Source organism: Anolis sagrei, chromosome 3 (genome assembly GCF_037176765.1).
Source record: "Anolis sagrei isolate rAnoSag1 chromosome 3, rAnoSag1.mat, whole genome shotgun sequence".
NCBI lineage: Eukaryota > Metazoa > Chordata > Lepidosauria > Squamata > Dactyloidae > Anolis > Anolis sagrei.
The window spans coordinates 252,899,055-253,466,002 of NC_090023.1; the positions used below are offsets into that span (position 1 = coordinate 252,899,055).

The 566,948-nt window shown below is 40.5% G+C and overlaps 4 protein-coding genes across 5 annotated transcripts; 1 reads left to right on the forward strand and 3 right to left on the reverse strand.

The window, feature by feature from the left end:
* The first annotated feature begins 64,840 nt into the window (after positions 1-64,840).
* FNDC3B (fibronectin type III domain containing 3B) lies at positions 64,841-397,524 on the forward strand. 2 transcript variants are annotated; one of them, XM_067466047.1, is made up of 27 exons: positions 64,841-65,163; positions 67,352-67,418; positions 137,741-137,879; positions 161,434-161,509; positions 245,997-246,073; positions 254,637-254,880; positions 261,130-261,432; positions 305,246-305,304; positions 318,743-318,900; positions 320,100-320,159; positions 327,025-327,163; positions 328,369-328,422; positions 330,947-331,071; positions 332,068-332,242; positions 336,166-336,252; positions 338,430-338,568; positions 340,570-340,641; positions 342,468-342,586; positions 345,305-345,410; positions 346,322-346,497; positions 347,135-347,248; positions 348,477-348,626; positions 350,903-351,183; positions 359,715-359,927; positions 377,441-377,607; positions 377,818-377,945; positions 390,485-397,524. In XM_067466047.1, the coding sequence occupies exons 3-27, from the start codon at positions 137,769-137,771 to the stop codon at positions 390,794-390,796; spliced, it is 3,645 nt and encodes a 1,214-aa protein (XP_067322148.1). In that variant the 5' UTR covers positions 64,841-65,163; positions 67,352-67,418; positions 137,741-137,768; the 3' UTR covers positions 390,797-397,524. The 2 variants fall into 2 exon arrangements, with proteins under 2 accessions (XP_067322148.1, XP_060623504.2); XM_060767521.2 differs by lacking the exon at positions 67,352-67,418.
* A 4,154-nt stretch (positions 397,525-401,678) lies between these two features.
* On the reverse strand, positions 401,679-417,493 carry GHSR (growth hormone secretagogue receptor). The gene is made up of 2 exons (XM_060767520.2): positions 416,731-417,493; positions 401,679-402,497 (listed from the first exon to the last, which is right to left on the reverse strand). The coding sequence occupies exons 1-2, from the start codon at positions 417,491-417,493 to the stop codon at positions 402,190-402,192; spliced, it is 1,071 nt and encodes a 356-aa protein (XP_060623503.1). The 3' UTR covers positions 401,679-402,189.
* Positions 417,494-442,190: 24,697 nt separating this feature from the next.
* On the reverse strand, positions 442,191-464,857 carry TNFSF10 (TNF superfamily member 10). The gene is made up of 5 exons (XM_060767519.2): positions 464,568-464,857; positions 450,776-450,916; positions 448,385-448,442; positions 447,368-447,484; positions 442,191-446,771 (listed from the first exon to the last, which is right to left on the reverse strand). The coding sequence occupies exons 1-5, from the start codon at positions 464,697-464,699 to the stop codon at positions 446,314-446,316; spliced, it is 906 nt and encodes a 301-aa protein (XP_060623502.2). The 5' UTR covers positions 464,700-464,857; the 3' UTR covers positions 442,191-446,313.
* Positions 464,858-525,493: 60,636 nt separating this feature from the next.
* NCEH1 (neutral cholesterol ester hydrolase 1) lies at positions 525,494-556,231 on the reverse strand. The gene is made up of 5 exons (XM_060767518.2): positions 555,839-556,231; positions 537,664-537,892; positions 532,788-532,857; positions 527,353-527,524; positions 525,494-526,362 (listed from the first exon to the last, which is right to left on the reverse strand). Exons 1-5 carry the CDS (start codon positions 555,974-555,976, stop codon positions 525,745-525,747), a joined length of 1,227 nt encoding a protein of 408 aa, XP_060623501.2. The 5' UTR covers positions 555,977-556,231; the 3' UTR covers positions 525,494-525,744.
* Between the last annotated feature and the right edge of the window lie 10,717 nt (positions 556,232-566,948).

Here is a 566,948-nt window from a genome sequence, read left to right on the forward strand (position 1 = left end):
GGAGGCAGTCATGCAGAGTCTATGCACATTTGCTCTATGTCCATGCAATATTTATACAGTCTTGCCTTCTAGGGATGATTGCCCTTTCCATACTTTGGCTTTAATGGCTCAAGAGACGTTGTATACAAATGGAAAGAAATCACTATGGAGACTCCTCCATTAATCATTTTGTAGATGAGTAAATCCTCCTTACTGAGTGGAAGGGTGCCATACGTTTTCTTTTCTCACCTCCCACCCCAAACAGCACGACACCACGGACAATGCCCAGCAACACATGTTGGGTGTGTGGGAGAGAATCTGAGCCGATAAAGGGCTTCCATGTCTTATGACCCCATGGATGGGTGGATGGCAGTCCTGTTTCTTGTTAGCTGCTGCGCTGATAACTGCGCAGGGAAGCAAAGGATGTATTGTAAACAGAATAGTGTCGTCCATAGCAACAGGGCCCTTCAACTTTTCACTCCTCAAAACAAGGGTAATTAGTCTTTCCTGCTTTGTTTAGGTTTTTTTTTTTGTATTTTTCTTTCATTTTCAGACCAGCAAATGTAGTACTCCTCCCCCCTCGGCCGCCTCTCGCTTAGCTGGACATGTCCCAGCAGTTAAGATCCAGCTGAGCTCAGATGGCTTGAGAGCATCTTGTCATTAAAACACCAGGAAATGCTCCAGGAGTACTACACATGCTTCTTTCAAGTACTTGGGAACGTTTCATCTTTACTGCTCTTTATAGTTGTTTGAAAAATAAATTCCCATAAATGCTTCAAAGGCATCCGTGACAGCTTTTGACGGTCAACATTTTAGGTGTGTCGGATTCTTACGAGGTGGCCACCTGGCCTGTTTGAAATCACCCCTGCCAATGATTTATTTGAATAGTGAAATCTATTTATTTCAGCCTTTTTGTATGAGTCGCACACTCCAAGGTATTCAATGGGAAGTTGTATAATTATACTATGGAATGCTAGAGCTGTATTTTGGTGAGGCAGCAGAAGACTAAAGGCCTTATAAAACTGAAACTCCCATGATTCGATAGCATTGAACTAAGGCAGTCAAAATGATGTCAACCAACTTCAATTTTAAAGTATAGGGGCAACACTTGGACTTCAGGGGACCATAGTTCAAATCCTCATTCAGAGGAGAAAATTGCAAACCTGCACTGAACAAATATTTGGTGGAAGGAAAACTCTGTCACAAGCTCCTTGTTTAAATAATTTCAAATGTGTACATTTAAAAAAAATTAAATATGTTTAGAAATAGCCTTGTAAGTTTTGGTAACAAGATCCTAAATGGCAAACTGCCAGTTTGCAATCCAAGTTATAATCAAATAAATCAGAAGTATAAACCAGGAAGTTTAGTCATTTGACATTTAGCTTCAGTACCGTTTGCATTTGTGATGGGCCAGAGACACGTGCAATAGATAGGGTCCCCAAGCATCAGAGTAGGGAAATTTTATGCAGACCTGGAGATGTAAAAGTCCTATTTGGGCTGCTATTGCTATGTAGTTATTTCCGATCATCCTGGACAGAGTTCAAGGCAAAGCTACAGAGATTTATTATAATTTGGCCAAATAGGATGCAAATATAAGCAAAGTGCTTCAAAAGGTACAAGCATGAATTCACAGAAAAATACACATCTTATACAGTTCTGACAGCTATTCAAACTTCTTGCTCCCTCTCCTGCTTGGCTGGAAAGACAGGCAACCTATCATCCACATCAGGATTGTCCAGGGGTTCCCATGATGTCACAGCCTGCAGGAGGAGATTCCTATGGCTGGAAGAAAGACTACTGATGGTTGGAGAGTTTAAAGAGCCAATCCATTGCAGGGACACCCCTTTGGAGAGTGCAATCCAGGAGAAAATGGTGACATGGAAATGCGGGTGAGTCCCTGATTAACCCAAGCATCCAGTTTCATGTAAAACAAAGGGTGCAGGACCCAAAATTCAAAGGTGATGATTCCAGACAATCAAGGGCTTTATTGTCTGTATAGAGAGTTCATATTTGCCGAGCCCCCTCTTTCATGGGGGTTGCAGACTCTCAGCCTCAGATTGAATGGACAAACATCCTGAGCTCATCCTGGTGACAAATAGTATTATCTATCTCCACACACGCACACAGATTTTGATATATATCTGTCTTGGGAAATAGCTAGAGGGACCCTGGCCATGATCTCCTTTCCCAAGGGATTAGGCAAGCTGAGGGCACGGAAAGGCTTTCCAGATACATTTTGATACATTCAACACAGTTTATACATTTTATACTTTTAAGAATTGACATAGTACATAAAAGATGCAAGTGACACAAAATGACCAAGTTCATGCATTTTATTAAAGAGTTAGATTTGATAGAGTTTTTAGTTTACAGTTGTTCCTAGGTCCATTCCAGAGCCTTCAGTGGTTTTGACACTTTGCAACTTTGAGGCTGCAGAAAATGTTTTAAAATAAAGGGGGAAAATCATATAATTTGGTTGAAGGTTTTTCCTTGTCTTTATTATTTTGGGGAGGTGGTGCCATTGCTCGATAACATGAAGATAGGCTGAATTTGCACCATGAAAGCACATGGCAAGAACAATGTTTGGCCAGAATTCTATATGGTTTTATGTATGTGCATTCACTGTAGTTTCAGTGCTAAGCAGTGAATCCCGGCCTGAATCTATTCCCATAATCCCTACTTACTGTGAAACCATCACTGTGGGTAATGGAGATCTGTTCCCCTGTCAACTGAGAAACATCTGGCTGTCATTTCCACCCCATGAGTGATCTCTAGTGCAACAGGTATCAGAAATTCCCCCTTGCAGCTGAGATCACTCACACAAGCTTTGATATCTTAATTCATCTGCTTCCAAAACAGCTGTCAATTGTAGCATATACTGCTCTGCAAATGAGGACTGGAGGTTCTTTCACAGTTCCTATATAGCTTTTAAAGTAGGGACCATATAGATCAAAGGTCTTCAAACTTTTTAAACAGAGGGCCAGGTCACAGTCCCTCAAATTGTTGGAGGGCCAGATTATATTTTGAAAAAAAAAGAACCATGAATGAATTCCTATGCACATTGCACATATCTTATTTGTAGTGCAAAAAGCACTTAAAAACAATACAGTAATTAAAATGAAGAACAATTTTAACAAATATAAACTTATTGGTATTTCAATGGGAAGTATGGGCCTGCTTTTGGCTGATGAGATAGGATTTTTGTTGTTGTTGTCGTATGCTTTCAAGTCATTTCAGACTTAGGTTGGCCCTGAGTGAGGGCCGGATAAATGACCTTGGAGGGCTGTATCCGGCACCTGGGCCTTAGTTTGGGGACCCCTGATATAGATAATGTGAATATATAACATGATAATCATTAACTGAGTAATTCTAGGTTGCACATTCATGACTGCCTTAGAGGATTCTGACATTTATTTCTATTATCTGTCTTTAATGCTTCTAACAAGTGATAGAATTCTAGCTTTGTCTTTTTAGAATGGTTTGTTGATTTTAACGATTTCCTTGCAAATTGCTCTGAGAGCTCTTCTGGGAAGATTTAGACTAATTTGAGAAATAAGCAAACAAACTTCAGGCCCTGTAATCAGCAGAGGATGTGAGGTTTCTGAAATGTCTGGGCCAAGTATAATGTATTATAATGTATAAACATACAAAATATTATACACAGACATAGTCAGAGACACACTATCTTGCAACATAGGAGAAATCACCACTGAAATCCAGGTTCTACTTGAAAGCAGTGGTGTGACTCCTCCCCGCCCCTCCAAACTTTTAATAACATACATAATACTATGCATAAACACAGTATTTTCAGTGTTCTCAAAGGATAATTTTCTGATTATTTTTCAATCAGTGCAATGTCCTTTGGATCCCATGAAACCCACTAGGTGACTCTGGGCAAGTCACACTCTTTTGGCCTCAAAGGAAGACAATGGCAAATCTCCTGCCAAGAAAAAACCCTGTTGTGGGTTTTTCTTAGGATCACAACAATTCCATCAGCAGCAGCTGATTACAGTAATCCCTGTTTGAAGAATAAATATTTCAATTAAATTATATGCCATTTTTTTCCTGGATAGGGTGTTAGGTTTTAAACCACACAATACAATTTTGAAAACAATTTAAATCATTTCATTAAATAGTATGAACAGTGTGAATCGACTATAAGCCGACCCAAATAAAAGCCGAGGCACCCAATTTTACTACCAAAAAAACCCCCCCAAAAAAAACAAAACTGGGAAAATGTATTGACTCAAGTATAAACTGAGGGTGGGAAATGCAGCAGCTACTGGTAAATTTCAAAATAAAAATGTTGTTCATTCGTTCAGTCGTCTCCGACTCTTCGTGATCTCATGGACCATCCCACGCCAGAGCTCCCTGTCGGCCATCACCACCACCAGCTCCTTCAAGGTCAGTCCAGTCACTTCAAGGATGCCATCCATCCATCTTGCCCTTGGTCGGCCCCTCTTCCTTTTGCCTTCCACTTTCCCCAGCATAATTGTCTTCTCTAGGCTTTGCTGTCTCCTCATGATGTGGCCAAAGTACTGCATCCAATTTGCCCTGGCTCATAGATCTTGCATTCCAGGTTCCTACGGTGTGTTGATCTTTAGAGCATCGGATTCGTCGTTCGCCTCCAGTACCGTCAGCCGCTAGCCTTCCTTTCGGCTTTGAGCTAGCTGCGTCATCACATCTGGGGCTAGTTGAACTTATCCTCTGCTCCTCCCCAGTAGCATTTTGGCCATCTTCCGACCTGGGAGTCCCATCTTCCAATGGCATACCGACATATCTCTGGTTGTACTGGTCCATTTAGTTTTCTTGGCAAGGATACTGGAGTGGTTTGCCATTGCCTTCCCCAGGGATCACGCTTGGTCTGACCTCTCTGCCACAACCGTCCCATCTTGGGTGTCCCTTCATGGTTTCGCTCATGACATCATTGAGGTGCTCAAGCTCCAGTGCCCCGACAAGGCGGTGATCCTTTGCTGGAGAAAATAAAAATAGATACCAATAAAATTACATTGATTGAGGCATCAGTAGGTTAAATGTTTTTGAATATTTACATAAAACTGTAATGTAAGATTTCCCAAAATTTTAATTGTTATTTTATTGTTTTATCCCACTCCCACCCTCCCCTCCTTGCACATGCAATTTATACAGCAAACTACAGAAGTTACATTTGAAATACCAATCTCAGTCATAATTTTTCCATTCCACATCTTTGCACATTCTCCAAATAATTCCTATCTGGTTCCCACATCCTCTTAGAGCCCGTCCAAACAGGACCTTCATTGCGGTATCTACCGCAATAAAGGAGGCGCGGTCTAGACAACATTCTGGATAATCCCGAATTAATTCACTACAAACCAGGAAAACCCTGGCTTGTAGTGAATTTATTAGATAGTGGGTTTATTCCATGTCTTCTAGGAAGGCGTGTGATAAAGCCACTATTTCCGGTTCTGGACTGCAGAATACTGCAGTCCAGACAGTATTCCCACAGTTTACTGGGCTAAATAAGCTCATTAAACGATTGGAATACCCATCCCCCTCCCCCAAGCCCCCAGACCTCTTAGAAAAGTAATAAAAACTTACCTGGCCTCCATTACAAGCCTCATCTGGCTCTCCTGGCACATAGAAATAACACACCAGAAGAGCAAGGGAGGGAGAGAAGGAAGGAAAATTACTCCTCCCCACTCTCCTGGTGCATCATTTTTATGCACCAGGAGAGCCAGACGAGGCTTTTAATGGAGGCTGGGTAAGTTTTTATTGCTTTTCTAAGGGGTCTGAGAGCTTGGGGTGAGAGGGATGGGGTCTCCAGCCATTCTCTCAGGCTAGTCCAGAGAGAACGTCTGGACACCCACCCCAGAAAGCACACAGGGGGCCCTATACCCCAAAGTGGGTGTGGATGGGCCCCCAGGAAAATCCACGTTTTTTAAATGCAGATTCTCTTTGGAATCAAGGCCTGTCTGGATCCGGCCTTAATTATTGTAAGGTTTAAACTGTAATTTAAGATAAGACTGTCCAACTCTGATTAAACCATTATTCTAACCTTCTTCAATGTAAATATTCTCACATATCCTTCTAATAATAATAAAATGAAATAATAAAGGTAATAAAATAATAATAATAATAGAGTAAAATAACAGAAATGTAATAATATCAATAATAAAATAATAAATGTAGTAGTAATAATAAAGAGATTAAATAATAAATGCAAATATAACAACAATAATAAAGTAAAATAATAAATGTAATACAAACAATAATAGAGAAAAATAATTAATGTAATAATAACAATAATAAATAGAGAAAAATAATAAATGTAATGATAATAATAAATAGAGTAAAATTATAAATGTAATAAAAATAATACTAATAACAGGGTAAAATAATAAATAACCTTGACTCAAGGGCACTTTTTCAGTCTAAAAGGGGCTGAAAAACTTGGCTTATGCTCGAGTATATACAGTATTTTAAAAGCATATGAAAGTGAAACTAATTCCTATTCTGGGCAGCCATTCTCAGACTGACAGTAACCTTTTGAAATGAAACAGGAAGGAATTGTTCATTTAGGCCTTGGGCAAACAATAAGCGATAAGGAAAAAGAGCACTCAGTGGTGTTTGTTTTCTTATTGCTTATGTAAATGGTCAGAGTTATTTCTCTCCATCCATCATTGGAAATCATTATGATGCTTTTCCTGGAAGTAATTACTACTCACTGGTCTGGATTCTAACAATTGTCTCAGAATCCCTTTTGACTAGAGCTATACCAACCAATGTTATTTTGTTACTTGATGTGCTTTGTGTTCCTATATCTTTGATCATATTAGTTATTGGAGCCCCCGGTGGTGCAACGGGTTAAACCTTTGTGCCAGCTGAACTGCTGCCTGAAAGGTCAGCAGTTCAAATTCAAGGAGTGGGTGAGCTCCTATCTGTCAGCTCCAGCTTCCCATGTGGGTACATGAGAGAAGCCTCCCACAGAATGGTAAATCATCTGGGTGTCCCTTGGGCAACGTCCTTGCAGATGGCCAGTTCTCTCACACCAGAAGCGACTTACAGTTTCTCAAGTCGCTCCTGGCATGGAAAAAAATTGGTTGAATGAGATTTTATTATGGAAACACTGTCACAAATACATAGCTGAAAAAGGTGTTTGCTCAACAAAATCCCTTTATTTGAAAAGTATTGTTTACACACAGCTTTCTCCTCTGATCCATAGAGTTACCAAGATGAACCCATCACTGGGGTTTTCGTAGAAACATTTGTTCAAAGGGGGTGAATCTTTGCCTTCCTCTGAGGCTAAGAGAACTTGCCTATGACAACCCATTGGGTCTCCAGAGCTGAGCAGTGACTCAAACTCTGGCCTTCCAGTGAAAACTTAGGCACATGTTGCCAAACAACATCAGAATGTGGTCAAGCTAACAAAAGTGATTAATGAAGAAGTACAGAAAGCTTGGATTTGCTGCAGAAGATTGCTTTTACCTGAGCTAACTGGAACCGGCAAAATTGTGCGCCTCCAGTTTGTGGCGCAGATAGTCAGCTGCATTAAAATCACTGCTAGACTGAGAGGTCATGAGTTCAAAGCCAGCCAGGGTCGGAGTGAGCCTCTGGCCATTTGTCTAGCTTGCTGTCAACCTTTGCAGCCCGAACAACAGTTGCATCTCTCTAGTAGGAAATTTAGGTACCGCTTATTCAGGGAGCCTAATTTAACTAATTTATGATGCCATAAAAAAAACTATCCAGCAGTGTGCAAAGAATGAGGAAGTTCTCTATCAGTGTCACAAATGGATGGTGAAGCCACAGCTCCCTCTGTGGCCAGAATTCAAAAAGCATACCCTCATGAAGCTGGAAAGTTAAATAGCCTCTGTATCTTTGTCTATATATGTTGTGTGTCTATTGCATTGAATGTTTGCCATGTATGTGTGCATTGTGATCCACCCTGAGTCCCCTGCGGGGTGGAAAGGGTAGAATAGAAATACTGTAAATAAATAAATATATAAATAAATAATTTTCTAGCCTTAACTTTTCCAGTCTTAACTACTTTTGTGCTTTGAACTCAGCTGGCAAAAATTGAAGTAAGCTGAAATCAATGGGAGAAAAAAAAGAGGGTAAAGGAAAAATTTACTTTTTTTAAAAAAAAAACTAAGATGATTAATCGGAATGATTCCTGTCAAATATTGGAATTTGTGTTAGCTTGAGACTTTACTAACAGTTATAGACAAACAAATTCACTTCAAAGATGCTTTCAATATTTTTGTTAACTGAGTATCTCTATAGGTTTTGGAGGTAAGAATTATGCCAACATGGAACCAATACATTGGAAATGATGCATTGTTTCTTTGTTTCTTTCTCTTTGAGTTTTCTGCAGATCAATGTTTGTTTGTAAAAAGATTTCAAAACCCCCACTCTTGAATGATTGAGATTCTTTTTCATTCTGTTTTATTGATTGTGTGAATTGATGACTGGGGAAAATAAAGAAATTCCATTTGAGTATCATTAAAAGCAGATAATGGAATCATCTATTTTTGTTGTTTACTGCCATCAAGTCGACTTTGAGTAATGGTGATCTTATGAATGAGAGATCTCCAAATCCCCTTGTTATCAACAGACCTACTCGGATCTTACAAACTCAGAGCTGTGGCTTCCTTGATTGAGACCCCTTCCACATTGTCCTTATATCCCAGGATCTGATCTCAGATCTGTTTATCCCAGGTTATCTGTCAGTGGGGGCTCATATAAGGTAAAGGTAAAGGTTTCCTTTGACATTAAGTCTAGTTGTGTCAGACTCTGGGGGGTGGTGCTCATCTCCATTTCTAAGCTGAGGAATCGATATTGTCCATCGATGCCTCCAAGATCACATGGCCAGCATGGCTGCATGGAGTGCCATTACTTTCCCACCGGAGTGGTATCTATTGATCTACTCGCATTTGCATGTTTTCAAACTGCTAAGTTGGCAGCAGCTGGGGCTGACAACAGGACCTCACCCATGGATTTGAATGGCCGACTTTCTGATCAGCAAGTTCTGCAGCTTAGTTGTTTAATCTGCTGTGCCACCACGGCCACTGGGAATTCATGTAATCCAGATAATCTGGGATGAGATCCTGGGCTATAGTGCAGCGTGGAAGGGGCCTGAGTCTATCTGATCTTCCTCCTCTCCTAGTGACTTTTATCTTGCCAAGCATCATTATCTTTTTTATTGAGTCACATTTTCCCATTATAAGTCCGAAGTATAAGTCTCAGCATAATCATCTTGGCTTCAAGGGAGAATTCAGACTTGGTTTGTTCTAGGATCCATTCATAGATCTTTTTGGCAGTATGAGATATCTTCCCCAGTACCATATTTCAAGTGAATCGATTCTCTTCCTGTCATTTTTTTTCCATTGTCCAGTTTTCACATTCATTCCTAAAAATTAGAAATATGAAGTTATGAATAAGCCTGCTCTTAGTATTCAATGATATATCTTTACACTTGAGGATTGTGTCTAGTTTCTTCATAGATGCCCTTTCAAGTCCCAGACTTCTGATCTCGACTGGAGTTTCCATTTTGATTACAGACTAATCATTATTTTTTGTGTGATTAGAGTTTAACTGCAGCTGTGCTTTGCACTTTCTTCTTTGATTTACATCAGTAATCATTCCATGTCTTTGCTACTCTCTGCAATCTGTATGGTGTCTTACGCATATCTTAAATTATTGGTGTTATTTTGTTCAATTTTGATGCCTTCTTCTGTATACTCAGCTTTATGTATGATAAATTCAGCCTAAAAGTAAACAGATACTTCCATAATCTCCTTACAATTGGAAATTATTCTGTTTCTCCATATTTTATGAGCATATGAACCATCTCATTAAGACTGGTGAGGCTTGGTTTTGGATATTTTTTGTTGTATTTCATAAATGTATACATGATTCTTAGAGGAGAGTATGCATATGAATGAAAATACCTTCAACCTTATTTTTAAAACCTACAGACTACTACTACTACTACTAGTAGTAGTAGTAATAATAATAATAATAATAATACTCTTCTGGGACTTCCAAATTCAGACAGACAGAGTTCTGGAGCACAATACTCCTGACCTCACAATTGTGTTAAAAAACAAATTATGGATCGTCAATGTCGCAATCCCAGGTGACAGCAGGATTGCAGAGAAACAACAGGAAAAGCTGATACGATATGAGGATTTAAAGATACACATTTAAAAAAAGTCTGAAATTTTATAACAATAAAATAAATACCATATCTGTGATCATAGAATGGAAAGCTGTGATCTCCATGTTTGCCCTCTATAGGTGCCTTTTTAAAAATATGGGAGTTCAAGGTTTCTTCTCTCCCATCTGATAAAGTCTTAAAATTCTTACATCAGAATTGGACTGACAATGCTTCAATCAGAGAACCTGTTCAAAGGGAGAAATCTCATGTGGTGACTATTGCAAAGAAGGGTCACTTGTCTGTTCTATGTAACATGCATAATGCTTCCATGAAATTATTTGCATATGGATTTGTGATGTGTATGTATAGTTTATCATTGCATTCTCCAATGATGCAATTAAAATGGTCACTGCCACAGAAGAAAACAGCACAGAATGAACTTGTTAAGACCACATTGAGAGCATGAGTAGTTCTGGTTTCCCACTGACTGCTTGCACAGACTTGATCATATTCACATTAAAAAGAATAATAATTAAAGAAAGCCATTTTGTAAAAGAATCTTTCCATCACTCCCATGGCCTTTTATTAGGTTTTACTCCTAATTACTTGAAATAATGAGATTTCTCCTAGGAAGAACAGGAGAGAATAGGATGGCTCCAATTAAATGATAAAGAATAAGGGCACAATAACAAAGGAGGTTGTTTTAGAAGTGTCCTACTTGCAAACCTTCTGAGAATCCAAAAAAGTGTCAAATTTGTTCTGCCAAATACAACTGAGTTGCTGCTGCTGCTGCGGAAGAGTTCCCAAGTATCTTCATAAGTGAGGTGGTAGACTAAAAATAATTTTTATTCAACCAGCATGTACCACGAAGTCACAAGGTCATAGCCTCTGGGGAAGAAGCCGTGGATGTGGAAGGCATATCAAAGAATGGAGTATAACTGTGATCAAAGCCAGAGTTGGAAGTTCCAATTGTCTGGAAGCTGGAGAAGCTTGTTTTGACGACTACTTCTCAATGCTATGGATGTACTTTTCAAGGAGTACCATTGTAGACTCCAAACTATTGATACCTTGACTCCTGAAAATTGCCCATCCCTGTCTTACAGTCATGGTTCTGAAGTACAATGTATGCCATCACACTATATGTAAACTAGAGACTTATCAATAAGGCTCCAATGACCTCATCACACACAGTCTTCCCTCTATTCCTCTGCACTACTAAAACATGTTGCAAGGCCTCTTCCAGTGGTTGTCAATGGAACTCCATTGCGGCAGCACAGAGAAATGGAGGGAAAATTACATTTTCAGGGGTCAGGTACTATCTGATTCTCAATAAGAGAAGCCTGATAAAAGCAGAGAAAGGCAGAGAAAAGATGTGGCATGGCTGCCATCCCCGAAGACAGAAAGGAATTGGACCTGGATGGCAGGGAACTAAAGAATATGGTTCCCTTTGCTTTTCCCCACTTTCACTGCTTTCATGTGATGAGGTCTCTAGTTGTTAACTCCCAGTTTTCTTGACAGAGCCTTTGTCTTCTCACAACATCTCAAACACAATATTTTTAATAGGAGAACCTCACTGACTGGTGAGCTATGTATGCATAAATTTGTGAATCATACGTTGGTATATGTATGTGTTTGTGTGCATGCCTTCAAATCACTTGTTTACTTATAGCAAACTCCTTGACGTTCATATGGTTTCTTAGGCAAGGAATACTCAGAGGTGGTTCTGCCAATTCCTCCCTCTGATATATACTCTGGCATTCATGCATATATGTATATTGTGTAACACACATGCATTTGTGAATCTTCCCAGAACTACTTGTGTGAAGATATAATTGACTGCAGCTGCTAACACTATACTAAATCTAATAAATTCATACTTTCTTGTTATCCTGTACTATCATGCCTTGTGCATTATAAAAAGTAGTAATATCTTACAAAAAAATAGTAAGGATATAACTTTTTGCTTATTTCATTTTTTTACATGGAAAAATGCATAATTTCAAAAGTTTACCCTTTTTCTCCATGATGGATTTTTTTTAAAAAAATGCACATTTATCAAAAAGACCAACAATAAAATCTCTCTATTTCTCTGAATATATAATGTTTCCTAGAATTTATACAGAATTGTTCTTAATTATGCTATTCCCTCCTCCCACCTATCCCACTGCAGTGACTTTCCATCCTTTGAGTTGAAGACAATCACATACAATTATGTCATTCCTTGCTAGTGAAATATTTTTTGCTGGGAAGGAAGATTGGGGGCGGAAATCTGTTTTCTGTCTACTGAACACATTTGTGACTATGTTTCTGCATTTTTCAGTTATTTTTTGTATTTCAGATTTTTTTTTTACATAAAAGTTTCTGTGCAAAATCAGTGGCTTTATGCTATTTGCTTTTCAAAGTCTGAATTTTGTGAATAAAACAGTATTTTGCACAAATGATTTTTTTCACAAAAAGCCTAGAATGCACCTGCACAAAATACTCGAAACCCACCAACTGAAACCAAATGCCCACATTATTTTCTCAGTTTTTATGTATTGAGACAACTTTAAAAATTAAGACAGATTAAAAATCAAGAGTGTTATTTATTTATTTTATTTATTTGTGGTATTTGTATATCGCCTTGCTCAACCCTGAAGGGGACTCAGGGCAGTTTACAATGTTGGCAATAAGTCAATGCCATCAATAAAATATAGTATAAAACATAAAAATTAACCTTTCCCTGATAAAACATTAAACATTATTAAACACATCACATAAAATAACATCACATATCATGCAAAGACATAGCCGTTGTCTGTAAACAGTCCTGGGTCATTGCACTTTCATTTCACGTTTTTTACATCTCTAGCCAGTGGTGCTCCTTCAAAAAGATTGCTATAATTTTATTTTTTTGAACTTGATTCCTTTCTTTTCTCTTCTCACTCCATGCAACACTTAGGATGACGTAATTTAATTAGGGAAGAGGAAAGAAAGGGAAAGGAGAAAACGTATAGATTTCTCTAGGACAGGGGGCTGGGACACATTATCTCCCAGTAAGTTCTAATTTTGACCTTTATAATCTTCTCTTTTTCTCAATCTGAAACTCCAAACATTGATAAGTGGTTGGGGTGGGGAATACAGAACTAACTTGGTTAAATATGCACCAATCAGTTTTATAAATGTACAACAAAATTAAGTGGAGTGCTGCTTGGGATATTTTAAAGAAGTGGGCCCAAGAAGAAGTGCAAGTAAAAGGCATCTCTTTCTCCAATCTTAGAAGCAAATCTCAGTGAATGGGATTCATTACCTGATAAATGCACTGCCCAAATGACTTTAGAAAGGCTGGGACAAATAAAGAAGATAAGTCATTTGGGTGATACATTTATCAGATAATAAGTTCCATTCAATGAGATTTGCTTCTAAGATATATATGAAATATTCTAATTCTGCTTGTGTTTGATGCCTGAAAGTGCAAGTTGGCAGTTTGGGAATATTGTTGGATTCTACAGTGACCAGGAGTGCATTTGCACAGCTAAAGCATGTGTGCTTACTGTTTCTAGTGACGTAAGGTCTGGCCTTGGTTAAATCCTGATTGGATTGCTTTGATGTGTTCTATGTGGGGCTGTCTTTGAAAGATGCTCATTTGTCACAAAGAACCACAGCCAGATTCTTAAGTGAGGCTGGCTACAACTCCCTTATTGCAATAGCTCCATTGGATGCTAGTTCATTTCCAGGCAGAACTCAAACTGCTGGTTTTGACCCATAAAATAAGACTCAGGTCCAGGTTTTTTGAAATACCATATTTCCCTTTATGAGCCCATTGGAATTCTAAAACAATCTGGAGAGGCCCTTTTATCTGTTTTACCACCTTCTCAATCCTGCTTGGTGGGAAAAAAGAAGCAGGCCTTCTCGGAGACTGCTTCAAAACTTTGGAATTCCCTTCCTAAGGAGGCCAAGAAAACATCATCCTTACTCTCTTTCTGATAGCAAGTCAAAACATTTTATGCCATCAAGCTTTTAAAAACTGACCGGGTATTTTTAGTCATTTTCTGCATGTGATAATTAAATATTAAAAATAAAAACTGTGGACGGCAAATAATACATTCAAAGGGTGAGAAAAATTATCAAAAGCTATAAACACCTGGGCCATACCTGTCATAAGATATACTGCTGGCATCATAAACTGGATGCAGGCAGAAATGGACAATTTGGACAGAAAGACAAGAAAACTCATGACCATTCATAATTCACTACATCCTAGCAGTGAGGTTGACCGGCTCTATCTGTCTAGAACGTTTGGTGACAGAGGACTCTTACAAGTAAAACAAGCAGCTGAAGAAGAAAAACACACCCTGGCAGAATATGTAAAGGCAAGCCAAGAACCTGCTTTGATTGAAGTCAATAATTGGAAACTTCTCAAAGCACACCAGACAAAGAACCAGTACAAGAAAATTGCACTATAAAACAGAGCTGACAGCTGGTACAACAAAGCATTGCATGGGCAGTTCCTTGACAAAATTGAAGGAAAAATTGACAGGGAGAAGAGCTGGTTATGGCTTATGAATGGAACACTGAAGAAGGAGACAGAAGGCCTGATTCTTGCAGCCCAGGAGCAAGCCATCAGAACAAATGCAATTAAGGCCAGGATCGAAAAATCAGCGGATGACCCAAAATGCAGACTGTGCAAGGAAGCTGATGAAACCATGGATCATATCCTCAGCTGTTGCAAGAAAATCACACAGATGGACTTCAAACAAAGACACAACTCTGTGGCCCTGATGATTCACTGGAACTTATGTCACAAGTACCACCTGCCAGCAGTAAAGAATTGGTGGGATCATAAACCTGCAAAGGTCATGGAAAATGAACATGCAAAAATACTGTGGGACTTTTGAATCCATAATTTTGCAACACCATACACCAGACATCACGATTGTGGAAAAGAAAAAAGTCTGGATTATTGATGTCGCCATAACAGGTGACAGCTGCATTGAGGAAAAACAACAGGAAAAACTCAGCCGCTATCAAGATCTCAAAATTGAACTGCAAAGGCTCTGGCATAAACCAGTCCAGGTGGTCCCAGTGGTCATCGGTGCACTGGGTGCTATGCCAAAAGATCTCAGCTGGCATTTGGAAACCATAAATATCGACAAAATCACAATCTGTCAACTGCAAAAGGCCACCTTACTTGGATCTACACGCATCATTTTAAATATATCGCACAGTCTTAGACACTTGGGAAGTGTTCGACTTGTAATTTTTTTGATCCAAAATCCAGCATATAGAGCTTGTTTGCTGGGACACGCTGTGCTTTTGTGTCAGAATAATAATAATAATAATAATAATAATAATAATAATAATAATAATAATAATATCCTTCTTTTGTAACTTGGGCCAAAACATTTTCCTAATTCAGTTCAATGTGACAAATAGCAAGTGAGAGGAGGACATAACAACTGGGACATTTTGAAGGCAGCTGATGAAGTGGAATGACAGAGGACTGGAAGAGGGAATTGTGGTTCTTAATTTGGACTGTCCCTTTCCAGTCGTACAATGTGCAAGAGTCTGTAGTTAGTGGCAGAGTTTCCTGGTTTCATTGAAGATTTAGACATCAGCTAGTGGAGAGATAAATCTCTGCCTTAAACTTTGGAAAGTCAGTCAGATGAGATGGCACTGAACTAGAGCAATAAATATATTTTCTCATATGAATGCTTTGTCTGCAATTTGTTGGGTCCTGTCCAACATCATGTGTTAAACAATGGCTTGAATCTTATTCATAGTTCCAGACAAACTGATTCAACTGTTGAAAAGTGAGTCAGCACATATGTAAATCTCCAATGATTCAATGGATCTACTATAGCTGGGAGCACCAATGGGATTCAGAGTAGTGTTTGTACAACCTTTGAGTAGGGGCACAATCTATTCTTAAGACATGTCATTTGCAGAAGGAATATAGCATAACAGAAGCCTAGTCAGCATAGTCCTCCCTCCAAAACTGTTCTTATCTATAATCAAATTTAATCCTTAAGAATAGATAAGTCTCAACAATCCCTTTTACAACAAGGCACATGAACCACTGCCATGCTGTGGTTTATGTGAACTCTTCAATCTGTAGGGGATTACTTCCCACAATAATGACAGGGCTGATGTGCCTGTGCTATCTGGCCAGGGTTGGGAGAAGTTTATGATTAGAGGTTGCACGACAAGATAAACAATGGTGTGCGGCATTTGATCGCTTTCAAACTTGCCACTTTTGCAAAGGGGATGAGCTTCATTGTCTGGAGGATCAAGCACCAGGGGACAGAGGATTTAGCTGCTAAAGTAAAGGATTTGCTGTGAAATCATAAATGGGGAGGAGAGACACAGCAGAAGTCTTAAATGTTACTTCTGGTATATAGCACTGAAGCTTTATTTTAACATCTGTATACATTTCCATCATCATCTATAATATAAATCTGTAAGGGGCGTCGTACGGAGCCGTATAACTCCACAACCCCCCAACGAAACTGAACCAGAATTGCCATGCCCCTAGGACAACCCACTCGGTACAAACTAATGTACTCCAAATTAAAAAAAAAACACCACAACAATGACAAAAACACCGCTAAACAACTGAACATGCGCACTGGCGCAAACTCCCCGGCACGCGCGCACGCACGGCCCCTCACCCCCCCCCCCCCGCGTGGCACACACAAAGGGGTGGGGTGAAGGGAGGGGGCGTGTCTAACTGGAGAGGGAGGGAGGAGGGAAGGAGTGAGTCACGGAGGAAAGGGGTGGGGCGAAGGGAGGAGGCGTGTCTTCAAATTCGCCCCCTCCCTTCTCCCCACCCCTTTCCTCCGTGACTCACTCCTTCCCTCCTCCCTCCCTCTCCAGTTAGACACGCCCCCTCCCTTCACCCCACCCCTTTGTGTGTGCCACGCGGGGGGGGGTGAGGGGCGGCGCGGCACACACACACGTGCGCGGTGCAAACTCCCCGCCACGCGCGCACGCGCCGCCCCTCACCCCCCCCCCCCGCGTGGCACACACAAAGGGGTGGGGTGAAGGGAGGGGGCGTGTCTAACTGGAGAGGGAGGGAGGAGGGAAGGAGTGAGTCACGGAGGAAAGGGGTGGGGCGAAGGGAGGAGGCGTGTCTTCAAATTCGCCCCCTCCCTTCTCCCCACCCCTTCCCTCCCTGAGTCACTCCTTCCCTCCTCCCCCCCCTCCGGAAAGACACGCCCCCTCCCTTCGCCCCACCCCTTCCCTCCCTGATTGACTCCTGGAAGGAAAGGGGTGGGGCGAAGGGAGGGGTCGTGTCTTTCCGGAGGGTTGGGAGGAGGGAAGGAGTGACTCAGGGAGGGAAGGGGTGGGGAGAAGGGAGGGGGCGTGTCTTCAAATTCGCCCCCTCCCTTCTCCCCACCCCTTCCCTCCCTGAGTCACTCCTTCCCTCCTCCAACCCCCTCCGGAAAGACACGCCCCCTACCTTCTCCCCACCCCTTCCCTCCTTGAGTCACTCCTTCCTTCCTCCCATCCCCTCCGGAAAGACACGCCCCCTCTCTTCGCCCCACCCCTTTCCTTCCAGGAGTCAATCAGGAAGAGAAGAGGTGGGGCGAAGGGAGGGGGCGTGTCTTTCCGGAGGGGGGGGAGGAGGGAAGGAGTGACTCAGGGAGGGAAGGGGTGGGGAGAAGGGAGGGGGCGACTTGGAAGACAACAATGATGGATCCGGACCAAACCATTCAATATGCCCTAATATCCACACAGATGGAGTTTGAGGGAAATAGACCTTGACATTTGGGAGTTGTAGTCACTGGGATTCAGAGTTTACCAAGACTCAAAGAGCATCCTGAACCCCACCAACGACAGAATTGGGGCAAACATGCCACACTGAACCCCCATGACCAACAGAAGATACTCAAGTTTACACACAAGCATAAAGAAGGGGGAGGACGGAGGGATGCCAGAGAGAGAGAGAGGGGGAGAGAGAGAGAGAGAGAGAAAGAGGGGAAAGGAAGGAGTGTGAGAGAGAGAAAGAGGGAAAGAGGGCGAGTGAAGGAAGGAAGAGAGGCCAGGCACAGACTTCAAAACTCTTACTAAAAGCCACAGCAACGCGTGGCAGGGCACAGCTAGTACTGTATATATCTTCATCAGATGACATTCAGCCAGATACAAATATCATGTATCTTGCTAGGTAGACTTGTAACATCATCCCTTTCCCTCACTCTTCTAAAAACATTACCTATTTAGCAAGATTTATTAGTGCTTTCTGGTTTCTTACATCATTTTGCTTAAGCTCTTTATATTTCTGCCTGCCTGGATTGCATTGCATTGCATTACAGCCACTCATGGCATCCATATAATCACACACAAATTGCAAGTGCCCAAACATGGCTGTAAGAAAAAAGTTATTCTTTGTGATGATGTCAACCGTTCACTTGAAGACATCCATATTCCATTATATTTGGTTTTCAGTTATCGTTAAGATTGCAGTTTGATCCCAAGAGGTCAAAATAGGGCTTAGCTTCTAAGAACAGATGGAATCTAGTGCCTTTAGGGTGACAGCCATCATTGCCACCATTATCACTGCCATAATAGTGATCTTGATATTTGACAAACTGTGGAGCCTATATTTGTGCAGGAAAAGATGTAGTGATAATGGTTTTCCAAAAGATATCTGTGTTATTGGAAGAACAATTATGTTAAGAGAATGGGAAGCAATATGGAGTAAAAGGCTAAAATATACAAATGCATCAGACTTACAGGAGAACTGGCTAAAAATGATGCATAGGTGGTATATGACACCACAAAAATTGGGAAGAATGTATAAACAAATGAACAACAGTTGCTGGAAATATAAAGTGCATGAGGGATCCTTTTATCATATGTGGTGGTCATGTGATAAGGCAAAGAAATACTGGAAAATGATACACTTAGAATGTAAAAAAATCTTAAAATTAGAGATCCCACTAAAGCCAGAGATATATCTCTTGGGAATGTGGGATGTAGATATCTTTAAAGACCAAAATAAGGGAAAACTTTTTACCTTCCTTTCTACAGCCGCAAGAATGGTGTATGCCAAAGTATGGAAACAGGAGGAAATACCTAACAAAGGAGACTGGATCGGGAAAATAATAGACATTAAAAATATGGATGAGCTTACATACTGGTTAAGGCAACATAATGGACGAGCTGTAAAACCAACAGATTGGACGGCATTACAGGAATATATAGAGAGTAAAGAATGGCTAAGTTGAACGAAATAAGAGAGATAGACAGAATATAATATATACTTTCTCTCCAAATAATTAAGGGAAGATACGACATGGAAATGAAAAAGGAGAGAAAGAAAGCAAAATTGGACAAAGGGTAAAGTAAGAAGAATGGAGGTCACAGTGTAGGGTGTTGTTTGCGGTGATGTGTTTTTGTGTGTGTGTGTGTGTGTATTGTTTTGTTGTAAATGTCCATTATTGGTTATTATTGTTTACTTATGTCTTCATGTTGTTTTTATTCATAATGTGTGTTGAAAATCAATAAATATTATTCCAAAAAAAAAAAAAGATGTCTGTGTTATTTGTCCACCATTCAGGGTTGGTTGAGAGCCCAGACTGACTGAGCAATGACTTCAAATTGCCAGTGACCTTGGTAGTGACCTGAATCACTGAAATGACCTCAGTTAAATACATACCGGGATAATAACATTCTGTTGATTGATGACAGAACAGAACCCATGAGGGCAGTCTTCATAGCCAAAGTATCCAAATACTCCAAATGAGTGTTGAAACTGCAGATCTGAGTCTAGCATCTGTACAAATGGTCCTTCCACCATTCAAAAAACACTTTGTTCACCATTGTTATTTGGCAAAAGGAACTTTTTTCTTGTTGGGTGGCACTAGTATGAAAGAGTTATTAATACAAGAGGGGGTTATACGTGGCAACCTATGGGGCAGATGGCAATATTGTCGAATGCCTGCAAGGTACTCTCTTATGCTCCATGGCCCACTTTATAAATAAATAATACACAAACACAATTACAAAAAAATTAAATGATTTGTAGATTTATAAAAAAAAAACATAAAAACCCTTCCTCAACATTGTTGTTGTTGTTGTTGTTGTTGTTGTTGTGTGCCTTCAAACCATTTCTCACTTGTGCTGAGCCTAAGGTGAAATGCTCACTGAGAGTACATGCCTTTTCTTCCTCTGTGAGAGTGTAGCTTGCCCAAGGTCACCCAGTGGGCTTCCATGGCTGAGCAGCTATGCAGAGCCTGGTTTCCAGTATGGTAATCCACTACTCCACCAACAATACAGCACATGTATACTAAATCTAGCACATATAGAGTGTCCTAAAGTTTCATCCACCCTCTGAAGCACCAGTGGAAAATACACATATAGAAATGTTGCTTCTTATCTGTTGATACAGGGATTCTCAAACTTTTGCACCTGCAGAGCCCTTTTTGAAGCAAAGGTTTATCTTGGAGCACCAAGAAATGTTTATATAGTGCAGTGGTTCTCAATCTGGGGTCCCCAGATGTTTTTGGCCTTCAACTCCCAGAAATCCTAACAACTGGTAAACTGGCTGGGATTTCTGGGAGTTGTAGGCCAAAAACATCTGGGGACCCAAGGTTGAGAACCACTGATAGTGCATTATATATTATATTATATTCTATAATGTATATATACTAGGCATGGGCAAAATCTTTGACCAACATAAATTTAACAGTATTTCAGTGGAAGACCCCTGGGGCCATCCAGTCCAACCTCCTTCTGCCATGCAGGAAATGTACAATCAAAGCACTCCCAACACAGCTTTTGTAGTAGTAGTAGTAGTAGTAGTAGTAATAATAATAATAATAATAATAATAATAATAGCAGAAACCCTGGGGCCATTCAGGAAAAGCACTATCAAAGCACCTCCTGAGAGATCGGAGGAAAATAGATGCTCTCTGTGGTACAAAGGAAGTGTGTATGTGTGTGTGTGTGTGTGGGGGGGGGGGATGACTTCCTGGGTCATTTTGCACCAAGGAGAAGCCTTTTTTAGACAACAGAAAGTCCATGTTTCAAAAAGGACCCATACACCCATTTTTGACCAGGAAGGCATAAAATGTGGTTAAATGTCCCTCACTATTTTAAGAAAAAAATGCAACCTTTTTTGACAAGGGGCACAAAATGGCCCTGGGACCAACATGTGGCCCTGCTTCTAGCAAAGTTTCATGACTTCTTTCCATCTTTTTCTTAAAACCAAATTAGTTAAGAATTGGCTCAGGACTTCCCCATCTATTAGGGCAAACTAACAACTTATAGGAGTTAATTCTGTGTGGAATCTACAAGCTCAGTTAGCCTGGGGGAGACTAAATGCCTCATTGAGTTGCAAGCAGGTTGATACAGCTCGATTTGTAGGATAAAGTCAGATGCAGAATTGAGTTTCTGTCCACCATTGCTCACACTAATCATGAACAGTACAAGTTGAAGTCTGTAGCTGAAGCATTACAAATAATTACTTCTCCTTATGACACCTGCTATCAAGAGTCACCATGCCATGAGGCAATTTATCTAATGCTTTTTTTCACTGAAAATCAAAATGTGAGCTACTGCAGCAGAACAAATAATAAACTTCAAACTAAAGGAGGCTGCAACAGTATTAAGACCTAGGAAATGAAAAATAATGCACTACTTCATACTCATTGAGAAGTAAAGGTGTGGTTCTATGTTCCTTTGGGGCTCTTCCAGACAGGTTCTGTGCACTTCATCACACTAGAGGATGAATCCACTTTAAATTCGGTTTCTGCCTTCTGCAGAATTCTGGTGTTTGTAGTTTAGTGAGGCTGTGATCCCAGATTTTCTGTGATCTGATCCCAGGTTTTCTGTTTATCCCAGATTATCTGGCAGTGCAGACTCATATAATCCAGTTTGATGCAGAAAACCTGGGATCAGATCCTGGGATATAGGGCCTGCCTGGAAGGACCCTTGAATTACCCATGTGTGTATCTGCGTGTGATGGTGGGGTGGCTTCAGGTTTAAACAGAGCTTGGAAACTACCATTTTGGACAAAACTCCCAGAATTCCACTGCCAACATCTTTAGAAGCCATGCTGGCTTGAGGATTCAGGGAGTTGTGGTATTATAAAAACCCTTTTCCAACATCTAGTTAATTGTGCTACAAGAAGGACTATAGACTGTGGTTGTCTTGAAGTGGACCTGCACTGACACAACACATTTCATCTTCCATCTTTTAATTTAAACCATAGGCTGTACAAAGTCCATTAAGTGGTCCTAAGATTGGATGGCCAAGGACCAAAGTTAATCAAATCCTTTATTCTGTCAATGATGTGCTTCCAACCTCAAAATATCCCTGGGTTCGAAGACAATGGCAAATTATAGTCCCTTGGTTCAGCGAAAAAAAACATGAAATCCCATCTGATCTTGGACATTAAGCAGAGCCAGTGCTGGAAATAATTTGGATGGAAGACTGCCAATGATGACCAGGTGCTGTAGGCTACATTTCAGAGGAAGGGACTTGCAAAATCAACTCTGAGTATACTTTGCCTAAGAAAACCCTATGGAATTCATGGGTTTAGAGACAACTTCGAGGCACATTCACACTAGGAAAATGTTAGGTTTCAGGGCCTCTCTCAATTGGTGATCCAGAAATTGTAAATCACTGCAACACATCTCCTCCCAAAAGAAAACAAAAATGAAAAACCCAATCTCTTAATGCAGCAGCATTTTACATTCAGGTAACCATTGTCTATATAGTATTAGCTGTTTCTGGCTCAGTTCACGTCTTGCTTTGGCACTGAAGACTTCTGAAACAATAGTACCATGTATACTCATGTATAAATCACCCCAAATTATAGCTTTTTATACAGGGTGAGGCAGCATAACTTCCTTTTTTAAAATACATGCCATTCAGTCAGTTGAAGACGTAGCAGAGTGCTAGTGGTCTTGTTCGAGAGGCGGGAGTATAAAGTTTTGTTCTGACATAGTTTTGTCGCCATCATGCATTGGAACAGTGAGGAGCGTGCTTTTGCCATTGAGGCCTACTTTTCGAGCGGATTTGGAGTAGCCGGACCGCTCTCCAGATTTGGCCTCTTGTGATTTTTTTCTATGGGTATTTTTGAAATCCCGTGTTTATGTGAATGGTCCAAGGACCCTACAAGATTTGAAGACCAACATCCAGGAAGAAATTGCAAACATAACGACTGCTATGCTGGCAAGAGTCATGACAAACACCAGAAATCGGTTTACTCAGTGTATGGAGAATGGAGAATGGGGGACGTCACCTACCTAATTTGATCTTCAAAACTACGTAAAATAAAACTTTAGGTATGCGCCTACATTATAAAAAAATTCCGATTCATACAATGGGTTTTATTAAGTTTTGAAAAAAGGAAGTTATGCTGCCTTACCCTAACCCATGGCTAAGTCAAGGATGATTCCTCAGAGAGGGAAAGCCCCAATGCCACCTCAGGGGGGCATTCACTACCATCATTCCCCCATCTAAGCATTCAAAAAGGCCAGAAGTGCTGCCATTGCAGAGAAAGTTGAGGACTAAGCTCTAATCTTTCACCACTCCACTTGGAAAGGGAAAGTTTCCTTTTTTGGTAAGAGTGAAGGTACCCTGTGGATGAATCAACCCAGAGGATTTTTTAAAATAAAAGCTATCCCAGTGGGTGGACTTTATTCCCAAAATAGGTCCACCATGTCAAACAATTCCCTTAATGTTGGACTAAACCCACAATGGAATCACCTTACTATTGATATGATGACCACCAGTGGGTCCTGGCTATGTGGAGGTACCTTGAACTACAACTAAGGCAAAGGACAATGAGGGACACATAAGGCAATTCCATATACATAAAGGAATGAGATTTTCAGTTGAATCTTACTTCAATATTGGCTGCCTCTGCTTCAGTTTATGAGCAGTCTGTGAGGAGCAGGAATTGCAGGAATTCAGTTTGTAACACTGAAAGCAAGATGAATACAAAAGAGGAAAGTGGGAGGAAAAAGAAACTGGGGCCCTTTAAAAGCAGCTGAAAAGTGAGATGATAACTGTATCTGCCAGTTTGGAACAGTAGGGAGATATGAATTTCTTGCTTCCCAAAAATCGTTTATACAACCAGCTGCCTCACTTTGCCTGCTGCTGGAGCTGATTTTGCCCACTGAGGCTTGTTTTTGAAGGATTTTTGTTCTAATATAGCTTATCTCCTCACAATGTGAGCTTCAAAACATGTGGGAGGACTTATTATATAGCCAGCTTGAGTCCTATCGTCCAGGAACATCCTGATCTCTTCCTATTATCCTGTTTTCTTTAGTTAAAGTGCAGGAGGGCATGATGGAACAGACTTTTTAAAAGGGTTTCATATATATATATTAAAAAGACATTTCCCTCTGCAAAAAAGCAGTTGTGTATTATTTGTTCTTCATTTGCTTTTTCAAGCCTTTTCATTAAAAAAATGAAGAAAGGGGTGAAGTTCTGAGATGCGTCACATGTCCTTGAATGCAGCAATTTGCTTAATCTTACTTGAACCTTTCTTTTCCTGTTTGCTGTTTCGTTTTTCAAACTCTGCCAGTAACTATCAAGGCAGTACTGTGCATCCATTATCTTGTATGGCAGATCTTTGAAATGTATGTGTTGGCTCTCTATGATGTGTGCATGCCATTAAATATGTGCACAGCCAAAAACTTCTCACACACAAAGCGCCTTTTCCTTAGAAGTCAAAGTGCTAATGCTTTCAGTGCAAAATGCTTGCCCTGATTATTATTTTTTCGAGTCTCAAAGGTAAAAGGCAAAGAAAATTCAATTAATCCAATGAGGCAAATGTTCTCTCTAAAAATATTTGCTGACTCTATTCAAGGGCTCTTTTGCATGCGTCTCTTTAATCCTGAATTAAGTCAAGTTAAACCTCATCCAGTTGATATTTATTTGAGTGCAGACTAGAATCTCAGTATGAAATATTCTCTAAATATGCAATCAAAAAGAAACATATTCCAGTTTTTCAGCAGGAAATATTCCAGAAATAATTAGCTGCAGGGGGCAGAGGGAGAAGAAAAGGGGAAAGGTCAATAAAAAGTCCTGTTTTTATGCCAGCTCCTTTTTTCTCATTATAAACTCAATGAAAACTGTAGTCATTTTTTTTAAAGTACTGAACACTTCATTTATGAACCTTTGTCTCTTTGTTCGATAAGGAAAAGTCCAGAGAACCTTTACTAATGATTTCCTCAATGTTAAGGCTCTCCTTGAAACAAGTTACCATGAGTCTAAAGAACAAATTGTCTAATCTGCGAGTCAATTTTCTTATAATAAAGAATTACAACTGTGTTAATTACTGGAGAAGTCGGATCTGACCACTATTATATGTGCCTTGGTTCCATCCCAGTTGAACTACCGTAATGTGCTACCGTGGGACTGCCTTTGAAAAGTGCTCAGAAACTTCAGTTGTTCCAAGGAAGACTAACAGACTACTTACTGGGTTGGGCTACAGGGAGTATACAACTCCACTGATGCAAGAACACCACTGGCTGCCAACATGCTTCTGTGCACAATTCAAAGTGCTGTTTTTGATCTACAGAGCCCCATATTGTACCAGTTCAGGTTAACTGAGGAACTGTATCTCTTTCAATGAACCTGGCAGACATATACAATCAACTGGGGAGGGCCTTCTGTCAGTCCCATCACCTGCACAAGTGCATTTGGTGGGAACACAGGAGAGGGCCTTTTTGGTGGTTATTCCCAGACTGTGGAACTCTCTCCCAGGAGAAAGCAGGATGGCCCACCCTGTTAGCCCTCCTTCCACAAGCAGGTCAAGAACTTGGCACTAGTCCAGGTTAACTGAAGGACTGCATATCTTTCAATGAACCTGGCAGACATACATGATCAACTGGGGAGGGCTTTCTCTCAGTCCCACCACCTGCACAAACACGTTTGGTGGGAACACAGGAGAGGGCCTTTTTGATGGTTATTCCCAGACTGTGGAACTCCCTCCCAAGAGAGACCAGGATGGCCCATCCCTGTTAGCCTTCCTTCCACAAGCAGCTCAAGACCTACAAATTCCTAGAGAAGTATTCTTTCTAGAAATCTCCAGGTCCTCTAGTGTTACTCTATGGTAACTTGGATGGCTGAAAAAATTCATATCTGAATTATTCCTCAAGGTAAAAAAGCAAAATACAAGATTTCATATCTGGCAGAAAGAAAAGTTCAAATCTAGCTTTCTTCAAGATGAGCTGGTTTTCTATAAGCAATGATTTTTATTTTCAATTTAAAGGAATGCTAAAACATGTAATTGCTCCTTGAATATTGTGATGCTGCTCCACCCAGCAAAACCTGCAACACATAATTCTTCTGATTATGTAGCTCCTATATACAACAAGAGGGACTATGATTCCAATTTTGGTTTGGGCTTGCTCTTTGGTGACACTCCTCAAGTTTAAAGAAAGGCCAATGTAACATGTTACACAGCAGTATATTTTAGATTTCCAGCCCGAAAGCAATCCAAAAAAATATGGATGCCAAATGCCAAAATGCAAACTATCCCAGGGCCAAAATGTCTGGAAACTTAATGGTCAATCCTACGGTTCCTCATGAGGTAAAGGAACTTTATTTGGCCTCAATTAAATAAAGTGTCTAACTTGCCAACTACAATCCAAACATCATTTTTTAAAAATCACACAGACCTGTCTAGTCTGCTTTCAAATTGCCACAAGACAAGTCTGAGGATAAAGCTTTATAATAGTCTGTGAGCAGAAATTCAAATACCCCTTTATTTGGTGTAGGACATTCTCCTTTTGGAAGCGTATATTGTCAGCATTCCTATATACTGTTTTTCTCAGCACTCTTTTTATCCTGAATTTAGCAACCCTAAATATAACTTGAAAGCATTCCTGAAAAATTATAGGCCAAGAACAGTTGACAGACAGAGAACTGATAGGAAAACTTGCCAACATTACTTATGCTGAAGACTCAAACAACACATGGCATGCAAACTCATGTAGGGTTCGCTGAAGAGCGTGTTTTAGGAAAGGATAAGTTGTAGCCAGTGGGGTCAGTTCAGATCAGAAGTCGAAATAGAATCTTAAACCTTTTCTTTTCCAGTTTTATATGCATTCTTTATCCTTTTGTTTTCATCAGAGGGAATTAATTTTCCTTCCCCCTTTTAGTCTGTTACTTTTTTTTGTGTCAGGAGTGACTTGCGAAACTGCAAGTTGCTTCTGTTGTGAGAGAATTGGCAGTTTGCAAGGACGTTGCCCAGGGAATACCCAGATGTTTGATGTTTTATCATCCTTACGGGAGGTTTCTCTCATGTCCCTGCATGGGGAGCTGGAGCTTACAGAGGGAGCTCAACCCACTCTCCCCTTTTGGTCAGCAGTCCTGCAGTACAAGGGTTTAACCCATTGCACCACTGGGGGTTCCAGTCTATTATTGAACTAAGTGTATTAACCAACTTACCAAGACAAGGATGCCACTGAGATGCAGGCAAAACGTCAGGAGAGAATGCTTCTAGAACATCCCCATTCAGCCCGAAAAACCTACAACAATCCACTGAGAACTGTTTTGTAATTGGCAACTTTTGAAAAACTAATCATAATGGCATAATTATTACTATGGACTTTATCACACTAGCCTGTTGTCTTGTGGCAATCATGCTGTTTAAGCAAATGGAAACATATTGTTATTGGAATGATCACTTTTAACCTCGCTGCAATTGTATCAGGCTTCAATGGAAGAAATCATGGTAGGACAATAATGCGATCAGTTTCATTGATGGGTTTCTCATATCAGTAAAAAGAGATGATCAGCCCACAATTCAAGCACAATACAGCTATGTTTCAGACATAATATTGCACAATATTCTTCAACTATAAGCACTATTATCATTCTGTAATTGTACTTCTTCAACTTTGTGTGACAAAGATCTATGTTATCTATCTATCTATCTATCTATCTATCTATCTATCTATCTATTTCATACATTTGTATCCCGTCCTTCTCACTCGGGGCAGTCTCATAATCAGCAATCATTAGATGCCTAAACAAAACAATTATAACAACAATTTACATTTAAAGCAATTGTTAAAATATCACATATAAAAACATCGAATTAAAATTACACAAATTCTAATCATAATCCAGGTCAGTCCATTTTCAGTCCAATAAATAATTCTAATTGTTAATGCTGCATCTGCTGCTGGAATGCTTGGTCTCACAACCATGTTTTAAGTTTTTTCCTTAAAGGATATTAGGAAGGGTGTTCCACAGCCAGGGGCCACCACTGAAAAGGCCCTGTCTCTCATCCTCTATGGCTGTTTCTGAACCTGAGATTGATTGATTGATTGATTATATTTCTGTCCCACCTTTCTCAAACCCAAAGGTGACTCAAGGTGGCTACAACCAGGCAGTCCATTTGATGCCTTAACAATATATACTTAACCCCCATTTAAAACAGAATTTAAAAGTACATACAATGAGACCTTTTAAAAACATATAAAACCAGTATATAAAACTAATACCTTCACTGTTAGCCTTGTTGTCCAAAATCATTGTCTATTGGACCTCACTGTTTACAATGTCTACCATATATATGTATATGTAAGTTACTTCATGTATATGATGAAGCAGGCTGTGGTCCACAAAAATATTTATTTATTTATTTACATTTATTTACAGTTCTTATATTCCGCCCTTCTCACCCCGCAGGGGACTCAGGGCGGATTACAGTCAGCACATATATGGCAAACATTCAATGCCAGTTTTGACAAACAACGTTTAACACACAAATACACCAAGGCTATTTAACTTTTTTCTGGCCGCCAGGGGAACTGCTGCTTTTCATCGTCCATCAGCGACACCGATGAAGTTCTTCCGCATTCCACATTCCCCGGAGTCTTTTTTCTTTAAGTTAAAATTAGCCTCCCACACAAGGTGGTGCCTTATTTTCCTACTTGACAGATGCAACTGTCTTTCGGGTTGCAAAGGTCGACAACGGGCTACACAATGGCTGGACACCCACTCCAGCCCGGGCTGGCTTCGAACTCATGACCTTTTGGTCAGAGTGATCTTAATGCAGCTGACACTCAGCCAGCTGCACCACAATCCCGGTGCAGAATATACGCTGTAATACCTGTTTTAAAAGTGTCACAAGAATCTTCTATATTGTAATGTATGTATCTGATAAACTAATCCAATTCTCTTCTGTTCTGAGTGGATTCTCAACCCTGAAAGAAAATAAATCCCTGACCAGGAGGCAGTACAAATCTGACATACTTGAAGGTTTGTGAAAGAGGGATGGACATTTCATAAACTGTTATATAAATCTCTTTGTCCACTTAGATCTTCTTAGCAAAACATAAAAGGAGAACACTATTAAGTAACAGCACACATAAAGCTATTATTAAAGCATGGGATAAATACAAGTTGCAACTTGCTTGAGCTGCATCATATTTTTTTATTTTGTAATCCTTTCCTTGTGATTTAGACAACGTAGTTCTAATTTTAGACTCTGGATTAACAATCAGAGATAAATCTTTGGGTGTTTAGTAGAACCATAAAATAATGATGTATTGATAATTTTAAATGCAAAAGGATAAATAATTCTCTTCTTTTAGTAGTATATATAACCAAGGTGCCACAATAAAGTAGACATATCTTTGATACAGTAGCCTCTCTTTTGATTCCAGGACCTCTTATGGCAGTGGTTCTCAACCTGGGGTCCCCGGATGTTTTGGCCTTCAACTCCCAGAAATCCTAACAGCTGGTAAACTGGCTGGGATTTCTGGGAGTTGTAGGCCAAAAACATCTGGGGACCCCAGGTTGAGAACCACTGTCTTATGGATATCTGTGGATGCTCAAGTCCCATTATTTACAATGGTGTAGTAAAATTGTTTCCTTTAATGGTGTCTCAAAATCAAGGTTTGCTTTTTGGATTTTGGGGGTGTGGTTGTGGGGAAGGATGTCTTCAAGCCATTGATAACTGAACCTGTGGATACAAAATCCATGAATATGGATGGTCAACTTTACTGTGATGTTAACCAATAAGGATCTTATTGGAATGCCATTAAAAATCCCAGAAATCCCAGCCAGCTTGCCAGTTGCTAGGCATTTGAGAAACTCTACCTTGTAGAGTTGCTGTAAGCTCTAAGTTAGAAGCAAAATAATAATAATTAAAAAACAGAACAAGATATTGCAAGGAATGAAGACTGCAGCTCATAAACATGAATGTGGGGTAAATAGTGCTGTGGGGGGGGGGCGTGTTTGAGGGGGAGGGAGTTACCATTTAATCCAGCACTTTCCCACCAAATGTGAGTCTCTATTTAAACCTCCATTACCCAATTGTGAAGATGCCTATAACTTTCATTTTTACCACAGAAAGTAAGGGCTTTCCCTTGCCTGCACCTTCTGATACCAAGGTAAGGGCTCAAACGGCTCTGACCACCAACACTACCCTTCTTCATTCACTGCTAGAAATATGTAAATAAAATAAAATACTTTATGCACAAAAGTTGAATATAACAGATTAATTATTCAATGAACTTAAAACATATCTCACACATTTTCTCACACTGCCTAATGTGGACCCTAAAAAACTACTTATTAATTCCTAAACCAGGCAGACTGACTCTTTTAACCCTAATTCTCTCTTCACTTAGTCTTCCATGCTCTATATTAACGACAGCCACTCCCCTTATTCAAATCCACACAGACATCCCACAAACTATTACTTACTCTCTACATCAGGGGTCCTCACAGTCCCTCAAACTGTTGGAGGGTCGGATTATAATTTGAAAAAAACAAACAAACCATGAATGAATTCCTATGCACACTGCACATATCTTATTTGTAGCGCAAAAAAAAACACCACTTAAAAACAATACAATAATTAAAATGAAGAACAATTTTAACAAATATAAACGTATTAGTATTTCAATGGGAAGTGTGGGTCTGCTTTTGGCTGATGAGATAAGATCGTTGTTGTTGTTGTTGTATGCTTTCAAGTTGGTTCAGACTTAGGTTGAACCTGAGCAAGAACCGGGTAAATGACCTTGGAGGGCTATATCCGGCCCCTGGGCCTTAGTTTGAACACCCTGGCTCTACATTCTAGTCTCTCACCCTCTCTTGAGAGCTCCTTACTTCATTACCTCTAGTACACAATGCATATGTAACCCAATTCTAATGAATTAAACAACATTTTACACCAAAAGACCATGACATCACAGTATCAACAGCTGAAAAATTACTGGAAATAATTCCATTTTCTTTTTTTTCTTTTTTTAGAGAAGATCTTATCCAGAGGGGATTTTTTTCTCTCACTAGACCAAAAGCAGAGTGATGGCATATTTAGCATTCTTGTGAGCTTCCTGTGGATGGTGCTTGAGGATTTGTTAAAGCATAAGTGATAATAAGTAATGTTATGATGACTTTAGCATGATGTTTTTCCTTTTCTGAACCACTCACCATACTGACTGAAAGATTTGCAGAATGGTAATGTAAAAGAAGCACTTTTGAAATTTCTGTTCCTCTTTAGGAATCTGGGTAGCCAATTGGGTGTGAATTGGGGGCTTCACAAACTGAGATGAGGGAATGCCTCTGTTATGGAAGTCTAATACCCATTGTATAGGAGTAGGAAACCCAACAATGCTATAATGTGGGTGCATCTAGGGGTCAAGGGCTAAACTATTTGGTAATCCCAACTAGAGTGAACCCATGAACCAATAGTTAAAGGCTACATCAATACTTTTGAGTTTCCTTTAGACCTACATTGAGTCTCCTTTAGGAAAGGAAAGAGGGATATAAATAAATACAAGAATATTGATTTGGTAGATCCAATTTCTACTTTCATTTCATTTATTCAGCGGGTCTACTTTCATTGCTGTCACACTTTTGATCAGCAAGCATAACTGAAACATCAACATCTTTACCAAATGTGTATAATGTATTGTCAAAGGCTTTCATGGCTGGAATCACTGGGTTGTTGTAGGTTTTTTCGGGCTATATGACCATGTTCTAGAGGCATTCTCTCCTGACGTTTCGCCTGCATCTATGGCAAGCATCCTCAGAGGTAGTGAGGGTGTGTATACTTTTCTTTTTGGACCAACCAACCTCTTACGTTGTCAATTCCCACAATTTGAAGCATATACTGAGAAAAACACAACTTTATATAAAGCAGTACATCATTCATGTGACGTACACGTGTGAGAAAAATATCACAAGACTACAAATTCCATAATTTACAAAGATATGATTGAATGGAAACATATGTATATGGCAACAATCAGGGAGTTGATTGAATACAAAGAATGAAAGTGAACCATTCATGTTTATTTCTGCAGCTGGGAAAGCTAAAAGTGTATCTGTTATATTTAAACAAGGAATTTTAATTATTCTAACTAATTTCCACAAAATATCCCAAAATATTGTGTGGGGGTCAGAAAAGATATATGTTGTATACAATCCCAGGTTGTTATCTCTGCCCTGAGATTGCTGAAAAATAATTATTGATCAGTTTCAGTTCCTATTAGAGAAGTCTTTCCCATCCATCCCCCTCTGGATATTTTTATGTTTGACCTTCAGTATGTTGACTGGGGGAGTGAAAGCTCTTTTAGAAAAATGAATGGGTCTAGGAAATAAATTGAAGTCCACCTTCCTCTGTAAAACCTTGAAATCCAGCAAGAGGGGTGGCAAAAACATAACTTTCCTATCTTTTTAACATCTAGTAACTGGAAGCAAGTCAGCAAGTGCAGACACTGCCTATCTGTAGTACATCAGGTATCTAGAATATTAACAAGCAGCATGGCCTACAGCAAGTAAAGATCATAACACATCTTGTTCCTTAGTTCTGCATGTTGTTTGTTTCCCCTCTTTTCAATTATTTTTGTTAAGATCCTGAAACCATGACCTGTGTTCCTCAGAGACAAGAAAAAGGGGGTCTCTAGTTAAGCTTTGTTCTCTAGGCAACTCACTAGAACAGTAGATAAACAAACAAACAAATGTAGCCAGAGTAGAAATGATTTAAAGAACAAGATTTGTCACTCATGGACGAATGGGCATCAACCAAGAAGCTGATGTCCTTCAAAGTTAGCTTTCTTCTGTTTTGACTACAGATTCACAAAACACATATTTGAAAATGTCACAAACAGTATTCTTTAAAAACTAAACTTCTCTGGAGGTTTCTGCAGATGTTTTGGCTGAGTAGAACAGTCCATTCTTAACTTTCATACAGGTCCAGCTTGGGTAAGAATCTAAATAATGAAGGTGTAATTGATCCAACAAGGTCAGTGCCATATTTATATAGCTGATGATTTTATTGTTTTTTCCAATGAGGTGTCAAAACTGGTGATGGAAAAAACCCAAAGCCATGTTTTTCTTTTTAAAAAGATATTTTTAAGCATCTCCAATTGCTCCTTTTACATCATACCCAGTGACTCACATCCCAAGGTAATATCTGGCTGGTTAATTCAGTACTACACTTAAGCTTGCCCTTCTAGAAGGGATATTGGTGCTTAGTCATCCCTTGTTGCTCAAGACTGAAATGCTCTTTGTCCTTGGAACAGTTAAATGGCAAGTGGAACATTAAATGATATAAGCTTCTAGTCCATGACCCTTCTGATGCATGTCCTCAACAATGAACACTTGAGCAATTTATAGCCTCAATTACAGAATTAGCATTTACATGAGAATCCCTAGACTGTACATAAATTAGCATTTACATGAGAATCTGTAGACTGTATATATGACGTTCATAGTTAAATATTCATTTCAGCTTTTTTTGACTTGAGAACCAAAGTTAAGAGGGACGTGAACAGTGGTAGACAATCTGACATAGGCTGAGAAGGCTGAGAGGGGATATGATAGCCATGTATAAATATGTGAGAGGAAGCCACAGGGAGGAGGGAGCAAGCTGGTTTTCTGCTTCCCCGGAGACTAGGACGCGGAACAATGGCTTCAAACTACAAGAGAGGAGATTCCATCTGAACATGAGGAAGAACTTCCTGACTGTGAGAGCTATTCAGCAGTGGAACTCTCTGCCCCGGAGTGTGGTGGAGGCTCCTTCTTTGGAAGCTTTTAAACAGAGGCTGGATGGCCATTTGTCAGGGGTGATTTGAATGCAATATTCCTGCTTCTTGGCAGGGGGTTGGACTGGATGGCCCATGAGGTCTCTTCCAACTCTTTGATTCTATGATTCTATATGGCAGTGAGAGGGAGATGTAGGATATGCTTTCCCCTGAAAAAAAGGCCCAGCAGAACACAGTCGCTTTGAACACAGACTCAGGACCTGAACACCTTTGATTAAAGTTCATGCAATGCCCTAAGGGCCCTTCCACACAGCCATATAACCCAGAATATCAAGGCATATAACCCACAATATCTGCTTTGAACTGGGTTGTCTGAGTCCATACTGCCATATATTTCAGTTCAAAGCAGATAATGTGGGATTTTATTCAGCTGTGTGGAAAGGGCCTTAGAATGTGTCAAACCCAAAATCAATCAATAGCAGATAAATTCCACAAGCTGGACAGATCTTACAGTTGAACGAGTCCACCCATGAAGAAAGTAATGAAACCAAACCTGTCTGATGAAGTCCAAAGAAATCACACTAATTAAAAAAATTAATTTCCCTTGTATAGATAGTACATATATAATAATGGATCACTGCAGTTACATTAACAAGATGTTACCATATCTTCAGCAACCTCAAGATTATGCTAAGCCAGTGTTTCTTAACCTGGGCATCAGGACCCATTTGGGGGGGGGGGGGGGGGCATCGCAAGGGGCTGTCAGAGCGAGCACCAAAGACCATCAGAAAACACAGTATTTTCTGTTGGTCATGGGGGTTCTATGTGGGAAGTTACAAAGCCCTAAACGGTTCCGGCCCAAAATACCTTTCTGACCGCATCTTGGCCTACGAGCCCACGAGGACCTTGAGATCGTCTGGGGAGGCCCTTCTCTCGATCCCGCCTGCATCACAGGCACGGCTGGCGGGGACGAGGGAGAGGGCCTTCTCGGTGGTGGCCCCCCGGCTGTGGAACACTCTCCCGGCACACATCAGACAGGCGCCCTCCCTCATGTCCTTTCGAAAAAGCCTTAAGACCTGGCTGTTCGAGAGGGCATTTAATTAAGTGCTAAGCAACAACATTACGGTAATGAGAACTGGAATGGTATAAGGAAGATGAGACTGGCTATGATTCTACTAAGAGACGAAGCGGATTTTTATGTAGTTTGTATTTGTCGTATAGTTATATGTTGTTGATACTGGCCTTTGTAACTGTCTTTTTATGTGTACTGTACACCGCCATGAGTCGCCCGTAAGGGCTGAGAATGGCGGTTAATAAGTGCATCAAATAAATAAATAATAAATAAATAAATAAGTTTGGCCCAATTCTATCATTGGTGGGGTTCAGAATGCTCTTTGATTGTAGGTGAACAATAAATCCCAGCAACTACAACTCCAAAATATCAAGGTCTATTTTTATGTATTGTCGAAGGCTTTCATGGCTGGAATCACTGGGTTGTTGTAGGTTTTTTCAGGCTGTATGGCCATGTTCTAGAGGCATTCTCTCCTGATGTTTCGCCTGCATCTATGGCAAGCAACCTCAGAGGTAGTGAGGTGGTCTATTTTCCCCAAACTCCACCAGTGTTCACATTTGGGCATATTTAGTATTCATGCCCAGTTTGGTCCACATCAATCATATTTTGAGTCCATAGTGCTCTCTAGATGTAGGTGAACTGCAACTCCAAAACTCAAGGTCAATGCCCACCAAACCCTTCCAGTATTTTTTGTTGGTCATGAGAGTTCTGTCTGCCAAGTTTGATTCGTTGATGTTCAGAATGCTCTTTGATGGTAGGTGAACTATAAATCCCAGCAACTACAGTTCCCAAATGACAAAATCAACCCCCCCCCCCAACCTCACCAGTATTCAAATTTGGCCGTATCGGGTATTTGTCCCAAATTTGGTCCAGTGAACGAAAATACATCCTTCATATCAGATATTTGCATGACTATTCATAACAGTAGCTTCAATTACAGTTATGAAATAGCAACGAAAATAATTTTATGATTGGAGGTCACCACAACATGAGGAACTGTATTAAGGGGTTGCAGCATTAGGAAGATTGAGAAACACTGCACTAAGCAGTGGAACAGAACTTAAGTATTGATCTAGATGACTTTAAATGATATCAAAGTTCTCAGAATACTGACACCATAATCAAAAAGACGCTCACAATTCTTTCTTCAACAACTCTGTCATGTTGTGTGCTACAGTAACATCTGGCAGAAAATCATTAACTTGGATGAACCCTGTAATAATTGAGAACAGGCCTGTGATTACCATTTAGTCCTTCTCTGACCATTTCTGGGGCAGTTTTCTCCCTGCAGCTGTTCTTATTCCTTGGGCTCTATGGGGCCAGCTATAAATGAAACACAAATAGAACCATTTTAACAGTTTGCTAATTTAAAACACAGACCAAAAGTACAACATACATTCTATTGAATCCTACACATATACAAAAAATTCCATGCACTCCACAAACCTCCACTGCAGAACTTTCTTGGAAAAAAAGCTTACTATTCAGGAATTATTGCAGGGAACCTGCAAGCCTTTAATACGAAATAGATACAAATACAGTATTACTATTAGGAATTTACCCTTCTATTATATTACCTAATTTAATGGGAGAATGAGCTAATGCTTAATACAGAATGGGGGACAATGCCTGGCTCGAGAGCAGTACATGTGAAAAAGATCTTGGAGTCCTCGTGGGGGTATTGGGGTAACGATACAAAAGGTTTGCTAGGGTAGACCCTCTTTCGCTCAGACTCAGCCCCCCCCCCCCCACCGAATCAAACTCAACCCCCCCCCCCCCCCCGGCATCAAAGTCCTGGCTACGGGCCTGCAAAAAAAGCCAATAGGATTTTGGCCTGCATCAATAGGAGCATAGTGTCTAGATCTAGGGAAGTAATGCTACCCCTCTATTCCACTTTGGAATATTGTGTCCAATTCTGGGCACCACAATTGAAGAGAGATATTGACAGTCTGGAATGTGTCCAGAGGAGGGCGACTAAAATGATCAAGGGTCTGGAGAACAAGCCCTATGAAGAGCAGCTTAAAGAGCTGGACATGTTTAGCCTGAAGAAGAGAAGGCAGAGAGGAGATATGATAGCCATGTATAAATATGTGTGAGGAAGTCACAGGGAGGGGAGGAGGGAGCTTGTTTTCTGCTTCCCTGGAGACTAGGACACGGAACAATAGCTTCAAACTACAAGAAAGGAGATTCCATCTGAACATTAGGAAGATCTTCCTGACTGTGAGAGCTGTTCAGCAGTGAAACTGTCTGCTCCGGAGTGTGGTGGAGGCTCCTTCTTTGGAAGCTTTTAAACAGAGGCTGGATGGCCATCCGTCAGGGGTGCTTTGAATGCAATATTCCTGCTTCTAGGCAGGGAGTTGGACTGGATGGCCCATGAGGTCTCTTCCAACTCTATGATTCTATGACTATCCCTAGCAAGCATAGCTCAGCTCTGCTATCCTCCTTCTTTCCTTCAATCTCTCCCTCTCTTTCTATGACCCAACAAGCACATGTCCTTCTTTAGAATTTCCATACCCATTGGCCCAAATGAATCATTCCAAAGGAGGATACTGAGCAGCAATGGAAATAAGCTGAGGACAGAGGGAGAAAGTTGAAGAAGAGAGGAAAAACTGGGAGAGTGGAGAAGGTGGGATGGCAAAGGATTGGGACAGTTGGAGGGTATGCATTGGCATCCAGAGAAGTTATGACAAGGTCATCAATGTAAGGTGACAATCTCTCTCTTACCCCCATCCTCAAATACTCAAAACCAGCATATATTTTGTGGTGATGTTCTATAAACTCTATTCTCCAGATTCATTGATTCTGTTATAGGATATCCAGTCAATTATTTTGGTATGTAAAGGGGGAGCCAAGTATGGTTAGGAGTAGGTGGAAGTTTTCCCTTTATTCAGCTCCTGTCAAAGCAGAACAGTTGGAGAGTATGAAATACCTACATGCAGGTATGTTTTTTCCACATTCTTAATAATGACAACAGTATGAGCTATACTATCACCAGCAGACACATCACAGGGAATAAATAAGTGATTTGTAAATGAACTGGAAACTTTCACAGTGGAAAATTTCTCCCTGCTGGTACAATCCTTTCTACTTCATCCAAATGCTCTACAGCCAACAGATCTTAAGATTATGCTTATTCTCTTGCAAACCAATCTCTGCCAGAAAAATTGAAATAATTTTTAGTGAGACCAGAGGAAGGAAGTCTGTGGATATTTTTTATACACCTAAAGAGGAAATAAAAAATGCCTCATTGCCTTTTATGCCAATAGGGTCCAAAGATGCCAACAAACCCCAAAGGTTGAGAAATGCTCAGAAGGCTGTATTTTTATCACTTACCTAACTATGAAGGGAGCCCCCGGTGGTGCAGTGGGTTAAAGCACTGAGCTGCTGAGCTTGTTGATCGAAAGGTTGCAGGTTTGATTCCGGGGAGCGGTGTGAGCTTCCGCTGTCAGCCCAAGCTTCTGCCAACCTAGCAGTTCGAAAACATGCAAATGTGAGTAGATCAATAGGTACCGTTCCGCCGGGAAGGTAATCGCGCTCCATGCAGTCATGCCGGCCACATGACCTTGGAGGTGTCTACGGACAATGCTGGCTCTTCGGCTTAGAAATGGAGATGAGCACCACACCCCAGAGTCAGACATGACTGGACTTAATGTCAGGGGACAACCTTTACTTAACTATGAAAGATGGGCTTGTACTGATTTAGTTGATTGAACACATTGGTCATTGATGCATACAATGAATGAAGAGATTAAAGCATTAAAATATCATAAATGAAAAACAGTTTAATACAGTAGCTGACAAAACACAGTCCAAAAGTGAGACACAATAGATGCTAAGAACTCAAGCACCAGAGTCATTCTAAAACAAAACAATATTCAGCATGCATCCAAATGGTAAAAGACATTAATCATCAAAGGGATGAATTTGCATTGTCATGACACTACCACTACAAAGACCCTGCCATGAATATCTATGTTTTGGAGGATGAGTAGATTCAAAGTTCTCCCAACTTGTATAACTACCTTACTCTTCTGTGACTGATCTTTTCCTTTTGGAGCAGCTCACTAATTTGGGCTAAATATTAGGTTTGTTCATTTTTATCTACAAATATAATAATCGGGAGCAGAATTTATGTATACAGTATGATGCCAGTATTTGTGTGGGATACTTTCCGACATCTCTGTAGATACCTGAAACCGTGGATAATAGTGAACCTTCTATTTCGTAATATATGGATCACAAAACTACCATAGAATCATACTTTGGGACTCAGAGAAGCCCACAAATATTTCTTAGGAAGGAGGGGCTTTTTGGAGAATGGGGAAAACAATGAATATCGAATCAATTGATAAGGGGGGGACATACTGCACACGTAATGAATGGAAGAACTGAGGACGGGAATAGTGCATTTTCACATGGAATCCACTGCTTCTAGTAACAATACCCTGTTGTTCCAGAGTATAACCGATCCTGGGATGGACCAAATGGTCTGTTAGGCTTCATTTAGAGCCTGTCCAGTGTTAGCCAGGCTATAAGCACAATTTGAGAGTCAAAATTTTGAAGGAGGTGGGGGTCTTGTCAGGACTGGGTTCCAAATCATGTCTAGACAGGTAGCAATTGTGATCATGTCCAGGTGTCTGCCAGCTTTCATGTTTTTAAAGTACATTGACCATTTTTCCTCTTTGCTCAAAGCACGATCCTTGCTGTAAACAAGCCTCATTTAATAACCCCCTGGGGGTGCTGGGGAAAAACCACAGCACAGGTGGATACTTCCAAAATCTCATGAATTTAGGGTGAGGGGAGAGGAAGGAAGACAGCTGCTTCTTTAAACGTCCCAATTGTTAAGGGAAAAACTATGCAAGGGGGAGACAAACATTGAGCAAAGCCACTTTTGTGCATCCTTTGTAGCAGAGAGCCTTTGTGTAGTGCTAGAAATACTTGGCAGGGGAACAGCCCAAGGGTATAAAGCGTTGCTCAACTACTGGATTGTTTGAAAGACCCTGATGGGGACTGAGTGAAGCTTCCAGATCCAGTCAACTAAAGCTGTTGCTTCAACAAATGTTTGTGGCTAATGTTCGCAAGAGCCAAGATAATACTTTCTCTGGAGCGATTAATTTCCCCTTTCCTTGATTTTTTGGAGGATTATCAGAATTAAATCACACAGCTAAGGGAGACATTGCAAAAGGTTGAGTATGAGAAGGGTTTGCTGTTCCTGCTTTAAGTTTCCTGTAAGTACACAGGCTTCAGCCAATTCTGGCAGTGAGTTGACATAACTTGCATTTTTCTTTCATTGGACTTAGCTATATATATGTGATGCAGCTGACATTCAAAAGGGCTGCATGATATTAAGTGAATGAAAAGTTTACTCTGCACATTGGGTTGTAGGTTTTTTTTAGTAGTCCTTTTGCTTGGTTATAATTTTTACAATCTATCCTTCGCTCTTCTCGAGTGATCCAAGAAGACTAACAGGGTCAAATTAAATGATAATCAAAATCAGTACAAAATTAATGGGGAAAACACCTAAACCTAACAGACATTATTATTGTTGTGTACCTTCAAGTCGTTTTCCACTTCTGATTACTCTGGGGTGAGCCTATCATGGTGTTTCTTGGTAAAAAAATTGTTCAAAGAGGAGTTTTCCTTTGCCTTCTTAAAGCCAAGGGAGTGGAATTGGAATTCTTACCCTGGTCCTCAGGGCCATAGGTGCAGGGCTTAGCACAGCGGGTTAAACTGCTACACTGCAGAAAATCTTACCACTTGAAAGGTTGGCAGTTCATGCCTGGGTCGGGGTGAGTGCCCACTGTCAGCCCTAGCTCCTTGCCCATGTAGCTGATTGAAAACAGAAATGTGTGTAGATAAATAGGTACAGCTTTAGGTGGGGAGGCAATAAAAGGCGCCCATAAGGACATGCCGGTGATTTGATCAGGAGGACATCTAAGAACAACAAAGCTCCTCGAAATGGAAGTTGGAGCAAGAGCCCCCCACCGACCCCCACCCCATGGTCAGAATCAAGCACAGTCTAGAGATGTATACATGTTTATGTATTGTCTGTCCTTGTTAATTGTATAATGGCATTGAATGTTTGCCATAAATGTGTTCTGTAATGCACCCTGAGTACCCTTGGGGAGAATATAAATAAAATATATTATTATTATAGTCCAACACTCAAACAACTACAACACATTGGCTCTCATGAAAGCACTCAAACAGCAACCACTAGAAAATTGAGAAGATTAGAGAAAAAAATATTATTTATTTGTTTGTTTATTTATGGTATTTGTATATCGCCTTTCTCAGTCCAGAGGCCACTCAAGGCAGTTTACAGACAGCAACAATTCAATGCCCCAGCATACATAAAATACAGTTTAAAACATTTAGCATATAATATAAAAACCATATAAAAACAATTAAAACATAAATAATCAGCATCTCCTTACTAAACCCGACTATCCAGTCACACCGGCAAGTAGTTTCGTAGTTCTATATCTACCTGTTTGTGAAAGCTTGCTCGAAGAGTCATGTTTTGACTTTTTTAAAAAATGTCAGGAGGGAGGGGGGCAATCTAATATCCCTAGGAAGGGAGTTCCACAGCCGTGGGGCCACCGCTGAGAAAGCCCTGTCTCTGGCCCCCGCCAGATGCACCTGTAAAGCAAGTGGGACCAAAAGCAGGGCCTCTCCAGATGATCTTAGAGTTCTAGATGGTTCATAAGGAAAGATATGTTCAGACAGGTACACTTGGCCAGAACTGTTTAACCAGCATTAAATCTAGAAATGTATTAGAGTTTATTGATAGCCCACCCTTCTTCCAAGAAAGAGACTCAAAGTGGCAAAGACTCTCCTAAAGTAGATGTGATGTGCCATAAGGCCTGAAGGTCATCTGCAGAGGTAGCTCTACTTTTTGATGGACTGATGTGTCTGCCTTGGTTGGCAGATGCTGAGCTGCAGGAAGTAACAGCAAGATGTTGGAGGACAATGAATATTTGTAACACCCAGCTATCTAACTGGTACCTCCTAAGTTATTCTATTATCTTTACCTATGGTAGAATAGTTTGTCCCAAGTTTAGTCTGGAGAAAAGAATATTATGGAAGAGTTATATTTGGAGAATAGTCAAGTAGGAGCAACCTTTTATTCAGTTGCTCTAAAACTACTTAAGCCGCTTGAAAATAACTCCCCCCAAAAGCTATTTTTTGCAGCCTTGTACAATCCCAAATTCTCTGGACTGTCCTTTATTTGTTTTCCTTGCCCCTCAAAAGGTGACTCAATGCTCCTAGAATCCTATAGGAACAGCAAAGCATCTTTTAAATGGGTTACAGAGCCTCTCTCCCCCATTTAACATGATAAAAACATAGATTTTCAAAACTGGACTTCCCAGATATTTCTGGTTTGGGGTTTTATTTAGGGGTTTTCTTTAACATTTTTGGCATTCCATTTGGTCACAAATGGTCCATGAGGAGAAAATCCCACCCCAACCCATATCCAATGTCCCAGAAAGTTTAAAATAACAAGATAAATTATTTTTACCTAAACATTAGAACTTCTGAATGATACAGAATACTTCAGAAGATGATGGGCTCAAAACTTTTCTAAGTTCATTTTAGCATTTTTTCGGGCACTTCTTTAAAAAAAAAACATAGGAGTTGCAGTCCAGCCAAATACATTTTTATGCAAGTAAAAAAGAATTCCCAACTCTGTTTTTAACCAATTCCTCTTACTTATCAGTGACCCTTATTGACCACATCTTTCTGTGTCCTTCCTTCCTTCCTTCCTTCCTTCCTTCCTTCCTTCCTTCCTTCCTTCCTTCCTTTCTTTCTTTCTTTCTTATCCCTTCTTTATCCCTCAAACAATCATCACTGTGCTATTAATAATTACCCAAATATTTTAAGCACTGGGAAATGCAGCTATAGCTGCTAGACAAACATAGTAATACAAACCAAGAGGGCAATCTTCTATTTCCATGTCTGTTCAGAAGTGAGACTTGTTGAGATAAATGTTATTTACAACATCAAAATACAGTTATAGTTTTAAGATCTTGAAGGGGAAGGGCCAATGAGAAGAAAATTGGAAAGTTGGAGTGGGGGGTGGACACCACAGATCAGCAAATGTGATATTGAACCCCCTTTCCTTATATTTAGTGGACAAGGCTAATTTCCACAATTAAGATAAACAGCATTTCAGTGTATATTTCTGTGCTGCAATGTTTATGCTTAGGACCGAAGGTGGAAAATGAATCTTAATTCAAGAATTGCTCAATATTAAAGAGTCTAAAATGGAAGGAAATGCATGTTTTTTCCCATCAGAATCTAGATTGAGCACAGATGTTTTACAACAAGGGCAAAGTTTCACTGAGAACACTACAAACTAGGAAATATTCTTATGATGTGATATACACTGTTCTGATAATCCTAGTTTATTAACTGAAGCAGCCCTATTAATTGCTCATCTGCAACCACTGGAGCATTTTACAGCTTCTTCCCATTATGTTTGTCACTTGGGGATTGTTTGAACATGGCTATAACATGTGTTCTTAGAATTGTCCCCATGTGAATTCACTCCCCATCAATACTGTCCTCTCCACACACACCCAGCTTGATGGGGACTAATGTGGATTTAGGCAGATCAGCAACAAAAATGCATGTTTGTATTTACGTTTGAATCATCATTTTACATTAGAAACTTTTTTAAAATTCCGAGAAATCATGGCAGTGGTTAATGACAATAAAATCACCTGTAACCAGTAAGGCTATACTTGTATCATAACACATTTGCATTTCAAAATCAACTATGAGTGAAAACCTTGTTGTCTATCTGTCCATCCACACTCTACATTCATAGCTCTACATTCCATTTTTCATGGCCATAGCAACATCTCATGGGATCTTAGGACGGGCAGTTTAGGGAGATTCCTGTCAGAGACTCCTGGTGAAGTCACTTGCTCAGAATGAGGTGTCCAACTTTGAGATCAATGATGAGGGGAACTGGAAAGGTTGGATCCAGTTCAAAGGTTGGATCCAATTCAAAGGTTGGATACACAGCAGCAGCTGTGGATCCAAGTAGGAAGGAAGGCAATGGCAAATCACTTTGGAGGAGAAAGAGAAAAAAGCAATTCCAATTCAAAATTGGGTTGTAGACAGCAATACAGTTTTTGTGCACTGTATTACAGATAGGTGTGGTGATAACGGAACATTTGGGACATTTTAGGGGTTGATTAATCTGAATTGCAGTGACTCTTAATGAGACATGCCGCATTATCATGGGGTGTCTGCGCCCTACACCACTGGAGAAATTACTGTCTAGTCAGTATCACACCACCTGACATCTGCCAGGAAGTAGCAGCCAATAGTGAAAGGACCAAGGCAGTGACATCTCCAGCCCATCCCTTGTTTGGGTATCAGCCAGCACGTCAACAACTTAAATCAAGAAATAGTTTTCTAAGATCTACAGAGACTCTCACTGGAACACCTCAGCAAGCGAGAGTCCAAAAGTGGTAGGCTCAAACCCAGAACCTCAATCAATGGCTGATACCAAATGAGAGACTCCCCCCTGGGAACACAGAAAACTGGGCAACTTGGAAGGTGCTGAACAGACTGCGCTCTGGCATCACGAGATGCAGAGCCAATCTTAAGAGATGGGGCTACAAAGTGGAATCCACAACATGCAAGTGTGGAGAAGAGCAAACCACTGACCACCTGCTGCAATGCAACCTAAACCCTGCTACATGCGCAATGGAGGACCTTCTTGCGGCAACACCAGAGGCACTCCAAGTGGCCAGCTACTGGTCAAAGGACATTTAATCAACTGCCAAGCTTGCAAATTCTGTGTTTTGTCTGTCTGTTTGTTTGTTTGTTTTTTGTTAAAAATGTAATAGAAATGTCTGGTTGCTGATGACACGATAAATAAATATCTGAATTGCAGCTAAATTGTTTTAATGATGTTGTAGACACGTCCAGTGTTTCTTCTTCATTTCTCAAGCTCCACAAAACTTGAGAATTTTCACTCTTAACTCCCACCTAGAGAATGCAAACAAGTAATTCAGGGCCAGGGCCAGATAGCTGACAACTCTTATCAATCCAACCCTGGATAGATACAACTATTCAGTCCTTGATTTGGATTGTCAATGACAACTGCTGTTGGGGATAACATTTCTGTAGAGTTCTCAACCACTCTCAACTTCAGTGATAAGAATAATGGATGTTTAGGTTGATATCAATGTCTATATTACAACTATGTATGCTACAACACAAAATGGGTCTCTCAGCAGGCCCGTAGCCAGGATTTCGATTCCGGGGGGGGGGGGGGGGGCTGAGTCAGAGTGAAAGAGGGTCTACCCTAGCAAAAATTTTGCATTGTTACCCCAATACCCCCATGCATATGGGATATATTGAGTAGGGTGATCAGATCATGATATGAATAAACAGAACAGTTTAAATAATGCACCAGTAAGGCCTTTTTGTGAACCACCATGAGAATTTGGGGGGGGGGGGTGAAGCCCCCCAAGCCCCCCCCCCCCCCCCCCCGGCTACATGCCTGTCTCTCAGCTTTCCTCCTGGCAGAGCAGTTGTGCATTTGATAATTGTACAAGAAGCAGACAGCCAGCATCTTGCTTCTAGACTTTTAAAATATATTACCTGGTGATTTCTCACTCCCCCCACACCTTTTAAAGGCCATCATGTTAAAAATAAGAATCTTACACAATGAGAAAGGACAAAGGGGTATGGTAAAAAATAAGGATATTAAAATAGGTAGTGCTGCAGGGGGTTATGAAATGACCAAATTATTTTAGAACTAGTTTTTACAATTAGCCATTCTTGTTTAGATGTCAGTCCCTTCCCTCTTGTTCGCATTTCTAATGTTATGGAAAATGACAAATGGAGAAAGTTGTGGCATGCCAGAGGGGAAACACAGGGGATATAAACCCTTAATTATGAATTTCCTGAATGTACAATATAACCAGGAGCAACTGGCTAAGGTAAGTATTATAGTTTTCATCGCCAGCTGTTCATGAAAACAATGCTGAAAATTATTACTGAGTTGTAGCTAGCACACTCCTGGAAATTTTATATTTAACAAATCATGTTATATTCTGCATAGAATTTTTTTTCCCAATGAGAGTTTGCTTGACAGAAGCACTAAGTTTTACATCTAAAGGTGCAGCACTGAAGGAGTTGGTTTACATGTAATCAGAAAATAATTGAAATAAATATGTGGCATACGCAAGAACTTGTGGTTTTAAGACAGCTGTGCTAGTGAATATTTCCTCTGTTACACTATTACTTAGTAGATGCAGCAAGATGTACGCCTGCGAGATAGAAGCTAGACTCATTTCCATGTCCCAGCTTTGAAAGCTTTAGTCATCATGGCAAATTTGGACCCCACTGTAAGTTATTAATTGCCATGAGTGTGTGCTCAGTTTAGTCAGGCCTACTGTTTGCCCACTTTCACTACTGCTTGAATAGGCTGAAAATGGATTCAACTAAGCAAACTGACCACTTATATCAGCTTAAATGCAAAGGCTGATGACCATAACCACACTTTTAAAAACTGTGTTAAATTTATCAATCATAGTGTACAAACTTCTATTCTGAAAGTTATGACTTTATCTTTGAAACAACTTGAATATACAACATTAAACAAATTCTTAAAATGCAGTAGAATCAAGTTGCAATAGAACATCCTGTGGCTCCTCCATGATGACATGATGGCAATAGTCTTGGCTAGCAATGGCTTCCAAAGTGGCCCATTGAAGGTGGAATCAGGTATCAAGCAGGAATGTGTTATCATCCCAACCTTATTTTCCATCTTCATAGTTATGATTCTGCACCTTGTTGATGGGAAGCTTTCTACTGGTGTGGAAACCATCTTTCAGACAGACAGCAAACTGGGTGGCTGTGAGTCTTCCGGGCTGTATGGCATGTTCCATATTCTAGGAAAATAATCAATAAACCTGTTTATTGATTATTGTCCTATACATACTGTGGTATTTGTGGGTATAGATTACTTTGATGTATAAGCAGGAACCCATTTTCTTTACATTTATTTCTCTTTAGAGCAGCCCATAGTATCTGCAGATCTTTTCTCCAGCACCACCTTTCAAATGCATTGATTTTCTTCCTATCTGCTTTCTCCACTGTCCAGCTTTCACGATAATACATAGAAATGGGAAACACTATGGCATGGACAGTCCTAACTTTAACATTTTGATAATATATCTTTGTTCTTCTTGATCTTGTCTAGTTTCTTCTTAGCTGCTCTTCCAAGTCCTAGTCGTTTTCTGATTTATTGACTGCAGTCATAATTAAATCAAGGTATGGAAAAACTTCAACTGTTTCAACTAATATCTTTTCAGATCATTATAAGGCAAGCTTTCAAATTCATCAGGATTCATCCACAGGCTTATATGATACAACATTTAGAGGACTGGGGAAGGAGTAGTTATATTTAAATAATGACAGTAGCAACTGATTCCTTTGAGGGATCTTAGAAATTAAATCATTACATATAAAAAGTATCATTTTAACTCTGTTAAACAAGAGGGTTGGACTCTCTTCAGGCACATACAATCTTCTAAAGCAGTGTTCCTGAACCTTCGTAATACCGCAACCTCTTAATGCAGTTCCTTATGTTGTGGTGACCCCCAATCATAAACTTATTTTCGTTGCTACTTCATAATTGTAATTTTTCTGCTGTTATGAATTGTAATGTAAATATCTGATAAGTAGGATGCATTTTCATTCACTGGACCAAATTTGGCACAAATACCTGATACTGGCGGGGTGGTTGGGGGTATTGATTTTGTCATTTGGGAGTTGTAAGTTGCTGGAATTTATAGTTAACCTAAAATCAAAGAGCATTCTGAACTCCATCAATAATGGAACAGAACCAAACTTGGCAGACAGAACTCCCATAACCAACAGAAAATACTGGAAGGGTTTGGTGGGCATTGACCTTGAGTTTTGGAGTTGTAGTTCACCTACATCCAGAGAGCACTGTGGACTCAAACAGTGCTAGATTTGGACCAAATTTGGCACAAATACTCAATATGCCCAAATTGAACTCTGGTGGACTTTGGGGGAAAATAGACCTTGACATTTGGGAGCTATGGTTGCTGGGCTTTATAGTTCACCTACAATCAAAGAGCATTCTGAACTCCACCAATGGAATTCAGCCAGACTTTCCACACAGAACCCCCATGCCTTGAAAGGCACGAGGCTTTCAGGCTCACATGCTCTCCTTCGCCTACACATGCGCACCACGCTGCCACGCATTGAGCATGCCTGCTCTCCCCTCCCCATTTGGAGTCACAGAAACAGTCCACCCTTTGGTTGAGGATTTGGTGGGAGGATTTGCCTTCCGTTTCCAAAAAAAGAGAGAGGGACAGACAGAGCGATCTTCAGTCTTCTCTGCCAAAGTGTTCCTAAGACCATCAGAAATATGTTTTCTGATGGTCTTTGGTGACCCCTCTGACCCCCTCACCACTCCCCAGGGGTCCTGACCGCCAAGTTGAGAAACACAGTTCCTAAGCATGGTGTAGCAGAAGAGCAGAAGAAGAAGAAAAGTGAAAGCAAATGTGGAATCAGCTCTTTTTTTAGTAGCTTTTATGAAGAATATAGAAACATAGGTGACTCCAGTTCAAGTTTTGTGCTGTATTTGAAATGTGACCTACTTGAACTTCTTGCTGTCTTGGAAGTTATTTACTGACTGTCTAAGCAGAGGGATCTTTTTTTTACTATTAAGACTGCATACAGAGCCTAGCACGGTTTGTTTTTCTCTCTTGCTCTATCTGCCTGTTGCTATGCAAAACTGACAAGTAACTGCAATATGCTGCCAGTTTCAAAATAAATGAAAAAAAACTTGTATAGTAATGACAAAAATAAAGGCACTTTTATCTGAGGCCTTATTTCACTGGACAGTAAGTGCTGCTGAGGTAAACGTTGCATTTTCCCATCCAGTGAGTCTTTCATTTTCCATCCTAGGCACAAGGCTGATTCATGCACTTGTTTCCATATCCTACCTCTGCAAGGCTTAGTCACCATGACAATTTTGGATCCCACTGCAAGGCATTCGTCATTAGGAGTCTGTGGCCCCCATCTCGTCATGTTTATCTTTCACTTGTCTTCACCACTGTGGGGATGCAGTGAAAATGGATTTGAAAAAGGAATTAAAACTCTTCTAGGATTATTATAATAAAATCATTTCCTAAGAAGCAAATGTTGCAATATTTAATTATTCTTATTCACTAGGAAGCATATTTAGAAATGGGGCATTAAGAATATTTAATGTATGAAATATTTTCCCGATGGAACAATTGGGCATAAAGAGGATGTCTATGTGTATGTGCGTGTGGGTGCATATGCATGTTTAACATCCATCTGCTAAATGATAAAGCTTTTTTAAAAATACTTAATCCATACATCATACATTTATATCAAATATTGGCAAAAACAAAAGCTGGCATGTTCCATCCATGCTCAGCTTCATTCTAAGAGTGTTTTAATGTTTGTAAATTATTTTGAACTTGAAAAGGGAATCTAGTGCTTTAATGGCTGTGTGAAATCAACAGGTGTTGCTTCTTAGCTGGTTGCATGATAAGCAACGCCTGATGAAACTCCAGCTTCAATGTACAGGAGCCTTCTTCAGTTTTCAGTTTGGCAGCCTTGCTGAGAACTTGATTTTCATGCAATTGTGTTTAAAAGTGTGCTTTAATGTTACATACTGCTTCTAATAGTATTTTGTTTTAATAGCATATTTATTATGAGCCAGCTTGGATCCTGAACCAGAAGAAAGGTAATCTGTGCATTAATTAAATAAGTAAAGCTCAAGCTTTTTCTTGGATAAAAACCTGGGTCCCATCTACACTAAGGTCAGATTAGAGCTGGATCACCTCCAGGTTAGCCAAACACCACATGGCACTCTTCCAGGGTAACATGTTATCCAAAGTCTGAGGGAAGTTTTCCCCTTAACTTAGGATCTTTCAGAACAGTTGGGTTGGTTGCAAAATGACCCAGTCGCAATTGTCACAATTGTCCCCACTTCCATCCCATGTTTCCCATGCTTGGGTGGCCCTGGGACATAGAATGTCTGTCCCCTCCTGCCTCCACTCTCCATGTCATGATGGTCTCTGACCATGACATAGGTCTTACCTATCCACGATCACATGCCATGACCAGTGAGATGCACTCCCTCAGCATCTTGTTGGCCCATCTGATTCATGGCATGCAACAACGGACACGTAGGACTTGGCTGACAACCACAATGACACAAAGGATGGGAGGACAGTTAGTATGGTGCTGCTGAGTGGTGGGGACTCCTTCATGTGTCCACATGGCTGGAAGAATATCTGGCCAATACCTGAGATGAATCACACTAAATCACCCCCAATTTCAGCACACAATATTATCCACAGGTTATGGGTCAGTATAGATCTGCCCCTGAATTTCCTTTGCTTTGGTGTATACATACTCAGGAACTTTAAGACAATGAGTAGATTTGTGAATGGTAGCAAGACTATATTTTCAAAAAAGGAGTCTGCCCATTGCTTCTTTGGCACCATCTACACTGCCATATAAGACAGTTTATATGATAAGTATAAACTCATATAATGACATTTAACTTGTACACCGCCGTGAGTCACCCCAGGGCTGAGAACGGCGGTCAACAAATGCAGCAAATAAATAAAATAAATAAATAAATAACTGCATTGAATCGCATGGCATGCCTCTACATAGACCATACAAAGCAGTTTCAAACTGTATTATATGACAGTGTAAATGAGACTTTTGTTCCAGAATATATTTCTATGACATCATATCTGCATTCTAGTTATTTATTAATCCTATTCAGTCGTTTGCTTCATCATATATATGTGTGCCTTTAGGTCACCCACTGACTTATAGCAATCCCATTAATTTTATGGAGTTTTCTTATGTAACATATACTCAAAGGTAATTTGCCTTTGTACCATTGCCTTTGTTTTAAAAATTGCCTAATACACTTGGTATTTAATGGTGCTCTCCTATCCAAGTATTAATGAGGCCTGACTCTTCTTAACTTCTAAAATCAGACAGGTTCTGGAGCCATTTCAGTATTTAGACTTCTTAAGACAGATAACTAAAACTAAGCTTCACAATATAAGGTCCCAGAGTAGTTCAAAATAAATTAAAATATATTGGACATGAAGATCAGAAGACGATACTATTACTATTTTTGACTTTTAATAGTTACAAAGCTCCCATAAATGGGAACCCAGCTTTTATCAGCATTTGTATTTATGGTACCAAAGTTTGGTAACAGTGTTTTGTTTAATGTTGTTACCAGATCTCTTCAGAACTTCACATTCAACATGAAAACAAAAATATCTAACTTCCTTTTAGGAGCCTTTGAAACATAGCAGTATGTGTGTTTACTTGCCAACCCTATTCTCAATTTGAGTCCTACATCTATTGAGTATGTCCATTATATTCATCTTCCAACATGAGATTGAATTTAACTACTGAGCTTATTGTCCCTATATCTGGTCTAATTTTGAGAGTTTTCTGCCTTTATTTTTCCATCTTTCACTCCCCCCACCCATATCTTGGCTCAGTATTTCCAAAACTCTAGTCTTAGATTTTTTTGGATTCATCTCTCAGAATTCCTGATCACTGACCAAAGTAGCTGGGGTTTCTGAGAGTTGATGTCTAAAACACTAGGAGGACAAATGTTTTAGGATCACTGATCTAGCTCCATGAACAACTTTGGAAAATCCAATATCTTAAAATATTCTTGTTGGCTTCTCATTGGTTCTAAGAAAGGCATTGCATCACGAGGTATTTTCTTTTGCTTATAGGACCTCTCTGCTGGGGGAAGGGATTTCTAAAACAATAGCTAATTTTTTTAGATCACACCTTGGATCTCCAGCCTGGCTACTCAGGAAGGAAAAGAGATAAGGGTGTTCCTATATTTGATGGCTCTTTTGCACCACTATAGCTTAGCAACGGGAGGGACAGCCACTTCAAGTTTGGCACACTTCCCCTTAAGGGTTTCCCACTGGCCAGCCCATTGAGATATCACTTGGATTTGAAAGGCAACATAAAACAGAGAGGAAGTCATTTCCCAGTTTCCAATAGATATTTCCTTTGTGACAGCGAGACTCCTAAATGAACCAGTGAGTCACAAAGGCTCCACAATTGCCCTTTCATGCACCCATTTTATCCCTCTGCTGTCATAGTTAAAAGAAAACAGAATTAAAAATAGGATAGAGCCTGGAAAATTGCTTTTCCAAACTATTATTTCCAATTAATAGATCCTGGTAGTAGCATTCAAACCATTAACTTTTCAGTGCACTGCAGTAGGATTCATCACATGCCACTGCTTGGTTGTTGTTGTTTCTGATGTATGGAGATCCTAAGGCAAGGCTATCATGCCATTTTTCTGGGGCAGAGGGTTATGTGATTTGCCCCAGATCACCTAGTGCAGTGGTTCTCAACCTTCCTAATGCTGTGACTCCTTAATACAGTTCCTGATGCTGTTACAGTTCCTGATGCAACAAAAAAAATATTTTTGTTGCTACTTCATAACTGTATTTTTGCTATTGTTATGAATTGTAATGTAAATATCTGATATGAAGGATGTGTTTTCATTCACTGGACCAAATTTGGCGCAAATACTCGATATGCCCAAAATTGAATACTGGTGGGGTTGGGGGGGGGGGGACTGATTTTGTTATTTGGGAGTTGTAGTTGCTTGGATTTATAGTTCACCTATCATCAAAGAGCATTCTGAACTCCACCAATGATGGAATTGAACCAAACTTGGCACATGGAGCTCCCATGATCAACAGCAAATACTTTAAGGGTTTGGTAGGCAGTGACCTTGAGTTTTGGAGTTGTAGTTCACTCACATTCAGACTGCACTGTGGACTCCAACAATGATGGATCTGGACCAAACTTCAATTTGCCTAAATGTAAACACTGGTGGAGTTTGGGGAAAATATACATTGACATTTGGTAGTATAGTTGCTGGGATTTATGGTTCACATACAATCAAAGAGCATTCTGGAGCCCATGAATGATAGAATTGGGCCAGACTTCCTACACAGAACCCCTATGGCCAAGAGAAAATACTGTGTTTTCTGATTGACTTTTATGACCCTTCTGACACCCTCTCGCAACCCCCTCAGGGGTCCTGACCTCCAGGTTGAGAAATGTTGACCTAGTGAATTTTCATAGCTGAGTAGGAAATTTAATTACCTAACTATAGCTGACAAATGTGGATGGAAGGGAGAAGAATCCCCACCCAGGAAAACCTGGAAATTGGCTGAGTTTACATCTCTTCTGCTTCTGGGGATCCTGTGCATTATTATTTTTTACACATTCCCCTTTTTCAGAGCTAAAAGTGGCTTTACTGGCACTGCTCTCTCTCTCTGCCCCCTCCCTCTCTCTGTGCATTTCAGCCCTTGTTGCTCATAGAGAGTTTTACGATCTGAAAGTTGGTCAAGAAAGTGGTGTAGCATCATAGTTTCAACATTGGACTAGGTCTCTGTAGAACAGGGTTTGAATCAGTCATGTAAACCCACTGGGTGACCTTGGGTTAGTTATATATTCTTATGCCCAGAAAACCCAACAATAGGTTCACTTTCTTTTTGCCATGATTCCAAAATGACTTGAAAGTGTACAACAAGAAGTGTGTAAGGGTGCATCTACACTGTAGAATCAATGTAGTTTGATACCATTTTCACTGCCATAGCTCATATCAGAAAGCCTACAATTTTCTTATAAGAAAATTGAAAAATGTTTTGTACCTGGATACTAGCATACTGTAGAAACAATGCAATTTGATGCCACTTTCACTGTCATTGTTCAGTGGTATGGAATCATGGGATCTGTAGTTTGGTGAGGCACCATTCTTCGACAAAAGAAGGCCAAGACCTTATAAAACTACTACCTCCAGGATCCCATAGTTTTGACCTAAGGAATCCAAGTGGTGTCAAACTGCATTAATGCAGCTTTAGTTGAACTCAGAAAACCAAACTTGCTTCAGCCTTCTCCATTCCTAAATGATGTAAGTGGAGCAAATCTGCAAATTATTTATGTTCTTATTTTGCTTTTCCCAGCCAAAAGGGAGATGTTGCTCAGGTTATGGTGACCTCGGCCTTAGAGTACACGAGTCCCAGCTTTCTGTTTTGCTTCCGGGATTTCAGAAAGATTTTCAAGCTTAACTATGGGAGGTAGTAATTTTTAATGATATATAATCACACAGATAGAAAACACTAACACTTATAACACAAACTAAAATGATGAAAACTACTACCCCCTCCCCAAATGAGGAGACTCAGACTTGGAGTATGCTGAATTTTGTGTCATATGAGAAATTCTGGTTGTGTAATCAACCACAAACATGTGGATAACACATTGCCTATGTGCTGCTCACATTTCTTCTCTTGGTACTAAATACGTTTTTTTAAATAAAGCTCTATATAGCTCAGATTCCGGTTATTTGAAATGCTATGTTCTCCCAAAAAAGCTTACCTATGTTTTGAAATTTTTGGGGAGATCCTTCTCTCTTTTTCACTCCATTTGCAGGTATATCTGGGGGAGCATGGGAGAGTGCTTTTTTGGTGACTGCTCCAAAGCTCTAGAATTCCCTTTCTGGAGAAGTTAGAATGGTAGATTTGTTGTTGAGAAATGGTAGATTTGTTGTTGAGAAATTATAATGCGACATTATGAATTATGAGACATGGCTCCATGGGGATACACAGCACACCCACTTTTCCTTTTCCATTTTGCCTGGTAATAACCTCTCATGAATTTCCTTGAAATGTTGTCTCACCACACCTTGAACTTCAAAGAAGGATTTCCCAAATTACATTTCCTCCTCTATGTCCCAAACCAGAACCATCTTTGTGACACCCATTGAGATGACCATCACCTTAAAGCACTCGTTTATCTGGATTAACCCCATTGTTTCTACTGGAGCTATAATATTACGCCCATTATCAATTGCCCCAGCACATTCCTTTCCAATCATGGCACTCTCATGGGCAGATGGATAAACTGACATACTCTTCAGAATAATCCAATGAGTTTATTAAATTTCCTGCCACAACAAAGACCAACCAGTGATGATGTCAGATGGAGTCCAGGACCAATTAGGGAATGGATCCTAGCTGGGGACTTTCTGAGTTAATCAAGAGTGGAACTGTATTGTTGAATAGCTGTCAAAATGTACTAAATATGCTATGTGGTCACAATTGCAGTATGTTAGTTCTTTTAAGTGCTGTCTCCTCTCTGGCCATTGGAAATAGAGCATCTGATTTTGCCTTCAACCCATCTGTGTCTCATTTGATCCTCTGGAAGCCAGGCATTTTGGGCCCAGAACCCACGATTTAGTGGAACTAAACTCACATAACCGATTGAGTGTTCAAAGGAAAGGGTTAGAATAACTTTTTGGATTTTCCTATCGGCAATGCAATTCTAGGCTCCATTAATAGAACAACGTGTCTAGATCTAGAGTACTTATAGTTCTTCTCTATTCTGTTTGGCCAGACCTTACTTGGAAAGCTATGTCCAATTGTGGTCATCACAATTCAAGAAGGATATTGACAGAATGGAACCTTTCCTGAGAAGGGCGACCAAAATGCAAAAGATGTTGAAATCATGCTTTGTGAGGAAGCTCCGTTTAGCCTGGACAAGAGAAGGTTGAGAGGGGACATGACAACCAGGTTTAAATATTTGAAAAAATGTCACATTAAAGAGAGAGCAGGCTTGTTTTCCCCTGCTCCAGAGACTTGGACCTGGAACAATGGATTCAAACATCAGGAAAAGAGATTCCACCTAGACATTAGGACGAATTTCCTGACAATAAGAGTTGGAAATGCTGCCTCGAAGTGTGGTGGAGTATCCTCCTTTGGAGATTTTTTTAAAAAGAGGCTTTATGGGAGTGCTTTAATTGTGTATTTCTGCATGGCAGGGCATTGCACTAGATGGCCTTGTAATCTCTTCCAGCTCTGCTTCTACATTATGACCTCTGCATCCACAGAGATACATTTCTAAACTTTCTGTGGATATGCAAAGCCATTGATACTAGCGAAGCCTATTGAACTGAAGGACATCTAACCCAAAAATACCATAGAGCAGGTCTGCAGAATGTGTGGCCATCCAGGTGTTTTGGACTTCAGAATCTTAGAATTCCTGGCGCTTGAACAAGCTGGTTAGAATTTTTGGGAATTGGAGGCCCAAACATCTGGAGGGCCACAGGTTGTGTGGGCTTGTCATGGAGTTATGGTAGATATCTCGATAATGCCCAGAGAGGATATATTTTGGCAGATGTAAATAAATGAAACTGCGGATACTATGCCTGCAGATATGGGAGTTGTACTGCAATAAAAATAGATACTTTAATGATTCAACTCATTATTCTTCCCTTACAAAGAAAATATATATATACTAGGTTTTCACTTGCACAGCTCTCTTCACCCAAAGATCAAATATCCCCAGACTCATAGGCTTTGGTATCTTCAGGGGGAGATAAAATATTCCCAGATTCAAAGGTCCTGGCATTTTCATTCTCAATTCTCCCTCCCTTAAATTTATTTGAGCAATGATTGATCCTCCACCTTGTGCAACTGTGGAGCAGAACAAACAATTCTGCACTTGTATGCTTGCCCACTATGTCCTGCCTCATGCACAGAGGAGGAACTGTTTAAAGCTACAGACAATGCAGTTGCTGCGGCCCATTTTTGGTCTAAAACTATTTAGCTGCTTGTGATTCCTTTATTTTATCAGTTTTAAACTTATTTTATGCAATGTTTTGACACAAAATAAATAAAAAACCTGACACACCAGTTTCTTGATGGGTAGCCATGCCTGTAGCAGTAATTGTCTCAATCTTTTGAATCAGCATCTTTGTCTAGCTCCGAGAGGCTAGGTCCTTTTGTTTTGTCTTGCTGTAATATAGAGTTCATTGTTGGAGTAGAAGCTTGGTCTTGGATCAGGATGTGACACAGTGGGGAGGCTGTGGCAAAGTCTGTGGTTCCTCGCAGATAGGGAATTGCCCATTCTGTTGGGTGATCCAAAATGTCCAGAGACCCTATCATTCCAGATGGCCTGGCTTTCAGCCCTCCGAGGTCCGGTCTGATAAGAGCCATTTACTTATTGTCCATGCAAATGGACTTGGTGAAATCCTTTGTTAAGGAATTATTGGCTCAGGAAGTTTGGAAACTCCAAGAGCCATGAGCTGATGGCTTTTATGAAACAGGCTGCTTTCCTTCATATTTTTCATATAGGTATTAATACATATAGAGAATAAGGAATGAGGCAGGGGAGCATACACAGAGTTCATAGGAAAAGGGGGAATTATGCAGGGTCTAAGGGGAAGTCCTGTCAGCTTCCCAAAGTCCATAAAAGTTCATAAAGTTTGGCAAGACCTTATAAAAGTTCATATAAAGTTCACAAAAGTTCATGGAAAGTCCATAAGAGTTCATGGGGGTGTATAGAAGGCCCTAGGAGCACTGAGTAGCCGAAGTCCATTAATAAAACGGGAGTTTCATTCATAAAAAAAGGAATCTAATTAATAAATAACAGCCAAATTGGTCAGATGCTAGTTTGGGTTACAGGGGCGTTGCAATGTGGGGCCATGGAAGAAGCCTTAGGTTCCCACATGGGGGAGAGATAACGGATTATGGGATTATTCCAGCCTGGTGTCCCTGGCAAAACTATGAATTTCCTGATTTTGAGCTATCTTTTACAGAGTCCTGGGGGAGGTTATCCACAGTCACATCTGATAACACCATTAAGTTGAAGATCACTCTGCCAAATCAGGACAGTTGGAGGATAAAAATCAAGACTCAACGTTATTTTTGAGGAAAGCTTTTATTTAACAGATTTTAATAGATTAGGATTTTTTTTAATTGCAAAAGCTTATTAGATATAAAGCATCTGAAACATACGAAGAATAACTTTAGAAACACACATAGTCGCCCAATACATACTTACACCAACAGCAGTTGGTGAATTGGAAGGTAGTGAATGAGGAACCAATTTTGGTCTGAAATCAGTACTCTAGTCTTCAAAAGTGTTTTTGAAAAATACTTTGTGTGTGTATGTGGCTTGAAGTTGCCTGTTGACTTATGGTGGTCTCATGTATTACATAAGGGTTGCTTAGGAAAGGAATATGCAGAGGTAGTTTCACCAGTTCCTTCCATTCCTATTAAAGAAGAATGCAGACCATACAGAGCATGACTAGGTTTACAAATCCAGAAATCTTTCACGAGGAGTGCATGTCTCCTGGAAGTTAGGTTTTGAGACTGCACCAAGAAAGCCTATGTGTGCCAGAAACAAGGCAGTATTTTCTAAAAGTAAACTTTGCCAATCCTTTTAAACTCCTTCCCTTTCTCAGTCTCACTGAGCACCACAATATTCCCCCTGTTCCCTGTTTACTCAGATGTTGCAGTGGAGAAAGGAACAGTATTGCAAACTAAGAGAATAATCAGAGTTTTACATGTCTGCTCCATAAATCAGCTGTACATCCGACATGCAGATATTTGGTTGGCCCTCAATACCCACAGATTCTGCATCCAAACTTGAAGATATCTTTCCTTGCCCCTGCAAAAAAATTCAAAAAGACGAACCTTGATTTTGCCAATGTCTATAAGGGACACCATTTTATTATACTATTGTATATAATGGAGCTTGAGCAATCATAGATTTTGGTATCTTGGAACTAAAGAATGGGGAGGTATGTTATTGTTTTAATCACTACCCAAGATGCAGTGAAGAAATTGGTTGATTTTAAAAATAATAATTTTATTAAAGTTTATTATATACATTATTTAGTTAAAAAGAGAGAAAGGGGGTATAATGGGGAAGGAGGGATTGTATGGGAAAGGATGGACAGGATAGGGATAAAGGGGATAGTGATAAGTGAAGATAGGCAAAAAAAAAGAGGTAGGAAAGAAGGAAAGACAGAAAGACAGAAAGACAGAAAGACAGAAAGAAAGAAAGAAAGAAAGAAAGAAAGAAAGAGAAAGGGAGGGGAGTTTTGTCCTTCCCATCTTCATCGCAGTTTTATTTTTAATCTTAATTTCCTTTCTTTCAATATGTATGCTTCTCCAATTCACTCTTCTTCTTTGTGAAGCAAAATTTTCTTTACGTCAATGGATTTGGCTATATTTGTAATATTCTATTCTTCTGAATCATATAGTCCTGAAAGCAGTGGTTCTTAACCTGGGCCACGGACCACCAGTGGGCCACGAGGATGAAAATCTGGTCCGCAATCCTCCTTCCTCTTTATTTATTTATTTTATTATAGTTATTTTATTTCCACTTCTTTCACACCTCCTGCCACTCCTTCTGTCACTTGACTATGGCATATGTTCTGTATCAGAAACTAGAGTTGATGTGATCTATCCAATGCAGTTTTCTGAATTGGCACCCCAAACCAAATCTAAAGTAGACCAAAAACTGATTCATAATCCATAATGGTCCCTGGCCAAAGTGGCCTATGGTTAAGTGGTCCCTGGTCAAAAAGACATTTGGAACCACTGCCTTAAAGGGTTGCCAGTCCATTATTTTCTTAAGTCTTCCTTGTATTTTGTAAGTAATTGGGTCAATTTGTCTATGCTCATGATTTCCATTATTTTGACTCACCATTATTTGTGGTAGGAGTTTCTTTTAGTCTCCAACTTCTTGCATATACTATTCTGGCAGCAGTTACTGGCTCCTAGAGGAGCTCCCAGTGGTGCAGTAGGTTAAACCCTTGTGCTGGCAGGACAGAAGACCAACAGGTCAGAGGTTCGCATCCGGGGAGAGTGTGGATGAGCTCCCTCTGTCAGCTCCAGCTCCCCATGCGGGAACACGACAGAAGCCTTCCACAAGGATAGTAAAGCAGTAAAGCATCAAAACATTTGGGTGTCCCCTGGGCAATGTCCTTGCAGATGGCCAATTCCTTGCAGATGGCCAATTCTCTCACACCAGAAGTTTCTCAAGTTGCTCCTGACATGAAAAAAAAGGAGTTACTAGGTAAATGAAAAGTATGTCATTGTTCGTATCTATTCTCATGTCTGTAATTCCCAATAAAAATATTCTGGTTTTAATTGTATTTTAATGTTGAGTCTTTTCTGTGACACTTCTTGAATTTCTTTCCAGTATTTTTTTGCTTTAGTGCATGTCCACCACATGTGGTAAAATCTGCCCTCTTGAGTTTCACATTTCCAGCATTTATTTTGCATGTTTTTATAATACTTTCCTATTTTTTGTAGAGTTATATACCATTGGTACATCATTTTGTAGCAATTTTCCTTCAAATCATATGCGTATGTTGTTGTTTTTCAATTTGTGATTCCATATGTACTCCCATTCTTCCATCTTTATTGGTCAGCCTATATTGGCTGCTCATTTGATCATACATTCTTTTACTTGTTCATTGGGTTGATATTTTTCTTCTGTATTAGTTATTTATACTGCACTTTTTTTCCACATTTGAGATTTGTGGATACTTACAAAAATTAAAACAGCTACTATTAAATGAGGGCACGAAGAGTCAGAGACAACTGAACGAATGAACAACAACAACCATTAAATGTTCACATTACTAAAAGCACACAAACCTTACAATATAATAAAACTATCAATAGCATTCAAACCATTTCAAAACACACAATTAAAACAGACCCCAGTACTGTAGAATGGAGGGTGGAAGGTTGTATGCTTATTAGTTGTATCTCTCTTTTTTGTTTTCCTTCTTTCAGGTCTGATACATTTCTACAGAGAAGAAAAGCCCACTGAGCTCTATAAAGCACTGATTATTTTTTTTTGTAGAATCAGATAATTATGGTTGGAAGAGATCATAAGGGCCATCCGCCTCCAGCACAAGGTAAAGATGTGCCAACCCAAAATGAGATCTTATGCAGGTGTCATTCAAATAAGTGTGTAAATGGGACTTAGTCTGAAATGCATTCAAAGGGTTCCAACCATATTAGTTTTGGGGTATTTTCAAGTTGTTTGACTTTATGGCAAAACTAAGGTGAACTTCGCCACATCATGACAAGACTTGAAAGCTTAGAGAAGACAATGATGCTGGGGAAAATAGAAGGGAAAAGGAAGAGGGGCCGACCGAGGGCAAGATGGATGGATGGTGTCCTTGAAGTGACTGGTTTGACTCTGAAGGAGCTGGGGGTGGCAACAGCCAACAAGGAGTTCTGGCGTGGGCTGGTCCCTGAAGTCACGAAGAGTTGGAAGCGACTGAACAAATAAACAACAACAAAGGTGAACTTCTCACATGGCTAAATGGGGATTCAAGCCCTGGCCTCCACAGTCATAGCCCAATGCTGAAACCACTTGACCATGCTGCTAACCTTGGTATCTGCTCACTCAACACCCATTAGTGTTCAGATGTTGCTGAACTGTACTTCCTAGCATGCTGACTATAACTTCTGGGACTCAAAATCCAACATTTGGAGGGCTTCCCCAGAATAGGATACAGGCAGGCAACCTGTGGTTCTCTGGATGTTGTTTCATTGCAATTCCTACTAGCTCTAGCCAGCATATGCAGTGATGAGGGACCATGGAATGTCTGGAAGGCCACACATTGCAAGGAAAAGTATCTTTGCAATTCTACATTGTAGAATTAATGCAGTTTGACGCACTTTAACTGCAGTGGCTATGAAAACTGAGATTTGTAGTTTGGTGAGGCGCCAGTGGAAAAGGCTAAAGACCTGGCCAAACTACAACTCCTAGGATTCCATAGCATTGAGTCAGAGAAATTAAAGTGGTGCCAAACTGCACTAATTCTCTAATGGAGATGCACCCTGGTACTGAAGTCCAGCAACATCTGGAGAGACTCCTGGGAGTAGATGACAGGGAGGCAACTGATGACTCTCCAGTCCTTGTCCCTTTGCAGCACCAGCAGCTTTAGTGCATATGTGCAGCATTGGGGGACGATGGGGACTGCTGTCCAGTGGCTTATGCAGGGCCAGACATTGCAAGGCGGGAAGGCATCCTCACTAGAGCAGGACAGGCCTTTAGGGCATGTCTATACGGTACAATTAAAGTTTGACACCACTTTAACCACAATGTCTCAAGGCTACAGGATCCTGGGAGTAGTTGTTTTACAAGAGTGCCAAAGAGTGCTGTTGCCTCGCTGAACCATGGATCCCAGGATTCCCTAGCCTTGAACCATGGCAGCTGAAGTAATTCTACTGTGTGGATGCATCACTGGCTTGGCCTCCGTGCCGTTGGACAGGTGTGGGTGTGTTTATATCTATTGTCGAAGGCTTTTATGGTAAAAATCACTGGGCTGTTGTAGGTCTTTCGGGCTATATGGCCATGTTCTAGAAGCATTCTCTCCCGACTTTTCACCTACATTTTGGCAGGCATCCTCTGTGATTGTGAAGTCTGTTGCATAACTATGAAAATGGGGTTTATATATCTGTGGAATGTCCAGCGTGGGAGACAGAACTATTGTATGTTGGAGCTAGGCGTGAATGTTTCAGTTGGCCACCTTGATCAGCATTTGATGGCCTGTGATTAGTTGGCCCTGATTGTTTCTTGTCTGGAATTCACTTGGTTTTGAGTGTTTTTCTTTATTTATGTTATGATTTTAGAGTTTTTTAAAATACTGGTAGTGAGATTTTCTTCATTTCCATGGTTTCTTCCTTTCTGTTGAAATTGTCCACATGCTTGTGGATTTCAGTAGCTTCTCTGTGTAGTCTGACATAATAGTTGTTAGAGTGGTCCATCATTTCTGTGTTCTCAAATAATATGCTGTGCCCAGGTTGGTTCATCAGGTACTCTGCTGGTTGAAGTAGTCTACAGTGCCTTTCATGTTCCTTGATTCCTGTTTGGGCAATGCTGCATTTGGTGGTCCCTATGTAGACTTGTCCCTGGATATTCCACAGATATAGGTAAAGGTTTTCTCCAGCGACCTTTTAGTCAACAAGTTCAACAGCTCAGTGCTTTAACCCACTGTGTCACCAGGAGCTCCACAGATAAAGATAAAGGTTTTCCCCTGACATTACGTCTAGTCATATCTAATTCTGGGGTGTGGTGCTCGTCTCCATTTCTTAGCCAAAGAGCTGGCGTTGCCCATAGACACCTCCAAGGTCATGTGGCTTGCATGGCTGCATGGAACACCATGATATATAGATATATAAACCCCATTTTCCTAGTTTTCCAACAGACCTCACAACCTCTGAGGAAGCCTGCCATAGATGGAGGTGAAACGTCAGGAGAGAATGCCTCTAGAACATGGCCAGGTGATAGTATGATAGCTGGGTCCGGAAGCTCTGAGCTTTATGGAGATGCCACAAAGGCGGCTGTGAATAAGGGAAGAGAGGGGGCGGAGTGAGAGCGAAGGTAGGATAGAAAGGAGGGGATGCTTAGGGTAAGGGTTAGGACAAGGTTTAGGGATTGGTTTAGGGTAAAGGTTAGGGGCTACGGTTAGGATACGGTTTAGGGTTAGGGTAAGGTTTAGGGCTAGAGTTAGCATAAGGATTAGGGGAAGGATTAGGGTTAGGGTAAGGTTTAGGATTAGCATAAGGATTAGGGTAAGGGGTTACGGTTAGGGTAAGGTTTAGGATTAGGGTAAGATTTAGGGTTAGGGTAAGGGGTTACGGTTGGGGTAAGGTTTAGGATTAGCCAGGCCCCGTAGCCAGGATTTCGATTCGGGGGGGGGGGGGGCTGAGTTTGATTCGGGGGGGGGGGCTGAGTCTGAGTGAAAGAGGGTCTAGCCTAGCAAACCTTTTGTATCGTTACCCCAATACCCCCATGCATATGGGGTATATTGAGCATGGTGATCAGATCATGATATGAATAAACATAACAGTTTAAATAATGCACCAGTAAGGCCTTTTCGCGGACCACCATGAGAATTTGGAGGGGGGGCACTGAAGCCCCTCAACCCCCCCCCCCCCCCAGCTACATGCCTGGGGTTAGGGTAAGGTTTAGGGTTAGCGTTAGCATAAGGGTTAGGGTAAGGTTTAGGGTTTGGGTTGGGGTAAGGTTTAGGGTTGGGGTAAGGTTTAGGGTTTGGGTTAGCGTAAGGGTTAGGTTTAGGGTTTGGGTTAGGTTTAGGGTTTGGGTTAGGTTTAGGGTTAGGTAAACGTTAGGGGTTACGGTTAGGGTACGGTTAGGGCTGGGGTTAGGGTTAGCGTAAGGGTTAGGTTTAGGGTTTGGGTTAGCTTAAGGGTTAGGGTAAGGTTTAGGGTTTGGGTTAGGGTAAGGGTTTGGGTTGGGGTTAGCGTAAGGGTTAGGTTTAGGGTTTGGGTTAGTTTAAGGGTTAGGGTAAGGTTTAGGGTTTGGGTTAGGGTAAGGGTTTGGGTTGGGTTGGGGTTAGCGTAAGGGTTAGATTTAGGGTTTGGGCTTTAGGGGAAGGTTTAGGGTTTGGGTTAGGGTAAGGCTTAGGGTAAAGCTTAGACTTACAGTACGGTTCAGGGTAAGGGTTCGGGTTTCACCATTAAAGAACTCTTACATTCCTTCTATATTATCTGTCTCCGGTCTGGCTTACATTAGCTAAGTCTCTCCTGCGCAAACTGCGTAAGGCTCGGAGTTTCCGGACCCAGCTATCATACCATGGCCATATAGCCCGAAAAAACCTACACCAACCGGGTGCGTTTCTAGTTTGCTAAGCGCCGGGCCCTCCCCCTTTCCCTTCTTCTCTTCCTGGGCTGGCTTTGCTGCGCCTGCACCCCCTCCCCTCCCTCCCTTCCCTTCCCCTTTCTGATTTTCCACTCCTCCTCCTCCTCCTCCTTTTTTTCCCACAGTAGCCTCTACTCCAGACTGTATGGTATGTGGGCTGGTCCCAGATCCCCATGTGGTCCGACATCACTGACATGGCGGAATCCCCCTCCGACGCCGCCTGAGAGTTAGTTCTCCCGGCTCGGTCCTCGCCCGCTGGAGCCAGGCGGAGGTGGTGGTGGAGCAGGAGCAAGAGCAGGGCGGCCTCAGACTCAGCCTCAGCCTCCCTCCCAAGGAACACCACCCCTCTTCTCTCTCTCGCTCGCTCTCTTGTCTCTGGACTTCGGGTGCTGCTCCCCCTTTTCCAGCACAAGGTAAGCCCTGCCGCCTCTTCCTCCTCCTCCTCCTCCGCCTCGGTTTATTCTCTTTCCCTCCCAGGCGACGAGGCGTAGCATCCAACATGCCACGGATCCCTCCCCACGAGAAAACGCAGCGAGCTTTTCCAGGAACTTGTGGGGTTTCCCTAAGAGCTGGAGTCTGCCTGCTGCCTGCCTCGGCGTTTTCCTTCCCTGCCTCTGCTTTTTTCTGCCTTCCCAATCCGGATTCCTTTTGTTTCAGAGTGGAAACTCCAAGGGGGAACCGGAGTCTGGGGTGGGGAGAAGCCAGAAACCGGGTGCACTCTTCCTCTTGGCCTTTTTGGGGGGCGTGAGAGGCCAAACGGGGCGTGGGAGTTGCGGAGAGGGGAGGGGAAGGGAGCCTCCGAGATGGGACCCCAAAAGTTTGGGGTAGGGAGGGCGTTTGCCTCTCTCTGCACCTCCTCCCTTTCGGAGAGTGTTGCATTTCCTAACTGACCCCCTCCCTGGGGGCAGAGCACCCCCACATTGTGTTCATTGACTGGTCAGAAAGAGAGATTCCGAATGGGAATCGAGGCGACTCCAAATGGGGTTCAAGCCGATTCCAAATAGTATCCCTTCTGGCTGCAGTTTTTTTCAATCTGGGGAGGGGGATTCAGGCGGGTGGGGGGGGGATCTTTGAGGGGGAGATGTGAAGTAGACTTTGGAAAACCGACCAGTTCGGAACTGGGTCCGGTTTCCCTTGCTCTGGGAAAAGGGAAGGCGCCAGGCGGGCTTTGGGGCCAAGGAAAGCCGCTGGGAAAAGGCGGCGGGGCTGCCTCCGGTTTCTTTATTCGGGGGAGGGGGGTTGCTACAGGAGAGAAGGATGCCGTGCCGGTCTCAACCCCCAGGGAAGGAAAGCCAGCCGGAATGCAGAAGTCTTTGGATATTCTGACTTCTCGCCCCCCCCCCCTCCCTGTGCAGAATGGGTGGAGAGAGTGGAGGCACCAGCAGAACCTCACAATCCAGGCAGGCTCCTCGGGGCTGTCTGGTTTCAACCCCCCCCCCTCCCCCGCACACTTAGCTTGACACGTTTCTTTTTGGGGTGGGATCCAGGCTCTCCAGACCCGGGTTTGGCAGCCAGCGTCAAGGCGAAGGTGTGCGTTACAGTTAACCCGTCACTTCATCACACTAGAGTAAAAATCCACTTCAAATCCGGTTTCTGCCTCCTGCAGAATTCTGGGGTTTGTAGTTTAGCGAGGATGTTAAAGGCACCTCCCTAAACTACAAACCCCACAATTCTGCAGAAGGCAGAAACAGGATTTTAAGTGGATTTTTTCTCTCTAGTGTGATGAGGCCACTGGTTTCCCAATCGATTATCTGAGTGCTAAACCCAATGCTTGGTGAACCTGAACCGGAATCCCCGAGAAGCACACCTCGAAGGCTTTCATGGCCAGAATTAACTTAATTGCTGTGAGTTTTCTGGACTGTGTGGCCATGTTCGAGAAGCATTCTCTCCTGACCTTTTGCCTGCATCTATGGCAGGCATCCTCAGAGGTTGTGGAGACTGTTGGAAACAAGAAAATGGGGTTCATATATCTGTAGAATAATGTCCAGGGTGGGTGAAAGAACTCTTGTCTGTTTGAGGCAGGTGTGAATGTTATAATTGGCCACCTTGATTAGCACTGAATAGCCTTTCAGCTTCAAGGTCTGGCTGCATCCTCCCTGGGGGAATCCTTTGTTGGGAGGTGTTAACTGGCCCTAGAATCATAGAATCATAGCATTGGAAGACACCTCAAGGGCCATCCAGTCCAACCCCCTGCCAAGAAGCAGGAAAATTGCATCCAAAGCACCCCTGACAGATGGTCCTGATTGAGTCATGTCTGGAATTCTTCTGTTTTCTGAGTGTTCTTTATTTACTGTCCTGATTTTAGTGGTTTTTTAAAATACTGTCAGTAAGCAGCCCGACCTTGAAGCTGCAAGGCCATTAAGTGCTAATCAAGGGGGCCAATTGCAACATTCACACTTGCCTCAAGCAGGCAAGAGTTCTTTCTCCCACCCTGGATATTCCACAGATATATAAATCCCACTTGCCTAGTTTCCAACAGACCTCACAACCTCTGAGGATGCCTCTCATAGATGCAGGTGAAACGTCAGGAAATAATGCTTCTGGAGCATGGCCGTACAGCCCAGAAAACTCACAGCAACCCACCTTCACTTTGATTCCCAGGGAGAACTGTGCCAAGCCAAAAGGATTGCAAGGCAGTGATGATGAGAATGATGTCTTGGATGCAAAGGTACCGCTGTCAAACTTATGCAAGACCTTATGCTGGGGCCAGGATAGGAGCTGTTATGTATTATTTTCCAGCTAGAGTCTATATTTGAAGGGAGAGGGCTGTTTCCCCCTCAAAGAACTCCACTGCAGGCCAAAAGCAGAGTCCTGAGGGGCAGAGAAGGGGGGGAAAGCCCACCCCTCCCCATAGTCTATATGGGTGCAAGGCAAAGAGTGCCAACCAAGCCCAGGCTGGCTTTTCTGCCCCACAGCACGTAGTGTCTCGCCCTTTTCTGGCCAGGAAGGATGCCTGTCTGCCTGCCCTTCAAGGGAAGGCAAACCAGCCAGCGACTTCTCTCTCCCTCTCTTTCTCCCACCTCCCCTCAGTCTCCCCAGTCTCTGGATTTCCTTTGCCAAAGGCTCTCCTCCGCCCTCCTTCCCACCAATAGAAGGGAATCGGACCAGGAAATGGAATGCTGTTTGGTTTCCTTCTCAACCATTTCTCCACAGCTTGGCCTTTTCTTTCTCCCTTCTCCTGAAAGTATTTTATTTTTTTCAGAGGGGAAGATTCCAATGATTTGAGTCTCCTGTAATTCCACTCAGAGAGATTTCTTTTTTTCCTCTTTCAGATTAAGGTCAGGTTTTTTCTCTCTTTGAAGGCAGAATGTGCCTGTCCTTCCCTTCCTTCTTTTTCATCTCTTTCCTCTTCGGTGAAGTTATCTGCTGGCACTGATGGAGTGGAGATTGTCTCTGTTTGGAGGGAGGCAGGCGTGGGCTGCTGCTGAGTAAGATGGGAATATTGGAGTGTGTTAAGAATGTGCTTCTCCAAACCACACAGGGTAGAGGAGGATCTGTTGAAATCTTGAGGAATTGCTGGAGTTTTGAGCAAATTAATCATGCTGCCAAATATGGAACCTGCTTTATATTGAGGGAGAAGCTAGCCCACTGTTGCTTTCTCTGCCTGAAAGCGTCTTTCTAGAATTGCAGGAGGAAGATGTTGGGAGCTAACATTTCTCTAGAGTGGGCCCTTCGTGTCCACTGAGATTTGGTTCCAGGACTCCTTATTTATTTATTTATTTATTTATCAATAACAGAAGAAACCAAGGGTACAGTTGTGATGTATTTTAAAAATACAAACAAAGTTTTAAAACTTGGCATTATATTAAATATGTGCTATGCTAATAGTATAATATAATATATTGTATATAATATTTATAATATTATAATGTAATGCAATATAATAATATAATTATATATTTATATTACATGTAATATTGCTAATAATATTACAATATAATGGTATGGTACAATACAGTAATATTTAATACTGATATTGTGCTATGCTAATAACATAATATATTGTGTGTGTGTGTGTGTATATATATCGTAAGCCGCTCTGAGTCCCCTTCGGGGTGAGGAGGGTGGCATATAAATGTCGTAAGTAAGTAAGTAAGTAAGTAAGTAAGTAAATAAATGTCCTTTGACCAGTAGCTGGCCACTTGGAGTGCCACTTGTGTCGCTATAAGGAGGCCCTCCATTGTGCATGTGACAGGGCTCAGATTGCATTATAATAGATGGTCTGTGGTTTGCTCTTCTCCACACTCGCATGTCATGGACTCCACTTTGTGGCCCCATTTATTAAGGTTGGCTCTGCATCTTCCAAGTAGTCCAGTCTCTCATTTGGTATCAGCCATGGGTTGAGGTTCCGGGTTTTAGCCTGCCACTTTTGGACTCTTACTTGCTGAGGTGTTCATGTAAGTAACTCTGTAGATCTTAGAAAGCTATTTCTTGATTTAAGGTGTTGGCGTGCTGGTTGATATCCAAACAGAGGATGGGTCAGAGATGTCACTGCCTTGGTCCTTTCATTATTGGCTGCTACTTCCTGGCAGATGTCAGGTGCAATACCGGTGAATCAGTATAATTTCTCCAATGATGTAGGGCATAGACATCCTGTGATAATGTGGCACATCCACTATTTTAGCATGGTGAGATGTGTTCCACACTGGGCATGTGTACTCAGCAGCAGAGTAGCAAAGCACAAGGGCAGATGTCTTCACTGTATCTGGTTGTGATTCCCAGGTTATGCCAATCAGCTTTCATATGATATTGTTTCTAGGACTCCTTGAGGATACAAAAATCCGTGGATGCCCAAATCCCATTATATGCAATAGAGTATGGTATCCTTTAGGAGCCCCCGGTGGCGTCTCCATGTAGTCATGACGGCCACATGATTTTGGAGGTGTCTACGGACAACGCTGGCTCTTCGGCTTAGAAATGGAGATGAGCACCACACCCCAGAGTCAGACATGACTGGACTTAATGTCAGGGGACTACCTTTACCTTTTTATGGTATCCTTTATATAAAACTGCAAAACCAATGTTTCCTTTTTGAGGGATTTTGGAACATTTTCAAGCCATGGATGGTGAAATCCATGCAGAATCCATGAATACAGAAGGCAAATATTATATTGAATGCATATTCCACCACTGCCACATGCACAGTGGAGGACCTCTTTGCAGCAACACCAGAAGCGCTCCAAGTGGCCAGATATTGGTCAAAGGGCATTTAATCAACTACCAAACTTGCAAATTTTGTGTTTTGTCTGTTTGTTTGTTTTGTTCTGTTAAAAATGTAATACAATTGACTGGTTGCCCTTACACGACAAATAAATAAATTGCACCACTGAGCCTCCATTTAGGACCTCCATATAGAAGAGTTTGCAATTCTTGTTTAATATAGAAAGCCACCAGGAAAAATCATTCAGAGTCAATGGGACACTGATGATGTCCATCTCTTTCCCCATCCCACTCATTGGATAAAGTTGAGGTTCATTCTAGACAGAGCCATTGTTTGGAATCTGCTAGATAGGGGCCAGTGAAATGAAACTGAATCCCAATAACAGGGGTTTTGTGTATAGTTGGTTTGTTTTTTAGAGATATGAAGTTCATGCCATTCTGGGTGATATTGTACACACTCATCCCAAAGGTCTGCTTTCTTGGGGTTCTCTTAAATCCAGGTTTGAACCTGGAGGCCCAGGTAACCTCTGTGGTAAGAAGTGCCTTTCATTACACTAGGTTGCTATGTCAGTTGTCACCTTCCTGAAACAGAGATTCCATGGGAACAATGATCCATTCTCTGATGATATTCAGGACTATCTGCTTTAATGCACTGGATGTGGGAAAGCCTTTGAAAACAATTGATACTTTGATTCATAGTAGTGGTTAAGGGGGTACTTGAAGGATATGACTTTATGAGTTCCATACAATTGCTGAGGATACATATCTTTACACAACTAACGACCAAGACCCTGGAAGAAATGTCTTGTTTGCAAGAAAAGAATAATCATAAAAGAATAATAGAACCATAGAGTTGGAAGAGACCTTGTGGGCCATCCAGTCCAACCCCCTGCCAAGAAGCAGGAAAGTCACATTCAAAGCACACCCAACACGGCCATCCAGCCTCTATATGCCTCCAAAGAAGGAGCCTCCACCACATTCTGGGGCAGAGATTTCCACTGTTGAACAGCTCTCACAGTCAGGAAGTTCTTCCTAATGTTCAGGTGGACTCTCCTTTCCTGTAGTTTGAAGCCATTGTTCCATGTTCTAGTCTCCAGGACAGCAAATACAAGCCTGCTCCCTCCTCCCTATGATTTCCCCTTACATATTTATACATTGCCCTCATCATGTCTCCTCTCAGCCTTCTCTTCTGAAGGCTAAACATGTCTAGCTCTTTAAGCTGCTCCTCATAGAGCTTGTTTTCCAGATCCTAGATCATTTTAGTTGCCCTTCTCTCAACACATTCCAGCTTGTCAACATCTCCCTTAAACTGCAGTGCCCAGAACTGGACACAATATACCAATTTGGTCTGACCAAGGCAGAATAGAGGGGTAGCATGATTTCCCTGGATCTAGACACTAGACTACTCTTGGTGCAGGCCAAAATCCCATTGGCTTTTTAAACTGCCGCATGACATTGTTGGCTCATGTTTAATTTGTTGTCCATGGGAACTCCAAGATCTTTTTCACACATACTGCTATTGAGCCAGGAATCTCCACCTGCCCAATGAAGTGCTTTTGGGATGCTTTCTGATACACTTGTCCAGGAACTGAGGTCTTCTGAAGTCTTTGTCTTCCACTTGTGACAGCAACACACTTAGGAGGACCATGGAAAACCATTGTCTGGAATGCCTCTTGAAGGCTAATACCCTTCATTCTATTTCCAGGCTAAAATTTAGCTTTCTAATTAAAGTCTTTGGGGCCTCATTTTCCTCCCAAATGTACATGGCAATGGTTTAAAACTTTTAAGGCCATTTAACTTACTTTAACTTGTTAACCTGTTAAATATGTTTTTAGTTGGTTTACATTGTTTTTGTGGTTTTCTGTTTTATAATCTATTCTGTAAGCTCTTCTGATGAGAAGTATTGGCAGCCTTGTTAATAATAATGATAAAACCATACTCATTAATTGAAGCTGTATGTTTCATCATATTTCTTCCATCTGCTTAGCCATAATTTCCAGTAGAAGTAGTAATTCACCTTCTTGCTAATAGGATTCTGCCATTATGTTCCTACTGGAACACCAGTGATCGTTTTTTTTTACTGCTTTTTTGTCAGGTGTTGTTCTTTATTGTTAAGTTCCAAACTGCATTGGAAGATGCACTTGTGTACCCATCCTTGTTAGTACCAGAGAGACCCAGTTATGCTTGGGATTGAGTTCAAATCCTACTTTATCCATGGGCTTGCTTGAATAGCTTAGAATAAGTCAGTTGCTTATCTCTTTCCCTCAAATTTCCTATTTTCATAATAGGAAAACTAGCAATATGGTTGAATTAAAAGTGGTAGGAACTAGAAGAACTGGAAAACCATGTTTAATGTTGCTTGGACAAAAATAGAAGAAAAGATCTGGGAAGTTTTTCCTCACTTGACACTAATGTACTAAAACTCCTTAGTATTTCTTTTCTTTTTTGGATTGTAGCTCCTATGATCCTCTTGGCTGGCTAGGATGGATAGTGTTGTAGGTAGAAAACATCTGGAGAGCTTCAGGTACACCTCTACACTTAAGATGCTGGATTCGTGAAGATTGTTTTTTGAGATACGTTTTTTCTCACTGGCCTTTACCTTGGTTGCATCACATATGGTAGCAGTGGTCTCCATGATTCATTTCCGCTCCTCTTGTAGAATTCAGCAAAGAGGAAGAAGGAAAGAGTCCCTCTCTTGTAGAAACCTGCCATGTAAGGGAACAGGATGCTAGTCTGATCTCTCACCCAAATGGCTGCTTCTCTAATAACATCACCCTACTTTTCTGCTTAAAAATGAGTTCGGTGAGACTGAACACTCAGGTGAAGCATATAGAAGGTTGTAACTCAAGAGTAGGATTTGTGTGGGTGTGGAAAATTGAATGAAAGTCTAAGAAAAGCTAGGCCTTCATTAATTATTAGCAGTGAGGTGAATGTTGTTTGGAATTTAAAAGTGAATTCTGTAATAATGTATTGTCAAAGGTTTTCATGGCCAGAATCACTCGGTTGTTGTAGGTTTTTTTGGGCTGTATGGCCACGTTCTAGAAGCATTCTCTCCTGGCGTTTCACCTGTATATATGGCATGCATCCTCAGAGGTTGTGAGGACCTCACAACCTCTGAAGATGCCTGCCATAGATGCAGGTGAAACATCAGGAGAGAATGCTTCTAGAACATGGTCATACAGGCCAAAAAACCTAAAGCAACCCAATTCTGTAACAACTTGCATGTTAGGCAGCAGCAAGATGACAATAAAAAAAGAGGTGGCACTTTGTGGGAGATTGACAGGAGATGTGTTGATGAAGGCCTCTTGGTTATATCATTTTCCCTTCATATGTGTGGTGTTGGATGTCTCTGTGCGTAGTCATACTATGCTATTAAAATGGTGTCAAATTGCATTCATTCTACAGTGTTGAAGGACCCTCTCCTAATATACATGTACAAGTCATTTTTCAATTTTGTCATAAGGGAATTGTAGGCAATTGTGGTCCTCTTAATGTGTTTTGCAGTTCCCATCAGTCCTAGTTAGCTTAGGCAATCATGAGGAATTATGGATTCTGCAGTCCAAGAGCATCTGGAAACCCACCTTCACCATAAAGCCATACCACTCCTCCATGTGTTTTATTCCCATCTCTTGTGAAATGTCAAATGTACTGAGAGATGTGTTGAGGAAAAAAGTCCAGCCATCTCTTCTCAGAATGGTCTCTTCCACAATGCAAGCAGACAAAAAGGATTAAGGAAAGAAGCTGGTTCCTGTTGTTGTTTTGTGCCTTCAGGCTGACTCTAACTCATAGTGATCTTATTTTAGGGGTATGGGTGTATACATGCATGTGTGTGCATGTTTGTGTTGCAGGAAATAGTAAGTCACATTTGAACTGAGTCACATGGGATGGTTTTGCATATGCTGACTGAAGCAAAAAATCCTTGTTGGCAATAAATGCTGAAACAGTAACCATCTGAAGACAGTTGCTATGACAGGGTTGCAATCAGTCAAAGTTGACTTGATGGCAATTAACAAGAATAGTTGGGGATCTGTTTCATGTCTTATTAGAAACTCACCACTCAAAGCAATTTCAAAGAGATTGAGAGACATTTTTCCTATATCTTTCTACCTTGCTTCGCAGCCTGTTCAGGCCCTCACAGAGGTTTACAGTCATATGGAAAGCCACATGGCAAAAGAACTGCCATGTGCAATGCATTCTATAAAATCATCTGATCCTATCTTGGTTTGTGTATTGGCTTGTGGAAGCCTTGCTCTGTTTGGTACCCTTCTAGATGCTTTAGACCTTGGCTCTTCCTATTATCTTTCAACATTGGCCACCTTAGCTGGGATGAAAGGGTGACGGGATGAATCAGACTCTCAGGAATCCTGAATTAGAATGGGGAACCATTTATTTCTGTTTCTAAGAAGTCAGGAATTTATGACTACTGAATGCCCCGAAGGCACCAGTTCTCATCTGATCTTGGAAGTGCAGCAGAATCTTGGTTAGTACTGGGATAGGATACCACCACACAGTAGAGCTTAATGGTTGACCCCACCACATTAAAAACTAAGCCCTTCCCTTTGTGTTCTAAGGAGACATTCAGGCTGGAAAATTTTCTATTTTTCCCCCCCATCTTAGATTTTTCTGTAGTAAATGTATTGTTATCTCTATGTATCCCTAATTGTCTGGACTGTTGTAGTGCAATCAATCTTTTAGTGGAATTGAATGTTGAAGTAGTTGTAGTGGAGCAGATTTTTCTCAACTTGAAATGGAGCTGATAAGTAGTGTAGAGAGTGATTAAGTGAAGCTGAAGTACTACAGCTATAGTACAGCAAAAGAAAGTCAAACTGTTGATATAAGATAAATCAGACTCATTTCTCTTTAGATATGTATGTTGAAAATGGCATTCTTTTGTGTGAAATGCCTGGGAAGTAAACTCTGTTTTGTTTACAAAATTGCAAATATTCCAGTAAAATAAATTCCACATAAAATTTTGAGTTTGTTTCAACAGAACATTTAAACCAAATGTGCTAAACCAGATAACCCTACTTAATGCACTGGAAAATCTTTTGGGTGGTTTTTTTTTGTGTGTGGAAAGTTTCCCAGTTTTACTTTTTCCAAAAACCCCACGTCATTGGTTCTAACTACATCAGTATGAATGGATTGGGAAAATGCTTATTCTCCACGTTGCTCATGAGGATGTTTAGTAAGAGGAATTGGATTACTAATTTATTCATTAATTGATAATTAAAACAGAAAAGACTTATGGGACCTTTGAGGACTAAAATTTCTGTGGCATTGCGTTGTGATTGTGAAGAAGTTTATTCAAGCTGAAGAATGTGCCTTTGCAAAAAAAAAACAGCTTTTGAACAATCTTTGATTACTGTTCTGTTTAAAGAAGCAGCTTTCAGTAATTATTGTCAAACAACATACTTTAAAGTGTGTGGGTAAAATCTTAGACATTGGTGGAAGATGTTATTTTTGTTTTCTAGATAGTGTTGGTCCTCTGCATTTGTGGATTTTCCTTTTACAGGTTTGATTATTTGTGAATTTGATTAATATGGTCTTTCTAGGTTCTCAAGTGCAACTTCATCAACTTCTGCTGTAAATTGACCAGAGTGTTGCTGCAGGACCTAGAAATTCTCAGAGAGAAAATTAGCATTCTATAGATGGTTTTCCCATTTTGGCAGCATCCTGCGCCCCTAAACCCAACAAATGGGGGGATGACTGTAGCCAAGTGGTGGAGCACACACTTCACATTCAGCTTTTGGGTTCAATTGCTAGTATCTCCAGGTGAGGCTGGACTACTGAATGCTGACAATCACTGTAGATAATAGCAGCCTAGATGGATCAGGGACCTAACTTGGTGTATGACAGCTTCCTGTGTTTGAAGAAGCAGAAAGCAAACCCACACATTTATGCAGATAATATGTTGAAGAAACTGTTTTGTCTTTGTGCAGAATTCTGGCTTAATCGCTCTCATACATGCAGTCTTATCTATTAACCTTGTAAGCTTATAGCCAAAGAAGGGAGGAGAGGAAAGAGAGGCAAACAGCTTTTGGCAATATTTGTAGGGTCATTTTGCACTGTGATGCCTTTCCTTGGTCATGACACCATCTTCAAGAGATGTTCCATCAAAAAACTAGCCTCCCAGACATTTCAAAAATGCATGGTTCAGCCATAATTCTCCAGCATGAAGTGTTTACATCACAGACCTATTCTGGCAAAAAGGCACTAATGGTGATCCAGAAGCACTAAGCATAATTGGCCGAATGACTGGTGCGGCTGGATAGCCTACACGTCTAACATAGCTCATGTCTGGTCTCTCATGGAAATTGGATCACTTGCCTTTTTTAAAATGGGTGAGCTCATCCAGTGATTTGAGGTCATTGCTGGGATAGTGATGAGACATTTCTGTATAAAGTTTTCCAAGCTCATACCTGAAATACTTACTGGCTACAAATGACGGTGCCATTTATTGAAGACTTGTAAATGATAAACCTTAGTAAACTTTGGCCTCATTTTTAGTATAAAGTTAAGCAGTCCCAGTTCTTCAACAATAAGATTTTTAATTTGGACTAATTCTTTATGCATCACAACCAACACATTGAACTGAGCTCAGAAACAGACTGGTACTTGGTGGAACTGTTGTAAGAAGGGAGTTGTATGCTGTGGGGCTAGTTATGAGGAGCACACAACTCTTTTATTCGACTACAATTCCAGTGGCTATTGGGCTGTTCTTGGACACAATTCAAAGTGCTGACTATAATTGATTAAGTTCTTCATAATTTGCATTGAGGATATATGAAGAACTATATTTTCCTGTTCAGGCTTTGAAGTCTTTGGGAGAAGACCTTCTCTTAGTCTCAGCTCTCTTGTGGGTATTATTGGTTTGGAGTGTGAGCAAAAATGCCAAATCACATATATTTGTCCATAAAATACATTAACAACATTTTATATAAAAGACAGGCAAACACATCCACTTAAGTAAGCAAACAGGTAACACACACACAAATATTCTCCCCACCAATCAAAATACAAAATGTTTGTACACAAGCCCATGGGCTCTGTAGGCAAAAAGCCACATTTCCTTCCTATCACTACCCAGAAATTACATTTTTTTCTATTTTTCCATGTAGTTGTATCTGTTTAGTATTGAGCACTTTTGAAAATGGAAATCTCCATAACCTTTTTGGAGATTTTATGATCTTGGAAAGGCATAACCTTGTTAGAAGTCATAACCCATAACCTTTTGAAAAATATTGCCATAACCTCTTGGTAAACCATGACCTGTCATGACCAGTTAGAGTCATAACCTTTTGGGAAAATGGCATTCATGCAAGGCAATTGGGTTTCTCAACTGTTATACCTAGATATCTCTTTGTTCTGCTAGGAACAAAGATATGCCAATGCACAAAAACACACACACACACATATAGTATAATTTCAGGAGTGTTATTTTTGTTGCTGTTTATTTGGTCAGTCATTTTCAACTCTTTGTGATTTCATGGACCAGCCCACACTAAAGCTACCTGTCCGCCGTTGCCACCCCCAGCTCCTTCAAGGTCAAGCCAGTCACTTCAAGGATACCATCCATCCATCTTGCCCTTGGTCGGCCCCTCTTCCTTTTTTCTTCCTTTTTTCTTCCATTTTCTCCAGCATTGTTATCTTCTCCAAGCTTTCCTGTCTTCTCATTATGTGACCAAAGTACTTCATCTTTTTAGTTGCCCCAAAACATCTACTCTCCCTTAAAACATCTTGGTTTAAATCATGCTCTTGAGAGTCAAAATTAGCAGACTTCTTTAAGATAACGCAGTTGGTTTACTCTCAAACTTAATATATTCAGCATACAGGTACTTTGCATATCAATCCAATTAGGGTTTGAAGTAGTTTCTCTGTGCAAGTAACACAGAATATCCTTGTTATAATCAACAATCCAAAATCCAAAGCATTTCTCTGTTCTGAGAGCCATAATTATAGAATCTCTGTCTGGTCTGAAAATCCAACAGATCCTCTAAGCATACTGTTCCTACTGAAGTCTAAAACATACTGTTTCCAAAATGGAGTCTGAGTACTAAACAATCCCAGTTGTGATCACATGGTCTGTAGCCTCTCTCACAACAAAGAGTTATGGTAAAAATGCATACCAATGCACACATATACAATACAGTAAGCAATCCGAATTATATACATAACAAATAACTAGTGGAGGCTTGAAAAAGGTTGCTGTTTCCAACAAGCACTGATCTACAATTACTCTATATTTTTATTTTTCCAGAATACCTTTGTGGAATTCCAGAGTAGTGGTTGGATGAACCATTGTTGGAAATAAATTGGAATCGGGTACAGGATGGCTTAAATCCTCATTCATATATCTATCTATTTATTTATGATTTATTATCTACCTTTATCGCATGACAAGGTAGTTTCCAACATATTCTTTTTTTAAAAAAGAGCTGCCAATAAACATACTTGGCAACCTCCCTATGTGCTTTCCTTGCCTAAAAAACCCTGTGAAATCTATGGGGTCCCCATAGGTCAACAGATGAAGGCACCCATTTCAATGTCAAGAGGTAACTAATTACATTACTCATTACTTTTGTTATTTTAAAAGCCCATATTATCCTGTCAAAATATTTCTAAACTGCTTTTAAAAAGCAATGTTCAGAAATAACTGGAAAACATTACTCATTACATGGATACAGTGTAATTCCATCACACTTTGTTACTTCTGAAATGTGATTTTTGTTGTGCCCTTGTTATTGGGATGGGAAGTAACTTTTTACATTGTATTATGAACTTGTTTCACTTCTTATAGCATCACTTCCAAATTCAGTATATCATCAACCCGCTGTGCTTCTCTGCTGGATGCTTCAGAAAGAGGTTTGCCTCCCCTGTATACCCTGCTGACAAACACAAAAGACTGGCATTAAAAGGGACACTTTGCTTTATTCCTTCTCTGCCAGTTAATTGGGGAAGAAGAGCTCTCTTTTCCAAGAGTAAAGTAGTAGAAGAAAGACTGGGCTACTTCTCCTGCCATTCTGTTCCTACCTGGGAAAGAATAATTTCATGCTGTCATTCTTTGCCTTCAAGTCATTTCCAACTTATGGCAACCTTAAGTTCGGCCTGTTATGGGTTTTTCTGGAGCTGAGAGTTTGTGACTTGCCCAAAGTAATCCTATGATAGGTTTCCTTAAGTGGGGAGTTAAACCTTGGTCCCCAAGAATCATAGCTGAACACTCAAACCACTACACCATGCTGGTTATCTTTATACTTGCATGCATTTCATAACCAGAGAATAGTTAGTATGGTTCACTAACTAACCCTATATTTATTCATAAAGAGAGTTGGTGAAAGTTTTTTTTAACTTTTGACTCCTAATAATCATGCTGGTTAGTAAATTCTGGGAAAGAGAAGACCTAAAAAGAATTTTTCAAGCAGTTCCCTCTTGAAATAAGTTCATGGTAACAGTTTTCAGGGGTTGCAACCTGTCACCATGATCTTAAATTAATACTGTAATTCTACCTGTTGATTTCAGTGCAGTTTTATTCTGTGTGCCTGTGTTTGGGATTGCAGTCTGCATGGTAATACTATTTGAAATGAGTTGTTTGTGTCAAGAAGCAAATCTACAGAAGCTCTTGGCACTGGAATCTTCATTAAGCACAAGTCTCATTAAAATCTGGTTAAAAGCCTACACGTATAATGAAGTGAATGAGTTGTTTAATTGCGCTGATTACATGATTAATACTTTTCCATATGAGTGCATACCTTTCCATATTGTCAGCTCATAATTGTACAAAATGATCATTATGTAATGCTTGTTTTTCTGATTTGTGCCAAAATAATTTTGAATGAAAGAGTCTGAACTAGCTGTAGCTCTGTATTTGAATAGCAGAGCCTTTGGAAGCAGCCACATTAGTGTGGTTTCTCAGTCTGGGGGTTGGGACTCCTGCGGGGGGTGTGTGTGTGTGAAGGGGGTTTCAGAGGGGTAGCCAAAGACCATCAGAAAACACATATTTCTGATGGTCTTAGGAACCCTTTTGGCAGAGAAGACTGAAGATCTCTCCCCCTGTCCTTCTCTTCCTATTTGGTGTCTGTGAACTACAATGCCCAGAATTCAAAAACAGCCCCCCTCAACCCCATGTGCTATCTGAGTTTAGCACAACTACAACTACAAAACTCAAGGTCAATGCCCACCAAACCCAGTATTTTCTGTTGGCCAAGGGAGTTCTGTGTGCCAAGTTTGGTCCAGATCCATCAGTGTTTGAGTCCACATGCTCTCTAGATGTAGGTGAACTACAACTCCAAAACTCAAAGTCACTGCCCATCAAACCCTTCTAGTATTTTCTGTTGGTCATGGGTGTCTTGTGTGCCAAGTTTGGTTCAATTCCATTGTTGATGGAGTTCAGAATGCTCTTTGATTTTAGGTGAACTATAAATTCCAGCAAATACAACTCCCAAATGACAAAATCAATTCCCCTCCCCCCAACCCCACCAGTATTCAATTTTCGGCACATCGGGTATTTGTGCCAAATTTGGTCCAGTGAATGAAAATACATTCTGCATATCAGATATTTACATTACGATTCATAACAGTAGTAAAATGACAGTTATGAAGTAGCAACTAAAATAATTTTATGGCTGGGGGTCACCACAACATGAAGAACTGTATTAAGGGGTTGTGGCATTACGAAGGTTGAGTAACACTGGCATAGATGCACCCTTATTGGTACATGTAAAACTGGAATTCTAAAAATACATTCTAAATTCAAAAAAATCTGGAAATCTTACCCTGGATTCCATGCTGGGATGGGTGATCTATATAGTTGTTTTTAATTTGTATTTTAGCTGTGGAGGACTAACTAGCAAACAGATGAAAAACCATTGTATCTTGCATTTTCCCCTTTAAAGGATAGATGAAGTCTGTGAGCACAACAGGACACCTCCACCTCAGTGCGTTGTTAACAAATATCTTGGAGAGAGTTGGGCTTGTTTTTCCTGGATTTCTCATGCTTGTACCCAGGTAGACCTATATAGAATCCTTTCTAGCAGATGTCTCATGTATCAAAAGCTCACTTGTTTATGGCTCAGATTTAGTGTCACGGTGTGATCTGCCCCTAGAGACCAAAGGTATGTGGGAAGAGGGAAGTTTTTGAAACTACAAAGGGGAAATAGGAGCCGATAGACATACAACGATTACAGGCCATCTACAGGCAGGAATGTTTGTCTATTTGAAAACAGATAAAAGTCTTTCAACATTCTTTCTCTCTTTCTTTCTTCCCTCTCTTCTCCCACATGTGGGGGTTAACTTTTTTTTCATGCTGCCTGCTTGCAAGAGAGTTTTCAAAATAATACATTCTTCAGCAGGCTGGGGCACCAATTATTCTTCAGGGGACCAGACAGCCAGGCAGAAAAAGATGGTTTAAATAAATGCATTTGTTCTTGAATTCAAAATATCCCCTAGGAAGGAACTTTTAAGTTGTAGCTGAAAGCAACTTTACATGGGAGTAACTGCTAGCATTGAGACTCAGTCCAGTAATGGACATTGTCTTCTGGGAATTTTGGTGACCCCAGTCCTATTGAAATAAATGAGATCTGCCCAAGAACAGATGGATGCTCTTTCAAGCAATTTGCATTCATTTTATGAGGCTTGAAGCTGAAGATTTTACTAGTGCATTGTCTAATTTGTACAGACATACTGAATTAAGCTTAGCTTTCCAAATCTTCTTACGCTGTAATAGACAGAAGTGTGAAACATTGGAAGTTGTCTAGAGAGGTTGTACTTGGTCTTACCTTGATCTACAGCAATGCTTCCCAAACGGTAACTTCTGAAAAATGTTGGAGTTCCTGGTTGGCACTTCAGTGGAAATGTGTGTGAAATTGCTCATGGTGGGCACTGAGTTCTGCATTTTAAAAAGTCTTCCAGATTTCACTGACTTTGGGATGTAAGTGAATTTCTCCTGACATTTTTGACTGAGTATGGAAATAGGATATGAATGTATCATTTGTATCATTGGAGCCCCCAGTGGCGCAGTGGGTTAAACCCCTGTGCCGGCAGGACTGATGACCGACAGGCCGCACGTTCGAATCCAGGGAGAGGCGGATGAGCTCCCTCTATCAGCTCCAGCTCCTCATGCGGGGACATGAGAGAAGCCTCCCACAAGGATGATAAAAACATCAAAACATCTGGGCGTCCCCTGGGCAATGTCCTTGCAGATGGCCAATTCTCTCACACCAGTAGCGACTTGCAGTTTCTCATGTCGCTCCTGACATGACCAAAGAAAAATTGTATCATTTATGCTTTTTCAGTATAGAGTTACCAGAGCCCCCAGTGGCATTGAGCTGCTGAACTTGCTGACCAAAATGTCAGTGGTTCGAATCCGGGAAGCAGCATGAGCTCCCACTGTTAGCCCCAGTTTCTGCCAACCTAGCAGTTTGAAAACATGCAAATGTAGGTAGATCAATAGGCACTGCTCTGGCAGGAAGGTAACAATGCTCCATGCAGTCATAATGGCCACATAACCTTGGAGGCATCTACGGACAATGCCAGCTCTTCGACTCAGAAATGGAGATGAGCACCAACCCCCAAAGTCGGACACAACTAGACTTGAAGTCCAGGGGAAACCTTAACTTTAACCTTTAGTATAGAGTTGCAGAGAAAGGTACAAATGTTTATGCTTCAAGGCTTCTACCCCCTTTTTTTGGCAGACTGGGCACAGATTTGTGGCTATTCCCAACTTCCTAGGAATTACTGTTAGACATGAATGACTGTTTTATGGTGTTACAGGAGTCAGAAAACCCTGTTTGTGCTTTATCAGTGAGCATTTTAATGAGAGACTGCAAGTGACATGTAAATGCATATTACTAATTATTAGGTTTTGAAAACTGAAAGTACTTTACCATCCTTTATTGTCATTGTGCTAAATATTTCAGTGAAGTAGATAATTGTTCACCTCTATTTCCTGGCTGTAAAATCTAGGACACATGGCCTGTGAAGGCCACATAATTGCGGGGTTCTGGAGTCCCATCTACACTCCTATATAATGCAGTTTCTGTCATGGATCAGTATTTGGTGTGTTGCTCTTAACCAAGGTTGAGGAACAAAAACATCTGTGGCCCTGAGTGGGAAGGAGCCTGATGACATGAACTGTCTGAAACTGGGATATAGAGCAATTGGTGTTTGGGGAGAAGGAGGAGGAGGACTGAATGACCAACTGCTTCTTTTCTTTCATCCAAAGGATTTATGTGCAGTGGTATGTTCTGCTGTGCTTCAGTGTTTGTTTGAAAGCTGGACATAGGAACTTTCAGGAGCGGAGGGGTTGGGGTTTGGGGGATTGAAACTGAGGCCTTGCCTGCATTCTCTTCATGTGGAACTTTGCTGTATGGTAGTAAACTAGCATTAAAAAAAATCCCAGATTTCCCTTTGAGTGAATTTAGCTGCTACCAAAGTTCTGCAATCACCACAGTTTTGGTAATGCAATTTAACTCGTTTGAACTGCATTATATGAGTCTTCACTGTCAGGTAATTCAGTTCAGTATAGTTAAACTGCATGATGAAACTTAATTATATGGTAGTATAGATGGAGCCTCAGATGTGATGTCAAGCTTTGGATGGTTGTGTCATCCCTGCATGTGTGCAGGGACTATCTCTTTCCTTTTGTTTCATAAAAGTGGGAGATGGAAGAAGAAACCCATGGAATAATTTTGATTGTCCATGCAGTTTATTAGCCCATAGTTCAGCAGCCAAAAGGTAACAAAAACTAGGATACTTAACCAATTCTGAGTTGTGGTCAGATAGTTGTGTGTGTATGTGCCTTCAACCCACCTGCAGATTTATAATTTCAAGGGAGGTCTCTAGGTGAGGTATACCCAGAGATGGTTTCCTTGTAGCCTACAGTTCTGGCATTCACTAGCCATATGCTAGGACAATCTTATATCCAGTAAGTATCTCCATAACGGATCTCTTCCTTGAACTCCATTTTCATAAGTGCATCAGTTGAGGATGTATCTTGGTAAATTACTGGTATGTTTTCATGTTTAGACCAGGGAATCCTTGCACTGTGGTCTGCATTTTTATAACAACAGGTCTAGTGTATTTTGCCTACGCTACAATCTACAGGTTGTTTATAAGGGATCTTTGAATGAAGCATTTAGATTTGTAGTTAGCTGATTAGAGCGCTGGGTAATCTATTCATTATTGTTGAGTCATGCCAGTTGCTGCTGCCCTCTTTAACTTATCATACTTGGGAGAGTGTGGTTGGGATAAGAGTGTGTTGCTCTAACAAAAGGTGAGAAATTTGTTCCTATGCTAAGTAGGGAACAATGATGGTATGGTTGTCATCAGCCACTTTCCACTGAATCATCTGTACAGTTCAGGAGAGGAGTGTGTGAACTGGGTAGTGACCCATTGGCAAGTGATTGAGGAAACTTGCCTTTTCCAAGGAAGCTCTTGCAAGTGATTTTGTAGTTCTGGAAGGTGTTCTCTTGGGGAAGAGATCTCACAGCAAACACATGCTAAATAGAACATGTTTGTTTTTCAGATGTTCACTTGTTTTCCTAGTGAATTTCTATTGTCTGCATTGAAACTAGCAGCAAATTGCATACTGCTTTGCTCCCATTGCATTCAGTGTGGATGACTCTTAAGGAAAACACGCCTAAATGTAAAGTATTTAGTTGAGTTGAGGGTGTGCTTGTTGTGTGCCTTCAAGTTGTTTCTGATGTTTGGTTACCCCAATATGGGGTTTATGGGGCTGAAGATTTGTGACTTATTCAGTGGGTTTCCATAGCTTGAGCAGGGCACTGAATCATGGTCTTTACCATCATAATCCAACATATGAACCATGCATCACAGTAATTCCCTCCTTAAGTTTCTGTGTGTGGGCGGCCACTGTCTGCAACAGAAAGACTGCTGCAATTGAATTAAGCCTCCTGTACAATTTACAGCTTTGATTTTCCAAATTTTGTGGGATCCTATATAAGCCCAGCAGTCTTCCAGGGTAGACATTTAGCCTGCAGGTCATGGAGATCTGTGAAGCTGAGCTTTGATAAAGATGAATGCATCCCTATTCATTGGGGGTGTTTAAAGGACTGTAGAGGGCTACAATTTCTATGTATGGCTGTGAAAGCTGGACAGTGCAGAAAGATTACAGGAAGAAAATCAACACATTTAAATGTGGTGTGAGAACTTACAAAATCAGGACAGTGGCTTCCTTGATTGAATTTATCCCATTGTAAAATAGCCCTTCTCTTTTCTTTTGCCTTCCACGTTGCCAAACATCATTGCCTTTTTCAGTCGATCACATCATCGTGTCACATGGCCAAAGCACAACAGCTTCCCTTTGGTCATCCTGGCTTCTTGAGCAAGTGCTTTGTTTGCATACAAGGACATTGGTCATTTTAGCAATCCATGGTATCTGTAGAACTTTGATTTGAGCTGGGCAATAATGACTAGGACTCTTGGAGCTCTCATTCATAGGGCTATCATAAGTCAAAACTATTTAATAGCAAGTAACAACAATAGGGTGACTGTAAAATAGCTTGAATCTAGTTTTTGACCTTTGGGGATATAATAAATTAATAAAATAATTCTGATAGAACAAAACTGGAGGAAAAATGCCAAACTTATGTGGAGTTCTCTTTTCTCTACCCTGTAAAGGTAAAATACTACCATACAAAAGAAACCAAGTTCTCTCTTGGTTGTCTGCTCATAATAGGTGAAATGCTGAATTACCAGACACTTGAATGACAAGGATAGTGATTCCTAGAACAAATCTTGAGTCTGTAGTGTTTAGTCAGCTTGTGACCCATTTTGGGAGAACAGCAGGATATAAATAAAATAAGTAACTTAAAAAGCTACAGTGTGTGTATAGGATTTGCATTAATTTGAAACTGGGCTTCATTTATATCTTCCTAGACTAAATCAATGTAGCTTCCCAACACATCTTAAAAAGGTGTTTGTCCAACCAAATGCTTCACCCACGGAAGACAATACATATAGGTTTGATGTTGAGAGAAAGGAAGAATATAAAATAAAATCTAGGTTGATAACATAAACTCATAGAGTTGGAAAAGATCACAAGGGCCATCCAGTCCAACCCCCTGCCATGAGGGAAAGACACAATCAAAGCACCCCCCAACAGATAGCCACCCAGCCTCTGTTTTAAAGTCTCCAAAGAAGGAGCCTCTACCCCACTCTGAGTTCTGCTGTTGAACATGAAGCCTGTCTGCTTTGTCTGTCCTAAGTTCACATTTTCAGTTTTTCTCCTGGGAGGGAAAAAAACCAAAGCATCATTTCACAATAGAAATACAAAATATAAAAGCATGAGACATGCTTTTATATGGGGCACACAAGGTTGTCACTTTGATTACTAGAAGCAAAAGAGAATAGACTTCAAAAGTTCATAAGAAACAACTGGAGCATTGCAATGTTTGAACAGTTCCTTCTAGGGCTAAGTTTTATTCACTGTGAAAGAAGTCTGTTCATTGGGACTGAAAAACTATATTATATTCTTGCTTTAACTGTGAATCTTGAAATATCCAAAAACATATCCAGAACTATGTGGACAATTTCAACAGAAAGGAGGAAACCTTGATAATGAACAAAAACTGGCCACTAGTATTAAAAAAAAAAACCCAGAATCAAGACAATAAATAATGAACACTACTTAGAAACAGGAGAACTCCAGACAATAAGCACCCAAGGGCCAGTTAACACCATCCAAACAGAGTATGCCTCTAGGCAACAAAGGCCAGGTTACCTCTATGCAGATATCCTCACTGATGGACTACCTAAATGGCTACCTACATGCTAATTCATGCTTGCTAAGTGCAACATTCACACTTGCTTTAAACAGACAAGGGTTCTTTCTCCCACCCTGGACATTCCACACGTATATGCACACTTGCCTCACTTCCAACAGAACCTCTCAAGATGCCAGCCACAAATGCAGGTGAAACGTTAGGAGATAATGCTGCTGGAAAATGGCCATACAGCCCAAAAAAACTCAGAGCAATCCAGTGATTCCAGCCATGAAAGCCTTTGACAGTAAAGTACCCAAAAAGCTGTTAGGTATTTTCGTGTAATACGTTTTGGGAATTGCCTGCAAAAGTTTATGTCATGATAAATCTGGCAACGTTTACGATGGCACAAGATTGATTTCCCTTTTGTTTTTAGCTGTAATAGAATAATGAGCCTGGAAGGTGTAATATACCGTGTGCACTGGATTCAGCTTGTTCCCCAGACTTGCTTCTCCTGAGGTGTAGAGACAAAATGATAAGAGAAGAGCCTGTTATCTTTGTATTTTAGGCTGAGCCTTGATGGACTGCAAACACCACATGACTCTCCTTGACTGAGCAACTTGCGATGTGATAATCTTGTGTTAAGTTTCTTTACAATGCACCAAACACTACAAAGTAGATTAAATATTTATAGCCACAGGTTAGATTCCTGAAGAGACAAATTGCTGTAGGGAATGGCAGACATTTGAATGTAGTATATGTGTGTGTGAAACAGAGAGAAACCCCCAGAGGCTGTCATTATCAATATAAGAACAGTATGTTGAATGTGTGCCTCTGTCTTTTGGAGGGCATGTAATGGTGTCATGAAATCTGCTCCCTGAGGCAGGTCTGAATAATAGAGATAGTCTCCTGTTTTAGGTGTTACTAAAGCCAATAGGCACTCCATGCAGTCATGCTGACCACATGACCTTGGAGGTGTCTACGGACAATGCCGCCTCTTCGGCTTAGAAATGGAGATGAGCACCACACCCCAGAGTTGGACATGACTGGACTTAATGTCAGGGGAAAACCTTTACCTTTACCTAAAGCCATTAGAGCAGTGGTCCTCAACTTTCCTAATACCGTGACCCTTTAATACAGTTCCTCATGTTGTTGTGACCCCCAAACATAAAATTATTTTCATTGCTACTTTCATAACTGTCATTTTACTACTGTTTTGAATCATAATGTAAATATCTGATATGCAGGATGTATTTTCATTCACTGGATCAAATTTGGCACAAATAGCCGATACGCTCAAATTTGAATACTGGTGGGGTTTGCGGGGGGAATTGATTTTCTCATTTGGGAGTTGTAGTTGCTGGGATGTATAGTTAAAACTACAATCAAAGGGCATTCTGAACTCCACCAACTATAGAATTGAACCAAACTTGGCACACAGAACTCCCATGACCAACAGAAAATACTGGAAGGGTTTGCTGGGCATTGACCTTGAGTTTTGGAGTTGAAGCTCACCTTCATCCTGAGATCACTTGTGTTTTAAAACAATGATGGATCTGGACCAAACGTAGCTCAATATACCCAAATGTGAACACTGGTGGAGTTTGGGGAAAATAGATCTTGACATTTGGGAGTTGTAGTTGCTGGGAGTTATAGTTCACCTACAATCAAAGAGCATCCTGAACCCCAGCAATGATAGAATTGAACCAAACTTCCCACACAGAACCCCCATGACCAACAGTTGGTGGTCTTTGGTAACCACTTTGACATCCCCTCATGACCCACCTCCAGCGGTCCCAACCCCCAGGTTGAGAAACACTGCAATAGAGTTACACTGGGGTAGTCAACATCAGCAAGTTTAGGGGGCTAGTTTGCTGGCCTGGGACTCCCAAATTAAAAAAAAAAAGGAATGGCAAACTGAATAGCAAAATTACAAGTGGACTGAATGTTTGAATTTTTACTCTTAGAGTGCAACAACACTGTAGAATTAATGAAGTTTGATACCACTAACTGTCCTAACTCAATGCTGCCAAATCATGGAATTGTAATTTTATAAGATCCTTTGCCTTTTCTTCCATAAAGTATTGGTCCATCACCAAACTACAATTCCCAGGATTTTATAGCATTGAGAAAAGGCAATTAAAGAGGTGTTATATTGTATTATTTCTGCTTCGAAGCTTCCATGACCAGAAGTTAAATCTTCTTCCTATTTAAGCAGGAAAATGAGTTTTTGGTAGGATGTCAGGAAGTACGAAGATGGGGTGTTACGGATTAAACTTTGCCCATCCCTTGAGTTACAGAAATTGCAGGGGAGATAACATTTTGGTGTTTTCGATTTTCGAAGCTTCTGCTCACTGAAGCGTGGAGTCCACTCGACTGCTTTCCTGTCCACCCACACATTCTTGTCACTGATTTCAGCCAGCATCTTGTGCAAGCAGTAGTTTCTGTAGAACTGTTTACCAGTCCACTCACCCTCCTTTTCCACCCACTTGCTGAAATCTGCACAATGCTAAAAGTCAGGGACATTTGGAAAATAAGTGTATGAAAATCCTGACTCGTGATGCTTTTACTGGTGAGCATTGAGGCTGTATGTCCATATTTTTGAATAAGAAGAGGAGAGAGGCAGCATACAGGGAAAGCTTAAAACAACAGGAAGAAGACTCAAAATGCTGCTCAGAAATTTTGTTGACAATGCAACATATCCATCAAAGTACATTGGCAGCACTGAGGGATGCACTAAACCTCTTGCAAATTGAGTGAAACCTGCTTAATTGGGGTTTTTCATCTCCTATTCATTTTCTCCTTGGAAAATGTCTTCCAAGAGTCAGGGGACGTATTGGGAGTATAGCATAATGGGGGAAGATGGGATCTTGTATTCCTTTCCCGGTGCTTTTTAGAAGGCTTCAGTGTGGGACTGAAGATTGGAAAAATATTTTAATGTTTTTTCCAAGGTCTGGAGTTTTGGTATGCAGCTTTTTGGCTTGACATTTCTAAACTTCTATGGATTACATTTAATGAATGCAAATGCATAAAATATGGTTAGAGCTGAGGAGACATTATAATGCGATCCTATGAAGCCTATGGGGAATCTCTGTGTTGCGTAGCCCTGCTGTGGGAAATTGGTTTATGGTGCAAATATCAACAGATGTTCCTTCAGTGCCTTGGGCTGTTCTGTGTTTATAGGAATTATATTAGATGTCTATAGAGCAGTGGTGTGCAGCCCTTATTGCATTAGGATGTAAAATCATTTTTACAGATAAGGGACTCACGGTCAATTCAGTTTTTGCAAGAATTCAATAGTTTCTGCTTTTCTTGGTTTTTTTTTTCCAGAAGGTATAGAGACTCAATCTCCACACTCCCCAGCATGGTGTACATGGGAACATGTGCAGAGAAATGTGCTGACATTGTCATTTCTCTTTTTAAAAGTACAATCAGTCCTTCCAATTGGCAGGTTTGACTTTTGTAGATTTGATTATTCACAGATCTCATTTCATTTAAATGTTCTGTCTAGAAATCTCTAAGGTTCCTCCTATACTGCAAAATAATCCAGATTATCAAACCAGATAATCTATATTATCTGCTTTGAACTGGATTATATAACTCTACACTGCCAGATAACCCAGTTCAAAGCAGATAATCTGGATTTGATATTGCAGTGTAGAAGGGGCCAAAGTCAGGCTTGTCCAACTTGCTGCCCATGGGCCGCATTCAACCCAGGATGGCTTTGAATGTAACACAACACAAAATTGTAAAGTTACTTAACACATTATGAGATTGTTTTGTGATTTCTTTTGTAACACGATTGTGCACTTCTCAAGCATGCACTTTGTAGACAACAATGCAAAGGCATGAAATACTGTAAGCAGAGTGTGTTTGTTGTTTATTCGTTCATTTGCTTTCAACTCTTTGTGACCTCATTCATGGACCAGCCCACAACAGAGCTCCCTGTTGGCTGTCGCCACCCCCAGCTCCTTCAAGGTCAAGCCAGTCACTTCAAGGATCCCATCCATCCATCTTGCTCTTGGTCTGCCCCTCTTCCTTTTTCCTTCCATTTTCCCCAGCATCATTATCTTCTCCAGACCTTCCTTTCATTTTATTATGTGGCCAAAGTACTTCATCTTTGCTTCTAATATCCTTCCCTCCAGTGAGCAGTCAGGCATCATTTCCTGGAGTATGGACTGGTTTGATCTTGTTACGGTCCAAGGCACTCTCAGAATTTTCTTCCAACACCACAGTTCAAAAGTGTCTCTCTTCCTTCACATAGTCTTCCTTATGGCCCAGCTCTCACATCCATAGGTTACTATGGGGAATAACATTGCTTTAACTATGCAGAGAACAGGATACAAATGCTCTAAATAAATAAATAAATAAATGTCTCTACTCTTCACTAGTTTATCGAGATTGGTCATTGCTCTCCTTCCTAGAAGTAAATGTCTTCTGATTTCCTGGCTGCAGTCTGTATATGAAGTAATCTTTGTGCCTAAAAATACAAAGTCTTTCACTGCCTCCATGCTTTCCCTCTATTTCTCAGTTATCAATCAGTCTGGTTGTCATAACCTTGTTTTTTTTTTTAAATGTTTAACCGCAACCCAGCTTTTGCACTTTCTTCTTTCACCTTGGTTAGAAGGCTCTTCGGCTCCTCCTTGCTTTCAGCCATCAAAGTGGTATCATCTGCATATCTAAGGCTGTTAATGTTTCTTCCAGCAATTTTAACTCCAGCCTTGGATTTGTCAAGCCCCGCACATTGCATGATGTGTTCTGCATACAAGTTGAATAGGTAGGGTGAGAGTATACTGCCCTACCATATTCATTTCCCAATCTTGAACCAGTCTGTTGTTTCGTAGTCTGTTCTTACTGTCATTAAGTCCACAGACATGGGACTATTATGTATAATACCCATCATAAGGAAGAAAAAAAATGTTAACATTGACTAATAAAATGAAGCACAAGACAACTATTGCAATTTTGCATAAAATGAACTGTGAAAAAGAATTAAAGTGTGTATTCTGTACCATCACCATGCATCATATACTGTCCTCATGCATGGCTTCAGTTTAACATCAGTTCTTCTTCCAGTGTGGTTTAGGGAAGCACACCCCACTCTAGGTCTTCCAGTGAGACTCTGTAGTCAACCACCAGTGGATGTTCATGACAGAGTTGTGCTGGAGAACTTAAATATTTCAAGACAGGTGTTCTCTCAGGTAAAAAAAAACTTAGTGTTTTTCCACTTTCATGGAAGTCCTGTGCACCTAAACCCGGTAAATGTGGAAGGATGATTGTATAACTTTGGGTTGTTGTAGGTTTTTTCGGGCTATATGGCCATGGTCTAGAGGCATTCTCTCCTGATGTTTCGCCTGCATCTATGGCAAGCATCCTCAGAGGTAGTGACCTCACTACCTCTGAGGATGCTTGCCATAGATGCAGGCGAAACGTCAGGAGAGAATGTCTCTAGACCATGGCCATATAGCCCAAAAAAACCTACAACAACCTAGTGATTCTGGCCATGAAAGCCTTCGGCAATACATTGTATAACTTACTTTTTTAAAATTCAGATGCTCAAAATCTGAATCTGTCCAGTAGGATTTTGAAGACAGTGTTCTTAACAGAGAAAAACATCATATGTTTAATTCAACTCTGGGGGAGGAACATTTTTTTCAATTATTAACTGGGCTCTGTGTGATCTTAATTTTACAGATGGAACATGCAATGTACTGATTTCTTCTGGATAATCATTTATCTTTAAAGCGGCCCACCAGATGCTCTAAGAAATGTTTTTGATGTTTGCCATAAAAGTGTAGAAATTCTAAATTTATACAACTTTCTGTTTGACAGAAATTTAAAGCCTTTTCATTGTTGCTAGTTTGATCAACAAGGAATGGCAGAAAAAGACTGTTCTTGATAAACTGCACGTTAGCGCCTCATAAACAGGGCAAATTGGCAAGCAGTGAGATAAATATTTAATACACCCACCCCATAAATATAAAACCACAGATTAAATAGGATCATCTAAAGGTGGCTCAGCATGGCAGAAGGCATATGCTGAAACTAAAATAGTTAGCAGTTTCCAAATGGTAAACTTTGGAGTCATATTAAAATGACTGGCTAACAGTGGCCATTGGAACATTGCTTTCTTCCAAATGACTACTTGAATATACCAAACTAATATGGATTGTTGATTATATGGGGTTTTAAGGAACTGTGTCTAAATGACCAAAATCATGCCCTTTTAAATAGACATTACTACGAATTCTGTACCTGTTCCTACAAGCTTCAAAAGTACAGGTGGGTCTGAATTGATGTCTGAGTTACATTCCTGGAATTGCAATGTAAATTGAGACTGATGTAAATGTGGAGAGTCATAGGGAATCATTGGAGGCCAGGGAAATGCATTTCAATGGAGCTGAAGTAGCCACAAAATTAGGGATTTTACTCAATTCACCAACAAACTTTAAAGCGTAAAATATCAGAGTGTGCTTTTTTCAGGTGGAGGTATCTTTCCCCTCTAGACCAGGGCTTCTTTAACTTTTACATCTGTGACACCTTTTGGTCCAAGAAATGTTTATGTGATCCCCAGATATATTAATATATAAAACAGGTATAAAAATAAACATTTACTGTTAAATTGGCATGTGTAAGTCTTTCTAAATAGGCTGATTTTCCTTTTTACAAAGTGCAACTGAAACATCTTCAGAGGCCACTGTAAACACTGCACAACAGATTTGTTTAAACAGCCACAAGGTGATGTTCAAAAAACTGTTGATAAATTGTTGGGACCTGAACATTGGCTGCTTTCTGCAGAATTCTGGGACTTGTAGTTTAGGGGAGTGTTCAGCCAGAGAGCTCCTGGGTCTTGTTAAACTACAAACCCAAGAATTCTGCAGGAGGCAGCCACACAATTTCAGATGGAATACATACTCTTTGCCTTTAGTATGGTAATTGAATAAAGACAGGATTCTTGCAATGCTCTCAACATAGGCTTTCTATCAAAGAGTTCTTGGAAGTTGAAGCAACAAAGAAGGACATTAGTCCAAGAACATTCTAGGAACCATGTTAAATTTACCTTCAGTTGTCTGAGTTGGTTGCTAGTTGCTTCTGGGTGCAATGTATATTGTTGGCTTGCTTTTTAAACCCTAACTAGTTTGGGTCTAGTGCGCTTTCTCCCTCCTAATTTGTCATCTTCTTTAGACTCAAAGAGGCCTTCCTCTGTCAAGCACCTAGAATAAGGCAGGCTGATGACAAGAAATGAGGTCTTCTCAAGCGACTGTACAACAGTGAGATGTCTTTCCCTGTGAAGTAGTGATAGATCCTTCTCTAATAAATTCTGGATAGAATCATAGAGTTAGAAGAGACCTCTTGGGCCATCCAGTCAATCCCCTGCCAGGAAAATTGCATTCAAAGCACTCCTGGCAGATGGCCATCCAGCCTCTGTTCAAAAGCCTCCAAAGGAGCCTCCACCACAGTCCAGGGCAAGGAATTCCATTGCTGAACAGCTCTCACAATTAGGAAGTTCTTACTAATGTTCAGGTGGAATCCCCTTTCCTGTCGTTTGAAGCCATTGCTGGGCATCCTAGTCTCCAGGGCAGCAGAAAACAAGCTTGCTCCCTCCTCCCTATGACTTCCCCTCACATCTTGACCTCATCATGTATCCTCTTAGCCTTCTCTTCTGCAGGCTAAACATGCCTAGCTCTTTAAGCCACTTCTCATAGGGCTTGTTCTCCAGACCCTTGAATAAGACATTTAAAACCCCTGTTGACTTGTGGTGATTCCATGAATTTCCTGGGGCTTTCTTAGATAAGGAATATTCAGATTGTAGCCCTGGAATAATATAAATTAGATGGAGTATAATGCTGGACTTCATGTTGATTTATAGCTGCTCTAGCACTAATAATTTTAAATGGCTTATTTTTATCTTTTTATGCTGAGTCAGACAGTTGATTTATTCATATTATAATGCTAAAATACATAATTTGGTTTGAATATCTTCTCTATGCTTAATTAAGCTTGAGGACATTGTTGGTGACTCAAGCAATACTGATTCATTGTGGTGAAAGAGATGGCTTGTGATCTTCCTTATAAAGCAGTGCATTTTTCTGGAAATAAAATGGGGACAAGGGGAGAATGAGCAACTAAACCTGGTTTCCTAATGTTGTTTGTATTGCACTTCAAAGCACATGGCCTTCTGACAGCCAAGTTAGTTTCTTCTCCTTCTCCTCCCTCCCCGCAATGATCTCGGCAAGATCATCGAGGTCTGCTAAATTGCTTGGCGCAGCAGACAGGAAATGGATCTGTTTGTGTAAGTTATGCAACCTGTTGAAAAAAAGAGAGCAACGTGGGTGATTGAACCAAAGGGGATGTCTCTGATAGTTTAAACAGCAGTTATGTGGTCCGGAATAATAACCTCAAGAGGTGTGAATGAGAAAGAAGTTGCTCACTGGAGCAATTTTAACCTAACTTCTTTTAGTTGGGGATATGTTTGTGTGTGGAGGTTGTTTAAATACTCTGTATTGATTTCTTCTTTATTTGAAACTGAAAACCTGGCTTTTCCACAGAGCTAATTAAGAGTCTCCTTCAGGTGTTGGGATGCCAGCTCATCTGAAAACTATCCAGGTTTGCTTGTGCTTGTTCTATAGAGATCAGATGGTGCATAGAAAGGTGTTCATAATGTCTACCAATGGAAACTTAGATGTTATTTAAGTAGGAGCTAGTAAAAACATTGAGTAACAGATGTAGACAGAGGGAAACATTTGTTTGTGAATGTACCAGATTGGAATGGCCTGCCTTTTTCACAAATTCAAGATTTTAAAGATAACTAAAATGCACATTTGAATTAATTAATTGATCCTGAGAACATTGTCTTTCCTCCAACCAAATGCTGATCCATTGTGATGGCAGATAGCTCAGATGTTTGTTTTCTGGAAATGAAGCCTTGAAGGTGAGGGGAATGAAGTCATAAACCTGATTTCCTATTTTTGTTTATAAGGCATTTCAAAGAGTTCGGGCTTCAGCCAACCACACTTAGTTTCTTATCCCTGTTTTTATTGGCCCTACTTCCAAAATGGTTTGAACAAGATATTAGTCTCTCCTTTCTGGTGGGGTGGGTGGGTTAGTTTCTCAGGCTGAGAATTTAAGCAAGCCTCAGTCTTAACAATTTTAAAAGAAATCCTCCATAGAAGAATTAGCATAATAAAAATGAACTTAAGTGTCCAACTGAAAATACATGTTGTCGTACCCTTCCAAAAGCAGCGAGAATGGGAACTGATCACAACAATCTCAAATGAGAATGCTTCCAAGATAAAAATTGAAAGTGCACAGTATACAGCATGAACTTCTTATCTGAGGGACAAGTATCTGCAGTTTCACTCATCCATGTATAAATATATAAGTTTCTCTCTAGGCATTTTCTAGGTCCCACAGTGTGATTCCATGGTATGCATCTGCCAGAAGTCTTTCATTTCAATAGTTTGCTATTATTTATAGGTTTGCATTTCTACATGAAGTCTAGGAGTTCATTCCCAGCAGATATGGGGAACATACTGTATGTTAAGAACACATATATTTTCCCCAATAATTCAAAATTTTGGTATTCAGTTGATCATAACTGCATGCAATGACTGCACGCCTGCAAAATATGGACACTCTACAGACGTCACACTCAACTCCTGGAATGATTCCATCAGCTTTGCCTCTGAAAAATCCTGCAAATCTCTTGGGAAGGCAGGCTGACAAATATCAGTGTGCTGGAAGAAGCAAAGACCACCACCACTGAAGCGATGGCCCTATGCCATCAACTCCACTGGACTGGCCACGTTGTCCTAATGCCTGATCACAGTCTTCCAAAGCAGTTTCTATACTCCCAACTTAAGAATGGAAAACAGAATGTTGGTGGACAGGAAAAAAGATTTAAAGATGGGCTTAAAGCTAACCTTAAAAGCATAGGTCAAGCATAGGGCTCTACAGTCACCTACATATCCACCACCAGGACACTACACTTAGAAAGCCATCATACTCAGGCAATGAGGGATTTCCTAAGTAAGTAAGCAAGCAATGGTAAGCATTGGAAGCTAACTCATTAGGTAAGTCAGAATCTCAAATTACAATTTATGTTTTATCATTCTGGCTTATTTGAGATTAGCAAACACAAGGTTTGAATGATAGAGACAAATTTAAAATGTTTTTTTCAGTCTTGTCCAAGGGCGAGGAAACGATGGCCCTAGATTGTCAGACTTGGGTACACTTATCCACACCGTGCATATCAAATGCTTGGAGGTGTTGTGGTTTGTAGTCCACCAAAATCTAGAGGGCCATAGAGGTTCCACAGTGCTAGTTTCATCTCATCTGATAATGGAAAGATCCATGCAGCACATAAAAAAATTATTTCATAGGCACACAACCTGCCAACTGGGTGCTCCAGATTCTCTGGAAGCCAGGACACAGAATAGAAAACCATGTTTTTACAGAATTCTGGCAAATTCTTGCATGGGAATGAAGCCCGTGGTGTTAGAGGAAGCAGGCTTTTCGGCTCCCCATTCCTCCAAAGCCTTGTTAAGTGGTGCCCCATTTTAATTAGCCAGAAGCCCTGTGAAGTCACACATCAGTAGGCTTGTGCTTTATAATGTTCCCAGCTTGCCACAAATGGGGCCTCTTGAAGTTCAACCCTTGATAAAAGTTCCTGTTCAACGGTTTAATTTTCTCCAGCTTGTGGGCTGTTGCACAATTTTTCTGACCCTGGCCAAGTCTATTGTTTATACAGTGCCTATCTGAGCTGGCTGTTCTGTCCTTTCATCCATCCGTCCTTCCTTCCTTAAGCTTATTTGTGAGCCTCTGTTTTCTAAGCATGTGATTTTAAGGAAAAAGGTCATTAACCTTGAGAGAGCAGGGTAAAGGAGGTTAACACTTCTGATCCCTTCTTTCAACTTTTTTTTTATAAATTGGGAAGAGAAAATGGTTATTATGACAGAGACATGACTGAGAGTGAAACTGGAGACTCTTTGCAGGGGATGAGAAAAGTTTTTATGCTCCTCAACAGGGCAGTTTAAGGGGATTTGACTAGAAATAGTTGAGCTGTTTTTCTTTTAAGCTGGGATACTTTTAATGTGGAATTAGCATATAATACAATTGCTCTTAGTATCGGCAAGGACAAAAATGTTATATGCTGAATTGCTTGCTGCCAACAACTAAAGCTTTCCCTTGCACTGTGGATTCAACTGCCTATTCAACTTGTATGCAGTACATATAATGCAATGTGCGAGGCTTGATGAATCCAAGGCTGGAGTTAAAATATCTGGAAGAAATATTAACAACCTTAGATATGCAGATGATACCACTTTGATGGCTGAATGTGAGGAGGAGCTGAGGAGCCTTCTAACCAAGGTCAAAGAAGAAAGTGCAAAAGCTGGGCTATTTATTTATTTGGGGCTTTTATATCCCATCCTATCTCAACCTCCGAAGAGGGACTCAGGATGGCTAACAAATTGGCACCCCGTGGCGCCACATCAGTTGCAGTTAAATATAAAAAACAAGATTATGGCAACCTGACTGATTGATAACTGGCAAATAGAGGGAGAAAATGTGGAGGCTGTGACAGACTTTGTATTTTTAGGTGCAAAGATCACTCACTACAAATCCAGACTACAGCCAGGAAATCACTGATTGGTTTGTGAAACCATATCCTTTGCTTTATTTTTAACCTTTTCCACCTTTTTGCAAGTTAGACACCAACCGCAAAAGTCTTCAGTTCATGGAATACCTTTCAGAAAGAAGGCCATTGAGCATCAAGACATAAAGAAAGCAGGCTTTAAAGAGATTTTGTGTGCTCATAGAGTACCTGAAGTTTGGCAACATGGTAATAAGAGCAACAGATAACATGACTGGTAGAATTGACTACTTTGGGGACCATGAAGAGTGTGTTGAGCAACTTCAAAAATTGGTACTCACTAGGAATTGATTTATGGAAAACTAACCAGTTCAATTAAAAAGGTAATACCAATACCTTCTTCCAGAAGTGTATGCCAATTAAAGTATAACAAAGAAAAGAAAAAAGCAAGCTTAATTGCAATTTCTTTGATCATTTTCTCTGTTTTTTCTTGAGCATGCCTAGTTGTGAGCTGGCATTATGGCAAATGAAAGATTTGTCATTTTCTTGGAAAAGAGACTATGATGATCTGACCTGATGAAATCCAGGGAATTGGAAAAGAAATTTGTACCACAGGAACGGTGTACAAATTCAGGCTGGATGGTGGATCTTCCCCCACTCTACCCCTTGGTTTTTCCCCCTGCTTCTTGCCTCTAAGACTGGATATATACACTGCCCTATATCCCAGGATCTGATCTCATTATCTGCTTATTTATTTACTACATTTATATCCTGACCTTCTCACCCTAAAGGGGGCTCAGAATGGTCTTACAAATAGGCAGCAATTTGATGCCATAAACATACATACAATGAAAGAAACATACACATTACAACCAAAAATGGAAATCATGTCAACATTAAAACCAATTATTAAAACTATACAGTCCAAAATCATAATCCAAGATCATTCAATTCATTATTTTACTATTCACTTACTGCACTGAAATTTATTGTCCAAAAGTTTGGTCCCATAACATTGTTCTTACTTGCTTCCTGAAGGTCAGGAGGGAGAGAGCTGATATAATTTCACTGGGGAGGAAGTTCCATGGGTTAAGTGCAACCACAGAGAAGGTCAGTCTCTCATCTCCATCAACCCCACCTGTGCAGGAGGTGGGACAGAGAGCAGGGCCTCCCCAGAAGATCTTAACATCTGAGGTGGATCATAGAAGGAGATACATTTGGACAGTTAAACTGGGCTGGAATCCAGATTATCTGGCAGTGTAGACTCATATAATCCAGTTCAAAACAGATAATCTGGGATCAGTTCCTGAGATATAGGGCAGTGCAGAAGGGGCCTTAGACTACTTTGTAAAATACTTTTCCTAGTTTTTTTGACTTAAGGTTCAAGAGAATATCTCTGTATGAACAAAGAATTTTGGGATCTCAACAAGATCTTTTCTTTTGATGAATCAATACTTCTGTATAGAATCATAGGTTGAGTTCAGATAACAACTTGTGATGCTAGCCTTGTGTGTGAGAGGTAAGTTGGCTGTTGATCTTTAATATTATAATAGGCAGTAGGCGGTAGAAATATACCTTGCTCCTACAACAACAATGGACATTTTTTCAGAAGTGTGCTATCAGTCAAGTCCAAAATACTTTTGCTTTTATTAGGCACTGTCTGGAGCCCATGACCCCTGCTTTAGGAATAGCTTCTTTCCTATTGAGCTAGATGTGAAAGGGGTAGGCTGGAGTTTCATTCTAACCCTCCTGCCTTTCCTACTGATGAATCATTTCCATGCTTGGAATAGAATATCTACTGAGATATGTGTGTAGAGCAATGTGGGCAGAGACGTCAACTGGTCTGGGAATATCAAAATTAATAGGACACACACTGGCTATAAGGCAGTTCATTCACAGCTGGTTTTAGAAGGTGGCTTCTAGGCAGTTTCTCTGAAAGAAACTGTTTGGTTAGAGTTTTGGAGAGAATTTATTCATACCATAGCAGGATTCCACAACTGGGTTATTGCTTCAAACGCATTCACCACACATCCTCCTTAATTTTACTAACAAGTGCATTTTCTGACGCTCTTTCTCTTGTGCTGAGACAACTACCCCACTGTTTTTCTTTGAATGGAGTTAGTGAGGTGCGAAAGGAATGGGTCACATGAAAAAGCTAGTGGCGCTGCAGGGTGTGTATGTATGGATGTGTACTACAGAAATTGCCCGGCTGTCTATCCGTAAGTCATAAAAAGGGGAACTGTTCTGTTAAAGCACTTCATTCATCTCTGAAAACTGTATTTCATACCTTTTCTGGTTTATTCTGCTTGATTTAAAAATAACCAACTTGATGTATTTTCAAGCTCGTTTCCTTTCTTTCTTTTTTGGAATGCAACATGACCTTTCTATTCTGAACCTGTTCTCATTTCTTGTGAATATCAGTAGAGCTATGCAATGCGAACAAGTCAAATTTTTATTGACCCCTTGCAGAGCATCTGGTAAATAGTGGGAAAGATCTCAGCACCCCACAATGCCAAAGGGCCAGAAGAGGAAGAAGAGTAAGAGCAGAATGTATCACATGGAAAGTTCCTCCAGTTCAGTCTTGGCAACAGGGATTACATACATTCTTCTTGAAAATCCACAAAGCAAGGAAGGAAGGCATTATTTTTCTGTATTGTCGAAGACTTTCATGGCTGGAATCATTGGGTTGTTGTAGGTTTTTTCGGGCTATATGGCCATGTTCTAGAGGCATTCTGTCCTGAAGTTTTGCCTGCATCTATGGCAAGCATCCTCAGAGGTAGTGAGGATGCTTGCCATAGATGCAGGCGAAATGTCAGGAGAGAATGCCTCTAGAACATGGCCATATAGCCCGAAAAAACCTACAACAACCCATTCTTTTTCTTCTTCAATTTCTTCACCTGACTCAGGGTGGCTTACTAAAATGCACAAAAATTATAAAACATATGGAATCTTATTCTGAAAATATCCTTCAAAACAAAGCCATTGAAAAAGTTAACATCAGAGTATTATTAAGAGCTATTTTTGTCATTTCCCCAAAACATGGTGGAATCATGGAAGGATGACATGAAAAGATTCATCTCAGCTTCTCTAGGGGAGTTCCAAAGCATGGAAGTAGTCATAGAGAAGATCTTTTTTGTATGCCTGAGAAAGTCCTGGGAGTAAGATAAAGGCCTCCCTTGAAAACCTCAGATTTGGCAGACTCATATCTATGGGTAATACAGTGTTTGCTGTGAAATTAATTCGTTAATTGTTACTATCTTGCTAATGATATGCTACTTTCAAATTTTAAAATTATCTCCCTTACCCAGAGCAACATATTAAAGAATGGATAAACAGCAATAATTACCCAAATTGTTAATGCTCCTAACATTAAAACAATTAAAATAATTTCTTAAGTTCTCCAAAATTGTAACAAATTATAGGCAGTGGAATGCTTTTAAAATAATGAATTCCATACTGTGGTTTTGGTCTGACTCAAATATTGGTGTTTGACAGTGGAATGCGCTGCCTCTGAGTATTATGAATGATATCTCATTGGAAGTCTTTGAACAATGGTTGGATGGCCATATTTGGTAGCATTTCACTTGTGTGTCCCTGCAGGAGGAGTTAAAATGTGGCCCTTGGCGTTCTGTCCTATTCTGTTACCCTAGGAGAGTGGTGCCAAATTTGTGATACTCTAGGCAGAGGCGGCCCTAGGTAATTTTCAACGGTAAGCAAACAGTATCTTGGAGCCCCTCCCCCCCAACCAATCATTGATATATATTTTCTGTTCATCATGGGAGTTCTGTGTGCCATATTTGGTTCAATTCCATCATTGGTGGAGTTCAGAATGCTCTTTGATTTTAGGTGAACTATACATCCCAGTAACTACAGCTCGAATATATCAAGGTCTATTTTCCCCCAAGAGCACCGCAAGAGTACCCCTGGGCAAAATCAACTATACTGTAAATGCTTACTTTGCGTAATGGGTTGAGCCGTCCCTGACTCTAGGTGTTTTGGACTTCAGCTCTCAGAATCTCTGGTGATTGGACAAGCTAGCTAGGACTTCTGGGATTTGGAGGCTCAAATATCTGGAGGGTCACAAGCATGACACCCCTGCCCTAGAATCACAGAGTTGGGCCATCCAGTCCCTTCAATGTTCAGTATATCTTATGTTGCTCATTTGAGCCCAAATTTTAATATCATGGGCAAAAAAAATTGTTTTCTCTCCTACTTCTTTAGCATGCCTTACATCTCCCTTCATGTTATTTGTTAATAATTTGTTTATTTTTCTACTCTGGCTTTTCTTCAGATTGTATAAATCTTTCGCCTTTTTTATATCCCAATGCAGTTTTCTTGAGAACCCCAATAGTTGTTTTTCTCACTGTGTTTGATTCCTTCCATCTGCTTACTATTTGTTAACCAGTTATTACTCTATAAAAAAGAACTGTTTTCTTAGTAGTCATGTGATATGTTTACTCAAGAACCTTTGATGTGAGACTTTGATAGAGGCTTTCTGGAGGTTCACATTTGTAAGACCTAACAGGTCACCCTGTCTACATGCTTGTTGACACTCTCCAAAATTACGAGAAGGATTCCAGTTTACATAAACTGTGTTGATCATTTATTTGCAAGGTGTGTACTGTGCATTCAGAATTAGGCCTCTCTTACAGTTGCCTATATTTAATTTTTAAACATTGGTACATGTTAACCCTTATTTGATTAATCTGCATATTGTTGATTAAGAATTCCAATATTTAATGATTCTGCTATTTTGGCCTTCATGAGATGCTGCCTGGAATTTGGTCAATGGGATCAAAAAATGCTTTAAGAAATATTTTTGATGTTTGTCATGAAAATGAAGAAATTTTACCTTCGTATAACTTCCTCTTTGACAAAAAGAAAATGTCTTTACATTGTTGCTATTTTGGTCAACAAATCAACAAAGAACATAAGAAAAACATGTTCCTGATAAACTGCCACAACTGTCCCCATTGCTGTCCTGCATTTCTTGGGCCCAGGCAGCCTGGGGATCGAGAGATTTCTAGAGAGAACACATCAATCCAATGTGTGAATAATTAAATTTGTAGAAATTATTCCCTCAAATGATGACGACTGTACCATATTGTCAGTGCAGTTAAGTAGGATCCAGAGCCTGTCTCCTAGAAAAGAGGTTTTGTTTTCAAGAAAAGTCTGTTTTGCAAATCATTTAAATTATATCTGAAAAATGCAGTGTTGGAAATCTTCCTTTTGCTAAATATGTGATGATATTAATGGTGTTAATTACCAAGAAAGGGTGACTCATTAGGAATCTGGAACTTCCCAACAGTCAGAGAGTTACTCAGCATAATAAATTAAGATGAGAAAGATTATCGGTGGTGGTGACGGAGGAAGACAATTATGCCTCCATGGAAGTTCAGTAGATCACAGAATTGCTGAAGCATCTGCTGCTGTTTTTACAGAGTTGAAATAACTTGGCTTTCTGGTAAGGATGTGCCTGTGGGATTCCTTTACACAATGCAAGCATATTTTACAGAAATTGAAAAAGCTGGTATTAATGGAGAATTATATTATGAAACAGATTCTTAGTTAACACTGACCTTTCAGGGGGCAGGTGAAAAAAACTTGAAGCTTGGCACTGCTGCTCCAAAAATGTGACTCAAGTTCTGTTAGTGGTTACTGTGTCCATATGAATAAGGGAAGAGTTGCCATAAGACAGAAGGTCTGTTTTTAATACAATGTCTTGGAATCACTTTCATAAACTGGCAAAATTTTGCATTTGACTCAGATCAAAGTTTCAGTGATGAATTAATTTATCCTTTTCTGGAGTTTTTAAAGCAGAGGTTGGGTGGCCATCTGTTAGGAGTGTTTTGATTGTGTGTTCCTACATAGCAAGGGGTTGGACTGGATGGCCTTGTGGTCTCTTCCAACAAGTTAGAACTTGAACTTTAGCTAGTCTCAGAAACGTGGAGGCCCATTTTAGTTCACTGAATGCAAAGATCTCTGTGAGGGCTTAAAGGTTTGAGCAGTTCTGTATATTTTGCTACTGCTGGTTAGGACAAGTGGAGTTCTTCAAATGAAGTATGACTTTAGACATACATGCATTCATATACCAAATAAAAACAAAACACTAAATATTATATTGCACAAAAAATATTGGTTGGCTGAACAAATACTAGGCTGTGCAAATTAATTGCTAAATGTTGCACAAGGGCAGGGTTATACTTTGGAGCCCCTGGTGGCACAGTGGGTTAAACTGCTAAGCTGCTGAACTTGCTAACCGAAAGGTCGCAGGTTTGAATTCAAGGAGTGGCGTGAGCTCCAGCTGTTAGCCCCAACTTCTCCCAACCTAGCAGTTCAAAAACATGCACATGTGAGTAGATCAATAGGTACCACTCCGACGGGAAGGTAATGGTGCTCCATACAGTCATGCCAGCCACATGACCTTGGAGGTGTCTATGGACAATGCCGGCTCTTTGGCTTAGAAATGGGGATGAGCACCAGCCCCCAGAGTTGGGTACAACAAGACTTAATGTCAGGAGAAAACATTTATCTTTACCTATACTTTGTGCATCTACCTTATAATCTTTATTATAGTATCCCTTGGGAACAAAATGGAGAGTGACAACTTTCTTCTTACCATCAAATCATGGGAATGTCTGGATCCCCTCCTCTCTCTTTTCATTTAGGAACAGACACCCCATAGTCTTCTCCTGTCTTCACACAATTCCTCTCCTCCTCCTTTTATCTCTCAAGACTGCACACCACAGGAAGGATTTTACAGCCAGAAGAGATAACCAGAACATTTATAATATTTATAGCTGCCTAAATGGTTTTTAAAACCCCACCATTGCTAAATGTAACTTGTTCCATAACTGTATCTGGAAGAACACCTTAGGGCTGAATGTGAGGACAGAGTTAGTGATGACTTCTTCATCCTCAGCCCCATATCATGGAGGCGGAATGGAAGTCCTACCTGCATTCAAGTAGAATGACTAGAATGGTCCATGGCATTGGGAAATCTAAGTCAATATAGGTCTTTGGTGATGGAGAGCCATCTGCCTTTATTCACATGAAGGTAAATAGAATATTCAGACCTGGATATTATCTGGGTGGGAGATGCCCAATTTATACCAGGTGCTGAAGGCTTTATTTCAGAGGAAGGCACTGGCAAAACGACCTCTGTGTATTCTTTGCCTAGGACAATCCATTAAAATTCATGGGGTCAGCATAAGTGGATAGGTGACCTGAAAACGCATGAACACACATGCTGGCGAATTCATCATCTTGAATTCTGTAGGACTGCAGTCCAGATTCATCATGCATGGCTCCCTTCCAGTCCCTGCTTTCAGCCCTCAGGCATTTTTCTGAATTCCTGAAGAAGGCTGGTGTGTGTGTGTGTGTGTTTTTGTAATGAATGTAACATAGCAATTCAAGGCATGGCTGTTGAGAGATAAATCCTGTTGAATTCTGCACCCCAGATTAATCATCTTTCTAATAAAGAATAATTTGTTAATTAGTGATGGAACTGTTGCACCATGTATTTTCTGATCATCCTATGTCTTCCCTTAGCTGACAACGGTCATCGTTTGCATACCAACACATAATTCCTCCCAGATCAGTTTCAAATATATAAATGTTTCCAGATGACCTTTTTTTTTAAAAAAGAAAGGAGTTCTTATTAACTAAAAAACGTATGTCAAAATGTTAATTTAGCATGAGGTTATGCAATTATTCCACTATCTTCTCATAAAGAATGATACTTTGTTACATGGAAATCTCTATGAAAGGCCAAAACCCATATTATTTTAAGTGATTGTGTTGAACTAATTGGCTGAACAGTGAGCTGTTGTCTTTAATTCCAGCTGGTTTTTCTGATGCTATGCTGTCACTAGCTCTTATCTATGGGTGGTGATCTCCACATTTTCTCTTGGGCATGCATGAATTAAGGCAACAACACAATAGAATAAAATGAAACTCACAGATCTGCAGAACACTGGAGTTATTTACAGAAGTTGAAAAGTACAAGACTTTTAAAAATCTTTCTTCAGATTTAGTTACTTCTATACCTAGGAATAGGTATAATAATAGGCTTCCTTTGATAGCAAGCCAAACCACGCATAGCTTGGCATGAACAAATATGGTATTTATTTATTTTTGTTTGTTTATTAAGCATCTCACCTTTTGTGCAGGATCCAACGCAATACACAAACTTTTTAAAAACTGGGTAGAAAAGTTTTGAATAAAAGTTTAAAAACCAATTAAATGACTGTTTGGTTAAAAAGGCACAATACTAAAATCATGCAATACAATGGGTCCTTGGTATCTACTGATGTTTGATCCCAGGACCCTATTTGGACACCAAAATCCATGGATGCTCATCCCATTATATGCAGTGACATAGTAAAATGGTAATCCTTATTTAAAATGGCAAAATCAAGATTGCTTGAAGTTTAAAAATGTATTTTCAAACCATCACTGTGGCTGCAGGACCTATGGCTATAGGGGTCTAACTCTACTTGTGAAGAAAGGGTTGAGGGAGCAGGAGAAGGTTTAACTATGGAATATCTGGGATACTTGCCAACTAGTAGCATCTGAGGCTGGATCTATAGTGCCAAATAATGTAGTCTGAACTGCATTATGTGATCAGTGTAGACTCATATAATGCAAATTGCATTATATGGATCTGTTGTTGTTGTTGTTCATTCGTTCAGTCGTCTCTGACTCTTCGTGACCTCATGGACCAGCCCACGCCAGAGCTCCCTGTCGGCCGTCACCACCCCCAGCTCCTTCAAGGTCAGTCCAGTCACTTCAAGGATGCCATCCATCCATCTTGCCCTTGGTCGGCCCCTCTTCCTTTTGCCTTCCACTTTCCCCAGCATAATTGTCTTCTCTAGGCTTTGCTGTCTCCTCATGATATGGCCAAAGTACTTCAACTTTGTCTCTAGTATCCTTCCCTCCAATGAGCAGTCGGGCTTTATTTCCTGGAGGATGGACTGGTTGGATCTTCTCGCAGTCCAAGGCACTCTCAGAACTTTCCTCCAACACCACAGCTCAAAAGCATTGATCTTCCTTCGCTCAGCCTTCGCTAAGGTCCAGCTCTCACATCCGTAGGTTACTACAGGGAATACCATGGCTTTGACTATGCGGATCTTTGTTGCCAGTCTGATGTCTCTACTCTTTACTATTTTATCGAGACTGGACATTGCTCTCCTCCCAAGAAGTAAGCATCTTCTGATTTCCTGGCCACAGTCTGCATCTGCAGTAATCTTTGTGCCTAGAAATACAAAGTCTGTCACGGCCTCCACATTTTCTCCCTCTATTTTCCAGTTGTCAATCATTCTTGTTGCCATAATCTTGGTTTTTTTATATGGATCTACACTGACCATATAATGCAGTGTATATGGATCTACACTGACCATATAATGCAGCTCAAAGTGTATTACTTGGCAGTGCAGATCCAGCCTCCATTTAGAAATAACATGGTTGGTTCATGTCTTCCAGGGGGTACTGGGCTGCATTTCCGACCTGCTCTAGCTAGTATAATCTGACCTCTCCATTTGGTAGGATTAGGGGCATATAATTTCTGTGAAACTGAAAGACTGCAAATAAAGAAATTGCTGGTTGCTGTGAGTTTGCTGTTGATTTTAACCCAATGGAACACCTCTCTGGGAATTTCTAGGTCTTCCAGCATGACTATTGTGGTGTCATAGAATCATAGAATCAAAGAGTTGGAAGAGACCTCATGGGCCATCCAGTCCAACCCCCTGCCAAGAAGCAGGAATATTGCATTCAAATCACCCCTGACAGATGGCCATCCAGCCTCTGCTTAAAAGCTTCCAAAGAAGGAGCCTCCACCACACTCCGGGGCAGAGAGTTCCACTGCTGAACGGCTCTCACAGTCAGGAAGTTCTTCCTAATGTTCAGATGGAATCTCCTCTCTTGGAAGAGTGTCCCTTGGAAGATGACCATAGTATTGCATTGGAGATCCTAGAGAGCAAGTTGACTGTAGAGTCATTCTAGAGGATCTAAAGATTTCTAGACAGAACATTTTAAATCAAAGCCAAGAATGATCACATTTGCACAAGTCAAACCCTCAAATGAAGAGGGACAAATGTGCTGGGGTGAGAAATGCTCTCGTAGTATATTAATATCTGGAAAACTGGTCCCTACCAAAGCAGACCATTATTCATTCTACCTTGGTATTGTTTGTAGTGACCAGTATTAGCTTTGCAGGGTTTCAGAAGTCTTTCCCAAGATGCCAGAGATTGGACAGGCCTGGGATGGACCACAATTCAGCAGTGGATTACTTGGATTTGCCTAGAGATTGAATCCTGACACCTCCATTCCAAAGAATTTAGATAGTAAGTTATAAACAACTACTCTTTCGAAAGAACATCAGAATTGTTACAAACTTTATGTAAATAGTGCTGGGCTGGATGATCAAAATTCAGTGTGATCTGGAGCTTGGGAAGCTTACCATTTTGGACCATAACTCCCAGAACTCCCCGGGCATCACAAACAGTGAATGCTTTATGCAAAATTTTGGAAGTAATGCTGCAGAAAAGTAACTTTGCCAACAGCTAGTGTGACCGGCAATGTGGCAACTTTTTCTCCTCATTTGTTGGACTACTTTCCCCCAAAACGTTTTCCTTTTCCCCACTCTCTGTGTGTCTGTTTTTGAGAAATAAATGTAAGGTGGCAGAAGAAGGAAACTATTTTATAACAACCAGGCACACAAAACTTGGCAGATGCCTACATCTATTCAGGCTAAAGTCACATTAAACTTTTCTTGGGGTTATTTTTTGTGGTGGGACCAACTGAATAGCAAAAACAATTGCTCTGCAGATGTGTGCCTTGCACACCCTCTCTGTATGTGTATAGGAGTGTGGGTGGTTGGAAATTACTTAATGTAATAGAAAGCTGAGTCACCCACAGTTTCTTTATTCTTCTTGATCAAACCCTCCCCCCCCCCAAATACAAAGAGGAACACAGATCTTGCCCCTCTCCCTGCCATGAGCCACATAGTGACAAATGAGCTTTGTGACCTTGTCACTTCTACTTGTGTTCAGCAACAAAACAACTTCCTGACTCCAAAATCATTCTAAGTCTGGAACAGCCTCCACACTGTTTCCTGTGCACACATGGGTTGAATGTTTTTGGAGTTACAACAGTGGAAGGGAACGGGGAGGGAGGGGGGGTGTCTTGGCATTCAAATTAGCTATTGTGAGCATTTTCAGCCCAATTTATACCACAGGGGTAGTTCTCATGAAGGGCCAGGGATGGCCCAGTGGGTCAAAAACACTTGGGTGTGCAAGGCAGAGCAACAAATGGTGCTGCCTGTCTCTGCCTATTTGATCTCCCTACCCAAAGTGCACTCTAACTAACTAAGGGTGCATCTACACTGCAGAAATAGTGAAATTTGATCCCACATCAAGTGTCATGGGTCAATGTTATGGAATCTTCAGGTTTGTAGTTTTACCAAGTATTTAGCCTCTTGTGCCCAGGCGTGCTGGAGGCTCACCAAACTACAGCTCCCAAGATACATAGCATTCAGTGCACATCAAAACATGTGTAATATGTGTTTAAATTATAAGTGGCAGATGACCACTCCAAGGTTAAACCCTTGTGCCAGCAAGACTGAAGACCCGACAAGTCGGAGGTTCAAATCCGGGGAGAGCATGGATGAGCTCCCACTGTCAGCTGCAGCTCTCCATGCGGGGAAATGAGAGATGCCTCCCACAAGGATGGTAAAACATCAAAACAGCCAGGCATCCTTGCAGACAGCCAATTCTCTCACACCAGAAGTGACTTGCAGTGTTTCAAGTTGCTCCTGACATGAAAAAAAAAACCGTTCTAAGAAATATAAGGGAGACAAAGTTCTACTGATGAAATCCAGACTTTTTGTCAGTTGCTGAGGCTTTGGATTGTCAAAAGATAATACCACCTGAAGTATAAGCTGCTGGTCTGTCATTGCACAGCTCAACTGGGATTCCCCTTCTTGTCATGTTAAGGGTCTTCTTAGCAAGAGCTATTGTTTCCATAGTAAACCTGATTCTTTAAAGTTTATGCATGGGATTGTTACTTTGAAGGCCTGTTAGCAATGCTTGTGAATGTCCCCGAGTGCCTTAAGTGAGAATCTATTGTTTTATGAAGTAATAGCTCAACTGCCAAAAAAATGTAATCCTGGATACTGCTGACACAGGCACTTTCCAATTTTGTGTGTGTGTGTGTGAGTGTGTGGGGAGGGGTTGTGTGTGTTTGTCTGGAGCAACTTGAGAAACTGCAAGTTGCTTCTGGCGTGAGAGAATTGGCCGTCTGCAAGGACGTTGCCCAGGGGACACCCAGATGTGTTACCATTCTGTGGGAGGCTTCTCTCATGTCCCTGGATGAGGAGCTGACAGATGGGAGCTCACCCTGCTCCCTGGATTTAAACTGCTGACCTTTCAGTCAGCAGTCCTACCTGCACAAGAATTTAACCCATTGCGCCACCAGGGTTTTTGTGGTAAATAGCTTTTGTTCCATTTTAACTCTTTTTAAATGTTCAGACCTTTTATACCTTGTAGGTTGCCACAGTATGTGCTTACCTTGTGCAAATCCTGTGTCTCAGAACAATTTATGTATATAATAAAAGTGAAAATGTGTATGTTTGTATTTTTCAAGATGACTTCCCATATCTACAGAGCCCTGTGACTCTTCCAATAATGGATCTGGGCTGAACTTGGCACACAGACGCCCCATGACCAACTTTAACTACTGGTGGGGTTTGGGGACAATGGTAGAGGACTATGTTATATTTTACCCATTTGGAAATAGCACTGTGAACCCCACCAACAATGGATCTGGATTGAACTTGCCACACATAATCAACATGACCATTACAAAACAGTGGTGGAGCCTGGGGGGCTTGGCCCAGCATGATGTGAGTTATGTTTGTGTTTTCCCACATTCTTATGCATTTTCTAGTATGTCCATTCATAAAATCCAAAACCAGACATTGACTATTTCTAATATAATATCTAATCCAGGCATTGCCAGGTACCTAAGCTAGTGCCAAATAAAGCAGAACATTGGTCAGACCTGAGGTTGAAGTGACTTCTGAAGTGCTTTTCCAGGTGTTCTTGTGGTTTATTCTTGGTGTGTTTGTGTAGGTTTGTTCAAGTTTCCAAAAGCTAGTTGGAATAAAACATATTTGATTGTTGACATGAGAATGGCAAGGAGAGGCCATCATGGTCCCCCCAAGAAAGGCCTTCCAGAGGCAGCTGCCGTGAAGACTCTGTATCTTACCTTGGTTGTGACCGAAATATTGAAAGAACTGTTTCTCTTAAGGATCTCAAGGCCTGGACAGACTCACGTGAGGAGATATATCTGTCAAATCGCCTGGATATATACTGTCTTGGGCTTGGCAACTCAGACCCAGTAACTGGAATTGTGCCTAGAAACAGACCAGCAGCCAGTGTAGCAAAGAAGTTGTATGCACCCAGTTCTTTGAAGGAATGTCATATTTTACTGTGTTTATCTTCCCTTAAGTGTTTTACATTAAGAATGCTGACTTAAGATACAAAGGCGCAATACCAAGTTTCTGTTTTTATCAATTTCAGATTAGCTTTTAACATATTGTTTCTGAAAGGATAGAAAATTGATTCAAAATGTTGTTTGCCCCAACTAGATCCTGCCTCTAGTCTTAGTCCCAGATGAGTTTTCACTGTTCTGAAAATTGATACTAATAGAAAGACAGCATATATTTTGTGTTTTTGAAAATATAAAGATAATGGGAAAAAATGTCTACCTGAACCTAGAGCAGCGTTTCTCAACCTGGGGCTCGGGACCCCCGGGCAGGGTTGCAAGGGGGTATCAGAGGGGTTGCCAAAGACCATCAGAAAATACAGTATTTTCTGCTGGTCATAGGGATTGTGTGTGTGAAGTTTGGCCTAATTCTGTCATTGGTGTGGTTCATAATGCTCTTTGATTGTAGGTGAACTATAAATCCCAGCAACTATAACTCCCAAATGTCAAGGTCATGGGAGTTCTGTGTGCCAAGTTTGGTTCAATTCCATCATTGGTGGCATTCAGAGTGCTCTTTGATTGTAGGTGAACTATAAATCTCAGCAACTACCATTCCTAAATGACTCACACCTCACAAGTACTCAAATTGGGACACTTTGGGTATTTGTGCCAAATTTGGTCCAGTGAATGAAAATACATCTTGCCTATCAGATACTTACATTACGATTCATAACAGTAACAAAATTACAAGTTATGAAGTAGCAACGAAAATAATTTTATGGTTGGGGGTCACCACAAGAAGAGGAACTGTATTAAGCATTTGCAGCATTAGGAAGGTTAAAATGTGCCAAACTTCCCACTTAGTACCCCCATAACCAAGAGATGTGATTTCTGATGGTCTTTGGCGACCCCTCTGACATCCCCTCACAACACCCCAGGGATCTCAACCCCAAGGTTGAGAAACACTGTGTTACATCTACATGAAGAAATGGGGAGAAATAAGATTTAGTATCATTTACACCATAGGTAGGAAAACTGGAAGCTATGTTTTAATTCCCTTGGTCCTTTTTTCTATGATCTATCTTCATTTTTTGACTATTTTTATTTTATTTACTATATATTTTCTTTGTATGTGGTTTTACTAGGCTGTAGCTATAAATAGATAGTAGTGTGATATAATCTTGTTATATGTATTAATCATTATTTACTCTTACTATGCTCCTCTATAGACTACCATACTGCTTTGAAATCGGGTCCACCATTTTGAAATACCCATATTTTAGCTAAGAGAGAACTTCTTGGTTAATTTTTAGGATTTTTTAGTCTCCAAGGACCTGAGATGAATCTTCTCAAGGCACATTGTGCTATAGTATCTCCTGCAAGGGATTACTGCATGAGAAACAGTAGTTTGATTAGTAACTACTAGCTGTTGTACAAATGCCTTGAAACCCAGTGGGTGGTTTATTGATATTTCTCACAGGGACAAAGTGAAGCATGACTGCTTTCGAATGGTTGGCATTTGAGTAATCTGATTATGAACCGCTGTCTTGGTATTACTGATGCTGCAGCAACACAGAAATGTTAGCAGTGGGGTTGTTTCATGAATGAATGAGAACACATGTCTTGAAAAAGCAGGTGATTGGGTTGATGTGTAATGCTATTTAACCTGTAAATGAACAACTTCACAAATGAACCTATGTACTGAAGCTGTGCCTCTCAGACACACCTGGTTAGAAATGCCGAACTAAGATCCAGTGTTGCTTTTCTTTTCTTTTTTCAAAGCCATCACCACCTGCAACTCTGCTTCCTCATTCAAATATTCCTAGGCTCAGTGTTCCATGACTGTGATCTTTACAAATGTCAATGCATCAACAGCCTTCTAGATCAGTGTTTCTCAACCTTCCTAATGCCATGACCCCTTGATACTGTTCCTCATGTTGTGGTGACGCCAACCATAAAACTATTTTCGTTGCTACTTCATAACAGTAATTTTGCTACTGTTATGAAGCGTAATGTAAATATCTGATATGCAGAATGTATTTTCATTCGTTGGAACAAATTTGGCACAAATACCCGATGCACCCAAAATTGAATACTGGTGGGGGGTGGGTTGGGTTGATTTGTTATTTGGGAGTTGTAGTTGATGGGATTTAATCTACAATCAAAGAACATTCTGAACTCCGCCAATATTTATTTGTCGTGTCAGGGCAACCAGTCAATTGTATTACAATTCTAACTCCACCAATGATGAAACTGAACCAAACTTGCCACACAGAACTCTTACGACCAACAGAAAATACTCGAAGGGTTTGGTGGACCTTGACCTTGAGTTTTGGAGTTGTAGTTCACCTACATCCAGAGAGCACTGTGGACTGAAACAGTGATGGTTCTGGACCAAACTTGACACGAATACTCAATATGCCCAAGTGTGAACACTGGTGGAGTTTGTGGAAAATGACATTTGGGAGTTGTAGTTGCTGGGATTTATAGTTCACCTAAAATCAAAGAGCATTCTGAACTCCACCAATGATAGAATTGGGCCAAACGTCCCACATAGAACCCCAATGACCAACAGAAAATACTGTGGCACCCCTTTGACACTCCCCTACAAACCCCCAGGATGAGGAAGACTGTTCTAGATGGAAGGCTTGTTAAACCTACCCAGGCATACACCATTTTGTTATGCTATGATTTTCAGAGGAGGTTCAGGTGAGAGCTGGAAGAAAGGCTGCCACAAAAATCTGGTGAAGAGATTCATATTACCTTTGCATAGAAACTCAAAACTATTTTGTCTTTTATCTGGTAAATCCTATTTTCTAAGTTAGGTTTTATCCTCTTTCCTTGATTTTTAAGCTGCTTTGAGCCTCGGTTTTAGGGGAAAGTTGTGGAACGGTTCATGCTAGTGCCTGAACACTCCAGCAAAGTGTTGGGAGACTTTTGAAAGCCATTATCTAGGATTTTTTTTTTACTTCAGCTTCCAGACGCCCAAGCTACTTAACAAATAGCCATGAATTCTGGGAGGTGTAGTCCAAAAGGGCTGGAGGGCCACCATTTGAGAACCACTGCCCTGTAGAATCCATTCCTTAGATGTGGATTTTTTTGCCACATTTTGGGTCCTCTGGATCAATTTGGTCAGAGGAAAGATCTTTTTTTTAAAAAGTGACCTCAGGAATGAAAAACATAGACTTAAAGGAGGTGTGGCATTTTAGCAATTTGTCCATCTACAATACTGTTGTCTGGCTTGAGTAGCAATATCTAAGATTTCCTCCCATTTTCTGCTCCTTTATGCTTTGAATTTTTTTTAGTTTCAAATGTACATACTACAGTACATTTACTACTCTTATCTATGGATATGATATCCATTCTAGCATTGAAGGTAAAGGTAAAGGTTTTCCCTTACATTAAATCCAGTTGTGTCTGATTCTGGGTGTTGGTGCTCATCTTCATTTCTAAGCCGAAGAGCCAGCGTTGTCTGTAGACACCTCCAAGGTCATGTGGCTGGCATGACTGCATGGAGTGCCGTTACCTTCCTGCCAGAGAAGTACCTATCTATCTACTCACATTTGCATGTTTTCAAGAGGCTAGGTTGGCAGAAGCTGGGGTTAACAGCAGGAGCACACTCTGCTCCCCGGATTCAAACCACAGACCTTTCAGTCAGCAAGTTCAGCAGCTCAGTGATTTAACCTGCTGCACCACTGGGGGCATTTACCCATTCACCCATAATATAACCACCTCAGAGAGGCATAGCATCTCATTTGTTTTTGGTGTGTGTTGCTTGCATTAAATGAAAGAGCCTACCTGCCCAGGTAAAGGAAAACCTGCACATCCAAAAGATATCCTTATGTGTATTCAGAGTATGAATATCAGCAAAGTGGTGGCCTGCTATAAAACAGTCTACTACTTTTAAATATCTCTGGATGTTTTAATATAGTGCACAGAGTAATTATATAGCTTGTATAAGCAACCAAATCCCACCTTTGTGTGTCTGAACAGTTCAAACTGGCCACATTCCTTTGAAGACATTTGTTTCCTCAACATGGAGCCCCCCCCCCCCTTTTGATTGGGCATATTTCCAAATTGGCCCTTATTTTTGGCATAACCTCAATTGCTTTGTCTGCCCCGTGCTTTCTCTTTGCAATAAAGGACAGGAAGCTGCTTCAGGGGTAAGGATGTCTTAATAAAGGGCTTTAATCCCCTTGAACGCAGATGGACCTTGTTAAGGTTACTTTGTTGCTCATTAAGAAACTTGAGCTGGTAACTGTTTTGGGGGGTGAGGGAGAGCATTGGAGCTGTGAAGTCATCAGTTGGAGATAGCAAACAAAAGAGCTTGGATGTTTCCATTGATGGTGGGGCTAATGAGTTCGTAAGATCACCTGATGAATCATGCACACCATGAAGGCATGACGCCAATGCTGTAGCAGCTGAATTAGTCTCCAGCAGTTTCCTGAGCATCAGACGCAGATTTCACTGAGGAAGAGGACTCCTTGATTTTCAGCAGGCACTGAGAGTAGGAGGAAGAATTCAGTGTGATAACCAACCAACGGAAAGACTAGACCAGACACCAAAATATGGACAACTCTATTCATTGTCATCTATTTTAAAAGGTATTCAGAAGCCAATGTGGGGAGTAATCTGGTGCAGGAGCAGCTGGAGCAACTGGTCTTCTAGACCTTCTCCCCAGTTTCTCATGGGCAAGAGCACCATAGTTCCTTAGAGAAACCCTACTTAAAATCTGGGTTGCTCCCAGGCTAGCTATCCAAATGGAAAACTGACCAGACTCTGGGGAAGGCAAGGTCAGTAAATTTTCCTACCCTTTGATTGCATGATAAATAGTAGCAGCAGCAGTAGTAGCAATAATAATAATAATAATAATAATAATAATAATAATCTATTTATATTGTGCCCTATTTCCCCAAGGGGACTAACATACAACGGCAAACCTGCAATGTTGTTGTTTATTTGTTCAGTCACTTCCAACTCTTTGTGACCTCATGGACCAGCCCATACCAGAGATCCCTGTCGGTCATTACCACCCCCCAGCTCCTTCAGAGTCAAGCCAGTCACTTCAAGGATCCCATCCATCCATCTTGCCCTGGGTCGGCCCCTCTTCTTTTTTCCATCCATTTTCCCAAGCATCACTGTCTTTTCTAAACTTTCCTGTCTTCTCATGGATGTGGCCAAAGTATTTCATCTTTGCCTCGAATATCCTTCCCTCCAGTGAGCAGTCGGGCTTTATTTCCTGAAGTATGGACTGGTTGGATCTTCTCGCGGTCCAAGGCACTCTCAGAATTTTCCTCCAACACCACAGTTCAAAAGCATCCATCTTCCTTCGCTCAGCCTTCCTTATGGTCCAACACTCACATTCATATGCTCCTACATGAAACAAACAAACACTGACATAAAATCCCAGAAAAATCCCACATATGAAAATAACATTAAAACCTAACATCAAATTAAAGCCTAGCATCAGTCAATTAAACCTAACATCAATACATTAAACCACATGTAGTCAAGACAAAATTCTATAACAACATAAACTCTCAGAGGCAGGTCCAGGTTTCCATCCATCACCAAAGGGTGGTCACCCAAACCTTCCTTTCTCCCCCAGTACTACCAAAGCTCAGGGACAAGCATCTGCTTAGATCTAGGCTGGATCTAAGCTGCCATATAATGCAGTTTCAGAATGCAGATTAGCTGCATTTAACTGGATTATATGGCAGTGTATAGCTAGCTCTATTTTCATGAGATGGTTCAGCTCTGCCCCTTACTCCCGGGTCCCAGTGTCTTCATGTGAGATGTTAGAGGAGAACTTAATATTGTCAGAATTTCCACCATTTTTCTTTAAACCACCATTTCTGCCAAGTGAAGGTTGAAAGTGCATGGAAGGAATAACAGCAGCCAGAGAGATTGCTGACTGTCTTTGATTTTCCAAGTTGACAGCATTTGAGCAAGCCGAGGCATGGCACCTAGTCCTCTGGAAAATGTATGCTATGTAATGGCTTTGTTTTAATGTTTTCAGAGCCAAAGGGAACATTATAACCGCATGGGTACACATTCCTATGGTGTTGCAGGGGTTTCACAGGTGGTGAGACTAGAGCTTGGAAAACTTTTCTCACATTCCTGCTGGTCATACAAGCTGGGAAATTCTGGGAGCTGTAGCCCAAAAAGTAGCTCAGGATAAGCACTGGTTAAATATAGAATTTCCATATTTGCAAGTTTTTTTTTTTTTAAAAAAATCTAAATGTTATTAAAAAGAAATATAAGGAAACTCTCTGCACCCAGTGGTACAGAATTCACTGTTGCCAGTTTCATAAGCAAATCAACATTGATCGGTTGTTAAATAAGTTAGTGTTGAAAAAATTTGGAAAGGCTTGAACTGATAACATGTTGGAAATGCTTAAGCAAAAAATGCACAGTGCTGACTTTGCACTTTGAGATTGGCATATATTGTTAACATGTTCAAACAAAACTATGGCTTGGAATCTTTGGCATGTGCCAGGAACTACTGTACCCAAAAAGACAAGGCAAGGCATTTGTTTCAGTGGAAACTGAAGGCTGTTTGGTAGTATTTTTGGTAGGAAGGAAGCTGTTCATTGATATGCATGGGTAATGATTCAATTTACAGATTTTTAAAAATTGCATATATGAGTTGGAAAGCCATGGAGAGTATTTATTTATTTATTTATAATTATTTATTTTAATATGTCAAACCCAAAGCTCATCGGATTATTGAGGTATATTGGAGGACCTAGAAAATGCCTAGAGATTTTCTTTGATAGGGATAAATGAAATTGTGGCTACCAATCCCAGAGGTGGCCCTAGGTAATTTTCAACGGTAAGCAAACAGTATTTTGGTGCCCCCCCCCCCCCAACCAATCACTGATATATATTTTCTGTTCATTGTGGGAGTTCTGTGTGCCATATTTGGTTCAATTCCATCGTTGGTGGAGTTCAGAATGCTTTTTGATTTTAGGTGAACTATACATCTTAGTAACTACAACTCGCATATGTCAAGGTCTATTTTCCCGCAAGAGCGCCTCAAGAGCGCCCCTGGGCAAAATCAACTATACTGCAAATGCTTACTTTGTGTAATGGGTTGAGCCGTCCCGGACCAATCCCATGGATATGGGAGTCATATTGTATGTGGAAATTCTTCTCATCCCTGGAGAGAGAGAGAAATAACCAACAGACTGCAGAGAGTGATCTCATATTGTATTCCAAACAATAAGCTGGGGAGTAAATAGACATTTTGGCATTCTTTTCAGCTGAGGTAGACAAAAGGGGTACTTGTTAAGAAAATTTTTTTAATACCTGGACTATTTTTTGTTTTACTTTGTTTGTTCAAGGCTAGAGGTTTGTTTAATTCACATTATTTCCATGCTGTAAGTGACTCTTTTCGTTCCCTCAGTCGCCTTCTTTTTTTTTTTAACAGAAAGTAAGCTAAACCTATATGCCAGTGAAGTATTTAAAGATGCAGAACACAAGAAGGTGAAGTTTTGGCTGCGTGATCTGTTTTGTTTTGTGTGTTGTCTTCAGGGCAATGGAAAATATTGTTCAGAATTCATTCAGAATGAGGGCATTTCCTTAGCAGAATGCGAGGAGGATGTGCACAGCTGTCTGCAGAGGGTTGGAGGGTTTCCCTGGAACATGATGTAGTGCTTGCATTTCCATCAACACACTTAAAAGGAGGGGGTAGAGACTCGGAGAGCTGCTGGAAAGATTTTGCTAGCTTCCCCCTCCCCCTCCCATCTGCTTGAGAAACAAATGGATATTGAGGCTTTTGAGAATAGCAGCCTTTCATTTAATTTGATTGCTACTTCATTTTTGAGCTGTCTGCACAGTGAGGTCATCACTGATTTTTTGGGACTAGATCCAGGCAGTCAAGGCTCAGCCAATGGCATCCTTCTCCTAGAAACATCTACCAGTTCTGGCTGGTTTCAGAAGCTACATATGGAATGGAGGTATCTCTTACGAGGAACATAGCTGGGATACTTAATGTCATGGGAAGAATCACAGAATCATAGAATCACAGAGTTGGAAGAGACCTCATGGGCCATCCAGTCCAACCCCCTTCCAAGAAGCAGGAATATTGCATTCCAATCACCCCTGACAGATGGCCATCCAGCCTCTGTTTAAAAGCTTCCCAAGAAGGAGCCTCCACCACACTCCGGGGCAGAGAGTTCCACTGCTGAACGGCTCTCACAGTCAGGAAGTTCTTCCTCATGTTCAGATGGAATCTCCTTTCTTGTAGTTTGAAGCCATTGTTCCGCATCCTAGTCTCCAGGGAAACAGAAAACAAGCTTGCTCCCTCCTCCCTGTGGCTTCCTCTCACATATTTATACATGGCTATCATATCTCCTCTCAGCCTTCTCTTCTTCAGGCTAAACATGCCCAGCTCCTTAAGCACACCTAGTGACTTAGGCTTTCCTGGAAATATCTAAATTAATCATTTTCTACCAAAAGTCATTGAATGCCTTCCCTGGTGCAGTAGCGACATACACATTTATTTATTTATTTTGGGCATTTCTATCCTATCCTTCTCACCTCCAAAGAGGGCCTCAGGATGGGTTACAGCAGGCAGTCATTAGATGCCAAAAATTAAAAAAACCATTGAAATGCACAGTTATAAATAACACATTTAAAACAATAATAAGCATTCAATTAAAAACAGTTTGCCAGTTCAAAACATAATCCATTGCGGTTCACGAAAACATTATTTTCCCAGTTGATCCATTTATTGCACAAATGCTTGATCCCAAATACAGGATTTGAGTTTTTTCTAAAAGGTCAGGTGGGAGGGAGTGGATCTAATATCATTGGAGAGAGAGTTGTACAGCTGAGGGGCCGCCACAGAGAATGCCCTGTCTCTCATCCCCACCAGTTGCAACTGCAAAGGAGGTGGGACCGAGAACAGGGCCTCCTCGGATGATCTTAACATTCTTGGTGGTGCGTAGAGGGAGTTACGTTATGAAAGGTAAACTGGGCTGGAACCGTTATAGGCTAAAGCCAGCACTTTGAATTGTGCTCAGAAGCTAATAGGCAGCCAGTGGAGCTGGCGTAACAGGGGAGTTGTGCGCTCCCAGTACCCCGCCCCAGTGAGCAGCCTGGTTGCCGAATGTTGAACTAGCTGGAGCGTCTGAGCAGTCTTCAGTTGCAACCCCATGTAGAATGCATTGCAGTAATCTATTTGGGATGTAAGTAGAGCGTGGACCACCGTGAACCAAGTCACGTTAAGCTATAAGATGTGGAGGACTGGCATTTTCCTCCCCACATATGCCATGGTCTGGTACCATATTTGTGCCCATTGGTGACATTGCATCTTTCTTTCCTGGAATCCCTGCAGGAACCTTTAAGTAATGACTCATGGACTGGCATCATGTGAGGACTTTCTACTTTGAGTAGCATTACTATTCAATTGGTACCAGTTCATGAACCATCTGTTGAAAACTCCTCACGCATTTTCAGGAAAGGAAGACTCAAGAGTTTCCAGAACAAAACTGTGGTAGAGCAATGTTTGTCATGCTGTTTCCCAGGAGTTCTCCCAACTAGAACAATAAACACCAGGCACTTTGAGGGTTGTAGTTCGGTGACATCTGATGCTGAAATGAAATGTAATTCTAAACTGTGATTTTTAGTTTTGTGTTTGAACCTTGACCATATGCAGTTTCCTCCTCATAAAGTGGATTTGTTTTATGTTGGGGTAGACAATGTGTGTCACTGGAGTCTCTTGTGGTTCCTAAGGTTGTTTTTGGACCCCTTTATTCTCTAAACTTCTTTTTCTGGTCAAGAAAAAGGACAAAGCTTCATGGCTGAAATCCTAGCTGAAAAAGAAGAAGCAGCAGCAGCAATAAATCCTTGATTAATACATTTCCATTCTCCCTGCACTTTTCAACGTTGAGAAATACTCTGGAAAGTCCCTATGGAAGAAAATTGACCTTTGACACATTGCTATTATAATCCCTGGAAGTGTTGTTAGTCTTAAGTATGATTCAAGGGAGCATGGCGGACTCCTAAGCCACAGCTTTGGTGGCTCACAGGTGGGCTAGAGAGCCCTCAAATCAAACATTGATTGTACCTCTCACCTGCAAGTGTTTTTTTTTTTTTGAAGGAGTTTTCATTAGGGCTTTTTTGATGTTGGGGTTTGGGTGAATATTTTACTGATCTCTGGAGGCAGCTGAATTACAGTTGAACTTTTGGGGATAATTTTTTTCACCAGGAAAAATATTTGTGTGTGTGTGGCCATGAAAGAGGCATTGCAAAGGGTCATTCTTAGCACTCAGTTTGGGTTTTGAGATTGACATAGTCCTCACCTAGTGATCCTATATCAAGCCCCTGACATTTTGTTAATGTGTAACACATTTTTCAATTTCTTTTTCTCTCCATATAACATATGGTTTTAGAAGTGTTTGCCTATTGGGTACTAGAGGAACAAAGGCCTGGTTAATGAGATATACTAAATCCTGACCTAGTGTATCACTTTGTCATGGATGGGTCTAAAGCTGTGGTTCTTAACTTGTGGGCCACGAGGAAAAAATCTGATCCGCGCATCTCCTTCCTCTTTTTATTTTATTTTATTTCCACTCCTGCCACTCCTTCCCAGTTGCTGACCATGGTATATGTTCTGTATCAGAAACTAGAGCTGATGTAGTCTATCCAATGCAATTTTCTGAATTATCACTCCAAACTGAATCTAAAGTTGAACAAAAACTGATTTGTAACCCTTTTGGCACTAATGTTGGGAGACTGGTCCCAGGTCAAGTGGTTCCTGGTCAGAGTGGTCCCTGATCAAAAAAAGGTTGTGAACCACTGGTCTAAACAAAGTATCAGGCTTGTTCTTGCCTCTTCTCCTTTCATCTAATATTGACACAATTTAGTTTCTCTTTCCACACAAATTGTTCCATATTTACATAGGAATGTGACATCATGGTTCAGAGGTGGGGAAACTCTGGCCCTGCAGGTGTTATGTCCTGCATCTTCCATCAGACCCTTCCAAGATGATGGCTGCTAACAGATGTGGATGTTATTGCAGCCCAGAACATCTTGAAGGCCAAAGGTTCCCCATCCCTGGTTAATAATAAACTTTGGCCAATTTCTAAATGAGGTTGCTTCACAAACTTGATTCATTCATTAGCATTATGTTCTCATAGACCATGCAATGCTAATGGTCAGTTAAAATGGGTTATCTTGGCCTCTCGGAGTTTTGTGATTCACCTGCCCACTTTTTGCTTGGTGCCTTTTCCATGTGCAACTCTGCAATTTTGTTTTAAGGGGTCTTTAGGGTAAGATTAAGAAAGAGGTTTTTTGGTTTATGTAAAATGAGAGATTATTGTGAAATGGTGTAGATTCTCCTTTTTAAACTTGTTAAGGGTACATTGCTAGTGTGCTTTCCTTAAATAAGAGGGAATGTCTCCTCTTCTCAGGTCGGAGGAAATGTAATAAATGTGGTGTGCCTTCCAATTTCATTAGCAGCATAGAGGCCCTTCGAATGCTGGGCTGCAGCCAGCTGCATTCTTGCCACGCTGCTTGACCTGGGGCAACATGATTCTAAATTTAACATTTTATTAAATGGATGTGAAGGCCTGCTAATATAGCTCATCTTGCATAACACAATTAGAAGAGAACTCTAATTTGAGTGCTAGATTGCATTTGACAACTACAATTTAGACCAACAGACTTGTTTTATGCATGGTTTATGACATGTGCACTTGCCAAATGAAGTTATGGGGTGCTGCTGACATAATTCATACATTTATGTATTGTAGGAGGTGCAAGCTTGAAAAGGAAGCTGATTTCTCTAATGCGCACAGGATTTTAATGTTCTACAATTGTGGAAGTGGGAAGGATCTGGACAACGGTCTCTAGTTTAAAGTTGTGGTGTTATTTTTTCCAACCTCAGTGGTGGTCTTTCATGTTCCTGACATTCTTTACATTGCTGTTTCACAGAGTACATACCTGTATATCTTCTTTTGACAAAAGATAGCAAGCTTTAATTTTCCAAACTATATTTACATTGACGGCTCAGCTGTGTTGTTGTTGTTGTTGTTGTTGTTGTTTTTGTTGTTGTTGTTACAACATCCTGACATGAAAAGGGCCTTTCATCTGCTTCTGGGCCTATGCATGATGGAACTATGCCAGTTTCTACAGTTTTGGTTCAGCCCTGGAGGGTGAGGAGTGACATCACTGGAATACACATTATGCTGTGGCGATACCCTGTTGTAGCATGCATTCCAGTGACTTCATTTCAACCTCCAGAGCTTAACCGTCTGTTCTATGTATCGTATGTGTTTTTTGTGTATGCCAGAGATGTTTCCTGAATCCATTGGCATGTTTGATTTTGTGCCAAGAAAAACCAGTTTGACGTCAGCATTCAGGAAATCACCAAAGGCACATATTTCTCTTTCCTTCCATCGTTTATTATGGGGGGCAGGGGTGGGGGTGGGGTTCAGGATGTTTCAGTAGCTTCAGTTCATTGCATGGAGTTCACAGCTCCATACTGATGAGACTCGGAGTGCATCTACGCTATAGCGACAGTTTGACACCATTTTAACTGCCATGGTTCCACACTGAAGAATCCCAGAAGTTGTGTTTTACACATTCTTTAGCCTTCACTGCCAAAGAGTGATAGTGCCTGGGAAATTACACATCCCAGGATTTCATAGCATTGAGCCATGATAGTTAAAGTGGTTCAAACTACAATAAGTATGCAGTGTAACTCAGTGTAAAAAGCCACACTCAGGGTGAGGGCTGGTCTTCAGGCTCAATATTCATGCAGGAAGGGCTGGTACTCCAGCACCAGGTTGTTTCCCCAAAGTCCTTCTATGCTGGTCCTGCACAACCTGTGACTCTCCAGGTGTTTGGGCCTGCAACTCCCCATGGTTCTCAACTTGTGGGTCCCCAAATGTTTTGGCTTTCAGCTCCCAGAAATCCTATCAGTTGGTAAGCTGGGTGGGATTTCTGGGAGTTGTAGGCCAAAACACCTGGGGACCACAGGTTGAGAACCACTGCTCTAACCAGTTGTTGCAATGGCCAGGAATTCTGGAAGCTGAAGTCCACAACACCTGGAGGGTCACAGCTTGTGCAGGCCTGTTCCATCTGTTTTATGCCTAATAAAATCATTATCATAGTGTAATTATAGACAAGTTTACAAGAGTGTCTCATCCATGGAATTGTCTCCCTGAATGTTTGCAGAGTGCACCTTTCTTCATAGTTTCTAAATTGCAATCAAAAGCTTCTTTGCTTTCCAAACCTTTTCATATTTTAGTTTCATTAACTTGCTCGAATGAATTTCTCAGCTTGTCTTGTCTTGTATCCCACTGGTTTGTGTATTTATACATGGATACTTTATCGTACTTTTATATTGTATTGGTTTTATATTTACATGATTCCTTCTTTCCAGTGTCTGTGTTTATGATATACCTTTGGCAGGACTGCCTGTTTTTTCTATTGTCTTTTCCTGTGGCATTACATGTGCATTTATGGTACCAAATAAATCAATAATTTAATTACAACAATAACAGTACCTGAAGCTATTTCAGATGTTTGATATAATTTACAGTCCTTACAAAAATCACTTACAGCAAGGATGGGACAAATGTAGCATGTGGCTCTAGGCTCCATTTTTAAAATCTTATGCCTTTGCAATAGCTGTAGAGCTATGGGACCAATTTCACGTATCTTAGGCCCTTGGAGGAATATCTTGCTCCATCAGAAAGTGACCTGGAACGCACCATAGGTCTAAACGGAGTGCAACACGATTTATCCAATTACTTTTTAAAAGCTTGGAATCTGGTACTGTTGGAAACACCGACCTGCCAAATAAGACAGGCAAAACCCCAGAAAGATAATAATATCTCTGAGGAAACATGGTTTCTATTTATTTCTTATGTAAATCAAACTAATAAGGGAAAAGGAAATATCCCACTGACCCATGGATCCATTTGGAAAGAACAAATAATTACAAAGGGATTTATTTAGCATTTCAAAATGGTTAAAGATTGTGGTCTATGTAAACTATTGTTAATGTCTCTATTTTGTTGCCTCATGTTAAAAAATGCTTTTGTTAAGTTCCAGGTCACTTTTTTTTTAAAATAATTAACTTTTAGAAGTTAATTCCAAGTCACTTCATGAAAGAAAAATATGATGAAATTGCTTCCCTTACTCTTTACAGTGGGGTATTGAGGAGGGATTTTTTTTGGCAGGGGATGTGGCCTTCTAAGGTCCACTCATCCATTAGTATTGACCATTAGTAAGGGTAAAGGTTTTCCCGTGACATTAAGTGTAGTCATGTCCAACCTGGGGGTGGGGTGTGTGTGCTCATCTCCATTTCTAACTGAAGAGTGGGATTTGTCTATAGACACCTCCAAGGTCATGTGACTAGCATGAATGCATGGAGTACCATTACCTTCCCACCGAAGCGGTACCTATTGATCTACTCACATTGTCATGTTTTTGAAATGCTAGGTTGGCAGAAGCTCCCCGGATTCGAACCGCTAACCTTTCGGTCAGCAAGTTCAGCAGCTCAGTGGTTTAACCCACTGCACCACCATGGGTTGGTCATTAGCCCCCAACAAGTAGGAGTACCCCACTCTTACTTTAAGATACGCTAATATTATTAACTATAACAAAAATGAAACCGGCAGCATGATTTAAGTTTGTAGTTTTAGCAATTTCTCTTTTCTGCCCCTAAAATCACATCTGTAATTATTGCTTGAGTCACCAGGTTTGTGACCTGTGTCACTTTTCCAAAAACTGGTGACTTGTAGATGTGTGAACTGTTGGCCATGCTGGGAAAGGTGGGGTTTGTGGGACATCAGGCTTTTATCCAAGCTTAAGATGATCTAGTGACCACCCAAACTGTAACCTCCCCCCCCCCCCCCTTCAAGGTATGCAACCCTTGAGAAACCCTGGGGGCTACAAAAACTCCTTGGGGGATATGCAGCCCACATACCACATTGTCGTCACCATGGCTGAAAGACGTAAAATAGTTTAAATTTCTTGAAAATCAGAATTGGAGCTGACAAAGTAACTATTTGATTTTCTTGTGGATCAGTACATTTTGATTTGTTTATCTTCTGAGGTGTTTTGTCCAACCTGGGTTTTTGCTGTTAGTTTAATCCTATAAAAGATGACTATACACACTAACATCCTCTCACAATGAATTATCATTCACTGTCCCACCTTTTGACTGAAAAGTAGTGCTCTTTGGGTCTGGAGCAATAACTTTACTGTATAAGTGAATGTACTAACATGGCTCCCTTGGCATAAAAGATATTCAGGACATTTCACCCCAAACTCCAAACACTGAACCTTTTGTGTTCGTCAACCAAAAAAAAATTTTTTTGGAAGGTGATAAACAGATTCCCCCTTAAAATTACTGATCTTTCTCTTTCTCCAGTTGTTGAAATGCTCTTGGCCGTCTCTTCATTAGAGAACACGGATTCCTCTTTGCGTTTCTGTTCACCTTGAAAGTTCCCAACTCAAAAGTTAGTTGGGGAGGGTGGGTGAGGGAGATTTTATGTACAAAGAGACTATTCATGACTTGGTAACCTGTAACTACGGGGGAATACAGCCCCGAGAAATGCAGAGTGGGTATACTGATGGGTGAGCATCTGTTTTTCCTGGCTGGTTGCCACTCTGTAGCTTTTCAGCTAACTAACAGTGCTCAGTTGTAAGTGTGATCCTTTCCCTTAAAACTCCTGCCGAGTTCGTTTTCCAGTTAAACGTCACAAAATCACCCTTTAAATAGGTGTACTTGTTCATTACTGCAGGTGGGGATACACACACAGTTCTCTAAAATTCATTGCAGTCATGGTCAGCACCTTCAAAGCAGATGAGCAAAAGGGCTTTCCCAGTGAATGCCTTGTTTCTAGCTTCATAAGGGCAAACATGGGGATATTTTGCTTTATTTCTGCAATGCATTTCAGACGTGGATTTTAAGACGAGTTAGTAATTTGCCCAAATTGGTGGATGTTTTGAGTACCTGGGCAAATATCTCATCGGACAAAACTATTTCTTCAGTCCACAATGCTCTTTGAATTGTATTTATTGGTGGCGCTTGTATGCTGCTCATATGCCACCTGATATAATAAAACCTCCAAGCGGTTTATCTACTCTCCTGCTGGGTTAGGATAAATGGGTTGGGCCATATAATTGTCTCATGCTGGGATCTAAAGCAGGTTACACAACCACCACTGCGATTATGTTCTTTCTTTCCTCTTTAAGATTTAGCATTTTATTTAAAGGCACAATAAATATAGGAGGAGGAAAAAATGATGTGTCCAATAAAACTAAGAAGCCAAATACAACCAAGGTTCTCTGATTTTATTTATTTATTTATTATGGGCATTTCTCTCCCATCCTTTTTGCCTCCAAAGAGGGACTCAGGATGGCTACCAACAGGCACCATTTGGTGCCAAACAATAAAACAAGCAAAATATATAATTAACCTACATTAAAAACAATTTTAGATACATTAAAACAGTTCGCTGTTTGATGTCGTCTTCTTTAGAGGTATATTCCATTTTACTACATTAATTTGTACATTTTTTTTATTATTTAGTTTTTCGTCCCATAAATAATTCCTAATGTACAGTGCCCCAGAAATAGAGATGAGAAAACTACATTGCTTTTTTAAAAAAAGAAGGCCTTTGATTGCTCTGAACTAAAGCAAGACAAGGGCTTGTTTTCATCCTTTCCCCCATGGCTGAAAAGAACTCGCTTCTGCTTTATCCTGAAATCCAGGCAATCAAGGCCTGTGAACGTGGCATTTACAGTGGTTTAACATTCCCACTGTGTTAGAAATTCCTCCAGCTAATAGCCAGAGGTGCTCTATTCTGGGGCTGCTCTCAAATCGCTGTGAATGGCTATTGTGGAATGCCTGTTTTGAATGAGAGGCTTGTGTGAAGTGGTTTCCCACAATAATACAATGTGGCACTCACTGTCAATATGACTTCAGCAATAGGTCAGTTTAATAGCAGCTAAAATAAAAGAATCCTGCTCCAAGGGGAGAATAATCTTTTTGTAAAAAAAATAAAATAAAGGTGCTGTTGGTTTTAATACACTTTTTTGTTGGGCATGTTTGTGCGCACACACATCATGCCACCTTGTTCAGCTACACTTGTGCACAACATTAAAGGGTAAACATGTAGACTTTTTGGGATGTGATATGAATCAGCTTGAACTGGAATTTTGTTTTTCCTGTACATAAGGTATTTCTGAATTGTGTGTGTGTGCAGTGGAGGGAGAGTATAATAGGATAGGACTGTTATATCTCAACTGGCATTCATGTAGTTCATTGAGGTAAGCTGAAATAATAGCTGTAGATCAGTAAATGGGCCATCAGACTCTGACTCAAGTTGGAAATAGGGACACAGACACCTATCACACTCAGACCTTATGGTACTCTGGTATGTGCACACACACAGACAGACTTCAAAAATCATGCCTCGCATTTTTGCAGTGCTGTGGCCTGTGTAAGTTATGTAAATGGGCAACAAATATGAACAGAATTTTATGTCAGGTCCAACTTTACATGGTCACTTCTTATGTCTTTCCTGGCTTATTTTTGTTTTAGAAAATGTTGCTGCTGTGATTTCAGTTTGAAAAGAGATACTGGTACATGAAGGAAACATAGGAAGACATCTTAACCTTCCCTCTGTTTTTCCCTCACTAAAAAACTGCCTCCTGGAAGTAGTTCTATTTTCTTTTTACCTCTTTTGCAAACCCAAGGCTTGGAAGTAAGGTGTTATAATGAGTTACTTTGAAAGCAAGTTGACTTTTGCCGTGTTACTCTGGCATTACTATTTTTCCTGTAATGCACAGGGGCATAACTCCCTCCCTCCCCATATAATGTTATTGGGTTTCTGCCTGTTACTTGTTATACCAGGGAATGTTTTGATTCAGGCTGCATAATTAGAGGGGGAGAAGGACGGGCCGTATGGTTTCAGTAAGGTTACAATAAGGCTGTCTTTTCAGCCTTCTTCCATTCTGCCAGGATGAAAGAATCTGCTTCCTCTGCCAAATGGAAAAAAAGAGTCGATGTAAGTGCATGGGATGTGGGGAGGGGGTGCTTTGCCATACTGGAACTCTAAACAGTAGAAGGGAAATGCATTTGTGCAAACTGGGCTTGTGTAAGGCAGTGGGAGAGGGTTCGAGATAAGGAATGGGCATTATTCTGTATGGTGGAGGCATGGGATATAGAACAATTGATGTTTGGGGTGGTGGAGGAGAACTGAATGAACAACTGCTTCTTTGCTTTCATCCAAAAGATCTATGTGCAGTGGTATGTTCTGCTGTGCTTCAGTGTTTGTTTAGAGGCAGGTAAGCAGGAAAGTTTAGTGCAGTGGTTCCCAAACTCTGGTCTTCAAGAGTTTTGGATTTAATCTCCCAGAATCTCTTATCATTGGCCGAAGCAGCTGAGGCTTCTGTAATTGAAGTCTAAAAGGACTAGAGTTTGGGAATTATGGATCTAAAGCAGGCCTGCATAACCTTGGTCCTCCAGGTGTTTTGGACTTCAGTTTCCAAAATTTGTGGCCATTGGAAAAACTGGCCAGAACTTCTGGGATTTGGAGGTCCAAACATCTGGAGGGCTGCAGGTTGCGCAGGCCTGGTTTAGAGTGAATAAGGGTACAAGTAGGCCCATGTATTACACCAGGGATCCATTCTAAAAGGTTTTGTGTAATACAATTTTAGCTTAACCTGGAACCCATATTTTCTTATATGAAATGAGTTTGCCTGAAAATTAATTGGCAGTTGGTGGAGTGATTTTCATATTGGTAGAATAGAATCACTCCTAAGATATGCCAGCATCCAATCTGGCTGCCATGTTTTAAATTCATTGAACTTTCTGAACTTGATACAAAGGTGAAAAAAATCACACCCTCAGGTTATTTATTATGGCTTCAGCATGCCTGGACTTAAGAGTTCTCTCCATCAAATACATAATTTCCTTAACAGTTGTTTCCTTAATTTTATTTTTTACATGACATTTCTAAACACCTTTGTTTTACTTTGTTTGGGTGTGTGTGTGTGTGTGTGTGTACAAATATCGGATACTAAAACATGGAAGTAATTTTATATTTGAGAATAAGACAAATAAATAAATGTGATTAAAAATACATTTATGTTTCCATTTGAATTCATGTTTTTTATCTCCAGCTCCATTTGATTTTAAGTTGAATAAGATCCACAGGAAAGTTTGACAAGGGGATTCTTCTGTATAGAATCCTCACTATGTTTTTAATGCCTTCCCTAAAATGTTATTTCAATGTGAAATTGCTGAATATCTTTATTTCATTTTAAAGTCTCATTTGGAAACAGTAGCTTTTCAGCTAGACATTCTTTATGCTAATTGGCGCAATTTACAGAAGATAAACCCCTTTTGTAGGGTTGTTACAAATAAGGCTGTCTTGTTTGGATGCTTTTGGATTAATCTGCCGTGCTTGCAATTAGGTATACAAAGCATTCTTTTGGGGGCTAAGGAGGCTTTGAAGCAGATGTGATGTAACTATGCTAATGAATACACAGCAGACAAGAAGACAAATTCCAGGCTCTTTGTGCCTTGACCATCCAGCTGTGTGCATACCTCAAGTCACTGTTGCTATCTCAAGAGCTTTCTTCTGCATGAACAGTTACTGCCACCTTCCCAACATTCAGGCGTCAAGCTGTGGCATGAATCTATCTCATACGCAGATGTGCTTATTTTTACATCCTTAGCTTTCCTTGGTAATGTAAATCATTTCCATATCTGTATTCCCAGGGACACTAATTGCCTGCTTTTGTTTCTTCCAAACCCATCATATTGAGCATTCCATCCAAAACCAGTCTCAGGGTTTCCGAGATCTGTAGCTTTTTTTTTTTTCATTGATTTCAAATATTTTATAATTGATTGCATCCCATGTCTCATTGTGAAGCTCCTTCTATGGAATTAGTACATTTCGACACTGCTTTAACTGCGCAGCTCAGTGCTATGGATCAAAGGGAGTTGCCGTTTTGCAAAGTTTTAACCTTCTCTGCCAAAGAGTAATGGAGCCTCACCAAACTACAGCTCCCAGGATTTCACAGAATTGAGCCGTAGCAGTTAAAGTGGTGTCGAATTACAAGGGTTGAATGAAAAGTAATGCCTCCAACTTCGTTACTTGGGTTTGGATGGGAATATTTTAATAAATCAGACGCAGAAATAATCCTTAGAATGAGCTCTTTAACTACCACTATTCACTTTTCCACATAATCACCAGACAATTCTGCCAATGATGAACAAGTTTTCTGAAGCCGGCACAGAATAAGTCAACACTGTTTCTGCAACCCATGATGCACACATCTTCAAATAGCCAAGCAAAGCAATAATGTGACCCACACATTCTTGTAAAGTGCCGATTATGCTTGAAATTTCTCTCTGAGTGATACGACGATTGTCCTGAATCAATGTCAACCTTTTGCTTATGAAACTCGGTGGTTGCTGTCACCAGACATCCAACTCTTTGTTTCTCATGCAAGTCAGATGTTCGCACCTCAACATCTTTAACTTACTCGCCCAACGATGCACAGTACTCACATCAACACAATCACCATAAACAGCTTGCATTATCTGATGAATCTCCTTTGGGGTGACACTTTCTGCTGTCAAGAATTCAATGACTGCACGTTGCTTAAGTCACATTGACCAACCCTCTGCACAGGGTTCCATACTTCGCACTTTATTTATTATTTATTTATTTAACACTTTAACAACACAACCATTTAATCTAAGGTTTCCCGCCAAAATGGAACCATAGAGGAGAGTCTACTGTACCTGCCACATACCAGTACTGCCATCTGTTGAGTTATGAAGGTGGAGGCATTACTTTGTATTCAACCCTTGTACATTAACTCTGCAGTCTAGATGTACCCTTAGTTCAACCAGTGAGAAAAGGTTCAGAAGTTACAACAAGCAGCAGGAGTATCTATACAAGCCATATATCATCTTTATTTTTACATGTTGCTTATCATAATGCCTCAATGTGGGATGATCTGTCACTTTGGTTGTCTTGCCACCAAAATTGTTATAGGCCAAAGGGTTTTGCTTCTAACAATTTCTGGTTATCTTCTCTGAATTGATGGTGAAGAGACAAGCCAAAACACCAGCTTTTACTGGATTTGGACACTGCACAAACTAGCCACATGGATGAAGGCTAGTTCTCCCACTCCTGCAGTAACCATATTTCACATCTCTGATAAGCAAGTGTTGCCATGAATGGGAGAATGCAACTAGTGAATTGTGGTCTGTAATTGTTATTTGTGAGCCTGGTCAGTGATTCGCCCTGGAATATGTTCCCGCCATTACCATAGGAGCAAAAATAATCTGTCTAGCTCTGTGGTTTACCAGCTGCTAGGATTTCTGGGAGTTGGAGACCAAAATATCTGGGGACCTACAAGTTGAGAATCACTGGTGTAGCTAATGATCATTTGTTCCTGCTGTTAATTGCCATCAAGTCAACTTAAACTTCTGGTGACACTATGAATAAGATACGGTCCTCATCACCCCATATCATCAACATCCCTAATCTTGTCTTGCAGATTCAGAGTTATGTTTTTTTTTTAATTGAATCAGTCGGTCTGGAATCTGGTCTTCCTCTTTTCCTAATGCTTTTTGTTTCCCATTCCTTTTGTGGTCCTCCCTCCAAGCTGTGTCCCATGTCCTATCTATGATGTTATATACAGGCAGTCTGGAAGCTATGAACAAGGTTATGTAGGTTTGTTCTTAAGCTGAATTTGTTTGTAAGTCAGAACATTTTAAAGTGCAACACCAGCCATATATATATATATATATATGGCTGCCCTGTGGCATTTCTTTTGCTGTCTGTGCCCCTGTTCAAAAGATTACACCTCACATTCTGTCCCTGAGATAATTTGATTTTGGAAAAAAAATGGCTTGTTATGGAAACAAGGATTGATGATAAAGCTTCAATTGAGACTCCTTTTCCCCATCACAACCCTTCCAGGAGTGAATTTCCCTTCCTAGTAGTAGATTTCCCTCACTTCCTGTTGTCTCACCCCTGTTCTTTACTATGAGTCGTTTGTAAGTTGGAGGTTTGTAGGACAGATGGAAGCCACAGCCTAACAATCCATGTAGATCTACACACACACACTGTTCCTTATTTATTTAGGGATGCATTTATGAAGTGAATGGGTTATATTATTTATATAAAGAAATGCTTTTATTTTGCCACGTTGCCTTGTGATTCGGTCTTAATCCTTGTCCCTTTCCGTCCTTATCAGGATCTATTCCTAGCATCTCTGGGTGTGACAGGAAATCTAAGTGTGTTTGAAGTGTGCTTAGTTACTGAAACATTAAGCAAGAGGTTTGCTCTTTAAATAGTTGTCCTGACAATAGCAGTTGTGAGACAGAAAACTGAACTGTTTATTTATAGTCAGTGATACTGACCATGTTTGGGAGGGCAAAGGGAAATGAATCTGTAAAGAGAGCGTTAATTGGCGGTGGTGGGACAACAGGGAAGTAGGGAGCAAATTACTTAACCCAAAACCCCACCATATATTCTATTTGAGTTGATATTGTATACAGCTTTAGTCCTCTTTATAATTTCTGAATAATTAGGTAGTGTTAAATAGCTGTGTGTTTTTGTGCTTGCAGGGCTGCTACCCATAGAATTTACATTCAAACAACCTACATGCATAGGGATGTGGGCTGATGTTCTTGTTCAGACAATTGAATTGGTTTCCCAGCTTGAATGACACCTGGCAATTCTACAGAAAAGTACCAGTTGGCCATTTCTATTTACCAGTTGGCCATTTCTATTTCTCAGTATGCCTGCGATTGTAACGCAGTAGCCGGGGTGGGCAAAATATGGACTTTCGGTTCCATGAGGCTTTTGGGAAAACCCCAGAAGCTCTCCAAAGTACCCAAGTCCTCCAAATATTTTTTTAAAATATTTTTTATAATATTTATTTTTAGGCAAATTTTGCCTAAAATTGCTCCAGATCTCTTCATTCATTTCACTAACATCCTGCCCCCCCCCCTCAAACCTTCTAAAACAGAGGGGGGGGGAGCAGTCAAAGTATTGGCTGGAAGTGGCATGATAACACTCTGGGTACACTAACGCTCATTGCTGCAGACCACATGGTGGGTACAGAAGGAAAAAGAGCTTTGGTAGGTGAAATTGTGAGTGCCAAAGGGAGTTGTGTTGCTGAGCACTGTAGTTGAAACTCTAACTGCTTTCATTCATTGATTCAGATTAACTGGCCATAAATGAGCATTTCTTGGGGAAAATGCTGCTTTTGGTCTTATCTATCAGATGATAGCCATACGAGGCAAATCTGTGTATTACTTGTTGACATCTTGGCTTAATTTAAGTTGTTGGCTTTTTTAAAAAAAGCAGATCATTTAATTACAGAACTGCTGGGTATTGCATTATCAATTTGGCACACCAGTTGATTGCAACGAGGGTCAAATGACAAAATAATTACCTTATGGTGGTTATAACGGTTTGAAGCATAGCCTCACTTCCTGGATCTACAGATTGAGCTGGCAATATTGTGAAATTTCCCTTATTTCCTGGATTTAAGTGTGCCTAAAACAAATAGGCAGTGCTAGCAGAAAACTGGTATATCTGTGTATGGGAAAGCCCAGGCAGTGCATTTCAGTGCAATTCTAGGTAAGCTCAAAGGATGCATGCAAAGTTTAAAGAGATAACAAAGCTTTATCTGTATTGATTTGGAATGATTATTTTGCCATCCATGCTCTTTGTGACTGAAGTAGCTTAGTCTATACTTGGTTCCTTTTGTTTTGCAGCAGCTCAGTGATGCCATGGAAAATGTCGTCTGTTGCTAAAAATTCATCTGGCTTCCTGCATTCTTAATTTTCTTGTTTACAAACTTGCGCACAAAGTGACAATTCTGTGAGTTGAGTGCTTGGTTTTGCTCAAAAAACTGTGTACCTGTTCCACACTAATTCTGCCTTAGCCACTTCTGTTTCCTTACTGTTATAAAGTGTAATGACTGTATTGGAACATCCCTATTTGCTTTGGAACAGTGACCTTCCTGATTAAGGTTGACTGGTTTGTGTCCCATTCTTAATACCTTTACATTGTCTCGTGTCAGTCTTGCAATCTCCAAGGATCTTCTCAATAGACCTTTTATAAGCATGCCAGCAAGTGAGTTGGGTATATTGGTAGTTTTAACTATCAATATAAGGAAAAAGAGAGAGAGAACTTTTTAAAATATGTCATTTTGGGCATACAATTAAATTAGAAGATTGGGAAAGAATTTGGAATCATAACTTAAAGCATACATGTGCTTATGATTTGAAAGAGAACGGGTACAAAAATTGTATATAACTCCCCAAAAGTTGGCAAAGTGTTAGAAAAGCATACAGGACAAATATTGGAAATGTGAAGCCCATGTAGGTACTTTCTACCATATATGGTGGATCTGCAAGGTAGCAAGAAATTACTGGAAGGAATTTTAAGACTAAAATACAAATGAAACCAGAATACTTCTTACTGGGCATAACAGATATGGATTTAGGTAAAAAGTTATTTAGTGATGGCTGCTAGAATAACATATGCATGAACTTGGAGAATGAAAGAAGTACCATCAATAGATCAATGGCTCCTGAAAATAGCAGAAATAATGAACATGGATAAACAAACTCAGTTACTTGCAAACCATCAAGGCAATGTCAAAACAACAACCAACAACAACAGACTGGACATTATGTAAAGAGTATTTGAAACAAGAGGAAATGAAAATGATAATATAGTTTAAGCAAAGATATAAACAAAAACTGTTTCCACATTGGAGAAGGGTGAATGAGGGGAAGCAAAATTGATCAAGAATTAAAATAAAATGAATACTTTTCTTTTTTAACCATGATGAAGAAGATTGGAGGTCAAACCAAAAAAAAACCCTTCCTTTTAAAATTATTCCCTTTCTCCTTTTAACCTATATCCCTAGATAGGTTTTTTTTTTTAAAAAAAAAACCAACTTTTTTTTACTCAAATCTTTTTCCTGCCCTTCTTTCCCCATTTTATGATATTGTATTAAAATTGCTATTAATAAAATTATTTAAAATACATACTTATGATATGATTTTTGGACTATTTATTATTTACCTCTGAGGATGCTTGCCATAGATGCAGGCGAAACGTCAGGAGAAATGCCTGTAGAACATGGCCCTATAGCCCGAAAAAACCCACAAGAACCTAGTCCTTCAAACTGTTGAAGGGCCGGATTCTAATTTGGAAAAAAATATGAATGAATTCCTATGGACACTGCACCTATCTTATTTGTAGTTTAAAAACCCCCACTTAAATACAATAATTAAAATGAAGAACAATTTTAACAAATATAAAGCATTAAAATCACATAATCCAAAAACCGTGATCCGATGTCATTCCAAATGTGAATTCCCTAAAAGAACCAGAAATTATTTCCTTCTCAGCCCTTCTAACCATTTTGCTAGATGACTTCAGTGTTAATATCATTTCAGAAATCTTCAGCATACTTTTCAGTGGTGTTTTTCAAATACAGCTGGAAAAGTTTGGGAAAGCGATTCAAACCATAGATTAAAACCAGGTGATAAATAGGGTGCTACTACAAAACGTACAGTAGATATGTGTCTGTGAATTCTACATGTATGAAAGTGATGTTGCTTAGATAACAGAAGGAATTATAGTGAAATAGACACTGGAATGGGAAGAATGCAGTGAGCTGTAAAAAGGGGGGTGGCAGAGATGAATACCTTCTAATAGTATGAGAAAACGATTGCCATTCAACTTGCAGCTTGCAGCAAAAGAACAATGATTTCTTAAGAAGTGTTAAGAAGTCTAGAAGCACAACAGGTTCTACTGGTGACCTGAGCATGAAAAACTTTGTTTTTTGAATTACAATCCCTAATTCCCAATAATCATAACCAGCCACGTTGTGTTATAAGACAAAACAGCAACTTTTCCCATCTCTACTAGCATCGACTCTTGAATGAATTTGCCAAATGTTATCATTATTCTTTTTTTCAAAGACTTTATCCATGTTTATTTCTTCTAGGAGGCCCGCCCAGGAAAATTCTCCATGAATGTACGTCACAATGATGATGACCGACCAAATCCCACTGGAGTTGCCATCATTGCTGAACGGGGAGGTAGCCATGATGCCTCACTTAGTCAATGGAGATGGGACGCAGCAGGTCAGTAAATGTGGGAAGCTGAGCTCTCTTTTGGTTTTCTTCAATGAGCCTTTAATACATAAAGTATTTCTTAGCAGTGTGACTTAACAGTCCATTTTTTGTGTGTCTGCTTCAGAGCCTGAGACATTTCTTTCTTGGACTCAGACTCCCAGGGTTAGGGTTGCGTGGAAAGCTACTTTCAAAAATTAATAGGTTCTGTTACCTATTATGGATTTTACAGTATACCCTATTGACTTCCCTATTCACAATGGTGAAAGCAAGTTACTTGTTACATTACTTGGATATTTCTCATTATTGTCCCATTATTTGTGGTAAAGTTGCAAAATTGAAAAATCACTCTAGAATGTTTTATAAAATACCCCTAACATGGTAACTTTAAAAGTAGCTAGAAACCATTACTCATTACAGCAATAAAGCAGCTTGGTTCTTACTTCTTTAGTTATGTTTGAAGTGTGGTTTTGTTATACTATCATTACTCACAAAATAACTTGTTCCGTGTAATGCGATTAATTGTAACTTCTTACTTCCATATTGTGGCCCTGGTGCTATATCCTGTAATAGGCTTGGTTGATCAAAAAAAATGGCTCAAAACTCGTTTCAGATGTAGGGGGCACTGGTGGTTCAATTCTAAAGTTATTTCTGAGTTGTTTTTAAAAAAATTCAAAACTTCTGAATCACTTCGTTGATGCGGACACACATGCGCAGTAGGAAAAAAACAGCACTGGCACTGGGGAAACTGCAAGGAGTTCTCCCTCCCTCATTTTCAGACCAATCCTTATGAAACTTGCTACAGTGTTAGAACACACGGACCGTTGTTAGCTCGCCTTTGACTTATCCATGGGTTTTTGGCAAATTTTCAAAGTTTTTATAAAAAAAATTAATAATAAAGAAAATTTGTTCCTGGTTTGAAAGTAGTTGTTATACTACAAACACTTTGCTTGTGTGGCACAAACTGTGTTAAATTGGTGGAGAACAGAAATCATAGTACAGACGCCATCAAGGGTCATCTAGACTGACCCCCTTCTTATGGGCAGGAAGGCACCATCTAAACTCTCCTGACATCCATTTGCTTCCTCCACTGAGTTGGAGAGGACCCTCAAGACACATCCATCCGATTATTTCTATAGACGCTCAAAACACATCCATTCCTATAAACAGCTATTTTGGGTCCTTCAGCCATTTTGGCTAATGAGTAGCAAGGCAATGTGGGAACTGTACTTTGACAGCAGGGCCTTTTGCAGTCTCTACCATTAGAGGCCTGGCCTTCACAAACTACTACAGTTAAAGATGGCTGTGATTAGCCACACCCACTGCTTCCCTCCTTGCATCGGCCGCAGCATGGAAGGCATGAGATTTTTAAAATTCCCTTGCCTTTACCAAAGTTGCTTAATGGTTGTGAAAATTAAAATAACCTTGGGAGACATCCAAACATTATATAATATTTCTGAAAAGTAAAAGGTAAGTGGTTCAAATTCGCCTCCTCCCCCCCCCCCCCCCCCACCACCACCACCTTTCCTGCATGGTTCAAAACTGCTTCAGAAGTCAAAATTTGGAAGTTTTTTCTGACTTTCAGGCTCTTCCAAACGAACCTATCCAACCCTATCCTGTAATGTGAACATGTTGGCTGGAAGATTTTTAGGCTTAAACTTTTAAAAAAGTTACTTTCCTATGGTTTACTTAAAAGTAAGTCTCTCTAGATAAAAGCAAACTAATTTTCACGTGGCAAATGAAGACTTCAGTCTTAATGTGCATCTATTTCAATTATTTTCTCCTTCTTTGTGGACCGATTTCAAGATAATATACATTAGGCTCCCAGCAATAAGTTTGCTAGATAGACTATGACCAAACTCTGATCTCTTTTGCTTTTGCCCAATTAGCTCATAAGAGTGCTTGATTTTCATTTTCCTTCCTTGGAAGTTTTATATGGCTTCTTTGTAAAGGGAGACATGGACACAGTGGGGCAGACATAATCAAAAAGCAAAATGAACTGGGTTACATCGGTGGGAGTAGAGAGATGAGGAGGGTCCTAATTTTGGAACATCCGCATTGCACGTTTCTCTTTATATATGCTCGGGTGATGACAGATGGTCATTCCAAATTAAAGAGAGATCAAAAGACCTTATTCAGTCTGATGCCAAGCCTTAGTTATGGTTCTGACCAGCATATTACCTATATTGCATAATCATAAATTGAGAGAGTGAACAAGTACAAATGAAATTGATTTTACATGAGTAAGGCATACTTCTGCTCTCTGAAGTTGATGCCTATGGAAAAAGCGCTTTTCAGGATGCATGTTTTGTAGGTCTACTTCAGTTAGAGTCAGTTGCTGATGATGATGGTGTGCGACAAAATAGCCAATAATGCTGGCCTTCTAGAAAATTTAACAGATCCTAAGTGGCTTTCCAACTGTTACATAAAGAAGGATGTGGAGGGAATCAGAATAAGCCCTGGCACCTGATGACTGTCTTCGTTTTAATCCACTTGCTATCCAAGGAGCTGGGCTCTGTTCTCCAAATCATTTCAAACCTTGGATAGCCCCTTTAAAAATCAGACTAAAATTCAGAGCCAGTTTCCTGCCCTACTAACTTAGAAACTCGGGATATGTATATGTGTCATTGGATATAATGGGATTTGAGCATTTATGGATTTTGGTATCCACAGAAGTGAAAGGCTTGAACCAAACCACATATGTTTTGATTTAACTGAGTTGACTTATCACTGATTTAATGGATCTGTTGAGGCCAACAATTGGATTTAGGTCATAATTATCCGTGACACATTTGGAGCTGGGGCAGCTAGGGTACAAAAGTAAGATTATGATTGAGAATAAAGTGACTTTATTGGTATAAGAAACAATGCTTATTTCCAAAAGGCATTTCAGGGGCATTTTAACAGAAGTTGAAGGAATTACCCTCTAACATTTTTTAAAAATACACTCTTTACTTTCCAAGATATATTTTCTGTCTGCAAAGCATGTGCTGTAGCACTGATTCATGGCTTGTTGTTCTGGTCTCGTTCATCTCCTGACCTTTTGCAGCTGCTTATATCAAATGTTGTCCAAGAACCCTTTTTCCTTCTCCACCTACCACCAGCTGGTTTTTTTTTAAAAAAAGTCAAGCAACTTCCTTCTGCCTACTGAGCTGGATGTTGTTCAAAACATTGGCCAATGAAAACAACAAGGATGTGCCCAGTGAGTTGACACTTGAGTAAGAGAAGAAACATTTATGATAGTAATAGATAAATATTTAAGCTTGACCTATTCCTACTAAACTATCTTTGATATGTTTTAGTAGAACATGTTTAATCTTTCTTGTGGGAAAAAAACAATGCAGAGAGAAAATTCTAACCTCAACTGCTGTGCTTTAGAATCACAGAACTCAATCAATCCAGGCATGCTGCTGCTAATCTGTGCTGCTGCTAATCTGTGATGTGTATGTTCAATACGACCGCCCCCCCCCCCCCAACCAAAACAAAAACAAAAACGACAGTACAATAGGCCCTCTATTTTCATGAAGTTAGAGCTGGAGAACCTGCATGAAGATATAAGAACCACATTTCTTGTGAACCCGAAATAACACCTCTTGAGATCCTCTAGTGTGGTGGTTTTTAACATGTGGGTCCTCAGGTGTTTTGGCCTACAACTCCCAGAAATCACAGCCAGTTTACCAGCTGTTAGGAATTCTGGGAGTTGAAGGCCAAAACATCTGGGGACCCACAGGGTGAAAACCACTGCTCTAGTGTAACTGCTATCAACGATTATCAACTTCCAACAGAAGTTGACCATTGGAAGACCTATAGATTCCTGTGGAGGTTTTCTCTCTAGAAGTCTTTAGGTCTGCTGGGAATTATACTAGATGATCTAGATTCGTAATTTCTGGAAGATGTTGACCATAAAGTTGCCCCAGAAGACCTATAGAAATCAAATCCACACATAATTAAATCTTCAAAAGTTAAACTGGAAAATGAGGAGAAAACTGACTGGATTTGAGAAAGACTTTGTGGGAGAGACAGAAATAGCTAGAGGAAGTTTTTCATGAACGTATCTGAAAAACTTTACTCTCTTTTTCTGCATGTGTGGGCATGTGTATGAGAGAAAGAACTCGAGCAAAGTCTGTTTCACAACCCAGCATTTTTTCACATTATTAGAAGAAACCATACATGCAAGATATTTTTATCAGCCCTTCAAATGAACCTGTATGCATTGTTTGGCTGGGTAGATAGAAATTCTAGCACTGCTGCTTCCCAATATACATCCATTGTATCCACACTAACAATCTGAAGAGGTCTCTTGGAATATTTTGGAAAGCGGATAAGCATGAGATCACAATAGCCTGTGATGACTTTTGTTTTATGCCTCAGCTTTCTTCTCTGAATTTTCAAGTGAATGCTCCATCATTGGAACTTATTATAGCTCTTAGGAACAATGAACTTTCTTTAGGGAGGGGAAGGAGAGAAAGTGAGAAGTGAGGGCAGGCAAAAAACTCTCCCTTTAAATAACTATCAGGAAAAGTTAGCATGAAGTCACAACAATGGTTTTGGAAGACTTAAGAAATAAATCTTTGGATTGAGTTTGCTTACCACCAAGACGTTCTCCATCATTGTGTATAAACAAAAGAGAGCACAATGCGCCCCAACATTATTTGTCCCAGATGGAGTTCTGAACTTGGCTCCGTCTCTGATGCTGATGTCATGGTGCACCAACAAACTCTGAAAGGGAGGCTTACATTGCATCCATTTTATTTCTAAGTGATTGGTGTGGGAGGAGAAAGCTGAGGGGGTGTTGTCTGGAAAACGTGCTTCATGCTCCCCCCCCCCTCCTAATTTCCATTTGCTGTTCTTGTGGAGAAGGAGTTGATACAGAATGTGGGGCTGTAGACAGCGAAGAAACAACCCTGAATAGTGGGGATGTTTTTGTCTCCATTCCCCACTTCTGAGTACCTTCGAAGTGTAGCAAGAGTTGGCAAAGCCTTTTTGCATCAATAGCTAAAGAGGAATGGGTTGTCAGTTCCATCTTACAGAAGTTCCTTTAAGCAAGACACAAATATTCCTGGGTTGTCAGAGTCTCTAATTCAGCGAGTGCCTTTGTGAAAAGCTTCTGCTATTCAAGGAAGTGAACAAGCAAACCTTCAAAGAAAATCCTTCCCAAAGTAGATGACATGTTGTGTGTGAAAAGTCTTGTATTAGGCCCAGACATGTGGGTGGAAAAGGAGATATCAGTCCAGAAACCCAGTAAGGAGAAGAAGCATCTGGATTCACAAAAATGTTCTTTTCCTCTGATATAACTATGTTTCTGTTCGAGACTTCTTCAGAGGTTACTGCTGAAAAACTGCAGTCTCAAACAGTTGGAAGTCCTGAGATTTATTTTTATTTATCGTATCATAAGCGAACAAGGGTACAGTTGTAATGTATAAAAAAGCACAAAGTTTTAAAACTTGGCATTATATTAAATGTCTTTGACTAGTAACTGGCCACTTGGAGTGCCTCTGGTGTTTCTATAAGGAGGTCCTCCATTGTGCATGTGGCAGGGCTCGGACTGCATTGTAATAGGTGGTCTGTGGTTTGCTCTTCTCCACATTCGCATGTTGTGGACTCCACTTTGCCCCCATTTCTTAACCCAAGAGGAGTCTCTCATTTGGTATCAGCCATGGCTTGAGATTCCAAGTTTTAGCTTGCCACTTTTGGACTCTTGCTTGCTGAGGTGTCCCTGCAACTATCTCTGTAGATCTTAGAAAACTATTCTTGACTTAAGACGTTAGCATGCTGGTTGATATTTGAACAGGGGTGGGCTGGAGATGTCACTACCTTGGTCCTTTCATTATTTGCTGCTACTTCCCAGTGGTTCCCAACTTGTGGGTCCCCAAATGTTTTGGCCTTCAACTTCCAGAAATCCTAACAGCTGGTTAACTTGCTAGAATTTCTGTGAATTGTAGGCCAAAACATCTGGGGACCCTCAGGCTGAGAACCTCTGTTCTAATACAAACATAGATGGACCAGAGGAAAAATACATTTCTGTTGTCTATTTTCACTCATATAACCCAGAAGCCCCTAAATGGTGCAGTGGGTTAAACCCTTGTGTCAGCAGAACTGCTGATCAAAGGCTGGCAGTTTGAATTTGGGGAGCTGGGTGAGCTCCTATCTGTCGGCTCCAGCTTCCTATGTGGGGACATTAGAGAAACCTCCCATAGGATAGTAAAACATCTGGGCATTCCCTGGGCAACATCCTTGCAGGTGCCCAGTTCTCTCACACCAGAAGTGATTTGCTGTTTTTCAAGATTATCCTGACATGAGAAAAAAACCCTTCATATAACCTGCTTAAAATGAACCTATGCCAATAAATGGGCTTAGGTTTCTTAATTATTGAGACACAGGGTGCATCTTCACCGTAGAAGTAATACAGTTTAACTGCCATGGCTCAATGATATGGAATCCTGGGATTTGTAGTTTAGTGGGGCAACAGCCCTATTTGCAGGGAAGGCTAAAGGCTTTGACAAACTCCAACCACCATGATTCCATAGCATTGAGCCATTGCGGTTAAAGTGATGATCCAGCTCCATTAATTCTACAAAGTAGATGCACCCTCAGTAAATGGGACTAATTAAATGGACTCTAGATTTTTGGTGCAGGGGAGAAACTCTCACCCTGTACCCTGAGGGATACATTTAGAATGGTGCCTAAATTGAAATACCCTGATGTTGTTAATGATCTCTTGTCTGAGAAGCCAACGTTAGAAAAATAATTAAGCAAAACCTGTAAACACATGCAGTGTTTGTTTTTCTTTCTGCCCAGGAATTGGCAGTCTGACACTCCCATAGAGTCAGGAAGGGCCAGTAGCCCAGATGGCATTGCTCCATGTAAGCCTGAGTCCCCTGCGGGTCTCTTTCCGAAAATTAAACATTGCCCCTTCTCACCTGGCAAGCCCAGAAAAGTGCAGCCAGTGTTTGGTGTCAGAACCAGGCTTAGGGAACAGTCTTTCCTATTCTATTGCATAAATTCACTCCAGTATTTTCCTATTTTCTTGCAGCAGCTTCCTTCTGTCTTGTTTGTTCTCTCTTTAAAAAAAAACCCTACTTGTAGTTGTAATGAACTCCTACAGGAACTTCTTGACCACACTGTACAATTAATGCAATTTAACACCACTTTAACTTCTGTGTTTCAGTGCTATGGATTTCTATGGATAGTTTGATGAGGCACCGAAACCCTTTGACAGAGAAGGCAAAACGACCTTGCAAAATTACAGTTCCCAAGATTGTGTAGTATTAAGTCATGGCTTTCAAAGTGGTGTCAAATTGCGTTCATTCTATAGTGTACGAGGGTTGAATGAAAAGTAATGCCTCTACCTTTGTTACTTGGGTTTAGATGGAAATATTTTAATAAATTAAACGCAGAAATCATCCTTAGAATGTTCTCTTTAACTACCACTATTCACTTTTCCACATAATCACCAGACAATTGGATACATTTTTGCCAATGATTAACAAGTTTTCTGAAGCTGTCACGGAAGAAGTCAACACTCTGTTTCCGTAACCCATCATGCACAGATCTTCTGATAGCCAAGCAAAGCAATAATGTGACCCACACGTTCTTGTGAAATGCCGATTGTGCTTGAAATTTCTCTCTGAGTGATACGACAATAATCCTGAATCAATCTGTCAACCTTTTGCTTGTGAAACTCGATGGTTGCTGTCACAGGACATCCAACTCTTTGTTTTTCATGCAAGTCAGATGTTCCCACCTCAACATCTTTAAACTTACTCACCCAGTGATGCACAGTACTCACATCATAAACCACTTGCATTATCTGATGAATCTCCTTGGGGTGACACCTTCTGCCTTCAAGAATTCAAAGAATTAAGTTGCATTGACCAACAGTCTGTGCAGGGTTCCATATTTTGCACTTTAACAACACAGCTGTTCAATGCTAAGGCTTCCTGCCAAATGGAACTGTAGATGAGAGTCTACTGAACAAGCCGGTACCTGCCGCATACCGGTACTGCAATCTGTTGAGTTGCAAAGGTGGAGGCATTACTTTTAATTCAACCCTTGCAGATGCACCCTGAGAGACACTGGGAATCAATATGTTTTCAGGGCAAAGGGTAGAGGATAAAGTTAGCTGCTCCAGCATTCCTGGACAAGGTTAGTGTAAGTGGGGAAAGTAACTTTGCACATAGAGGAGAGAGGAAGTAATGCAGACAAGGAGACTGAAAATAGTACAACCATCCTCCCATTCCAGTACATCATTTAGATTTCTGCACTTGTTGGAAGATGAAGAAAGGGGAGAAAAGCCTTTGCTGGGGCTGTCCAAAACAAAAGAACAGGCAGTGCTTGCCAACTGGACTCCTCTAAGGCCAGAAATTGAAAACCTTCTTTCCTCCTTGTTGGATTTTCTGTGATAAGACAAAAAAAAGGGCAGACAAAGCAGTAGGAGACCATGAGAATATTACATATGGAAGATGATGGCTTTGGGACCTCTGTAAATGTCTGTGATTGAGATAGGATGGTTTCAGGATGAAAACATCCTCTGGAAGCACAAAGCCTCCTCACAAAAAGTTCTTCTCTGGGTTTTTGGCAGCCAGATTTAGTTGTGCCTTCTTTCAACATTCTTGTTAGTCAAGATCAAAGTCTTTCTTGATTCCAGCCTGTTGGTTTCTCAAAGGCTGGTGTATCCAGGTACATTGTCTTCTTGATGTGTCATCTTCTCCCCATTTAAACACAGTTACGGCAGAGCAGAGGTCTCTCCTATCCACACTGCAGAATTATAGCAATTTGACACCACTTTAACTGATCTGGCTTCATTCTGTAGGATCCTGGGGTTTGTGGTTTGTTTTTGGCTTCAGAACTATTTAATGGCAGATATTTCTCAAAATTACAAATCCTCTTACAGTGGGCTATGCAATGTGGAAACAGCCTCCAGTGACAGCCCCTGTGTATGTATTATACGTTATTCTTATTGGTAAGGAATCAAAAGCTTAGTATGCAGTACTAAATTTAAGGTAAAGGTAAAGGTTTCCCCTTGACATTAAGTCTAGTCATGTCCAACTCTGGGGGTTGATGTTCATCTCCAAGCCGAAGAGCCAGCATTGTCTGTAGACACCTCCAAGGTCATGTAGCCAGCATGGAGCACTGTTACCTTCCCACTGGAGCGGTACCTATTGATCTACTAACATTTGCATGTTTTCAAACTGTTAGGTTGGCGGAAGCTGGGGCTAACAGCAGAAGTTCACCCCACTCTCTGGATTCGAACAACTGACTTTTCAGTCAGCAAGTTCAGCAGCTCAGTGGTTTAAGCCGCTGCACCACGAGGGGCTCCCTAATGTTCTGAATTTAGGACATTGAAATCTAGAGCCTTATGGTATGATTTTCCTATCATCCCAGTCATGAGGACATTTTGATAACTTGACATTTTCCTAGTTGACATTGGTAGTGATTTGGCAGTGATGCAATTCTATGGTACCAAAATCTGTGGGCACATATAACTACTCCGGGGTTCTGGATTTAACCAATGCTTGGGATTTTTCTCTGCATGAAGATTGACAGGTCAGAGGTTCAAATCTGGGGAGAGCATGGATGAGCTCCCTATGTCAGCTCCAGCTCCCCTTGCAGAGACATGAGAGAAGTCTCCCACAGGGACGGTAAAACATCTAAACATCCGGGTGTCCCCTGGCAATGTCCTTGCAGGCGGCCTTTTCTCTCACACCAGAAGAGACTTGCAGTTTCTCAAGTTGCTCCTGACACACACAAAAAATCTCTGCATGATGTAACCCCATGCCATCCCAAATTCTTTTATAAAACAGCATGTTTGAAGCTATTAACACTTTTCTTTCTCAGTCTAGCAGATATACCCAGAATTGCAATAAAGAAATGACATTTTTCCTGCAGTTTTTCTCACTTTCTCACCTGTTTTTCTCACTTCCTTACTGCCTATGGAAACCTCTTTTGCCTGCCTAGTGCTTTTAGGTTTGCTTGCCTAAATAACAGATTGCACTGACCTCTTTTCAACTGTGTTGTAGCTTCCAGTTAATACCACAAATCTTAGCTGTGTTAAGTGGTAGAGGAAGGAAGCTGCTGGAGAGGATTAGTTGAACAGGCAGAACTATATATTCCCCAATAGTTAGTTTCATAAAGAATGGCAATTTTAAGCCAGGGTAAATAGATTGAAGCTCAGACAGAGTCTTATAAACTGAATCCAGAGCCTTGGGCAGTCAGTACTGAATTGCCGTAACTCCAAACTTAGCTTTGGATGGACTGCACCCAACAGAACAATCTGGCTGAGCCATAGCCATCAGTCCATAACAGAAGAGCTAATGAAGAGTCTTCATTGTTGGATCTGTGCTTTGGAGGAAGCAGCAAGAAAATTCCAGAGTTGGGACTGTGGTTGTCTGATTATAGCGCCGGAGCAAAAAGTATGTTGTTACTAGCTCTTTACAGCAATCTCTCTCTCTCTCTCACTCACTCTCTTTCTCTCTCTCTCTCAGCTCAGAAATTATTGTCTTAGCTTCTGGGAATACTGTACTACAGTTTCATGGCAGACAAGCAGCATTTGCAAGCAATTTTCAAAGAAAGAGTCTGCAAAATAAATCTAAAGGCATAAAATATGTTTGCTTTTAAATTCCTCTACATGTTTAGTCAGTGTTGCCATTCTAGAGCAGTGTTTCTCAACCTGGGGGTCAGGACCCCTAGGGGGGTCATGAAGGGGTGTCAGAATGGTCGCCAAAGACCACCAGAAAACTCAGTATTTTCTGTTGGTCATGGAGGTTCCGTGTGGGAAATTTGGCCCAATTCTATCGGCAGGGTTCAGAATGCTCTTTGATTGTAGGTGAACTATAAATCCCAGCAACTACAACTCCCAAATGTCAAGGTCTATTTTCCCCAAACTCCACCAGTGTTCACTTTGGGTGTATTGAGTATTTGTGTCAAGTTTGGTCCAGAGCCATCATTGTTTGAGCCCACAGTGCTCTCTGGGTGTAGGTGAAGTACAACTCACAAACTCAAGTCCGATGCCCACCAGACCATCCAGTTGATTCTGTCTGCCAAGTTTGGTTCAATTCCATTGTTTATGGAGTTCAAATGGTCTTTGATTATAGGGGAACTATAAATCCCAGGAACTACAAGTCCCAAATGACAAAATTGACCCCCCCCCCAAAACCCCATCAGTATTCGGATTTGAGTGTATCGGGTATTCGTGCCAAATTTGGTCTAGTGAATGAAAATAAATTCTGCATATTGGATATTTACATTACAATTCATAACAGTAGCAAAATTACAGTTATGAAGCAGCAACAAAAATAATGTTGTGGTTGGGGGTCACCACAACATGAGGAACTGTATTAAGGGGTCACAGCATTAGGAAGATTGAGAAACACAATTCTACATGTTTAGTCAGTATTGCCATAATAATAATAATAATAAATAACTTTATTTGTACCCCGCTATGATCTCCTCAAGGGATTCGGTGTGGTTTACATGAGGCCGAGCCCACAATACAACAATAAACAATAACAGCAATAATACAAAACAATAAATAACTCATAAGCAAGAATAAGCAATAAACTAGAGTGAGAGATATTAGAAGAATTTGCTTACAGGAAGCAATACAAAAATGTAATTGGAGAAAGGGGATTGTCACCCAAGCCTCTTTTTCTTGTAGGACCATTAGACATGTGTTGCTTTTTTGAAATGTTGAAACCAGGTATATGGCATCTTTTTCAATTACTTGGATGATGGGATAGAAGTCATGATTGTCAAATTTGTGTATGACATCAACCAGGAGAGATAACTAATATACCAGAAGACAGGATCAGAATCCAGAATGATCTTAAGAAATTAGAGAGCTGGGACCAAACTAACAAAATAAATTTCAACAGAGAAAAATCTACAGTACTACACTTACAAATTCATTGTTCAATCTTATTTTAATAAGACACAGCTGTTCCACCCCCCACCCCCCAAATCAGACCCATTTGTATCCCAGCACTTTGCACCCAGCAGTGCTTGTAAAATATAGAAGAAATAATTTGCGTTGTCATTTGGTGAAAGTAATTCCATTTGTAAATAGGTCAGGAGAATGCTTCTGGGGAACAATGCATGCTGCTTCAGTGTCCCTTCCTTGGCCATTTTGCAATACCAGGCAGCGAGGAGTTCTACAAATTATAAATATAGATTTATAGAGTTCTGTGCAAACAAGGAACGTGGCAATGGATGTGCTCTCAGCTTCCTGGAAAGCTGCTGTATCTGAAAAAAATACAGAGGCAGTTAATCCTATATCAGATAGGAACAAGAATAACGCAGATCTTGTTTTATATTGCTTCAGTGCCATTTATAGACCGGTAATATCATCCTGTACAACAAATAAGAAAGAACGTAGACCTTAATAGTTGAAACAGATGTTGAGAAACATATTGTAAGGTAGTTTGCTTTTTCTCTTTTTCTCTCTCTGTCACTGAATCTCTCCCTCTCTTTTTAAACAAGTGCAGTCAGCCCTCCACATTATCTGGGACTAGGTCTGCAGGACCTCTGCAAAAGTGTAAAAAACACAAATAAAAATACACACTTTTTTGAATCACGGAGAATACTTCTCTAGGAAATCCCAGGTCCTCTGATGCAACTCTGTGGTTCGCTTCCCACAGAAGTTGTTCAGAAGTGTTGCACTGGAGAACCCAGAGATCAATCGAATCTGAAAATAATAAAATCCATAGAAGTCAAATCCACAAATGAGAAGGGTCAGTTGTACTTCCTCTCTTGGCATATTAAGATTTAAGTGGCACAACCCTAAGGAAACAAAAAAAGGAGTGACCAGATATGTTTTGTGTATTTTACAGAAATGTTTTGATCTATATCTTTTATGAATTTTAATGTGTTTGTAGAATTTTTATATAGTATTTGTGTGTTTTAACTGTGCTGTGACCCACTTCAATCCATGGGAGGGGGGAGAGGCAGGTGAGAAATAATAATAATAATAATAATAATAATAATAATAATAATAATTTGAAACACAAGATTAGTTCACAGCAAACAAGATCACTCTCCTGGCTGTTGTATTGGATCACACGCTGGGCACTTCCCAAGTGTCTAGGACTGTGTGATGTATCATCAAATAATGTGTGCAGATCCTAGTAGGGTGGCCTTGTGCAGCTGACAGATGGTAATTTTGTCAGTGCTGATTGTGTTTAAGTGCAGGCCAAGGTCTTTAGGTACTGCACCCAGTGTGCTGATCACCACTGGGACCACCTTTACTGACTTGTGCCAGAGTATTTGCAGTTCAATCTTTAAATCTGTGTATCATGTCAGCTTTTCCAGTTATTTCTCTTCAATCCTGCTGTCATCTGGGATTGCAACATCAACAATTCATACTTTGTTTTTTAACATGATTGTGAGGTAGGAGTATTGTGCTTCAAAACTCTGTCAGTATGAATTCGGAAGTCCCAGAGTAGTTTGATGTGTTCATTTTCTGTAATCTTTTCAGGCTTGTGATCCTACCCGTTGTTGTTGTTGTTGTTGTTGTTGTTGTTGTTGTTGTTATACTTTACAAACCACAGATAAGGAAATTAACATCTCAGGTGTGGGCTACACATTGCATCAGACTTCTTGTGGTTCCTGAGACTTGTGAAAGAGGCTGAGAGTAGGGGGATGGGGAGGTAGAATTTGAGGCCCTGCCCAGTGGCAATGAACTATGTTTGGTGAGGCTGGACAGTAGGGAGTTCCTGCCACTGCCATGATGCTCAGGGAATCCTTTTTGGGCCTCCAAGAGGGCTTGAGTTGGCATCTGGGACACTGGTTCGAGCCCCTCTTTAGGATCAGTGAAGAACCGCCCTGAGCAGGAAGAAAGAATAACAATAACATCTCATGGTCTGCAAGAGTAAATTATGAGGGACTGCAGCGTGATGTAAGATTATAGAGTTCTTATAGCATTGAGCCATGTGTTACTGGCAGTGGTAAATCTGATCTTTGTAAATAATTATCCAAGGTGCTGAGTTTATTCTGGGAGTAGGGTTTAACAACATGGATACCTCCTTTAGATTGCATGCTAAAATGTGGTGTGAGTTCACTGTCCTACTGAGTGCATCTACATGGTAGAATTAATGCAGTCTGAAATTACTTTACTTCTCAGTTTTATTACAAAAAATCATTTTTTTTTGCACTGGGTAAAATATCCTGAAACAACTTTTAAGTGCTATGGCTCAATGTTATATTACCACATTGATTAAATAAATTATTTATTTATTTATTTATTTCATCTACTTATACCCCGCCCTTCTCACCCCGGGGGGACTCAGGGCGGCTTACAGGGAAGGCATAATTAGATGCCCAAATCACACAACAAACAATACAAAATATAACAATTCAACAATTAAAATAAAACATCAATACCTAATAAAATCATAAAAACTATCTCATGTCAGAGTCCATATATCAGAGTCCATATATCCATTCCATTCCATTGTCCTTGTCTATCGACAGGTCCTTTAGTTAGTTGTCAGCATGGCCAAAAGCTTGGTCCCACATCCAGGTCTTTAGTTTTTTCCTAAACGCTAGAAGGGAAGTCGTCGATCTGATCTCCCCGGGGAGTGAGTTCCACAGGTGGGGGGGCACCACTGAGAAGGCCCTGCTCCTCGTCCCCGCCAGCCTCACTTGTGCCACTGGCGGGGTCGAGAGCAGGGCCTCCCCAGAAGATCTTAAACTTCGAGGTGGGATGTAGAGGGAGATCCGTTCGGACAAATACACTGGGCCGGAACCGTATGACTTGGAAATATATGAATGAATGACTTGGAAATATATGAATGAAAATATAGATTGACCCAAAGTTACCCCATGAACTCCATGTCACATGAGATGTATGGGTTGAAAGTGTATGCATGTGCTTTCAAGTCACCAATTGATTTATGGTGACACTTTGGACTTGAAGCATGCAATGGCTTCAAACTACAAGAGAGGAGATTCCACCTGAACATGAGGAAGAACTTCCTGACTGTGAGAGCCGTTCAGCAGTGGAACTCTCTGCCCCGGAGTGTGGTGGAGGCTCCTTTTTTGGAAGCTTTTAAACAGAGGCTGGATGGCCATCTGTCAGGGGTGATTTGAATGCAATATTCCTGCTTCTTGGCAGGGGGTTGGACTGGATGGCCCAGGAGGCCTCTTCCAACTCTTTGATTCTATGATTCTATGAATATTCAGATGTGGTGTTGCCAGTTTCTTTCTGTGAAATATAGTCTATAGCATCAGGCATTTATTCGTGGTTTGCTATCCAAGTACGAACCAGGGTTGACCCTGCTTAGCTTCAAAGATCAGGTGTGTTCTGATGCTCTTAGGAAGCTATTCCAGTCCTAGGGTTGTAAAGTTAGTTCTTGGGCCACAGAGATTCCCTTAAATTCCTCTAAACTCTCTGGGCTAATGCATTTCAAATGAAAAATGTTGGGTGGTTTCTTATCCCAGGTCCTTTTCATACTACGCCACCCTAGCTCTAAAAATATCTCTATTATTATGTTTTGTGTAAACATGCTCAATGTGTCCCTGTGTCTTGAATTCATAACTGTTAAAAATGAGTTGTGAACTCTAAGCATAGGCAGGTCTTCCCCATGATGAGGTCTCTATTATACCTCAGTAAAGAGGACACATTTCTGTTTTATGTATGCCGGTGTGGGTATTATGTTAAGAAGAGAGGTTTGAAGTGTCACAATACCTGCCAGTATCTCAGACTCTTACTTCAATGATGCTTGAAGCAAAAATATAGAACTGTCACACTGATGCTGGTTGTCAGGGAAGCGTCAAGAGATTCCCTCCTTCTGCCTTGTTAGATTGCAGGGGAGGAATGGAATCAACATGCCTCCCTGCTTTTTGAAAAACAAACAAACTACCTTTTCTTGGTAGAACCTGGTTGCTATTGCAATTTAAGGCAGATTGGAGAAATGCTGAGGATGAGAATGACAGCATTTTGTTTTATTTTCATGTATCTGATCTGTGAATAAATTAATATTAAGATGCTAAAGCTGCTTCAATATCTTGGGGTGACTCTCTGGTTTGCAGTGTAGTTGCAGTGCTGAGCCATGCCAGAAATAAATATTGGAAGATGTAGAAGGGACTTCTCTGTCCTGATATATAACAAAACTGACCTGGCTTGAATGCTAGTATTTTGTATACCATAGTAGTCAAGAGGTACCTTGTGCATGTGCAGAGAGTATTTCCCTCCTGGCTGAATCCTTAGTGAAACATGTAGAGGTCATGCAACCAAGGCAAATTTGAGCATTGATTCAATTTATTTTGGGGAAATAATTTTTCTTTAGGATTGAATATGCATTTGTGTGCCAAAGTGTATGTGGGCTATGGAGTTGTAAACGATGATGATGATGATGATGATGATAATGGTTATGGCTCACTAACAGAACAATATAGAAGGAGACAGAAGGCCCGATTCTTGCAGCCCAGAAGCAAGCAATCAGAACAAATGCCATTAAGGCCAGGATCAAAAAATCAATTGATGACCCAAAATTGCAGACTGTGCAAGGAAGCTGATGAAACCATGGATCATATCCTCAGCTGCTGCAAGAAAATTGCACAGACGGACTACAAACAGAGGCACAACTCTGTGTCATTGGAACTTACATCACAAATACCACCTGCAAGTAGTAAAGAACTGGTGGGATCATAAACCTGCAAAGGTAGTGGGAAATGAACATGCAAAAATACTGTGGGACTTTTGAATCCAGACTGACAAAGTTTTGGAACACAATACACCAGACATCACAATTGTGGGAAAAAAAATGGATTATTGATGTCGCCATACCAGGTGACAGTCAAATTGACGAAAACAACAGGAAAAACTCAGCCAATTTCAGGACCTCAAAATTGAACTGCAAAGATTCTGGCATAAACCAGTACAGGTGGTCCCAGTGGTCATCGGCACACTGGGTGCCATGCCAAAAGATCTCAGCAGGCATTTGGAAACAATGAGCATTGACAAAATCATGATCTGTCAACTGCAAAAGGCCACCTTAATTGGATCTGTACACAATCACACATCATTTAAAAATACATCACAGAGTCCTAAATGCTTGGGATGTGATTTTGTGATATGAAATCCACCATATATATCTCATTTGCTCTGTCATACTATGTTTTTGTGTCAGAATAATAATAATAATAATAATAATAATAATAATAGATCTCAACGGAGACATGTAATTTCTGGAGAGCAGAGCCTTAAAAGTGTAGCATCTTTATTGTTACTGCTATGACATTCATTTAAATAAAAAGCATCTCTTTAAAGAAGGACACACACGTTTCCATCTCCGAGCTTTATCACTTTGTTCTGAGTGTTGTGTTTTATTTGAAGGGAAGCGATGATCCATGTGAATAATTCATAACAGTTTGCAGGCTGGAGGGCAGATGTCTCTTAACTGCTGATTGAGCCGAGGTCGTGGATGGGCTGGCTTTTGTTAGTTTATTTTTATCTCCTCTGAGACTCTGATTGTGGTGTCGTTGTTCCGTCTCTCCTAATCAGCGTCTTGTGCAAATCTTGCTGCAAACCTAACAGAATGGTCTATCGTAGCATTTTCCATTTCTAGAACTTATAATTTAGTCACGACTATGCGCTCTTGCAGAATTACTGTTATTTCAAAGCTATGTTCTCTATGCAGTAATTTTTTTATCTGTGTCCTGGAAAAGAAAGGCTCTCTGATATTTTGATAGTTCTATGATGAGGTCTATCTATAGAAAGGTCATAACCCTATCACAAATTTCTATTATTGCTGTAGCCGCAGAAGGATTTCAGTAATTTTGAATAGGGCAGCAATGTTGCCTTATTCCTGCACACTTAAGTTTTCAAACAATGTGGTGAAGGGGAGGCTACATGTTGAACTCATACACTGAGGTTGCATAAATCCCCATGTGCAACTATGGACAACCAAATGCACACTGAAAACAATGATACTACAAATTTCAGAACACAGATAAACCAGCTAGGAATGTGTGTTGACACATTGATGACACTGCTATGCACCGCAACTTCAGTTGACCTTGAGTTGAATACAGATATTGCCCATGAGGTGAAAACGTCTGATGCAACTATAAGACACTAACTGTAAAGAATAAACAAACATAACTGGAAACATCCAAGTACTTGGAGCTAGAGAGCATACTTGGATTTAAGAGCACAGGGGCACCTTTCACTATTTGTATTGTAGACCATATTTTCTGCTTGTCTCTTGTGAGATAAATAACTGGAGCATTTCACTTTAACTTCTTGCTCCTGTTTTACAGAGTTAATAATTGCATGTTTTTCATTTTGTTTGTTTGTTTACCTAAGGTTTGCCTACTCTAATCATCTGCAGCTGAAGGAAAACACAGGGGTGGGCATGCATCCTCTCTTTAAGAAAGGAGAGACCATCACTTTAAAAAAAGAATTTCCTAAAATGTCAAACAATTCTCACTGTTATGAAATTCTTCCTAATCAAAATTTCCTTTCTTATATTACGAATATATTGGATTAGCAGCCTAGGGCACAACTCACTCCATGTTTACATTAAGATCAAATATAATGATACTATTAATATGACTGTTATTATTAGTCTTAATGTGTACCCAACTTTTTCTTCCAAAATGAAATTCAATGTAGATTGTAAACTAAAACAAATATAACATAAGATTTTGGCCATATTAAGCACCTTGGATTGGGACCAGAAATAGACTGGTAGCCAATGGAGCTGTTGAAGCATCGGTGTTGTGTGGTCCCTTTAACTGCCCCAATTCACATGCCCAGCTCCATTCCTCGTAGGACTTTGAAGTCTTGGGTCCAAGGAGTTTTGCAGCTTAGAAGCTTTCCGAGTTCCCTCTTTCTCAATGGCTGTGAATGCCTGAGCATTCACAACCCTAGCCCAATGACCTATGTTGAAGGCCAAAATCTTCCTCTTGATCCCAGAGGGCTGGTTTGAAGGCGCTTAAGATTCCGCAGTGTCATCCAAGTGAGCTGGATATGAATGAATCTTAAGAGTACAATTTAAGAATACATCTCAAATAATATGCTGTGTCCAGGAGAACACAGAAATGCTGGACCACTCTCAAAACCACCATGTCAAATCCACAAGCATGTGGACAATTTCAACAGAAAGGAAGAAACCATGAAAATGAACAAACTCTGGCTACCAGTATTAAAAAGCTCAAAAATTACAACAGCAAAACAACAGAGAGTAAACAATCAGGCACATCAAATCACTCTCAACAAAAGATTCCCCCCAGGCACTTCCAAGCAATTAAATGCTAATCAAGGTGGTCAGTTGAAACATTCACACCTAGCTGCAGCAGACAAAAGTCTTTTGTCCCACCCTGGTCATTCCACAGATATATAAACCCATTTTCCTACTTCCAACAGACCTCACTACCTCTGAGGATGCTTGCCATGCAGGTGAAACGTCAGGAGAAAATGCCTCTAGAACATGGCCATATAGCCTGGAAAAACCTACAACAACCCAGTGATTCCGGCCATGAAAGCCTTCGACAATACATTGAGCATCTGGAAGACTACATTGTTTCTTTTTTTTTTTTTTTTTAAAAAGGAAGGTGCCAGGAATTAAACCTAGGGCAACTGGACGCTGTTACTTCTCCATAAGTTTCCCTTTCCCCACAAAAATAAATAGCAAACATTGCATTTGCGAAATAGAAAACAATTGCCTCCTGCAGGCCACTGGAATGGTCCTGCTTGATGGAAATCACATATATTTCTGTCCGTACATCCTCATCCATTACTCTGTTTCTTAGTGATATGACACTAAGAATAACTTTGTACCCAATTTTGCTATTTATTTGTCCATGTCTCTGTGTTTGACTGCCTGTGAGTATATAGTAAAAATTATAAAAGTAAATCCCAGCACATTTTTGTCAGAAATACCTCCAAGTACAGTACAGTATTTATATTATTTTTTAAAGATTTGCCTGTGCTATGCAACATGCAGTTCTGCAGGGTCCTCTGTGCCAAACTGAGGAAACTTTCTGCCATTCGGAAATGCCCCTTTTGAACACTGCCTAAAATAAATGTAGACAGCCTCTCGCTGTGATCAGAATAAGGCTGCTTGTTAAATTGTATAATGTAAACAGCTACTATAAATAGCTTTCTCCATTGGTATTTGGAAGTTCATGCTTGAGAAAGATGCCATGCCTTTTGAAACCGCTTTTTGAGGAAAGGGAAAATAAAAAAAAAAAAGGGGGGGGGGGGAGAGGTGGAATGGGACACGGTTGTTTATATAGGTTTCTAGCATTGCTATATCAAAATGTGTGTGTGGAATGAATTTATTTTGCCATCATGAGCACATCATGAGCTTTTTTGTTTAGCATGCAGCTGCCTTCCACATTCCATTTTCTAGTGATAACATCTTGAAGTAAAACCATAAACCAAAGGATGTTTCGAGCATCATGAAATGGATTCATGCATGTTAAGAGTTTCTGTAGATGTTGCTTCAGTATACTAACTTTCACCAATAATTGCTCATATATGAACAATATGACTTCATTGTTTATATATGAGCTATCCGGTGGTATAGCTCAATTTGCCTTATAATGTGCTAAAACATTTGGTGCAATTTTTTAGACATCTGCACACCATCCACTGGCAAGTTTCCCCCATGTTCACTGAGTTACTTGAGTACTGATGGGGATTTTCAGAGGAGTAATTTTGCATGAGATCCCCCCTTCCCATCCAGGCACAGAACGTTATGTGCTGGAATTTGTGAGGAGACAAACCACAGTCTCTTCCAATACAGGTAGTCTACTGAAGTGGCATAGATGGCTAGTGAACTGCTGCATATATCCTTTATTAGACAAAATGTTTGAGTTGACCTGTTTCATTACCCTAATGCCCGAGTATGTTTGAGTTGACCTGTTTCATGCCCTAATGCCCGAGTAAAGAAACAGGTCTTAACTTGGCGCCAAGCATGTAGCTGGGGGGGGGGGGCTTTGGGGGCTTCAGCCTCCCCCTCCCCCGAAATTCTCATGGTGGTCTGCGAAAAGGCCTTACTGGTACATTATTTAGACTGTTATGTTTATTCATATCATGATCTGATCACCATGCTCAATATATCTCATATGCATGGGGGTATTAGGGTAACGATACAAAAGGTTTGCTAGGGTAGACCCTCTTTCATGGGCCTGCTTGACGCCAAAATGAGCTGAGCTTCTATGCCTGGGGCATTGTTGTGATCAAACTGCTGATTTACCATTTGTGGCACCAGGATACCTATTGAATCCACTTCCTCCCAGTTTATGTAAAAACACTGTTCTTTCTGGCTCTGATACTGAGTACTCAGTACTGAGTAGAATAGGATGGTAAGAGGAGGGCCCTCCATATTTGCAAGTTGAACTACTCACGAGTTTGATTAGAATCAAGGAATCATAGAGTTGGAAGAGACCTCGGCGGCCATCCAGTCCAACCTCCTGCCAAGAAACAGGAAAATCACATTCAAAGCACCTCCAACAGATGGCCATCCAGCCTCTGTTTAAAAGCCTCCAAAGGAGGAGCTTGGAACTCTCTGCTCCAGAGTGTGGTAGAGGCTCCATGAGATATTAATGTGGTCCCTTTAGGAATCTCCAAATGCTCCACTGCACCTCTATAGCCAACTTCCATGATATTCTCTCAGATTAAAAATAGGTTTTTATTTGAGATTTTCTGACTTTCATAGGTATCCTGTGCCCTTAACTCCCAAGGGCTGACTATATAGAGCAGGCATGGGCAAACTTTCTAACTTGGGGGCTTCATGTTAGCACTCCCTGCTAAGAGGACTAGCTGCCGGGTGATGGGAGAAAGGAAGGTAAGGAAAGAGAGAAGGAAGAAAGGAAGAATGAAAGGGAGGAAGGGAAGGATTGAAGGAGAAAGAGAGAATGAGAGTGAGTTAAGGAGGAAGGAAAGAGAGAAGAAAGGAAAGACAAAAGGGAAGGAAGGACGAAAGGGTGGAAGGGAAGGAGGAAGGAAAAAAGAGGAGGGAAGAAAGATTGGCTGAGATGGATGGATGGATGGACAGAAGGAAGGATGGAAGCGTGGGAGGGAATAGAGGAAAGGAAGCGAGGAAAGAAGGAAGGAAAGACAAAAGGGAAGGAAGGCAGGAAGAGAAAGGGGGAGAGGGAAGGAGAGAGAAAAGAGGGAAGGAAGGACAAGAAGGTGGAAGGGATGGGAGGGTGGGAGAAAGAGGGAGGTAAGGAAGGGAGGGAGGTAAGGAAGGGAGGGAGGGGAGGTAAGGAAGGGAAGAAAGAGAGAAGATAGGAAAGACAAAAGAGAAGGAAGGACAAAAGGGTGGAAGGGAAGGATGAAAGGAAGGTAAGAAGGAAGGAAAAAGAGAAGGAGGGAAGAAAGGGAGAGGGAGAAGGATGGAAGGAAGGAAGAAAATGTGGAAGGGAATGGAGGGAAGGAAGGGAGAAAGAAGGAAGGAAAGACACAAGGGGAGGAAGGCAGGAGAGGGAAGGAGAGAAAAAAGAGGGAAGAACAAAAGCGCGGAAGGGATGGAAGGATAGGATAGAATAGAATAGGATGGTAAGAGTTTGCCCATACCTGATAGAGAAAGTTATGAGCATGGTTACAATGATCGTTTGATTAAATAGCCCCCAAGGTATTGTAGGGATCTGATTATACTCCTTACTCTCCAGAAAATAAACAATTGTAGCTGCAGTGTCCTTTATATTAATGAGCTTCTAACAAACCAAATGCATCCCTGCCAAGCACAATTTTCCTTCACCTGCACTCTCCTTCCTTCCACACAGGGTTTGGCTCCTCACTGGCTCTCTTTTAGCATTGCTAAATGACAAACTGGAGAGGACTCCTGTTCGTGTTGTGCAGAAGAGGGAATTCAGCAGGTGCTGCTTGTTACCTGGCTGCAAGATAAGCAACACCTGCTGAAATTCCCTCTTCTACACAACCATTAAAAGAGCCTGCTCCAGTTTGTAGCCTGGCAGCTGTGCTATCTTAATACTCATTACACTCAGGTATAAAGGGAGTAGCAGTTAAGGTATAAATAGGAAAAGAAATACAGAACAAGTTGAAAGCCCACACATTACAAAAGTAGCATTAGACAATCAGCAGGATTAAAATTGTATACAAAATTGTATTTCGTTGGCACTGAGGACATTATAAAATAACCACAATGCTAACATCCCAGGGTAGAAAAAATCACAATTCAGTTCACTACTAATAAGCCCTCTCTCTTGGAGACTCGTTGATGCAGTTATATATGGTCATGCTGGCATCTCTCTGTTTCTAAACTCTGATAAAAACATGCTTTTTAATAGCTGTCTTTGAAGAGGCTTAAGTGTGATTTTCAAATTTCTTGTAATCAAAATCCTGGTGTTTGAAATGCCTTTTCCAAATCCTTTTTTTTCTAAAAAAAATCAGTTTATATAATTATTTTCCAGATTTAAACAAACCTAAAATGTACCTTAGTGTCAATATTATAGCTGGCATTTTCCTGGTTATTGCAGGTCAATACGTTTATTCTTTTTCAATAATACCATATGTCAAGTCTGTATTTTAGAGATTGACCCACAAGCACATCTTTTGATGAACAAGTTTTTCCTTTCCTTTTTGTTTTGGCAGGTCATTTTTGTTCAAGTCAATCCAGGTGAAACTTTTACAATAAGGGCTGAAGATGGAACTCTTCAGTGCATTCAAGGTAAGGAAGACTTAAAAGGGTATATATGTGTGTGTGTGTGTGTGTGTGTTGGAAACTGCCCTGATTCCCCTTGGGGAGATAGGGTGGTATACAAATAAATATTATTGTTATTATTATTGGTACATTTTTTGTTTAATATGGAGATTATCTTTTCCCTGTGTCATGTTTCTGGTCATGTAACAAAACTACACTATGTAACAAAATTTGAAAATATTTCTGTTCCTGGTTTGAAAGTGCTATTTCCTGTTTAACTGTGGGGTTCTTACTTTGAAAGTAGTTGCTATACTCCAGAAACTTTGTTTTGGGGGCTGCCACAAACTATATTGAATTGATTGAGATTCTGTGAAAAACTATCGCAAAATGTGCAGAAAGATGCCCCATATAAACAATATTTTTTTTGCAGTTTAATAAGTATTATCCATGTTCTTAATGATGAAAGCAATGAGGAAATGATATTTATAACCCAGAAAAAAAACTGTGTTACGTAGTGTTATCTGTGGATTTGTTGTTTTTACATTGTACTTTCTCAAATTAAAAATAAACCAGTGTTTGGAAGGCTGTAGCAACCATCTTAAACGTTTTTCATTTTGTAAACGTTTAGAGCAAGCATGAGCAATTTGGGGCTCAATTTTTTAAATCTCCAAAGGAAGGAATATATTTGGAAGCTTGGATACAAAAAAAGGGAGTTGACTCTAATGGTTCACCATTCCTTCATGTGTCATTGGTGTAATAAATTATTTCTTCTGTGTCATCCAGAAATAAAAGTAAGGTATTGGCTGTCATAGTGTATTTTGGTCAAATTTTGGTCAAGACAATCATGGCAAGCTCACTCTAATATCGACGAGGAGTTTTGAACACTCTCCCGCTTACGTTTTTGTGATGTTGCCAATCTGATCACTCAGTTGCTGTTGTCATTGGAGCCAACTTTATTTTCCCATATATACTATATTTTTACTTGCCTGCTCCGATATCTTGATCTTTCTGCTGCATATGCAATGGAACTTGCTCCATTTCCGGACACAATATATTATGTGCTGATTGGTATGGGGATTACAGATGGTTGGACAGTTTCTGATGGAACTTTATTCATCATGATGCCTGGCACTCATTCCATGTTGGTATAGTTTCCCATGAAAGATATCACTCCAGCAGGATGACCTTTCATCATTGAGAAATGCATATTTAACCTAAACACCCAATTCTGCCCTGGGATAGTACTCACAACTCCCATGTTTTCTGTGATTGGGGTGTAGTAGAATTGACCATTATAGAGACAAGTCTGTAAGGTCAGTAAGAAGGATGTTTTAAGTGCCACCTTGTTGATTAAGTAGTTGGATTATTATGACATTGTCAGGGTGGATTATTTTCTTTCTGGATATGTCTCTCTGGACCAAGCTGGGTTCTTTTGGCTGCATCTTTTGAGACCTTTCTCCTGTGAGTCTATAGCTAAGTAAGCTTTGTATGGTAGTGAGTGATAGTGTTCATCCTGGGAAACCAGGGTCAAATTCTCATTCAGCCATTAATCCTATGTAGGTGGCCCAGATTGGTTGCTTTCGTTCAGGATTGTTGAAAGACCAAAAGTGGTGGTGGTGAAGAGAGCACATATGCCAATCCTGGGCTTCTTGGATGAACACAAATGAAATACCCATTTTGCAGGTGACCACTGAATTGGAAAGATTACTGTCTTGCCTAAGACCACCTAGTGAGATTGTGGTTGAATCAGGATTTGAAGTACCAAGTTTGCACATTCACTCAGCTTCAGTAGTATGGGATTCCAACTAACTCAGTACCGGTAATGTTTCTTTAGTTTGCCCCTACAGACCAACATGAAAAACCAGAAAGGAAATGCTAGGTGGGATTTTCCTTACACAGCCCACATGAAAGATGTTTGATCAATATGTAATTCATGTTTAACACTGAAGAAAAGCGCATTTGTGCTGCTTACTATAAAGAAGAAGCTCTTCAAGTAAAGCTCACACCTTGGAGGGAAATTGCTCCCAGTAACTTTGCCAGTATCTGGGAGACGTGGTGGTAGTAGGAGTCATATGGATGGTGTGTGAGTCATTCATGGTAAATAAGTCTACCCAGGGGCTATGTTTTTTTAAAAAGCTTCTCACTTGAAACCAGTCATCCTGAAAGCTGAAAAACTAGTCAGTTGAGCTGAGTATTAAGAATGGAGCAATTCAGTCGTGACCTGCTGTAGAATAGTCTCATCAAACGAATCCATTTGTGTATTTAGATTTTCCTTTTTTCATTTAAAGCAGAGATGGAAAAATAACTAATAAAGATGGCTTGTGTTTATGACTAACTTATTGATGTGACATAGCAGAAGCAAGAATCTAAAAAGAGAAGTGAAATCCTCATCCTTCCTCACCTATAGCTTGCTTTCTGTCACAATTTGATAGAATAATACAGTTAAAACATACAAAAGGTAAATATTAGACTTAAACAATTAACAATGTTAAAAGCATTCACACCTGAATAAAAGAATAAAAAGCAATTTAAACATATAAAAGAATAAAAGCATGTCTCCATGTAAAGGTTTTAGACTGCCAATGAAAGGCCAGCAAGGGAAGTATCACAGTGTAGGGGGCACCACTGAGAAGGCCCCTTTTTGCATACCCATCATCTGTGCTTACTGTTTACTAGAGTTGTGCACAGAATTGGTTCCTAATGTTTTTTTCTTGTCTTCCATTGTGCTCAACACAAAAATCTGCTTGACATGAAAGCCTGCTTTCCGAACTTGCCTCCTTGCCTTGGCAGGAGAGTGTGTTTGTGGTAGGGCATGCAGGCACACCCGGAGTTTGGCTGCAGGCACACTCCGGGCCTGCATACATGCCCCACCACACAAACATTCTCATAGAGTGTGGCGGAGTGTATGTGCCGAGGTATGTAGGCAGGCCCGGAGCACACCTAGAGTAAGAGGCGTTCAATTGCTGGCACTGGGAGGCACGCATGCTTTCTGGGCCTTTGTGCATGCCCTGCCACACACAAACACTCTTTCCAAGGAGTGGAAGGATAGTAGAGTAAAAATAGCAGGTGTCAAGAAAGGAGAACACACACCGGGAAGGGGAGCCAGTGGGTGGGAACCCCCCCCCCCAATAATGGTTTATTTGGGGGGGGGGGTGAACCAAAAGAACCAAAAACAACCCTCCCAATTTTGGGAGACTCCCAAAAATGGATTGGGGGCCCCCAACAGAAGCGAAGCACAATCCTGTTATATAATATAATGATTATTCCAAAAAAAGTCTAGTAATAAAATAGTGAAGGTGGAGCAAAGTAGGCATGGGATATGTTCAGAACCCAGATGGATTTCTACCCACAAACATATTGATTTCCCTTCCTAAGTCATCTGCAACCTTTTCTGTAACCTTCCATTAATAAAAATAAAAAATGTGTGCCTAAGTTATGTTTATCACATGTGTTTAATATTACAACATATATAGAGTGTTTTATTGAGTCTTTCTCTGTGCTTTTTTAGTTCTCAGAGTTGAAAGTGGTGACACTCTCTGATCAGCCAGATCTTAGTCCCAGTTGGTAGCCTGGCTGTGGTGTTGATTGAGTTTTAATGAAAAACATTTGTGCTAATGTTCTGAATATTTCTGCTCTCCTCTGTTTTGACACTCATTTTCTTTATGAAGAAAGGAGACTATGTGTTGAAATGGGGATGCAATGGGTTATATCCTGGTTAGATATAGACTTACCCACTGGCTGATTTACAACATGCTGCGCCTTCGAAACCTACAGCTAGAACCATTCACATACCAAATATAAATAGATGCAGATCAAAATATTATATTTTTTTCCATTGACCTCATTGAAGTGTTTATCATATCCTCAGTCAATCTCTTATTGAAAAAACCCCAAAATGAATTCTCCTTTCTAGTGGTAGCATCCATACTGTTACAGTCTTAACCACTTGAATATTGTGATCCAAATAGTTAGAAATGGCAGTGACCTTCCTAGTGAGAAAATGAATGTAATTGTTTTGTTTATGGAGGCTGTGGGGGAAAAAAAGTTCTGTGTTCAGCATGATTTTAATGTTAGAAATCACAGTTTAGACCACATTTTTTTTAGAAGTTTGCCCTCTCTAGTTACACTTTTCAGACTTTAGGCAGTGGGCCAAGGATTTATGGGACCAAAACATTGATGAAATGTTGGGATGACATGGCTGTTCATAGACTAAACCAGGGGTCCTCAAACTAAGGCCGGGGCCCGGATATGGCCCTCCAAGGTTATTTATCCAGCCCTTGCTCAGGGTTAACCTAACTCTGAAACTACTTGAAAGCACACAACAACAACAACAACAACAACAACAACAATAACAACAATCCTATCTCATCAACCAAAAGCAGGCCGACACTTCCCATTGAAATTCTAATAAGTTTATATTTGTTAAAATTGTTCATCATTTTAATTATTGTATTGTTTTAAGTGTTTTTTGCACTACATACAAGATATGTGCAGTGTGCATAGGAATTCGTTCATGTTTTTTTTCCAAATTATAATCCAGCCCTCCAACAGTTTGAGGGACTGTGACCTGGCCTTCTGTTTAAAAGATTTGATGACCCCTGGCCTAAACAAACAATCCTGAGAGCAGATAATTTTAAAGGGTTAAGATCTTGTTGGTTCTGTTTCTTGTGCTCTTTCCTTTTCATAAGGACTAGTTTACTGTCTATATGTTCAGATGATCCAACAGCCTGCAGTATGAATCAAGAGACTCAAGTCTAAATAAACCATCCATATATTGTCACTTAAAGCAGAGTTCCTCAAACCATGCTCCTCCAGATGTTTTGGACTTCAGCTGCCACAATTCCTAACAGCTGGTAAACTGGCTGGGATTTCTGAGAGCTGAAGTCCAAAACACCTGGAGGAGCACAGCTTGAGAAACACTGACTTAAATAAACCCTCAGCTACAGGCCCAGGTCAGCAACTGCTATTTAGAGTATACTGGGTTAGATGGACAATGAACACTTTAAAAACACAAGGATCTGAATTATTCAAATAATTTGCCATAGTATCTATTTTTTTTTGCTTCGAGAGATTAGTTCTTTAAGATAGTGCTTTCTGATGCACTCAGAAGATAAAGGTTGGAAGACCTGCATCCATCTGGAGTCCTTCATACTCATGAGCTTCTAATCTAGATGCTGTCCAGCCAACTCTATTTCTACTCTGTTTATGCTTGGGTTTTATGCTTGAGGCTGTTCTCCTTATTATTCCACAAATATTTTTTATGGCTAATGTAAATATTATTACAAATTCATATTTGTTGCAGTGTATTGCAAAGAAATAAAGGAAGATGACACACTCCCAGAGAGAAATAAGTAGAGTACATGCCATAAAATATGATTAACTCGAAATACACTGAACAAGTTTGAACATGATGCATCACCATTCTACAACACATGGGAAATAATGTAGCAATGTTGTTGTTGTTGATGATGATGATTGTCTTTGAGAATCTCAAATTGGAATTGAGTTTGGCACAGAAAGGTTCTCTGGGACCATTTTTTATTAGTGTGCAGCAGTCACAATGCATACAACTGAATCCTGCCTTTCTGCCTTTAAGAGTAACTTGTTTGTAAGACTGTAACAGCTCATAAAATGTTTGAGTTACCATATTCATTCCTAGATGGCTTGGAACCAGGTTGTCTACTTGCCTCACTGAAATTGTGAAGTTAATCTGCTGCTGAACTCACCCAGTGTATATTTACTGTGCTGATGAAGCTTTGAGTTGAAAGGTGGGATATAAAGGTTTTTCAATATATGGGTGGACAGGTTTAGTGAGACGTTACTCCTAAGGACAAAAATTGCAATACAGGTAGTATGTTTTATTGATTAGCCCATTTTGATTTGACAAACTTACTTAACACATACACATACAGCATACAAACCACAGTACAACATAAGTTAAAATAAACAATCTGTTTACAAGGTACCGATCCAGATCAAATATCTGCATCATCTCTATAGTTTACTCCAATTGACTCTAAATATGCAGTTGGAGCCTCTGGTGATGCAGTGGGTTAAAGCATTGAGCTGCTAAACTTGTTGACCGAAAGGTTGCAGGTTTGAATCCGGGGAGCAGCATGCAAATGTGAGTAGGTCAGTAGGTACCACTCCAGTGGGAAGGTAATGGTGCTCCATGCAGTCATGCTGGCCACATAACCTTGGAGGTGTCTACGGACAATGTCAGCTCTTGGCTTAGAAATGGAGATGAGCACGAACCCTCAGAGTTGGACACGACTGGGCTTAATGTCAAGGGAAAACCTTATGCAGTTTTCAGCTGTGTTACTTTAAATAGCAGCCACTGAGTTACAAGCATCTCGCTTACAACTGACTCATAGTTAAGAACAGGGTGAGACAGCAAGAAGTGAAAAAATCTACCTTCCTGGAAAGGAAATTCACTCCTGAAAGAATTATCATGGGGGAAAAGGTACCTCCATTGAAGCTTTTTCACCAATCTTTGTTTCCACAACAAGCTGAATTTTCCAAAATCCAATTATCACAAGAACAAAAAAATTAGATGATATATTCTGAACAGGGGCAGAGGTAGCAAAATAAACACCACAGGTGTGTTAGCTAAATAATTTTTTTTGTCTGGAGTTACACTTAAAAATGTACCTGTTTTAATTTACAAACAAATTCAACTTCGGAACAAACCTAAAATTCCTGTAAGTTTGTAACTAGGGGACTGTCTGTACTGGTATTGTAAGCCAACTTGATGTCTATTTGGAACAGTAGCAGCAAACTCCTTTTTCCTTTCCTTTTCTTTGGTTCTAACTAAAATAACATGAAAGTTGCTGCTGGAACTCAGTGGGTCTGCGAGGCATTCCAGGTAGATGATCAGATACCAATGGCATGCTGTTTCCCTGGATGTTTTTCTGATAATTGTAATGGCCACCTGGACTTGGAGCAATGTTAACAGACCTTCAACAAAGCAGCAGGTGCAGCAAAAGGCTTCTGGTGATTAATACATTCATGGATTTGATGGACAGTGTTTTGATGAAAATGACATTCTTGGCCTTTTCAAAACCTTTGCCAAACTCCCTAAGAACTAATATTTCATTCTTGGCGCACAGCAGGTCCTATAGATGTAGCAGTAATTAACTATGTACTACCACAGTCAGGAAAACAGTTTCAGCGTATAACTATCCTTCACAAAAATAATTGGTTATGCTTTTAAGTACAAAGAAGTTAAGATTTACTTCAGGGTCTTTTTTGTGTTTTTTTCCAGAATTAAACAATTACCTAAATCTTATTTTATCATATACAGTAACTCCTCTATGTTCACTGGTGTTAGGGGCACAGGCCCCAGTGAAAGTGAAAAACTGCACAGAGTAGCGGAGGACACTCTTTGTTGCTCCAATGGCTATTTTTAAAATAGTCCACAAAATTTTGTATTTCATATAGTGCAGAGAGCAGCATTTCTCAACCTAGGGGTCGGGACCCCTGGAAGGGTCACAAAGGGGTGTCAGAGGGGTTGCCAAAGACTATCAGAAAACTGCAACTCCCAAATGCCAAGGTCTATTTTCCCCAAACTCCACCAGTGTTCACATTTGAGCATATTGAGTATTTGTGCCAAATTTGGTCTAGATCCATCATTGTTTGAGTCCACAGTACTCACTGGATGTAGGTGAACTACAACTCCAAAACTCATGGTCAATGCCCACCAAACCCTTCCAGTATTTTCTGTTGGTCGTGGGAGTTCTGTGTGCCAAGTTTGGATCAATTCCATCATTGGTGGAGTTCAGAATGCTCTTTGATTGTAGGTGAACTATAAATCCCAGCAACTACAACTCCCAAATGACAAAATCAAACCCACCCACTCCACCAGTATGCACATTTGGGCATATCAGATATTTGTGCCACATTTGGTCCAGTGAATGAAAATGCATCCTGCATTTCAGATATTTACATTATGATTCATAATAGTAGCAAAATTACAGTTATGAAGTAGCAACAAAAATAATTTTATGGTTGGGGATCACCACAACATGAGGAAATGTATTAAAGGGTCACAGTATTAGGAAGGTTGAGAAACACTGGCATAGAGCATCCCAGTGCTCTGTTAATGGGCTACTGTAGGCATTACAAACAGTGGAAACTGCTGTCTCCTACACTTCTTGGTCTGTTGAAAAGAAAGTTGTCTTAGGAGCCACAGAAAGGACCTTGGTTTCCAGGTAAAGCTACAACAACTCCCTTTAGCCATCCTACATAATTATGACAAGTGACAGTTAAGGTGAACTTAAACTGGGGCAAAGTGCCATTGATAAAAACTAGTGCTATTGGCAGGATAGAAATATTGTAAATAAATAAATAAATGACATCAATGCCTTTGTCTCTTGGAAATTTCAGGGAAAGGGTTGTATTAATAAAAACAGATTTATAACAATTATCCTGCCACACTCCCAAAACATAGTAATCCAAGACAAGGCATTAAAGCAACCAATCGGAGTTCCAAGAGATGGGGCATCATAGCTGAAATGCCTCTCCTTTCCCTATCTTTCTGCAAGATGTACCGTGGCTTCCAACAGAGACACACAGAGCAATGTTCTCTTGATAGATTTCAATTCTCTGGCAAGTATGAACAGGCAGATAGATTGTTTTCTCTCTCCTTCATGTATAATTTGCCTTCTGATGGGGTTGACTTTGTTTGTAAAGTGGGGTGCAGCAAGTCTGTGCTTTTCAGAGATAGATAGAAGAGATTATTCTGGCCAATTCATCTGGCATGATGTGGATGACCAACTACATTGGGCAAGTTTTCACTGTGTGAGTGGGGACAATAAAGTTATGGTTGTGGGTTGAAATTATACAGACAGTTCTTTTTCGTCGTCCTCCTCCTCTTTTTCCTCCTCCTCCACCTTTTCCTCCTCCTGCACCTTTTCCTCCTGTTCCTCCTCATTCTAATATTAACATCCTGTTTTCCTCATGAAATTGGGACTCAATGCAGTTCAATATTCAAAAGAACAATATAATTAAAATTATGCCAAAAGTGAAATGGAATTTAACCATTTGCAGTATTAAAACAACTCACACTTTAGTTAAAAGAATAAAATATAATTTTGAAATATTTTTGAAAACCTATTAAAAACAGTTCAGTTAAAACAAAACAGCACATCATAGTCTGTTCTTTTTTTAAAAAAACATTGATTTAAAAGCTTGTTCCCATAGAAAAGTGGAAGGCCAGCAAAGAGTCCTGGGGCAACCACTGAAAAGGCTCTCTCTCACATCTCCAGCAACTGTGCCTTGATGGTGTTGGGACTGAGAAAAGGGCTCCTTTGAAGCACCTTAGAAGTGACTCATGCGGGGAGATACCGTCTGCCAAATATTCCAAACCTGAGCCATATGGGCTTTATAGGTCATAACCCACACTTTGAGTAAATCAACCATAAGTTTGTGGAAGTAATTCCTACTGGTGAAGGGCACAGCGTAGATATTAAAATTGTAAGAGAGGAGGAAGGATTTTTTAAACATAAATTTCGCTAAGTAACAGTGGTGTGATACCCTATGGATCCTGTGGGAGAAAATTTCAGATGGTGAAACTGAAGGGGAACATGAAGGAAAAGTGACAAAGTAATTGGAGCAGAGTTTGGAAAAGTTTCTTCTTGGAGTGAGAAGCTGAGAACCTCTAATCTTGGTCCCCTTGGGGAGATAGGGCGGGTATAAATAAAGTATTATTATGTTATAATTTTGCATGGTCTTTGAGAGCTAAATGGTGCACGCTGGATGGCAACAGAACTGAAACATTTTGTAGAGATTTAAAGGGGACTGGCTCATGATTTGGACACTGCAAAAAGAGTATGGTTTCAGCAGGGATGGATAGAACAGTAGTGGGAAGATTGAAAAACCAGGGAAAGTTCAGAAGGAATAATTTCCAAGAGTCAAGGAAAGAGAAGAACATAAACCAGAGAATTAGGGGAGGGCAGGGTAGAAAGGCAGCATAAGGAAAGAGAGGAAGTGACAGGCTCTTGCAAATGGGTTATTTCAGGTTAACTAGGTGCACACCCTATATCTTGGCCTTTATCCCTATACATGTTTACATTCAGTATTCACTATGTCAGCTTTCATGTAATTTCAAGTCTTTGCTTCACCCTGTCATTCTGATTTTGGTGTTTGTTCAGGCTGAAAAAGGCAGGCCTAATAGTTGCTAACAACTACCTCTTGCTGCTCCCTGACACATAATAACCTGACTGAGAAACCATTCTTGACCTTTTACTCTGCTCGCCACTTATGTTAAAGTGAAAATAAACTTTGTAGTGATTTTTTTCAATAGAATTTATTTTATTATTATTTCCTACCTGAAAAGAGAAGTAGAGGGAGAGGGATAGTAGGCCAAATAAAGCGACTTTCATTTAACTAAACAGCTTTAAGAATATATCAAAGACTTGAATCAGTCACATGTTGGGAGCTGTTCCTTAAGCTTAGCCATGGATTGCATTGTCATCTAATCAGAGCTTGGAAATTTATTTTATTATTATTTCCTACCTGAAAAGAGAAGTAGAGGGAGAGGGATAGTAGGCCAAATAAAGCGACTTTCATTTAACTAAACAGCTTTAAGAATATATCAAAGACTTGAATCAGTCACATGTTGGGAGCTGTTCCTTAAGCTTAGCCATGGATTGCATTGTCATCTAATCAGAGCTTGGAAATTTTCCTTTCTTGGAATACAATTTCTAGATGTTGTTATTCCCCCATTAATAAGAGACTGCAATCAGCTATCAATATGAAAACCAATACAGTGTAAAATTTAAAACCTATAAATACTAAATACTCCAGGAGCTTGCTTTTGTTCAAAGCAAGAATCTGCCTTCCCTCTCCTTTCCTTCTTGCTGAATTAATTTATTTGTAGCAATGGAAAGTTTAAGACAAAGGAAAAGCATAGGAGAAAATTGGGGCATTTTCAAAACAGCTGAAAAAGTGGAACACAGAAGTTTAATTACGAACTTCCCTGCCCAATCCGAATAGTTGGAGGGAATGGTAGTAGGGTCCTTGGAGTTAAAGCCTAAAGTAACTTTTTTAGGCTGTGTTTCTATCTGCTTAGTTCATTTTTTTTAGTGATTGCTTAATTTACTAGTACAGTTAAACTCCTTATGTGGAGCAGACATTGCAGAATATTTGAAGCTTTGCCTCCAAGGCAACCTTGGAGGTCTGCAGCCACATCCAAACAGCATATGATTGTGTTTGTCCTCTATTCTTATCCAAATGGCCCTAGCTGTGTTAGCCCAAATATTTATGTCTGTTTTCCCTGCAGACTCCATATGATTCTTTGTGGATTTCTTAAAAAACAAAACAAAACAGCCGTTGTAGTTTTTCTTTCTTTTTTGTGAGCTTTGTTTACTGGCATTTTAAAATTCCCAGTTTTTCTTCAGCTGGCTCTACCTCATTAAAATAATAAAATTAGGACACTATATTGTTTCTAAACAAATGTAGCATTTACAGTTCTTAATTACAGTTACAGTATTTGTTTCATAGTAAAGTATACAACTAAAGATCAATTTGTCTTGTCATCAGGTTAGAACACAGCTAAGGGTGGCCAACCAGTGCATCAACAACAAGGTTTTTGTAATGTAATGTTATGCAGATATTACATTACAGGATTTTTCATTAGTCTTATTAGGATTTTTTCTAGAATTCGCTGCCTCTTGTGTTGTTGTCACTGCCGAAATTCATTCCATCTCTTTATTCCCTTCCATCAATTAATTCTAGTATTACAGAACTCATGCACCCCCGGTATATATTAAGTACCTGCTGGTCATACCTGGAGGAATCAGCTTCTTTATGCCTAGGCAGCTGTGTTAATGATTAAACATGGTGATCTGATGTGTACCTGTTTTGCTGGAGGCAAATGTGAGAAATTTATATGTTCTATTACTTGTTAGTTGAATACTTTTTTTTCCTTGAAGGAGAACATGGATTTTCAAAATGTGTCTGGAAACTGGACAACCTGTTTATTAGCACTGGCCTCCCTTGACAAATTAGAAAGCCAGAGCATTGTCAAAAAGTGGAAATGGTTGAAAGGTGAACCCACTTTTTTCTTTGATGTGCATGTACACAAACAAAATTTTGGCTCCTTGGTAGCCCTTCTCACCTTGACAGTTTTTAAAAATGCATGTGACTAAATGAAGGGGAGACTTGGGAGCTCATCACATGGGATGAAAGCCCCATCTTAGGATGCTACCGAGATGCTGTCAAGATGGAGCCCATCACATGATTCAGGGCTTTTTTTGGTGGGGCTCCATCCTGGCTCCATGCAGCATGTGAAGCGGCATCCTTGAGAACATGGATGACAGCCCTTGTTCTCCTAGAGCAGTGGTTCTCAACCTGTGGGTCCCCAGATGTTTTGGCCTTCAACTCCTAGAAATTCTAACAGCTGGTAAACTGGCTGGGGTTTCTGAGAGTTGTAGGTCAAACCACTGTTGTAAAGTAAACTGGGGACAGCACAAGATCAAGTGGGGACAGATGAGTTTCCACATGTGACGTTAAGGTGCCAATGTGGAGTGCCCAGCAGTTTATTTCGCTGCCCCAAGGATGCCCCTGCTTTCCCCCGCCTTAAAGACCCCTATGTGATGAGTTCCTTGGAAACATTCCCTCTTCCTCCAATTTATCTCCACTCCTCAATAATCTCCACTGAAAGGAACATTAAGCAACGTGTGAAAGAGAGAGACAGAAGACAGAGAGTGGAAGGAAGGAAACCAGCCAGCCAGCCAAAGAGGATGTACCAACAAGAGGATATTCAGCCTTCATCTCCTCTTTTATTTTGGGCATTGTTTTTGCTTGAGAGCTCCAACAAGCCAAGCAAGTACTGCTCCAGGTGCCCAAATATGACAACAGGGTGTCCAGATATCCTTCCGCCTCTTACCTTGTTAATGTGGTTACTTGCTTCCATTGCTGAGCCATGTGTGCCACTGTCACCAGAGCACGGAACCGGGTGGGAATGAGAAAAAAGGAGAATGTGGTTGAAAATCCATCATGAAAAAGAGCAGATCATACATTGCTAAAAAAGGTAAAGGTTATCCCCTGACATTAAGTCCAGTCATGTCTGACTCCGGGATGTGGTTCTCATCTCCATTTCTAAGCCGAAGAGCCAGCATTGTCCATAGACACCTCCAAGGTCATGTGGCTGACATGACTGCATGGAGTGCCGTTACCTTCCAGCCAGAGTGGTACCTATTGATCTATTCACATTTGCATGTTTTTGAATGGCTAGGTTGGCAGAAGCTAGGGCTGACAGTGGAAGCTCATGCCGCTCCCTGGAATCGAACCTGCGACCTTTCGGTCAACATACATACATACAACAATAACATACATTGGTACTGGATAGTAATTTAGAACAGCTGAAAGAGTGGGGCATCAAAGAGTGAATCATTGAAAAGTAGGGAATTTCTGTATATGTTTTTGCACTGTGTTGGTTTTGTCTTGTATTTCCTTCTCTTCCAAAAGTGGTGTAGCCTGTTCTTTCTTCTGGAATCAGTAGTGCTGTTTTTTGACCTTCCAAACATTGTATGGCAAGAGCAAACTGCCCAAAATGCTGAAGAAGACAATGCTTAAGTCTTTCTCCCTTTTGCTATCAGACATGTGACAAGTCAGCATGGGGAGCATGGTTTACTCTTTGGTGTCTCAAGATTCAAAAGGCCACCTTCTAAGAAAAATGGCCCATCTGCATCTTTGCCTTCCTTCTCACAGAGAATGCAATCTCTTTGATTAAGCCATGGTATTTCAGGAAAGGCCTTTTAAGAATCGAAAACTGCTGCTGTTACTGTTGTTTTAAAACTATTAAAATTGATGACTTATGTTTTGTGGTTGAACAAATGGAAGTGGTGTACTAGTGATGGTAAATTCAATTTTCTTATTTCTGATGAGATTTGAGGAGAATAATTTTATTTTTCAAGGTAAAGAAAAATTTGCCAGAGGAACAAACCAAATTAATGGGCGTCTTATATGTGCATTTGTGCTGTGGAGTTTGATGAGGGTCCCCTGAATGAAAATGTGTGGAGAAAACATTGTGGGGAAAACAGTTACTATTATGAATATTTTTGTCCTTCCTTTCCCCCAAAATTAGGACTCTTTGTGACTTACATTTATAAAAGATACAGCCCAAAATATACAATGACTGAACTTGCAAATGGAATTAAACTATTCACAATATTAAATGAATTAAACATATACTTTAAAAGATAACATTTAATGAAAAAGATACAAAAGCAATTTAAAATAGTTTGCAGCAGCTGCAGTCTGCTTTTAAAAAACCTTTCTGTTACAAAAGACAGAATTTTTAAAAAGCCAAGAGAAGCCATTTTGGCCAACTTGAGAAGGTGGTTTCAGAGTCCAGGAGCAGAGAAGGCCATCTGTCCCTACAAATCATGCCATGTTGGGGACTAGGCTGTTCACACAGGGTGATAGAACCAGCAAGATAACCTACATGTGAGCCATATCAACAGTGCAGAGTGAATACAACTCATAGGCATTCACTCCAACCCTATGCAAGCTTCTTGGACTTAGAAACATGTGGATGTCATACTGCATGTATTGAGGGACACCAGGCTTGTGGAGGAGGTGATGGTGGTTTGGTGGGTAGTGATGTTGGGATTAGGCAATAGACCAAATAGTGTAGATTTTGCATGTCTAGCAGGAAATACTTTTCTTCATCAGCAGTGCTCTTCCCCCTTAATCTTTGCATTCCTCTCCAAGACAAATACAGCTGAGGGATCATATATTAGCATAACTTCAATGCTCCCAGATAGATAGCTAAACTGGTGTATAGAGAATAATAGATTTTCTATATCTTCTTAGCATTTCATCCATTCACTTCTCTTTGTCTATGAGTTGTTTTTAACCTCTTCTCCCTCGCCTAGTCCACATTCACAGCACAGCATGCACACTTCATTGCTAATTAAAAATATTTGTAAAACTTAAATCACATTCTTATCTTCCCACCTCAAGTGGCAGGTAAGTTAGGAAGTAATTTGTCTGGACACACAGTTCTTTCCTTTCTGTTATAATCTGTGTTCTCTATTTAGAGGAGTTTAGAAGCTTGAGCACAAAAGGTCTCTTGTAATAGATAGTCAGAGGCCAAGAAGGCATAAATCAAAGCAAAGTCTAAGTAGAGAAATCAGTGAGCAGTCCAAGGGTGCTAAATCCAAGACGTACAGCAGCAAGGTCCAATCAGATGTGGAGTGAAGTTGCTTTCAGTAGCCAACCAGGAAGACACTGGCCTTCTTTTAACAAGGCTTATCTCATTCTCAAATGCCTGATGGTATTGAGACAGCATGTACAGCTGTGGGCAGTGTAGTCTCTTGGTGCATCTAAGGATCTGTATGTCCGTAATTCATCTCTGATAATAGCTTGAACATCCTATTTCTGTTCTTGCTGAACTGCAGGAGAATGTGGCTGTTCATCAGGCTGAAGTGTTGAAGGAGGACTTGATTGTGATATGTCTTCTTCATCTTTTGAAGAAGATGAACTCTGCATTGGGTTATGACAATCTTCTCCTTCCCTCACATAGTGTCCCCCTCCCCCGACATGTTGAAATACATATTTACTGGACATAAGTTCTAATATTGTGTACAATTGACCACATATGTCCAGGTATGTGGACATATATGGTCAGTTGAGGATACTGAGATTTATATCCTCTCCCTCTTTGGCAACATTGGGATTGAAGGTGACTTACTAAGATTGCAAAAGATGCAAATAAAAGTTCACATCAAAAAAAATATTCAAAATGTTGAATATTTATAGGATATTATTTTGGTTTGAAAATACAATTCCTACCTCATGGACATCAGTTAAATTATCTCCCCTGCCCATTCTCTGTTTCCAAGATTTAGGTTTAAGACTGGCAAACTAATCACACACTTTACCTGATGCAATTGTTCAGAGTCAATCAGTTTAAAAAAAATCAAGAAGTAAGTTTGATTTGGCTTCTATTATTATTTTCCAAATATCTCGAGTTTGGCTTCTGTACAGTACATATTCAAAGTCAGGGAGAGATTCTCTGTGAATGGAAATATGCTTGGAACCCTGGAATATGGAAACTTCAAGCATAAAGTCAACATTAAGCCATTAATTTTTTCCTATATGTACATAGCAGCAACCAGCACATTCATAGCATTAGGGGGTTTTTTTCCAGGAAGTTTGCAGCATTTTTCGTTTGTGGAAAGAGCAGCAACAGAAGAGAAGAAAAAGGAGAGAAAGAAGGTGGGGAATGAAAAGACGGGGCTCTGTACTGCATGTGCTGTGTGCTGCCTGCTCCAGACAGTCATGTATGTGACCTGGCAAACAGCATGATTTCCTGCTGACGTGGCCTCCCACAACTGGAGCAGAACAGAGCAGCTACAGTGTGCTACAGAGCAGCGGGGCAGAAGGATGAATCACCCACAGGATGAGAATTATATTAAGACTGTAAACCTTCAGATTCTCTAGGTTTAGCTGGCTGGTAAAAATAAACACATCTTCCATTGTCCTTGGAGAATTTTGGTACCGAGTGGAAAGACACTCTATCAAGCATTAAAAAACAAGGAACTTTCTTATTAAATATAATGGCCCATGCACAGTGTCTTTTTTTAATGGGATGATGGTTTGTCATTAGAAGAAAACTTGGAAATGGAATTAACTTGATTTAAATTGAGACATTAAGGCATAGCACCATACAGTTGTCCATCCACATTTGCGGTTTTGACTTTTGTAGATCTGACTATAAACAGTAATGGTAGGAATCTCTAGGTCCTCCAGTGTCACTCTGTGGTCACCTTTCCCCAGTCAATAAAAAAAACTTTTTTATAACTTGCCCTATCTTCCTGAGGGGACTCAGGTGGTTTCCAATAAAGGATGGCAAACATTCAGTGCCATAAAACAATATAAAATGAACAACTAGCCCCATGAATAAAACATCTATAACAAATTATAACAACTATTCACAAAGTTTAAATAATTAAATAAAACATATAAATATATTAAACCTACAAAGTAACAAAACTAATCAGTTTAAGAACAATTAAAAACAGTTAAAATGACCGTTGTTATATAATTCAGCTGCTCCCAACAAGCAAGAGTAAGGTGCCATGTTCTAATCAAGGTGGTAAAACATAATATTCCAATCCTCCTCCTCTCCATAAGCTAAAGAAAAAAATGTATTGTTGAAGGCTTTCATGGTGGGAATCACTAGGTTCTTGTGGGTTTTTTCGGGCTATAGGGCCATGTTCTAGAGGCATTTCTATCTGAAGTTTGGAACCAACGTCAGGAGAAATGCCTCTAGAACATGGCCCTATAGCCCAAAAAAACCCACAAGAACCTAAAGAAAAAAATGTTTTAAACAAGTTTTTTTTGAAGGAGAGAAGGAAAGGGGACCATTTTACTTCATTAGGAAGGGAATTCCAGAGGAGGGGGCAATCATGGAGCAGACCCCTCTCTCATTCCCACCAACCATGCTTGAGATGGACGTGGGACCCAGAGCAGGGCCTCCTCCACAGACTGCAGTTCCCGGGCCGGTTTATATATGATGTGGTTAGTCAAATAATCTGGGCCTGAACCATTTAGGACTTTATAGGTAATAACCAGCACTTTGTATTTAGCTCAGAAGCAGACCGGCAGCCATTGGAGCTGCTGCAATGTCATCATCATCTTTCATCATCATCTTTAATTACTTATTAATCGCCCTCCACCCGAGATGCTCCAGGTGATTTACATTGCAGAAATTATACAGGAAAAAAAAACATACAAACAAAAATTAAAATTAACATGGGACAAATGCTCTAGTAAAAAGCCAGGTCTTAAGTGCTAGGATAAAATGCCCTAAGTCACGCATGGCTCTCAAATAGGGAGGCAAGGAATTCCATAAGTCAGGGGCAGAAATAGAGAAGGCCCTGCGTCTGGCGCTTTCCAAGTGCACTTCCCTAGGACCCGGTATGTAGAGCAAATCGCGTTGGGATGGTATTGGCGACCTCCGATGGTGGTAGAAGGAGAGACGGTCTCTAAGATACAATGCTGGAATGTGTCCAGAGGAGAGCGACTAAAATGATAAAAGGTCTGGAGAACAAGCCCTATGAGGAGCGGCTTAAGGAGCTGGGCATGTTTAGCCTGAAGAAGAGAAGGCTGAGAGGGGATATGATAGCCATGTATAAATATGTGAGAGGAAGCCACAGGGAGGAGGGAGCAAGCTTGTTTTCTGCTTCCCTGGAGACTAGGACGCGGAACAATGGCTTCAAACTACAAGAGAGGAGATTCCATCTGAACATTAGGAAGAACTTCCTGACTGTGAGAGCCGTTCAGCAGTGGAACTCTCTGCCCCGGAGTGTGGTGGAGGCCCCTTCTTTGGAAGCTTTTAAGCAGAGGCTGGATGGCCATTTGTCAGGGGTGATTTGAATGCAATATTCCTGCTTCTTGGCAGGGGGTTGGACTGGATGGCCCATGAGGTCTCTTCCAACTCTTTGATTCTATGATTCTATGTGAGGGTGGTTCTCTCCATGTACAGCTCTCCAGTTAGTAATCTGGCTGCCGATCTTTGAATCAGTTGAAGCTTCCGAACTATCTTCAAAGGCAACCCCATATAGAGAGCGTTGCAATAGTTCAGATGAGATGTAACTAAGGCATGGACTACTGTGGCCAGATCACATACCATGGTCAAATTGGAGGATGTAGAGATTTATAGAAATAATACATCTCTAAGAACATCTAGATCCTCTAGTGCAACTCTGTGTTCAGCTTCCAGTGGAAAGTGATCATAGAGTCATGCTGGAAGACCTAAAAAATCCTAAAAATGATATCTCACAGATCTTTAAAAAATAGATTTTTTTATTTGCATCTACTTACTTGTGAGTGTAGAGGGCTGACTGCATAATTTATTTTAGAGAAAGAGTTTTAGGATGTTTCGAAATCAGAACTTGCTCATTGCAGTACTGTTGATCTTAATACCAAGAGCTCGGGCATCAAGACCCTAATATGTGAGGATGTGCCCCCCAGAGTTGCCTGCAAAGCAAGGGGATTATTATGCAGAAAGCATTAGCACACCCCATTTGGACCTACATGCCTACCAGCTCTGTCTTTGTCATGACTTGGTATAAGCAACAAATTGTTCCAGGTAGACTGAGGGGTTCCCACTCCTGCTTTGGAGTCTCAGTTCATGAACTACTGGTGTATTGCCCACATTTCCTCTAGCACACACACTTTAAAAATATTTTTGCTGAGATAAGATTATTATAAAGGTATACATTAATATTTTATGGAGTGTGGTCCTCCCTTTTATAAAAGGTCACAGTGATTCTGTAGGAGATTGTACAACAGGTAAGCCTCCGTTCATCTCAACTAAAAAGGTTACACAACACATCACTTTACAAATGAAATGGAAATGTCTTGGTTGCAATTTTATTGTACAATAAGGAGAAATCTTGTGATAAATACACCTTGAAATACCATGAATTTGGGACTGTAAAGGCCAGAAGATCTTAAGAATAATTATGCCATCCCATTCTGCTACTATCTGAGATAGGAGTCTGTTTTCACCATTCTGAATTATTTCTGATTTCATGATGCATTTATTGGAAAGATCTGTAAGGACTGGAAAGGGTTGGTACATTTACAGATTTCAGATAATGTTAAATTTCAGTTTGGTTTGTCTTGGTTCATTTTATCATCACTAATGATCCAAATATACATATTTATCAGGTATGCAGTCTGAGGCTTGAAAACAAAACCTCCTTTATATCTGAAGATTGGAACCAAGAGTTGCTTTGTACTTCCAATTTTGTTCGTTAAGCTTCCTTATTTGCACTTATTAGCTAGGTCTCCATGTGAACATATAGGTCAAATGATGGGAGATGGGAAAATGACAGAATTTTTACATGCATTTTTATTTTGGCAGTGGTAGTAGCTAGCATCCCAATGTAACTGTGGTCAAAATCCACTTGGATGACTCAGCTTGTGACTCTCCATTGCAGAGTGCTCGGTGTACTCATTTTACGACTACAGCAAGGCATTTTTGAGTTCATGCTCTCCTTGAAGCATATGCATCGTCCAAACGAAGTTGATCCGCAGGATTACAGCAAAGCCCTTGCTTAAGTGCTCTGCTGATTGAATGCCAACGGGGGCCCAGATTCTTACAGGATGGATCCTTTGGAGAAGCAGATGAAGATCAGTAGTCCTGCTGTGTGCTCTTGTCTTCTGTTCTTTAGATTAGGGTTGATCACAGCATGTATTCAAATACCAAATGTCCTGACATCAAATTTGCTCTCAAGAGTGTGTCCTTTCTCAGATTCCATCTTTGTAATGGTCTTCTCTGGAAGGCTGGAGCCATGTGGTGCTGGCTTAGTTGTAAAAGGGCCTGCTGTCCACTAGGATTTTGCTAAAACCATCAAATTATAGTAAGCAAAGACCTCAAGTGAAGGTGGAATAAATAGCTTGGGACAGTAGTCTATTTGTGTTTTAACTCAGTCTCTAGTTTAGACATTCCTTTGCAGAAAACCTTCTATCATGGTGAATCTTGGGCTGTGTCCTGGATCCTGCTGTCTTGGAGAAAAGGCTGTTTCTGGCAGAGATATTGTCTAGATATGTCTGTCTGTGAACAACCATTGCAGTTGCAGGGCATCATTATCCCATGGTATCGAGTTTAGGCCTTCTGTGTTAGTTATCAGAGGTTAAAGACAGCTGCCTTCTTGAAACAAACTCTCATATTTTCAGACTGTAACATCTGCCAGTTCCAAAACTTTATTAAGTTCATATGTCTTCCATTGTAATTCATGTCTGCTGTGAAACAATTAGGTTGACCTATTTTTGCTTTTACATAAAATGATCTAGGCAGCTGTTTCCTCCTAGTATGGCTGGATTTTAAGTCCAGTGAAGTCAAGACTTTTTAAATTTTACAATTATTTTAAAAATTAAATTATTTCCTGCCTTTCTGCCAAAAAGGCATCCAAAGTAAATTAATAAAAGTAAAATTCAAATAAAAACAAATACAATTAAAAGGGACCTTATGCTGAAGGGACCACAGCTTAATTCAATCCACGATGGCCATCAAGATCACCCCAAACACAAACTCTAAGGAAGAAAGGCAAGGCATAAAATGAACACCAAAGCCCTTCATGAATCCTCTAAATAGGCCCTTCTCTAAATAACACTCAAAGATCATCTAGCCATGGAACACCCTGAAAATGTCAAGGAACATTGGAATAAACTGAAGATCTCTATCATCACAGCCTGTGAAAAGAAACTCACCACTTTGCAGATGTCCATGATGCACAGGGATTCATTAAATCTCCAAAGATCAACTATGGCAAAACAAACCATGTCATACCCCTCCACATTCTCCCTTCTAACCTTTACTGGGAAAATATTCACAAGAATCCTTGCAAACCATCTTCTATCTATTTCAGAAAACATCCCCCAAGAATCCCAGAATGGCTTTTGCCCCTCCAGAGGAACAGTGAATGTTATCTTTACTGCACAACAAAATCAACCTTTGTACATGGCATTCACTGATCTTGCAACAACATTCAACAGTGAATTGCAGTGCTCTCTGGACCATCCTCCAATAAATCTGATACTCATGACAAATTTGTGAACATCCTGTGGCTCCTTCATGGTGACATGATGGCAACAGTCTTGGACAGCAGTGACCAGTTTAAGGTGGAATCAAGTGTCAAACAGGGATGTGTTATTGCCTCAACTTATTTTCCATCTTCATAGCTATGATTCTGCACCTTGTTGATAAGAAGCTTCTCACTAGCATGAAAATCATCTGTTGGAGAGATGGCAAACTACTTAGCCTCAGCAGACTGAGAGCCAAAATCAAGGTCACAACAATGTATGTTATAGAACTCCAATATGCTGATGATAATGTAGGTTCTTTCAGAAGAAGACATACAAGCCATTCTAAACATATTTGCAGAATCATATAAAAAGCTTGGTCTGTCACTGAACATCGAGAAAACCAAAGTGCTCTTTCAGCAAGCACCAGCCAATCCCTCTGCAATACCAGAAATATAGCTTAATGGTGCAACATTAGAAAGGCTACCTTCCTCTTGACACATTTTTCCCTTGGCAGCCACCTCTCTACAAAAGTTAACATCGACACCCTCATTGTCACTTTGTCACCCATGTCAGCTTTTGCTCAGAGACCTCAGTTGTCCCAACACTGATGTCTTTCCATCGCCAAATAAAAACACAGCACTTGATTAAAGCCATTGGAGTCTGATTAATTTCATTCACATCTGCATGCATACATGGGTCCAGTATGTCTTAAATGGTTAGAATGGGATAGAAATGTCTTTGGTTTAGCCTAACATGTTTAAAATGTGCTATTTTAACTGTTTGAATTTGTTAAATTGACTATATTATATGCCACTTTTGGATCCCTTGATATTGTCATTGCAAATCTTCATGCTAGTTCTGACTTATGGTAATCCTAAGGCGGCTCTGTCATGGGGGTTTCCAGGCAATATTTGTTCAGTTAGGGTTTGTTCATCTAAAACATGACTTCCCCAAGGTCATAAAATGGGTTCCATGGTTGAGCATGGATTCAAACACAAAGTCATAGTCCAATACCAAACCAGTATGCTACATGGGTTCAGTTTGTATAGGACAGGATATAAATATTGGGGTTAAATATATTGCAATCCCATATCTACAAGGGATACATTCCCCAATTTTGCAGAACTGCAGATAGCAGTATATCCTGTTGAAATGAAGAACTTCCAGACAAAAATATCATAGAGTTGCATTGGAGGACCTAAAAATTCTTAGAGAATACATATTTTGTGAGACTATTATACTTGCAGACCTTGGGGTCGTATACCATGTAATAAAGGGGAGCAATCCGAAGATTTCTGTTCCTGTTTACCTATAATACTAATGGTTTAGTCTGATATAAATAACTGTGTGTTCCTCCCTATAAACACCTATGATGAGACTTCAAGGATTTAATTGGAGAATTCTAAACTGAAACGAGTTCAAAGTTTGTGTTCCTGACTCTGACAAATTCTATCTATTTCTGGCTACAGCTAATGCATTCATTCCAGATGTGATTTATCGCTGAAGCTCATAAAAATGCAGGCGGAAAGCACTTTGGAAAAAAAAATATGGAAATGAATTCAATTGTAAAATGCACACATGCACACACATAGACAAGAGTTTTTAAAAACCACTTTCCCAGAGGGGATATTTCTTTCAAGATTATAAAGCCTCTGCTGCACATTTTTCATGAGGTATTTCTGTTCTAGATATTTCATAAGCACATATATACTTATGAAATATGCTGCGGGTCTGTCTAAAATTTCAGACTATGCTATGCTTCTTCTTCTTCTTTTTTTTTTACTGAAACTGCCACATGTGCTTACTAAACCTGGGCTTTTTAGCAACTGCCGAAATGTCAGTAAAAGTTGGTACAGAATATTGATTGAGAATAGTTATTTTAGAACTCTCGGACCTCAATAATTTCTTATCTGATTCTTGATCCTCAAGCAAATGATTCTTAGTTTTATAAAAGGAAAAAATATTGTGACTTACTGGAATAAAGGATAATGCTCAGAAAAATGCAAGCAAATAGGAAAAGAGGAAGGTTGCATTACAGGTAGATTGAATCAATTAATGAAGCAACTTCTTTGGGTTTGCAAGACCTCAATAAGGCAGTTGATAACTGAGATTCTTGACGTCAACTTGACTAACAACAAGAGGGAAGAACTAATAACTATTGCTGTTGTATCTACAACCAGGGAGGAAGTGCTTATGGGTTCTTTTGCTTTGAACAATATATCTTTACTATTATTATGTGATCTGCAAACATTCTGATTTTTTACAACTGTCTTACTTACCATAAAAAATGAATTCACTAAAACCCCAATGCAATATTTGATCCACTGTCAAATACACTGGCACTGCCTTTTATTTTTTGTATTCCAGACTTTTAATGCTTTTTTGCTAGCTAGTGAGTCTTCTGTGTTCCTGATCCTAATTGTTATAGTCATTTTACAGTCCAGGAGTGCAGATTGCAATGTGAGCAAATTCATCTGTAAGATAAAAGTAATGAAGAGTCTAGTGGTTCTGCAAAGACTATAATACATTTCTTATGGCATAAGCTTATGTGGTTGACAGCTCCCTAACTGTTGCCCTGAGTTACAAGAGCATAAATGATCTCATTGGTAAATGGAGGAATTGTAAATAGGGATTTCATAGGGAAATGACATACCGGTGGATGTTAAAATCAACCAGTCTGTCAAGAGTGGGGAATCTGTTACAGGCCAAAGACCAATGCTCTTTCAGAGATGTTTTCAGGTGCAGATTTCAGTGATAGTCAGGGGAAAAGATGAATGGATGGGTCAAAATTACTAACATATTCTACCTTAAAGCTTAAACTAAACTTTATGAGAGAAACTTCAAGCTTTTGGTTGGGAAAAAGTTTTCTGCAAAAGCTGCAAACCATCAAATGATGGTAGTATGGATTATGGGATGTGGTTCTTTGTGGATGCTGAGAAGACAATATAGCAGTAGTTCCAAACCTGTGGTCTATGGACCACTAGTGATCCATAAGAACTAAAATATGGTCCACGGCCTCACCGTTACTATATTGTTGCAACTAGAGTAACAGGTCTCGCAAAATCCTCATATAGTGCTGAGGCTTTTTAAATATGGTTTTCTGTGGGCAAGCAGGTGACAACTACTGGATGGCATATGTTCTGTATCAGAAATTAGAGCTGACAGGTCTATCCAATGCAATTTTCCAAATCAGCACTCCAAGTAACCAAATGGAATCTAAAATTGACCAAAAAAAGATTCATAACCCTTTTGGTACTAATGGAGTGGTTCCTGGTCAAAGTGGCCCCTGGTCAAAAAAAAGGTTGGGAACCACTGCAATATAGTCACCTCTCCACTTTCGCAGTTTTGACTTTTGAAGATTAGATTGAAAATGTTCTCTTTAGGAATATCTAGCATCCAGTGTGATGCTATACTCAACTTTCTCCAGTAATTTTAGAGAACATGGAGGTTTGTAAAGAGATCATGTCTCTAGGAATCTCTAGGTTCCCCAATGCAATTATTTGTTCAGTTTCCTGTGGAAGTTGACCAGAGTCAAGCTAGAAGACCTAGAAATTCCTAGAGATAAAAAAAAATTGAATTTTTCACTTTCACAGGGTCCTGTGCCCCTAACTACAAATGACTATGTTGCAACCATGGGAATCATAACAATTTATCCACAGAGAGACAAGACAAGGTTACTAGTAAACAATTGTTAGTATGACGATGGTTGGTTTAGTTGCTGCCTCTGGAAGATTCAAAGTAGGAGTGTTTGAGTAACTGACTTTGTACTATTTTTCAAATGAATCTTAATGTTTTTAACTTTTTCAGTTTTCATCATATTTATATTTGTATTGAAGTTTGTGTATGTGTACTAATGTGTACTAATTTGAAGTATGTTATTATGTGCCATGACTCCAATCATTGGGAGAGAGGTTGCATGTAAATGAATAGTAATAATGAATAATAACCCACTTATAAGCAAATCTTGCTAAGAAAACAACAATGGATACAAATGTTTCTGTTTATTTTAAATGCTCTGATAGCATGAGTGTTTCACAACATACTAGTGAGGCATAAATCTACATTTGACATAGCCTTTCTTGAATGATGATTCATGTGTCTTGGTTCTGCCAACTTAGTTTTTTTTTTTTTACTATATTAAGAATCTTTGAGTGTCAAAAAGCATTTTACTTCAGCCTAAGGGTAAAACATCATGCAAACTGAAGAGTTAAATCACTCAGCTATCAAGTGGAATGTGCTTAATTGGTGACTAATGAGTTGGAAGAACTCTAAAATGGAATTGCAAGAAAAGCACCAAAAGTAGAAAGCCATTGCTGGTCAAATGAAATCTTGCATTATGGTTAACATGGTTATCAAGTAATACAGGCTATGAAGAGAGTATTGTCTTCTCGTTTTCTTGGTTGCGTTTTACCTCCCCACTCCCTTTCTAAAAGAATTAGCACAGACTCTGCCAACATGTTAGGTGATGCCTTCTGCATTTAGGTCTACTGAAAATTATAAAATTACTGTGTTTACTTCTGGCGCCTATGTGTAGGAGGGCAAAAGGATGTTGACTCGTTAAAGGACTGGAATTCTCACTAAACCATCTTCTGAATTTAGGGTAAATGTCTGCATACTGTACGTTTGAGAGGCGTCATTGGTTTGCAGTAGGAAATGTCACCCTCTTGAGAATTTATGGTGTTGTCATTGTTTCCTCTTGCTCTTAGCTTACTCTTTCAGTTCTGGCATGACGAAGTCTGATGAGTAGGCTAAGGAAACTGCATTGAAGTTGTTCCTGCCCCTTACTCAGACCAGCTTTCAGTAGCATGTACCATGCTCCTTTCTAAATACATTGTTTCTGCCTTTGTGTTGCTTTGTAAATGCTTAAATTAAAATTTCAAGCTATTTCCTTGCAGCCACAGCTTTGTTTTATTTATGGAACTGGTGCATTTATTTTTCCATCTGCATTTACTTTGAGTTGCTACAGAAAGAGAAGGTTTAAACCTGGTTCAAATTTGCAAACTGGGAAAAGGGAGAGAAATCAGCCAGTGAGAAACTAACATCACTAGAATGCTGTTGAGTCTAAAGGTGTTAATACCAGTTGACTGAAGCCAGAGAAATATTAAGGCTTCTGTCTAAAGAGTAGTTGTTGAAAGATACATTTGCAAAGTTCCTTTGTGCACTAAACCTTCCCATGAAACATAGGTGTAAGATACAATTGCTAGCCTCCTCTCTCCCCCAACCTGGGGATATCCCTAAGGACCACTGATAAATGCATGCTCTTTTTATTGTATTTTATTTATTATTTTAATTTAGATGAGGATGAGGAACTTGTGATTTTCATATGCTGTTGAATTGTGTCTTATATTACTCCTTTATCACTGACTCTGGCAGCTGTGGAAATTTCAATGTAACTACATTTGGAGAACCATCCTTGAGAGATGGTTCTCCACCAAGATATTTAATAATTTTGTTACACCACAGACTGTTCAACTTGATCATATGTGGTTATGAAGAAACACAATTGGTTAAAAGGCAGCTCTTGGTGACTTTTTATTCCAATCATTGCTATGCTCTTTACATTTCATCTGTCGTGAAAACTTTATGAAGCTTGGATCACACTATTGTAGTTGGTATATATCACATATCTTTGTGGGCAATAGACAAAGCACTGAAGTTGTGCTCAAAAGAGACCAGAGAAGATCACCAGAAGACATTGTAATTGATAAAGAATAAGACAAGTGAAGAAGTAAACAGAACTGGTGTGTACTGTAATTTAGTATCAGCAGCTACATATAATCATGTGTAAATACTGTACATGGTTGTGTCTGGACTCTGCTTCCTGAAGGAGGAGTTCAATGCTACCTAGACATTTTGGATAATCAAACTCACACAATGGCATTCCTCTTGCTAACAGCAACCCTCACCAATGGAATGTGAAGTCAAAGCATTCTCAGCCCATCTTGCCTTTGCTCTGAGTGCCCTAGCATCCTTGGCAGACACAGGCAAGCTAGCAATTGCTCATGATAGAGTAGTCACTAATTCCCAGCTCATAATTTATTGCGGAGTTGTGTTGGATAACTCTGCCATGAAAATGCCTGCACAGCATGTTACTGCTTGAAGAAAGGCAGATTCTATGTTGGGCATGATTAGAATAAAAACAAAGTGGTTGATGTCATAGTGCCAGTATAGAAAATTTATATTTTGTAATTTGTACAGTTCTTCATTTGCATCTGGATAGGGAATTGGAAAAGGTTCAGAAAAGAGCAAACAAAATGATTGAGTGGTTTAAACAATGTAGGGAGTCAAGTTTGAAGGGGGACGGGGGAAGGCAAGTCAGGTGGGAATTAACAGAGGTTTATAAAATCATGCATGGGATAGAGAAAATTAACAGGGAGAACAATTTCTTACTCAATACTCAGTGATAATGCTGAAGATTAGTAAGGCCAAATGGTGAGGGATTCAGGGCAAATGAAATACTTGTTTTCTGCACAGCACTTTGTTAAATTCTAGGATTTGCTATTTTATTATATAGCAAAGACTACCAAATTGGAAGTCTTTCAATGAGAATTGAACAAATTCATAGAATATAAAGCTATCAGTGGCTTGTAGTCAAAATGTCCATGTAATATCTCAATAGGAAATATATTTCTGGCATCTGGTTAGTAGTGGAATACTACTATTAGTGAATTTCAACACTATAGATCTGTGGTTCTCAACCTTTGGAGCCCCAGATATTTTGGCCTTCAACTCCCAGAAATCCTAACAGCTGGCAAACTGGCTGGGATTTCTGGGAGTTGTAGGCCAAAACACTTGGGCACCACAGGTTGAGAATCACTGCTATAGATTCACTAGGCAATTTCAGTGCTGTGAACAACATATTGTTGATAAATCTTTGATCTAATCTAGCAGAGGTCTTGGCTTATTATGTCAGTAGTACATAAAAATTAACATTGTACTTCCGTGTTCTGTGAGCATTTCCCCATACATTCTGGAATTTGCATTTCCTAGTCACTCCTTGTTCTTAAAAGTGACTTTAATACATCAAAAGTATGTCAGCGATTAAACATTTTCAGTGTTTCTTTTCTTTTCTTTTTTACATTGGGTCCCTTTATCTGACTTAATGTAAACTTGAATCCTTTTACACTGGATTCCTTTATGAGAGCCAATGTCAATACTTGAAAACTTTTTTTTCTGAATTATCATTTCCATGGTTGCTTATCATGGTTGCTGACTATGTTGGCTGGTGATTTCGGAAGGTACAATCCTACAAAGTAACCTGTAAACTCTGCAACTTTCATTGAAGTATTGGAGTAATAGGCTTGTTCCAGGGTGGTTGTAATGGCACTCCATGCTGTCATGCCAGCCGCATGACCTTGGAGGTGTCTATGGACAACACCGGCTCTTTGCCTTAGAAATGGAGATGAGCACCAACCCCCAAAGTCAGACACAACTGGACTTGATGTCAAATGAATATTGGAGAAAGCCAGAGGAACTTCCCTGAGATTCTTGGAGGAAAAAAGGACACAAAATAGATGTGATAAATAAAATCTTGGCAATGAAGAGGAAAGATCATAAACATCTGAAGTTGGTGTGCTATCACTGATGGTTATATCAAATGCAGCTAAAATTATACAATATACAGTTAAAATGATTAGGCTTGATTTTTGATTATATAATCTCTCCCCCTCTCTTTCTTCGTAGCACAGTTCAGTCTCTCTTGCATTATTTTTTCTGAGAGGCAGAGTTTTGCAGAATCAGCCTCTTTTCAGTGTGGACTTGGCCTTCCTTAAGTATTTGGTCACTGGAGAAATTTCTCTGAACAAAACATGTGGTCACAGACATGTCATCAGAGGGAATGCTGTTCATATATGTGGTGACATGGATCACGTTACATTTTTCCATAGGATACTTACTTTAAAAATGTCAAGGCTGCAATGGCTCTTTTTATTCTGTTTCATTGACAAAATTTGCAGAACTCCAAACTCCAAGGATGATTTCAGAAGGAAAATAAGAAGTAGCCCTGGAGTGCTTTTCGGTGGGGTGAAAAATCACATTTTTCTTATTATTGGGTATCATAAAGGGCAACAGTAAAATTGAATAGAGGAAGATGCACTCCCACAAATTGGGATCCAGCATTTGTGCTCCGGTTAATATGAGAACTATTATGGTATAGTGATTTGAATGTTGGAGTACAGCTCTGGAGACAAGATTTCAAATCCCTGCTCAACCATAAGAACACTCTTGCATAATTAGAGGAAGGCAATGGCAACTCCCTTGAACAAATCTTGTCAAGAAAACTATCCTTGGTTTTCCTTAGACCAAGGGTGTCAAACTCATTTTCACAGAGGACAACATCAGCCTTATGGTTGCCTTCAAAGGGCCATTTGTAATTGTAAGATGATATAAATGTAACTACGTTGCCCTGGCTAAATTTTATAAAATGGAAAAAATTTGCTTTGGCATTGAAAGCGTAACAGATGGCACTATATAAATACATAAGTAGCAGTAATAGTAGGAGTAACAGAAAGATGAAACTATGTTGCTGTGGTATTGAAACCCTAAAATACTTCCCATAAGAAAGCCAAGGTCAGTTTAAACTTTATATATCCCATTATCCCCAGAACTTCTGCGAAGAAGAACAAAGTATGCACTGGGGGCGGGGGGGGGGGGGGGGGAGCTGCCTTTCTCCAAATTCCCCTTCCTAATTTATGCCATAAGGAGCCCCCTTGAAGTGGGTTAAAGTGCTGAGCTGCTGAACTTGGTGACCAAAAAGTCACAGGTTTGAATCCGTGGAGCGGCGTGAGCTCCCACTATTAGCTCCAGCTTCTGCCAACCTAGCAGTTCAAAAACATGCAAATGTGAGTAGATCAATAGGTACCGCTCCAACTGGAAAGTAACAGTACTCTATGAAGTCGTGCTGGCCACATGACCTAGGAGGTGCCTACGGACACCTTTGGCCTAGAAATTGAGATGAGCACCAACCCTCAGAGTTGGACACAACTGGACTTAATGTCAGGGGAAAATCTTTACCTAATTTATGCCATGGAATGAGGCCCACTTTATTCTGGCTCAGCTAGGAGGATAATAGACTACACAGGGCATACTTTTAGAAAGTATTCATCCTCAGCTGTAGCCCCTCATGGGAAAGACTGCCTGGGCTAATGGACAAGAAAGCTGTCATGCCTACCTGAACTTCACTCAGATATTTGAGCCTCAACTGCATCCTCTCAGTGCAGCCAAAGCTGCAGCACTGCTGTCTCCTCCTGTTCTCCTGTGGTCTCCAAGGCACCAAATGCTGCGAGGAGAGAAATGGTCTCCAGCCAGAAACATGCTCCCTCGCAACTAGAGTCCTGCTGTGCTTGAAATGCAGAGGATGCAGCCAGCTCTTGGCACAGGAAGCGTCTGGGCCTCACGGGCCACGTAAAATGACATGGTGGGCCAGATTCGCCCTACAGACTTTGAGTTTGACAAATGTGCTTTAGAGACACCATAAGTCAGAAACAAGTAGAAGGCACACAACAGTACAACAAATATGAGGATGGCAAGTCAATGTGGTGTGCTGATCCTTCTGAATAAATCTTTCAAGAATGCCCCATAACAGAGCTGCCTTACACTCACCAGAAATTGGAAATGACTTGAAGACACAAGGCAGCAACAACAGTAGGAGCCCCCGGTGGTGCAGTGGGTTAAACCCTTGGGCCAGCAGGACTGCTGACTGACAGGTCAGCGGTTTGAATCCCAAGAGAGTGGGTTGAGCTTCCTCTGTCAGCTGTAGCTCCCCATGTGGGGACATGAGAGAAGCCTCCCACACAGATGGTAACAACACCAACTATCTGGGCATCCCCTGGGCAACATCCTTGCAGATGGCCAATTCTCTCATGCCAGAAGTGACTTACAGTTTCTCAGGTCACTTCTGACATGAAAAAAGCAAGAACAGTAACACCAAGCACTACAACAAATATCTCATGCTCTGAATTGGCATTGTGACATGAATTGCCCTTACTATAAAAGGAGAGTGTCCGTTTCTGTAAAAGGAATGTGGAGATTTTTTAGAGTTCTCATAGTGGAGTTCAGACTTCCTGGATGCAAGAACCCACGTCTTGAATTCTTGCTGTTTTGCAAAGATTGGTAATGGACAAGAGGCTGCCCAGAAAAGAGCTTGTCTTGACTTGCCAATATTTTAGTTGGTAATTGCATAATTTCCATAGCATTCCTCTCAGAGCCCATTTCTTTCGTCTTCCTTGCTTTCTTTGTGGCTGTGATGATCAACCTCCCCCATGATTTTGTGAGTTTTCCTGGTGGGATGATATCATGGATCCCTACAATCAAAACCATATGGGTCACCACAACCAGTTGGATTAAACTCAAGTGTCCGCAGAAAATTCCTGAAGCCACTAGGATTCCAATACAGGCAGACCAACCAAAGAGCAGTGATGGCAGTAAAGCAACTTGGACATGGACGAGTTCTCATACGTATAGGGTGATGCAATTTGGTTGCATCAGAATTTGAGGCACCTATTGAAATGAAACAGGTTTTGATAATGGCAGAGATATGAATTGCTGGAGTTTATTTTTCCTTGTGGTATATTTTTTGTTGTGTATTTGGCTCTTTTAAGTTTCTCAGGGCAGAGCATCACCTTTTATCCTTATCCAGGATGCTGTCTGATCTTGGAAACCAAGCAGGGGAAGCCCTGGTCAGTGCTTGCATGGGAGACTGCCACTGAATATCAGGTGCTATAGACTATACTGTAGAGGAGAGAACTGGCAAAACCACCTATGAGTATTCCTTGCATAAGTAAACTCTATAAAATTCATGGAGTCACCATGAGGTGACTTGGACGCAAATACACAAACACATCTGTATATGTAATTTGAACTAGATCAGCAAACACATTTTCATTTATTCCTGCCTATGCCACAAACAGCCTTAGTATAAATAGTTAATTAAAGTATTTTTCACTCTGTCTGAAATCAAACCAAAAGGTAATTTGGTAGGTTCCCAGGAATAATGGTTGTAGAACGAGCCGTAACTAATGATGTTTGTTTCTGCATCATGTTGGTGAATGATCTGCTTTTCAGAAAATTAATTTCAGAGATGGTTCAGAGGGCTCAAATGTGTGTGTGTGTTGTTTATTTTGGAGGACACATAATGCCACTATTGAGCAATGCATTAGATATCAAGAGATAAGTCCAGTATTTTCAGTGGAAACATAAGGGTTGCTGATGTGCTATATGCGGATGCTCATAGTAGTTAGAATTGCACACAGCTTGTGGTTAATTCGCATAATGCTCTTCTTTGATCTCTTCATAACAGGTTCATTGTCTTTGGAGCTTAAATAAACCTTTTAGACTTGATCTGATATCCCCACTTTGGAACACACAGGAAGACTTATAGGTCAGGACACCAATTTGAATTAAGTTGTTTAGTTTTGATTTGAGATTATGTAAGTGTGTATGTAAGTATGCATGCACAAGACGAATGGTATTGGCATTAGTTTTTTCTTCTTCTCAGAACTGTATATCAAGAATAGCTAGTTAAATGTCAGCTCTTAAAGCAATATTGGCTTTGGAGATCATTCTACTTGACAGAATCTACTGGTTGCCAGTCCTGTCATTCAGATCTCAATGTGTGTGTTCAAAAATTCATGATGAGATTCAAAGGCCTGTCCTGGATAGGATTAATCCAAAATCAAAAGATAATTGCTATTTATTTTTTATATAAGTCTCCAAGGCCAAGGACCAAGTTTCTTCATTGGAACAGTCAAATATTATGATTTTGTTGTATCCATAGATTTATTTATTATTTATTTATTTGCTTCACTTTTATACCGCATATTTCAGCCCTTGACGGGCGACTCAATGCAGTTTACAGTGCAATTAAAAACACAGCAATACAACAACCGGGACGACAATGTCGCTCCACAACAATTAACATCAGACAGACAAATCAACAAACAACATATATAGCGCCTCCGTTAAAGTCAGATCCATTCTCATAGTCATTGTGCCGTTCCTATGTTCAGTTACCGTCTTCCTTAATTAGTTGCATTGCCTAGCCAAACGCTTGTTCGTAAAGCCAGGTCTTGACCATTCTCCGAAACGCCAGCAACGAAGGTGCCTGTCTGATGTCTGTTGGTAAGGCATTCCATAGCCGAGGGGCCACCACTGAGAAGGCCCTGTCTCTCGTCCCCGCCAAGCGCACCTGTGACGTAGGCGGGATCGAGAGCAGGGCCTCCCCAGACGATCTTAATGTTCTAGTCGGTTCGTAGGCGGAAATGCGTTCGGAGAGGTAAGCGGGGCCAGAACCGTTTAGGGCTTTATAGGCCAAGGCCAGCACCTTGAATTGAGCCCGGTAGCGGATTGGCAGCCAGTGGAGCTGGCTCAGCAGAGGAGTGGTGTGCTCCCTGAGTGCCGCTCCTGTTAGTAACCTGGCTGCCGAGCGCTGGACCATCTGAAGCTTCCGGGCCGTCTTCAAGGGCAACCCCACGTAGAGCGCGTTGCAGTAATCAATCCGGGATGTGACCAGAGCGTGGACCACCGTGGCCAAGTCCGACTTCCCAAGGTACGGGCGCAGCTGGCGCACAAGTTTGAGTTGTGCAAATGCTCCCCTGGACACCGCCGAGACCTGGGGTTCCAAGCTTAGCGAGGAGTCCAGGATCACACCCAAGCTGCGAACCTGCGTCTTCAGGGGGAGTGTAACCCCGTCCAACACAGGCTGTAACCCTATACCCTGTTCGGCCTTCCGACTGACCAGGAGTGCCTCTGTCTTATCTGGATTCAATTTCAATTTGTTCGCCCTCATCCAGTCCGATACAGCGGCCAAGCAACGGTTCAGGACCTGAACAGTGATGGTGCATCTGTGGATTCAACCACTTCAGGCTTGAAAATATTACCAAGCAAAGAATTCAGAAAACAAATATTGATTTTGCCATTTTATATAAAGAGCAGTGTTGCATGTAATGGGATTTTGATATCCTTGGGGAGTCCTGGAACCAAATCTCAGCTGAAATCAACAGCCCAATGTATAGTTTTACATACCTGGAAAGAGGAATGGGGATATTAATCGTGAATCCTCCTTAGATATCTTTCTACAAGCAAGTTTATGTTTTGGATTTCTACTTTTCCTTGTCCAAAATGCATCTAGATTTTGTTATATCTTGCACTTATTAGTGTATTGAAGGTCTAAGCCAGGGGTGTCAATGTTATTTTCACGATGAGCCACATCAGCTTTATGGTTGCCTTCAAAAGGATGGTTTCAATTGTAAGACTGTATAAATGTAACTATGTTTCCCTGACATTGACAGCTTCTCAGGTCACATAAAATGATGTGGAGGGCCAGATTTGGACCACAGACCTTGTGTTTGCCACTTTGTGGCCTAGACTATTTTTTTCTCTAAAAATAATAGTTTCCATTCTTTTTGCAAGTCACCCAATGACACATTGGTGCTAGAAGGGAAAATAGCAATGGTAGCTCTGACTTCGATAATTAAACTGAATGCATTCCATTTGCTGGAGCCATATTGGGAATAATGGGAACTGGGAAGTGGTCCTTGCTGAAGTACATTTCACGCATTTATCTCTTTTCCTCTGCTCCTTCTCCTGCTGCCCTCAGGCTACTTTCTCTTTAATGATAACTAAAATCCAGTGCCAGAAATTCTTACCTCACCCCAGTTAACCCTGTGTCAAGATGCTACTTGATGCTCTTTTGTCTGGAATGTTTATTTTGTCTCATCCTGAGGCCATTCAAAGAGAATCAAATGGGAGGTAAAATATTGACAACTTGATAGGCAGTTATATTTAGTGCATTTCTCTCTTTTAATTTGCTGCTTTTATGCATCACAAATGCATATATAGTGTTTAAAAGTCAAAATGCTCTATTTATAAAGATTCAGTGTTACTCCACTGAAATTGCAGTCTGGAATATTGTGCCTCACAGAGACATTTACTTAGGTCCAAAGGATTGTATGTTTCTTTTCATTGTGTACCCATTTCATCTTGGCAGAGCTATATTTCACTAGGGTAATATTTATAATGATGCTCATTCAATATGTGGAATTGATTCATGATTGCATCAACTGCTTTGTGTATGAGGAAGACCTAATTATGAAGTCAGCATTTTGCAAAAAAGGGGACTGCTGGAATATTTCACACAGGGTTGGTGGGTGGAGGATTGTGGGGGGGGGGGGGGGGGCAGGGGGAGATGAACAACCCAACAGCAACAGTAATAACATCCCCACCCTCTTGGAAAAAAATTCCTCTCTATGCCTTGCCAAAATTCTTTGGATGGGAAACTGCAAAGATTGCATTCCACCACAAACCTAAATAACCTCCCTATTTTACTGAGGGAGAACTCTCTCCTAGCAGAGGAATCCCTTGAAGTTAAGTTTGTTTATGAGGTTGGGTATTTCTTAAACCTTAACAGTGTTTTGGAATGTGCCGAAATATACAGAGCAGGAAGATTCTGTCTTTGGGTGTACAAGTAGCCGTTGATAAGGTTTCTTGTTATTGTACCAGTTAGCACTGTGTTTATTTAACTCAACTTTGCAATGGTCAAACATGACAGTGAAAATCTGTGATGGAAGATCTAATCCCAGGATTTGTAGTTTGGTGAGACACCAGTGTTCTTTGGCAGAGAAAGCGAAGACATTGTAAAACTACAAGTCACATGATTCCATAGCATTTGGCCATGGCAGTTAAAGTGCTGTCCAGTTGCATTGATTCTACCAAGTAGATTCACCCTAAGGTGATGATACTTTGGACTGAGCAGTCTTAATGTGAATGAAGGAAAATTGGTTACATCTTGCACCTTGTCATAGACTTACAGTGCTGTATAATCCAGAGGCAGAAGTGTTTGTTTCTGTATGCAAGAAGGAGCTAAGCAACATATTGGAAACCTAGAACCTCTAACTTGGAAAAAAGGGGTGAAAAGATGAATCACAATTTTCCTGGCTTCCTGACCAAAGCAAAAAAATGAAACATGAGGCTGTGGGTTAGGCAATTTAGAGAAGACATACTTTTCTAGGAAGATACTGCGGCTAGATTTTATTCAAATGTATGCACTAAAAAATTCAATGCAATCATAATAATAACTTACATAACAAAAACCAAAGCAACTTTCCTCTCCACCTTTGCAAAGAAAGTGTGGGTTTCTTAGGGATATTACATAATCATTTGTAGTCTGGTGTACGATTAATAGAGTGCAGATACTTTGACATTCCTGAGTTTTTCCATATTGGTTGGTCCATTTTTGGCAACGAAGGCTAGAATTGCATGCAAATTCATGCAAGGAGCCTCACTTGATCTAGTCTAGTATTCTTTTTTCTCATAACTGCCAATCTGATGGCTCTGAGATGCTCAAAGAAAGTTCATAGTACATTTTGTAATTTGTCACATTAAATGGAAGATGTTCCTAAAACACTTTGCCCCATGAGTGTTAATTTTATTTCATTTTTTAATCACCCAGTTTGTTGTGCTCTTTCATTACTTTTCCATGACTTCATTTCTTGAAGTGGGCAATGGGAAAGTAATAAGAGACGTCAATTCTTTAAGAAGTGTGACAGTAAATGACAATTTAAAAGATATACATACTTTAGCAGTATAAAAAGCATGAGATCGTTGATAAAAATGCAGTGAAATAACATTAAAGCAACTCTCACTCCCCAATCTACTTTTTAGACTAAAACATTGTATAAAAAGGGAGACCTTTAATGTCTTTCATGAAGGGCTTCAGCTCACAAAGCTGGAGATGGAGTACAATTCTTCAAGTGAGTCATCACCAAGAAAGCTCTTTACATCTGGAGTCAGGGGTCCATTCTACCTTTGCTGGTGGCATCTGGAAAAATGTCGGCTTGTGGACTAGAAATATAGATCTGTAGATTTCATTTTTTCCAGAAAAGAATGAATACCTATTTTCATCTTGCAGCAAAAAACAAACAAAAAAACAAACCCTGAAGACAATTCCATTTTTTGAGAATTATTCACAGATTGGGACTTCCTTGGTGCAGGAAAGAACCAGTGTTTTTCTTAATAGAGCAAGAATGTTCTTTTGTCTTCTGAAAATCCTGTGGGTTGTTGTTGTTGTCTTTCAGGAAAAGTGTTTCTCTTCTTTCTTTCCTTTCTTCTTTCTTTTTTTCCTTTGGAAAAAGTATGTCCCAATCTTTGATGATTTCCATACATTCAGTATTATAGAATCATAGAGTTGGAAGAGATCTCATGGGCCATCCAGTCCAGCCCCCTGCCAAGAAGCAGGAAAATTGCATTCAAAGCACCTCGGACAGCTGGCCATCCAGCCTCTGGTTAAAAGCCTCCAAAGAAGGAGCCTCCGCCACACCATGCTTCACAATGGTTTCCCAGCATTCAAAGAGATATTTTTTTAATGGAAATCTCCAAAATCTTTTGAATATTTTATGATTTTTGGAAAGGGATGACTTTGTTAGGAGTCACAACCTTTTGAAAAATGACCCCATAACCTCTTGGTAAAAGCATGACCTGTTAAGAGTCATAGCCTTTTGGGAAAATGGCATTCATGCAAGGCAACTAGGCTTCTCAACTGTTAAACATATGTACCTAGGCATGTCTTTGAACTGTCAGGGACAAAGATATGCCAATGCACGAAACACACACACACACATTCAGCACAGTTCAGAAGTGTTCCTTTTAGTTGCCCCAAAAACATCTATTTCCCCCTTTACATATATTTGTCTTTAAATCATGCTCTCAAGAAACAAAAAAGTAGACTTCTTTAAAAGTAACGTAGTTGGCTTACTCACAAACTTAATGTATTCTGCATACAGATACTTCACTTATCAATCCAGTTACAAGTAGATTTGAAGTAGTTTCTCTGTGTAGGTGACATAGGGCATCATTCTTAGAAAGTCTTCTAAGACAGTACAGCATACTGTTCCTACTGAAGTCTAAAGCACTGAAAGTCTAATGGAGTCTCTGTCTAGTCTGAAAGTACAATGAAGTCTCTAAGAATAATGTTTCCACTGAAGTCCAAAACAAACACCTATTCCAACAGTCTTCTAAAGGCATACTACATTCTAAAATGGAGTCTGAGCCCTGAAGAAGCCCAGAACTGATCATATGATCTGTAGCCCCTCCCACAACAAAGAGTTAAAGTAAAATTGCATAGCAATACATGCATAATCAATGCAGTAAGCAATATACATAACAAACAACTAGTGGAGGCTTGAAGAATGTTGCTATTTCCGACAATTTTTGACTCTTATTCAAACATATTCTAATATTTTCCCATAATTATTATTGAGGATGATACCAGGTGGCCCAGTTACCTTCAGGTAAGCCATGTGACAAATCTAAGCAATTGAATTCTTCCTTGTCAGTCTCAGAGAAATGGATGTAATATAGAAGTAATGGAGAGAGTTTTGCTCTCTTTAGCAAATAGGAACGACATTAATTATCTTCTGACCATTGAGCAGCTGGTGCAGTTTCAATGTTGAGAAACACATTCAAGATAAACACACACACCCTTTGTTTAAATGAAGAATATATTTTTGTGTGTTTTGTCCTTGGTCTCCCTTTAAATGCTTTTGTAACAGATGGACAGAAGCTACAACCTATATATGAAGTGGGTTGCTTCCTTGGCCATTCAGCTTCCCTTCTAGTAAAGACGGTTATTTGTTGTTTTCCTCTGCTTTGGTATTTCATAATAACAGATATATGTAAATGTCACCACTGCACTGAAATAGATAAAATTAAGGACATTTCATATTATCATTGACATTTGGGCTAACACATGCGAAGATAAGGCTCAAGGCCCTAATCTAACCTTCACTCATGATTTATGATTAATTGTGCAAATTACCTCTCCTTTAATGTATATTTTCAAATGAATATTGGAATAACTATTGTGTATGTGATTTTTTAAATTGCTTTGTTACTGTGATTGTTATTGCTTGTATTGATGTATTGTTGGGCTCGGCCTCATGTAAGCCACATTGAGTCCCTTGGGGAGATGGTAGTGGGGTATAAATAAAGCATTATTATTATTATTATTATTATTATTATTATTATTATTATAACTATGTCTTATAAGATGCTGTTCAGCAATGGAACTCTCTGCCCTGGAGTGTGGTGGAGGATCCTTCTTTGGAGGCTTTTAAACAGAGGCTGGATGGCCATCTGTCAGGGATGCTTTGAATGCGATTTTCCTGCTTCTTGGCATGGGGTTGGACTGGATGGCTCACAAGGTCTTTTCCAATTCTCAGATTCTATGAATCTATGCTTGTTGAGGTTTTAAGATCCTTTCTGTTTAGTCCCTAGATGTGTCTATTCATCAGAACTTTTCATAATGCCATCTTCATAACAAGGGAAAACCACAGGTGGTAGACCTTGTAGATATTCCTTCATAAGAGTTTTGCACTGAATTCTCTTTTGGGGGTTGCTTTTATTTAAGAATTAGTGCCTTTAATATCTGCAATGGAGTGAGAAAGGAAACTGAAATATTCTCCTACTGTGACTCTAATTCAGATTATGGAGCCATCATACCCTGTGTGTTAATTAACACCACAAAATCACAATGTTTATGTCAACATTACTGTGTGAGCAATGACTGAAATTGTATTACTTATAAATAGGTTTTACTCTTCTATGGTTATTTTACTTACACTCAACTTAAGCCCCATTAACACAGTTTGGGGGTGGGGAGAGGGTGGGTTTCATTTCATTCTTACCTGACTTCCACAAAGATACATGAACACAAATAGTTGTCTTCCTATACTTTTGGAGACTTAACTCAGAAAATGCTCTGCATTCTATATATTTGATGAACTGGGCACAGTGTGTTTTATCTTCCATGCCTCTGGATATTATTATTTTTTTCAGATAAATTGGCCTGGTTTCAATATTCCAGGGTCTTTTAATTAACTCTTTGCCATTCCTGAGTTTGTCTTAGCATTTCCTAGGTCTTCCAGTGCTATTGTATAGTATGCTTCTACTGGAACGTGACCACAGAGTTATGCTGAAGGATCAACAAATGCTAAAGAGATGTTGCTGAAGGCTTTCATGACCAGAATCACTGGGTTGCTGTGAATTTTCCAGGCTGTATGGCCATGTTCCAGAAGATGCAGATGAAACATCAGGAGAGAATGCTTCTGGAACATGGCCATACAGCCCAAAAAGCTCACAGAAACTCAGCTAGAGAGATGCTCTCTTTAGGCATTTTTTAAATCCTCCAGCATGATTCTGTGGTCTATCTCTGCAGGAAGTCATACATTTCAATAGGGTTTACTATTATTGATGGTTTTGTGTTTCCATGGTAAGTCCAGGAACTAATACCCTGTGGATATGGGGGGTCATACCATACCAACCTCTGCCGCTTCCCAAAATAGACAACAACAGCTTGTCATATGGTGGTTGCTACGAGCTTAATGTGAGGTCTGAGAGAGAACCAAGTGTTGAGATACATGTAAGAAAAGCAACGGATATTAAATGCATTAAATCAATAAAATATATTTCTGAAGAGCGTATGGTCTCTCAGAAAACAAGGATTTTAAAGACATTTCCTACAGTTTCTCACAGTGTTGATTGATGTGTGAATCCATTGAAGCAATAAAGAGTGTGTGTTCAATGTGCTGAGGTTGTGGGATGAACAAACACTACAGGTGAAGAAGCAACTGTGTTATATTCGCAAACTCACATCAAACAATAAAACCCATTTGCTTGAATGTGTCCATTACTGTTTTGCATTTTTTGTGTGAAAAAATGCCTTGCACAAATGCTGCATTGTTGCAGAAGAAGTGATCACATGACCATAATATTGTACCAAATCTGCTGTAAGATAATACTGCTTGTTGCATTTGGTCTCTAAAAGAAAGGGCTCTTCGCAGGCCTCTGCCAGCACAGAGACAACCATCTGGAACGGGAAGACAAAGGGCTTCTGTGCTTGGTTTTGTACACTTTTACAAAGGTTGTAAACTGAGCTTGTGAGCTGGGGGCAGGCCTCTGAATTTACTGCTGTCTTAAGTTGCAGTTCAGGTATGTCAGAGTTGGGAGTGAGAGGTGGATTCCCAAGCTAAGCAATTCAGTGTCAGAATATAATTGCATTTTTGGAGATGTTCCTAATGATAGCTTTAAAAGGAATTTGTGGATATAGAACCCAAGAACTTGAAGGGACTATACATACCACATAGTCCAATCTCTTCCAATGTAAGAATATGTGACTAAAGCAGTTCTGGAAGACGCCAATCCATATCATGAACAAGGAATTTAGTCCCACTAAAAGTTAGTACTAACCATTCTACTTCAGTATCACTCAATGTGTTAAATATTTGAGTCAAAAAGAATTCTTCCTCAGGATGCAAAGGGATATTAAGGTAGAATGGTCAACATCCTTGAAATGGCTTGCATGGAATGTGGAAGAGTGAAGCAACCTTTGATGTGCTGGGTTTTTGAAAGTGCCCTCCAAATGTGAGCTTTTGCTTTAATGGCTAGAATTTTTCTGAGATATATGATGTATCCACACCAGCACATGAGTTTGTTTCATGTCAAACTTCTGCATGACCTCAACAGATGAAAACTGGGACATGTATGGTTAAGCAATATGAGTGTGTGCTCAAGATAACAAAAGTTATCCATCAGTAAACACACCCAAGATAGGAGAAGCTGTAGCAGTTTGCTTTTGCTTGAGTTTAATGCAAAGTTCAAGGTTCTGGTCCTCCTTTCCCCTGCTGAATTACTGAAATGCAAACTACGATACTTTTGTTACAATGCTTTGTTGTAGTGTACCTGGCTGTTGGGGATGGAAATGTCATCCATTTGCACTGCGATCACTTTCGGAATGATCCCCTCCCCCTTTTTGCTGCATGGTTGATGCCTGGTAATGTCAGTTCAAAGGAGTTTTAGAACAGGTAGCTTTATAAATGAGTAGCGGAATTCCAGCTCTTGTTTTAAAGATTTTCATGATGCCCCCAAGTGCTTTTAAGCCTCTCTTCTTAAGGGCTGTTTCATTTAACACTGAAGCAGAGGTTTTCAGGATCATAATTCTCCATCTAGTATCAGTGTTTAAACTTGGGTGGATGGTTGCAAGATTTCTGAATACATACAGCCCCAGGGAAAGGCTGCAAATCAATCGCCCCATGGTCTTCCCAGCCAGCCAGCCATGAAGTCTGTAGAATCTGTCCCAGTCCATTGTCAGTCTGTTACCTACCAATATATGCCAAACCATTTCTCAAACCTGATCTTAGAATCAGGTTTGGAAACAGCACACCAAATCACTGAAACCGTGGAAGTAAGCTCGTGAACATGGCATTTATTTTACATATCACTATAGTGAAAAGAACTTGAAGGTACATTTAACATGAGTTGAGATAGACATTTTTCTGGCTAATGATGAACTTGAAGTCTCTATGGGTCAGCCTGAGGTGTTGTTTGTCTGTTGCACTACCTGTCTGTCAAATTGCATTACAGATTTTCAGTTTGATAAAGTGAAGCAGGCAAAGAAACATACAGTTAACCATTGTCCTGAAGGCTACTATGCATTTCTGCCTCTCCTTTCCATTCGGTAAATCACATTAAACCTGCATTGGCTGCTCATAGGTGTACGTGAAGGCAAGTACCTTCAGTTCATTGTGCATGCAACTTGCATTTCTTGCACTCTGACAGGCAATGCAAAAATTGTATTTACCTCTAGGCAAATAAAACTTTCTAAGTATCATCAGTCCTCCACATTCACTGAGGTTAAAGGAGCTGGACCCCTGTGAAAGTGCAAAAAATGAATGAAACAACACTATTTCTTTTTTCACCCAAAAGAACACCACTCTATGAATTTCTAGGTTCTCCAGGACATCTATATAGCCAGAAGTTGACCATACAGTTGTGCTGAAGGACCTAGAGATATCTAGAGAGAACATATTAATCAAATCCATGAATAATCAAATCTGCACAAGTTAAACTTGCAAATGTGGAGATCCAACTGTAATCTTAAAAACACACACAGAGAGAGCAGCTATTTTTGTCAAAAGTTTTATAGCGCAATAACAAATCTCTTTGTTACCTGATTTCCACTGCACTACTACTCTCTGGCCATTGGGAGTATGAGAAAGCAAACTGTAAAGGTAAAATAGGCCTAAATCTGTGTTAGGGTACCTGGCCTGCATTATTTTGCTTGTCAGCATTGCAAACTACATTGAAAACCTTTGCAGTGAAAACTGCAGTAAGTTGATAGATGCATGTATAATTTTACTAGAACAGTGACATACGTGGATGTAGAGAGCAAAATCTCCTGTTCAGAGAACTTACAGTATTATGCCAAAGAAAAGGAGAACCATTTTTTCCCAAGGGCACATATGTATAGTTGTAAACAGCTGTAGTGAAATGTTTCAAGCATTGTGGCATTTCCCTTGATAAAAATGTGTTGCAGCTGAAAAAAAAAAGAAGTAGCATGGCATAGCTTTGTCTGGAACTGGTTTAATTTTTGCAAAATGTCGCAACCCTGAACAAAACAGCTGTATTCATTACTAATAGAGGCGTTTTGTCAAAACACCAGCATGGATCTTTTTCCCACAAGGAACAGATGTGTATAGTACATTGCCATTTCTCCCTTCCTTTCCAATTCTCTCTCCCCCTTTTTTATTTTATTTACTGAATACAGCTGCAAGCTGTGTCATTCTCTTTAGAATACTGTAGGTGTGGTGTTTGCAGTATAGCTGTCAAGAAGGATGAATGTATTATAACGGAATGATAGAATAGTTATGTTGTGACTCAGTGTGATCTGTCAGTTGAAAAAGCCTTTTAAAACTGAGACAATGTTTCTACCTTGGCCTCCAGCTTTACACTGTATTCATACACTTAACATGCCACACCACAGTCAACATTTATGTAAATGCAAGCTCAGTGTCCTGTTGCTTTTGAACCAGATGTCAATGTTATCCACCGGCAAATAAAGGAAAGAAAGCTCTTACAATGTAGTCCACACATCCCAGTTTCCAGTGGACATTAGAGTATATATGGCAACATATCCATTTTGTAATTCATTATTAGATTATTGGGATTTGGACTGTTAATTGAGGAATGCAAAGAGACTGAAGGAGCAAGACTCAAGAAAGTGCTACAGATAATGAGAGACTGGGAATGGCTGTTGAAGGTGATATTCATGGGACATTTCTTTTCCCATGAATGACCGCATCTCTGCATACGAACCCACACGATCCCTTCGATCATCTGGAGAGGTCCTGCTCTCGATCCCACCAGCATCGCAGGCACGATTAGTGGGGACGAGAGAAAGGGCCTTTTCGGTGGTGGCCCCTTGACTCTGGAACTCACTCCCTAAAGACATCAGACAGGCCCCAACTTTGGCAGTCTTCAGGAGGAACTTGAAGACGTGGCTGTTCCAGTGTGCCTTCCCAGAATAATGATCCCATAGCACTTTGTCCTCCAAAGCACTTTACATTTCTTTAGGTCTGCTCATATGCCCTTCCACAAACACCGGTATCACCTTTCGTCCATGTTCCAGCATTATTTCCAATTTTAACTCTACATTTGGCCTTTTTAATTGTGTGTTGTCTTATTGATAATGTTATGTATTTTATTGTCTATGTTTTTTAATTGCTTGTATTGTTGTTGTTATTGCTTGTATTGTTGTGTTTGGGCTCGGCCTCATGTAAGCCGCACCGAGTCCCTTGGGGAGATGGTAGCAGGGTACAAATAAAGTATTGTTATTATTATTTTCCTCTTATGTGTAGTACAGAACAATCACTGTATCCATGGGAGATACATTCCAGAAAACCCTGTGGACACCTGAAACCATTGGTAATAGGGACTTCTACATTTTGAGTATACTTGAGACAGAAGTATATCATAGAAGTGCATTTCATAGAATCATAGAGTTGGAAGAGACATATTCTAAAGACAAACATAAAACCATAGAGTTGGAAGTGACCTTGTGGACCATCCAGCCCAACCACTGTCAAGAAGCAGGAAATTCGCATACAAAGCACCCCCCAACAGATGGCCATTCAGCCTGTGATTCAAAGCCTCCAAAGAAGGAGCCTCCATCACACTCCGGAGCAGAGAGTTCCACTGCTGAACAGCTCTTACAGTTAGGAAGTTCTTCCTCATGTCCAGGTGGAATCTTCTTTTCTGTAGTTTGAAGCCATTGTTCCACATTCTAGTCTCCAGGGCAGCAGAAAACAAGCTTGCTCCATCCTTTCTATGATTTTTGAGGGACTAAAGAGGCCCACAGATACTTCAAGTGGGGAATATTTTTGGAGCACATGAAAGGCACTGCAAACTACTCCAACCAGAGAAATCAGCCATAGCAGAGCACCTGATGAACCAACCTGGATACAGCATATTATTTGAGAACACAGAAGTGCTGCACCACTCTCACAACCACCATGTCAGACTACACAGAGAAGCCATTGAAATCAACAAGCATGTGGACAATTTCAACAGAAAGGAAGAAACCATGAAAATGAACAAAATCTGACTACCAGTATTAAAGGACTCAAAAATCACAACAGCAAAACAACAGAGGGGAAACAAACAGGCACATAAAATCACTCACAACAAGGGATTCCCCCCGGGCACTTCCAAGTCATTGAATGCTAATCAAGGTGATCAGCAGAAACATTCACATCTAGCCCCAGCAGACAAAAGTCCTTTGTCTCACCCTGGTCGGTCCACAGATATATAAATCCATTTTTCCTACTTCCAACAGACCTCACTACCTCTGAGGATGCTTGCCATAGATGCAGGCGAAACGTCAGGAGAAAAACTGCCTCCAGAACATGACCATATAGCCCGGAAAAACCTACAACAACGCAGTGATTCCGGCCATGAAACCCTTCGACAATACAAAGAGTAACATACCTGGTGTGTTTCCCTACCTCCACTGCTTACCACTTGCTGCTAGAATGGGAAAACCTATTGTAATCCATCCTCATACACAGATCAGCAATACCACTTATTATTGCATCGTGTGTTTTTAAAAGCAGCACCTTGAATCTTTCAAAATAGCTTGCTTTAAAGAAGATACATTGATTGATTATTTCAAAATTGGAAACTAATTCACTTTCATTTCCAGGTTCATCTGGGAAGGGGCGTTCATCTGCTTCCCAGCTGTAATGAGCAATGAACACTGTTTTCTACCATGAATGGCGGGATTGCAACTCATATCCCCTCCCATATTCACTTTTCTTTACATATGTTTATCCTTCAAACTCAAGATGGAAATGAAAGATGTTCACAAGTGCCAGTCTTACATCTTTCAACACACAACAGTGGATGTTCCTTATGAAGTCAAGCATTGGATATCCCTTCTGGAATCAAGGGAGAGAGGTATAGGCGATGAAATGCCTTGAAAGCAAACATGTAACTAATCCAAACACATCCAAAGAATTGAAAGAAAGAAATGTAGCATAAGAAGTTTTGTACAGTCAATTTTCTGTAACAGTTTCCATGTTATGGAATGTCTTAATTCTACACAACTTTCCAAAAGCTGCGGGATGTCATAATTCTTACGGCACAGCTTATTGGTATGCTATATGAGTAGTATTTTTAAGCACAGGGGTTTTTTTTATTTTTGATCATTCTTCAGCAGTGCTGAATTCTTTCTGGAAACATTGTGGTTGTGGGAAGATTTAGAATAAAGAAATGGCCATATAGTACTGTAGAATTGAGTGACCAAGTTCTAACAACTCTAGGTTGTTGGCTGTAAGACATTCATATTAAATGTGCCTATAAACAAAGTCATATAAATATGTTAAAGTAAAGTTTTTCCCCTGACATTAAGTCATGTCCAACTCTGGGGGTTGGTGCTCATCTGCATTTCTAAGTCAAAGAGCAGGCGTTGTCCGTAGACACCTCCAAGATCATGTGGCCGGCATGACTGCATGGAGTGACATTACCTTCCCACTGGTGTGGTACCTATTGATCTACTCACATTTCCATTTTTTCGAACTGCTAGGTTGGCATATAAATACTTTCCCTCAAATTATCAGAATGCTCAGAATTACCTGGCTATACTTTTGCACTAACAGGAGACGGGCCAACAAACTGACAAATTGATGTGTTTAAAGAGGAATGTTTTGTTTACCCTTTCAGTAACTATATGGCTCTGACCCAAATCCTCTGACTGCTTTCATGTGTACACAGGATTCAGTTCTTATTAGAGAATATAACTACTTTTGGGGCTTCTTGGGGGACAAACGTTCTGAACAAATATAATATATTCATTTCCATTTTGTAGATTATTATAGAGACTGACATCTCTTTTTATATAGACATCTGCATTTGTAAAATGATGGAGCTTCATTTGCATCTTGAGACAAATTGCCAAAAGATTCTTGAGACTCAAAAGACACCAGAGACCCCTCAAAACACTCTAAAATTGACCTTAGAGAGGTTGAGGTTTCAGCAAATAAACTGATTTTTGTTACAAAACAAATCATTTAACGAGTGGAGATAATGCCTCCAGGACTTGGAATAGTTTCCTAGCCCTGCTTTCTGTATGAATCAAGCTAATGAGATTGAACAATCATATGTGAGTGCCTTATGTGTAGGGAATGACCAGAGCTTGTGAATAAACTTCATAAATAAATTATGGGTTCCTGGAGCAAAGCTGAAGTATCCTTGAAAACTAGTGAGGAAAGCATATTATACAGTAAACAGGAACATCTACTAGAACAGCAAAGGTGAAGGAGCATATGTTAAAAGATAAGCAAAACAGAGACAGGAACAGGATTGAGGACAGGAAACCAAGGAAGAACAGTTTAAAAGACATGATACTTCGCAGTTAACTGAAATGTTCTCATTTTTTTAAAGAATTGTTTCACCCATATCCCATATCTTGGTAACTCCAGTCACTATAAGAGTTTCTCCTCTCCTCCCCACTCCACTATATTAAACTATCTTGCACGTTAGCCTTAGACATAGTGGGTAACACAAGTTTGTGCCATAATCTGGTCCTGCGACCACTAAGCAATTGGTTCTCATTATGAAGATTAAGGTGTAGCTCAAGTAATAGGTGTACTCAGCTTTGCATGTACTTAGCTTTCAGCAACGTTAGATGCAATTTGTTTATTTCTTCAAATACTTGAATCTATTTAAGTAACAACAATCCATTTTTAGAAGGTAGGGAATGTAGAAAGTCATTTGTGGTTCAGCTTGAGGAACTGGTGTTGGGTGTATGGCCAAAACAGAAGAAATTCATCTCTCCTCTCTTTAAAAGTGCAGCCAAATGTGCATATTTTAATTTATATGTACAGGTGCAAATGTACAGAGCATTTACCTAACATAAATACAAACACAGTCCATTTTGTTATAGCAGAGAATGTGATCAGGTGTGCTTTGTGGCTTCTCAATCAACCACCAAGACTTTTAGATAATTTCTTGCTGCTTTTGGTTTTTCACCTTTTTTTGGTTCTTCACCTTTTAATTAGATGTGGAGGGACCTATTCAAACAGAGGCACCTTTATATAGAGGAGTGGCCCCTACAGTGAAGGACACATGAACACCCAAATGGAGGGATTTCATAGATTAGGGAAACTTATCCTCCACTATTTCATTCTTGTAGAATTGAATTGATTGATTGAATAATTACAATTGTTTTCTTTCCATTCCATGATAAAATTAATTTTCCTCCACAATATTATCCCAGTGTTTGAATGTATTGCTCCTCAATTTACTCAGTGCAATTTAAAAAATCCTGTTATTAATCTGTAAAATATGCAACTAATATTCCTATACAGCCAGTTGGGGAAAAACCCATATTTGTACAGTATCATATATTCCTGGCATTACCTGAGTTTGCATTTTCTTTGTGACCCTTTTTCTTCCTCCACTATCCTTGTATACCTTGTCCCTCTCCCTTTTCTTCCATTAATTCATTTCTTTCCTTCTTCACTTGCTTTCACTCATACATCTTTCCCCTCTTTGTCTGTCTTCCTTTCCTTTTGCTTCCTTTTCTTTTTGCTCTCTTTTTGTCCCTTTCCTTTCCCTTCCCCCTTTTTTTCCTTTTTTCCTCCTTCCATCATACTCCCCCCCCCCTCTTTATCTTTTCTTCCTTCATCCAGCCTTGCCTTGGAAGCCACAGCTTCAGGGCAAATGCGGACACACACACGCTTTGTTGTTTATTTGGTCAGTCGATTCTGACTCTTCATGATCTCATGGACCAGCCCAAGCCAGAGCTCCCTGTCGGCTGTGGCAACCCCCAATTTCTTCAAAGTCAAGCCAGTCACTTCAAGGATACCGTCCATCCATCATGCCCTTGGTTGGCCCTCTACTTTTTTCCTTCCATTTTCCCCAGCATCATTATCTTCTCCAAGCTTTCCTGTCTTCTCATTATTTGGCCAAAGTACTTCATCTTTGCCTTGAATATCCTTCCCTCCTATGAGCAGTCGGGCTTTATTTCCTGGAGTGTAGACTGGTTTGATCTTCTTGTGATCCAAGGCATTCTCAGAATTTTCCTCCAACACCCAGTTCAAAAGCATCTATCTTCCTTCACTCAGCCTTCCTTATGGTCCAGCTCTCACATCCATAGGTTACTACGGGGAATACATATATATGTCTTCCAAAATATAAATCTTCATGAAATTGCTTACTTCCTTGTGGAATGGATGTCCCTACTGTGGCCTTCAGAGTTGTGTTGTAAGCCTCATGGTGTGGACACAATTTTGTTTACCAGTATCCAATCCTTTCTATCTATATACTGCTCTTTTGTGGTTGCATCTGAGAATTGCATACATACATACCTACAGGGCAGTAGCTAACCCCCTTTATCTATATACTTCCATTTTTTTTAACTTTTGTTAGGGCCCACACCCCACAATATGAAGGATTTTGTAGTTGAAACTCTGCAATGATTTGCAGTTGGGTAATGAAGGACATGTGTTATAGTTTGCTCCAGATGCATCAAGCCATGTAAGAACCTTTGTAGTAGAAACCCCAATCAACGTATATACTGTACTTTGTGCTCTCTCTCTCTCTCTCTCTCTCTATATATATATATATATATATACATACATATACATACACACACACACACACACAGAGAGAGAGAGATAATTGTGAAGGTGGTGCATTTTTCTTTGACAAGCAGCTGCTTTTGTTCTTTGTACTTTTGTTTCAAATTTTTCACTCATTATCCTAAGTGTAGCAGCTATTTCACAACAGCATTGTAAAACATCATCAATGTAGAAAAGTAATTCTGTGGCACTATATGAAAAATTGTAAAGTTGAAATTAAGCCTCCTGCATCCAATCCCACCACATACAAAAATTACAAAACCCAATTGTACGTATGTTACCTTACATACTCCAAGTGGTGACAGAAAAAGTGAAACCTCAAGGCTCATTACTGAAAGCTAGTTCCATAAATAAAGCAGAGAAGACTGCATTAGGTTGATTCTAAGGAAGGAAACATTTCTTGGAAACCACTCATTTTAAAATTGGAATTGGAGAAGAGGAGAATTTGGAGATGTGGCATGCCTTTCAGGCCGATGCACACTGCTGATTTTTTGAAAGAAAGGGAAAGGGGACATTTAATTTTGTTAAACAATTCACCTATAAAAACCACAAATATACCAGAGATCTAAAATATATCTACATCAGCTTCATTTCACTCTCGGATTTTCTGATAGAGAATTATAATACACTTCTATGAACTGTAGTTGTTAAATTAACAGTAATCGCTGGTTGCAATCCAGAATCCCTTTTTTTCAAGAGAGCTTGGAGACTTTCAAATATATCACCAAATTACAAATCAGAGCTTAAAGGCCAAGTAATTAAAGTAGTATGGAGCTGAATTTCATCCAAATTAATATTAAGTCTGGTTGCTTATTTGCAGTTTCAGTTGCAATTAACTTGAGTTGGATTTGGAGTTGCATTTTAGTTTGTCTTGTGGGATTCCCTGGGATGCTAGGACTTCTGGGAGAGCAGAGGATGGGCTACAGGTAGTGAACAATGTATGTCTGAGTTGAGAAATGGCAGTCACTAAAATAAAAACGCAGTTGTATTGGTACCTTCAGGTTAACCCTGACATATGGTGACCCTGCCATAGAGTTTTCTTCATGAGATTTATGCAGGGGTGGTTTGCCATTGCCTTCTTCTGAGGATGAGGAAGTGTGACTTGCTCGGGGCCATCCAGTGGGTTTCAGTTGCCAAGTGTGGGTTGAAATACTTGGCCTAGTCCAACACTGAAAATACTACACCATGCTGACCCTCCAAAAAGGTCTCATGTGCAATATTGAACCCAAGTTTGTCCACTGAATTTCTGTTGTGAAATTCTGTTCTGTTGCTGCAGTTCACTTCAGGATAGGACCACTTTACATCCCCACTTCCTTTTTTCTCTGAGATAGAAAGCAGAAACTTTGCAGGAGAGACCTGGAGAAAAGAGCTGTTCCTATTGTAGGGAACAGGAGCCACAGTGGTGCAATGGGTTAAACCCTTGTGCTGGCTGAACTGCTGACCTGGAAGTTGTAGGTTTTTCAGGCTATATGGCCATGTTCTAGAAGCATTCTCTCCAAACGTTTTGCCTGCATCTATGGCAGGCATCCTCAGAGGCTGTGACCTCACAGCCTCTGAGGATGTCTGCCATAGATGCAGGCGAAACATCAGGAGAGAATCCTTCTAGAACATGATCATATAGCCCGAAAAACCTACAACAACCCAGATTCCAGTCATGAAACCCTTCGAAAATACAATTTCTTTATTCACTTTTTTTTACTTTCATGGGGGTCCAGTGCCCCTAACCCCAGCAGATGTGAAGGGCTGACTGTATTATATGAGTGCTCTTCAAGACCTACCAAGGCTGTGATAGGTTCTGGAAAGTAGCACAATCTGAGAAGATAAATTGGGAACTATCATAGGTGCATATAGTTAACTTGTGGAATTTCTTGCAGCCTTATGTAATATCAGCATGAAGTTTCAGTGAAGTCATTTTTCTGGTTTTCTTCCGTCCTTTACCCACCCCTAGTATTTAGTATTTACCATAATTATTTGCCTGTTCTTTGCTGACTTCCTTACTTGGCTGGTTTCTTAGCCCAGAATTGGTTCACTTATGTCCAATGATGTAGAACCTTTAATTCATTTACTTGTATCCCAGTTTGTAATAATTCTTCTTGACTTCCCCATACAGGGAGCAACAGACCAATTTTCTTTCACATGAAGCAAATTTTAATATCAGTTTCTCTGTGAATTTCAGCTCAAAATAAAGTGGTAGCATAGAATCCTCTGTCAAAAGCATACAGAAGATGTATTGATTAGCAAAAATGTAAATGATTGCAGTGTGTGTCAGGGGAAAAACGTGTTCCAGCTAGACTGGCCTTGGAATACCAGACATTCAGTTAACGTTTGTGGTTTCTGAACTACCTTTGATTTTTGTTTCCATTGCAGGAAGCAAATTTAGTCCTTTTTAAAAAAGAGATCAGTTGCATGCCAATGAATGCTTTTTGGGTAGAGACAGAACCTATGCTACTGGAGCACTGGACTGGCAAATAAACTTCAGTTCATTGGCAGAAAGCCACCGTTTATCCCTTATTTGGTTGTCAGCAGTTAGGATTTTCATGAATTTTGTAGTGAAAGCCAAGAGGGGAGATATAGCCAAGTCCATTGGAATGTTACCAGAGTTCCCCATATTTTAGTAGCATCGGATAGTTCTCTAAGAAGACAGTCTCTTTCAACTCTGATGAGAAAGATAGGGGTTTTTTGGTTCTCCCATTTTAAATAAAAGCTCCATAGGAATGTGCTATAATTATGAATAAAAGTGCTTATTAATTTGCCTTCTGCTGGATTTGATATTTTTAAATAATCTATTTTTCCCATCCTATTTGTGGAGAAATTTGTTAGGTTTAAGAAGTTAAGCAAATCAAATTTCATCAGTCATTGATACTTGCGATACATTGCAGTTGCCACTGGCTTTAGCAAGACTGCTATTCTTCAGCCTTTTCCAGCCTCTTTGGAGGTTACATTGCTGAGATTATCGTGACTCTGAGCCTACTCCAAGCAAGGTTGAAGTGCTGATGCAAATTCAGAATAAATGCAAGTGAAAGCTCTAGGATGATTAGTGCAACCTCTTATACTAGAATAGTTAAACCACTGTAGTGCATCAACAGCATTTGAGCCCTTTTGTTCAAACAGTGGGATACTTATAACACAATGCCTTTTCAGGTGACATTGTAATAATGTCCTTTATTGATGCAGTATTACTCTGGTATCTTCAGGATTTGACAATTTCATTGATTTACATCTGTCAAAATGTGTCCTCTTTAGGCATTTTCGAGGTGTTCCAGCATGACTCTATGGCATTCTTGAGCTAGCAGTCCTTTATTTCAATAGTTCACATGGTCCATGGTTCTGTGTACCCACACGATGTCCATAGACATATCCCCGCAGATGAAGGGGCCATGCTGTAATTTAATATCAAACCAAAGCATTATATTTTGAAGTAAACAATAAGATTTCCTTGTTTCATTATAAGCATTGTTCTGGGGGGAATAATGTAAGGGTTGGATTTCTGAATTTTGGCCATTTAGATATTTCTAAACTATTCAAACTTTTTTTAAAAAAAATGTATTAGGCAAAAAGATAAAGTATAGATTCAGTGTGGTATAGTGATTTGAATCATTGCTTGTCCATGAAAATCCACTGAGAATCTTGGACAAGTCACATTCTCTCATCCCCAAAGGAATGCAATGGCAAACCTATGAAGAACCCTTGCCAAAAAAATGAAACAAAACAAAGCAAAGTGATAGGTTCACCTTAGGGTTGCTGTCAGTCACAAATTACTTGGAGACATATAATTCAGTGCTATGGAATCATGGGAAGTATAGTTTGGTGAGGCACCAATACTATTTTAGCACAGAAGGCTAAAGACTTCGCAAAACTGCAGCTCACATAATTCCATAGACTGAGTAATGACCATTAAAGAAGTGTCAATCTGCATTCATTCTAGAGTGTAGATTCATTCTGGGACTAAGATCAGTGGTGCTGACTTGGAAATAACTCAACTCCTCGCTCCAAAATAGATAATATGATTAGTTTTCCACTTCTGTCTGGGTTAGGGACACATGTCCCATATGAAAGTGAAAAAAATGTAATTAAAATGCTTTTTTTAACCTAAAGAGGACCCCTCTCTAGGAATCTCTAAATTCTCCATTGTGACTATGGTAAAAATCTACCTGATGTTGACCATAGAATTTCAGTGGCGGACCTACAGATGTATTATCCCCAGAAAACACTAGGTTTTCCGGCACTTAGAGTGAGCAGAGAGTCATACTGAATGACCTACAAATAACTAATGAGAACCTTTTAATCATAAGTCAAACCTGAAAATATGGAGGGATGACTGTAGTCACCGTTTTTGAAATTATGGCTAGAATATATTTCTTTTAGGTTTTTTTTTCTTAAAAGATTTCCATTCAAGCTTATATGCAAAGATTTCAAAGTAGGGCAAAATCAGTTTAAAAACCAACCTTGAAAAATATTTACATTAATTTTTAAACTGCTAAATACCATTCAACAGAAACAGCATTTTGTCTGATAGCAATATTGCTCAATATGCAAAACACCTGCTCTTGTTGGATAGTGCCTTGATATTTTTGTGGGAAAACAGGAGACATGCATGAAGAACAAATAAGTAAGTGAGTTCATTTTAATAGAATGTTATCTGGTTTGGAGGTCTTGTAGTCAAAGCTTATTTCCTGCTCTTTATTGTCAGCTGGACTGCAACACCATGCTTAAATCTGCAGTGGAGATTTGAGGTGTGTGGGTGTATTTAAACAGCTATAATTTGGAGATATTACTGTGTCCTTAATCATGCCTTAGAAGTCAAAACATAGCAAAAATTTTGTTTCTTGATATTAATTTTTTTATTAGGTGAAATCATGACATAATAATAAGATGTTTACCAAATGTTGATCTACTTGACATGACTGCAGTTGTTGATAAGTGCCTCTGTTGAGTTCATCCTGTCCCTTCCCAGCTCAATCTGATACAGCTTTAGGTAGAATATTAACCACAAATTAACAAAACAGAGCTGCCTGTTTTGCAAAATCAGTTTGATCTCTTTTGCTTCACATTATTAAACTATAATGCACACTATGGTATTTCCATGTGTGATTGTGAAAGCTGGGCAGAAAAGAAAGCTGGCAAGAAGATCATCACCTTATTTGAAACGTGTTCAAGAAGACATCTATAGACTTCACTGACTTCTAAAAAGACAGATAAATGGGTTTTAGAATAGATTGGGATTGAATTCTTGCTAGAAACCAAGTTGAGCATAATTGAGGATTAATTATAATGAAGAGTTCGAAAATGTAAGAAGTCAACTTTGCAATCTGCCTTGAGATCCTTGTAATCATACTTTAAAGCAGTGGCGTCCAACCTTTGTCCCTCCAGGTGTTTGGGACTCCAGCTCCCAGAAGCCCTGGCCAGTTTGTCCAATGATCAGGAAATCTGGGAGTGAAGCCCAAAACATCTGGAGGACCAAAGCTCGGACACCACTGCTTTAAAGCATTCAGAACTCAATTGGGAGTCCATCATCCTTGTAGAAGCCTAAACCAAACTTCAATACAAGCTTAGTATCTCTTATCCAAAATGCTTGGGATCAGAAGTGCTTTGTATTTTAGATTTCTCCCCAGATTTTGGAAAACATGAATATCCTGCAGATGGGACCCAAGTCTCAACATCAAAATTCATTCATGTTTCATATATATCTTATACACATAGCCTGACAGTAAATTAATACACAACATTGTTTATTTATTTATTTATTTATTTATTTATTAAACAGCATTTTTATCCCACCTTTCTCAGCCCAAAGGCAAATCAAGGCACCGTACAGATTGGCAATAATTTGATGCTACAACATACATACATACATACATACATAAAAAACATTTAATATAACATAATAAAAATTCACATAAAACTATAAACATCAATGTCTTCCAGATCAACTCCTTATCCACTTCCATCGTCTAAGCCGTTCCGTGTTCGTTATTTCATCGTACTGTGTTTATTTGTTATGCTGCATTTCCAAAAGCTTGTTTGAAGAGCCAAGTTTTTACTCTTTTCTGAAAGGTCAGGAGGGAGGGGACTGATCTAATATTCCCAGGAAAGGAGTTCCACAGCTGAGGGGCCACCACTGAGAAGTCCCTGTCTCTCGTCCCCACCAAACATGCCTGCGAGGAAGGCGGGATCGAGAGCAGGGCTTCCCCAGGGGATCTTAAGTTCCTAGATGGTTCATAAGTAGAGATAACTTCAGACAGGTAAGCTGTGCCAGAACAATTTAGGGCTTTATAGGCCAAAGTCAGCACTTTGAATTGTGCTCAGTAGCAAACTGGCAGCCAGTGGAGCTGGCGCAGCAAAGGAGTTGTATGCTCCCTAAGCACTGCTCCCATTAGCAACCTGGATGCCACCCACTGGACCATTTGAAGCTTCCAAACAGTCTTCAAAGGTAACCCCCTCGTAGAGCGGGATGTCTATATGGGATGTAACTGGAGCGTGGACTACCGTGGCCAAGTCAGACTTTCTAAAGTATGGGCGCAGCTGGCGCACAAGCTTTAACTGTGCAAATGCTCACCTGGTCACTGCCGAAACCTGGGGTTTCAGGCTCAGTGATTAGTCCAGGATCACATTCAAGCTGTGAACCTGTGTCTTCAGGTTGTTCATAACTTTGTGCATGAAACAAATTTTGTGTACATTGAACCATCAAAAGCAAAGGTGTCACTACATCAGCCAGCCATGCAGACAGTTTTGGAGTATTTCAGATTTTGAAATTCTGGAAAAACTATGATCAGCCTGTACAATATGAAGCAAAACTAGTTGACAGGTCAAGGATGTAAAAGTCCAAAATGGGAATTCCAGTTTGGAGAGCAATGGATTCAGTCTAGATCCAAGATAATGGAGGGGCACACAGTGGTAAATGGAGAAGGCCTCTCCACGCACTTCTACCTGACATCTCCAGACCTTTGGATTCCTTTCATACTTGGCTTGAGATTCACGGAGCAATTACTGCCAGGGAAAGTAATTATCAGAGAGCAAATTGCTTCAGAAAATTGTCTGTAAAAGCCACATGTAATATAAAGCTGTTTTTTGTAGATGGCTTAGTTTGATACTGCTGTAAATGTCAAATTACTTGGATTACTTTGCACATTTTTTCCTTTATGGAGCTTAAAAAAGATGAAATTATTGGAACCTGGTTTCTTTACAGTATCATTGAAGGAAATCTCTGATGTAGAGAGGGCTACGTTCTTCTCTTCCACATTTATCAGATTCTGGTGTTGTTTGTTACAAAAAGCCACTTGTCCATATGGGCCAATATATTGGCATAGTTAATTATGAATCCTTCCAGAGATGGGGAGATTTAGTGGTTTCAAAATAAGGATTAAAGGCTTGAGATTTCCCTAAAGCCGTTCAGATTGCTTTCTTGGTTTAAGTGTGGAATAGAAACTGATGTGCCCAAATGTTCTTTAAATTCAGCCTATCTTTTGGAAAAAACTCTTATTTTTCAGATGGCTGAAAATGATATTTGAACAATTACGCCAGTGGATAGTCTTCATATTTCCTACCTTTTTAGATGGCACAGTGAAAGACTTGTATTAAGAAAATAATTTTTCCAGTTTAAGTTCGGATTTGTAGGTTGGCCAGGAAATAAAATTGTGTCTTCCAACCTGCAAGCAAATTAATCCGGGAGCTTTAGCAAAAGAGTTCTGTTGTGTTGCTAAGCAACACTTTGCATTATGTTACCCGGTTGCCATGGCAAAAGAATGGCTGCTCTCCGTCCTTTGCAGATGACGGAGAACCTATTACTCATCTCCAGAGAGTGTTGTGAAGGCTTTTCACTTAGCGTCGAACTTTCCTGCAGAAAACGACGATGTGCTTCTCTTAATTCTCTTTCTAATAAAAAGGTTTCGATATCCCAACATACATAAATAAGTTTGGCTTTTCTACCAGACTTTGTGATGGGAGAGTTGTTAATATCTGGATTTTATTTGTTGTTTAAGAAGGGTTACTTCTGTCATCATCACAGAGAATTGTCAAGATGGAAGAGAGCACAAGGGCCATCCAGTCCAACCCACTGCCATGCAAGAACACATTATATTTGTATGCTGCTTTTCTCTCTGGATTGATTTCAAAAGTGACTCCTAACAGATGACCATCTACCTGTCACTCCTTTCCACCTGTCACCAAGGAGGCTGTCCAGACGTTGAACCGGTGTTTAGCTGCTGTATCGGACTGGATGAGAGCTAACAAATTGAAATTGAATCCAGACAAGACAGAGGTCCTACTGGTCAGTCGTAAGGCCGAACAGGGTATAGGGTTACAGCCTGTGTTAGACGGGGTTACACTCCCCCTGAAGACGCAGGTTCGCAGCTTGGGAGTGATCCTGGACTCATCGCTGAGCCTGGAACCCCAGGTCTCAGCAGTGGCCGGGAGAGCTTTCGCACAATTAAAACTTGTGCGCCAGCTGCGCCCGTACCTTGGGAAGTCAGATCTGGCCACGGTGGTCCACGCTCTTGTCACATCCCGGTTGGATTACTGCAACGCACTCTACGTGGGGTTGCCTTTGAAGACTGCTCGGAAACTACAATTAGTCCAGCGAGAAGCAGCCAGATTGCTCACCGGGGCGTCATACAGGGAGCATACCACCCCCCTGTTATGCCAGCTCCACTGGCTGCCGATCCAATTCCGAGCACAATTCAAAGTGCTGGTTTTAACCTACAAAACCCTATACAGTTCTGGCCCAGTGTATTTGTCTGAACGGATCTCCCTCTACGTCCCACCTCGGAGTTTAAGATCATCTGGGGAGGCCCTGCTCTCGACTCCGCCTCTATCTCAAGCGAGGCTGGCGGGGACGAGGAGCAGGGCCTTCTCGGTGGTGGCCCCTCACCTATGGAACTCACTCCCCGGGGAGATCAGATCAGCGACCTCCCTTCTGTCGTTCAGAAAAAAACTGAAGACCTGGATCTGGGACCAAGCTTTTGGACATTCTGGCAGCTAAAATAAGGACCCATTGATGAGCAGGAATTGTTGGAATGAATGGACATTTCGGAACTCTGAATTTCACTGTGCATGAAATTGTTTTTATTATATTATGTAGTGATATGTTTTAATGCTGCTAAATGTTTATACTGTTTTACATATACTGTTTTATATATGACAGGCATCGAATTTGTGCCTTTGTTTGTAAGCCGCCCTGAGTCCCCCCTCGGGGGTGAGAAGGGCGGGGTATAAGCAACTGCAATAAATAAATAAATAAATAAATAAATACCTCTGTTTACAAACCTCCAGAGAGGAGACAGTACCTCACCTCAAGGCAGCGTAGTTCACTGTCAAACACGTCTTACCATCAGGAAGTTCTTCCTAATGCTTAGGTAGAATCTCTTTTCCTCCTGTGGTTTGAATCCATTGCTCCCTACTCTAGTCTCTGGAGCAGTGGAAAACACACACGTTCCATGCTCAATATGACATCTTTTCAAATATCTAAACATGGCTATCACGTCATACCTTCATCTTCTCTAAATTAAGCATCCCCAGTTGCCTAATCCACTCCTCATAGGGTTTGGCTTCTAGACCTTAGACCATTTTGGTCATCTTTCTCTGAATATCTTCCAATGCATCAATCTTCTCTTTGAATTGTGGTGTCCAATATTACCTTCATTGAACTTACGTCCAGATTTTTCACTAATGTCATCTTGGACTCCACAGGCAGTAGACAGAGTGCATGGCTGGGTTGTTCTTGCACCTGTTGCTGCTACTGATAATTCTGAAAATATTATGTTCCTGAATGTTGTTCTTGTTACAGTAAGACATGATGATAATAAAATAAGATATGGGGGTGTTTGATATGTCTGTTGGTTGGAAACCAACTTTATTAAGTCTTCCTTCCTCTTGTGTTGGTGATAATTCCATTCAGCACTGCAAATTGATAGCAAATACAGAACCAAACAAAACAACTATATGAAGGAAGGAAGATTTGCGAATCTAAGAGAAAACAGATGTAAACATATGGGGTTGGCTGGTGTGCACAGTTGGAAATGACAATGTCCTGTTGCTCAAATAGGTAAAGACACTTAGTCTTAATTGCTACAAAAGATTCTGAAGCACAGATTCTATTAAAAGTAGGTATTTCTCATTCGTGTCATTTGTCCAATGTTCTACAGCCAGGGATAATGAGGATTTCTAGTCCTGGAAGTTATTCAGACTTTGCCTTCAAAACAGCTGGCATTTGGGCCCTGCCCCAAAATGTGGAGAAAATAGTTCTCAAACAGATTGGAACATGGAAAGCAGTGGTAGAGCCAAAATGTGATTTGTTCTAGATTTTACATCACACCAAAACTGTGAAATGTTGGGAAGAAGCCGAGAACATATGCATGTCATTGGTATGCATTTCTCTACAGTGTGCTGGCTGTAATCATGTGAATCTGGCCTGAATTCAAGGAAATCTGATGGGTGCCAACACAACCTGAACAGTCTTTTTTTTTTTTTACTGAACAGTTGCATTCCAGCATAGCTATTCTTATATCCTAAATCCTCCTTTCTATTGGTATTCATGGAATATAGTAACTGATTTTATATTTAATTAATATTGCATGGCATAGCTGTTTATGCAGTTGTATATGATGACATCTTACTTTCTTCTTGGGCTAATATTTACTTATTGATGAAGATAGTAAAAAAGGTAGGGAAAATGATGGGACTGTAAGTAGTGAACTGTTCCCCTTTGGTTTTTGCAGCCAAAGTGTTGATAACAGGAGGATTATCTCTTTGCATTCTGAAGTTTATATTCTTTACACAACAAAAAAATGTTTGCTTTTCTCTTAGTTTGAAGAGTCCAGGTGAATCTTGAGGCATGTTCATACAAAGTTCTGAAAAACCAAAAACTCCAGCCCCTTATGTAACCTAATAAAGCTTCAGCTTTAACTTGATTTAAAAAGGTCACATTGTAGAGCAAATGATGTCAGCATATAGTCTAGAGTTTGTTTAAACAGAGAGCTGAAGTCACTCGGAATAAAACTTGGCCAGTGTGAGCATCTTTCATTCACGTGCGTAATTTTAATAGGATTCCAAGGTTGCTTTGGAAATAATTTCCGTTGTGTTGTATGGACACATTTGACAGCATATTTATTCCACTTATAATGGTGTTATGATTCATGTTTCATGTTTATTATTATTAAGAAACTGATTGATGCCTTTAAGCCCAGTAATACCGGCTCAACTTATTGTGATTGTTAGCATATATAGGCTCGAGTCATTACAGAATATTCTCTATTTTAGATTTCCAGAGGTCACTTGTTCAGTTGAGTGGATTAGAATCTGCCCATAAATACTGTCCACCTTTTGCTTGCAGATGGATGTCTCTAATTGTCATTACTTCCCAAGATTGCTGTTTATCTTTCCAATGGTATGGTTGCTGATGACACGATAAATGAATATCTTTCCACAATTAGTCACTGGAATGACAATATCCAGTCAAAGATCATGAAATGAGGTTGGCAACACTGGTCTCACTGCATAAGACGATAAGTCAGGATTGTGTTGAGTTCAAACTTAACCATTTATGTACCATCAACCCTCCATGTTTGCCAGGTTTAGGGGCTTTTTTATTAACCTGAGAGAACAGGAATTTCTCTCTATGAATTCCTAGGTTTTCCAGCATGACTCTATGGTCACCTTCTGCTGGAAGCAGATCATAGAATTGCATTGGAGAACGTAGAGATTCCTAGAAAGATGTTCTCTAAGATAAAAAAATGAGCTTTCCTAAGGAAATTGACCATACAGTCAAATTTAAAGACTAGAGATTCCAAGAGCGAACATCCTTATCAAATCTGTGAATAATAACATTAGCAAAGGGGAAATCAGCAAATGTGGAAGGCCAATTATACAGTGGGCCATTCCATTGTTTTGCTTGGCTCCTGCCTTCAGCTGGAACAGTTGCAATAATCTTGAACCCTTTGGGAAAGCTTCATAATCTCTGAACTAAGACTCCAGTTCATTATGTCTGAAAATCTACTCAGAGCACAAGAACATAGTATTCAGAAGACAGTCCTCAAATTAAGAGCTATGCTTTCCTCACAAAGCATTCATTTCTTTTCTATGAGGTGCAGCCATCTTATTCTGGCAATCCAAATGCATCCTGTGGCTTACTCTAAAGTAAGCAGTATTTCACTTATAGCTAAAACTGATAGGAACTATTCAGATTTAATTTCTAGTGTTTCCTTGATGATATTAATTTAGTTGCACTGAAGCTTAATTCCAGAATATTTGAATCTCTTGTTGGGCTTTTGATTTTTTTTTAATTTGCTTGTCAGAAGGGAGCAGAAGTTGAGAACTGTACGTTTATGATTAAAGGCTTTTTTTGTTCTGCCACAAAGTCTGTCCTGATAGGTTCCTGGAGGCCCACACTGTCTGATTCTCCATGCTGTGGACTCACAGGAATCCTGGTGTTTACTGAGTGGATAGCTGCTCTTACTGTCCAAACAGATCTGTGTTTGCGAACTGTAAGCATATTGCTGTTTTCTGTGAGGTGCTCAGCTATGGCTTGAATAGTTCCTCTTGTTCTCAGGGTACGAAGCTGACATTTTTCAGACTTTACTAAGCAAGTCACACTTGTTGAAGATTTTAGCAACCAAATAATAAAGGAAAGGTCGATTCTTCTAAATATTCTTGATGTGACTTCCTAATACACAAAATTTGCTTCTTCTACCTCTGAGTTTATGATACCATTAAGTTGACCATAAAGGCTTGCCTTTTTCAAATTATGTTCCTTTCAAATCATTCTAAATCAGTGGTTCCCAGCCTTTTTTTTGATCAGGGTCCACTTTGACCAGGGGCCACGTTCCAACATAAGTACCAAAAGGGTTATGAATCAGTTTTTGTCCAACAAGATTTGGTTTTGTTATTTGGTGTGCTGATTCAGAAAATTGCATTGGATAGACTGCATCAGCTCTAGTTTCTGATACAGAGCATATGACATCCAATAGTTGCCATCTGCTCGCCCACAGAAAACCATATTTAATAAGCCTTGGCACTATAAGAAGGTTTTGCAAGACCAGTCACTCTCATTGCAAGGGTGTAGTAATGATGAGGCCACGGACGATATTTTAGTTCTTGTGGACCACTGGTGGTCCACAGACCACAGGTTGGGACCCACTGTTCTAAAGTTTAGAATCGCAACTAAGACAGGTTTACTGAGTGGACAGCTCCTGGATCTAAGGCTCCCAAATAAGAGATTGTCACGAGTAAGCCTTATATCTATGTTGTAAACCATCTGATTAAAATAACTTCAATGGTTTACTACGTAATTTCATCTACTTGCATGCTTTTTTGGTTTGCTTTTAAACCTATAATTTCAACCCAACTGGAAGAAATCTTACGGGAGCGCAATACAGCACAAGAGAGTACCTTTGAGCATTGGGGTCAAGTCATGAAAGGATGTTGAAATGTCAGGCAAGTAAAAGAAAAATCAGGACTGTTTGTTTTCACTGTGTGTTTTTAGTTATGTATTCACACACAGAGTGGCGGAAAAACTTCAGTTTGCGGCTTTGCCATTCCCATTGCTCACCTGCCTGCAGTCAGGAGTATATGTAGAATATGCCAAGAATATATACAAACAGTTTGATATGAGTATGTGTACTCCCACAGTGACCTGCTAAAAAGCCATCTTCAAGTGAAAACTTTGTATGGATTTGTTAAGAGAGGCATGTCTTATTGATTTAACCAGACCTCTTTGGAGGGGAAGACACTGGAAGTTGAAAAAGGGAAAGGGCATAATTTCATATTCTTAAAAGCTTCCGTAACTTCCACTTGGCAGAGCCAGGACACAGGGTTAGATTGATCCCCGATCATACCCAATGAAAGCTCTTTTATATTCTCCATGTTTCTCAAATCTCAGCAAAGTGATGTCTTAAATAGAAGCTTTTAAACATAACAGTTTGTTAGCTTTTTGAACTATTTTTAGATTATAGTGTCACTTGATCACTTTCAGAAATAGTGAATGTAATCCATCATAAATAGAACAACCTTTATCTTAAATATAGGTGTAAATAGAGGTGAATAACATAAACAGTATGCTTTTGTCTTGAGTGTTGATAGACTTTTTTCAAAGGTGTATTTCCTATGTCTTTAGTAGTAGTAGATTCTCATCAATGCACCACTGAGGTGGTTGTCCCTTTTCAGCTGATGGGAAAACAGAAGCACCAGGAAGATACGTGAAATCCTTCCAAAGCCATGGAGGAAATTGGTTTTAAAACTGGGATTAGCAGACACTTGAATTTCTGTCCTGGGCTTCCAAGAGCACAGCTCTTCCCATGATACAGAAAGGAAACAAGGAAGAACTTGTTGCAAAGTATTTGCTGGAAGAAGTCACTGTGCAAACAACTCTATTGTTTCTATAGTAACAGCTGATTGAGAAGGGATCATTGTTACACATGGTAGTTAGATTTTTAAAAGAAAGTCAGGGAGAGGGGGAGACCACTGATCCCCCCCTTGGCTGCATCAAAACTTGATTGTCCCATCTATACACACAATTTTATAGACATTTCACAGTGAATTATTGAATTGTAGAGGAAGTTAATTCATTTTCTAAGGTTCCCATAGCTGTAGTGGCCTTAAAAATAACTGTTGCATTAGTTTATGATAACCTAAAGCTTGAAATTAGGCAAAGTTTAGGGGCCATTGGATGGCACATGATGCCATAAAATCCACCAAAATTATTTGATTTCTCCCAGCTGCATTTCAATAAAAAAAATCTGGAGAAAATACTTGATTCCCCCCCCCCCCTCTTTTTTTGTAGAATGGCAGTGTTTTATATGTAGACACAATGTATACATTGCTGAGACACAGCTGGTTAGATGTACTGTTTTGGACTACATGGTCAGGAATCCTTCAGCTACTCTGAAATAGTAATTTTTCCCAATTTTTGCCATGACCGGAAACAGAACCCTAAAATGAAGAGTTGTAAGAAATTGTGGCCTTCTGTTATTGTTGACTGCCATGAATAGAAAATAAGAATTTTGGGAAATGATACATAACCTGCTATCATAATACATCATCCTGAAGAGTACCAGAGGAGTGAATTTGGTAGGAGCAGGGTTGACAAAAAAAGTGTGCCCCTCTTCTGTGCTATAAAATAGTATCCTTGGACTGGAGTGTTGTGTAGTTTCCTGGCTGTATGGCCATGTTCTAGTAACATTTTCTCCTGACTTTTCACCTGCATCTGAGACACATCTGGGACACATCTCACCACGCTAAAACAGTGGATGTGGCTCTTGATGAGACATGCCAGACTATCACAGGATGTCTATGCCCTACACCACTGGAGAAATTATATTGTTTGGCCGGTATTGTATCGCCTGACATCCTCCAGGAAGTGGCAGCCAATAATGAAAGGACCAAGGCAGTGACATCTCCGGCCCATCCCCTGTTCGGATATCAGCCAGCATGCCAATGTCTTAAATCAAGAAATAGGTTTCTAAGATCTACAGAGATACTCATAGGAACACCTCAGCAAGCGAGAGTACAAAAGTGGCAGACTAAAACCAGGATCCTCAATCCATGGCTGACACCAAATGAGGGACTCCCTCCTGGGCACACAGAAGACTGGCCAACTTGGAAGGCACTGAAGAGACTCTGGCATCATGAGATGCAGAGCCAACCTTAAGAAATGGAGCCACAACATGTGGAGGATGATCTACAACATGTGGAGGAGAGAAAACCACAGACCACCTATTACAGTGCAGTCTGAGCCCTGCCACATGCACAATGGAGGACCTTCTCACAGCAACACCAGAGGCACTCCCAAGTGGCCAGCTACTACTCAAAGGAAATTTAGTGTAATGCCAATTTTTTCAAACTTCATGTTTTTAAAATACATTACAACTGTACCTTCAGTTCGCTTCTGATACTATACATAAATCTTCACAGGTTATATGTCGGAAGTGCTTTGATCATACAGTATTTTTCTGCATGACAGGAGGTTGGACTAGAATTCTTCCAACTCTGTGATTCATCGCGTCTAGCCAGTCATTTGTATCACTGAATTTACTTGTGTCATAGAAGGATAAAAAGGTTAGGAAAGCAGAGACATACACATATACGTGATGTTTGTGCCAGGGATGTTATCTTGTGGATCATCCAGATATTGTTTGAGTGTAACTTCCCAAATCCCTTGTTTAGGGCTGAGTTGCAACCCATCAATATTTGGAAGGTCGCAAGATTTGCAAACCTGCAATAGGACATCACTCTTTTTCCTCAATAAGCAACCTGCTAGTGTTTCATCATGGCTATTGCTACAATAATGGTGAAGTAAGGGGAAGAGACTTGGGGGAATAATATATTTTAATAATCTTTGGTATGAAGAAATATTTCTGCATTATGCTGACATAATATGTCTAGAAGATTTGCCCTAATCACATCTTTATTGAAATAATGCAACCCAGGCTTTGTATTGAGAAGTAATATTTCTAAGGAGGGATCATAGCCGTTTCCCCCTCAAGTTCACAATCCTTGTGAAGCAAAATGAAAGTAAGAAAAAAAAAGATCTGGCGCTCCGAAGTTTTTTTAAAAAAGTGTAGCTTTTAATTTTTAACACATATTATTCATGATTTTATGTAAAAATATACTATGGTTCCCACTCACATATTGTGATGTTCTAGCACAGTGTTTCTCAACCTTACTGATGTCGGACCCCTTAATACAGTTCCTCATCTTGTGGTGACCCCCAATCATAAAATTATTTTCATTTCTACTTCATAACTGTAATTTTGCTACTGTTATGAATCATAATGTAAATATCTGATATGCAGAATGTATTTTCATTCACTGGACCAAATTTGGCACAAATATCCAATATGACCAAATTTGAATACTGGTGTGGTTGGAGGGGGGGTTGATTTTGTCATTTAGGAGTTGTAGTTGTTGAGATTATAGTTAACCTACAATCAAAGAGCATTCTGAACTCCACCAATGATAGAATTGGGCCAAAATTTCCACACAGAACACTCATGACCAACAGAAAACACTGGAGATATTTGGGAGGAATTGACTGTGATTGAGAGGAAAGCACACCTGCTCTCCCTTCTCTTCTTGGAGTCTCAGAAACAGCCCTTCCCTTGGCTGAGAGGCCAGCAGAGAGGCTGGTCAATCACAGCAGGAGGAGGGCTTTTGGTGGGAGGATTTACATCTGTTTCCAAAAAGGAAGAGAGGGATAGGTTGGGAGAGAAGGAAAGGGGGAGAGATCTTCAGCCTTCTCTGCCAAAGGGGTTCGTAAAACCGTCAGAAATATGTGTTTTCTGATGGTGACCCCTCTGAAACCCCCCTTGCAACCCCTAGGTTGAGAAACACTGTTCTAGCATTTTAACAAGAAGGAATGAGAAGATAAAAAGATAAAGCATTACTCATAAATTCCTCATAAATAAAAGCAGATCAAGGATCTAAGTGTAAGTCCATGTGTAAGTTGCATTGATAGAACTTTCATTCAAATGTTGCAAGTACTGTAAAATCTTCTTCCTATTGGGTCCACTTATCCATTCTTTCCATTGGGTCCACTTGTCAATTCTTTAGGTCCCCAAACTTGCCCTTGACTTATACATGAGGTCGACTTGTACATGAGTATATGTAGTAAATCTTGTCTTCCTATAAATTCTTCTCCAGTTATATTCTTGCATCCTGCTTAGCACATCAGGCTTCTTTCCTCTGGAGGACCAAGGTTGCTGTGATCTTTTGAATTGCTAGATGAAACGTGCTTCAGAATAACAAATTGTGCTTTTCCTCTTTGTTTTTACTGTGCATATTTAATTTCTTCAGCAGCCGCTGCGTTCCTGCAGGATGTTAGCAAAACATTTGGAAGCGGTCACTAGAGGACTTGGGGATCAAGGCTGATACACTCAGATAGCTAGTAATGAAGTGAGGAAGGAGGGGAGAGGAGCCAGAGGAGGAGAGGGATAAGAGAAGGAGCAGCAAGTTCTTCCTGTATTTCTGAGCAGAGACAATTGTGAAATTCATATGTAGCACAGCTGGAGGAATCTTAGAAGCCATAACATCTGTGGCTGCAGAACACTAAATTGTTTGTTGCAGTTTTGAAACTTGGCTTCATAGTTCTTCAGTGCCCTGACCCCACCCCAGGCCTTAAATAGACTTCCTGTGGCAATATACAAGATTCGTGGTGACATTTTAAAACTGCCCTGAGCTTTAAAAGAATGTGCATCAGCAAGTGCAAAATGTGTGCTTTCTACAAAAAGAAAATGGCAATGCCTCCCTCACCCCCCCCCCCCACACTATTTATTTTTCTGTATTTGATTACTGCATTTTCCACCTTTCTTTACAATATGCATGGAATATAATTTTTTTTATTTTCACAAGAGTCCTGAGGGGAGAACTTTCCCAGGGTTACCCAATGGATTTAATGAATCATTAGGGTTTGAATGTATGCATCTCTTGATCTGTGTCCAGTCATAAATGTAGTTCTATTTTCACTATTTATAGGGCATATTTCCCGCATTTCTTTCTTATCTAAGATAACTGGGCAGTTTAGGGGATGCTGGCAAACTATCTATAAGATGTATTGTCGAAGGCTTTCATGGCCGGAATCACTGGGTCGTTGTAGGTTTTTTGGGCTATATGGCCATGTTCTAGAGGCATTATCTCCTGATGTTTCACCTGCATCTATGGCAAACATCCTCAGAGGTAGTGAGGTCTGTTGGAACTAGGAAAATAGCCCAAAAAACCTACAACAATCCATCTATAAGATGTCTATATTTTTCATTTGCTGGTTGCAATGAAATGGTCAAACTCTACAAGTTCCTTTAAGAAGAAGAAATAGACATGGACATGGACTATCTTAAATACAGAATTAATCTCTTGGAAGATTTCTGTGTAGGCCAGTGTTGATGCCAACTGGCCCTTGAAGGGGAGGGAATCCTTTAATGGCAGAACATCTGCCAAGCAAACCATATTGCATATTTCTCCGCCTATTATTGCCACTGGTGAGTCACAAAGAGGACTTCTCCTGAAAAACCTCATCTATGAAGAGGCACTCCTTCAATTGTCAAGTTCCCAAGTTGTTCAGTTTTAAATGTTATCACCAGTACCTTGAATTCAAACCAAAAGTGAATTAGCAGCAAGTGCAGTCCCATTAAGATGTTGTCTTTGTGCTATGCCAAAAGCTGTAGCTTTTGAATCATCTTCAAGGGCAGACCCATATAGAGAGCGCATAGCAGCTGTCTAATTGAAAAGTTGACAGTTCATGGACAACAGTGGCTTAATTATCTGTGTCCAGAAAAGGCTGTAGCTGGTGCCCTGGTTGAAACTGGTAGCCATGTGCAAAAAACATAAACTGGGAAGTATTCATAGGCTTTAGGATGAGTGGAATCCACTCAGAGCAGATATCTTAGCCAGTTTCCAAACTCAAAAGCCATCAATTCACATCTTACCTGGATTCAGCTTTCAGTACCTCTTCCAGCCTATCTGTAACACCTAGGCATGGCTCTAGCACCTGCATAGTCCCAGTTAAATCCAAGGTCAGAAGGGGCTTGTGAGAACTTAGCATTAGATTTCCACAGCATAACAGTCAGATGTTCAAATATCCTAAATACAAGCATTACAGTACAGATCAAACATTCAAATACTATAACAAAGTGGAGAACAGATGTTCTTCAAGTTCCCATTCTTTTTACCCCACAACACCTTTTAAAGGATGTGGGGTACCAAATTTCTCCATCATTTTGTTGCCAAGTAATTTTAGGTTTTAGAAAAGAATCAACCCCCCCCACCCCCCCACCCCAACTTTCTGTTGCAAGGAAATGGCCCAGAGATGCCCCCAAACATAGAACTGTTTTTGACATCTCGAAAGACAAAATGACATTTTTCTCGAGTTGTATCTCTCCAAAGTGAGCCCCATAACCTCTGACAGTTGTATACTCTAGTATAAATAAATGTCTACCAGGAGTAGAAGAAAGTGACACCTGAAAAGCTCATCCTCAATCAATTTTCCTAATCACTTTCTAAAGGTTTTTGCTTAGAGCAGTGGTTCTCAACCTGTGGGTCCCCAGGTGTTTTGGCCTACAACTCACAGAAATCTCAGCCAGTTTATCAGCTGTTAGGATGTCTGGGAGTTGAGGGCCAAAACATCTGGGGACCCACAGGTTGAGAACCACTGGCTTAGAGGTTCACAGTGAGCATGACAAGTGAAAAAGAACTTCCAGAGTGCCCCTTTGGTATTTTGGGGTTTTTCTTCCCTAGGATCCATGGACCAATAGTTCCCAAAGCTACAAATCCCAGAATCCTTCAGCTTAATTAGTTCTGCTGGTAGTAGTTTAGACAAGCAGGTTTGTCGGTCATCCGCATCAATTACTTTTAAAGACCTTTGAGAGTAAAACCTGCTTTTCAAATTCTAGTAATCACAAAAGCAGAGAATGACGTCAATTCCCATAACCTCATCCTGTTTCATGGTGATACACTACAACATGAAGTAGAGGTTTGGTAAATATCCTCACCCATTAACAAGGCAGTAGCTTGGTTCTTTGCATCCCAAATACACCCTGTAACTTTTAAAGACCCAAGACATTTTCATTAGCTTTGGTTCCACCCCCCCACCCCCACCCCACCCCCCAGTAAGATGTTCTGCATATGCCACTGCAGATACAGTATTTCACAATACTTTTAAGCATTGAAAATAAAGCTTTGTCCCAAGGCAATTTACCAGCTGGGCTATGCTTTGTAAATCACATCTGTCTAGACTCCAAGACAAGAGACAAACATCTGTCTAAAATCAGCTAGCTCGGATAGCACATACTGCTAAAGAAATCAGGTCAGCTATTGAAGAAAGACTAAAAGGAAAATCCATGGAAATGTTTTTTTAAAAAAAAAAAATAAAAAAAATAAAAGATCAGATATATCCAATTAGTTCACTGTCACACACAGCCAAAACATTTCTCCATAAATGGAAACTAGCAAATTATTGATTGCAGATAAAGCTTAGGCTTATTAGGTGATATTGAGAGTTAATATTTCAGGGAGCAAAAGGAAGATTATTACTTGTAGCTCTCATGCGACCTTCCGCTATCACAATATCAGAGCACCTATCAAGTACGCTTGGATTACGTAATGTCTACATTTAATGTTTATATTTCCAACAGATATGCATGGAATGCACACTCATTTCTACCTACTGAGTGATGTAGTTTTGTGTCAAGAAAAGTCACAAGTATTTTTCACAGTTTGAAAATGTTTTTTATAATACAGTAAAAAGGAAACATTTCATGAACAAAAAGAAAAGAAAATAGAAAAAGGTGAAAGAAAGAAAGAACAGCAAGAAAGAAATTTGTATTTGGTGTCTGACTTTTCTAATGATGGTGTTGAGGTCTGGTTTGTGGAGGAGGGAGGGGGCCTTTGGTGGGGCCTTGTGCTCCTGAATTGGAGCCTGAATTGGAGCCTGCTACTTCTGTTGTGCTTTAGGAAGAAAGTAGTTCTCGGGATGATGGGAATTGCCTTACAAACAGATCTGCTCTTAGCAAGAATGTTTCACGTGAGACTCTGCCAGAGACTTTCCCTGACCCTGAGAGGAATGTGAAGGATGTGGAAGACACATGGTTGTTACCCGTAATTCAGTGTCTTCTATTACGACAAGATAGTGGCAAGCAGAGGCAATTATGGTTTTCTCAGCATTGGAAAAATTGACAGGGGGATTCCAGGAACTAGACAAATAGTGTCACCATGGGGGAAAAGCATAGGTTTCTTAAGCTATCATCTTTGGTTGCTCTGTGTGAGTGCAACGCTGTATTTTCAGGAGAAAGTCACCTTTTCCTTGAGTTTCATGGTAGGAGATTCTTGCCTTGGTTTCATGTCATCTTTCTGTTTGTGATTGGTAAATCTTGTTTGGATACAGTTCTTTTGGTGACTCTGGCTTTAATCTCAGCGCTGGACTTTGTTTATTGCTGCATCAAAGAATACTATGACTGTAGGATATATTTTGGAATGACTTTTTGAATCCTGTACTTTGGATGTACTTTTGTTTTGACCTATCACATATACCTTGGAATTATTTTTGTATCTTTTTCCTTGGAATGTATCTTTGAAATAGCTTTTTTCTATAGAACACTAATTTCTTCAATAAACTTTAAGTCAGTGGGTTGAATACCTGTTGGCTGAGCTATATTTGGGTTAATTAGCTCTTCATTTTGGGTGAAAAGGTGGTCATACAGGTGGCTGGGCTGCAACAGATGGTTATACCTTTTATTATGTAAAATAACTTCTCCAACAACAATTAGCATTTATATACTTCTGTAGCTGACAATATTGCCTACAATCAACTTGTAACTATTTTTTTCTGCAAAAAAGACCGTCAAAATTCCCCAGTCTTCTAAAAATGTTGCCACTGACTTTTCTCTAATAAGTGTTGATAATTTGTCAATTTCAGCTTGGTCAGTCAATTTCTTACCTGAATTGAGTTTCAATTTGCTCTCTTCCAATCCATCACTGACACCAAGTGTCAATAGGGACAGCCCCCTTGGATTGTCTGCAACTGCCATCAAGTCAAATTTGACTTATGGTGACCCTCTGAATGAGTGACCCCCAAGTCACTTATCAGCCCTGTTGAGGTCTTGCCAATTCAGAGTTGTTGCTTCCCTGAATGGAACCATCCATCTATAATGTAGTCTTCCTCTTTTTCAACTATCTTCTATTTTGCCAGGCATTATTGTCTTTGCTAGCGAGTCCTGTCTTTTCACATGTCCAAAGTATGACAGTCTCAGTTTAGTCATCTTGGCTTCTAGGGAGAATTCATATTTTATATTTCCTTAGATCATCCTGTATTTTATAGCATTGCTACATTAAATGCATACCCACTAGAGAATTTGCATGTGTTTTCATACAAACCTCACTTGATGTGTATTGTTATACTGTCAGAGGAAACAGTAGAGGAAACAACAACAATTAGCTTTAACAAAGGCAAATTAAATTATTGCTTTGCTTGAGCTCAGTGTTTGTAAGTTGACATGCTGAACTAATCCATAGATCCACTCTATTTTTTGAGTTTGTTGTCACTCAGGGTGCTGAACCGGCCGGTTTTAATCCAGTTCTGAAGGAATGACTGCATAGGTCTGAAACAAGGGGGTGGGATGAGAAAATGCTCCTCTAATTGGCAGCCTTGAAGCAATGCCACCGAGTTACATGTTCTTTGGGTTTTGACAATTTCTATAGGAAATGCCATAGGTTCACTTGCCTCCTGTGTTGAATGACTGATAAATTGTCTGAGTTTCATCTTCTAAACAGAAAGAGCATGTTTGACAAATGGGAAGCTGATAAACGACACAATAGTTGTCCATATAAACCAGACAGTTACATTTGTTTTCTTGATCCAAAGTCAAATGAATTAAAACAAGACTTTTTATAGTCTCCAGCTTGCTTAGGAGGTCAATTAGACCTTGGCTATAATCCAATGTTTTTCTCCCATTTTCACATGAAGGGGTGCCTGTTCCAGAATAGCTTTCTCCATGAAGCAAACTTAGTGTCTTCTGGTATCCTTGATTTCCGATTTCATCATTTTTGCCAAATGTTTTGGTGTACTGTTCAGAAAAAGGCAGACTGACTTGACCATGTCTTAAGGAAACGTCCTGCTGAGTCCAGTGAGGTGGAGGAAAGATCATCACAAGACATCAGTCTTTTGGATGTAAAACACCAAAGACAATTTATTCTATGAGTTATACTGCTGGCTTTCATATTTGCCTCTTCAGAGGGACAGGGGGATCAATTTTGGTTAGTTTCCTGAGGAATCTCTCCATGTTTTGGGCAAGATTCCTAACCTAGTTCTATGGTACATCTTTGACTTTCTTGAGGGAGGGAAAAAGTCTTTGGGCTATTCTTGAAGAACATATGGAAATGCTGTAGGTGGTCCTGGAAAACCACAAGCTAAACACGAGTCAAAACTGTGATGCAGCAACCATTGGAATTCTATGTTGTATCAACAGAAGTATAATGTCCACATTGAGGGAAGTAATAGTACCTCTCTATTCTGCTTTGGTCAGATCTCACCTGAAATACTTTGTCCAGTTCTGGGCACCACAATTCAAAGAGGATATTGACAAGTTGGATTGAGTCCAGAGGAAGGCAAGCAAAATGGTAAAACGCCAGGAAACCTTTGAGAAACAGCTTAAGAAGCTTGGTATATTTAGCTTGGGGAAGACAAGGCTGAGAGGTGATAAGAAATCCCTTTAAACTTATCAGAAGTGGACATAGTGTCTGCTGTTTCAGAGACATAGAACATGGACTGATGGATTCAAATTACAAGGAAAGAGATTCCACGCTAGGAAGATGGACTCTCAATTCAGACAGAAGTTTTGAGAATTCTTTAGTTTGTATTTCCGCATGACAGAGAAGTTGGGTTGGATTGCCTTTGCAATCACTTCCATTTCTATGATTCAATCCAGTATGGCGTAGTGGTTAGAGTGTAGGATTATAATTTGGGATTGTTGAAGTGTGAATTGCAAGACTCTTACTGTGTCATAAAATTCAGTGGGTAGAACTGGGTTCAGACATACTCTCTCAGCTTGAAATAACATCACAACTCTACTATCTTGAATACCAAGGAGGAATGATGGAATTTCATTTTAATTTGTACAATTCATAATAACCAAAGAAAAATGGGAATCTTTTCACTTGAAGGTCTGTAATAATGTGCCTTGATGGGAGAAGTTCTGCAAGTGGAGGACTGCCACCAAGGCGACCCGTCTCTCATGTCTGCCACCTTATTCGCTCTTGCAAAGGCAAAATAGGCTCTGATTTTTGAATTTCAATTGCTTGGGTGTCATAAGTTTTTTTAGTTTCTCTGAATTCTTCTTCAAGCATCCCCCTAAAATTTAGGTGATCTTGAGTGACCCATCACAAGGATCCCTTCTGGTTTTATACAGAACAGGTCTTGGACAAACAAAACAAATATAATAATAATAATAATAATAATAATAATAATAATAATATCAACAACACTGTGCCACAAATACCATCTCCCTGCAACAAAGAATTGGCGGGATAACAAGCCTGAAAAAGTTACAGAAAATGAACACGTCAAACTACTCTGGGACTTCCGAATTCAGACAGACAGTTTTGGAGCACAATACTCCTGACCTCATAATCGTGTTAAAAAACAAAATATGGATAGTTGACGTTGCAATTCCAGGTGACAGCAGGACTGAAGAGAAACAACTGGAAAAGCTGACACGATACAAGGATTTAAAGATTGAATGGCAAAGACTCTGGCAGAAGCCAGTAAAGGTTGTCCCAGTGATGATCGGCACACTGGGTGCAGTGCCTAAAGACCTTGGCCTGCACTTAAATACAATCAGCGTTGACAAAATTACCACCTGCCAGCTGCAGAAGGCCACCTTACTGGGATCTATATGCATTATTCGCCGATACATCATATAGTCCTAGACACTTGGGAAGTATCCAACGTTTGATCCAATACAACAGCCAGCAGAATGATCTTGTTTGCTGTGGACTCATCTTGTTGTAATAATAATAATAATAATAATAATAATAATAATAATAGGTTCTTGTGGGTTTTTTCGGGCTGTAGAGCCATGTTCTAGAGGCATTTCTCCTGACCTTTCGCCTGCATCTATGGCAAGCACCCTCAGAGGTTGTGAGGTCTGAAGTTCAGACCTCACAACCTCTGAGGGTGCTTGCCATAGATGCAGGCGAAAGGTCAGGAGAAATGCCTCTAGAACATGGCTCTACAGCCCGAAAAAACCCACAAGAACCTAGTGATTCCAGCCATGAAAGCCTTCGACAATACAACAACAACAACAACAACAATAATAATAATAATAATAATAATAATAATAATAGCTAAGTAGTTATGGCAAAGTAAATTCTATACCTTTCAGAAATTTTTAATTATCAATTGAGAGCTGCCAGAGACAAACTGAAAGAAAAGTCCCATTCCCATCTCCTTTGCAAACAATAACATTGCATACTACCTTTGGACTCATTTCCAATATGTGGTAAAGAGGCAAAGAAATTCTCGTGGCTTTCTTAATTTTTTATTGTACTAATTACTGTTGAAGAATTAAAAGAGGTAAAACATAAATGTAGGTATAATGGTACAAAGTTACACTATTAGGGATAACAAATACATTTGGAAAGATTCTGTACAATTTTGCATTGAAAGAAAGGCATTGTCAAAAAGCTAGAGTTCTAATGTGCAAAGTAGCCGAGTTTACTCAAAGTGCCAAAAAAAAATCCCCTTGATGTTTCCTACATGATACTAGAAGTAGTAAAAGAAAGTAAATGAAAAGGATTTAATTAATGTGTACATAAAAGCCAGTGCATGAACAAAAAATATATAAACTGGGCCTTGCCAATAAAAATGAGCTTTTGTTGCAGTAATTATTTTAAAAAGGAGGAGCTGGGGATTACAACTGAGAGGGTGATTAATCAGGCAGAATTTCCTGAAACAAGACATTACTTCATCCTGAACAAGAAAAGAAAAACAGTCATGGGATATGAGCGCTTTCATTGTGGCAGAATTGAGATTACTTCTGGAAAGCGATGGAAACTTTGAGAGGACCTGGTTATGTTGGCTGGGTTTAATCTGTTGTATTCACTTGACCAGGCTGGGTAATTAGTGCACCAGACTAATGAGGGCATGGAAAGGGTCACTAGAATAATTGGTTTGTTATTTGTTTCTCTAGAACTTCTAAAGGTGTGAAATGCTTGCTAATCCTATTATTTTACTCATCCTCTTTTGAATATCCTGATGCAAACTGATTACTGCAAGACACTGCACTTGCCATTCATTTGGAAGTCTTTAAAAGGGAGGGAGTCAGATTAGCCAGATTCACTGAGGATCAAGCATCTCTTTGGGAGATCAGGACAGGGGTCAATGGATCTCCCTTCTCTCCCTGTTTGGCCTTTTCTGCATTTACTGAACAACCAGCAAAGCAATTCCCTGGGAAGTGCAGGGAGGTAGAAGAGCTGTGTGGACATTTCCTAATCTGGATGCGGAGGAATACAATTATTCTAGAGCTCTTAGCCAGAACCAGTTGAGCAGTGAGGAGGAAGGAAGCTTGAGATACATCACTCCTCCAGCATGGAGTTGGATCCTTTCAGGGAAATCTATTTATTTATTTATTTATTTATTTATTTACTAGCTTACTTACTTACAGTATTTGTCTTCCATCCTCCTCACCCCATAGGGGACTCAGGGTGGATTACAATGCACATATACATGCAAACATTCAATGCCACTAGACATATAACCAGAGGCGGCTCAACCCATTACGCGAAGTAAGCATTCGCAGTATAGTTGATTGCCCAGGGGCGCTCTTGAGGCGCTCTTGGGGGAAAATAGACCTTGACATACATGAGTTGTAGTTACTGGGATGTATAGTTCACCTAAAATCAAAGAGCATTCTGAACTCCACCAATTATGGAATTGAACCAAATATGGCACACAAAACTCCCATGATGAACAGAAAATACATATCAATGATTGGTTGGGGGGGGGGGGCAAAATACTGTTTGCTTACCGTTGAAAATTACCTAGGGCCGCCTCTGCATACAACATATATAGACAGACACAGAGAAAATTTAACATTCCACTTTTCCGGCTTCATGAGGGTATGCTCGATTCCTGCCACAGGGGGAGCTGCCGCTTCACTATCCACTTGTGATACTGGGTCCTTTGATGGAGCACTTCCTCATTCTTCTGCATGCTGCTGGAAGGTTTTATGGTGTTGTAAATTAATTAGGTTAGCCTCCCTGCATAAAGCGGTACCTACATTTCCTACTTGTCAGATGCAGCTGTCTTTTGGGCTGCATAGCTCACAGCAAGCTAGACTATTAATGGTCGAGAGCTCACTTTGGCCTGGGCTGACTTCAACCTCATGACCTCTTGGTCAGTAGTGATTTAATGCAGCTGGCTACTAACTAGGTGCACCACAGATCATGCTTCTAATGGTCTGCATCCAATGGTGTTCCACTCTAGTTTCTGTTGATTCCCCCAGAAACATAAGCAGGTAAATATATATATAGTCAAGGAAAGTCCTTCTCTAGTGCATTGGCAGGAGAACAGGACTAGTGAAAAATACAATTAAAACAGGCATGGAAAAACCCATTGGACAATTATGTGTCATGTTGGGTTTTGTCCACTGTTCTTAAGTTGTTGTTTACTTTGTCACTTTTTTTGATAACTGGGCTAAAAACTTTAAATTGACTTCGGAGTGTATTCTTCATGTGGATGTACATATTGCAAAGCGAATGTAATTGGCAGTTCTAGGTAGAATATGTTGACTGAATCAGTGGAATTTATATCAGTTTTTTTTCTTAACACGTTCGCATTCATTCAGTGGATGAATGGAGGAAGGGGGGGGCGGGTGTAATAATTGGATTTATGCCTATGTCTTCTATAGCGGTAGAAGTGCAGCCTTCCTTCCTCTGAGTTTAGTATTCATTTATACAAGCCATGTTGCCAGAAGAGTCTTTTAATAGCTCTAAGGAGTTATCCCAGATGGGAGATGGTTTTTATTCCTTATACATGGTTACCACTTCACGTTGTTTTGATAGGCGCAAGGAGAGACGAGAAAAAGAAATGTATGTTAAAGTCATTTGCCCAGCCCTGAACTTGAGGCAGCGAAGAAAACATCATATAGCCGTAAATCATTCACCTGTCCAAGATTCCTTGAAACCGTTTACTCAAATGACTTTAACAGTCTGAGGGTCACACCTGGGGTTAAGAGTCTGCTTGCACAACTGCACATTTGACAGTAAAATGCAGCCTTTTTATTGCATCGGAGGCATTTACAGACAGCGCAGACTGTATGTGCAAGTATAGTTACATCCTGAAAGGCGGCTGGTCACTTTATATGACCAAGCGACAGATGTTTTTGAAGAGGCTCTAAACAAGGGCATTGTAAGTGTCAAAGCAGTTAACACCTTCTTAGGTGTTAAAGCTAAATGTGGGAAAGTGTTTCAAAATGTTTGTTGTGTGTCTCTGCGATTTTTTTTTTTTTAGAACTGTTGGCATCAATGGTATCCAGAGCACCTTGCAGTTCTTAATGGATACAGGCATTAAATGTATTGTTGAAAAGATGGCTTTTGTATTGTTGAAGGCTTCCATAGCTGGAATCACTGGGTTGTTGTAGGTTTTTCGGGCTATATCGCCATGTTCTAGAAGCATTCTCTCCTGATGTTTTGCCTGAATCTATGGCAGGCATCCTCAGAGGTTGTGAGGTCACCCCCATTTCTTTAACCCCCATTTCTTAGACCTCACAACCTCTGCCATAGATGCAGGTGAAACGTCAGGAGAGAATGCTTCTAGAACATGGCCATATAGCCTGAAAAATCTACAACAACCCAAGTTGTTTTCTGCATTAAGTAACATTCAGGTTATCTCTGAATGTTACTTTACCTCCTCTCCACAAAGAGCCGCTTTGAGTCTCCTTCTGGAGAGAAAAGCAGGGCATAAATAAACATAAACATAATAATTATATTTATTTCCTTGTTAAATGCATGAGGTTGCCATAAGTAGACTGATGACCTGAAGCAGAGGCACACACAGAGAATGATAATGATGATGATGATGATGATGATGATGATGATGATGATGATGATAGGAATTAAAGATAGAATTGCAAAGTCTGGCACAAGCCAGTAAAAGTGGTCCCAGTGGTGATCAGCACACTGGGTACAGTGCTTAAAGACCTTGGCCTGTACTTAAAAACAATTGGCGCTGACAAAATTACCATCTCTCAGCTGCAAAAGGCCACACTACTCGAATCTGCACACATTATTCGCTGATACATCACACAGTTCTAGACACTTGGGAAGTATCCGACATGTGATCCAATGTAAAATCCAGCATAGTGATCTTGTTTGCTGTGTACTAACCTTGTTATGCATTAAATAATAGTTGGGCAAGACAAGGGCTTGTGCAAACATACAAATGTAGTCATTGGGACACATACTACTATAGCAATGGCCTATTTAAAGAAAAAGATTTTCCCTTCTTTCTGGGATGAGGGTGCCAGTTTAATCCACCTGGGAAATTTCTCCTGTTTTAACCCCTATTTCCTAGATTTGCTGTCATATATGTGTGTGTGTGTGTGTGTGTGTGTGTGTTCATTAAACCATGGCTAGGAAATATGTAGTCCTCCAGATGTTAGACTACAACTCCCAGCAGCCTTAAATAACATAGTGTTGACAAATGCTGGGAGTCCCAGTTCAGTAATAACTGCAGGGAGAAATGATTGTCACATCTGATTTGAACCATAGGGGTTTTATGGATAGTATTTGTGATTACTGTCCAATTAATATATTTCACAGAAATGACCCAACCAAACTGAAAAGCCCTATTGGATCCTTTATTCTTTGTTAAAAAGGTGATAAACTGAGTGAATGATCTGAGTTAAAAAAATGATATAGATGATAGTTGCATACCTCAAACTTCAGTCTGGTTTGTGGTCTTGGAACCTATCATGTCATATGACATTTCTGTCTGAGGTGCTATAGAAATAGAGCTTATAGTGTCTTTAACTTTTTTGTATGGTTTCCTATTTTCCATTTTAGCTAGATTTATATAGCTCGGGATCCTAATGCTTATGGCACATGCATTACTGTATTTACATTTGATACTTCAGAAAGGAACTTTCACATCCAAGGTTGGAGTTTTGAGTGGAAACTTTAAGGCTCTTGCTTATATAACCACATTCTTTGGTTAATCCAAACTGCTGAGGTAATGAGTTTTGTGGTCTTCATATGTTCCTGAGATAGTTCTTCACATATGTAAAATTGAGTGTGATTGGAAACTTGACCCGTCTTTCACAAAGGAAAAGTTTATCTAGGCTAGAAAGCTCGGAACTGCTACCCTTGCAAATGGCAATTTTTCTTTGCTAGTTAACTAAAGTATCTCTGCTTAGTGGATACCAATGTGGATTTACATTTGGCACTTTTCAGGGTTAAGTATTTTCTTTAAAGCATATGGCTAGAAGTGAACAGTAACTATCTCACTCCCCTAGGAGAGTAATTTTAGATTGAATATTATATAAAACTGAATTTTTCCGCCTTAGGCCTCCATTATTATACAATATTGTGTGTAGCATGTAAGCCAGGTTATTATATAGCAGCTACTGGATAGCAGCAGTAGTGGAGCTTGACATTGGCAAAAGAGTAGGAGGTAGCAATGGCAGAGGATCTCTCAGAGACTGTAACGAATTCCAAGTACTGCAATAATAAGCCAGTGGCAAACTATTCCTAATGGCTTTTACCTTGGAAATTCAAAAATGAGTGAATCCAAAATGAAACATGAGATAGTGCCTGAAGGTTGCAAAGCACTTGGCCAGCTACTGGGAAAGAGCAGAGGGCAAATACAAGCAGTGCTGTCTCTAATAATACAATTAGATTCAAGTTGAGAGCAGGGGCAGTTTGTCCATTAGCGAAGTAAGCGGTCGCAGAACACTTTCTTTTGCCAGGGGCGCAGAGCCGCCTCTGTAAATGCCCCTCGACCACCACTTGAGGACGGCCCCCTCAGCTCACAACAGCCCTAGCAGTCTGGGGGGACCTTCGGCTTTCTTGCCTCGCTGCTGGGCGATCCTCTTCCCAAAGGGGCCGGGCCCTTGAGCCTCGCCTAGCCCCTCTCGTTCCTGCTCCACCTGGCGAGCAGAGCTGGCGCTCAATCGTTCTCTGCGTTCGATCCCTCCCCATGACTGGCTCCCTTTCCTGATCCCCAATCCATGGGTGGGCCAAGGGACGGAGCCGCCATGCCTGGCCCGTTTCGGGTCCGGAGGCGTGTCTGAAGACCCCAGCGTGCACACCAAAAGTCGCCTCTTCTCCTGACTTTCTCCTCAGCCATTGGGACCAAGAGAGAGAGAGCCCCTCCGGCTGGAGGTATCTCCCACCTCCGCTCCCTCCTTTGTTTTTGTGCCTACCTTCAGGAAAGGTGGGCATCTCCACCTCTCTCTCTCTCTTGGTCCCAGTGGCTGAGGAGAAAGTCAGGAGAAGAGGTGACTTTTGGTGCACACACCGGGGTCTTCAGGCACGCCTCCGGACCCAAAGCGGGCCAGGCAAGGGAGCAAGTGTGGCAAGTGTAGTTACTGGGATGTATAGCTCACCTACAATCAAAGAGTATTCTGAACTCCACCAATGATGGAATTGAACCAAAAATGGCACACAGAACTCCCACGACAAACAGAAAATATATATCAATGATTGGTTGGGGGGAGGGGCAAAATACTGTTTGCTTACCGTTGAAAATTACCTAGGGCCGCCTCTGGTTGAGAGGACATTAAGCTGCCGACATGCACAGAGTGTAAGAAAAGTCTGAAGCTGAACAGTGGACTCTTACTATTCACTGGGGTTTGGTTCCAGGACATGGATACCAACAGGACTGTAGCCTGGGGGGGGGGGGGGGGGGGCTTGAGGGGCTTCAGCCCCCCCCCCCCCCCATTCTCAGGGTGGTTTGCGAGAAGGCCTTACTGGTACATTATTTAAACGGTTATGTTTATTCATATGATCTGATCACCATGCTCAATATATCCCATATGCATGGGGGTATTGTGGTAACGATACAAAAGGTTTGCTAGGGTAGACCCTCTTTCACTCAGACTCAGCCCCCCCCCCCCCCCCCGTGAATCAAACTCAGCCCCCCCCCCCCCCAATCAAAATCCTGGCTATGGGCCTGGATACCAAAATCCATTCATGCATGGCACCCCTTGTATAAAACAGCAAAATCAAGATTTGCTTTTGGAAAACAAAACAAAAAAAATGAACTATGGGTGGTTAAATTCATGGATGCTGAATCCATAGATATGGATGGCCCCCTGTAGCAGGAGCATGGAATGTGAAGCACATGAATCAAGGAAAGTTAGAAACTATAAAACAAGAAATGTCATGCATAGTCGGTGGCAATCGAGCTGATAGAAATGGGGCATTACACAGTGCTTTACTCTGGGTTGGCATTAATAATGAGGAAATCTGGCCAAATAATATCAACGAGACTCCAGAGAAAATCTATCAGTATAACCATTATCCAAGTTTGTGTTTGGCAGAAAAGAGAGAAATTGGAAGTTTCTAGAGTGGCATTCAGAAGGATATTGATCACACAGCAAAATGGAACATATTGATAATCATAGGCAATTGCAACACAGAAATAAGAAATAATGAAGAACCAACAGTATAGGAGGATTTTAGGCATTCCAATTCTCAGCATCAATTTTATTGCCTGGGGTACAGTCAAACTAACTTAGCATATAGGGTTGTGAGGCTTGCATTTGAAATACAAATAAGAACCAGTGTGGTGTAGACTAGGACTCTGGCAATCAAGGCTCAAATTTCCCTCTCAGCTGTGGAAACCCTATGAGTGACCTTGGGCAGTGCTCACTCTCTCACCCTCTGAACAAAGCTTAAGTCTGAAATTATTTGAAGGCATTCAAGTGGGGATTGACTCCTTGGGCTTGAGAGTTATATGATCTCATCAAATGGGGCTGTTTTTGGAGATATATGTTGGTTCCTCAGCATTTTTGCAATGGAACTCGCCAGCTCCCATTCCGTGACATCGAACTACTTCTGGTGGGGCTCCATCGCAAAACTGCAGAGGAACCAGTGTATGCTGTGGCAACACAGGAATCTTCCTGTGTTGCATTGGGATCAATGGGGGCAGCCAAGTTCCAGACTCTTCCCTCTGTGGAGTGAGGTAGGAGGAAGACAGGCAATGCGGGGTGTGGGGTGATGGGATCGCCCCGCTCCCCGCCAGGCATCTCCAGATTTGCTACGATCCATGGCAATTCCAGAGGCATGGATGATGAGGTCAGTAGTCCAATACTCAGATCACCGCACCATGCTGATGCTCTATCTAGACTGTATCAAATATACAGGGGTGATTTTGATATTTTTTTTCTCTTCCCTTGATTCCAAAATAGTGCAATAGCACAGGCCATAGCTGATTCTATTAATATCAAGGAGGGTTTTAGCACAGTACCTTAGATATTAGTGTATATATATATATATATTTAATTCTCCTCTTTCTCTCCTAACAGGACCTGCTGAAGTTCCCATGATGTCACCCAATGGATCTATTCCTCCTATACATGTGCCTCCAGGTTATATATCACAGGTATGATTCCTCATCAGGTGCAGAAATGTGTACTGACAGCAATGTCTAATTTCTATGGCTTAATTTAGCATCTTGCTTTGTTCCTTCTCATGGCTGTGAAGACAGGCTTTACTGTCTATGTGTATTTTGGCTATAGTTGAAATCTCAGAAGCAGGGTTACAGTTATCAAGAGGTGAGATATCACATGGAGTTGGGAGAGACCACAAGGACTATCTAATCATAGTATGATGCAGTGATGTCCAGATCAAGAATCATAGAATCATAAAGTTGGAAGAGACCACAAGGGTTGTTCACTTCAACCCTCTAGTATGAAGGAATATACAAGCAAAGCACCCCTGACAGATGGCCACCCAGTTTCTGCTTGAAAACTTTCAGACAAGGATTCTGTACCACATTTTGAAGCAGCATATTCCACTGTCAAACAGTCTTACTGCCAGGAAGGTCTCCCTAATTTTCAGGTGGAATCTGTTTTCCTGTAGTGTGAATCAATTGCTCTGTGTTCTAGTAATATCTGGAGCAGTAGAAGTGTTCTCCTTCTTTAATACGATAATCCCTCAAATATTTAAACATGGCTATTATGTCACACCCTCACCTTCTCTTTTCCAGCTTGTAACCCATGTCTCTCAGGGCTTGACTTCTAGACCTCCTCTAGACACATTCCAACTTGTCAATATGCTTATTTGACCTCTCCCTAATTAGCAGAAACATAAATATTATGCAAAATAAGAAAGTTCAGTTGACTGGGCCTTTTTTTTTACAAGTCATAAAATCAATTTTATTTCTTACCATAGAAACGAAATAATCTTTGGAATGCTCTTCTTCTTTCTAAGCAGACAGATTGCATGGTTCTAGGACTGTTTTGTAAGCTAATGGGGCTAGTTTGTAATACAATCTTTTGCAGTAATTATATTTGGACCTATTTATTCTGACAGCTAAATTCTTCACATTGTGCCTTAAACTATTTATAGTGTGATCTCTCTGGAGGAACATCGGCTTTTTCCCACCTGACAGTAGATGCATTTCCAAAGCAGAGATTGAGTTTCCTGTTTTTCCCCTCCCATTCTCCATCTAATAATAAGATTACTAATTTCTAGGAATCAGCATCTGAAGCAAAAGCATCCAAAATGTTCAACTTGATCTGTCTTGTTTCTTAACGGTGTGTTGGAATGTTTAACCTAGGAAGAGAACTGGAGACTCCACACTTTCCATTCTCACTATCATCCAATGTACATCTTCTAGCACTCCTCCTTTTTATTTTTTCCCATATGTCAGGAAAACCACTCTATAATTTAGGGTTCAAAAATGTTCTTTTTAATGAGTTACAGTAGCTCAGAAGATGCAAAAATACTGTTAATACTGTAGATACTTGCACATCTTGGGGCAATCAGTTGAGTAAACCATTTTCAGCTATCTATTTGAAGACTTTTTCAAAAATTGTCCTACTTCATGGATGTAATATACTGAAATAGTGTTCAACTTTGACTAAAACTGACACAATCCATATTGAGACAATATCTTGAATGTTTTCAAAACATCATCCAGCAAAAATATTTTAAGGTCTTTTCCTTTGATATTTTGCTTGTAATAACCACATTATCAGGGGGGTTTGGCCATGGTAGTCCATTCTTTGATTACATTCTGTATAGATTACTGCAACACCCTTTATGTGGGGTTCCCATTGAAGACTGTTTGGAAGCTTCAGTTGGTCCAATGGGTGGCACCTAGATTACTCACTGGAGCGAGGTACAGTGAGAACACAACCCCCCTGTAACACCAGCTCTACTGGTTGCCAGTCTGCTACTGAGCACAATTCAAAGTCCTGGGTTTAGTCTATAAAGCCCTAAACGGTTCCAATCCAGCTTACCTGTCCGAATGTATCTCCATCTATGAACCACCTTGGAGATTAAGATCATCTGGGGAGGACCTGTTCTCGGTCCCACCTCCTTTGTAAGTTCGACTGGCGGGGGATGAGAGACAGGGCCTTCTCAGTGATGGCTCCTCGGCTCTAATTTCTCCCCAATGAAATTAGATCAGTGCCCTCCCTCCTGGCCTTCAGAAAAAGGGTAAAGACTTGACTATGAGACCAAGCCTTTGGGCAGTGAGCAGTACAAGGAATTATCATTAATTATGTGAAATAGATAATATATTTGGAACAGCCTGGACTACGATAGTTGGATTATATGATTTAAATTGTTTATATTGATGTTTTTAATTCCAAGTTTTAATGTTAAATGAGGTCATTTTTTATGATTTAAGTGATAATTATATGTTATCATTGTGTTAGGTTTTTGTATGTATGGCATTGAATTTTGCTGTAATTATGTTGGGAACTGCTTTGAGTCCCCCACTGGGGTGAGAAAAGCGATATATAAGTGAAGTAAGTAAATAAATAAAACTCATTAGATATTCATCATTGCCATATTTAGAAACAACATTACACAAGTAACATTCTCTTAGATTAGGCCATGGGACCGTGATTGTGGCGCATAGTCTTGTTTTTTATGCTAGCCACCCAGTTATCTTTGCAAAACCCACAAGCAAGGTATGACATGACCACCTCTGATCTCCTACCATCAGAGAACTTTTTTTTTGCTTCTCTTCTCTCTCGATGTAGCACTTTGTCTTTGCTTCCTACTCAATTTTTGTTTGAACAATTTGTAAACATTCTGTATTTTGATAGAAATTGGGTTTTTTAGCACTTCAAAATCCCAGAAGGTGGAGCTTTCAAATCAGGAAGCCTCTCTTTTGAATTGTGCTGCCCTCTAAAGTCTAAAATCCATTAGAGATCTTTCGACAAAACAGGCTCTGCTGGCTTTAGTCTTCCCATCTGGGGATGATAATAATGCTGACATTCTTTATGGGATTATCAAAATGCCTTGAATATTCCAGAGTGTTATATTAATGTTAAGTATTGTGCATTCAGTTATAGTCATAGTACTTGAGAACAGCTAAAGCCCAGAACTTGGCAATATTACCTTTCAAACTTCAGTGGCCATGCTGTCTTGGCAATTCTTGAAGCTGTAGCTGCAGAGAGATATTCAAAGAGGAGGGTGGGGGAGTAGCCTAGATATTTTGACTTATATCCTAGATGTGCTACTTACTTACATAACAACTAACTTATAGTTGTATGGCTAAAAAGCATGAGTGATCTTTTGTCCTGTTGACTGCTACTCCTTCCCACAAGTGATCTCTGGTGTTTCAGGATCCTTGTTGCAATTCATCATGCTAGATATCTCTTAAGGGATAAGAGGTGGGGACACTAGTCTGCTGGGCCCTGACTGACAAGAGAGCAAGACCTCGCATTGGCTCTGCCTGAAAAGTCAGGACTTACAATCTCAGTATACGGTATTTCCTACACTATTGAATATGTAGGACTCAATAACACAACCAGTTATGAATATGTAAATCTTTTTTTATTTCCTTCCCCACTGCATAGACAAAAATAAAAAGGAAGACAATTTTGTAGCATAACTTGTGCCTTGCAAATAAACAGTCCCTAGGAGAGAATGCTTCTGGAACTTGGTCATACAGCCCGAAAAACTTACAGCAATCCAGTGATTCTGGCCATGAAAACTTTTGACGATACATAGTCCCTAGTTCCATTCTGAGATCTATTAACATGACTAGTGATTGGAAATATCTCTGCCCAGAGGCTCATCTATACTTGTCCCTTATTGCAAGGTCTTCTTAGAAAAAGGAACTTTGTTTCCACCCCATGCAGTGCTGGGGAGGGGTCCAGCTGGGTCAAGACCTCTTTGGCCTTGCAGAATTGTCATCTTGCCATCCCTATGGTACTAGATTTCACTGTGCCCAAAGTGCAAGGCTGCTCCAGATTTTCAGCCAAACTCCAGTGCATGTCCCAACTTTCCTTAACGTGGAGCTAAAGTGGATTAACTTGGTTTCCCCTGCAATAAGGACAAGGAGTCCCTAAACATCTTGAAGACAGCCAGGAGCATCCACACAGTGAATCTATTAAATCCCTTTGTAGACAGTGTATTTATTTTGAGTTTGACAATCTGACCTGGTAAAAGGCAGCTTCCACTGTTCCTATATGGTTGCATGGCTGCCAGTCAGCTCTTGCTGCTCTAAATTACTGAGAAGAACCAGCTTTATGAAACAAGCCCTTAGATCTAAATAAAGCAGCTGGTGGTGCAATGGTAGGAAAACCTATATATTATTTTTTTCCCCAATTTGAGTTGAAATGTACTTCTCACCATGTGGAAAATGAATGTTCTGCTTTGCAAATGACTTCATGCTAAATAACAGCTTGAAGCACGTAGTAGTCACTTGCTTTAGTTTCCTGTTGTTGTTTGTTGGTGCCGATGTTATAATAGTGTGTTTCCCTTGTTTGCTCTTGCCTGGTCTCAGTGATGTCGGTAATTAATATGGATTATTTGGTAATTATTTAATTCGCCATCTGTTTGTTTTGGCACCTGGGTGACTAGGATGCAAAGGAAATAAAAGCATTCCACTGTGTGAGCAAAAACATATTTTGACTTGGGTTTGGTTGGCCCCCAAACCTGTGTCTTGTGAGCTGGGTTGGAAAAAAAAGTTACGTCTATGTAGAAAATCAGTGAATAATAAACTGAAACTATAATATCCTTTTCCTTTTTTAATGTTGTGATAGAAGCTGTTTAGACTACGAAATATGAAACTTGATCATTTCCTTTGCTGCCCATTTATTATAACTCGGGACTTGAACAATACTTCCTTTACTCACACACTCCAACTGTCTCAGTTTGACAGGAACATTCCCAGTTAAACCTCTGTTTTATCATCTTTTCAACAGCTTTTAAGATGTCCTACTTTCTCTCTTCTCTTCTTATTTATCCCTTTTGTGTCCATATTATTTTTCTTGTTGCAAACTCAATACAATGTGTGAAAGTTCTCAAGTATAACACATCGGAGAGGAAAGCAGAGGAGTGTGTGAAGTCTTTTCCTTCCCAGTAGGCTCAGACAAAATCAAACTGCTGCACCTTCTTCCAGCTTATTCATGATTAAAAGCTTTTGCTATCTTGACCACACTTGGGTGTTGCTTGACTATATTTGTCCAATTTTTCATTTGTGAAATGCCATTAATTCTGTGGATAAAAATGGGTCTCAAACAGAGGGCAGCTACTTCAGGAAGGCAAGTGGCTCTGACATTGTCCTAAAAATATAAAAATTAAAAATGGCAATTTTCTTTGTAACTATTCAAAAAATATCAGGGAAAGTAAGGATCTCTATTTCAAAGCTATCCATAGTTTTCCTAAATGCCTGTTCAGCTCAGCCTTTTAAAAATACACCTCATACTTTGTTCTCTTGAGAGAATGATGAAGGGAAATCATATGGCTTATAGACAAAAATTATTGGACAGTAAGAACCTATAAAGCTAAAGAGAACATTATCTAAGCCTAAAGTAAGTGCCGATACAATTTCTTTACAAGGTCTTGGATACATTTCTTCGAGTGCTTTTAGGAATGGAGTGACCAATTCCCTCGGTTGCAATGAAAGTAAGATTTACCTTATAAAAATGGCTATAAATGAGAATCGTGTGGTCCTATAGACATTGCTAGACTGCAACTCCCAGCAGCCTTAGAAAACATTACCAGTACAATTTTGTTTAATGATGTTGTGCATGAAACAAATTTTGTGTACACCAAACATATGATGCTGCAGGACTTTAGACTATATATTAAGTAGTATGAAATCTTGTCTGTATGATATTTACTCCAGAAGCAGTCTAGCCATTGACCAATTCTCAGTATTTAATAAAGGTTGAACATCATTTATTTGAAAATCCAAAACACTACAAAATCTGGAATTGTCTGCTTGTATTTCTGAGAGAGTGACACTTTTGCTTTTTATTTATTTTATTTTATTTAAGTAGACATACATTTGCAAGTATTTGTTGGATACAGTGCAATACTTTCTATCTATTAATGTTCTATTATCATTTATCTGATAACATGTTTCCATTAAGGGGTCACAGTCTACTATCTAAATAATACATATAAAGATATCATAGACTCTTACTTTACATCCGCTTCTTCCTTGTCTACAATCTTATAGGATCCTTTATATACATTTTTAGTTTAACTTTACATTAAGGTGTTGAATCATTGGTTGCCATTCATTAACAAAGTTGTCTAATAGTTCTCCTCTTAATAATACTGTTATTTTGTCCATTATCAGCATATCTGTAATATATTTTTCCCACTCTTCCCCACTCTGGGGTTTTCCAATATCTAGCATATACTATTTGAGCTGCCACTGTTGTGTAAAACAATTTTTTTCCAAATTTTCTTTCTAATTCTTGCTTTTTGATCATTCAATCTACACTAACTTTGTTTCATGCACATTATTAAAATATTGTATAAAATTATTTTCAGGCTCTGTGTATAAGCTGTTTATGAAATATAAATGTATTCTGTGTTTAGACTTCGGGCTCTATCCTCAAGGTATATCATTATGTATATTGACTGGCTGCCCTGGCACGAGAAATAAATTATGTATATCTAAGAATGGGTATTCCAAAATTCACCTCTCCCCCTGCCATAACCAAAACACTTCTGGTTTCAAGCATTTTGGATAAAAGATTGTCAACCTGTATCTATTTCTTACCCACTTCACTCTGACTCAGGGAGCAACAGATTAAAATACAGCAACAAAAAGACACACAGAACAGTTAAAGACACAAACACCAATTAAAAATGTGTACCCCCAGGCCGTTTTAGAAGGACATTTTTTAGAACAGGACATAATTGGAAATGATTTCCTGTTTACTTCCTCTTCTACATGGATGAGGATTAAGGTTGCCAGTTTAGAACTGCTGCATGTCCTCAACTTTCTGAGCTACAACCTAAAATCTAGACACAACCCCAGATGAGTTCATGAAGACCTATACATTACGTATTAACCACAGTTACAAACACACATGCACAAAAGGGGAGAAATGGGGGAAATGTTTGTATTTGTATGGAAATTAAGACTGTATTCTTAAAGTGAAATGAGGGTTGTTCTTTCTCACCTATCTGGCATAAAGAACATTTAATATAGCCAGACAGTGGATACAGAACAGAGTGGAAGGCAAGCCTAGTACCACAGCAGCATGGAGCGAAGCAGAAAGCTGGCTAAGTAATTACATAGACTTCTGTGCAGTGTCTTTGCAAGTAGCAGCAAGAAATAAATTAATCCTTGTAAATTGTAATAAACAATTTACCTAGCTGATCTGGAGATTTGCTCAGAATGCTTTCCTCTTGCCTGGGGTTTAGCTGCCAAAAACTGGGGACTTGGTTCCTTCATAGAATCAAAGAGTTGGAAGAGACCTCATGGGCCATCCAGTCCAACCCCCTGCCAAGAAACAGGAATATCGCATTCAAATCACCCCTGACAGATGGCCATCCAACCTCTGTTTAAAAGCTTCCAAAGAAGGAGCCTCCACCACACTCTGGGGCAGAGAGTTCCACTGGTGAACGGCTCTCACAGTCAGGAAGTTCTTTCTCATGTTCAGATGGAATCTCCTCTCTTGTAGTTTGAAGCCATTGTTCCGCGTCCTAGTCTCCAAGGAAGCAGAAAACAATCTTGCTCCCTCCTCCCTGTGGCTTCCTCTCACATATTTATACATGGCTATCATATCTCCTCTCAGCCTTCTCTTCTTCAGGCTAAACATGCCCAGCTCATTAAGCCACTCCTCATAGGGCTTGTTCTCCAGACCCTTTATCATTTTAGTCACCCTCCTCTGGACACATTCCAGCTTGTCAATATCTCTCTTGAATTGTGGTGCCCAGAATTGGAGACAATATTCCACTGTGGTCTAACTAAAGCAGAATAGAGGGGTAGCATTACTGCTTCATCTCATCTAAAGATAAGCTATTGAAAACTGGAGACTTGGGGCCCAGCCCTGAGACCTGGCATCACTAATGGGGATTGCCTAGCATTCCAAATGCACTGCAACTCCCACATTCTTTACCGTAGGCTATTCTGACAAAAGCTGATGGGAGTTGTAGTCCAACAACATATGAAGGCCTACACAATTCCTACCCATTTTGTATGATTGTGTCAGCCCATTGTTCCAATACACACTCAAGACACAATACATATCGCCTTAATCTAGTGTGCTCTAATATTATTTTTTATTTCAAATCATTGGATTTTACTGTTAAAAGCCACAGATAAATAAAGCCTTGCTTGCCTTTAGCTCATTCAACTGTATTGGTATTGGTGTACATGCGAAAGCCAAGATCTGTCCGTTAAAGGAACTATTGGTAGGGAATGTATTTTAGTTTTTATTTGATCTCCATTCAAAATCTCATTGTTAAAGCAATTACAGAATGCCTTGCTATAATTAGTATGGCTGCCTGAATGTCTGCCGTGAGCTACGTTACCACCAAAATTGCTGGCACTGGGTATATTTAGACATAGATGTTATTGTTCCTGCTGATGAAAAGGTTTTTCCCCCTTTTCTTTTATGGGTTTAAAATATGTTTTTCTTATACAGGAGCAAAACACACCAGTCATATTAATCTCACTAACTTTTTGTATTCTTTTATTTTGTAATTTATATCTTTTGGGTTTTTTGCAGGTAATAGAAGACAATACAGGCGTCCGCAGGGTGGTGGTTACACCACAGTCTCCAGAATGTTACCCTCCCAGCTATCCTTCTGCCATTTCTCCAACTCACCACTTACCACCGTACCTTACCCATCACCCCCATTTTATTCACAACTCTCATACGGCCTTCTATCCACCTGTTACTGGGCCTGGAGATATGCCACCCCAATTTTTCCCTCAGCATCATCTCCCCACCACAATCTATGGAGAGCAAGGTGAGTTCAATGGGCTTCCAAAAGAGAGTCTGTGAAATCAAATGTTTTCTCTCCCTAGTTGCCAAGGATTTTATGGAACATGGATTAAGTGATGGAGCTTTCACAAATATTGTATATATGTGCTGAACTTTTGATGTAGAGTGGGATATATAATACACCTTTTGACACAAAACTTTCTGCTGCCTCACTCTTTTGACACTTTGAAATTAAAGATAGATTCCATTAATTTGATGAGGGGTTTGCTCTATTGTCAGTTTTTGCAAGAAAATGTTATTTTAGCTTTATCATATATTCAATACTTACACACACACACACACACACACACACACATGCACACACACACACATATACTATATATGAGAATATGAGAGAGGGAGAGAGTTATTTATTCCAGTTTCTAGTAGCACTCTGATCTCCATCCCATCAGATAATTGAGACCTGTATTTGCAATATTTGCAACAACAAAAAAATAAAATTATTAGAATTATTTTTTATTCCCAAACCCATGAGTGAAAAATAAATATGCAAGGAAAATACTGAAATAGTTCCATTGTTGGCTTGGCTCTCAATCCAGATTTTGAAGGAATGCAGGAAAGGGACCTAAAACAACAAAAAAATGCAATATTTTCCTGGGCCCCAACAAGTATGCTGCTGCTCTAAGGTCAGGTCATCTTAGGACAGAAGCCACAACAGCATTGTTAGAAGTAGTCACAGTGCAAGAGGCCTGAAAAGAGGGAGGAATGAAATAAGATATGAAATCTCAGTCTTCCTTCTGGAAATGTTCTGCTACACAGAACTCTGGAGCTCAAGGAGTTTTGCATGTTGTGTGAGGAACCTAGAATTAGGCTGAGCTAGTTATTTTGGGGTTGCCTCTTTTCTCTGCTCCTGTTAACAAAAAGAGTAAAGAAGTAGCAGAGATGGTGTCCTAGATGTTCCTTCTGGACTCCTTGGTCATTTCTCCATTTTGAAGGACAGAACTGTACATGAAACACATGCATTGGCTTGTAAGCTTTCCTCATCAGCTGTAAAGCATGGCAATTGGCTGGGAATGATGAGAGCTGGCTCCAGGTTATAGAAACCTAGAATATACTCAAATAATTGTGCTTCTTTAGTTCAGATAAAAATGCTGTAGGAGAAGGTTGAGTAATACTTTTGCCTCAATCAGCTGTCTGAGAGAAGGGCAAGATTTTTATGGATAACTGAGCTGCAGTGCAAATATTTGAGCCATGGCATTATATATCAAACTAGCCATCCCCTGCCACATGTTGCTGTGGCCCAGTCTGGTGATCTGGAAAATAGAGCAATAAGGAAGTGTTGGTTTCTAATATATGTAATTTCTTTATGCTTGTGGGTAAACAGTATTTCTTGTTGTTTATTTGTCAATGTGGATGTGGAGTGTCTGATTTGCCCACTCTGGAACACATAACATATCATTATCCTTCTTTAGGGGTCCCTTTCAAATCTATGACACTGTATCTGTCATATATATACGTGTGTGTGAATTTTATCTATATGGCTGGATGGGTCTTTGTCAGGAGGGCTCTGATTATGTTTTTTGCCCTGGTGAAGGGGGTTGGACTGGATAGCCTTAAGGCAGCATTTCTCAACCTAGGGGTGAGGACCCCTGGGGGGGTTGCAAGGGGGTGTCTGAAGGGTCACCAAAGACCACCAGAAAACACAGTATTTTGTTGGTCATGGGGGTTCTGTGTGGGAAGATTGGCCCAATTCTGTTGTTGGTGGGGTTCAGAAAGCTCTTTTATTGTAGGTGAACTATAAACCCCAGGAACTCCAACTCCCAAATGTCAAGGTCTATTTCCCCAAACTCCATCTGAGTTCATATTTGGGCATATGGAGTATTCCGGCCAATTTTGGTCTAGATCAGTGATTCTCAACCTGTGGGTCCCCAGATGTTTTGGCCTTCAACTCCCAGAAATCCTAACAGCTGGTAAACCATCTGGGATTTCTGGGAGTTGTGGGCCAAAACACCTAGGGACCCACAGGTTGTTCATTGCTTATCACTGTTCATTGTTCATTGCTCTCTGGATGTAGGTGAACCACAACTCCAAAACTCAAGGTCAGTGCCCACCAAACCCTTCTAGTGGTTTCTGTTGGTCATGGGAGTCCTGTGTGCCATGTTTGGGTCAATTCCATTGGTGGAATTCAGAATGCTCTTTGTAGGTGAACTATAAATCCCAGCAACTACAACTCCCAAATGACAAAATCAATTTTTTGAGTGATGGTCACTTCTTGGGTTAGTAGGTGTCTTGCAGCCAAATTTGATGGCAGTTAGTCGAGCAGTTTTAGAGTTATGATGTCACTCAAAATGAACAGAGCATTTATAGATAAATACTGTAGATAGATAGATAGATAGATAGATAGATAGATAGACAGACAGACAGACAGACAGATATAATCTTTTCACTATTTCACTGGATAAAATGCTAAAACCTAAAGGTAGATAATTGTTGGATAGTCTTATTTTTAGGAATGTTGGAAAATATAGCAGGGATAACATTTCTTGTAAGTTTTGTACACTTAAGAAAGTCCCATCCATTCACTGAGGATAAAATTGAATGGTCTAAACTAGTTGGAAGTAGATTTGAATCACATACTTCAAAGAAAATCAGAATAAGTACAAATATGATATTGGGAAATACTTTCCTCATAGGTCTTTAGTGAAAGACTGTATATGCAGCTCTCAAGGATAGTTCGCTTCCAAGGCATACCTCTGTTGATCCACTTCTCTGGCATTTTTATTTATGCTCTATTTGACTTCGTCCAGTCATGAGCAGACTAGTGAGGCAAACGTGATCTGACAATCTTTGCCCTGCAGACAAGGGTCAGAATCAAAAACAAATATGAGTCTCTAATGAATGGACATGAATCACCTTTCTTTAAAAAAATGGAGAAAACAATTTCTGCACTTGTTGTCTTTGCTTGAGCCCGGATCCAGGAAAAGAATGTGGGATGGGTCATACCAAAAGCAGTGATCTTTTGAGGCCAATATTTCATTCCCTCAATAAATAAACTTAAATGTAAAGAAGAGTGAAAGAACTTTGTTTTATCTGAACAGGAGCTTTAAACATCTTTCCCAACCTTGAATGGAACTTTTGTTTTGTCTATAAGCATTTGGAACAGAGTGATATCAAAAATATTTTTTGGAGGGAGGGAATGACTGTGTCAGAAGTATTTCTTTTAAAAAGATCAACTGAGATAAATACTTCCTTTTGATTGTTTTGGGGAAAGTCAAGGTGATGTGAACCTTGCACTGTGACTCTTGGAGACCAGGGTTCAAATCCCCACTCAATCATCAGGATTTGAACATTGGTCATGGAGATTTGAACCCTGGTGACTAGTCTCTTAGTCTTAGAATGGTGAACCTCCTCTGAATAAATCTTTCCAAAGAAACTCAGTAATAGGATCACCTTAAATTGAAGTCAACTTGAAGGCACACAATATCAGCAATTGCTACGGGTTACTCACTATCTCTTAGCCTCACCTATTACTATTGCTATTACTGTAATATTTCTTTGTGTCTTAAAATTTGCCAAAACTGGACATCCTGTGTAGGGATTTTTGATTATTACAATGCATGAGGGAGGAAGACTGCAAAAGCTTCCATGAATTCATTGGAGGAAAAATGGGATATAGTCATCTTTCTCCCACAGTGCACCAAGTAGAGCGCCTCTTTCAGGGTGAGGGATTAATTTCGTTTCAGAGAAGTTTTTGTATTCTGCATTCCAGTGATGGCTAGGATCAAAGGTAAAAAGATAGGATCATAAATGTTTTAACGTTCAAGAACTCAGCTTTAGGAGAAGCAATTCAACATTTTAAAAAGTGGTAAGTAACTTGTACAAAAACTAGGAAAAGTGCCCCGTGCCACTATTGCACAAGGCCAGGAAACTGTCCAGCATGGGGCATGAATATCTGAGGATCTTGGAGAGGACTGAATTTGAACTCCAAATAGAGACCAAATTCAACCACAGAACATGAGGTTTCCCATCCCTGATGGATATGTGTGTGGCATCCATGTGAATGTAGGGGCAAGAGCATGTTGTCAATCCAGTTGTTTTGTCATTGTGCATTCAACTATTTTGTCATGTGTGCGGAAAAAATAAGCAGAATCAAAATGATTTTTTGTCATTGGCACAAAGGACGTAATAATCATAGTAATAACAACAACAGCAACATATAAAATTAAAAATAATTTAAATAGTAACAAAATTGAACTGCAAAGGCTCTGGCATAAACCAGTACAGGTGGTCCCAGTGGTCATTGGCGCACTGGGTGCCGTGCCAAAGCTCTCAGCTGGCATTTGGAAACAATAAATGCCAACAAAATCACGATCTGTCAACTGCAAAAGGCCACCTTACTTGGATCTGCGCTCATCATTCAAAAATACATCACACGGTCGTAGACGCTTGGGAAGTGTTTGACTTGTGATTTTTTTGATAAGAAATCCAGCATATAGGTCTCATTTGCTGTGACATACTGTGCTTTTATGTCAGTAGTAACAACTTTAATTTTGTACCACACCTCCATCTCCCAAAAGTGACTCGGGGAGAAGCCCAAACAACCTGATTAAAATATAGCACATTAAAATATATAATGGCATCATAAAACAGAATAAAACAACAGCATTATAACACAAATATAAAAGCAAACGTCAACCAACAACCAATGAGATCTGCGATAACTATTAGTTTCTAGGTATGAGTGGGCAGACTGGTGCCAAAACAATTGTGTGGATAGGGCTGATGGATAAAGTGCAGCCATGTATCAATGGATGCAGCCAAATATGAGTAACTGGTCATACCAAAAGAAGAAAGCTTATTTATTAAATTTATTTTAGTTCATTTTTTGTCATGAAAGATGTTTTTAAAAGGCAGCATAACTAAAGCAGCCTCCCTCGTCCTCTCAACACCATTAACATCCCCTTGTACTGAAGTGGATATTCCATGTCAGTGCATGTTCTGAGAGGAAAAATGGCAGAACATCTGTTGTGGTGACCTGCAGTTCTTGGCTGCACTTGCTTGGCAGAACATTTTCAAATTAAGGGATTGCCAATTCCTTCTTTTTCTTAAATGGGCTAGATTATCAGAATTGCATCATGCTGCAAAACCTTAATTGTGGCCATCTGACTGTCTAGATCTCCTGTTTATGTTGTGTTGGAAAACCTGAGATGAAAAATAGTTGAGGTTACAGCAGATGTTTACCAGCTCTACAAATAACTTCTTGGTTGTTGTTATTACATTGTATATAAAACTGAGAACCTGTAGACCAGGGTTGGACAAAGTTCCACTCTCCAGATGTTCCAGGAGCCTTGGCCAATGCAGTCTACTGTGAGAAAGGCTAGGAACTGCAGTCCAGCAACATCTGGAGGGATGCACTTTGCCCACTCCTGCTGGAGACACTAGACTTGCTGCATCTATTTGAAATGGTACCACTGCAGTGGTATTCAAGGCAACTGTGTTAAAATTCAAAGATTTGCACTTGCCCTGTCAGATCTAAACTACTGCTAGTAGATGAATAAATAACTAAATCAGCACCAGGCTGATTTAGTTGGATAAAAATGAGGCACCTTCTGTCTTGGACTCACACCCTTTTCTCTTCTGACATAGAGGAGGAGATTAGAAGCTTTCACTTCTGTTTGGGTAAACCATGTTTAAAATAGCTGAACTCCACAGGATGGTTAATAATAACTGTACCTAATGGAAATAAGCCAACTTCATAAACTACAATTTGAAGGTGGCTGGCTTCCACTAACGATTGCTATGATTATCCACAATTTAGTGTTCAAATGACATGTCAATGCAAAACAAAAGTGAAAATTTCTGAACTCATTGAAGCTTTACCAGAGCTAGCTTAGGGATTGCAAGAGTCCATCGTTAGCTGCAATCTATTTGTGTCATGATAAAGTATGGTTTACTGCAAGAATAGGGATCAAGGGGAAACCAGACCTATGGGAGAGACTGGGCTCTTCCCAAACCACTACAGGTGCTCCCAGGCTGGATAAATAAATGGCCACTCAAAGAAATGTAGGGCTCCTAGATTTTGTCAAAAGTGGATTTCTGGACACTCTTAGTTTTGTTTGGGATTTGAGCATCCTACGGAAACTCACGAGAACTAAATATTGGACCCTTGAAACATACTTGAATGTAGCCTTGGTAGGCATTTCTACAGCATATGAATGCTACTGAAACTGATACTAGAAAATGAGCTGTGTCTCTTTCTTTCCTCTCCTTCCAGAAATCATATATGGAATGTCCAGTTACATAACCAGGGAAGATCAATACAGCAAACCACAGCACAAGAAAATTAAGGACAGACAGATTGATCGTCAAAACCGTTTAAATAGCCCTCCTTCATCCATCTACAAGAGCCATCTGGGAAACTGCACAACAGTATACAATGGTACCATCAAGGCTTATAATGGAGCAGCAAATGGGGGGGGCGGCGGCGGCGGAATTGGAGGAGGTGGAATGCCAGCTATGAAAAAAACAGAACGCAGAGCAAGAAGCAGCCCCAAATCAAATGAGCAGGATGCACATGGTAAAGTCCAAGAAACCTTTTTGATTTTGTTTCTGAGATTTCATAATATGTTTATTTTTAAAAATGTATTAGTTGATAATATAAATAGGGTGAAGGGTTCCAGATTCCATGTTCATGCATGGAATCCAGAATGAATCAACTGACACATGAACTATCATTGAGTGTTCCTATTTTTTAATTTGCAGTTGGGAGGAAATATTTGCATATTAAACTACTCTCCTTTAGCACTGTTTTGTACCTAGAGCATGGTTCTCAACCTGTGAGTCTCGAGATGTTTTGGCCTTCAACTCCCAGAAATCCTAACAGCTGGTAAACTGGCTGGGATTTCTGGGAGTTGTAGGTCAAAATACCTGGGGATTCACAGTTTGAGAACCACTAACCTGGAGCATCAACCCATCAGAAAACAGAAAACATGGAGACTATAAAAAGTTTTTATAGTCTCCATGTATTTTTCACATCATAGCAAAAATGTGCGTTATGTTAATGTCTAACATTTCAAGTTTAAATATCTTGGATACCAGCAAAAATGCAGTTGTCCAAAACAATCCTTGTATTCTGTCGACTGCTTGTGTTAAAAATAGTTCCTTCAGGCTCCAATCTGACACTTTCTTACTTTGGTATAAGCTCCATTAAACCCAGTGAGTCATACTTCTCCAAAGACATGTATAGGGTTACCTAGCTGAAATAGCTCTTAAAAGTATCCTAGATAATTTTCCTATGTCACATGAAGTTACATTTTGTGCCCATATGATTATTTTGCAGTAACACAAAACGTGTTCCGAAATAAGGTTGCTAGTATTCATGAAGTAATGTCCAGTTACCGCACAAACTCAGCTGTCTGGTATAACTTGGATTCTGTTCATGTTGTGTGGTGGCTGAAGTTTGCCTTGGAAGTAATATCCCTTGAAAGTCTCATCAACTTGTTTCTACAGATGATTGTACAGTCTGTGTGCCCTCCAAACTTGAGCCAATTTGGATACTAGGAAAGTAATTCAAGCAGTGTGTGGATTCTTTTTATTTATTTATTTACAGTATTTATATTCCACTCTTCTCATCCCAAAGGGGACTCAGGGCGGATCACAGAATGCATACACAGCAAACATCTAATGCCATTAAACCAGTGGTTCCCAACCATTTTTGACCAGGGACTACTTTGACCAAGGACTACTCTCCAACATTAGTACCAAAAGGGTTACAAAACAGTTTTGGGTCAACTTTAGATTCGGTTTGGTTATTTGGGGTGCTGATTCAAAAAAATTGCATTGGATAGATCATATCAGCTCTAGTTTCTGATACAGAACATATGCCATCCAGTAGTCTCCATCTGCTCACCCACAGAAAACCATATTTAATAATCTAGAGCTGATGCGGTCTAGCCAAGGGAGCGAAGCTGGTCAGCGACAGGGAAGGAGTGGTAGGTGGTGCAAAAAGAGTGGAAATATATATATAAAAAAATACATAAAGTGGAAGGAGGCTTGTGGACCAGATTTTTGTCCTCACAGCCCACAGGTTAAGGACCACTGCATTAAACAGACAGGACAGATAACAGATAGAACTATTATGTTGTCCTGGAGGTTATGCTCGATTCCAGCCACAGTGGGGGTACTGTCGCTCCATCCTCTATGACAAAGAGCCCATAACTTCCTTCTTCCTTTGATCACCGGAATTTTCTGGTTTTTGTCTTATGGTGCCACACAGCTCACAGCTGTTTTTGAGCTGCTTAGGTGAACGGTAAGCTGGGCTGAAGGTCAGGTGTTCACCCGGGCTTTGAACTGCCAACCTTTTGATTGGTAAGATGTATTGCTGCTGGTGATTAACCCCAGGTCAGGGTTGCATTGATAAAGCATAAACATTTTATTTATGCAAATTCCTGATTGAACCAGTAATTAAATAATGCCCTCTGACCCATTTCTTCATGTGGTAAGATACCTGTGCTTCTCAACCGTGATATTCTCTTGCAGTAAAAAAAAAAAAAAAAGAGGAAGGAGGAGAAAAAAAGAGGGGAAAAACTTGGCAGCACGTTTATGAGTAATTAATTTCTATTTTTGCAAGATTTTATTTGAATACAGTATGAAGTATCTCTTGAGGGTCTACATTAGGGCTGGCTCACTTGAGCATGGGATGCAGCTAATTCTACATCCAAATCTTCCTGGACTAACCACTCACCCAGTTGACTGACAGCATTACACGTGCTGGATTGCTTTAAGCTATGTATTCTGGATGATGGGATAAAATCAGAGACAGCTGACATGATGATATATTATAGCCTAAACTCCTCTGTGTACATGTTGGGCTACACACGCCCATTTCATCACCTTCCAGGTTTGCGCCCACTTCACCATCAGACGTGTTGAAAGAGAATACCTGAAGGTGATCTGGCAACTACAGTACAGCTTCCTTTTCTCTAGACACAACAGAGCATTTGCTTCAGCTGTGCATTTAAAAGTGATTCAAGGTATCAAGAGGAAAGGAGGATTGTAGGCTGATTTGCTTAACCCAGCCAGTTTTAAGCATGAATTTTAAACTCATGTTCTGTGTTTTAATCTCTGTCCTGTGTATTTAATATGTATTTTATAGAAATCCATTTTAATATGCATCTTTTATAGAACTACATTTTAATGTTTGTGTGTTTTGAGTGTGCTGTGACCCGTCATGAGGAGGGGTGGGTAGAAAATAAAATTATTATTATTATTATTATTATTATTATTATTATTTTCTTTCTTAAACTTAGTTCTCCACAAATCCACGAGGATGGGCTTCAGAAGAGATCTATCACGTGTGCAAAGTTGGGGGTTCTTTATTTTTTAAAAAAATATCATATCCAATAAAATGAGGCCAACAGTGGTTCCAGTTGCAGACATGCAATATAGTTTAATAATTAATTCCATAGAATCATGCGATTTGTAGTTACTTAAATTTCTCTGCTTTAGTGATGTAATTATGTAGCTTTTGTACTATAGTATATTTATTTATTTACAGCATTTATATTCCGCCCTTCTCACCACAAAGGGCACTCAAGGCAGAACACATACACAGCAAACAATCCATACCATTAAACAGACAGGACAGACAACAGATAGAGGCATATGTCAGCATTTTTCCCAACTTAGGCACCATGGAGGTTGTGCTCAATTCTGGCCACAGGAGGATGCTGTCACTCCATCCTCCGCATTTTCTAATATTTCTTTTTTATAGTGCCATAAAATACCTCCCCACTTAAGCGGTGCCTAACTTCTCTACTCACAGCTGTTTTCGAACTACTTAAGTGGATAGTGAGCTAGGCTGAAGGTCAGGTGTTTACCCCGACCTGAGCTTCGAACTGCCAACTTTTCAATTGATGTGATCTATTGCTGCTTGTGGTTAACCGGCTGTGCTAAAGCCTGGCACAGCTATTCATTACTATAGTTCAGGGAAGTGTTTCAAAGATATATTCTCAGCCAACTATAGATCCCAGAATTCAGTGGGGTTGATTCATGGCTGTTACCATAACTATTAAACTGGTATAACCATGTAGTGCTTTTATATTTCAAATGGCATTTCACCCAGGTTTTTGGATGGCCGCATCTATGCTAGAAAGTTAAATAGATTTCATTATCATTCTTTCCTCTTAGAAACTCTTCAAGCACAATTCCCTTCAAGTATGTTGTGTAACATTGTGTTCTATCTATAATTTACAAATTCAGGTAGCAGCTGGTAACTGCTGTGAGTCAATATAGAGAGTACTAGATTAGAAAGACAAAGGATGCCATTAATAAACACCCTATTGCTAAATATAGCAAGCTACTTATTCAGATAATATAATCTGCTACAGTATAGATATGGGAGTGCTGCTAACATAGAGACTGGAGATGCATGTGTGTCATGCAGAATAAGAGCAAAAAATAGGGTTTCTACAATCCTCTAGCAGCTCATGGCCATGGTATCCTGGGAGCAGAATACTGTGAGTTGTAGTTTCAAGCTCAGCAAGTTAGAGAATGTCTCTGCAGGCTTGTATACTAAATCTGTCTTCCCTTTCTGATTTAGTAGCTTCAGTGGCATCCATTAAATTGCCCACCTGTCCCTGGATTAACAATACCTCCTTTTGTTTCTTAATGGTGATGGCTCCTGTCAGTAAGGTCCTCTATATCAGAACTACAAAGCTTCTCTCTTTCATGCCTCCTCCTCCTCCCCTACTTGAAATGTTTGGGCAACTCTATTGAACCTAGCTTATAATTTCTAATGCTGAAGATTCAAGTTGAAGAATGAAAGCATTTTCTTTTATTGTTACTTTCTCTACTAGCTGACAAGGAAGCATAACTGTGCTCTTTCTCTTTGAATGAGCGTGGTACTTCAGCATCCATGTCCTTTGCTTCCACACTGTGGATGCATCTGTGAAGCTGCCTTTTGAAATTTGTTGATAATGAATTGACATTAGCAAACTTTACCTTGACTCTGTTGGTAGTTACTTACCATTTCAAACTTCACATTTCTGTCAATAAGTATGGATTCAGTTGTTGTGCATGTTCCTTCAAGTTGCCTGTTGACCTGTGGCAATTCTATGAATTTCATAGGGTTGTCTTATGTAAGAAATACTCAGAGCTGGTTTTTCTCAGTTCTTTCTTCTGAAATATAGTCTACAGCACCTGGTATTCATTGTCAGTTTCACATCCAAGTACTAACCAGGGCTGACCTTAGATCAGATGGGATCTGGTGGCTTTAGAGCAGTGGTTACCAACCTTTGGTCCTCCAGGTGTTTTGGACTTCGAGAAATCCCAGCCAGCTTAATGGCCATTAGGAGCTGTGGGAGCTGAAGGACAAAAAACCTGGAAGAGGATCAAAGGGCGGGAATCACTGCTTTAGAGTATTTGTCCCCATGGGTTCCCTTAGACTGCATAAAATAGCAACCCATATTTCTATGTGTGTTCCAGACAAATAGAAGTTATGTATGGCACCACCAACTATTCATGGATGCCATTTGGGGCCAGCTGAAAATATATTGCTGACTGAGACAAAGGGTGAGATGGCTGCCCCCACTCCATTCCATTTACAGAGGCAAGCTTGCACCAAGAGTTGAATCTTACTTCAACAATGGCATAGGAACCTCAAATATTGCTGAGCAGCTAGCTAGTTGAGAAGGACAGAATAAGCTGTGTGTAATGGCAAGGGGTTAGGAAAGATGGCTCATGTGGTTTATTCTAGCTCTTGTGCTTCTATGATTCCATTTTTTGTCCTTCAGAGGAAAGGAATAGCTTTCACTTCTAGCATCTCTAACTGGAGGCAGTTGCCTTGCTCTTCCAACAACATTGTATCTCTATTGTATCTCTGTCAGAGCCCATAGGTACTTATGGAGTCACAGGATATAGAACATAGCTTGAGTTCTGACTAGAAATGGATGTTCCATCATAACTGGATACCAGCTTGATATATGTAGGTGGTTGAAATATTTACCATTTTTGATACAAGTTTAATACATATTCTGAAATACCAAATATGTCTTCCTTTCTTCTTTTTTTGAGTAAGAAATTGAATAGGGCTGTTGATGCTAGGGCGATTTGGAGATCTCCCATTCATAGGGTAGCCATAACTCAGAGTCACTTTGATGGCAGTTAACAACAAAAATAATCTTCACCTTTGATTATGATCAAGTGTTCATTCCACTCTACCTGATGGAAGTGTCTTGTTTGTTCAGCTATTCACTATTTAGAAGACGTGGACCTTTTATTCTGCCCTGGCTCTCATTCTTAACTATTACACAGCTACATTTTCTGGGACGTTTCATAGGCCACACAGCTGTGAAGCTTGAGCACAACTAGAAAATGCCAAGAAATGGAGTGAAGTCAGGTCCCTGGAACATTCGTTGGGTCAGCCAGGGGAGTGCTTTTGAGTTAAAACTGCACAAAGGAAAAGACAGAAGACAGTCCAGAAAACTTTAAGCAACTTGGTGTATGTTTAAGTGAGTGGATGCTCCCCCTCCCATACATTTAAGTCCCTTCCAAATGTGGCTCAGAAACTGAACAGGCTGGCAATTTGAATCTGGGTTATGAAAAGTGTGGTTCTAGGTCAAATGACAGAAGAAGGAAACTCATAAAAGTCTTCAACTTTGTAACTTGAATTCTCCATAAACTCTGGAGGGGGAAATGGAAAGGAATTTTCCACTGGAGGCTAAGAATATGCATTTTCCAAAGCCATAGAGGCCCTTCCCAGAAGGACTAGAGCCAAGAGCACCAGAAAAAGAAAGCTTGAAAAGGCCTCTTGTGTGCTGACTGTCTTTCACTCAGATTGACTTTATATGTTCTGCGCCTGCACCTGACAAGCTTCTTCCCAGGATTTTGGAAGAAGTTATTGGAGAAACCTCATTAAAACACAAAGCTGTTTTTTATTTTGTGACCTGGATAGGGAAGGGGAGGTGGCTGTGGTTACGCAAAAGAAGATAACTCTCAGGATATCACAATAATTGAAAACAGATTGGGCATTTCTTATCCACTATCTCAAGTTCCAAAATATTCCAAAAACCCAAAATTGTATGCATGGGTGGCTGAGATAGTGACACTTTTGCTTTCTGGTGGTTAAGGAAACTGGTTTATTTTTTAAAAAAGGTTTATGTAACAATTATGAGAATCTGGGCATTTGGGGTGGCAGGGAATAATTGATTAGGGGCCATTTAGTCTGTGTTCTAATCTGTTCAGAAATCTGTAGCTAGAGCATATTTGTCAAGTCTCTTTTTAGTGACTTCCAATACTTTAAAGGAGTGGCACTTTGAGTAGGATTTAATGTCCTCTGAAATTTGTGAGTATTAGGTTGGGGCAAGAGTAGGTAAAGTGCAGTCTGTGGGTTGCAGACAGCTCCAAAAATAAAGTAAAACATCTTTTTCCAAAATTACCCAAAGTGTTCTCTGTGTGGTGTATCGTAATGGCATCATTTTCTCACCATTTTTTGCAGTTTATTTTCGTTGGTGCTTTCTAAGAGGAACAGGATATTTAGGCCATATTTTGCTGGAGCTTTGGGCCAATTTACATCTAGGAAGACCCTTTTTGAAATAGGACTTTTAATCACTTTATTACATTTTTAAAAAGCCAAAAATGGCCCAGATACTCCAAAATTTGATTAAAATCCCACCACTCTCCAGCCCAATATCCCATAGAGAATGTTTGGGGGCAGTATGAGTGTGACTATCCAAGATTTCCTCAGGGGCTAATATTTATTTATTATTTATTTGAAACATTTATATTCCACCCATCTCACCCTGCAGGGGACTCAGGATGGAGCACAACATATATACAGCAAACATGCGATGCCAGGACATAAAACCATATATATATATACACAAACATTAAAATCACTTATATCCACTTTAAAATCAATTGCTTAAAAACCATCTCAGAACACCATTCTATTATTGCCTCATTGCAGTGCCCCAAAGGCTTGGTCCCACAGCCAGGCCTTCATCATCCTTCTGAAGGACAGGAGGGAGGGGGCTGATCTAATATTGCCAGGGAGGGAGTTCCATAGCCTATGGGCAATGACTGAGAAGGACCTATCTCATGTCCCCGCCAACTGTGCCTGTGATTGTGGTGGGACTGAGAGCAGGGCCTTCCCAGAAGATCTTAGTCTTCATGGTGGTTTGTAAAGAGAGACGCGTTCGGACAAGTAAACTGGGCTGGGGTTAGGGTTTTGTATGCCAAAGCCAGCACTTTGAATTGTGCCGGGTAGCAAACAGGCAGCCAGTGGAGCTGACAAAACATGGGAGTTGTGTGCTCCCTGTATGCTGCCGCAGTTATTAACATGGCTGCCTCTTGTAGGACTATTGGAAGCTTCTGAAAGGTAAGCCCACGTAGAGTGTGTTGCAGTAGTTTATCCTGGATGTAACAAGAATGTGGACCACCGTGGCCAAGTCTGACTTCCCAAGGTATGGGCGTAGCTGGCACACAAGTTTTAATTGTGCGAAAGCCCCCCTAGCCACCGCTACAACCTGAGGTTCCAGGCTCAGCGATGAGTCCAAGGTGCAAACCTGCACCTACAGCCTCCAAGCTTGTATAGTTGTCTTGGGTTAGAGGAAATCAGCTAACTGTGATTGATCAAAAATATAACCCTAGTAGCCATGATTAAGCATACATTATTACAATAAATGTCACCTAACATTAAAATATTTTGTAATGTGCTCAGTCACAAATCTTTGAAGTCCTTCATTTCTAAGTGATGTAGAAGGTTGATTCTGAAATACTATCCATGACTGTGGCCAATCCATCTTCTCATTGCAGAGCACTTTTCCTCAGTTACAGCCTTCCAAAAATATACACCAAATCACAAAACAAACCTGCTGCAATTAAAATAAGCGTATAACTTTTTTTGTAAATCATATCAGTCCAAGCCAGAGAGATCTCTCACAAATTCTTCACATTTCAGAATGCAAGATGTATCCGTCACTGTTTCAAATATCCTGGGGTGAAAATATATTTTAAGAGATAAAATACAGGAGATATTAGTCTTTTGAATGCAAATTCATTGAAGTAAAATGTGTGGTTTGTTAAAAGGAAAAGCAAACAAACAGTGTTTGGTATTTGTAGATGAGGTCCACAGTTTAGCTGACATGTGTATGAAATGGCAGCTGGCAGCCTCCATCTGGATCTCCAAAGCAATCTGGTGAGCCAGCTTCTGCGATGTGATTTTGGCAGGCACATTGCTGTCAAACAACAACAGTCTTGTTGCCACACAAGCTGCTGAGGAATGGTGCTTCAGGATCCCTGTACATAGCTGGTGCTGAAATTCCCTGGGACTGGATTCTGCTTGCAGCATAAGAAGGAATTTGAACTGAGAAGCAGTGCAGGGATGAGGCTAGCTCTCTCGGCTACAGCTGGAGCTTTGGAAATGAATTGTGACATGTATCAGACTCTTCCATGTGGTTGATCTTTTGCACAGTGAACGTGCTATCCAGTTAATGCAGAAATCTCTCTTCCCACAGCTGGTGCACCTGTTGTAAGGAAATTGCATTTGTCCAGTATGGTGGGCTAATGTAATTTCCCCATCCAAATGGTATGTTTGTACCAATAGGGCAGTATCAATTTGGACATTTGTGATCTATATTTTTTATATATTTGTGATCTATATTTTTTATTTCTGCTATTTTAAGGCTTAGCATTTATGCTGTGGTAGTATTATATTGTGTCAGCTTTCAGGAAACCTTTTCAACATTTTAATTTCAGTATTATTTGTTCTTTCAGATGTATCTGTTTTAACGTTTGTAAGGTGTGTTGATACCTAGAGGTTGGGAGAAATCCTAGATATTAAGAAAATAAAGAAAATAATAATATAGTAGACCCACACATTTTACAGTGGATCTGCTATGAAACCATCTGCACAATACAATTTTCGCATAATCTAAAACCCTACTTTTCTTATCTGAAGTCAAAGATGCCTTGGTCTTCCAGCCAAGGAATATCACAGAATCACTCTGGAGGACCAAATGAAGCCTAGAGAAATGTCATTTGTAGGCCTCCGTTGCAATTCTGTGGTCAAACTCTGGCAAAACTTCTTGCTAATCATCATTTTCACACTTTCTCTGAATCTAATCCTATTTTATGTGTGACTCTGAGTTCTGTAATGTTCTTGGGGGCATTATGTCTCTCCTAGGACCTCTTCACAAGGGCCATTTTTGCCCCGTTTTGTCACTTTTAATGGAGGCAAGGATGGGACCAGCTGTGCACCATGAGATGACCATGGGAGGCCTCACCCATATTCCTCCCAAAGTAGAGAAGTGCCAAAAGGCACTTCCGCCTCCACTACATGTAGGGAAGTGTAGTTTGGGTAGCTCCAATGGAACCGCCTACACTTTCCTCCCCTTTTTGCACTGTGGTGGCAGAAAAGGAGATGGGGCAACACATGTTGCAGTCCTTTCTGCCATCTGATGAGGGGAAGGAAAGAGTGCCAAAGCACCCTCTCCCATCCCCTCTATGTGATTAAGGGAGGAGGGAGGGTACACAGGGCGCCACAAGCTGCCCCATGTGCCTTCCTTTTCGCCAGCAATTGCTGGCACAAAGGCATGACCCAAAAAAGCCATGTGAGGAGGTCCCTAGTTCTTATCCTGATTCTATCTTAAGTAACTGTTTTAGATGCACAGCCTCCAGTGTCAACCCTGATCATAAGTAATAATATTCATTTTATAGAATTAATTTTGCCCTACTAAGTTTATCAAAAGTATGTATTGATTCTGGCAAAGTTCAAGCCACGTTTGTGACATTTAGATAGGTTTATACTCTGGCTTTCATTTTCCAGCCCGAATGATTTTTCAGATACTTGTGTATCAGTAGTAACATGCAATTCTTCCAGCTGGCACATGGAAGAATTGCAAAAGTTAGGTAGCTGTGCTTTTACTTCATAGCAACACTCTTCCAAGGACAGAGATCTAATCTGTTCCCTTTGGCCATTCTGTTCAGATGAGGAAGTAATTTCTTTTTTGATAAAAGTTAAGTTACAGTACTACATACATTGACCCATAGATAAGTTTTTTTTAGTAGATATTTTGACTGAAATATCTAGATTTATACATGAGTATATAAGGAAATTCCAGCAAAATGTCTCACTGCAAAACAGTTTCTAGTTCCCGTCAGCTTGTTGCAGCCCTAATGACACTATATTTGGAACAGGCTTACAGTTCATTTGTGTTCATCTATCTGTCCTTCTTTTGACTATGTAGATTTCACAAAAATTACTGGTTGGTCTTCCTTCATTTTTAAAAAATCCTTGTAAAGTTTCATGTGAGAGATTGAGCTAAGGTAGCCTAAAGGCTTCAGAGAGCACTCTGAAGCTCTCTTGTGTTGATTGAGAACTTCTTAGTCAACATTTTCTGTCCTTATCATAAGGGAAGAAGTCAATGCATGACACCAGTTGGCCTCTGTGCAGGGATAATGGCAAGGGACACCATCTTGTATCTTCCTTCCACAAGCAAAATGTTTTCATCTGTCTCTCACTCTTGGGGAAATGGTGTTGCTGGACAAGGACATTGTTAATGAAATGTAGAAGGGAGAAGAAAATGCATTTGCTGGCTGAGAAGACCTTGAATGTTTGGAGTGGTAGGGAAGGGTGTAGAAAGGAAGAGATTTCCCAGTAGTGAATAAATCACTGGCCTACTATATAAGTGGAGGACTTTTATTTAATAGCTTAAAGATGCATCATCATTTCAGGCTGGAGCTCCTCTCTGTGACAGTTGATGCTTGGCCAAGGGTGTGTTTTTGTGTTTCTTTCCAAAAAGTTTAGTCTGTGATAAAACAGCTGAGCTTACAAACAGAAACATCCAAGAAACTGCTGCCTGAGGCAGAAATTCCAAAAGGCAGGCCCTTTGCCATGGCATTTAAAATTTACTAGTAAACTAAAAAGAAAATTGACACACAGCTTCACCTCTGAGTATTCCTTGCAGAAGAAAACACTTTTGAAATTAATTGGATTGCCCTAAGTCATCAGGTGGCTTGAAGGCACATACACATAGGCATAACTTGTCATATAATTATATTTCCAAAACTCTTAACTAATAGGACCAGCTTTGGGTACTATTATATTGTTGGGCAGAGGCCAGAAGGGGGTGCTAGAGAAAGAATAGTCCATTTTAGAGGGGGGAGTTGAAGGAGGAAAACCATTTCCCCCTTTTTTCTGGTTATTCCCTCTCCCCCTTCCCATGTCATACATAAGGGTTATTTCCACAATGGTGACATAGAATCATAGAATCATAGAATCTAGTTGGAAGAGACCTCATGGGCCATCCAGTCCAACCCCCTGCCAAGAAGCAGGAATATTGCGTTCAAATCACCCCTGACAGATGGCCATCCAGCCTCTGTTTAAAAGCTTCCAAAGAAGGAGCCTCCACCACACTCCGGGGCAGAGAGTTCCACTGCTGAACGGCTCTCACAGTCAGGAAGTTCTTCCTCATGTTCAGATGGAAATCTCCTTTCTTGTAGTTTGAAGCCATTGTTCCTTGTCCTAATCTCCATGGAAGCAGTAAACAAGCTTGCTCCCTCCTCCCTGTGGCTTCCTCTCACATAGGTGGGAAAATCACAGGAAAAGAGGGGGGAATGGTTTTACTCCTTCAATCCCCCCACCACCCGGTAAAATGGACTATCCTTATAATAACTTCATTTTTGTATCCCACCATCATCTCCCCGAAGGAACTCGGGGCAGCTTACATGGGGACTAGTCCGGTCAAACACAGATTAAAACATTAAAGCATAGAACAACAAAATTTATAAAAGCAACATCGTAAACAACATAAAATAACATCAACAACAGCCAATAGCCTGACAAAATAATTAAATACTAAACTCGGACAGGCAGGTGCTTGTGCAATAAAGTTGTATGGGCAGAGAAGTTGGAAAAAGTGCAGGAGCCAGATGTTAAGTTGCAGCTAGAAGGGTTATCAATTAGAACATTAAATCTATAGGACGAGGAACAGTGGTAAAGTACAGGGGTCATTGAAGGAGCAAAGCTATCTGGTGAAGTGTTTAATCAAATGCACAGTGCAACATCCACATATTTAGGTCTCCATCTAGGGCCCCCTTATATTTCCATTATCCGCCCGGATAATGGAACAGTACCCAACATTGTTGTACTGGTCTATTTAGTTTTCTTGGCAAGGATACTGGAGTGGTTACTAGAGACAAAGTTGAAGTACTTTGGCCACATCATGAGGAGACAGCAAAGCCTAGAGAAGACAATTAAGCTGGGGAAAGTGGAAGGTAAAAGGAAGAGGGACCGACCAAGGGCAAGATAGATGGATGGCATCCTTGAAGTGACTGGACTGACCTTGAAGGAGCTGAGGGTGGTGACGGCCGACAGGGAGCTCTGGCGTGGGCTGGTCCATGAGGTCACGAAGAGTCGGAGAAGACTGAATGAATGAACAACAGCAACCCAACATTGTACTGTTGAAGGCTTTCATGGCTGGAATCACTGGATTGTTGTAGATTTTTTGGGCTATATGGCCATCTTCTAGAAGCATTCTCTCCTGATGTTTCACTTGCATCTATGGCAGTCTTCCTCAGAGGTTGTGAGATACCCAGTACCCAGATTTGTTTATGTAATACCATATTTGTAAATTGTGTGTAAGAGCCAGTATGCTTAATTTTACTGGCCTCCTTCACACACAAGCTCTCACAAGCCAATTTCCCTTGAACATTATTCTTACTGAAAGACTGGATCCATCTCAGTGCTATTACCATTTTTCTGTCATTATCATTATATTTCTTCATTTATATGCCCCATTTTCTCCTGCTTTAGGATTCATTGTAACTTACAATAATTAAAACCATTAGAGATAAAAGTTCACTTCTATTAAAACAAGTACAGACAAGTGAAGAATAATTTGGTGTCAGTCCCTTGGATACTTCCTTTTAATTTGGAGCAAATCCTGGCTTCACCTCCCTCCATGTCCAGATGAGAGTATAATTTCCTCTGCCAGCGTGCCCCAAATACTCCCATGGAAAGACAGGTGCCAGGTGTTCTACCAGTTTGAAACAACTGAATATACATACATCAAGGGTAACACCAGGTGAGTGTAGCATTCACTGGAAAGAAATGTGTATTTTAAAAAAAGAAAGCAAAGGAGCTACAATCCTGGCAGCGAATGTGAAGAAAAAGTTTTGAAGAGCTCTTGATTCTCATGGTGCGGTGCAAGCTAAACTTATTAAAGGGGATTAGGATACACAGCTGGTGAGCAGATGGAATGCTTGCAATTTCAAAGCTGCACTCAGCCGTAAACCAGAATTTACACAATACCTATTAGCTGTAGCTGTCTTTTAATTACAAGTCACTCGATTCATTTATGACTACCTGGGCCCTTAATTCAGTTCAAATTTGAGGTTCTCCTAAACCAGCAGTCTAACTTTGCAGCACAACTTTATTGCTTCAGTCACACCCTGGTGTGGCTTGTGGCTAAAATATTAATTTTGAGAAATGGTTAATAAATTCAGCATTCTTTTTCATTGAATAATGACTTGGCCAGGGCCTCCTGTTAGCCTATTCTTGTCTGCACTGGATAAGCTACAACAAGTTCCCATCCACTTCTTGCAAAAGCCAAGTGGCTCTTGCAGCAGATGAATGAGGAGTCAAAGGGACAAGTCTGGACTTTTTGGTTTCCCCATCATTGCCTTTGGTAATTTGCCTGCTTTTCTGAATTTGCATCTTTACTGTAAGAACTGACATTTTAATTTCCTTCTTGCCAAGCAGTCTGCCCTTTGCTTTGCCTTGGGGCAAAGTCCATCCAGGACACTAAATGGCAAAGAACCTCTTGCTATCTCTGGCTTCCAGCATAACTATCCCTGGCTTGCATGCTCATAAGAAAAAGTGCACAAATGATTTTTTTTTTTGGGGGGGGGGGGGGAGATCTGCTAAGAATTCTACAATGGGAATATGGTTTTGTTTCACTAAGTTATTTAATTACTTACTGGAGCGGATACAGGGAACTCCCTGTTATGTCAGCTTCACTGGCTGCCAGTCCAGTTCTGAACACAATTCAAAATGCTGGTCTTGACCTATAAAGCCCTATATGGTTTTGGCCCAGCTTACATGTCCAAACGTATCTCCCCCTATGTCCCACCTCGAAGCTTACGATCTTCCAGGGAGGCCCTGCTCTCGATCCCACCTCTGTTGCAAACGCACTTGGTGGGGACGCACTTGGTGGAGACAGAACCTTCTCAGCAGTGGCCCCCAGCCTGTGGAACTCGCTCCCTGGTAAAATTAGGTCAACTGCTTCCCCCCTGTCCAACAGGAAAAAGTTGAAAATGTAGCTATGGAACCACGCATTTGGATAGTAGGTTGATAAATGATGACAGTGCTATGGTAAATGGACTATGGACAGGCTACGGACCAAGTTGTTGATTGTAGAACTCAGATTTAGATTTGGCCAACTAATTTAATTTGCACTATTTAAAATGGTTTTAATTTATATTAATGTTTTATGTATTTTGTAATTGATGTTTTTATCTGTGTGTATGGGAGGCATCGAATTGTTGCCAGCTGTAAGTTGCCCTGAGTCCCCCCTTCGGAGGTAGAGAAGGGCGGGGTACAAATATTTGAAATAAATAAATACATTCAATTTTGTATTATTCTTATACACTAAACTAGCTGAATATCAGATGTTTACATTTAAAGGGAAGATTTGTGTCCATGTGTCGGATACGTTGCCTGATAAGCATAAATATTGGTCATGCGTATCTCGATACAAAGCTTTTAGATTTGTTATTATTTATTTAACAAGTTTTATCCCCACTTTTTCCCCAATATGGGATTCAAAGTGCTTCACAATTTGAGTTAAAACAAAATACAGATTGAGTCTTCCTTATCTGAAATACCTAGGACCAGAAATGTTTTGAATTTTGGAATTTATTTTTGGGGATTGTGGGACACTTATATTTGCATATGCATTAATAATAGTAATAATAATAATAATTATTATTATTATTATTATTTATACTCCACCACCACCTCCCAAAGATCACCTTCTCACAACAAAACCAGAGGCACTCCAAGTGGCCAGCTACTGGTCAAAGGACATTTAATCAACTACCAAGCTTGCAAACTTTGTGTTTTATCTGTTTGTTTGTTTTTGTTAAATATGCAATACAAATGTCTGGTTGCTGCTGACACGATAAACAAATAAATAAATAAATCTCCCAAAGGGACTCGGGGTAGCTTACAAAGCACTCAAAGGTGCAAACACATAAAGTACGAAAACTGCAGAAACAATAACAGCCAGCATAAATATCCCCACCAGACGTGCTTGTGAAGCAGGCAGGATCGAGAGCAGGGCCTCCTCAGACGATCTCAAGTTCCTGGAAGGTTCATAAGGAGAGATGCGATCAGATAGAAAAGCTGGGCCGGAACCGTTTAGGGCAGTGGTTCTCAATGTTCCTAATGCCGCGACCCCTTAATACCGTTCCTCATGTTGTGGTGACCCCCAGCCATTAAATTATTTTCATTGCTACTTCATAATTGTAATTTTGCTACTGTTATAAATCATTATGTAAATATCCGATATGCAGGATGTATTCTTATTCACTGGACCAAATTTGGCACAAATACCCAATATGCCCTAATTTTAATACTGGTGGGGTTGGAATGGGAGGATTGATTTTGTCATTTGGGAGTTGTAGTTGCTGGGATTTATAGTTCACCTACATTCAAAGAGCATTCTGAACTATACCAACGATGAAATTGGACCAAACTTGGCACACAGAACTCCCATGACCAACGGAAAATACTGGAAGGGTATGGTGGGCATTGACCTTGAGTTTGGGAGTTGTAGTTTGCTTACACCCAGAGAGCACTGTGGATTCAAGCAATGAAAGATCTGGATCAAACTTGGCATGAATATTCAATATGTCCAAATGTGAACACTGGTGAAGTTCGAGGATAATAAACCCTGACGTTTGGGAGTTGTAGTTGCTGGGATTTATAGTTCACCTACAACCAAAGAGCATCCAGAAGCCCACCAACAATAGAATTAGGCCAAACTTCCCACACAGAACTCCCATGACCAACAGAAAATATTGTCTGTGATGGTCTTTGGCGACCCCTCTGACACCTCATTGCGACCCCTCCAGGGGTCCCGACCCCCAGGTTGAGAACCACTGGTTTAGGGCTTTATAGGGTAAAGCCAGCACTTTGAATTGTGCTTGGTAGCAAACTGGCAGCCAGTGGAGCTGACGCAACAGCGGAGTTGTATGCTCCCTGAGTTGTATACTACCATATATTTAGTATATGGTAGCTAATCTCAAACAGACCTTCGTCTGAACCCAAATGAATCACTCTAATAACTTCTGTTTAAGGCAGTATTGGTATGAAGGAAATAAAGTCCAAACCTTGGGCATTTTTTGAGAGCTTTGGACATTCTTCTATTTTTTTAAAGGGTCTTTTAAAATTATTACCAGTGTATATGATACTTAACTGCTACCCACCACCCTTCATAATGTTTCCTTCACTCAAGTGCTTTTGGAGATTCCTAGTCAATTTAGGTTTATTAGCTCAGGCTCTTTCTAACCAAGGTTCTATTATGAGTTACTAGGGAATTTATCTAAACCTTGCTTAGTTGTACATTGTTTAACAAGTATGTACATGCTGAGGATATGTCTATGTAAAGGTTTGGATTTTTATATATTCTTGTAAATTTCTTTTTGTAGCTAGCTACTAGATGGAGTACAGACTGTCAAAGTCCTCTGATTAGCCAGTCACTTCCTATACCGTTTCCCCTCAAAGTAGTTAAGGGAAAAAAGCACTGTCTTAAACCTAGTGCAAACACTCTTAGGCTTTTATACCTTGTTGAAATCTCATACAGGTGCACTATTTCCAGTTAGAACATGTTGTGACTATACAGCATACTAGTGGAAAGTCACATACCTTGGCCACCTACAACCCAAAGCTGTAAATCTCCAAAGATGTGAATTGTTGACCTTGGTTCAGTTCCTAGACAGAGATTTGAAAGATCATCACAATCTGTCCTGTCTGCCCCCATAAAAGTTTGAATGCTGTTGTTATCTATTTGAAATTGCTGGTTGTCTTCCAGTAGGCAGCAGTCACATGGTTAATCTATGAAGAATGTTGACCTCCTCCCTTCATCTGACTCATCATTACTCTTTTTAAAGTTCAAACACAATTTGTCACCTTTTCTGCCCCTTTTACTTGGGTCATGGTTGCACAATGTGGATATCCAGGAAGGTTTAGTACAAATATTTGCCACAAATATAAATGTTTGGTGGTTCATGTTGCTAAATCAGTCTCCCTTGCAGTGTAGAATGGTGACTGCTCATTCTCTTGCATAGAGATTGGCTTCAGAGTATTCAAAATGTTTTAGATACATTATCTTATGCCAATCTTGGTTTTGCACTTTTGATTGTCTATTGATGATGTGCCTAATCTTCTGAAAATGTGAGTAATCCTGAGCTTCTCAAGAAATTAGAATCATAGAATCATGGAGTTGAAAGAGACCTCGTGGGCCATCCAGTCCAACCCCCTGCCAAGAAGTAAGAAAATCGCATTTAAATCATCCCCAACCGATGACCATCCAGCCTCTGTTTAAAAGCCTCCAAAGAAGGAGCCTCCACCACACTCTGGGGCAGAGAATTCCACTGTTGAACAGCTCTCACAGTTAGGAAGTTCTTCCTAATGTTCAGGTGGAATCTCCTTTCTTGTAGTTTGAAGCCATTGATAGATGAGACAGATAAATAGAAAGGTAGGTAGGTAGGTAGGTAGGTAGGTAGATAAATTACAATGCAGTTGGATGAGTTGGCACCTTGATATTTATTTATTTAAAACATTTCTACCCTGCCCTTCTCAATTCCCGGGGGGGGGGGGGGCGCTCAGAGCAGCTAACACTGGCAACAATTCGATGCCACAATATCACAATATACAATAATATAAAAACCATAAATACACAATAGAGTAAAACAATAATGTTAATTATACAGTCATAGTAGCCATTTCCATTATCATAACAATCATCATATGGTGTTCTGTCGCGCGCTGGGCCTGTAAATACTTGTCTTTAAAACAGGACATGCAACTTTTTCCCAACGGGAAGCCAGGGGGCCTAAAGAGAAGTTCTCAGAGGTTTCCACCACAAACAGTCTTTAGATGGCAGCTGTACCAGAACATATGGTCCAATTCAATGTCCAAAGTGCCGTTGTGCCTGCAGGTCACAATGAACACTCCAAAAGTTAAGCTAGACAAGGAGCTTAAAGACATAAAAGAGATAAAGGACTTAAAGGACCCCAAAAACCCTGGGAGAAAAGGTTCAGGCCAAGAGGAGGTGAACATGAAAGATATTTGGAAAGAACTGCAAAAAATTACAGAAAAAATTACTGAAAACCAGGAAGAGAACAATAAGAAGTTAGAGAATATAAAAGAGAACCAAATCAAACAGCAGGCCCAATTAGAATTAATCAGAAAGGAATTTAAAGAGGACATTAACACCATTAAAAAAGACATAACGAAGGCATTTACTGAAATAAATGATATCAAGACGGAAAACAGCAAAATAGGGAAAGTACAAGGGAAATTACAAAAAGAACTGGACGAAGTATCATCCAGAAATGATAGGTTGGCAAAAGAATTGGAACGAAGTCAACAGGGGGAACTTGAGCACCTACTGAGACTTAGAAATCTGCAAGAAGAAGCCCAAGAGAATCTAAGGCTGAAAATTGCACAATTGCTAGCAAACCATATGGGCTGGACAGCAGAAAACCTAGAGAAAGAGATAGACCGTGTATATCGTGTCCAATCCGATTTTGCAAAGCAGAATAAGCTAACAAGAGACGTGATGGTGCGCTTTACGCGCAAGTATACCAGAGATGAAGTGCTCAGACATGCTAATAAAAACCCTCTAATAAACGAAGGACACAAAATTATAGTACTCAAAGAAATTCCAAAACCAATTCTTGATCGTCGTAAGAAGTATTCCTTCTTAACACAAGAATTAAAGAGGCTAAACATAAAGTTCAGGTGGGACAAATCTGAAGGCCTGATGGCCACATTTAAAGACCGTAGACACTGGATAAAAAGCGTAGAAAAAGCTAAAGATTTTTTGCATCTGATCAAAAGAGACAGCGGTGCATCAGTGCCAGAGTACTCACCGTCCCAAAGGAATACAAGAAAACGACCACGACCAGACACTCCCGTAAGAGAAGAGGACAAATTGGGCCAGGCTAGGGCCCTAACCACGGACAGAGAAGAGGACAGCACCGAAACAGGGATTTTAGAGGACATTAATAAACACAATCATGTATAATCAACAAATAAAATGTTATTCTTTAAACGTCAATGGGCTCAATTCTCCCTGTAAAAGGAGCGGGTTATTTAAGCGAATCATCAAAGGTAACTACCATATAGTAACACTTCAAGAGACACATATCATTCATAGACATGTGGCCCACCTGACCCAGAAAAAACTAGGTAAGGGGTTTTACTCAGCATATGAATCTAAAAGAAGGGGAGTGGTAACTTATGTAAGAGAGGACATTCCAGCAGAGCTAATGTTCAAGGACCAGGAAGGCAGAGTAGTTGCAGTCAAAATTAAATTGGGAAATGAGAGCATCTTAATCTGCAACATATACGCCCCCAACGGCCCTAAAACCAAATTCCTTCAATATCTGGAAACAAACATTCGCACGGTAGAATTTGACAGCCTGATGATCCTAGGCGATTTTAACGGGATATTAGACAAAAAACTAGATAAATGGCCTAGCAACACAAAGGATAACTGTAAATCCATTCTCCCCAAACAATTTACCTCGTTTATGGAGGAATTTGATCTCCATGATATTTGGAGACACTGCCATCCAGACGAAAAGGACTTTACGTTCTATTCGTCGCGCCACAAATCGTGGAGTAGAATAGATATGATTTGGGCAACAAAATCTCTTTTGACCAAGATCCATAGCGCCCAAATAGAACCCAGAGATCGATCGGACCACTGCGCCTTAGTACTGACCCTCCACAAGAAAGAGGCCAACAGGAGATGGAGACTAAATGATAATCTCCTTAAAACGGAATCCGACATTCGGAAAAACAAAGAATTAATTAGGGAATACTTTAAGATAAACGACTCTGGTGAAGTGTCTTCCCAGATCGTATGGGACACCCTCAAGGCGGTGGCGAGGGGTTATCTTATTCAGCAGAATGCGGCCAAAAACAGAAAGAAGAATGCAGAGATAAAAATATTGGACAAGGAAATAACCGAAAAAGAACTAGAACTAAAGAGGAACCCGGATAAACGAGCTTTAGAACATAAACTCCGCAGATTAAAGAGCAGAAAACATCACTTGGAGGTGGAATCCCTAGAGAAGTTGTACAAATATATAAAACAACAGGAATTCGAAAACGCCAATAAGCCTGGCAAATGGATGCTGAGGAAAATAAGAAAGAAAAAACAGTCACAACAAATAATAAGAATTAAAAAAGGAGATAAATATCTAATAAAGGATAACGAAATCATGGAAGAATTTAAGGAATTCTACACAGCACTGTACAACAGAGATGAGACTCAAGAATCGGACATAACACACTACCTAGCTAAACTTAAATTAGATAAAATCTCAGATAAACAGCGAGAGGCTCTGAATAGGGAAATTACGGAACAGGAAATTGCGGAGGCTATTACCAACTTGCCCGCCAATAAAGCACCAGGCCCTGACGGCTTCACCGCCTGTTTTTACAAAACCATGAAGGAAGAACTTTTATCGCCCCTCCTCAATCTGATGAACTTAGCTTTATCCACAGGTAAGATTCCGGACTCGTGGAAAGAGGCGGAGATTGTACTCATTAAAAAAGCAAATGCAGCAGAAGAAGAAAAACAGAACTATAGGCCGATATCGCTGCTGAACACCGATTATAAAATCTTCACTACCATCTTAGCAAAAAGACTAAAAGGTTTTCTATCAGAGTGGATAGGTGAGGAACAAGCAGGCTTCCTCCCCGGCAGAAGCACCAAAGACAACTTGAGAGCAGTTGTAGATACTATTGAGTACTATGACATTAATATACAGAAAGAATTAGCTCTGCTATCCCTAGATGCCGAGAAGGCCTTTGACTGCCTGAGTTGGAAGTTTATGAAATTACTCCTAGCAGAGATAGATATAGGCTACTCATTTCGAAACGCTATATCAGCTATCTATTCGAACCAATCGGCGAAACTATCAATAAATTCACACCTATCGGGAGAAATTAAGATCACGAATGGAACCAGACAAGGCTGCCCTATTTCACCTCTTCTTTTTATTATGGCCCTGGAAACCCTCCTCAAGACAATCAGAGAAGATGACAACATCAAAGGAATGAAGATTGCAAAATTGGATTATAAACTAAGAGCGTACGCTGATGATATCATTTGTACTATCGAAGACCCCATAAGCAATATTCAGAACTGGACAGATGCCCTTGAAGAATATGGTAAGGTCTCAGGTTTCAGAATCAACAAAAGCAAGACGATGATATTAACTAAAAACATGAATTCGAGTAAGCAAAAAACATTAGAAGATCTAACGGGATTCACGATTAAGAAGAAAATAAAATATCTAGGGATCTGGCTTACGGCCAAAAATACGCAGTTATTTAAAAATAATTATGAAAACACCTGGAAGAAGGTGAAATCGGATCTAGCAAGTTGGAAATTTCTGAATCTATCTCTTCTCGGAAGAATCAGTCTGATAAAAATTGAGTGTCTTACCAAGACTACTTTACCTTTTTCAAAACCTCCCTATCATAAGGAACAACAGAATTTACCAACACTGGAACAAAGATATAGAGAGATTTATTTGGAAAGGGAAGAAGCCCAGAATGAAACACCAAACTATGATCGATAAGACAGAAAGAGGAGGCTTCGGACTCCCGAGCTTGAAAATCTATGCCGAAGCCTGTGCCCTTTCTTGGGTAAAGGAATGGGCTACCCTCAGGAATGAAAAAACTCTAACACTAGAGGGATTCAATTTAAGAGTAGGCTGGCACGCGTACCTTTGGTACGATAGATCCAAATTGGAGAGAAGTTTCAACAACCACTTCGTCAGATCTACCTTACTTAAAGTCTGGATTAAATACAGAAGACACTTCTATTCTAAAACCCCTCTCTGGCTCTCCCCGACAGAGGCAACACACAGACGCCTCCTAGGTTGGCAACAGTGGCCTATTTACAAAAACATACTGGTGAAAAATAAAGAAAATAACTCATGGATGCTGAAATCCCAAGAAGAACTGACCCGGATATACAAAAAACTAACATGGTTGCAATATTTTCAGCTACGGGAATCACTAAAACAGGATGGTAGGGAGGGGTTTGAAGAAAAAGAATCCATGTGGGACATAGTTTTAAAAACGGAAAAAAAAATTATCACCAGGCTTTACAACCAACTGTTGATTTGGGAGACAGAGACGGAGGAAATTAAAACCTGCATGATCCGCTGGGCCCAGAACATCGGGCGCCCAATAAAGATCCAAGAATGGCAGACCCTATGGCGGAAAAAATTAAAATACACATACTCGACGGCATTAAAAGAAAACTGGTTGAAGACATTTCATCGATGGTACCTAACACCGTACAAATTGAGCCAGATGTATAAAAACCTTAATAACTCCTGTTGGAAATGCAAAACACACCCAGGCACTTATTTCCACATGTGGTGGACATGTGCAGTGGTGAAAAGGTTCTGGCAAGAGGTACAAGAACAAGCCCAATTAATTTTCAGGGCAAAATTTCCTAGAAAGCCAGAATACTTCCTGCTAGGGCTGACTGATGACGATTTTAAACTTAATAGCAATGAGGATATATTATGGATGTATATATCAACAGCAGCACGCATAACCCTAGCAAGGCATTGGAAGAAGGATAGTGTTCCGGAAACCACAGAATGGCTTGGTAAACTGGCGGAAATACGAGACATGGATAAACTGACTTACCTGTTAAGATGCAGCTCTGGGAGAGCTGTTAGACAGACGGACTGGGCTTGTTTTGATGATTATGAAAAAATGAAATTGGAACTACACAAAGACTAAGACCGAAATAGAAGAGACTCAGATAGCATGACGTTTTTTATACAGTTAGACGCAGAGGTTAGAAAGGGGACCCTTCTAGAAACCCCCAAAGATTAGTCGAGGATTCTTCGTCTGGAAACCAAATGGAAGTCACTTTCGCCCATCCCCACCTGCAAGGCGGGATCTGGGTACATAGCTTTGTCCGTTTTGTCTCCCCTTCCCCGATCAGACCTCCCCCCTGCCCTTCGGCCTTGTCGCTCCTCCCCCCCTCCCCCCCTTCCTACCACTTCCTTCCCTATCCCCCTCTTTCCTCATGTACTGTAGTCCAGCCATATTCACGATGCTGTTTTTACTATTTCGCATTTTGTATTTTGTATTGTGTATTTGTATGTATACTTAAAATCAATAAACATTTAATAAAAAAAAAAAAAAAAAGAGGTTTCCACCACAAACAGTCTTTAGATGGCAGCTGTACCAGAACATATGGTCCAATTCAATGTCCAAAGTGCCGTTGTGCCTGCTAGCCAAAAGCCTGGTTCCAAAACCACAATTCCAGTTTTTTCCTAAAGGAAAGGAAGGAGGATGCTGATCTAATTCTGCTGGGGAGCAAATTCCACAAGCGGGGGGTCACCACCAAGAAAGCCCTGTCCCTCATCCGCACAAGACGCATTTATGAGGCAGGGATATGAGGCCCCTTCTACACTGTCATATAAAATCCAGATTATCTGCTTTGAATTGGATTATATGGCAGCGTAGAGTCATATAATTCAGTTCAAAGTAGATAATGTGGATTATTTTTTCTTTGATAACCTGGCTTATATGGCAGTGTAGAAGGGGCCTGAGAGGCACAGCGAGCTGTATTATCCACTGAGGTTGGGTTCCAAGACCTACCATAGACACCAAAACCAATGAATGCTCAAGGGTTATCATAGAAAGTACTTAGTAAAATGGTTCCCTTGTGGCAGAATTTGCTTTTGTGTTTTAATAAAAATAATAAAAAAAACTTTATTGTACATCACTACCATCTCCCCAAGGGACTTGGTGTGGCTTACATGAGGCCAAGCCCATGTTTTGTTTTGTTTTTTTAAAAAAATTCAAGCCGTTAATGGTTGAATCTGTGGATGCAGAATCCATGGATACAGAAGACTGATTGTATTTGAAGTATGAGTATCGGTGTTCACATTTTCATAGCCATAAAGAGGTATCATGTTTTTCCTCATGGTTTCCTTTTAGATGTGTTCAAAGCATTCCAGAGAAAAGATTATCATTTCTCACTTTAGCTGCCAAAGGACCACCCAATTATCCATGGTAGTGATTATAATAAGAAAGGTTTATGTTAGACCTACTGTCTTGTACGTTCCTTTTATTCAAATCTGCAGCTTTGTGTTCCCATTTAATTGGTGCTTCTTTCAGAACTATCCAGGTGTAGTTTTCCTTTGTACTATATTTCTGTTGTTCCCCTTTGAAAGACATGAGGAAATCTTCAGGACATGATGCATACACCACATACACTCCATGTACATTCCTGTTTGGTATGGGTTGCTCTATTTTAACCAGAAAAAAAAGTTATTTGGCCTTGTGATGAGGCTGCTGCGTGTTGCTCATAATCATCATTTGCTCAGATCTCAAACAGAACCAGGAAGGGCAGTTGCTGCTGCCATTGCTGATGTCTCAGCATTTCTAATAAAGGGGAAGAAGACAATAAACTGAAGATATGTTTTGCGTCACATGCATGAGCAGCCACTTCCTCTCCACACTCCCTCCCTCCTTCAGTCTCTTTTTGGTTCTCTGCTTCTGGAAAGGAACATAGAGAAGAAAACTCAAAAATCTTTTTTTAAAATGCTAGTGTCCAGAAATCCACATTTCCTCTGATTCCCGTGCACCCTAAGTGCCAGAGACACCCCCAAATATTTGGTTCCTGATGCAGAAAACCTATGTGCCTTTTTCATAGGAATATAAACCCTGCCATGTCACATTCTTGCCTGAGAGAATGAGAAACCATAATATTGTTCTCCTTACTGGAAAAACACTGAGATAATATCTATCCATCTCTAGATTGTTTTGTTTTGTTTTGGCACTTGCAAGAACAATGTTTGAAAAAATGAGTGTAAATTGTCCTGATTGCACCGGTAAACTGCCTTGTTATATGATCTAATGAAATATTGAACATATCAAATGGATTTTTTGTAAGTTTTGGATAAATCTGCCAGTCCTGAACTTGCCATGTGCGTGAATGCATATCTATTTGCTGTTTGGTTCACACACAAAAATAAAAGACTGCTAGTTTTGCACATAGACATTTTGCAGAAATGAAGCATGTTTGTGCTGCAGGGGAAAAATGGTGTGAGTGGATTGGGAGGTCATGAACTCCATCTGGACAGCAAATCTGTCTGTGTCAAGACAGCCTGAGTCATTCAGAATGAATAATTTAGGCCTACGTCTTCACCTCCCATCTCTCATGATGTAAAAAATACTACCTTCATTTTTCATCAAAGCTAGCACAAGTTACTCTTCTGTATTTCTCAGAATTCCCCAGCCAGTTGGCTATTGACCTGCTGGCTTAGGGTATGGTCATTATAGTCCACATATTTGTTTTGACAGCTCTACTTTTAATGGTGGGCCATCTCACCATGCCTAGTATGGGCTCGAGTATCTATTGCTTCCTGTTCCTTTAAATAGGGTTCAGTTGATCCATAAGGAATAGTGCAAGGAAAAAGGTGTCAAATAGAGTCCTTGTCAGAACAAGGAAGGTAACCTCTCAAAAGTAGGAAGGGTTTTGTTGTAAACTGGCTGGAATTTCTTGGAGTTGTAGACCAAAACACCTGGGGACCCACAGGTTGAGAACCACTGTTCTAGAGGAGAAAGAAGGGACAACACATAGCTTAATCCCAAGGATTAAGCTATGTGTTTGTCCCTTTTATTGCAAAATATAGACTTCATACAAACTAAGCCTTATTCATACAACTGGCCACTGCTTCACAAGAATAGGAACTCAAGAACAGGGTTTTGAATTAAAGTAGTCTTGACCAAACACTGTGAGACACTTTGCTGTTTCTCAAATGGGAAGCTGTAGTTCTCCGTGGACAATTACCCCCTATCCAAAATTCTTGGAGCCAAAAGAGTTTTGGATTTTGGATATATCTTTGAATGTTTGCATGTATATAATGATATATCTTGGAGATGGGACCCAAATCCGAACATGAAATTCATTTATGTTTCATATACTCATTATACACATAGCCTGAAGGTAATTTTTTATACACCGTATTGTTAATTGTTAATTATTCTGTGCATGAAACAAAAGCTGGTATAGAGTGAAACATCAGAAAACAAAAATGTCACTGTGTTGTTGATCAATCAGGGCCAGCTAACACCTCCCAACAAAGGATTCCCCCAGGTAGGAAGCAGCCAAACTTTGAAGCTGCAAGACTATTTAATGCTAATCAAGCTGGCCGATTGCAACATTCACACTTGTACCAAACAGACAAGAGTTCTTTCTCCCATCCGAGATAATATTCCACAGATATATAAACCCCACTTGCCCAGTTTCCAACAGACCTCACAACCTCTGAGGATGCCTGCCATAGATGTGTGCGAAACATCAGGAGAGGATGCTTCTGAAATATGGCCATACAGCCCAAAAACCTCACAGCAACCTAAAAATGTCATTATCTCAGCCATTTACGATGACAGTGGATTTTGGAGGATGTTGATTTTTCAGATAAGTGATTCTCCAGCTGTAGTATTTGAAATGATTATAACTTCTAGGAACTTGAAATAAATTCTGAGAAGGCAGATTATGTTGTGACTGGCCCATCTTTAAATGTGGATCTATGCTTGAGAATGTAATGTTCAGTGTGCAAGGCTAATGTTTCGTACCATCTTACAAGTATGAGGAACAGTTGAAATAGTAAATAAGGACTTTCTCTTGCTAGCCACAGAGTGTCTGGCTTGACTCCTTTTTTCCTCTGGAAGGGTGGGAAGAGCAAACTCTTAAGTCATGTTTACAGTGGAGATATTTTAATTAGCTATAGTGCTTGCAATTCAAACAATTTGCATAAAACAGCTGCTGTTAGAGCAAACATGAAAAGCTTTCCTTGTGGGAACGTGAGATTTTTGGTTCTGCCACCCCCTCTCCCTCCACTTTTAAGTGCATTCAGTTCTGTTCTTGCTTTTATGAAGGATTTCTGGAATGGCTGAAGAAGAATTATGCTAGCTATTATTCAGACACAGAAGAGTAGTGGTAGCTGAACCTTTTACAAAGGACTCCTTGGCTCAGTGCCCAGCTGATTCCAATGCCGTTATTTAATTGTATTTAACTTAGAATTTCGATTCTGCCTTTGCAACAACACAGGTGGCCCTCCGTATTCGTGGATTTAACCATCCCAAAAGTAAACCTTGATTTTGTCACTTTATGTAAGGAATACCATTTTACTACACCATTGCAGTATCCACATATTTCACCAATCACATATTTTTTAACTGTGGAGCCAAACCTTGCTGTTTAAGTCTCCTTGTGAAAAGAGAAACTGGGGTATAAATAAACATCATAATGGTAATAATAATCACATAGCAAGGGCCCACTGTGTAGGGCAGCACTGTGCAGAGTATAAGGTAAAATTAGAGGTTTCCCCTTGACATTAAATCTAGTTGTGTCCGACTCTGGGGAGTGGTGCTCATCTCAATTTGTAAGCCAAAAAGCCGGCATTGTCTGTAGGCATCTCCAAGGCCATTTGGCCAGCATGACTGCATGGAGTGCCATTACCTTGCTGCCGGAGTGGTACCTATTGATCTAAACACATTTGCATGTTTTCAGACTGCTAGTTTAGCAGGAGCTGGAGCTAACACCGGGATTGTGGCGCAGCTGGCTGAGTGTCAGCTGCATTAAGATCACTCTGACCAAAAGATCATGACTTGGAAGCCAGCCCGGGTTGGAGTGGGTTTCCAACCAATTGTGTAGCCCGTTGTTGACCTTTGCAACCCAAAAACAGTTGCATCTGTCAAGTAGGAAAATAAGGTACCACCTTAAAGTGTGGGGAGGCTAAATTAACTAATTTATGACGCCATAAAGACTTCAGCAAAAGCATGCGGGAATGCAGAAGTACTTCATCAGTGTCGCAGATAGATGATGAAAGTGACAGCTCCCCTGGTGGCCAGAAAAAGTTAAATAGCTTCTGTCTATGTCTGTATATGTTGCATGTCAAAATTGGCATTGAATGTTTGCCATATATGTGTACCCTGTAATCCGCCCTGAGTCCCCTGCGGGGTGAGAAGGGCGGAGTATAAAAGCTGCAAATAAATAGATAGATAGATAGATAGATAGATAGATAGATAGATAGATAGATAGATAACAGTGGAAGCTTACCCCACTCCCCAGATTCGAACCGCTGAACAAGTTCAGCAGCTCGGCAGTTTAACCCACTGTGCCACCACTCCTTCAAAACAGTATACAATTATGATATAGAGTATATGATTTTATGTGATACTAATAACAGCATTTATTTATTTATTTACTTACTACTTACTTACTTACTTACAGTATTTATATACCACTTTTCTCACCCCTAGGTATACCCTATATTATATATTCTGTCAAAATAAACAAAGGAAAAGATCAAAAATGAAGCTTGACCTTTAAATACAAAACATTGTTTTTAAACTTCCAATTTAAAACTGCCCTCTTAGCAAGGCAAGACCCTGCCAGAATGAAAATAAAAGACAAGTGCAGACAGGTCTACCTATGCTTTATGGGATATGTATTTCATAAATGTCTTTGATAATAATAACAATCACACACCATCCCTGTGATCCCCCAACAAACATAGGGTTCAAGATTGAAATAAGACGGGCTTAGTATTTGTAAAAATTATGCCTTACAAATACTGAAGGTTCACCACATCTCATGGTGAGAGGTTCTATGTGTTCTTCAAACGTGGACTAGAGAGAATTTTAAGATTACAAAATAGAGGGCAAAGAAACCTAAACTAATTGCAAGATAACTAATTGAAGCTGAAATAAGGAATAGCTAAGACCAAGAAAGAGGAAAATATATGAATATATATTTTGGGTTGCTGTGCATTTTCCAGGCTGTAAGGCCATATTTCAGAAGCATCCTCTCCTGATGTTTCACACACATCTATGGCAGGCATCCTCAGAGGTTGTGAGGTCTGTTGGAAACTAGGCAAGTGAGGTTTATATATCTGTGGAGTTTCCAGGGTGAGAGAAAGAATTCTTGTCTGTTTGAGGCAAGTGTGACTGTTGCAACTGGCAACCTTGATTAGCACTGAATGGCCTTGCAGCTTCAAAGTCTGGTTGCTTTCTCTAATGGCCCTTATTTTGAGGGATTTCTATATTTGCTTTCATTTTGAAAATTGTTCTGATCTGCTTTCATGGCTTTCCAAAGTTATTGTACATCTCTGGTCCTCTGGCCATGAAGACAACAAACGGATTTATCTTTATTCATGATTTTGTATTACATGGGATGTGGTGTGTGTGTGTGTGTGTGTGTGTGTGTGTGTGTGGATCAGAACAATTCAGCAAGCAAGACTTTGGGTAATCCATTCTTATTTGTTGTTGATTTAGGCTAGCATGAAAGTGTCCTATAGGTCTCATAAAAATCCATCTGGTTTGTAAAACAAGCTTTAAATCCAAGAAATGTGACAAATCAGTTCTTTATTTATTTTTTCTACTTTATTGAAAACATACTGCTAAGAAATGCAGTTGACTGTTCCATTTTTTCTTTTAATTTTAATCTATTTTCATTTCAAGTCAGCTTTGCCACTGTTTTCGTTGTTAACCAATTTATTACAGTTCTTATTTTTCAATGCAACACAAGCAGTGCATCGCCTATCAATTACCTACCCCAATTTTTTCATTCTTTTCCCCAATATTCCCACAGGAAATAAGGTTGTTGCATATAGAAATTAAACTGTTAGCCAAAAATCAAATAAAAAATTAGAATGGAAAAGCACATCCCACTGTGAGGTTACATTGATCCTTAAGGCAATAATATATCTGTAACAATGAGGACATAGGTTTCCAGGTGGAAGGTAGACACTATAAGGGTTTGCTTGATATGCCTTCCTCCTGGCATGTTTCTCCCTTTTGCTCTCTATTTGTGGCTCCTCAAAATGATGGCACCTCGAGTTAAAATGCTCGAGTGCCAGACAGTTCTCTCTACCATTGGAAAACAATATCAGCCACAAGTAGTATATATCAGTCAGAGTATTGCTCCAGGAAATGTCCCCATATTAATAGAGATATGCTTTTTGGCATTTACCTATATTATCTTTTAGTGGTTTTCATGGTGTAGTGGTTTGAATATTGGACTGGAAGATCACCGAAGATATCTCTTGACCATGGAGACTCATTGTATGGCCTTCGACAAGTCACTCTCTTTTGGTCTCAGAGGAAGGCAAGGGCAAACCCATGTTGAACAAATTCTGTCATGAAAACACTTTGCCTTAGGGTTGCTATAAGTCAGAAATAACCTGAAGGCACATAACAACAACATCTTGATTCCAACTTTGGAGGTTTTATTTAACTTCTAATTTTATTTTAGAGTAGTTTGAGTGAGTCTTCTCAACATTTTAAAGTATGACTTTTCAATAGAGTGAAAGTGTCTAGAACTACATCCCACCAACGTATGTGTGCATTGTATCTTAAGTGAGGTTTTGAAGTCCAGTTTGATCCTGGTTTAGACTTCCTTTCAAAAAGATGTTGTTACTGCATTGCCCAAACCATGGAAAAATTCCATAGTACATAGGAGATTCTTGGACTTGCAGTGCTCTGGTTTATTCCCACATTCACCCAAGTCAGTTCGCCTGATCTTGGCCAGTGATAGAGCTTCCACACTTTTCCTCCTATGAGAAGCTGAGGTATTGGAAATAGTATGATGTCCAGGAAATTCTGTATAAGATTTTCTGTCATATTCTGAGAACTCTATGAGACAACTTATTTCAGTATTGCTTTCTTTCAGCAATATTTTGGTTTTATCATGATTCTGCATTCTGGAACAAAGGTATTACAAATTTTGTCAGGAATGCTTGGATTGAGTATTATTGAATGCTAGAGAATTGGACTGGATGCACCTTGGGGCCTTTTGCAACTCTATGCTTGTATGACTCTAAACCAACCCTTACATGGATTAGTTGTTTTTAGATAAGACATCTCTATACCAATGGATAGAAGTCAAGAGTGTCTGAAGTTGCTACTTATGAAAGCCTTCAATCTGGCAGTGTTATTAATCAAATTCACTATCTAGGTGACCCAAAAGACTTGAAATCTTTTGTGTATAGAATCATAGAGTTGGAGGGTACTATAAGGTCCATGGAGTTCAACCCCCTGCCATGGTTGATGGCTATCCAGTTATTGTTTAAAAGCCTTTGAAGAAGAAGAGTCCACTACTTTCTGAGGTAGCCTGTTTCACTGCTATTATGGCCAGGAAGTTCTTCATACTGTTTAGGCGAATCAGAGCTGGCCTTGCTCATCAAATTTTCTTTAATCAGCTTTTCTTAGTAGAAATGTTTCATTTTACCTTTTTGCTGGGTATCATGACACAAGAGTATATAGCATATATGCATGTGCCTTCAAGTTGTCTGTTGTTTTATGGGATTTTCATAAGCTTGTATTAGGGTAAATAATATTTCGGTGTGCTTTTGCGAGTTTCAACCTTGGAAATGTAACCGTCAGCACCTAATATTTCTTGGTTGCTTCCTATTCAAATACCAACCAGCGCTGACCCCGCCGAGCTTGCAAGATCAGAAGGAATCTGATGCCTTCAGGATATTTAGGCAGCTTGTCCCACATAGTAAGATGACATAATTTTTCAAGTATCTGGTGTGTTAATATATATTTTAGGAAATTATTAATAGGAGACCTCAGGGTACATATTAGCCTTGATAGGACACCTAACTTTAATTTGTTGATCTTATCCCTTAAGGTTCAAAAGTAAACTAAACTTAGCCAGTGACACAACCATGCTTTTATCTTTGTCATGATCTTCTCAAAATTAAGTTTACCTGTTCTTCATACAGGTTATTGTATATAGATCCTAATATTTAAATCATTCTTTTTTTTCTGTATAAGTGGCTACTCAGTTTGATGGAAACCATAAAGCGTTTTTCCTATGGGTTAGATTTCTGATTTGTACTAGTTAATTTTGTATCCTGAAAGTGAGCCAAAGGCATTAATCAGAGACAGAAGTTCAGAAATGAAGTCGTCTGTGTTCAGAAGAAATATTGCAGTTCTGCTACATTTGCTATATTCAGTGGGAGAAAGAAAGGGGGAGTAGAAGATGCTATTTAAATCATCATCATTCACACCACTGTTTTGCCATTTTGCTTCTCGGCTGAGACATAGCATTCCATATGTTTATAACACAGCAGTTGTATTAGTTACATTACGTCATTTTCTCTTCTGAAAGAGACCCTCACACAGAAACCCATGATTTGTGATTCAAGCAATGGTGAGGTGTATGGAGCCCAGTATCATTTATTGTTTCAGTTCTGGGAAACTCATGGCCATGAAAGGGAATGTGGACAACAATGAGCTAGGCGTAAGGTAGACAGAGTGAGACATTTAGCTTCTTGAGATAAAGGGTATATATGGTACAGTAGAATCTCACTTATCCAATGTTCTGTGTTATCCAATGCAGTCAAGTCTCCCACCTGGATCCACAGCTGTACCAATACATTGCAATGTTTTGGTGCTAAATTTGTAAATACAGTAATTACTACAAACCATTACCATGTATTGAACTGCTTTTTCTGTCGATTTGTTGTAAAACATGATGTTTTGGTTATTAATTTGTGAAATCATAACTTCATTTGATGTTTAATAGGCTTTTCCTTAATCCCTCCTTATTATCCAACATTTTCGCTTATCCAACGTTCTGCCAGCCCATTTATGTTGGGTAAGTGAGATTCTACTGTACTTCTTAAACTATTTGTTGCTAATGTAAGTGACTTTCAGCCACTTACAGTCAATATAATGCAATGGATTGAGTGGTGGATTAGGACAGTGAGAGATAAGTGTTTGAATCCTTACTTTGCTATGGAAATCCGCTGAGCCAGTCATATTTTCTCAGCCTCAGATAAAGGAAAAGGAAACCCCCTCTAAATAAATTATTCAGGTAAATCCAATGATAAGTTCACCTTAGGGTCACTATAAGACAGAAATGATGTGAAGGCACTCAAAGAGGAGGAGGAAGAGGGGAAAAAGACGTGCTCACTTGCAATACTGTGCTCTTTAATTTGAAAAGAGGTGTGAGAAAGAACAAGTTGGTTAGTAGGTTGTCTCTAAGGCCATTCAGTGGAATGAAGCACATATTTCACTTCTGAATAAAACCCCATCTAATCTGTAAATGGGTGACATTGCCTGATCGTTTCTTTCTGGGCTTTTGCTGCACTGGATTATGACTTTATCACATCAGAATGTGCTTCTAGCTCTCAGCTGACCTCTGCTGGATACAGATTTTAACAAGGTTTGACAGGGTTTGTGAAGTTCTCTTCCATGGATGGATATCTTACTTTTATAGCTTTTGCATCTTCTTGATACTGCTTCTGTAAAGGGTTTGGTGTTGTTTGTTTGTTTTCTGTCCTTTGGGGAGTTTTTTTCTTTCTTTTTTTTTTTTAAAAAAGACATGCTCATTTTTTCTAAGCATTATTTCTCAATTTGTATACATTGCTTGAAAGTCTCTACCTCTTTCGTAAAATGTGCCCACACACCTGTTCAAATGCATGGGTTTCCCCTATGTGCATTTTCCAGATGTGCACATTTTATCCGAAACACTTCTCAAAGTCTTGAACTGTACAGTTTCATGAATGTGCAGAACATCTAATATGAATCCATTTGTGGGTGATGTAGATCAGAGAAAGTATACTGCACAGTGGACTCCTCCCCAGCCATTCAAGTATTTTTGTACTTGGCTCTAAACTGTTCCATGGCACACAAAGAGGAGGAAGAGAGGAAAACAGAAAGGAAAGATAATGTTTATGGAGCCTTGGGTATACAATGTCTTTAAAAAAAAAAGAACTGGTGCCTGTTAACCATTTTTCTTTTTCTACTAGGAGATTTTACTTTTCAAACTGAACTCAAGTATCACCAAATTGGAGTTCAGAAATGGCTAGCATGTGTCCCACCCAGATGTTGTTGAACATTTATTTATTTATTTATTCAACTTGTATACCGCTACTCGGAGCGGTTTACAGAAACAGATTAAAACAATACAATTAGCTTTAAAATGACCATAACAATAACAATAGGCAGCGATAACAGGCATAGCCCGGGTTGTTCACCCATCATATCTTGTCGGAAAAGAAAAGTTTTACAGGCTTTCCGAAAAGCAAGTAGGTCTCAGATGGTTCGAGTTTCAACCAGCAAGGCATTCCATAAATAAGGGGCCACGATCGAAAAGGCTCTATGCCGAGTAGATGACAATGATAGGTCCAGATGTTAGGGACTGCAAGCAGATTTTGGTTCCCATGATCTCTCCTTGTCATTCCCATGATCTCTCCTTGTCATTTGCTCTGGCTAGTGCTGTTAGAAATTGCAACCTGTTGTGGTGTTGGTGTTATAATTATTATTAGTGTAATTGCTGTTACTTCTACTTTTTATTGTTATTATTTCCCATGTTTTTATTGTTATTATTTCCCATCTGTCTCCCCAAATTGGAACCCAAAGTGGTTGGAGGTTTCATGTTCCCAGTTTCTGTTGTGAATTTTCATGCATATAACTGCGAATTACCTTCTTCATATCTTTTTGAGATGCACAGAAGCCAATCAGAAACAAAGCAGAGTATCCTTCTCTCCTTCTTACCACAGTTCTGCCATTCTCAAGAACATGATCCATACACAGGCAGGAATTGCCCTTAGAGTTGGGCATTTGATCAACAGCAGGAGAGAGGGACAAGAAACTGAGGTTATAAGAAAACTAATGCTGTTGATAGGATTTGCAGTCTATAGAATACATGTGATTTTGGAGTTTGGTCCCTAGGGGTACAAAGAAGAGCTAACACTAGATATCAAGGAAAGACATTCCTCCTGAAGGGCATTGGCCAGTGTCACTTATGTTAGTCATATAGTTATGTCACATACTGTCATTTGTTGTTGTGTACCTTCAAGTCATTTCTGACTTATGGTGACCAGAGGCAAACCTGCCATAGAGTTTTCTGGGACTAAGAGTATGCAACTTGCCCAGAGTCACCAAGTGAATTTTCATGCCCAAGTGGGAATTTGAACTCTAGTTTTCAAAGTCAAGTCCAGCATTCAAGCCACTATGCCACATTGTCATGTTTGGTTATGACAGGAGAAAGAAGGGAGTCTGGGTTAAAAGTTGTGCTTGAATGAACTGCTTCTGTCTTCCTATCCACTCTGAGCAATTTGTCCACCTTTGCAAGCCTGAGCCCCTGGTGCATATATGGTCCTCACTAGAGTAATAAATATGTATAAAACTGGTGTTATTATGGAAACGTGTGATTCCCTGCTAGTTAATATGTTTAGAGTTCTATTTTCCCCTCATTTAAAGCTCTAATATAACCAGTATGTTTATTTTATTCTCCTGTATCTTATTATTCTTATCCAGTCCTTGAGCTGGAGAGTACTAGTTCTCGCTGACGTGAGGGAAGGTCAAAGTGAGGGTTAGTTACTGTGGAAAATGTGTCACTTTTTCCACATGGAGAGGGAAATGAAATTTCATTGAGCTTTGTGCTTTTATTTTTATCTCATCTCATTACTGAGTGTGACCGGAATCCCTTCTGTAAAGCAACCTAAAGAGAGAAAATCTGGTCCACATGTTAAGGATTAAAGGTCAAGAATGATTCAGCTTTAGCTTCTGGCAGCTAAGGTGATGTAATAACTACAAAGAATTTTGCCATGGCAAAAAGGGGGGTCTCATTTCCTCCCCCCCCCCCTCTGTTTGTAGAAGCCCGCTAGGTAGTGATTTGAGTTATGTTGCCCATTGCTTAAAAGGCATCCTTACCAGCCTCAGGTACTTGCTGCTTGACTGAAAAATACATATAAAAACATTCCCAGGTGGATATTGGTACCTAATGAACTATTTCTGTTGCCGAACCAAAGTAGCATATGAACTCTGTGAGTCTAGGTTTTGTAGTTTGGACCTAGTCAGAATGCTAACACAGAATCTAAAGGTAATACACAATAAAGAAGGACAATGTTGGGTTAGAACAAGAGCTCATGTTATCCAACAACAGTACTTAAATGGTTAACCATTAAAAGCCCATAAATAGAAGAGTTCAGCTCATCTAAATGCCCTTCCAGACCAGCCTTATATCCCCAGGATCTGGTCCCAGATTTTCTGCTTTTAACTGGGTTATATGAGTCCCCACTGCCAGATAATCTGGGATAAATAGAAAATCTGGATCAGATCCTGGGATATAGGGCCTGTCTGGAAGGGCTGTAAGACATAGAGACATTCTGCCACTGTTATCAGAGGTAAAGTATAGCTATCCTGATAAACACATTCGTCATTTAAAATTTCCCTTTTAAACCTTACCAAACTGACAACCATAACTATGGGCCCTTCCACACAGTCATATAACCCAGAATATCAAGGCAGAAAATCCCACAATATCTGCTTGAACTGAGGCCCCTTCCAGCAGCTGAGTAAAATTCATCTCAAGACACCATTCTATTATTGCTCACTTCACTGCCTTAAAGGCTTGGTCCCAAAGCCAGGTCTTCACCATCCTTCTGAAGGACAGGAAAGGGGGCTGATCTAATATTGCCAGGAAGGGAGTTCCATAACCAGGGGGCAATCACTGAGAAGGCCCTGTCTCTCGTCCCCACCAGACATGCCTGTGACGGTGGCGGGACTGAGAGCAGGGCCTCCCCAGAAGATCTTAGTCTTCGCAGTGTTTCGTAAAGGGAGAAGTTTAACTATGTGTAAAACCAAGTTTGTTTGTCTTAAATGCCTGTGTCTGTGTGTCTGTGTGTACACATACAGTCAGCCCTCCATATCCATGAATTTTCCATCCATGGATTCAACCAATCATAAATCAAAAGTATCCAAAAAGAATACAAAAACCTAATCTAGATTTTGTCATAGCAAGGTCTACCCTGATACATAGACATACCTCATCAGGCCCGTAGCCAGGATTTCGATTCGGGGGGGGGGGGGGCTAAGTTTGTTTTTGGGGGGGGCTGAGTCTGGGTGGGGGGGGGGTCTACCCTAGCAAACCTTTTTGTATCGTTACCTCAATACCTCCATGCATATGGAATATATTGACTATGGTGATCACATCATGATATGAATAAACATAACAGTTTAAATAATGCACCAGTAAGGCCTTTTCGCGAACCACCATGAGAATTCTTTGGGGGGGGGGGGGACTGAAGCCCCTCGAGCCCCCCCCCCCCCCCCCCCCCGGCTACATGCCTGTACCTCATGGTGCTGTAGCCTCCTGCCATTCCATAGATCCTTCATCTCTCCCTGACACTTAGTCACCATTTTATATAAAGGAAACCATATTACTATTCCATTATATGTAACAGGACTTTAGCATCCATGAATTTTGGTATTCATAAGGAGAACCAAATCCCAGCAGATATCAAGGGCCCATTCTAAGCTTCTAAGGCAGTGGTTCTCAACCTTTGGGTCCTCAGGTGTTTTGGTCTACAACTTGCAGTAATTCCAGCCAGTGTACCAGCTGTTTTCTGGATTTCTGGGAGTTGAAGGCCAAAACATTTGGGGACCCTCAGGTTGAGAACCACTGTTCTAAGAGATGCCATTTTATCATGCCATTGCATATATATAACAAGACATGAGCATCTTCTGCCCATGGAACTGTTTTTTAAAAAGCTGTGTGCCAAATTTTGGGGGCATCCTTCTATTGGCGGCAGCAAATACGGGGCACGCAGCCTGTGGGCCACATGTTATCCTGCCCTGCTTAACTGGTTTCTTCTGAATGAAATAGGCAAGAGTTAGATGAAGGAGCTGTTATTATGCTAAAGCTCCAAAACCCCTTCAGAGCTTCTCCTGGCAGCTGAATAATCATCCTGTGTTTCTTCCTTTCAAAGGAAATTGTCTGAAGCTGATTGACAAGCTTAGTATAGTCTGCCTGTCTCTGAGCTCAAGATAGTCACTGTGCCCAGTCATCCTTTAATGTTATTCTCTCTCTCTCTCTCTCTTTTTCCTCTTGCAATACTGTATTTTCTTGAACAGGAAAGGTGACTCACTATTAGATTGTTAGAATGCAAAAGAAAACATTCCAGGAATGATGAGATTAAGATATTTTTGGCTAGCCAGGCGCTGCAGATTTCAAACCAGCAAAACTGTAGGAAGACCTAAAAGCCTTTTTTTTAAAAAAAACGCAGAACTTTGAGGATTTTTGCTAACACCAAATTATTAACCCCTTTTTTTTTTGCTCACGGCCGAGTTCTTGTTCTCTTTTGCAATGCTGGAAAAAAGTTGTTGTTTTTAAATGCAGTTACCAATGGCATTATACTTAAATAATGTAGAGGCAGGGGCGGCTCAACCTATTACACAAAGTAAGCATTTGCAGTAAAGTTGATTTTGCCCAGGGGCGCTCTTGAGGAGCTCTTGGGGGAAAATAGACCTTGACATATGCGAGTTGTAGTTACTGGGATGTATAGTTCACCTACAATCAAAGAGCATTCTGAACTCCACCAATGATGGAATTGAACTAAATATGGCACACAGAACTCCCGTGACCAACAGAAAATATATATCAGTAATTGGTTGGGGGGGGGGGGGTGCCAAAATACTGTTTGCTTACCGTTGAAAATTACTTAGGGCCATCTCTGTGTAGAGGGGAACTTTGAACAAGTAAAATCCATCAACTGTGCAGGGGATCCTTTCCCTTGTTCCTCTACAAAAAGAAGTCATTGCTTACCAAGCCCTTTATGATGATTAACCATCCTCCATTTTATAATATTCTTTTTGGGGAAAGGGTCAAGTGCATGTAACAGGCATGGGCACACTTTGGCCCTCCAAGTGTTTTGGACTTCAACTCCCACAATTTCTAACAGCTGGTAAACTGGCCAGGTTGTCAAAGGCTTTCATGGCCAGAATCACTGGGTTGTTGTAGGTTTTTCGGACTGTATGGCCATGTTCTAGAAGTATTCTCTTCTGACGTTTCACTTGCATCTATGGCAGGCATCCTCAGAGGTAGTCTGTTGGTAACTAGGAAAATTGGGTTTATATATCTGTGAAAAGTCCAGGGTGGGAGAAAGAACTCTTGTCAGTTGGAGCTAGGTGTGAATATTTCAATTGGCCACCTTGATTTGATGTTCTGACAGTTTTTTTGATCTGGCTTGTTACTGCCTGAGGGAATCCTTTGTTGAGAGGTGATTAGCTTTCCCTGATTATTTCTTGTCTGAAATTCCCCTGTTTTTGAGTGTTGTTGTTTTTTAATTTACTGTTATAAATTAGGGTTGTTTTTTTTAAAAAAACTCTTCTAGAACATGGCCATACAACCCAAAAACCTACAACAACCCAAACTGGCTGGGATTTCTGGGACTTGAAGCCCAAAATACATGGAGGGCCAAAGTTTGCCCATGCCTGGTGTAGAGGCATATGCTCTGTGCCTATATGGGTAGTAGAGATTGAGTCATCCATCTCACTGCCTTGTGAGAAGAAACAACAAAGGCACTTCTGAAAGATCTCCAAAGGAGGAGAACAGTATTTTCCACTTTTAAACAGATGTTACCATCAGTAAATTCTTACTAAAGTTTATTGCTTTGCCTTTCTGATTCATGGCGCTGCCTTTGTCTGCTCCACTCAACCTGTACTCAGCAGTGATCATTTTGGCTACTGTTCTGCATCAGGTGTTATTACAGGGGGCGTGGGACATGTCATCCTTCAGATGGACTTGGGCTTCATATAGGGATGGAAAGTGTATTTGCCATTGATCATTTCTTGGCTGGAAAATAGGGTTTCCTAGATTTGGAAATTGTTCAGTTAAGAAATATACCATAGTAGTCATTTCTCTGGAGCAGGAACAAAACTGTAAATTATCTATTCTTGTTTGCAAGGACAAAATAATGGAATAATGTTGTTGCTTGTAGGAGTGTGTTCATTCTTTCTCTGGATGAGTCAAAGCTCTAGACTTGCCTTCTTCCAGTTTGGAAGTGTTTCATACACACAGAGAGAAGATGAAGGTTCTCCATAGTGCTTATTTCCTAACTGATGCTTGTTATAAAGTTAGAATATCAGGAGCTAAGCTTGGGGCAGTTACTTTTTTTTTAATTAGAACTCCCAGAAATCCCTAGACCAGCATTTCTCAACATGGGGGTCGGAACCCTTGAGGAGATCGTGAGGGGGTGTCAAAGGGATCGCCAAAGACCTTCAGAAAACAGTATTTTCTGTTGGTCATGGGGGTTCTGTGTGGGATGTTTGAACCAGTTTTATCATTTGTAGGGTTCAGAATGCTCTTTAATTGTAGGTGAACTATAAATCCCAGCAATTACAACCCCCAAATGTCAAGGTCTATTTTCCCCAAACTCCACCAGTGTTCATATTTGGGCATTTTGAGTATCTGTTCCAAGTTTGGTCCAGACCCATCATTGTTTGAGTCCACAGTTCTCTCTGGATGTGGGTGAACTACAACTCCCAAACCCAAGGTCAATGCCCACCAAACCCTTCCAGTATTTTCTGTTGGTCATGGGATTTTTGTGTGCCAACCTTGGTTCAAGTCCATCATTGGTGGAGTTCAGGATGCTGTTTGATTTTAGGTGAACTATAAATCCAAGCAACTACAATTCTCAAATGACAAAATCAATCCCCCCCTCAATCCCACCATTATTCAAATTTGGACATATCGGGTATTGGTCCAGTGAATGAAAATACATCCTGCATATCAAATATTTACATTACAGTTCATAACAACGGCAAAATGTTGTGAAGTAGCCACCAAAACAATGTTACGGTTGGGGGTCACCACAACATGATTGACTGTTTTAAGGGGTCGTGGCATTAGGAAGGTTGAGAACCACTGCCCTAGACAATGTATAATTATCATTACTCTTATTATTATAAGTTATACCCTGCTTTATCTCTCCTGCAGGAGACTCAAAGTGGCTTAACATAAAAGAATCTGCATACATTTTATAATATACACACATGGAAACATTAAAACGGGATTAAATATATACAGTATTAAAAATTCCCAGTTAAAAACCATTAAAACATATTCAAAGTTTAAAAAATCCACCCAGTTACTACACTAGGTGTATCCAGTGATCACACTAGGTTGAGGATCCAAAGAGTTGTAGTCTAAACAAATATAACTTCAATGTTTTGACGAAGGCCTTCATGGCTGGAATCACTAGATTGTTGTGAGTTTTCCAGGCTATATGGCCATGTTCTGGAAGCATTCTCTCCTGATGTTTTGCTTGCATCTATGGCAGACATCCTCAGAGGCTATGAGGTCTGTTGGAAACTAGGAAAATGAGGTTTATATATCTGTGGAATGTCCAGGGTAGGAGAAAGAACTCTTGTCTGTTGGAGGTAGGTGTGAATGTTTAAATTGGCCACCTTGATTAGCATTTAATGGCCTAGCAGTTTCAAGGTCTTACTGCCTGGGGGAATCCTTAGCTGATAGTTTCGTGTCTGGAATTCCCCTGTTTTTGAGTGTTGCTCTTTATTTACTGTTACAATTTTGGAGTGTTTTTTTAAACTCTTAAATACAACTTCTCCAAGTGATGTTCAAGAGTGATTGTATGATTCTAGTTTGAACTCAAGAACTAGATGGTGTTTAAACTGCCATATATCTTATTTGGGAAGTAATGGATTAAAACACTTTTTTTAGAAATGTGCCCCAAACACATGTCCTTTTCACCCATAAATCTGACCTTAACAAGCTTTTTGGCGAAAAGCCTGGAACCATTGTTTTGCTAATACAGTTACAATGATGCTTATCTTGTCTAGCCTTTTGGCACTAAAGAGGTGGCCACATAACTTCTCAAGACTACTTTTAGAAAGGATTTGCCAATTAGACACAAGTTCTACCTTCAGGCACCAATTAGGATCTATTTTAATTGGGTGTTTTTTAACCTTATATGCCTGTTTTGGCTTTTCTCTCTGCAGGTATGTACAGTCAGGAAAAGGCAAAGGCATATTTTCATCTTAAGACAATATAAAGCTTGTCTTACTTCTGCAATACTTATTTATATCTCCTTAAGAAGACTGTTAAAGGTTTAGCTTTGATAGTCTTGCACCTGTGTGTGGAAGAGGCTGACATGATGGGATACTCTTCATTATAGTCAATTGTTCTCTGCGTATAGACAACAGGCCATTCAGGGAGAAGCCTTTTCCTTATAATGTTCATTTTCCTTCTCCTGGGTTTTATACATTTTTATGCAATGTCTTGTGACTCCCTGCTTGCTATTTACTATTTCTGTATTCTGTTTTTTATGCTACCTTTTCCCCCAGAGTGGTACTTAAAGTGAGGTAGCCAATTAAAAACATTCATAATAATATTTAAATTGATAATAAAATTTAATTTACTGCCACAATGAGAGTTATGCCTTTGAGAATCATGTAAATAGAATACTGGTTGACCTTCAGAAATGCCATCTGTTCAACCAGTGTTTATGTTAACACTCCTCTTTTGTGGTTAAAAAAATAAAATATGGGTCTCATTCCTGTCCTCTGTTTAGCACAGATTCGTTCCAAATTTTCCGCTTAGTGCTCAGCCATTCTCACATCTCTGAATCTCAATTAATGCTGATGAGAGTTGCACTTTAACTTTGATTTCATTTCTTGATTAAAGCTGGTTACAAAACCTGCTTCACGAGAAGCCCCGCTTCCTCTTGAACATGGATGAATTTGGCATAAGGCAGACAAAGGCTGACTCTACATTACCATATTATCTGGTTTCTGAATCTCGATCAGTGATTTGCAAACTGTGCTCCTCCAGATGTTTTGGACTTCAGCTCCCACAATTCCTAACAGGAATTGGTAAGATGGCTGTGATTTCTGGAAGCTGAAGTTCAACAAAACACATGGAGGAGCGCAGTTTGAGAAACCAGATTATCTGCTTTGCATTGGATTTTATGAGTCTACACTGCCATCCAGTTCAAAACGGGTAATCTGGATTCAGAAACTGGGTTATATGGCAGTGTAGATAAAGCTACAGTTCAATGTGGTGAATATATTTTATACCTATACTACAGAGGACTGCAGTCCATCCTGAAGATCTTTGTTGATGGTTCAAAGGGTGAGAAAGTAACATGTGTACCATATCTCTCTTATTTTAAAGTCTTTTGTAGTGCATCTAGAAATCTTTGCCACTGAAAATGACTGACTTTTTTCCTTTTCTCTCTCTCCCCATCCCCAATCCCTTTTCCCCTCCTTTACACAGAATGTGACACAGAAACAAAAAGAGTTCAAGACGTTCTTTCTGGAATTGAGAAACCACAGGTACGTGATGGACAGGCATTATTAAAATATTGCAACTTACAAGGACACAAATATCCTAAAGGTACCAGATCCCACCTGATCTTGGAAGCTAAGCAGGTTCAACCCCAGTTAGTACTTGGATGAGAGACAGCCAACAAATATCAGGTGTGATAAGGTCTATTTTAGAAGAAAGAAATGTCAAATCACGGTTATTGTTCCTTGCCTAAGAAACTCCTATAAAATTCCTGGGATTGCCATAAGTCAACAGGGAACCTGAAGTCCCATACAGACATGTATGTGTACATTGTGCTTGTGTGTGAGAGAAAATGAGAGTAAACTTCACGTTATCCCAGAGAGTGTTTACCATCTTGACTGGAGTCTAAAGTCTTTGAGCTAACTGCAACTCTAGAAATACTGGGAGCTTTGAGTTTTTTTAGCAGCCTCCTGGTGGCGTAGTGGGTTAAACCACTGAGCTGCTGACTTAAAGGCTGGTAGTTTGAATCCAGGTAGCAGGGTAAGCTCCTGCTATTAGGCCCAGCTTCTGCCAACCTAGCAGTTCAAAAACATGCAAATGTGAGTAGTCAATAGGTACCACTTCTGCGGGTAGGTAATGGCATTCCATGCAGTCATTCTGGCTATGTGACCTTGGCTGTGTCTATGGACAATGCCGGCCCTTCAGCTTAGAAATGGAGATGAGCACCACTGTCCAAAGTCATCCACAACTAGACTTAATGTCAGGGGAAAACTTTACCTTTACCTTTATTTGGGTTTTTTGGTTTTACAGCACTGTAAAGCTTTTTCTCACTCCAGCATCAGTTCCAACTCCCTATCAGACCACATAGGAAGTGGTGGTGTAGGGACACACAGGACAAGGCAGAGATTACTAAAGTTAAAGTTGAAATCAACTCTGCAGTGTAGGAATGGTTCTTTTCCGTCCATTCTGCCTGGATGGTGAGAAGCTAAAATCAGCAGGGTTACTATAATGTCTACAAGTGCTTCTTAACCTCTGTGATAGCAGAGGAAGGGGGTTGCAATTTTCCCCCAATAATACCAGTGACCAATACAATATTTGTGCATCTTGGCTAGAAGTATTGCTTTCTTTTCTGAAAATTCCTCAAAATCTAGTCGCTGATGGCATATTGAGTACCATCAGCCCATAGACTATCATCACTTTGAGTAGTACTGATGTAGACTATTAAACGAGCCCAAAGCTTTAAGCAAGAAAACTTAAGCATGATTGGAAGTCAAAAGGTTCGAGTTACATTCATCACCAAAGATAATTTTTAGAGTAAGGTCCATGGACAATTAAATGTTTTGTGAATAGACTTATAATGAAAGAGATTGATTAAAAAAAAAAAAACCAAAACAAAACATGGAATGGGATAAAAAGGACAGCTTTACGCAAGCAGAGGGGTTCTATAGGAAAATAATGCAGTAGGACATAAAATATCAGAAGTGTCACTAAGTTTTAATACACCCAACATTAACCTTACCAATGCAGGACCCAGACTAGAAAGAACCAATGCATGAACAGAATTTACCTAAGACACTGTATTTTCCCAGTGCTTGGAGGCATGCATTTTCCCATGTGAACTGAACTGAAAAAAATGTCCCAAATACTAGGCCTCTTTATGGCCTTGGCTAAAGCAAAACATGATAAGTGCAGGTGCAGGAAGCAATAAAGCTGAAATCTTCAGGCTATCAGTGTATTGGAAGCTCACTGAGGTATGGTTGTTTATGGCAGCTTCTTAGAGTATTGCTCCTGGCCCCAGATGATGAATGCAATGATTCTGAGACCCACATACCTTCTTTGGTTCAATTTAATTTTTGTGATAGCATTAGAACTGTCTTCTCTTCCCTACAAGCCTTACATGGTGCCACAGGTCTGCTCTGAAGGCTTTACCATTACTCCAGAGCAAGTTCTGAAGGGGATTCAGAAGACTACAGGAAATAGAGGGGGGAAGAGATCATAGGTCCTTCTGCCATGCTGACCTTTACAGCCCTAAACGGTTCGGGCCCCACCTATTTCCACGATTGCATCTCCTTCTATGAACTGGCGCGAACTCTAAGATCTTCCGGGGAGGCCCTCCTTTCACTCCCACCAGCATCGCAAGAACAGTTGGTGGGGATGAGAGAGAGGGCCTTCTCAGTGGTGGCCCCCTGCCTCTGGAATGCCCTCCCCAAGGAAATTAGACAGACCCCATCCCTCCCCTTCTTTCGTAAGAGCTTGAAGGTGGTTTCAACAAGCCTTTGAGAATGACTAGTTCTAGCTCAGCCCTAGACACTGTTGAATATGGCCTTATTTTTCCTACCAATTACCCAGGTCACTTCCTCTAATAGGTCCCGGAAATGAACAGCAATAGATCCATACCTATTATTGTTGTAGCTTGCTATAGCACTGCGCTTAATCCCCTGGCCCCCTAGAATTTTTGAGCTTGCACTAATCTTGGCTCGGCCTTTTAAATTGCCTTGAACAGGCAGGATTACTTTTAATATATATGTGTTATGGTGATAATTGTTATACTTATATCATTTTGTTAATCTTATGGTTATGTTGTTTATTCTGTGTGTATTGATGATGTTACTTGGAAACCGCTCTGAGTCCCCTCAGGGAGATAGAGCGGTATATAAATGAAGTTTTATTTATTTATTCTGCTTGAAGAGGTAGACCATTGGATTCTGTCTATAAGTGCATCTACACCAGGCATGGGCAATCTTCAGCCCTCCAGATAGGAGCCCCCAGTGGCGCAGTGGGTTAAACTCCTGTGCCGGCAGGACTGAAGACCGACAGGTCACAGGTTCGACTCTGGGAAGAGGTGGATGAGCTCCCTCTATCAGCTCCAGCTCCTCATGCGGGGACATGAGAGAAGCCTCCCACAAGGATGATAAAACATCAAATCATCCGGGCGTCACCAGGACAATGTCCTTGCAGACGGCCAATTCTCTCACACCAGAAGCGACTTGCAGTTTCTCAGGTCGCTCCTGACACAACCAAAAAAAAGCCCTCCAGATGTTTTGGACTTCAACTCCCACAATTCCTAACAGCCGCTATGCTGTTAGGAATTGTGGGAGTTGAAGTCCAAAACACCTGGAGGGCTGAAGTTTGCTCGTGCCTGATCTACACTGTAGAATGAATGCAGTTTGACACTACTTTATCTGCCATGGGTCAGTGCTATGGAATCCTGTTATTTGTAGTTTAGTGAGGTACTTGAACTCTTGGGGGCAAAGAAGGCTAAATACCTTGTAAAACTACAGATCCCAGGACTCCATAACATTGAGCCATGACAGTTAACGTGATGTTCAAATTGCATTCATTCAACAGTGCAGATGCAACCTTAGTCCTTCTAGGGAGAGACCATACTGATGATGCTTAGTCACATATCCAGTGTATAAATAGGTTTATAAATGAAAGGAACAAAGGGGGTGGGTGAAAAAATTACAATCAGCATTTTTTTGAATTCATATTCATCATCTGTTTCAATTTTGCATTAACTTCTGCATTTATTTATTTTTAATTACATATTTTTCAGAGTTCAGAATCATTACTTTTTTAGACCATCCCACTATCTCCCAGCCTGCATACTAGTTGGGAGATTCCAAGAGCCATAGCTTAGAAAGATAAGATTTCTATCATTGTTACATACAAACTTTATCATGAAGTTTATGCATTTTTTCATGCCAAAGCACAAAATCCATCGAATAGCTCAGAAGCCTCAGGCATCCATTACGACCCCCTTATTTATTTTATTTATCGTGTCATCAGCAACCATTGTTTTACAATTCTAACAGAGCAAAACAAGCACAGAGATTAAAATGAAAAAGAAAAAAAAAGAAAAAAAAACCACACAGATTTTGTAAATTTGGTATTTGGTTAAATGTCCTTTGACCAGTATCTGGCCACTTGGAGTGCCTCTGGGGTTGCCGCAAGAAGGTCCTCCATCGTGCATGTGGCAGGGCTCAGGGTGCATTGCAGCAGGTGGTCAGTGGTTTGTTCTTCTCCGCACTCGCATGCCGAGGATTCCACCCTGTAGCCCCATTTCTTAAGATTGGCTCTGCATCTCGTGGTGCCAGAGCGCAATCTGTTCAGCGCCTTCCAAGTCGCCCAGTCTTCTGAGTGCCCAGGGGGGAGTCTCTCATCTGGTATCACCCATGAATTGAGGTGCTGGGTTTGGGCCTGCCACTTTTGGACTCTCGCTTGCTGGGGTGTTCCAGCGAGTGTCTCTGTAGTTCTAAGAAAGCTATGTCTTGATTTAAGTCGTTGACGTGCTGGCTGATACCCAAACAGGGGATGAGCTGGAGATGTCTCTGCCTTGGTCCTTTCACTATTGGCTGCTACTTCCCGGCGGATGTCAGGTGGTGCAATACCGGCTAAGCAGTGTAATTTCTCCAGTGGTGTGGGTCGCAGACACCCCGTGATAATGCGGCATGTCTCATTAAGAGCCACATCCACTGTTTTAGTGTGATGAGATGTGTTCCACACTGGGCATGCATACTCAGCAGCAGAGTAGCATAGCGCAAGGGCAGATGTCTTCACTGTGTCTGGTTGTGATCCCCAGGTTGTGCCAGTCAGCTTTCGTATGATGTTGTTTCTAGCGCCCACTTTTTGTTTGATGTTCAGGCAGTGCTTCTTGTAGGTCAGAGCACGGTCCAAAGTGACTCCCAGGTATTTGGGTGCGCTGCAATGCTCCAGTGGGATTCCTTCCCAGGTAATCCTCAGAGCTCGGGATGCTTGTCTGTTCTTAAGGTGAAAGGCACATGTCTGTGTTTTAGATGGATTAGGGATCAGATGGTTTTCCCTGTAATAGGCAGTAAGAGCACCTAGAGCTTCGGAGAGCTTCTGTTCTACCATCTCAAAGCTCCCTGCTTGAGCAGTAATGGCACGATCGTCAGCATAGATAAAACTCTCTGTCCCTTCTGGCAGTGGCTGGTCATTTGTGTAGATGTTGAACATGGATGGAGCAAGCACGCTCCCCTGAGGCAGGCCGTTCTTCTGTTTCCGCCATCTGCTTCTCTGGCCCTGGAACTCAACAAAAAAGCTCCTGTTTTGTAGCAGGTTTCCTATCAGGCGGGTGAGGTGGTAGTCCTTTGTGATATTATACATTTTTCTCAGGAGGAGGCGGTGGTTCACAGTATCATAGGCTGCTGACAAGTCTATGAAGACAGCTCCTGTGATCTGCTGCCTTTCAAAGCCATCTTCTATGTGCTGGGTCAGGTTCAGCACTTGCGATGTGCAGCTTTTGCCTTTTCTGAAGCCAGCTTGCTGTGGGATCAGACAGGGGTCTATATTTTCCATAATTCTATGCAAAATAAGTCTCTCCAGAACTTTGTAGAGGTGGCACAACAGGGAGATTGGTCTGTAGCTTTTTGGGTCATTACGGTCTTTGCCTGGCTTCAAGATGGCGATGACTCTTGCTTTCCTCCAGATTTTGGGGATCTGACAGGATGCAGTGCAGTTGTTCATCAGCTCCAGCAGCCAGCGCCTTGCTTTTGGACCAAAGTTCTTGATTTGTTCCATCCGTAGATCATCCAAGCCAGCTGCTTTGCCATTCTTACATTTGTTGAGAGCCATGTCCAATTCAGTAGATGTAAAGGGTTCATGGAGGTTGTTGTTCTCAATCTCTGGTTGTCTGGCTATTGGTTTCTTTCCTACTTTGGTGGCAAGGTTGGGTTTCCCATTCTTCAGGAGTTGGTGTGCTATCTGATCTGCCTTTATGTTGGCATGGGTATTAGTTTGTGAGGGATCGTTGCTCAGCCGTCTCAGCAGCCTCCACGCCTTCTGGCTGCTCCTGCCCATGTCGACCTCTGTGATCAGCTTGATCCACTGTTCTTTCTTGGCTTCAGAGATGGAGGACACAATGCTCTGCGCTGCCTGAAGGGTCTGCTCACTGAATGGGTCTTCGTTGTGGAGCCTGTAATAGTTTTCCAACAAGGCAGCTGTTTCAGGAGTAATGCCCTGGAGGTAGTGGGTTCTGCAGCCTCTCGGTATGGAGGCCCGTGAGCAGGTTTTCACTATTTCAATAAAATGTTCGTATTCCTCAGGGACTGGCGCGACCGATGTGATCATGTCGTCTAACATGTCTGAGAATTTAGTCCAATCTGCCTTTCTGAAATTGTATCTTCGTTTAAATCGAACTTCCTGAGGCCTTATTGTTGGGAACAGTTGGCATATTATTGGTCGGTGCTGTGTGTTTGGGATTGGTGGTCCCACTGATTTGATGCATTGCTGTACGATGCTGTCGCTCACGAATAAGAGGTCTGGGTTATAACCTCGGTGCCATCTCCCGCTGTTGTAGGATGGTGGGAGCTTGCTATCATGGATGAGTGATAGTTTGTGCAGTTCAGACCAGGACAGGACAGCCTCTCCATTTCTGTCCTCTTGGGCATAGCCCCATACATGGCTATGGCTGTTGAAGTCACCAATTACTACCGCCCTTTGGTGCCTGTCAAAGTTCTCGGGGGAGGAGAAGCAGAAATTTTCATTTGGGGGCTTGTACACAGAGGTGATGGTGATGTTATTAAGCTCTACTGTTATAACCTCGATATTGTTTTCTTCAGTGTTGTGGGCACTGCTGACTTGGAGGCCTGGTTTGACAAAGACAGCACTTCCATACTGCGCATGTGGTCTTTCCGCTACTAGGATCATTCCTGGAACTTTGGGTCGTTACGACCCCCTATAATGTCAGAGCAGGAGCCACGATGCTCCCTTGGGACAGCTGCAGCTTCTGATCTTAAAACATTGAATTGCTATTGCAGCTCGTGCAATCAAACCATTAATCATTTAGCTTTTTAAAAAACAAGCGGATGTGCAGAAATAGTCCTCATAAACACATAAAATGCACTCAACGGCATTCTTTGCATATTATTTCTAGCTTTTCCTTTCATACGTGTGGTATCCAGAGATTATGTAACAGGACAGTCTGGTCTGAAGGTTTTAATGGCATGCGCTGGAGATGGACTGCATACTTTACTTATGACTTCATCACAAACGGCTACTCTGAACTCCAGACTTTTTAATGCCATCCAGCATCCATTGTGTAAAACCTAAATAAGAGAGCCATAGCCTCAGACTTCTCTTCACATTGGAGTATTGACACTATTTCTGCTGCTGCCACTGCTGCTTTTGATTAGCAGTATTTTTTAATTAAACCTAACATTAAAACTGGAGAAAAGGAATGCTTTAATGAAAAGATGAGACAGAAAAGAGCATAATAAAGAAGGCAGTAAGAATTCTAAAGACATCCAAAATACCCTGAAGGCACCAAATCCTATCTGATCTTAGAAGCTAAGCATGGACAGGTCATACTAATTCTTGGATGGTGGATTGCCAAGGAATATCAAGTGTAATACTGTGCCCATACCTTGGGAAGTCTGACTTAGTCACGGTAGTTCACGCTCCTGTCTAGACTACTGCAACACGCTCTGTGTGAGGTTGCCTTTGAAGACTGTTCAGAAGCTGCAAATAGTCCAATGTGCCGCAGCCATGTTGTTAACTAGGGCGTTGCACAGGGAGCATACAACCCCCCTGTTGAGGCAACTCAATTGGCTGCCTATTAGCTATAGAGCATGATTCAAAGTGCTGGCTTTAGTTTATAAAGCCCTAAACAGTTCCGGCCTAACTTACCAGTCTGAACATATCTTCCTCTACGAACCAGTTCATAGATTAACATCTTCCGGAGAGATCATGCTCTTGGCCCCACCAACCTCACAGGCGGGGCTGGTAGGGACAAGGGACAGGGCCTTCTCAGTGGTGGCCCCACTGTTGTGGAACTCCCTCCCGAGTGAGATCAGGTTGGCCCCCTCCCTCCTGACCTTTAGGAGACAGCTAAAGACCTGGCTGTGGAACCAAGCATTCGGCCCATCATAGGAATAGTTAAAGTGAAAGTGAAAGTTGAAAGTGCAATGACTCAGGACTGTTTACGACAACAGCTATGTGTCTGTGTGATAGGTGATGCTATTTTATGTGATGTGTTTAATAATGCTTAATATTTTATTAGGGGAGGATCAATTTTAATGTTTTATACTGTTTTATCAATTGCATTGAATTGTTGCCAACACTGTGAACTGCCCTGAGTCCCCTTCAGAGTTGAGAAGGGCACTATACAAATATTTCAAATAAACAAATAAATAAAATAATGGGCTGTATTTCAGAGGAAGGCAGCAGCAAACACCCTCTAAATGACTCCTAACTAGATAAGCCTCTGATGGGGTTGTCTAAGTCAGATTCAACTTAAAAAATGACAACAACAAAAGAGGTAGACAAAAAAAATGGTACTGGGGAGTGCATTCATCCAAGGCTGGTTTTGTGGATCTGGACTCATAGGCTGCCAGTTTTTCTGCCCCTTCCAAAAAAAGGCCTGAATTGCCTGGTCTGAAAGTTTTCAAAAGCAACAGTTTACCTATTAACAAGAGGTGCATCTATACTATAGATTTATTTTAGTTTGTCACTACTTTGACTGCCATGGCTCAGTACTATGGAATCATGGCAGGTATCGTTTCATAAGGTCATTGGCCTCCTCTGCCAAAGAATGCTGATGTTCATTAAACTACAACTCCCATAGCATTGAGCCATGGCAGTTTAAAATAGTGCCAAATTGCATTAATTCTACAGTGTAAATCTACTAGAAGTCACCTCTTCCCCTTGCCCTATTTGACATAAAAACATGTCTCCATGTATGTATTCAACTAGCTATGTATGTATTGAAACACTTATGTCTTGTCCTTTAGCATGACATGTCAGGTGGTATACAGTCTAAGGACCTTATCAGATGGCCCTTTGTAAAGGGGAGGCAGCGGGGGAAATTGTGAGGCAGTGCCGGGTGCCATCCTTTCCCACAACATTTCTTCGCTGTGCCTTGCTTCCTCTTCAGCTCCTCTGCCTTTTTTGTATGGGGAGTCAGATGTATACTTGACTCCTCTGGGCTCCATTTCTCTACATTGCCAGCACATTGCCAACATGGAGTCCCACCAGAAGTAGCCCTGTGATGTAGCCCTGCTGACATAGAGGACTCCATGTCAGCAGCACAGAGAAGTGGGGAGAAGACTCTTCTCTGCCTTCATCTGATGAGATCTTTCAATAGTTTAAAATACTTCCAGATTAAAACCATATATATCAGGCATGGACAAACTTCACCTTCCAGGTGTTTTGGACTTCAACTTCCCAAAATCCCAGCCAGTTTACCCACAGTTTAAATCCAAAACCCCGTGGAGGGCCGAAGTTTTCCCATGCCTGAAATATGCACACCAGATAAAACATAGCTATAGTTAAATCCACTTTAGAAGCTCAAACCCATGTACAAAATACTTTCAAATAAATTAGGCTTTAATGAAATGCCATGGTTTGACTTGGCATCAAAAATAAATCCATGTTCTTCAGTCGCACTCCACAGACGAGAAGTCCCTTTCCTATGTAATCTCACTTCGTGTTGTCCCCACTGGTGGGTAACAGAGCAGGACACACAAAAGTGAAGGAAAACTGTATATGGCTTGTGGTCATAATTAACACATTTGCTTGAAAAGAAAGCCCATCCAATCCCCCTCCCCCTCTTTTATCAGGTGGGTGAATTCACATGATAGGGAAACAATAAGGGGTTGCCCACATCCTTGGATCACTTTACTTGTGTGACCTGAAGCTCTGTTCTTTCCCCATTTTCTGAGCTCTGACCTTTCACACTACACAATTACACAACTATGGTTCCAACAATATCTGGAGGGCCATTGGTTATTCAATTCCTGCCACAAGATTAAAGAAATGTAAATAAATACCAGGGCTATGTAAACTATTCTGAGCTTGTACTACAGACTGGATTCCCTTATCTAAAATGCTTGGGACTAGAAGTGTTTCGGATGTCAAACTGTTTCGTGTTTTAGAATGGCTGGAATCCACAAATTAAGAAAATATTGTGAATAGATTGTGCAGACCAAATGAAAAGTTGTGGTTATATTTTGTCCATGCTGTCTTCTGACCCAATTCAACTGAGCCTGATTTTGCTCTCCATATAAGTATATCAAGCCTCACACCTTGTTCAATATCACATAATCCCTGTGATATTAGGTGCTCTAGAGAGCGATTTGAAATTTAGGATGGTTGGGTAGCTTTCCAGACTTACCTGTAGTTAAGTCTGCCTAGGAGACCACCAGTTGGATGTCTGCTGGGAGGTTCTTCAAATCTGGAACCACTCTGAATTAATGGCTAAAATGGAGTTTCAAACGTAAGACTTGGCCTCCAGATCTCTCCTTATCCACATTGGCCTCTTGCTTCTAGACAGAGAGCCATAGTCTCAGTCTCCATCAATCAGACAAAAAGGTATTTGTTACCTGAGCAGCACCAATGATACAAACAACTGCCTCCTTCATACGTGACATTACTATTTTTGTCCTTGTTTTTGAAGATCTTCTTCTAGGGAGTCTGTGGGAATCACTATGCATTTTATTCACGGCGATTCTGCAGATTATTAAAGTTCATGAAAGGATAAAGGCTTTTGTTTTTGTGTTTAGCCATATGTTCTACATGGGTACGTGTGTCCTTGCTAGTGATCATAAAGGAAAGAATCCATTGCAATAGAACATTGGCTGGATATGGTACATTAAGTTCCAAGTCCCTGTCTGATTTTATGCAAAACAGTTATGCAACCATGTGTCCATAATAAAAGAAGTGTTGGGGGGAAGGGGAGGGCTGTTCATTTTTTCACTTAATTCTGCTGATTTATAGTCTGCCCCCTGAAATCCAGTTCGGGTGTGTTTTGTCTTCATTTTTTGATTTTAGGTTTTTGAATTATAAAACTCATAATTGATATAAAATATTGTGCCGTTTATTAGCTGTAAGTATCTATTCTTGGCTACAGTTCCATCCCATTAGGATACCTGAGACATTTTAATTGCACCGTGTGATTTGAGACATTGAGCTTTTGCTACAGACGTCTGGCTTAATTTGATGCCAGTTTTAATCAGTCCAGGTGCTCAAAGCAATTATGCTTTTACATAAGCTTGGAAAAATGTTAATGCTACATGAAGTCTTCCCCCTCCAGATAGATTTCACCTACAAGGTCTATAAATGTGTTTAAAAGAGTTGAATCTAAATAATTCCAAAAGTGCTTTATGAAAAATATTAAAGCTACAGATGTGTTGGTACAAAAATGCAGTGATTCACTGCACTTATAGATAATTTCTGTGGTGTCACAGCTTGGATCAGTGAAAGATTTCAGAATTTGGACGTGGCATGGAACACATGAGCGTGTTACATTAGGGCCAAAACCAGATATGATTTTGGCAGTCCCAGTATCTATGCTAGTTGTCCTCTCTCTTCTCTCCCTCACAAACCACAACAGCATCTGGAGATGAGATCTATGCTGGGAGGAGGACAAAGGAGTTAACATTTGCTATGGGGATATAGCGGGTCCTCCATATCCATAAGTTTTGCATCCCCAGATTCAATCAACATCTTGAAAATATTCTCTAAATATATCTATCTCTAAAAAACCAACTTTGATTTTGTTGCATGCTGAGCACCACTCTGAGGTGTAGGCATATCCTGCTGTAGCATCTTGCCATTTCACCAATCCTCATGCTGTCTCCAGCACTCATTTGGGTTGTTCACCATTTTATACACACTGCTGTATATAATGGGACTTGAACATCACACAATTGTACTACACCACTGTATTTAATAGGATGTGAACATCACAGGTTTTAATATCCATCAGGGGTCCTGAACCAACCAAGGACCTACTATCCTACATACTTAAACAAAGGCAATTCCTTTATTTATTTTGTATCCTGCCCTACTTCCCCATAGGGACTCAGGGTGGTTCTCTTCCTAAGCCTAGACAAGAGAAAACTAATGTAATGAGGTCTTTCTCTACGTATTAAGTAACTCTGCTGAAATCAATGTCATCAGTGCTATGCCTCACTAAATCAGAAGGTCTTGGATACAAAGACTGGAATCTACTGAAGCCAGAAGCTCTCTGGTTCAGCCTTTTGGTATAGTGATAGCCTTACTACATCATTGCTCTCAGAATATACTAGACAGATGTTTTTTTTTTCCCCTGAGGGGTTACTTTGTCAGTGTTTTGTAGCAAAACCAGTCTTGTGGTATGTTAGGGATGGTTGCTTTTAACCTTACATTGACTTGGGTGCACGTCATCAGATACAAGCTTTGTTATCATCATAGGTGAATACAAGGAAATGTAAACATTAACTTAAGAAGGAAATTAGATTTTAAAACATTTAACAATTACACTAATGCTTCAATGTATGTAAAATAAGTAATGCCAGCCACAGGAATGCAACCGGTGGGTGTTACTAAGGCCATCTGTGTTTCACTTGTGTGATGCTTTCAGAACAGAGAATAAATCTGCTAGACTGCAACAGGCTTGAGTTATATTTGGAAAGCTCTGCTGATCCAGATGGAGCCCAAGATTCTCTCACAGATTTTGATAGAGGGAGAAGTTTGGCACATCACAGCTCTGAGCCAGTTTGAACTTCCATAAAAATTACAGAGTGTTTTTGAGACTAAGTGTCTCTGCTGTGTGACTATTTCAGTGTGGTTTGTGGCTTCCATACAGTTCCCAAGACTGTTTGTATGGACTTAGGGTTCTCAGCCCCCTTAAGCCCCCACTCATTAAGACAAAACAATCGCCACATTTCCTGGGCCCTTGGGAGTATTTTAGATACAAGAAAAATGGGGGGCCTGTCTAAAGAAGGCTAAAAATAGTGAACCCTCCAATAATCCTAGGAGGCATAGAGAGGCGTGTAGTCACATTTGAAAAAATATTTAGGAGGTGGCCTTCCAAGATCTGCTGGATGACCAATGATAACCCCCTCAATTTCCTTCTGCCCAATTAAAGGCAGTTCTTCCATCTCTGGCTTCTCTCCCTTCTTTTGTTTTTGAGGGAGCCTTTCAGATGTCATGGATTTATATCTGGTGTTTGAGATACTAAAACACCTCTATGCCATGAGTTTCATAGCCAAGGTCAAGGAACGACAACAACAGGAGGCTGTGAGCAAGAAGGAAACTGATAAAATGAACTGGTTTAGACTGGAAGGCCTGGAAGCTGGACAGAGGAACTTTTAGGAGTTGAGAGGGACTGAAACTGAGATGTTGCTCATGTTTTCTTCATTCATAACTTTGCTGTCTAATAGTAACCTAGCATTAAAGACATTTCCAAGATTTCCTTGTGAGTGAATTTAATTGCCACCAAGTTTCTGCAGTCATCACACCAGAGTAGAATTTTATGGGGCAAGAATCTAGGGCACAGTAAAGGGGACTGGGGAAATTGTCATTCCGGACATTGACTTAATGAAGTAAAGTAAATTTGAATCCAAGTATCTGGGTGTCCCCCCCTCCCCCTTCATTACAAATCATAGGTGATATTGATTCTTATGTATGTGCATGTATGCACCCACAGTATTAAGAATTTCAGTTTGCATCTTAATATTAACCTAACCTTTTTTATCTCCTAAGGTTTCAAATATTCAAGCAAGAACAGTTTTGCTCACCTGGTCACCTCCAAATGGCCTTTTAAGTGGAGATAGACACAGCAATGGTTTGCCTTATTCCTGTACTTACGAAGTTGCCTTATCAGACAAAGGAAGGGATGGAAAATACAAAATGATTTACAGGTAGATGTTTGCATGTGATTTTACACACACCTTTTTAAAAACCTAAACCTTGGAGGTGGGGATGTAGAGAGAACCACAACTGTGTTTATTATTTCCAGAATTGAGCAAAATATTCCTCCCATCTCCATACCTCTCTTTTTCCTATTTCACTCTCCTTCTGAATCCTCTTTTCCCATTCGTTTTTATTCCAAAGTGTTGAACAGCTGGAAAAGTCACCTGCTAAGTATTTATATACATATCCCAATGACTGCCAGAGTGGAATATTGGGGACATGCCAACTTGACTACTGTGCAGTCCATACATTTCCTCTAGAAGAGAGGCCCTTTAGTAAAGAAATTTATGGCATTGCTTTTTTCCATCTGATAACATATCCACAAGCTCAATGTCTCAACTGCTTTTCCATAACTTTGATGTCACCTGTCCTGGAACTAGAGACTTTTTCTTTATGCATCAGTGGTTTATATCCCTAGGAAGAGAAATGTGTATCTGATCAATCATGGATGATATAGGAAAAACGTTTGTTCATGCAGCTAGTTTACATGGAGTTGACTTCTGTTGCCTAAGTTACATTCGTTGCTGATACACATTGAGTTTTCTGTAAAAACAGACATTGTCTTAGCAGCCACATCACTACTGCTTGGCTGTACATGCCCTCTCATGCAATCCCCAAATGCTTCATATTTACATTATGATGTTCAATTGTTTATATTGCCCTTCAAGTTGTAATCTCAGAGGAATTCACATAAGGAACAACATTAAAACCTAAGTTCAAGTGGAATAATAAAAAGAAGAGATATAGCAGAATGCCTTTCAAAAACTCATATGGAAGAAGGCTTTGCAAAACGTCGTCCCCGGTACAAAATTAATAGGCTCCATGACACAAAATTATTATTTTTTTCAAATTTGTATGTGTTTGCTGTGTGAGAGACAGTTGCTTCATTTTTAAAGAAAACCAAAATGTACAGTGTACCCCACTATGGGAACCCTGCCCAATCTTGGGTTTGTATCCTGTCCAACCTTGAAATTAACCACACTCAACGTTGACTTTTGACATTTTTTTACAATAATTTAAAATTGTTGCCAGCCTTTATGAAATAGTTTTCCTGGTTTTTAAAGTCTTTGGGGAGTAGAGTATACAGTATGGCATGTGGAATTAATGTAACACTGTTTGTTTCTTAAAAGTGTATTTTTCTTTCTAGTGGAGAAGAATTGGAATATAAACTGAAAGACCTTCGGCCAGCAACAGAATATTATGTCAGGTGAGCTACAGAGTTTGGAAGGTGTTTTCACTTCTTATCCAGTTATAGATAGTATTGCAGATGTCCAAAACCTGATTAATATTGACATTTCCATGTGAATATTAACACGAAAGATGGATTTTGAGAGTGACTGAATGTGACATTCATCTCTCTACACTTTGAATACCGTATATACTTGAGTATAATCTCAGGCAAATATAAGCCGAGGCACCTAAATGCACAGCTACTGGTAAATTTCAATATTAAAATAGATACCAATAAAATTACATGAATGGAGGCATCAGAAGGTTAAATGTTTTTGAATATTTACATAAAACTGTAATTTAAGATAAGACTCCAATTCTGATTAAACCATTATTCTAACCTTCTTCAATGTAATGTGCTTATATATCCTTCCAATAATAATAGAGTAAAATAATAAATGCAATACAAATAATAATGGAGTAAAATAATGGAAATATAATAATACCAGTAATAATAGAGTATAATAACAAATGTAATAATAATAATAATAATAATAATAATAATAATAATAGAGTAAAATAATGGAAATGTAATAATAGCAGTAATACTCGAGTAAAATAATAAATGTAATAATAATAATAATAATAATAATAATAATAACAGCAGCAGCAGCAACAACAACAACAACAACAGAGTAAAATAATAAATAACCCTGACTTGAGTATAAGCCGAGGGATGCTCTTTCAGCCTTAAAAAAGGGCTGAAAAACTCAGTTTATAGTTGAGTATATACGATATATCCAAGTGAATGTTTATAACTGCATTTGCCTGTCGGTGTTTATAGTGTATCACTGTTTTTTCAAGTATTTCCCAAATTTGTATGGGATTGTCAAAATCACATATGGATGACAACAAGTGCCATATTTTAGACATTTGCTGTAAAGTAAATGAACTGCAACAGATGAAGTGTTCTGCTTCTCTGACAGCACAAGAATGAATATTATGCTCATTTTATTTTCCATAGCTCACAGGTCATATATCTTCTTACCTGCTGGTATAGAATATATATAGTATCATTTCTCAAGTGAAGGTGAAAAGTGCTTTGGATGTTGCTGAATGATAAGAATACAATAGTGTAAATGTTTCCACTTAAAAAAGATAAGATGCTTCAGTTTTGGTTAAATATTTACTCCACCTCCACTCTCCTCCAAAAGGCAAATGTCTCAGTTTGCTAATTCCTTTGAACATTAAAGCAGAACAATGTCACATATTCAGGACATAGCTCTGTTTTCAGTTTAAAAGCAAATCAAGCCCTACATCTATTTAGCATGAGAAGACAAGGCAAAAGCCTTCAGTGGATCCTTTCTAAATATGACTGAAGTTTGATGCAACTCAATATGCTGCTGCTTGACAGAGGTCATACATAGCTTACTGACACATCTGATTTGAAGTGTTGCAGCAAATTATAATTATATGAGCATGTTCTTATGTTATATGACAATAAGCTTCCTGGGTATATTATGTCCTGTAAATGAATGAATGAATGGAACTTGTATTTTATAAACATATACACAGGATATAAATGTTTTTGAAAAGTGTATCTATCTGACATGCAAAATCCCATTAGATCCACAATTGGGAAGACTGCAAAACACGTGGAAGAGCAAAAACCAAACATATATATTATGGTTGTTGTTTGTTTTCACGTTGTTCCCCTATCATGGGTTTTTCTTGGCAAGATTTGTTCAGAGGATGCTTGCACATACCTTTCTCCAAGGCTGAGAGAGTATGAGACTTACTCATGATCACTGGTGGACCTCCATGTCCAAGCAAGGATTTGTATTATGAGTTGTCATCCAAAGCTCAAACCACTACATCAAGCTGGGTCTCTATACTGGATTTAAATTCCTGGTACTTATTTCAAGTATTCCAATTTAATGCTAATTCGGAGCCTCTGCAATGCCAAATTTCATTGTATCTATACTGTAGGCATGATAATAACCATCTTCCACACTGTGTACTTTTCTTACAGCCCCATTCACTTTTTCTTACAGCTCCATTCACAAAATGCCTATTGCCAACTTTTTGTTGGTTAACAGTTTTTGGTGTTGCTGTAAATGAGCATGTCAGCAACATCCCTTTTTTATAATGATAAGTGAAACTAAATACTTTGAAATTAGTGCCATTAAAGTAGCCTTAACGGAACAGAACATGTCTGAGAAATGCATGCTAAAATACAAACACAAAGTTTACATTAATCTAAGGACATTAAAAAAGGTGACTTTGATATTCCATTATGGAACATACCACTGTTCTTTACACTACCTTCTTACAAAAATGAAATACAAGAACAGTTAATTTGGAACATGGACCTTGAACTGGTCCATCTTGCCCATTATTATTATCGACACCAACTGACTACTGCTTTCTGGAGTTTCAAAAGAGTCATAGAATCACAAAGTTGGAAGAGACCTCATGGGCCATTCAGTCCAACCCCCTGCAAGAAGCAGGAACATCGCATTCAAAGCACCCCTGACAGGTGGCCATCCAACCTCTGTTTAAAAGCCTCCAGAGAAGGAGCCTCTACCATACTTTGGGGCAGAGAGTTCCACTGCTGAATAGCTCTCACAGTCAGGAAGTTCTTCCTAATGTTCAAATGGAATCTCCTTTCTTGTAGTTTGAACTGTTCATATGTAGATGCCAAGGAATTGATGCACACAGTGCATGTGTTATCCCACTGAGCTCTGTGTCATCTGAAGCTTGAATGTGTATTTAGCTTTTGCGCAAAAATGCTAAGCACCACATCAATATGGAATTGTTGAATGGGTATGGACGTCATACATTACATCTTGTGGGTGATAGTAGCCATAATGACACCTTCAGTCAGGTTCCTTTGAAACCTTATGAGATGTTTTAAAACCCTTAGTCTATATAATGTTTTAAAAGCAAGAATCCAGAGATCAATTTTCTGATCCAATTCGAAGCTGCCTGGACTTATGTAAAAATGTTTTAAAAATGAGGACAAAAACAAAATACAATTGGTCAGAAGTGGATATTTTTAAAACATGCCACAGAGGAGAAGTTGCAACCTCTTTAAAAGTGATTTGCCTCTCTTGGAATCCCAAAAAGGAAGTGTGTGAGATCGGGGCCATGAAAACAGTCTTGGGAACTGCATGCAGCTGCAGGGTCACAGTTTGCCCATCCCTAGTTCAACAGCAGATTGTTTTTAAACACCTTTCTTTTGTTTTGGCGAAATGTAGACACATCCCCCTTACGTGCCCTGCATGTTCTTCAGTTCTGTATTCAAATATTCAAATAATATCCTTTATAAAAGTGCCCAGTCAATATGATACAAAGAATATTAACAACATGTTTAAAACAGGGGAAGTGGCCAGCTGGATCTGAGATACAGCCAAACTCTGACCATAGCAAGTGCAAATAATCACTTGCTATGTTATTTTTGCAGTTGGTGGGGATACAATCTGAATTAGTCCAAGAAATAAAACACACAATATGAAAATCATGATGTCATTCTAGGCCTAGGACTTTTCAACCTTAGTTGTGTTTTGAGAAATTTTACATTTTCACAGGGATAAACTGTTCTCAACCCCCCATTACCTCTTTCTCTGTTCTGACGTGTGAGATTAACATGCTATGCTTTTCAACATCTTAGATGAATAATGTCTTATTGGATGTAGATCTGTTACTTCTTTCCAGGATGAATAAACTTCCATTGCTAAATTGAACCTAGACATTTCCTGTATGTGAGTGTGCCTTGTGTGTGTGTGACAATAAAGGAATATTGATGTTTCTTTATATCACTTTATTCTTTTTAGAAGTTGTTCAAAATCACTATAGATGCATTAATGTTTTATCTAGCTACTCTGAACACTAGAGAATTCAGAATGATTTAGGACTTCTTTGGTGAAAAATCAATCTGTGTCTGCATTTATAAGCTGAACCTGAACAACAGTTAGAGTGAAAACACTAGTATTTAGCATAGCTATCATAACTTCACTATGCATTAAAAAGTTCATATGCATTCTCAGTCATCTTTATAACAACCTTTTAATGTACATCAGCATTATATTAGTATTATGTGGTGACTAAGAGACTGGGACTAAAGCCAGGCAGATGTCTTGAATGAGACACTAACTGACACGGTTCCTAGGTTATAACTGGTCTATCCGCTCTCAAGCAGTGCTAGTTCTAAAACAGAATCAGACCACACCAAGTTGCTTCTTCAACCTTCTGTTTGGACCACATTGGAAAAGAGCAATCACGGCTAATGGATCACACAAACTTACTTGTGTTCTACCTTGAAAAAATGAATTCAGTTAAAATTCTTAAGTGGGCTACTCCATTGTTAAGTAGGAGAGCATTTTATGGTTAGAATAATGGCATATTCACTTACAAAATAAATTAAGTTTAGCTAAACTGTAAATAGACATGGGGCTCTCTTGGATTTGATAATAGGGTTCTGTAAAAATTCTCTTTCAATGCTGCATAATCCCCAGCACCTGGTAAAGTTACTTTTTGTGTTAATATCCAAAGACATGGTCAAGTTAGTTGGATCAAAGGGATCTTGCAGCACTTTGGTAGCATAAAGCTTTCTCAGACTTAGATCGATTTAATCAGATTGGGGTAAATACAATTCCAGTAACCTCTTAATAGTGCTGTCTGGGGACTTGTAAAAGTCATAATCTCAAAAAGAAACATTCCCAAACTCCACTGCTTGGGTTGAGTTTACATCTTTGAAGCAAGGCCACCACAGCTCCTCTCCTATCAATGACTTGGTGGTTGCAGTCTTTTTCTTCATCCTTTATTTTCATATGGATATTTTACCTTTAGAGCCAGCATGATGTAGTGGTTTGAGCATTGGACGTCTCAGCTCTGGAGACCAGAGCTGGTGACCTTAAACAAGTAACCATCTCTCATGCTCACAGGAAAGCAAAAGCAAACCTCTGATCAAATCTTGCCAAGAAACCCCCTGATATGCTCATCACAGGGTCTCAAGAAGTCAGAAATGACGGAAAAGCACACAACAACAATATCTTAACCTTGGGTCAGATTACAAAGGTTGGATGCATTATAGGAAAACTGAGGTAATCAATGCTTTTACACAGTGATTACTTTTTTCTCCCTTTTCGTGAAATTCTGTCCAGTTTGAACCGTTGCCTGCAGATGATACAGATACATCTTGAGCCTTGGCAGCAGGCATTCTGCATGCTGTGTGTGCATTATTAAGCCAAGCTTCCAGATGGAAGAGTCTATACATGTATTCAATTTGTTCTAATTCTCACCAGCCATCAGGAAATAATTGGCAGTTCTTCCTGGAAGGCATTTTTCAGCTTGGGGACAATACCCTTGACCAAGATTGAAACCGTTCCATGTTAGATTATGTAAATACTGCAGCTGAATTCTGTAGAAGTCACTTGCACAGTGTTTCTATATTTTTGGAATTCAGGTTTGATTTTGACATTTGGGAGGTAGTGGGTTCTTTAGAAGTAAGCTGAAAAAAGGGAAAATAAGTGAATGCTTCACATGGGGGAGGGGGGAAGATGCCGTAAAGGATCAGGTTCACTGTTGCTGGAAGAATTGGTGCTCTTGGATCCAACCTTGTCTCCAGATGTCTACCCTGTCCCTATGCCACATTTTCCTTTTAATCAATGTCATCTAGTTCATAAGCTGTGGTCTACTGGACTAGAAACGTATTTGGTATGATTTCTCATTATACTTTTCTTAAATCACAAGGGAACAGAAGCAATGTTGGACTGAGAATGTATTTCGTATGATCCAGCATGGCACTTTTTCATGTTCTTATGTCACTGTTGAGTGTGGCAGAGTGTGGAATTCTTCCAGGAGCTGGAATGCTCTCTAAACCAATCCAAAGGGCCCATTAACATTATGGGGGTCCTCCCCTTTTGAAAATGCCTCCTTTATCATATTTTTCCCATTTTGCTCAGTGCTCCTTTCGTGTGTTGACTTTACCTATCCTTTATCATTCTCATTTGGTCAATGAGTCCCATATTGTCCAAGTGCTAGTTCTATTGTGCACCATAACTTGTCCCAGGATCAATAGATGTGTATTTATGGGGACATGTCCTGTGCCTGGAAGACCTGCTCCCACAATTGCATACCATTGAACCGTTGCAGTTACAATAGTGTCAAACTGCATTAATTCTACAGTGGAAATGCACCCCAAGTAACCAGTGTAATTTCTATGTCTATAAACACATAGTTTTGATAAAGGCAAAATAAATATCTTCTTCTTCAGATGCAATGTAATTAATCAGATACACGGCTGGCTGGCTGGCTGGCTGGCTGGTTACTTACTTAGGCAATCCCTCGTTGTCCAAGTATGGTGGCCTTCTAAGTGTAATGTCTTGGCAGTGGATACGTAGGTGACTGTGGAGCCCTATTCTTGACCCGCATGTTCTTCCACAGTGAGGGCATCAGTTTCGAGGTGAAAGACGGTCCTGGTCAGGGTTGGCTTGATGTGCCTTCCTCTTGCCATGTTTCTCCCTTTTGCCCTCTATTCATGCCTCTTCAAATTCCACAGCACTGCTGGTCACAGCTGACCTCCAGTTAGAATCCTCAAAGGCCAGGGCTCCCCAGTTCTTAGTGTCTATGCCGCAGTTTTTAAGGTTACCCTTAAGACCATCTTTAAATCTCTTTTCCTGTCCACCAACATTCTGTTTTCAACATTCTGTTTTCCATTCTTGAGTTGGGAGTATAGTAACTGCTTTGGGAGATGGTGATCAGGCATTGAGACAACATGGCCAGTACAGTAGAGTTGATGGCGTAGGAGCATCTCTTCAATGCTGGTGGTCTTTGCTTCTTCCATTATGCTGGAGGATAGATAGATAGATATGATCTCACATTTTCATTCTCTATTTCAGGGTATATGCAGTGTACAATTCAGTAAAGGGATCTTGTTCAGAACCTGTCAGCTTTACAACTCACAGCTGTGCTCCAGATTGCCCATTCCCACCCAAACCATCGCACAGGACCAAAAATTCTTTGACGTTGCAATGGAAGGTAAGCTACATAAGCATACATTATGCTTTTAACAAAATGTATGGTTGACCAAGACATTGCACTGAACTAGGGAGATGTTTCCACCATCTGACCAAGCAGTCAGTTCTCTCACACACTTTCACACTTTTCAAAACACATTTTGTGGCAAATGGGGGTTTCTGCTTTATTTTATTTTAAATATTTTAACAGTGCTCTTGGGTTGTTGTTGTTTTTTTTTTTTTTTGACAGATGTCAGGTTTAATTCTTTTGTATTGACAAGCTTTTTAAAAAATAATTGTGAGAGAAGTGCAGGATATGAAGCAAATTCTTTAGTATACATTTTCTTTGAAAATCTGAAGCTATTTCCATAATTCAAAATAATATGAGGCACCAAAAAGTAGTTTTGCAATGGATTTAACAGGTCATGTTTTATACTTCAGTTGATACTTTTTTTTTATCTGCATCCACTATACAACAGGTGTAACGTATGAGTTAGGTATCAGGTTTGCTTTGTAGAAACTCAAGACTTTTTAAACGTTTCCTTCTTACCAGAAAAGCATTAAAATTGATAGCCATAGATATTTAGTAGGCTTGGGTAACCACGGAAAAATTTGGTTCTAAACTCGTTTCATTTTTAGGGGGCCCTTGTGTTTCGTTTTTTTAAAGAATTCCGAAATGTTCCTTTAAAAAAGTTTGAAATATACGAAATTTCGTAAAATTACGAATTGATTCGTTAATGGCAGACGCGATTGCGCAATATGCTAAAAAAACCTCCAAATGGGACAGGGGGAACTTCTGAAGCTTCCCTCTCCCTCTGTTGTTGACTGTTGGTGTGATAATTTATTTTTTATCACTGATAAAACAAACAACAACCCTAAAACTTGCACCAGACATACGGAAATAATTACAAAACAATTACAAAACAATTTCGAAACAATTTTGAACCAATTACGAAACAATACGAAATAAATTGGAAAAATTGTTTCGATTTTTAATTACTCCTCACAGTAGTCCTGCATGGCTCAATATTGGATCGTAAGCTAATTTAAATACGAATTAATAACGAATTACGAAATTAACGAACGAAACTGCCCAAGCCTAATATTTAGGGGTCCCACAATGTGGTCAAAGACTCCTAACTGTAAGGATTTCCAAAGTTTGGCCTTTTGTAAACTCTTTGCCAACTTCTTTCCCACTTTCCATTTCATTTGGTTTTCCATCCACAGGCCCCAGCTGACAATGGTTCAAAAATCACCAGCTACCGTTTAGAGTGGGATGAGGTAAGTGATAATTAACCATCATTTAAATGTGAATCTTGTTTTTTTCCCTATTCTTGCATTGTGAAACAACTTGTCTTCCAAATGTGAGAGAATTAAATTGTGTGATGTTAAAGACCTTCTATGTTTTCATAGAAACCATGGCAATTTAATTGGAATGCATATGATTCCACTTTAATTGTTATGGCTTCATTCTATGGAAACCTGGTATTTGTAATTTAAGGAGGAGGAGTTGGCACTTTTAGAACTAGTTCTCAAACTAGAAATCCCTTGATTCCATAGTATGTGTAATAGAAATTAATATGGATTTATAGTGTTACAATTGTGTGGTGTGTAAGGATTCATAATCACTATTTTGCTTTGATGCTAGTTGACCTAATTTAATGTAAAGTAAATGATTTAAATATGACAGAGAATTGACAGAAGAGTGCTCAAAACAGTACCAATTTTTGTGAAACATATAAGGCTTATCAGCTTGCTTCAAATATTTTCCCCAGAGCAGCAGATATTCAAGCTTCTGTTATTTTGAGAACAGGAAGATTTCCAAGCAATTAATGCCTAGTTAATTAGAAATATCAGATGGCTTCTGATGTGATTGCCAGTGGAACATGAAATATGATATGCTATGAGACATTTAAAATAGCAGCCAGCTCTCAAACCTAGCTTTAGAAATATAAAATGTCAGTTTGGGTAACAAGAGTTTATGAGTGCCTGGAATAAAGCCCATCATCTATGAAAGCTGAATGGACCTTGAGCAGATAGTTCTGGCTGTTGTGAGGAAACTAGGATCTGTCTGTTCAGTATTTTAAGATGCTTTGTTTCATTTTAGTATAAATTTTCATGCAATCCATTTTATTATAATTTTTCAAAAATATTATGTAATTTTCCAGTTAAATTTCCATATCTTTTTTTTTGTTCCAAACAAAATTATTTTATGGTTTTACCCTTCACTGTTAGGCTGCCATTCTATTACCAGTTGCAAGTGTTTAATACAATCATATATAAAATGGTTTTCCATAATATACTACAGGTTCAGATTCCCATTCTGGAAAAAGGAGCAGATGCTTTTTATCTATTCACATTGTACTGGCTATAGTGTTATCTAAGTCATAACAAAGCCAGGCCCCTTCTACACTGCCATATAAAATCCAGATTATCTGCTTTGAATTGAATTAAATGGCAGTGTAGACTCATATAATCCAGTTCAAAGTAGATAATGTGGATTATCTGCTTTGATAATCTGAGTTCTTTGGCAGTGTAGAAGGGGCCTGACTGGGTTGCAGCACATTGATATTCATCCTAGGCCAACTTGCTTTGTGGTAGCTGAACGTCTTCCATCTTTTAAACAAATAGAATATAACCTCAGGAATATCCCAAATATTTCCTTGGAGAGTTAATTGTGCAGATTACAGAAGAATAGAAAATTGAACCACGAAACAAAGCTTCATTTCATGTCCAGTTTCATTTCCATATGATCTGGAGTACTTTAAGTCATTTTTAATACTGAGTTGCTGTGAGTTTTCCAGGCTGTATGGCCATGTTCCAGAAGCATTCTTTCCTGATGTTTCACCCACATCTATGGCAGGAATCCTCAGAGGTTGAGGGGGGTCTGTTGGAAACTAAGTAAGTGAAGGTATATATATCTGTGGAGTGTCCAAGGGTGAGGTAATATATAAACCTTGACTTACTTAGTTTCCAACAGACCCCTCAACCTCTGAGGATGCCTGTCATAGATGTGGGCGAAACACCAGTAAAAATGCTTCTGGAACATGGCCATACAGCCCAGAAAACTTGCAGCAACCCAGTGATTCCGGCCATGAAAGCCTTCAGCAAATCTCTGGATACAGTGGGAAAGCTACTAATGAGTGTTGTTTTAATTGCATCTGCCACAAGAAGTGTGACAGGCTGCCAGTAAGAAGAACTATTTGTAGTTCTACTTATTGTCAGCCCTGAAGTTACTCCTGGTACAAATTTTGAAGTTCTACAGTTAATTAAGTATATTGATTAATGAATGGAAGATAGTGTCTTAAGAAATCAGAAGACAGTGCTCAGCGGCTGAGATACTACTGATGTAGGAAGAGCACCAGTGATAAAAAAAATCCTAAAGATGGAAAGTGGTGGCAACAGAAGGATTAAAGGAAGGAAGAAGGAGAGGGACATGGTTGGCTCTGGGTTCCCTCTTTGAGTTCCTGGCTTCATGGGACAAAAAGGTTCCTCAAAGGCAAGAAATGTGAGAAGGGTGGCTTGGAAAATCACCTGGTATTCATGGAATATGTGGCTCAGAGTTGACTGTGCCTTCTTCCTGCTTCCCAACACATACAAGCATGGAAATGGTAAAACTGCATCTGGAATAGTCTGTTCAGTGCATGATTTGGCCCAAATGATTGCAATTACAAAAAGTTGCACATGTGCATTTAACATTAATGGGAAACAGTTGGTGAGAAACTGGTCAGAGCACCTTTGGGCTTCCAAAAAAAAAAAGCAATTTTCATGAATTTTATGCAATCTATGCTTTTTTTTCTTTCAGGGAAAAAGAAGCAATGTCTTCAGAGAATGTTACGATGGGAGCCAGAAGCATTACAAGGTGATGAAGCTCTGTCCGGCTGTGGGTTACACGTTCCGATTAGCGGCTCGGAATGACATGGGCATTAGGTAAATTGTCCCTTTTGATAGTTACTGAAGTATATGTGTGTGTTTTAAGACTATGTTGATTTTTAAATTTAAGACTGAGCAAAAAATACATTACCAGATGGGACAAAAGGCCTATCTAGTTTAGTATCCTGTTCCTCAAGGGCCAATCCATGCTGGGCCATGGAAAACCTTTCAGTGATCTTTTGTAAGTGACACTCTCTGAATCTCAAAGGAAGGCAACCCCCCCCCCCCCCCCCCGAACAAAATAAGAAATCTCTATGACAAAGTGGACACAAGCCAGAAACGACGTCAACAACAAAAGTCCTGGTTCTCATAGTAGTGGAATTTATAGTTTCAAGGATACTCTGTTCAAATGTGAAATAATGCACATGAATTTGTATTTAAATTCACATTTGAATGTGAAAGTGCAACAGTTCAGAAGAAATGGGAGATTTCAATATTTATCTGCCAGGAACCCATTTGTTAAAGCATTTGAGTCCCCCTTCGGGGGGGAGAAGGGCGGGGTATAAATATAGGAAACAAATAAATAAATAAATAAATCCGGAATCTTCATAATTGCACAATTCTCCAGATTGTGAATCATAATTTCCACTATAACCAATAGCAAAGGATGCTGTATCTTACAGTTTTACAACATCTAGAGGGCTGCACCATTACTGCTTCTGTGGTAAAACAAAGGAGTAGTACAAGATGAAGCAGAAATTGTGGCCTCAAAATGCAGAATTCTGTAAGCAAAGCATAGGTAGTTCATGCACAGTGACCATAACTAGAAACTAAAACAATTGAGGAAACTTGATTAGAAATTTCTATGCAATTAGAAAACTGGAATATTCCCTCAGTTTGAATCTATGGTTTTGTTGTTCCTTTGTTGAATTAGGATTCTAGATTAACAAGAGGTTAGGTTAAAAAAAACCCAGCCAAGATGTTCTAAATGCTCCATTTAATTCTGCAGACTTTGTCTAATGGAAATCCTTTGCTGTCCTTGTTGCTTCACAGTGGCTTTAGCCAAGAAGTCATATGTTACACATCAGGAAATATTCCTCAAACTCCTTCTGCACCAAGGCTTGTCCGAGCAGGAGTCACCTGGATCACCCTACAGTGGAATAAAGCAGAAGGCTGCACACCAGAAGAAGTCATTACCTATACCTTGGAGATTCAGGAGGATGACAATGTAAGTTCTGAGTTAATACAGACAGATTCAAAAGCATCTTACAGAGAGTTTATCTCACTCGCCTCCAATATTTACTTATCCTTCTATAAAAGAGCAGTCAATAACCAGGGAAGCTTCTATCGTATTATAAGTTCACACCATTCATCTTTGTCTCTATTCTCTGGAGAAGATAAGGAGCATTTTTAAGGTCATCTGGCAGAATAGCTTTCACCTATTAAACTTCTGTATGTGAGAAATGTTTTTTAAAAATAGCTGTGATACCTGAGTCTCCAGCAAAAATCTGTCATTCATTTGCTCTGCCTGGAAAAATGGGAATGAAAACACAGAAAATTAGACATCAGAGGAATGGTGTCTTTTGGAACAATAAATAAAACCCTGAAAAGCAGCACTCCTATTCCAATACTGTAGCATTCCCGTGTGCTTGTTTTAGAATTCATTCAGGTGGAAGTTCCTGTCATTACATTAATAATAACAACAATAACAACAACAATAATAACAATAATAACAACAACACATTATTTATATTCTGCCCTTCTTCCTTAGGGGACTCAGAGCAGATTACAACATATAAACAAACACAGGCAAACATCTCTTACAATAAAATACAATGAGGCACAAATGCACAGACAAAGGCAAAGGCTTCTCCTTTCATTTCCGGCTCTGGAAGCAGTGCTCATCTCTGGCTCTGGGGGAGGTGCTCTTCTCCATTTCCAAGCCAAGGAGCCTTCATTGTCCATAGACACATCCTGGTTGCATGGCCACCATGACTGCTTGGGAGCATTTTTTTGCCTTTTCCTGCCAAAGTGGTACCTATTTATCTACTCACATTTGCATGATTTTGAACTGCTAGGTTGGCAGGAGCTAGGGCTAACAACGGGAGTTTGCATTGTCACACAGATTTGGACTGCCAACCTTCAGGTCAGCAGTTCAGCAGCACAAGGGTTGAACAAAGAAGAGGCAGCAGATAGATGTGTCCAAATAATCATAAAATCATAGATATAGAAAAAACCTCAAGAGCTATTCAGCCTCACCCTCTTCAATACAGAAATGCAGAACCAAAGCACTTCTGGCAGATGTCACCCAACCTCTGCTTTAAAAACATATTCCACTGCTAAACAACTCTTAACAGATGGATTTCTAGAAATTCCATGATGGCTATCTTTGCAAGGAATTTGCTAGATCCTCTCGCACCCTACCTCACCTTCTCACCTCGAAGGGGACTCAGAGCGGCTTTTCAATAGGCTATTTATTTATTTATTTGCGATATTTATATGCCACCCTTCACACCCCGGAGGGGACTCAAAGTGGCTTACAAGATAGATAGATAGATAGATAGATAGATAGATAGATAGATAGATACACACATACACAATACATTATACCATTAGCACAGCACTCCTGGCAGATGTCACCCAACCTCTGCTTTAAAACATATTCCATTGCTAAACAGCTCTTAACAGATGGATTTCTAGAAATTCCATGATGGATAAATGGCCTATTGAATTATATTGTAACATTATTAAATTTTACATGTAATATAAAATATATAATTAACATATAAATAAACAATTCAGTGCTTACTCTGTATTTATCCAGTAGTATAATAAGCATACCATAGAATCACACTAGAGGACCAAGCAAATTCTTAGAAGACTGTTTTCCCCCCTGGGCACAGATAAATGAAACGTGTTTCCTGGTTAAGAGAGTTTTACTAGGTATTAAACAATGTAACAAGAATGGCTATTTAAAACTAGTTAAAACAGTTTATGGCAACATATAACCACGTGCATGTGTGTAAGCTTGTAGCACCTCACTGCATTAACAGCAGTGCACAGTTGTGTAGGGGAAATCATGCTGAGTGGTTTGTAAGTTGAATCTTAAATGAGGAGTTTGGTCTTCTCCCTTGATATACCATGATGGGTTCTGTGCAGCCCCCGTGAAGCCTCTGCTGTGATGACAGTCTTGAAAATAGCACACAGTCAAGCTTGCATCAGTTTGTATCACTGGAATATGCTCACCACTTTTCATGTTGTGCTGGGATGGCAGTGCTGTAATTCAATGTTGTTTCCATACTTGTTATTGTGTCAACTCTTGTTATTGAGTGACACATATGGTATATTCTGCAGCTATTATTTCAGCCCCCCTTCGAGCCCAAACGTTGTTCTGCCTTGCCTCATTTCCTTGGCAAAATGCAGCTTGCTAAGCAAACGATCATTCTGATGTACTCGTACATGATGAATAGACTGAGGGAACATCTTTCTGAGCAAGGGATGCCGTGCATGCATTTTCCTTTTTTGACAGGAGAGGGAGCCTGATCACTTCTCAAAATAAAGGAACACTTAATATGCATGCATTGAGTTTGGGGTAAGAGCCCAGTCCTCCAGTAAGGATTCAGAATCCGCATAATAGAGAAGAGCAAAGGATTTTAGTAGGAAGGTAAGCAACAGGAATCCAGGAAAAATATGAAACACAGGGTAGTTCCGAGAAACAGTGTCAGATCTTATTTTAGAGACCTGAGACTGGCAGCATCCATTTTCCAAGGGCTTCCTCCAATAAAGGTTATTAAAAGTTGCTCAGCTGGCTGGCTTGCAAGACTAAATTACAGTTTGACAATCCACAACCAAGCCTGGGGTCCATACATTCCTTCCTTCCTCCTCCTTACTTCATTAGGTGATCCTTCATAGCCCGAGGATGATGGTCCTCCAAGTGTACTGTCTTGGAGGCGGGTCCATGCATGGCTGTGGAGCCCTATTCTTGATCCTCATGTTCTCCCACAGTGAGGACATCAGTTTCCAGGTGGAAGGCGGTCCCGATCAGGGTTGGCTTGATGTACCTTCCTCTTGGCATGTTTCTCCCTTTCGCCCTCCATTCATGCCTCTTTGAATTCTGTAGCACTGCTGGTCACAGCTGACCTGCAGTTAGAAAGCTCAAGGGCCAGGGCTCCCCAGTTCTCAGTGTCTATGCCAGAGTTTTAAGGTTGGCTTTAAGCCAATCTTTCAATCTCTTTTTCTGTCCACCAACATTCCATTTTCCATTCTTGAATTTGGAGTAGAGCAACTGCTTTGGGAGATGGTAATCAGGCATTTGGACAACATGGCCAATCCAGCGGAGTTGATGTCAGAGGAGCATCATTTCAATGCTGCTGTTGGTCCTGTGCTTCATCTTGCAAAATGTGCTTCATCCTGCACAATGATGTTTGTCCATCTGTCTTCCCAAGAGATTTGCAGGATTTTTTGGAGGCAACACTGATGGAGTCATCCCAGGAGTTGAGTGTGATGTCTGTAGACAGTCTGCATTTTGCAGGCATATAGCAGGGCTGGGAGGAAAATAGCTTTATTGTCCTCCTCCAATCTTTTTCTAACTCAAGCATTAATGACATGCCTTATCAATAAAAGAGGAAATCAACACAAAATGCTGCAATACATTTGGAAGGATTGAAATCTGACTGCAAACAGATAACGGCAAATTGCATGATGGAAGAGCAATTTTTGATCATAGTTTTGAAAAGCTACTTCTTCCAAGATACATGACCATGTATCCTACTAATAGTTGATTAACTGACTAAGGATGTCTCTACATTGTAGAATTAATGCAAATCAACATCTATTTTAATTGCAATGGACCAGTGGTTGGTGGGACACCAGCACTATTTGGATGAGAAGGTTAAAGATCCTGTAAAATTACAAAACCCATGATTGCATAGCATTGAGCAATTGCAGTTAAAGTATTATCAGTATTATCAAACTACATTAATTCCACAGTGTAGGTGCACCCCATGATAGCTCAAGGAATCTTGCAGTCCAAAAAAATTGTAACTTTTCCAAACTCTGCCTGTAATGCAGTAATACTTGCCTAATAACTTTTGCTGGTTTTTCAAAAGTCAAGTCTGTTTTCTTTAACTTGTTGCCTTATTTACATTTTAGGATAGTGTGTTTCATCCAAAGTACACTGGAGAAGACCAAACCTGTACTGTGAAAAATCTTAAAAGAAGCACACAATATAAATTTAGGGTAGGTGTTCTCTTCTATCACACTACTTCTATCCCTTTAGCAGAAGTAAACTGTTTCTCAACTAATCTTGGTTCCCTCCTCCCAAACAATAGATTCACTTTTGAGTCACTGCAGATTGGAAAAGAAGACACAACCACATACCCCATTTGGAAACCTTGCATGACAATATTCTGATTAAATTGTACATGCAATTTTAGTATCTTGACACAAGGCGGCACCCAAACTTGTTTTCCAGAGGCAATACAGTACATGATCCTGCAATGTGTATGCTGTGTGTTTGATTCAATTGTGTTTATATGCACACACTTACTTATTGAAGTAGGCAATGTTAAAGGAACTCAAAGATTTGCTTTTGGTGTAAAATTCTATGTGATTACTTCAGGAAATAAGCAGTGGCAACACCGGGGGGGGGGGGGGGGGAGAAAGAGAAGGGGACATCAGGAAAGGACATTGTATATCTGTGTGGGCAAGCTGTACTCCACTTTGACAAAAACTGCAATGTCATTTTACTATTTTATTGCATCTTTACCTACGTAGAATCAGAAATGCACTGCTGACATAGAAACAGCATATATTAACTTACCTTTTTGTAATACAGTATATGCAATTTCCCATTTTACATGCCTTCTGTATTCTACATATGGAAAACAGGCAAGACTTGATGCAGAAGAATAAGCACTGATTTACACCAGTCCTTGCCTTGACTCAACATGTGTGAGGCTGCTAAATGGACCAGCATGAAGCAGGGTCAAGGATGGAAAAATGGAGTCCTGTGGGATGCATACATTCAGCAAATCCTTACATGTTTCTATTTTCACTATGGGGCAGGTATTCAGGTAATGGGATAATGAGGCAGATCTATGAACCTTTATTGCCCCCGGAGCATCTAATTATAAGTTATCCAGAAAAGGGACAGGACTGGTAGCATTTCATTCTGCTATCCTTGGCTTTCAGAGGTTTTCATGATCTCTTCTCACTTCCTATCAGTGTTTTCAGATTGAAAGTTACCTTCATCACACAGCTTGGAAATAATTATCACTGATTTCATTTCAAAGAAAACAATGTAATCCAGAGAAAATGTAGGCATACTAACTTTCTATGACACCAGGCTCACTGTGAAGGAAGCTGTTAACCTCTTGAGACTCAATCTTGGGGACAAAGAGGCTGGTTGAGGAAGTGTTTGAGTATCCTTACAGATGCAGATTGCTTGAAATGCCTTTTGTTCAATGCACCTTGACAGACAGACATAGAAATACAGGCAGTCCCCAAGTTACAAACAAAATAGGTTCTATAGGTTTGTTCTTAAATTGAACTTGTATATAAGTTGCCACATGTACCTTGTAAAGTGTAACTTCAACATTTATGTATGTATGCATGTATATGTATTTGTGTGTGTGTGGATAGATAGACAGATAGCTAGCTAGATATTTATTTATTTATTTATTTACTGTATTTGTATACTGCCTTTCTCAGCCAATTGGCGACTCAAGGCGGTTTCCAACAAATCAGTATACATAAAAGATAATAGACAAAAACATTGAGCAGTATAAGACATCATAAAAACAATAAAAGCAACATCATCAACGTCTCATTATTCTCAAGCATTGTCCAATTCCATTGTCAGGTCATTCGATTAGCTACTCTGTATTTGTAAACGCTTGCTCGAATAGCCATGTTTTAAATTGCCTCAAAAATGTCAAGAGGGAGGGAGCAGATCTGATTTCCCTAGGGAGGGCATTCCATAGCCAAGGGGCCACTACTGAGAAGGCCCTGTCTCTCGTCCCTGCCAAACGTGCTTGTGACGAAGGCGTGACCGAAAGCAGGGCCTCCCCAGATGATCTTAAAGTCCTCAGTGGTTCATAAGGGGAGATAGTTTTGGTTAGCATAGGGAAGTGCTAACACCCCTGTAATATTTACTTTCCTGTGTCTCTGTTCGGAGGATTTCACCTCATTCTATGTCCCTGTGATGATTGGATTTTGAAAATGTTGACTTGTTGTGGAAACAAGAGTGAAAACCCTTTTTCCCATGATCACTCTTACAAGAGTAATTTTCCCTTCCTAGGTGTAGATTTCTCTCACTTCTTATTGTCTCACCTCTTTTCTTAACAATGAGTTGTATGTACGTTGGAAGTTTGTCACTCAGGGACAGACTGTAACCATGTCCATTTTCTTCACAGCTAATTGCCTCCAATGTAGAAGGGAAGAGTAGTCCTAGTGATGTCTTGGTCTGTACCACAAGCCCCGACAGGCCAGGGCCGCCCACCAGGCTTGTTGTGAAAGGGCCCACAACATCTCACGGCTTCAGTGTGAAATGGGGTAAGCATGTACCTTTGTATTTCTAGGCTCTGTCATTCGTCTTAGACCCTGAAAGCCAGAGACTTTATCACACAGCCTGTTGCCTCATTGTACTTCCGTTCTTTAAGCAAATGGAAGCGTGTTGTTACTGGAACAACTTCACACCTTGCTGCAAGAAAAATCCATTTAAAGGGGTTATGAAATTGCTCTAGAGAGAAGGCACATTGTGACATATCAGGCTTTTGCCACTGAGTGCTATGACGTCTGCTTCACCCTCAGAATTCATTTTTGTTGATCCTGATTCTACAAATAAATGGTTTTTATGCACAGGATGTATTGGATTAACCTATACAAGTGATATTATTTTTTGATACAACGTAAGTTATCATGGCAGCATCATGAGGAGATGGGTGTTCTTCCAGAAAGAGGAAACAAGGAGTTGCCCTTAATTGGAAGTAAACAAACAGCATGAGCGAAATATCTAGAAAATTTAGATATGTATACTGTTATCTAGGATGTCCCAGTGGTGCAGTGGGTTAAACTGCTGAGCTGCTGAACTGGCTTACCAAAAGGTAGCAGGTTTGAATCCGGGGAGCAGCATGAGCTCCCACTGTTAGCCCCAGCTTCTGCGAACCTAGCAATTCGAAAACATGCAAATGTGAGTAGATCTATAGGTACCTCTCTGGTAGGAAGGTAAGGGTGTTCCATGCAGTCATACCAGCCACATGACCTTGGAGGTGTCTATGGACAACACTGGCTCTTCGGTTTATTTATTTATTATTTATTTATTTACTCTGCTTATATACCGCTGTTCTCAGCCCGAAGGCGACTCACAGCGGTTTACAACAAATACAGTACTCTCAAGAGTTGTATTATGAAATGTTATAAATGTAACCTCTGAAGATATGTGCCTCTAAGAGTAAAGAAACATTGAAACCATCAAGCTTCTTCTATATTTCAATAAACTTATTACAGTTTCTTCCAAAGCCAAGTCTCTTGAAATACTTTCAAGTTAAGCCATGCTACACATTGAAGAAAGACCAAATCAACATTACAAGCTATTAGTTGTGTTATCAATTTAGTAAGTCCTTACAAAGTAGTGGCTCTTTTACAAACTGTTACAAATTGGTGGCATTGTTACAAACTGGGTGCCATCGTTACAAATTGGTGGTCTCTTTGCAGTGGTTTTTTATAAATACATTACAAGTATACCCTCAGTTTGCCTCTGATTATCATCATCACTGTATTAGAAGTCACAACCTTTAAAAAAATAATAATGTTCACCAGCATTAATGTGAGGCAACTAGGTTAAACTAATGTACCTAGTTATTTCTTTGAACTGCTAGGGACAAAGACATGCCAATGCACAAAATATATATATTCAGAAGAATTTCAGAAGTGTTCCTTTAGTTGCCCAAAAACCATCTGCTCTCCCTTAAAATATATTTTAAGAAAATAAATAACACTCTCAAGAGATAAAAGAAACAGTCTTCTTTAAAAGTAACAGAGGTGGTTTACTCACAAACTTCATGTACACAGTATACAGGCACTTTGCTTATGAATCCAGAAATGGAGATGAGCACCAACCCCAGAGTTGGACACGACTGGACTTAATGTCAAGGGAAAACCTTTAAATTTACCTATATTGTTATCTGAAAAAATCCAGCAAAGCAGTATTATGCTAGATGCTTAGCAATATCACCAGATATAAACACATTCATTTTAAAACATTGCTTTCAATTCCCATAGGTTTATTGCAGCATTTGTGACTGTTCACATTAGGGAAAGAAGTGAGCAAGGAAAGTCAACAGTCATGACTGTGAGTCCTGTAAAAGCCAGCCAGAAAGTGAGCATAATCAGATTGAGATCTTAAAAGACATTAGTTCTCATTCCAAATTCCAATCCTGGATAGAATCCAGTCCTGACAAAGAACAGATTTGAGTGTAATGTTTATTTGTAACCCACCCCTTTTTTTCCTTTTTTTAAATGCTAACACCATCTCTGTCTCTCTTTTTGAAATAGAGCCTCCTGAGGATAATGGTGGTTCAGAAATCCTAAATTATCTGTTAGAAATATCAGAAGGAAGCTCTGAAGGTAAATTGAAAAACTAGACATATTTTCTGGCAATTTATAGTGCATTCAAATATGTATAGTTATGAGTGTAACCAGTGAAGTGCAAGGAATCTGAAATTGTGTAGTTGTAATCTTTTATTTGAAAATACGTTTTAAATATCAGTGATGCAACCCACCTTTTCCAGGATTAAAGGGAGAACCTCTCCATGTGGACTATGAAAGGAAGCTCTGGGAAAATTAATATATGCTGAGAATAGAAGACATTGTCAGTGGTGTAGGCTTGCCAATCCCCTTGTTGCAATCAGCCAATCATAGCTTCTCATTGACCATTGGGGCCCCCGGTGGCACAGTGGGTTAAACCCCCGTGCTGGCAGGACTGAAGACCGACAGGTCACAGGTTCGAATCCGGGGAGAGGCAGATGAGCTCCCTCTATCAGCTCCAGCTCCTCATGCTGGGACATGAGAGAAGCCTCCCACAAGGATGATAAAAACATCAAATCATCCAGGCGTCCCCCGGGCAACATCCTTGCAGACAGCCAAGTCTCTCACACCAGAAGCTACTTGCTCCTGACACGACAAAAAAAATTGACCATTGATGTCCACCACCCATAGGATTCCATAAAAATCACAAGGGATCTTGGGAAGAAAAAACTGGCACACAGCACTATGATAACCCTGATTGTGCAATTCTATCTTTGCTACTCAGGTGCAAACGAAATACCAGCTAAATCTGGTACCATTATTGTTTTCAGGATGTGCTAAGGATTTCCTGTATCTTCGAGCTTTTATTTCTATATTAGGTCTTGCATAACTGACCACAAAACCTAGGGTCTATCCGCACTGTAGTGTGAATGCAGTTTGACAGCATTTTAACTGTTATGGCTCAATGCTGTAGAATCATGGGGCCCTCTGAGGAGCGACTTAAAGAGCTGGGCATGTTTAGCCTGGACATGAGAAAAATTTGAGGGGAAGTCACAGCGAGGAGGAAGCAAGCTTGTTTTCTGCTGCCCTGGAGACTAGGACATGGAACAATAACTTCAAACTACAGGAAAGGAGATTCCACCTGAACACTAGGAAGAAATTCCTGACTGTGAGAGCTGTTCAGCAGTGGAACTCTCTGCCTCAGAGTGTGGTGGAGGCTCCTTCTTTGGAGGCATTTAAGCAGAGGCTAGATGGCCATCTCTTGGGAGTGCTTTGAATGTGATTTTCCTGCTTCTTTGCAGGGGGTTGGACTGGATGGCCCACGAGGTCTCTTCTAACTCTATGATTTTATGATTCTATGAAGGAGCAGCACTATTTGGCAAGGAAGGTTAAAAAACTTTTAAAACAATAACTCCCATTGTTCAATAACATTGCAGTCCTCCAGCTGTTGGTGTCAAGCTGCATTAATTCAATAATTTTAGATCAGGCATCTTCAAACTGTGGCTCTCCAACTGTCTGGGCCAGCTTTTTCAAGGGTCAGGAATTCTGGGAGTTGGAGGGTCAAACAGCTGGAGGACTGCAGTTTGAGGATGCCTGGTGTAAATACACACTTATTGTCTTGAGTATTAAGTTAGTTCCCATATATGGCCTCACAGAAGAAAAAGAAATGCTTTGCATATATGTGTCAAATAAATCCTGCAAAAGAAAACCTCTACCTGTGCCCTTCTAATGGATCCGTGCTTTAAGTTGATATTTTCAGTGGTTCAAAGGGCCTTCTTGGGAATGGTCCATAGCCAACTTGTTCCCATAAAGCACCCATTTGCTTTTAATCACTGGGAGGCCTGTGACTTAATGAAGTCTCAATAGTACCATAATCCTACAAAGTTGTTTATCACTTACCTCAATGAGTCCAATTATTTTTACAGCAAATCAATGGGCCGTGGCATACAGAGGATCCGCTACCGAATGTGCATGTACATACTTGAAACCAGGCACTTTGTATAAGCTCCGGGCATGCTGTATTAGCACAGGTGGACACAGTCAGGTAAATATTGCTGAATGATGAACACTGCTTTTATGCTCAGAACCCCTTAGCACTATACATGCCCTTTCAAAGCTTTGCTCGTATCCTGTGTTACAAGTGCTTTTTGATTTGTTTATTTATACATCTGTGCTCAGTAGCAGTGAATTACTGTACTCTAGCATTGTCATTAAACATATATTCTGCAAGCTATAAAAACAGAATTCAATCACATATTTTTAACCTCTTGTAGGAGTTGGCTTTTGCTTGAACTGACTGGGAAGGAGAATATTAAGGCTGGGCTTTAGCACAGCAGGTTAAACTGCCAGCTGCAGAAAATCGATCAAAAGGTCGACAGTTCAAACCCAGGTTGGGCTGAGCTCCCAACCGTCAGCCCAGCTTCTGTTTATCTAGCAGTTCAAAAACAGTAATGTGAGTAGATAAATAAGTACCACTTTGGTAGAGTGGTAATAAAAAGTGCCCATACGGACATACTGGCAATTCAATCAGGAGAGCAACTAAGACAACAAAGTATTGTCGAAGGCTTTCATGGCCGGAATCACTGGGTTGTTGTAGGTTTTTTCGGACTATATGGCCATGGTCTAGAGGCATTCTCTCCTGACGTTTCACCTGCATCTATGGCAAGCATCCTCAGAAGTAGTGAGGTCTGTTGGAACTAGGAAAAACACAGAAATTCTGGACCACTCTCACAACCACCATGTCAGACTACACAGAGAAGCCATTGAAATACACAGGCATGTGGACAATTTCAACAGAAAGGAGGAAACCATGAAAATGAACAAAATCTGGCTACCAGTATTAAAAAAACTCTAAAATTACAACAGCACAACAACAGAGAGGAAACAAACAAGGACATCTAATCACCTCTCAACAAAAGTTTGCTCCAGGCACTGTCAGGCCATTATATGCTAATCAAGGTGGTCAGCTGAAACATTCACACCTAGCTCCAGCAGACCAGAGTCCTTTGTCCCGCCCTGGTCATTCCACAGATATATAAACCCTTTTTCCTAGTTCCAACAGATCTCACTACCTCTGAGGATGCTTGCCATAGATGCAGGTGAAACGTCAGGAGAGAATGCCTCTAGACCATGGCCATATAGCCCGAAAAAACCTAAGACAACAAAGCTCCTCAGCATGTGAGATGGAGCGACAGCACCCCTTATGGCTAGAGTTGAGATTCCAGACATGGAAAAAGATAGAAAGCCTTCACCTCTGATTTTACACTGTTTGTCTTTAATTGTATAATTGGCATTGAATGTTTGCCATATATGTGTATTGTAATCTGCCCTGATTCCCTTCAGGGTAAAATATAAATAAAGTATATACGGTCCAACGGTCGGCAGCCATGATACTAACTGGAGCGGAGCGCAGGGAGCACACAACTCCTCTGCTGCACCAGCTCCACTGGCTGCCGATTTGCTACCGGGCTCAATTCAAAGTGCTGGCGTTGGCCTTTAAAGCCCTAAACGGTTCTGGCCCAACCTACCTATCCGAACGTATCTCGGCCTATCAGCCCACCAGGACCCTAAGATCTTCTGGGGAGGCCTTGCTCTCTATCCCGCCTGCTTCACAGGTGCGGCTGGCGGGAACGAGAGACAGGGCCTTTTCTGTGGTGGCCCCTCGGCTCTGGAACGCCCTTCCCATGGAGGTAAGATCAGCCTCCTCGCTGATGGTATTCCGAAGAAGACTAAAAACTTGGATGTTCAAGCAGGCATTTGGCTAATTCGGTGCAATGAATGTGTTGATTACGGATTGGTAATATGGATGATGCAATTGGACCACGATTTTAGTTAGGAGATGTATTGGATTGTGATTTCGTGTAATATTGTGTATATGTTTTTTATGGTTTTAATTGTATACTGTGCACTGTATATTTTGTTGTAAACCGCGTTGAGTCGCCAATTAGGCTGAGAAACGGCGGTATACAAGGACAGTAAATAAATAAATAAATAAATAAATAATAATAATAATTATTATTATTATTATATTCTTCCCCCCGCCTCCACTCAGTTAATTGTATGCAAACTACTTTTGCACTTTGAACTTGGTTTGCAGGAACTGAAGCACGCTGTGGAGAATTGGGGGGAGTGGGAGAAAAAGAGAAAAACTGGGACATTTGTAAAGCAACTGAAAAATCAGGATAGCAGCACATCCCTGCCAGATCAGAATGGTTGGAAGCTATAGATTTGTCACTACTTTTCTCTGAAGATGAGAAAGGTCACACAAAGGGTGAATGAGGATTTGAACCCTAGTCTTCCAGAGTCCTATTTCAACTTTCAAACTGCTACACCATGCTGGAAGCATAGTTAAGGTCTCTCTCTCTCTCTCTCTCTCTCTATATATATATATATTGCACTTTTAAGCACGCTGTGGAGAAATGGGGGAATATATATATATAGTGTGTGTGTGTGTGTGTGTGTGTATGTACAGTTGCCTTTTATCCCCCCCCCCCCCTCCTTCCAAGGAATTTCCAAGGCAGCACCATTTCAACCTCATAGGAGCCCAAATAAATACGTGAGACAGAGGCAGAATGAAGAAGGATGGTTAGCTCAGACTTACCCATAGAACTTCATTCTTGATCTGATATTTGAATTGAAAGTTAATTAGTTCTTTTCCTTTGGCAGCCCAGCTAGTAAACCTGGTTGTATATTTATTCATTGCGTAGTGTAAATCTCCAAAGTAAGGCTTAAATACAGCTCGTGTCCTTTTCCTTTTCCCCAGTGTTCTGAAAATTTACTTGTCCGTACACTAAGCATTGCACCAGACCAGTGCCAACCACCCAGAGTACTTGGGAAACCAAAGCATAAAGAAGTGCAGCTGCAATGGGGTAAGTAATAGGAATTTGGTGCATTATAGGGTCTTTTGGGATCCCATAAAAAGTAGAAAATTTCTCTGAAGTTGAGTCTTTAAAGGATGTACCAGACATGCTGAATGCAATCTGTATAAGTACTTCAGATAGTTCCTTTAACATTGTCACTAAATGTAGATTTCACTGACACAGAAACCACCCACAGTTTCTGCATACAAAACAGCTATTTTACAGCACTTTAAAATGAAGAAGCTTTAGTATTAATAGAAGTCTAACAGCATAGAAATGATATCTCAAAAACTGCAGCAATGTGTTGTTTTCTCCTTTTTATTTTTATTTATTATTTTCTCTTGCAGTGCAGGTTTCACTGGAGATAGCAAGATGTGGTTTCTGTAATATGTCCAATATAACTGAGAGCATCTTCTGGCATTAAATTTAATAGACTGGTACAGATAGATAGGTACAGGAGTACAAAGTACAAACACACAGCTGTTTGTCCATAAATTTCTCTGAAATGTAGCAATTTTCCTTTTAAAAATTATGAATGCATCAATCTGTGAACTATTACAGACCTGTATCTCTGGGTTTCAATAACATTATGACAATTTGTGGAGATATGTAATTCACGAGAGATGCACTGTGCGTACATTTTTTTTTCAAGAAGTCACCTACATCAGCAGTAGAGATCCTAGCACTGTACAGATGTTATGGCCTTGTTGATTTCCTAAACCCAGTGGTCAGAAATTATGGTAAATGCAATCCAAAACACTCAGAAGCGATCAGATTGCATGCTTCTGCCTCATCTGCCGCTCTTTTTAGATGAAAGCAATGAAATTATAACAACAATACTTTGTGCTTTTTGGCCTCTGGTATAACAGCAATACCAATTTATGAGAATTATACTAATCATTGCAATGTCTCTTTTCCAGATGCCCCTCCTGTGTCAGAAAATAGTCATCATATCTCTGCATATAGTGTAGAGATGACTGAACCTGAAGAAGTGACTTCAGAAGTTTATCATGGTCCTGATCTCGAATGCACTGTGAGCAATCTTCTTCCTGGAACAACGTATCACTTCAGAGTGAGAGCTCTGAATGATGGAGGGGTAAGAAAGAGGCATCAAGCCAGAATATATAAGTGACAAAGTATGATTTATATCAGCCCTTGGAGGAAACGTGGCTGACACACTGCAGCTCTATCATGAGTGCATGCAATAATTAATTTCATTCATATCTTGCATGTATTTTAAGGATCTTGTTGTTCTTCTCACCCTTTTAAAATATTTTCAATACAGAAATATGAATGATAAATCACAAATAAGGAGATGGTAAGAGAAGTTTTTGAAGTCTAAGAAGACTGAGTCAGAAAGGAGCAGAGAAAATTATCAAGTGCAGGGTCCCAAATGTAAATATTGCATTACTTTGGGAAATTCTTTAAAAGGTAGAGCATTAAAGGTCGACATGTTCAGATTTTGAAATTATGATAGATATAAAATCAAATATATCAGATGTGTGTCTTGGTGTGCATAATAGTCTATGCACAAGTTTTATGACTTGTGTTCAAGAAATATTCAAAGTTTTTGAGAAATTGGATGGCAGAAGGCGGTGATGCTTGAACTGCTGGGATTACACCATTGAATGTCTTTCAGACATTCCCATGTTGGAGATTCAGCCATAAAAACAATACATATGTCTACTAGGACATAACAAATAGTATTTATGTTTGTGTTTTCTCCTCCTTAGTATGGGACTTACTCTGAAGCCACAACCATCACAACCACCACTGGGCCTCCTGTGCAGTGCAAAGCTCCTTGCCTCACCTTCCTCTCTGAAACAAGTGTACTTGCTACCTGGGAGGTAAGCAGAATGGTTTTGCTGTACTTTATGTTTCTACTTTGCATAAATAAGTAGACATCAGACATATCCCTCAGTAGAATCACTTGGTAGCATCCTAATAACGATGTGATCGACTGTGAAGAAATACTGTGTTTACAATACTTCTCTACATTTAAAATGGCAGTAATTATGGCTGATATTCAATGTCTTTGAATATCAGCCATAATTACTTTGTTAGCACATTAAATGCTCCTGACCTGACACTGCCCCCCCAAAAACACACACAAATAAAACCTGATGGAAATGTGTTCAGTAAAATGAGTAAAGAGGAGGAGTTATGATTGTGGCATTCGTGTCAAAATGATGACTAAGTAATGATATTGAATACAGAACTCTTACCTAGATTTACTCATCTATCTTTGTTCTGTATTCATGATCTCTTAGTCATGATCATGACTCCCATCTGCCCCTGTCTTTTTTACTGGACATCAGGTGCATGGGAAAAGATGACAAGATCCATTCCACTGGCAATTGGAGCAAGTGCAAATTGTATTCCTGCATTTGTTTTCTTTGGAGGGTTGTGTCAGCTCAAAACAGGTTACTTTGCATATAGAAAAGGACAGCATACAGGGAACAGACTTTATCTGGTTATCTATTTATTGTTTTTGTCATAAGGAGGTGCTTTCAGGGATCTCTGCTTGTATCCAACCACTTGGACCACTGAATGTGTTAATTATTGCTCTTAACCCACTCAATGTGAAGACTTTCTGCAAACATTCAGTGTGAGGACTTTTCTTGATTCCCACCTCTTCCATATATAGAGATAGCATGGGAGATGGTTTTGGTTACAAAACACAAGGATTCAAAGAGTTACCAACCAGATGCAACAATAGAGTCTATGATGGAGGATTATGTGGGCCACAAATCCGAGGTCTTGCCTGCCACCCATCTCCTTGTCCCAAATGGTTAAAAACCACATTACTTACAGCCTGATAACTAGATCAATCAATATTACTTGCCTCCCACTTATTTTTCCTGTAGAATTCCCTATTTCCTTGATTTTTAAATTCAGCTTTCAAGGAAAAACATAATACGCAGAACCATATGGATTGCCAGTGTTCAAAATTTTCTGTATGTCTGTTTATCTCCTCCCTCCCCCCCCCCCCCCATCTCTCTCTCATTTTTCTTTCTTTAACCTGTGAAAGTCTGTTTTAGATTCAAATATGTTTCAATATTCTCTGTGTTACAGAATCCTGAGAGTTTTGGTGCTGACATCTCAGAATACAGACTGGAGTGGGGGGAAGATGAAGAGTCCTTAGAACTGGTGTACAGCGGCACTGGCAACTCCTTTGAAATCAGCCAGTTGTCGGCAGCAGCACACTACTTCTGTAGACTACAGGTAAACCAACGATACTTCTTTAGGACCTAGTACTAATACTTTCATTCACCCTCTGCTTTCTTCATACCTTGTTTGTGACATGGTGGTATTTTTGCAACTGAATTGGGACTGAGGTAAAAATACTGAGGGATTGATCTTCTAGGGATGCATCTATCCTGTAGAATTAATAAAGTTTGACACTACTTTAACTGCCATGACACATGCTTTGGAATCCTAGAATTGTTTAGCCTTCTCTGTTCTCAGCAAACTTGAAATCCATTACACCATAGCATTTGAGTCATGACTCGACCTTAACAAAATAAATGCATCATAGGGTTGTTCCAGATGCTTCAAACTTTAAATCCTTTGAATGACCAGTTTTTGCAAAACATGAGCACCTTCTAAACATTACAGTTGGCTGCATATTTTAGACATCTCAGCCGTGAGATTAAATTAAAACATTAATGATGTGAATGGTGAAGTTTGATTGCTCAAAATGCACCATTGTTTCATTGGTTTGTCCCTTTAATAACCTTTCATTCACAAAAGCCTTGTGTTTAAGTTCAGCTTAAGTTACTCCTTAGTAAGTTTTCTTTAGCCTTTCTCTTAGAACAGAATCATATATCAAAGAGACTGGTTTGATGGGAAAAGGCTAAGTGGAGGGGCTGGCATAGTAAAGTGGCAAATAAGAGAAAAAATCCCAATCTTCTTACTCTTTCTTCATTTAAACTTGTCCATTTGCTCTTTTTTCAGTGATAATGTATTCAAAGACATTGGATTTTTTTTAAATTCAACACAAACCAGCATCCCAGTCACTGGAAACCCAAATAAGTAAATATTTCCATTGGGCAGCAAGTAGTCCTTCACATGGACTACTTTTTTCAGCTTCAGTGATGATACCAATCATCATGGATGGTGACAGTTGTGATCCAACATCGTCTGAAGGCCACAGTTTCCCACTATAACAGGGTTATGGGTAGAAAAATAACCTTAAAATAAAGGCTCATACTGTAAGTGGAAAATAAGGAAAGGAGAGAAGTAGCACTTAGAACAAATCCCTTGAAATGAGATTTTCACAAACAAAGGAAATCCAAATGTGTAGTTCACTCACTTCTGCATCTGAATGGTCTCCCTGACATTTGTTAATTTCTCTGGTGTGATGTTGGTCAAATGCCCTTTCAGGGATAAAATAAACACAATGTCTTGTTGTAAAAATATTGGGGGGCAGGGACCAGAGAGCAAAATAAAATGTTATCTTGTTTTCATAGTTTGTGGTTTTGGAGGCTGAAAGTGTTTAGATAACAAATGTAGTTGTAAAACAAAACAATGGTTATCTCCATGGTTGCTTAAGGATCACAGCTTCTGAGAAAGAATGTAAATACTACCTTTGCTTTCTTCCTCTATTGCAAAAGATGTGTTGGCTTCTCAACATTTTATGCCCTCGAGAAGTTTCCGATTTTTGGCAAACCTGTCAAACTTATCATGGGATTTTATTGGCAAGACTTATTCTGAGGGAGGTTGCTCTTTTCCCCTCCAGGACTGAGAGTGTGGCTTGTTCAAGATTACCCAGTGGGGTTTCATGACCAAAATGGAATTTGAACCTTAGTCTCCATGAAAATGAACAAAATCTGGCTACCAGTATTAAAAAACTCTAAAATTACAACAGCAAAACAACAGAGAGGAAACAACCAGGCACAGATTAACACCTCCCAGCAAGAGATTTTCCCAGGCTCAGGCAGGCCTTCAAATGCTAATGAAGGTGATCAGCTGAAACATTCACACCTAACTGCAGCAGGGAAGAGCTCCTTGCCCCACCCCAGCCATTCCACAGATATATAAACCCATTGTCCTAATTCCAACAGACCTCACTACCTCTGAGGATGCTTGCCATAGATGCAGGCAAAACATCAGGAGAAATGCCTCTAGAACATGGCTCTATAGCCCGAAAAAACCCACAAGAACCTAGTGATTCTAGCCATGAAAGCCTTCGACAATACTTAGTCTCCATTGTTGTAGGCCAATGCTCAAACCACAACTACACTGGCTCTCTTTTGGCTTAGAAAGTACAACTGAATTTGCAAAGCATGCCACAGTCCTCACCATGCTTGTCCTGACATTGATTTTACTCTCAGCATTTACAAATGGGGAATGGATACTGAGAAATGAACAAGTCCAAGTTGAGTTCGAGCTTGGCTTTGATCAGTAAGCTTCTGCATGTACATGTAGCATCCATACATTGATACTTGTTGGAAGTGAATAGCATGTGAAGTAATAGAAATGTTTATTTTATTCTCCAGGCAATAAACCAGGCAGGGGCAGGACCTTACAGTGACCTTGTCACCTGCAGAGCTCCGGCATCTGTACCTGATGCTGTGACCACCCTCTACATATCAGACGATGAGCACTTGGATACTGATCCACTATCACCCTTTGTGTGCCTTGTTTTGAACTGGGAAGAACCGTGCAATAATGGCTCTGAGATTACTTCTTACAACATTGACATTGGTGATATTATCATGCCAGTGGGTAATGTCACGAGTTTTGTCATCAGTGACCTGCTTCCTGAAACCACATTCCGGTAAGTGTAAATGTCAAGCACTGCTCACTAGAGATTGAACAGCTTTACACTCTGATGTCAATGAGCTTTCTAGGATGGTTTTTAAAGAATCAAACAATAATTTATCTTATATAGAGCAGGTCTTGACTTCGCCTGTTTTGAACTCCAAATGCGGAAATTTTAGTAAGCAACTAGCTTGGGGACCCGGCGTTGCCCGGGTTATTAGAGAAAGTGGGTAATGGTGGTTCTGTATGCCAAGTTTGGTCTTTATTGGTCTTTGGATAATGGCAGCATTATTTTCAGGAAGTGAGTGAAGGTACTTGAAGTCCCATCATCCATGGGCCATCCTCCTACAAACAGCAGCAGGATATAGAGTGGGTCATGGGGGCTCTGTGTGCCAAGTTTGGTCTTTATCAGTCATTAGATGAGGGTGGCAGTGGTGTCAGTAAGTGAGTGAAGGTACTGCAAGTCCCATCATCCAAAGTCCATCCCCTTTCAAACTGCAGCAGGATGTAGAGTGGATCATGGGGACTCTGTGTGCCAAGTGTCGTCTTGATTGGTCATTAGAAGAGGGTTGCAGCAATCTTTGGAAGGGAGTGGAGGTACTTGAAGTCCCATCATCCATGGTCTGTCCTCCTCCAAACTGCAGCAGGATGTAGAGTGGGTCATTGGAGCTCTATGTGGCAAGTTTAATCTTGATTAGTCATTGGCGAGGGTCTCAGTGGTCTCAGGAAGTGAGCAAAGGTACTGCAAGTCCCATCATCCATCTCCAAATTTTTCCAAACAACACCCAGGACGTAAAGTGGGTCATGAGAGGTCTATGTGCCAAGTTTGGTCTTGATCCGTCATTGGATGAGGTTTGCAGAGGTCTCAGAATGTGAGTGAAGGTACTGGAAGTTCCATCATCCATGGTCCACCCTTCTCCAAAACTGCAGCAGGATGTAGAGTGGGTCATGGGGGCTCTGTGTGCCAATGTTGGTCTTGATTGGTCATTAGATGAGTTTTGCAGTAGTCTTGGGTAGTGGAGGTACTTGAAGTCCCATCATCCATGGTCTGTCGTCCTCCAAACTGCTCCAGGACGTAGAGTGGGTCATTGAAGCTCCATGTGCCAAGTTTAGTCTTGATGAGTCATTGGCGAGGGTCTCAGTGGTCTCAGGAAGTGAGTGAAGTGACTGCAAGTCCCATCGTCCATTGTCAAATTCTTCCAAACCGTACCAGGATGTAGAGTGAGTTATGCAGGCTCTCTGTGTAAATTGTGGTCCTGATCCATCATCGTTGGCAGTTGTAATGGTCTTAGGAAGGGAGTGCAGGTATTGCAAGTCCCATCGTCCATGGTGCATCCTCCTTCAAACTGCACCTGGATGTAGAGTGCGTCATGGAGACTCAGTGTGCCAAGTTTGGTATTTATTGGTAATTGGATGAGGGTTGCAGTGGTATGAAGAATTGAACAATGGTACTGCAAGTCCCATAATCCACGGTCCATCTCCGGCCAAACCACACCAGGATGTAAAGTGGGTCATGAGAGGTCTATGTGTGAAGTTTGGTCCTGATCAGTCATTGGATGAGGTTAACAGCGGTCTCAGAATGTGAGTGGTGGTACTGCAAGTCCTATCATCCATGGTTCATACTCCTCCAAACTGCAGTAGGATGTAGAGTGGGTCATGGGGGCTCTGTGTGCCTATTTCGGTCTGTATTGGGAGTGTTCTGACCCAGCCCCCGGCCTTTCCTTTCCTCTCTTTGTCATCTCGGAATGTTGGATTTGAGGCTGGCCAATCAGAGTCAATATGCAAATTTCCTTCTGTCATGCCCCGTTTCTGCCATGAACCCTCTTCTCCACCAGGGGCTCCTACTGAAGCTGGCCAATCAGAGACCATATGCAAATAGCACCACAGTGGCAGCCAATCAGAACGCTGGCACATACACCTTCCGCCCTCCGCACCTCTGTCCTTCCCATACAAACACTCTTCTTTATTATAGTTATAGATAGATAGATTAAAAGGTGAGATGATGAAACTAGCCGGATGATGGTCTTTGATAGTCCTAGCTAAAAATTGATTCAGTGAGATTTGTGTCATTATTCAGTTGCAGATCATCAACTATTTTAATGAGTCTACTTTAGTTTGGACTAGCAATTGGTTTCAGTCCTAACTCTTTACATGGTGATAGGTTTGCAACTCTTTACATGATGATAGATTTGCCATGATGAAAGTAGCAGGTTTCAGAAATCTTGACTTTGCCTGTTTTGAACTCCAAATGGAGAAATTTCAGTATGCAATTAAAAGGTGAGATGATGAAACTAACCAGCTGTTTGCTAAATATTGAATCAGTGAGATTTATATCTCACAGGTCAGCAACTTATTTTAATGGGTCTACTTTAGTTTGGACTATCAATTGGATTCAGTCAAAACTCTTTACCTCGTGATAGGTTTGTAAACAGTGACATCAGTTGCAGTGATGAAAGCCATGTTGGTTCAGAGGTAGATGAGAAGCAGAAATTACCTTGCCTTATCCTCTTAATAACCATGGGAATTATTTTCCTTTTTCACTATTAGGATCTTTAAGATGCTTGGCTTTTCTTTTTCCAAAATTGCTTTACTTATCAAAGAGACAGCCCAATACATTTTGTTGTTTGGAGTGGAATAACCAAATGCTTCCCCACATTGGAAGGTCTACAAATAGCCACTTGTAACAGGAGGTCTTGCTGGAAACCATTTGTTCTTGGAGAGGATTGCAGCCCTCTTTCTCCCCAGTTTATCATCATGTCAAATTGTTGGGAAAGCTCTGTCTCTCACCTAACTCTACCAGATGGCTTTCAATGACCATCACTGTATGTCTCTGTGTTGCAAATGGACAGCAGGTTCTTGTTTCTATTACATTAACATTTGCTGCTGCTTTGCATTCTCTTGTGGTGCTGGCACTAAAAAAGAATAAGCCTGGAGCTTGTATTGGTGAGTTCTCTGTCCAAAGGTTTTTTGAACTCATGCTCCCTGCTGTAAGTTCCTGCCCACAAATAGCTTTCAGACTTTTGATGGATGATTAATTGCTATTCCTTCACTCAGAGATTTGAGCATATTTTGCCTTTCAGTGCTTTAAATCAACCATAACTATTATAGTATAAATATTAATAAGCAAATATTAAACTAATTACTATCTACACCTTAAGTGTAGGAAACAATTAGAGGTTACTAGAGCATAATGATGCTTCATTGTTCTGTGCAATACATTTGTTTGTCAGATCCTGAGCAGTAATTATTAATTGTGCATATTAACTCTGCTAATGTGTCTGCAATGATAAATAGGTGGCTTAACTGGTAATTATTATGATTTTCTCCCCTGTGGACTTCTGAGAAATTATTTCAATTTAAAAATGAATGTTGGTAAGGGGTCAGGTGGCAAATGTCATTTTGAAATTCTGAAATTGCTCAAAGTCGTCCCGTCCTCAGCACAATAGCTCTTCAATTCAAATTATTGCTAATAATGGCAAGGAGCATGGTAGTGCACACAGAATGCATTATAAGTAATTTTTGCCCATTAAGAACCTGCAGCCTGTTTTATGACCTTTATTGGGCTTGAGGAAATGTCAACCCAGAGTATTTCACTGAGTTGTGAGTTGATACAAAATTTGAATTTACTTCTCACTTGATCAATTCCAAGACCTCCATATCCAGTCTCTGGTTCAGACAGAATTAGAAAACAGGGTTTTTTTGGGAGTTGATGATGTCCTTAGGTGAGTGAGGAAACCACCAGCATTTTTGTGACAGTGGTCAGCCAGTCTTCATAAACTCTGCCCACTCCCTCTTGGAAGAGAAAAATAAATTATTTACAAAAGATAAAAAGCTCTTGTGAGCTCAGCAAATTGAGGGGGGGAAGGAAAATAAAAAAAAAATAGAAGGCTTCCAATCTGTTTCATCCAGGTATTTAGCCTGTTTTGTTGTTTCCACTCCATTTCTTAGTGTATTTTACTCCATCTCTTTGTATTCGTTCTTAATATTACATACCACTGGTACATCATTTTGTACCAATTTTCTTTAAGATCACATGAATATGTAATTTTTAATTTGTTATTCCAAATTCTTTCCCATTCTTCAATTTTTACTGAAAGTCCAAATAATCTACTATTTTTTTTATTTTGTTTTTTGCCAGACTTGTCTTCATAACCCTTTGCAGAACCAGCAGAATTTTTCCTTCTTTCTGCCCTCACCTTGCTATTTTGGGTCTCATGCTAACTGATTTTGTAAAACTAATGCATGGCTAAGTTACGGCTTAGTTAGCCTTGAAATCCATTAATGTTTTGAGGTAGAGCTGCTCTACTAATGGAATCCTTTAAATGACTATGGAAAGCTCTCTGTGATAGAATCTGTAACTTTATCATTGCAAAGAGGCATCAAATGGAGTACTTCTGATGCTTTTATTTATGCAGCAATGTGTTTTGTATTCTTGAAAGAAAGAAGGTGCCAAATTGAGCCATTCACCGGATCTACTTTTGTTCTCACACTTCCCAGTGTACCAAATATGGGGCCAACTCAGCCAGCCACAAAATGAATTATACCTGTTCTAGTTGAACAGCTTGACAACTGGGTTATTGCAAGTTTAATTATGAGTGCTGTCAGCATCAACAAAGTATGAAGGTATCAGATAAATGTAAACAAATGTTCTTCTCTGCTCCAGACTGTTGAGTCTTCTAACATTACTGCACTAATTGTCCCCGCAGACAGAGACAATTAAAACCTGTTTATTTTTGAGACAAAATACCATATACCTCCAAATGGCAGCCCTCTTGGTAAAAATGCAATACAAATAAACAGCTTTGTCATCTTTTCTGCTGCCTGAGGTGGGCCACATCATCCACTGCACTCCATCCAGTAGTCTCATACAAATTACCCAAGTCTTGGAGGAGAGCCCTTCATTTCCTTGTTGCTCACATCAAAAGGAGAAGACTGGATCACCAAGAACGAGGTGCACAACATCTCTTGCACGGACACCTTCAAGATAGACAAAGTACGTGCGGAGCTGGGCTAATCCCCAAGAAGTACTTCTTTGCCGACTGTGTGGATCACTATTTGAAAAAAAGGCCAAGGCAGAGGAATGTCTCCTAGTTTTTCTCCTTTTATTGGGCTCTCAACTTCTCCCCCTTGTAGAGATTAACTGGGTCCAAAGGTTGCTCTCTCATTCCTAAGGCCAGGGGGATGGGAACAAGATACAACTTCTGATAAGTCCTACTCTTCAACAATTTAGCATTCAAAAGTTGATTTGATGGGTGGGATTTAAGCTAGGTATGGAAACCCACTGAGGATCTTGAACAAGCCATGCTCTCTCAGCATTAGAGGGCAGCAAAGGGAAACCCACTTTGAAGAAATCATACCAAGAAAACCCTGTGATAAGTTTTCCTTACTGATGTAAAAATGCCACAATAAGGTTAGTTCATAAAGAGGGCAGGGATGAGATGGAACCAGCCAACTATAGACCAATTTCATTACTTAGCAACTATTATAAAATCTTTACAGCTATAGTAGCAGAAAGAATGAATAAAATACTAAATGGAATAACACAAAGAGATCAAAATGGATTATTACCAAAAAGACAAACAAGAAACAAATTGGCATGAGCTATGAAAACATTAGAATTTTGAAGATCTTTTGAAGAATTTTGAAGAATCTTGAAGACCATGCAACTTGTTACCTTCATACAGTGGACAGCTCCATACGTTTATTGTATGTTCTTAACTTGCAAAAACTTTGTATTACCAACAGAGTGTAATTTGTGGCCAGGAAGGGCTCTCCAACTGTCCTTTTCCTGCAATTTGGTCCGTTTTATAAATGAAACAAAAATAGAACATGGAGTGCCAGCTGCAATTATCACTATTGTTAAAATTGTTCTGAGGTCTTCCTAAACTTGAAATCTAAAAGATCTGCTTAAAGACTTATGCAGCTATGCAGAACTTATGGCTGTTGTGTGTATGTTTTAGCTCATTAGGATTAAAGGAAAGAGAGTATGTGTAGTATAATGGATTGAATGTTGCTCTAGGATTCTGAGAAATCAGGGTTCAAATCCCCTTCGGTCATTGAAATGCACTGGGTGACCTTGGACAAGTTAAACTCAATCAGCTCTAAAAGAAGGCAGTGGCAAATCTCTGAATGAATGACAGTCAAAGTCAGCTTGAAGGCATGTAATAATAGCAACAACAAGGGTGAGGAGAACTGGATTTCTTACAGTCAGTCTGGAATAAAGAGATTTCCAACAGTAAGCCTCTTCCAGGGGCTGTAGTGGATATCCCAGGATTTCACATACACACACACACACACACACACACAGCACTCTTGTTGACTCATCTGTATTGGTGGCAAAATGAATGCCTCTTACCATGTAAACAAGGCTGTGAGAAGCTCATGTTTTTCAGTTGGATCACACTGTCAGAAACCTGTTTTGATTACATGCAAAAAGGTGTGATTTTGCCATTATTGCTGAATTTGGAGTAGCAAAAACCCATCTTAATATGAGTAAACAGAAATAGAAGGTGGGTAAACAAGGGAAACTCAAAAAAATAAATTGATTCACCAGTTTCTGAAAGCAAGTGAGGCCTGTCTGAAGTCTTGCTTAATCACCTAACAGGAGTAATCAATGAACAGAATAAAATGAAAATGAATTCTTACAAAGGCCCTGTATGTGGCTTTTAGCTGCTTTGGGTTCAGGTAATATTATTGAGTCTCCTTGTGGAGAGTGCAAATAAACATTATATTGTCGAAGGCTTTCATGGCCAGAATCACTAAGTTGTTGTGAGTTTTCCGGGCTGTATGGCCATGTTCCAGCAGCATTCTGTCCTGATGTTTCACCTGCATCTATGGCAGGCATCTTCAGAGGCTGTGAGGTGTGTTGGAAAGTAGGAAAATTGGGTTTATATATCTGTGGAATCTCCAGGGTGGGAGAAAGAATTCTTGTCTGTTGGAGGTGTGAATGTTTCAATTGGTTGTTTTCATTCACATTAAATGGCCCAGCAATCTCAAGGTCTGGCTTCTTACTGCCTGGGAAAATCCTTTGTTGAGAGGTGATTACCTGGTCCTGATTGTTTCTTGTCTGGATTTCACCTATTTTTTGGGTGTTGTTCTTTATTTACTGTTATGATTTTAGATTTTTTTTAATACTGGAAGCCAGATTTTGTTCATTTTCATGGTTTCTTTCTTTGTGGTAAAATTGTCCACATACTTGTGGATTTCAATGGCTTCTCTGTATACTCTGACACGGAAGTTGTTAGAGTGGCCCAGAATTTCTGTGTTCTTTAATAATATGCTGTTTCCAGGTTGGTTCATCAAATGCTCTGCTTCGGTTTTGTTATTATTTATTTGTTATTGTTATTATTATTTTCATGATTGCTATTGTATTAATTTTATGCCTATTTTTTCAAATGGTTATACAGTCAGCCCTCCATATTCATGGATTCTGCACCTATGGGTTTCACTATCCATAGCTTGAAAATATTCCAAAATAAAAGAGAAAGAAATCCAAAGCAGAAACCTTGGGTTTGCTATTTTATATAAGGGACACCATTTTCCTGCACTTTTGTATATAATGGAACTTGAACATCTACAGATTTTGTATCCATGTGGGTGGGAGGTGTCTTGGAACCAAACCACAATAAATACCAATGTCCCACTGCAATTAGTTTCTTTGGATGGCTTGCATTATAATCTTATAGAATCATAGAATCGTAGAGTTGGAAGAGACCTCATGGGCCATCCAGTCCAACCCCCTGCCAAGAAGCAGGAAAATTGCATTCAAAGCACCCCCGACAGATGGCCATCCAGCCTCTGCTTAAAAGCCTCCAAAGAAGGAGCCTCCATCACACTCCAGAGCAGAGAGTGCCACTGCTGAACAGTTCTCACAATCAGGAAGTTCTTCCTAATGTTCAGATGGAATTTATGTTCTAGTCGTTTGAAACCATTGTTCCACTTCCTAGTCTCCAAGGCAGCAGAAAACAAGCTTGCTCCCTCCTCTCTATGACTTCTTCTCACATATTTATACATGGCCATCATATCTCCTCTCAGCCTTCTCTTCTTCAGGCTAAAGCCCTTTAAGCCACTCCTCATAGGACCCTTGATCATTTTAGTCACCCTTCCTTAGTAGAAAAGTGACACTAAACCTAAACTGAATAAAATAAGAAGTTGCACACTGGGTTTAATGTCCAAATTGTGATACATTATATATAATTCTTGTTTCAAAAAGACAAATTGTCTCAAAATCCATTACAATTGTTAAATAACATGAAATTCATAACAATAATATTGTGACTTAATGAAGTGAACCAAAATATTCTCTCAAGACAATGTTGGAGATACTGTCTTCACCCATCATATTCCCTCATCACAATCTGTTATTCCAGGGAATGTTCTAGCTACAGTGGCATGCAATATGCCCAAATGATGCAAAATTTATTATTTTTTACCTTACATGTTTCTTTGTGATTAAATATATATTTATAGATTATTTTGCTCAGAGAAGGGCAAAAATCAGCTAATATAAAAATAAGTTTTTGTCTTCTTGGTGTTTTCCAATCGTAGGATCCGGATTCAGGCTGTCAATGACATTGGAGCTGGTCCTTTTAGCCACTCCATTAAGGCCAAGACCAGGCCGTTGCCACCTTTACCTCCTCGGCTGGAGTGTACTGCGGCAGGACCTCAGAGCCTGAAGCTGAAGTGGGGGGAGAGCAGCTCCAAGCAGCATACGGCTGATGATATGGTGTACATCCTGCAGATAGAGGACAGGAACAAGAGGTAAGAGAGAATACAGTGCTGCTGGTGCCTTCCTTCTGAAATTCACGTTTTGTTCAATGAGAATCACACGGTACCTGCTTGATTAATTTCTACCTATAGGAGGTGCGTGTGTGCGTGTTGAATTATTGCCTATGCTTTAAACCACCTTGAGTCCCCCTCGGGGTCGAAAAAGATGGGATATAAATATAGTAAATAACAACAACAACAACAACAACAACAACAACAACAACCTTGTTTATAGACCCGCCCTCTCTCCCCAAGGGGACTCAGGTCGGTTTACACACAAAGAAGGCAAACATTCAATGCCCAAACTCAAATACAAATATTTTAAAACAAACAGAATAATACAAAAATAATAACAATAAACTTGTTACAAAAGAGAAATTAACACCAAAATGAGGACCAAATACAAATAATTGAATAAATTCAATTATACTAATAACAGCAATTAACCATTTAAACATAAAACCTAGAAAAGGCAATTAAAATACATTAAAGTGACTATCAAGGTTGTTTTTCTCATGAACCACAGTAGCAGGGAACTACAGATAGGTTAGCCAGCATTCTGGTTGAACTGAAATGTCTTAATCCTCCTCCTCCTCCTCCTCCTCCTCCTCTCCATACACCAAAGTGCTCAAGTGCATTTTCAAGAGCTCCTACAAGTTTTCATTCCTGTCCTCTTCTTTCAGCCAGTGCTGGAGGAGAGGTTTCAGCTTGCTCATGTTCTTGAAGCTGAGCTGCAAAGCTTCAAAGTGGCAGATGGTGGTCTGGCTGAACATCTTCCCATACAACAATCCCAGGGACAGTCCCATGTCTGCCCGGGTGAAGCCCATTGGGCGAAGCCCAAATAAATAAATAAATAAATAAATAAATAAATAAATAAATAAATAAATAAAATAACCCCTTAGTAAGTTAAAAGTCATTTCACAAAAAGGCACCAGCACTGCCCCACTCCTGGCTACCAACACCACAGTTTTTCTGCTAATGCATTCAAAAAGGCATTTTGTCACTCTGCTTAGAGAAAGAATTTTATCGCAGTATTAACTGTTATCAAATGGGAACTATCCCCTTCTCTAACTAGAGTGGCAAAAAAGCAAGTGATTAGTCCAGGGTTCCCAAAACTAAGGCCTGTTGGCCAAATCCAGCCCTTTATGATCATTTACTCAGCCCCCGCACATAACTTTAGAATTAGGGTCACCCGAAGTCTAAAACAACTTGAAGGCACACAACAACAACAATTCTAACTAACTTGACTCATCAGCCAAAAGTAGGCCCACACTTTTCACCAAAATACTAGTACATTTATATTGGTTAAAAATGTTCTTCATTTTAAATATTATATTGTTCTTTCATGTGTGTGTGTGTGTTTTTGCACTACAAATAAGATATGTGCAGTGTGCATAGGAATTTGTGTATTTTTCAAACGATAGTCCAGCCAACAATTTGAGGGACTGTGAACCAGCCCTCTGCTTTAAAAAGTTGAGGAACCCTGGGTTAGCCCATTTCAGGACATAAACTAAATACTCTAACATTTCAAACAGAAGTATTCCCTCCCCCCTTCCCTTTGGACCTTCACTATGCAAACTGTATAATAAGTTTTAGAACTATAATCCTTCACTGCTTTCTAGACTTTCCAAAGTTGTGGAGTTGCCCTGCTCTAAGGTGGGACAATCTCCCAGGCTTGTATTCAGATCCAGAGAGTTTCTGCAAGAAGTTAAGTGGTCTTCTTCTGCTGGACACCTTGAACTGGCAATCTGCTATCTCTTCCCCCACCCAATGGTTGCAAGCTAAGGAGATGGGCAGGGAAAGGACCTTAGAGGCATAATGTTACAATCAGATCTTCCTATACAAGAAAAGAGGTGAGGATGAGCAGATGCTTTGGGTTTCTGAGGCTCTGTGCATGATACAAAATGCTATTGGAGTTTCAGTTGTTACAGTTTTCAATAACTTCAGGCAATCGTAGTGTTTTATCAAATGATGCAGTAAAAATATTTGAGGAAAGAATGGAACCAAGGATAGATCTACACTGCCCTACAATCCAGTTTTAGAATGTGGATTAACTGCATTGAACTGGATTGTATCAGTCTACACTCCCCTATAATCCAGATCGAGACAGTTAATCCACATTCTGAAATTGGATTATAGGGCAGTGTAAATCCAGCCAGAGTGGTCCTTAACTTTGTATTCCAGATGTTTTGGACTTCAGGTTTCAGAAACTGCAGCCAACATGGCAATGACCAGGAATTTTAAGTCCAATACATCTGTGGGATCAAAGGCTGAGACCTGTAATAATATCATCGCTTTCTTCTAAAGCCAAGCTTCGCTGCATTATAATATATCATAACTATCAGAGAAAATCAAAGAAGAGCCATCAGCATTGGGTGAACAAGTTCAGGTAGGTGAATCCTTGATGGTAAAAGAAGCGGGTATTGCACATAAAAAGTCTGCAACCGCTTTTATCTAATTACAAGGGGTTTTTTTTCCAGGAAGTGGATGTAAAATTGTCTGTCTTCCAACAACACTTCTGCACTCAATAAGACTGAAGCCTTGATATTGTTTTCCTTGCAAAGAAACACCAAGGGACATCCAATGAAAATAATTCCCCCTTGGAAAGTAGTGACTAATAAAAAAATTACTTAGTTACAGAGCCATGCCTGGCAAATGTATAGTCCCTGTGGCAATGTGCAGTTGAATAGATTAAAATTATTTTTCTATCTGGCAAGCTCTTTTAATTGTGCACATACATTTAACTGCTCATAAAAATGATGGTGCAAAAACAGGGAAATTATGGTCTACAGCTTCTTAGTGAATATAGACCCATGCTCTCACTTGCTCACTCTCCTTTTCTTTAATCACCATGGCTCAATATTATGGAATCATGGGCATTATGATATTACAAGGTCTTTAGCCTAATCTGCAAAAAAATTGCTGGTACTGCACCAAACTACAACTCCCAGGGTTCCATAGCATTGAACCATGGCAGTTAACAGTGTGTCAGACTGCAGAGTCCATGTATTCTTCTAGCTGACTATTGCCAACATTGCTTAATAGTAAATCTCTATAGAGTTTTAGACCTAAGATTAAACCTGGATCCTACTGCATGGGTGCTATCACTATGACGTGGCTCCTCCTTATTTTGGCTTGCTTTTTAATTGATTTTTGCATTTGATTTATTCTTGAATGAACTTTGTAATTTTGCTTCCTCTTTTTTTCTCCAATGAAATCTGAGCTATAAGTCTCAATACAAGGCTCATTTTGCATAATGAATCATTGATGATAGAAGTGGGAATCCGAGATAATAATAATAATAATAATAATAATAATAATAATAGCAATAATACACTTTATTTATATTCCATTCTATCTGCCCAAGGGGACTCAGAGCGGATTACAACATACACAGATAGGCAAACATTCAATGCCTTAAGACAGTGGAATAACAATGACATACAATGCACAGAACAAAGGTAAAGGCTTCCCCTTTCATTTCCAGCTTTTTGGAGGCGGTGCTCAACTCTGGCCATGGGGAGGTGTTCTTGTTCCATTTCCAAGTCAGAGGACATATTGTCCATAGACACCTCCTGGTTGTGTTGCCAACATGGCTGCATGAGTGCCTTTATTACCTTCCTGCCAAAATGGTACCTATTGATCTACTCCCATTTGCATGTTTTCGAACTGCTAGGTTGGCAGGAGCTAGGGCTAACAGCGGGAGCTCACCCCGATCTACAGCTTCAAACGGCCAACCTTTAGGCCAGCAAATTCAACAGTTCGATGGTTTAAGCTGTTGCGCCACCGTGGTCTCTAATAAGGGGGTTTATGGAGTATGCTTTAATAAGGGGGTTTATGGAGTACACACATAACAAATATCAGGTTCTCAATTTCGTGTCTTCTCTATTTCTATAGAGTTGCATCTCTTTTTCAGTGGTTTTTTTGTGTTGATTTCTTTGGTAATGCACAGTCTAGCTCTTTGAACCTAAAAGACATGTTTATTTATGGTGCCTGCATGATTTCTTTGTATGTGGGGCTCCAGGTTATTGTGTGAGAGATACTTTTTAACCTGAAATAATCTAATAGGATGCAATAATATAACTAATGCTTTCCAGACCGTAGTAGTATTTTTAAAAGCAGAGGTTAAACAAATTAATCTTAGTTTATTAATGTTTGATTTTTAGTGGCAATCATTAGTCTTCGTGCAATTACAGCTTTTCTAGGAACCCTGCAAGTCTTTCCAGGAGCTAATGTTGAAGTGATATTATTAACTAATATGTTAATTATAGCTTTATCAACCAGTTATTTCAAATTTTCCTGGAGTGCTTGGAAGTAAAGTTGTAAATCCTGTATCAGAACTGATGTTCAGTTTCCAGTAGAGATGGGGATATGAATGTTCTGCTTATAGCAGTGGTTTTATCAGGGTTTTCAGATTAGCGAATTATCATCAGTTTCAAAGCTACATGTCAAATTTTGAGCTGGAACTGGGTGATCCCCTAATTGTTTCCCCTTTGATTTGATGATTTTAGCTTCATGCCCCACTAGCAGTTTCTAAAAGACCGACAGAAACAATTCCCACTTATGGTTATTGCCATGGGTATTGCAAAGTGTAATTCATTTCTTACAAATGATAATGATAAAAGTGCTTTCTGTACCATAAATGCTACATTTGTAGTAATCATTGTTGTGCTTTATAAATATAAAAACCGATTGGATTGTGCTCCCCGAAGCATTACAGACAGTTTGCTTAATCAGAGATATTTGATCTGCCTAACTGCCACATAATAATAATAATAATAATAATAATAATAATAATAATAATAATCTTTATTTGTACCCTGCTACCATCTCCCCAAGGGACTGGGTGCGGCTTACATGAGGCCAAGTTCACAGCACATCAATAAACAAAAGTGATAACAAATAATCAATACAGAACAGTTAAAATAAACTCAAAACAAAAAAACACAATAAGCAATAAACAATAACAATAACATAGACATTTAAAAAACCTATTATTTTAAAAAGTATAGCATGTTTTATTCACTGTAATATACCATGTGTTTGAACAAAACCAAGGGAGACTGGAATACCCAGTTTAATTTTTTTTAGGTGTTTTGTGTGTGTGTGTATCAAATCTCACCTATCCAGAGGAAAAAAGAGCCTACTTTGTTTTGATCAAACTGCATTTTTATCAATATTTGTATGGCCCACTTCAAAGGATGCTAAAGAGAGCGGAACAATCAATAGACTTGCATATGAAGTGTAAATTGAAGAGGGAGAAAAAGTTGCATGTGCATGTAATTCATATTAATGTAGGCATAAAGTGGAAACTATGAAGAATATTTATTTGTTTATTTGTTTGAAACATTTATATTCTGATCTTCTTACACCGCAGGAGACTCAGGGCAGAGCATAACATATATACACAAACATTCAATGACATAAAAATATAAATATACACAAGCATTAAAATCACTTATATCTACATTAAAATAAGTTGTTTAAAACCATCTCAAGACACCATGCTGGCTCTAGTCAGCAGAGTAGGTTTCCTATTATTGCCTCATTGCACTGCCTCAAAGACTTGGTCCCACAGCCAGGTCTTTACCATCTTTCTGAAGGACAGGAGGGAGGGGGCTGATCTAGTCTCACCAGGAAGGGAGTTCCATAGCCAGGGGGCAAACACTGAGAAGGCCCTCTCTCTCTCATCTCTGCCAAACATGCCTGTGACGGTGGTAGGACCAAGAACAGGGCCTCCCCAGAAGATCTTAGTCTTTGTAGTGGTTCATAAAGGGAGATGCGTTCAGACAGGTATCATTACAAATATTACAAATTGACTTGCAGTGTTTGTGTGTATTGATGTCTATGTCTTGTTCTGCTTCAATGGTCACTGAAGAAGGTTGTATAAATATTTCCTGTTCCAAAAGAAGGGCTGTTTTTCTGAAATTATCCACACCAAAACTCTGCTCCTCCTTTACATCATATCCTTGAACCACCCTAAAGCAGGGATAAATATTTTTTGCTTTCCATATGTTAGACATGAGAATCTCTTGGCCTTCCAAATGTTGTTGGGTTGCAGTTTCCAGAATTTGTCATCATTGGTGATGCTGCCAAGATCTGCTGAGATTTGAAATCCAATCACATATAGAGGGCTACATGATTCCTATTATGGCCTGAGTACTTACCTTAATAATGGCAACAAGCATCAACATTTTGTTTTTGCTCAGCAAAGCACTCTATCATCTATCTTTCTTTCTTTCTTTCTTTCTTTCTTTCTTTCTTTCTTTCTTTCATTCTTTCTATTCCATTGTGGTAAATAAAATCCATGCCTTCAGGTCTGTGATCAGGAGCAGGACTTGAAAACCAATAGTTTTGAATGGGATTTGATTGTGGAAATGAAATAAGCACGTTATAATAATCTGTTCTAATAGCTGGCATGTGGCCTTACAGGAATCAGCTCAAGCGAGCCATGTATTGCTCATAGGGAAAGGTCAAAATGTTGTTGAGATCTGCCCATGGTACGTAAATAATGTGTGCAGTGGCTCTAGAGTTGTTTTGTAAGATTATACCTGTTAGTCAGCTCTTCCCACATCTGCTGTTGGTGTTTTCCCTTTGTGGGTTTTCTGATTAGCTTTGGAAAGCTGCCTGTGTTTTTGACAGAATCTCCGGTGGGATGGGATTTGGTTAATTTAAATTCATGCCTAAACTAGATATCATGACATTTTTGCCCTGACTTTTCCTCCTTGCTGCTTCTGTTTCTGCAATAATTACTTAGCTCCATTCTCTGGCTTGCTGGGGAATTAGCTATGGGAGTCTTAATTTAGCAACATTGATACAGTAATCATTTTAGTGCTATTATGGTTTACAGGTACCCAGAGTTTAAGGCAATAAAAATAATCATCCACAAATGTATTGCCTTTTTCAAAACATCTAGTTTTTAAGTCTGCCTGGATTTACAATTAATATAGTTGATTTATTAGTGTTGAGATGTGTTCCCATTTTATGTGGCTGTGTTTTTCAAATTTCATGTTTTTAAATTATTTGTGTTCTGTTCATTTTTAAATGCAACCCATCTTGTAAGCATCTCCATATGCCAGCAAAGATAACAAGAACTATGTGCAGACTTTAATCCACATTCTAGTATAAATCAGAAATAACCTGTTGAATTGGTCAGATTTATGTAAGTGTTGACAATCGAAAGATTCAAGGGATCTAGCCAGTTGTAACAAGAAGTTGGTTTCAATATACAGGCAGCCCTTCACATTCACAGAGATTAGGGTCACACGGTCTTTTAGAAAGTGGAGAAGCACATATTTTTAAAACTCTTATTTGGTTTTATCTAAGAGGGTACTTCTCGAGCAATGAGGTGTCCAGCAACTCTGTGTGTGGGATTACACTGGATCAGTTTCAGTTGGTGAGTACTGTTGATATGGACAAGCTGGTGGAGCAAGTAAGGAAGACAACATGCTTTTTTGATCCTTGCTTTCATCTCCTCCCTGGCTAGTTGTCAGACGGGGGAGATGGAGTTCGATCTCAAATACAACAAATTATTAATGCATCTCTCAGGGAGGGAATTTTTCCATCCTTTTTAAAAGAAGCAGTAGATAGACCACTACTGAAGAAGCTCTCCCTGGATCCTAATAATTACAGACCAGTGTCTAACCTGTGAACCGCCCTGAATCCCCTCCGGGATTGAGAAGGGCAGTACACAAATACTGCAAATAAATAAATAACCTCTTTTTTGGGGCAAGGTGATTGAGAAGGCAGTTGCCTTCCAACTCCAGACATTTCAAACTGGCTTCAGAACAGGATATGGAGTTGAGACTCCTATGGTCGCCTTAGTGGATGACCTCCGTCTCAACACTGACAAGGGGTTTGTTTCCTTGTTTGTGCTTCTACATCTCTCAGTGGCTTTCAACCACTATCAGTCGATTACATCTTTCTGGAATGTCTGGAGAAACTGGGAATTGGAGGCACTGTATTGCAGTGGTTCCAGTTGTACCTCTCAGGCAGGTTCCAGAATGTGTCAATTAATTCAGATCATGGCAGGCTAGGATCTGCAGGCTGATTGGTTGGCATGCACTGTCTATCATTGTTGCCCATTAGTCTCTGGGTTTGCAAAATTAATTTTTCAGTTATGAATATGAGAGTGGAGAGGAGAACAGACCATGGTTTTCGAGTCTGAACATATCTCTTCCTTGGTTGTGTAGCACCCAGCGACAAACCATGGCTTGGCATTGTTCATGAATGAGCCTGGTATGCCAATTTAAAAAAATAATATTCTGGCAATGAGTTGTTTGTATTCAGCCCTGTAAGGATACACAGATGCTTTGCCTCATGATGAATAAAGCTATTAGCCAGTTATCGCAGGTTTTCCAAGGAGTCTAATTAGAAAATGCTTTACTCTCTTAATTGAATCAAGACCATTAACACCCACTTTAACAGCAGTGTCTGATTTCCATCCAGCTCCCAAGATGAAGCTTTAGAAGAAGATTTTTTAAAGAAGCAAAAAACAAAAACATACACATTATCATATTTGTTCATAATAATCAGTATACACATAATGGAAGGCTTTGGCTCGCAAATAAGGAAAGGAAATTGGCAATTAAGGCTAAGCCATATGGTTGCTATAGTATTGTTTCTGAAATTACAAATTGAAATCCATTAGGAAATAAAGGCAGGACAAAAATGGCGATGGACTCTGTTTGATTAAAACTATTTCTTGTGTTGTATACCATGGATTGGAACCAATATATAGTACCTGTATATACATATGAAAAATCCTCTTTCTTGTAACATTGTTTTAATGACAATTAATTGGAACTCCTTGTTGTCTTTACAGTAAGAGAAATAAAATATTTCCCAAGCTCTTGACATGTGCAGTATAATTAGAAAAAAAGTATATCAATGAAATATTACAAGTGTTTTTTGGCTACAACTCCCATTGAGCATGGTTACTAGTAAGGGATTGTGGGGGTAGTAATGTTGCAGTTTACTCCCCATCCTTTCAATAAATCAGTGAGGAATAGTAACATACAAGCCTCACCATGCTGGAGCAGACTAAGGATTCATAAAACCAATAGCAGCCAGAGATGTTTTTCTACCTGGAGTTCTAATGGTGCACAATGAAAATATCAATTCTTGACTTCTATCGTACTCTTCCAAGTGGTGCCTTCTATATTAGGTTGCCTTTCCTTATAAGATGGCAGGTTGCTTTTCCTTATAAGATGCATCATTTCTAGGATGGTCATAGGGATATTTGTAGGGTATCCTGCCTGTCCCTGAAAGCAAAATTAATGAAGAGCTTCTTTCTCAGCAGCCAGACAGTTGTTACAAGTGCCTCTGGAAAAGTAGGTGTTTTCCTGGTGGTGGAAGTACCAGGGGAAGAGGGACCACCCTAGTTTCCACAACTTGGGAACAGTTTTTGGGATATGAAGATTTTTGAAAACTTTTAAAAATTCAGTAGACACAATTTTGCTTGGGATCAGACATATTTTGAATTTTCTCAGATTTTAAAATTCCCATATTTGCATTTATGTACATAGTGAGGTATCGTAGAGATGGTGCCCAATTCACAACATGAATAGTATTTGTATTTGATATATACCTTATACACATTGACTAAAGGATCATTTTAAAACATTTTAATAATTTTGTGAATGAAACAAAATATGTGTACATTTAACAATCAAAAAGCAAAGATGTCCCCCATGTGGACAATTTTGGATGTTGATGTATTTAAGATTTTGGAATTCCAGTTAGGGAAATTCCATTTTCTTTTGGAAAATGGAAATCTCCTTAGCCATTTCAGAGATTTATGATCTTTGGAAAGGCATGACCTTGTTAGAAGTCATAACTTTTTGAAAAACAATTCCGTAACCTCTTTGTAAAAGCATGACCTGTTAGAGCTGTGGTTCCCAACTTTCTTTTGACCAGGGACAACTTGACCAAGGACCACCCTGCAACATTAATACCAAAAGAGTTATGATTCAGTTTTTGTCAACTTTAGATTGGGTTTGCTTATTTGGGGTTCTGATTCAGAAAATTGCATTGCATAGACCATATCAGCTCTAGTTTCTGTTACAGAACATATGCCATCCAGTAGTTACCATCTGCTCACCCACAGAAAACCATATTTAATAATCTAGAGCTACTGACCTTATTTTAGGTCTTGTGACCCACCAGTGGGCCGTGGCCCACAGGTTAAGAAACACTATGTTAGACTCATAACCTTTTTGGAAAAATTGTATTCAACAGCATTTACAGAGAGAGAGAGAGAGAGAGAGAGCAGAGTTTCAGAAGTGTTCCTTCTTGTTGCCCAAAAAAACCTACTCTCCCTTAAAATATATTTGCCTTTAATTCATGTTTTCAAGAGACAAAAATGAGCAGACGTCCTTAAAATTAATAGTTAGTTTACTCGCAAACTTCATGTATTCATCATAGAGGTATTTTGCTTATCAATCCAGTTACAAATAGGATTTGAAGTAGTTTCTCTGTGTTGGTAACACAGGTCATCATTCTCATAATCAACAGCCCATAATCTAAAGCATCCCTCTGCTTTGAGTCTAAAAGAGTCTCTGTAGTCTGTTTCAACTAACTTCTAAAAGCATACATCTGTTTGTAGTTAAGTCTCTTAACTGAACTGTGTCTGCTGTTCCTGTGGAAGGTCTAGTGCAGTGGTTCTCAATCTGTGGGTCCCCAGATGTTTTGGCCTTCAACTCCCGGAAATCCTAACAGCTGACAAACTGGCTGGGATTTCTGGGAGGTGTAGGCCAAAACACTTGGGGACCCACAGGCTGAGAACCACTGCTCTTATGGCTTCTGCCTTTCTAAAATGGAGTCAGACCCTTAACAAACCCAGACCTGATCATATGGTCGGCAGCCCCTCCCACAACAAAGAGTAAAGTAAAATTGCAAACCAATACACACCTATACAATACAGTTAGCAATTATATACATAACAAATAATTAGTGGAGGCTTGAGAAGGTTGCTATTTCCTACATGCTCAACCTATAATGATTATGCTGCTGCTGAGAATGTCAGGAATAAATGTGGTCTCATCTCTTGAATGTCAAAAATGTGGATTTTCACTTAAACTGCATGGAAAGATGATGGATTATATTACCAAAGTGATTAGCATCTGCTGGAATACATGACTCTTTTGTAGGTGCACCATCATTAAAGAGTTTTATGCCATTTGGCAGGTGAAAGTTGCACCCATCTACATCATGCAATGATTTGGCTCGCTCTTTTTCCTCCTACCTCAATAATCACTGCTTGGAACTTCGTGTTCTTCCCTTCATTGATGAAATTATCTGTTCCTGTTGTGTTGCTTCCTGGGTTATGGATGGCCTAGAATATATAGATGAGCAATCCTATAAATAGCTAATGGTTAGATATGCCAAATAACAGAAGAGCTAGGTGTTTTATAATTTTGAAGAGCATGCATGAGGTGTTTATTGTCAAAAGCAAGCACTTTGCTGGTGTGGTAATTTCATTTAACTACTAGCATCTGTTGCCTGCTAAGGTGTGTAAGCCTCCATTTCAGATGCTCCAGTTACTAGTGCTGTGAAGAAAATAGCCTCAGGTCAGAAGCTTAATTCAGGAGGATATTAATGATATGCTACCTCACTCTCGTTTCCCTTTCTCTTGTGCTTCCATGAGGAGTACAAATACTGGCTGCCTTTTCACTGAGAAGCTGCACTCAGGCTTTTACGTAGGCCACTGTACTTTGATGCTGCCCAGCTGCACCTGCTTTTGTAAAAGCCCAAAATGTAGGTAGCTCTTGTTCAAAGCACTTGTTGAAAAATGGAAACTCTCCCTTCAACAAAAAGGAGAGAAGCAACACAATAAAAATGTAAAAGGCAAGAGCAAAGGGAAACAAATTTCTATTCACAATGCCCAAGTTTGATCTCGAAATGTTAAAAAGAAATTCAATATGGCAAGCAAGTTCCTGGAAGTTCCTCACACAGGATAAAAATGTATTGACGACAAAATTGCAGCCTTGTCATCTCCTGAGCATTCTCTCTAGGAACACTTTGTTCCATGTTGTCTGTATATTATTATTTGATTTGATATTAAAATGCAAGGGAATAGAACTGTTTCAGGCTGTTAACAAGAAAGATATGCGATGATTAATATTTCTAGGGATTGCCTCCTCCTTCCCTGGGAAATTGTATTTTCTTCCCCATGTTTTGCCTATATAGTTGTTTAAAATGTTCCCATTAAAGCATAGCATGCGCTGGGGACAGATTCATTGAAAAGCAGGGCAGCCTTTGGATCATAGGTACCTTGTTTCCCTCATGATTTTTTTTCTTTTTCTAACAAAATACCTAAAAACTTTGTCTACATCCTATTGGACAGCTGCCTATCCTAGTGTTGCTGGTTTTTAAATGTTATTTCCTTGAAAGCAGATTGTGGTAGCCTATCTAATGGGTGTCATACTCTTGGTCTTTGACTGTAAAATCTTGTCTCCTAAAGTTGCAACTTAAATCAAGTAATATATATGGGGCTACATGTGTCCTCTTTAGACATTTCTGTTGATATTATGGTTAATTTTTGCATTCTTTACTATCTCGAACAATACCTGTTGGAAAGGTGGAATATAAACACTTGCAGTGAATAAATATAGGTATGCAGTATTTGCCTTTGCAAGTCACAGAATGTCTATTAACTAAACCTGCTGAAAGTGATTGGTGCTTGACTACATGTCTTGCCACCTTCTTACTCACCTTCACGCCAAAGCAGTTGACTTCACAGACTCTTCAGATTCTAGGTTTAGCCCTAGCAGAGGGAAAAAGAAAATTAGCTTCTCAAACTTGTATCCCTCTTAATACGTTACTCAATCATAGGGCTGTTCCACACAGCCCTATATCCCAGCATATCAAGGCAGAAAATCCCACATTATCTGAGTGTGGATGAAGATAACCCAGTTCAAAGCCAATATTGTGGGATTTTCTGCCTTGATATCCTGGGATATAGGGCTGTGTGGAAGAGCCCTGGGTTATCTGAGTCCACACTCAGATAATGTGTGATTTCCTGCCTTGATATCCTTGGATATAGGGCTGTGTGGAAGTGCCCATAGTTGCTGAAACTGAAGTCTCCAGGTTTACAGGTGAAGTGTGTTGTTTGGGGCTGTAAAGTCAAATATTAGACCTAGAATTCTTAAGCCAACCCGTACATACCATTAGATCTAGGATTTCCCCTCCAATTTTCTTGAAAATTATGTTTGTTTACTTATTTACTTACTTACTTACTTACTTACTTACTTAGTTTATATACCACTTTTCTCACCCCCGGGGGAACTCAAAGCAGTTTCCAACATATTCATGGCAAAATGCAGTGCTTTACAAAACATGAAAACCTAACACAAAACAACAGTAACATAAAATTCTCAATTAAATCATAAAAACAATTTAGGTGATGTCGCTTCATCACATTTACCAAGGGCTCTTAAGACCTAAAAATTGTTAAGAAGCACTGTAGTAGATCTAAGCTGCATTGCGTCTTGAAGCCAAAAACTTTTGGAGCCATGCTTTTCCATTGAACTCAGTTCAATGACTAAACACAGATCATACCTCAAAACTTTGTCTTTCAAACTTTTTAATCTGCCTTTGCACTGTGGTCATAATGACAGCACTGTGCAAGATAACTGGGGGGATTGTGTGTGTATTTGGGTGTGCATGGAGCAACCTGAAACTACTGTTTTTGTTGTTCATTCGTTCAGTCGTCTCCGACTCTTCGTGACCTCATTGACCATCCCACGCCAGAGCTCCCTGTATAATAAACTTGATATTATAAATAGTGTATCTGCCACTTCTGTCCCTCCTTGTTTGCCTTTCCGCCAAATATACAATTGCTGTGATAGTTAAATTGGCCCCAATACATTAATTCTGTCTCCTCCCAATGAAACTTCTGACATTGCAGAGAATAAAACAGTCACACCTGGATTCTTATTTGGCTATGTTCTTCCTTGGATAATTTTCCCCCTCTTTCATTTGCATTCCTAATCTGTATTTCTAAACGCTCTGCTGAAATGTTAAGTTAATGGAAAGGTATATCACAGAGAGAGAGAGCTACACCCTGTTTTCCTCCTACTTGTATCACTTTGGCCTAAACACAATTTTCCATGCTAGATAATATAGTAGAACTGTTTTGCATTTGCTTGTATCAAAGGTGTTCTCCGTATGAGTGAATATAAAGCTGGTCTCTCATAATCTGGCTCTTTCATAGACAATTGGAAATCAATATATCCTTCTGCTGCCTCCCCTCGCATACTTTTAAAAAAATCCTTGAGGACTCCTCAAGTTTCGAGTAACTACAAAATTAGATTTATAACACACACATACATACACACCTTCTTTGTCTATGCAGCACATAGCTATCATGCTTTGAAATGTAACAAGGAGAAATTGTCCAGGAATACAAAGTGCCTGTTTCAGACAACTAATTGAATTGTACATATTTATTTGAGATATTAGCTGTCGGTTGAAGTTTGAAATGTTTGTAATCAAGATAAAACTTTTGTATTGTTTTGATCACAACAAGAGTCTTCCGGGCATAATTAAGATTAATTTCTAGAATGATTCCTGATCTTGTTAAAACTAATTGCTTCTCCAGTTTCAGTAAAAGTCCGTTTTAAGCACTGGCCATGCTGTCTGGGGGAGTCTATGATTGTCATTTAGAAAAGAAAGTAACTTCCTAGGCTTTGAGTAAGACTGAACAAGAACAAGTCTAGGAGATTTACATATTGGATAGTCTATGTAAAAGTACATGTCCTATTACTTGCTGATGCATTAGCAAAAATATACTTGCAGAAAAACAATAGTTGATCTATGTCAGTGGTGCTCAACCTGTGGGTCCCCAGATGTTTTGGCCTTCAACTCCCAGAAATACTAACAGCTGATAAACTGGCTGGGATTTCTAGGGCCAAAACATCTGAAAACCCATAGATTGAGAGCCACTTCTTTAGATTCACTAGGCAATTCCAGTGCTGTGGACAACATGTTGAAGCTGATAAATCTTTGATCTACTCTAGCATAGTTCTTGGCTTATTGATCTATAATTAATCTTATTGATCTGTAACCACTGGCCTATGTGATAGAGTTGAGTCACAGAGAGGATGAGATTATTCTGTCATAGGATGAACAGAATGAACATATGTCTGAATGTAGTGTTGTTCTCTGCCATTATGAACAACAGAAGGTATGTTCATTAGGTGGGATGATTCTCTAACATTGTAATAGAGTTCTGGTTGGAACCCATTCATGTAAAATTTCCTCCTGAGCATCACATCCAGATTTTAAAACTTGGCTTCCAAATGACCACTCAGATTAATTAGCAGCAGGTAATTGTGTTTAGAAGTCATACCACTTTCTGTAACAGATTAATTTAAGTAAAATTCTGCCAAAGTGGAGTATCTTGCATTTGTCACTGTTGAACTTCATTTTGTTAGTTTTGGCCCATCTCTCTAATCTGTCAAGATCGTTTTGAGCAGAATTCAAAACGATCTTGACAGATTAGAGAGATGGGCCAAAACTAACAAAATGAAGTTCAACAGTAACAAATGCAAGATACTCCACTTTGGCAGAAAAAATGAAATGCAAAGATACAGAATGGGGGATGCCTGGCTCGAGAGCAGTACGTGTGAAAAAGATCTTGGAGTCCTCGTGGACAACAAGTTAAACATGAGCCAACAATGTGATGTGGCGGCAAAAAAAGCCAACGGGATTTTGGCCTGCATCAATAGGAGCATAGTGTCTAGATCTAAGGAAGTAATGCTACCCCTCTATTCTGCTTTGGTTAGACCACATCTGGAATATTGTGTCCAATTCTGGGCACCACAATTCAAGAGAGATATTGACAAGCTGGAATGTGTCCAGAGGAGGGCGACTAAAATGATCAAGGGTCTGGAGAACAAGCCCTATGAGGAGCGGCTTAGGGAACTGGGCATGTTTAGCCTGAAGAAGAGAAGGCTGAGAGGAGATATGATAGCCATGTATAAATATGTGAGAGGAAGCCACAGGGAGGAGGGAGCAAGCTTGTTTTCTGCTTCCTTGGAGACTAGGACGCGGAACAATGGCTTCAAACTACAAGAGAGGAGATTCCATCTGAACATTAGGAAGAACTTCCTGACTGTGAGAGCCATTCAGCAGTGGAACTCTCTGCCCCGGAGTGTGGTGGAGGCTCCTTCTTTGGAAGCTTTTAAGCAGAGGCTGGATGGCCATCTGTCAGGGGTGATTTGAATGCAATATTCCTGCTTCTTGGCAGGGGGTTGGACTGGATGGCCCATGAGGTCTCTTCCAACTCTTTGATTCTATGATTCTATGAAATGAAATCCTCCCCCTCACATAGCTATACAGGCCAACAGAAGAGAAAGTTTGTAAGCACCCAAATTCTTCATGAGGCTGGCAACCAGTCTTTTCAGGAATTCAATGTTATACCTGCCTTTAATATATCAAGCATCTTGCTTTCTACCATTTCTTGTTCTATGCCATATTTTAATTGTTTTTCAGATTAGTTACAAACCGGTATAGGTCAATGATTGCTTTATATGTGATTGAAGTCCTGGAAACCCTTGTGCCCTAAATTTAATTTAGTAAATCCAGATTTTTTTTCTGAGAAGCATTAGTATTCAAGTATTTATATTCCCGCCAAAGCTATTAAGAGTGCAGAAAATTCAAAGAACTGCCCGTCCATGCAGTGAAGTGGTCATCTGATTGTGGGATCCATGACCAAACAGCAGTACAGCTCATGTATTGAAAAATGATCGGGTCAGGAGACAGAGCATGAAGACAACCTTGAGCACTCTTTTAACTTGATATACACCACAGATTAACACATGACTTTGAACGTATGACTTATTACCAGCCCTATCTGAAAGGGTGTATGACAGAGGCAGAACTCATGTGGCCTTCCAGATGTTGTTGATATGCAACTCCTAGAATTTTTGAAATCACCTAAGACTATTAGGGACAGTGTTGTGAAATACTGTCCAGCAACATTTGGAGGGGTGCCTGATTCCCACCTCTGATCCAGGGCAGGAGTGAGCAACTGTGGCCTTTCAGATGTTTTTGACATACAGCTCCCATCAGCCACAGCCAGTGTAACTGATTGGCAGGGATTATGTGGTTTACAGTCAAAAAGCAATTCAAGGATCACAGTTCCTCTCTGTAGGAAGATAATACTAGTATAAAACTTAATGGATGTTAAATACTTAGGATCCTTTCACACTGCACAACTATAACACAATTATTCCACTTTAATTAGCATGGTATCTATGGGACCCTGGGAGTTTTAATTCACTGAAGCACTTGAACTCTCTAGCTGAGAAATTTCAATGTCCCTCTCTAAACTACAAACTCCAACACTCCATAGGATGGAACCATGGCCGTTATGGTGGAATAATAACACAATAATTGGCTAGGATGGAGAGCCATTAATCGTGTTTAGAAAGCATAAGTAGTAGGTTCCTAATGAGGTAAAGGGTACCTAATCTGATCTTCTCTCTTTTTGTGTGTTTTAGGTTTACTCCAATCTATAGGGGACCAAGTCACACCTACAAGGTACAACGACTGATGGAATTTACCTGCTATGCTTTTAGAATACAAGCAGTAAATGATGCTGGTGAAGGACCTTTCTCAGAAGTGTTTACCTTCAGCACAACCAAATCCATTCCCTCTGCCATCAAAGGTAAACAAGATTCCCCTTCTCGTCTGGTTTGCATGACATACACTACGCCTTAAGCATAGGTTTTTGCTACCGTCTTACTCTTCTCATCCCAAGAGCCTCACATAGCTCAAAACTTTGGTAAAGGCCTGTGGCCACCTTCTTGTTATCAAAAAGAAGACTATTTGCAGCAGTGTTTCCTTTATCTATTAATTGTTGAAATCTTTATTTTAGCACCTCGAGTCAAAGCGTTGGAAGGAAATACCTGTGAAATTGCATGGGAAACTGTACTCCCCATGAAAGGAGATCCAGTCAGTTACATTCTGCAGATATTGGTTGGAAGAGAATCTGAGTATAAACAGGTAGGAAGAGAGTACCTTATTTTTTCAATGATATTTTCCTTTATAAAGGACAAATTCTGTATTTCATTCTAAATTCTGTAACTTACCTAAGAATCAAAAGGGTTTTTTTTTAAAAAAAAGTTACATCGTGTTCAGAACAGTTACTACATTCTATGCAAGAAACCAGAAATTAATTATACTCAAAGAAATTCCATTTCACTGGCTTTTGTATATTATGGATGTTTGGTAGACTGTATTCACCATGGTGGGTTTTATGTCTTGCAGAAACTTAGAAAACTCTTACCCAAACACACACAGTGCTTTGTAGAAAATATTGGCTGAGTGAAATAATCTTGGCATGATTGTGTTCAAAATACTTTCTTGCGAGAGCTAATATACTATGCTTCTCTTTTGGTACATACTTACCTCAAAATCCTATGAAGATGCTCATTTACAGCTTGGAAGTAATGAATTACTTTGGTGATCATAGCTGTCAGATACCATTCCTCTAGAGCAATAGTTTTTTTTTGACCAGGGACCACTTTGACCATGAACCACTCTCCAACATTTGTACCAAAAGGGTTACAAATCAGTTACGAATCAGTTTTTGGTCAACTTTAGATTCAATTTGATTATTTGGGGTGCTGATTCGGAAAATTGCATTGGATAGACCACATAGTGAGGTTTGCCATTGCCATATTCTGAGTCTGAGAGAGTATGACTTGCCTAAAGTCATCCAGTGGGTTCCATAGTACCTTATTTCTAAATGTTGTAGAACTGTGGTCTTGTATTGCCTTTTTTTTTTTTGAGCTGATGTAGCATAGTCTGTCAGAGACTCCAATATACAAAATAATGTTGTGCTTTAATTTGTGTAAATATAATATCCCTACATAATGTCTAGAGAGATCCTTTAGACCAGTGTTTCTCAACTTTCCTAATGCCGTGACCCCTTAATACAGTTCTTCATGTTGTGGTGACCCTAACCATAAAATTGTTTTCGTTGCTACTTCACAATATATGATTTTGCTACTGTTGTGAATCATCATATAAATATGTGATATGCAGGATGTATTTGATAAAAATACGTGATATGCCCAAATTTGAATACTGGTGGGGGGGGGAGTTGGGGGGGGGGAATTGATTTTGTCATTCGGGAGTTGTAGTTCCTGGGATTTATAGTTAACCTACAATCAAAGAGCATTCTGACCTCCACCATTGAGGGAATTGAACCAAACTTGACATACAGAACTCCCATGACCAAGAGAAAATACTGGAAGGATTTGCTGGGCATTGACCTTGAGTTTTGGAGTTGTAGTTTGCCTACAACTCCAGAGAGCACTGTGGACTCAAACAATGATGGATCTGGACCAAATTTGGCATGGAGACTCAATATGCCCAAATGTGAACATTGGTGGAGATTTTTTGGGGGGCGGGGGGGGGGGGGAGGGAATAGACCTTGACATTTGGGAGCTGTAGTTGCTGGGATTATAGTTCACCTACAATCAAAGAGCATTCTGAACCCCACAATGATAGAATTGGGCCAAACTTCCCACATGGAACCCTCATGACCAACAGAAAATACCATGTCTTCTGATGGTCTTTGGTGACATCTCTGACATCTCCTTGTCCCGTCCCCCCAGGGGGCCCGACTCCCGGGTTGAGAAACACTGCTTTAGACAGCAAACAGCCAAATGGATAAGAGTGATAATGATGTTGTTGCTTCATCATTATTGTTCTAGCCTTCAATTCAATGTCTTGTCTCCACTTGCAGCTGTTGTGAGAATATATTTACATCCAATATTCTCCCTGTAACTGATGCAGTCATGTTGTGGCTTACAGGCAGAGGAAACAGAAATTAGGCAATGTTTGGTTGTCTCTCCGTGACTGCTGCTTGCCTCTTTGCACATCTTCTGTTGAGCTTAGTCTGTTTCAGGTGGGAGAGGAGTTCAAAGGCTTAAATATTAGAGAAGTGAATGGCTCTGAGTAGATTTCTTTAAAGTACAAGCCTGAAAGAAAAGAGGACAAGGTTTAGAGACTGAGGATCTGAGATTTTAAAATGGATTAATAGGATACAGCTATCTGTGAGTGCTTCTTAATTCCGGTCACCAATAGTGCCCTAAAAACTGAAGATAACATTTTAAAATTTCCTGGTCCAACATTTTAACAAAAATCTCAAAAAAACTACTTTCTGTGACTTAACAAGTCTTCTCTTAATTGTGATTAATGATGCTAACATCTAGATAATGACTGCTACTACTTCCAGTAACAGAGGGTGTTCTGCCAGTAACTGGAAGGTGTCCTGCTTGATGTTACCTGTTTTTTAATGTGCTCTCTGACTCTTAGATAGAATTTCCACTTCATTATTCATGTCTGCAGTTCTATGTTCAAGTACAGGCCAGATGTGCCACCCGCTCCCTTCCCTGTTTAGTTCTACTTGTGTGTTTTTCCTAATCTAGGATCGAGTGGGAATACAACCTCTCCCTAACAGTTTATTTAACAACTGAAAATTGTAAACAAGGAAAATACCAACCCAGACTTTCTCCGCTCAGGTTTCTCAGAACCCTAGGGCTCATGAGAGATTCCTAGGAGTTCTGCAAGAGATTCTGATAGAAAAAATTAAAATTTAGGTATAATAGTTTTCTGAACATTATTTCAAGGTTTCCACCAGGATAACAACAACAACAACTTTATTTTTATACCCCACCTCCATCTCCCCGAAGGGACTCAGGGCTGCTTACAAAGGGACAAGCCCAGAGAGCACAAAGTTAAAACGTAATGCAATAAAATAAAAACAAAAACAAACCAAAGAGAAACATCACAATAAAGCATAACATTATGAAAACAAACAAACAAAATTTTAATGCAGTACAACTGTTTTGGTTCGCTCCTGAGACGATAAATAAATAAATTATGAAAACAGTACCATGGGAGCAATAAAGGTGCTGAGTTAAGAGAGCTCTGAGTTTGTGCAAAATTCCTAGATAGAGCAAAGGGAAAGTGCAAAATTCAGTGGCAGGGATGGGAGAGTAATATCCTTGGGCTTTATAATGTCAGGATTGTAGAGTGGAGGGCCATACTAAAATGGTGGAACTTGGGTATTAAAGGGCCAATTCTTTGGAACTGCCTAACCAAAGGCACAATGCAACATCCATTTAGGTTCTTGGGGAAGGAGGACAGGGTAGATGACAGCCTGATCTCCCTAGGAAGAGAGTTCCAGAGCCAGGGGGCTACCACCGAGAAGGCCCTCCTGAGACAGAGGCATAAGTGAGAGGAGGGCCTTCCTCATAGGAAGATGCAATTGTGAAGATAGGCAGGTACTGAACCATTTAGGGCTTTGTAGATAATCACCTGCACCTTGAATTAGGACCAGAAACTCATTGGCACCCAGTGGAGCTGTTTAAACAGGCGGGTTGACCGCTCCCTGTAACTTGGTTAAAAAAAGTTGAGACATTACAGGACCTAAATATTCCTGTTAGTTTGTAGCCATACAAGCTTGAGTAGATTTTATAATAGTATCTATCTAATATATTCCTGGAGTCTCCTGTGATGCAGTGGGCTAAACCGCCGAGCTGCTGAACTTGCTTATTGAAAAGTTGCAGGTTTGAATCCAGGGAGCGGCATGAGCTCCCGCTGTTAGCCCTAAATTCTGCCTACCTACCAGTTCAAAAACATGTGAATCTGAGTAGATCAATAGGTACCACTCCAGCAGGAAGGTAACGGCACTCCATGCAGTCATGCCAGCCACATGACCTTGGAGGTGTCTACGGACAACGGCTCTTCAGCTTAGAAATGGAGATGAGCACCAGTCCCCAGAGTTGGACATGACTGGACTTAATGTCAGGGAAAACCTTTACCTTTAATATATGCCTGCTTGCACTATTCCCTTGACCTATGTCTATACAGCCAATCCCTGAGTTACAAATATGACTCATAGTTGCAATTTGGAGAGAGACAACAGCGAGAGAAATCTACCGCTAGGAAGAAAAATTCCTTCCTGTAAGAGTTAGCATGGGGAAAGGGCGTCTCCACTGAAGCCTTATTACCAATCCTTATTTACACAACAAGCCATTTTTTTTTCAAAATCCACTTATCAGAGAGACAGAAAGTGAGGTGAAATCTTCCAAACAGAGGCACAGACAGCTAAACAAACACAGAGGGGTGTTAACTATTCCCTGTCCTATCCAACGCTATCTTTCTATCGCTCTATCTATATGGAGTTCACTCAAAAAATATACCTGTTCCAACTTACAAACAAGTTCAACTTATTGTGACTTACTTAGAAGATCCAAAGAAAATGTCCTAAGTCATAAATTCACAAACTATGTGTACTGTACATTTTACGCATTATAGTATTGACAGTATTAAGAATTAAGTTATGATAGGTCTATTCACAAATTTTCCACTTTCATTGGGATCCTGTGTCCCTAGCCCCTGTGAATGTGGACCGCCAACTGTACTAGTAATCAAATGAAGTTGAAATCAAGTATTTCCTTACTCAGGGGAATAACTAATCCTTGTCAGAGGATGATGGGATACTGAGAGCTTTCAGATGTAAGGAACCTAGGTTACCCACCCTTAGTTAAACAATATATTCACTCTGGATTAATGATGTAAAACAGGAGCTTTTTATGCACGGGCAATATTACTACAAAATCTCCCCATTCACTTCAATGGAGAGAGTGGCTGATGGCTCCCATGTTTCTGGGACTTGTAGGAATGAGGTTCAACATCTTGAGTGTTTATTTTAAAATTCAGACTAAAACACAGAATGGATTCTCCTCCCTAAAGGTAAATGTTAAAGTTTCCCCTTGACATTAAGTGTAGTTGAGTCCAATTCTGGAGGGTGGTGCTCATCTCCATTTCTAAGCCAAAGAGCTGGCATTGTCCGTAGATGTCTCCAAGGTCATGTTGCCGGCATGACTGCATGGAGCACCATTACTTTCCCGCTAAAGCGGTACCTATTGATCCACTCACATGTGCATGTTTTTGAACTGCTAGGTTGGCAGAAGCTGGGGCTAACAACAGGAGCTCATCCCGTCCCACAGATTCAAACTGCTCACTTTCTGGTCAGCAAGTTCTGCAGCTTAGCGGTTTAACCTACTACGCCACCATGGCAGTCTCCTCCCTACTAATTTGAAAACCTATTGGACTAGGACATTGTGGGAATCAAGGTTTAAATCTATGCTTAGCCATGGAAACCTGCTGGGTGTCTTGTGCAATTCACACATTCCCAACAAAGGCTATGCTAAATCCCCTCCTAACAATTTCTGTCAAGAAATCCCTGTGATAGTTTCACCTTAGGGTGTAAGCATAAGTCACAAATTACCTGAAGGCACTTAAACAGTCAACAGTGATCACTAGCAACACTCATGGTGAGTGGGGAATCTTGAGAATTGCAACCCAAATAAATAACTTTTCTGAGCTCTGGAGAACCCTTTATAGATCTGATGGCCTCTATGGATTTGCATGAGAAGGCCTACAAGGGAACTGTGTGTGCTTCACCGTTCAGACAATGAGGTCTAATATTGAGTTGACAGTGAAATCTACAGTGTATTTTGATAGAAGTGAAATTTTGGGAAGCACAAACACAGAAAAGTTAAAACCTTTTTGACCTGGTGGTGCTACACACAAGATTATTTATGAAATCAGGAAGAGAATCACACACACACAGTTTTCACTGTGGTCTTGCCACTAACTTAATAAAGTTAGCTAGATAGATACATTTATTGTCAATGTGACAAAGTCTTTTTTAAAAAGTTGCAAAAGTTAAATGTATACGTGTTTCTCAGTCAACTGCAACCTGAGCTGGAAAATAGCATTTCCTTCTTAAGAACAGTTGTGTAATATACTTCCTTTCCGCTGTAAATTGTTACAAGTGTGATTTGTGCTTTTTTATTGAGTGTAGGCTTTTCATTTATTATTTTGTCTGTGCTGATGGCCGGTATTGATCTGGCCATCTCTGGTTTGCTGCACTGAGCTTGCATTTATCAAACATCTCTTTACGGTCTAAGACCTTTTGAAGAAAAGTTCTTTTAATATGGTACTGCTTCTAGGCAAATTTTAAAATCCTTTTGTTCATAGTTGTGTGGTACATATCTGCAGTGGTAATGAGAATAGAGCAGTGTTGTCAGGAATGCAGTAGTAAGTTGATTGTACACACAACCACTTGCTTGAGCAGCAACACAGACAAAGTTTTTGTCCTTCTCCCACCAGCACCACCATAATCATCTCATTTTCTCTGCGAAATGAGACTCAAAACAGTTTCTCCCACCTTTCATCTTTATTTTTCTCTAACTAAAGTGTGTGTGTTTGTGTCAGGAGCAACTTGAGAAGCTGCAAGTTGCTTCTGGTGTGAGAGAATTTGTCGTCTGCAAGGATGTTGCCCAGTGGATGCCTGGATGTTTTTGATGTTTTGCCATCCTTGTGGGAGGCTTCTCTCATGTCCCTGCATGGGGAGCTGGAGCTGACAAAGGGAGCTCACCCATACTCTCCCTGGATTCGAACCTCCAACCTGTTGGTCTTCAGTTCTGCCGGTACAAGGGTTCAACCCATTGTGCTACCGGGGCTCTGCTCTAACTAAAGTGAGAACATACTAGAGAGAGAGAGCTGGATGCAGAGCAGGCAAACCTGTGTTTTAAAACACAATTCAGACATGAAGATTGCTGGATGTCTTTGAGGAAACCACTCTCTCTAAGCCTCAGTTCCCCACTTGCAAAATGGGAACAATCAAAACAAGCATTATAATAACTTCAAGGCACTCTAGTTCTGTAATTCATCTAATGGCAGATAACCAAAAGCAGCACAATATGGAGAGACTAATTTTGTTTTCCAGGCTACATTTTCCATTATTGTGTCTTGATTTCCTATTCAGATTTAATCCAAGATATGTTTCATTTGAATAAACTAATAAATCAAAATGAATGGTTAATTAATCTGTTAAAATTCATATCAGTGCAGTTAATTGGCTACAGCGTATTTTATGTGTCAACATAATTGCACAGCAGCCACCAAAGGGCCTTGCTACCACTGTTTGTTTCCTTTTTTGACAACTTTGCGTAATGAGACAGAAAAGTTGATGGTAGGTGTAACAAAGCAATTCCCCTCTGGTAATATTTCCTCAGTTGACATGGAAGCATTACTTGATCATTGGAGACATGGTTTCTTGACAAATTAATAGAAACCTGGGGAATTGCTTATACAGCACTAGTTTGTGGCTTTGTTTTCACCCTGTATATCTAGTGGTTAGGGATGCTGGATAGCTGCATCACTGTCCGAATTTGATATGGAAAGAGGAAGATGGGAGGACCTTGGGTGCTGTGCCTTGGCATGGCACAAAGGTCACGTAAAAAGAAGGCATTGGGGAGGGAAAAGTCCAAATGTTTACCATGGGCTTGGAAAACATTGGAAAGCTCCAGCTGCTTGGCCAATCCATTCTGCCCAATTGTGATGCTACAGTACTGAGCATCTTCAATACAAAATGCTATGGAACTGCAAAAAAAATGGTGCAAGTTGTGAAGGATACCATATTCGTGGCTAACACAGCTATGGTAAGATGGAATTCACATCTCTTCCATGCTGTGAAGTTCTCTTACCATTATAGTTTTCTGTCCAGTTGGCACATGATGGTTGTAGGGGTGAACTAGTGTATCCCCACTGATTCCAATCAGAGCAACCTCAAGGGTATAGGTGGCTGAATAGACAGAGAAAAACACACATTTTGAATGTTTACATAGCAATGAAGATAGTTTTACCAAAGTGCCCTAAAGTAGAGGGGGAAAAATATTGTAAGAATAGCATACCTGAATCACCATTAGAGGAAATGATTAGCTCCCATTGTTCCACCATGAGAGCCACAGCATTTAATTTGGGGGGGGGGGGGCAATTTTACTGTCATTTATGTACCACAGAAGGAGAATTATCTTGTCTGTAACAGTTCTGTCACTTTGCTTGAGAGACTTTTCGTAATGGGATCTGAGTCAAGTAAATACAGGGTAGGTTAAGATTATAAACAGAGATAAGTGCCTTGCACAGAGCACAGCTAACAAATTTCAAGCAAAATGCTACCGTTATAATAACAGTTGTTTGTGACACGTGGTTTTGATAGGGTCTGCTGGTGATGAGTAGATGTGGAAAGGCAGTCATTGAGCTGGTCTTTTTAACATTAACCCAGCTCTTTCTTTCATTTTACCTGGCCCTGGTCCTGCAATCCTCACCTCTGACAGCCTTGCAAATAATTTGTCCACAAACTAGCTATGACTGATCACATATGCCCATTGGAAGATTCTGGGAGATGCTGACCAAAGAAATAACTTTACCAAGCCTGGAGACCCTAGCATACTGCCATTTTTCCTAAGCCATGCTGCCCAAGGCAGAAGGTATTGAGAAATAGGATTCTCTTCTCTTTTTACACCTATGTGAGAGGGAACTACAGTAATTGTTGAGGATGAAAGATTTGGAGTGTGATGTCCTCATGATAAGACATTCAACTTTCTAGTCATTCTGGCTGGTCAGACTTTACACTCTCCTTGTGATGTTTCTGGAGTATCTGGATTCATGAAGCATCCATGTTATTCTTCTTCGACTCCACCCATTTCACACATCCTGTATTGAGTCACAGAAGGAAACCACTATACTTGTTTGCAGTTCCAATTAATTTGTGTCAGAAGCAACTTGAGAGACTGCAAGTCCTTTCTGGTGTGAGAGAATTGGCTGTCTGCAAGTATGTTGCCCAGGGAATGCCTGAATGTTTTTGACCATCCTTTGGCTGGCTTCTCTCATGCCCCCACATGAGGAGCTGGAGCTGACAGAGGTAGCTCATTTGCACTCTCCCTGGATTCGTACCTCCGACTTTTGGTCTTCAGTCTTGCCAGCACAAGGGTTTAACCCATTGCACCATTGGGTTGGTTGGTTGATTTGAATAGATACATATTTTGCTTCCCCCCCCCCAAAGGCTTATAATCTAAATTGAAATAAAACACTAAAACAGTATTATGGACTACAAAGGTTTAGAAAGCATTAAACTTTCAGTCCAATTAGAACACTGTATTTGAGACATTTACTTTAAAACAGTTGAAAACACACAGAATGCATATTCCCCATTTGAAATATATTATGTATTAAAATTGCATGTTTCTTTACCTTCAAACAGGTTGAAGACCTGTTTGAACAAGAGGTCTTTTACCTTCTGGCAAAAGGAGAATAGAGAAGGAGCACATTGAATGTGCTGTGTTCCATTGCTGGCAGCCACCAAGAAGTCCCTCTTACCAGATAAACACAAGAGAGTGGTGGGACTTAGAGGAAATCATAGTTTGTCCCCTCTGGGAGAGAGGAAATGGGAAAAAAATGTGATTCCACATATGCAGATGCACTGCAAGGGTTATTAGTGTTAAAAAAAAAAAAAGAACCCTGTCTGATCATATTTTAGCTGAGGACGTCTTAAACCAGGTCTGATCTCAGTAAGCACTTCAAGTGAAAGTTGAGCATATACACTGGAGGACCTAGAACTTCCTAAAGAGAAAAGCTCTCCAGGAATCTCTTGGGGACCTTCCAAACAGGCCCTATATCCCAGGAACTGATCCCAGGTTTTCTGCTTTAAACAGAATTATATGGGTCTAGACTGCCAGATAAACTGGGATAAACAGAAAACCTGGGATCAGATCCTGGGATATAGGGCCTGTCTGGAAGGTCCTCCAGTGCAGAAACTGAACCTAGAGTTGTACTGAATGACCTAGAGATTCCTGGAGATGTGGTCTCCCGGGTTAAAAAAAATAGTGGGTTTTTTAAATCACATTTTTTTCCACTTGTATTGAGATACTGCACCCCTAACCCAGGCATGGGTAAACTTCAACCCTCCAGGTGTTTTGGACTTCAACTCCCACAATTCCTAACAGCCAGTAGGCTGTTAGGAATTGTGGGAGTTGAAGTCCAAAACACCTGGAGGGTTGAAGTTTGCCCATGCCTGCTCTAACTTCAATGACTACAGAGGACTGACTGCAACATGGAGAAAGCTATCCAGGTTGACTGGCTGAACAAGAACAGTCAACACTGCAACGTTTTTTGCATGTTCTATGGAGTAAAGTAATAGTATTGAAACAGGGAGCTATCAAATGGTTGATAGATAACCACATCAAAAAGAATGTGCTGAGACTCAAGGGCTTAAGCAACCCATGACACACTTCAGCCTTTCATGCTAGAAATATTGACTTCTTTGTTACCTACTTTGTTGAAAGTTGTTAGTCTGCAAAAGTTGTTGCTAACTCCCTTTTGACATTTTCTCTACTATCAGAAATTGAACTCCCCATGCCAGGCATTATGCAGATTTATATTTTCTCCTATTTAGTGACTCATGTTCATGACTCATAACTTTCCTGTATTTTATTACTCCAAATTGGTGAGATCTCTGTTAGTCAACAACAACAATGGTAGCAGTGACATGATAAGATGGTTAAATGCACCCAAGAGAAACTTTCTGCATTGTTTTTCTGGTTGTCATGTGTTCTCAAGAAGCCACCCTTGCTTACTTGCTATTCTTTGAATAAGAGAGAATTCCTCTATTGCAATCTTAGATTAAACATGAATAATGTCTGGTTTTCAACTTTGAAGCATGTATTGTGTGGTCTCCATGCACATCTATTTCCCATTTAGAATTATGGCAATTTGCTGAGGATTGTGCATTCAAATTGCCAATTATTTAATTGCAAGAAGGGAGTAGTTTTATTTCTGTCTATAAATTCTACAAGAATTGGGGATGGGAGAAATCCATCTAACCTTTTTGCTTCAAAGTCCTCACTGGTAATACAGTGTCATCTAACTTATGACTGGCTCTCATTGTGTCACGGCACATGAACAGGTCAAGAGAATTTGTTCCCAGTTCTGCCCATGTTTAATCAGCATCACTGAAGGACAATCACTCTTCCATCTGGCTGAAAATGACTGAGTCAGCTTTTGAACTGTTCATTGACTGCAAAGATGGAATTATTCAATGATTATAACAAATGTCTTGTCACCTTTGATATAGAGAGCTATACATTACCACTGTTACTTCAAAAGTCCAAATTGATGGGACAGTTCTGATTGTTGGCAGATTGGGGTAAGGTAAATGTCTGAGAAGTAAATTGTCTTGGTAGAGAGGGTCATAGTGGTCTGTAGACTCCCTCTAGAACAACGTTTCTCAACCTTGGGGTCAGGACCCCTGGGAATTTGTGAGGGGGTGCAAGAGGGTTCATCAAAGACCATCAGAAAACACAATATTTTCTGTTGGTCATGGGGGTTCTGCGTGGTCCAATTCTATTGTTGATGGGGTTCAGAATGCTCTTTGATTGTACGTGAACTATAAATCCCAGAAACTACAACTTCCAAATGTCAAGGTCTATTTTTCCCAAAGTCCACCAGTGTTCACATTTGGGCATATTGAGTATCTGTGCCAAGTTCGATGCAGATCCATCATTGTTTGAATCATCAGTGATCTCTGGATGAAGGTGAATTACAACTCCAAAACTCAAGGCCAATGCCCTTCCATCATTTTCTGTTCATCATGGGACTTCTGTGTGTCAAGTTTGGTTCAATTCCATTGTTGGTGGAGTTCTGAATGCTCTTCGATTGTAGGTTAACTATAAATTCTGGAACTACAAGTCCCAAGTGACAAAATGAATACCCCAACCCTAACCCAACCCCACCAGTATTCAAATTTGGGCATATCAGGTATTTGTGCCAAATTTGGTCCAGTGAATAAAAGTACAACTCATAACAATAACAAAATTACAGTTATGAAGTAGCAATAAAAAATAATGTTATGGTTGGAGGGTTACCACAACATGAGGAACTGTATTAAGGAGATGTAGCATTGGGAAGACTGAGAACCACTGCTCTAGGACAAAGTTTTCTGTCCTTTCTTCGGGAAGGAAGATGTTATTTTATTTATCGTGTCAGTGCAACCAGTTGGTTATATTACATTTCTAACAGAACAAAGCAAAAAAAAAAAAAACACAGACAAAATACAAAAATTGTTAGTTTGGTAGTTGATTAAATGTCCTTTGACCAGTATCTGTCCACTTGGAGTGCTTCTGGTGTTGCTGCAAGAAGGTCCTCCATTGTGCATGTGGCAGGGCTCAGGTTGCATTGCAGCAGGTGGTCAGTGGTTTGCTCCTCTCCACATTCGCATGTCGAGGATTCCACTTTGTAGCCCCATTTCTGAAGGTTGGCTCTGCATCTCATGGTGCCAGAGCACAGTCTGTTCAGCACCTTCCAAGTCGTCCAGTCCTCTGTGTGCCCAAGGGGGAGTCTCTCATTTGGTATCAGCCATTGGTTGAGGTTCTGGGTTTGAGCCTGCCACTTTTGGACTCTCGCTTGCTGAGGTGTTCCGGCGAGTGTCTCTGTAGATCTTAGAAAACTATTTCTAGATTTAAGTCGCCGACGTGCTGGCTGATACCCAAACAGGGGACGAGCTGGAAGATGTTGAAAGGAAGATGTTGAAAGGTGCAGACATCAAGACATCAGCCCTAGTGTTTGTTCAGACTTAAGTATGAAAAAAACCTTTTCTTTTTTGTTCTTGTTCCCAAAAGGTATACAAAGGAGAGGAGACAACATTTCAAATCTCAGGCCTTCAAACCAACACAGACTATAGATTCCGTGTGTGTGTTTGCCGCCGGTGCTTGGATACCTCACAAGAACTTAACGGACCTTTCAGCCCATCTGTTGCCTTTATGCTCCAGCGAAGCGAGCTCATGCTTACAGGAGAAATGGGAAGGATAGATGACCCTAAGACGAAAAGTATGATGCCTTCTGATGAACAGTTTGCAGCCCTCCTTGTTCTTGGCTTTGCAACTGTCTCCATATTATTTGCCTTTATACTACAGTATTTGTTTATGAAGTAAAGAGTCCCAACGCAAGCGTTTGAGATATCATTTTTAACTAATGCTACGCATTATAATCCATGAGTTTTATTCAGATATTCCTTTTTAATTTCCTTTTTTCCAGTGGCATTTTCCTGTACATTTTATACATTTTACCTGATTATTATGGGGTTGGGGTTGGAAAGGGATAGTCCTATTTAGCAAAATAAATATCAATGTTCAGGTGCACCATTTTGAAAATTCAAGACTAGAAAGTGGCCAGAGCTATCCAAGCCAGATACCAAAAGAAAATATATTGCCTTTGATATTGCTTTTTGCTTTTTTTTTCTTTTAAAAATTTTAAATCCGTTTAGTATTGATTGATTCCTCTCCCAATTCAGAAATGTAATCAGTTTGCCTTTGTATTTTTTTGTTGTTGTTGCTAAAATCTTTGCAGTTTTTAAATTGCACAATTGTTACTTTTAGAATATGCTTTTGGATCTTCTGCATCTGCAAGTGTTATCCACCAGTATGTAATTTTGTTGCAGCTAGAATGTGATGTTCGCAATACAAGGTGTAGGATGGACAATAATTATAAACATTATGTAGGATGGTTTGGATGGAATCCTGTATCAGCTACTTAGTTACTTATATTGAACTAAATAACTTCTCCTGGCTTGGTGGAAAGATCTCTAATACAGACTCTGGTCTCTGGAAGAATGGCTCTCCTGCTTTCTATGCAGTCAGTACGCAATAAAGTATACTTGGGGGAAGGAGTTGTGATTGTGGTTACTAGTGTCACAACCATGACTAAAGGCACATCTACACCGGACATTTAACTCAATGCAAAACCAGCAGTGGAGGAAACTGTTTTGGTGTTTGAAAGCCCTGGAACTCATTTGAGACCTGAATTATATACACTGCAAATGCTGGCCTTGAACCAGCTCCAGGATCTGCAGGATCCATGGCTTCACTGGGGGATTCTGGATTTATTTTTCACCTCCCCTCGTCTCATTCTACATGTGCAGATTGCCCTAGCACCTGTCCCTTGATTGTTTTTGCCATGCAGTGTGGTTTACATTAAAACACACTAATGCACATTATGATCTCTGTTGAAGTTTCCCCTCAACCTTGTTTACCCTCTCACTTTGCTTATGTGTGCATCATATAACCACCATACAGCATGGTGAATATGGAACCATTACAGATGAGTACATCTAAGTCAGTGGTTCTCAACCTGGGGTCCCCGGATGTTTTTGGCCTTCAACTCCCAGAGATCCTAACAGCTGGTAAACTGGCTGGGATTTCTGGGAGTTGTAGGCCAAAACACCTGGGGACCCACAGGTTGAGAACTATTGATCTAAGTAATCATTTTGTATTCACTATCACTAGTTAATTGTAATTATGACACTACTATTGTCATGATCCTACTCTCCCCTCTCCCCTTCATGGAGAGAAGGAGGACCATTCTGCTGGCAAGTGGAGATGAGTGAATTATATTTCCTTCAGAATTGAGGGAAACAAGTCCCCGAGTCAAGAGATTACTTAGGTCATTAACATACTATACTGTTATAACACTATATTCCACTAATATTCTGTGAAATTCTAAGTTTGTAGTCTGACGAGTCACTCAAACTCTCTCACTAAGCATTCTAAATGCCTGTCTCTAAACTGCAAATCTATAGTATGTTGCCATGACAATTAAAGTGGAATATAGTGTGACTACAGCGTAGTGTTATTAGCACATTACTTAAGATGCTGAAACTAAGTCGCTGATACACAATTCCAGGCTATATGTTTTTTCCCTCCCCAACTCTCCCCTGTTTGTTATTCTCCATGATAAATAATGTTAAATTCCGCTACATATTCAACTATATATTTAGCACATTACAATCCAAATAATTTTATTCTGCAAGCTGAAGACTTTTTAAAATATATATATTATTTTCTCTACCCCAACTGTTTGCACAGTATGAACTGCCTGTATAGCAAATCTGATAACTAGATAGCTTTAGAAATGATAAAACATTACAGTTTCTACCATTTTCTTTATTTTATAGTCATAATTTTAAGAGGGCATTGTGCAATAGTTACTCCCATGTCCAGCTGTTCTTTTTTTAAAAAGCTGCTTTTAACTTGTTTGTTTGCCTTTGTATATAAACTTACTTTTAATCCAATCACTAGATTTGTTATATTCATCTTGATTTATATGTTTAGAACTGGTGAAAGCTTGCTGCCTTTGCTATTTATATTAATTATTACCTTTTTTTGACATAAGTAATCTTTCAGTCAGCCACTTAAGGGGAAGAAAGAAGTGCATTTATATTTCAGCCTTAGGAAAACCAGGAGGAGTTCAGTTGAGGCAGAACTGGATGTTGCAGAGGACATGTGGCTGCTACTGACAATAGGGCCACAGCTTGTATCTTCTCCAGAAGTTGGGGGGAGTTGTTATTTTGGAGTATAACTCACAGAGTCTGTTAGTCAACTTGTCTACCATGAATTCGGAGAGCCACAGTCTAAGAAATGAACTTTCCAAGTTCAGCATTTATTCTTCTTCACCTGTCCTGCCACACATACCATTACATGTGGCGTGGCATCAGTCCATGATAGGCTTTCTAGTCTTACTCATGTTGAGAGCCTGCTACTTATAATACTGGAGATAGGACCTCACTTTATGTGTCCTCTTGTAGTAGACATTACAGATGAAGAGGTGTGAAGCTCAACCATGTGTGCGCTCTGTCATTGGCTCCAGCCTGAAGCTGGCACTCTTATCAACAGCTTATATGATCAATTACCAAATCCAATTACAGTATGACCCCTATATCCACAGATTTTATATGCATAGTTTCACTTACACACACTCCAGAAATGTATTCTTTCCCGGGCCTCTCTAGGTTCTCCAATGCTCTTTTATGGTGTGGTTCCACCTCAACTATAATCAAATTATAGAATTCATTATTATCCATGATTTCAAGTATCCACAGGGGTGTCTTGGGACATATTCCCTATGGATACCAGGGTCGTACTGTACTGTTTTCCCATAAGAATATTGAGTTCATTTTTTTTACATCTGTGGCCTAAACATACTTGTTAGTGCAGTCCATTAAAATCCTTGGGATTTTTAAAAAACTTTTATTATTTATAATGTCAACAATGTTCAAGTGCCTCAGGGATATTGATGAGCAGGAGGTGCAAAGAGTGCAACAGACATAGGGTAGGACACCAGGAACTTCCTGTTTGCTCGCACTGTTGCAGTAAACCAGATCCCTCTGCAGCTCCACCTTAATTTCCACAGAGTCTAGATACACAGAGAAACTACCATTGTGCACCTGCTAACAGAGCCGTGCCCACAATGGAGAGGTTCTGGTAAAATTGCGCTCCACACTTGGTATATCCCTGCTTTTTTAAAAAAACACAAAAATAAACATTTTGTATATTTTTGCATTTATTTTTTTCTTTATTTCCTTCTTGTATGGGTTTTCTTTGCATCATAGCTCTTCTGTCCTCTGTGTTTGCTATGATACAGTGTCCTGTATGCTACCATATATTCCCATAACCAAAGTAATGGGGCAACCAACATTATTTTTTGTTTTAGGTTTATTTATACTATATACTGCATACTGTACTTTAAATGCCAATTACAGTGCAATTTTATTTATTGTAAAAACAAAAAGGATAAAAAATAAAAAGTGTACTTATGTACTAAATTTTCCCCCCTTCTCTTGTAGCATGTTATATTTCTGTTTGGTTCCGTTTTATACAAGTGTAATTTAGGTAAAATGTTTTTATCCCCAGCTGCATTCCTAGAATTATTAATCTTCTTACAGTTTTCTTGTATGTTTAAAAATGGGAGAGTCTAAATGTATTAACTGCCAAAAAATAAATGCTCTTTTTTTAAAAGAAGAAGAAGAAACAAACCACCCAACATTGGCATCATTTGCCAAGCATTATCCTGGGTTATGCCCATTCAGTCTATGGGTTTTGTCTGTCAGTAGAGCTTGTCAACTTGTGCTCTTGACCAACAAGTTTACATGTAGCCAAAAAAAATCATTATCATCTCTTGGAAGAATATTCTAAGATGGGTGAACTATTCTGTGTGCCTCTCTAGATGTAGCAAACTAGTACAAAGTTTCTGTATTGTTACTAATCATCCTTAGATTATAAATATGCACCTCTTTCCTCCTCCCTTTCACTATGGCCGGTCATGGCCTGTCAAATGTTGCTAGTGGTGTCATATTGATGAAACATTGATGATCCAGAACATTAAAGTTTCATAAAGGTTATTTTGGTGGGGGAACATTCATCCAAAAATAGCCGAGTTTGTTGTACTTAAATCTCATTGATGAGTGTTTGGGTACAACTGACTCTCTTGCGATCCAGACCAATATGTTTTGAAAGCTGATCACTGCAAAAGCATCCCAATTTATAGAGATCCTTTCCTGATGAAAACTGCTACTTAACCATTTTTTATTATAAAAATTTAGATGTAGGCATGTCAGGGTGGATTTAGTCTATGTTTACTGATGTTTTGATCCTATGGAAAATACTGTATATACTCATGTATAAATTGACCTGATATATAAGTTGAGAACACATTTTAGGACCAAAATTGGAAAGGTCAGTTGTTCTAATCTGCACAGCAAGGTGAGCTCCCACCGTTAGCCCCAGCTTCTGCCAACCTAGCAGTTCAAAAACATGCAAATGTGAGATCAATACTTACCACTCAGGCAGGAAGGTAACAACGCTCCATACAGTCATGCCAGCCACATGACCTAGGAGGTGTCTACAGATCTTCAGCTTAGAAATGGAGATGAGCACCAACCCTCAGAGTCAGATTCGATTAGACTTAATGTGAAGGGGAAAATTTTGCCTTTCATTTTGTGAATTAGTTGAGGATCATTTCACAGACAGAGGAAACATCAATGCTGCCTCTGGATCAGCCACCCCTAGCCACCATTGCCATTTCCTATCCAGGCATTTTAAAATGTCAGAAATGGCATCATGGCAAAGAAGGGTTCAGTGCTTCTGTCAGACTCTCCCAGGATGAAAATAGCTTTTGCCTATTGCTACTCTACTCAGAGAAGGGGGCAATTCCTTTTTTTCCTTTCTTTTTGGCCAGGGTACAGTACTCACACCAACCTCTGGGTTGATGCTCTGAGTAAAATTTCTAGTTTTATACATGAGTATATAAGTTAATAGTAATTAGGTTAAGTGTGACTTGCCTTTCCCATTTATTTCAATGAGACTAAAGTGTGATGATGGCAATGCAATGTTACCATAGCATGGGTGGAGGCTCTGTTGCAGATGCCCACATGTCCTAAACCATGACTCTTGAAGTTGGGTGGTGAGAATAGCATATACCCATTCCTGTTTTTTCTAGAATGGAAAAATATTAAGTTTGGGAACTTTTGGATAACGAGAGATTCTAGGGTCAAAATGGTGGGTCACCAGGAGGCATGCTGATTCGCAAATGTTGATGTCATTGTTGGCAGAGCAATGCCAGTAGAGCAGCCATATTGGGAGAAGAGGGTGTGCCATTCTCCAGCAGAAGGCCTTCTTCCCTGTTGCTGAACCTCCTTCTCTGTGGTTATCACTTCTTCTCTGCTGGCAGAGAGGAAGGTCCATAGCATTTAGTATCCCTTCCTTCAGGTTTGGAAGAGAACATGTTGTTCCCTTTGAATGAATCCATGGGTCTGAATGGTTAAACTAGAGAAAAGCAACCTGTGATCATCCAGATTGTTGGACTGCAGTTCCTATCAGCTCTATCTTATATTACCAATGGTAAGAGATGACGGGCCTTACAATTCAACAGCATCTGGAGAGCCAGGTGTTTCCCACTCCTGATTTAAATATATGCAGTAGTTTCATTTGAGATGAAGAGTAAAGTCTGTAACACTTTCTTCTCAAGAAGGTTTTTCAAAATTATTTTATTGTGTTTTCAAAAATCGAGTATTTTTTTTCTTTGCAGTTTCAGAACCAAATGTTCCCTGATGCACTTACCACCACTGTGATTAGATAAAAATATCTCAATATGACATCAATAGTCATCTTGCACACACTGCCATTTTTGATGTAGCTGTTCCCTGGAATTAACTTCTATCACAGCCATAAAACGCAAGTGTTACAATTTCAAACCATTCCTGTTTCTAGTTCCATAAGCGGCAGATCCAAACGTTTTGCTGGTTTTGTTGTATTTCCCTGTATGTCTTTCGTAACCTGATCAAGATCAGCTCTGTATGACCAGCCTTCCCTTCCCCTGCCCTCAATCGTGCGTAGACTATAAAGAAATTGTAAAAATAAAAAAGTAGGGAAATATTTTAAGAAACTATTTAAAAGGAAAAGAAACATTTTTATATTATCTGCCTTCATCCTTTATGAACTTGAAATGTTGTAGTTTTCTAATCCTGTTTTGTCAGCAACAGTAAATCAGTATTCACTGTTATGATGGAAAAGTGCCCTAAACTGAATGTTTCTGAACGTTTTCCTTGCACAATTCTTTAAATTGAAATAAAATGAAATAAAAGGTTGTGTTTTTTCGTTTGCTTGTTTGTTTTACCTCACTTATAGGACATACATTCCAAGCTTTTCAACTTTGAGAGAAATAATCATAAATTTTCTTGTATTGTAAATTTTAACTATTTCATATGCATTCTATTAAAACTGCCATATCGATTTTAATGTATAGTTTTTCCCAAATATTATGCTATGTATGTAACTGTATCTGTAGTGTATATGTAATATATTTATGCCCAATAAATGTTTTAATTCTTTATTGATAGCCAGGTCCCTTTTTGTATGACATGATCTATCCACGGGGGGAAAAAATCTTGCTTTGAGTGCTCTGTGTTACGTAATGCCTACAGAAAATCCCTTGTTAGCAGTTGTTGTTACTTCTGTTCAGTAATTTCTACAGCAGCCCTGGGAATTGATTCATGTTTCTTGGAAGCATCTACGCCCCTGCCCATTCTCTTTGTAAACAAGGTACATGCTGCCCATTCATCTTGTTTTAAAGGAGAATTACGGTTTTCCCACAGGCTACAGGAAGAACAAACCAGGGGAGCTTTCGTGGGACTAATCTGGCCTCTTCCCCATAGAACAGTGGTTGTCAACGTGTGGGTCCCCAGGTGTTTTGGCCTACAACTCCCGAAAATCCCAGCCAGTTTACCAGCTGTTAGCATTTATGGGAAATAAAGGCCAAAACATCCAGGAACACACAGCTTGAGAACCACTGCCATAGAAGTTGCTTACTTTTGTTCGGTGCCCAACGTAGGCTCCATCCACCTCTATCCATGTTCTGAAATATGATGCTTGTATACTTACAAAGGTGTTGCAGTCAAAATTCTTGTACATTCAGCCCTCCACTGTCTCTGAAATTAGGCGCATGACTATTCAAAATTATTCTTCTGATAAAATTGACAGCAATTCGGCTCCTTGACTCATTTCCTCATACGACTCGAAACATGAGTGATTAACTATGGTGAATTCTTGGCCATGACTTACAAGTCCCACAACTGTATTTAAAATGAAAGGCTTTAAATGATAAATCCCATGCCACAATCATGACTAAGTAGGGATCATGAATACAGAACAGTTACAGTTAAGTAAATCTAGGTTACTGTCTCATATTTGCAAGTACTACTTTGTCACAATTGTGACACTTGCCATGATTGTTAGTCTCCCTCCAATACCAGACATCAGCTGCATGAGAAGAAAGAGGTCCATTTTGCTGGTGATAAAAACACACATGAGTTAGTTATATTTCCACCTGATTTTGGGGAGGGGTGTTGCTGGACTACTTAGTTAAGTACAATAGGCCCTTGGTGTTGCTGGAATTTGTTTCCAGATCCTCTTGTGGATACCAAAATATATGAATATTTATGTCCCATTGTATACAGAGGCATTGTAAAATAGTGTCCCTTCTATAAAATAGCAGAATCAAGGGTTGCTTTATTTAAAAATGTTTTCAAACCATGGATGTTTGGATCTGTGGATACAGAGGACTGAATGTATGCTTAGCTATACATACTGGCCAAAATCTTGTGTGTTGGCTAAAGCAAAAGGGTAGACAATTCCATTCCCTGATAGACGAAAAGTGCCCAGTATGCCTCTTTTCTATTATTCCCATTCACTCTTTTTCATCCTAGACTTAGTGTGCAAATCTATCAGAATTAATAATCCTTCCATAACATTACTTATGCTTAACTGTGAATCTAAGTGAAACTGATATTCTCCCATTCATGATTTGGTTTCTTTAAAGAATAATAGATTTTGTACAGTTAGGCACAGATTTATTACCTCTTGTCCGACTATAATGCTCTGTGGCTGTAAATGGTGAAGCATATATGCACCTAATGCATGTTTTTTCATAAGCTTATAACCTTGATATTTTTCTGCCCTTCCGGATGAAGTTTCCTGATTCCATGAATTAAAAGGAGAATATTCTCCGAAGGATATTTTCTTAGCACTCTGTCAGTAATGACCATACACAGATCTTTATTTGGTTGTTAATTTGGTTTATTAAATTTATATCCTGGCTTTCTGCCTCCTCCCATTGCACTCAAGGTGGCTAACAGATCAAATTAGATCAAAAGCAAATGCTATGAGAACATTAAAAACAGATTCAAAACACATCAATAAAGTGAAACAACACTGCCCAGCCAATCAAAAGCTCCCTCCAACAATAATGATGCTGTTGGGCCAAAGGCCTGTCTGAATAATAATAATAATAATCAAAAAGGGGCTTTGCCAACAGAAGAACTACAGGAAGCAAAGAGAGTTCCAGAGTCTGAGAATGGCCCTGGAGAAAGCGATCTCTTATCACAGAATCAATGCATTGGAAGGGACCCAAGGGACATCAAGCCCAACCCTCTGCCATGCAGGAATACACAATCAAAGCACTGACAGATGGCCATCCAACCTCTATTTAAACACCTCCAGAGAAAGCTCCATCACACTCTCAGGCAGCATATTCCAAGATCAAACAGCTCTTACTGCTGGGAAATTCTTCCTAATGTTTAGGTGGAATTTCTTTTTCTGTAGCTTAGATCTCTTGCTTCATGTCTTAGTTTCTGAAGCAGCAGAAAACTTAAAATGATATCCTATCACATAGTTAAATATGGTGATCATGTCCCCTCTTAACCTTCTGTTCTCCAGGCTAAACATACTCAGCTCAGTGTGGTTTCCACACTTTTTTGCCATTTTGATCCCTGGACATGTTCTCACTTGACAATATCCTTCTTGAATTGTGGTGCCTAGAACCGGACTCAATATTTCAAGTGAAGTCTGACTGAAGCAGAATAGAGTGGTACTGTTATTTTTCTCAATCTGGACACTAACTTCTATTGATGCAGTTTAGAATCACATTAGGGTTTTGTGTGCATGTGAGATTGAGGCAAACTCATATAGTATCATGCAAGCTTCAGAAACCCTACTGCTAAACTGCATAGGGCTTTTTTTCTGACATGGCAAGTGCTTTGAACTATGCCCAGTGAAGGCTCTTAACCAGGGAAGTTGCCATACCAGAGGCATCACCACTTTTCTTTTTAGGCACAATGGAACCACAGATTGTTGCAAAAAGGCATTCACCAGTTCCTTGGGCTGATTTTGTGTGCTAGATAAGGCAAAGCGCCAAATAAAACTGTGGTGAGCCTCACCTCTCCAATGACTTTGTCCACATCAATGAGTTCTATAAATGGTAAAGTATCCATTTTAATTGCATAAACAGAAAGCAGCATTACATCTTCTGGACTAAGAGTGTGGAAAGGTTATTTTTTAGACTGCAACTTCATATCCTCCAACATTTCACAGATGAAATTCAAGCAATCTCAGAGAGTGCTTAAGATGGCAAAAGTTATTAATGTGTAAGAACACATATGCTACTAAAGGTTGCAGCACTTTGCCTTTGTATGACACCACAAAAAAAGGGTAAGATAGTGGTCCCTCTTCTCTTCCAGTGCTGAGTTAACTGAGTGCAAACTACTTTTGGAATTTGATCCCAGTTTGCTGAAACGGAAGTAAACTGAGGGCAAAGGTGGGAGGGGAGGAGTGGAAAGGAGAAACGAGGACATTTTAAAGGCAACTGAAAAAGGAGGAGGAGATTTATCACGACTACCCTTGCTACATCAGAACAGTTGGAGGGTGTGCAAGGATCCATGCTGACTGAAAGATCCCAGTAAGGTAGTCTAAGCAGCTATTCCAAGCTCTGTCTGGACTTCTACCAATGATTTCATTCACTTCAGAATCTGCTGAATGTTGAACAAATTGATCACAGCTATTCAATGGTTTACACTTGATAGTGGACCATAATGTAATATTCCTTGGACTACTTGAAAGAATTCCACTGAATGATTCTTTACAAGTGCAATACTCTCAGAGATGAAAGGTATCTTCAGAAGCATCTACACCAAATTTAAATGGAGCTTCTGGAGGATTCTAGACTGTATTCAATTGGATTTCATTTGGTTTTCCAACAGCATTGTTCAGAGGCAACTGTGTCAACCAGCTGGACCATTTGTCCCATTCCAAAGATCAGTCTGGGCTTCAATAGATAGTGGTGGTGTTGGGAAAATTTGAAGAGCCATCAGAAAACCATCCAAATCCATCAGCCACCTTGGCCAAGACATGCAAATTGGTCTTCCTGCACTTCCAGAGGATCTGAGTCCAAGTAAGGCTAGTAATGGTTTCATAACAACTGAAGGATAGAAAGTCCCTCCAGAATCACCTTCCCACCTTATAGAAAACCATATTTCAACTGTATCTTCTGGAATGTGGGGAGCCATAGATCTATTGACACAGACCCACAGTTGCTTTCAATGTCATAAAGACCTGACTAACTACCAACAAGGATGGTGTCAAGCATGGATGTTGAAGTTCCTCATGAAAACTACCTGAGGGAATTCTAGCATTTCCCCTGTGACCATTCCACTTAGCTGCCAAGATTCACCCTCCTTCCTCATTGGCCATGTTGGTCAGTGCTGATAGGAGTTATTAGACCCAGAACAAAGTTGCTCACTGTTGCTGTAATTAGATTCCCAGCTGTGCTCCAGGGACCCACTCAATGGATGGAACCTATGGTTAGGGGCATGGAACCATGAAACATCATTGTAATGCTGCCTCTCCCAATCTCTTAGTCCTAGCTGACTCTACACAGCTGAGACAGCAACTCTTGTCTTTTCCAATCTGAGATGCAAGCTAGATCACCACACTCATGCAACATCAAGTGCTGTTTTCACATTTTCACTGGCAGAGCATTTTGCAGTGACACTTTCATAAATATGCTTGCAACTTTCTATGTTTTCTATTTCCATGCCATTCTCTGCATTTCAAAACTGCACCTGTCCTGAATCATGAAAAGAAACAGCATAACATCCTTTGAACCTGAACATCTTTTCCATTTTGTTATGGCTTTAGGTGACAATTGTGTCCCATCCACAGTGTCATGTTGCAGTGACACTGGACTCTGTCCAAGCACAGGAACCTCCTTCCTTTGTCAACAAGAGTCTTTTCCTTCTCGGCACCTTGATTCCAAAGAGCCTGTAAGCTGCTTTCCGATACTTCTTTGACATGATATTGTACAGGATTGGGTTAATGGCGGCGCTCAGGTAGAAGAGGACAAAGGATACCAGGTTGCAGTACTGGCTGATGACAACAATTTCCAAGGATCCAGCTTCAAAGGATTTGGAAAACAGGTAACGGCCAATGTGAAAAGGCAACCAGCAGAGTATGAAGGCAAAAACCACCACAGCTAGAAAGAAAGAGAGACAAAGAGGTTAGATATGAGTAACAAAGACATAATGACGTTTGCTTATGTTTCACTGCTGGATGAAGTAAAGACCTGGTGTGAAGTGCTGTCCATGGTAGATTTGATATTGTAACTTGCATTATACCCGATTAAAAGAAGAACCTAGACAGCATTGCCATAGGTAAGGTATACAATTCAAGAACAACTGGTTTATTGTTCCACCCCTGCCACATATTCCACAGACAGGCATGTAGCTGGGGGGGGGGGGGGGGCTTGGTGGTCCACGAGAAGGCCTTACTGGTGCATTATTTAAACTGTTATGTTTATTCATATCATGATCTGATCACCATGCTCAATATATCCCATATGCATGTGGGTATTGGGGTAAAGATACTCAGCTCCCCCCCCCCCGAAACAAACTCAGCCCCCCCCCCCCCCCCCGAAACAAAATCCTGGCTACGGGCCTGTCCACAGAGGTTGAAGCATCATTATTCTCTCAATATTGTGATGCAGCTTTGCTGCATGCCTCTTCCTATAGTGTCCCAAACTAAAGATTGCTGTGCTAGAAAAGCAACCCCAGCCAAATCAATCACTGAGCTAAAGTTCTGAAGGTTAAAAAAGGTCTTCATCTGTCACCGCACATACTGGAGATGCTCCTAGCTAAATTTGCCAAAGTTGCCTGGGGAAGACATTCCATCATCAATGCAAGGGGTGTCTGGAAAAAGATCTCCTGGCCATTAAGGCAACACTAACTCCTTTTGGATATAAAGTACAAACTGAAGATAATATATAGTTAAGATATATTTTGAAATCTCTCTCTCTATTTATTTGAAGTTGAAGACAAATAGAGGATTGGCCATTTCTAGATACTGGCCAAACAATCCCATAACTATCCTTTTGGGTAAATGATTTTAATATATGTCCTCCAGAATGCACATTTCCTGCAGAACCTTCAATCATGAGATGCCCAAGGATTTACAGAGCAACTCTACTGCAAGAGAAAGAAGTGCAACCCAGGCATTTTGAAGATAGATCTGTTCATCAATATATCAGTCAGTTGAGACAGGAACAGACTGGACAGACAGATAATAAAGAGTTGGAGAGGTGGGCAGACAGACAAGTCACATTCTAACCACATTCTTGATTTGGTTCTGGTGATGCTATTAAGATGAAAATGCATTCCTGAGCATTCACCATTTTTTTCTGTATTTCCAAGAAATACTTTCCTTTCTGACATTTCCAGTTTTCCTTCATTACAATGTGGACATGGGGGAAGTTGTCTGTACGAGGACAAACTAACTCCAGGTATAATAAGCAGTCCTATAGTAGGCCCTCCAGTTTTATGGTAGGAGCTTTTCCCTAGAAAAGTTGAAATTTTGAATATAAAGACAGTTCTTTTTTTTAAACCCGAGATAACATCTTTCTAGAAATTTCAGCAGAACTCTCTGGTCAATTTCTGCCCGTTATTGACCACTGAATTATGCGAAGGACTTATAAATGGCTAGAGAAATTGACCTAGAGTCATGCTTGAGTCATGTTGGAGAACCTACATGAATAATATTATCCAATTGGTGAATAATGAAATCTACAAAAGTTAAATCTGCAGGTGTGGAGGACCAACTGCACTCAGAAAATAGGGTAGAAGAAGCTGGTTAGATTGTCAGCCATCCACTGGGCTGAAGGACCCAACTCTTTCCACTTCAGAGATGGCAATTGTGTGACCTGTGGAATGTAGGTTGCCCAGAAAGCCATCTATGTGGCTCCCAGCTCTTCCTGAACCTGGGTACATCTACACTGTAGAATTAATGCAGTTTGAGACCACTTTAACTGTAATGGTTCAATGCTGCGGAATAATGGGAGTTGTAGTTTTACGAGGTCTTTCAATTTCTCTGCCAAAGAGTGCTGGTACCTCACCAAGCAACAAGACCCATGGTTCCATAGCAATGAGCAATGGCAGTGAAAGTGATGTAAAACTGCAGTGTGGCTGCAATCCTTATCTCCCCTTAATTCCCAATAGAATATTGTGCCTCCATCAGCCACTAGAGGAAATAATTCTTCCATAAAGCGAACCCCTACTCTTTCTCTCTATGCTTGCCCAGCATTGATTGCTGTCTTTAATTGTTTTCAAAGAAGTATCCCACAACCTTATTAAATTTTATCTTTTATTATTTACTTCATTTCTACTCCACCTTTCTTGACCCAAGAGGAGACTCAAGGAGGTTTACAAATCTGGCAAAAATTCAACGCCATACAGGTAAACAATAAAATACATCTCAAAAAATATAAACAATCTAAGCATATAAGCAATTAAAACTCATAACAATCTATCAAACAGATTAAATCTCACCATGGTGGAAATATGCTTAAATGCCTGAAGCTTTAATATATCTGAAAAAGTAGATTGAGAACCATGAAAGCTCACACTAAAACAAAAATCATCCTTAAAGGTGTTGCTAGATTCCTTTTATTGCTCTCTTGGAGATGTTTCCACCTTTGAAAATGTGTTAGACCCCATATGTATGCATGTACAACCGTGGGCATTCATATGCACAGAAACACAGAGTTCATAGGGCAGCATCAATGTGAAGCTGGTGCACTGCATTGCAATATTTTTGCAGATTGGAAACTGGAATCTTTTACTTACTACAAGATATTTCATTTATTATATTGTTCTTAAATGATCCCAGGGCATGGTTCTCCACACACTGTCCTCCTTTTGGATGGAATTGATGGCTTGGATGTTTAAACAAGCATTTGAGAATGTCTAACCCCAATAGTCCACAATTAATGACAGCCCTGCACTTTTGTCCCATTCCCTAGTTCATGAGCTACAACTTACACTATCCCATTCCCCTGCTCCTGGTTACGGCTGGCCATGTTTTACGACAGTTCTCACCATATGTTATTGGGCACTGTTTTAAGTTTAAATAAGTGTTTTATATGCTTGTGGTTTTATCTTTCATTGTATTGTATGTTTATTTTTTATTTTTTTTGTTCCAGACACATTGTGCCGTATATAAGCCACTCCAAGTCCCTTCAGGGAGATGGAGGCAGGGTACAAAAATAAGGTGGTTATTATTATTATTATTATTATTATTATTATTATTATTATCCTTTCCCCCTGTTATCTTCATAGCCTCCCTACAAAATAGATTATATTCAAAAATGGATTATGTCATGGAAAAATGGCTTCAAATTGCAGGAAAGGAGATTCCACCTCAACATTAGTGTTCTGGTACAACTGTACCAGAAGCTCCAACTTTATTTGCTTTGCATTGAATGTTTCGTTGCAGTCCTATGTTTCAGGGACTCTGCAGATAGGTGGCTTCTTTTGGTTGCAGTCATAGGGCAAGTCACCTGTCCATCATCGTTAAGTTTGGTCCCACCCCTTGCTCAGGGCCATTGGGAAGGGAAGGGAGCCATTTTTTTAGTTAGTATCAGCAAGGTTAACTTATGTATAGGATGTGTGTTAACTTCCCCTGTACAAAAGCTTCAAACCTTAAGATTTTCCAGGGAAGCCTCCCCAAAGCTTTAAAGAATTCCGGGGGAGAACAGTTTCAAGAGTCTCCTAAGAATTTCCAGGAAAACAGCCCTAGAGTCCAAAGAACTCCAGCTGGAGAACATCTACTGCCTTACTGGTAGGTTCACTTGGCGTTCGAGACGCAGTTCGACCTGGTAGCAGAGCGCATGTCAGTAAGGGTTAGATTACAGTCAGCCTGGGAGAAGTTAAAAAGGGGATTTTCCTTTAAAGAAGAAGTTATTGAAGACAGTTGCCTGTCCTTTGTGGGCAAGATTAGGAATTCACCAGTTGCCTGTCCTTTGTGGGCAAGATTAGGAATTCACCAGTTGCCTAAAAGCTTGGAATCATTCGCTTAATTTTACTGAAGACAAGAGAAGTTTCTGTTTGATTGTTCATTTGTTGTACTTCACAAGCCATCTAAAGACTATTTGTGGTGAAACCCTCTGAGAACTTCTCTTTGGGCCCCCTGGCTTCCTGCTGGGCAAAGGCTCTAAAGACAATTATTTACAGGCCCAGCACGTGACAGAACAATTAGGAAGAACTTCCTAACTATGAGAGCTGTTCAGCAGTGGAACTCTCTGCCCTGGACTGTGGTGGAGGCTCCTCCTCCGGAGACTTTTAAACAGAGGCTGGATGGCCATCTGTCAGGGGTGCTTTGAATTTAATTTTCCTGCTTCTTGGCAAGGGGTTGGACTGGATGCCCCATGAGGTCCCTTTCAACTCTATGAATCTATGATAGCAAGCAGCCCGCTGTCTCCTAAAAGTTGAATAGAGATTTGAAACTGGATATTCCCAGTTGTAGTCCATTCTTATTCACCACTTGTCTTCTTTTGATCTGTGCACCATCAATTTAGCTACTCCTTTTTACCTTCTGTGACTGCCAGCCTACTTGAAAGAGTAGAAACATGGCACAACCCAATCAAAATCCACAAAAGAAAAACACTAGGAAAGTATAATCTGGAAAACAAGTCACATATTCGAAAAGCATGAGAATAATCAAAAACGCTATAACATCAGAACAGGATTATAAAAGAATATAGCAATGACTAATGTGTAAAAAGGAATGTTATGTCAGAATCTATAAGACATACATAAAGGAAAGAGAGAAAACTATAATTATAATGTATTGCATAGAAGAGAGAGAAAGACTTGAGTAGAAAATTCTAACTGGGAAAAACTTCAATAAACATGGTAGCAAGGACAGTACAAAGCACAAACCAGTTGATTCTGATCTACAGTCTGTGGAAAGGAGTCATCAATTTAAAACAGGCATGGGCAAACTTGGCCCTTCCAGATGTTTTGGACTTCAACTCCCACAATTCCTAACAGCTGGTGAGTTGTTAAAAATTGTGGGATTTGAAGTCCAAAATCCTGGAGGGGCCAAGTTTGCCTATGCCTGATCTACAAAGATGATTTGGGTCCCATCCTAACTGACTGAAATGCATTGAGTTAACACATCTGATTCCAGTCCACAATCCTTTTAGTGCCATACACATGTGTAATGTAAGATTATGTGAGCTCATGCCTTGTTTTGGGTTATGCCTTTGTAACCCTCCTGCATTACTTTCCAGACCAAGCATGGGCATACTTCGGCCCTCCAGGTATTTTGGACTTCAAGTCCCACAAAAAATCCTACTGGCTGTTAGGAATTGTGGGCATTAAGAGTCCAAAACACTTGGAGGGCCAAAGTTTGCCATGCCTGGTCTAGAACCTTGCTCACCATTCAAAATCTCTTTTCTCTAGTAGTCCTAAAGGAAAGTGCTGTGGCAGTTAAAAGGGATGACATAGGAGAGAGAAGAAGGTCTCACTATCAGGAATTGCTGTGGTTTCCTCTCCAAGGAGAGGGGGAAAAGATACAATATTTTCAATTCCTCAGTTTCTACAGATCTGCAGCAGAGATGGGAAACTTGGTTGGTACTACACCCTTCATGGCTATTTAATGACCACAGCAGAGCCCTCAAAGCTTGATATTTGCTAGATGGAGGACAGAGACATTAATGCCTGAGCTGCAGTCATGGTCCACATCCACAAAGCAGGATTGTACCCCCTGAGTAGGTCATGAGCAGACCCGACACACAATTTCAGTATATTTTACAAAGTCCAGGATGGACAACTGCAAAGTGTGTGGGAACCGTACCCACACCACACAGCTCTCTGGATGGGTGTAGACTACAACTCCCACCCTCTAAACTGATCATGATGCAAAGCTTGGTCCAGATCCATCATTGGTGGGATTCACACAACTTTCAGGATGTAGGTGGACTACAATTCCCATCATCTTCTGTCAATCTTGCCCCTAAACCCTACCAGTGTAATCTGTTGGATCATGAAGGGTCTGTGTACAAAGTATGTCCAGATCCATCAAGCCATGTAGATAAAACAAGCATACCTACATACGTATAAACATATTTGTGGAATTTGTTTCCAAAAGATACAAATCCATCTAAACAAATTTAATAAGGAATTAGAAACATTGAAAACACTAAAACATGTTAAGGATGTGCATTCTATTGCTATAAAATGCAGTTTTCCAAAGCCTTCACCAAAGTGATTTGATACGTATTTATAGTTTTGAGATGTGCATAATATTATACTCCTAGGCAACAATGGCTGCCACCTATAACTCATTTTTCAATGTTTTTTAATTTAGTTCCTTTTGGAAACAAATTCTACATTATCTCTCTCTTTCTCACACACACACACACACATTCAAAACCAGAGCAAACTTAACAAGCCAGTGGGTTGCTCAATCTATCTATTGTTTAAAGGAGCTATCTAAGGTGCTAAACTTATTCTATATTGAGTGGCTGTAGATAACTGAATCTGTGGAAAATGAATCTATGGATAAGGGGGTCATAGAGTAGTACTTTAAAAGAGGAATGACCAAGATCCCAACATTACCACATAGGAACCACAATGTTCCATACACACAGCTCTCTTCTCATCCCACACTCCAGTTGTGAACCAGGAAAACAACCTCATTTCTTGAACTGCAATCAAGATAGGCTCTTCCTGGCTGCCTCCAAATGCCACTCCCAACTACTACCCAGTAAATGGCCATGGCATCTTCCTTGGGGGCACAGAGATAGTTAATTTTAACTTCCTATGCAACGTCCACACATATGCACAAGCACGCCCATTACACATGCGTATGTCACTAACAAGATTCCAGACGATAAGACAACACCAAAACACAATTATAAGTATTATCACATTCAAACAGCATCTGAATTAAAAGCAATTTAAATGCACAACAGGGGGGTAAGCAGAACAATATCCCTGACCCATGCTAAAAAGTCTCTTGTCAGTCAGTTGCCAAAAGCCTAATAGAAGGCTAACTAGAAGGGAAATTATTTAGCCTCCCTTGGAAGGGAGTGCCACAGCCTGGGAAGAGTGTTCTCCCATGTCCTTACATGTGAATGTGATGAGTCCAAGAGAAGGACAATATCCTGCAAAGATCCCAAAACCAAGACAGGTTCAAAAGGAGTGCATCTACACCATACAACAAATGCAGTTTTAACTGCCATGACTCATGCTATGAACCATGGGTGTTTTAGTTTTATGAGGTCTTTAGACTTCTTTGCCAAAGAGTTCTGATTCCTTGTGGAACTAAAAATCCCATGATTCCATAGCATTGAGCCATGATAATTAAAGCAGAGTCAAACTGCACTGAATTACCATGTAGATGCATCACTGTCTTTCAGATAAGCTGATCTCATAGAGTTGAACTGTACCCATAAGAAGACTGTCAGTCGTTTTCCATGAAAATGAGTAATTATTTTGCAATGTCACATGCTTCTGTCATGAGGCCTGAACATTAATTATGTTCAGTCATAATTTTATAGATGCACTCAAATAATAACCATTTTGGGGTGAAATACTGTCTTCTTTCCTCAGCTTGGGAGGCAAAGTTATCAAGAGTATCTTTAGAAGAAGAAGAAATGCTGGCAGCTGTTGTCTATCTACTGGAAGGCCAAAACCATTTTATTCATGAGGACTTTGGATAATTGATCAGCTGTGGAGTAAGATGTTTTTAAGGAATGTGTACAGGATATAGTCAGATGTATGGAAGTACAAGTTCTTAGGGTGGGGTTGGGGGTGGGGTGTGGGGTGTGGGGGTGGGGGGGAGTCTTCACTTTACCTGCCAAAGTATAGGAAATGAATTGCAGTCCCTCTTACCATATAGGTTGGAAACATTTGACAAATCACCACAAGTCCTGGGTCAATAATGGAATAAGGACACAGCACAAATAAATGACTAGAGACAGAGGCAAGAAGCACTCCCAGTGCATTATCCCTCTTTTTGCCCAAACCAGTCAGAAAGACAACTACAAGCCATCCCTGAGTTACAAAAGCCCTACTTACAAGTGACTCATAGTTAAGAACAGGGGTGAGACAACAAGAAGTGAGCAAAATCTACCCTTAGGAAGGGAAAATCTGTATTGAAAGAGTTACTATGGGGAAAAGGTGTTGCCCCTGAAGCTTTATCACTAATCCTTGTTTCCATCATATGCCACATTTTTCAAAATCTAATTATCACAGGGACAAATGAGGTGAAATCTTCTGAGCAGGGGCACAGGCAGCAAAACAAACACAAGAGTGTTAACCCTTCCCTATGCTATCCAACGTTTGTGTGTATGATTCCACATTAACTGCAACCTATGGAACCCCAAGAATTGTAGTTGGATTGGGCACTGTAATTGGATAGGATCCCCCTGGTGGCATGGCAGGTTAAACCACTAAACTGCTGAATTTGCTGACCAAAAGGTCTGCGGTTCAAATCCAGGGAGCAGAGTGAGCTCCCACTGTTAGCCCCAATGACGGCCAACCTTGCAGTTTGAAAACATGCAAATGGATCAATAGGTACCACTTCGGCTGAAAGGTAATGGCACTCCATGCAGTCATGCCAGCCACATGACCTTGGAAGTGTCTGTACACAACACCAGCTCTTCAGCTTAGATATGGATATGAGCACCACCCCCCAGAGTCAGACAAGACTAGACATAAAGTCAAGGGGAAACCTTTATCTTTATCTGGCTACTGAAGCTCTCTGTCTAAGAAATCTAAAGACCCTTCTCAAATTTACCAGTCTCAAGAATCCATAAGATAGAACTATGGCAATTAAAGTGGAATAATAGTGATATATCACCAAGTGTGAATGAGCACCAAGAGGCCAGGGTTCAACCCCCTGCTCAGTCATGGAAACCCACTAGATGCCCTCAAACAAGTCCTACATCCTCAGTGTAGGGTTCTCATGAGAACCCTACACTGAATGTTGGACTAGGACACAAGGAGGTGGGGGCCTGAATCCTCACCTGGTTTTGGAAACCTGTGGGGTTTTCTGGGAGAAGTCACATTCTCTCAGCCCTTGCCCCTTTGAACAAATTCTGCCAAGAAAACTCTGCCATGTGTTCATCTCAAGTCTCTACAACAGGATTGTCATAAGTAGGATCTGAAGGCACATCATAACAAAGTATAAAACTTCCAGGCAACACCTAGATTTTTTAAAAACAATAAAAGGGTCCAATCTCTATATTTCATTAAGCATCAGGATTAAAACACAACATGCACATGAACATGGCACAATTATATGGAAATTATCAAAGAATGTTTCTTACCTTAGACATTCAAAACATCATTGGATTGTGATTCCTATCCAGTGTATCCAATTGAAAATTATGTAGGCGCTGTAGTCCAATAATATCTAGATGGCTACATTTTCCCCTGCACTGATCATATACATTATGTTTAGATAAATTATAAGAAAAACGAATAGCATCTGGACAGTGTTTTCAGATTTCATAAAAAGGGTGTTTCATTTGTTCCATTTATAGAGTGCACTGTGGCTACTTGGAAATCAGTTCTATTCCATTATTGGAATTGTACCCTTGCCTTAAATTCAAATTAATAGAACATGCATGGTATTCTATAAATTTAATAGAGCATCATAGATGTTCTATTAAACTGGCAGAACTCTTAAATTAATAGAACTATTGTAATTTGAAATGTTAATGGTTAAAAACAAAATTTGGATAATTTCTATTTCTTCTATTATAACAGCATTTCTCAATCTGGGGGTCGGAACCCCTGAGGGTTGTGAGGGGGTGCCAAAGGGGTTGCCAAGGACCATCAGAAAGCACATTATTTTCAATTGGTCATGTGGGAAGTTTGGCCTAAGTCTATTGTTGGTGGGGTTCAGAATGCTCTTTGACTGTTTTGTTGTTGTTCATTCATTCAGTCATTTCCAACTCTTCATGACCTCATGGACCAGCCCACGCCAGAGCTCCCTGTCGGCTGTCACCACCCCCAGCTCCTTCAAGGTCAATCCAGTCACTTCAAGGATGCCACCAAATCCCAGCAACTACAACTCCCAGATGTCAAGGTGTATTTCCCCCAAACTCCACTAGTGTTCACATTTGGGCATATTGAATATTTGTCCAGATCCATCATTGTTTGTGTCCACATTGCTCTCTGGCTGTAGAGGAACTACAACACCAAAACTCAAGGTCAACATCCACCAAACCCTTCCAGTATTTGCTGTTTGTCATGGGAGTTCTGTGTGCCAAGTTTGGTTCAATTCCATTATTTGTGGAATTCAGAATGCTTTTTGATTGTAGGTTAGCTATAAATGACAGATACTACAACTCCCAAATGACAAAATCAATCCCCTCCAACCCCACCAGTATTCAGATTTGGGTGTATGAGGTATTTGTCCTAAAATTTGGTCCAGTGAATGAAAATGCATCCTGTATATCAGATATTTACATTACAATTCGCAACAGTAGCAACATTACAGTTATGAAGTAGCAACAAAAAATAATGTTATGGTTGGGGTCACCACAACATGAGGAACTGTATTAAGGGGTTGTGGCATTAGGAAGGTTGAAAACCATTGTATTAGAAGCTCAAGAAATATGTATGGTAGGGACTGTAATGCTCATACTTTGTAAACCCACAAACCTGCAACATATACCTGAAAGGAAATCTCAATTATCTTTGCAGGGTTTCCATCTCAGTAGTGATATCTAAATTTGCTCCATTTAAATATACACTAACCTCATGTTGAACTAGGGCTCACACAGTGTTGGTGTAGATATGCCCTCTGAAAGAATCATATCGATTGATCACATTTCAATACTTTTACATGTCCAGGATGTTTCTGTTTCTATTTAGATTGGCAGGAAATAATGTGGACCATTTCCTATGGAACAAGAGGGTTTTCCCCTACACAAATAGATCCATCTGCACAGACATAAAATATACACATAAGGGATACCAAGGGCCATACATAGCTTCTGGATTGGTAACCCACAGTCACAAATTGCTGCTTAGTTTCGTGTTCTGTTGCCCAGATTCTGAGCTATTTATATTGCAAAGATTAATATATTGCAATTCACTGGAATCTGGAGGGCAGTTATGAATACATCCCTTTTCAACACCTGCTATGAACATACACAGCTTATTTGTAAGGAATCATATCTTGCTAGCCTATGGTTTTGCAAATCTATGGTCCTAACACAATTTCTCTTCCAAAGATGACAGCTATTGGCAAGACCCACTGCCTTTCCGTTTCCATAGATGAAGCAGCCCTCTCCTTCTGGGGCAATATTTTTTTGTGGCTAGGAAATCCCTTGAGCCAAAAGAAGGACTACAGTGCAGGTCAGAAGGAATAGAGATATCTAGAGTGAGGGGCAGATATATCCTTGCATCTCTTGAGCAGCATTTCTCAACCTGGAGGTCAGGACCCCTGGGGAAGTCATGAGGTGGTGTCAGAGGGGTCACCAAAGACCATCTGTTGATCATTGGGGTTCTGTGTGGAAAGTTTAGCCCAATTCTATTGTTGGTGGAGTTCAGAATGCTCATTGATTGTAGGTGAACTATAAATCCCAGCAACTACAACTTCCAAATGTCAAGGTCTATTTCCCACAAACTCCATCATTGTTCACATTTGGGCATATTGAGTATTCGTGCCAAATTTGGTCCTGATCCATCATTGTTTGAGTCCACAGTGCTCTCTGGATGTAGGTGAACTACAACTCCAAAACTCAAGGTCAATGCCCACCAAACCCTTCCAGTATTGCTGGTCATGAGAGTTCTGTGTGCCAAGTTTAGTTCAATTCCATCACTGGTGGAGTTCAGAATGCTCTTTGATTGTAGGTTAGCTATAAATGACAGATACTACAACTCCCAAATGATGAAATCAAGCGCCTCCAACCCCACTAGTATTCAAATTTGAATGTATCGGGTATTTGTGCCAAATTTGGTCCAGTGAATGAAAATACACCCTGCTTATCAGATATTTACATTACAATTCATAACAGTAGCAAAATTACAGTTATGAAGTAGTAAAAAAATGATAATTTTATGGTTGGGGGTCACCATAACATGAAGAACTATATTAAGGGTTCACGGCATTAGGAAGGTTGAGACACACTGCTCTTGATCCAGAAATCATGTCCCTCGATCCCCTAGAAGCCCTGGCTCCACACTGTCCAGGTTTCTAAACAGCAAAGAGAACTGACGTTGGCAAGGAACATTGAATTTGTGTCCATCCCCTCTTTTATTTCTCTACGGCTGGCTTCCCCACTGCCTTCCACGTGTGCAGATGGATCTATTTGGACACAAATAGATCCATCTGCACAGTCATAAAATATACACATGAATGGTGCCAAGGGGCATAAATAGCTTCTGGATTGTTTACCCATTCTCACAACTTGGGCATGCTATTTCCTTCCTGCTTCCCTTTTATGTAGTTCTAATAAGTCCCAAAGATTGCTTTGCAGACAAGGACATATTCAAGTCAGCAATAAGCACACTGGCAAATCTTACTGAGTGCAGCTGACAGCTTTTTCAGCGTACTCCTATGCATATTTACTGGGAATTAAGTAACCCATATTGACCAGTGATGCACACTCCCAATTAAGCAAACAGCACTCCCAAAGAAGAAGATGGTGCTTCAGAACTTTGGCTGGATCATGCCCAATGTATTGTTGCAAGTGACAAAACAGCTGCTACTGAAAGAAAGCATTCTCCAACCCACTGTGCTTCTTTCAAAAGCTCTCAGTGGACATTTCAATACAGGACCAGTCCAAGACTGTTTGCTGCTTTACGCAAAGGATAAACTAGGCACCAAAGGCAGCCAGGGCCCCCGAGAGGGAAGGCAGGGCAAGGGGTTTCCCAACAAGAGAAGCATGCAGGAGCAGCAGGGCTTCCAGGAGGAAGAGAAGGCCACAGCCGAGGCCTTCAAGAAGAAGAGCACCTCAGAGGCTGAGCACAGAGACACCTCTGGGACACCCAACTGGTGACAGGCGGCCAGGAAGTTCTCCACATCCTGGCTCTTAACAACATTCAGCTTTGGCATGGCAGGGAAGGGAACATGAATGAAGGGCACCAACCGTAGGTGCAAGCGGTTCAAGGATAAACTAACAATCCCCACCCTATTTCATGTACAGAAGCTGAGTAGTTGAACACTACTTTAATCTACCAATAGTCCAGCGTCTTCCATTCTGTTAGAAGGAAAGGCTGGCTTAAGGGATGCAAGACCAACCCTAGGTACACTCAGCTGTACCTGCAAGATCTCACTGCTCCTCCTAGCATCTTCTCCTGGAAGCAGTTGTCTCATACTGTCTTATAGTAGACAGTATAATCTGGACACTAAACCCTTAGCACTTCACAATGTTACAGACAAGACTTACTTGAAAATACAATTAAAAGACAGATTGGTTAGTTTGGATCAGTATGCAAAGGAATCTTGTAGTACCTTGGAGATTTATCAGAGAAAGAAGTTGGTAGCATAAGCTTTCACACACTTAAGTCTACTTCATCAGATATATGGAAAGGAGATCCCATCTGAACATTAGGAAGAACTTCCTGTGAGACCTGTTCAGCAGTGGAACTCTCTGCCTCAGAGTGTGGTCGAGGCTCCTTCTTTGGAGGCTTTTAAACAGAGGCTGGATGGCCATCTGTTGGGGGTGCTTTGAATGTGATTTTTCTGCTTCTTGGCAAGGGGTTGGACTGGATGGCACACAAGGTCTCTTCCACATTTATGGTTCTATGATTCTATGTATGAAAATGTAAGTTGAGATGATAGTTTCTTGGGGTAAAATGACTTTAAGAGAATACAACTTGCCCAGTAATCAGAAGACCCTACTGAACCCAAAAGAAGCTCCCTTTTACCCACTATATACCAGTTACTAACCAACCCTAGGTACACTCAGCTGTACCTGCAAGATCTCACTGCTCCTCCTAGCATCTTCTCCTGGAAGCAGTTGTCTCATACTGTCTTCGATCTGACCCTGTTACTTTCATGACTTTTTTGGCCACTATGGGAAGAAGGAAGCTAGACCAGAGGCTAATCCAGCATTCCTCAGATTTATATGGGAAAGTTCCTTTTTTGGACCAAGATTCCCAGAATCTCATCACCAATGTAGTTTGTGAAGAAAGTCATTTGCAGCTTGTGAGTACCTTGAAAGCTCCCCTAATATCCCTCAGTCCCTCCATTTACCTTTAATACAATCAAGCTATTTAATGGTGAAACAATATGTAAGGCATTTAAGTTACATATATAATATGAAATAAGTATTCTGTGTAACTCCAAATCTTTCATATTTTACATCAACTGGAGTTGATCCAATAACCAACAATTCTTCTTTTGTTTTTGCACATCCGAGATGAGGCAAGCAGAAATTTCATGGAAAAGACTCAAGACATCCTTACCTAACATTTTGACAGTCTGTCTGTTATACTTGTCTCTTATAGAAGTCTTGGGTCCAATATCCTTCCTCTTCCTCCTCCAGAGTTTCCTTACAATGAGGCTGTAGAGGACAGTCAAGCAAAACACAGGCAGGAAAAAGAAGATGCTAGAGGTCCACACCATGATGGTCAGGAGTCCTGACTGGATCGCATACTCTGTGGTTCGGCACTCATTTGTCTCCAGGGGATTGGTGCCATTTTCATGTTCAACCCCAACCAGGACAAAGATAGGGCCAGCACTGACAAAAGATACAGCCCAGAGCACAAGAATAACCAGCTTAACTTTGCCTTTGGTGATCACCACTTTGGCCCAGAGTGGAAAGCAGACAGCAAAATACCTCTCGACACTCAAGGCAGTGATGTTGAGGATGGTGGCATAGGTACAACTTTCGCTGACAAACTGGAAGAGCTTGCAGAGAAGATTCCCAAAGTTCCAGGGTCGATATTGCCAGAGGCGGAAAAGATCCAGAGGCATGCAGAGAAAGATCAGGAGGTCTGAGAAGGCCATGCTGGAAAGATACAGGTTGGTTGTGGTCCTCATGTCCCGGAACTTGGAGACCACCAGCATGGTCATCATGTTGCCCAAGATGCCAATAACAAAGAGGAGGACACAGGTGACAGTGATCCCAGTGAGAAGGGAAGCAGGGAAGAGGTGCAGTGGGTCCTTGGGCCATGTGTCATTGTCATAATCCATGACCAGCTCAGTGATGCTTTTGTTGTTGTGCATCCCAAGAACTTCCAGGACTCTCTGGGCAGAAGAGGGCTTCTGATGGTCTGGAGAGGCTGTGTCAGCTGTTTATCATGACTGGGAAAGATGATGCAACCACAGCAGTAACAGCAAATGAGAGTTGTTGGGCATCTAGCTGCATGAAAACAAACCAACAAGAATCCAAACCCTGTGAGCAAGTCTGAAGGAAGGAAAACAACAGGAATAGACATCCTGAAGCTGGGTAAAATGGTTTTTCAAACTGAGTGACTTTCATGGAAACCGCATGTGCAGTGAATTAACTAACTCATCTGGAAAAGCAAGGAGAGCATGGAGACCACCCTGTTTCTGCATTCATGGTTGGTAATGCAGGTTAGACTGAATGATAAGCCGTTTCACATGTGCATTTCATCACCGGAGTGCATTCATTGATGTCTGCCAAGTGAGAGAGGCAGCTCCTTTAGAAACCATGGTCGGAGATATGATGCAGCAAGCCATTCACATACCTGTCCATCCAATTGGATGGATGAAGTAGTTGACAAGTGATGACACGCATGTGGGAAGTGGGCCATAGAATCAAAATCTCTGGGAGAACCCAAATGTAACCCCTTCTTCCAAGAAAGGAGTTCATCCCTTCATCTGCATTCCAGCCATCCAAGCAACCCAGAGTACAGTTTGTCTCAGAAGATGTAGAAGGCTTTCTGTGAAACATCCATATCAAGATAGCTCAAGCATCCAAACCACATGCAGTGGTGGACAAAACTGGAGGGCTCACTCTTATGTTTTATTCCAAATGTTATTCCCAAGCACTGCTGAATGAGGATTGTCACCACTCTCAGAAATTCCCGTTTTGTACTTACATGGATGTTCAAGTACACATATGCAGCACTATGGTAATTAATGCATTGCAATCTTTCTCAGCTTAGGGCCTTATGGGCAAGCTGGACTACAATTCCCATCCTCCAAGTGTTTTGGGTTTAAACTCCCACAATTCCTAACAGCTGATAAAATGGCTGGGATTTCTAGGAGTTGAAATCCAAAATACCTGGAGGACTAACTGTTGGGAACCACTACTCCCAACACTAGCCAGTTTTCTGAATGTTGTTCTTTATTTACTGTCCTTATTTTAGTGTTTTTTTAAAATACTGGTAATGAGATTTTGTTCATTTTCATTGTTTCCTTCTTTCTGTTGAAATTGTCCACATACTTGTGGATTTCAATGGCTTCTCTTCTCAGGATTGTAAATAAAGAACAACTCTCAGAAAACAGTGGAATTCCAGACAGGAAAAAATCAGGGCCAGCTAACACCTCTCAATAAAGGATTCCCCCATAGAATCATAAAGTTGGAAGAGACCTAATGAGCCATCCAGTCCAACCCTCTGCCAGGAAGCAGGAAAATTGCATTCAAAGCACCCCTGGCAGATGGCCATCCAGCCTCTGTTCAAAAGCCTCCAAAGAAGGAGCCTCCACCAGGCAGGAAGCAGCCAGGCTTTGAAGCTGCAAGGCTACTCAATGCTAATCAAGGTGGCCAATTGCAACATTCACACTTGCCTCCAACAGACAAGAGTTCTTTCTCTCACCCTGGACATAACACAGATTTATAAACCCCACTTGACTAGTTTCCTACAGGCCTCACAACCTCTGATGATGCCTGCCATAGATGTAGTAGGCGAAATGACAGGAGAATGCTTCTGGAACATGGCCATACAGTCTGGAAAACCCATAACAACCCAGTTATTCTGGTCATGAAAGCATGTGTTGCTTAACATTCAACAAACACAATTGTTAGTGTAAGCAATGAACCGCAATTTCACTAACAGAAACATCCAATTTCTATAAAGTTGATCTGCATCCCCTTGGAACTTATATGGTAAATTGATGGTAAAAGGCCTGGCAGGTGGGAGAGGATTTCCCACACCCCATATATTCCTCCCTGTTTGATGTGCAGCAAATACTGCAGAAAGTAAATGGATCAGTACAGAATAACTATTGTACAGAGCAAAGTGCCTTGGAGTTCTACAGCACATTCAGACCAACCCTCTCTTGCATATCCTTATTTTCCCAATTCATGGCAACCCTGCAATAGTGTGACACAGCCAAGGTCACTGGGGGGGGGGGGGGGGCATAGCCAAACCGGGATTCCCAACACTCAAATATCTGCATCACACTGGAAGTAAGACCCACTACACTCACAGAGACTTTGGTTGCTGTGAGTTTTCTGGGCTATATGGCTGTACTGCAGAAGCATTCTCTCCTGACATTTCACCTCCATCTATGGCAGGCATCCTCAGAGGTTGAGGGGTCTATTGGAAACTAGGCAAGTGAGGTTTATATATCTGTGGAATGTCCAGGGTGGGAGAAAGAACCCTTGTTTGCTTGAGGCAAGTGTGAATGCTGCAAATGGCCAGCTTTATTAGCATTTAATGGGCTTGCAGCTTCAAAGCCTGGCTGGTTGCTGCCTGGGGAAATCCTGTCTTGGGAGGTATTAGCTGGCCCTGATTGATTCTTGACTGGAATTCCCCTTCTTTTTGAGAGTTGCTCTTTATTAATTGTTCCAATATTAGTTTTTTAAAAAAATACTGGGAGCGAATTTTTTTGAGCAACATTCAGAAAGCAGGAGAATTCTAGACAAGAATCAATCAGGGCAGCTAACAACTCCCAACAAAGGATTCCTCCAAGCAGCAACCAGCCAGGTTTTGAAGCTGCAAGGTCATTAACTGTTATAATCAAGCTGGAAAAGGAAGGGACCTGGGGCTGTTAGGAATTGTGGGAGTTGAAGTCCAAAATAACTGGAGGGCCAAAGTTTGCCCATGCCTGATAGAAAGCTGCCTTCAGGCTCTGCTGTGAGATGCATTGGGCACATGAATGATCTTCTTATTTAGACATAGGTGCCACCTCCAGAATATCTCATGATGTATGCAAATAATGTGCAAATACAGGTATTCCTATATAAAATCCCAAATACTTTAAGGAAGGGAGAGAGGGATATTCAACCTGTATTTGCACTGTGCCTATTTTAAATCGCCAGCAGATAAACATCTCTCCCTCAAAGTTGTTTTCTCCCCAAAGATCTTTGGTTTGGAGGGGGGGGGGGGTCTAAAGAGGGACCCCATCTCACAGGAAGCAAGTGGTGAGCTTCTTCTCCCCCATCCTGCCCCGTTTCCTCCTTACCTGTCAGCAAGCGCCTTCTTCTCCCATTCGCCTGGCAGGCTCAGAGGATCCCATCCTCCACTTTCTCCCTCCTGGTCGGAACTGGCTGGTGAGGACTTTTCACCCAACTTGCCAAGCTGGGACTCGCTCAAGTTCAGGCAAAAAAGAGCGCTCCCAGTCCTTCTTTCCTCTCAAGGGACGAGAATGCCTCTGAGCATGCACAGAGCGTCGCCTCCTCTTCCAACTTTATGAACGACCTTTCAAAACGCGCGAAGGTTTTTCCAGGAAGGGGCTTTGAGTTCGGGTCGCACTCCAAGAAAGAAAGAAACACAACTCATAAAAGCAGACCACCAGCGGGATGGAGAGAGAGGCGCCTGGAAGGATCCTGAAGAATGAGAAGCAGACCTCTCTCTTGTGCCTGCGGGGCGAGCGCCTCTTGCCAGCATCCGCACCGCCAGACGCGCATCTCTTCCCTTCGCCCTCCGCCAGGAGAAACTGTTCAGACCCACCTGAGCTGGAGCCCCGCTCCGCCCCCAAGTGAGCCCATCTCAGGCAAAAGGGTTCCCCAGCTCCCTCTCTCCCCCCTCTCCCCTCCCTCTCTCTCCCTCCCCCCCTCTCTGGATCTCTCTCTCTCCCTCTTCCCCCTCCCTCCTCTCTTCTGGATCTCTCTCCCTCTCTTCCCCCCTCTCTTTCTTCCTCTCCCTCCCTCCTCCCCTCTCTCTCTGGATCTCCCTCCCTCCTCTCTCCCCTCCTCTCTCCCTCTCCCTCCCTCCCTCTCTCTCCCCCCTTCTGGATTTCTCCCCCCCCCCTCTTTCTCCCTCTCCCTCCCTCTTCCCCTCTCTGTCTGGATCTCTCTCCCTCCCTCCTCTCTCTCCCTCTCTCTCCTCCTCTTCTGGATCTCTCTTCCTCTCTTCCCCCTCTCTCTTTCTCCCTCTCCCTCCCTCCTCCCCTCTCTCTCTCTGAATCTCCCTCCCTCCTCTCTCCCCTCCTCTCTCCCTCTCCCTCCCTCCCCCTCTCTCCCCCCCTTCTGGATCTCCCCCCTCTCTTTCTCCCTCTCCCTCCCTCTTCCCCTCTCTCTCTCTGGATCTCTCTCCCTCCCTCCTCTCCCTCCCTCTCTCTCTCCCTCTTCTGGGTCTCTCCCTCTCCCCCCTCTCTCTTTCTCCCTCTCCCTCCCTCCTCTCTCGCCTCCTCTCTCCCCCTCTCCCTCCCTCTCCCTCCCTCCCTCTCTCTCTCCCCCCTTCTGGATCTCTCCCCTCTCTCTCTTCCTCCACCTCTCTTATGTATCTCTCTCTCCCTCTTTCTCCCTCCCTCCTTGCCCCTCTCTCTGGATCTTCCTCCCTCCCCACTCCCTCTCTCTCTGAAAATCTCTCCTCCTCCCTCTTTCTCTCTCCCCCTCCCTCCCCCTTCCTCTCTCTTGCTCTCCTTCTCTCTCTCTGAATCTCTCTCCCCCCCCCCCCTCTCTTGCTGGATCTCTCTCTCTCCTTCCCACCCCTCCTTCCCTACCTCAAAAGTGAGGTAAACCTCTCTCCCCTTCACTTGAGCTGCACTAAACTACAGAATTCATGCTGTTTGATACCACCTGGAACTGTCATGGCTCAATGCTATGGGAACTTGTTGTTGTACAACAGTGGTTCCCAACCTCTCTCCCCCCCCCCCCTCTTGCTGGATCTCTCTCTCTCCTTCCCACCCCTCCTTCCCTACCTCAAAAGTGAGGTAAACCTCTCTCCCCTTCACTTGAGCTGCACTAAACTACAGAATTCATGCTGTTTGATACCACCTGGAACTGTCATGGCTCAATGCTATGGGAACTTGTTGTTGTACAACAGTGGTTCCCAACCTTTTTTTGACCAGGGACCACTCTCCAACATTAGTACCAAAAGGATAACAAATCAGTTTTTGGTCAACTTTAGATTCGGTTTGGAGTACTGATTCAGAAAATTGCATTGGATAGACCACATCAGCTCTAGTCTCTGATACAGAATAGATGTCATCATTAGTGACAGGGAAGGAGTGGCAGGCGGCATGAAAGGAGCGGAAATAAAATAAAGTGGAAGGAGGCTCACGGACCGGATTTTCATTCTCAAGGCCCACTGCTGGTCTGGTGCCCACAAATTAAGAACCACTGTTGCACAAAGTCTTTAGGCTTCCCTGCCAAATAATGGTAATCCCAATTCCCTTAATTCAGTAGCACTGAGTCCCAGTCCATTGCAATTCAAATGGTATTTATTTTATTTATGGTGTCAGAAGCGAATTGTACAGTTAAACTGCATTTAAAAACACAAAGTTAAAAAAAGCTCGGCATTATGCTAAATGTCCTTTAACTAGTAGCTGGCCAATTGGAGTGCCTCTGATATTGCATGTCCATTGTGCATGTGGCAGGGCTCAGGTTGCATTGCAGTAGGTGGTTTGCTCTTCTCTGCACCTGCATGTTGTGGACTCTCCTTTGTAGTCCCATTTCTTAAGGTTGGACCTGCATCTCGTGGTGCCAGAGCGCAGTCTGTTCAGTGCCTTGAAAGTCGCCCAGTCTTTTGTGTGCAAAGGAGGGAGCTTCTCATCCAGGCTCAGCCACTGATTGAGGTGCTGGGTTTGGGCTCTCACTGGCTGAGGTGTTCCTGTGAGTATCTCTGGAGATCTTAGGAAGCTATTTTTTGATTGAAGGCAGTGGTTCCTAACCTTTTTTTGACCAGAGACCACTCTCCAACATTAGTACCAAAAGGGTTACAAATCGGTTTTTGGTCAACTTTAGATTCTGTTTGGTTATTTGTGGTGCTGATTCAGAAAATTGCATTGAATAGACCACATCAGTTCTAGTTTCTGATGCAGAACATATGCCATCCAGTAGTTGCCATCTGCTTGCCCACAGAAAACCATATTTAATAAGTCTTGGCACAAAAAGAGGGTTTTCGGGACCAGTCACTCTTGTTGCAATGGTGTCATAATGGTGATGCCACGGACCATATTTTAGTTCTTGTGGACCACTGGTGGTCCATGGACCACAGGTTGGGAACCACTTATTTAAAGCATTGGCATGCTGGCTGATATCCAAATGGGATGGGGCCTTGGTCCTTTCATTGCTGGCTGCTACTTCCCGATGGATGTCAGGTGGTACGAAACCACCTGAACAGTGTAATTTCTGCAATGATGTAGGGTAGAGACATCCTGTGATAATGTGGTATGTTTCATTACGACCCACATCCATTGTTTTAATGTGGTGAGATGTGTTCCACACTGAGCATGTGTATTCAGCAGCAGAGTAGGAAAGCACAAGGGCAGATGTCTTTACTGTGTCTGGTTGTGATTCCTGCATTGTGCTAGTCAGCTTTCGTATGATATTATTTCTCACACCCACTTTTTGCTTGATATTCAAGCAGAGCTTCTTATACATTTGAGTGATGTTGAACCGCATTAATTCTATTGGGTAGATGCACTCAGGGACAATCCAGATCCACCTGGTTGTCAGAACATGAACAAGAGGAAGAACTTTCTGACTGCAAGAGCAGAACTGTTCAGTAGTGGAACTCTCTGCCCCAGAGTGTGGTGGAGACTCCTTCTTTGGAGGCTTTTAAACAGAGGCTGGATGGCCATCTGTCAGGGGTGCTTTGAAAGCAATTTTCCTGCTTCTTGGCAGGGGGTTGGACTGAATGGCCCACATGGTCTCTTCCAACTCTATGATTCTATGATTCTATGTTGTCTTTAGTATATGTTTGAGATTAGATCTTAACTGGAAGGCTACGAAAAGAAATGCATATATGCACATATGTAGATCTGTCTGTCTAGCTAGCTAGCTAGGTATTGTATTTTTGTTAAGAAATGATGTCAGTCTGTAACTTTTATTTCTCTCCATTAAAAATATTCTAGGGTGCACTTACATTTGAGATTTAATACAATTTGATTACACTTTAGCTGCCATGTCTCAGGAATATGGAATCATGGACATCTTAGTTTGCTGAGGCACCAGAACTCTTTGGCAGAGAAAGCTAGAGACCTTCTAAAACTGCAACTCCCATGGTCTCAGACCATTAAGCCATAACAACTGAAGTAGTGTAGATGCACCCCTGGGATGATTGTATGGCTGGCTAACTGGAAATCAAATTAGAAGCTGCCTGCTCTGTAACATTTTGCTGTTATTTTCATTTGTGCTCCTCCATGCTTGACTAATACAATCATCAACAACTTGTGCACTCCCCCTCCTGTCCACTATACCAAGTCAATACTTTTCATGAATATGCACACTCTTTGTAGTTCCTTTTCCCTGCATAATGTTTTTGGCAAACATGAGTGAACTCAGAATTAGGAAAAATGCTACATCAAGGCATCTTCCCAGAGAGGCAGAAGCATCTTTGTGGAGTGTATCAGTGAGGGCCAGAGGATGTATGAGTGAGTCCCTGAGACTGAAAAACAGAAGGATGTGTCTGGGAAACAAGTGAGAAACTAGCTCTGTGATGCAGAAAGACAGGGATAATAGGAGGTTGTGTTACTTGATGTGCCAGAGGAGAGAAGATGTTCATCAAGTGTCATTGATTTAGAGAGTGTCTGTTTTTGAATTTCCGATAGAAAAAAAGAGAGCGAGAGAGAGTGAGAAGTGAGAAAGAGAGCAAACACACAAGGAGAGGGATACATTTGTACAAGCAATAGGAAATAGCTCAGGGAAAGACATCAAGATTTGTTTATTTTCATGGATACATATTTTAAAAGACAGAGAATTCTGTGAGAACTTCCACATCTGGAGGGGAGATGGTGGGGAATCGAGAAGCAAGCATTTACCATCAACTACTCACTGTCTTGAAAATCTGTGTATGCATTATCACATGCATCTATCAGGGTTACTTACTTACGTGATTCCTCCTACTCCGAGGATGATGGCCCTTCAACTGGAGTGTCTTGGTGGTGGATTTCTAGGTGGCTGATGGAGACCAATTTTTGATCCACATGTTCTTCCGCAGTGAGGAAATTGGTTTCCAGGTGGAAGGTGAGGCACGGTCAGGGTTGGCTTGACATGCCTTCCTCTTGGCACGTTTCTCCCTTTTGCCCTCCATTTGTGCCTCTTCAAATTCCACAGCACTGCTGGTCACAGCTGACCTCCAGTTAGAGCACAGTTAGATACCCATCTATCAGGGTATAACTACACCAAATAATTATATCAGTTTCATACCACTATCGCTCAATCCTATGGAGTCCTGAAATTTATAGTTTGTTGAGGTAATGTATGATCTCCAAATCTGTAAGGGATATGTCTCTAGACTTTGTGCAGGTGCACTAAACCATAGTAATTAAATAAAGGACTTTTGGCTGAAGTCCCAAACACCTGGAAGACCTCAGTTTGGGAACCACTGCCATAAAGGCATCAGGTCCCATCTGATCTTTGAAGCTAAGCAGGATTCAGTTAGTAATGGATGGGAGACAACAATGAATCCCAGGTGTTGTAGACTATATTTCAGAGGAAGGAATGGACAAAACCACCTTTGGGTATCCTTTGCCCTATGGAATTCATGGGGTCGTGATAGGTGAACAGGTGACTTGGAGACCCAAACCCACACATGTTTGGTATAGAATTCCAGTTCCATAAATATCCAGAAAGTTAGTTGCAGTGATGTAATTCTCACTATATATCTTAGCATAGTGTCATAATTCTGTGGAAATGTATAGCTCTCCCGAGGCTCACCAGAGAGCTTCTGCAGCCCCCTCCTATGGCCATGTCAACATTTTCCTATTGCTCTCATATCCATCTTTAGAGAGGCAAAGCTTTAGGGAGAAGGACCATGGTATCGGAAAAACATTTGGTTATGTTTTCAAAGTCAGACACACATTGATTACACAATCCACTGAAACACACTTGGGTGTTCCAGAGTTATTTATTTATTTTATTTATTTACTTTATTTATATACTGCTTTTCTCAGCCCTCAGGCAACTCAAAGCGGTGAACAACATAAATACAAAACATCACGAGACAAGTATAGGGCAATTAAAAACAATTGTAACATAAATCATTAAACATCCATATAACAATCATTAGCGCCTCAACAGTAAAATCAGAGTTCACAGTGGGCTTCAGTGGATGTAGCTGTCGATGATCTCAGCCTTACATACAATTCACTGTAAATCCTATCATTTCTTTTGAAAAGAAAAAATAGATTAATGATCACAATTCAGCCAATATGACTATTTCAGCTGCTCTTTGGGAAAACAAGGAAGTAATTTCAGACCTCACATTTCAAGTTCTTGTCTACTCTGGGTAACACCAGATCAAAGATCAAGATACGTCTTTCTTAATCCATCATTGACTGTTAAAATTCCAACAGTTTACATGTAGAATTACAACTGTTTGGTCAATTCCATATCAATTTATAGTCATTTATACCGAACTTAACATTTTACTATCCATTCATGTGGGATGGCACAGCATGGCAGATTTTCGCCTCTAGAACGGAGGGAGCCCTCAGCTACTTCATTTCTGGTGTTCTCAATCTTTCACCATCAAACAGTAGATCACAGCCATCTCTCTAGGGGCTTCTCCACACAGTCATATAACCCAGAATATCAAGACAGATAATCTTCAATATCTGCTTATTTATTTATTGTGTCAGAAGCAAAGTGAGGGTACAGTTGTATTGTATTTTAAAACACAAAGTTTAAAAACCTTGGGATTGTACTAAATGTCCTTTGACCAGTAGCTGCCACTTGGAGTGCCTCTGGTGTTGCTGTGAGATGTTCCACCGTTGTGCATGTGGCAGGACTCACACTGCATTGTAATAGGTGGTCTGTGGTTTGCTCTGCTTTGAACTTGGTTATCTGAATCCACACTGCCATATAATCCAGTTTAAAGTGAATTTTCTACAGCTGTGTGGAAGGGGCATAAGACAGTTCTAAGACAAAAGGTCTGGCTGTTTTATCAGTTACAGACAAAGCAATTTCCTGCTCAGAGTAGTAAGCACAATGTCTCATTTGTGGAAGTTAATAGACGATCCAGGCATCAACATGCACTTTCATCCCTGCTGTGTTTTCCCGCTGTATAGTTTGCTTTAAAAAAAAAAAAACAGCAAAGAAATTTTTTAAGGAAAAAAGTGCAGAAGTTGCACAGTGAATTTTATCTATAAAAAGATGCCATGCCATTTATATCATGCTGAGAAAAGAAGACTTTGCCAGTTTTCAGATACACATACACAGTCAAGTGGCAATCTGGAGGTACTGAAAGGAACATTTGCCTGTTGCTCCCATATCCATCTTTAGAGAGTTAAAGGTTTTGGGAGAAGATTCATGGTTTGAAGGTAGAATCTAGGAATGTAGAAAGGGATGGGCAATTGCAGCAAATCTGGGGATTAGGATTGTGCCCCTATCCCTTCCCCAAGGGCTCCAAAAACTGCCAAGAAGCCCCCTCCTCATGAAAGGAACCCACCAAAACAAAACCTGATCCTGACAGGTTTCAAATTTAGGGATGCCAGAGTGAAACCTGCAGATAACTCCTGTGTTTGTGTAGAAATGGTTTGTGTAGAAATGGGGATTTGCATAAGAGTTATTTATCATGTAACCAGGATGAGAGGAGACATGATGGCCATGTATAAATATGTGAGGGGAAGTCATAGGGAAGAGAGAGCAAGCTTGTTTTCTGTTGCCCTGGAGACTAGGATGTGGAACAATTGCTTCAAACTACAGGGAAGGAGATTCCACCTGAACATTAGGAAGAACTTCTTGACTTTGAGTGCTGCTCAGCAGTGGAACTCTCTGTCCCAGAGTGTGGTAGAGGCTCCCTCTTTGGAGGCTTTTAAACAGAGGCTGGATGGCCATCTGTCAGGGGTGCTTTGAATGTAATTTTCCTGCTTCTTGGGAGGGGGCTGGACTGGATGGCCCATGAGGTCTCTTCCAACTCAATGATTCTATGATTCTATTATTCCCTCTTCTACACAGCCACAGGCTTATTATGCCCAACTTGATGTAGGAGATCCCAGGTTAAGTTCACTACCATCTTCAATTAAGGGGATGATGGTGGCAAAAACCAAAATACCAGGAAACTGATTTCCATCATAGTCTAGAAAAGAAGGTGCATCCACATGATTGGAAAGCTCTAGGCTTCATTCATATTCTTTCCATACCGATTTTTTTTAATCGTGTCAGGAGCGACTTGAGAAGCTGCAAGTCACTTCTGGTGTGAGAGAATTGGCCGTCTGCAAGGATGTTGCCCAGGGGATGCCCAGATGTTTTGATGTTTTTATCATCCTTGAGGGAGGTTTCTCTCATGTCCCCCCATGAGGAGCTGGAGTTGATAGAGGGAGCTCATCCACCTCTCCCCGGATTCAAGCCTGTGACCTGTCAGTCTTCAGTCCTGCCGGCACAGGGGTTTAACCCACTGCGCCACAATCATACTGTGGAAATGGAAGAGAAAGTCTCTTATTCCAGGGGGAGTGGGGAGAAAATATTCTGGAATAAACAAAAAGTATATGGATCTCCAAAATGAAATTGAAAGAACAAGAATCTGGACCTTTCTGCTTTTTAAAATTTATTTATATCCTGCCTTTTCTCTATCCCAGAGGAGACTCAATGCAGATTACAAATGGCAATTATTCAATGCCGTAAAACATATACAAAACATTAAGCTTAAATTAAATTAAATTAAAATGTATACATATTAAGCATTTAAAAACATTGCATTCAATACTAAAATCACGTCATCCAAAAATCACAGTCCAAGTCTACAAATTCCAAATGTGTTATTGCACTGCACTATCAATCTGGATGCACTCAATAATGGCTTAGGGACAACTTCATTCCCTCCTTCCAGTTTGTGTTTATAGATATTTATGGGTGACCCCATGATTTAATGCGGTTTTCTTAGGCAAGGAATTTTCAGAGGTGGTTTTGCTTAGTTCCACTGAAAAATACCATTTGGTAACTATTGGTGGTCTTCCCTCCTAGTATTAACTAAGGCTGTACACTGAAAAAAATCTCCTCTGTAACCCACTCTTTTCCAGCTGCATCTTTCTGATATAAGCTTTTGCAGATCCCACTTCCACTGATGCAAAAGCCATTCTCAGTTGCCGGGATGTGGAATGATATCAAGAAAGGTTATTAACAAACCACGGGGGACAAGGTGGCCATCCCATGTAAAAGGTACAGCCCGAGACATTTCTGGTTGAATCTTGCATAAATATGTCACAGAACGTACCTCTTACATTTCACATCCTCTTCAGCCCACAGTTTAGTTTCCCCCTTATCCTTTTGTCTCAAATGAGAATGTTTTGTGCATCAAACCAAATGGATAGTAGCTTCCCAAAAGCTTATGCCACACTGAATCAGCTTGTGTTTAACATGTGACTCTGGGTAAGAATGTGTATTTGCTGCTGATTATTCATTAGATGCAGGAAAAACAACTTAGATTAAGACATCATACACAGTGAGCAACAGTCAGCCATCTTTCCATAGATTTTATCACATATATATATACCTTATATTATTTCTGTTTATCAGGATATTACAGAAAACCAAACCATGCTTTTAGTACCACCTGTAGGTACAAGTTGAATTATGCTTACTACTACTACCACCACCACTACTACTACTAGTTGTTGTTGTTTTAGCTGATAAGCAATACTTGTATCCAGTTGATGGCAGTGTAAGCACAGTTACCCGTTTTGGACAATTGTCCATGAAGTGGTTCATTAAAGTACACAGAATAGTATAGTCAACGTGCACTGCTTGTCAGCATTGCCTTTGTGTGTTGTAATTGCACAATGAGTCATCAGCTGTGTAAATTGACCCTTGATCAGTATGCTCTGTTGCTATTTTGTATAGGGTTGTATATGGTGCCTCTGCCAGCAAATATTTACACCATGCTGAAGTTTTATGTAGGATCTTGACTAGCGTCTATCACAGGCAGTCTAACTTTTCCGAACTGAAACTCACTGCAAGCCTTAAACAGAATAGTCTGTGGATTTCAAGACCCTGAGGTTGTCACTCCAGTGACATTGGGGTCCTAAAAGCTGCTCACATGATCAGTCCACCATCCAGTAATATGTCCTGGTTCTTTCTACAAGAGCTGAATGGATACAATTTTAGTTTAATAATGTTTTCGAATGTTGCATACTTTGACTGAGTGAATTGGACAGTTTACTTTATATTGTACCGTTCTTTTTGTATTTTATCTGGATAATTTGTTTTACAATTGCATTGTATAGTTTTCTATTATTATATCCTCCTTCCATCAATGTGTGCATGTGTTTTAGATTATGCACCTTTAGAAGGACAAACTGTTGATTTACCATAAAGCACCATGTATGTTGATGGCACTATATAGATGATGGTGATGAGGTTGTATTTTCTCTTTCAGCCCAGGCATTCATTGAAAAGAAACACACTTAGCCGATGTTATCTTTAAGACGTTGAAAAGTTTATAATCACTGGCATACTGACAGCACTCTGTCTCATGCTTCCAAATAATCTTTTTCCAGTGGTTTCATGCTGCTATCTCCAAGGAGCACCATCTGGAACCTACCTGAGAGACAGGACTGGCATCACTGAAGTACAGTGCTCTTGATTCCCCAACTCCACAGGCATCCCACACCATAGTCAATGGCATCAACATCACTTGGGGCCCAGGCCCGTAGCCAGGATTTCGATTCGGGGGGGGGGGGGCTGAGTTTGTTTTGGGGGGGGCTGAGTCTGAGTGAAAGAGGGTCTACCCTAACAAACTTTTTGTATCGTTACCCCATTACCCCCATGCATATGAGATATATTGAGCATGGTGATCAGATCATGATATGAATAAACATAACAGTTTAAATAATGCACCAGTAAGGCCTTTTCACAAACCACCATGAGAATTTCGGGGGGGGGGGGGGCTGAAGCCCCCCAAGCCCCCCCCCCCCCCCCGGCTACATGCCTGTTGGGGCCCATCTACATAGGCTGTAAAACCAGGAAGTTACTGGGTTAAAAGAGAAGTTGGTTAGATGACTTTTAGCCAAAGTGAGGGAGGGATCAAGTTAAGAACTAAAAAGCACATATTTAAAAAGTGTGCTTAAAACCCAATTCAGCCTGAAAAAAGCACATCTTTGCATGACCGTATATCCCTGCAGTCATGCAAAACACATGCTTTCCTTCTCTCTCCCCTGTGTAGAGTGCTCCAGCACATGTACACTTTTTAAAAACAACTGATCAGCTGATCTGGCTATCAAACGGACACACAGGTGGTTCAAGGGAAGCACAAATGGAAAGCAATCAGAACTATTTTAACCCTTTTATTTTACACTTTATAATTTTAAACAGAGGTTAAATTAAGAATTGGGGGTGGGGGGAGAGAGAGAGATCAAACTGATTTTTTAAAATTCCCTTTGTTATGTTCTGGACCTCATATGTGCACATGCAAATCTGCTTGTGTTTATATTAAGATATATATATGATATTTGCATGTGGGCATATACAGTCCAGTGCTTAATGGAAGGATTAAAAAATATTACACCAGTTGTCCCCCATCTGCCCTCCATCTTGATCAACTTCAAAAGAAAGCTATGAGTATGGCAGGGGACCATATCCCAGGACTGACTGGTCTGTGTGTGGATCTGCTGTCAGGTCCCAGTATTTTTTGATTCAGTTCTAAGACATGGATTTTGGTGCTGCCTGGAAGCACCCTAAAAGCCCCAATAGAATCACAGTCCCCATCAATGAACAGGCAAAGATCATCCACTAGGGTGACCATATTGATCTCAAATCCATACTTTGTTCTGAAGCTGGGTTTGAAATGGGTCTAGAAAACCTGTATCATCCCAGCCTGCCTGTTGTTGGAAGGCAACTGTCCTGTCAGTCACCAGGAATACACAATCTGAGCACTAAATATTAAATATTAAAATATTAAGGTTTAAAGAAATAAGTCTGCTGTCTGATTCTTCTATGATGCTTTATTTAGTTTATTAGAATTGGGCTGGGGATGATGGGATGCTTACCATAACTGGGGGGGGGGGCAATGGGTTATGGAACACTAGTCTAAATGATTAATTGACAAAATGACTCAATCGTAGTAAACATCTCACTTAAAAACAGCTTCTATGCTGGCAATGGTAAGAGATTTATCTGACCACTCCAGGGCACAGTGCTTTTAAACCTTGCTTTCCCCCAAGATTTGTGGAGCTGAATTTTGATGCCTTCTGTTTATCTCAAGGGAAGAGGCATAAATGTTCTCTCAGAAAAAGAATATATAAACATCTTCCTTTGAGATAAACATATAATTTTGGCTGCCATCAAGATGAAGCTCTTGTACATTATTTGTTCTTTATATACTAACTTAAGGAGAACATTTCTATCAAATGTTTTTTGTGGATTACTCGGATAAAAATTCCACAGCAATGAACTAGGTGATAATCCACTTTTTATCACCAATATGATAGTGTTTTGTTGTATCAGCCCAGAAATTATATAAATACTATAGTAGACCTTCTTAACTCTTTTTACAACTCTTAATCATTCATCTTAGAAGATTTTTCAATATATCTGTCATATGGACAATTTATTAACAGATGATGATGATTTTATTTTTGTATTCCGTCACCATCTCCCCAAAGAGACTCAGAGCAGCTTACACAAGGCAACAGGTGCCTAAAACAAGGCATGACATAAAACACAATATAAAATACAGGTGAATAAAACAAATAAACATGTAACAACAACATAAAATTCAGAATAAATAGTGCACATCCAACAGTGGTGATAGCTAATGTAAACATGGCCAGTCTGTAAACAATAGGGCCAGGGAATGGGAAAAGTAGAGAGCTGTAACCATGGGATGAGGGCATGGGATAAAGTGCAAGGCTCCATAAGAAATTCATTGATCAACTAGGCGTTTTCAAAAGCTTGTTTGAAGCCAGGTATTCAAGTTGTATCCAAAAGTGATATTTAGTTTGATCTAACAGATTATTTTTCTTATACTGTTTAACTTATATTGATGTTTTGGCTATGATTATTTGTGGATTTGATTCTCTCTATGAATCTCTAGAGTCTTCCAGCATGACTCTAGGATCAACATCTACCATAGAATCACACTAGAGGACTTTGAAATTCCTAGAGATCATCCAAATGTAAATTTATGGTAAACTTTAGAGGACCAAAGGATTTCTAGAGAAATGTTCTCTCTGATTTAAAAAGAAGTATTTTTGGTTCTGTTCCGTTATCTGAACGAACTCCAAAAGGGGGCCTAGAAAGAGAAGGTAGGAAGTTGAAGGGGGAAAACAATTTTCCCCAATTTTGCTGGTTATTCCCTCTCCCCCCTTTCCATATCATAAACAATAGTTGTTTCGACAATGCTGGCATAGGTGGGGGTAATAACAGGAAAACAGGGGAAAATGGTTTAAATCCTTCAACTTCCTCTCCCCTTACCCATAAAATGGACCATCCTTCTCTGTCTAGCACCCCTTTGTGGCCTCCGCCCAGATAATGGAACAGTACCCATTTTTTTATTCAGTTTTTCCTCCCAGCAAACTGCAAGTGAAAATATGTTTCTCCCTGAGCATATATAAAATGTATTCTACTCAATGATAATTATACTCTATTCTACTATATCTGATATTAAATTGTATTCTGGTTGTTTCCTCTCTGCTGTTTTGCTGTTGTAATTTTAGAGTTTTTTAATACTGGTAGCCAGATTTTATTCATTTTCATGGTCTCTTCCTTTCTGTTGAAATTGTCCACATGCTTGTGGATTTCAAAGGCTTCTCTGTGTAGTCTGACATGGTGGTTGTTGGAGTGGTCCAGCACTTCTGAGTTCTCAAATAATATGCTGTGTCCAGGCTGGTTCATCAGGTGCTCTGCTATGGCTGACTTCTCTGGTTGAAGTAGTCTGCAGTGCCTTTCATGTTCCTTGATGCGTGTCTGGGCGCTGCGTTTGGTGGTCCCTATGTAGACTTGTCCACAGCTGCATGGTATACGGTAGACTCCTGCAGAGGTGAGAGGATCCTTCTTGTCCTTTGCTGAACGTAGCATTTGTTGGATTTTCTTGGTGGGTTTGTAGATTGTTTGTATGTTGTGTTTCCTCATCAGCTTCCCTATGCGGTCAGTGGTTCCCTTGAACAAAATGAACAAAATCTGGCTACCAGTATTAAAAAAAACTCTAAAATTACAATAGCAAAACAGCAGAAAGGAAACAACCAGGCACATCTTAACACCTCTCAACAAAAGGTTTTCCCAGGCTCAGGCAGGCCTTCAAATGCTAATGAAGGTGGTCAGTTGAAACATTCACACCTAGCTGCATCAGGGAAGAGCTCCTTGCCCCACCCCAGCCATTCCACAGATATATAAACCCATTGTCCTATTTCCAACAGACCTCACTACCTCTGAGGATGCTTGCCATAGATGCAGGCGAAACGTCAGGAGAAATGCCTCTAGAACATGGCCCTATAGCCTGAAAAAACCCACAAGAACCTAGTGATTCCAGCCATGAAAGCCTTCAACAATACAATGTAAAAATCATTCCTTCTGTGGTGGTTTTACGCAAAGCATCATTCTTTAAGAAGCAATTCCTCTTAACTTCAGTCTGGAATGTTAGGGTGCCTTCTGGCATTCAAAATCTTGTCATTTCCTTCTCCTGCTTTAAATATTGCTGCCTGAATATGCAATAAAATAAAATACAGCTTTTGTACACTTTTCTGTGTTGAATGCATAAAGGTTGAGCTGAAGAGCATAAAAGGTGAGATCCTCTCCATTCACTGTTGTCGCTGTGTAATGCTTAAGCAATCAAATTGTTCAAGGAGGGTTGACAATCCTTGAAATTTGTTTCTAAATGTTCCCGGAGGTGTTTGCCACCCATTTGGCAGGTATGCTGAAAGCCTTTTGCCCAGCAACGTCATGTTTCTGCTAGTGCTTTAGTGCTTTGAAGCATAGTGTTTTGGTGGCAGCAGTCCTTTAGATCAGAGGTGGAACTCATGCACCCTCCGTAGTTGAACAGCAACCTCTAGCATTCCTCATAATTGACTATGCCAGTTAGAAGGGCTGGATGTTGTTGGACTGCATATCTGTGCACGCTAATTGTACTGTTTTGGCAGGAACTGTCCTGATTATTCCTCTGTCCTCACCCTTTTTTGGTTACTTATAAAATGTCCCAGTTTCTTTCCCATCCTGACACTTTCTTCCTTTGTCCTCAGCTTACTTCCATAGCTGCAGGTTGAATTCGAAGAGCAAAAGTAGTTTGCACTCAATTAAAAAAAATTGAGGGGTGTGTGTAATCTCCACCTTCCCAGTTTGTTGTTTATTCGTTCAGTTGCTTCCAACTCTTTGTGACCTCATGGATCAGCCCAAGCCAGAGCTCCCTGTCAGCCGTCACCGCCCCCAGCTCCTTCAGAGTCAAGCCAGTCACATCAAGGATACCATCCATCCATCTTGCCCTTGGTTGGCCCCTCTTCCTTTTTGTTTCCATTTTCCCCAGCATCATTGTCTTCTCTAAGCTTCTCATTATGTGGCCAAAGTACTCTATCTTTGCCTCTAATATCCTTCCCTCCAATGAGCAGTCAAGGTTTATTTCCTGAAGTATGGACTGGTTGGAGCTTCTCATGGTCCAATGCAGAAAACATCACACAATGTGCGGGGCTTGACGAATGCAAGGCTGGGGTTAAAATTGCTGGAAGAAACATTACTGACCATCACACCCATCTATATATTATGCACAGAAAGTTCACAACAACCCCCGGAGATCTCTGTGAATGTCCCTTGCAGCATATCCAGATGTAGGAAAAACAGCTGGCTGTATTACTGCTCACCATCTTGCTCTCTGACAACATACCAATGGTTGTGTTGAGGGGAGCAACACTGTTTACATGACGATGTTTTAGAAACTAGCATCATACAACTCCTCTGTTGCGCCAGCTCCACTGACTACCAATCTGCTACCGAGCACAATTCAAAGTGCTGGCTGTAGCCTATAAAGCCCTAAACAGTTCTGGTCCTGCTTATCTGTCCAAACATATCTCTCCTTATGAACCATCCAGGAATTTAAGATCTTCTGGGGAGGCCCTGCTCTTGGTCCCGCTATCTTCACAGGTTCGGCTGGCGGGGACTAGAGACAGGGCCTTCTCAGCGGTGGCCCCTCAGCTGTGGAATGCCCTCCCTAGGGACACCCTTTTAACCATTCATTAAAAAGTCAAAACCTGGCTATTTGAGCAGGCTTTCCCAAATGCAGTGTCGCAGACAAACTCTGATCTCGGAATGACTGGACAACGCAACTGGATAACGATTTTGGTAACAGATGCAGAGGATTTATGTTTTTATTGGTGTTATTATTTAGTGAATTTTATCTATGCTTAAATGTTTTAATTGTTTTTATATTATTGTGGGCATTGAATTGTGCCTTTCTGTAAACTGCCATGAGTCGCCCTCGGGCTGAGAATGGCGGTATAGAAATATAGTAAATAAATAAATGTAGCAGGAAGCCAGTGGAAGCAAACGAGCAGGGCCAGTCATCAGTAGCTCATTGATTGACATTGTGGTGAAGGTTAGAGATGAGTGTCTCCATTCCATTTCCCTCCAGGTGCAAAGTTCGTGCTGTAATACTTTACCAAAATGCTAAATGCCACTGTGATTCATCGCGAAATCATATCAGTTATGGAGAGGATGTAATATCAAGACATCATTTGACAAAATGGGTACAGAACATATTGTGAGACCATGAAAAAACCTCGCAGACCCATCCATTTGTATTACATTTTATGTCACTTTATCAGACCACAGCCTTCTGTATTCTGGATAGCACAAAACTGAATCCTGGGATTGTTATGTCAATATTGTTTGTTTTACTGAGGAATTGGATGTTTGCCTTTTTGTATGTTGGGATCCACCCTGAGTCCCCTCAGGGAGAGAGAGCAGAAAATAAATAATGATGATGATGATGATGATGATTATTATTATTATCCAAAACAAATGTTGTGGGATGCTGGCGGCAGGAGACTGTCTCCTTCACGACGTTGTGCATCTACGGACCGCTCATGCAACACAAGAGTTGTTGACTTCATATGGTTGAGATGTTTTAAGCCACCCCTCTCACAGCCCCGATCTTGCGCCCTGTGAATATCATCTGTTCACTAAATTGAAAGAAAGCTTTGGTGGAAAACACTTTTCTGATGACAGTGAGGTGAAAATCAAAGTGACGAACTGGCTGAAAAAAGCAGCAGGAAACTTCTAAGACACAGATATCAAAAACTCATCCCACGGATAACAAAATGAATCAAACTGAATGGTGACTATGTGGGAAAATAATGTAATACCTATGCTACAACCCATGTAATTTTTATTAAAATATATTCATTATTTGTATTTTTAAAAAATCTTTTAACCTTACTTTCTGGATAACCCTCGTAGATAGATAACTCCCATCATCCCTGTGATCTTGGCTGTTTGACTGACATTATAGACTTTCTCTGAGGAGGTTGTCAGGCCCTCAGGTGACCTTTGCTGAAATCTAAACCAACAGTGATTCTCTCAAGTTATCACACTCCTTTCATCAACAACACTCCCATACATTGAAAAGTGTAGCATGAAAGGGAACATTGTATTTGCAACAGGTTTATCCATGCTGAAGAAAATCTTTAATAGCCTCCCCTTTGACATTGTTCTGTCTCTCCCAACTAATTCTGTGCAAATCTAAAAGTGGTTTGTTACATTAATATTTGTTGTCATGGGGATATGTTTAAACTCCATTGAGAGTCATTATTTATAAAAGTATAAAAGGTAGGTAGTAAAAGAGATGACCACTCAAACTGGATATAAAAAGAGTAGGACAGAAAGCAAGGTCGCCTCTTTTTCTTTCCAACTTTTGGAAAAGATGTGTCTCCACAATGGAAGCTGCATAACTGAAGCAGATTTTTCTATTAGTTCCACACGTCTGCCTGATTTGAAGGCTTCTGTTCTGTACTGAGATGGAACTACAGTATATGCTTATGTAGATTTTGTTCAAACGATTTACAGCAACATCACAAGAACAGAGTGTATAAATATCACCTTCAAAAGGTGTGTTCTAAAGGCAGTAATGGACAACGTGGTGTTGTGCAAGTTGCTCTGGCATCAGAAATATTGACAGCAGTGCATCGTAGTCATTGTGATCATGATCTTAATTTGCATTCTTAATTTCACCCCAAAACAAGCATAACACAGCTTAAACAGTAGTTGAAATGCTACTCAAGACTGCAAGAATAATCTTGACAAGTGAGATCAAAGATCCATCTTCTAGGCCAGTATTTCTCAAACTTTGGACTTCCGGATGGGTGGTTCTTTAGCTCCCAGAATTTCTGACTGTTGGCTGACTTGGCTGGGACTTCTGGGAGCTGGATGTCCAACAAAGAAGAACCAAATATTGAGAACCACGATGAGTCTAACATTTGGTTGTCAAAAAAAGCTACACAAGAACTCGGTAGCTTCCTTCAAAGACTACAACTACCCTATCACACTACACTCTTATAGTGCTAATATTTCCTGCATTTGGGGGAAAGATATTTGGAAATCTCACTAGAGAACCGTTGGCCCTCACTAAACTATAAATTGCAAGATTCCATTTCCTCAATCCCATTTTACTTCTTTGGCCAAGCTGAGACCACCTGCTTCTCCATAGTCTGAAAAGCTGCCCCATTCTCCCTATGTGGGACTGCACATGTGGAAATACACACATGTAACACCTCATCTAGTGCACATTTCTTGGAAGACTGAGAGGCAAGTGATGGCTAAAAAGAGAAATGAGAGGCCTATGTTCCTGTTACCTAAATTTCTCATGTATGAGTGCAGGCGCGTGTACACACACACATATGCCTGTTTACGTGTATTTAAGTAAAACTAGGGATATGCACTTTAAGTATAGCTTGTAGTTTGGCCTTAAGTGAAAAAGGCTGTCACCAGACCTCTTGGTGGCAAATTACATAGGTTAATTAATACACTGCATGGAAAAATCACACCGTTTATTCAATTCTAAATCCATCTTTGGCATTTCAGAGGTGGCTTGTTCCAATAAAAGCTACAGGTCGGTACACCTGCTCTGGCTTTTGGGCTATGTTTTAAGAAGCTATCCAAACTGCTGAACATATTTGGGAAATGTGGTCCATCACTTTGATTAGCTCTTTTAAAATTCAGACTAAAACTCAGAGTGGATTCACCAGCCTTCTGTCATGAAAGCAACCACCTACTACTCGTGTGCCCCTTTGGTAAGGAGGCTGTGGTGGCCTCACTCCCACCAAGATTTCAAGGCCAGAAGATAACTCTGAAATCCTCTGAATTCAGAAGAGCATGATTTTATGTACTATGGATTCTAGAAATCACAGATAAGACTGGCTGGAGCACTGTGGATGTTGACGTCAAAATGTCAATGTCAGCCTCTGAAATATTGTTTTCCTCATGTTTTGCAAGATCTGAATATCCCAAATAAGCCTAAACTCTACTTTCTTGCAACCCCACTCCCCACCCCGATTGATTGTCATAGTGTGAGGGATTGTGTGTTCCAGGGAACCTGTGGGTGAAACCATCCTCTCAGAACCCCAGAATGGCTTCCGCCCCTCCAGAGGAACAGTGGATATGATCTTCAATGCACAACAGCTCCAAGAAAAAAAACAGGGAACAAAATCAGCCTCTGTACATGGCACTCATTGATCTTACAAAGACATTCAGCAGTGAATCACAATGCTCTCTAGACCACCCTGATAAATTTGTGAACATCCTTTAGCTCTTCCATGATGACAACAGTCTTGGACAGCAATGGATTGCAAAGTGACCAATTTAAGGTGGAATCAGGTGTCAAACAGGAATGTTATTGCACCGACCTTATTTTCCATCTTCATAGGTATTACTCTGCACCTTGTTGATGGGAAGCTTCCCATTGGTGTGGAAATCACCATTCAGACAGATGGCAAACTATTTAATCTCAACAGGATGACAGCCAAAACCAAGGTCACAAGAAAATTAGGACTTTCTCTGTTCCACCACATTTGGTAAGAGCATGGGATAAAACCGTATCAGTGGATTTTTTTTAATGAAAGGTTTGTTTGTCCTCTCCAAGTTCTCATTCCACCTTTGATTGCTTGTCAGAAGGGTGTTTGAAAGTGATGTGCTGTTGATTGCTTTTCAGTTGTTTTCAGTGTGATTAAAACTGTCATTAACCATGTACTTTAAAGCGAAGGCCTTCCCCAGATCATAGATATCTCCCAGGTTCATAGAAAGAGATATGTAGAGTACATATAGTTTGGCAAGGCATTAGAATTCTGCTGAGTTTTCTAAATACTCTTTCCTATACTCCAATCCAGGATTCCTTAAGATATATTGCCGAAAGCTTTTATGGCTGGAATCACTGGGTTGTTGTAGGTTTTTCAGGCTATATGGTCATGTTCTAGGAGCATTCTCTCCTGACATTTCTCCTGCATCTATGGAAGGGATCCTCAGAGGTTGTGACTTCACATCCTCTGAGGATGCTTGACATAGATGCAGGTGAAACGTCAGGAAAGAATGCTTCTAGAACATGGTCATATAGCCTGAAAAACCTACAACCCATTCCTTAAGATGTTGCTATAGCAAATAAAATGAACCCCAGTTCTATAACTACAATGCCTGAAAAGGGTTCATGTTCTATAGCGGAGGCATAGAGCAATTCACATGGCTCACCCACTTTTTCTTCTAACCTATCACTGTCCTCCACATTTGCTGGATAAAGCAGCTATTTTATTTTGCCAAATGGTAGGACCAGTCCTATTAGTCACTTACACATTAGAGGCAATATACCTGGGAGATCATATGAAAAGCCTAATTCAGCATCCTGCTTCCTGTAATACTCAACCTAGAAGACATTCACCAGCAGGACAAGAGAGTATGGACTATTTCCCATTCTTTCAGGCTGTCCTTTCTGCTACGAATTTTGTACATGCTCAGAGACTCAAGTAAATAAAAGCTTGATTACACTGCAAATCAAGAATGGTGTAGTGATTTCACTGTTGACCTACAACTCTTGGGAGACCAAAGTTTGAATCTCTGCTTGGCCAGAAGAACCCACTCGACTCTGGCCAACTCATACACTCTTGCCAGCAGAAAATCCTGATAGGTTTGCCATAAATTTGAAATGGCACCAAAGCACAAAACAGCTGCAGTTTTGCACTAATCTGAGACTCATTGATATGTATAACACTTAAACAATAGAGCACCATGACCATCTGTTGTAATTTGCAAAGGTGTTGTGATTTCATTCAATTTTTATGACTCGGGTTCCTCCACAACATGCTAACGCAGAGCATTTATTGTGTGGAACTTGACCTCAAATGCCAGATGCACCCACAAAAAGTGCCTTTAACCATCATCTTGTGTTGTGCTGGCAATTCACAGGAATGTCTACGGGCTGCTTTCCATAGCTGAAAAACAGTAATTTGATCTGCAGCAATTACCGGACAATTGTGCTTATTTCCATGTCATGAAAAAGTTTCACCTGCTGATTTCTGCACCTCTCTTAAAGGTGAGCAGGTGGGATTTCACCCGGTTTCCCCCCGTCCACCTGGCAACCGTAGTTAGCAAAGGTCATTTGTTTCCTAATAGCTTTGAAACACCAAAGAAAATTTCATGCACAATAATGAAAACACAAAGTAAACATTATTTTAAAAAATAAGTTTTATAAAAAAATATTTACAAAATGTAGCAAGATATAATACAGTTGTATAAAATGCATCTCCCTCTGGACATTTGTGTTCCATTTTTGTGTTACATATCACAATAGGCCAACAATTTTTCTTGCTGTTTCCACAATGAGAAGAGATATTTTGTTCACTTTTTGGGATGGGGGAGAGCAATATTCTAGCACTTTATTCTTGGAGTCAAGGGGAGAAAGAAAGAGAAGGGTTTACCTAAATACCAGGTAGCTGAGGATAAAATTTGCTGTTGTCTTTTATTTTCTATTTAAAAAATCAAATAAAATTTGCCACTTTTTTGGGGATCAGGTAACTGACAATGCCCCACTTGTAATTCTGGTTCCCATATTAGTGGATCATGGTAAAGTCCAGAGTGGAGGCAGCTTCGTAATGCCACAAGAACTACCAAGGCAATTTTTTTTCATGTCAGGAGCAACTTGAGAAACTGCAAGTGGCTTCTGGTGTGAGAGAATTGGCCGTCTGCAAGGACGTTGCCCAGGGGACGCCCGGATGTTTTGATGTTTTACCATCCTTGTGGGAGGCTTCTCTCATGTCCCCGCATGGGGAGCTGGAGCTAACAGGAGCTCATCTGCGCTCTCCCCAGATTTGAACCTCTGAACTGTCTTACTGGCACAAAGGTTTAACACATTGCACCACCAAGGCAATATTAGAGAGGAAACTCAACAGTGGGAAGCTTTCAAAAAAGAAAGGACGCCCCTCTCCCACCTCCTATTCAGTAGAATCACTTCACCATCCTGGGAAGAGAGAATTCAATGCACTATTCTCATAATGTTCAGAAAGAAATGGGTCTCTAGCACATTTTTAGTTACATGCATTGCAAACAAACACCCACACAATATGCTACATCTGGCAACTAAATCTGAGAGCAATAAAATCCAATATGGCTCCAGGTTTTAGTCCAAACTGCAGTGGAATTATCGAGGTTATTGGACATAAGGTTCAATTGCAGTCTCAAAGTTCAGACTAAAATCTGGAGTGGGCTTATCACCTCACTGACAGTGAGAACCAGTATCCACCATTGTTTCTACATATCTTACTGGATATAGTGAGGTTTTTCTTCCACATAAGCTTCCATCAGATGATGCTGTGAATTTTATTTAAGGCAGAAACAATGAAGACCTATCTCCTTTTTCTCTCTTGCTATTATGCAACCCTGATATTCTTTTGGGGAGAGAGTTACGTAGTAGTGTTAAATGAGAGCACTGCCCAACATGGAGATTGCCAGGGTCACCTTGCCCTACTCTTGTGCACAGGAAGGATTTGTGGGTGGAAGAGCGGGGTCATGTTGTTTTGGTCACTCGTGCCAGCTCTTAAGAGCTGGGGAAAACATGACCGTTTTAATAAATTACAAGGAAATCAGGGAGTTCCTGATGACTCTGAATAACCACACCTTAAAAATAGACAAAAACAGGATCAAGAAATTCCACCATCTTTGCCATCAGTTTGCCAGCACTGATGAAGTAATCTTTCAAACAATTTCAAGGCGGGACAGCTCAAGTTAGCACTTGGATAAAAGATTAATACCAGGCTCAGTAGGTTACATTTTAGGTGAAGGAATGAGCAAAACCACCCAAGAAAACCCTATGAAATTTATGGGGTGACCACAGGTCCACAAGCAATATGAAAGCACAAGAGGCAATGCAAAGACACATACAAACACATATTGTGATTCTTGAAATCTGTACCTACATAAGTCCATTCACAATAAACAATTCTAAAACTATGTTTCTACTTTAATTGCTACAGTCAACTCCTCTGGAATTCTGGGAGTTTAGGAGAGGCATTATACATTTTCTGCTAGAGAGCTTGAATGCCTTATCAGGGTATGAACCAGAAGATTCCAGGTGTTCCCATGGCAATTCAAGTGAAACACAGCATTATAATTGTGCGATGTCAAGGGACTACAGCTCTTATTGCAATGCAGGCAGTTGCAACACAGAATCCCTTCCATCAATATTGCATCTCCATACATTTCAGCAGTCATTTAGGACAAAAACTCTGGACATAAATTAAATGATGTATGCCCAAGTCAAAAATTGTTTTGCACCAGGCTGGGCAACATGCACCAGCAGCATATTGAGACTGGGTATTCAATCAATTTAGCTTGCCAAACCAGTGGTGGAGAATCATTGATGTTATAGCAGGAGAACAAGTTGATCAACCACTTCAAATTCACAAGTGTTTGAATTGGATTTTAGCCATTCTGGACAAGTTGGCACATCACACTGTTGGGAGAATGGCTTAGCCAACTACCGTCTGCTCCTCTCACCTGACACACAGACAACTGTAAAGCATGCTAATTTAAAATTTCCCCAATCATGCAGAGCAATACTTCCTTGGGACATCATGAGGGATCTAGAATGGCAGGTGCTTGCAACTGACCATTGATCTCTGGTTGCTCACCACAGCTATCAGCCCATTGGAATAGGGGCAAATTATATTCAGGCACCTGGCTGCAGCCTACCTTAAATGGAGATGGGCAGTAGTGGAATTTGTCTTCCATGACAGTGGGACGACAAATCCATAGGCCTTAAATCTAAACCAGTGATTCCTAAACTGTAATCCTCCAAATATTTTTTGACATCAGCTCCCAGATGTTGCAGACGCCTTGGCCAATGATCAGTGATTCTGGGAGCAGAAGTTCAAAATACCTGGAAGACCAGAGTTTGGGAAACAGGTCTATATATAAAATGCATTCACCAAGATTCTGACCTCTATTGTGAACAGGTACTGCACTTCAGTCAGCTCTTGTAACACATGGATTAAAATCTTGTATTGGCTCATTGTCATCACTGGCATGGAAACCATTATTTACCACTGGGGAGGACTCCCCTGATCACTAGAGCAAACCGATGGAAGCTTCCATTGCACACAAACACAATACACACATGTAAAGGACATTGAACAAAGATTCTAGAGTTAAAGCAACAACAAATCAAGTTGCCTGCACAAATTCACCATATTCCAGACCAGGTTGCTAGGCCTTCACCCAGATGTGGTCTGTTGTGTCCTACAACCGAAGGCTGCTACCAATAGTAATTCCTGTTTCTTCAGTATTCATGCTTTCCAGGATGCGTTAGGTTTATGGAAGTGGGCAATGAGAAGGACTTTTGTTAGAATGTTGACTTCAAAGGAAGACTGAGGATTTATTTTCCAAAAAAGGAAATCTTGCTCAAAAGGGAAATGTTTAATGAAGCACCTGAAACTTCTGACTTTAGAGGGTCACTTTTCCAACTGCAGGGTGAATGGATTTAATCATTATTACCCAGCGTGCAACAAAGGAGTAACATGTCCATTGCACTCTTCTGCAGACTTCACAGTATGATAGAGCAGAGCAGTACGTGTGGAAATATAATGTGGTTGCCTACCTGAGACTGCACAGATTACAGACTCAGTGAAAGGCACATGTTCATCCCATAGGAAAATGTTCACATGCTATGCTCTGCATGGCAATGAGCAGGACTCAATCCTTTCAGCACATTGTTTCACCCTTCAACAGTCTATAGCTTTTCTGTGTGACATTCCTGAACTCTCATAATAATCCTGTTGTGAAAAGGTTTGCAATGGGGAAAAAACTTGACCAGGTGTAACTCCTTTGGCAAATTCTGATTGGTCATATTGACAAAGATTGTAGCTCCAGTCTAGGAAACATCAATCTCCCGAATTCCTGCAGACTACAGATATGACAGAGTGATGGAGGCATATCCTCATGTCTTGCTTCATACTTCTTTCTACTGTGTGATCCTCTGTCAAAGAGTTGCACAGTCTTTTGTGTTGGCAACACACTCTGGATCACAGCTAGAAAACAGTTCACAGAACTGATGTCATTTAATGGTATTTCAACCATTAATACCTGGTTTTCCTTTTAAGTTGGCTAATTGCAATTCATTCATTTCTCCACAAAATCGAATTGTGGTTCAGGATGGCAACCATTCAGTAGGAAATATGCACAGTTGTTCCAGTTCTACCGAATGAATGTCCTTGTGATACAATTCAAACCTATTTCTTCTGATTTCTTAGCCAATCCTTTCAATGTTTTTTGAACTCGCTTTATTTTTCTTTCTCTCTTAAGAGACCAAGAAGGCTCCAAAGAAACTTGCTGGTTTATCCATGTCTACTAAATCTTTATTGCTGATAGAGACAAATATCCTGTCATTCACGTTTAATTGGAACAACCCCCCTTGATAAATGGAATAAAGTCCATATCCGGCTTTCTTGGACCAGCAGCTCGTTCGAGCACTTTTCATCATTAGGATGGGGTCTGGGTAGTAGTCAGTGTACTTTGAAATGAATTGAACCATCTGTTTAGGGTTTCGAACACTGTCAGAGTCCGGATCTGCATCGGGTTCCACCCCCTCAGGTTCACGGAACCGAAAATAAGTCTGGGAGTAGATATAGTAGATGCCTGTCTGTGGTATGACCAGCTCTCCATTGTTCAACCTTAGATTGTAAAGAAATGAGCTGCTGTCTCTTGAGGCCTCCCATGTGTTTATCTTATATCCCAGGTTGTTTCGCAATGGAAGACCTGCAATTGGATAGGGGAAAAAAAAAGAAAAATACCATTTAAGTTTATAAAACACATAGCACTTTAACCACAATTTCTAGAGAGACTATTACCAGACTGCTGATTGGAAAGTAGAAATGCATTCGGGCCTTGTTAGATCACAATAGCCCATTTAACTTCTTTGGCCATAGAATCAATGCATATATTTGTGAACCTTTGAGATGCCTTTGTATATTAATTTGGATGTTTCATGTTCATATTCTATGTTAGTTGTAATTTTCAATCAATTACTTTTTATTGAAGTTATAGTTGTTATGCTTAGGTAGTTCTTTATGTGGGGTTAATCTGGGTTATTATAGTTGTACTTATTGTTATTGAGACATTGAATGTTTGCCTTTTGTTTGTTGGTATCCACCCTAAGTCTCCCGGGGAGATAGGGTGGAATATAAATAAAGTGTTGTTGTTGTTGTTGTTATCAAAAACACTATTGGATTGCTTCTATGTTTTTACTTTTTTATAGGAAGGTGTCCATGACTGGGAACAATCTGGGTGTGGGGGGAATCAGTTGACCAGATCAGTTCCTTGACCGCTCTGAACAGATGAATTCAGTGACTCACTTTGTATGGTTTCAGGATGCCTCCAATTTTGGTTTGCAGTGAGGTGAGCTGCCACTCTGGGCACAGCATTCTTGGAAGCTTCTCTTTCAGTTGCAGTGGAAACTTGAGAAGTGTGACCTGGATTAAAAGAAACACCAATGCTTTAACCTAAAGTAGGATCACACATAAGCTATTTGCATAGCAATAAAACCAAGTCTAAGAAGAGTCCTGCTGGAGGAGGACGAATGTCTATCTTGTCCAGCCTTCTATTCCTATAGTGGCCAAATGGTTGCTTCTTGAAAGCCCAAAACCAGAGCTTGACTGCTATAGTATCTTCACAATTCAGTTCCAAGCAACTATGGAGAGTCACACACTAATACACAAGCATGTCTTCTAATCCTGTTTTAAAGTTGATCAAATTGGTGCTCATTTTGTGGTAGTGGGGAACTACAACTCTGGTAATGGTCTCCAGAGTTGTAGTTTAGCACTTAAACCCCAACATCGCACTGGCTTTCCTTGGTCCATGGACAACCAGTGGCCCACAAGAATGAAAATATGGTCTGTGGCCTCACCATTACTACACCGTTACCTTGAAACCACATGGCAACAAGCGCCACTGGTCTCATGAAACCCTCTTACGATATAGTACTGAGGCAACAGGGATATCGGGAGGGGAGAGGCTGACTACCTACAAAAGATTACCACTACCACATCAGCTCTAGATTATTAAATATGGTTTTCTGTGGGGGAGCAGATGGCAACTAGTAGACGGCATATGTTCTGAATCAGAAACTAGAGCTGATGTGGTTTATCCAATGCAATTTTCTGAATCAGCATCGCAAATAGCCAAACCAAATCGAAAGTTGTTCAAAAACTGAGTTGTAACCCTTTTGGTACTACTGTTGGAGAGTAATCCCTGGTCAAAGTGGTCCCTGGTCAAAGTGGTCCCTGGTCAAAAAAAGGTTGGGAACCACTGCCTTGTAACAGTACTTCCAATAATCTTACTTAACCAAACATGATGTACAAATGTGCCAATACCTGTTGCCGAGGAGGCTGCACCAGAAATTGCATCTTCCAGGCGGTGCTTTGCCACAATCTGCAATTGCAAGTGTAATTATGTTACAAAAAATTCCTATGATAAAATTACACTTCTGGAAAAGAAAAAAAAAGTTTCAATATGTATGTGCCATTTTATTTTATAAGCTTCACAGAAAAATATACAACCCTGGAAAATTTCCCACTTCTGGTTTCGGGTGTTGCTTCCTGGAGCTCATGATATGCATGCTGGAGGAAATAGGATATTCTTTGAAGGGAGCACGACAGTTAGGAAATGCCCTGTATAAAAACTCCTTTATACTATTTGGGCAGGGGGTAAAGCAAACCCACCACTGCAACACCAATTATAATAACCAGGCAGATGGCAATGCGATCGATCCCACCATCTACCCCTAATCATAAAGGTAGTCTTTATGGCTAAACAATATGACTGGACAGGGGGCAAACAGATCCCAATATTGTCCCTCCTTTAATAAGGAATTCACACCACTTAGGCCCCTAGATGACACTTGAGGGGATGTCTCTTTATTTAAACCTTCGCTGCCACCATAAGTATAAATGAACAGGAACCCTCTAGCTATTTAAGTTGTCAAAACTACTTCTAGGACCACCAAACACTGTCTCTTTTCAAAGGGCTTCTTTGAGGGAAAACAGGCGAGGTTGAATTAAAAAGAAAAGGAGCTAACTCCACGAATGGCACTTGACTCAGGCTTAAGTTTTAAAAAATACAAGAAAGGTTTATTGAATAGAAGTTACAGAATAAAGCGAATGCAGTTGAATAGGCTTGGCTGTTACAATTAAACTGGTCTTTGTTCTTAAAAACGTAACGGTTGCATGAGAGAATGGTTCTATCTTTGTTACAGTTCCTATACACAACCCAGCTATTTCTTCTCTAAAATAGCTGTAACCAGTCTGCCACAGCCTACTTTGCTGTGCAAACTACAGGCAAGCTGCCTATTCCTAACAGGAACTCCTAAAAGCCTTCTATAATCTTGCTCCCACTCTAACATCAACCAGAACTGAAATTAAACTGGCAAAATAAGCTTCTCTCTTTCCCTCCAACTGTCTAACTCCGCCCCCCTTTTACAAACCAATCCTGGCTGTTGCAGGGCTGGCTCAGGCCCAGGCCACTCCCCCTCTCTGAACTGGAGCTTTTCCCTAAACTAAGATGGCTCCTGCAGCTCTCTGCCAGGCCTTCTAAGCTGAAACTACCTAGCCTGTCTCTTCCTAGGCCCTGCCACCCCGGCTGGCAAGGTAAGGGATCTTCACACCCTGCATCCTAGTTCCTTTAATGCAGATTTATTATACTTTAGCTGGGAGAGGGATCTACAATGTTATTCTGCCATTTTCTGTGGGATTGTGGCTCAGCTGGCTGAGTGTCAGCTGCATTAAGATCACTCTGACCAAAAGGTCATGAGTTCAAAGCCAGCCCGGGTTGGAGTGGATTTCCAACCAATTGTGTAGCCTGTTATCGACCTTTGCAACCCGAAAGACAGTTGCATCTGTCAAGTAGGAAAATTAGGTACCACCTTAAAGTGTGGGGAGGCTAAATTATCTAATTTATGAGGCCATAAAAAAGATTCCAGCAAAGCACTCCAGCAAAAAGCATGCGGGGAATGGGGAAGTACTTCATCAGTGTCACAGATGGACGATGAAAGTGACAGCTCCCCTGGTGGCCAGAAAAAGTTAAATAGCCTCTGTGTATGTCTGTATATGTTGTATGTTAAAATTGGCATTGAATGTTTGTCATATATGTGTACACTGTTATCCGCCCTGAGTCCCCTGCGGGGTGAGAAGGACGGAATATAAATGCTGTAAATAAGTAAATAAATGAGTGTTGTTTTTGGTTATTCAGTCATATTACTATTCAATCTTTTTTCCAGTTAGACACTGAACATGACATCCCTCCTTTCTGTAGTGTCACAACATCCTACAAGGTAGATTAGGCTGGGGGGGGGGTATATCCTAACTGTAGAATTAATGCAGTTAGACACCACTATAACTGTTGTGGCTCACTGCTATGGAACCCCAGGAGTTGTACGTTGATGAAGCTCCAACACACTTAGGCAGAGAAAGCTAAGCTCCTTGTAAAACTACAGCTCCCAGGATTCCATAGCATTGAGCAATGGCAGCTAAAGTGGTGTTGAACTGCATTAATTCAGTTTATATGCATGAGATCAACTGGCCCAAGGTTACATAGCTGAATCTGGTTTTCCCAAACTCCAGTTCATCACTCGAACTGCTATACGAGACAGCTGGACAAGAGGCTTGTCATCTAAGATATCTGAGGCTGCCAGACCGAGTTAAGCCTGAAAATGAACTGAAATAATTGCGACTGTTTCCATTAGAGAGTGTATTTCCTAGGACAAGTACCTTTTTGATTAACCGTGAGAGCTGCCACTTGACTTGCCAGCAGGGGTCACTCTCGTCGATGTTATCTGCATCCATGTCTTGTAGTAAAACATCTTCTCGACTAAAACAAGCCAAGTTGCTCTCAGAATAAGTAGCACGGAGCTGGATTGAGAAAGAGAAGGAAAAAGAACAATTTTTAATTCAGTGTATGTATTTCTGGAAGCAGGAAGATGTATACTACAGATGAAGAGGAACATTAGAAACTGTGTTTACAGGAAGCAAAACCCTTTAAGTTCTCAGTGTTACACTGAAAACTATCCCTATGGTATTTCTAAAGAGGACCAATATGACTGATGTAGTTTAAGGTGCAGTTGCTAGAAGTCTGGTCTGTTTTTCTGTACTGGGCTGTGGCATAGTTAACTGGGAGCCAGCTGCATTACATCACTACTGACTGAGAGGACATGAGTTCAAAGCCAGCCCGGGTCAGAGTGAGCTTTTGGCCATTAGTCTAGATTGCTGTTGACCTATTTATTTACCACATTTATATACCACCCCTTTCAGCCCAGAGGCGACTCAAAGCGGTTCACAATTGGCAACAATTTGATGCCTCAACAATTATAACAAATAAAACAATCATAAAATACTATTAAAAACATTAGCATACAATATAATATAAAAAGTACAAAGCCTTAAAAACATTATTGTAAGCGTCTCCATGTCAAGTCATTATTCAACTGTGTCGTCAAGTGGACCTAGTAAAGGTAAAGGTAGTCCCCTGACATTAAGTCCAGTCATGTCTGACTCTGTGGTGTGGTGCTCATCTCCATTTCTAAGCCGAAGAGCCAGCGTTGTCCGTAGACACCTCCAAGGTCATGTGGCCGGCATGACTGCATGGAGCGCCGTTACCTTCCCGCTGGAGCGGTACCTATTGATCTACTCACATTTGCATGTTTTCGAACTGCTAGGTTGGCAGAAGCTAGGGCTGACAGCGGAAGCTCACACCGCTCCCTGGAATCGAACCTGTGACCTTTCGATCAACAAGCTCAGCAGCTCAGTGCTTTAACCCACTGCGCCACCGGGGGCTCCGGTGGACCTATGCAGCCCGAAAGACAGTTACATCTATCAAATAGGAAATTTAGGTGCTGCTTTATGCGGAGAGGCTAATTTAACTAATTTATGACACCATAAAACCTTCCAGCAACATGCAGAAAAATGAGGAAGTCTTCATTAAAGGACTCAGTGTCACAGTGGATGAAGCAGCAGCTCCCCCTGTGGCCAGAATCGAGCATGACCTCATGAATTCAGAAAAAGCTCGAATTTTAAATTGCCTGTGTCTGTCTATACATGTTATATGTCTAAGCATTGAATGTTTGCCATGTATATGTGCATTGTAATCCATCCTGAGTCCCCTACAGGTGAGAAGGGTAGAATATAAATAGTGTAAATAAATAAATAAATTTTTATCACAAGTCATATTTTGATTGGTATGGTTGCTCCATGATTCAAGTAGTTTCTAACTTATTTGTAAATAAATAATACTTGTAAATAAGTAATAACCCCGGTGGTGCAGCAAGATAAACTGCTGAGCTGCTGGACTTGCTGACTGAAAGGTTGGTGGTTTGAATTCAGGGTGTGGAGTGAGCTCCTGCTGTTAGGCCTAGCTTCTGCCAACCTAGCAGTTTGAAAATATGCAAATGTGAGTAGCTCAATAGGTACTGCTATGGTGGGAAGGTAATGGCGCTTCATGCAGTCATGCTGGCCACATGACCTTGGAGGTGTCTATGGACAACGCTGGCTCTTCAGCTTAGAAATGGAGATGAGCACCATCCCCCAGAGTTGGACACGACTAGACTTAATGTCAGGGGAAACTGTTACTTTACTCAATATTACAATGTTATATAAATTGGTGATTAAACCCCAAGAATCTACATTGTAGACCTAAGGTGAATCTACCCTGTAGAATTAATGCAGTTTGACGCTATTTTAACCTTCATGGCTGAATGCTACGGAATCCTGGGAGCTGTAGTTACACAATGTCTTTTGCCTTCTCTGCCACGAAGAGTACTGGTGCCTTGCCAAACTACAACTCCCAGGATTGCCTAGCAATCAGCCATGGCAGTTAAAAGTGGTATCAAACAGCTTTAGGTCTACAATGTAGATGCAAGGCTATATTCCGAAAGAGGATTTCAACTAGGCCATGTTGACTGGGAAGACCTGTAGTTCAAAAGAGTAACCTTTTCACAGTCCAAACACATAGGTGCATGTATGTGCAAACAGGAAATATAGTTCAGTGTCTGCGGCAAGGGAACTGCTCTAAATAAGCACCCTGGATCTTTCTCCTCTGTGAAACTAACCCAGACGCAGCAGCCCAGCCCATCTCCATGGGCTTGTTATGACTTGGCTTCACCTCAGGGGTGACTAGGCAGGGGAAATTTACTGCCTTTTGCTGACAAGAGATGTTTTCTCATAGCCTCTACACATTGGGCCAGAAGACTGTGATAACATGGGAGGGGAAGCACAGAATCATGAAATGCTAGCACTAGGCATCTCCAAGTCTGCCCAAGCTCCAGACTACAAAGTAAGTAATCAGTTCCATTCTGTCTTTCTGAACTATTGAATTCAGTTCTTCCTTGGGGCATTTGTTGATCCCTCGACTAAAGCAAAAGAACTACTGGAATCTGTAAGACCATTCCTCACATTCCTTTTCGTTTGCTCTCCTTATTGAAACCATTTCCTAAGCTTAAAACCTTGCTGTTGAGTCAAAGGCAAACTTCGCATGCAACAAAATCCTTAAGTCTGTCATGTTTCTCCTGAATCCTGAGACTCAGTTATCATGAAAACAAGTTACTTTGGAAAGGACTCACATCTAATGTGAGATTTTGCTTTCTTTCTGCACCACTCAGAGTGTTCAGTGCATTTTCTTCTCAGCTCCAGTGAAATAGGAATTGAATTTGAGTTCATGGTAATAACTTCATAGGAAATGGCACATTTTTAAAGGACTGACAGTAAGTGGCATACTATGGAAACCCACACCATCAACAAATGTGGAGACTTCCCACCTTGTGCCAGATGCACCTCGACCAAATGTCTTCTCCAGCCTAGCACCTTCTATCATTCCCAATCAGCTAGTGCTGATAAGCATGGTATTATTTATGTATTTACTGTATTTGTATACCGCCTTTCTCAGCCAATTGGCGACTCAAGACGGTTTCCAACAAATCAGTATACATAAAACATACTATAGATAAAAAAACATTAAACAGTATAAGACATCACAAAAGCAATAAAGCAACATCATCAGCGTCTCATTATTCTCAAGCATTGTCCAATTCCATTGTCAGGTCATTCGATTTCCTATATTAGCTACTCTGTATTTGTGAACGCTTGCTCAAATAGTCACGTTTTAACTTGCCTCCGAAATGTCAAGAGGGAGGGACCAGATCTGATTTCCCTAGGGAGAGCATTCCATAGCCGAGGGGCCACCACTGAGAAGGCCGTCTCTCGTCCCCGCCAAACGTGCTTGTGACGAAGGCAGGACCAAGAGCAGGGCCTCCCCAGATGATCTTAAAGTCCTCAGTGGTTCATAAGGGGAGATACATTCAGACAGGTAAGTTGGGCCAGAACCGTTTAGGGCTCTATAGGCCAAAGCCAGCACTTTGAATTGGGCCCGGTAGCAAACTGGCAGCCAGTGGAGCTGGCGCAACAAGGGGGTTGTATGCTCCCTGGGCACCACTCCTGTTAACAACCTGGCTGCCGTTCGTTGGACTAGTTGAAGTTTCCGGACCGTCTTTAAAGGCAACCCCACGTAGAGAGCGCTGCAGTAGTCTATACGGGATGTAACTAGAGCGTGGACTAACGTGGCCAAGTCAGACTTCCCAAGGTACGGGCGCAGCTGGTGCACAAGTATTCCAACATGTTCATGCAGTGTTCATAGAATCAGAGTTGGACGACATCACATGGGTCATCTAGTCCAACCCTCTGCCATGCAGGAAAAACACAATCAAAGCACCCCCGACAGATGGCCAACAGCCTCTGTTGGGGAGCTTCTCTATGATACTCACAAAATGTGTGAAATAGACTGAAGTCTATAGTGACTTGTCTTTTCCCCCAGAAATTTCAGAAGAAGTGGCTGGAAAGTCCCCCATCATTTTTAGAGCAAGACTGGGTATTTTTCGGAGTTAAATTGCAACCTAGTGAGATGAGTCTTGCAATTAGCCTCAGGAGTCTGCGTGGGAGTTTATGATCTTGCAAAAAAAAAAACCCCACTACTTTCTATTCAGGTTATGTGGTTTTTCTGGTGCAGATTGACCTGAGACTCTATTTTAGAGTCTATTCTGAAAGTCACCCAGGAGGAAAGAGGAAGAAAGAGGGTGAAACAAAGTGAGTAGATTTCCATCAGTTTTTGTTTCCCCTTCAGGGGCTTTGGAGGAGGTTGGAGATAAGGCATGGCATTTGTGACTAGTTTTGGTTGCATCTGTTTTTGCAGTGGGAAAAAACCCCCAAAACCACCATTAATGTTTAAAGGTTATTTTGGAGAGCCTAAGGGATTTCTGGAGCCAGCACTTGGGATTACAAGGGATGCATAAGGACACTTTTTTTCACTGCTCCACTAATACATGGGTTTCCAGCCCACATTTTCTATTATGTACAGATTTACCAAAACTGAAACTATGCTTTCCTTTCCCCACAGTAAAAACTAGAATGAAAAAGAAAAAGGATCAATAAAGAAGATGAGGCAGAACGGAAAGTATGAGGAATCATGACCAATTATAATTAAAAAAAACTTCTTCAAAACTTTATCTTCTCATTCTTTAGTTTGCAAACTGATTTTGCTCCAAAAGCAAAAGACAAAAGAAATCCTTTGGGAAGATGTCCCGTCACAAAGCTTATTAATGTCACTTTTGGAGCCCCTGGCGGTGCGATGGGTTAAACCCTTGTGCCGGCAGGACTACTGATCAATAGAATGGACAATCAATAGATCAGCAGTTTGAATCCGGGGAGAGCATGGTGAACTCCCTCTGTCAGCTCCAGCTCCTCATGCGGGAAGTGAGAGAAGCCTCCCACGAGGATGGTAAAAACATCAAACATCCTGGCATCCCCTGGGCAATGTCCTTGCAGACGGCCAATTCTCTCACACCAGAAGCGACTTGCAATTTCTCACATCATGCCTGACACACACAAAAAAAGTTACTTTTGGGGAACAGAATCCCCTAACCGGTATGACTGTTAAGTCTGCTAAAAAAAAAAACTTCCAAGTTCTGCCTTTCTATTATAAATACAAGCAGGAGGAAGATCTTGCACACACAAAATTATTTGCCAAAGTAATCAAACTCCTTGATCAGACTAAAGCATCCTATTTAAGCTTAATTGGGGGAAACAGTTACTAAATATAAGATTGGCTTTAGTGTAAAAATGGCTGATTACATGAAAATTAACCAAACCTGTACAGTTTATTATAAAAATCCATATTTATACAAATTTATGATTAGGACACGAAGAACAGGCATTGGCCAGACAGCAACCAGTTAATGTAACTTTCATCCAGGGAAGTTATGTTTTGAAGGACAATTCCTAGAATCCCCCAACCAACCTAACTAGGGGATTCTGGGAGTTATAATCCTAACTTTTCAAGCTCTGGCAGTGCTGCATAGACAAGCTCTGTCTCTTTACAGCTGGAAGTATTTGCCTTACCCTTCTGTCTGAGAACTAAACATTGTGAGTATATGCAATACTTACTTCCTCATTTTACTGAGCACTTCAATGGGTTTGTTTTTCATCTACACTGAACATTATTGTACTCATTCACCCATAAGAGTGCTCAGAAATTACATATCAGGAAGTTACTTTGAGTAACACACAATTTGCATGAAAGTGGGCTACAGAACCCGTGTTGTTCTCTTCAAATCATTTCTGACTTCTGGTAAACCTATAAATCAATATTCTTGGGAAGATTTGCTCTGAAGAGGTTTGCCTTTGACTTCTTCAGATAGTGTGTGACTTGCACTAGGTTACACAATGGATTTCATGGCTGTGCATAGAGTCAAACCCTCTCAATACATCATGAAGGCTTCCTACTTTCTACTAAAACAGACAAAACCAAGCATCTAGGCACAGGTTTCCCCTCGACATTAAGTCTAGTTGAGTCCAACTCTGGGGGTGGAGCTCATCTCCATTTCTAAATCGAAGAGCCAGCGTAGACACCTCCTTGGTCATGTGGTCGGCATTACTGCATGTAGCGCCGTTACCTTCCTGCTGAAGCGGTACCTATTGCATGTTTTCGAACTGCTAGGTTGGCAGGAGCTGGGGCTAACAATGGGAGCTCACCCCATCAGCAGATGCAAATCACCGACCTTCCGATCAGCAAGTTCAGCAGCTCAGCGGTTTAACCCACTGCACCACTGTAGCCCCGGGGTAATAATAGGGGTTAATTTCCCCCCAATCCCCTTCTCCAAGACTGCATATCCTTGGAAGGATGTAGAAATATTTTGGACCGAGATACACCAGCAAAACAATGGATATTCTATGGGTAGATTGAGTTATTTCCTCATGTTTTTATGCAGTTGGTGTATAAACATTGATATAAGTTTTTTTTAGGTGGAAACCATATGTTGCCTTCAGCCATATTTTACCAGCTGGGAACTAAATAACTGGACCCTCAAGTAAATATTTTAGAAAAGAAAAATGGGTAAAAGTTGCTCTATTCTTCATGTAGGAAGCACATTCATAACAATTCTACCAGATTTCCAAACAAAGCTGTCTGGAAACTAGACTTCCTGGATATTTCAGATGTCTCTTTTTCCTTGTCCTCGGGGCAGAAGTGACCGCTGTACAAAAAAGTGGAGGAGAAACCCAAAATTTGAGTTGTGATCTTCCAGTAAGTTTTTGACATGCATTCTCTGTGCCACTATTAATACAAATGACTTGTGCTAATTTAAGGTTTATCTCATGTGGGAGGAAATGGATTTTAAAAAAAATACATATTCTGCCAATGAAAAAGCATTTCTGCTCCCATTCTGCAGTTTGGAGTGGCTGAAACTGAGATTGGGTTACAACAACCCTGCAGTGTAGCCCACTGTCAACACTGCAAGTCAGAAAGAGCCTGGCAAAGAGGTTCACACAACAATCCTGTAATGTGATCTAGTATTTTGCTTCTTTCTTAAATTTTTTGAAGTGTATGTTGAGGAGGAGGAAAATGTACCCTTGCACAGGTAAATGCAGCACGAATGAAGAGAGAGCCTGACCTTTAATCCAATCCCCTTCTTGAGCTGTTTTGATTTTGGCAGTCCTTCCCAAGAAGGTGTTTCCTTCTTTTGAAATCAAGCAAACCACCCAAAACTGAACCCATACTTATAAAACCAGGTGGAATCTGACCCTAGGGCTCTTAAACAGTGATAAACAACATTGCAAAGCAAACATATTTTGTCCTTGCTCTGTTCTGGCTTCTTTCAGCCACATCACTTTCGATTTCCATACAAAGGTTCAAACTTCAGCCAACACACCAAAATATAGTTGAGGTCGCTACAAAGATCAACTTAAACTGGACACCCTCCTGGCCCTCACTTGGCTCTAGTCATTGGATGCATCCACACCACAGAACTGATGCAGTTTGATACCACTCCAACTGCAATGGCTCAATGCTATGGAGCCATGGAAATTGCAGTTTTACAAGGTCTTTAGCCTTCTCTGCCTTATTGTGCTGGTGCCTCAGTAAACTACAACTCCCATGATTCCATAGCATTGAGCCATGGCAGTAAAGCGGTGTCAAACTGCATTAATTCTACAGTCTAGAATGATGCACTCATTGGCTCCAGTCACTTGCAAGTAATTGTGCTAGAAATATAACATTTCAAGTCAAACCAGAGCCTATGGCAATGCATATAGGTAGAGTGAGCAAGGTGGAGCTCTCCAGGAGTTGTTAAACTACAACTCACATCAGCTAATGGTTATGCATGTTGTGTGCTGCATTTCCACAGCCACACTTCCATTTTGCCTATATTCATATTCCTTCCTCTGATTTCTTTGAAATCACACTGAGTGGTCCCTTTTTAGCTGTACAACTCTGCCAGGTAGGCTAAGCGAAGAATTATATAGAGATTGCTGTGTTATCATGACTGTGATCTACACTTCTGTTATCTTGATCAAAAGATCTGCATGCTGTGTACTCCCTTCCCTGTCCTTACATCCCAGAACAGCTTTGGAGCTGATGTGGAGTGGTTTTGCAAGTTTATGCTTCTTGACTTGTCTTGGAAACAAGAAATCCATCATTGCAAGATGAATTTCAAACTCAGAGGCAGAACCACAAAGAAGCAGGAAGCGGTTTTGAAAGAGGCAGTCATGTTAGGCTTACTGCAGTCTAAAGGGAGAAAGGAGGAGAGGAAAAGAGGTTCCAGCAGCAGAAATCCAGTTTTCATGCAGGAAAAGGATGGGATTGTCCCAAGTGACCTATCATAAGCAGGAGCCTCCGGTGGTGCAATGGGTTAAACCCTTATGCCAGCATGGCTGAAGACCAACAGGTCAGAGGTTCAAATCCGGAGAGAGCGGGTTGAGCTCCCTCTGTCAGCTCCAGCTCCCTATGCATGGAAATGAGAGAAGCCACCCACAAGAATGGTAAAACATCAAAAACATCTGGGTGTCCCCTGGGTAACATCCTTGCAGACAGTCAATTCTTTCACACCAGAAGTGACTTGCAGTTTGTCAAGTCACTCCTGACACGAAAAAGAAAAAAGACCTGTCATAAGCAAAATAGTCCTAAAAGGAACCTATAAATCTCCATATCTAATAGGCTAGAATCATAGAAGATTCAGATCTGACCCAAGACTTTGGCAGACCAGGACTCAAATCACTCTCTCTCCACCTCAGAGGAAAGCGATATCAAACTCTTTCTGGACAAATCCTGCCAAGAAAACCTTGTGAAAAGTTTCGCTTAGGGTAGTCCTAAATTGGAAATGACAACTGCAAGGGGCAAGGAGCCATTGGGTGCATCCATATTGTAGAATTAGTGCAGTTAGAAAACACTTTAACTGCCATAGCTCAATGCTATGGAATTCTGGGATTTGTAGTTTGGGGAGGCACCAGCATTATTTGGCAGAGAAGGCTAAAGACCTTGTAGAACTACAACTCCCACTATTCCCTTTGTAGGCATTACAACACATTGTTGTGATTCCAACTAGAAGGGGAGTTTGCTTAGCCAGCAGCTGATACAAAACACTGGCCATCCTACAAACTAAATAAAGGTCTTATCTCTTTCAGGAAGATAAACATTTCACAAGAAGAGTTGTGCAACCAACGTTTGGATTCTTGTTGCCTTTTTCAAATAATATTGATGTCTTCCAAAATTTACTATCTCCTCCTTTTTAAGTAAAAAAAGGAGGGGAAAACAATGGAAATGTATTCCTATTTCTTTTTAAATTGCCACAAAATTCAGTTCCTGTATGCATGAAAGAACAGCACTGTGTGTTTGGGGAAAAGCTTAAAGGGGGGAAGGCTTAAAGGGAGAAGAGGTTTATAGTAGAAGAACAAAGCCCCTTATTTTCTAAGGCATTCAAGCCTCCTGTTGACCCTATCACACCATTTATCCCTCTCAGCAGCTAGGAAATAAGCAGAGGTTGCAAACCTTACTTTATCAGACCTATACATTCAATAATTATCCAGCCAACGTGTTGCTAAGTGGGAATTGTCATCCAAAAAAGTAACTTCCATAAAAATACTTCTAGCAGTAACAAGAACACAAGGAAGGCAGAGCTAAATATTAGTATTTTGAATTATTGTGCACCCTGGAGTGCCTTGTAAGCCACCCTGAGTCCCTTCGGGGAGATGGTGGCAGGATATAAATAAAGATTATTGTTGTTGTTGTCATTTCTGGGGTAAAAATGCAATCTTGTTTTCTCCTAAGAGTATTTTTTTTAAATAACAGGAGTGCATCCACACAGAATGAATGCAATTTGATGCTACTTGGAACTGCAACTAAAATGATCGACTAAAATGATCAAGGGTCTGGAGAACAAGCCCTATGAGGTATGTATAAATATGTGAGAGGAAGTCACAAGGAGAGGAAGTCACAGGGAGCATGCTTGTTTTCTGCTGCCCTGGAAACTAGGATGCGGAACAATGGCTTCAAACTACAAGAAAGGAGATTCCATCTGAACATGAGGAAGAACTTCCTGTGAGAGCTGTTCAGCAGTGGAACTCTCTGCCCCAGAGTGTGGTGGAGGCTCCTTCTTTGGAAGCTTTTAAACAGAGGCTGGATGGCCATCTGTCAGGGGTGATTTGAACGCAATATTCCTGCTTCTTGGCAGGGGGTTGGACAGGATGGCCCATGAGGTCTCTTCCAACTCTTTGATTCTATGCTATGCTCTGGAATCATGGGGAGTTGTAGTTTGGTGAAGCACTGGCACTATTTGACAAAGGCTAAAGACACTATAAAACTACAAATCCCAAAGCTATAGCAGTTCAAGCGGTGTTGAACTGCCTTGATTCTACAGTGTAGATCAGGCCTGGGCAAACTTTGGCCCTCCAGGTGTTTTGGACTTCAACTCCCACCATTCCGAACAGCCTCAGGCCCTTTCCTTTTGAAATCCAAAACACGAGGGCCATTGTTTGCTCAGGCCTGGTATAGATGCACTTGAAGACACCCATCCAAAGTTTTTTTTTCCAGACAAGGGAGTCTAGACACAAGGGAGTTAGTCATACAATGTGAGGAATTGGCCTCAGAGATACCTGACCACAGGATCCCTCCTGAAACAACAGCATTTCCCCCTAAGTAAAGTATTTTTTCTCTCAACATGCAGAGTTACATTTTACAGCCCTTTGTCTGAGTCCAAAAGGAAATGGCACCCTGAGATCTCTCCAGACCAAAGGAACAAAGACAGAAGAGGCATGCAGGCTTATAGGCCTGTGACTCCAACACCATCACTTTCCTATTCTTCTCCAGTTTGAGTCTTTCACATCTTTTGCCTGATGATGAAGAAGCCAGTGAAGTTTTGAAAGCTTGCATAGTTTTGTGTGCATTTTGCTTGGCCAGCACATGGATCCCTCTTTAGTGGATATTATTTCACTCTATGTAATGTTTGCACTTTTAAAAACACTTACCTGCCATAGTTTTCATCTAGCAATATGGGATTTGTGGTAGAGTGAGTTTTTTGTAGACAAGTGGAATTACCCCAGAAAAATACAAACCCCATGGTTTTATAGGATGCTTTCGAATGATTCAAACTTTGTTTCCTCCACATAGTTTAAAGCACTGCATAAATAACCTTCATGTTCTGTGTATACAATACATAACATCATTTCATCTTTGGACCAGAGTCCCATCTCAAAGATATCTCTATGTATATGCATGTATTCCAAGTCCTGAACAAATCCAAAATCCTAAACAACTTCTGATAAGGAATACTCAACCTATAACAAAGAGTGATTCTGTGTCCTTCCCTCTTCTGTGCCATTCCTTGGAAATGGGCATCTATGGGTTCTGCTGCTTTGCACCCAATCTTAGGGTGCATCTACATTGTAGAATTAATGCAGTTTGACACCACTTTAATTGGTATGGTTCGATGTGATGGAACCTTGTAGAGTTCAGTGGTTGGGCCTCCAGGTGTTTTGGACTTCAATTCCCACATTTATAGAATCATAGAATCAAAGAGTTGGAAGAGACCTCATGGGCCATCCAGTCCAACCCCCTGCCAAAAAGCAGGAATATTGCATTCAAATCACCCCTGACAGATGGCCATCCAGCCTCTGTTTAAAAGCTTCCAAAGAAGGAGCCTCCACCACACTCCGGGGCAGAGAGTTCCACTCCTGAATGGCTCTCACAGTCAGGAAGTTCCTAACAGCTGGTACACTCACTTGGATTCTGGGAGCTGAAGTCCAAAACACCTGGAAGTTCAAAAGTTGGGAACCATTGCTGTAGTTTAATGGGAGCCCTGGCACACTATGCACAGAAGGCTAAAGACCTTATAAAACCACAACTCACAAAATCCCAGAGCATTGAACCATGGCAGTTCAAGTTGTGCCAAACTGCATTAATTCTAAAGTGTAGATGGCCTTCTAGATTGGACAGGCGTGGAATTCAATCCCTCTGAGAAAAATGGAACCTAAGGCAAAAGAATGAGAAAGAAGGTAGTTACCCAAGGAGGCGTTTCTGCAGAATTACTTCCTCCTGGAATCCCCCCAGCTCACTTTCTGGGCATCCTAAACTTTTAAAAGTAACTTTCCGAAGCTCAGCCCATTTCCTCCCAAGCTTTCTTTGTTTCAGTCAGAGGCAAATGGATTAACCAAGCACTTAAAAAAAGAAAACAAAAGGAACATTTATATTTAGGATTCACGCCCTTCCGGACAAAATTGCCCTTCTTCCCCTTTGAATTTCCAAAATTCCAAGCAACTCTGATTGAGATGGTGTTATTACTTTAATTTGGATACTTGTTATATTTTTTCCAGCAATATAATTGTACCATTTGTAAGGGGGAAAGGGTCACTGCAACAGTGGTTTCCTTTGAACCCCATTTCCTTCATTTCAGTGGCAAAACTTGCAACTGTTTCTAACAAAGGAGAACAAGAGAGGCTTAGAGGAAAGGGGAAAGCAAGGCCTGGATTGAGGATCTACTCCAGCCCTTTGGAGTACATGCAAAAACTCCAGGCTTGCAACAAAATACAAAGTGTAGTTTGCAACTTTGCAAGCTACCCAGAGGAAAAAAATTTTTTGCATAATCTCTTCTTTGGAATCCACTTCCGTGCAAGTAAGACAAGGCAATTGGAGGCTTGGAATATTTGAATTCTTTGGATGATTGAAAGAGAAAGAGAGTTTCAAGTTTGCAACTTTACATTCACTTTCCTGTGCAATAAGGCAGGAATTTCGAATATCTGAATCCTGACCAAGATTGCAGGGGAAAATATTTACAACTTCCAAAAACTATTCAGAAGGAAAGATATCAAACTATGCAAGTTTTCCATGCATAGTTTTCCCAAGAACGACTGGCCCTTTTGATTATCTTTGAATTCTTAAGAAAGAACCTACACTGGAGAAGTTTTAGCAAGTCTTAAACCTTCTCTGCCCAATAGTTTCTCAAACTACAACTCCCAGGTTTCCATAGCACTGAGCCAGGGCAGTTAAAAGTGGGGTCAAACTGCATTAACTCTACGGGGTAGCTGCACCCTAGGTTGTACAAAGGAGCTTTCTTTCTTTATTTGGGCCTCATGGTTGCTCCTTCTACACTGCCCTATAGCTCAGGATCTGGTCTCTGATGTTAATATTTCCTTTAAACTGGATTATATGAGTCCTCACTGCCAGATAATCTGGGATAAGACGATAATCTGGGGTACAGGGGCAGTGTGGAGGGGACCTAAGAGACCTCATCACACTAGAGAATAAATCCACTTTAAATCCAGTTGGTGCCTCCTGCAGAATTCTGGGATTTGTAGTTTAGGGAAGAGTCTTTAACAGCCTCACCAAACTACAAATCCCAGAATTCTGAAGGAGGCAGAAACCGGATTTAAAGTGGATTCATTCTCTAGTGTGATGAAGTAGCTCTAGGACTCCAAATTTCCTTTCTCTGGAAAGTGGATACAAGATGGAAGACTGTGCATTTATTACTATTGGTATTAATAGAATCATAAGCTGGAAGAGACCCCCAAGGCAGGGCCACCCAGACCAAGCTTTTGGGATGCAGGAACACAGACTCAAAGCACTCCCGACAGATGGCCATCCAACCTCTGCAGTAGTGGTATTCCTGGGTGTGTTTGCAAAGTGTGCATGCACCCCAAGAAGGCGGGCTTCCTCTCCCCTCTCCCTCCCAAAACAGAGAGAGGTTTCTTCACGAACCTGTTGCAGCTCGTTGGTGAAATAGAGGAAGGTGATGGCGACGCAGATAGACTGCAGCAGCACCGCGAAGATCAGCACCAGGCTGCAGGTTTGCCCAGCGCTGGGCCCGCCGCCAGACGAGGAGAACATCATGCTGGAAGGGAGAGGAGGAGGAGAGGGGCAGCAGCAGCAGCAAGGAGAGGAGGCATCCGGGTCTCTGTGTGTGTGTGTGTTGTGTGTGGGGCCTGTGGAGCCAGGCACACAAAGAGCGGTTGTTATGAGCCTGTGGAGGTGGGGCAGGGCTGCCCCAAGTCACCCTCCGCCCTCCCCTTTTCTCCTCCCTCTGGGTTGGCTTTGGAAAGAAGGAAGGCAGGAAGGGAGAGGGAGGAAACAGAATCTCCAAGAGGGAACTGGAAGGCAAGGTCAGCCAGAAGCAGAGGCGTGTCTGCACTGACCCTTTCATGCTGGTTCAAACTGCAGCAACCAAACAACAAACTCCATGAACCAGCCTGGACACAGCATATTATTTGAGAACACAGAAATGCTGGACCACTCCAACAACCACCATGTCAGACTACACAGAGAAGCCATTGAAATCCACAAGCATGTGGACAATTTCAACAGAAAGGAAGAGACCATGAAAATGAACAAAATCTGGCTACCAGTATTAAAAAACTCTAAAATTATAACAGCAAAACAGCAGAGAGGAAACAACCAGGCACATCTTAACACCTCTCAACAAAAGATTTTCCCAGGCTCAGGCAGGCCTTCAAATGCTAATGAAGGTGGTCAGTTGAAACATTCACACCTAGCTGCATCAGGGAAGAGCTCCTTGCCCCACCCCAGCCATTCCACAGGTATATAAACCCATTGTCCTAATTCCAACAGACCCCACTACCTCTGAGGATGCTTGCCATAGATGCAGGCGAAACGTCAGGAGAAATGCCTCTAGAACATGGCCCTATAACCCGAAAAAACCCACAAGAACCTAGTGATTCCAGCCATGAAAGCCTTTGACAATCCCATGAAAGTGCTCAACACAAAGGCCAGTTTGCATCAGTGGTTTGTGTCATCACCTACCAGCCCTCAAATTGGTTCTGTTTATTCCATCTAACCATCAGAACACTTTTCTCCATACCAGTTTGAAACTGCATTAAATGGTTGGTGTAGATGGTACCATAAAAGGTACATCTTTATGTTGTAGAGCAGTGGTTCTCAGTCTTCATAATTCCACATCCCCTTAATATAGTTCCTGATGTTGTGATGACCCCCAACCAGAGATGGCCCTAGGTAATTTTCAGTATCCCCCCCCCCCCCGAACCATTCACTGATATGTGTGCCATATTTGGTTCAATTCCATCATTGGTGGAGTTCAAAATGCTCTTTGATTGTAGGTGAACTATACATCCCAGTAACTACAACTTGCATATGTCAAGGTCTATTTTCCTCCAAGAGCGCCTCAAGAGCACCCCTGGGCAAAATCAACTATACTGCAAATGCTTACTTTGCGTAGTGGGTTGAGCCACCCCTGCCCCCAACCATTAAATTATTTTTGTTGCTACTTCATAACTGTAATTTTGCAACTGTTATTAATCGTAATGTAAATATCGGATATGCAGGATGTATTTTCATTCACTGGGTAAAATTTGGCACACATATCCAAAATGCCCAAATCTGAATACTGGTGGGGTTGGGGGAGGATTGATTTTTTCATTTGGGAGTTGTAGTTGCTGGGATTTATTGTTCCCCTACAATCAAAGAGTATTCTGAACTCCACCAATGATGGAATTGAACTAAACTTGACACACAGAACTCCCATGACCAACAGAAAATACTGGATGGGTTTGGGGGCCATTGACCTTGAGTTTTGGAGTTGTAGTTCACCTACATCTGGAGAGCACTGTGGACTCAAACCATGATGGATCTGGATCAAATTTGAGACAAATCCTCAATATGCCCAAAAGTGAACACCGGTGGAGTTTGGGGTAAATAGACCCTGACATTTGGGAGTTGTATTTGCTGGGATTTATAGTTCACCTACAATCAAAGAGCATTCTGAACCCCATCAATGATAGAATTGGGCCAAACTTCCCACATGGAACCCCCATGACCAACAGAAAATACTGTGCTTCCTGATGGTCTTTGGTGGACTCTCTGGCACCCCCTCGCAACTCCCTCTCCCAGGGTCCCAACCTCCAGGTTGAGAAACTCTGTTGTAGAGTGAATGCAGTTTGACTCCACTTTAACTGCCTTGGCTCAATGCTATGGAATCCTGGGAGTTGTAGTTTAGTGAGACTTGGAATTGGCCACCACAATTGAAGTTCTGGCCACCACAATTGAAGGGAGATGTTGGCAAGCTGGAATGTGTCCAGAAGAGGGTGACTAAAATGATGAAGAATCTGGAGAACAAGCCCTACGAGGAGTGTTTAGCCTGCAGAAGAGAAGGCTGAGAGGAGACATGATTAGGGTCATGTATAAAGATGCGAGGGGAAGTCGTGGGGAGGAAGGAGCAAGCTTATTTTCTGCTGCCCTGGAGACTAGGACGCAGAACAATGGCTTCAAATACAGGAAAAGAGATTACACCTGAACATGAGGAAGAATTTCCTTACTGTGAGAGCTGTTCAGCAGTGGAACTCTCTGCCCTGGAGTGTGGTGGAGGCTCCTTCTTTGAAGGCTTTTAAGCAGAGGCTGGATGGCCATCTGTCAGGGGTACTTTGAATGTGCTTTTCCTGCTTTTTGGCAGGAGATTGGACTAGATGGCCCACGAGGTCTCTTCCAACTCAATGATTCTATGAAAATTACCAACACTCTTCATCCCAAAGAGCTAAAGTGGTGTCAAACTGCATTGATTCTACAGTGTAGATGCATTCTGGGTTTACTTCTCCAGGAAGCCTGTGGACACCACTTGAACTGTGCTGGCTCAGTGCTACAGTGTGGTATTCTCAATCACTCTCTCTCTATGTATATAATCTTAATATTGGCTCCAGTCATATTTGCTACTTTGAGTACATCTACACTGCAGAATGAATACAGTTTGAAACCATATTAACTGCTCTGGCTCAGTGCTATAGAATCATGTAAGCTGTAATTTTACAAAGTCGTTTGCCTTCTCTGTTAAAAATCATTTGGTGGTCCAATATATTGTATATGATGCTACAATATTGAATGGATATTATTTCCAAGATTTGTTTTTTTCACACATAATGTAAGTTTTTTTCCTATATTTACTGCATATGATGCTATGGTATTGCAAATTAAAAACAAAGATGTTATTAAATATTGAAAATAAATATTGAAACCTCTTGGTGACTGTACATATATAAAATCAAAATACAGGCTGGACTCCTGTATTTGCTACTTTAGGTGTATCTACACTGTAGAATGAATGTAGTTTATTACCACTTTAAATACTGTGGCTGAATGCCATGCGGTCCTGGAAGTTGTAGTTTTGCAAGATCTTTTTTTTTTTTTGTCAAAGACTGCTGGTCCTTCAACAAACCTTCATGAGAAGATGACCCGGGGAATTGCTCCGGATGTGTCTCACCATTTCAGGCTTTTAAAGCTTGCTCTATATCAACTGGGGATTGACTCCAAGACCCTTGTGGAAACCAAAACCTGTAGATGCTCAAGTCTCATTATATCCAATGGTGTACTATAATGGCATTCACTATATAAAATGGTGAACAACTCAAACAACAGTCTGAGAACCTGTGAAATGATAGGAGGCTATATAGCAGGCATGGGCAAACTTCAGCCCTTCAGGTGTTTTGGACTAACTGTTAAGAATTGTGGGAGGTGAAGTCTAATACACCCGGAGGGACTAACGATGCCCATGCCTGCTTTCTAGCATGGTATCCCTACATATTAGCATAATGCTCGCAGCATGGCAAAATCAGAGCATGCTTTTGGGATTTTTCAAAACATGTTTTCAAATTGTGTTTGGTTGACTCTTGGTGCTGAAGCCATGGATACAGAGGGCTGACTGTAGGCTTCTTATGGGGTGCATGTTACTGTTTAACTTACATATATTTTTGGATGAATTGATACTGTTTTTAATTTACTGTTGTGATTAGTTTATATTAATTGCATTTTAAATGTTTTTTTGTTTTGTGCGTTGCCTTGGTTTCCATCTTGGAAGAAAAGTGACAAAAAAGATTGACATAAATGCCTACCTTGAGGCCTACTGATCCTACAGCAAGAGCGGAGTAGATATCTTCATATTTGCCCTCTTTGTGCTCACTTGCCACATGTCCAAATCAGCTTGGAGGCACGGAGTGCAAAGATGTTTATTCAGTTTATAATCTCAGCATACAAACAATTTATCTTTTCCCTCCTCCAGATTCTCATAACACATTCTTGTTGACTTCATACATTTGATTAATTGGACTCTTGCCCCAAGAAAGCCGATGCCACCGTTTATCTTTTGCTGATTTCGTAGAGGCTAATAGTGGTTAAATGCCTGGGAGAAAAGCTCTTGTATACAACAGGAAAATGAAAACATAAAAGTGGTGTTTTGGTGTGGGTTTGCCACATAGTTTGAAACTTACTCATTCCAAAAGCAGATGGAGAGGAAGGGTTTAAAAGAAATTTGTTTATTGCATTGTATTATCTGCTCAAGGGCACTAGTCCCCCTGGGCAGAGAAGGCAAAAGACTTGTAGAACTCTAATTCCCATGATTTCACAGCATTGGATCGTGGTAGTTAAAAGTATAAAACAATTTAGATGCACCCTTGGAGGTCTCCCATTCTTGGAGTTGCCATCAGTCAAAACCAAATTGCAGAGTTAACAACATGTCTCTGTCCAAAAGAGCATGGCTCTAGATCAATCCTGAGCAAATTTCAGTCCTCCAGGTGTTTTGGACTTCAACTCCCATAATTCCTAACAGCTGTTAGGAATTGTGGGAGTTGAAGTCCAAAACACCTGGAGGGAGGGTCAAAGTTGGCCCAGGCCAGCTCTAGATGAATTCCCTCTTGAGTAGGAAAATGAGAAATCTCTCTCTGCAGTTCTTGTTAGTGCTTAAAAATAACTTTCTGTTTCCTCAGGAGCACTTTGGAATCAATTAAATCTGATGATTAACCAAGCAAACACTGAAACTGTACTTAATTTCTTGGGGTTTTTAAAAATTGCATTTATGATATTTTGGATTTGAATGTGCTATCTTTTAAATAGACTATCAATCAATAGCTCTGCTAGTTAGAAGTGATAACCATTAACTTTCTGCTAGGAATAAAAAGATTTTCCTGCATCTTTTATAATTTAGCTCACTCTTGTAGCTTTCAAATCTTGAACTAGTGCAATCCTGAATGAAAAATGGAAAACCTGACAAATTCCTGTCCCAAAATATCCTGAAATCCAGATAGCAACTTATGCTTCCATTGTCTTTTACCACTGGGTATGCTGGTGAGGTATGATGGGATTTGCAGTTCAACATCTGGAGAGACACAAACCACTCTTATTCTTACCCTTGGCCTGTGCAGAGTACAGCATTGTAAGGCAGTTTAGAATGCAGATTAATAGCATTGAACTTGATTATATGAGTCTACACTGACATATAATCCATTTCTCTGCGGTTAATCTGCATTCTGAAACTGCATTATATAGCAGTGTAGATGAGGTCTAAGTCCCATTGAATTCAATTGGACTTGCACCTGAAATAACATTATAAGATTGTGCTATTAACATATTTTATTTGGTGGGGCAGCTGGTCTAGGAGATGGGGAGGCACCCACATTTCACCAAATGTCTAGTTGTCAAGTCTAGTTGCACTTTTTGGACTTGAATTCATACCAGAATTTGCCTTAAGGGAAAAAGAAGCATTGACGCCACTCACTTCTTCCCTTAGCATTGCTAAAATTTTAGGTCAGTGCTTGTCTGTGAAGTGATCAATGAAAGGGACTCAAGAACAGTTCACAGATTAACATACCCCATGCATGCCTTCTTTTATGTTAATGTGATGCTTATTTTGCTCAGTGATCTTCCTTTGCTAGCAGTCAGATAGAGCTTCCGTTGGAAGTCACTCCAGACAGATCTTTGTTGAAGTCACTTACCTAGGAGAAGCAGAAAGGCAGGTTTTGCAGAGGTGGGGTAGTCGTATTGCAAAGGTTACCAGGTCATTCTCTTGACCTGACCTGGTTTCTGAAGCATGTGCACACCTGCCTGGGTTCTCCAGGTTAAAGACATTTTAGCAATCGACTATGACTCTGGGAACTAAGGTTCAAATCCATGCTCAGCCCTGGAATCCCATCGTGGGCAAGTCACACTCTCTCAGCCTCAAAAGAAGGCAAAGACAAATCACCTCCGGAAAATTTTTAACAGGAAACCCCTGTGATAGGTTCACCCTTAGGGTCACCTAAATAGGAAATGGCTTGAAGGCACACAACAATATCATTTTATTAACCCCAAAAGTTACACATAGAGCTTTAGAGTACAGGGATGGGAAATGTATGACTCTCCAGGTGTTAAATTAAAATTCCCATAATTTGTGACTTTGCCAGTTCTAGTTGGAGTCAAGTAGAACAATAGAGATATACTGCTTGTCCAACCCTGGCTCTAACCATGGAAGTCTCCCCTCCCTTCAAATCTTGCAGTGTAGACAGAAGCAAAGGTTATAATCTTTCCATCCTTTTACAAATTCCCAACTTGTTTCTAGGAAAATGAAACTATGTGGACAAGAAGTAAAAGTAAAAGAGTTTGGAGAGAAACAAAACCATAAAGAACTGCCAAGGGGAAATATGGGGTATATTTTGTAGTGCTATTTTTAAAACATACATATACATATGTAGCAATCATGAATAGGAAACAGTTACTTGCATTTTCTCATCCATATCTATTTTGTATTCACAATCACTACTTATGATTGTGGCACTGTTCTTCCCTTAAATCTAGATGGTGCTAAAATATATTATAGAGATCACTTTTGGTTATCATTTCTGGGGTTTGGGTGGCATTTTCAGCTACTTTGGAAGGAAGTTTCCATCTACAGTGCAAATCCCCAAGGAACAGCAGTTGTCTTTATTTTACCCTTTTAACCAAAAAGGGAAAGAAGCTTAGAGGTGTCAAACATTCCTTTTATGTTTGGAATCCGCTCTGAGTCCCTCTGGGAAGATAGGATGGAATATAAATAAAAAAAATTACTGACACCAAAACAAAGTATGTCACAGCAAACGAGATCTATATGCTGGATTTCGTATCACAAAATCACAAGTCGAACACTTCCCAAGTGTCTAGGACTGTGTGATATATTTTCGAATGATGCATGCAGATCCAAGTAAGGTGGCCTTTTGCAGCTGACAGATCGTGATTTTGTCAATGTGTATTGTTTCCAAATGCCAGCTGAGATCTTTTGACATGGCACCCAGTGTGCCGATTACCACTGGGACCACCTGTATTGGTTTATGCCAGAGCCTTTGCAATTCGATTTTGAGGTTCTGGTAATAGCTGAGTTTTTCCTGTTGTTTTTCCTCAATGCGACTGTCACCTGGTATGGCGACATCAATAATCCAAACTTTTTTCTTTTCCACAATCGTGATGTCTGGTGTATTGTGTTCCAAAACTTTGTCAGTATGGATTCAAAAGTCCCACAATATTTTTGCATGTTCATTTTCTACTACCTTTACAGGCTTATGATCTCACCAATTCTTTACTGCTGGCAGGTGGTACTTGTGACATAAGTTCCAGTGAATCGTTTGGGCCACAGAGTTGTGTCTCTGTTTGTAGTCCATCTGTGCAATTTTCTTGCAACAGCCGAGGATATGATCAATGGTTTTATCATCTTCCTTGCACAGTCTGTATTTTGGGTCATCAGCTGATTTTTCAGTCCTGGCCTTAATTGTATTTGTTCTGATGGCTTGCTCCTGGGTTACAAGAATCAGGCCTCCTGTCTCCTTCTTCAGTGTTCCATATATGAGCCATAACCAGGTCTTGTCAACTTTTCCTTCAATTTTGACAAGGAACTGCCCATGCAATGCTTTGTTGTGCCAGCTATTATCTCTGGTTTAGAGTGCAGTTTTCTTGTACTGGTTCTTTGTCTGCTGTGCTTTGAAAAGTTTCTGATTATTAACTTCAATTAAAACAGGTTCTTGGCTTTCCTTTACATATTCTGCCAGGGCATGTTTTTTCTTCTTCAACTGCTTGTTTTACTTATAAAAGTCCTCTGCCACCAGACTTTCTAGGCAGATAGAGCCGGTCAACATCACTGAGAGGATGTAGTGAATTATGAGTTTTCTTGTTTTTCTGTCCAAGTTGTCCAGTTCTGCCTGCATCCAGTTTATGATGCTAGCAGTATATCTTATGACAGATATGGCCCATGTGTTTATGGCCTTGATTGTGTTATCTCCATTGAGCTTGCTTTTGAGAATTTTTCTGATCCTTTGAATGTATTCATTGCTGACACAGTTTTCACATGTTCATGTTTGATGTTGTCTAGCTGTAGTGTGACCAGATATTTATAGGCCTCTGGCTGGTATCACTTTATTGCTTGGCCATTATATTTATGCCCTCACTTTCAATTATTTTTCCCGTCTTCAGTGCCACTGATGATGATGATGATGATGATGATGATGATGATGATGATGATGATTTTTGATATGCACCTTTCAGTTGAATCTAATTTATACCGGATATTAGGGTTGTTATTGCAAGATTGCCATTGCCTTCCTCTTAGGCTGAGAGAGTGTGACTTACCCAACACTGCCCTGTGGGTTTTCACAGCTAAGCAAGGATTCAAGCCCTATTCTCTCAGAGTCTGAGCCCAACCCTGAAATCATGTTCAAAACAGAATCTATCTTTCTCTTTGTGTTAGCATTAGGCAGAAAATGCCTTTTCTCGTTCCTAGTTTATAACAAACACCATTCAAAAATCACAATATTAACAGGTATTCCTCAACATTTGCCCTATTTCTTAAAATTTTAACATCTCCAGTTACTTGAAAATTTTCCTTTTTAGTACAGTAGTTAGTTGTAAGTTCCCTGTTTGATCATGGATCATGGAACTCACCAGGTGACCTTGGACAAGTCACATACTCTCCGTCCCAGAAAACCCCGTGATAAAATTATAAATTATTTGAAGGCACACAGCAACAATAACAACAATAAGAAGTCATTTTTAATAAGGAAGCCAAACTCGTATGGCATTTCAGAACATTTGGGTCAAAATAATAATGCTATCAAGGATCCAGTGTGTTAAATCAATTGGATCTTGCCGTGTCTCCCCAAATGAGTGTTCCCGCACTTCTCAGTATATTACATAAATCTGCTCTACAGGTCTGGGAAATGCTCTGGGGTGGGTTTTAAATACCATAGAAGATTGTAGAGGGAGCTGAAGAAAGTCTCAGTTCTGTCACAGGATATTAAATTATATCATTGGATCTTGCCCCTCTTGATCCTTTGGCTAACGTCACAATTTCAACATTATCTTAGCCATTTTCAGTAAGTCATATTTAGGAACCTCAGTAAATGAGATCAAAGAAAGCAATGCATTGTATAAACACAATGCTAAGAAGGTGTGAGATCTGACAAGAAGTGTTCCATTGAAAGAGTTCAAGTGGAAGTCTGACAAGGGCTTTGCAGTCCACACAAATGGCATGGAAAATCCCATCAAGGATCTCTTTTGAAATCTAAAGCTGTAAGGAGTTCAATGATTGCAAATAAATTAGTCAGTTTAAAATATTAAGCATAGTGTTTAAATGTAGGTGACTGGCAATGGATTATTTCACTTGATCTCTTTATCTCCGCAAGTTGATAGGTTGCATGGGATAAAGACGGTGGAAGACATTGGCAAATTCTCTCTGAATAACTTTGGGCAAGAAACCCCTACTGTAGGGTTGTCATAGGGTTAATGAGAGACAATGTGATGTAGTGGCTTGAGCATTGGACTATGATTCTGGAAACGGAGAAGGAAAGCCCCCATCCCATTTCCACCAACCAAGCTTGTGATGGAGGTGACTGAGAGAAAGGTTTCTCCTGAAGATCTCAGGGCCCAGGCAGGTTTGTAAAAAGAGATGTGGTCAGCCAAATAGTATGGCCCTCAAACTAAGGCCCAAAGGCCGGATATAACCCTCCAAGGTCATTTACCCAGCCCTCGCTCAGGGTCAATCTAAGTCTTGAAAGCACACCACAACAACAACAACAACAACAACAACAATCCTATCTCATCAGCCAAAAGCAGGCCCACACTTCCAATTGAAACACTAATAAATTTATATTTGTTATAATTGTTCTTCATTTTAATTATTGTATTGTTTTAGGTGTTTTTTGCACTACAAATAAGATATGTGTAGTGTGCATAGGAATTCATTCATTTTTTTTTCAAATTATAATCTGGCTTTCCAACCATCTGAGTGACTGTGACCTGGCCCTCTGTTTAAAAAGTTTGAGGACTCCTGATATAGAGTTTTAAAGTTCATAACCAGAACTTTGAATGGTGCCCAGAAACAAACTGGCAACCAGTGGAGCTGCTGCAACAGGGGGGTTGTCTGCTTCCTGTAGTTAGCAACCTGGCTGCAGCTCTTTGGAGCAGCTGGAGTTTCCAAGCACTCTTCAGAGGCAGCCCCACATAGAGCACATTACAATAATCCAGATGGGATGTAACTAAGACATGGACCACCATGGCCAGATCTGGCTTCTCAAGGAACAGGTGCAGTTGACTTACAAATTGTAATTGTGCAAAGGCTCTCCTGTCCATGGCAGATGCCTGGGCCTCCAGATTCAGTGCCGAGTCACCCCCAAACTGCAGGCCTGTGTCTTAAGGGGGAGTGTAACCCCATCTAGCACAGTCTGGATTCCTATTCCCTGATATGCCTTTTGACTGACCATCTCACTTGTCTGGATTAAGTTTCAATTTGTTTGCCCTCATACTGATGACAAGCACTGGTTTAGGGTCAGGCCAGCTTCTTTGCCTTTAGGTGGAAAAGAGTAGTAGAGTTGGGTGTCATCTGCATATAGATGGCATAATAGTCATACATCACTGGACATATCAAAACTGTACAATTTTAGAAAAATGTAGTTTTTTTAAGTGCACAGGACACACAGTTATTTTTATTATTTATTGCTGTGATTATATAGAAGTGTAGATGGGGCTTACGTCCCATTGAATTGGCTAAAATAGATTAACCTTTGGAAATTGCTGTATTAGTTTCTCCTTTGGAAATTGTTAGTAGTGATCTTCTAATCTTTCCGACACAGTCTAGCTTTCCAAAAGAAATGAAAGGAGCATGGAAATGTCACCTTCAACTGTTTCATTTGGCAGGGACAGTCCCAATTCTTGTCTTCCCATTTTTTTGGCCACATTTAAAATGTCCCATTTTTCTCCTTCCCCATTTCACTTTCCCCTTTGTCCTCCTCTCATTTCAATTGCCACAAACTGAGTTCAGTTGTAATAGGAAGAGGGATAGGAGCAGGTTGGATCTTTCCTTTTGCAATACACTCAAGTCAAAGCAAGCTGCTGCACTGACTCCTAGATGGTGTGTTTTTTTTCTCATTATTAACTTTTATCATTTCAAACATGTGCTGGTGTTGCCTGCCACATGCACCCCAGTTTTCATCTGTGAAATGTCAGAAAACAGATGGAGAAATTAGAGAAGAAATATGTCTTAGTGTCAGGCAAATGGCTTCTGAGCAAAATAAAATAAAATAAATCATAGAATTATAGAATCCTAGAGTTGGAAGAGACCTCGTGGGCCATCCAGTCCAGCCCTCTGCAAAGAAGCAGGAAAATTGCATTCAAAGCCTCCTTGACAGATGGCCACCCAACCTCTGTTTCAAAGCCTCCAAAGAAGGAGCCTCCAACATACTCTGGGGCAGAGAGTTCCACTGCTGAACAGCTCTCACAGTCAGGACGTTTTTCCTCATGTTCAGGTGGAATCTCCTTTCCTGTAGTTTGAAGCCATTGTTCCCCATCCTAGACTCCAAGGCAGCAAACAAGCCTGCTCCATCCTCCCTATGACTTCCCTTCACATATTTATACATGGCCATCATGGTTCATCTTAGCCTTTTCTTCTGCAGGCTAAACATGCCCAGCTCTTTAAGCTGCTCCTCATAGGGCTTGTTCTCCAGACCCTTGATCATTTTAGTTGCCCTTCTCTGAACGCATTCCAGCTTGTCAACATTTCCCTTCAACTGTGGTGCCCAGAATTGGACACAATATTCAGGTGTGATCTGACCCAGGCAGAATAGAGGGACAGCATGACTGGACTCCTATTTATGCAGGCCAAAATCCCATTGGCTTTTTTTGGCCACTGCATGACATTGTTGGCTAATGTTTAACTTGTTGTCTACAAGGACTCCAACATTCTGGAATCCAGATACAGATTCTGGAATCCCATTGACTAGACAAGTGAATTTTCAAATTTTAATTCTGCTGAGGTACTGTTTCAGTCAGCATTGGGATTCCAACATTAACATGGAAATGATCTTGCATTTTGTTGGGATTTTTTCCCCCTGGCATTTTGACTTTGATGGCTCACTTTTAGCTTCGGAGCTTGGAAAATTTGAGATCTAGGAACAAACCCCTATGAAGCCAAAGGAAGGTTGCAAGGATGAAGTTACAAGGAGCAACCTCTGGCAATGTCATTAAGCATCAACCAGAGCTGTATCATTCATATTGCAAATACCAAGTCTAACAATTGAGGAAAATATACTAACCCATACCTTTTCAAGTTGCTTCTCTCACCCTGAGATTCCTCCCAATACCACCTTGAAGACCACAGAAGTAGAGCAAGGAAGTGGATTTGGCGCACCCTACTTTCCCAAGCTCTACTTTGGATACCTCCCCCCATCCAACATTGCCTGCCAATTTCTACTTAGGGAAATCTATTTGCATTTAAAATCTTTGAGGATACTTTCATTACCTACTTTTCATCTTAGAAGGGAATGATCCCAGATTACTTTAGGGCAGGATACAGGTACTTTGTAATTAGTGATACACCCACTTCTTCAACAAGAGCAGTCATAGGCCTGTTCTTGTAGAAACCCATAAGTAAGAATCTGTCAAATCTCCCTTCTAATGAAGGAAGAAAAGTGACTCTTGGATGAGTCATGTCAGCAAGTTTCAGCAGCAACCCTTAAGCACACCCAGTCAGTAACTCTGTTTTAAAAGTGCAATTCTCAGTTTTGCTTGGTAGAGTTATATCTGAATTTGGTCATGTATATGAAATATGTCTTTATTAATGAAGTATGAGCTGGAATCAGGTAGATTTGTTGTTCCAGAACTTTTTGAATTTGCTTAATACAATCTTGGGTTCTTTATCCTCTAGGATGCCCGTTTTGGCCTGGCTAAACATGAGAAAACACATTATCCAAAAGAGGAGAAAAGAAAGCACAGATTTGCATTAAATGAGTTGAGCATCCCTTGCCTGAAATTCCAACATCCAAAATACAGTACTCCAAAATCCAAAATTGTTCATGCTGAGATAGTGACATCCTTGAACTGTGATAGTTTGACATACAAAACTTTGTATTTTGCTCAAAATGATTTTAAAAGTATGATATAAAAAGACCTTGAGGCTATATCTGAAACCTAAACAAATTTCGTGTTTAGACTTTCCAAGATATCTTATTAAGCATGTATATGCAAATACAGGTGTTCCAAAATCCATAAAAAATCCAAAACACTTCTGGTTCCAAGTATTCGGAAAAGGTGTATTCAACTTGTACATGTAATTTAAAAGAAAATAGTAGAATTCATTCCACCAAAGTAGGAGAGGACACATCTACACTGACCACTTAAGTGTACATGGACCATGGAGCTGATTTGGCTTAACCTGGGGCAATACTGTCTTAACATGGGGAAAGTGTGGGACGACATCAATGTATGTTCTCCTGTTTCACCATGAGGAATTCACACTTTTCTGCAGTGTTCATTTGTACCACTAGCAGAGGCAGCCCTAGGTAATTTTCAATGGTAAGCAAACTGTATTTTGCCCCCCCCCCCCCCCAACCAATCACTGATATATATTTTCTGTTCGTTGTGGGAGTTCTGTGTGCCATATTTGGTTCAATTCCATCATTGGTGGAGTTCAGAATGCTCTTTGATTGTAGGTGAACTATACATCCCAGTAACTACAACTCGCATATGTCAAGGTCTATTTCCCCCCAAGAGCGCCTCAAGAGCGCCCCTGGGCAAAATCAACTATACTGCAAATGCTTACTTTGCATAATGGGTTGAGCTGCCCCTGACCACTAGACATGCATTTTCAAGCCAGGTGGCTCTCAAGGGTGATTCACTGCCTTCGTGGATTGTGGTAGAATAACTTTGGCTCATGAACTCACAAAGAACTTTTGCTACTGCCTAAAAATCCCCTTGTTAAATGGAGCAAGTGAAATGTGCACGCCACAGCAACACATTCTCTACATTTTGAAAATTCCCTCAGCCTCCCAGTTCACACAAAGAGCATATGAGGTGGCTCAAAACTACTCTTTCAGACAGAAATTCAGAGAGAATGCAATTCAGTGCATCCCCATAAGAAAATATAGCATTGTCTTCAAGGCACCTGTTGACTTGTGATGACTACATCAATTTCACAGGATTTTCTGAAGCAAGTTATAGTCAGGAGTGGTTTGCCATTGCATTCCTCTGAAATATACCCTGTAGCAGCTGGCATTCCCTGAGGGTCAAAACCTGGGCCTGACCTTGCTAAAAGTAGTGGCTGGAATTCTGCATTGCAATTGCCTAGAGTTACTGATCTTAAAAGTCAGGGAGGCACTTTGAGTGACAGAGGTCTGTGGTGTGGTGACGTGGTGCACTTTAGGATGACACAACCAGCTCTCTTTTATCTTCAAGCCTCCTGATTGAATAAAATGCTATTTATTTGCCTATGAACAGGGAGCAGAGATCAGTCTGGTCTAGCCTTCTAGAATCATAGAATAGACTCATAGAGTTGGACAAAACCACAAGGGCCATCCAGTACAACTCCTGCCATGCAGGAAAAGCACAAAGCATCCACCGACAGATGGCCACCCAGCCTCTGTTTAAATATCTCCAAAGAAGGGGTCTCCACCATGCTCCGAGGCAGTGACTTCCACTGTTGACTATTTGTACAACTAGGACATTCTTCCAAATGTTTGGATATAATCTGCTTTCCTGTCATTTGAGCCCATCGCTCTAGGTTCTTATCTCTGGAAAAGCAGAAAAGAACACCCTTTCAAATATTTAAGCATGGCTTTCATGTCTCTTCTTAATTTTATTTTCTCCAGGCTAAACATACCCAGCTCCATACACCACTCCTCATAGAGCTTGACCAAAAGAAAATCTTCCTGTCATGGAGGTTAAGATTTAGATAGGTTTGTACAGAGCAGTGGTTCTCTACCTGTGGGCCCCCAGGTGTTTTGGCCTACAACTCTCAGAGATCCCAGCTAGTTTACCAGCTTTTAGGATTTCTGAGAGTTGAAGGCCAAAACCTCTGGGGACCCACAGGTTGAGAACCACTGGTATAGAGATATACACTCTGTAATATAGTCTGGATCCAAGATGCAGTGGGCTTTATAATGACCTCATCAGGCAGCCAGCAGCAGGAGGCAGTGGCTCACCTCAAGGCAGGGGGATCCAGCACCCCACACCTCACCTCCCATCACCTGCTGGGACGGTGATTACATGGGGGGGAAGCATGAGCATGTATGGTGTGTGCAGCTTCCTCCCATAGATACCAACACCAAGGGAAGCTTCCCATGTTGCTGTGGTGGCAGCGTGCCGGTCCTGCCCTCCTTCACCCACGGAGCCAACATGTCATTGTCTGATGAGAGCCAGCCAGCTCCATGGATGACTGGGGCTAGATCGGTGTATGCCACCAATTCTAGCTCTTTATAATGAGGTAGCCAGTTATTTGAATTGTGCCTGGAAATGAACCAATGGATCTCTTCCTTCAAGGGAGCAATATGTTCCCAACTACTGGCCACTGAAGTTTCCATACAGTTCCTAAAAGCAATCCCATTTTATAAAATTCCATGAGGCCTTTACCAATCAATTTGAGAGTTTCAGCACAATTCAAGGGAATGAGATTCTGGACTGCCTCATTGAAAATCGAATGCTGCCAATGGCCAAAACCACTGAAAATGCCATCTGCTGATTTTGTTTTTTGGTGCTACTTGCTCACTTTTGGATCTTGCTAAATCTGGGAAGATGTCCATTATAATGCAAAATCCCATGTTCTAATACATGAACTTTTAGAAATATCTTCCTCTCCCTTCCTAGCTGCGCCCTTCAGTGCTATTTTAAAATGGGCTGTGGAAGGTTTCTCAAAGGCTTTTCAGAACTGTTTTTGTTGTGGAAGAGGGCTGCTGTAGAGTACAACCATGTCCACCCTCTTTCGCTGGATTCTAGTTTCCCATCAACTATTCTTCATATCCTAAAATATTCTAGATTGGGATGAGGAACATGTGGCTTTCCAACATTGTGAGACTGCGTCTGCAACTCTAATTGACTCTTGCTGGCATAGGCAATGGTAAGGAATGATGGGATTTGCAGAGTAACACAGGGAGATAGTAATCAGTGCTGAAGAGGCTATATTCATTGTTACAACCCCCATAGCCAGGGCCCTCCTACACACATACACAGACACACGTTTTTGGTCTCCTCTGGGACTTTCCCACATTATTTATTTTCCCCCACCTTATTAAAATGTCTAGTTATTACTCACTAACTGGATTGTTAATTACAGTGGTATTCACACTGTGTTTCAGAGCATCTTAAATAAACACATCAAGGTAATCAGCTCACACATATGAAACATCCTACTAACTGGCTACTAGATTGTGTCTGGATATTCACAAAAGGTGCAATGATGCTCATTTCCTGCTTGTGATCTTCTCTTCTGGGAACAGGATGCTAGACTAAATAGGCCTTGGTCTGATTCAGTCAATCTCTTCTTATGTTGCTTGGTTTTTACTCTGGCTTGGACTCTGAGAGAGTGGAGAAAACTAACAGAAATACCGAAACAGAGACTGATAATGGCAATACAAATCAAGATGTACTACTATTAAATGTATTCCACCACATTTGTGCATTTAACTTTTGCTGCTTTGATTATTTGTGGATTTGATTAACACATTGTCTCTTCAACTTTCTAGGTCCTTCAGTGTGATTCTATGCAAGTTCAGCATAGACTCACACAGGAACAGAGAGAGATTCCTAGGGAGAACACTTCTGTGGGCATTTGTAGGTCCTCCAAAATGATTGTATGGTCAACTTCCGGTGAAATTTAACTAGAGATTCATGTTAGGGAACATAGAGATTCCTGGAGAGGTGTTCTCTCAAGCTAGGAGCCTCCCTCCCCCTTCATTCTCTTTTATTTTCCTGTTTTTGTGTGTGATGTAAACCATGGTTTCCTGACATGGATGTCACTGGAAACTTAATACAAGCTGAGATAGAAAAATATTATCATATAGTAAGACAGTAGTCTAACTGGGTTGTTGTATGTTTTTTGGGCTGTATGGACATGTTCGAGAAGCATTCTCTCCTGATGTTTCACCTGCATCTATGGCAGGCATCCTCAGAGATTGTGAGGTCCTCCGAGGATGCCTGCCATAGATGCAGGTGAAACATCAGGAGAGAATGCTTCTAGAACATGACCATACAGCCCGAAAAACCTACAACAATCCAGTGATTCCAACCATGACAGTAGTCTAACTTCTTTTCAGTGTCAGAATCCACAACTAAAGTTGTGGTAAAGCAGTTAGAGGTGGTTGACTAACTTTTATTCAAAAGCCTCCAGTGAAGGAGAGTCACCAAATTCTGAAGTACTCTAATTCATCATCAAATACCTCTCACTATCATTTTACCCATTTTGGCTAGAGGAATCTTACAGATTGAATGTAAGTAATTGCTATAGCTCTTTTTTTATGTTTGCGAACTTTCTTGATCTCCACTGATGTCTTTCTTGTAATTTGAATCCATTTGTTTGGGTTACTCCCAGGTTCATAAATTGTAGTTTATGAAACTGAAACAAGAATTCAGTCAAAGATATTATATCTTCAACAATTATGTGTTAGGGTGTGGTGGATAACATAGGTGTGGTAGAGAGAGAAATAACAAGGCAATGGTGAAATAATAAGATATAAAACAGCTACACCTGTGTGAGGGCAGTGCACCAAGCTACAAAGGGTTAACTATTTAATGGGGGTCCTGATGTGGTCATAGTTGGAGCTGGATAACAATCATGTTACAATTTGTAAGTTACTCTTACAAACCGTACCAGTCAATCTATATAAATAAAAATGTAATGTTTGTTTGTGGGATTAACATAACTCAAAAACCACTGGGTGAATTGACACCAAATTTGGACACCATATATCTGTCAGGCGAAGACGTGACCATCACTCCTAAAAACACTGGAAAACACAGTGGAAAAGTCTTAAAAAGACAAAAAAATAAAAATACATTAGAACGCATGTGCAAAACCACATATATACTCACATACACAAATACTGTATACACACACACATATACATACACACAAAACACATATATAGAGACTGGGCCACAGCAACGCATGGCAGGGGACAGCTAGTATTTAGATAAACAACTAGCCCTCCATATTACCTGGGGTTAGGGAACAGAATCCCTGCAAAAGTGGAAAAAACATGAATTAAAAAAGGCTTTTTAACCTGAAAGAACACCTCTTTTAGAATCTCTAGGTTCTCCAACATGACTCTGTAGTCAACTTCCTTCATACATTGGACATACTATCACACTGAAGGACTTAGAGATTCCAAGAGAAAACATACTAATCAAATCCACAAACATGAAACCTGCAAACTTTGAAGGACCACTTTGACCAGGGACCAGTCTCCAGTATTAGTACCAAAAGGGTCAACTGTAGATTTGGTTTGGTTATTTGGGGTGCTGATTCAGAAAATTTGATAGACCACATCAGCTCTAGTTTCTGATACAGAACATATGCCATCCAGTAGTCACCATCTGCTCACCCATAGAAAACCATATTTAATAAGCCTCAGCATTATGAGGCTTATTTTGGGCACCACAATTCAAGAGAGATATTGACAAGCTGGAATGTGTTCAGAGAAGGGCGACTAAAATGAGCAAGGGTCTGGAGAACAAGCCCTATGAGGAGCGGCTTAAGGAGCTGGGCATGTTTAGCCTGAAGAAGAGAAGGCTGAGAGGAGATATGATAGCCATGTATAAATATGTGAGAGGAAGCCACAGGGAGGAGGGAGCAAGCTTATTTTCTGCTGCCCTGGAGACTAGGATACGAAACAATGGCTTCAAACTACAAGAGAGGAGATTCCATCTGAACATGAGGAAGAATTTCCTGACTGTGAGAGCTGTTCAGCAGTGGAACTCTCTGCCCCGGAGTGTGATGGAGGCTCCTTCTTTGGAAGCTTTTAAACAGAGGCTGGACGGCCATCTGTCAGGGATGATTTGAATGCAATATTCCTGCTTCTTGGCAGAATGGGGTTGGACTGGATGGCCCATGATGTCTCTTCCGATTCTGATTCTATGTGACCAGTCATTCTTGTTGCAACAGTGTAGTAACGATGAGGCCATGGACCATATTTTGGTTCTTGCAGACCACTGGCGATCCACTGACAACAGATTGGGAACCACAGCTGTAGAATGAATACAACTTGACACCATTTTAATTGCCATGGCCCAATGCTTTGGAAACCTGATATTTGTAGTTTGGAAAGGCACCAGCATTCTTTGGCAGGGAACATTAAAGACCTTGTAAAACTACAACTCCAAGCCATGCGAGTTAAATGAGTGTCAAACTGCATTCATACTACACTCATATCAGTTTCTGCATAGAAGTGGATTACAATTTCTGTGCAAAACAAACTCTTGCCTAACATGCTTTGCCAGAGGTATGTAAGGAGCGGGATGTGAGGATCATCAATCATTTGCAAAGCTGGGGGCAGTATCTGGTAAGGAGGAAAGAGCATTTATAGCAGTCAAGAACACTGAAGCATGAATATTGATTCTATCCTTATCTGAAATGCAATATTTCTGATTTCCTCCAACTAAGGAGAACTAGAGGTGCAGCCTGTCTGATAATGAAAGCAGAGATTGAATTCCTTATCCTGATGTATGGCCTTTCCAAATAATATGCAATGGGTGGGACATTAAACAACATACAGCATTACTCTGTATCCACAGGACCAGTATCTGTGGTTTCATTTATCCAGATCTGACAAAATAAATAATCCCTAGGCATCTTATAGGTCCTTAAACATGACCTATGGTATTCTTGGGTCAGAAGTCCTTAATTTCAATAGGTTTTGTTATTATCCAGGACTCTGTGCATCCACGTGAAACCCAGGAATGTATCCCTTTAGATACAGGGGTCCTGCTGTGTGCACAATTGCTGTTGTTCTGGAGAATAGGGAAGTCTATCCTTCAGCCAGTCTGAAATCACTTTCTCCAAGCAAGGAATTTGGAAGTTTTTCTTGAAAGCAAAACACAACTTCTACCCACACTTCCAATTAGTGTATCTATCATGTCAGAAAAAAAGAGTAGGCCATAAAAACCAGCCTCCTTGCAGAGTGGTCTTTTCAGTCAACTTCCCACTCACATGTCAAACACAAGGAGTCATTGGGAGTCTTTTTTTAATAGACAATAGTCCTCTATCTGAAAGGTCACAGAAAGAGTACCCTCTTTTCAAAAACGCCCTCGATTTAAAGACCCAGTCTGATTTAAAGATAAAGACCCATAAGGGCTCTATGAATGTTGAAGTTGTTTCAAATTACTTCCAGTAGACTGAAGAGGAGCCACATAGATTTTTTTTCATGTCAGGAGCAATTTGAGAAATGGCAAGTCACTTCTGGTGTGAGAGAATTGGCTGCCTGCAAGGACGTTGCCCAGGGGACGCCCAGATGTTTTGATGTTTTACTATCCTTGTGGGAGGCTTCTCTCATGTCCCCGCATGGGGAGCTGGAGCTGATAGAGGGAGCTCATCCATGTTCTCCCCGGATTCGAACCTATGGCCTCTCAGTCTTCAGTCCTGCTGGCACAAGGATTTAACCCATTGCACCACCACATAATTATCTCATCACATTCTTCCCATTTTATTTACATGTATTGCAGTTTATATTATTATAAAATAATATCTATTATTAAGTTAGTCAGAAGACTGGGCGACTTGGAAGGTGCTAAATAGACTGCACTCTGGCACCACGAGATGCAGAGCCAACCTTAAGAAATGGGGCCACAAAGTGGTGTCCATGACATGCGAGTGCGGAGAAGAGCAAACCACAGACCACCAGATATTAGCAATGTTGCTTTTTCTTTCTAGAAGAAACAAGGATTTTTTTACTCTCACGTTTTTCCTTCCTTGGCATTCCTTAGGTATTCCTTGGGCTCCATCTATACTGATGTCCACAACATGTGAGTGTGGAGAAGAGCAAGCCACAGACCACCTATTGCAATGCGGTCTGAGCCCTGCCAAATGCACAATAGAGGACCTTCTTATAGCAATACAAGAGGCACTCCAAGTGGCCAGCTACTGGTCAAGGGGCATTTAGTATAATGCCAAGTTTTTTTAAACTTTGTGTTGTTTAAATACATTACAACTGTATCCTCTGTTGGTTTTTGATACTATAAATCAGGGGTCCTCAAACTTTTTAAAGAGAGGGCCAGGTCACAGTCCCTCAAACTGTTGGAGGGCCGTATTATAATCTGAAAAAACATGAATGAATTCCTATGCACACTGCACATATCTTATTTGTAGTGCAAAAGACACTTAAAAACAATACAATAATTAAAATGAAGAACAATTTTAACAAATATAAACATTAGTATTTCAATGGGAAGTGTGGGCCTACTTTTGGATTGTTGTTGTTGTGTGCTTTTAAGTTATTACAGACTTAGGTTGACCCTGAGCGAGAGCTGAGTAAATGACCTTGGAGGGCCGCATCCGGCCCCCGGACCTTAGTTTGAAGACCCCTGCTATAAATAAATAATGAAATTAGTCTATACAGGTAAATCTGCACATACAATTTTATTCATATTCAGGTAATTTTTTTTTCATTCAGTGATGTGTAAGTGTCCATCCTATTAATTTTACCAGTGGGAAAGAAATGAAGAACATATGTGCTCTCATAGCTAGTTTTGCTGCAATTGTTCGTGTTTTGTGCCTTCATGTAATTTCTAATCCTAAAGCAAACCTATCATGAAGTTTTCTTTCTAGGATTTGGTCCAAGCAAACTGCTCTTTCTTCCTCTGAAGCTGAGAGTATGCAACTTGCCCAAGGTCAACACTGGTCTACCAGCATCCTGTCCAATTCTCAAACCGCTAAACCACACTGGCTCTCACCAGTGCGGTCTTCCCTCCTTTCCAATCTTGCAGTGTAGACAAAGACCAAGGTCTTTTCAGAAATTCCCACCATTTCATAAATTCCCAACCTGTTTCTATAAAAATGAAACCATGTGACTAAGAAGTAAGCAAACTGACTAGAAACAAAAGTAAAACAGGGATGGAAAGAAAAGAACAGAAACGTAAAGAACTGTCATAATTACCAAGGAAAATATGGAATATATTTTGTGATATTCTTTATTTTAAAAAATTGTCTCAGTACTGGCTGAAATCCCATATCTGCTGCTTAGGGTGCATCTACATTATAGAACTAATGCACTTTGACACCACTTAAATTGCTATGACTCAGTGGTATGGAGGGGGACATGAGAGTAGCCTCCCTGCAGGATAGTAACACATTTGGGCATCCTCTGGGCAATGTCTTCATAGACAGCTGATTCTCTTACACTAGATGTAACTTGCAGGATATATGTGGTTTTCTATACATTACAACTGTATTGTCAATTCGCTTTTACATGATAAATAAATGGTATGGAGTTCTTGGATGTGTAGTTTTTCTTTAGCATTCTCTGCCAAAGAGTGCTGGTAACTCACCAAACTACAACTACTGGGATTCCATCATATTCAGTCATGGCAATTAAATGGGGAATCCAACTGCATTAATTGTGTAGTGCAGATGCACCATAATTAGACATGCACAGCCTGGTGGGATCAATAGCCTGTCCATTTCCCTTCTAGTATTGTCTGGGTTGGGTAGACTCACACGTGACTGAAAATCTTTAGAAGGGAGATTTCTCTATTTGTCTAGTTTCCAGGGCTTGTAAAACAAACTTTGAAAAGTAATCACTGCTAGAATCTCACAACAAGCATGGACCTGCTAGTTAGGATTGCGATAATTATAGTGCTTAAAAAATAACTTGATTAAGCTGGAGGAATCCTGCACAATTCAGCTGAAGGAATCCTGCACAACCTCTATAAGTTCTCACTTATGTAGATAAGAGGGAGAAATGATTATTTTTGTTTGCCATCTGTCTTATCAGGCAAGCTTGATGGCCAAGGGCCAAGTTGCCTCCAAAACTTCCTACTCCCACACAAACTATCCTGAGATTTCAGGAAGAGTCTGGTTTTTGTCTAGCTATTAGGCAAGATCAAACAAAAGCATGGTAAAGGCACTCCCCCAAGGTGAGTGATAAATTTACATGGAAGAAACAAGTCCTGTACTTTGATTTGCCTGGCCAGCATTAGTTCTGCCCTGACCCCTCTTTGACCAGATAGATGGTTAGACATCAGATTCAGAACGGAGCTGGCATTCAGACACCTACTCAAGCCCATAAACCCTGGCTAGATGGCATGGTGTATCTACATTGTAGAATTAATGCAGCTTGACACTGCTTTAACTGACATGGCTCCATGCTGTGGAACCCTAAGATTTTTTGTTTTGGTGAGGCACCAAACTACAAAAACATTGTACAATGGCACCCTAATGATACCATACCATTGAACCAGAGTAGTTAAAGTAGCATCAAAATGCATTAATTCTGCAGTGCAGTTTCTTCTTTTGAATGACACTTCATGACACTCCATCATAGAAGCACCCAAGTCTGTGCATCTGTCTCAGGCCCCTTCTACATGGCCATATAATCCAGATTATTAAAGCAGATAATCCATATTATCGGCTTTCAACTGGATTATATGAGTCTACATTGCTGTATAATCCAGTTTAATATAAAATAATCTAGATTATATGGCAGTGCAGAAGGGGCGTCAGTCTAGATAAACTCAATCAAGCTATAACTTGGGATGCAACTACACTGTAGAATGACTACAGTTTGACATCCGTTTAATTGCCATGGCCCAACACTATGCAATAGTGGGAGCTGTGGTTTGGTGAAGCGCTAGTTTTACTTGGCCTGAAAGACTAAAGACTTTGCAAAACTAAAACTCTTATGATTCCATAACACTGAGCAATGACAGTTAAAGTGGTGTCAAACTGTATTTATTCTATAGTGTAAATGCACTCTAGGATAATATCGGAACAGCAACTAGGAGGTGATATTTGGATACAGAAGCCACAATGTTTAGTGCTGAAATGATACTATTTCAGTGTTTTGTTGTTGTTCACAAAGTCTAAAAATTGGTACATTTTTAAAACCAATTTTTAACTTTGTTGATTAACATATAGGCGTTCACAAAGTCTCACACCTGGTAGCAAAAACAGACCCATCCCCATCCAAACAGGATTTCCTAAAGAGGAAGTTCTCAGAAGTCAAGTCAGGCACAGAAAGAAAACATTGAAAGAAGCAGAAGACTGCCCAAGGCAGAATTATCATTGTTATAGCTGGGACAAAGCAAAAACAAATAAATCTCTGTGTAATTTGAACCAGGAGACTTGCACCGTATACATAGGGTGAGGAATGAATGTTTTAATGGGAGTAAAATGGTTTGTTTTTGATACACACACAAATATGATTTGCTAGCATTTCACAGATTTAAAATAGGGCCATTTGCATACTTCTAATCAAGAGTGGACAGAATGCAGATGACAGAAGGAGCTGCCTGTGAGGTTTGCATTCCCAACAAAAACAGCAACAACAAAATGATTTTCAGCATTTAAATGAGGCTGTTGAATTTGAAAACATATAACCCAGAGTGGAGTTTTATATGAAAGAGTGGGGAACTGAGCTTCGCTTTGGAATTAGAGAACAAGTACTCAGAGAACATGAAATATTCTTTAATTTTGTGTTAACTATAGCTGGTAAATGTTGGAATACTAGCACACAAAGCAAGCAAGAAAATCAGATTGGCCTTGATTTATTTATTCTTTCTTCTTTGCTTTATTACACCAGATTGGCTAAGCATATCCTCAATACTCTAAAAGCACCAGGCATCTTTGGTCTGTTCTCTGTTCAAATACCAGCCAGCATACCAATGCCTTAAACCAGGGGTCCTCAAACTTTTTAAACAGAGGGCCAGGTCACAGTTTCTCAAACTATTGGAGGGCCGGATTATAATTTTTTAAAAAATGAATGAATTCCTGTGCACACTGCACATATCTTATTTATTGTGCAAAAAACCCAAACACTTAAAACAATGTAATAATTAAAATGAAAAATAAATTTAACAATAAACTTATTAGTATTTCAATGGGAAGTGTCAACCTACTTTTGGCTGATGAGATAGGATTGTTGTTGTTGTTGTGTGCTTTCAAGTCATTTCAGACGTAGGTTGACCCTGAGCGAGGGCCGGGTAAATGACCTTAAAGGGCTGTATCCGGCCCCTGGGCCTTAGTTTGAGGACCCCTGCCTTAAACCAAGAAACAGCTTCCTAAGATACTTGCAGGAACACCTCAGCAAGCAAGAATCCAAAAGTGGCAGGCTAAAAGTCTGCATCTCAATCAGTGGCTGAGACCAGATGAGAAACTCCCTCCTGGGCACGCAGAAGAGTGCACGACCTGGAAGGTGCTGAACAGGCTGCACTCTGGCACCATGAGATGCAGAGCTAACCATAGAAATGGGGCTCCAATGTTGAGGCCATGACATACGAGTGTGGAGAAGAGCAAACCACAGATCACCTACTACAATGCAACCTGAGCCCTGCCCCATGCACAATGAATGAAGGACCTTTTCACAGCCACACCAGAGGCACTCCAAGTGGCCAGCTTCTGGTCAAAGGGCATTTAGCATAATGGCAAGTTATTTTTTTTTTAAAAATTGTGTTTTTAAATGTATTTTAATTGTACCCTCAACTTGCTTCTGACACGATAGATAGATAAATAAATAACCAGATTCTATCTGATCCAAGCAGAGCCAAGCCTGACCCAGTATTTGGGTGGGAGACTGCCAACCAATGCCAGGTACTAGAGGCTATATTTCAGAGGAAGGCAGTAACAAACTACCTCTGACTGTATTCCTTGCCTAAGAAAACTTTATGAAATTCATGAGGTCACCATAAGTTGACTGACAACTTGAAGGCACAAACACGTTTTTAAAGTGAACACTGCTGTACACAACAGACCACCAAAAGCCCAAGTGTGAGAAGGAGGATAAAATAGCATACAGGAAAGAGAGTTTGGAAGTAAGTTGTTAAAAACAACTCAAATAATGCAACGCAAAAGTAGAGGAACTCTTGAGCAGAGCACATAAGCTTCAGGCTTGAATTGTTAGCCTAGCTGCCTCTATGTTTATTTGCTTGATCAAACATGTTCAGCAAGTGCTTACTCTCTTGGCAGGCATTTATGGGATGAGGACAAAAAGAGCACACAAAAAGTGTGCTAGTAATTTAACTTCATCCATCAGATTTACCTGCCCTTGCACTAGAGCAGGAGTGTCAACCCCATTGTCACCGAAGGCCATATTTGCCTTATGGTTGCCTTCAAAGAGCCATTAAAATCAAGGATGGGGAGGGCCAACTACAATTCTTTAGGACATAGTGAGTAGTGCTTTTTTAGTTTTGACCCAGTTTGGGTCCCTAGAATGACAACTCCCATTACTTTTGACTGTTTGATAATGGGAATTGCAATCCACCAGCACTTAGGGCTCTGTGGTTGGGGAAACAAGTTGGGTTACAGGATATCATATCCACAAGTCTTGTATCTAAATTCAAACTTCACTCTTCTGACTAAATAGAACAAACTGCAGCCTTCCAGATGTTACTGTATCACAACACCCATCAGCTCTAGTCATGATGTCTAATGATGAGGAATGCAAGAGTTGTAGTCCAGCATCTGAAGGGCACATAAATGACATGGTTGGCTGCATTTGTCCTCCGTGCCTTGAGCTTGGCACATTGCACTAGAGTTATGTATGCACCATCCTCTCCAACATTTGACTTGTGTATTGACATGTATATAGATTGCAACTGAAGTCTTAACAAGGGTTCATGATAAAACTAAAGGCTCTGTGTTGCTGTGAGTTTTTCAGGCTGTATGGCCATGTTCCAGTAGAATTCTCTCCTGACGTTTCTCCTGCATCTGTGGCTGGCACTGTATTCTATTGTTGGAACCCCAAAGTAGGCTTAGATAGGTCACAATTAAAAACACGTTTTAAAATGAAGGATTACATATACCCAGGGAAGGGAGTGTACAAAAAAGTTCAGTTCACAATTAAAGTTTGAATTCCAGGATGTTCAAGTTTTTCCTCTTTTGGACTCCATTTCCTTGGCAGCCATGGGAACCAGATACAACCTTTCCTTGACCTGGTGATGTTAAATAATCACACTGCTTTGTGAATCGGATATTTTCCTTGTGAATGTGCCAAAAGGCAAGAAACAAATGGGTCCAGCACATCACTTAAGTGTTTTGGATTGGAATGCATACTTTCCTATTGTTTATCAGGATATCTTTTTTCGTTTTGTTTCAGCAAAGGGTGAAGTTGGGATATAGGGCATTGTTCTCAGAGTAGTGCCATCTTCGAAGCCTCACCAAAAATATTTTGGTCATGTCCAGAACAACTTGAGAAACTGCAAATTGCTTCTGGTGTGAGAGAATTTGCCATTTGCAAGGATGTTGCCCAGAGGATATTCGGATGTTTTGATGTTTTATCATTCTTGTGGGAGGCTTCTTTCATGTCTCCACATGGGGAGATGGAGCTGACAGAGATAGCTCATCTGCATTCTCCCCGGATTCGAACCTCTGACATGTCCTGCCAGCACAAGCCAGATTATCATACAGAATTCTAACACAAGAAAGTATATTGCTTCTACAGTAGGCCCTCAACTTTTGGGGAGCCTAGGAGTGAAAGATGCATACAAAAATGGAAATAACGTGAATATGTTTATAGTCACTATTTATTTTACTTGAAAGAACCCTTTTTAAAGGAATTTCTAGGCCCTCCAATGAAACTCCATGCCCAAAAGTTGACCATGAGTTGTGCTTGTGGACCTAGAGATTCGTAGGTAGAAGTTTTCTCTAGAAAGATCTAGAGCCTCCAGCATAATCTATGGACAATTGACATTGGAGGTGGGCTATAGAGCCACATTGGAGCACCTCTAACTTCTTTGAGAGAAGTCATATTAATTAATCTGTGAATACAGTAATCCAATTTACAAAAGTGAAAATACAAATGTGGAGCCCTGACAGTGCCCCACCTCTCGTTTGTTTTCTCATTTATCATGCTAGATAGGGCTAACGGATATTGCAGCACAATAATTTCTGAAGAACTACACAGTCCCCATCCCTACCCTACATCTGCGAGCTATTGTATTCCTCTTACTTCTACATACAGGAATATAAGGGAATGCAGCAGAACACCAGAAGGTGTAAAACAGCCATGTTTGCTATTGGACCAATGTAATTAAAGGTGATATCCAGGATGATGCAGTGGTTTGGATATTAGATTAGAAAGAACAGGGTTCAAATCCCCTCCTCATCATAGAAACTCACTGAGTGACTTTGGGTAGGTCACACACCTTCAGGAAGAAAAGGCAAACCTCTATTCACAAAAAAAAAAATCCTATGAGAGATGTATCATAAGTTGGAATCAACTCAAAGTCAAAGAAGAACAAGAGTTACAGGCCTGTTATCTAGGCTGCGGATCTGCATTTGCAGAAAGTGATTTCCCCATCATTTGCCAACTTTCAACACAGAGACCTTTACCTTTAACTGGTTGTAAATCCAATTATTACCATAGTTCTAATATCAGTAGGTCCAGTGAATCAATGGAGATATATATATATAGTTAATCATTATGTCAATTTCACAGATTGAGTTTGTTTACTCTAGTTGTGAGTGATAATTGGATCGAAGTCTCAGAGTTGAAAGATGGTACAACTGCTATGTGTTTCTGGTTCTGCAATTACTCTTCCCTTCCTGCTATCAGAGAATATTAAAATACTGCTTGCATTGGGGGCAGGACACTGGATGTGGAGAAAGGAAAGAAAGGCCCAGCACTCTATGACAATCATGTTTTCTGCTTCATTCTTAACATGAAAAGATAAATCAAGCTGCAACTACCTGGCAACCTGACTTAAAGGTAGTTCCTGTACAGAAAAACTCAGTTATTAGGTTTTGGAGTTTAAAGAGCCAATCGGGTAGCACCTCCTTTTCCAGAACTCCCAATTGGAAGGGAGGTTCAGTAACTTTTAGCTGGTTTGTATTACTTCTCCATAAACTTAACCTGCTTGGTTCTGGCAGCAAGACTGACTAATTTGCTGTTGTCCCACTTTCCCAGTTTTTGCTGTTGTCCCACTTTCCCAGTTTTAAAATGCCCTAGTTTCCTCTGCGTACTTCCCCCTTTGTACTTAGCTTTCAAACTGAGTAACACTCTGATATTGTTTGTCTGCTTGACTTCTTGTTTTCTATGCTGTGGGCTGTAGGTGGGTGTATTTTCCTGTTATGCTTTAATTCTGGGCTATTTGTTGCCCAAGAAAACACAAAGCTACAGTGTTGTATGTTGTAATTGTATCATTACAACCGATTGGATAGACAAAATGAAGGTTTAGGTGCCCAGTTTGCGTGTCATCCAAGCCCTCCATGACAATTGTAAGGTTATATGATCCTCTGTTTAATGGAACATTGGATAGCAATATATGTATGTAAATATGTTGGAAAACGTTTATCTCCTACAATAAAAAACTGAAATTGCTTTATTATACTGATGAACTATTGTCTAAAAAAAAAGTAACCGAGAAGCTTCTGAAATTGATGCACCAAAACTGTCAATAAAATGAATCCTCTGGAACAATAAGGGTGTGAAGCTAGCTGTGAATCCTTGTCCCACAAAATTCATTATTCAGAATGAGAAGGAAGGTGTGCTTGGACAGGTGAATCCTCTCATAACCAGATTACTATCCTGGTTCACACAACAAGGTTCTCCCTATTTTGTCTGATAGTAGCAACTGAGGTGCCAACTATTGCTACCATCAGATGGACAGTTGATTCCCACTTTTTTTTCAAAACCATGGTTGCTGTTACTTTATGGACTACACCTTCCATAATCCTCCAGCCATTATTATTATTATTATTATTATTATTATTATTAATAATAATAATATTTAGATCCTACTTTTTATCTCCATAAGGAAACTCAAAGCGACGAACTTTGAAAGCATTACAATACAATTTAAAGTATACAAAATAAAATATTAAAACAGCATTAAAGATCATTAGTATTAAAAACTACTCTATGCTGACTAGCAAACCCTCATTGCATCCCCAAAGGAAACATTTCCCAGCTCTCATACCCTCTAGCAGTATTTTTTTTTTTTTTGCAGCAAAAGAGACAAACAAGGAAGTCACCATCTATCTTGTTGCTTGGAGGGTAGTTACAGTACTTTTGAACCTTGATCACAATGTGGTTGGGAGTTTTCTGTTCAACTGGTCTGACTGCAGTTCCTCTAACCTGTCCATAAAACAGAGCAAGAGGATTTTCCAATGAGGAAATCATGGTAAGGTGAGGTAGGAATGTGCCACAACCAGAGTCCTTCTGGGAGTTTTCTGGTCATACTTACTTCCCAACATGTTAGGCAACTTTGGGTTAGTCATTCATTATCTTTTTTTACCTACCTCACAGTTTTGTGTGAAGATATAATAACTCACAGTTGGGTTGCAGCAGTATGTATGTAGTAAAGCAGTGAAATTGAGCAATTTAGAACAGTTGCGGATTGTGAGATCCGGACCGTGGATAGTGAGACATGAACCGTGGATGTTGAGATCCAATAGGTGGATAACGAGACCCAGATGAAAGGCACTGAGAATCTGTGCCTGGCGAGAAGAAAAGCTACAACTCAATGTTCCCAATCAAAGAAATCTCACCAGTTGAACTGAAAAGGACAAATGTTTAAATCAGTGCTGTGTCCACCAAATTGGGACAATTTAGGAGTATGTGGTTTCCTAGACTTGAGCCAATCTTCATTTTAGTCCTCATTTACACAGGGCTATTTATAAAACACTTGTTTTAGCCATTTCTAATCAACCTGAATTTGCTGTGAAACTTGTTTAGGTGCTTGGACCCACCGGTTTGGCTCAATGTCACTAGCTAGCCTTATAACAATGTGTAATTTGAACAATAAAAGATAAATATAACTGCAGCTTTCAATGACATCATAATATAAACATGTCCTTACATCAACTTCCTCAATGGCTTTTTGAAAAATTGAGGAATTTCCCACCAGAATGTTTCTCTCTTATCATTCATTGGGTATTTTGAATCTCTGTTGCAATCTTGGTTTGTTTGGATAGTGTTTTGTGTTATGTTTTCCCACATCACAACATCCTGAAACTGGAGGAAGATACATTTGGGTTTTTTTCCTTCTCTCTCTCCTTCCCCTTATCTTCTTTGCTTTGACTATTACTTCTTTTATGAAGCAGTGGGAATCCTCAGGATCTCAAATAGATTCAGACCCCTTCCACAGAGCTGTATAAAATCCCACATTGAGCTGGATTATATGGCAGTGTGGACTCAGATAATCCAGTTCAAAACAGATATTGTGGATTATCTACCTTGATATTCTGGCTGTGGGGAAGGGCCCTCAAAATAAACCTCCAACAGCTTCAGATGCAGCAGTGTCCAACTGGCTGTATTAAAGCCCAACTGCTACATTTCCCATCAGAGGTAGATTTTATTTGAATAAAGTTCAGTGTCTCAGTGACATTGGTTAGTAATAGTACTCCATCACTTCACTGACAGGCCATTTCATATTTTGAGTAAACACTTAGCAGGAGCAGTGGTTGGGGAGCAAGAACTCACATCTTCCTGGGACACATTTGTCATTGCCATCATCAGGCTTGCTTCTCTGTCCTGCTTTGTGCAATTAATTTTGGAAAATGTGTTAATGAATAAAATGTTACCTGATGATCTCTTAGCTCAGGACGTGATTTGGAAGCACACAGCAACAAGAAACCCGTGCTTTCTCTGATTTATACTGAAAATTGAAAGATAGAACAATTATCATGACTGTCTTTATGGCTTCCAGAATTAAATTTAGAAGTCCTATTAAGAGCATAACTGTGGCAGACATATGAAAGAATAGCATTATTTGGTCACAATATTCTCTCCCTCCTTCTGCCTAACCCCCCTTCAGTTATTTCCAATGTAGTTAGATTTGACAGCTGCCTTTTTTTTACTTTCCCAAGAGACCACTTTAAAAAGAATCTGGCCATTTGCACAATAAAAGGAAGAAATATGAAGTGTGAAAAGAGGGGCAAATGTGGGACAAGGTGGAAATAATGCAGGTTACCTGCCTTTGATTTGTGGCTACCAAGTTTTAATTCATCTCCTATGGCCCAAACAGCAGCTAGATTGGCAGCAATCAGCAGGCAATCGGTTTAGTTTCCTGAAATGAAATCCTTCATCCAAGGCTGGCCCAGCCATTAGACTCTGCGAGACAACTGCCTCAGGCACTGCATATGAGAAGCTGATCTGTGTTGGCCATACAGCTTTCCACTTTCCCACCACACAAGGTAGTCTACTAGTTTTACACTGGATGCTCTTGGAAGATAAACAGGGTCAGGGACTGCCAACACAGACCAGAAAAATTGGCTTTATTCCAGAGAAAGGAACTGGCAAAACCACTTCTGAGTATTCTTTGGCTAAGAAAACTCTATGAAATTCATGGATGTCACCATCATCTGACAGGTGACATAAAGGAATACATCCATCCCAGTCGGTGACCTGCAGGTATGTTGGAGTAAAACTCCCCAAATCTCACACAGCCAGTCAGCTTGCAGGATAGTGGGAAATGTAAAGGTAAAGGTAAAGGTTTGCCCTGACTTGGTGGGGACGAGAGACAGGGCCTTCTCAGTGGTGGCCCCTCGGCTGTGGAACGCCCTGTCTGCAGATATCAGATCAGCTCCCTCCCTGCTGGCGTTTCGGAGGAAAGTGAAGACCTGGCTGTTCGAACAAGCATTTGATTAAACAGTGTAATTGAACATAGGAATACGGAATAATGGATGATGAGACTGGATTCTGATTTTACTGTTGAGGCGCTAATGATTGATATATGGATGTTTAATGATTTATGTTACAATTGTTTTTAATTGCCCTATACTTGTCTCGTGATGTTTTGTATTGATATTTGTTCACCGTTTTGAGTCGCCTGAGGGCTGAGTAAAGCGGTATATAAATAAAGTAAATAAATAAATAAATAAATAAGTCTAGTTGTGTTTCAACTCTGGGAGGTGGTGCTCATCTCCATTTCTAAGCCGTAGATACCTCCAAGTTCATGTGGCCAGCATGACTGCATGGATTACCTATTGCAGAAGCAGTACCTATTGATCTACTCACATTTGCATGTTTTCAAACTGCTAGGTTGGCAGAAGCTGGGCCTAACAGTGGGAGCTCACCCTACTCCTGGATTCAAACTGCCAATCTTTTGGTCAGCAAGTTCAGCAGCTCAGTGGTTGAAAAGCTCAGTGCCGCCAGGGTAACTGTAGTCCAACATTATAGGAAATGGGTTTTTAAAGCTTACAATCTTCATAAAATATGGGGACATATTTTAAAATCATGCCAGTTCCCATCTCTTTGGCCAGCTTGACTAAATTCAGAGGGTGATGGGAGATTTTGTTGGATAAGGATGATGGGAAATGTAGGTGGACCATCTCTGGAAAACAATAAGTGTTTTCCCATGTCTAGATTGGTTACAGCACTGAATATTCTGTGCTGATTTGCACTGAAATAAAAAAACACATTTATTTTCAAGCTATTATTTATTTATTTACCATAATTATACCCAGTCCTTCTCACCCCATAGAAGACTCAAGGCGGCTTACATATATAGGTATATAGGCAGCAATTTGATATACATATACATTAAAACAACCATTAAAAACATATCAAACCTTAAAACAACTTATTTAAAATCACATAAACCAACAAAATAATCTGAGACTGTTTCAGGTTATAATTGCACTATATACATTTCAGGGTGATGTTAACTTGAATAGGACGTTATCCCATCAGGCCTGCGGGGGATTATATGTCCATGGAGTTATGTCCTGTTGCATTAGAAAGCAAATCATATTGTTTCTCAGATCCCATCACACGTTCTTCTTTCCTGCCTTTTCTCCCAGAATTATCCATTTTCAGATTTATCACATGAGTGAGTGTAGTTCCCATGCATTTTATTCTGGGAAAAAGGGGGGGGTGGGTGGGATAATGTCCATAATGTAGTTGCATAATGTGATGGTCTCTACCCTCAACTTAGTCCTTTTTGAATCCAATAAAAATAATCACCATCTTATTTATATTGCACCATTAACTGAATGTGGCACTTTGCAATAAAACAAACAAAAACAATGGGCCCTGCCAATGGTGTATAATCTAAAATGTATGGGCACACACCCATATGAAAGGAGGAACAACAAGGAGCAAAACTGTACAATGCAATTGCAAAACAAATCATCCAGATAAAATGCAAATGAACAGATTCAATGCAGCTTCTGCCTTCTTAATAACTCTTCAAAATAAACCTATGTTGACATAAACCTTCCTTGACTGCCACCCTCCAATTCAGGTGTACAAAGTGTTATTAGAGGGAGGAAGAGGGAATTTCAAGCTGTACAATTGAAGGGAAGATATGCAAATGATATTGCAGTGGGAATCTGTTCTGGGTTTCAAATTGACGTTAACAAGAGCTATCCATGGTGCTACTCCTTATTCCCACATTGGCTTAGTACCTAGAATAGCTCATTGAAAGATGCAGTGTGGTGTAGTGGTTTGAGTTTTAAATTACAGCTCTGGAGACCAGAGTTCAATTCCCTATTTGGCCATGGAAACTGACTGGTTGACTATGGGTATGTTGCACACTCTCAGCCTCCCCCACCCTCCAAAAAACATGGATAACTTTTCCTTATGGTTGCCATAAAGTGAAAATGACTTAATAGTACATAACAAAAACAACCACCACCACTACTCATTTAAAGTTCAGACTACAACACAGAACAGAGACAACAATCCAATGACATAGATACCACAAGTGGCACTGTGGCAAGTCCTGAACCTTATATATTGCGTCACCTGCTGTTGCTAGTGTGCAGCTCTTTTAAGGTAGTGATCAACTTGCCATAAAAGTTGGTGTGGTCTGATGGTCCTTCTGGGGTTCTCAATCTGTGAGCCACAGAAAATCTGGTCTGCAAGCCTCCTTCTGCTTTATTTTACTTTATTTCCACTACTTCCATGCCGCCTGCCACTCCTTCCCTGTCAATGACCATGGCATATGTTCTGTATCAGAAACTAGAGCTGATGCGATCTATCCAATGCAATTTTCTGAATCAGCACCCCAAACTGAATCTAAAGTTGACCAAAAACTGATTTGTAACCTTTTTGGTACTAATTTTAACGAATGGTCCCTGGTCAAAGTGGTCCTTGGTCAAGTGGTCCCTGGTCAAAAAAAGGTTGGGAACCACTGCTCTGGGGAGATGGGCAGGATATAAATAAAGTTTATTATTATTAAGTTTACTATGGTTACAGTATCAAATAGGACTCTAGGGTTGAAATTCCCACTCAGTTATGGAAGCCATTTGAGTGACCTTGTGCAAAGCACAGTCTCTCAGCCTTAGTGCAAAACAAAAGCTAAGTCCCCCTGAACAACTTTTATCAAAACAGGGTCACCATGAATTTGGAAACTAATGGTTGTGGACTAACTGCAGCCATCATGACCAGTTTCCAGGTGTTAAAGTTCAAAAAAGTAACTTTTCCAAGCTGTGCTGTCTGTAAACAGGTATGAAATTATAATCTTTCAAAGGGAGAACAAGATGAGGAATCCAGTGTTCATAAGACACAAGACATTAAATGAACTAATGGGAACTCCTTTTCTTTGCTTTTTTACCATTCTTTAAAATACTAGAGAAATTCCCTACACCTCCAAAATGTTTGTAAAAGTAAATGAACTCACTAAATGCTGACACGCCTTGCAGGAGGATGTTGACATTTTCTGAGCAATCAGAAAATGATACAAATTGCTCTGTTGTTGGTAATTTTGTTGTATCCAGATAGCCTTGAAAGGCTGGGAGGGCTCTAATCTTCAACAAGCTGTTGAAGATTGCTGGTAATCTTAGGCAGTCCAAGGAAACAAAGCCTCAGTTTTTTCTAAACTGAAGGGCAAAACCTAAGATAAAATAGTCTGTAGGCTTTATGATGGGAATGGTAGAAATAACCCCCCACCTCCCAAAAACAGTACTTTTTGATGTGACATTTAATCGATGTCAGTGCAACAGGGTTGCACAAGAAAATGGAAGATGACCACCATACGTCAAAAAGTACAAGATAAAGGGTAGCTTTGCCCTAATGAGAAAATAATGGTCAAAATGAGTTTGGATTGTTGAATACTTAGTCTAGGAAAGCCAGGATGTCTTGAACTATAACTGTCATCACTCCGAGAATGACCAAGCTTATAGTTCAATTTATCAGGAAGGCACCAGCTTGGGAAAGTCCAGCTAAGGAGGCCAAGTCCTATCTCTACCACAGATTCATAACGCAAACTCTCCCCCTGCCATTCATCTGCACAGCAGTAGATATTTAGTTGTTACTTGAATGAGCCTTACATGTGTACAGCTTTATGTATATAAAATTTTCCCACATTATTAGTCCAGAATCTGCTCTACACATGGAACACCTCTTTACATGACTGCCAAAGGCATTGTCAAACAGGGATGGCTAGCTTCTTGTGTGGAAATGGCAGAGTGAGGCGATGCAGTACAACCTAGGTATCAGCATGGATTGAGACAACACAAGGGAACCAAGCTCTAGCTCCCTCAAGAGCTAGAAAATTATTTGGGCCAGTCACTGTCTCATACAGACTGAACTATTTCACAGAATAAAGGAGAGCGGAAGAGACTCATGTATGCCATATTAAGCATGTAGGAGAAAACTAAGGTGGAAAATAAGTACAATTTGATAAACAGCAAAGCAAACCTATGATAAAAGGTAAAGGTAAAGGTTTCACTTGACATTAAGTCTAGTTGAGTCTGAGTCTGGGGGGTGGTGATCATCTCAATTTCTAAGCCAAAGAGCTGGCATTGTCTGTAGACGCCTCTAAGGTCATGCAGCCAGCATGACTGCATGGAGCACTGTTACCTTCCCGCTGAAGTGGTACCTATTGATCTACTCACATTTGCATGTTTTCAAACTGCTAGGATGGCAGAAGCTGGGTCTAACAGTGGGCACTTACTCCACTCCCCAGATTCAAACCACCAATCTTTTGGTCAGCAAGTTCAGCAGCTCAGCGGTTTAACCTGCTAGGCCACCAGGAGGTCCTGAAACCTATGATACCTAACCCTAATTACACATGTCTTTGTTGCTATTTGCCACCAAGTCGGCTTTGACATATGGCAATCCTGTGAATGAGAGACCTGGAATAATGCTGTTTGAGTCTTTTCTTCCTTTATTGAATCAACTCATGTTGTCATGTAGCCTTGCTCTTTTCCTGCCTTCCACTTTCCTCAGCATTATTTTTCCCCTAATGAATCCAAAGCATGATATCTTAGCCAGATTGGTTTTAGGGAGTATTCATGCTTGATGTGCTCTTGGGCCTATTTTGTGTCTTTTTGGCAGCCCACAGTATCCACAGAATTCTCCTCCCACATCTGCAAAGTGGAGATAACAGCAGCACACCTTCCAAAACTGTGGGTTAAAAATAATAAACAGTATAAATGGGGATGAATAGTAAGCATTCCTGCATGGCAGCTAGTCTACTACCTTCCATCAAACCCCTGAAAATGACTGAATTCCCAGATTGCTTCCTCTTTAGTCTCTTCCAGAGCTTGGAAGGAACCCCTTATGAATATCAGTTACCTGTACCTAGTTACTTTTGAGGAATGAAGAGGCAGTTAACAAAATTACCATTCAAAGTGATGTCAAATGTAGAAAATGATTTACATTTAGTGTTATAATTAGTAATTAATTACTTTCAAAAGTAACTTTTTAAAGATATGTGTATGCCTATGCCATTTCTTATCAACCAACTCCCTCTTTCAAAAAGCGGATGAAATAAAATAAAGAGCAGAGCAACAAGTTACAAATAGGTTACTCTTTCCACACAGACATAAAAACTGTCAATGAGTTATTTCTCAAATACCACAATGAGTGGCTCCCATTTTCAGAATGTATTCAGTAAAAAGTAACTTCAAAGGAATTTACTTTTAATTTAATAGATCGATTTCTGAACTATTCAGACTATATCCTCTCCCGTCTTTTGGTTTTGTCAAGTATTCTTTTTCAAACTCTGATAGGTATTTCATTCATTCCTCCCAGCCCATTGTCTCCTAATCATTAGCTCTCTTTGAGTTAATATCAACCAAAGATCCTGAGGTATTAACCAGCAGTCTTCTTAACAAAGATATGTTGAGAAGCTGTGATGATTTAATGATTGACTCTTACCATTTTAAAGTTTCAAGCAAAACTGATGAGGTAGCCCAGATATCAGGTTAGACTTGGGTCCAGCTCTGGAAGGTCAGAACCAAATGTCTTGCTCAGTCAAGTGGATCAGTTTTCTATCCGTCCTTTGTTGTTCTTGGAGCCACTGGTGGCACAGTAGATTAAACCACTGAGCTGCCAAACTTACTGATCTAGCAGTTCGAAAACATGCAAATGTGAGTAGATCAAAAGGTACTGCTCTGGCAGGAAGGTAACAACGCTCCATGCAATCATGCGGTCACATGACCTTGGAGGTGTTTATGGACAACGTTGACGCCTTGGCTTAGAAATGGAGATGACCACCAACCCCCAGAGTTGGACACGACTGGACTTAAAGTCAGGGGAAAACCTTTACCTACTTTGTTGTTCTTAACTGTCATCAAGTTGACTTGGACTTATGGCAACACCATGAGTGAGAGATCTTCAAGTCACCTTATCATCCAGAGGTCTTGCAGATTAAATGTTTTCTAGTGTCCAGTCTCAGATTAGCCCTCTTGGCTTTAGCAGTCCACAGTACCTGTAGAGATCGTCTTCACTTAAATGAGTTGATTTTCCTCTTATTGGCTTTTTTTGTGGTCTACTTTTCACAACCGTACTAGAAACTAAAAATACAGGGGCATGGACAACCCTAACCTTATTTCTGTTATTGTAATTTTCTTTCGACTCCTTTTTGACTTATTGTAAATCTAAGGCAAACTTATCAAGGGAGTTTCTTTCCAAGATTTGTTCAGAGGGAGGCTTGCATTTGCCTGAGGCTGAGAGATTGTGACTTCTCTAGGGCTACCAGTTAGTTTCTATGACTGAGGAGGTATTTGAACCTTGGTTTCTAGAGTCATAGTCCAATGCTTAAACCACCAAACTGTCTCTCTCAAGCCTAATTTTATTACCAATAATATATCTTAACACTTCAGAATCTTGTCTAGTTCCTTCATAGTTAAAGCAATTGTATTCCCCATAGTCACCCACGGATGTGAGAGCTGGACCATAGGGACCGTGGTGCTGGAGGAAAGTTCTGAGAGTGCCTTGGACAGCGAGAAGATCCAACCAGTCCATACTTCAGGAAATAAAGCCTGACTGCTCATTGGGGGAAAAGATAGTAGAGGCAAAGATGAAGTACTTTGGCCATATCATGAGAAGAAAGGAAAGTTTAGAGAAGACAATGATGCTGGGGAAAATGGAAGGATAAAGGAAGAGGGACCAACCAAGGGCAAGATGGATGGATGGGATCCTTGAAGTGACTGGATTGACCTTGAAGGAGCTGGAGGTGGTGACGGCTCTGGTGTGGGCTGGTCCATGAGGTCACGAAGAGTTGGAAACAACTGAATGAATGAACAACAGCAAATAGTACACAACCCCCTCTGAGTAAATGGCTAGTTAGAAAGAATAAGAAGATATTTGAACAGCATATACATGCATTTAAGTTTGACTTACTGTATTTGTGTAGCTCACTTTCCTGATGGCCACAAGAAACATTTTCTAGACTTCTGTGTTTCACTCCAAAACTTTCACAAGGTAGTTGGCGAGAAAGCTCCAAGAGATCGCCTACAATCTGCCTACCAGTGGAAGTAGGGGAAGACAATTTAGGTAAGTAATGTGTACCAGCAGAAGGAAAAAGAGGCCACACTCCACCTAGGAGTTCACCCTTATCCCCCCTCCCAGCCCCCCACCTGCTGAGAGATCAATCCTTCCCCACAACCTGAAGCATTCTGCTCCTTTCCCACCATTTTCTGCAGCAGGGTCCTTTATCCAGGTCTAGTATTGGGTTGGGATGGAAAGCTGGACACAAATCTAGGTGCCATTGAATGTTAAGTACACCTCATTATGTGGTGATTTCAGGTAGGATCGTGGTTGGAGAGGTCTGTACCTGGTGAGCTTCTGGGAAACCAGATTGGCTAGGACAGAGAATAAGCTTTACAGGTTGAAAGCTACAGAGGTTTTTTTTACAACTTGATCAAATAGGATGCAAATACAAGCAATTCACTTCAAAAGGTAAAATCACAAATTCACTGAAAAATACAAGACATACAGTTTTGACAGATTTCTCACTCCCGTCCCTGATTGGCTAGAAAGAGAGGTAGGCTAGGATCCATGCCTGGATTGCCCTTGACATCACAGACTGCAAGAGGAGATTCCTGTGGCAGGAAGAAAGACAGCTGGTGGTTGGACAGTTTAAAGAGCCAGTCAGTTGAACAAATGCCCCTTAGGAGGGCCCAGTCTAGGAGGAAATGATGATGTGGATATGCTGATGAGACCCTAATTAAGTCAAATGTCCACTTCCATGTGAGAGAAGAGGTGCAAGACTCAAAAGACAAACATGATGATCCCAGAAAATCAAGAGTTTGGCTGTTCCAGTTGAAAGTTAATGGATTAATATTTGCTGAGCCCCTTCTTCTAAGGGAGCAGCAGACTCTCAACCTTAAGCTGAATGAACAAACATTCTGAGCTTATGCTGGTGTTAAAAAGGATAATCTATCTTCATGCACACACACACAAAGACTCACACAAAGGTTTTGATAGTTATCTGACTTGGGAAATAGCTGAAGGAACCCTGGCTGTGATTTCCTTTCCCAAGGGATTATGTAAACGGAGAGCATGGAGAGGTAGCTGCCTTCTAGGTACATTCTGATACACTTCATTTGACACAGTTTATACATTTATACTTTTAGGAATTTACACAGTACATAAAGGATACAAGATATACAAAAAATAATCAAGTGAATACACTTCAATGAAGGATTGTTGTTGTTCATTCGTTCAGTCATCTCCAACTCTTCGTGACCTCATGGACCAGTTCACGCCAGAGCTCCCTGTCGGCCGTCACCACCCCCAGCTCCTTCAAGGTCAGTCCAGTAACTTCAAGGATGCCATCCATCCATCTTGCCCTTGGTCGGCCCCTCTTTCTTTTGCCTTCCACTTTCCCCAGCATAATTGTCTTCTCCAGGCTTTGCTGTCTCCTCATGATATGGCCAAAGTACTTCAACTTTGTCTCTAGTATCCTTCCCTCCAATGAGCAGTCGGGCTTTATTTCCTGGAGGATGGACAGGGTTGGATCTTCTCGCAGTCCAAGGCACTCTCAGAACTTTCCTCCAACACCACAGCTCAAAAGCATCTATCTTCCTTCGCTCAGCCTTCCCTAAGGTCCAGCTCTCACATCCGTAGGTTACTACAGGGAATACCATGGCTTTGACTAGGCGGATCTTTGTTGCCAGTCTGATGTCTCTACTCTTTATTATTTTATCGAGACTGGACATTGCTCTCCTCTCAAGAAGGAAGCGTCTTCTGATTTCCTGGCCACAGTCTGCATCTGTAGTAATCTTTGCGCCTAGAAATACAAAGTCTGTCACGGCCTCCATGATTTCTCCCTCTATTTCCCAGTTGTCAATCATTCTTGTTGCCATAATCTTGGTTTTTTTGATGTTTAGCTGCAACCCAGCTTTTGCGCTTTCTTCTTTCACCTTGATTAGAAGGCTCCTCAGCTCCTCCTTGCTTTCGGCCATCAGAGTGGTGTCATCTGCATATCTGAGGTTGTTAATGATTAGATATGATGTTTTAGGGTACAGCTGCTGCTAGGTTCATTCTGGAACCTCTAGTGCTTCGGCATTTCCCAACTCCGGGTCCACGAAAAATGTTTTAATAATAAAGAATAATCATGTAACATGCTTGGAGTCTCTTGATAATCTATAAACATTCTAAATCAGGAAACATTTGCTCTTCAATGCATATTTAAAATAGTTGGAGGGGTGTGTGTGAAATTAGTTTCAAATTCTGGATAGCTTTTGTTTCTCAGTGAATAGAGAAAAGTAAGCTATGGTTTCCCTTGAACGATAAGAGGGAGAACGAAGGCTTGCTAAGGTCTTCCATGGTCAGTCACCTAACATTATAACTTTGTATTTTTAGACATATACATAGAATGATAAACATGAATGGTCATAAATGTCTGGACTTGCTGAGAGGACAAGGCAAAAACTTTGCTATGTTTATGACAAGTTATTAAATGTCAGTTATTTCTCTGGCCTTGGTTATAAAACAGTTTGTTGACTTGTAAATCTGGCTTGTAGTCCAGTGGTTTCTAATCTATAAATCAAAAGGCAATGAACTCACTGTGGGGTGTGCTCAAATCCACTTCATTGTTTATTTTGTGAGAGCAGGTCTTCATATCTTCCGTTGACTTACAGCCAAAAGCCTTTACAAATATTCAAACATGTTGAAAAATACATGACAACAACCACAAATACTATAGAATTACAAGCCATTCGATGGCTACTAAACCCAGGAAATAAAAGCCCAGGATAAACACATTGGCAATAACATTAAAAAAAAAAAACACCCTAAAGTAAAGAATTAAGACCTCATGTTTCCTGGAGTACTTGGCAACATTACAGTGTGATGCAGCTGAATAAAAAGTGAAACAAATTGAGAAACTCAGGAAACAGAAACTTATCTCTGCTGGATAGGTTTTGCTTCATAAGGTTTTTAAATACAATATTCATTTATGAAAGCAACATTTATGGTTTGCTGGGAATATGATACAGTGTGTGAACTGCATCTCTCAGCATTCTTTACCATTGGCTGTGGTTACTAGGAATAATGGGAGTTGCAGTGAATAACATATTGTAAATGCATACCTACTGACATTTCACAGGTGAAAATCAAGACTCATGGGGGGGGGGTGCATTCTACACTGTAGAATTAATGCGGTTTGACATCACTTTACCTGCCATGGCTCAATGCTATGGAATAGTGGGAGTTGTAATTTTACAAGGTCTTTAGCCTTCCCTGCTGAAGAGTGCTGCTGGCTCACCAACAACTCCCAGGATTCTATAGCATTGAGATACTACAATTAAAGAGATATCAAACAGCATTAATACTACAGTGTGGATGCACCCCTAGTCATGCAACATCACAGTATAGTTTAAGATGGCAAAAAGTTATTTGTGAGAAAAAGAACACAAGCTGCTGCAGTTTTCTTTAGCCTGAGGCTAAAGAAATCCAGATTAATGAAGCAGATAATCCACATTATCTACTTAGAACTGGATTACATGAGTCTCCATTGTCATATAATCCCACTCAAAGCAGATAATCTGGATTTTATATAGCAGTGTAGAAGGGGCCTATGACTCCAGTTGTACTATTAGTCTTGTTTCTAAATATTTACTCTTTTAAACATACTATCTGAAAGTCAAAACAGTTTTCCCTTTTTAAAAAAAAAAATCCAGTGTAATAAATACTGTACAATAAATTCCAGATCTATATAAAACTTCCTCCACTCAGCAGGTAGAAGGCTGGATCTACACTGCCATATAATCCAGATTATCAAAACAGATAATCCAGATTATCTGCTTTGAACTGGATTATATGAGTATACACTGCCATATAATTCAATTCAAAGCAGATAATCTGTATTTTATTTGGCAGGGTAGATGAGGCTGCAGTCTTCCATAAAGGTGGGTTTCTACCAATATAAGAAAACCTTTGAATATCTTGTAAAGCATCATGTGAAGCATTCCTGATTCAAATAATTCCGTAGTTGCACATAATGCACTTTTTGGTGTGCATTACTTCTATTTACATATTCTGGATTGCTATAAGTGACTTTCTTCTAAAACGAATGCATTCAGAGGTAAAATCCAGTGTGAACTGAAGGGAGACCATAAAAGTATGGTTTCCCTTCAGTCCACACTGGATTTTACCTCCGAATGCATTAGTAGGGTTTGCTTATATGATGCTAACCAGGGTTTAAAAATGATCAAGTAAGAATTATACATTGAAAGAGGGAAAAAATACCTCATCAAACAAATCAACAATTGCAAGAAGCAGCAGATGTTAAAAATACAGTAAGAATCCATCTACACTACCATTTATATTCCTGATTATCTGCTTTGAACTGGATTACATTGCCATATAGTCCAATTCAAATCATATAACCTGTATTTTGCATTGCAGTGTAGATAAGGTTTAAGACCTTTGTATTCATAGGGAATATATTCCAAGATCAACAAGCAGGTTTGATTCCAGGGAGCGGCGTGAGCTACCGCTGTCAGCCCTAGCTTCTGCCAACCTAGCAGTTTGAAAACATGCAAATGTGAGTAGATCAATAGGTACCGCTCCGGCGGGAAGGTAACGAAGAGCTCTTCGGCTTAGAAATTGAGATGAGCACCATACCCCAGACATGACTGGACTTAATGTCAGGGGACTACCTTTACATTTACTATATTCCAAGATGGACTGTGTTTTACTAACCTAGGCCCCTTCTACACTGCCATATAAAATCCAGATTATCTGCTTTGAACTGGATTATATAGCAGTACAGACTCATATAATTCGGAAAAGTGTTCCTCAATGCAAGTCCTCACTACAAAGTGATGCATCCTTAGATTCTGTATATATGGAAAAAGACAATAAAATAATAAATAATAAAAACATACATATGCATTCATGATCCAGATGCACATGTCCCTACACAATGGTTGCATCTGGTGTATTTTAACTTAAAAGTTGGAAAATGCAAATATTCGTCTAAAATGGTAAATCATAGAATTATAGAGTTGGAAGAGACCTCGCATAGGCCATCCAGTCCAACCCTCTGCCAAGAAGCAGGAAAATCACTTCCAAAGCAAGGAAAAAATAAAGGTTGAAGGAAATAATGCTATTATTATTATTATTATTATTATTAACTTTATTTGTACCCCGCTAACATCTCCCGCAGGACTCGATGCGGCTTTCAAAGGCCAAGGCCTCAATAAAAACAACAACATAACAATACACATAACATTTCATGCAAATCAAAACGTTAAGCAATAACAATAAACAATAAGACAATACACCATAACACGATAAAACTAGGGCCGGGCCAAATGTAATGGGTACAGATTAAAAAGTGCTGAGTATGACAGGTGAAAACAGGGTAAGTGCAATGTGCTGACAATCTTAAATCTCTACTAAAGTGCTTCTGGGACATATTGCTGGAGTTTCCTATTCTGGAAAGACACACCGGAACAGCCAGGTCTTCAAACTCTTCCTAAAGACTGCCAGTGTAGGGGCTTGTCTGATGTCCTTGGGGAGGGTATTCCAAAGTCGGGGGGCCACCACAGAGAAGGCCCTGTCCCTCGTCCCCACGCAGGTGGGATCGTGAGTAGGGCCTCTCCAGATGAACGAAGAGAACGCGTGGGTTCATAGATGGAGATGCGGTCACGCAGGTAGGCAGGTCCCAAACCGTTTAAGGCTCTTTCTATTGCAAACAAAGTATACACTTTCCTTAGAAAGAGCCATAGTCTTGCAGAGGACTAAAGCAATATGGCATCATTTCAAGTGCTTGTAATAAGGAAGCAAATAAACCCTGCCTTATAGGTGGAATTCCCCAACAGTCTGAAAACAAATGGACTAAATCCAGTGCCAGGAAAAGTTACCACATGCTTGTAAACAAGGTGTAATTGCCAACTTTCTTTATCAAGCTGCTGGAAGATAACATGGTCTCTCTATGCTTAGGAATAGCCAACATCTCTTGTGGATTTAGGCAAAGGTTTTAAAGGTTTTGTTGTTCAGTTCTGACATTGCTGTTGTTGTGTTCCTTGAAGTCATTTTCAATTTCAACTGTTAACCCAATTGCTGATTTTAAAATGATTTCTTCAGAGGAATGGGGCTATTTATTTATGAGCGGGTGTCAAAGGGGTCACCAAAGACCATCAGAAAACACAGTATTTTTTGTTTGTCATGGGAGTTCTGCGTGGAAAATTTGGCTCAATTCTGTCTTTGTTGGGGTTCATAATGCTCATTGATTGTAGGTGAACTACAAATTCCAGCATCTGCAACTTCCAAATGTCAGGGTCCATTTTCCCCAAACTCCACCAGTATTCACATTTGGGCATATTGTTTATTCATGCAAGTTTGGTCCAGGTCCATCTTTGTTTGAATCCACAGTGCTCTCTGGATGCTCTCCTAAACTCAAGGTCAATGCCCACCAAATCCTTCCAGCATTTTCTGTTGGTCATGGGAGTTCAGTGTACTAAGTTTGGTTCAAGTTAATTGTTGATGGAGTTCAGAATGCTCTTTGAATGTCAGTGAACTATAAATCCCTCAACTACAACTCGCAAATGTCAAAATCAACCCCCCCCCCCCCAAAAAAAAACAACCCCCCATCAGTTTTCACATTTGGGCATATCAGATATTTGTGCCAAATTTGGTCCAGTGAATTAAAGTATATCCTGCATATCAGATATTTATATTACAATTCACAACAGTAGCAAAATGACAGTTATGAACTAGCAACAAAAATGTTATGGTTGGGGGGTCACCACAACATGAGGAAGTGTATTAAGGGGTTGCGGCATTAGGAAGGTTGAGAAACACTGATCGAATGTTAACTTGCCCAAGGGCATGCAGTAGCCTTCCATGGATTTATTTATTTTATTTAGAGGTTTTCTATACCGGCCTTCTCAACCTCGACAAGGGACTCAGGTCGGTTTACAGCATATATAAAATACAATCATATAAAAGAGCAACAAGTACAAATCATTACATATCAAAATAACACAACACTGTACAATAAAAACATCATCATTACATCATTACATCATTACTGGATGAAGATGACTGCAACCTTAGTTCCCCAAAATCCAGGTCCAACACTCGAAACCATGTGAGCTGTCAGATTGTTACATGCAAAACTGAATTTAGACACATGACAAAATTAGAGTAATCTGTGCACATGTTCTGGATTTGATTATTCAAGAATTTGATTAAAATGTTCTCTCAAGGGACCTCGAGGTCCTCCAGTGTGACTGATGGTCACCTTCCACCACATATCCAAAAGGAACTCGAGATAACGTGTCCCTAGAAATCATTAGATCCTCCAGTGTGATTCTGTGTTCAGTTTGCAGTGGAAATTGACCATAGAGTCATGCGGAAAGACCTGTAAATCTCTTTATTCATGGCTTTTCACTTTCACAGAGGTCCTGTGTCCCTAACTCCATGAAAAAAGGAGGGCTGATTATACTAGATTTACAACAGGGGTTATTAAGATAAACATGCCCAGCTTCCTTTTCCTTACAACCTCATCACACTGAGAATTCATCCACTTTAAATCTAGTTGCTGCCTTCTGCAGAATTCTGGGTTTTGTAGTTTAGGGAGGAGCCTTTAACAGCCTCACTAAATTACAAACCCCAGAATTCTGCAGGAGGCAGAAACTGGATTTAAAGTGGATCCATTCTCTAGTGTGGTGAAGTTTTTAGTTTCTGAAGGCGTTGTGGCTAGGCTTTGTCTGCAGCCTTTTGTAAACATAGCCTTTTGTAAACATAGCCATTGGAAAGTCCTGACATTGAATACAATATTTCTAGAGAGTCAAAGCTTAAACAGTTGAATACTTACTTGGCACTTTTCCAGTGATCTCTGCAGAGTTAATGAATCTACACTGCAGAGTTAATGCGGTTTGACACCACTTTAACTGCCATGACTCAATACTGTGGAAACATCTGTACTTTCACAAGGTCCTCAATCTTCTTTGCCAAAAAATGCTAGTGCTTCACCAAACTACACCTCCCAGAATTCCTTAGCATTGATCCGTAGCAGCTAAAGTGGTGTCAAGCTGCATTAATTCTACAGTGTAGATGCACACCGTGTATTGATTGCCAAGATGATTACATTTAGTTCCATGTCCTTAAAAACCTCAATTTGTGTACCCAAAACTGTACTTAAAAGGATGCAAAGCAAATTATGTTACTGGTCAGTTACCAACTTTACTTAGAGTGAAATCTAGTGAACTCTTCCCCCAAAAAATTAATTTGAAAGCTGCATGTCTCATTGGCTGACAACATAATGTGTTCCACACATAATGCAGGTACTCCACTAGGCATGATTTAAAAAAAAAAAACTGGAGGGATATTTGCAGATGCAGCTGACCTTTGTTTTCATAGATGCAGATAGTCAGTTGTTTTTTATCCCATAAAGCTTTGTTGGGTGCATTCAGTGAGCAACCATTGCCTATGATTTGGGCAATTTCTAATTACCATCTTGAAAATGAATGGCTACCACATCTGATTGTGACCACAAAACCTAGCCATTCCCCCTACTTGTCTAATACTTTGACTTCATTTTTGTATCACCCATCTTGCAAAAGGATTCTGGAGAACTAAAATGCTTGCAGACTTTTGTAGTAATTTAGAGGCATTATTTAATTTTTTATTGATGTAATTACGGAAATATACTGTATTTCTTTGATTCATAAATGTACTTTTTTCCATATAAACATGTCTAAAAATGGAATGTGTCTTAAAATTGCAAGATACACACACACACACAGAGAGAGAGAGAGAGAGAGAGAGAGGTATATTGAAATTAGTGTGGATCTGACAATCAATTGTGTCTCAGAACTTAAGAAATATGGTAAATATCATGTTACATACAATATCCTTGTAGAAATAGTCTTAATGCATTGTTAATAGCCCATACTGCATGACATGCCTGATATGTATGTATGCCCACATCCTCCATAAAGCATTGGGAATTTTTGCAGATAAAACAATGTGGACCCCAAACCCGGCTGATCACCCATGTCTACATTAAAGCATAGAAACATTACTTTCTTGGACTGCAGTTATGAACCCAAAACAGTAAGCTCTGCTTCAGATACAGCCCAGGACAATTTCTCATCACTGGTAAAATTCAACCACAGAACTTGTTTTGCTGCTTCAGGTAGCCAGACTTCTTAGGATAACAGTGGTTGGCACTATCAGTGTTCACACTACATTGATAAAATAACCCTTCGACTCTGAAACCAAAGGAGGCTTGTTTGCTTATTATAAAGCCCTACTGTCAGCAAAATGTGGGTTCATCCAAGAGTTCAATTGAAATAGTCCATAGTTTAGGTCACCAGAGAACACTTCCAGCTGTTCAATATTTACCTGTGGCTGTCCTTTTTTTCCTGATCAAACGTTATGTGTTAGTGTGCTGTGCTAGAGGAGGGGTAGGAAATATTCAGGCTCTCCAAACCTAAGTGTCCCTTTATGCTGCAAAGGAGTTATGATGGATGAAATGTTTTGATTTCTATGCACTCATCAACCAGGCATGTAGCTGGAGGGGGGGGGGGCTTGGGGGGCTTCAGCCCCCCCCCCCCCCAAATTCTCATGATGGTTCGCGAAAAGGCCTTACTGGTGCATTATTTAAACTGTTATGTTTATTCATATCATGATCTGATCACCATACTCAATATATCCCATATGCATGGGGGTATTGGGGTAACAAAAGGTTTGCTAGGGTAGACCCTCTTTCACTCAGACTCAGCCCCCCCCCCCCCCCGAAACTAACTCGAATCGAAATCCTGGCTACGGGCCTGTCATCAACATCTGGAAAGCCATACAATTACCATCATAAAGGCTAGCAGGAGATCTATTGGGTGACTTACCCTAAAGCAATGTTTCTTAAACTGTGGGTCCCAATGGGGTTCCCTTAGCTCAATGTTGGGGTTCTGAAAGATTTTGCAACAGTAGAAGATTTCTGAACACCACTCATTTCCACAAATGTGTAAGCAACAACATGCAGCCTGTTGCACTTCATCCTGGGGATCACAACCAGATACAGTGAAGACATCTGCCCTTGCGCTTTGCTACTTACTGTGGAGTACGCGTGCCTAGTGTGGAACACATCTCACCATGTTGAAACAGTGGATGTTGTTCTTAATGAGATGTCTATGCCCTACACCACAGGAGAAATTATACTGTTTAGCCGGTATTGCACCACCTGACATTCGCTGGGAAGTAGCAACCAATAATAAAAGGACCAAGGCAGTGACATCTCCGGCCCATCCCTTGCTTGGATATCAACCAGCACACCAATTCCTTAAATAAAAAAAAGGTTTTCTAAGATCTATAGAGATGCTCACAGGAATACCTCAGCAAGCGCAAGTCCAAAAGTGGCAGGCTAAAACCCAGAACCTCAAGCCATGGCTAATACTGAATGAGAGACTCCCTCCTGGGCACACAGAAGACTGGGTGACTTGGAAGGCGCTGAACAGACTGCACTCTGGCACCACAAGATACAGAGCCAACCTTAAGAAATGGGGCCACAAAGAGGAGTCCATGATATGCGAGTGTGGAGAAGAGCAAACCAAACACCACCTATTACAATGCAGTCTGAGCCCTGCCACGTGCACAAAGGAGGACCTTCTCACAGCAATACTAGAGGCACTCCAAGTGGCCAGCTACTGGTCAAAGGACATTTAGTATAATGCCAAGTTTTTAAACTTTGTGTGCTTTTTAAATAACTCCACAAAAGGGAAAATCAGCCTGTTTAGCAAACTTTTCTAATGCTTTGTCGAAGGCTTTCATGGCCGGAATCACTCAGTTCTTGTGGGGTTTTTCGGGCTATATGGCCATGTTCTAGAGGCTGATTTACCGTTATTAATAATAAATGTTTGTTTTTTTTAAAATAAATGTTTGGTTTTTACATGTATGATGAGTATGTTATATACCTATATACCTGGGTTTACATAAAGGATTATTGGGCAGAAAGAGGTCGTGAATGGGTAAAGTTTAAGAAGCCTGCACTAGAGCAACCAGAACATTCCATGTTGTTGAATTACAGCATCAACAAAAGTCTGGAATGGCCCACAGTCTCTCAGTCATAGAGGAAGGCAAAGGCAAACGTCTTTTGGCCAAGTCTTGCCCAGAAAATGCTCTGATGGGGTCACCATAAATTGGCATCAACTTAAAGATTCATAAAAAAGATAACAATCAACAAAAGGGGGGAAACGTTCCCATAGTTCATAGAATCATAGAATCATAGAGTTGGAGGAGACCTTGCTGGCCATCCAGTCCAACCCTATTCTGCCAAGAAGCAGGAAAATCACATTCAAAGTACACCTGACAGATGGCCATCCAGCCTCTGCTTAAAAGCCTCCAAAGAAAGAGCCTCCACCACAGTCAGGGCAGAGAGTTGCACTGCTGAACACAATTAGGAAGTTCTTCCTAATGTACAAGTGGAATCTCCTTTCCTGTAGTTTGAAGCCATTGTTCCGCATTTTAGTCTCCAGAGCAGCAGAAAACAAGCTTGTTCCCTCCTTCCTATGTCATCCCCTCATTTATTTATACGTGGTTATCATGTCTCCTCTCAGTCTTCTCTTCTTCAGGCTAAACATGTCCAGCTCTTTAAGCCACTCCTCATAGGGCTTGTTCCCCAGACCCTTGATCATTTTAGTCACCTTCCTCTGAATGCAGTTGCAAAATAGCTTTTTATTTCTTTTTAAAAGTACAAATTTAAGTGGAGGTATCTCTTCAGTTCTGCAATGTGCACAGGGAAGGCCATCACAAGGTGAATGAACGCAGCATAACATCTAGTAAACATTTCTAATCAGCTGCCCTTTGGGTTTCAAATAATCAGCTCTCCCATGATAAGACTGGTTTATATCTGAGTTTGAGCTCATTGGATGGAATTAGGGGCTGGGTTTAATGTGAGAATAGGCAGCTGTGGGCATAAAGATATTTTCTTGCTTACAGTGCTTACAGATGCCAGCCACAGATGCGGGCAAAATGTCAGGAGAAAATACTGCTGGAATATGGCCACACAGCCCGTAAACCACATAATATGCCAGTGATTCTGGCCATGAAAGCCTTCAGCAATACATTGAATTGGGACAGTTTGGATGATTTGGGATTTAAAAAACAGGGTGTAGGCTTTTGTGTGCTGATTCAGCTCCTTTCGTAGCATGAAGTGCAAAATCAAAACAGATGTTTCAGAAAAGAGAAAGTTAATCCTAAACTTTTGTTTTCCTTTCAGAGTTGCTGAAGAAATGCAGTTTGACAAATGTATGTTTAACCCATCCTATGCCACAATAAAGATGTCTGAAAACTTTCCATCTCTATGCCAGGGCTTTAATACTGCTCAGTTCTGCATTCAAAGAAGCGGGCTTATATTCATGAGAGCTCATAAGAAAATTAATTGTAAAGATGCTGCACATGTCTTTCTGTTGTGTACTTTAAAGACAACCCTAAGGTGAGCCTATCATGAGGCTATCTTGTTCAGAGGGGCTTTGCTCTTGCTTTTCTCTGAGGCTGAGAGTGTGGGACTTGTCCAAGGTAATAGAGTGGGTTTCCATAGCTGAGTGAAGTATTTAAACCCTCATTTTCAGAGTTGTAGGTCAACACTGAAACCACTACACCACATTGGCTCTCCCAAGTCATTCAATCGAAGGTTCTCAAGCTTTTTCAGCTGTGGAGCACTTTTTGAAGCAAAAATGTCTCATGCAGTCCAAGAAATGTGTGTGTGTGTGTGTGTGTGTGTGTGTGTGTGTGTGTGTGTATATATATATATATATATATATATATATATATATATATATATATATATATATATATATATCAGACATAGGCTGGACCAGTGGCAGATGGATAGAGAGTGTGTGAGTCTGGCAGCAAGAAAAGGAGTCTGGGCAGAGAGGGAGGTGAGGGAGAAATGGTCTGTGCTGTGAAAAGATGCTGCTTCTGTTGTTTCCAGCAGTTCAAAATTTTAATTTCCCTGCATTTCTCAGGAGGCAGAAAGAGGAGGAGGATGGAAGTAGCATGGTATCATGGAACCCCTCACTATCACCCGCAAAGCCTCAAGGGCTCCACGGATTACAGTTTAAGAACCCCTATATTAGAAACATTATGTGTTTCTTATTCTGCTGAATAATAATGCCTTGGGATACACACAGAAGACATATAAACAGACAAAGAGTTGCTTTAAAGGAATACGTGACTCAAAGTTCCAGCATCAAGTCTATTTTGACACAGAACGCTTTATTTCCAGCACTTTCTTAGAACTACTGCTTGGTTTGAGTCTTATGACAAAATAAAAGTATTTGGACATTGAGGTCAACTCTACTTTTCCAATAAAAATAGCTTGTGTTTTGAGAAGAGTGGAAGCCTTACATTAAAACAGCTACGTGGCCTGAGAGACATTTAGGGAAAGTGGATGTTATTTTCAAGAGTGCCACCTGCTGGGTATTCTTATGCTAGCTTTGTTCCCTTTTGAAAATTGTGTACAGTTGGCCCCACAATTTCCAGGGCTAACTTGGAATTGATTATTCAGAAATTTGATTATAATGTTCTGTCTAGCAGTCACTAGCCCTGCAGTCCACAGAGAACACGGAGCTATCACAGAAGCTAAAGATTTTTAAAGAGAACACTTTTCTAGGGATTTGTAGGTCCTCCAGTGAAATTTGGCCACAGGGTCATACTGGAGGATCTGGGTAGCGCTTTTTTTTATTTGCAGTTTTTCCACTTTCACAGTGAACCTGCACCTCCTTACCCCAACAAATGCAGAGAGCTGACTATAAAGTTTACTCATGGTATCAGCTGGTGTTTGGAATTATAAAATATACTTTTATGCTATGGTTTATTGAATCAATGGATGCAGAATCAATGGATACGTGGAGTACTAATCAAAAAATATTGAAAGGTGGTCTGCCATTGCTTCTCTCTGAAACACATAGCCTACAATACCTGGTTTTTCTTGACAGTCTCCCTTTCACGGACCCCAGAACTGTTTTTAGAGGGAGCAAGGGCTCAACAATGCTGGGCAGATATTGATTTATTTTGCTTACTTGCAAGTACTGGCAGAGGGAGGGCAAATGACCTGTCCCATCCATCACTTAAATATCCTTAAATATGAAGGCTCTTACAAATGTAATGGAGAGAGTACTTAAAAGACCCTTCTATGTGTTCATGTGGTTTACTGCCAAATCAGTGTGTGTAAAATAGCTTGGCAGAAGTCAGCATCAGAAATTGCCTTACTATTTTGTAATAGTCCACTATCAATAATGATAATACCTTGTATGAGTCTTTTCGCTAGTTCATTTTATAAGGCAGTGGTTCACAACCTGTGGTCGGCGGCCCAGCAGTGGTCTGCGAGAATGAAAATCTGGTCCGCCAACCTTCTTCCTCTTTATTTATTTTACTTTAGTTATTTTATTTCTGCACCATTCTGTAGAGGTGACTAGCCCAGCCTCTTTTGGTACTAATGTTGGAGTGTTTTTTTGACCTGGTCAAAGTGGGCCCTGGTCAAAAAAAGGTTGAGAACCTTTCTTTGGGATCTAATCCTGTCTCAGCCTAATATTGGTGAACCTCAAGCCTCTCTCTTTATTCCAAGTCCAGCCTCAGGAATTTATATCCAGTTGGCCCTCCATATTTGTGAGTTTGATATTTGCAGATTTGATTATACATGGATTTAATTAAAATATTCTAAGAATCTCTATGTTTTCCAGCACTTAGAGCTGTGGTTCTCAACCTGTGGGTCCCCAGATGTTTTGGCCTTCAACTTCCACAAATCCTAACAGCTGATAAACTGGCAGGGATTTCTGGGAGTTGTAGCTAAAACACCTAGAGACCCACAGGTTGAGAACCACTGACCTAGATATTCTATGGTCAGCTTCTGCTAAATCATGCCAGAGGACCTAGAGATTCCTAGAGAAGCATTCGCTGAGGTTAACCTTTTTTTGTGTGTGGTAAAGATGTTGTGCTCCCAACTGCAATGAATGTGGAGGGTTGATTTTAATTCTCTTCAAGCCCAGCGTTTACTTTGTTATTGTTTTGCATCTTCAAGTTGTTTCCGACATATGGTGATGCTAAGGCTCACCAGTCATGGGTTTTTCTTGGCAAGTTTTTGTTTATCTGCTAGCATCTGGTTTAAAGAAAGAAGAAAGAGATTCTTCTTTTGTGGGAACAAACAATACTAGGGAGGGATCTTTAGCTTGCACTAGAATGAGAATCCAAAGCTCTTACTACCCCCTTGTAAAGTCTGTGTATCCAGGTCAACAGGACTTTCTTCCTGGTAGCTATGTTTAAGGTTATAATACTAAGTCACGTTCACACGTTCTTCTGTTTGCTCAGGACTTTACAGGGTTTTTGTAACCTTTTTATTGGTTTTAAAATATGAAGATATCTCTCTTTCCACAAGGCTGTCACCTTTCTTATTATTACTTTAAAAGTTTACAAGTTGAGTATTTCTTACTCAAAGTACAAATCCCAGGAAACCATAGCTTTAAGGCATGACAGTTATAGTGGTGTCAAACTGCATTAAATTTACAGTGTAGGTGTATATCTGTATATCTGTATATCTGAGCCTGGCTTAAATGTTATGCAGTTTCTGATTCACACTGTTTGGAAATTCAGGAAATGCTCTTTTCTTGCCTTTTCCAAACAAGAAACTCAAATAACAAAAGCACAACATTGTTCATCAAGATCTGTGCATCTTTCCACAGAATTTATGGAATTTCCCTTCTTTTGAAGAAGGAATCTTTTCCTTTTTGTGTGTGTGCGCGCGCATGCATGCGTGGGACAAATGGCCAAGATTCCCACTCCCACACAAAAGCAAAGCTTACTTGAATAACGATATCAAACACTGCCTGCAAGGCTAAGGCTGCAAGCCAGGCACAGAATTTGAAATAGCCTCTAAAATTACAAATCTCAGGAATCCATAGGAAAGAGCTAAGACAATGTAAGTGGTTTGTTGCTATCATGTGCCTTCAAGGCAATTCTGACCCTAAGGTGACCGTATCCTGTGTTTTTTTTTCTGGAGACTGTTTGCCTTCCTCTCCCTTAGAGGCTGAGAGAAGTGTGACTTGCCTAATGTCATCTAGTAGGGATTCACATCCTAGTCTAGAGCTGTAGGCCTACCATCAAACCACACCATGCTGGTTCCCAGAAAGTGGTATCAGTATTATAATTGTAGTATCATAGTGTGAAAATGTCCTCTGAACTGTTAAAATCCTTGTGTTTTTGGAGATATTGCTTTAAGATGTGCTGCTTTATGAGCATCTGTTCCTTTTTCCATTTGCAATAGTGGTGCAATGGGTTAAACCCTTGTGCCAGCAGGACTGAAGACCGACAGGTCAGAGATTCGAATCCGGGGAGAGTGCAGATGAGCTCCTTCTCTCAGCTCCAGCTCTCCAAGAAGGGACATGAGAGATGCCTTCCACAAGGGTGGTATAACAAAACAAAACATCCGGGCGTCCCTGGGCAACGTCCTTGCAGACGGCCAATTCTCTCACACCAGAAGCGACTTGCAGTTTCTCAAGTTGCTCCTGACATGACAAAAAAATCGCAACATTAAAATACACATAAAAACCAATTAAACTGCCTTCTGATAACATCAACAGATGGGGGTTGCTTTTGCTTGAGTCCAATTGTGCCATTAGCCAGTGCAACTTGGTTTCCTTTGATGTATCCCAATACTTTGTTGAACGCCACCTGACTTGGAGAGCCTCATCTACTAGCACTACAGGCAGTCCCCGAGTTACAAACATCCAACTTACAAATGACTCACTGTGAAAAATGGGGGTGAGACAACAGGAAGTGAGAAAAATCTCCTTGGGAAGGAAATTCACTCCTGAAAGAGTTTATGATGGGGAAAAGGTATCTCCAATTAAACTTTTTTGCTAATCCTTGTTTCCACAAGAAGTCTTATTTTTCAAAATCCACAGAAGGCACAGAAAGCGAGGTGAAATCTTCTAACAGACACAGACAGCAAAACAATAACCATAAGGGTCTTAACCCTTTCCTATGCTATCAGAAACTTTACAGTTTTTTTGGCTGGAGTTACACTTAAAATGTATACGTTCCGATATACATACAAATTCAGAGTTTGAACAAATCTACAGAATCTATCTTGTTCTTAACTTTTGGACTGCTCCATCATAGGTTTTCTGTGGCATAAGGGGTCTGCTGTGCCTCTTTCTGTGTAGTAACAACAAGTGTTAGCCTTGGTGCCAGTGCCATTGTATTTGAGAGATCCTCCGCGAGTGTCAGTCCCAGTTTGAAATCCCACCATGGTTGAAACCAATTACACTTCCTTTTGAAATAACAACACTGTAGTGGTTTCTTTTAAAAAGTCAGGGGGGAAGGATTGCAGGTTCATTTTTCAAGCAAACAAAATTATTCCCTGTTGTCCCAAGACTATCAGGAAAGTGGAGAGACAAATGGTTCAAATAGTTGCTAATTGTACTTCAAAGAAAGCCATTTGTCATGTAGCTGTTTTCCTGGCTTTGGGAAAGGATGTAAATCTTCTTTTGGCAGGAAGATTTGAAAGGGAATGTTTAGTGTTTGCATATCAAAGAGGCACTGGAAACTGGTAAAAGGGCAGGTAAGACAATAAGGAGTAAATTTAATCCAGGTTTCAAAAGATCATTGGTGAAGAAGGCAATTAGTGGAAGAAAAGAGTTTACTCCATTGCCCAAGGTTTGTATGGTACCTGTGATGCTCTGATTAAGGGGTTTTCTTGGCCAGATTTATTACAAGGTAATTTGCATTCACTTTTATCAGAGGCTGAGAGAGTGAGACCTGGTCACCTAGTGAGTTTTCATAGCAGAGCAATGACTCAAAGCCTGATCTCCAGACTCATCGTCCAGCGCTTAAACAGTTACACAACTGTATTGTCAAAAGTTTCCATGGCTGGAATCTCTGGGTTGCTGTGAGTTTGTATGGCCATGTCAGGACAGAATATGGAACATGGCCATACAAGCCTAGAAAACTCACAGCACCCCATTTACACAACTGTGAAAGGTAGAAAAGCTCCATTCACTTTTGCATTTCTGTCAGTAAGTAAGTAGGTATTGCCTGTGGTTTGTGTCTAAGAGACTTACTGGGGGATTTGGGGAGCTTCAGTCCAAAAAGTAACTTTTCCAAGTTGGAATTTGGTCCCACAATAAAGCACTGCTTTTGAAAAAACTGGCAAAACTGAAGTCATTTGTCTTCTGTCATAATTTTAGTTCATATTGAGAGTTTGACTGGCTTTGTAATTGAGGGCACTGTTTGCTGCTGTGCCTCAGGCAGGACAATGTTTTGGGGCAGCTCTGGTGAGCTTTCTGAATGCTTACCAACTTCCATATAACATGAAGAAGACAGTATCATCAGAGGCCCAAAGAGAATCATGGGACACGAAGATAGGCAAAGTCCTTGTTATCAATTAAGAGTGTATCATCAATCATCAGTTTCTAATTCTGCAGCAGAAAGAACTCAGTTTGTGCAGCTAAGTGCATATATTGGGTGAGGCAGCATAACTTCTTCTTTTTAAATGCATGCCATTCAGTTGGTTGAAGACATAGCGGAGCGCTAGTGGTCTCGTTTGAGAGGCGGGAGTATAAAGGTTTGTCCTGACACAGTTCAGTCGCCATCATGCCTTGGAACAGTGAGGAGCGTGCTTTTGCCATTGAGGCCTACTTGTCAAGCGGATTTGGAGTGGCCGGCCCGCTCTCCAGATTTGGTCCCTTGTGATTTTTTTCTATGGGTTTTTTTGAAATCCTATGTTTATGTGAACCGTCCAAGGACCTTACAAGATTTGAAGACCAACATCCAGGAAGAAGTTGCCAACATAACGCCTTCTATGCTGGCAAGAGTCATGACAAACGCCAGATAACAGTTTACTCAGTGTATGGAGAATGGGGGACGTCGCCTACCTAATTTGATCTTCAAAACTATGTAAAACAAAACTTTAGGTTTGCGCCTACATTATAAAAAGCAAAAAAAAAAAACAAATCTGATTCATACAATGGGTTTTGAAAAAAGGAAGTTATGCTGCCTCATCCTGTATCTGTCCAAAAGGATTCTAGGAATTGTAGTGCAAAAAATCAAATTTCTAGTTCAGTTCTGCTGTGTCTATGTGTGTTTATAAACAGTCTTTCTCAAAGAGGAAGTCTTTATGTAAAATATTTGCTTTTTAAAACAAACCATTCAGATGAAAACTTCACATTGGGGTTCAAACACCAGCATAAAACACTTAAAGAAATACATCAGCACCTGATCTGACAGGAGGCAGGGTTATAGCTTATGGCATCAGGCTCTGAAGATCCAACAAAACCCGTTGTCTTGCACTGATCAGAAAGGGAAAAAGCAGTGGCTTCCATACCAATGGGGCAATTGATCCACTCAGGGTTTTAGTCCAGATTTTGAAGGGTGAAACTGACACAGAAACCACCTCTGCTAAAAGGAAGTTTAAAGATAGCAAAAAGGAAGAACACTGGTCTGCGTAATCTAGTCTTACCAAAACTGAAGATCTTTGCAGGGGTTTCAGAAAAGTGCATTTCCTAGCACTATCCAGAGCTGCAGGAATACATACCATGGTACCTTTTGCTTACAAATTACTTGCTATGCATTAGCTCTAACCAAGAACCATATCCATGGTAGACAACAAGTCAGATATCAGGGGAATAAAACACCTAACCCAAAATGTCACTATCTCAATTTCCAATGAAAAACAATTGGGCATAAAACTTGCTTCACAGGTTACAGGGTCTTGATTTATTTTTGAAGTATCTGTGAAGCTGAGCATCCCTGAAAGGAATTTTGAACCCCCCTTTTCAGCAGAATGTAAAAGCAAACCGGGCGTCCATTCATACTAAACAATGATAGCTTTATGATTCCACTTTAATGGCCAGCACTGTACCCAACAAAATTCTGAGATTTGTAGATGAACTATATGGCTCAGTGCCCTTCCCTAAACTGAAAATCCCAGAAGTAATACAGAGAACCAGAAAAATAAAAATCAGTGCCTGAAGGACTAGAAGAATCAATACCTGAAGGACCGCATTCGGTTGACTGGAAGACTAGTGAGGTTGAGAAAAAACCCTCTTTTGGGGAGAATACAGTTCCCGAAATACCCCAGGAAATGGTGTTGGGAAGGGTTAAATCTATAGGAATTTCATCAAGCTTTACTTTCATAAGATGGGCATGTCTGAGGGTCAATGTAGTACTATGACTATGCCACACAATGATAGCAATTTGATATCTTAACTGTCATGGCTTCTGGGATTCATAGTTTAGTGAGGTACTTAGCATTCTGTTGATAGGTACAAGAAGTCTCCAGCAGAAAATCTGAAAATCACTAAAACACGAATCCCAGAATTCTGTGGGATAGAACTGTGAGCAGGTATAACATTAACTATGTACCCTCAGGTACTCACCATGTTGTATGGAAGCAGTATTGCCCCATTCTGATCTGGTGAACATGACACATTCCAGATCACTGACTAAAAGTTTAGAATGGCCTGGGCCAGTATGCTAGCTGAAGTCAACAATAATTTGCTGCTGCATTCTAAATGCAACTTGAAATTTGGCCTCCAAAGGCACTGGATTTGAATGGAACCCAGGCTATTTCTGTACATGTAGCAGAAAGAGAAAATATAACTGATCATGTGACACTGCAAATAGGGAACATTATATTTCAGATTAATCCAGAACTGCTTCGCCCACTCTGTACGTAAAAAAAGATAAACACTCCTTCCTGCTGATATCTCGATGTTCCACTTAAGGAGAGTTATTTTATGTGGAAATATATTCAGAAATGGCATTCTGTCCCACCGCCAGAGTCTGAAGTGCAGCAGCTTAATTTATGACCTTTTTATTCTGCATGGTAGATTAGGCTTTAGGCTGACAAATGGATTAAGACAAAACTGCTACCTGAAAGTGCAAACAAGTCATATGAGAGACATAAGGGTCACATGCTAGGTTATGCTCTAACTGACATCCACGAGATCTTAAAACGGATGGCACAAGATTGTACAAGGAGCATACATAGCATTGGAACCCCTTAGGGTTGGTTAGTTTGTACATATGGCGGGAAAAGCCCATTTGTTTCACAGGTTTTGATCTAGCCACTTGATATAGCTGTCTCTGGTTAGATGCCCTGCAAAAAAGTTGGTAGGCCAAACAGTGAAGATCATACAGCCATGGAAGCAGTCTTCAAAGTGATCCACAGTCACCTCCACCCCAGCTTTCTCCAATCGCTTGGCATACATTAAACCATCATCTCTCAGAACATCAATCTCGCAGGTCAGGATGTAAGTTTTTGGCTGGAGGCGAAAGACCTCCCGCTCGGCTAGCAGTGGAGCTGCACGGACATCAAGCAGCGCTGGTAGAGCTTGGATGATCTCTGCCTTTCCCGTTGTGGGCACTGCTGGCTTATAATTCTTCCTGAACCTTGAAGGCAAGAGGAAAGTCCAATCCAACCGTTCTCGGAAAGGGCTGACATGGTCCACATCAAGGGCAGTGTGGTTGTTCATCATCATGGGAAAGGCAAAGTCATAGTCTCCGTTGAAATAGTCAAGCCAGAACTTCACCATGACAAAGCGGGAAAGGACAGGCGTGATTTCGTTCTGCTGGTACGAGGGAGTGTTGAAATCAAGCGGCTGGAGGACAGGATAGACGAGAGCTTGCAGTTTAAATCGGTTGGTGACATTCTCCTCTTGAGTCATCTGCAGAAGACATGAAAGAAAGCACAGTGAAAGTACTGTGCAATACTAAACTCATGCAAAGAAACTAGGATTTGCTTCACTTTCTCTATCCCCATACTCCCAAAGCTTTGAAGTCTTCTCTTTTGAACTACATTTCCCAGAATCCCCCTCAGTTTGGATTTTTTTTTGTCGTGTCAGGAGTGACTTGAGAAACTGCAAGTCACTTCTGGTGTGAGAGAATTGGCCGTCTGGAAGGACATTGCTCAGGGGACACCTGAATGTTTTGATGTTTTATCATCCTTGTGGGAGACTTCTCTCATGTCCCCGCATGAGGAGCTGGAGCTGACAGAAGGAGCTCATCCGTGCTCTCCCCGGATTCAAACCTGTGACCTGTCGGTCTTCAGTCCTGCTGGCACAGGGGCTCCTCCCTCAGCTTGGTGGCTGGAGGGGATTCTGGGAGATGTAAGGTCAAAGAAGGAACTTTTGCAATCGCTGCAGCCTCCTATCTTTTATGAAAGAGGCAATCTCCTTTGGAAGAAATTCCACTCTCATATTGAACAGGAGTGGCTAATATGGACTACAAAGAAACCTAAGAGTTTCTGGTAAACACTTTGGAATGCCTCTTGCATTTCACAATAATTTAGTATGTTTGCCCTAAATGAATTCCATTGTATTCAAGGTAAATATTTACTGAATTCTTGTTAAAAGAATCCTTTCCTTATCTTACGTATCCTTACAACTGACTGAGAGGAGAGTTTGGGTTTTCACTCAGTGGCACTCAAACCACATTTGGAAAAGTTTTCAAAGGCATATCAATCTCACAGTAATAAGGAAACTTCCATCCACACAAGGGTTTGATGGGAAAATGAGGGCACGGAACTGATCCTAACTCCTTTAATCTTCAGGTTAAAACCTAAAGTAAATTCACCATCCTACTGATAACAAAGCCATTAGTTTCCCCTGATCTCTACACGTGCCCCTTGTACCCCTTCTTGGTGTTTCTTGGGTTACCTCTTGGCACACAGCAGCTGCCAAATTTCCTCCTGCACTGTCACCAGAAATTGCAACTCTGTTGGGATCCACAGAATATTGTGCCAGGACCTCAGGAAGCATGAAGTGTTTCACAGCATTCATGGCATCATCAAACTGAGCAGGGAAGTGGAAATCTGGCACCAATCTGTACCTGCCATGAAAAGAGTTGTTCCCATAAGAAAAAACGCTGAACCTGTGGAGTATTGCCAAGGATTCATAGTGGAGGTTACAGTAACAAGCAAACAACCTTTCTATGCTCTAGGGCTGGGCGGTTTCGTTCGTTTTTTTTTTATAACGAAGCGATATTGAACCATTCAGGAGCAACTAAAAAACAAAACGAATTTTTCCAATTCGTTTTGTAATTGTTTCGAAATTGTTTCGTTATTATTTCGTTATTATTTCCGTATGTCTGGTGCAAGTTTTATAGTCGTTGTTTGTTTTATCAGTGATAAAAAAATAAATTATCACACCAACAGTCAACAACAGAGGGAGAGGGAAGCTTCAGAAGTTCCCCCTGTCCCATTTGGAGGGTTTTTTAGCGTATTGCTCAATCGCGTCCGCCATTAACGAATCGATTCGTAATTGTTTCGAAATTGTTTCGTAATTTCCGAAATTTCGTAAATATCGAACTTTTTAAAAGAAAAATTTCAGAATTCTTTTAAAAAACGAAACGCAAAAACCCCCTAAAAACAAATCGAATTTAGAAACAAATTTTTCCGTGGTTGGACAGCCCTACTATGCTCTGAAACAGTCCCTGCCAGCAAAAGTGGAATTATGCTGAATTGGAACTATACAATCTGGTTAACTTGTGAAGAATAATTTGCAATATGCACATGTGTGTGTATGGGAGGAGAGGACTTTTCTTTTAAAGACAGGACATTTGAAAGATCACTGGGGTAGCTGCTCACAAAAGCAAAGATCCCATGATTGACTGTCTGGTGACTATGGGAATTGTAGTGCAAAATATCTAGGAAGGTGTCTACTTGTGGGAAGCTGTAGTCCAGCATTTCTCAACCTAGAGGTTGGGACCCCTGAGGGGGTTGTGAGGGGGGGGGGTGTCAGAGGGGTTGCCAAAACACAATATTTTCTGTTGGTCATGGGGGGTTCTGTGAGGGAAGCTTGGCCCACTTTTATTGTTTGTGGGGTTCAGAATACTCTTTGATTGTAGGTGAACTATAAATCCCAGCAACTACAACTCCTAAATGTCAAGGTCTATTTCCCCCAAACTCCCCCAAACTCCAGTGTTCACATTTGGGCATATTGAGGATTCATGCCGAGTTTGGTCCACATCCATCATCGAGTCCACAGTGCTCTCTGGATGCAGCTGAATTACAACTCCATAACACAAGGTCAATGCCCACCAAACATTTCCAGTGTTGTCTGTTGGTCATCAGAGTTCTATGTGCCAGGATTAGTTCAATTCCATCACTGGCTCTTTGAATGTAGCTGAACTATAAATTCCAGCAACTACAACTCCCAAATGACAAAATCAATCCCCATTCTCAAACCCACCAGTATTCAATTTTGGGCATATCTGGTACTTGTGTCATACTCAGTCCAGTGAATACATCCTGAATGAGATTTACATTACAATTCATAACATGCATGCATAAGGCTACTCCAGCATATAAAATGACTCCCATGTATAAGGCTACTCCCACGTATAAGATGACTCCCATGTATAAGACGACCGCTTACTTTTGAGAAGATTTTCTTGGGTAATCTTATATACCAAAAGACCACTGGACATGCAGTCAGTGAAAAAGAAGCCTTGCCTAATATTTAGGTTTGGGGAAAAAAGCTATTCATAAATTCACAAATTTGTATACCAATGGCATCCTAATTACATTTTCACTATTTGAAGCAGGAGATAGAAATTATTTTGCAAGCTAAAGTGACACACAGAACTTGCTTTTGTGTAGGCCTACACTCTGGAAATCGTTGAGACATTGCCCCTGATGTTTGGGTCCATGATCTGCTGCAAATACCAAAATCCATGGATGCTCAAATCCCATTATACAGAATGGCATAATAAAATGATGCGTCTTGTATAAAATGTCAAAACCAAAGCGATCTTTTGTGATTTCTTTCTGAATATTCCCTTTCTCCAGGCCGCCAATGCTCTACTTGATTTGTTGTTGTTGTTCATTCATTTTGGCAATGAATGTTTGCCACTTTGTTACTTTTGTCTGTAAACTGCCCTGAGTCCCTTTGGGGAGACAGGACGAGTTATAAATAAATAAATAAATAAATAAATATTATCAATCTGTGGATATAGAATCCATGGATATGGAGGGCTGACTGTACTGTGTTCAATCTACTAACAGCTTCTACTCATCATCCTGAAAGGGTACATTCCTGTCTTATGCTTTATACAGCTAATATTAAATACTAGGTGGATACATTTCATTCAGGAGTTTGGCAGAGAAAGAAAGGTGTATTTCAAAATACAAACACTACACTATGAATAACAACAGCTATAAAACAAAGTATGGCGCATAATGTGTCATCATTTGTTCTCTCTTGACATGGGAAAGAAAACACAAAGGCTAGTATTATATGTGGCGTTCACACATAGAGCCACTAGATGTCACCATTGCATGAAGCCAATTCCAACTGATTTAAATGTGATGTTCTTATCCTTTTTTGGAGTCTGGGTGCAGAAAGGGAAAGCAATTTCCAAAGCACACTCTGAACACATTTAACATGATAACCTTGGTCTTCATTTGGCTCCAGATAAACCCCCTCCTTAGCCTTTGCCCCATTCTGCTGTTGATACAATATTTTCATTTTATTTCAAAGGTTTATACAACATTCTTCAACACAACGTCCAGAGTTTGAAGTTTAAAATGATTCTATAAGAAACAAGAGCACATTTTCATCTACAGTGTTCTCCCTTGTGGTGAGATCCACATTTCACTAGCTTTTCAATGGAAAAAGCTCTCTCTTTCTCATCTTTCTGCAACCAGCCCAATCTAGTGTCATTTACATGACTACAATACCTATCATCCCCCATACTCCACCTCAGACATCAGAAGAGCTGCAAGACCAAGAACAAGCCACGAGAGTAAAGATGAAGATCCACCCAGAGGAAAAGTGTTCCTGCCATACATCAAGGGAACCACTGACCGCATAGGGAAGCTGATGAGGAAACACAACATACAAACAATCTACAAACCCACCAAGAAAATCCAGCAAATGCTACATTCAGCAAAGGACAAGAGGGATCCTCTCACCTCTGCAGGAGTCTACCGTGTACCATGCAGCTGTGGACAAGTCTACATAGGGACCACCAAACGCAGCGCCCAGACACGCATCAAGGAACATGAAAGGCACTGCAGACTACTTCAACCAGAGAAGTCAGCCATAGCAGAGCACCTGATGAACCAGCCTGGACACAGCATATTATTTGAGAACACAGAAATGCTGGACCACACCAACAACCACCATGTCAGACTACACAGAGAAGCCATTGAAATCCACAAGCATGTGGACAATTTCAACAGAAAGGAAGAGACCATGAAAATGAACAAAATCTGGCTACCAGTATTAAAAAACTCTAAAATTATAACAGCTAAACAACAGAGAGGAAAAAACCAGGCACAGATTAACATCTCCCAGCAACAGATTTTCCCAGACTCAGGCAGGCCTTCAAATGCTAATGAAGGTGATCAGCTAAACATTCACACCTAGCTCTAGCAGGGAAGAGCTCCTTGCCCCACCCCAGCCATTCCACAGATATATAAACCCATTTTTCCTACTTCCAACAGACCTTCTCAACCTCTGAGGATGCTTGCCATAGATGCAGGCGAAACGTCAGGAGAAATGCCTCTAGAACATGGCTCTATAGCCTGAAAAAACCCACAAGAACCTAGTGATTCCAGCCATGAAAGCCTTCGACAATACATCCCCCAGACAGTTGTCCTTCTTAACAAGTTATCTAGAAACTGAACCACTCCACAGGAGGACTAAGGACAAACAAAAGGAAGAAGAATAGATCACACAGCTTCCTGCCTTAAATTAGAAAGTATGGCTTTCTCATTATGTTATCCCTCAAGGCAACTTGTGATAACTTTTTTGGACTGCAATTCCCATCATTACTAAATGGTATATGCAATGATATAGCAGACAGAGGGAGCAATGCAGAGCCACTGCTGCCTGGCACGTAGGGCTTCCTCCCTCATCTCCCTATCTCCCCTTGCCTCCACTCCCAATGCCAGTAAGAAGGAAAGGGAAAGGGAAAGGGGGAAAGGGAGAGAGAGAGAGAGAGAGAGAGAGAGAGCGCACGAGCATATACACACAGAAAGAAGGATCCTGCAGAGCCTCTCCTTTCAAAACAAACCCCAACTACGGCAGTGTCCCCAGGCCAGCAGTGGGAGGAGGTGGCTGCAGGAGCAACATGAAAGGAAGGTGTGGGCTTGAGAGGTGGAAGCAACAGGGCAGGGATGGGAAGTGAAGGCTTTACCAGGAAGGCCAGAACGACTGGCTTCCCTTCTGCTTTCAGACCCAGTTCCTGATTCTCTTTATATACTGTATATACTCAAGTATAAGCTGAGTTTTTCAGCCCTTTTTTTAGGTAGACTTATACACAAGTCAAGATTATTTATTTTACTCTGCTATTATTCTTATTACATTTATTATTTTCTCTATTTATTATTGTTACTATTACATTTATTATTTTTCTCTATTATTACTGGTATTATTACATTTCCATTATTTTACTCTATTATTATTATTATTATTATTATTATTATTATTTTACTCTCATTATTACTGGAAGGATACGTAAGCACATTTACATTGAAGAAAGTTAGAACAATGGTTTAATCAGAGTTTGGCAGTCCTATCCTAAATTAGTTTTATGTAAATGTTCAAAAACATTTAACCTCCTGATGCCTCAATTAATGTAATTTAATTGGTATCTATTTTTATTTTGAGATTTACCAGTAGCTGCTGCTTTTTCCACCCTCGGCTTACACTCACATTAATATGTTTTCCCAGTTTTTTGTAGTAAAATTGGGTACCTTGGCTTATATTTGGGTTGGCTTATACTCAAGTATATGCAGGTTTATATATTTTAAAACTTGATTCCGTGATTCCAGGACACATCCCATTTTTTGAACTTCGGTTTTAGGGAGGAGAGGAGGGAGTGTGTCTTGGATTGTTTTAATAGGGTATTACTTTACAAGATTTAGACCTGCTCAGATTTTTGGTTAACAACAGAAACTCTGTTTGCATTCTGCTCCTTTATCAAAGTGAAAATATCAATGCATGCAGAACGATGATGTTCACTGATCAGATTATCGCTCAGAAAATTTCCTTTTTTTCCTCCCTAAGCACAAAACATCTGAAATGATGAAAATGAAAAGCCAAGATCCAAGGCTGGATCTTGTTACTGCTTGCTATCTACTTACTCAATTGAGACAATGACAGCATCCAGAGATTCAGCCATAACCAAGCACAGGTTATTGTAGTATCCGCCTCCTAGAGTAAAAGAGGACCAATAAAAAGAAACAAGGAAACATTAAGGCAATGCATGCAATCAGGATTATTTTTTTTAGCATCTCAAGGATCCTTGGGCTCATTTGCAGCCAAACATGAAATCAATGTGAACTTCATTTGCTATACCATACCTGCAATTTCACAAAATAACTTCTTGATAGATATTTCTGCTCTTCCTGGGATTTGAATGCTGTTGCTTATGCTAATCAAGATGGCACTAGCCACGTATATGAAGTAAGTATCAACAGGCTTAGCAGATGATGGTGATGATGATGATGATGATGATACAACTTTATTTGTATTCTGCCCTATTTCCCTGAGGGGACTCAGGACAGATTCCAACATAACAATGGCAAACATTCAATGCCTACATAAAACATACAATACTAACAAGAAATCCCAGAACCCCCCCCCCCACATATCATAGAATCATAGAATCAAAGAGTTGGAAGAGACCTCATGGGCCATCCAGTCCAACCCCCTGCCAAGAAGCAGGAATATTGCATTCAAATCACCCCTGACAGATGGCCATCCAGCCTCTGCTTAAAAGCTTCCAAAGAAGGAGCCTCCACCACACTCCGGGGCAGGGAGTTCCACTGCTGAACGGCTCTCACAGTCAGGAAGTTCTTCCTAATGTTCAGATGGAATCTCCTCTCTTGTAGTTTGAAGCCATTGTTCCGCGTCCTAGTCTCCAAGGAGGCAGAAAACAAGCTTGCTCCCTCCTCCCTGTGGCTTCCTCTCACATATTTATACATGGCTATCATATCTCCTCTCAGCCTTCTCTTCTTCAGGCTAAACATGCCCAGTTCCCTAAGCCGCTCCTCATAGGGAGCGGCTTAAAAGTAAGACATATTAAACCTATTAAAGCCTAACATCAAATTAAGAACTAACATCAGTAAATTAAACCTGACATCAATAAATTAAACTACATGTAATCAGACAAAATTCTATAATAACATAAATCTAAACAAAACATCCACATTAGTGCACAACAGGCAGCAAGGGTTCCCAAAACGGTGTAGGTTGGTTATGTAGTCAAATGAGATCATTGGGCTGGTGTGGACCAGGAAAGGCCAAATATGAATAGTTCTCAACCAGAGGCCCAGCAGTGATCTTATTTGAGCTTGCCTGGGTCTGGGAAGTTCATGAGATAGGGCTTTCTTACGGCTCTGCCCTTGTCATGGGCCTATTTGGTTAGGATAGGTGAAGGGCCTTTTTGGTGTCTGCTCCCAAATTGTGAAATTCTCTCCCATATAAGAACAGACTGCCCACCCACTTACTCTCTTGTGACCCTCTCTCCGCTTTCTTTGGATTTAAACAAGTATATGGAAACTTACTGTGTGTGCATAAAGATAAGAATGGACTGCATTCTTATCTTTATTGCTAAAAAAAAAAACCCTTTATATAATCAAATTTTAAATTACAGTCATCCCTTCACTTTTTGCAAAAGAGGAAATGTCACAAATGTCTCAGGAGTAGGGGGAGATATTGCTGTGGTCCCATAAGGGGTTTACCTGTCATGATCCCAGGGGGGAAAGTAGGAAAATGTTCACATGCAACTTTATTTATCCTGTTTACACCTCCTTTACACTCCGTGTGTGTTGTAACTGTCTGTTTCACCCAGGCAAAGGCATGGAGATGCTGGGTGGAACAGAAACATGAAGCAAATAGGAGGAAGAGAAGGAAACAGTGTTGCACGTGACCACAACATTGCTTACCCTACAGATCTGCTTCTTTCTCCTCTTCCTGTATGTTGCTTGCTCTTGTTCCCACCCATTCCTCCTTTCCTTTGCCTGGGTGAAACAGACATTTGTGGCACAGAGGAAAAGGAAGACAAGTTGTATCTATGGCAGTGGTTCTCAACCTGTGGGGCCCTAGGTGTTTTGGCCTACAACTGCCAGAAATCCCAGCTAGTTTTCCAGCTGTTAGGATTTTTGGGAGTTGAAGGCCAAAACATCTGGGGACCCATAGGCTGAGAACCACTGATCTACGGGTAAGTGAAGTGGCATGTAGGTTTGGCTCCTCCTTTTACACGCATGACACAAGGGTCATGAACACACATCCAATGTGATTCATTTCTTTAACAGGTAGTCTTGTCAGGTTAGGATGAGTTTTATAGACTACAGCTAATACACCTCCTCCCTTGCAGTCTTTCCTTCTGTTTCTCACTAACACAGTATCCTGGTGCGAGAAGCTGAGCCCATGCCAGGCCTCTACCATCTCCCAGCCAAGATTCTGTAAAGTGTGCCAGCTGGCATCCTCATCTAAAAGGTGATCATATATGTATTTTATTTTTAACTGACATTACATAGGAACAAGGTGAGATTTTGTGGGTAGCTTGGTTTACTTTCTATGTTACCTGGGCTGGCAGAATAAATGGGAGGTAAGACAGGTGTCAACCAACTATTTCTACTGCTTAGGATTTTTTTTAGTATTATCTTAGAACCCTTATTTTGTATCCTGTGTTATCCTAATGGGAATCCAGGACATCCCCTCACCCCACTTTCACAGGTTTTACACTTGTTTTTTTGATTATTGGTAACCTTCTGTCACCAGCCTCCACCTCCCAACATTCACACTTACCTAAGCAGTTTGAAAGCAGCTTGAGCTGCAAGTAGAAAAATTAGGTACCACTAAAAACAAATGGAGGAGTTATTTTATGACATCATAAAGAAAAAGATCAGAAAATGCTTAGTGACCAAAATGAAGGAAAAAGTCCTGATGGCTCTTTGTCATAGAGGATGGAGCGACAGCAAGTAATGTGTTTTGATACATTTCCAGGGGTGATTTCTTCTTCTTCTTCTTTTATAAAAAAAACCCCTGTACCTTTTGACTTGAACAATAGACAAATATCAAATCTATCTTTTTTGGCAAGGTGAGTCATAGAGGAGTTGCCTTCCAACTCCAGGAAGTGTTGGATGATACAGGTTTTCCAAACACATTTCAAATCAACTTCAGAGCAAGGTATAGAGTCAAGACTACTATTGTTTCCTTGATGGATGATCTTTGCCTAAGCATCAACATAGTGTATTGATGCTTTTGGACCCCTCACTGGCATCTGATATCAAGGATCATGATACTCTTCTGGAACAGGGGAAGGTTTTCAAAATCAAGGGGACTATAATCCAGTGCTTCCAGTCCTATCTCGCAGGTAGATTTCAGATGGTGATGCTTATGTTAGCGACTCCTCAAAAAATTATATTCAGGTCTGCTTGCTTGTGCAGATTGAGTATGTTCCTTATTGTAAATGCCTGAGACCAGAAGTATTTTGGATTTTTATTTTTTTAAATACCTGTATTTTTATATACATAGATTTTTAGCTATCTTGGAAAGGGGACCCAAGTCTAAACATAACATTCATGTATATTTATATAGATCTTAGAATAGAACAACTTTATTGTCATTGTACATCGTACAACAAAGTTAAATCCCTAATCACATTATATATGTACAAATTACAAAACAAAACACCAATCCTTCCACATTCTAATCACTATTACACAACCCCTAATGCCACATCAGTGTGAAACCAGAAAGTTCAATATAGTCAGAGCTCCAGGGTAAAAGCTATCTGTCCACCTATTCGTTCTTGTTTTTATCATCCTATACTGTCTGTCAGATGGTAACAATTCGAAAAAGAGTATCAAGGGTGAGATGGATCCTTACGAATATTTTAAGCTTTCTTAAGGTAGCAGGAATTATATAGTTCTTGCAAAGAGGGGAGAGGGCAATCAATAATTGTTGAAGGCCTTCATGGCTGGAATCACTGGGTTGATGTAGGGTTTTCAGGCTATATGGCCATGTTCTAGAAGCATTCTCTCCTGACATTTCGCCTGCATCTATGGCAAGCATCCTCAGAGGTTGTGAGGACATCGCCCAAAAAACCTACAACAACCCAATCAATAATTCTTTGAGCAGTAGTAGTCACCCTCTGGAGCACCTTCATATTTGACACTGTGCAATTACCAAACCATACAGAGATGCAATAGGCTAGAACACTCTCTAGAGCACAACCGTAGAAGGTTATCAGCTGTTTTTCATTCAATTGTTGGTTCTTTAAAAGTCTCAGAGAATATAATCTCTACTGGCCCCGTTTGCCACGGTATTAAAGCCCCAAGTCAGGTCTTCATTAGCAGTATTTATTTATTTATTTATTTATTTTGGGCACTTCTACCCCGCCCTTCTCAACCCCCTGGGGGGGACTCAGGGTGGCTTACAACCGGCACAATTCAATGCCAACAATTAATCAGATAAAATACATGACAGCAATAACCACGATAATTAAAACATTCAATTAATACAATAACTACTAAAAAGCCAATCTAGTGGCCAACGTTCACCGAGTTCTAAAATCCGTAAGTCCATTCAGCATTACCATAGTCCTTTCCAAATTCTGGTCGTCATTACCTTGTCAGTCAGTAAGACCCAGAAACTTAAAACTGGCTGCCCACTCCACTAAATCTCCATTTAGAACCAAAAGTTTATATATACACCCTGAAAGAAATTTAGTACATAATATTTTTAACACTTTTGTGCATGAAACACAAGCAGACTATTTCAACAATTTCCTTTATGGAAAAAAGAATTTTAGTTATTGCTATTGTTAGACAATTGGGAGTCAGAGACCCTTCTGAAGCCACTGTACACCAGCCAAAGATCTACCAGTAGATGCTGACCTGTGGTCTATCCATCCACCTGCAGTGGAATTCCTGTGACTTATCCCCAAATAAAAAAAAATGGGAATGGAAACACACAAAACAAAAAGAAGGAAGGTTGTAAACCACATACTTGCACTTGCCAGGGCCCATCCTCCTCCATGAATGTAGACCACACTACGTTTTAGTGTCTTTTCTCCTTCTTGAGATGGTTCATATACCCTGACCTCCACACCATTAAATTGAGTATCTGTTATCTTCATTCGTTCAGAAGTTTGAGAATCTGTCTGGTCAAACGCGCCAATAAGATAGTTCAGAACTCTGAGATGGTGGCCAATTCCCAGGAAATGAGCCAGGTTACACTGGAGGGAGAGAGAGAGAAAAAAACCAGGGATCACACACACGCACAAAGGAAAACAACTGCAAAGGAGAGTGATAGAAATGTCCATGCAAACTTTAACTTGATTGTTTGTTCATTGGGATCCTAAAACAAATCAGGCCTGTACCCTCCTTAGAAGGCAAGATCACTAAATTAAGGCTGTTGTACTTTGGCCATATCATTGGGGGGGGGGGGTTAAAGTGCAGAGCAGTGTCCTAACTGATGGCCAGGGGATGACCTGGGGCTACTCATTTCCAAGGCCAGCTGAACTACTATAAGAGGGGTGGGCCAGGGCTATTACCATGAGGTAGCATAAGGCCAGGGAAGTGGGTAAAGTGCAGAGCAGGGTCCTAACTGATGGCCAGGGTAGAGCCTGGGGCTAATCATTTTCAAAGGCCTGCTGGAGCCACCAGGTTTTCAGGTCCCTGCAGAAGGAGGACAGTAACGGGGTTTGTCTTATCTCTCTGGGGAGGGTGTTCCAAAGGCGGGGGCCATCACCAATGAGGCCCCTCTCCCTCGTCCCCACCAACAGTGATGGGAGCGAGAGGAGGGCCTTCCCAGTAGATCTTAGATCCTGCGTTGGTTCATAGGGGGAGATGTGATCATGGAGATAGGTGGAGGCCAAACAGTTTAGGGCTTTCTAGGTCATGACCTGCACCTTGAACTGGGCCCAGCAACTTTTTGGAAGCCAATTAAGCTGCTTTAATAGGAGCGTTGTATGTTCACTAGAATTAGCTCCAGTTAGAAGACTGGCTGCCGACCTTTATACCAGTTGGAATTTCTGTGCCGTCTTCAAAAGCAGACCCATGTAAAGACCTTCTATAACTTCCATTCACAGATGGAAACCAGGACATGTATGAGAACCTCAGAATGTGTTCAAAATGGCAAAAGTTGTTAATGAAGAAAAACATAGAACTAGGAGAGGTTGCAGAAGTTGATTTTGCCTACTAGGAAGAACAGGACTCTATCCCATTCCATTCTTTTGAGTTAAAATAACTTAATAATAATTTTATTCTCATATCCTGCCTCCATCTCCCCAAAGAGACTCGGGGCGGCTTACATATGGCACAAAGTGTCAAAAACAAAGCATAAAATAAGCACATAGTACAATACAATAGAATAAAACTTTTAGCATGTAAGAACAACAATTTAAAACCCAAAACTGCACCTAATGACCTATGGCGACAAGTTACCAAAAACATGGTCAGAATGTAAACAATAAGACAAGGGAGTGGGATAGTGCAAATTGTAGCTAAGGACAAGGACATGGGATGAAGTGCAGTGCTGTGTCATTAATTGTGGACAACTGGGACTAGACGTTGGCAAAGGCTTGTTTAAATGTCCAAGTCTTCAAATGCTTACGTATGGAGTTAGTGGAAAACAAAATACTTTTCACATTGAAACAACCAAAGGAAGCAGAGGATAAAATGAAAAGTGGGAGGAGAGAAACCAAAACATTGTAATTGCAGTTGAAAAAGTAAGACAGCAGAGTTTTAATCACGCCATCTCTGCCAAACTGGTCACTGCTAAAGGCATAGTAACAGAAGCCAGCTAAAAAAGCTTAGGTTGCAGCATCTCCCAGAACTTGAAACACAGAAGTGGGAAAAGCAGGCTGTGCAACATTCACCAAAAACCATGGTATACAATGTCTGAAACTGAAAACTTAGTTAGGCCATCTTTTTTTAAAGAAACAAAAACACACATGAAAGAGATGGTGGGAGCACAGAAAGGAGATGAATCATCAGCTGAGATTCTGCAATGGAGCAAATGGCAAAAGAAATAATGCTTCTCCCATGAGACTCCAGTTGTTTCTAAACCACACGTCTCTTAGTCGTGTTTTGAAAGTCTGGAAAAAACAATAAAAATTTCAGGGCAACTAATTGGCAGAACCCCAAGGCTGTCTGGTGGAAAGTGGTTAAAGGTATGACATATAAAACAGACAACCAAGACAGAAGTCACTGGGAGAAAGTGGCACCAATGTGTGACTCATTAACTGGAATGCATAAAATTAGAAGTGCGCATGAACAAATAGCTGAGGATCATTTGTGTAGGGTTATGCGCATCAGTGTGTTTGAAACAGAGGGAAGCATAAAGAAAGACATGGAGAGACAAGACCTGTGGCCGTCACATACAAGGCCCTTGTAACCACAGAACTTATATCCACAGTTTCACTTACTTGCACACAGCGAAAAAAACTCTCCCCAGGAATATGCTAGATCCTCCAGGCAATTCTATGGTATGCTTCCCCTGGATTTGGAGGATCTAGCAAATTCCTTGAAACAGTAGTCTTTGAATGTAACTTTATGCTCATATCTACAGTTTGAAGTAACTGGTCCAGCCAGGAATGTCTTCCCTGCAAATACAAGTCTCACTACAAAAGGGTGGTTGTTGGATTGTGCTCCTGTACCACATGGTAAGCCACATCTGTCTGAGTATGAACTGGAAGTGAAAACAGAAGCAACTTACATTTCTATTCTCAGCCAATTTCAGTGCTTTAGGTGAGTTTGGGTTCTACCTTTTCTTCATGACTCTGATGTTAGGGAAGGAGATTTTTGTCTCAGACAACCTATGTGCAATACCTATATGTTTGTGTAGGCTTTGGGGAGGAGAAAAGACAAAAAAATGATCCTGGCAACTATGAGCCACCATTGACCCATTGCTTATTTAAGATAATATTTCAGCTCAGACATTACACTACAGTTTAGTGCTGCTGAATAAGCTCCAGGTTTCTACATTCCTTTCTCTTCATTCTGGTGCAGCTTTAAGAAGGGCACATATATTGTTAATTTCTATTTTTTATTAACTCTGGGGAAGCACACTGGGCAAAAGCCAAGAGTCTGGGGGGGGGGGGTGCTCTATTGTTCTACCCCATACCTTCTTAAGTCACCTCCTCTCACATGTAGCCAATGTTGGGACCTGAAGCAGTCCCTCTCCCATTAAATGGTCCTTGAACAACCAATCACATCTCCTGAAGTCTTCTATTTTTTTTGGGGGGGGGGGAGGTTGTTTCCACAGTATGAGTAACTATGGGTTAATGAAACAAGCTAACTACATAAATCATTTGATGAAGACTTCCCAAAACATAATCAAAAGAACCATAATTTATCCCAATACAATGCCAACCCAAAGAGTAGGAGGAGAGCTGATAAGCCTGAACCTTGCCCAGGCGAAACTGAAATATAATTAGCTTTATTCTGATTTTTAGACACCACCTCCACCTATTCAGATTTGCTAATCTGACAATAAAACCCAACTGTCGTCTAACTTGCGCACTGTCTCCAGCCCCCACAATCTTCCAAGAGAGGGCTGAGATCACACTTTGAAGTAATATTTCATCTATACAGTAGTATGAACCAGAGCCCAAGAATAAAACAGGCGTACAGAACCAGGTAACAGCTGGGCTGTTATGTGACCCAGTGATTCTAGCAAGAAGGAGGAAAATCCAAAAACTAAGCAGAGATTAGCATTTTTAGAAATTTTATTTCTGCTGTGAGAAAGTCTTTTCAATGGCAATGTTTTCAAAACTACCTACAGTTTAGGGCTTATTCTGAGTAAATTTGGATTGATTAAATACTGTTTCGTCTCAGTTTACCTGTACTACCAAGGACCTTAAGATCATCCGATAAGGCCTTGCTCTCGGTCCCACCACCATTGCAGTCGCATTTGATGTGGACGAGAGACAGGGTCTTCTCTGTGGTGGCCCCTCGGTGTGGGTATCCCTCCCTTGTGAGATTAGATCGCCCCATCCCTCCTGATCTTCTGGAAGGAACTCAAATCCTGGCTGTGGAATCACATGTTTGCAGAATAGACTGATTTACTGATGACAATAAGGTTTCAGTGGACCGCAACGGGCTGATTTGGATGACAATTTGAAATGGCAAATTGTTTTTAATGTATGCTAATTGTATTTTATATTATGTTATTATATTGTGTCGGCATTGGATGGTTGCCTGTTAAGTAGATGGCCAGTTCACAGTCACTCAGACTGTTGAGGGGCAGACTATAGCTTGAAAGAAAAATGAACAAATTCCTATGCACACCGCATATATCTTATTTGTCCCGCAAAAAATAAATAAATGAAAGAACAATACTTAAAATGAAAAACATTTTTAACCAACCTAATTTTACCTGTATTTCAGTGGGAAGTGTGGGCTTGGTTTTGACTGATGAGATAGTCAAGTTAATTAGGATTGTTGTTGTTGGGTGCCTTTAAGTTGTTTCAGATTTAGGGCAACTCTAAATCTAAAGTTAGGGTGGATGATGGTTAAATGACATTGGAGGGCTGCATCCGGCCAATGGGTCTTAGTTTGGGAACTCCATGAACTGGAGTCAATCACCCACATTTGCAGATTTAACTTTTGCAGATGTGATTATCCATAGTTTTGATTAATATGTTCTCCCTAGAAATCTTCCACCTCTAGCACACAGTCATTTCAGAGGACCTAGAAATTCCCAGAGAGGTATTCCCTTAAGTTACAAATTGAGTTTTTAAAATACAATTTATGATTTTCCTCCTTTTGCTGTATTAGTTTGGGATTTTCATTATGTTGGCACTGCTGATAGAAAAGGGTGAAACCTCCCCATTCAATGCAGACTTGATGAAAATCAAGTCTCTTCCATCTGCTCTAACCATAAGGGGGAGGAACCCTGACATGGATCATAAAGGCCACATTTCTCCACACATCTCTTTTGGCCCTGAGATAATTAGTGTGTTGAAATTTGTCCCAAGTAAGTAACATTTCGACAGATCATCTGGTTGGCAAACAAGCTGCAATTCGCATTGCCCCCACATCCCCAGCTGCGTAATGTTTTTATGCAAGAGCTGTTTGTGGCTGAACACATTTGCTCTGCTTTTTAAAATGTAATGATATTTTGCTTCAGCAGCATTAAGCACAGTCTTTTGTTTTGTTTTGTTTTTTTTACACTGATGAGCGTAACAAGACTGCATCCCAGTACACTGGAGAATTTACTAAAAGATATGAGAAAAGGGAACAAAGTTGTGGAGGAGGCTCTTTTGGAGAAAAAAAAATCAGTATTTTGGGTTCTGGAGATCAGGGTTCGGATCTCTGTTTGGCCACAAAAACTTACTGGGTAAGTCACATTTCCTCAGCCTCAAAGAAGGCAAAGGCAAATCAGCAAATCAAACCAAGAAAAGCCCATTATAGGTTTACCTTGAGGACACTGTAAGTCAGAAGCAACCTGAAGGCACAAGAACAACAAACAATCTGGATGGTACCACAGAATATAGCAATGTTAAATTGGTACAGTAAAAATAGGAATATTGGAGCCTATGGGCAGTGCATGGTTCTTTGGCTCCCCACTGACCCACCACTAAGCAGGATCTCTGATCTTGGGGACGATTCCTTTAGTGGCTGAAAAAAAAACCCTTTAAAAAGCTTAAAAAGTATTCAGGTGGTCCTCCAAGCCCATTCTTGCCCCTTCTTTAACAGATGGAAAGGTGAGAAGCAATGAAATGCAACTTGTGATTACCAAAATTTCCACCGTTACATTATAGATACAACTTTTTGATGCAGGTTAAAAACAAACAAAACAACATAACCAGCTAGTGCAACCCTGCACTTTCCGAATATGGCCTCTCCTGAGATTCTGAAGTTAATTTATTTCTGAGCCTGATGCGTGGTATTGATGCTTAGCAATAAAAGACTAAGGGGCTTGGAATCCAAATATCTGCAGGAACACTTCTCTCACTATTGGCCTGTCTGTGACATAAGGTCATCTGGAGAAGCTCTTATCTGAGCATGGATTCAGCCTGTTTAATGGGTTTCTTTGTTTCGATGACTTATCTGCAAGTTTCTATGGTTGTGCTTGTAGTTAATTTATCCTTCTAATTTTATTTGAACATAACCTTGGCTTCAGAAAGGATAAAGAGGATATGTTTTAATGACTCAATATATTTGGAAGACTATGTATAAAACCTCCTGGTGGCACAGAAGGTTAAATTGCTGAACTGCTGAACTTGCTGACTGAAAGATTGGTGGTTGGAATCTGGGGAGTGGGGTGAGCTCCTGCTGTTAGGCCCAGCTTCTGCCAACCTAGCATTTGAAAACATGCAAATGTGAGTAGATTAATAGGTAAAGCTTTGGCGGGAAGCTAACGGCACTCCATGCAGTCATGCCAGCCACATGATCTTGGAGGTGTCTATGGCAGTGGTTCTCAACCTGGTGTCCCCAGATGTTTTTGGCCTACAACTCCCAGAAATCCTAACAACTGGTAAAATAGCTGGGATTTCTGGGAGTTGTAGGCCAAAAACATCTGGGGACCCCAGGTTGAGAACCATAGGTCTATGGACAACAGTGGTTCTTCAGCTTAGAAATGGAAATGAGCATCAACATCCAGAGTTGGACACAGAAAGACTTAATGTCAGGGGAAACCTTTACATTTACCTTATGTATAAAATAAATAACATTTTGAGCTTTCAGAAAGGCATTTCAGTAAAATTGTTTTCATGCATAATGCTCTGGGTATTAAAAAATGCATTACACAACTGACAAGAGCTACACAGAACTGGGTGTCTCCTGTCCTTCATCCAATCCTAAAGGGAAGAATACTGGGACAAATGGCAACTAGCTGAAAATAATACTCCAAAATAGGTGAAAGTTCAAGGATCCCATATGAAGAAATATAATACCACTGGCACTGATCAAAGGCAGCAGAGCCACTCTTTACAGACATATCAATTATTAGCAAGTGAGCTATCTGAAAAGAGCTACACAGCATAGCTGAGTACTTACAGGAATTTTTAAAAACCATGCAAACTTCACAACAGCTACACTATACCATATTTTTACAAAACCCTAAGAAAAGGAAGAAGTAATAAAATTAGCTGATGGAATGGAAAAGGAAGTCCTTTCAGCCCAAAAAACAAATTCAATTTGAGAAGTTATTGTTGGGGTATGGAAGCAACCATGTTGAATGGGAAACAAAAGCAAAAAGGTAGTATATGTACACTATATACTCCATGTTTGCAAATTCTGTGTTCATGGATTCAACCACCACAACTTAAAAATAGCCAAAAGGCAAAGCTTGATTTTGCCATTTTATATGAGAGACATCACTGTATGTAATGGGACATCAGTATCCACAGTTTTTGATATCCACAAGGAAGGGGAGGGGGGATTTCTGGAGCTGAACCATAGCAGATACTGAAGGCCCAATGTATTTTTACACAACACTCTGGGATCCTTCATTTTTTGGATTGGGGAAAAACCACTAATTTATTTATTATTTTATTTATATGCTGCTTTTTGTCCAGACTTGGACCCAAGATGGTTTCCAAAAACAGTAACTGAAAACATTTATCACACAATTTAAAACAGTTAGAACTGTATTCATTTAAAAGAAATTAAAAACAGCCAAAAGTAAAAGTGATGGGAAAATGGCCATGGCCATTTAGGAATGTTGGAAGGTGAATGGGGGATCCCAGGAGGGCCCAATTTGGGTAAGAGAAAACTGCCTTCCATATGCTTTCAAAGTCCTTTTCTCTTATCCAGTGGTGGTTAGTGTAGTAGTGTAGTATTCTTGTAGCAAAGATAATCATTTCTAGATTTTCAAGGTACAGTACTAATCCTTAAAATACATTCAGCACTTTGGAGGACTTCTTTTAAGTCTCAATGGAGTCACATCTGCATGGACATGGAAATCAATGCCCTTTTCTCCACTCCTCATGCTTCCATCATTATAGGGACACAGAAATGTAACTCTCCATCAGATTTTAGCCAAGCCAAGTCACATGCTGTCCAATTGCAAGCTTTGGAATTATGGTCCTTTTGAACACAGCTACATTAGGTAAAGGTAAGGTTTTCCCCTGACATTAAGTCTAGTCGTGCCTGACTCTGGGAGGTGGTGCTAATCTCCATTTCTAAGCCGAAGAGCCAGCATTGTCCACAGACGCCTCCTTGGTCATGTGGCCGGCATGGCTGCCTGGAGCGCCGTTATCTTCCCACAGAAGCAGCACCTATTGGTCTACACATATTTGCATGTTTTTGAACTGCTAGGTTGGCAGAAGCAGGGGCTAACAGCAGGAGCTCACCCCACTCCCCAGATTCGAACCACAACCTTTCAGTAAGCAAGTTCAGCAGTTTAACCAGCTGCACCACCAGGGCCACCAGCTATATCAGAAGCTTAATAAGTTGGCAACCCGTGAGAGACACCTCCTTTCATAAAGAACCAACCTGTAGAAAAACTGTAAGCAGTTCCTTAATTCATCCTAGGAATTCCTCTACCCAAATTTCGCACCATGCTATACTGACTTGCAATGGCTCTATAGCAGTAGTTGTCAACCTGTTTCAGCCTACAACTCCCAAAAAATCCCAGGTTGAGAACCACTGCACAGAATTTTGGGCAAACCCTTCTCCCAGCTTCACCAGGAGATGCCAGAGATTGAACCTGTCAGCTCTGAAATGCAAAGCATGTGCTCCACCACAGGACTAGAACGGCACCCTTTTCTAAAATCATCAACTTAAGATGTAAATTTGCCAAGAGTTAAAAGCCAAGAGCTCTGGGTGCTTCCAACTCCTGCCCACACCTGTTTGCACTTCAACAAAAGAGATTAAGGTCGCTGCTGCTAACAAAGACAACCCAGCTTATTGTTGTAGAGCTCATCAGCCATTAAGATGTTCCATTCTAGGATTGGATTAAACTGAGGGGCTGGAAAATACATCCAATTTCAGGTACATTTCCAGAACCAGAATGCAGAGGCTATTATATCCTGGGCTTCATCACTGCATGCAGAAAGAAAAGAGATCAAGGAGCACCTTGGGAATGTCAATGCCACATCTTTGAAAGTTTATATCCACAGGGACCAATTAGTCAAGGTTCATGGAGGTGATTCAAGGTAGAGGTCAAGAGCAGCCAAGAAAGAATGTGTGTGTTATCCCGCAGACCAGCTTATGAGCTTCTTGAGGGCATCTGTGGCTGAAGACAGACTCCTGCTCTAATTCACTGTGGCAATTTCCCATTCATGAACTTGTTAGCTGTCAGCTCAGTACACTTCAACCTCTAATTGACCCCCAACCATACGAACAAATGTAAACTCAATCAAACCCTGGAATTATTCTAGAATAATGAGGTTCCTTAAGGCAGTTTGTTTTCCCCAAGATTTAACAGCATTTAAAAGCATCCTACTTATCCTACGTAATTATCAAAAACAGTCCTACAGATGGATGATAATAATAATAATAATAATAATAATAATAATAATCTCAAGGTGGAGTACAACATAGCTAAAACAGTAAATGCAGCTTAACATTTACTGATAAAATTCCGGTCAAAATTCATAAATTAAAATTGACTGAATAGGCCAGCCAGAAGAGATAGTTGTGTTTTAAATACTGACAGCTGGTTTAGCTGTCAAAGCTCTTCTTGCAGGTCATTCCACAGTCTTGGGGTGGCTGATGAAAAGGTCCTCTGAGTCATGGTTGCCAGTTGGGATCTGACTGGTTGGAGTAGCCACCCTCCAAGGACCTCAATGTTTAGAGCAGATTGAATGAGGAAGGCGATCCTGTGGGTAACCGGACCCAAAGCATGAAGAGCTTTAAAGATCAAAACCAACACTTTGTACTTTGCTCAAAACTACTTGGGAACCACTTGCATGACTTTAGTATGGCTGTAATATGCTTACTCCTGGATGTACCTGTAGCTGGTCTGGCTGTGTATTTTGAACTAATTGGAGTTACCGAACTCAGTAGAGAGGTAGCCCAATGTAAAGCGCATTGTAGAAGTTTGATCTTGAGGTTACTACAGCATCTTTAGGTCCTCCAAATCTAGGAATGTATCACAGCTGGCATATCAGCTGAAGCTAGTAGTAAGCACTGCTGACTCTTCCATCCACCTGGGCTGACATTTGGAGAGACAGATCCAGAAACACTCCAACGTTGCAAACACAGTATTTCAGTGGGAGTGTAACCCATCCAGAATTGGTTGACACACCTCCAACGCCAGATTAAAACCCTTAATGGAAAACACCTGTTTTGTCTGGATTCGGTTTCCATTTATTTTTCTTCATCCAGCCTACTTCCTCCTCTAAGTATTCATTCAGATGAGACACTATCCTTAGCTAAAGCTATTTTTGAAGGCATGGAGAAATATATTTGGGTGTCATTAGCATACTGATAGCACCCCACCCAATTTTTCTCAGCGATTTCATGTAAATGTTAAAAAGCATTGGGGATAGAATTGCCCCTTGTGGAATGTCACACAACAGCTCCTTTTTTGAGGAGCAGCTATCCCCAAGCACCACCATCTGGAACCAGTCTGAGAGGTATGACTGGAACCACTGCAATACACTGCGTCAGATACCCAAGCCTCCTTTCAGGAGTTTCAGAAGGATACCATGTTCGATGGTATCGAACCCCACTGAGAGATGTGGGGGCATTAACAGGGATATAAACCCCTTGTCAGTGTTAAGACAGGGATCATCCACCAAGGCCAGTGGGGTCAATTTCCCCAACTGGGAATCAATGAAGTTGGAAATACTTTTTTTGGATTTCAACCTAGAATCCCCCAATCAAAGGCATTTTTCCAATATGTCGTGAGTCCTTGTGTATCAAAAACACAGGCCAAGTCTACATCAGCCACCCCAAGACTGTGGAATGACCTGTCCATAGTCTATGGCAAATAGGAATTGATACTGCTATATCTAAGTCATAGGAGGGAAGCAGGGGGCCTGCCAAACTGTAACTTCCATGTCACATAATCCCAGGGAGGCACTCTCTAAAGCAGTGGTGCTCAAATGGCACTTCTCCAGGTGTTTTGGACTTCAGCTCCCACAATTCATAACAGATGGTAAGATGATTGGGATTTCTGGGAGCTGAAGTCCAAAACATCTAGAGGAGCAGAGTTTGAGAAACTATCGCTCCATTGTTCTGTCCCTTTCCTCAACTACAGAATTAGAATTATTTTACAGAGAATTCTATATATCTCACCAAATTACAAATCCAGACAGTCAATGAGATGGAACCATGGCAACCATAGGGGTATCAAATTATTATAACTGTGCCATATAAATACACCCTTGATCAGTGATTTCCAACCTTTGGTCCTCCAGCTCCCACAATTTCTTACAGTTGGCAACTATCTGTAACTTCTGGGAGTTGAAGTCCAAAACACCTGGAAGACCAAAGGTTGAGAACCACTGCTCTAGATCATTGGAGGGAAGCAGGGGACATGCCAAACATTGTTGAACTGCAAGTCAAAGCATTCCCTACCATAAGCCAGGCTGGCTGGAGAATTATGATTCCCATGTAGTAAGGAGAGATAAGACAGAACATTGTGTCACCCCATTGATTAATAGCCGTTAAACTGAACAAGAATTCCCCAGTGGTGTTCCCTGGAGCAGGTCCTTCAGGTCGGATTTGAAACACTGGAGCACAGGGCCTCCTAATCCCATCCAACAGAACCAGTCCAATGAGATACAATAATTAATGGCATCAAGAGCCACTGAGAGATCTAGGAAAATCAAATGAGAGATCTCAGAAGATCAATCACCAAGGTTGATTCAGTGCCATACCCTGAAATTGACCCTATCACTGCCCTGCAGATGCACTGTGCAACTATATGCAACTGAATATGTTAATCATACAGACTCTATATAAACAGAAGAAGCACCCCACTGCAATCCATGTGGGTGGTCGACAGCAAGGCCACAATGAGGTTAAAACAAGGGTATGAGGTGCATACTCACCATCTCTTACATCTTGCATACAAGTTACAGGCACTAAGAATACCAGAACGGAGATACTATTTGGTTCTAAAGCAATGCAACACTTACAATTGCATTTTGAGGCTTAGCCTCTTTAATAAATTCCTGAGTTGCAACTCATTGCTATAGCTAATCCAGTGCTTATATTGATATTCCACCTTTCCTCCAATGACCTGAATCCTCCTTCTCAGGTGTTTGGACTGATGACCATGCCATCCCAAAATAAATTTGGCACTAGAACTCTGTTCATTTCTCAACTTTATTTGACTCAACATATCTTTAAAAGGGGGTAAGGAATTGCTCCAAAGCCTCAGCTGTGCCAAGGCAAAACACTGTGCAAATAAATGTCTTAATCCAAATAAATGCTCTATTGTTTATTGTGCATCAGGAAGCCAATAAATATAACTTACTGTTCAAAAGCATTTGAGTCAGTTCCTATACATACAACTTTTCTTTGTTTCATATGTAGGCAGAATTACCAGTTTCATGAAACTGGCCTAACAGGGTTGCCATTTACCCTTTTGTTGGCATTGTTTGTCCTATGCTTGTCACCAACAGCTAGAATCCTATACATATACAGTCAAGAGTGCCATTGTTTTCGATTTCACTTCTGCATTAACATGAGTAGTATGGAATGACAGCTTATGTTCGTCATGATATAGTTAATTTTGTTAAACAATTAACTGACAATGAGGAAGGGGCAACTGCTACAACTTTGATAACAGATTTAGTAAAATGCTACTGGGTTTTCATTTTAGCAACAAGGGCTTTGGCTAATGACTGAATTTGAGGACCAAACTTTCAAGCAAATGAGTTGTCCATTCTTTGCTGGGAACTGACTCTTGAATGGCTTCTGTACAATTTGGAGCAGTTATGGGAGGAGGAGCCATAAAACATCCCCAGTAATAACCAGATGGGAGCAGAACTCTCTATCCGAGAACTCTAAACACAGAGAACTCTAAACACAGCGTTGTTGTGTTTTTATTTGCCATCAAGCCAACTATGGAGACCTTATGAACAAGAGAACTCTGTGAGTCCTCCTCATCAAATTCAAGGCCATTTTTTTACAGATTTAACCTATCTGTTGCACAACCTTCCTCATTTCCTCTTGCCTTTCACATTATTTCTTCCAATGAGTCATGTTGCCGCATGATATATATGTCAAAAATAGTCAGTATAGTTGCCCACAGAGTCCACCATCAGCAGCTTGAAAATACCTTTTAAAAAATATCCTAAATATAGATATAGAATGGGACTTGTGCATTCATAGGTGTTGGTATTCATTACAGTGGGAGAGGGTCCTGGAACCAAATTTCGGTTGATACCAAGAACGCAGCATATACTCATGTTGGTTCCAAGATAGTTTGATTTGCTGCTGTTTATGGTATTTGCTGTTCCAGTGGTCTGTGGTATCCTCCGGCACCACTTTTCAATTGAGTTCACCTCCTTCCTGTCAGCTTTCTTCACCATCCCATTTTCACAACCATATACAGAAATGAGAACTATTATGGTATGAACAATTTTATTTTTGATATTATTAACACTACTCACATTTGCATGTTTTCGAACTGCTAGGTTGGCAGAAGCTGGGCCTAATAGCAGGAGCTCACCCTGCTCCCTAGATTTGAACCGCCAACCTTTTGGTCAGCAAGTTCAGCCGCTCAGTGCTTTAACCTGCTGTGCTGCCAGGGGGCCCTACCAAGATGGTAGGAGCAGATGAATTAACTATGCTGATGAGAGGAAAAACAAGCAAAGACTTTACGGGAGACTGAGAACTCTAGGTCAAATTTCTAAACAAAAATGAAGAAAAAACAGAGTTTTTAGGCTAAAAAGCAAGCTGGAGGGTTTAGCAATGCAATTACTAACTCTAGAAATTAGATTTAATAAAGCATATGCAATAAAAAAAGCAGGAAGTCACCTTAAAAAACTGTATGTAAGGCAGGTAGTAGATATGTTAGTCAATTTATTAATGTATGTTTACATTTAGCTGGTGACAATTAGTATTAATGTTATTGAAGGCTTTCATGGCCGGAATCATGGGTTGCTGTGAGTTTTCTGGGTGGTATGGCCATATTCCAGAAGTATTCTCTCCTTATGTTTCGCCCACATCTATGGCTGGCAACCTCTGAGGATGCCTGCCATAGATGTGGGCGAAACATCAGAAGAGATTGCTTCTGGAACATGGTCACGCCGCCCAGAAAACACACAGCAACACAGTATTAATGTTAGATATTCAGATAAATGCACATTTGCATAAACCTTGTGACTTCTTCATATATTTTATAATGTGTCTTTATGTATAATATGTTTGATTACATTCAAAATGAAACAAAATCTAAACCACCACGCCAATGTCTCATTCATAAAGGAACATTGAAAATACCTTATGAAAATACCTGCAAGAAAAACTGTGCATGCCATTCACCTAAGCCTGGAAAATAAAGGAAGGTCATTCCTCTCCTCTCACTCTCACCAACCTTTGCAGGAGGTCACTGCTAAACAATACCCGGCTCTGGCAGATTAGAGGATTCCTTCATTATCTTCATTACTGGCAGCTCCTGTAACATACTTTCGCTAAGTCCTAAGGGGCAGCTGATGAGAAAGAAAGATCTGGGTGGATCCCAGGGGGAAACGGCTTGCAAATGGTGGGTTTTCACAAGTTGGAGATTGTTTTCTCCCCAAAATAAATATTTAAAAAATGCCAAGGGGAAAGTTTATGCCTTCTTCTGACTATCTTCCCCAGAAAGCTTTTCAGGGGAAGGTGCCCAATGATGGAGGCATGTAATAATCCCAGGGCAAATCCAATTGTTGTTGCTGTCTGCCTTCAGCCTGTTCACCAACCTCTCACAGGGGTTTCTTGGAAATGGTTGAGAGAGTGTGCCCAGGGTCACCCAGTGGCCTTCCATGCCCAAGTGGGGATTCAAACCCTGGTCTCTAGAGTCATATCTAAATTGAAGGCAGTTTGTCTTTGCTGTAACAGTCACGGCTCTATAATACAGAATCATGAGAGTTGTTCCCCTGTTTAGATATCAGCCAGCATGCCAAAATCTTAAATCAAGAAATAGTTTTCTAAGATCTACAGCATGGGAGCTCAAACTAAGGTCTGGGGGCCAGATACGGCCCTCCAAGGTCATTTACCGGGCCCTCACTCAGGGTCAACCTAAGTCTGAAATGACTTGAAAGCATACAACAACAACAACAACAACCTTATCACATCAGCCAAAAGCAGGTCCACACCTCCCAAAGAAATACTAATAAGTTTATATTTGTTAAAATTGTTCTTCAGTTTAATTATTGTATTGTTTTAAGTGTTTTTGCACTACAAATAAGATATGTGCAGTGTGCATAGGAATTCATTCATGCTTTTTTCAAATTATAATCCAGCCCTTCAACAGCTTGAGGGACTGTGACTTGGCCCTCTGTTTTAAAATTTTGAGGACCCCTGATCTACAGGAACAGCTCAGCAAGCAAGAGTCCAAAAGTGGCAGGCTAAAACCTGATCTACAGAGATTCTTGCAGGAACACCTCAGCAAGCAAGAGTCCAAAAGTGGCAGCTCAAACCCAGAACCTCAGGTCAAGGATGATACAGAAGGAGACTCCCTCCTGGGCACACAAAAGACTGGCTGACTTGGAAGGCACTGAACAGACTGCGCTCTGGCACCACGAGATGCAGAGCCAACCTTAAAAAATGGGGCTACAAAGTGGAATTCATGACATGTGAGTGTGGAGAAGAGCAAACCACAGCCTACCTATTACAATGCAGTCTGAGCCTTGCCACATGCACAATGGAGGACCTTCTTACAGCAACACCAGAGGCACTCCAAGCGGGCAGCTTATGGTCAAAGGACATTTAGTATAATACCAAGTTTTTTTTTAAAAAAAAACCCTTTGTGTTTTTAAATACATTACAACTGCACCCTCAGTTGGCTTCAGACACAATAAATAAATGAAAGTTGTAGTTTTACAAGGTCTCCAGCCTTCCTGCCAAAAAGTGCTGCTGCCTCACCAAACTACAAAATATTATTATCCTAAGATTCCATACTATTCAGCCATGGCAGTTAAGGTGGAGTCAAAGTGCATTATTTTCAGAACACGGAATCACTTATTTATTCTAGGGGTGTATCTGTGTAGAATGAATGAAGTTTAGTTGCACTCTGCTGCTTTGGCTCAATGCTATGCAAGCCTGAGAGTCACAAGTTAGCTCTGTTGACTCTTGAGCCTCACCATGACTCCAGAGCATGCAGCCAGCAGCATTTAAAAGTGCATCCATTCTACAATGTTGATGTGCTTTTTAAGCCAGTGATCTTACAATGCCTTTACCCTTCTCTGCCCAAGAATAATGGAATCGAGTTGGAAGAGACCTCGTGGGCCATCCAGTCCAACCCACTGCAAAGAAGCAGGAAAATAGCATTCAAAGCACCTCCAACAGATGGCCAGCGTGCTGGCAGTTGAAGGCTTTCATGGTCAGAATCACTGGGTTGTTGTGCGTTTTACGGGCTGTATGGCCATGTTCCAGAAGCATTCTCTCCTGATGTTTCGCCTGCATCTATGGCAGGCATCCTCAAAGGTTGTGAGGGCTGTTGGCAACTAGGCAAGTGGGGTTTATATATCTGTGTAATAATGTTTAGGGTGGGAGAAAGAACTCTTGTCTGTTGGAGGCAGGTATGAATGTTGCACTTGGTGGTGATAGTATGATAGCTGGGTCCAGAAGCTCAAAGTGTTACGGAGATGCTGCAAAGGTGGCTGTGAATGAGGGAAGAAAGGGGGCAGAGTGAGAGCAGGGAGAGCGAAGGGAAGATAGAAAGGAGGGAACACTTAGGGTAATGGTTAGGGCAAGGTTATGGTTGTGATGTGATGTGCCAGCAAGCTTGTTTTCTGCTTCCTTGGAGACTAGGGTGCGGAACAATGGCTTCAAACTACAAGAAAGAAGATTCCATCTGAACATGAGGAAGAACTTCCTGACTGTGAGAGACGTTCAGCAGTGGAACTCTCTGCCCTGGAGTGGGGTGGAGGCTCCTTCTTTGGAAGCTTTTAAACAGAGGCTGGATGGCCATCTGTCAGGGGTGATTTGAATGCAATATTCCTGCTTCTTGGCAGAATGGGGTTGGACTGGATGGCCCATGAGGTCTCTTCCAACTCTTTGATTCTATGATTCTAGGGGTTGGGTAAGGGGTTAGGCTTAGGCTTTATGGTACAGTTCAGGGTAAGGTTTAGGGTAAGGTTTAGGGTTTAGGTTGGGGTTAGGTAAGGGGTTAGGCATAGGCTTTACAGTACAGTTCAGGGTTAGGGTAATATTTAGGGTTTGGGTTGGGGTTAGGGGTTGGGGAAGGGGTTAGACTTAGGCTTTATGGTACGGTTCAGGGTTAGGGTAAAGTTTAGGGTTGGGGTTAGGGGCTGGGTAAGGAGTTAGGCTTAGGCTTTACGGTACGGTTCGGGGTTAGGGTAAGGGTTAGGGTAAGGTTTAGGGTTGGGATTAGGGGCTGGGTAAGGGGTTAGGCTTAGGCTTTACGGTATGGTTCAGGGTTAGAGTTTGGGATGGGTAAGGGGTTAGGCTTAGGCTTTACGGTGTGGTTCAGTGTTAGAGTTTGGGATGGGTAAGGGGTTAGGCTTAGGCTTTACGGTATGGTTCAGGGTTAGAGTTTCACCATTAAAGATCTCTTACACTCCTTCTATATTATCAGTCTCCGGCCTGGCTTACATTTGCGCAAAGAGTGCTCTCAAAGGAGCGATGTGGCATCTCCGTAACACTCAGATCTTCCGGACCCAGCTATCATCCTATCACCCAGTTGGCCACCATTTAATGTCCTTGCAGCTTCAAGGTCCGGCTGCTTCCTGCCTGGGGGAGTGTACCTCCAAAGTGCAAATCCCTGGACTAAAGTGGTCTCAAGATGCATCAATTCTATGGACCCTAGGTCTAACCCAAGCCTGGGCAAGCTTTGGGCCCTCCAGGTGTTTTGGACTTCAACTCCCACCATTCCTAACAGCCTACCGGCTGTTAGGAATCGTGGGAGTTGAAGTCCAAAACACCTGGAGGGCCCAAAGCTTGCCCCAAGCCCGATCTAACCTTTTTGTAGGCAAGCTGCAAAGAGAGTCCTCTCTTCTTCCTAGAAGAAGTCGCATGAAGGGCGAGGCAGGCAATACCTATGGATGGGTCCTGGATGGGGAGCAGGAAGGGAAGGAAGGGAGGAGGAGAGGAGATGCCGGCCTTACCGTGTCCTGCGCGACCCTGAAAGAGGCGTCCAAGGCCATGAGCCTCCAGGGCTGGGAGATGGTGCTGGGCAGAGGCAGGTACACGTAGTAGGCGCCCAGGGCCAGCAAGCCGGCCAGCAGCACCGCCGCGGACTTCATGGCCGGGAGCCCCCCGCCGCCCCTCCTCGCTTCCCGCAGCGCCTCTCCCGGCCTCCCCGGCGTGGAAAGGCGGCCAAGGTGCCTCGCGGTCGCCCATTCAAGGCTTTCATAACCTCGCCAAGCCAATCGGAGCCCAGGGATGCAGGGAGGGAGGGAGGAAGTCCAGGCGCTTCCGTCCCCTCGCCCCAGCCTGGCTTGCTTGCGATTGTTTGCGCTTGGGAGGACGCGCTGCGGATCGACGCCCAGACCGAGCCCAAGGGCGGCCCCTACCGGCCGGACGCGGCTCTGCGCCTCAAGGACACCCCCACCGGGAAGCAAACCTCACCCACCCATTATTATTTGTAATTTTTTTTTAAAAAAAATGTATATCCTGATCTTCTCACCTCCGCAGAGGGACTCAGACCAGCTTACAGCAAGGATTCAATGCTACTAATACAAGTTAAATCATCATACAACAATACAAGATTAAAATATATATAGATAAAATACATATATACTGCAACACTCTCTACGTGGGGTTGCCTTTGAAGACAGCTCGGAAGCTCCAACTAGTCCAACGCTCGGCAGCCATGATTTTAACAGGAGCGGAGCGCAGGGAGCATACAACCCCCCTGTTGCGCCAACTCCACTGGCTACCGATCTGCTACCGGGCTGAATTCAAAGTGCTGGCGTTGGCCTTTAAAGCCCTAAACGGTTCCGGCCCAAGCTACCTATCTGACCGCATCTCTGCCTATGAACCCACCAGGAGTTTGAGATCTTCCGGGGAGACCCTGCTCTCGATCCCGCCTGCTTCTCAAGCTCGGCTGGCGGGGACGAGAGATAGGGCCTTCTCGGTGGTGGCTCCTCGGCTGTGGAACGCCCTTCCTACGGACATTAGACTAGCATCATCTCTAATGGTATTCCGAAAAAAGGTGAAGACCTGGATATTTGAGCAGGTGTTTGAGTAATTTAGTGCAATCTGGTAATGGAACATAGGAATGGAACAATGGACGACGAAGCTGGACTACGCTTGGATGATGAGAAGATTGGGTACGGTTGTTTTTTGTAATATTTGTGCATTGTAATTGCTTATTGGTAATTTATGGATAATGTGTTAAGTCAATTGTTACATGTTGTATGGAACCACTGCTGTTTCTACTGTTTTTACTGTTTGTGAACCGCTGTGAGTCGCCTTCAGGCTTGAGATACAGCGGTATATAAGCAAAGTAAATAAATAAATATATATATACCAAATCGCCAAGGTAAAATCATGTTCAACTCAGCAAGGATTCAATGCTACTAATACAAGTTAAATCATCATACAACAATACAAGATTAAAACACATATAGATAAAATACATATATTATATATACCAAATCGCCAAGGTAAAATCATGTTCTACTCAATCCGCATATGTGGTCACTCACTTTGGTCTGTAATCAATCTCAGCCAGAGGCGGCCCTAGGTAATTTTCAAAGGTAAGCAAACAGTATTTTGGTGCCCCTCCCCCCCAACCAATCATGGATCTGTATTTTCTGTTCGTCGTGGGAGTTCTGTGTGCCATATTTGGTTCAATTCCATCATTGGTGGAGTTCAGAATGTTCTTTGATTGTAGGTGAACTATACATCCCAGTAACTACACTTGCCACACTTGCTCCCTTGCCTGGCCCGCTTTGGTTCCGGAGGCGTGCCTGAAGACCCCGGCATGTGCACCAAAAGTCATCTCTTCTCCTGACTTTCTCCTCGGCTATTGGGACCGAGAGAGAGAGAGAGAGAGAGAGAGAGAGGTGGAGATGCCCACCTTTCCTGAAGGTAGGTGCAAAAACAAAGGAGGGAGCGGAGGTGGGAGATACCTCCAGCCGAGGGGCTCTCTCTCTCCCCTTCTCTCTCTCTCTCTCTCTTGGTCCCAATGGCTGAAGAGAAAGTCAGGAGAAGAGGCAACTTTTGGTGCACACGCTGGGGTCTTCAGACACACCTCCAGACCCGAAGCGGGCCAGGCGTGGCGGCTCTGCCCCTTGGCCCACTCACGGATTGGGGAAAGGAGAGGAGGCGGATGGAGTGCCGGGGGATCAGGAAAGGGAGTCGGTCATGGGGAAGGGATCGAATGCGGAGAACGATTGAGCGCCGGCTCTGCTCACGCACCCGGTGGCTGGGTGTAGCAGGAACGAGAGGGGCTAGGCGGGGCTCAAGGGCCCAGCCCCTTTCTTGCCTCACCCAGCAGTGAGGCAAGAAAGCCAAGGCTCCTCCCGGACTGCTAAGGCTGTTGTGAGCTGAGGGGGCGCTCCTCAAGTGGCAGTCGAGGGGCATTTACAGAGGCACCTCTGCGCCCCTGGCAAAAAAAAAAGGGGTTCTGCAACTGCTTACTTCGCGTAATGGATGAGCCGCCCCTGCATATATACCAAATCGCCAAGGTAAAATCATGTTCAACTCAGTCCGCATATGTGCTCACTCACTTTGGTCTGTAATCAGTCTCAGCCATTATTCTGGGAATGCTTCCTTCCATAACCAGGATTTCACTAGCCTCCTGAAGGACAAGAGGGAGGAGGCAGATCTCATCTCGCTCCGGAGAGAGTTCCACAGCCAAGGGACCACCACAGAGAAGGCCCTGTCTCTTATCCCTACCAAACGTGCTTGCAAATGTGGTGGGACATGCCCTATAGAGGAGCTGGCTTTACACCAAGAAAGAATCTTTTTGCTACGGTTGTATAATCACTGTGTAAACCACAGTTTGTAATTCACTATATACTGCTGTATGCCACACTATATAAATTTGTTATTTGTTCAATATTGCATTATATTAGCTGAAAGAATATATTTACCTTTGTGTTTTGTGTACCACAACTTGTAGTGGATTTGTGCTTTTTGTGAATGTGGGAATCCATTGTCTTTTGGGAAATAACAGCAAAACAGGGGGAAATGATTTAACTCCTTCAACCCCCCCCCCCCCCCACCACCACCACCACAATAAAATGAATATCCTTCCCTTGTGGTCTCCACCCGGATAATGGAACAGTAACCAAATTATTATTATTATTATTATTATTATTATTATTATTTTACTGACACAAAAAACACAGTATGTCACAGCAAATGAAATATATATGCTGGATTTCGTATCACAAAATCATAAGTCGAATACTTCCCAAGCGTCTAGGACTGTGTGATGTATTTTCGAATGATGTGCCCAGATCCAAGTAAGGTGGCCTTTTGCAGTTGACAGATCATGATTTTGTCAATGTTTATTGTTTCCAAATGCTGGCTGAGATCTTTTGGCACAGCACCCAATGTGCTGATGACCACTGCGACCACCTGTACTGGTTTATGCCAAAGCCTTTGCAGTTTGCTTTTGCAGTCCTGATAACGGCTGAGTTTTTCCCTTTTTGATAGCCACGCTTTTGAGGTCCTGATTCATAATAGCATTTCATAACTATTATTATTATTATTATTATTGTGGTTCTCAGCACATATTATCTCAGATCTTTTCTCTATGCAAAAAAAGTGTTCCTCCAAATACAGGATTCTGTTAAGAACTGAATTTTTGATATTTTAAGGACTGCTTTCTGGCTCCAACTCTTTTCCATCTCTCTGAGGTAGCCTTTCTATCTATATACTGCCCTCTTGTGGTAGAATCCGAGGAGCTTATCACATTAGGAAATATTCAATTTCTGAGATTATTTGAGAATGATTTTGAGACATTTACCAAGTCCCATCAGGATTCTGTCTGCAAGGTGTTGCAGAAACTGATTATTTGCAGATGGAATTCTGATCGTGGTTTTAAAATACTACGGATTCCTCAGTTGCTGAAGTGCTGTTTTTGTGTGTGATAGGAAAAACTGTATGCATCCTATCTCCAGCGATACTTTTCAAAAGATCATAGAATGATGTAGGGGGTGTTTTGAATGGATTGGGAGGAGCCAGCCTTCTGTGGGTGATGAGTCAAAGCACAAAGTATTTTCAAATAACAACAACAATAATAATAATCCCTATTTATACCCTGCCACCATCTCCCCAAAGGGGCAGATTACATGAGGCCAAGCCCGGTAATACATTACGGATGACAAAAATAACATCACAACAAAATAAGTAAAAAATAAGAGCAAAATAAAACAGTGCAAAATAACAAAGTGAAAAATCAAACACAATGAGCGGGCCAAATTATGACATAAACGGGAAGCCCCACATACCGTGCATTGCAATAGTCCAGTCTAGAATTGTAATAATCAGGTGTGATGAAGAGAGTATTATCTCTTCTCAATATAGTATGCATCCAGTCCTGAAAAAATATGGGATGCATACTGATATAAACAAATTACTGTATATCCCGATGTGATAAGGTCCTTTTGTGTCAGGAGCGACTTGAGAAACTAAGGTCCTGAGTGTTCCATAATGCATAGATATTTGTTTGTTTTTTGAGCAGTAGCCCTGAAATGAGTGGGTTTTAGTTTAAACATCACCTTTTAAGGTTGATAATGAAGGGTATGTTATTCATAGATAGATAATTTCCTGGAATGTATCTACACCAGGTATGGGAAAACCCAGGACCGGGGGCTGGATACAGTCCCTTGGGCCCCTTTCTCAGGCCCTACTCTCTCTCACCATCCTACCCTTCCTTCCTTTCTTTCCTTCCTCCTTCCCTCCCTCCCTCTTTCTCCTTCCCTTCCATGCTTTTGTCCTTCTTTCATTCTTCTCTTTCCTTCCTCCTTCCCTTCCTTACCTCCCTCTTTCTCTCTCTGCTCTTCCTTTCCTTCCTCCCTTTCGTCCTTCCTTCCTTCTCTCTTTCTTCCACCTTTCCCTCTTTCTCCTTCCTTCCCTCTTTCCTCCCTCCTTCCCTCTTTCCTCCCTCCTTCCTTCTCCCTCTCTCCCTTTCTCCTTCCATGCTTTCCTTCCTCCCTTTTGTCCTTCTTTCCTTCCCTTTTTCATCCCTCTCCCACTCTTTTACTTTCTTCTTTTCCTTTTGCCTTTCCTTCCTTCCCTCTTCCCGCCCTCCATCCCTCTCTCCCTCTTTCTCCTTTTATCCTTCCTTCCTTCTCTCTTTCCAATCTCCTTCCCTTCCTTCCATAATCAGGTAGCCAATCCTCTTAGCAGGGAGTGCTAGCATGCAGTCCCCAAGTTAGAAAGTTTGCCATGCCCGATCTACACTTTAGAATGAATGCAGTTTGACACCACGTGAACTGCCATTGCTCAATGTTATAGAATCCTGGGATTTGTGTTTTTGACAAGGAGTTGAGCTTTCTCTGTCAAAAAATGCTGATGCCTCACTAAATTACAACTCCAAGGTTTCCATAGCATTGAGCCATGGCCATTTAAGTAAGTGGTGTCACACTGCATTCATTCCACAGTGTGAACACACCCTGTGAAACCCCTGTGCCGGCAGGACTGAAGACCAACAGGTCGCAGGTTCGAATCCGGGGAGAGGTGGATGAGCTCCCTCTATCAGCTCCAGCTCCTCATGCAGGGACATGAGAGAAGCCTCCCACAAGGATGATAAAACATCAAATCATCCAGGCGTCCCCTGGGCAACGTCCTTGCATACGGCCAATTCTCTCACACCAGGAGTCGCTCCTGACATGACAAAAAAACAAACCCTATGAAATCACTAGCCAAGATGAACTGTTTATTCCAAAAGAGAGGGGAAATTAGCAGCAGCACTATAGAGTTACCACCCATCCTAGGATGAGGTCATGATTCTCTTTGGGGTCTCTGCTCACCAGTAGCAAAATAAGGGTTTAAAAACACCAAGTAAATCCCCCTTTTGCCGTGCTGTTCTCCCTCTTTATTTGATTGCTGAACTCCACACCTTGTGCCAAATTTAGGTTCTCCTCCTCTTTGGACTGTCAAGCACTTTGCAATGTGTCTGAATATTCCCAAAATGAGTTTAAATAATTGCTTTTGAACATTCTATCAAAGCACCAAAATAGAAAACGTAACAAGATTTGCCTTTTGTAGGACTAGAGGTGCCTTTCAGCTTTTCCAGCAATAAAGTGGAGCTTATGGATTATTCATCTTAAAGCAAAGAGGAAGGATATAGAAAGCAGTAAATGAAATGTGAATACACTCCACTGCCAAAGTACGGGCATAAAATTTACTAAACCTAATGATTTTTCAAATTTATTTTTCTTCTTTCTTTCTTTTATACTCAAAAGTCTATGAGGTGGAAAAGATGTCTTCTGCGCTTACATGTTCTTTTTATTGATGAAGATCCTACAAGTTCTCTTTTAGCACAAACATACTGGAGAGCCGATGTAAAAAGCAGTTTTGGCCCAGTTTTTTTTAATGTGCTAAATTATTGGGAGCAATTTTTAGCACATCTTTGAATCTTCTGATTGTCATTTGATATTGACCAGTTTGTTACCGAAAATGCTATGGAATCCTGGGAATTGTAGTTTTACCTTCTCTGCTTCACCAACCTACGGAATTCTATAGCACTGAGCCATGGCAGTGAAAGTGTGTCTAACTGTATTAATTCCACAGCATAGTTGCACTCCTAGATTCTGCCCCAAATTGAAAGCATTCCCTTTGCAATTCAAAATTAGCTTACTATTCTAGTGATTAAACTTTCTGGTATCAACTCTTTAAAAGAGCAGCACATGCCATTTAGTTCTCTTAAGATACCACATTGAGAAACACCCAGACCAATACATTATATCCTGATAAATGAAATAATTTTGTTTTTGTTGTGTGGCTTTAAGCCAGCTTCTCCAAAATTAATGTGACTGAAATGTGTTATATCAATTAAAAATCTTTCTGCCTGATTTATACTCAAAGCTAATAGCTATTATTCCAAGACTGTTGCTGCAGTTAGCCTCCCTCCTGCAGAATTAATTAAGAAATGACCTAGTTAAATTCAATATACAAATAAAACGGAGCACCAACGTCTGCCCTTGCAGACAAGTAGTTACCATTATTACCTATATAAATAAAAATGTATGGGATTAACTTAATTCAAAAACCACCGGACAAACTGGGTTGCAGTTAAACATAAAAAAAACAAACAAACCAAGATTCTGGCAATTGGACTGATTGATAACTGGCAAATAGAGGGTGAAAACATGGAGGCAGTGACAGATTTTGTATTTCTAGGTGCAAAGATTACTGCAGATGCAGACTGGAGCCAGGAAATCAGAAGATGTTATTTCTTGGGATGAGAACAATGACCAATCTCGATAAAATAGTGAAGGGGGGGGGGCAGGGGACAGTTCCACCTTGTCTCCTGCATAGGTCATCAGCTGGGGACCCCTCCTCCTAGCACTAACTGCTGCTCTGGGCCGGAGTGAAGAGAGAGGGGGCCAAGGGACAGTTCCATCTCGTCTCCTGCATATGACATCAGCTGGGGACCCCTCACCCCAGCACTAACTGCCGCTCTGGGCCAGAGTGAAGAGAGGGGAGGCCAGGAGACAGTTCCACCTTGTCTGCTACATATCTAATCAGCTGGGGACCTCTCCCCCCAGCACTAACTACCGCTCTGGGCCAGAGTGAAGAGAGAAGGGGCCAGGGGACAGTTCCACCTTGTCTCCTGTGCTTATTTATTTATCGTGTCATCAGCAACCATTGTATTACAATTCTAACAGAGCAAAACAAACACACAGATTAAAAAGAAAAAGAAAAAAAACACACAGATTTTGCAAATTTGGTAGTTGGTTAAATGTCCTTTGACCAGTATCTGGCCACTTGGAGTGCCTCTGGTGTTGCCGCAAGAAGGTCCTCCATTGTGCATGTGGCAGGGCTCAGGGTGCATTGCAGCAGGTGGTCAGTTGTTTGTTCTTCTCCGCACTCGCATTCCGAGGATTCCACCCTGTAGCCTCATTTCTTAAGGTTGGCTCTGCATCTCGTGGTGCCAGAGCGCAGTCTGTTCAGCGCCTTCCAAGTCGCCCAGTCTTCTGAGTGCCCAGGGGGAGTCTCTCATCTGGTATCACCCATGAATTGATGTGCTGGGTTTGGGCCTGCCACTTTTGGACTCTCGCTTGCTGGGGTGTTCCAGCGAGTGTCTCTGTAGATCTAAGAAAACTATGTCTTGATTTAAGTCGTTGACGTGCTGGCTGATACCCAAACAGGGGATGAGCTGGAGATGTCTCCGCCTTGGTCCTTTCACTATTGGCTGCTACTTCCTGGCGGATGCCAGGTGGTGTAATACCGGCTAGACCAAGGGCCCACAAACTTTTTAAACAGAGGGCCAGGTCACAGTCCCTCAAACTGTTGGCGGGCCGGATTATAATTCGGAAAAAAAAAAGAATTAATTCCTATGCACACTGCATCTTATTTGTAGTGCAATTTTTTTTAAAAAAACAATACAATAATTAAAATTTAACAAATATACACTTATTAGTATTTCAGTGGAAAGTGTGGGCCTGCTTTTGGCTGAGGAGATAGGATTGATGTTTTATTGTGTGCTTTCAAGTAGTTTCATACTTAGGTTGACCCAGAGCGAGGGCCGGGTAAATGACCTTGGAGGGCCACATCTGGCCCCCGGGCCTTAGTTTGAGGACCCCTGGGCTAGACAGTGTAATTTCTCCAGGGGTGTAGGGTGCAGACACCCCGTGATAATGCGGCATGTCTCATTCAGAGCCACATCCACTGTTTTAGTGTGGTGAGTTGTGTTCCACACTGGGCATGCATACTCAGCAGCAGAGTAGCACAGCGCAAGGGCAGATGTCTTCACTGTATCTGGTTGTGATCCCCAGGTTGTGCCAGTCAGCTTTCGTATGATATTGTTTTTAGCACCCACTTTTTGCTTGATGTTCAGGCAGTGCTTCTTATAGGTCAGAGCACGGTCCAGAGTGACTCCTAGGTATTTGGGTGCACTGCAATGCTCCAGTGGGATTCCTTCCCAGGTGATCTTCAGAGCTCGGGATGCTTCTCTGTGCTTGAGATGAAAGGCACATGTCTGTGTTTTAGATGGGTTGGGGATCAGCTGGTTCTCCCTGTAATAGATAGTAAGAGCACCTAGAGCTTCGGAAAGCTTCTTTTCAACCATCTCAAAGCTCCCTGCTTGAGCAGTAATGGCACAGTCATCAGCATAGATGAAACTCTCTGTCCCTTCTGGCAGTGGCTGGTCATTTGTGTAGATGTTGAACGTGAATGGAGCAAGCACGCTCCCCTGAGGCAGGCCGTTCTTCTGTTTCCGCCATCTGCTTCTCTGGCCCTGAAACTCAACAAAAAAGCTCCTGTTTTGTAGCAGGTTTCCTATGAGGCGGGTGAGGTGGTAGTCCTTTGTGATATTATACATTTTTCTCAGGAGGAGGCGGTGGTTCACAGTATCATAAGGTGCTGACAGGTCTATGAAGACAGCTCCTGTGATCTGCTGCCTTTCAAAGCCATCTTCTATGTGCTGAGTCAGGTTCAACACTTGCGATGTGCAGCTTTTGTCTTTTCTGAAGCCAGCTTGCTGTGGGATCAGACAAGGGTCTATTTTGTCCTTAATTCTAGGCAAAATAAGTCTCTCCAGAACTTTGTAGAGGTGGCACAGCAGGGAGATTGGTCTGTAGCTTTTTGGGTCATTGCGGTCTTTGCCTGGCTTCAAGATGGCGATGACTCTTGCTTTCCTTCAGATTTTAGGGATCTGACAGGATGCCGTGCAGTTGTTCATCAGCTCCAGCAGCCAGCGCCTTGCTTTTGGGCCAAAGTTCTTGATTTGTTCCATCCGTAGATCATCCAAGCCAGCTGCTTTGCCATTTTTACATTTATTGAGAGCCATGTCCAATTCAGTAGAAGTAAAGGGTTCATGAAGGTTGTTGTTCTCAATCTCTTGTTGTCTGGTTATTGGTTTCTTTTCTACTTTGGTGGCAAAGTTGGGTTTCCCATTCTTCAAGAGTTGGGGAGATGGTAGTGGGGTACAAATAAAGTTTAATAATAATAATAATAATAATAATAATCCAACCAGTCCATACTTCAGGAAATAAAGCCTGACTGCTCATTGGAGGGAAGGATATAAGAGGCAAAGATGAAGTACTTTGGCCACATCATGAGAAGACAGGAAAGCTTAGAGAAGACAATGATGCTGGGGGAAAAGGAAGGAAAAAGGAAGAGGGATCGACCAAGGGCAAGATGGATGGATGGCATTCTTGAAGTGACTGGCTTGACCTTGAAGGAGCTGGGGGTGGTGGCGGCCGATAGGGAGCTCTGGCGTGGGCTGGTCCACAAAGAGTTGGAAGCGACTGAACATCAGTATACCAAGTGTTACCTTGCAGCACCATTAGAAGAGGGCACAATCTTACCAAGTTAGGAACATAAACTAAATTGTCTGAAGGCATACAATGGGGGAAGCAAGAGCTTAGAAAACTTAGTTTTGGACTAAAACAACTAGTTTGGAGGAAAGTTCTGAGAGTGCCTTTGACATCGAGAAGATCCAACCAGTCCATAATTCAGGAAATAAAGCCTGACTGCTCATTGGAGGGAAGGACATTAGAGGCAAAGATGAAGTACTTTGGCCAGATCATGAGAAGAAAGGAAAGCTTAGAGAAGAGTATGATGCTGGGAGAAATGGAAGGAAAAAGGAAGAAGGGCAAGATGGATGGATGGCATCCTTGAAGGAACTGGCTTGACCTTGAAGGAGCTGGGGGTGGTGATCGCTGAAAGGGAGACTGGCGTGGGCTGGTCTATGAGGTTATGAAGAGTCGGAAGCAACTGGTCCAGTAGGTCACAAAGAGTTGGGAGCAAAGATACAGAATGGGGGACAGTGCCTGGCTCGAGAGCAGTACGTGTGAAAAAGATCTTGGAGTCCTCGTGGACAACAAGTTAAACATGAGCCAACAATGTGATGTGGTGGCAAAAAAAGCCAATGGGATTTTGGCCGGCATCAATAGGATCATAGTGTCTAGTTCTAGGGAAGTCATGCTACCCCTCTATTTCTCTTTGGTTAGACCACACCTGGAATACTGTGTCTAGTTCTGGGCACCACAGTTCAAGAGAGATATTGACAAGCTGGAATGTGTCCAGAGGAGGGCGACTAAAATGATCAAGGGTCTGGAGAACAAGCCCTATGAGGAGCGGCTTAGG

Bases quoted from the DNA above. Each gene is read 5' to 3' on its own strand.
- NCEH1 (XM_060767518.2), bottom strand. From the start codon at position 555,976: ATGAAGTCCGCGGCGGTGCTGCTGGCCGGCTTGCTGGCCCTGGGCGCC. The intron at 527,525-532,787 runs GTAAGTAGATAG...TTTTCATGGCAG, and splicing joins GCTGTCATTGTCTCAATTGA to GTACAGATTGGTGCCAGATT. The intron at 526,363-527,352 runs GTAACCCAAGAA...TGTCTTCTGCAG, and splicing joins CAGCTGCTGTGTGCCAAGAG to ATGACTCAAGAGGAGAATGT.
- FNDC3B (XM_067466047.1), top strand. From the start codon at position 137,769: ATGTACGTCACAATGATGATGACCGACCAAATCCCACTGGAGTTGCCA. The intron at 161,510-245,996 runs GTAAGGAAGACT...CTCTCCTAACAG, and splicing joins AACTCTTCAGTGCATTCAAG to GACCTGCTGAAGTTCCCATG. The intron at 347,249-348,476 runs GTAAGCAGAATG...TCTGTGTTACAG, and splicing joins GTGTACTTGCTACCTGGGAG to AATCCTGAGAGTTTTGGTGC.
- TNFSF10 (XM_060767519.2), bottom strand. From the start codon at position 464,699: ATGATGTTCTCCTCGTCTGGCGGCGGGCCCAGCGCTGGGCAAACCTGC. The intron at 450,917-464,567 runs GTTCGTGAAGAA...TTCTCAATCCAG, and splicing joins TCACCAACGAGCTGCAACAG to CTCCGTGCTACTTATTCTGA. The intron at 448,443-450,775 runs GTACTTGTCCTA...TTGCAATTGCAG, and splicing joins TCTCACGGTTAATCAAAAAG to ATTGTGGCAAAGCACCGCCT.
- GHSR (XM_060767520.2), bottom strand. From the start codon at position 417,493: ATGCACAACAACAAAAGCATCACTGAGCTGGTCATGGATTATGACAAT. The intron at 402,498-416,730 runs GTAAGGATGTCT...CTTTCTTTCTAG, and splicing joins ACAGACTGTCAAAATGTTAG to CTGTGGTGGTTTTTGCCTTC.